General features: G+C 33.2%; 1 protein-coding gene and 5 non-coding genes across 6 annotated transcripts; 4 read left to right on the top strand and 2 right to left on the bottom strand.

Annotated features, from left to right (window-relative positions):
• Window positions 1-42,709: 42,709 nt before the first annotated feature.
• On the top strand, window positions 42,710-42,781 carry Trnam-cau (transfer RNA methionine (anticodon CAU)). The gene has a single exon. It is a non-coding gene; the product is annotated as a tRNA-Met (tRNA).
• Window positions 42,782-119,273: 76,492 nt separating this feature from the next.
• Window positions 119,274-500,229, top strand: LOC130448922 (spondin-2). The gene is made up of 7 exons (XM_056786525.1): window positions 119,274-119,608; window positions 459,556-459,767; window positions 470,921-471,025; window positions 479,524-479,703; window positions 490,983-491,263; window positions 498,011-498,180; window positions 498,267-500,229. Exons 1-7 carry the CDS (start codon window positions 119,398-119,400, stop codon window positions 498,461-498,463), a joined length of 1,356 nt encoding a protein of 451 aa, XP_056642503.1. The 5' UTR covers window positions 119,274-119,397; the 3' UTR covers window positions 498,464-500,229.
• A 17,770-nt stretch (window positions 500,230-517,999) lies between these two features.
• On the bottom strand, window positions 518,000-518,073 carry Trnai-aau (transfer RNA isoleucine (anticodon AAU)). The gene has a single exon. It is a non-coding gene; the product is annotated as a tRNA-Ile (tRNA).
• A 462-nt stretch (window positions 518,074-518,535) lies between these two features.
• Window positions 518,536-518,607, bottom strand: Trnam-cau (transfer RNA methionine (anticodon CAU)). The gene has a single exon. It is a non-coding gene; the product is annotated as a tRNA-Met (tRNA).
• Window positions 518,608-519,164: 557 nt separating this feature from the next.
• Window positions 519,165-519,236, top strand: Trnam-cau (transfer RNA methionine (anticodon CAU)). Its single transcript has one exon. It is a non-coding gene; the product is annotated as a tRNA-Met (tRNA).
• A 196-nt stretch (window positions 519,237-519,432) lies between these two features.
• On the top strand, window positions 519,433-519,504 carry Trnam-cau (transfer RNA methionine (anticodon CAU)). Its single transcript has one exon. It is a non-coding gene; the product is annotated as a tRNA-Met (tRNA).
• The last annotated feature ends 57,212 nt before the right edge of the window (window positions 519,505-576,716 follow it).

Below are 576,716 nucleotides of genomic sequence, written 5' to 3'. Positions count from 1 at the left end.
TTTCTGTAGGTAGTAATTCTTAACAATAACTTCCAAAGCAACACAGAAACTTTCGGTAAAAGCATTTGTTCCCCCACGGCGGTCATTTTAAAATGGACTCCAAATGATTTTGATAATGTGGAATAGAAGAGGAAGAGAACATGTCACAGAAAAAAATAGATCATCATATTGAACTTCAAATATTTTTGAAAAAATGCCAAGTAATATGTCCATTTTGTATAATATATGTTCATGATAAAACCAATATCCCGAACGGATTCTTATTCGACACAATTTATTTCGAGGTCAATTTGAAATTGACACAACTCCATTTTTATTTACTTCCTGAAAAACCCACTTCTGAAACGGACAATTTGCAAAATACTATAGTGTTGTAGATACCGCAACCCAGTCTATAAAATTTCACAAAACCGATCCACTCGTTTGGTCGGACGTCTCAGTAAATCTTTTGTTATTTATCTAAGCGTATCCTATCCACTCGGTTTGTTTTTTCTGTGTTGGCAAAGCTGACATCGCTCGAAACTTTATTATTGCGGAGTATATAGTTCTTTTCGATTAAAATCAAAGTTTTTCTTTACCGACGAATTAAATTGTAAAACATGGCGGAAGTTAAGTTGAATGCGATGTGTTCCAGTCCGGCTAAACACAATACAATGAACAAACAAGACATATCAGAACTACAAACATTAAAATACGAGAAATCAATAATATCTAGGGATGTACCGAGTGTTCCAATAAGACTAGGTATCAGGGAAATGTTTATAGTATAGCTGCCAGAAACAATGTATAATCTGAATTACACCACGTATCCAAAAGTCTTAGCCCCCCTTGAAAATACTTATTTATCTTATCATACAAATAAAAACGAATAACAAAGCAAAAACTTGTATTCGTGTATAAATAAGCAGAATTTTGTAAAATAAATCCGAAAAAAAAACAAAATAAAATCTTTTTTTAAGAAAAAAATGTGAATACTGGAAATAACATAACTTATTAACTTGTGTTTCCACCTCTTCTTGTAATTAATTCTCCAACGCGTCTTGGCATGCTACGAATTAACTCATCAATAACATTATTGGGCATATTGTTCCACTCTTCTTGAACAGCTGCAGTTAGGTCCCGGAGAGTTAAAGGGGGGTTTTCTCTATTTGATATTGCTCTGCCAAGATAATTCCATACATGTTCGATGGGATTCATGACTGGCGAGTTTGCTGGCCAGGTTAATCTTTGGATATTTCCCTCTTGTAGCATATTCTGTACCCTTGGTACGCGATGTGCTCTGGCATTATCATCTTGAAAATTGAAATTTGCTCCATATTCGTTGCGCAAAGGTTGCACAATTGCTTGGATAATGTTTTGAGCGTATATGGCACCGGTCATTGTTCGCTCAATAAGAATAAGTGGAGTGCGGCGACCATACATTATACCCCCCCAACACATAACTGATCCACCTTGATAAGGGATAACGCCTCTTGCGAAAATTAGTCGCTCTCGTCTACCTGGGCCTCTCCAAATTCTTTCCCGACGACTATCACTCTGTAGGCCAAATCGTGATTCGCCAGAAAATAAGACGTTGCGCCATTGGGGTAAAAGCCAATTCCGACGCTCTTCGGCCCATTGGCGACGTTCAGCTCTATGTCGAGGTAGAGGTCTAGGTACCCTTGAAGGCCTTCTTGCCCTGAGATTTAAAGAATGTAACCTCCTTCTTATGGTACTTCTCCAAATTACTCTTCGGTAGGTATGGAAAAAATGACTTCGAAGGGCTGTTACCGTTATTCTTCGGTTTCTTTGAGTGAAATTAGCCATATACTGATCTTCCCTCTCTGAAGTCACTCTAGGTCGACCAGACACCCGCCTTATCGAAGTTCGCGGCATATTTAAACGCCTAGCAATCTCATGATTTGAGAAACCCTCTTGGTGTAGGGCTACAATTCTTGCTCGACCAAATTGAGAAATCGGATTTTCTGGCATCTTAGACAAACTTCAAGAAATATTTTCTATACACACTACAATTCAAAACTAACTTCTTGTACAAAATTCTGAATATTTTCATACTAAAACAAGTTTTTGCTTCCTAATTGCTTTTATTTGTCTGATAAGAAGGTATTTGTAAACAAAAAATGCTGAAATTGAAATAAATATGTGACAAATAAACAAGGGGGCCAAGACTTTTGGAGGTATGTATATTATCTAAACTCTATTTCGGGAAACAATTAGTAATATTTTAGAGACAATTTGTGTTTGCTTCGAAATCATTCCTTGTGTATGGTATTGATTCAAATAACCTTATAAAAAAACGATATTGATATTCGCTTTTCAACATATCACGTATGAAACATTTATTGATTGGTTTGTTCGTCAGACGAATTGGTGTCACCAAAAAAATATAAATATCCGCAATGTAGCAGAAACAGTAAGTTGAGTAGGTGAAAGTTTATCAATTCAACAAGTTTGAAGTAGGAGTACCATAATAGGAACCATGGAAATTTGGAATCTTTCTAGAACCCATCAGTAACTACGAGGATTGTCTCAGAAGCACTTGGTTCAACAAAGAAAACACAAAAACATTGGAAAAAAGTATACTTATTTTTCAACGTAATCTCCTTCTATCTCCATACACTTTTCCTAGCGATGTTCAATAAGTTCAATAACTTTTATAATGAGAATCATCAAGCTCCTCAAAATAGGCATTAACTGCAGTCATCACCTCTTCATTGTAGGCAAATCTTTGACCACTGACCCATTTTTTGAAGTCTTGTAACAGAAAATAATCAGAAGGGATTGGATCTGGCGAATATGGTACATGAGGTAGCAATTCAAACTTTAATTAATGGATTTTGGCCATTACAATAACTACAGTGAGAGCTGGTGCATTGTCTTGATGAAATAACACTTTCTTCTTAGCCAAATGCGACCGTGTGCGCTTGATTTCTTAGCTCAAACTTTGTAATAAGTTCGTATTATACTCGCCGCTGATAGTTTTTCCTTTTTCAAGATAGTCAATGAAAATTATCCCACGCGTATCCCAAAAAACCGACGCTATGACCTTGCCTGCAGATATAACGGTCTTTGCCTTCTTTGGAACCGGTTCTTCCTTTCCAGCCCACTGTCACAACGTGCATTCTGCATTAAATATTATTACAAAAATGGCGATTCGTGCGCTATTGTTCGGCGTTTGTTTCGACGTGAGTTTGGATTACATGACATAAATCAGTATCCGAGGGAAAGTGTGATTCGATCGTGGGTCAGAAAGTCCGAAGCTACTGATTCGACTCTAAATCAGAAGCCTAGGTGACGCTCAAGATCAACAAGAATTGAAGATACAATTCAACAAATTAGAGCTTCAGTTCAACGTACTCCTGGTCTATCGACTTGCAAGGGATCAGCCGAACTTTTGGTATACAGAACATCTTCGCATCGCATTTTGTAGAAAGAACAGAATTATTTAATTTCAAGACGAGCTTTTGTTGGAATAAGATGGAGCAGAATTGCCTTTATTGGGCTGCAGAGAACCTACGTGCAAAACATCAAAAGCTTCTGCATTCGCCGAAAGTGGAAATAAATTAAAAAATTGTGTATGTGGATTAGTTAGTTTTTTTATTATTATTATTTTAAATTAGCAAAACTTTCTAGTCCATCCTGTAGAACGTTTATTTTAGTCGCTTTAAATTGCCTCAATTTTTCTCGTACCTCGGAAATCCGAAAGATACAACGAAGTATGATCCCATTCTTCGAATTCAATCCTAAAAAAGTCTCTTATGGAATGTCCTACCTATGCATTCGCAAAAGCTCTAAATAGAAATTACTAATAATTGATAACAATGTTTACAAAGGAATATAACTTTTAACTAATTTCTATTTACGACGAAGGTACTATGATCAAAAAGGGACCACTCAAATTTCCCTTTTCCAACAACTATATCAATAATCCAGAAGTATTTCAAGTTTTTCCCAAACCCATTTCATCTACCAACATTCCATTTAGATTATTGTTATAAATCCATTTCAAATTATTTCTTTGGTATTCATTTAGTTGTCCATTCACCAAAAGTGACGCTTATTTCACTACCGCAATTTGAGCTATAGTAGAGTAAGTTTGTTGTGGTTTAGGAGATTATAAGATATTCATCATCTTCAGCATGAAATTAGTACTTTTTATAACATAAACATATGAATTCTTCATATAAATATCAAAACCCAGTTTTTGGGATAATTTTTTCAGCACCTTAGTTTCATAATATCTTCCATTAATCTATCATCACACCATCTTCATTTTCATCATCTGTATCAACTATTTATCTTCTTGGATGTTCTTATATGAAAATAGGAGCTGTATTAATAGATTGATTGAGTATATCGTGCTCATACCATTTCTACAAGACAGGATTTTTTGGAATACTAGGATTTTTTATGAAAGAATTGTTAATTCGAACAGATTCAATTACCTCACAGATCTTCACACGTGTATTCTTGTGGTTTTAATCAAATTATGAATAATTTTTGCTATTGTTGTTTCATGTAATGTCAAATTCTAACTTTCTTATCTTTACAGATTTGGGAGGACTTTGTATTCCTTTATAACAATTCTTTCTTCTCTTCCTCTATAGATTTTTTTTGTTGCACGTTCTTCATTCGTTTGCTCCAAATGTTCAAGCTACTGTTTTAGTTTTTATAAAGTTTTTCTTTTTTAAGTTTATTTAATTATAAATTACTTCCAATTCTCTTGATATCTTCAAATTTCTTTGGCCTATATATTTTTCTTATAATTAGAATTTTTTTTTATTGTGAGTATTGGTTTAGGATTACGCTGCTTGAGAAGCAATTGGTCTAATTCTTTTTATGTAATTATAGTTTCAACTCAATCTATTTTTCCTTTCATTAATCTATCATCACACCATCTTCATTTTCATCATCTGTATCAACTATTTATCTTCTTGGATGTTCTTATATGAAAGTAGGAGCTGCATTAATAGATTGATTGAGTATATCGTGTTCATACCATTTCTACAAGACAGGATTTGGAATACTATGATTTTTTATGAAAGAATTGTTAATTCGAACAGATCGCATTGCTGATTTCATGTTCATCTCATTCTTTAATTACCTCACAGATCTTCACACGTGTATTCTTGTGGTTTTAATCAAATTATGAATAATTTTTGCTATTGTTGTTTCATGTAATGTCAAATTCTAACTTTCTTATCTTTACAGATTAGGGAGGACTTTGTATTCCTTTATAACAATTCTTTCTTCTCTTCCTCTATAGATTTTTTTTGTTGCACGTTCTTCATTCGTTTGCTCCAAATGTTCAAGCTACTGTTTCAGTTTTTATAAAGTTTTATTTTGATTGTGAGTATTGGTTTAGGCTTACGCTGCTTGAGTAGCAATTGGTCTAATTCTTTTTATGTAATTATAGTTTCAACTCAATCTATTTTTCATTCCATTGATATATCTATCAAAACCGCTGCATTACAATTAGTTTTATTCTGGTCAATTAAATTTATACAGCTTTCATTTTGACACTTTTCTGTTTTTCCATATCATCAGTGAATGCAAAAATTTCGATTAGAATGAATTTGATCTTTGATACATCTTGATCCCGATCATTTTAATAAGTATCATTATTTCCCAGGTAATTATTATTTAAAATTTAATGCAACTTTTCTCTATTTAAATGCTTGCATGAAATTTATGAAGTTTGATATCTCTTTCCAAAACAAAAAATATTCATTTCTGACTTTAAAAATCCCTACTCCCAGCTATTAGTCACTCTGGTAGTCGTCTATTGTTTTTGAGCGTAGGGTTGTTATGTATTCGATATAATCCTTGAGATTACTTTGTAAGTGGTACTCAAAAGTGAAATCGTTTGATAATATACAATATAAGGTAAATAAGGGTATTTTGCAATTCATTTGGCATTGAGCCTTGAATCCCCACAGTATTCAAAAAATCCTTGTCCTTTCATTTCAATATTTCAACCACGTTGTTGTTATTGAGTAATATTTTTTATAACTTGTTCCATTCTATCTGAAATTGGTATTTCGGAGTTCCCATCACAATTCACACTATATTGATTTATCTCTATCTATAGGGTTTTTCGAAAACTGTGACCCCTGATTAGATAGATTAGTAACTCAGAAGATTTTGATCAAAGATTCTAAGCGCTTAATGTAAAGTGGAAATTTCAAATGTACCTGATATACAGAAACCTTTGATTTTTATTTCATTTTTCGTGCATTAATTTTTTCCACAATGAGATATCCATAAGTTTACGTAGGAGGTCAGGAATTTGAGGTCAGTTATAGACTACGAAAACCGAAGCAGTACTCACAATTGAACATAACTGATGTAGGAGTGTATCGTGGATTAGAATGTGAGACAAAGTAAAGTAAATGAAAGTAAATATTATCTAGACATCTTGAAACAAGAATCAAACCAATTCCTTTATGAACTAACACTGGCTAATAAATTACAGAATATGAAAACACAACATGCAGTTGAGCGGACAGATAAAGGAATACTTGCGGCAGGAAGCGGTTGAAGAAAAAATTAGGATACCAAGAAATACAGAATACAAAAAATCCGGTATACAAAAACAATAAACGAGCTGGTTCAAAATAAGAAGAAAGTATATATTATATATATTAATTCACAGAAAACAGAAAGATGTATTTGTACAGGAACAGAGAAGTGAATAAAAAGTCATAAAAAGTGAAAATGGAATACGGAAAAGAAATGTGTATAGATTGATAGGTATATTGGAGGAACAAAGGTGGTAATGGCGTGGAAAGCAATAAAAAATATAATAAAGGAAAAGATTGATAAAAATGCCACGTCAAATTTTTATCTGTCTAATATTGGTAATTATACACTTTTACGGTCACCTGGTTTTTTGGCTCTAGAAAATCGAAAAATGGATGGATTTTAATGATATTGGTCTCAAAATGTTCCATTTTACGGCGGATTTATAAAAAAAATTAGTAGAAATAGCTGGAATGGGAATTTCTCATAGTTTTACTGTTTTAAATCGTAAAAAAACGGTTTTGCAAAATAATCCTTTACAAAAAATTATCTTATTATCAGATAAAGTTCTTATATTTTTTTTGTATTCTACATAAATTAATAAACAATAAAAAAAATCCAAAAAGAATGATTTTTTCAGTTTTTATAGCTTAAAATGAAATCGATGAAAAACAATCAATTTTCGTGAATAGTTTCGTACTATATTCTTCAATGTTAATAGTTTTTGGACCATTAAAAATCGAAAAATCGATATATTTTATAATTTTGGTCTCAAAATGTTCCATTTTACGACGAATTTATGAAAAACACGGGGGTAGTGGCTGAATTTGCGGTTTTTAATAGTTTTAAACCTTAAATAGTAGAAAAACTTTTTTTTTCAAAATATTAATTTTTTTATGTAAATTGCGAAAAAAAAATATACGAACTTGATTCCACGACGTCAGAAACAGTTACGAAGGATTTTATGTAGAAAGTCATTTTTTTGCATTTAAAGTCATGAAACTGTAAAAAATATTTATTTTTTTTAATTTTCGAATTTTTTTTATAAATCCGCCGTAAAATTGAACATTTTGAGACCAAGATCATTAAAATCCATCCATTTTTTGATTTTCTAGAGCCAATCTAACCTAACCTAACCTAACCTAACCAAAAAACCAGGTGACCGCGAAAGTGTATAATTACCATAATTTTTTGTAAAGGATTATTTTGCAAAACCGTTTTTTTTTTACGATTTAAAACAGTAAAACTATGAGAAATTTTCATTCCAGCTATTTCTACTAATTTTTTTTATAAATCCGCCGTAAAATGGATCATTTTGAGACCAATATCATTAAAATCCATCCATTTTTTCGATTTTCTAGAGCCAAAAAACCAGGTGACCGTGAAAGTGTATAATTACACTAATATTGAATCAGAAGACACCTAAAATCAGGACAATTAAGAAACATAAACATATCAAAAGATCTAAGAAACATTTATTCCTTTATTTAATAGATTCTAGTAGTAATTGAAAGGTCACGGGAAAGAGCGATCACAGTCACGAAAATAAAAATTTTCAGCATTGTATTTTCTAAATTTGAAGTCGAATAAAGAGCTTAAAAATGGAGGAGGAAATTAAAAAATACATTTAGTACATTGAACCTAATCAAATTATTTAGAATCTAAAAATAAATATGGACCATGATCGTTTTTACCAGATAGCTACTGAGGAGGTTTATCAATTGGTAGGTCATCAACAAACTCGATGCCTGCTTCTTCTTCAGCAAGGGCAGGAAACAATGAGTCGTAGAATCTTTGTGCCCCTGGATTGGTCAAAAGCTGTTTTAAATGAAGGAGGTACTTTAATTTAACCGGTTTAATGGCCAGTTTTTCATTGTACAGATTTTCAAGTTGGCCTATTTCTCGTACAAACTTTCTTAACCTTTTCCTTGTACACCGATTTTCTACCAAATTCGCTTTAACGTAGTTCCCAAAGTAATTTGAATTGTGTGAAAAAACTTTGGTTCTTTTTGGTCGACTTTCAACACTCGAATCAGTCCAAGTTTCAAATTTTACCTTATTGCCGCAGTTAATTACTGTATACGCTGAAGGTTTGATTCTAGTGTTTAGGCGTACATCCCTCCAGCCATCGGGTGTTTCAGTGTACGATTTCTGGTTCACAAGGCTTATGTCCTTATCTCCCTCCATATAAGAGTGACCTGTTATGGGGAAGACCAGTCTGAAATCATTTCAGTGTACATACTATGTAGTAAAGAAAATGTATAACCGTAAAGTTCTTGTTTTCGCCTACGCATGAGGCACAGAAATTAACTAAGTGCTTCAATGTAGGGCTCAGGATATATGAAAAAAGTGTTTTAGCATGGAGCAAACATCATCAGCCTCTTTTTGAGCGACACTTTCGTCGTATATGTAAAATACTGATGTCGAGTCTAACAACATATGAATATTGAAGGAAATGAAGTTCAGTTGAAGACTGTTGTATACGTCAGACCTAGTTATATTAGATTGTTTGTGATAGTTTCTTTTGATTGAATAAAATTTTTCGCTTCTAGACAAATATACCTTCCTTTTTATGTAGTTCTCCAGCTAATGTTGCTTTAATTTATTCGTCAGTAGCCTTTGCAATTTTACATTCTAAAACTGAAATCTCAGATTTAAGTAAATCACAACCGCTGCATGTATCCTTTCGAGGAAAACCAAAGGATATATTGAAGTTTCCATCAAAAATTTTACGAAATGTTGTCAAACCAACACGGTGATCTTTGTTGGCCTCATTGTACATTCTATGCAATTTTGCTTTATTTAGTTCTTCAGGCAAATACACCCTTGATGTATCTTTCAATGAATACTGGGCTTTCCTCCCTTTAAGTGAGTTAATGAAGTCAATATTTTTTAATTTAGTTTCATTTGGCAGTTGACTTGGTCCGTTTTTGTTTGGGCTTCACCAAATTCGAGCAACTGTTTCTTTAACGTTTGCACACGGCGGTTTGTTATACCGTGTAAGGCTAAAAATGCATTTTGGCAAACTGTTACATCTATTAATGTATCGCTATCATCAACATGAGAATTCACACGATAAGAAGAAGAGGACACATGATTACTTGCCTCTGCATCATCCTTTCTGTTGCGACGCCGTTGAACAGGAACAACGCTGATCAATCCACCCAAATACTGATTCTATTTGTTATAATCTCCCAGTTTATTAAAGTTACATATTAGTTGCCGTTCCTCAGGCAAAATAACTTGAAACCACTTATACCGGAAGCACCTGCAATTCTCACCAATTTCATTACTTGAGGCCCGCAGTTTTTTCATCACGTCCTTCATTTTTCCTTTCTTTCACATTATCTTTTTCACTAGTCCCATCTACACTGTTGGTTTCACATAAATTAGTCAACATGCCGCAATTTAAATATTAAAAGAGGTTAGGTTGATAGATCTGTCCAACAACCTAGTAACGAGAGAAAACGCAGCTGATATATTAGCGGAGAAGAGAGAAATGGACCTTGATCGCCTTTGCCCGTCAGCACATGGACTATAATCGTTTTCCCCCGTTAGTTCCAATCTTTTGTCTATGATTTTTCTCGCCTAACTAATAGTACAGTTGAAAACTACTAGTAAAAATCAAACGGTTCCCGTGGTAACCTGAATTTGGCCAAAAATTGGACTTTGATCGTTTTTCCCCGTGACCCTTCAATTGTAATTAAATGAATTACTCATATTTTGCATCAGAGCTATATACTGATAAGGAATTTTTATGCTGAAATATCGATAACTATGAAAACCTCAAGCCTCACTATCATACTCATGATTAACACGTTGAGGCCTAACCAAAATTGATAAATTTTTCCCAGGACCAAATTTAAAAATTTGTTTGAAATAAGAGAGTGCGAAAAAATGATATTTTTTGTGTGCGGTCCATAGGTCTACTCTGGGTCCGAGGAAAAGTTTACTACTAAAACTTTCCTCAGTGCCTCGAACGGTCCTACGTTCAGCACATAAAAAAACATCATTTTTGCATTTTTTAATAACTTTTCTTTATGTTTCTTTGAAGTTACACCCTGTTATGGAAAAACAAAATTTTGTTTGCTTCTTTATCCTTTGAATGATGAATTATACTTATACTCGTATGTAGAGTATACAAAAATGTACAATGTGTTGTCAAAAATATCAAATTAGATCAAAATAATGCTTTTGAGTGAGATTGTATTTATTTATCTGCTATGTTCATTTTGTGTTGAATCATTTAGAAATATGTGTCATACTGAGCGACTCTCTTATACCTGCAATCTTTCTTAAGGATTGGTAAAACTAATTTTTTTTTATGACCCATTCGAATTTTGGACAGCCCTCGCAACAAATGTGTACCAAGTGTAGGGTAATGTTTCAAGGACCCTGGACTGTCCAACCAAACTACAAAACACATAATTTTTTTTTGGGTTCCGGAGAAGATTTGAAATGAAATACGCTGAGTAGTCCATAGAACCGCTCTAGGGTAGAAATTATCTTATGATGATATGACTACGAACCAATTAACTCGAATAATTTCCGAACAACAGTGAACGTTAGCTTCCAAACATTCAGATCATGATCATAGTTTTCGTAAAGTCCTTATGTAGTGCCACATGATACATAATCAAAATATTTAGATATGGGAAATATTTAATATGAAGACACAGCACTGGTGAATCTTTGAACTCGCAAAACATAATTCAGCTTTGACTTTTGTCAGATGTCGCCAAATTATTGAGTATGATGTCTCATATTTTTTCGTATTCAATAAGAACTTTTGTTGCTTTCTTTTACGAGGATATATTGAAAAATTCTTAGCCTAGTATAGAACCAAACAAAATTTCGATGTCAAAATATTTTATTACTGAACATATTCTCCTCTTAATTGGATAAATTTATTACAGCGAACCTGCAGCTTCTCTAGACCTTTCAACAAAAATGTTTCTTCTTGCTCTGCAAACCAAACCTTCTCGTTAGAAGAAAATTTACGACCTTCAAACTTTTTTCAGTTGAGGAGAGAGATGATAGTCGGACGGAGCCAAGTCTGGTGATTAACGGGGGTGTTCTAGTAATTCAAACTCTAAATCACGAATTTTTTGCATGGCAACTTGAGATTTGTGTGCAGGTGCAAGAACTTTTCCAGCAGATTTTTGGACACGAAACTTCTTAGGTCTTGGAGAACCAGAGTGTCGCCATTCCATCGAATGTTGCTTTGTTTCTGGATCGTAGAAATGTACCCAATACCCAATTTAGTTTAAGAAGTTTACATCGTATTTAAATCGAGCACAGGTCGAAGGCGATGCTTCTATCCTTGCACGCTTTTGGTCAACATTCAAACATTTGGGGATCCATTTTGCAGCAATTTCTCTCACGTCCAAATTGACGTGAACTATATGATGAACGCGTTCGTATGAAATATTTAGTGCAGATATCCGTTTTAGCCCAATTCGACGGTCTGATAAAATCATGTCATGAACTGCATCGATATTTTCGGGGACTGACACAGAAACTTTAGTAAGTAACTTTGGTTTACTTTTTTGACGTCAAACTTTACACTGACACTTCTAATAAGTTATTGTTCGTTGCTATGGTAACGCAATATTTTGTTTATACATGGAACTGGTCTACGCTAACTAGATATCAATACATTGTTGACTTCAAATGAATCCTATTTATTCATCATGATTACCAACTATTTCTGTTGGTTGATTTATTTTCTCCTCTCTAGATAATCTGTAGTATTGGTTCTGATTGGTAGCATTTCATGTGAAGAAAGTAAAAAAGGTGGAATTATTATTTATTAATTATTGTAGTTTTTTTTTAATTTATTTCTAAGGATGATGGAACAAAAAAATCCGTACATTTTTAGATAGTTTAGCAAGTAAAGTAGGCATTGATTGAGAATTTTTCTCATTGATTCTTGTAATTTACAAGTTGTCGAATTGTATAAACATCACGATTCCGTTAAAAGTTTAGTTTCAAGTAAGGAAAATCTAAAAGCATAAGTTTAAGGTTAATCTCTCTGTCGTCGAGGATAGGTCAGAAAAGCTTCAAGATTTTATTTAGCTTAACAAAATGATACGTTAGAGACATTCAAACGTCATCGCATCTTTTCGGTTTTCATTTAATACGAGGGTAGTTGTAATTTTTGTATAAACTGCTCTGTTAGATAGCGTAGAAAACAATCGGAACCGCGTAACCTCACTTTTTAACCATGAACGAGAATGACGTACCATCTTCAATATTCAAATGTGCGAATGGTTTCTGAAAAGACCGAGAAAAAGTAGCAAAGTTGTCTTAAAATAACAGCGATAAGAACGAAAACGCTGTAGAAAAACTGATTTTGGAAGACCGATGTTGTACTGTAAGCGATATGGCCGAAGAATTAGGCATCAGCTTAGGTAAAATTAAGCTAAAAGTAAAAAGGGATACAAGAAAAGTGATAAAATTGATCCTTGCGGTACTACAGCATTGATGTGGTAAGGCCCTGCTATAATTTCGATTATTTTACCCTAAAATTTTCTATTTATCAAATACGATCATAAGTTTACAAGTTAAACCTTCTATTCGAGCAAGAAGGAATCAAGGGCTTTTTGAATGTTGATTACGACCATAAATGATTTATTTTTGTTCTGGGAGCATACTGAAAGGATTAGTTGATTGAATTTAAACCCTGCATTTTTTTTAATAACCAGATTTGTCACACGAAAACTTGGTTTTATAATTTTGTCACAAAATGGAATTTTTCGGATAACATTCGTTCAAAAATTGGCATTTTAAGCTTCTATTTGATTAAAATCGGGGTTCTTTAAATTGAATTTTCACCAAAAATTGTCTTTTTAAGTCTACTTGTTCAAAAATTGGTATTTTATGGATCTATTTGATCAAAATAGAGGTTCCTTGAATTGAATTTTCACCAAAAATTGGCTTTTCAAGTCTACTTGTTCAAAAATTTGCATTTTATGTATCTATTTGTTCAAAATAGGGGTATTTTGAATTGAATTTTCACCAAAAATTGGTTTTCAAGTCTACTTGTTCAAAAATTGGCATTTTATGTATGTATTTGATCTAAATAGGGGTATTTTGAATTGAATTTTCACCAAAAATTGCTTTTCAAGTCTACTTGTTCAAAAATAGGCATTTTATGGATCTATTTAATTAAAATAGGGGTATTTTGAATTGAATTTTCACCAAAAATTGCTTTTCAAGTCTACTTGTTCAAAAATAGGCATTTTATGGATCTATTTAATTAAAATAGGGGTATTTTGAATTGAATTTTCACCAAAAATTGCTTTTCAAGTCTACTTGTTCAAAAATAGGCATTTTATGGATCTATTTAATTAAAATAGGGGTATTCTGAATTGAATTTTTACCAAAAATTGGCTTTTCAAGTCTATTTGTTCAAAAATTGACATTTTATGGTTCTATTTGATCAAAATCGGGGTTCTTCGAATTGAATTGATTCAAATTAGGTTAAAAGTAAATATGGATTGAAGAAAGTAGAATGAAGCTTTGGTTAGAGCGTCTCAGCGAAAACTGACGACTAGTCATATTCCACTTTTGACAGTAGTGAAACGGCTAATGGTAAAACTTATTATTGTCATAAATGTCAAGAAGTGAATTCAAAAGGCACAAAAAATCAATTAAGAAGCTTTGGTTGAAGCGGTTTGCGGAAAACTGTGGGTCAGTTTGCGAAAATTGGGTAGAAAATTCAAAATCAATGAGAAATAAGCAAGCAACATTCTAAAGGTACATAATATTGTTCAAAAATCAAGAAAATCGGTACCCAATTATAATGAGAATGGATAAATTGAAGAAAAATCAAAATTATTTCCTTCTTAGGACAATTGCGAGAACATACAATCAATAAAATCAATACTATAACGATATAAAATAATATAATAATAAAACAAAAATATCTCAATTACATATATATATATATATATATATTTTGTTACTTTATGTCCAAATGTTGCACTATGTAAAACCAAGATGTGAGCATTATTGAATCCTTATACGCTCAGTTAAGAATATACCCGTCGTAAACTCAGCTCGGAAGCAGGAATATACCGGATGGTTTATGAATATTCAAAAAAAAAAACACGAAAACGCTCTAAAGCTCCAATATCCAAGGCAAACAAGATTCTTTTTACAAAAGTTTACGACTTGAAGGACGAACCACAGAATTATTTATAAGCATACTCACCCTAAGCAAAATTTTTATGCAACTCCGTTGGAAGCAGGATAATGATCCACGTTCTAAAGTATGTGCTAGTTTTCATTCTCGATTGAAACTATTCAACGAACCTCTTGGGATGTATAAAAGCCCGTTTTCTTCATATTCGATTTATTTGTTTATGATGTGAGGCAGCTTTCCACTATTTTGAATAAATGATGGTCTTCGTAACTTTTAGAATATATACTCAAATATTGAAAGGAAATTTTTCCTTTGGGAAAAGCTAAGTAAAACATCAGAACGATCGTGTCTATTTTTGTTAGGTATAAACGTAGGAATGAAGAAGACAAATTATAAAGCGTTACAAATTAAAAAAAAACCACTAGAGAAACGAAATATAAGATAACGAAGTAGGCATTTTGACGAATCGCCAACTCTAAGTATAAATTAGTACATTTGGCAGCTTCTTCTAGAAGCAGTAAACGCCTCTTGGTGTGAGGAGGAAATATAAAAAAGATGACTACGTCAAGGGAATATAGAGGTATTCCAACAGAAGAAGGAAACGACCAGCAGTAAGAAATATGAAGAGGAACTACTTAGAGGGTATCCGTGAATATTGGCAAGATCTTGAGTAGAGAAATATTTAGCAAATGAATTCAGAGAAAGAGGGGCGAGCTGCAGAAATGCTGTTGAGTACATATGATTATAATATGTATCTTCTTGGATGCATAGATGTTTGTGTTTACATTATGGGAATGAATTTGGACTATGCGTTTTTCTATTCAGTCCACGTCTGTTGTTTCCGGCATCATAGGGTATATAGTATTATCTATACAATGTGATCTTCCATTAGTTTCTTATATTGTGCTATATGAAATTTCGAGAAAACTTTTCATTTAATTTAAGTTTGATCATAGAGGTTGTTCTAGGCGATGAAAGTTTTAGAATAGAAAAAAATGTAATTAACCAATAACAATTGAAGATTATGAAGAACCCTTGCCGACAATTTTGTTTTATCTACAATAGGCGTAGATACCTCATTTTATAAATTTATTATTTTTAAAAATACTTTTCAAAATATGAGAAAAATTATCATTATACCTCGTTATTATAACTTGTTACAACGGAATATTAAATTATAAAACGTAAATAGACGAGTGAAATGTATCTGCTTAGGAGGGAGTTTGGTTTAAACAGGGTACCAAACGTGAATGAGCCCTTTTTGTACCTTTTTCGTTTTTTTTGGAAAATGAAATTTCAACGGAAAAACCATAAAAGAAAATAAATTCTTTGCAAATAAAACAAAAGAAAAAAAAAACATTTCAATTCCAAAGTATCTTTATCTAACAGTAAGCAAATTCTTTGTTTGTTGGGCCTTTTTTACGATTGCTGACAGGTATAGGAATATTTTTTTTCAGACATAAATGCTAAAATTTAAGCTTTGTTGTCTATAACGATTACTGATTGTGGTGGAATGTTGGGTAAAAGATGTTCATTAAAACACTTTTCAAATAATTCTGTTGTCATATCTTCATGATAATCCGCTGCACAGTTTTTAATTTTTTTAGCAGATATTAATAAAGTTTTAGGCACGAAACCGTCTTTGCTTCCAGCGTGTACTATTGTAATGCGTTTTCTTGTAGAAAATGGTCCTTTCAAACAGCAATTTTTACAATTGTCAACCCAACCGAAATTCACTAAATCGTGGCAGTCAAACCATGTTTCATCTAGATAAATTATGTGTCTATTCGAACTTCGGTAGTCTTTTATGTGACGCAAATAATCTTGTCGTCATCTATACCTAAATATTTATTATTAAATTCATACCTATCTTTATTCTTACTACAGTGTGTGATTTCATTGTCTTAATTCCCCTATGGTCTAAAGAGCGCCGCCACTGCTTATTGCAGACTGCCTGGCAGAAATATATCGAAGAAATTGTGTACATGCGCCTTCCGACAGCTTATACCAACAGAAATGCATTTATGTTTACGATGATTTTTTCATTGGTGGAGGTGAGGCCACGTAGACTGACGGTTTGCTAGATTTTTAACGAATTGTATACGGGGGAGTAAACATTATTTTTTATTGCTTAATTTGGTATGAATGCCGTGCGTATTTATGAAATATTGATTATACTTCGCATAACTATCTTCTGCAATTGATATTAGAAGAATTATACCAGAAGATCGGCGTTCAAAATTGATTCACCCAAGAAAAACTGTTTCAATATTAGTAAGAAATATTTGAAAAACAAATCAAGACAGGAAAACCTTCGTCTGGTTTTTCCAATCCATTATAATGATAAACTACGATCTTTGAAACAAGAACAAGCTACTGAAGATTCTTTAAACTTAAAATAGAATCAAATTGAATAATTTTGAATTCTTTTTTTGTCATATTTCGATTATTTTGTGTTCTATCACAACATATTGAAAATACAGCTACTCACGTTTCTCCTTCCATAGTCTTTCTGCATATTTTCAATTTGAAAGTGATAAATTAAAGCTTCTACGTGTGCTGATTTCTAAATTCAAACTAAAGTTTAGTAACTTATGGTTGACTACTTATTTTTTAAAAAGTTGACAAAAATTGTATAAAAAGTTTTCCAAGAACCGTGAACTTTTCAAAAATCGATTTAATTTCACAAAGTAAGAGCAGAGAAAATCAATATAAAGTACCAAGTACTACATAGATATAAATGGCTTTGGGTTTCAGCTTGAATTTCTTGAAAATTCGTATATGTGAATTTGGTTTCTAGTACCTATATGTATTCAAATTTTATTTCTGACATCTCTATAATTTTATTTGAGTTGCCCTGATGATAGTCCTATATTTACCGAAACGTCGCGTTTCAAGCTATTTAGGAATCTTCTGTTCAATACTTATAACCTATCCTAAAAAAACGTTCCAATACGAATCATAAAGGGTAATTTTAATTTAGTTAAGAGGACTCCCTAGCTGGGATTGGTACTTTAGTGAACTACATCATCCTGCAAAAAATCAGCTCTTCAGTAATAAGCCAGTAAGGATAATATTAATCTTGGATGGACACCCAGTAAATCGATAGTTTTATCAAAAGAGTTTTGCTAAATATGTGATGTCAGAAATTTTGATTCATATGAATATTGTGCTGACTTATTAGTGACGTGATGGAAGACCTCCATCTTTTCTACTTTACACAGGATAGATATTTCAATATTTAGAAAACAACTTATCAATATAATAAAAAAGAAAAGTTCATCAATCAAAGTAGTACGTAGATTCCTGTCAAGGATCTTTTAAACCGAAATTTTGACTGTGATTAATATTTTAATTTCATTTGAAGAGGACTTTTCTATAGCACTGCGCTGATATTATTATTATAGTGTCTGTAAGATGATCAGTCAAAAGGCTGGGGTTATAATATGTGACTGTTGGCGTTATTAATCATCAGCCTATTAATTATTGGACCCATTTTGTAATTAATCAATCAGAATCTTTTACGCCACGTTTGGAAAGTTGGTAAACGAAAGGGATGGACAGTTTTGTTGAACGTTTTCGATGTTCAACCGCAAAAGGATTCAATTGTCGATTATTAATGAAAGCTATTCATATTATCGAACACTGGTGGTATCGATGAAAATTATTACAGGAATTTTTGTACACAGTGCTGATATATAATGGGCATATATTTCATTTAGAATCACCATGTTTTCAATGTAATTAGTGATAAAAATCTCCTAGCTGTTATAAAAAGGTTTCACGCTTTATAGTTCGTCGAAATTACATTTTTTTTGTCTATCTGTTGTGTTACTAATTCACTTGTTCCTTTATTTGTTCTTCAAGTATATTTTCTCTATTGTTTTCTGCAGTTCGACAATTTTATTTATATTTTTTATAAATGTCTATTTTTAGAAGTTGCCATGCCCCCCCTTAGTTATATTAATTCATAGGTTTTAGGAAGAAATCACTGAATAGAATCGAATACTTACCAATCTTACCAATTATATCTACATAATGTATATATTTAATTAATCAACAAACAAACAACAGTTGTTATGGACATTTATTTCAAATTAATACATACTGAATGCTGTGAAACACTACGGAACTTTCGATGGGCCGTTCTGCTTCTTAAAACACATTCTAAAACGTCCGGGGCTTACCACATAGTTTGCCGTCTGTCACAGGTAAGTTTGCTTGACGACACCAAATACCCAATTGGTATTTTGGTCTCGTCAAATTATACCTTTTTACAAAAATCATTGAAACAACATTAAATGAACATGTGAACACATCGGAAGAACAACAAGGATTTAGGAGAAATCGATCAACTGCAGATGCCATCTTCACAATCAGGCAAGTCCGTGTATATGTGCTTTACAGATCTCACCAAAGCATTCGACAGGGTAAGGTTAAGCGACGTAGTAGAAATTCAAAAAAAGAAATACGTTTCGGAAACCATAATAGATATCATAAGATATTTAAACTATAACACTCCTTAAGCCCGCAACTGTTCAACCTGATAATGGACTAAATAAAGAATCATGTCAAGAATACAGCAAGAGGATATTCACTTACAACGGGCGCAATAAAAATAATCTCTTATACCGATGACGCTGTACTATATTCATTCTACGTGAAAGGTAAAACCTTTAACGTGCAAGTATCCACTGCAAAAACTAAAACCCTTGTTATCTCTAAAGAACCAATGAGAAGTGAAAACTCGCCCTAGAAAATAAAACCATAGAACAGGTAATGTCATTTGACTACACAAATCAGCGCAGACCAGAAAAGAGTAAATTAAGTAAAAGGACAAGCAAACAAAACCAGCAGAATTTCAGCCGTATTCCGGAACATTATCTGGAATCATTAACTCGGAAACATACTAAAAGACAGAAAGAAAAAAAATAAGACACGAATATGAATATGGAAGACATAGTCAGATGGGGACGTAAACGTGGAAGAGCTTGGAATGATCACGTGAACAGGATGACCGGAGAAAGATTAGCAAAGACATTTAGGAAAACCTCCAAAAAGATGGATGGATTCATTAACATTTCAAGAATGATAAGTTGAAAACTACAGGCCTAAGACCTACAATACGTTGAAGAAGAAGAAGAAGGAGAAGAAGAAGAGGAAGTAGAAGAAGAAGAAATACCCAATTGGTATTTTGGTCTCGCCAAATTATACCTAATATTTGAATTTTGTACCGAAATTAAACTCATCAAATCACCTCGGAAAACACTGATGTAGATGAAAAATGGATATAAACAGTAGTTTTTTTGAGATATTGGGGTAGTTTTTTGTTCCAAAGTTACCCAAATCATTTCGAAACGTCTGCAGTTACTTCGAGAGTTTTTCCAAATATAATTTGATTATGGTAAATTGGCATTCAATTTTAAGAAGTTTCAGAAGGGCTTTAACAGTTGTAGAAGTGAAATTCTGAATCTATTGACCCTTTAAAGAATGTACGTTTACCAGAAAATTATCTAAGAAAGGAATGACAGAAATAAAATATTGATGATTATTAATAAGTGCGTGTATAATAATACACTGCGATCCAAAGAAACTATTATATCTACATCTCTTGCTATGGCACTGGGACATGCTCAGATTATTATTTGTATTGTCGACGGATGCAGACAATACAAGAAAAATACAGATTATTTCATGAAATGAACCCAGATCCTGAATATATTTCATAATAGAGGACTAAGACATGCAGCAAAATACCAAAAATTAACGAAAACATTCAATAAGTCAATAGTAGAAAATACAATATGAGGATTATCTAGAATCATCCAATTTTCAACGTAAATGAATAATCGTCTTCATTATAAACATCCTAAATGAATCATTATTACGTTTAACAACGTAAATTATTATGGTAGAGCACAAGAAATAAGAAGAAGCATACGAGATGTTCAACTCATTTTACCAGGCGGTTAGAGCCCTTCAATTTGCTCAACCAATTGTCATACACACAAATAATCAGTCAATAACATATTGAAATGAAGTTTAACTAAATAAAAAAAGTTAATAGCTTCTGCGACTGTTGAAGGTGTTGATTTAGAACCGTCCAATCAATATTCTAATTTTGGATTAATAAAGCCGGTACCACACGATGCGTCCTTGCCATTAGACGAATATTTTGCTTCCAATGAAACGTTTGCGATGAAAATGCGGCATTTTTGTTCCAACACTGGAACCAATACTTGTGGTACAACCAGACCCATTTCTTGTCCTCTTGCCCATGAATGTTTTGTATGAAACACTAAAGTTGTTCATCACTTTTTTGCTTTGTTTTCATTTCTTTAGATAAGTTTAATAATACAATTTTATTGGCGTATATCCTTCGTCCAGTTTCCAGCCAATGTTGGAAGGTTAATGCTGGCGTATAGTTCGATGCATCGTGTAGCTGCAGGACCTCATCTAGCGTTCATTCCATGTTCATATGTACGTTGGAACTGTCTGCTATTGTGTAGAATTTAATTGAATAAAATAGCAATAATAGCTAGTCATCACGGATGGACGAGCACAATGTTTCAAAAGATAAGCTTCAATTAAATGTCGCTGGCTCTCCTACTAATTGATCTATTTGCGAAGACCTCTCATACTTTCAAAACTAAACTTTTTTGTTTTATAAGTGCTTGAATTTCAAAATGGATTCGACGAGAAAACTCCGGTAATTCCGGGACATGACCTTATTTTAATATAAATTACTTTGTTAACTTTATTAGGTTTAAAACATTCAAGTGTGAATTAATGAATGCTGATATTTAATTCAGAAGAATCAGGTTCGTTCCGAATTACGTTAGAACAATAATTAGAAACTTAAATCGTTGTAAAACGGGGAATTGAAATGAGGGAGATAAGAATATCCAACAACAATTCAGTCTAAGTGTACAATCAAATTAAGTGTTAAATTCAGATAGTCTTCAAAAGTTTTTTTATTTTTTTTTCTCGTTAGTGCAATTTCACTAAGTATAAATATCTTTAGAATCTAAGACAGTTTCATTAGTATTTAAGATGTACGAGGATTAATTGGAAACATTTCTGCTTGTAAAATTAACTTGAATAATGGAAGCTTATAGCAAAAACATTTCTCGTACATAAAAATAATGTGATGAGTCGCTACTCCATATTATGAGTATGATAATTCATTACTACGAAACTATTCCACTATAAGCATCGACACATTTGATCCCAACAAGCTCTCATTCATCATCCGATCGCAAAATGTTCTGAATAAATTTTCGAAATGGTTCCGTGACACTCAAAACTAAAAAAGTGTGCGTCAAGATTCATTCACACTTCCAATTGAACGGCTATGTACGGGGACGGATCGGTCTTATCATTTGTATAAAACATGATCGGATATAAAGGAAGCGTTTACTAAATTTTAGCCAATCATCCTTTGAAAGGGATATTTTCTTGCTAGCAGTCAATTCTTAGATATTGCTGCTTCAGCTACATTTTATATATAGGTATTAATCCATCTCCAGCCCCAAATGGCATATAAATTCGGATATATCCTTGAAAACAAATATTTTGTTGATCCAGCACACGAATCCTTTCGTGAGGAATAGACTACGGGAGTGTTGACGTCACATACTGCAATTGTTAGCTTAAGTTAGGAATCACTTTCCAAACAAAGTTTTAACTGCGTTGTCGATCGTATATATGTCGTCTTTTGCAAAAAATAAACAGCAGTAAACTAATTAGACGCTCTTTAAATTATTTTAAAGAACATCACGCTCCGGTAGTCTATTACCATAATCCCTACCAAGACCTTCACAATAAGTACCTAGTCTTCGGCCTTCAGTATTATCACGAATTCTTTATTGGAGCTATGCAATCAACAAACTGAATCCAAAACAATGACTCTACATTTTCCTATGTTTTCCGTTCAACATCTCGCTACCGAGCCCTTTTCCAACTACAAATTCAAACAAAATTAAATAATAACTAGATTTTAATTTATGTTTATCAATATACTTTGAATCCCTTTAGTATTTAAAGCCTATTGGTGCTAAATAAACTACTACCAATCATGGTGACTTTGAACATAATGGATAACATTGATCAAACAAGATATTTCCCATTTCTCTGCGTTTATTTCTTGGTGGACGAATTCTCAATGTGGGTCAGTTCATGTCTAGCTCCATGGTGCCATTTCGCAAAACCCATACAGTTGCGCTCTTACATAATACGTGCATAAGTTCTATAAAGATTTGTCGAAAATAGCCGTGTCACAAAAATATGAATACTAAGATGTCTACGACTATTTATAAAAAGCAGCGTTGGAAAAATGTTTTCCATCCCAACCAAGAAACGAAATCAAAAAAATACTACTGATATAGAACAGGGATTGAGCTTGATGCAATTGGTAATTATCCTCTGAATGTTTAGAACATTTTGCGAAAATTGACTAATGGCAATCCTGAAAATCTACAATAATGTGACAAATGGAAGCTGTCGTACCAAGACACAAAAGAAAGATTACAACTAGAACTAAGAAAAATTATCACTGCCCAAGGTTCAGAAGAGTCAACAAGAAATACAATCAGACTGTTCTTGTGAAAGGAAATGGATTTCTGAAAGGTCAAAAGTCAGTCAGTTTTTCATACATTTATGAATATCAGAAGATGAAATGGAGCTTCAAGGATTTCATTCTCTCGTGAAACAGACAGACGATAATTTAGCCTTGTTGTGAATTATATCACCATGATTTTAAAGTCGGCAGCATCTATCGACCTGGATCCATTTTTTTACATTCTAATCATATTAAGGACTGTTTACAACCTAGATGAACTTATGTTGGTTTCTAAATAAAAATCTTGAGGAAACGATTGTGATTCGAGTTTGGACATCTATATTAAATAGAATATTCAAAATGTCTCAAAACAAGGTGATCCCTTTTCTAGAGTATATAGAAAACTGAAAAGTATTTGGGGTTTGTTCAGTAAAAAAAAATTGTAACTTCATCCGTATTCAAGCAAAAAAGTATGCACATTTTTTACGATTTTGCTACAACTAATGGCAACATCCGATGAATTTGTTTTTGGAGTTTACTCCTTAAGAATAGATTTGCATATATAAGGGGCCCGGTGTGAGAAAAATGTGAGGAGTAAAATCTATCGATGAATGACCTCGTTACGTTTTTGGTGCGCAACCTATGATGCGCAACTTTCTAATTTGTCAGTGTCAACATACTTATATTGCTGTCATTGTGAAGTTTTATTATCATTGTGTTCCGCTAAAGTGAACTGAAAGTATTTTCAAATAACTATGGCAGAAAGAGGTGTAGCTGATATTGCCGGAACATCTAACAAACACGTGGCTGCAAGGTACGTTATAATTCATGTATTATATGTATGAGCATGTGCAATTTGTATTTATTAAATATTTTAATAATTATCGATGTAGTTCATATAAATATATATTTGAAAACAACACATAAAATTAGATAATCAACCCAATATGAATTATCGAGCGCATCCACATAAAATAGAAAATTTCTAACCTAACCAAAAATTAATTTTTTTGTCGATGTCTATAAATTCTTCCACGTTATTATGATTTATTTTATAAATAATTTTTAAATATTAAGAACTGTAGTCAATAATTCTATAATATTATCAGAAAAATCGACAATATTTTTTCATTATAATAATGTTTTTATATAATTTTCTTTCGAAAAGTTATTTTTCAGCTTATTTAAATAATTTTCATGTACTATTTATTATTGTATGTAAAAGATTTAGTGACAATTATCTTTTTATAACCATTTTTGTTAATTATTAAGATAATATATTTTAAATAAAAAATTACTTATAATAATTTGAAAACAATGTTTATAAAAACCTTTTTTTATCAATTTTCTTAAAGTCGGTTAAAATTTTTATAATTATGCATTTATAAATTTTCTAATTTTTTTTTATATTTTTTGACTAGGAAAAAATCTAAACCTCCAAAAACTCCAGCCGAGAGACAGCGAGCTTACAGATTAAAAAAAACTCCAGTCGTGCGTCGGAGCTGACACATACAAACAATTTTTTTTGTCTGACTCTCGTAGAGGACGCTAGTTACACCATTCGTACCAAGTGGTATTGAACATAACTCTTTGAATATTGGATTTATTAAGCAAAATTTCAAGTGAACTTGAGCATCATTTAATGTTACACCATGAACTTTCATGATAAAACTCGATTCTGTGTACCGTTTTCGGAATATTTTGATTTGAAAATTATGAAGTAATAGCTAATGCTGGTATAAAGTATTGATAAAGTTATTGATAATTATTATTTTCATTAATTAGTATGCATTATGTGAGGAGATTCTTTCCATAAAACGGATACTTTAAAAAAAATGGGACTGGGACTTGTAACTCAAAAAAATCCAGTCTAATCTTGTTCTTCAAAGTTATAAAGTACTAGGACGATACTTAAAAAGAAACAGCTATATCCTTATCATTACAAGTCCAAGAGCTCTTGCTTTATGTCAAATATTACAAGAAAGGACAACCCTCAATCCAAATTTTTTAAAATAGAGTGTGATGGCAATTCACATGTCAAAAAAACTGAGAGTTAATTTTTGGGTAGCAACTTTAGGTAACAAATAAATAGGTTATCACATTCTACTTGGAAATTTAAATGGTGATATTTACCTCGATTTTTTAAACAAACACTTAATCTAAATATTAGAAGATTTATATTTTTTATACACGATGGAGCTCCACCGCACTTTGATAGAAGGTATCGTAATTGATTGAGTAACCATTTTAAGAATCGATGGACTAGTAGAGGGACAGAAGCTCCGATTCATTGGCCTCCTCGGTCAAGCGATTTTAATCCTATGGAATACACAGTTTTATCATATCTTGAAGAAAAAGTTTATGCTATAGAGGTAAATTTACCTCAATAATTGAAAGAAATTCAACGTCACTTTAATGACCTCATAGCTGACTCCCTACCGTTAAGAAGATTAATGGATTCTTTAGAAAAAAGGATACACTTGTTTATTCGTGAGAACGGACATTTTGAAAAGTTATTCTAATTTAATTCTATTTCATGTTATTAGCCTTTTTTTAAATATTCATCTCATATTTTTTTATTTAATTAATACATATATTATTCCTTCATACCAGCATCGGTTACTTTTTCATAATTTTCAAATCAAAATATTCCAAAAACTTTATACATTATCGACTTTTATCAAGAGTATCTTTTTGGTGTAAAATTGGATATTCAAGTTCACTTGAATATCGTAAAAAATGTGTATTTTTTCTTACGTTAAGAAATTTTTTACTGAACAAATTCCAAATATTTTGCAGTTTTATATCTATCCTAAGGACGGGATTACCTTTTATTGAAAAGTCGTATACACTAAGGATAGTGATCAAAGTAACCCCGAAAAACGTGTTAAAACATGCTGGTCGATTTTTATAGCCCGTGATCGAAGGCACTCCAGTCAAGAAGGTGCCCTTAATCAGTCCTTTTGTTACACATTGATGTATATTGAACGTTTTTACGTTATATTTTAGTAGAGTGAGAGAGAGAGATTCGTTGGTTGATGTTTGGTAGGATAAGGAGGATTTTTGTAAGGAGGTGGCCCTGATATAGGAATAGCTCCTCAGCAGAGCTGGGATTGTGGTTGTTGGGTTGAGATGTGTTTGTTTAACTATTCCTAAAGAGAGATTTTGGCCAGAAGAAAACAAAAATGGAATTTGTAAGCAAAAAATGTTTTTTTATTTTTGAAGTATTTGAACGTGTTGGTACAGCTGCGTTATTCCCTATCGTCGGCCATTTGGCTGGAGAACCGGTTCACCAGGTTGCAAGGGAACCGTGGAAAACCTGCAACACCGACGTTATATTTTAGTACAAAAATTAATAAAAACAGCATAAAAATATAAACTAGAAAAATATGTTTTTTGTAAATGTGATAGTTTTAAAAATGTCCTACAAAAATATTTTCAATTTTATCAAAGTCACCCCTGAGTTAACTGTATTACAAAAATGAGTTATATCCAATGTTTTTGCGTGAGAATGTTTTCATTGCTCCTGACCCACGAAACACCATAAACTAGGTTTGTAATAACAGAAAATGCCTTTTTTGTTGCTGCCCATTCGCCGTGTGTTGTGTATTGTTCGTGATAAGTTGATAACATATTTCGTGGTGTCATTCGTTATTGATATCGGCCGAGAGTTGGTCACAACGAGTCACCGAAGGATAGTGAAATAAATCACAGAAGGCGAGAAACTGTAGACAAACGGTCAGCCGTTGAAAGGCAAACGGATGTGATGTAGCGAGGTCGCCATTTCGACGCTTATCTGTGAAGACAATTATTTTACAACAGAAACTAAATCGAAATGACTTAATACATTATAAACTGGTATATACAATGTGATGGAAAAACCTTAATGTTTTCCTTATTTTGAGCAATTCAGATTGGAATTTTTGTTCTATGTATATTACTTTAAATACACACTGTAAAAAACAATCTATTTAGTTGTAATGTCTGCGGTTATCTTCTTGTTTTGAGGACTAAAAAAATGACTGGTATTATAAATATTACTTTGGAGAATAGTTCATTTAGTTTTCATTCATTTAATTCATAAGGTGTTTCCATCTTTTCCACCTTCCAACATCCAATTTAATATCAATTGTTCACCCCATCTAAGTACCAGTTATTTTTGTACTCTAACTGATTGTGAGGCCGAATACCTTTTACTGAGGAAGAGTTTCCAGCCGGGGAAGTAAGATTGAGGATAGCTATTTAAGTTTTGAGATATGACAACAATGATATGATTAGGACATTGCCATAATAAAGTTTGACATTTTAATTAAGTCGTGAAAATTTTCTATGACTTCTATGACAAAAATTGCCACTTGCGAACAACCAGCTGATTTATTCGCAATGGAAGTGAGGTATTATAAACATTGTTATCGTGATTATCTGCTACTACCAAGAAATTCTGACAATCCAGCAGGCAGACCTTCAATTAAAATGAACTACATGACATACTTATAGAGGCATTTGAAAAGCTGATTGATGAACTGTGTCATTCTTGGCCAAGCGACTAGCTGAACTCACTGAAATAGGAAAGGCAATTGTAGAAAATCGCGTTATGAAATCATCAATAAGTATAGTAAAAATGTTTTATTTTCATATCCGAGTGACAGATCAAAATCATCATTGGTGTTTGTGGGCAATATACCACTGGATGAAGTTTATTGAATATATGCGTACCGCAAATTCAATAAACTACACTGTTCAAGTAGCTAAACAACTCCGAAAAGAAATATTAAATACTAAAGTAATACCAGATGGATATTAATGTGATGAAAATTTAATTGAATAATTTTTACAAAAAGGTCTATTACCGAATACTTGGCAAATGTTTATGCAAGCATTGTTCAGTGCAAAGAATAATAAATTGAGTGAGAATTATAATCGACGAGTGTTTTATGATGTGTATTACACGATTACTGAAAAACAGACTCCAAAGCATATAGCTTTATAGCTCAATCTGTACATCATTTCGACTCGATCTAAACAATTAATCGTTATATTGACTAAATGTGGGCATTGCATCAATTACGAAGCATAAAAAACCTCGATAACGAAGTAACAACGTCAATTGTGTGTGAAGATATAGACAAAAAATTGCTTATTCCTAAAAATAAAACAAAATATAATAAAATATATATAAAATATATAAAATATTATAAAATAAAATCCATACTTAAGTGGCGAATAGCTAAAAGAGCTGGAAAACATTTGCACCTATCTTTTTTCAAAAAAAAAAAACTTAACAACTGATGAACTTCGTGTATATATAAGTTAATTTCCCAAAATATCGGTTTCGGCTTAAATTTAGTAAAAGTTATTTGCACATCAGATGCTCTATTAAGAGCTTCAGCACAAACATATGTATGGATAAATGCTGACCAAACTCAACTACAATCAATTGATTATACCTTCTTAGGCTACGAAAGGAAGGATGGTAATTTGCAACCACTGCCGGAATTGTTGATTCAACCGTGTAAATGTGGATCCAATTGTAAAACAATGGCTTGTTCTTGTAAAAAATTACATATTTATTGTATTCCTTTATGCAAATGCATAAATAACGATTGTCAGCATAAAAAAGATTGATAATTATCATTTTTCCATTTAGAATATATGAAAATTTGATTTTTTTAATTAAAAAAATTTTTTTATCAATAATAAATGTTTTTATTTTTAATTTTCCTCTTGTTTTTTCACTTGATTAGCTGTAAGTATCTTTAATCATAAAAATCAATTGGATATTCTCTCTAAAACAACCGTTATAATGATCAGTCCATTTACTAGATGTCTAAGGGGGTGGGCTGTAAAAAAATTGACCAATATGGCTCCTGGCAACATCCAGAATCATAATCTGCATGCTTTTCTGAATTCAAAACCGAATGCGGTTCTCACATTTTGCACTCTCAACTCCATCCAACGCCCGGTCTAGCAGGAACGAGTATGTTGTTCGGCGCGGCGTATACTGGACTTAGAAACTTCAACCTGGGTCCATTGGACACACAACTTTAGTTAAGGGTTAAGATACAGTACACAAAGTCTACTATAGTGAATTTTATACACTTAAAATTTTTCTAAAGAAGTAGACAGTTCTGAAATTAGGAACCTAACTCACTGGAATGAAAGCAGCGAATCTGTCTTACGTCGTAGGATATCGAAAGAGCGTGCAGAGCAATAGCTTGAATTGGAAGGTAAGTTGATTATTCAACTAGTCCGCTTTACTGAACGTTAGCAATTCCGTTTGCAGTTTTCTCTCAAGGTATTATGTGTTATCTGAAGCGCTTATACATTAGCCGCACTAAAATAATAAGCGTCGATTTTTTTCTAATGTAAAACGTTTGCTGACAGGTTTTACGTTAGAAAAATAAAACTCATAAAATTTAATGTTATATCTTTTGCTAAACTGAATCTCTAAATTAATTTTCAACGGAACCCGAACGAAAATTTCGCGCTTAATCTTATTAAGCACAAGCGCCGCTTCAACCGTTCTCCTCTTGAAACCACAAATTCAAACATCATCATTTCTTGTACAGCCACGTCGTTAGTTGAATCTTATGCGGACCCTGTTAAAATATTTATCAGTTACTAGTTGGGGTGCAGAATAAATTACAAAGGGATTATTGGATTAAAGGGGGGCTTAACGACAACCGAATCGCCATTTTACTAAATATATGTCGTGAGTGCTTAAACCGGATATCGACCAATTTTGAATTTCTGTCTTCGAAGTACTTTAACGGATTAATTATCGGCCCTAATGATTTAACGACTACAGATGCGCGAGAAAACAAAAATCTTTTAATGTGTTAATGTCGATTGTGTCGCGGTTACATCAAGACGTTCTTGACGCCAGTCACACATATATTTGTTATGCATTTAAATTATTTCATCCCCTCTCATTAATTTATACTCACTTAGGTGAAATTTCTGGGACCGTTGGTGATATTTACACTGATCACACTGCTTACACTTACACTACACTAACACTAACGGTTACATTATCTGACTCTGACCAAGTTATCGTCTTCAGACACGATGGTAGATTAGCTTGACTTACTTATACTGAATTTTTTCATGGAAGAACCTCCTCCTGTAAAAAATAATTCCAGGAGAAATTAGTTAATCATAAGATTAAAGAGACATATGTGGAATTGGACTATATTGAAATTATTCTTTATGAACGTAACGTTGTTTAAAAGTAAAAATTTAAACCCATATAACCCGTATGACACAATGTTTTAAACAAACCATGGAAAGATAGAAAATTTCTCAAAAAGCTGCACTTCAGGATATAGACTATAACTAATAAACTTTGGTGTGGTTTGTAGTGCCATTTGTACTTTTTTATACTTTTCTCACATTGAACAATCTCATTGTTTCCAAATGCATAAAACTTATTTTATGATTATTATTGAATCGGCAAAATCTGATTTTTCTGACTGCCCATATTTTAAAACAACTATATGACGAAAAAGACGTCCATCAAGTAAACATTTAGCCAAAAAGACAACACGCCAAAATAACTTATTGATTTCACCTTGAAAACTAGCCGACAGGTTTTAGAACGGATCATACCCCCATAGAGTTCATCTAAACAAAAAAGTGGACAAATCTATTTAAGGTGAAGAATACTGTTTGGTTACTTTCTTGAATATCGTCTTTCAAAATTGAAGATAACCATCCAACTTTTCATCAATACGTCCTTGTATAATTAAAATCTGCGAATGAAACTTTGAGGTTAGAAAACAGGAGGAAGTCGCTATTCACGAACTTTAGCCATGACGGTTAACGAAGTATTGTCCTGATGGAACAGTATTTTTTTGCCTTTTTTGTCCAAGAGCATTTGGTGAATTTTTACGATAATATCGCTGATTATCGCAGTTTTGGGCCGTTCCAAACGCTTGTCGTTAGTCAAACAGACACGGTCACTTTTGAATGCAGCTGCGCAAAATATTACGGTCGTAAATGATGGTGCAGAGTCTCCGTACATCTTCATTTATCGATTGATTGTATTTTGAAGCCACAAATATTTACTGTTAGTTGGTTACAAATCTTTAAGAAAAATCTTCACAATGACCCACTCGATTTTTAAACAGGAACTAATGGTTCCAAACCGTTTCCGGGCATTGGTTCATATGAAGCTTATTACACGACTGCTGACTGGTTGCTCAAGCTGGCAACTGCTTCAGCAACCACTGGTTCTGCTAATGTGTAGCATACGGATCTTATTAAGCCAATCGATCGTCACTACTCAGTAATTCTTTGTAACATCATAACTAATGTAGAGAGTTTTACATCAAATGTATAAGTGTTCAAAAATATGTTTGAATACGTAGTATACGGTACTAAAATATATTTACTTTCCTACTTCGTTAATCAGGGCTTGAATTACTTTTAACTTAAATACTTAATTACCTTAAAGTAGTGGTTGAGAACTGTGCGCCAGGGGCGCCACCATTGCCTACCAAAAATTTTTGCGACTGTACGGTTTTGTCATTGTAATCATTTGCATTTGTGGAGAATGCGACGGAGCGTGCTCGTTTCCTTACGCTCGGTGCTCGCACTACTGATCAGCATTGGCAATTTTAACTACTTATCAAAACAAAATTACCCGTCTTTGTGAAACTTATTGGAAGAGGAAGCCAAATATTTTTGACTAAAAATAAATCAAGACATGACAAAATATATGATCATGGGAGATACACAGAAAGAACCAGAAGATTTCTTGTCCTTTAGGACAACCAGACACAAAGAGTACAATTTCGAAAGAGTTTCCAACTTTTTGTATCTAGGAGTAGCAATAGAAGACAAGGGAGTAGAAGAATTGTAGCTGAAAGCCAGAATAACTAAAGGAACACAAAAATTCGGAAGTATTAGATCACTGATAAAGTCAAAATACCTGTCAAGAAAAACACAAATAAGAATATAGAAAACGGTAGCAAGACCCACCGCAAATATGCATGTGAGACATGAAGATTAAAAAATGCAGACGAAGCCATGATGGAAAGCTGGGAAAAGAAGATACTAAGAGGAATCTACGGAGGAGTACACTCACAGAAGAGGGCTGGAGGAGAAGACCTAATAAAGAATTGGATGAACTTTATGGAGAAGCTACAATAAGCTCGTTTATTAATGTACAGAGAGTGATATGGTTGGGACATGTTGAGAGAATACACAGAGAAAATAATACTGCAAAGAAGACCAATAGGGGAAAAGAGAAAGAGGCGACCAAGGAAGAGATGGTATGACTGTGTAATGGAAGACCTAAGAAATAATAATGTTACAGAATTGAAGAGAAAAAGCTGTGGATAGAAAAGAATGGAAAAATAAAGAGTGGAGAATGCAAAATAGAGGACTTTGATATATAATATATAAAATTATGTAATATTACCATTCTTGGCCTAGGCCTACAAGGCCTGTAGAGCATATTAATAAAATTTATTACATTATGTTTTATGTTTTTCAATGTATATTTCTATTTAAGATTTCATTACATTTCTAATTACAGTTAGAGCAAAAAAACATTGAAAAAGAAATTCGAGTGGCTCTAACAAAATTTACTCCCTGATACAATGAACTTATAAAAGACAAACAAGCGCACCCTTCCCATTGAAACAAAAACATATGGACTCTGTTAATTTTTGTATAATTTTCGCAAGTTGGCACTTCATTTATGTTCAGGTATGTCTTGGAATTTTTTAAAAAAAGGGAGTTTTGTTTTCCTCATGTTTGTTTCAATGTAGATTTTTTGGCAGTAAATCATGTATTATTACAACTCTTTTAAGTTGTTAAATGTCATTTCTTAACCTCTGTAAGAACAAGGTAAACCTGGTAAACTTTGTCAACTGCTAAACAATTTGTGAGAAAAGTTTAAAATCTTATTTAATATGTTATGTGAGAATATATTGACAATTAACTATGGGAGAAATTGATAATATGATGTAATGCAATGCAAAATACGTTAATTATTTATTTGTAGTGAAAGGGAGCCGATGGTTAAAAAAGTCTGGGAATCTCTGCCCTAAAGTAATTAAAAGTTTCTTTTCTGCTGAAATATAATTTCTAATTTGAGTAACTACCTCAATTATGTCATCTCTTATTAATAATCTCTGCTTCAACCTAAAATTAGTTAAGAGCTCAATATTTTACAATGAAAAAAATGCACAATCACTTGCCAATTGAAGTAAAATCGATATAATCCTTTCCCGCATTCCGCAATAATTTGAGTTCATATTTACTAGAAAGTGCCTTCTACTCTGTAGCCGACTGATTGCGCAACTTGGTTGTCTCGACTAAAAAAGGGCTTTACATGTATAGTATAGTATTTAATTTTTGCTTGGTAGAATAATTTGATGAATTACAAACTACTTTTGGTGAATTATGAACTATAAAACCGCTAATTAAATAATAAACTATTATATTATTTATTGTCCTTTCTAATCAAAACTAAAAATTCACTTTTTCATCTTCTCAAAGCTATGATTGATAAAAAGAGATATAATTATTATTAATTAATGCAAAAGGAAAGTAGTGAAATTACAAAGTTCGCGCTTGTGTGATTGAATTCTGCAATCAAACACGCGTTCCCACATGTATTTCACCAACCTCCCGTATACGCTCTAATACCGTTAATATTTGTACGAAAGTTTATCAAGACTGTGTCGGTGTCATGTAACGTTCAATAGTAATAGGCGAGTGGATACGATTTATCTTAATCATACTTATCATCGAGCATTGTTGCCGGTATGCAAAAATAATCCCAGATACACAAATAATGTTACTTATATGAAGATAAATTATTTTTCGTATAGCCTTTGTTATTCAAAATTTATTTGTATTTGATATTGTAAGTTCCCTGTACGTTAGTATAAGGGTGAAAGCCAATTATTGTAGTTTCAAATTAAGCCCACTCAGAACTGAGAATGAAATGCATGGCTTCTCGGAGATAATACAATGAAAGCTGCAAGTCAGCAAACTTGATGGATAACTGAAGCCAAGAGGAGTGTACATAGTTCGACTATATAGCCAAGTATAATGTTAAAGCTTTTCATTTAGTAAGTTAAGATAAATATGAGGATTTAGTCGAGTATACAGGGTACGCTAAATAATTTTCCTATTCTATTTTACGTGAGATTCAAAACATTAGTACCTAAAAAGCTATTTGCCACTATAGTTACCTGTGTTCAGGTATAATGCAAATAAATTTCTTTTCACAATATGGCTATTCAAAATTCATATTTTTTTTAGGTAAATGTGATGATGAAAGTTGAATCTGTCATAGCAAAAAAGTCCACATACTTTTTCGATTTTTAAATATGTTTCTACAAGGATTTGGTAAGCTAATTCAACAAAAATAGAATTTTATTATTTTTATTTTGATATTTAAAACAATTATAAATATTTTTTGAGATGTATTGTTTCTCAAATGAAAATGTTATCAGTTATGAGAAATAAAAGGTAAATCAATTCAAATTATAAATAAAAATCAGTGTTTTATTGGTGTATATTGACGTTTTTCAAGCATTGTTTCTCAAAACAATTTTAATTGAAATTCCCAATAGTTATTTGTATGCCAAGGACTGAAAGTGCTACTACGAGTCCAACAAAGTAGTATATACACAACATTTTTTAGACGACGCATAAGAATGTAACAAGAATTCTATTATATTTTCTCTGGTTAAAGTTTTTGATTTGTTTCTTTAGGAAATTGAAGAGTTTTGGATATTTGTTGATGTGAACATCTTGTGAGTACTTTTAATCATCGAGAATGTAAAGTACCTGGCCAAATTATATTGATAGTGATATTGTACCGTTTTATTGTTTTAAATTGATACGTTTTGTAATTTTTATATCTTTTAATCAATTACTGATTAATTTAACAGAAATAAAACAGCATAAATTAAGAAAATCATATGTTTATCAGGTTTAAAAGAAAAGTGAAAATGATGTAACTGAAATCAATATTTAGTTAAGCCACTTTCAGCCACTATTGAAGCTTCAATTCGGCGCGGATGCTATCAATGGAAGAATATACTGTCTCCTGCACAGGAGATTGGTGATCACCTCTTCAGCTACGTTCATTATCATCAGATCTCATATATTTTAAATTGGTTACTTTACTGGTTGCTCTGTTCGATAGCTAGATTGACGACTGGTAGTTCATCGAGCATAATCTCTGCTTCAACCTCAATAATTAGTTTGTGAATATAGCCAGAGCTTCACGTTAAAAATTACTTAAGGGCTCAATATTTTACAATGCTAAAAAATGCACAATCACTTGCCAATTGAAGTAAAATCGATATAATCTTTTCCCACATTCAGCAATAATTTGAGTTCATATTTACCACAAAGTGCCTTCTATTCTGTAGCCGACTGATTGCGCAACTTGGTTGCCTCGACTAAAAAAGGCAAAACTTTTGCTTAGTTGAATTCGGCGCGGATGCTATCAATGGAAGAATATACTGTCTCCTGCACAGGAGATTGGTGATCACCTCTTCAGCTACGTTCATTATCATCAGCTCCCATACATTTTAAATTGTGTTCATATCAGAATTATTATTACGTGGTCAATTCAACATAGGGATATTTGCCAAAAAAACTTTATCCGATCAGTGTGACACGAAAGTGAATGGAATCAACCGATTTTGTAACACTTCTTTGAACTGATCTTGTCTCATTATTTCTCTTATGATCCAAAGACGTCCAGTGCTTTTGCTGCTGACGACTGACCAAATTATCACTTTGTTGCGATGTTAAACGTTGGGACAGCACAGTCAGTATGAAACTTTTCTCCATGATGACACACATACCGAGCTTTATTCTACAAAATTATCAATGTACTTACGTCACTGAAGCAGAGCTGTCTCAAATAGAACAATATATAAATGTCCATCTTTCTTTTCTTTATTTAACTGAAAATGATAATGATATATCAATTTTTTATTAAATTACACTATCTTACCGATCCTCACTCACACTTTAGGCGCTTCGTTTTCATTGCATCTGTAACCTTGAGCTTCCTGCTCAAATGAATTTATGCTAGCTTCCTAGAATTGTGATTTTATCACCTTTGTGGTAGCAAATCTATTTTCTAGACAAATTGGAGTGAAAATTGGTTTTCTACCGCATCTTTTCTTTGTTGTATTTCTTCCTCTGACTCAATTTTATCTTTATGCGTCATACAATAGTTTAATAAATTTTTAATCTTAGTGTGTACATGTTTTTGCATTCACAAGCGCCTTCACTTCAGCTTTTTTACTAGACGATAGATTGCCTATTCTACCCATAGTCCAAAGTTTTGGAAACACTGCGTAAAAAATAAATTAATAACTGGGCAGTATAATACTGCCAAACAAACAATCACAGTCCATAAAGCCACAGAAACACGTCCGTAAATGACGCGGTTCCGATACAGGTTTGTACTTGTTTACGTTCATGTATTACTTCCTTAACACAGTGGTGCCATATTTTAAAAATAATAAGAAATAGGTAGTATATAACAAATCTATTGAATAAAAATCAATAAAAAATTTTTTAATATACAATTAAGGACTTTTGAAACATAAAATTTTTGAAAAAATACAGTGCGTCTAATAATTTGGCCTGGGACTGTGGACATAAAGTAGAACTGTTCCGTTTTAGATTTTTCTGAAAAATAAGCGAGCACTACGTTTTCGGTTGGGTTTTTCGCATTTTTCTGGTGACAACATTTCATAAAGAGCTCGTACTGTTTTTCGTACCCTGCACGAGATTTATCCGGCAACGAATTAAGAACGTCCGCGTTGCTTTCTTCGGCGAGATCAGGTGGCGTGGATTCGAGTAACTCTTCATCGCTGATGTTTTCTTTTTCATCATCATTCATTGTAATTCATTTATTTAGACAAAACATCGGATAAAACAAATGATTTCAGAAATTAAAAACTTTACGGTTATGCAAAATCATCGAAGTGAAACTGTCAACTGTCAACTGTCAACATTGAAGTGGCTCGAGTCACGTTTAAGGAAGTTAAAGCTGACTACTCCAGAGCGTTTTGAAAGTGTTTTGCAGTACGGAACTATCACTTTCATTACATGGAACATTCAAAACGCAAATTTCGGTATGTAAATAAATACAGAACTAACAACTTTCAGATGGCGTCTTCTAAAAAAAATATTTGCGGGTATATAGCCTTCGACTTTTTTAAGGTCATTGATTTTGTTGGAATACATATTTTTTCGAATAGGCACTGACTTTTGATAGCTCTGACAAACCAGTTTCCAGTTTCCCAGAGGTGGATTTACAAGCAGTCTGTACTCTAAGGCGGCAAATTTCGAGTAGCGTCAAAAATCTTTTATTGTTTACACAAAATTTTTACAGAACTAGAAGTTAATGAAAATCGCACTAAAACATTATGTGAGGCATAGTCAATAATTAAACGTGAACAATAATATTCCGATAAAGTCCAAAACGATAAACTTATGGAGAATTTAACAACTATTAACTTAGATCCAAACGATAAACGATTAATCAAAAATATCTATTATTGAGGACATGGAGACAGACGAAATCGAATTTCAAAAAGAAGTTCTCCAAGGCTGTGTTCTTTCTCCACAACTATTTAATCTCTATATGTAGTTTGTATTTCAGAAAGTGCTGGAGGAGAGACATGAGGGAGTAAACATCGGAGGAACATTAATCAACAACTTAAGATTCGCTGATGATACTGCTATAATGGCTGAGAGCGAAGAAAATCTTCAAATCGTATTAGAGAGAATCAACCGAAAATGTGAAAAAGTAGGACTCGCTATAAATATTGAAACTAAACTTATGGTTATAAGTGGAAACCAAAATATTAATATTAACCCTATTCTCACACTGAATGGAAAACTAATGGAGTAAGTGCAAAAATACTCAAACGATCAAATGGATACAGACGAAGAAGTCGAGATTAGAATTGAAATGGCTCGAAACGCATTTATCAAGTACTCCTCAATGTTGTCAAACCTCCACGTCAGCATAGCATAGGCCAGTACTGCTGTACGACGTGGAAATTTGGACCTTGAGAGCTCAAACGATCAAAAAATTGAGTTCAGGCTCTATAGATGCATCTTGCAGATACCCTGGTCTGACAGAATCACCAACGACGAAGTACTAAGACGCTTTGGTCGCAACAGAAAGCTGTTTAACATTTATTGAGATAAGAAAAACATCTTACATAGGACACATCTTACGCAACGACAAATACCTACTGCTACAGAACATAATGCAGGGCACCGTAACATGAGGGAATGGACAAATCTCAGCGTCGGAGAATTGTTTCATGTTGCGAGGGACCTTTAACGAGAAGATTATGAATATTTGTAACAGCGATCTGAAATTATAATTGAAATATAATATTCACAACTTGGTTATAATTTTCCACTGATTAATAATTGATATAATTTTTTTTTCTATATCCCCAAATACCATTAAATCGATGCAATCTAATCATCATTCAATATCGATAATAAACAAATTCGATTTCAAAAACTTCTTATTCATTCGTAATACGATGGTTACAACTTGAGTTTAAAAAAAAATAAAAACAGATATTTATAATTGTTTTCAATTCTTTCTTCAGCGCAATTTATTTTTGTCCTGTGGGAATAAGAAAAAATCATCTAGTGCCAAACAAGGACTGTACTACGGATGACTTATCAATTGGATGTTTCAACTGTTCGAAAGAGTTTTTATTTGAACTGATGTGTGAGAGCTGGCATTGTCGGGGTGAAGAATGATTCGTCTTCTGCGATTGATTTCCCTGATCTAATTTTTTCGATTACCAGCATACAAATACTGTTGTACCATTCAGAATTGACCGTTCTACGTTGTTCTAATGGAACGGTCGCAGTATATCCAGTTAATCTGAGAAAACAGGCAACCAATTGCTTCGAGCGCGAACAACTTTTCTTGAATTTGGCTCATAATGAACGACGCATACAGTCGATTATTATTTAGTTTGTTATAGGACTTTTGAAGCATTTATTTGCACCACCGCAACGACCTTTTCTGAGCGATTGTCAAATTATGCGGTATCCACCGCGAACGAACAATTCTTTTCGAGAGCCAAATGTTCTTACAATATTGAATGTTAGCGAGTGGAACTAATGACAGAGTATGCCTCAATGTCATAGTATCTCACATGACGATTTTGCAATATCAGTTTACGCACAGCAACAATGTTTTTTGGCTCAACCATCGGTTTTGGACTCGTATGATAACAGTACGATCACCATTGTCATTTTGATGGCAATCTCAGAATTCACACCATCACACCAGTGTTGCCATATTTCAAAACTTGAGTAGCAAGCCTCGTAAACACCGATTCAAATTTTTCAATTTTAAATATAAAACTGGAAAATAATCAAGTATTTTACACAAACCCTCAAGTTCTCAAATTATGAAGTTGAAAGTTTATTGATAAGAAATGATATTTAAATAATTGATAACCAAGATACTGAATTTCAGAGGTCGGTAGAAGCGACAAAATATGAATAGCCTACAGGCGGTAATCTGTAAATCCTCCACATTTAAGTCCACTAATAAAGTTTTCTACTTTAACTTGTTGATTATAGTAATGAAACTCTATAAAACTTGAAATGTTGGCCGTCACCAACAATACAAAATATCTAGCTATAAATTGTCTCGTACTATATTTCTGTCGGCAGTTCCATTCTTTGTTAATAAATGAGAAAACAGACGCATGCAGATAGTTTCCAAGCGCATTTCGCACAATCTATTATTCATTTCTTTTGAAAGCGATGTAAAAATGAGGTTTTTAATTGAAAGTTCATTGTTCTCCATTTAATTGAGCTGCTGAGGAATGAAACATGAACATAAACGTAGGTGCGCCAGAAAAAGTGTTTCAACTAAAAATAAATTATACAAAAAATATTCAAGAGAAATAATTTCTAAAAGTAATTATATTTGTTTTTCTATTTTGCATCTACAACATAGACAGTACAATACACAAACGGATGTCGTAGTGGTACGATACGAAAATCTGTTTTAATGTTGGCAATAATGACTGTTGAGTGTCAACTCGACCTCCTGGACGACCACCTATAAGGTGGTATGAAAGCTGGTCCTCAGCATCCCAACTACTGGTAAACCCTTGATGAAAATACAGGACCTAGTCCTAACGTAATAACAGTGAGAAAATTTTTTTTTTGAGATCTTGTCAATAATCACCTAATTCTTCCAAGTTATTTCGTCAGAAATGGGTACTTTGTATATAGTAGAGGCGACTTAGAGTTAGCGACATAACCTCAAAATTTTATCTGCAATTGTGTATTTTTTCTTGCGTGTATGATCAATTATTGTAAATTTGGAACGAGTATTTTAATTTAATGTTGTTTTACTGAGTGAAAGAGATATATGGTGTCCAATTGAATGAGTAATTCAACGAAAACAACATGAAAAAATGAACCTCCGTCTAACCTTGTGAATCATACAGTTAGTGAATACTTTGATGGTAGATAACATTTGCTGTGCGGTTAAACAGTTATGTTTGGTCGATTTTTAGTTGACAGGAAAACTTTTGTTCAACGTTTCGGTCACCAGTAACTTGAATTCTGTAAGATGACGTTTTTTTGGTAATATGTAAACATGAAGAAAATGATGTTGATGTAGTTCTTCATACATCGTGTATTTTTAAGGAAAACTTTGAATTATTTTATAATTGACGAATCAATTAATTAGAATTTAGAGCTTTCGATTGTTCATCTACTTTGTTTATCAGTGTTATCACTTTATAAGGTCCTTGCAATTACGTTTAGTATATTGTTCTTAATCACACACCATTTTCTAATTTTTTTAAACGGTATATTAGTTCATAAATTTAAATACTTCAATGACGCACCAAAACGCATTTGTTATCACATGACTGAGTGTAACGTTGTGTGACGTAGAAAGTAAGTAAAAGACTTAAGTGAGGTTAGAAGTGAATACAGTTCAAACAGAGTTGTCGGGATTCTTTTAAAAAAACACTCGCACGTCTGTGAGTATTCAATTTTGTAGAATACAAGATGACGTATCGTTGGTGCATTGTACCAGAATGTACAGTCACTAGTATAAAACACCAAATGAAGTTTTCGTGCAAGTTCCTCGAGAGGAAACGCGACGAAAACAATGGTTTCAAGTTATAAGAAGGGATTTTTGGGAGCGTCAAACTTGGCAGCCCAGTATATGTTTGTGAAGACCATTTCAATGTAAGTTTCATCTATTGGTATTTAAAAAATGTTAACTTATTGTTATTTTTCAATGTAGCTTGGAACAGATTTGGAAAATGCAAACACAATGCAAAAAAATTATAAAAAAACTTCCGTTCCAACCAAATTTGATTGCCAGAAAGACCGAAAAAGGGCATTTCGTGAAACACCTCCTCCGTTGGCATTAAAACGACAACAAACCTTCAAAGCTATCATCTTTATAACTACATTTTAAGTTCAAGTTAAAAATGTGATAATGACATTACTATAAGAAAGTCTAATTAGTAGTACTTACTTGCGTATCTGCTTTTACTCCACGTATTTCAGCCGAAGTGAATAGTTGATTATTAGCAAAGAACGTAGCAACCATGAATGCATCTACCTTAGGTAGATTGTCCGATCTTGCTTCGGTAAATCCTATTTCGGCCATTATTTCAATTAGAATAGTCTTTTAAACCCTTACAAAAACACAAATCGCACTAAACAACCAATTACCTCTACTCGCAACAATTGAATGGCGTTTGAAAGGCGACACGCGTTTACCACGTTTCAGTATTTACTTACTTTCTACGTCACAACCCCAATTAGTATAATGTTCAAACAACTTTTTAATTTAAAATAGAAAATAGGAGCAAAATAGAAAAACAATTTGTAATACTTAATTGTGTTTTATACGACAATTTTGCCGTATTCGTTGCGAGCGTGCACGTTTTATATAGAGCCGTCTCTCAAAACCAGAGGACCCTATGCCTATAGAGTGGGGCCCTTTTCTAAAAAGAGGGGTTTTCAGTTCACAAGATTACATAATCTTCTGAAAGAAACAAATAAGTTCTTCGTGCAGCTTCATTAAGTTTTCTATAAGGTTTCAATAATTTATGCAGTGTTTCTTTATCAAAAGAATTGAGCCTCATACTCTAGACAAAATTTGTTTCAATATTATAATTGATTTCGCCTAATGCAGAATATATTTTAAAAAGAAATTCATTTCATGAATTATTTTTTTTCCCATTATTTGGTCTTCAAGTGGCTTCCCAATAGCCTGGCCCCCTAGGCCTGGGCTTCAATAAAGACGGCACCGGTCTTATAAAATTTGTACAATAAATAACTATTTCATCATTTAGTTTTCTATTTTGAAGATGCAACGAGCAATAATACTATGAATAAAAATTTATTATCTTGAGCATCTTATCAAACAGTATATAAAATATATTTTTATGAGCAGAGTGGCGCAGTGGAAGCGTGCTGGGCCCATAACCCAGAGGTCCGTGGATCGAAACCACGCTCTGCTAAGTTTTTTGAACATAATTTTTAATTGATTATTGTATGGATAATGAATACAGTACGGAAAATGAAAACCTAAGATAATTATAAGTGAATATATTTTTGACGAAAATGTTCAATTGTCTTTATTTCATCAAAAACAACGATCAAACTTTGGAGGAATTTGAAGTGTAATTATAAACATCATTCTGTTCGTTATACGGAACTTAGTAACAAACGTAAGAAAATCACCATAAAAAAATTATAGAAAAAATAAAGGAAATAATCATATGCGACCAGTTAGAAAATCACTACTTAGTTCTCTGATATAGAACAGTGAGAAGACTGTATCTAATTATTCATGTAAGAAAGAAAAAAACAATATAAATATCCAACTTGGAATGGAAGAAAAGAAAAAAGATACAGAGATACATAAAGCAAGGAATCTTGAAGTATGAAGAATTGAAAGACGAGATAAATTCCATGTTATAGAGAAATGTACAAAGAAAACCAAGATATAAATGAGAATTATAAATGGGTGAGCTTCTAGTTCGTATAACAATAATAATGAGTAGATATGTTTTAAAAGATGATATTAATAATAATAAGACGAATATTACACATCAGTCAAATATACCAATTTGTTTAAAGTCGATAAAAGGAAATACATCACAATCATTATGGGTAAAGTAGAATGTCATAAATACGACGATATATTGAAAAATTCTTAGCCTACTATGTATAGAACCAAACAAAATTTCAATATTCTATTCTTGCTCTGCAAACCAGACCTCCATAGCATTTATTACCTCCTCGTTGGAAGAACATTTACAACCTTTTAAACTTTTTTCAATTTAGGAAAGAGATAATAGTCGGAGCCAAATCTGGTGTTTCAAACCCTAAATCACAAATTTTTTACATGGCAACATGAGATTTGTGTGCAGGGGCGTTGTCCTGCAAAAACAAAACACCTTTGGATAGCTTCCCGCGTCTGTTCTCTTTAATTTTTTCCCGTAGAGTGATCAGTAAGGTCGAATAGTAATCTCTCCAGTTATTTTTCTACCCTTATCCAAAAAATCAATCATGATTACTCTATGGCAATCCCAAATAACTGAAGTAAGAACTTTTCCAGCAGATTTTTAGACACGAAACTTCTTAGGTCTTGGAGAACCAGAGTGTCACCATTCCATCGATTGTTGCTTTGTTTCTGGATCGTTGAAATGTACTCAAGTCTCATTCATAGTAACAAATCGGTTGAAGAAGTCTACATCGTTTTCAAATTGAGCACAGATCGAACGCGATGCTTCTACCCTTGCTCGCTTTTGGTCAACATCCAAACATTTGGGGATCCATTTTGCAGCAGTTTTTCTCATGTTCTAATTTACGTGAACTATATGATGAACGCGTTCGTATGAAATATTCAGTGCTTCAGATATCCGTTTCAGGCCAATTCGACGGTCTGATGAAATTTTGTAATGAACTGCATCGAAATTTTCAGAGAGTGACACAGAAACTGGCCTTCCCGATCGGTCATCATCTTCAATGGAAAATTCACTTCTTTTGAAGCCTGCAATCCATTTTTCACGGTCGCATACGAAGGACATTGATCCCCAAGGATCTTAATCATATCTTCGTAAATCTGCTTACCTCTTAACCCTTTTAAATACAGATGATGGCTCGATACTCCAATTTTTCGATTTTATTGTTATTGAAATTACCATAAAATCTAAGTTATAAATATTAAATAATGAAGTAATACATAAACTCTTGGCCATAAATAACGCACCACCCTTTAGTTCAATATCAAAACCTAAAATGTCAATCTTTTGGGTTCCTTTTTTTTTCTATCACAAAAAGTTGAAGTATCTTAAATGTTAGTGATAAAATGTAGCAAAATTTCTTATCAGCAAATAACCGTTTTTGTGGTTTTTTGAAATTTTGTGCATATTTCAATGTTTCTTTCTTTCTATTGTTGTACCAACTTGGGAACAGCAGTAATTTAAGTCAATCAAGGTGTGTTAAAGTCGAGATTAGTTAAACAAAAAATGAATAGAATTAGATAGTTAAGTGAACGCGAAGCTGAAAGAATAGCCGAGTTACTTGGACAGGAACAAAGTTATCGTGAAGTGGCAAATCTGTTTGGCGTACACCATACAACCATTGGCAAATTGATGCCAATGCCAATCTAGGAGGCCTGGATAAGGACGTCCTTCAGTTTTGACTCTTCGAGATGACTGTGTTTTGCAATTAAATTCATTAAGAATTCGGTCAATGACAAGTGTCGAGCTCAACAGCCTTTTACGAGAAGTCCGAAATGTAAATATCTCCGATAGATCGATAAGATGACACCTTCAGAATACTGGTCTACACAGCAGAAGAGTTCTCCAGGCACCTTTGCTAACGAAGCAACATCGTGTTGCTAGACTAAGATTTGCAAGGCAGCATTTAGATTAGAATTTAGAAAATTGGTGTTTTATTTACTGATGAGACAAGAATCAGTCCTAGAGGTCCAGATGGACGTAAGCAAATTCGAAGACGGCGAGGAGAAAGATTTGCGCATTCTTGTATCATTCCCAGAGATCCGTTCCAAGGAAGGTCTATCATGTTTTGGGGAGGAATTTATTTTGATGCCCGCACAGAATTAGTTTCTCTTCCTAGACCTGCCCTTGATGCAGCAAGATACATAACTGACATTCTTGAAATTCACGTCGTTTCGTTTGGGCCATTTATTGGTGATGATTTTCATTCAATGCAAGATAATGCTACATTACACTTTGCGGCAGTTGTTCTGAATTACCTAAACGAAGTAGGAATTCATACCCTTGACTGGCCACCAAGAAGTCCAGATATGAATCCTATCGAGCATTTCTGGGATATTGTAAAACGTCGCATTCGTCGACGAAATCCATCTCCTCAAAATTTGAATGAGCTTGAGCAAGCGGCATTAGAGGAATGGGAGAACATACCTCAAGAAGTGATACAGCACCTAATTGAAAACATGCTCAGAAGAATGTCAGCAACAATTATATCTAGATGCGGAAATACACGCTACTAGCGTTTTAAAAAAAGTTTTATTTTCAAGAAAATTTGGTTTTATTGCAATGTTTTTATTTTTATTTTTTTAATTATTAAATATCACTGAAAATTACTACACATTTCTTATTATTGCGTCAAAATGTTTGAAAAGAAGTTGAACAATATCAATATTAATTTAAATTTATTAAACAAAAAAATATGTTCATAAATCGGGGTGGTGCGTTATTTTTGACCACGAGCGTAGTTATAATAAATATAAAACGAGAATAACATTTTATTTTCCAAATTTTAAATCCTCTCATCAGGTAGAAATATCAGAGTTTTTAGTTTTTCTATTTTTAAGAAAGAGAAAGATTTTTAATAGATGGCGGTAGCTACGCTGTTTATATTAATGCTTCAGTCAATATCACTTAATCCTCCTATTTTACAACAAACATCATCAACATGTCGATATTAGATAGATTTTAATATTGTTTTTCTCAAAAATTAAAACTGATATATTAATCATATGATATCGATAGTTTATAAGTAAAAATTTTGTGATAGTTTACAGTGACAGTATTTTTAGAAAAGATAACGATAAATTCTGGAGAAAACACGGTACGTTTAAACAATTACAGTCTAATGTCTCTAGAAATTTTGCTAATACGCCGACTGATTTTCGCGTTGAGATTGTAATATATTGGCGGGTCATTTTGAAGTAATATTCCACCAACGATCGATTCAATAATACTTTCCGAGAAGCACGTTTAGAAATTTTAATAACCTCAAACAAACATAATCTCATTTTTTCACAATTTCTCAATCTTTATACTCTTTTTATGAATGGCAACGGTGTTCCTATGTGACGTGCATCAATCCTTTTAGCTTCTTAGCGTCATTGAGACTATTTACAATTTTAAAGGTGATTGAACCTACCACCAGATGGGTATTTAGTCTATTGCTCTCATCTTAGTTACGAAAAACATGTAGAATACAGAAAATCATCGCCAGATAACAAAACTTGGCTCAAAAGTTATGAGTGGACAGTCAGTCCGAAAGCACGTTTAGAAATTTTAATAACCTGAAACAAATTATCGTTTTTCCACAATTTCGTAATCTTTATACTATGTTTAGAAATGGCAACGTTGTTCCTATGTGATGTGCATCAATTTTTTTAACGTAAAAGTGAATTAATCAAACTAAACATGTAGAATGCCGATTTGCTATTTGTCGAACTGCATTTTCAACATCTCCATTAAACTAAATTTTTTCCCACTCTTTGAATCTGACTAAATAGTCTCTTATAGCAACAGATCAGGACTAAATGCTGGATCTAGTAGAAGTTCAATACCACCAGATTCTTGGATCTTTTTCGTATGGTATTATTCGACAACTTTTATAGATCTCACCTAATGATTTTAAATGGCGATGTAGGTGACTTTAGAAGGTTCAAAGGAGCCTGATTATCGGATAATGCTGGTACCTTGTAACCCCAATATCCCATGCAGAAGGACGACTTTAGCTAGAACCATTTTCAAGCTTCAAATTTCTAATAACTACTATAACCATTAAACCAACGCTGTGCGTTCGCTGAATAACTAATTAAATAGAGTTAACAATTATATTCTTCGAAAAATTAGTGACTAATCTTAAAAAGCTACGAGAAAGGCATAGGAATTTGCACATATGAAAACCGACATTACTTATATATACCTTTGTAGACTTTTTGTGAGCACCAAACGAAAACACAAAGGCTGTTTCTCAAGTTTTGAATTTGTGTGGAAGCTGTGCCAACGTCAGTATCCTGTGCCATCCAACGAGCATCATTTTCACCTCTGCAGTAGTCTACTGCTCTTTTCTTAGCTATGGAAAACATATTGACCACAGACAATAATCGCCAGATAACAAAACTTGGCTCAGAACTTATGAGTGGACAGTGTGAAAATGAGTCGGGGTGTTGGAAGATATGCCTACGAATATCCATGACGAAGAATAAGATCTTCTCGAATCATTGAAGATTTGATATCTTACTTATAAGTGCTAAAGTAACACCGAAGAAGAACAAACAGAATCGAACTCTTGGCTGTTCGAGCAGGCAGTAAATGTTGGGGCGAATGAATAAGTACAATCCTAAAATAAAGTTTTTTAATAAAAAATAGTCTTTGTATTCGTTTACAAAAAGGATATCAAAGATATAGATTGCTTGTATTGCAGCTGCCAATCTGAGAATCGATTTATGTTTGTCAAATAGTCAAAAGTCTTAATTAGACCGAATTCATTAAGTACAAAAGACTAATGCACTACGAATAGTATGTACCTATCGTATACTTACCGAGGCAGCTTCAAGGTTCATCACCATCCATCTGTTGGGATTCGAAAGAAGGCGTGCTGGGATGCTTGACAAGTTGATATGGGTCCAATTGAGAATTATAGAAAATGTTAACGCGGGGTTATATACACCCTCCGGGAGGAAACCTGGGACGCGTATGACACATGACTTCTGAAAACATTCTTACACAATATTATACTGGACACGGACAATAATTCAGCAACTATTTATACTATATGGGGATCCGAAATACTTTTAATTGTATCTTTGGCTCGAAATACGCTACAAAATAAGAGTACCTGCAAGATTGGGTGAAATCATCCCATGGATCATTGATAACTGGACGGAAATATTTGTGTTTGTATTTGTGAGAGAAATATTGACAAAAATGGGATATAACGTGAAAGTTTAGCCGAAGAATCACGAAGGAGTCGCAAGATAGAGAACTGAATATTTAAATGGTCAAACTTTCTACTACTTGGCAATCACTGGTTGCTCGGTGTCTTTTTGAATATTTTCATCTCCTCTTAAGCAAAACAATACAAAAGACTAAACAAATATTCATGTAAATACTACATTTGAAGCCCTGCAATAACTAACTATCTATCAAGGACAGAAGACTTCCTATTATAGTGGAGCTTCTTAATAGATATGGCAGAAACGCACCTGAGATCAGCAAACAGGCAGTTTTTCAACGAAATACATATTGTTGAATACAAATTTATTAATCAATAAATTTGACTTATCTTTGTATGGCATCTGATAGGAAATTCTTTTACTGTCCGCTGGCGCAATGGTTTCCATCGACCTATTTAGGCAAAATCATTCAGAATGGGAGCATATACTTCAATGTCGTAGAGTCGTTCATGGAAATTGAAATTGAAAATTGTATGGTAACACTGGGAAAAGTTTGATTTATTCTTGCACTTATTGTAGTCGCTCTATTATCAATTCCTTTGTCCTCTGTCACAGCTATTTTTCATTACGGGGGAAAAAGAGGTAGAGCGCTCAAAGCAATTTTGGAAAATAGATTGAGGTTATATTTATATGAAAGGGGGAGATATCGATTGTTAATTGTATATTGTCACTGCTGTGATTTTTTAAATTCGCTCGCTACACATAGAAGGGGTGGAATATACAAAACTCTAAACAAAAATGGACGCTTCAGTCCTTTATTGGACTCTGTTGGAAAACTTCACGTCCACAGGTAAATAGTGTGTGCTTATTCCTTTATATTCGTCGATTATTTCATTTTTTATATCTAAATTGAGGCTCAGGTATGTTATAGTCAATTATTTTTTCTTACTACCACTCAACTAATCAAAGTTCAAGTGTCAAATATTACTAATGAGAAACATACGAAATAAAATCATTTTTTCTTATAATAATTCTTATAGGTTATATTTGTTAACTTGGCATATTTTAATTCATCTTCACACCAGCGTTATTATGGAAGGTTATTCAACTGTTTTTCATTGTATACAGCTCTATACTTTTGAAGCTTAAGAGATAATACGTCTTATTTATCCTCCGTATTTATGTCCTTGTCTTCTAGTAAAGTCTACAATATTCAGTATCAAAAATAGTGAAAATGCACTTGGTGCTCAGAAAAAATGAGCCAGCGATCAAAATTAGTTATAGAGGAAGAATCTCATTAACCCTCGACTTTGCGGACTTTACTTTCACAATACTTTACTTATAGTTTAACCAGCGAATTACCAATTTTTGAATCTATAGAGATCTCGTTATGGAAGAAAACTTTTTTCAACAATATTCACAAGTTTGGCGTTAAAACGTGGCTACAGCCACTTTAGAATTCCAAATCACCCTGGTTACGGCATTATTGGTCGAAAACACTGTTTTTGCTTTCTTGGGAGCACGTTTCTTGAACGAATTCCATTGTTTCGACCGTATTTTTGTTTCAAGGGCCATGGTGGTTATGTAAGCTTCAACTACTACGAAAATATTCAAGATTCGTATGCGATTTAGCTCTTGATTATATGTAACCCTCCATATTGCTTATTTCTCTGATTGAAATATTCTCTTTTTTAGCTACGAGTACAATAGCATGGATTTTATAAACCATTTTTGCAGTTGATACAGTGAATTAGGGTTCAGAAGGTACATTACCATCTGTGTTCATTAGAACACCGTTAAAAACTGAGAATCATTCACAAATCCTTCTATCCTTCTTGTGATTACATTTACTAACTTTTTTTTAATCATATTTTCACGTAAAATATTCTTTTTACTCCTTATTTATTTAATAATGAAAACAGTTTTCTCCATATGATCATTATAAGAAATCTATCTATCAGATTTATGTGGAATTTTGACAGATGATACCAGGAACATGCTGAAAACTAACAATATAATCACCTTAATAAATGTGTCCTCATGAATTGTTTACCGAAGCAAATAATTTTGAGATTGAGGAGGATCTAATACGTTTAAAATAAAAAGAAAAATTGTGCCATGATCTGACATGATCGATTGCTAGTTGCCTGTATGACTTATATGTTTTCAGAAATGAAGAAGTTTTTAAAACTTAATCAAATTTCCGGTGTTTACTGCATAGTTTTTTAATACGTTTATATTAGCTTCACCTGTTTGAGGGTTTTTTTGTTTGAGAGTGGCATTAAAAATTTCGTACGACAGAGGATTCGAACCTCCGATCTCCATGTTGGAAATCAAGCACATACAAGTTTCGAGGTATATGCAGCAAATCCATTATACGAGGGTTGCATCCAAAAAACTAAAAAGCATCGTTTCGAAGCACATCAAACTAAAAAGTTGGATTTCATTTTTCGAATAAACTTAAAACAATAATAAATATGAAATACCAGTATTATTGTGAGAAAAGCGTCGGGTGGAATATGGAAGGAAGCGCCCGTCGCTTTTTAACACGCTTATTATAGCTTCACCCGTATATAGACTTGTTTGTTTGTTTATAACTCTCTTCTAGACCAACAGCAAATGATTACTTTAATAAAAATTTCTCTCGACATGAGATTCGAACCTCTGATCTCTTTGTTGGGGATCGACAATCTTACCACCTATACCGTTATGGGTCGATACAAGTTTCGACAAGATTTAAGTTTATAAGCAGCGAAGCCATTATTTGAGAGAGTTATTAACTAAATACTGTTTAAAAAAACCAAACAACATGCTTGCATAGCATATGACACTAAAAAGTGGAAAATAGATCTAGTTATGGGGATCTTTGTTCCATATTTCTCGTACATTGAGCTTGTATCCAAATCCAAAAGGTTTCGTTTTTGCTATGATGACGATAATGTTATTATCCAAGACAATCGTATCTATTATCTATATAGTTGAACGTTATAACTACCACCAATTTATAAAAATAATAAAATTTCTGGTTATAATTTATTTCAGAAAGGTATAGAGCAATAAAACCTCATTAGGTATGCAGAGTGACCCAACGAATATTTAAGCCATTTTAATAGTTTGGCATTGATTACATTTGAAAATTCTTCCTTTTTATTAAGTACAAGTAGTACCATCCGCGTTGGGGTCAATATATGGGTTTAGCCTATTGTTATCCATTCACAAACATTTAAAATAGTGTGCCAAAGGCGTGCCGATAGGATACTCCTAAAAAGGAAAGAATTGTATTTTAACAGAATAAAAATTGGGCATTATGTACATAGTATTACTTACACTTATTTTTTATTGAAGATTATACAAAAAATAGATAATACAGAAATTAAATTATAAAAAAACATAACTTGCGTTATCCATAACTACTACTGAATCAGCCGGAAGACATTTTATCATTTCACCAAAATAGTCTTGAAAAGCATCCGAATCCATGTCCTCGTGGTACTTCTGAAAGGTTAGCAAACCTTCTTTTAAAAATCCCTCTTCGCTTCCAATATGGACGATTGATTATTAGTCTTTTCCCTTTACCTGAAGGCACCTTAATACCCGTTGACAGGCCTTCCATGAAAGATTGGCGAGCACTGGTTATATATTTGTCTCGCCACATTTTTGGTACTGTATAACCTAAATTAATCCACGTCTCATCAAGATTTTCTTCTGCCCTGTTCTGTACTGCTTTAGTATTTTCGTTGCCAGCAAACAATTTCATCGCTTTCCGGTAAAAGTGATTTACGGTTATGCTTTTCCCAGGCAAAATCCATATTTCTCAAAGTGGTCCATAAAAATTTTTTAATTATCAACGGAATACTGCCGTCCTGGCCAAGCTCCATTAAAATCTTATGTAGGGTGAGTTTTTCTTTTTTAAAATAAAAAGCGTGAACTTTTCTAATTACACTTTTGCTGTCTTCATCAAGGACTTTTACTGGTCTGCCTGGACTTTTCTTGGGAGGTACCACTTTCTCCCCCGCAATAATTTAAAAACGGTGGAGTTTCCAACTCCAGTCATTCGGGAATATCGGTCAACAGTTTCTTGTTCAGTAAATTTCGGTTAATCGTATTTTATGCAATCGTGTACATTTAAAATAATAAGTTTTTCATTCACTGATAGTGGAGAATTATTGGAACATCTTTTCGTTGGTGTAAATGTCGCCATTGCATCACTAATCTTATAATACTGTAAACACTATTTACGGCTTAACAGCCAATACTGATGTAATGTTACCTAAGTAATCCCTACACAATATTTCAAGACCTACACCCATGGCCGACACCGAAATTGAGCCGAACTGGACAGAATTTCCCATTTTATTGCTCTATACCTTTCTGAAATAGACTATAGAAATAACAGCTATGTCTAGAATGCGATAATTTTCAGATAACCCTATTTTTAAAGTAGGCTTCATTAAAAGTAAAAGCACGTGAAGTAGGAGTTATTATTACACATATATACACCTCGTAAGTTTTTATGAATCATCACATAAAAATCTCCGCACTACAGATATAATCCATCCCTTCGTCCTATCTTTTTAGTCATAAATTTCGATACGTCTTAATAATGTCACATTCATTAACACCCATCCATTTCCCATTCCATTTGTACCAATAGACTGTCTTTTTTGTATTATGTCAAAGCTCAAAAATTTTTTTACTAACTGTCTGTTTTTATTTCGGAATTTCGAGCTAGGGTATATTGTCATATTTACTAGCAATACATATATATTTATGAATGTTTTCTTATTATCTATTTTCATGTCAACGTGGTTGTTAAAGAAATCTGCGAATTTATTTAGACGTTTCTTAGACGACTAAAAGGGTTTCCTCGGCTGAAAGGGTTAACATGTTGAGAGTGAAAAACTTTTTCTTTATTTTCCTTCGCAGACGATATTTTATTTGAATTGAAAAGGGACATCAACACGTTTCATAAAATATAATAGAAGAAAAAGTAAACGTATCACGTTGCTAGTTCGTTGAGAATCTTTAAAATTGAATTATTTTGATAAATCCAACACTAAAACCTTTTGCAGATATATTAAAAATATTTCTAAGACAGTTACATGAACTTCTAGTTGGTGTAACTTTGTTTTTGTTTATGTTTTTGTCTATATTATCATGGACAAGCTTTCTATTTAAGATACTACCATAGATGCAAATACAAATATATAAAATCTGGTGAATGTGATAATCATTTTTAGTATTGACTATCTTAGCGTTATTTCGTGAGTACAAATAACTATAAATTATACCTTTCGTAAAAAATTTGATTTTTCTTCAAAAATTATTCTCTTCTCGTCAGTCTATAAACAGAATTGATATCTTGAAAAAATTACATTGAAAATTGATTTAATTATATCCGATTAAAGTGGCATATCCTGACAAGAATTATCATAACAGTCCCAATGAGATTATTCTAGATAATTGTAGCTTAAACTCTAATACAATAGCTTTAGTTTTGAATAAAAATGCTTCATAGCAATAGGATAGTAAGTGAAAAAGTCTTCGCAATATCGGCTAATAAGCAGTAAATAGTAACAAAAATCATCATTTAGAAAACGAAGTTTCCATAAAAAATATCAATAATTTTGACGTCTATTGTCATTTGATGTTGATCGATGTCTTTATGATGTCCATTGACGTCGATTGATGTTGCCACATAACATTAGGCATGTTACGTTTTTTTATCAAACAATTTGAGTATTCCTTTGTTCACGTATGGTGTCTTAGTGCTCAATTCTGATTTATTTATTTTAAACTTCGAGTTTTTGTCGAAAATTTGACATACTACTCAATTCGAGAAATTCAATAAAATCCCGGAATGTATTCGAAATCGTCCTCTACCTTTCTACACACCAGTTAAAATCAAAGTGAATTGTAGTTAATTTGTGGTGACATTATTTTTTATATTCGCTGGAAACTTTTTCAAATATTTTCTTGACTTTGTTATTATGGTGCTCAAAAAAATTCCAGTTATTATTATTAATTTCCTTTTGTTTTAAGAAAATTTTGTATAAAAGTTTTAATGTAAATTTGTATTTTCTATTTATTTGGGTAACAGAACGAATGGAATACAACAGATTTTTGTTTGGTTATATTTTTAAAGAATATATACTCAGTTTTTTTTGTATGTTAGAGCATAAGCTCCTTTTTATTCAAATCTATTCTTTCTACTCATTCTTTCTTCACTAATTTCCATATGTGTTCCCGTTTCTTTTCTCTTTTTATTTTATTTTTTTTGTAGCTTTGTGATGCACCGGTCGGATCCTTAGGTTTGGCTGAAGCTCCCAAACTGGCAGCTGTAGAATTGCAGGAAAAAAATATTCACTATTCACGCCAATTCATATCATTTGAGGTCATTTGTCCAATGAGATCACATTTTGGTTGATGTAACTAATTATTTTCTAATAATGCCCAAAATGTCGGCACTTCTACAGCTATACAGGAATTATGTGCAAAAAAACCCGAGCAGTTTTTTGTAAAATTACAATAGTTAAACACCGATGCTGTGTATTAGCTAGTTATTAATATATAAAAACTACGGAACTATTAGTTTAAAGAATCGTGGGGTGGTTTGGATTTTACTATTATTTTTTGGTTACTATAAATATAATCAGAAAGATTTCCGCGGTCAGTTCACGTGTTGTACCGCGTTGGAATTCTAAAAATTCTCGACGTTTCGGCTCCAACTTTGAAGCTATTATTAAGAGAGGAGGGTTATTCATTTATTGATAAGAAGTGATCCGATTTCGTGGTCTCAATCTGCCCAATTCACCCATTTTTGGTTAATACTAATCTGCCTACTCCTTGGAATCTCAAATATGAAAATAGAAAATGCGCCTACCATTGACAACACCGTTGACACTATCACTGAGCCAACTACTTGGCGTTGAACGAAATGTTTAAGGGTAGAAACCACGTTAGAAGTTAAAGTGAATTTGATTTTTTTTAGTATAAATCCTTAGCTTTTATATCTAAAAATACGCCGAGAACAGATCGGGTACACGCTCGAGACGTAATCATGACCGGTTTGATCTCACAGTCGCTTTATATACTGTTACGAACTTGTCCACGACTTGGATCGTGAAGTCGGTCCTGTTTTGTTATAATAGAGGTCTGAAATTTGGCGTATACGTTCGTTTGATGAACGTCAGTGTCATTGATGTGTTTTTTTTTATAAACAGCGAAGAGTTTTTCTTTTACAACTAATTTCTCGGAAGGTGTTTTAATTTATTTGTTTGTTTGTTTACTTCCTAAAAATTTCTTCCTGTTATGAATACGAGTTTGTTCATGAGCTACGGAGTTAGTTTATAATGAAAAGTCATATTAAACGAAACGAAATAGAAAAGTAATCAGTGAATTTGAATAAATTAGTGAAGTAGTGAATATTTAATTATATAAGTAGTGGTAACTTAACTATTATATAGGTTAGTTAAATTACAAGTGCTTAAATAAATTAAATAAGTAGAAGACAGTGTATATAAATTTATCCCGCCGTTAAAAAACAGTTTAAATAAATTAGGAAATAAGAAAAACGTTACAATACTAACGTAGCTTTGAAACGGAACCTGCCTTTGTATATTTGTTTTCAAATAACGGTATAGAAGGTACTAGAAGCATCAACATGTATAATTTTTACCTTTATTGTGGTTCATATTCATAGAAAGTAATATATAATTACTAAATCAGAACATTTTTGATTTCAAATGAAAATAGAAATGACTAAAATGCACACAATTGGAAAACGAACCTCACAGCCTTCTGTGGTTATCACAGTGTAACGTTGTTATTTAAATTATGTGATGAAAATCAGAACGAAATATATATGAAATTAAGTCAAAATTTGATTCAATTCTATTTAATTCTTTCCACTCAAAAGAATTCCAAAAAATCAGTTTTAAACAGCGTTCTAAGCAGGTGGGGCATGGAAATTTTTAAATATGCAAACATTTGTGACATCCTCTGTAGTTCATTCGCTTAATCAATATTAAACTGACTTAACACAATATTGGTCATTAATTGTTTCCTTACTTGAATGCAGTCAATGTAGATTACTCCAGGAAACAGTTTTCATCACTTTATTTACTGAAAAACCCAGCTTGGTAGGTATACTAACCTCCCAAGAAACCTCCCGATTTATATGTTTGGGTGTCTGCTGTGTTGAGGACGATCCAAGGTTACGAGTCATCAAAGCTGCCATTGCGTTTTTTGTTTATTGTGATTAAGGAGGGTGATCTTTCCAATATTGAGCCTGTTGCTTCCACAAGTTCACTCATAGTAGTTCTCCTTTTGCATAATGGTGGGTCCACACGTTACAGACTTCCATAAAATTCTATAGAATGTTGTCTGTACAAAATAGACAGTACAGACAAATGTAGGTGCGATCCAAAAGTCGGAGTATGCAAGTAAGTAAATTGTATTTTCGAACGAAAAGTAATGAAAAGTCTGTACAGACATTCTATCCAAATGTTTGGGTGAAATTTTTTACTCCGACTGCATAGTGTGTAGATATATCTATACGAACAAAAGGCTGTATCGTGTGGACCCACCAAAAAGGTATAAGTACAAAGTAACGAGCTTCTTCACTATTGAAACCGATCGTGTAGAATTTCCATAAAGTATGAGCAAAAAAGTGTAAAAAATTTATTTATTTGCTCAATAACTTTTTATTGTTTGATTTTTCAATAAAATTACCCCAGATTAATCCTTTAGATCGTTCTTCGAGGATTAATTTTATATGTAGATTTTTTGAATTCCACCCATTCTTGTGGGTAATAGAGCGCTTCAAAAGTGCCGGGGCGCGTCTATGCTCAACAAATTGGGCCAAGAACAAAATATTTGTTATCAATTCAATTTTTTCTATTTTTTCTCTTTTCCCCGCGCGTTTTTTACGTGGTATTTCCAGTAGGCCTAATCCACAGATAAGTTGTAGGTGAGAGAGATTTGAATAATGTTTGAATTTACCTGCCATTCTGTAACCCAGTCTGTTTTAGTTCTTTTTGATAGTCCAGGTTGTGTTTCAGGGTCAGTATCTACATCTTTGTCAAAGTAAAGGTTTGGGGATTGACGGGAGTTAAAATTGGAGTTATAGTTAGAAGTTCATCTTCTAATTCGTTTTCTACTATTAACTTTGATATTTCCATGATGTTGCTGCAAGTTTCACCAGAACAATGTAGATATACTGCAGAGCATTTGAGGTCAGCTTTTCTGCAGCCACATATACTTCCTTAATTTCCTTTACATCTACAGAAAATTAATTTCATAAGCTCCGAGGGTGCTAGAGGCTTGGAAGCTTGTATTGGCATCCACATGTTTGTTTGATTCTTCCAGTTCCAATCTTCAGGACTTTGATGTCTCCCAAGACACGACTGGATCTGGTGATATACTTGAAAATAAGTAAATTTTTTGTCACAGTTTTGGCAAATCGTTTATATGCTATGAAAAAACGTTCACCAACAAAGACGGATTAACTTTTTCAGACAAAAAGAACGTGGCACCACCAGCTAACCCTTAATTTGGCAGCGTAATTTGCAAGATACCTGACTTTCTCTAATTTTTTGTTTAAATTTGGCGCCTTTATTTTAGTTCCATTATCTACCGCATCGTCTCTTTAGGCCTTGTACAGTAACCTCCATCAGTTTCCAACACACACTTGGAGTGCAAGTTTGCAAATTGGAACAGTGAAATCAGCCTCATTCAAAGAAATGGCATCGACCTCAGGTTGGGTAAGTTTTTAGTCAATTTACTATTATTTATCATCTGATTTCAGCTTTTTTAAATTGTGATTAACATGTATTGACATGTAAACATCTGTTTTGAACAAAAACTGAATCAATTCAATTAATATTCACCTAGAAAATTATGTTTTACCATCTGTATCCTGTAGGATACATTGCCAATTAGGCTAATGGTTTTAATATTACTTATGATTTAGGAGAAAAAAAGTCATTACTTCAATAACTATGGTAAATTCACGTGTTATTTCAAACAATGGAGTAAAATTTGAAAAAACATTTATTTTACCTCAATTCAAAATTTATTTAGGTTTATTATTTTGGTTTTGATTTTATTTGTGCATTTGTTAGTATTTTTGTCTTCTCAACCTAATTTTGATGTTTTTTTTTCTTTTTCGGAGCAAAAATTCTACTTCAAGAGCTGGTTATTTTTTATTCATTACTTCCTAAGCCAAAGGCGGACTCTGGAGATGAAGAAGAAAATGAAAAAATTTGGAGATGTATTACTTCAGGCAGCGAGCAAATTTTTAGATGTATACGTTGAAGAACGTTTTGATGCAAAGTATGCATCACAAGGGTCAAAGGATGAGACAATGATGGACCGGTCGATTGCTGTTTTCATTACTTCTGCCTCCAACCTTAAACCATCTTATTTGGCAATGTATCCTACAAGATATATATTGTATATCTCATCCAAAAATGTACCCGAATTTTTCAAACTTCAAAATTAGGTTATTCAGATCTTAAAGAACAATTTAAAAAAAATTTAATAAATTAGATCGTTGCCAAATTAATGGCTCTCTGTATGTTTCTCCATAATTTTGATAAATTCAAGTTTCCCCATGTTATAGGGTGCTGATGTTATATTGCAACCTGAGAAAGCATGTAGAAACAACAAATTCTGAGCTATAAGATTTCCATACATGAAACTTGAAGGGCTATATAACTCATCTGATACAATACATTTAGAAATAAAATGTTGGATCGTTCTCTACCTACTGCCGTAAGCAACACAAGAATGTTAATGTCCTCTGAAGCACCATGAGAATGTTAATGTCCACAGAATCATAAGATAATAAGCGTAGAAGAGACGATGAGTGAATCTGCATCTAATACAGCTTGGTCAACACGAATACCCGTCTCTGAAGAAGCAGTTTTGAAGATCTATTTGTTTTTTTTTTCATTCCCAAGAAACTTTTCTTCTTATATTGTTGGTACAGTGGTTTTATCAAACTTAATTTCTGTATATTGTTGTTGATGTTATTTGGTGCGACGCAGACGTTCCCGAGATTTTGTACTAGCGATATCAAGATTTTCGGAGTAACCATCATGTATTATCGTTTATAATGTTCTGACACATAATATATTTCACAAGAATATTGTTTACTGACGAATTTCGATCACAAACCACTTTATGCAATAGAAAACCACCATCAATAACAAAATGACTCAGAGGTTTGGTCTAGCGATATAAAAGCATTAAACAAAGACGACTTGGTATCTTTCCTCATACTATCCTCAACGAATAATCTTCTTCCTACTCCATTTTAGGCAGATTGCCTGGTCATTCTTCGTAGCATGCCTATTGCCTCAATTGATGGTAAGATTATCACTCCATCTTTTTCGTGGCTTACTCATACTTCTTCTCCCTAGTGGCGAGTTGTCTCTTACTATCCTTACTATTCTTTCCTCGCTCATTCTACTTATGTGTTCGTCCCATTCGCGCTTTCTGCTCAGTACCCATTCGTTAATATTTTCCACTCTACATTTTTGTCCTTATGCCGTCGCTACGTTCCCGGTCTAGAAGCGTTTTTCCAGTAATTTTTTCTCTTGTTTCCAGGAGCCTTTTTGTTTTTTCTGTACCAGGCCGAGTTTCTGCTGTGTACGTCATTATCGGTCTGCATGGTTGCTGGGTGGAATGAATAGCTCATGCTGCCGGTACTAAGCCCGGATAAAGGAGGAGCGTTTCCAGGTTAGGGTAGCACCCTACTAGAGGCCAAAAAAGCTCATATGCTCATGCCTGCCTTGGCACCGAACTGAACAAAAAGATCCTCAGCGGATAATGCTTTCAGAAATGTTTAATAAGTCTACACGTAGCAAAATATGTAGCACAACTGAGAGAAAATGTTTAGGAAGAAGAAACAGCTAATCCTCCAAGGGCTGAGTACAAAAATTGTCACATTTTCAACCTTAACTTGCTTAATACTTTTTTTTCAACCAAAAAACAGATGCCTGTTGATAATGACAATCAGTTAAGAAAAAATTCACGTACTTAAAGACCCGTCTCTAGGATCGATAGAAAACTGAAAAATATATGAAAGCTGATACACGCAATGAATTTGTTTTTATGTCTGAGTCTCATAGAGGGCACTAGTTACACAATTCGTACTAAGTAGTATTGAACATAACTTTGTCAATATTAGATGTATTAAGCAAAATTTCAAATGAGCTCGATACTGTGTGATGTTTTCGGAATATTTTGATTTGATAATTATGAAGTGTTTTTTTTGAAACACCCTGTACATCATTCTAGTTTTATAAGATTAATCAGAGAATTTATGTCATACGTTAATAAATACTCGAATCCAAATATCCATAATTACCCAATTCGAAGTAACCTCAAATCACAACCCAGTCGATTAAACTCCGAAATCTAGAGCGGAAAACTTAAATTACCTCGGCTTCGGAATCCTCCTTAGAAATAGAACAGAACATAGAAAGTTGAGAAGCTCCTTTAATACGCACACCTTTTTAATTAGTTGGAAATTGGAAAAGGCTGGAACAAATAATCGTGCGAGTAAATCACGGTAACAAGACAATGATGAGCCACTTTGGCGTGACCATTAATCCTCGAAAGTTCGTGATGGTGGCGCTGCTGATGCTGTGTTGCTTTCCGTTGCTGCTCTTCGCGAATTTAACGATCAGCCTATCAGTTATCTATAGCCGACCGAGACAGATTTTTCTAAGGGTCTCATTGATTAAGGGCGGATTTTTTTCTTATTTTCTTTTAGATTCGTTGGAAGAACTACAGGTTATAAATTAAGTAAATAGATTATATTGAATTTAGTAATCAAGATATTTGTACAAGGATGATTTATAAAATTTTGAAGTAAATAAATAGAAAAGATGTTTATGTTTAAAATAGATTCTCAATCACATAAATCTGATACCTAAGTAGGGATAAAAAGTAAGTTTTTTGCAATTGTTCTTTTTAGAAAACTAAATATTTATTTATCTATGAAAATTTATCTTTTTTAAACTAGATATAAACTTTATACATGGTGAATGATGAAAAAAAAGCTTAAATTTTTGGAAAGTTATTCCTTTTTCGACAGGTATACAATGTAGTCCAATTTTTCGAAGTAATTTACATATTTAATAGTGAAAAAATTATATTTATTTTCCAATGTAATCTTCCCTTAGCTCCATACATTTTTCCCGGCGATGTTCAATAAGTTCGATGGCCATAGTCACAGGATGGTTGAAAATAAATGCTGAGAGAGAGAGAGAGAGAAATGCTTTATTGTCAAAAAATTGATAAACATAAAAATAATTAAACAAAATGAAATATACAAAAGAAAACTACAATGACTAATAAAATCATAGGTAATAGTAATAGATAATAATTAGTTTATAAGTTCATAGCAAAAATTAAAGCAGGAATGCGGGAAAAGATATATATCGATTTGATTTCAATTGGCAACTGATTGTGCATATTTTGCATTGTAAAATATTGAGCCCTTAAGTAATTCTGAACGTGGAGTAGGTAGGTAAAGGTTGTGTTTCACGTTTTCGACAACAAGCCCTAAAACTTTCGTTTTAGGTTAGGATATGTTAGGTTTTAGGGCTTGAGAGTTTATATTATTTTGATTCAAATTTGACCCCTATTTTTTGTTAGTGGAATCGGTTCTACTCACGATTCTGAACAAATTAATTTCAGGTTTTGTGCTTTCTCATTAAAATGTTGTATAAGTAGACATGATGCAATATTTCTGTTATTGGTTTCTAAAAAAATGTTATTTTTAGTTTTGGGTTATTTTCTAGCATTTATGAACAACGTGTCTGTACCCCATTATTTAAGTTAAAGCTTTAAAATGAGTATGAACAACAATTTTATTTCTATTATTTCATTTTGATATTTTAGTCTATAAATAAATATGACTTTTAAAGTTCAGTTCTTTGCTTTATTTCAAGCACCTACCTACCATAAAAAAAGAAAATCCGAAGTATCTTAATGGGCGCCAAAATCCTTTTTTGCACACAGGCACCAGTAGCCCTTACGGGTGGGGATGCAAAATCGATCATAAAAAACATCGATGTTAGAACATCGATATTTTGAAAAATGAAGCATCGATGTTAGAAACATCGAGGTTTATGCACGATATATCGATGTTTTTTTGCATAAGTGAGACACAATTTTTAATATTTAATTTTTAAGAATAATTATTATTTTATTTTAAAAGAAAACATGGATGTGTTTATTTTTCTAGCAAAAAATTTAAAAATAATAATTTTGACAACCTGGTGCCCAGTAAGCGGTGTCTCTCCTGAGAAATTGTAACTCCAGCTTCAGAGAATAACCGCTCGCTGGGTACCGAAGTGGCCACGATAGGCAAATACATCATAGCTAAATTATAAAGCCTGAGAAATAATGCCTTCATGTCATCCCACATCTCCAACGCATTTCCCTTTATTGGACGCGCTTTTGTAATGTTTGTATTGCAGAGCGAACGAGACACTAAATAGAAAAAATCTTAGCTTGTGACAGTTGTGGCTATGAAGAACGACGTACCATCGATGTTTTAAATTTCGATATCGATATTAAAACATCGATATTTATGAACGATATATCGATGTTTGAAAAACATCGATGTATCGTTTGCATCCCTACTTACGGGGGCCTGGTTGAGACAGAGACGATTAGAATCGCACCATGATTTAATGCTGATTAGGTCACAAGATATAGTCCTATGAAGTGCCGTACCACTGATCTCTAGATAGGCGATGTTGTTTATAAACTAAAGAAACAAATTAGGGCCTAGTACTGAGCTATGGAGCACTCCACATTCTATTGGCTTGCAAGAAGACATCGTTGAATCAATCCTTATAAGTTGACTGCTGTTGGTAAGGTATGACTTGAACCATGCGAGAGCTGTTCCCCAGAAACGGTAGTACTGCAATTTGTTGTTTTAAATATTATGATAAACGCAACGAAAGCCTTAGAAAAATCACAAAAAGTTGTTGCAATGGAGTGATAGCTAGAGTACACATCATTAAGGATGGAAAATATCGCATGATTTGTGCATTTTTTACTCAAAAACCCGGGTTGTAAGTATTTTATATTTGAATAGAAATGATAAAAGCCTCTTTTTGACTAATCTTTCAAGTAGAGCCGTCTTAAGGCAATTGGGAAAAGTGTCATTTTGAACTGCAATGTTAATTAGAGTGGTAAGGTGCAATCTGCCAGACTCGAAAACATTTTTAATGTAAGTCCATTAGTTCCAGATGTCATTAGTTGTTCTGCGAAGCTCTGCTAAGACTACGGGCATAAAGAAGAAAGATATGAAAGCGGATAATGAGAAGGAGCTATAGTAAGTAAGATCATTTACAATGGATCATGTTTCTTTAAAAACATTACGTTTTTATTGTCTTATGATAAATTTCTCTGTATAGTTTAAAGTAATTTTTGAAGAAGAAACTATCCGAGAATTTCTCCAAGTGAGAGAAAAATAGCATGCTCTGTTCAGATACACATAAACCTTTAGTGGACCAGGCTTTATTTTGCTTATTTTTAATACGTCTAAGGGAAAAAGAACTTGATTCCAGACTAGTTAGTGTTTTTATGAATCTGGAAAAAGAGAAATCCACATCACCAGAGATCATGTTCCAGTCAGTTTTTTGACAAGATACTTGCGTGAAGCATTCTTAGTATTGGATCGAAAATTTTGTTAACACTGCTTCATGATCGGAGAGACCTGAATTAAAGACACTACAGTTGGTGGATTCTGGATAGCTTGGAGAAATAAAATGAGAAGGAAACGCAATCTCAGTTAGTTAATAATAATGTCTAATATAAGATAAAATATACACATCTCCAAAAGTCTTGGCCCCTCTTGGTAATTTTTCGCAAGTTTATTTTAATTTGAAGATTTTTTGTTAGCAAGTACTTGTTCATCTTATCATACAAATAAAAACAATTACAAAGCAAAAACTTGTATTCGTGTAAAAATTAGCAGAATTTTGTAAAATAAATCCGAAAACAAAAACAAAATAAAATCTATTTTTAAAAAAAATATGTGAATACTAGAAATAATATAACTTACTAACTTGTGTTTCCACCTCTTCTTGTAATTTATTCTCCAACGCGTCTTGGCATGCCACGAATTAGTTCATCAATAACATTATTGGGCATATTGTTCCACTCTTCTTGAACAGCTGCAGTTAGTTCCCGGAGAGTTAAAGGGGGGTTTTCTCTATTTGATATTGCTCTGCCAAGATAATTCCAAACATGTTCGATGGGATTCATGACTGGCGTTTGGTGGCCAGGTTAATCTTTGGATATTTCCCTCTTGTAGCATATTCTGTACCCTTGGTACGCGATATGGTCTGGCATTATCATCTTGAAAAATAAAATTTGCTCCATATTAGTTACGCAAAGGTTGCAAGATTGCTTGGATAAGGTTTTGAGCGTATATGGCAACGGTCATTGTTCGCTCAATAAGAATAAGTGGAGTGCGGCGACCATACATTATACCCCCCAAAACATAACAGATCCACCTTGATAAGGGACAACGCCTCTTGCGAAAATTAGTCGCTCTCGTCACCTGGGCCTCTCCAAATTCTTTCCCGACGACTATCACTCTGTAGGCCAAATCGTGATTCGCCAGAAAATAAGCCAATTCCGACGCTCTTCGGCCCATTGGCGACGTTCAGCTCTATGTCGAGGTAGAAGTCTAGGTACCCTTAAAGGTCTTCTTGCCCTGAGATTTAAAGAATGTAACCTCCTTCTTATGGTACGTCTCGAAATTACTCTTCGGTAGGTTTGCAACAAATGACTTTGAAGGGCTGTTACCGTTATTCTTTGGTTTCTTCGAGTGAAATTAGCTGTATACTGATTTCCTCCTCTGAAGTCGCTCTAGGTCGACCAGACACCAGCCTTCGTGTAACTCCACCCACTACCCGCCTTATCGAAGTTGACGACATATTTAAACGCCTAGCAATCTCATGATTTGAGAGACCCTCTTGGTGTAGGGCCACAATTCTTGCACAAGTTTTTGCTTTTAATTGCTTTTATTTGTATGATAAGAGATGAAGGTATTTGTAAATAAAAAATGCTGAAATTAAAATAAACATGTGACAAATAAACAAGGGGGGTCAAGACTTTTGGAGGTGTGTGTATATTCACTTTAAACAAGTTTTCAGTATTCTGGAAAAATTCAGGGTTTATCGTCCATTTTTTTTCTATATTCTTTGCTTGCGTTTTTAAATCTCCAAATTCATTTCGATATTTTTGAAGGTCTTCCAGGCAGACTTGCAATAGTTTTGAGGAATTTACAAGTTAGATGACGCTAAATTGAATAGGCCGCTTCGATGGTTTGTAAAGTTTTGTAAAGGAAAACCAGAAAAAACATAATGAAGTTGTAGTTTTCGGTCTTCTTTTTCACTAAAATTGCTTCAGTTCTTTCATCTGCTTTAGAATTTAATAAAACAGTTTTTAACACTTTTCGAGCTTGGACAAACCGACCTTTTGAACCAAAGAGCCCATTATTACAACAACAGCGCTGCATTTGAACGTCGCCAGGATTTTATAACCTACCGCTCCTACAGGATGCGTTCTAAAACTTGAATTTTTATTTAACTTAATTTAAGTTACTCAAATTAAATAAAGATAAAAGTAATAAATTTTACTAAATACACTAAAAATAAATTAATAGGATCTTCCTGTGCTCCCTGTGGCCTCCTTCCGGCTGGGGGGCCGCGGAATTTTGCTCGTCCTGCCACCCTATTGCTACGCCACTGTTCAAAATTAAATATGATCGAGCTTGTTTACAACTTCCGCCTAGTATGATGCAACGGCTGGTTTTTCGAAAATTATAGTATTCCGTACAATAAGTTTATATATATATTTGAAATGGGAGATTTAATGTCAAAAAATCTGCGTACGATAAAGTTTTTGAGAATGTGAGATCAAGCGGTTGCACGTACTACAATTTTTAAAAGGAAAAACGAAATGCTGCATTCCGTATTTGGGTCGAAGCGACGATATATTTTCTAATGAGATTTGATAAGACATTTCCGGAAGTGGTTAGGAAACGGTGATGGGAAGAATTTTATTACGTTGAAGAGGGAAGAAACCGGCGTCTTTCCATACGTTACTCAAGTAAACTTAACAAATCACGTCACGTATGTTTCAGCGAACTAAAATATTCGCAATGATCAAGCCCGGGCGGGAATCCCGACCTATTCTAGTTAATAAATTTAACATTTGAATTCCTTATTTTTACTGCTTTCATGAAATACTGAGAACGTGTATAGGAAATTTATATTCGGTATCGACCTTTTTGTATAGTTTTCACTTCCTACTCTCTTCCTAACGCTTTTTCGTGTTTTTTTCCAATTACCTGTATTTCTCGTTACGAACGTAGATATAGGAGAAGAAACTTACATATCAATCTATTTATTAGGTTCACGTGAACAATATTGTGATTTTTTTATGTTGATGGTTAGTATGTTTTTTCCGAATCCAAACTTGAACGCCTCAAACATCTACATGAAATAATTCATCTACGAGGACGAAAAATTATTGATCACTGAACCATTTTTTCAAGTTTGGGAGCAGAAAGTAATCCTAGGTAGGGAATTAAACATTAATTTATTAATTTTGGCCATTGCAATAATGAATGTGTGAGCTGGTGTATTTTCTTGATGAAAAAACACTTTCTTCTTAGTTAAATGCGGCCGTTTTAGCTTGATTTCTTCGCTCAAACGTTGCATTAAGTTCGCATAATACTCGCCTTCGAGAATTTTTCCGTTTTCAAGGTAGTCAATGGAAATTATCCCGCGCGCATACCAAAAAACCGACGCCATCACCTTGCCTGCAGATGGAACGGTCTTTGTTCTCTTTGGAGCTGGTTCTCCATTTTCAGTCCATTGTTTAGATTGTTCGTTTGTTTCGTTACCTCATTTGGTCAAGCACTACGATACTGGTCTTCGCAAGGCGTACAGCCTCGTTTAAACTCTGCTACCCATTAATTCACTGTTGATAACTGAGGAGGAATCTCACCCATGGCCTTTCAAATAAAGTATTATGTCACATAATGATGACCAATTTTTTCCATGTGCAATGCCTACCCGACTTTTTAATTCTTCTTCAACACCTTCCTCAGTATTGATTTTCATCTTTCACCAGCTTTTAATTATAGCTACCAAAACTTGTATAAGGTTTGCGTTAGTTTCTTTAGGATAATTTCCTTACCAATTTCTTCATTTTGGTCCAGGAATTTAGACTCAGCTTTTTATATATGTTTTTTGTTAGTATTTTTATATTTGTCCGATTTTTTTACTTCTTAGATCTTTTAATATATTTTTCGTCATAAATCGTTTTAATTTTAGTTCTCTTTTCATACAACATTAGTTACAAAACAGAAAAAAATTGAGGTTGCGAACTATTGAGGTCTTAATATGACTTTTCATCAACCATTTGCGTAATTATATTAATGAATAAATCACCTACAATATGAATATCGGTATAAGAATATTTAATCCCATGATTACTTGACAACTGACAACAATGCAAACTGGGGTCTGGGCTATCCTACATTCTTGACTGCAGTATTGTTGTCTAGTACCACCTAGTTTGAATAACTTTCTGAACTAACACTTTTGGTTATTGAAGAAGTTTAGAAAATTTTTATCCATGAAAATAATTTGTTCTTTTTTATCACATTAAAAAAAAATTACTCAAATTGTTCAGGTCTTGTTTTAGTTTTATAATTGAATGTATATTTTATATATTTCATGGTTTATCATATTGATGACCTTTCAATCCATTTCATAAATACTAAGATGTCTGTCCTATGCGTACAGCGTCACAATTATTAGGAAGTACTTGATATATGATATTACATATTTTGTTTTTATCTTTTCGACTATTTTACTCCAACATGTGAAGAAGCTCTTGTCTAAACTTGACATTGAAGCTGCAATATCCAAAGAAACTGAATTGATACCAGCTTTCCTATTATTCACATTACTTTCAATATTTTCCTTGCTATTTCCTCTTTGATTACAATTAAACAGAAATTTCTATGAATAAGTATTTTTGAAAATATGAAACCCGATATAACTTACAAAAATGTACGGGTACCGGGCAACCTCGATATCTAGATTGGTCTTGGTTCACTTGGGGGCATATTGAATACTATTATGTTACACTCGATTTCCCAAATTTTGCAAACATTACTTACTACCTATCTATTCTCTCATATATTTTCTTTTATAGCTTATTTTCAAGTATTTCCAACCCAAAATGAAGTTTTTCACTTTTTCTAGTTCTGTTATTTCTTCGGAAAATGTTGTCTTCCAGTATTTGGTGTCGTTTTTAAAATAGTTGTGCATTCTCCCTCCCCATTTCCTAAATCTTGTACCAATAATACAAAGTCCAGTGACCACTACAATCTTCTGGATTGAGTTTGGTGTAAATCTTACTATTTCTTTTATTGTCTCAACACTGATTCTCGGCAATCACTTTTCTTTGACCACTCTAACCAAACTGGAATTCAAATTTACATATATAATCATTGCTTCTAACTTGTAACACAGAAATCCTCTTGTTTTTCTTATGTATGAAATGAAAAACGCGCAAACAAATTGTGCCTTCAAAATATAACCTCAAATTGTATTTTTGACTATATAACCTCAAATGCATTCAAATTCTGAAGCCTTAATGGAATTCTGGTTACGCTAAAAATTAAGATAAATCACCAAAGATACAAACTCGATATATATTGGAACATGTATAAAATTGGAAAGCTCTTAATTTCTTTTCGAACGATAATCAATTTAAGAGTAGTGCTCAATGTGATAAATCGTTAATATGTATGCGGAGTTCTTAATGCATAATTTCCTGTTGAGAAAATACACACTGTGCACGGAAATTGAAGTGGAATGGCAACAAAACCCCTTGAACCTAAATATTGTACTAAACTGAAAGCTCGTACAGTAGTTGTTCGTTGGGATTTTGAGAGTCTCGAAATATTAATAGAAAGCGAACAATGATGGCAACAACTAAAATTGAAAATATGAAAATCAGCCGTAGAGATAAATGCTGCACATAACATTAAAATATTTAATAAAAAAACTGAAGTATTTGAAATGCTACGGTAAAGGCAAAAAGACGTGAGTGGACATTTGTTATTTATAATTCACTGGCTAGCGTATGATCATGAAAGAAGACGTCGATTGAGATAATCTGGATCATACTGGATTACGAAGAGGTTTAAAATGAAGGAATTGACACTGCAAAGATATATCAACAAATAATTCGTATTATTATATATATTAGAGCCATAAAAGAGCTGAAGAGTGGATAAATTGAAACTGTATAGGTCAAACCCAAATATTTATCTAAAATGAACAAAATAAAATGGGGTTGTCGCTGGCATTCCCGAAACATGGCTGCTAGATTTAAGAAAATTCTTTGACTTATAGCGTCAAGTATGTTAGCCAGATCTTAATAAATTTTCTCCTTTTATTTAGAATATTGGTCTTGATTTATTAACGTAAACTATATAACGTTATAAAAAGAAATCTGAAGAAGCTGGAGGCCATTTGTTTAAGTACAGTTAAATTTTTGTTTGACGTATGACAGGTTGCGCCATCTTGCTTCATCCATGTTCTATTGTTGAGATTGAGATTCAAAATTATACGGTGAGTGTGTTAGTGTCAACAGTGTTCTTGATGTTAAGCACATTATTTTCATTTTCTATTTTAATCATTTTGTATTTTTGATTTTCATTTCCTCGGTGAAATTCCAAGGAGTAGGCAGATTGAGGCCTTGATATCAATTAGGAAAAAGGGGTGATTCGTTGCGTGGAGTAGGCAGATTGAGACCACGGAATCGGATCACTTCTTCTCAATGAACGACTAATCAACCTATCCCCACATTTCTCTTGATAATAGCTCCAAATTGGAAGCCGAAATTTTTAATCTAATCTGTCACTTATCAGAGCCGCTTTGAGTCTTACTACTAATTCGCTCTTCTTACCGGACGTTTCCAGCTTGCGATTCTCCAGTTCGGCTTTCAGTTCTATCACTTTCGTGTCACTCAGTTTCTCGGCCATGTTTAAGTTACTATTAATTTGAAATATCTCACTTCTGACACCAATTTAACGTGTTTAGAAGTTAAAATATCGTCCTTCATATTGATATATTGTAAGGAATATCATTTTTCAAAGCTGAAATTAACTATATTAAGGTGGAGGACTCGTCTTTGTATGGATAAGTTTCTGGATCAAGTGCGTCACTCACCAGAGCCGCTTTGAGTTTTATTACTCATTTTATTACTCTTACCGGACGTTTCCAATTTGAGATTCTCAATTTCGGCTTTCAGTTCCATCCCTTTCAGCATTTATTTATTATTTATACCCCACACCTGACACCAATATAATGTTTTCTGTATTTATCTACAATCTTTTTATTCGTGGGGTGAAGTGATAAAAACTGAATCTTACGTTCTTAATTCATTTACACACTTCACACTACTACTATTCATTTATAAATGAACTAACTGCGCTTACACAACCCTTATACATCCTAAATAGAACTCTACAAACTTCTAGAACCAAAAAAACAACAAATAAATAAAAAGACTTTTCTAGAAATTATTTGAAAGAAGTACTGAAAATAAACCTCATGCTATAATAAAAATGTTTGAAACAAAACATCGAAGGCGCGCCCGCCATTTATAAAAAGCAGATGAAAGGCGCCATGCGAATTCGCCATTGTAGCTCGATAGGGCTGGCCTAAGGACTCTTTTCACGAAGTTATTCGTAACAATATGCATTCCATGTGCATTTACCATAGAATTCGTTCTTTATTTATGAAATATATAATAAACTAATACTAATAATAATATTTTTCATTATGATAAATATTGATATCATCTCATGGTTCTACAATTTTCCAATTTTTAAGTCCAAATTTCTGTAAAATGTTATAGATTTGTTCTTCATTCACAATCATTGTTCTAAGTATTGGTATTAGTGAATCCAAATGTGAAAATAACTAAAGTAAAAATAGCTAAAATAATAATTCTATTTTGTATTTCCAACATCTATTCAAATTATTATAAAAATTCCCCGTTTTAATTCGAACTAGAACATAAAATCATAAAATGAAGTATAACCGATTTTTGAAACTTTTTACAACCGCTCAACTCCGCTTCCATTGTGAATGTAATATCTCTTTGGAAACCCATTTTTAAATAATAGTAAGTAATACTCACCTTTGTCCTTATGCCCTCCCTAGTTCCGTTATATTCTCAAATGTATCAGATCCTTTCGGGAGTAGAACACTGTCAACAAGCAGCTTTTCTGTTGGTAAATTACGCTCTTTTGTTTGAAAAACATGCTCTTTAGTTTCTGAAAGGATTCATCAAAAAATCGGAATTAACCTCTTCTCTTGACTTTTTTCTGCACATTCGTGTAGAATTGAGCGAGCGCTACCGGTATAATACATAGAGTCCAATTGCCACAATTTGTTTTCATCATACATATTGCATACGAAAGTTCAAACTCCAATAAATTATCCAGTTGAACAACACACTGTTTACGAGGATGTATTGGTATCTACTTAGCCTAGACCAATCCCATGCATAAACAAAATAATGCGTTACCATAGCAACGAACAATAACTTATTAGAAGTGTCAGTGTAAAGTTTGACGTCAAAAAAGTAAACCAGAGTCACGCAATAAATTGAAAGAAAAAAGATGTCCACCGAAATTGTGAAAAGCCATCATCAAGTATCTGTAATTAAAAGGGTTAAGAGGTAAGCAGATTTATGAAGTTGTGCTTAATACCCTTGGTGATCAATGTCCTTCGTATGCGACCGTGAGAAGTTGGACTGCACGCTTCAAAAGAGATGAATTTTCCAATGAAGATGATGATCGATCGGGCCAGTTTCTGTGTCAGTCCCCGAAAATATCGATGCAGTTCTTGACATGATTTTATCAGACGGTCGAATTGGGCTAAAATGGTTATCTAAAGCACTGAATATCTCATACGAACGAGTTCTATAATACAGTTCACGTAAATTTGGACATGAGAAAACTTGCTGCAAAATGGATCCCCAAATGTTTGAATGTTGACCAAAAGCGTAGAAGGGTAGAAACATCGCGTTCGATCTGTTCGATTTGAGAACGAACGAAACCTTAAACCGAATTGTTACTAGGGATGAGACTTGGTTACATTTCTACGATCCAGAAACAAAGCAACAATCGATGGAATGGCGACACTCTGATTCTCCAAGTTTCGTGTCCAAAAATCTGCTGGAAAAGTTCTTGCTTCAGTTTTTTGAGATTGCCATATAGTAATCATGATTGATTTTTTACTGAAGATTACTATTCGACATTACTGAGCATTTTACGGGGAAAAATTTCAAAGGAAAGACGCGGAAAGCTATCCAAAGGTGTTTTGTTTTTGCAGGAGAACACCCCTACATACAAATTTTGCCATGCAAAAAATTCGTGATTTAGGGTTTGAATTAATAGAACACCCCCCTTATCCACCAGATATGGCTTCGTCCGACTATCATCTTTTTCCTGAACTGAAAAAAAGTTTAAAAGGTCATAAATATCCTTCCAACGAGGAGATAATTAAAGCTGTGGAGATCTGGTTTGCAGAGCAAGAAGAAACATTTTTTTTGAAAGATCTAGAGACGTTGCAGTTTCGCTGTAATAAATATATCCAATTAAGAGGAGAATATGTTGAGTAATAAAATATTTTGACATTGAAATTTTGTTTGGTTCTGTAGTAGGCTAAGAATTTTTCAATATATCCTCCTACACTACCAGAACACCTACCCTCACAATTAAACTTTCTGATGCACATTTCGTTTACCAAGTTATCATCTTAACACACTGAAGGTAAACCGGAGTGCAGTTTCCAAATGTAAAAATGTGAAAAACTCGTTGAATTTTATTGGAAGGGGAACGAATTTTAATTTTTTCTGCTTAACATCCCATTTTTTTAAAATTTTATATAACTTTAGAAATATTTTGTGTTTAACTAATTAATTTATTGAGTATTAGTAATACCACAGCAGTTCTTTACAGTAATCCTTTTTTAAACTTCATTCTTTTCTTCTTTTTGTCATCACTGCTGATCTTCATTTGGCTGTTTCCTCCACCTGGTGTCTTCCGTCAGCTCTCACTGAGAAATGGTGGTTCTTACAACCTTCTTCTGGTGGTATCCATTTGATACTGGACATTGTACTTCAAACTGTGTGGTTTGAGATGCAACATGAGAAGAATTTAGAGCTAGAATCATGTAAATTCAGAATGGCAGAAGAAAAAGAACTGGATGGTGTTAATTCCGATGCTATTGGAATTCATGGACTATTCGTAGAATAAATAACATGTAGTTTAACTCTCGTTCTCATGTTTTGCCACTCGGGGTGCTTGGTTTAGAGATGTACAAGAACCCAAATGTTAAAGGGAACTTCTAACGGAAGTATAAAGTGATATCAGCTGTTAAATGTAGTTTTAATGAACTTCCTGGTAGGATTTTTGGATTAAAATTAATCACAAAGCATACCTCGCAATCATATGAACTACTAAGTGTTTTATTTTCTCTTACAATAAGAGGCGATGTCCCCTTGATAATAAGTACATAAAAGAACATTTCATATTTCAATTTCTGGTATTAGCTTCATTGTAGAATATATTTTAATTACATATATTCGTTTTAGTTCTTCTGCTTTCTTGTTACAGAGGTTTAAATTTTATCTATTCTGTCAAACAAATGTTTTTCTCTCTTTTCTAAAACCTCCTGAGGGGACATTAAACATAGTTTGTCATTTCATAATTAGAAATTTCTTGTTTATTGTGCGCTACAAAGACATATATTATCATAAATGACGGAACGTTTGTAGTATTTCTTTTCTTACGTTTTTTTTGACTTAAAAGCAGAGAATGTACTTGTAGTATATTGTTGACGAGAAGCTCTCTTCAATTCATTTATATTTGAAAAGAAAAATTAACCTTTCATGTTAGTCCTCATTCAGAATGTATGCGCTTTTTTCATTTTTTTTTGTCAGAGAAAGTTGAAATGCAAAGAAAGTTTATGCATGTACCTTAAATTTTTACTCACTCTTGAAAATCGTCGTTTTGTTTAGAACGATAAGATTTTTCATTGCAAGGGACTTTGTGCTTTTATTCTTTAGAAATTTGTCCGAAGTGAATACAATATATATTTTAAAAAGAAGAATATTGAGATATTGTTTGTTCTTTATATGTATAAGGAGCAGAATTGGTGAAAAAAATGTTTTACGTATGAATACAAATTGAAAGATAGGATACTAATTTAATTGACGTGAAAGTAGTTAAGCGGTTATCGGAATGGAAAATTACTACAGTTACTATTTATTTATAAGATGACACATCCAATAAAATAAAAAGACGTAATCAGATTTCAAAGGAAATTAAAAAATTATACTGGCAGTAATTATAATAATAAACGTTATACAAGCCCTAGTGTCATTTCAAGTCTAATAGTATTCAATCAAACTCAATTAACTGCCACCTTGTTTTGAATTTTATCATGCTCATGTAGGATCCCTAGAACACTTATTTTGGAAATGCCAATCTGTGCTGCAATTTTTTTTTTGTTTTTAGATGCCGGTCAGTTCGAACAATTTCTTCCACTAATTTAATGTTTTCTGGAATAGTAAATGTCACAGAATCTCTCGCAGATTGGTCATCTTCTAATAATACTGGTCCCCAGCCAAGCAATTGAGATCAATTTTTAATTGTTTGAAATTATGGATACACATATCATCCAGAATCCACCGACTGTACTGTCTTCAATTTAGGTCTCTTCGAAGCAGTGTTAACAAAATGTTTGGTGGAATTCAATACTAAAGATGTTTCCTGCAAATTACACCGTATCTTATCGGAAATGAGTTTTCAAAACTTTCGAAACACCGTTGTTAAACAACTGACTGGAACAAAATACAAAATATACGATATAAAACTATACAGAAAAATTTATCACAAGATAATAACATCCACCAAAGATATTTATCATAGACTAGCCAATACTCATAATGTTTCTAAAGAAACCTCTGATAACTTCAATAATCACTTTGTGATTGTATCATCCAGTCTATTATGCCCTTATTGAGTCGCATCTCTGATATGCCCTATCCTTCTGGGATACGTGTGGTGCGACTCAATTCGAGCAAATCTTCAACCTAAAAAAGATATTTACTCGGACTAAACAGTGGGGTTCACTGCAGGGACTTCTTTAAAACATTAAAGATTCTGACTGTTCCTTCCTTATTCATCTTTGAATCCGTTTGCGTTACTCGTAAGCATGCTTCCCCAAGATCGTTGCACGGCTATCAACTTCACCTACCTACTCCACGTTCAGCATTAGTTAAGGGCTCAATATTGTACAATGCAATGAAAATGCACAATCACTTGTCAATTGCAATCTAATCGATATCATGTTTTCCCGCATTCTGCAATTATTTGAGGGCATATTCACTGGATAGTGCCTCCTACTCTGTAAACGATTTCTATTCTAATAATAATATTTAATTCCGGGTATACTACATACTGGCTTTTTGCTATGGACTACTGTGTTTCATCTTTCTTCAGTTATTTAGTTTTTACAAGCTTGTGTCTATAAACTGTAACAATTTTTTGACAAAAAAGCATTTCTCTTTCCCTCTATCTTGTCTCCGTAAATAGCCTACATCCTCTTTTTGATTCGTTGTTTGTGCTAATAATTTGGTGTACAGGTCTTGAAATTGGTATTGAATTAGTTATCTAATTCGCCAGATGCGCGTAGTCATCGAGGGATGTATAAGAAGCGCATATGCAATGTAGTTTAACGTTGCCAAATTGTGTTTTTGTAAGTAAAGAAATGTAATGAATGGAATAAATATATAAAGTAGTATGTAAAATTAGTTTATCACGCGTCAGAATTGCTTAAATATTCACTACTGATGTCAGATTTTCGTATTTTTTAAGTGACAATGGTATCGAGAGTATAAACAATGAACTTGTGCTCAAAGTATTTAATTTCGCATTTACTAATTATCCCACAATGTATAGAGGAGAATACATAAACAAAACAAAGGAGCATAATCACCAAAAATATTAATAACTCTCTTTTCATATACTTGAAAAAGTATCCCCTACGTTTTATACACGGCAAGAATCGAGCAATTTACGAGAATCAAGCTGTGTTCCTAAAACAATGGCCAGTCATAGAATTTGGGAACCATCCTGCTTTATGCTGTATCATAATTCACCAATTCACTTTGTTTCGTTGTTCTATTTCTGCCTCCATATAATATATATTGCTCCGAGTCAGTGGCGTGTGAGGAATTTCTTCTCCATATGAATGTAAAATTTTCACATAGAGCTTCACTTTCTGTTCCTTGTATTCGAAGAAGCGATTTGTTGAACATAATAAGGTCTGTATTTAGTTTATATCTTATTATATGGTTCCAATAAACGATTGTAACTACCCATATAGGATTTTACGATGGGCCTATTATAGGCCCAGACTGGTTCAAGTATGTACAGCTCTGGCTCTAGCTTGGAAGCAGTTATTGGCCCAGACTTGGTGGGACTCTGGGATGATTAGAATGTCCCTCGCTTGGTTTGCGAGCCTCGACCAGGCCTGGTTACCTAAATAAACCCAAGACTGATTTGCATCCCTGGTTGCTTGTAAAAATAGATTTTTAATATATTTTTAATGAAGTTATAGTTTTAAATTTATGACAAATTAGTTAAAAAATTGAACATATGAAGAAATGTTACTATTTTTTATTATATTTCATGCAAAAAGAATTTTATTCATGAAAAATTATTAATTTCAAAGTCAAGATATCTATTATGGATAAGATATTACAACAAATCTTTATTTAGTAATCCAGAGTTCTGCCAAGCTTGGCTGAGTATAGGATGGCCGAGGTCTGGTTACCCAGAGTTCAACCAGGCTTGGGTGAATATGGAATGGTCGAGATAAGTTTACATAGAGTTTGACCAGGTTTGGCTGACTATAAAATGGCTGGATCTAAGTTACCCAGACTTCAACCAAGCTAGAGCTATTATCGATTTGCCAAGGCCGGGTTTCGCAGCATTGGCTCAAGCTAAACCCCGTCGTTCAAGTCTGGGGGCTCCTACATGGGTAACTACATATTCTCATCCTTGATGAAGAGAGATCACCTTCTATATCTAAGGGTGGTTCAATTTAAGGTATTATCGAGATTAATAAATTGAATTTTAGTAGTTTAATTAACAATATCTTCAGTATTAGACGTCAATTTACGAATATTACTTCTCAACTTAATTCTAATTCCAATCATTATAGAGTGTAGTGAGGATTTGATTTCAATTATCATAAGATGGGATATTGTACGAGAACGGTTCCAGAAGTACCAAGCCTGATCTATAGATGGAAAAGATACTATCTAAGCAGCATATGTTTCAAGTTTGAAGACGCCACGTTGTTTAACTACCAACCACCAACGCCTTTTTCACGTTACGTTTTTTTTTCAATATCTTTTAATATTAGTTGATGCATGGCGAGAATACATTCAATTCATAGCAAATCCAAGGCGTTTTCTTGATAGTGTTACGAAATCGTCCACGACTAGGCCGTGAATCCGATTCTGTCCGGTTCTAATGGAATTGTACAATTTTGCGAAATCGCGGCGGGTTTGATGTATATTTTTATCGCAGCAGTAATTTGTTTACATCGTTTTTTTAGGATTAACTTTTAGAAAGGTTTTTTTTACTTTGTTTGTTTTGTTTTTGGGAAATTCGTTTGTTTAACAGCGAGAATTAGTTCAATTAAGTCACAGTAAAACAAAATAAAATAAAAAAGTAATCAGTGAATTTAAATAAATTGGAAAAAGTAATGATAAGTTACAATAGTCTAAAATAGTTAACCAATCACTTGGGGGTTAACGTGGCCGAAAAAAAAACGTTCTTATAGTATGGTGTATTAGCGATGGAGTGATCGGTTTTTGTCGCTCGTGTAGAATGGCTCTAAAAGAAATAATAAAAATATTTTTGTAATAGCTTTGATATTTGGCAAAAAATACTTAGAAACAATTAATTTTGACTCAAATTATCCTATTTGAATAAATTATTAATCGAAAATTTGCCGGCTCTTGTTTTGATACTGAATGATTTCGATGTTTATAAAATTACAAACCTGCTGTAGGCTAATCAAACTTGAGGTTTCCACTACTAAAGTTTGATCGTAAAGATCCCACTTTCATTATAATGATGAACGTCACGTTTGATCAAGAATCGTTTAGGAAAATATTAGAAATTATTGATTTGATATTACAGACAACATGAAGACTAGTGTCATTAGAGAGAATTATTCTACTTAGTTTTAAAGATATTTTTTCGCAGTATCTCTTTTTATTTTTATTGAAGTCCATTTAAATATTATTCGTTGTGAAAATAAACATGTTCAATAGACATGCTTTCTTCTTGGATGACTTAATCTGTTTATGCAAATAACTTCTGCTAAGTTCGTCAACGTTCGCAATTTTTTTAGCCATTGTTAGCTATCTATTTTCGTTCTTTAATTCGGTCAACAAAATTTCATGCATATTCTATTGCTTTGCCTCATTACGCGACACCTCCACTGGTTTTTTTCTTAGTAATTTAAAATGCAAATTCTGTTTTTCATCTCCTCTGAATTTGTTTTCAATATTAATTTCTGTGGACAACGAGACCGTAAATGGCTATATAGGATTACAAATTTCGAGAAAAAATTTTTTTATTCAATCATCTCCATTTAACATTTTGTTCGTGTTAGCTTCTATATTATATTATCTATACGAAAAAGGGCAAAGCATAATAAACTTGATATCGTATTTATCTAGAAAAAATAACCTTCATAAGCATCTCTCTGGAATTTCAACTCAATGCTTCCATTACTTTTGCGTGGATGATTTTTTAAACATCCGTTTGTCGCCCTTAATTTACAATAATGTGTGACCCAGCAAAGTCCTGATTTTTTTCTACATAAATCTAGCCTTCATAAGCAGCTCTCAAAAGTTCCAGCTCCATGTTCCTTTTATATTGGCGTGGATGATTTTTTAAACATGCATATGTTTTACAGCAATATTCGAAGAAGTTTGGTGTCACGTATATCCAATACTGTATGACCCAACAAAGTCCTGATTTTTTTGTACATACTCGTAGATCTAGCCTTCATAAGCAACTCCCAAAAGTTCCAGCTCCATGTTCCTTTTATATTGGCGTGGATGATTTTTTAAACATGCATATGTTTTACAGCAATATTCGAAGAAGTTTGGTGTCACGTATATCCAATACTGTATGACCCAACAAAGTCCTGATTTTTTTGTACATACTCGTAGATCTAGCCTTCATAAGCAACTCCCAAAAGTTCCAGCTCCATGTTCCTTTTATATTGGCGTGGATGATTTTTTAAACATGCATATGTTTTGCAGCAATATTCGAAGAAGTTTGATGCCACGTATATCCAATACTGTATGACCCAACAAAGTCCTGATTTTTTTCTACATACTCGTAGATATAGCCTTCATAAGCAGCTCTCAAAAGTTCCAGCTCCATGTTCCTTTTATTTTGGTGAGGATGATTTTTTAAACATGCATATGTTTTTCAGCAATATTCGAACAAGTTTGGTGCCACGTATATCCAATACTGTATGACCCAACAAAGTCCTGATTTTTTTCTACATACTCGTAGATATAGCCTTCATAAGCAGCTCTCAAAAGTTCCAGCTCCATGTTCCTTTTATTTTGGTGAGGATGATTTTTTAAACATGCATATGTTTTTCAGCAATATTCGAACAAGTTTGGTGCCACGTATATCCAATACTGTATGACCCAACAAAGTCCTGATTTTTTTGTACATACTCGTAGATCTAGTCTTCATAAGCAACTCCCTAGAGTTCCAGCTCCATGTTCCTTTTATATTGGCGTGGATGATTTTTTAAACATGCATATGTTTTGCAGCAATATTTGAAGAAGTTTGATGCCACGTATATCCAATACTGTATGACCCAACAAAGTCCTGGTTTTTTTTACATACTCGTGGATATAGCCTTCATAAGCAGCTCTCAAAAGTTCCAGCTCCATGTTCCTTTTATTTTGGCGAGGATGATTTTTTAAACATGCATATGTTTTTCAGCAATATTCGAAGAAGTTTGGTGCCACGTATATCCAATACTGTATAACCCAACAAAGTCCTGATTTTTTTGTACATACTCGTAGATCTAGCCTTCATAAACAACTCTCAAAAGTTCCAGCTCCATGTTCCTTTTATTTTGGCGAGGATGATTTTTTAAACATGCATATGTTTTTCAGCAATATTCGAACAAGTTTGGTGCCACGTATATCCAATACTGTATGACCCAATAAAGTCCTGATTTTTTTATACATACTCGTAGATCTAGCCTTCGGCCTTCATAAGCAACTCTCAAAAGTTCCAGCTCCATGTTCCTTTTATATTGGCGTGGATGATTTTTTAAACATGCATATGTTTTTCAGCAACATTCGAACAAGTTTGGTGCCACGTATATCCAATACTGTATGACCCAACAAAGTCCTAATTTTTTTGTACACTCTCGTAGATCTAGCCTTCATAAGCAACTCACAAAAGTTTCAGATCCATGTTCCTACTATTTTGTCGAGAATGATTTTTTAAACATGCGTATATTTTTCAGCAATATTCGAACAAGTTTGGTGCCACGTATATCCAATACTGTATGACCCAACAAAGTCCTGGTTTTTTTTACATACTCGTGGATATAACCTTCATAAGCAGCTCTCAAAAGTTCCAGCTCCATGTTCCTTTTATTTTGGCGAGGATGATTTTTTAAACATGCATATGTTTTTCAGCAATATTCGAAGAAGTTTGGTGCCACGTATATCCAATACTGTATAACCCAACAAAGTCCTGATTTTTTTGTACATACTCGTAGATCTAGCCTTCATAAACAACTCTCAAAAGTTCCAGCTCCATGTTCTTTTCATATTGGCGTGGATGATTTTTTAAACATGCATATGTTTTACAGCAATATTCGAACAAGTTTGGTGCCACGTATATCCAATACTGTATGACCCAATAAAGTCCTGATTTTTTTATACATACTCGTAGATCTAGCCTTCGGCCTTCATAAGCAACTCTCAAAAGTTCCAGCTCCATGTTCCTTTTATATTGGCGTGGATGATTTTTTAAACATGCATATGTTTTTCAGCAACATTCGAACAAGTTTGGTGCCACGTATATCCAATACTGTATGACCCAACAAAGTCCTAATTTTTTTGTACACTCTCGTAGATCTAGCCTTCATAAGCAACTCACAAAAGTTTCAGATCCATGTTCCTACTATTTTGTCGAGAATGATTTTTTAAACATGCGTATATTTTTCAGCAATATTCGAACAAGTTTGGTGCCACGTATATCCAATACTGTATGACCCAACAAAGTCCTGATTTTTTTGTACATACTCGTAGATCTAGCCTTCATAAGCAACTCCCAAAAGTTCCAGCTCCATGTTCCTTTTATATTGGCGTGGATGATTTTTTAAACATGCATATGTTTTGCAGCAATATTCGAAGAAGTTTGATGCCACGTATATCCAATACTGTATGACCCAACAAAGTCCTGATTTTTTTCTACATACTCGTAGATATAGCCTTCATAAGCAGCTCTCAAAAGTTCCAGCTCCAAGTTCCTTTTATTTTGGCGAGGATGATTTTTTAAACATGCATATGTTTTTCAGCAATATTCGAAGAAGTTTGGTGCCACGTATATCCAATACTGTATGACCCAATAAAGTCCTGATTTTTTTATACATACTCGTAGATCTAGCCTTCAGCCTTCATAAGCAACTCTCAAAAGTTCCAGCTCCATGTTCCTTTTATATTGGCGTGGATGATTTTTTAAACATGCATATGTTTTTCAGCAACATTCGAACAAGTTTGGTGCCACGTATATCCAATACTGTATGACCCAACAAAGTCCTGATTTTTTTCTACATAGTCGTAGATATAGCCTTCATAAGCAGCTCTCAAAAGTTCCAGCTCCATGTTCCTTTTATTTTGGCGAGGATGATTTTTTAAACATGCATATGTTTTACAGCAATATTCTAACAAGTTTGGTGCCACGTATATCCAATACTGTATGACCCAATAAAGTCCTGATTTTTTTATACATACCCGTAGATCTAGCCTTCAGCCTTCATAAGCAACTCTCAAAAGTTCCAGCTCCATGTTCCTTTTATATTGGCGTGGATGATTTTTTAAACATGCATATGTTTTTCATCAATTTTCGAACAAGTTTGGTGTCACGTATTTCCAATATTATGTGACAGAAAAGAGTTGAAACTTAACCTAGTAACAACAACTACTTTCGAATAGGATATAAATTCTTATGGTTGTAGGTTTTTGCCAAAGACTTCGATCAAGTCATGGGGATGCGTGTGTTTTATTTAAAAGAACATAGTGTATTAATTTTAGACAAAGCAACGTTTTATTTGAGTGGTACGGTAAATCGACATAATTGGCGCTACTGGACTCGGAAAAATCTCCACTAGAAACACGTCCAGAGGCCCAAAAAAATTTTTGCGTAGGTATCGTCATGAGAATATTTATTACTTGTCATTTCTTAAATTCTTAAATTTAAAAGCTGGGCGATATTTGAAACATATGCATATTGCAGTACTTTCAGAACAAGATTATGCATCACCACATTATGGTACCAATGTTCAAAGGCTTCTTTAGAAGCAGTTTGATGGAAGGTGGATCAATGGAGGCCAACTTGTCCACATGATTCCTCTATTCTGGATTTTATTCTGTGAAGATATTTGGAAAGTCGGTTTCACGTTAACCAACCAGACAATTGAGAAGACTTAATGGAACGAATTGAACATGGAATTTTGGAGTATTGGTTTACGTCAGATAGTGAACGAGAACAATTCCTGGACTCCAGCGAGAACAGTGATAACTATGATCAATTTTCGTTTATATTTCTGTATCTATTTATTCACAATATGAATTTTCCAGCAACCGTCCGGGAAGTACTTATTTTTCGGACGCTTTTTCTTCGAGAAGGTACAACTTTTTTTAGCCCAATACGGAAAGTAAGTACTTTCCTTTCATTTTATATACCTAGGAATCAAGTATTATTACTCCTATTATCCTCGCAGGAGGCATGTAGCGAGCTAGAGTTTTTTACAAGTTGTCAATGTCAAGTGCTATTTTGATAGAAACCGCAACAGGTCTAAAAGTCAAATTTTTCATGGAAACTTTTTATAATTCAAAATTTTTATTAATATTTTCTTATGATATATATATTATGAATGCTTCTAAATGTTCTTGATTTTAGGTCGTTTCTGTTTCAAAATTCTAAAAATTTTAGAAGAATCAATATATCAAAAGGTCTAAGAAATCGAAGAAAATTATATTTTATACAGGGTGCTTCGGAATAGCACTCCAATTTCTAGGGAAATGGTTCTATAGGTAAATATAAGGAAAAAAGTTGCTATAACAAAACTTCCAAGAACGTTTCGCAGGCGAGTTATATTGAGCGATAGATTTCGCCCGGATTCCTGATCCACCAATAATAGGAAGTCATATTGAATGTCTCGAGTCTGAATTTGTCATGCAAATTTGTTTCGTTCAAATGTATTTTGACCTGAAAAATTGAATAATATACGTCTCAGATCTGTAAGTAATACTTTGTACACTAATTTACGTAAAATACAAAAACTCCAAACTCCAAAATACATTTTTATTTTACTTTCGGAGTAAAATAATTTCGTTAAAAGCCTGATAAATGCATTAAACTTTCAAATAAAACTAACAGAAAATTTAATTCTGAATAGAATGATGTACACAACCTCAATAAAAATTAAATACAAGTGAAAATATCTTTATTTTACTGCATGAGAATCAAAAGGAAAATGAGCAAATTGTGTAAGTAACCTTAAATTTAACGATGGAAGTTTTGTTATACCAACTTTTTCCTTATATTTACCTATAGAATCATTTCCTGAGATATTGGAGTGCTATTCCGAAACACACTGTATAATATTAATCTTATCATAGTTAATTTTCAAGTTTCACAACAACAAGCATTTAAATATACCAAATATTTCAATCAAATTGAACCCGTTTAATATTACCAATTATTCAAATTTCAATATAAGTGGGAGTCAAAATATAAGAATTAGAATGTTCCCAATTTTGTTACTTAAATAAATGATATAAATTGATGTGTGTGCTCCACTTATTTATGTTAATAACTAATTCACATGTTTGTTAAAAAAATTGTACTTAACACGACCTGAAACTGTTTTCTTACACTCAGACTTTGTGGATTCGTCTGCAGCTCGCCTTAGAATCTTGTCTACTCGTCCGAAAAATCGGTACATCTCGAACTTATTATATAATATTATATAGTAATGCATATAAATGTTATTGAATTTAGTACAATACACTAATGAGTTTTGTACAATATCTTTCCTACGACCAAGTAAAAAAATCTTACGTATTTTTTAAATAAGAAAGTCAATTAAAGAATGTCACGCATGCGTTGAAAAGTAATTCAACACATGTGTTGAAAAGTTCAAAAATCCTACAAAATATCCATCAAATTGTCATTCAACTACTTTATACATTACCCCATTATAGTAATAACACTGAATTCTAGTTTTTAAATTATCTTACAGACACTAGTATGTATTTGAACACAAATCACAACACAACTTTTAATTTTTATTGTAAACACTAAAATAACCTCAAAAAATCATATTATCTACTTCTTCAGCCTTCTTAGATTTGGCCTTTTGCCTATCGGCACCCAGCCAGATTCATATTGTATTCGCGTATTACCTCTATCGTTCAAGACCATATTAAACATACGAAAAAGAAGCATTTCAATACGTGTAGGTTTTGTTATTTTATAGTACATGTGTGAAATAAGCTACTTTCTTACATAAAAGTGAGTGTGCAATCTATCATTTTCATAAGTGGTTGTAGGAAATTAGTACATTATGTGACTAGGAGTAAAAGGTTACCAGATCCTGTGTGTGCTGTGCAAACACAGGATCTGGTATTGTGCAAACTGGACGAAACATATAATGGGTCTTCTGCTCCGAGTGACATATACTACTTTCTCTTCAAGCGTAAAAATAATACATTGAAATTCTTCTTCTTAAGACATTTTCAAACTTTTCAAAACTGACAAACATCAAGTTAAATAAAAATTAGATAACAGTTTCCATCTACTTGGTTACAACGCCCACAATAAGACGTTGCTATCGTTTCTCTTTATTTTGTTATTAGCACAATAATGAGCGTTCATTATTTCACTAGTTAAATAATATGTTATTTCTACTATCTGTATTGCCGAAAATAATATAGATATTATTATACGCTTGAAGAAAAATTACTATTTTAGCTGTTATTATTGTGATGTTTCTTAACCCAGATATGCCTGAAATTTTTTTTTGTTTTTATTTTGTTCTTTCTTATTGTAAGTAGTTGTTTTTATGTCTCTGAAACATAATCATTTGGAAATTTTCGATTCCCATCTGTAGTTTTTTCAAAAATGATTGTCCTTTTAGAAGGACTGTAGGCACTTGAATACTATAATTTTATTTTCTATAAAAGTAAAATTTTATTTAAAACAAAGTAACATAAATTTATTCAAAAAATGTATAGAAAAAAACTAAAGTTTGATTAGATTTCTTTCACATGGTAAGGCTTAAAACATACAACATGTAATGCAGCATCACACTTCTCACACTTGGTGGAGACTTTTTTGTGGCACATGCGACACCTGGTTTGCTTCCCTTGTGTCACAATTAAGTGATCAATACGATCATATCTCATCTCACAGTTATGTGATTGTGACAACTTCGATCTCTTCGCAAATTTTCGTTGGTTTCCTTCTGAAATGGTCATGACTATTCTCCTTCGAAATCCTAGATGATCCAGTTTTCCATTTTGTTCCCTGTGAAGTTGCCATGCATTTTGAACCGCAAGATCTAACATGTGAAATATAAGAGGAATGTACCACTTCTTTCCTCTCAAACCTATTCTGTAGAGACTTATATTTTGATCTGCCCTGTCAACGCCTCCCATATATTTGTTATAAGTAAATATATTATGAGGTTGGTCTACCTTAATTTTCTTTTTTTCTTTGAGAGAATAACGACTAACTGAATGAGTAGGGTGAACAGGCAAGGCATTGGATGCTAAAGTGACAACGTTATTGTCATGCCATTTAACAACTACAATGTTTTCTTCGTTAGTTTTGTATTCAATAAAACCTCTACTTTTTTTTCTTGAATTGGGATTTATTTGCCAGTGGACATTTTGACGTGCGATTTTCTGTTATGGTTCCTGTTATCTTCAAATTTCTTCTAGTCATTTCACTCAGAAGTGGTATAGTCGTAAAGAAATTGTCGCAAAAAATGTGATAGGGAAAGCTTTGAATAGAATTGATTATGTCGATATATTGCAGAATCACAGATGGTCCTAAACCCAGTTCCTTATAACAGGGCTTTATTTCTGATTTGGCATCTTGGTACGGCTCTACCCAAATAACATACCCTTTGCTGGTACAACCTGTCCATAATTTGTACCCATAACGTATGAGTTTACCACGTATGAATTGCTTACAGCCATGGCGACCATAATAAGGCACCATGGCTTCATCCACACTGTGATTTTCAGTTACTGGTGCATACTGTTGGAATAAACTGTTCATTTTATTTATCAATAATCGTACTTTGGCAAATCAGTCTGTCTTGTCTAAATTCGTGTTATCACAGCAATGTAAATTACTGAAAATACACTCAAAACGATCTCTAGATAACGAATTTATAACAAGCTGATTTTGCGTGTCAGAAGAATTTTCCCAATACATTCTACATCTGGGTAATTTTTGATAACCAGACGATGGCGAAAAAATTTTTCATTTTTTCTTTTGTTATGTTTCCAACCCTATTTTTGCTTGTAGCGTACATATTAGAATAGTAGACAAATAAATCTATAACTTCGTCACCCCAAAATAACGAAAACAATTCAATAACCGAATTTTCATTTTGAACAATTTGTGATTTTGGAACTTCTATATTATTAGGTGTTAAGTCTTGGTTTCTCCAAGCATAATTTTTCTTCACATATATATGTTGGGAGTTTTTCAGAAGACGTTTTACATCCGACAATGGCAGATTTTCTTCATTATCATCACTACCTGAATCGCTTGGTAAAGAAATATTAACATCTTCTTCAACATTAGGTTCAAAAATTTCTGCCTCGGCTAGAAGTTGCGATCCAGGCAAATTGTTAATATCTAAATGATCTTCATCGCCTGAATCTTCATCAGTAACTTCCTCGCAAGAATTTTTGGGCGGCATAATTGTAAGCGATATTTCGTCATCAACTTCATTGTGATCATCTTCTTCAATGATTTGCAATAGTTCATTCAGAGTGAGACCCCTGTAAAAGAATATCGGTTTGCCTACTGTCCTTCTAGAAGTACACATGATTTTTCTGATACTGATTGATTAAAAACGGTTCTTTTTATAAGCAAGCTGCATCAGCTAAAACCTGATACATACATTTACATGCATGTTCAACGAAAACTAAAAATAGAATAAAACAAAGTCCTCAAAAACTTACCCAACTAAGCGGAAAGATAAAGGTTCGTCCATCACAAATTGTTTTACCACGTGCTCAATAAAACAATAAACTTCCACTGATTTTGTAAAAGAAATTTCAAGAATAATGCTTGGGGTGACATTTGGTCAAGCGACATCTAGATTCAAATAACTGTATCTCAAAAAATTTAACAAAGATTCCTGTAATATTCAGTGTCCTTTTGGTAGGACAGTAGGCAAATCTGAATTAAATACTATTGTATAAAAACTTTTTCAGTGCATTTTAAATGAATTGTTGGTTTAAAAAAAATTTGACGTCACATTATGAATGAAAACAGTTTTTTAGAAAAATTAGTTATGTATAATGACACCAAATGTATCAAAACGTCTACAATGTTTAGACGAGTATTTTCGACATTAATGGCAGATTCGGTGTCCATTTTGTAGATGTTCTAGTACTTCTATATTAACTGAATAAATCAGATGATTATTAGAATTAAATCTGGTGTATAAGAAAGCTTCTATTCAAGTCATAACCTTTAATTTATTAAATTCAAGAGTCACAGAATCAGCACTAATATTTCTTATTTTAGTTTCAGTGTTTTTATGAAGACTTGTAAAATAAAAGCTAGACAATTCGACGTCTATAATTCAAACCAATTTCTAAACGAGATATTCATCAACTCACATGTCCTCGAACGGAATTCTTTCTTGATAAACAACCGATCTAAAAAGATTATTATAATAAATTCCAGTTAATGGATTTTTTGTCAATGGTTTTCATTTAATTTCCGTTGTCTACGTTGACCCTTCGACTTCACAAAAACAAAATAAAATCTGAAAGTATCATTGAAATTCCCTCAACAAAACCCTTCAGGCAGTATTTCATCCGATTTGTTTTCCACAGACTTCTCTCCCTATCTCTCGTCGATAGAGGCCAGAGATTTCATTGTGCCGAAACGAGTGATGCAGTTGAGTAATTGCCACTCTCATCTCACCACGGCCTTCTGCGACTATTCACGCATGAACCCTTGTAGGTGACATTTTGGAGAAGAGAGTGAATGAAGTGGTATGGTAAAAGTACATTAATTCAGCATGGAACGGAAGGGTATGTTTGTCGATTAACCTAACGTGTCGAGTTATATGTTGTGATTAAAGACGATAATGAACCTCTGAAAACCTGATAAAAAGCTATTTTCCATCTCTTTTGGTAACACCACGTGTTATTATTTATGTTAAGTGAGAAAATGAAAACATTTCAATAAACTTTTTCCATTGAAAATCATTTTCACTTTCAGTTTTATCATATTTTTTAAAATATTACGAAAAATAGTGAGAGAGAAATGCTTTATTGCTTGTAAAAATTAGAAAGAAACATAAAGATGGAACTAATGAAATAAAATTTCGATATGTAGAAGAAAACCACAATGGGAACAAAATTATGGGTAATAGTAATAGGTAATAATTAGTATATAAGTCCATAGCAAAATTAAACCATTATGCAGCATGCCCGGTATTAAATATTATTATTAGAATAGAAATGATTTGATATCGATTTGATTTCCAATTGGCAAGTGATTGTGCATTTTTTGCATTGTAAAATATTGAGCCCTAAATTGATTCGGAATGTGGAGTAGGAAGGTAAAGGTAAGTGGATAGCCGAGCAAGGTACTTTCTGAAATTGTGGAAGCGTGCTTACGAATTAGGCAAACGGATTCAAGTATGAATGAAAATGGAAGAATCAGAATTTTTAATATTTTAAATAAGTTCCTGCAATGAGCTCTGACTAAACAGTCAGAGAGAATATCTAACAGCTCCCTTTTGTAGTTCGCTCAAATTGAGTCGCACCACACGTACCCCAGAATGGACGAGCATATCAGAGATGCGACTCAATAAGGGCTGAATAGACTGTTAAAGAGTTGAATAAGTTCAGTTCTTTATATACTGATATCAGCGCAAAAGAGGAGGAACTTAATTTTAAGATAAGGCGGTAATATGTAACTCCAATTTCAAGAAATTGTCCACAACAAGCCCTAAGAATTTCACAGATTCAACGACGTCAATCGTGATGTTATTCAATAAAAAAGGCTGCAATGTATTTCTATATGACGAAACTTTGGTTTTAGAAACGTTGAGACAGAGAATATTACAATTATACCATGATTTAAGGAATGATAAGGTCACTAGTTATGGTCCTATGAAGTGCCGTGAGATCAAGGTTGCTCCAAGAGAAACTAGTATCGTCTGCGAAAAGACATATTTTACTACCAATGTCTAATACCGTTTATAAACAGAAAAAACAAGATAGGGACTAGTACTGAGCCTTGGGGCACTCAACATTCTGTTGGCTTGCAAGATGACATCGTTATATCAACCCTTACAAGCTGACATCTGGTGGTAAAGGTACGAGCCCCATCCCATTTCAGTTCGCCCAATTGAAAAAAATTACTAATTATTGTTTTTGGAGCTATTAAAAATCGGCAAATTGTTTCGTTTTGAGCACTTTATATTTTCTATAAACATTTTAGATACTTTTACAGGAGTTACAAGTCTTAATATATGTTATAAATATAAACTAAAAAAAAAAAAATGTAATCAGAAAGCTTAATATTAAACATACTTTTAAAAGTTACCATTGCGTAACTTCCCCTTCATTTTTAATAACAGCCGTAATTCTTTGAGGCATGGTGTTTATCAAATTCTGGCAGTATTTTGGAGTAAAATTATCCCAAATTTATTGTAGATTTTCCTTCTAATCCATGACAGTTCTAGCTGGATTTACACGGAATTGCTTTTTTATTTCATGCCAAAGTGTTTCTATTGGTGATAAATTTGGACTACTTGTAACTCACTCTAAAAGTGAGAACAATTTTGAGGCCTTTTTTGACTTATGGCATGATGCTCCATCTTGCTGAAAAATAAAGACTTTCCCAGCGGATAAAGTTACTTCTCTTGTTGGCAACAATGATTCTTCTAAAATATCCAGTATTGACAATTCCGTTTATGAAATGCAGTTTTCCCACTCCTCTTGCAGATATCGAGCCCCACACTATCACAGATGCCGGAAATTTTACTTTCCGCTTCAAACAATCTGGATGAAAAGCTTCTTTTTTTTGTCGAATAACTCTACTTCGATCGTCACCCACGCAAACTTCAAAATGAGACTCATCACTCCAATTTATACAGCTCCACTGTTCAAAATTCCAATTTTTTTACTCTTTAGCCCATTTAAGTCTATTTTTCTTTTGGATTTGAGTTACCCGACCATCAAGCGATCCGTGAAAATTCCATTGCGCACAGCTACTTTTTGGTATTTCAAAATAAAGTTTTATAATTTCGAATTTTACTAAGTGGGCTAACTGAAATGGGAAGGGGCTCGTATGACTTAAACTGCTACAGAAAATAATAGTTAACGTTTAAAATTCTACAGAGCGTAATGTTTTGGTCCAATTTCAAGATTTAGAATGATCTCATCTAACTTATGTTGTTAGTATAAGCCATATTAAGACCTCAGGTATGGAAAAAAATATGATTTAATTGAAGAAAACCGACATTTTCAGCTCTAATCTCGTGTATAAATCAATTTTATATCACTCACGTTAGAGTCTCTTCACATTCGAAGCATTTTAATACATTACAATACTTTTTAGGTAAGTTCGAACAAGTTCTAGCCACGTGTTCATCTTTTGTGGTTCGTTGTCCAGAAACAACGATCCGAAAGAGCTGCGGATATTAAGAACACTGTTGGTCGGGATTGACGAGATTGGTGTCTTCCAGTATCCGTCTCGGCGAACTGTCTACAACGTTCATTCTTATACTGGATACTCATGCCAGGTGTGAATTACGCTCCTACTCCTCCGGTGGACATTAATTTCCAACTATTTATCCTACTTTTACGGTGTAAGAAGAGTAGGAGGTGTGTAAGGTGTATGGGAACAACATATGCGCAAAGACTAACGCACAGATTTGCATGGAATACTGTCTCACCACCGTTACAGCCCAGACTTGGTCCTCAGTGATTACTATCTCTTATCTAAATTGAGAAAAACACTTAGAGGGACGCATTTCAGAATTGATGAAGAGCTGAAACAGTTTTAAGCTATCTTCGTGGCGGGACTGCAGGCTCAAGCATAAAGAAAATGGTACATCGCATGTTAAAATGCATGAATCTAAACAGGCCTTATTGAGAAAAATAGTCTAAGCTTCCGAAATATGTAATAATCAATGCCAAAAAACCAGTTTGTCATTATGAAAAGCTGTTGGGAACCTTATTTTGTGGATAAGTATCGTAAAAAATAATGAAATTTATTTCTCGTGTGTTGTTTTGTTGTGGTTATGTGAATTAGTTTACTAGCCTATGATGAGACTAATTTTTAACGACCCAGGCATTTACAGAAATATCATTTTCGGCACCAATTTTAAAATTTTATCTATGACATTGATTTTTATAGGTGATAATAATGAAATTTTCACTATACGAGGATATATTGAAAAATTCTTAGCCTACTATAGAAACAAACAAAATTTCAATGTCAAAATATTTGATTACTCAACATATTCTCCTCTTAATTTTTCTTGCTCTGCAAACCAGACCACCACAGCTTTTATTACCTCCTCGTTGGGAGAGAATTTATAACCTTTTAAACTTTTTTTCACTTGAGGAAAGAGATGATAGCTGGACGGAGCCAAATCTGGTAAACAAGGGGGGTATTCTATTAATTCAAACTCTAAATCATGAATTTTTTGAATGGCAACATGTGATTTGTGTGCAGGGGCATTGTCCTGTAAAAACAAAACACTTTTGGATAGCTTTCCGCGTCGTTTCTTTTTTCCGTAGATTGGTCAGTAATGTCGAATAGTAATCTCCAGTTATTGTTCTACCCTTAAACAAAAAATCAATCATGATTATTCCATGGCAATCCCAAAAAACTGAAGCAAGAACTTTTCCAGCAGATTTTAGGACCAGAGTGTCGCCATTCCATCGATTGTTGCTTTGTTTCTGGATCGAAGAAATGTACCCAAGTCTCATCCATAGTAATAATTAGGTTTGAAAAAGACTACATCTACATCGAGCACAGATCGAACGCGATGCTTCTACCCTTGCACGCTTTTGGTCAACAATCAAACATTTGGGGATGCATTTTGCAACAATTTTTCTTACATCCAAATTGACGTGAATTATATGATGAACGTGTTCGTATGAAATATTCAGTGCTTCAGATATCCGTTTTAGCCCAATTCGACGATCTGATAAAATCATGTCATGACACTGACACAGAACCTGACATTCCCGATCGGTCATCATCTTCAATAGAAAATTTACCTCTTTTGAATTTTGCAGTCCAATTTTTCACGTTCGCATACGAAGGACATTGATCACCAAGGGTATTAACCATATCTTCGTAAATCTGCTTACCTCTTAACCCTTTTAAATACAGGTGATGATGGCTCGATACTCCAATTTTCCGATTTTTACAATTTCGGTCTAACTAGATATCAATACATCCTCGTAGAATCTATTTGTTTCATAAAATTATCGAGTTACTTCTAGTCGTAACTTTTGCGGTCGCCATGGCCGAACGAATCAGCACAAACTAAATTTTATGACACCACACATAAATTATTCCGTATTCTTTCTCTTTTTCTTCAAAACATATAAAATAAAGAGAAAGAAAAAAGTCGGTATCCTCAGAGGACTAATTGAAACACTTAATTCTTCCTTTTTATTACTAGTTTCCCTATTATTCTTTCAAGAAAATTTAATCAACTCAGGGACTAACATAAATTGTGAATTCTTGAATCACCACAAGTGCGAATTAAGAAGTCCGGAGAGAATGTTGAGAGACCTACTTTATTTGACTGACTAACTTTTAGGTTTGTAACTGACAACGAGGACACAAGATGCATTTCCATTGTCATGCGGATGAGAATGGAAATAACGGAAATAACTTTTTTAACAAAACTACCGTTGGAAAGAGCTGTAACATATTACATACTCATGGAAAAAATTGTAAAAAGTTTAAAAGAAATTACGATGCTAAACATTAAGCGAAATGGATTCTAATTTGAACGGATATTCGGCGATTGTAGGAACCAATAGTTCTTTTTAGACTAACGTATCCTGTGCAATTGAGGTCTGGTTATCTGAGATGATGATAGAGCTCAACTATTCAGGGTGTCCCACGACGAGTTAAAACTATCTGTATATGGAAAAAAATACAGTAAAATCATGAAAATTTATACGTTTGGGTTTTCGGTTCTACCGAAAGACGACTGTAACTCGGGTTATTCTAAAAAGAACATCCTGTACATTAACACATTTTTGAAATTTACGTAAAATTTTAGTATACTTTTGTCTAAGAACTTTTTTCTAAAAATTCGCCAGCTTGAAATCTACTGGCAGATCCTTCAAGGACTTTGACTTATTATTAGTGGTTTATTCATCTTCAAAATGAAGTATAGGAGTTGTTTTATTGCACAACGGGAATAAGAAACTATCTACACCTATAAGATATGCATTAAATTATAAAGACTGCTATGGATGAATTTATAAATTAACGGAATTAATAAATTATAAACAACATCAATAGAAAGTGTACGGAGACCTCAAAATAATCGGTTTGTCGAATACTCTTGTTTTCTTTGTGTGTGACAGTACAGAGGGGCCATTATCTAAGAAAAGAATAGCGGGTACGCTCCGGACAAAGTTAAGTCGTTGGTTGCTCCAAAAAACACTATTCTATACCCTTTCTACATTAAACTGCGATTTATAGAAAACTTTGTAAAGGCCATGAGCAGGAATATGAATTGCGATATTTGCAAAAAATAATATTAAATATTACAAAAAATATTTATTGGACCGTAGATGCTGGATTCTAAAGTTCTTATTTGTTAATTTTCTTTGAAAATCGTTAAATTGGCTCGTTCTCAATTTAATAACGAGTAAATGAGAATTAGACCACACCTGCATCTCTAAATATTTACAGAAAACATTCAATATCTGGATAACGGTAAGGTTTATGTATGGGAAAGTATACATGAATTTGCCATATTATTTACCCCTTAATGCATTAAAATAGAATAAACCGGGTAGTTCTATTTGAGAAAATAAAGAAATTTGATATTTATGAAGTCAAATTTTGAACAATTTTTATACACACACTGTATAAACTATAAAATTTTACAACATAGATTCAAATACATCTGATCTTGCTTGGTGCAACCCAACAAAAACCAATTTCGTATTTTTAAGGGTAAAAAAATTAATTTATAAGGGTCTGCAACGGTCAAATATTTCACAAATATATTAATAATAACTCAAGAAGTATGCATTTTTTTAAAAAAATTAGACAAAAGGATACTATTATTCCAAAAATGTATGAATATACAGGGTGTTCTGTTTAAAATAACAAAGTTACAGTTCACTTCCGCCAGAACCAGAAGTCGGATATCTTTAAAAATATTGAAGTTGAAAAGATCTTATCCGAAAACCTAAACATAGAAATTTTCATGATTTTACTATAAGTATTTTGCCGTATACAAATAGTTTTGACTCGTCGTGGGACATCCTGTATATTTGTAACATTCTCCTTGTATAAATGTATAAATGTGTGAAGTATAAATCACCATGCTCTTAGTGTCTTCAGGTTCATCCTATAAATAAAATTGTTTCATGCGTGACCCGAACCCCAAAAAGACTTTTTCGAAATCTATCATTAGCATATTTGCGACAAACTAAATGCATTTGTAAGACAAACATAGCATTATTAGGGTCCTTTACCATGAGGCACGCCATCTTCCGATTTAAAAAATTTTAATTGCAATCGTTTGCAATCGTTTTGAGATAGAATATGACCAAGCTGCGATAACTCTGTCGCATTCTATCGCTAAATGTCAGCTTTCATGCAACTTTTGTTTTAATTCGATCGCAAAAAGTACGTGATCCAGCGTGAACTTCTAGCACACTTTTGACTATTTATTTGACGCACTTTAGGTGCATCGCAAACTGTGACATCTCATTCTATCGCAAAACGTCTGCTTTCGTTCAACTTTTATTTGAATCCGATCGCAAAAAGTGTGTGCTTCAACCTTACCTTGCAGCACACCATCAGTATCGCAAATATTGCTGAAGTCGCATTCTATCGCTAACGATCGCAATTGAAATGTATGAAATCGTCAAATGTCGCGCTCCATGGATTTGTTTTGGTAGCGTTCGTAACTAACAAGTGCTTCCATCCCATATTAATGTTTTACGCAGCATTGGAACGCAAACATTAAAAGCGTTTTTTTTTTAATACAAAAACTTCAGAATATAATGAAATAACTCAATTCACAAACTTTGTTTTTAAAAACAATTTAGCTAGCTAACTGTGAATTTAATAATAAATTAAAGTTTTATTTTGTTTCAATAATCTGATTGACGTACTTGACGAATATCAAACTATTTAGAACCTAGTTAGTTTACAACTTCTCTGCATATTAATTCTTATCTTATGCAATAATAAAATATAAAACTAAATAAAAATATTTATTGTTGATTACAGTCACATTAGTGGGGTTAAAGTTGACAATCAATACAACTGACATAAATATGAAATACAAACAATTTATAGTGATGATAAACTTAATGTGGTTAGAGTTATTTCCAATAAATAAGTAATTGATAATGGTTACGCCACTGTGATAAGGAAATCACTTAAGTATATGGTAAAAAAACTTTTACCAGAATTCACAACAAAACAATTTGTCGTGTAGTGTATTAGCCAGTGCTGTACCACTCGTATATATTTAATATTCTCTGTTATATTTATTATTGTAAAAATAAATGTACAAATTTTAACAATATCCATAACTTTTGTCAATGTGTGTGTGTTGAAATTATGGAAAGTAGATCCCAGTGGTAATGAGAGTACCTGGAAATTCAACTAACAAAATATTAATTCTTAGTTACATATCGTTTCCTCTTAATATCCAAAATGTATAGAAATTTATAATTGGGATGATATAGTTGGAGGCAATTGCAAATATTGATGCAAATTTGGATTTCGGAAAAAATATACTCTGATATCAAAATGGTTTATTTTGTTACATCCAATAGTTGTATTGTACATCTTCACATCTACAACTAATGTTGAAATCAAAGAACAAAACATAGTCCAATTCCATTCCTTTTTTGATTCTATGATGTAAGTTCGTCACACAAACGATCTAACAAATCGCCCGAAAATAAACGCAGATAAAATGAAACGCATTTGAACTTTTCCACTACATGAAATCCCTCAAAGTCGCAAGCTACACGTGTTCTCCCGTCTCCCTTGGGTCAAAGGCGCACTGTGCCATTTGTCGGAGGATTTTCGGATTTGCACTGCATCGGAGACAGGTATTTACCTTTATATAATATATAGCAGACAATAAATATTGTCACTTTTTGAAGGAACATGAAGTGCATTTTGATCTAGCGGAGTATCGGAAACGATCGTGAATGAATTGCTAAACAAGAGCTGGAAAAATGTCTAGTCTACTTCAAAAAATTAGTCTCTTTTTAATAAATAAAAAAATTTTATATGCTTATGTACTTTGTGATTTTCTCTCTTTTGTATCTAAGCTCGATGAATACCAATTTAAATTTCCTTTTTCCAAATTTTCAAAATACTATCTGCAAATTAATTGATTAGACGATCGATATAAATGAAAAGGAAGGCCTTCACAGTAAATTGCACAGTTGATATATATTTTCAAAGAAAAATAGAACGCCACGAAGATTAAGAAGTTTAGTAAATATTTTGACACCCAATAGAGATACAAAAATGTTGTATACACAAGTTCCATTCAAAATATTTCCACAAAATGAAATATATACAGAGTTGATGAAATATTGAATAAAATTTTGGAGCTCAACACGTTATTTTCTTTGCCTTTTGAATGCGTCCCTATTTTTCGATCCAAAATCGATTATGAAAAAATCTTTTTTACACGTTAAACCTTCCAAACGGGAAAAAATTACTGATTCAAATACAAGTAAACTATACATCACTCAATAAGTGGTGTGACTGACATACAGATGGCGCTACCATTGTCAAATTCATATAACGTTCATGATGTACCAACTTTCAGAAGACTACGTTTAAAATTTCACCTTGAGAAAGATTTTTTCAAAGTGGATGCCGCGTTTATTCACAGTCGATCAAACACAACAACGTGTTGATGATTCAGAGCAGTGCTTCGCCATGTTTACATGTAATAAATCAGATTTTTTGCGTCGATATGTGACAATGGATGAAACATAGATCCATCACTTCGATCCGAAATCAAAACGATCATCATCTGAGTGGACTGCAGCCGGTGAACCACGTCCTAAGCGTCCAAATACACAACAAGGTAAAGAAAATCAATAGCGAATACTTCACGAAGTTGTTGGATCGTTTGAATGCAAAAATCAAGGAAAACGGCCTCATATGTCAAAAAAAAATCACTGTTTCACCAAGACAATGCATAGATTCACAAGTCGATGGTAACGATAGTTAAATTGAATGAATTACTTTTCGAATTGCTTCCTCATCCATAGTAGAGTCCAGATCTGGCTCCCAGTGACTATTGCCGATTCGCTGATTTCAAAAAAATGCTAGCCGGTAAGAGATTCAGCTCAAATAAAGAATCAATTGCTAAAACTGAATCCTATTCTACAAGCTCGCCATCGAGAAGTTAAAGAAGTGTTAAAATAATTGTATTACTAATAAAATGATGAATAAAATCAATTTTTGGCAAAAAAAATGTTTTACTTAATTGTTCATATGACTTATTGAGTGATGATGATTCTAAGAGTAGGAAAATGATTTTATTTCTATTCAAAAACTTGAAGTAATCTTTTGTAACGTTTTAAAAAATTGATGAATTGCTTTATCTATCCCATCCACTGTCATGAATGTTTCTTCAAATTCAAAAATAAATAGAAACAGCACACGGTAAATCAGTTGAATATTGTGGATAATCAATGATTGTTACAAAGGTTTCAAGTAAAAAGTGGTACAACAGTAGCAAAACAATCACTGTAGTGTACAGCAACATTTTTTATCTCTTTAAAGATGTGCTGCATTATGAAGTTAGAGTTGAATAGCCCATTTTTAGTTGACTCGTATTGTTTGGACATATTTTCCCTTTTACACTTTCACGCACTAGCATTAATATCTTCTGTAGCTCCTAGAATTTCTTTAATTTAAAGGAAGGAACCTTCAAGTATTCGTCGGTATCATTGGAACAACATTACTTTATATTAGTTCCAAAAACATGGTTACGTTTTTCAAAATAATTTAGATAGTTACGGAACTACTGAACATATAATTTCACTGAATCACCTTGTTTAATAATTGTCTAAAAGACAGAGTAGAGTTTTGCACTTCTTCGATTGGTGGTAAAAATTTTACTTTATCTTATTGCTTGGATGTTGCTAGGATATTGTTAGGATGTGGATTGGGGATTGAAACTGAAGTTGCAATCATGACATGACAGCTGTCATCAAGTCACACTTTAGACACTTGGTAATTCATGAAGGCTCAATCTAAAGTTGCTGACAGCTTGGTCAATACAGAGAGCTGTACGGCGAGAACGAAATAACTTACCTGGTGTACTCAAAGGAATGCAAAAATACATTTCTCTCGATGATCCCTTCACAAAACTGTCAGCAACTTTGGATTTAGTCTTCTTGAACTACCAAATGTGTGAATTGCTGACAGCTGTCATATCACGTGCGCGACTTCTTTTTAAACCTCCATCACCTATACGCTCAAGGCTGTCAGCAGCCCTCTAAACCATTCCTATCAACACCTATACATAAATAGAAAATTAAATTTACAACATTGTTCGATGGCAATATTTATCTCTAAGTCTATAGGGTTAGTATTATGGATGTGATGTGAGGATTACCTTCAGCTGGAATTTACCGAAGATTACTTACAGCTCTCTAGGTTGATCTTTGACGAACGTGAGACAAGGCCTGACTTTTAAAGCAGCGGAATGTGACATTCGAATAGAACCTGACCGTTGCCCTAACCTATTTTTATTTTACAGATATGAGCTAGATAGCATATTTAAATGTAATAACTGCTATGAGAATAAGTTGTTAGTTACTTATGCTGTGTTTTATGTGGTCGATAAGAATTGATTTGTTAATGTTTCTAGTCAACAGATAGGCGTGATTCTTGGTGTCGTACACTTTCTTCGCCTGTCATACTCCGCTGCTTCAACGGTCACATTCGTTAAACATCAATCTGGCGAGCTGAACGCAATCTTCGCAACACCAATATGTAATATGTAATAGTTTTAGCAAATAAAATTATTAGACTCACTCAAGGAGCTGCAGGTAAATATTTTATGACGTACCAGTTCACTTCATTCGTATTCAAGTTTCAATGCATGTTACTATTGTAGAAAAAAATACGATGTTCACCATTATTTGACTTTTCCTAACGTTCACGCGTATGTGGCTCTTTACAAGTAACAACTTTTTGACATAAAGATGATCAAATAACATTAAATTTAGTGTTTCGGAGCTTCCTCAATCGCTATGATAGGTGCGTCTTGGATCTTCTTCGACCATACGTCTCATTCTCTCAATGTGACCAACAGTAGCTGAAGAACGGGCGTGCTTTAAGATTCCCTCAAATTCGCCACGCCAGCGAAGCACAGCTTCTCATGCAGTACTTTCGTCGCTTGAACTGACCATATTACGATGGAAAATAGTATGGACGACTAACTGTGGCCTTCTACTTAAGGATTATATTTGAAAATATAGTATTGCTAGTACTAACTCCTCTAGTAAAGAATTTTTGATAATTTGATAATTAACTCAAATTTATTTACTTTCCAAGTTCTGATTGTTGAAGTTTTAGCTTCATGTGATACGTCTATACAACTCGTAAAACTTCAGATAAACAAAGTCCTTATTATAGGGTCGTTTGAGTCCATTTCGTTTATTAGAAGACTTAATGACCGCGCGAGAGGTTGGGCGGAGCAATTGCCTTCTTTGATATGCGAACATTTCCCCGGCTTTCTGCTATATCGGAAAGGATGTTTATCTATCTACGACAATTAGTGTTTATGTTCCAGTCCGGTAATTGCTTAATCGCTTCGGTAGGTTCACCTCGTTCACGATTTGTTTTGAACTTGTTGAGGATTATATGTCTCGAATGGTAGAAGTTAGGCTCACAACTATTAGTATAGTGAGTTCGCAGTGATGTTACTCACTCAAAATAGAATATAAGAAAGATGGTAATGATAATTGAAATACTTACTATGTCTGCTAGGTTGCACACTTTCGGACGACGTCACCTCATTTGGTCGATCACGGTCTTCGCAAGTCGTACAGCCTCGTTTAAACTCTAATACCCAATATTTCACTGTTAATAACGAAGAAGCAGTCTCGACCAGAGTAGAATCTAGTTAAGCTTGTTTCTTGGTCAGCCTAACGCCTTTCAAATGAAAATATTGTATATTGATGGCTGCCAAACAAATACTAAACAACGTGGAGTCTGCAAACTTGACATACGCTGTATAGATGGTGTACATTCTAAGACAGCGGTTTTTTTTCAAGCAACTGCCGCCATCTCTGCATCAGGCCGGGTACTTGTGATACCATCCTCGTATGATAACTAAAACTATGAAAAGTGTGATTTACATGGAAATATAACATTTCTGAACTTATTCCTCGATTGACTAGTCTACGAAATTGGTAACATGTTGGTTCATACGTGATAGTTGTGTTTGCAAACTTATTTAGAAGTGAAGCACTGTTCCGGAAAAAATGTGAACATGTACGCCGGTTTGGAGAGCGTTGGAAATAAGAGATGGAACGAAATGTATGAAGTAGGGTAAATGGCACACCACTGCCTATGAAGAATTTCAAAATTTATTGAGTTTTACACATTTGGTTTGTTCTAACAGACTGTTTGTAACTACGAGGGTGGTTCAAATATGAACCCGAATTTTGCTGTGAAAGATTTACAGTTACAAAGCAGGAAATTTTTCTAGATTGTTTGCCTCACATTCCGCAGACTTTTTCCACCTCTACGGAAGCTTTCGGATGCCTTTCTTGGCCTGTCACGTAATTTTTGCGCACGAAGGACTCTACCTGGGCATTGGTTTCGCATCACATTCCGCCGAGTACCTCTTCCAATGGATAGAATAGATAACAGTCGTATGGCGATAAATCGGGTCTATAAGAAGTATGTTCCAGTGTATCTCAACTCGTTCGATGTTTTCATCGTAAGCTCTGGCGTTGTCTTGTAGCAATATCGCACTACGAATTGGAATATCGAGTCGTTTTGATCTGTAGACAGGTTTCTTTCTTTACAGAAAAGAAGTATTAGCATCTGAATCGAATAGAACTGATGTGGGAAATCGGCAAGTTTATTTCATTCACTTCTGACTATGCATCAAAACTGACTTTTGTTTCATTCTGTACTGTAAAGTCCAGAAAATGGCATTTCACGGTTTCCCTATACTTTACAGTTTTCTTAAATTCTCCCAATCCAAAAATTCAATATGCCTCTCTTTGTTTACAATGTTACCTTAGGGACTCCACTATTAATTTTTTTTAAATAATAAGAGAATAATCAAAGAAGCTATTTTTCAGTAAAATTGTCTGATATGACATATCATATTTTAATATAATTTTGCTTTTTATTTAAAACCGACAACAGTATGAAAAAAACATATTACGATATACGTCCTTGAAGTTATTATTACGGTACTCGATTAAATATTCTTTACTCGGCTCCTTCGTCGCCTCGTCCATAAATATCTATCTCGTACCATACTAAATCACCTCCTGGACATATAAATAATACGGCACAACAATTAACGATATAAGTGGAATATATGACGAAACACGTAATAGGCGAACTGAAATGGATCAGTATCATTTAAAATGATGTTTATATTCCATTTTGTGAAATCATGACAAAAAATCATCTTATTGAATACATTGTTTACACCACCACTACACCAACACTCACAATTACACTATCGCGTTTCAATAAACAAGTTATCGTCTGAATGTAAACTAAAATCTAATGATTTACCTGTTTTATACTAAATCTTCCCACCAATAAACCCTCTCCCGCGAAGATTAATTCCAGCGGGAAAAAACTCCTTGGCGGGAATATTCATGTTCTTTTTTTGAATACTAAACTAAAGAGTGGGCTTTAAGGAATTGGCCCTTTGTCCCTATTTAAGCTACCCTTACATCTAGTAATTTCAATGCTTCCAAATGCAGAGTGGTATATATGAAAGTAGCTGTGGTGGTTGTGACGCAAAGTATATTGGGCAGACTAAGAGATGTGTTATTGTCCGGTTTAAAGAGCACATAGCTCATTATAAATATGGACGGACCGGAAAATCAGTTATTGCCGATCATAACATAAATATTAATAATGTAAAATTGTTAAAAATTGTATCCAATAATAAATTGTTGGATGCATTTCAAAGCATTGAAATTGCTAGGTGTAAGAGTAGCTTAAATAGGGACATAGGGCCAATTCCTCACAGCCCATTCTATAGTGTAGTAGTCAAAAAATGAACATGAATTCCTGCCAAGAAGTTTTTTCCCGCTGGAATTAATCTTCGCGGGAGAGGGTTTATTGATAGGAAAATTTAGTATAAAACAGGTAAGTCAAGTTATTTTAGTTTACCTTCAGTCTCTGAAAACGATAACTTGGTTACCGAAACGCGCGTTTAGACAGCGTAATTGTGAGTGTTGGTGTAAACACTGTAATTCAGTATGAATATGGACATCAGGTTCAGAAATTCCAGCTTAGTTAGAAAATTATCTGATTAGCTATTTTTATTTGGTATAATTTATAGCGAAAATACGGTAAATATATAATTTATAAATGAAATACATCTTAAAGAATCACAAACCAAAAAAAAGAGTCTCAGTTTTGTGAACATATTTTAGTTGGCCTTCCAGTAACGATTATGATGTAAATACCCGTAGTTACATATTCTACGAATCAAACTTTTATTTATAAAATTTGTTGACGTTCTACATTCTACGTCCTCTCAATATCATTTGTCATATATTCTCGTGGATTATAATCAATGACAGTTTTAATCGCATTAACATCAAATCGATAGGTGAAATTAAGTTATTAATTCGCCGAAATCGAGACGGTTCGAATTATTGGATTACTATTTAGTTCATATCCGAAATATCCTTGTTTTTTCTGTAGATAGATGACGATAAAAACTCTCGTTATCCCTACTATATATTCATCTCATACCAAAATCTCAGCTCCTGTATTAAAAAGTTTCGTTCTTATTTTCTCTATGTCCTCTACTGTTACAATCAATTAAATGCTGAGAGTTATAGCGTAATAAATCTATGGGATACGCTATCAGGGTCGTTGATCATCTCCTATGGTGCGTTTCTGGTCCTACAGTCCTTGAGCCGTATCATTCAAGTGTTATCAGATAGATAACAGTACTGAGGAGCATCATGAGGCAATAATTGTCATTAAAATAGAAATTATACCCTCAGGAGATGTTATTAATGTTGATAATTCCTGATATCACGTATAGTTTATGGTTGGGAATTGAGAGATTACTTTTATAAATAGACTACAATAACAAGTAACAAAATTTAATGATATTACTGATACTAACATTTATTCGTAATAATTTATGTTAGTGAAAGTACCTGGGATTTTTTGTGTTTATATTAGAAATCTACAAAAGTTTTGACACCTATTGTAGTATATTATTGAAAATTACATGCTTGTTTTGAATTGCAACAGTTCTTTTTGTTTCTCAATAAATATGTAAGCTTACGTTTGTTGTGGTTCACTTGGAGGCGGTCATAAACACATTATTGTCCAATAATGGAAATCTAGATAATATGGTGATCCATTTCCAAAAGAAATTTTTCCCGTGATCAAACAAAACATGAATCTGCATATAGGATAAAAAATTCTAACTAAGTTTGATCTCTTAATATCAATTTTAAGTACTTACAATTTAAATGTAAAGTTTCATCACTTAAAATGTATGTGAAGAAATTTTTTTTCCAAATTTCTAGTATTTAATCACTTATATAACAATGTACATCACTTTGATGGACATTGTACGGAATTTTATCCTTTTCGAAATCGCTTTTTTTTGTAACTCGCACTGGGTCACTAATAGGAGTCATTAAAGCACAGTTTTTTAAAAAAAACATTTTCTTCTATTGGTGAACCATTTTGAGTTACACAAAAAAGCTCGTTAGTATTGGAAATTTGAAAAAAAAAATTACATATATTTGAAATGATAAAACTACATATTTAAATTGTAAGTACTGAAATTGGATATTAAGAGCTCAAACTTTCTGAGATTTTTTTTCTATGTAGATTAATATTTTGCTTGAGCACCGAAAAAAAAAATGTTTTTCGGAAATGAATCACCTTACTAGATAACCACCTAACCAACCTCCAATTTTTAACCTTTTATATCCCATTTTTGAGTATTTTCTACGCAGGCTTAAGAAAACTCGTTATTTTCCCAAAATAAAAACGAAAAACAAAAAAAAAATTACTCTTGTACCTTTTAATCCTGTTTATACAAAGGAATTGGAAGGAATTTCTAATAAAATGGGTTTTAAATTGGTTTATAAATCCAACTGTATATTAGAACTATTGTTGGGTAATCCTCAAGATAAAATACAAAATTTAGCAAAGAGTGGTAGTCGGTTAGAGTAAGAGGTTCGTTAAGGTCTCATTCAAAATATGGACGACCTGATGCCAATCACGCTGCTAGTCATAATCAAATATAAATAATGTAAAATTGTTAAAAAAGGTATCCAATAATAAGTGTTGGATGAAATATGAAAAATTCCTGCCAAGGATTATGCCAACAGTAGAATATTCAGTCACCATTCTAATTGTCTTCTGGAGTGTTTCTTATTATCTTTTTTGCTTTCTCTCCTTTGAACCTTGGCTAGATCCCTTTAGAAACTGTGTAGTCACGTCTGTTTAACCATATATTCTGATGTTTGTATCTTATTTATGTATCGCTAGCATCTTTCAACAATTTTGTCTGTCTCTTCGGCATCCTATCCCCTCGTCCCACTTTTTGCAAGCTATCTGCTTTAGTAATCCCTTAAATATCTTAGTGTTGACGTGATTATAGTCAGAGGGCCCACGTGCAAACAAAAATGATTACCAGCAAGTTGTAACTTTCCAGAGTTTACGTCCCTCAAAATTTCGCTATTAGGAGAATTTAGCAGTGGATACTTTTTCCGGCAATTTTCAGGGAAACATGTCAATTTGACGTCTACGTGAAATATTATAACCAGCAACTCCCTTTTAACTTTGAGGAAAAGATTTATTTTTTTTTGAACACTCGTAAAAATTTGTCCGACAAAAATTTTGGTATTTTTAACGTGTCCCCCACTCTAAATATGTCGACTGGGTGACGTTGTGTTTGTGACTACCAGCCGGCTGATTTTTCTGGGAGAGTTTGGTTTGAAAAAAAAATTACCCTATAGTCCGTCAAAGATCTCGAAAAGTTTTCGCAGTCTGACGCCTCGAAGATGACGATTTTGCGATACCATGGTTGATGATAACCAGCTGTCGGACAAAAGTGTCATTACTTAAAAAAATTTTAATATCAATCTGAAAACGTAATTGTCCTACAAAAATATCGGTGTTTTGTTGCTTGACCAACAAATATAAAATTTTTAAAATATATAAAGTTTTTTGTTTCATTACTTTTAAACAACATAGAATAAAACTGTTTATCTGATGAAAAAATATATCCAAAACATTATTTTCGATGTAAAATTTCTCGCTGAACACGATTCTTGTGACAAAAAAAAATCTGAAAAACCATGGAAAGCGGGGGAATGGAAAAAACCTCGAAATTCTTCAAAAATCGAAATCTCAAAAATACCATCATTTTTATCCTCCAAATTCACAGGAAATATTTATAATAAAAATATCTTTAACACTAATTAGTGAATAAAGTGCATTATTAATACTATTATTAGATCAATATTGATAAATTCAAATTTATAATAATGTTTATACACATATTACATTTATAATTAATTTATCAAAAATAACTATATTCTTTTTCTTGTAAAAAATTTTTTTAAATAGATTTAATTATATTTTAATAATAATTCTAATGGCACCGTTTAAGTTTATATTATTATATTATATTAGCAGATACCTATTTTCTAATATATAATATATGAGAAAATCTGTATTTTTGGATTCGAAAAGAAGCTTAATTACACCTGGAAATCTAAAATTTATATGGTATTAGAGGTAAAATGCTCAACTGTTCAACTTTTGTTCTACACATTACAGTTCGTTGAATCATCTACCAACTTAAAATTCACTTCACTTCTTCAGTTGTACACAATTTTTGAGATAAGGTTACATTATAATATACTTGTCTTCTTCTTCTTCTTCCTCTTTCAATAGGACCAGGTCCTGTACATTTGGCCCTTTTCCTGGATCTTCCTGAGAGGCTAAACTCCAGCTCTCGTACCACTCTTTGGTGGTTGCCTACAGGTCTGCGTGTGTTCAGTCTCTGAGGTTTAGCCCACTTTGCCCATCTGTCTTCTGGCATTCTTTCTACGTGACTTTTTCGTGCTCTTCTCTTATGTTATCACTCCTTATTCGGTCCCTGACAGTGACTACCTTGATGGTTCGCAGTATTACCATCTCTGTGGTTCTAATTATTCTTTTTGTTGTTGATGTCTCGGCTCTAGTTTCTGAGGCATATGTGAGAATACGTCTCACTAACGTTTTATAGTTTCTGGTCTTGCTCTGTGAGCTCATCGCTTTGTTTCTCCACAGTATATCTCTCAGACAGCCGCTGACTTTTGATGCTTTCATCGCTTGTGTTCGTGCCTCCACTGTCAGGTTTCTTTCACTAGATATATTCACTCCCAGGTAATTGAATCTTGACACCTACCGTATATATTGATAAAATAAGTTAAATCAAGAATTTGATACGTTTAAATTATTGGATTATGGATAGTAGAGCTCAAACCAATATGTGAACGTCTCAGAATCTCAGAAATATAAACCTACTGTTACAAATCCCGAATATTATCAACAAGAGACGTCCTAATAAGCTAGTAAATCTTTATTCTTGCTACTATTACACTAAGACTAACAATTACACTGACTGAGACATGTTACAATAACCAAGTTATCTTCAAAGACCACCAGTGAGTTTCTTCAAATAATCTGTAAATAATATAATTAATTCAAGTGAATATGTTTGCTTGAAATCTTCATGATGTCCCATGGGGTAGTTGCAAGATTATGTATTTCACTTTAATAATTTCAGTTTTCTGAGTAAAAATAGTTCATGATTCCTTTGAGACCTCTAGGAATTACCGTAATGATTTTATGGCGTTCATATTATATTCGCTAAAAGACAACTCAAACAAAATATAAATTTCATGAACCACTTATTTCTCATAAAAAGAAAACCGAACTAGAAGATCCTGTTTCCCCTAAGCAAAGAAAGCTTTTTCACCATATTTACTGAGTTAACGTGGAAGGAATATTAGGGGTCTATGTTGAAGCAGGGTTAAGAAAAATTATCATTCTTAAGAAGTAGACACAATTTCATTTTATTTTTCAATAGTTTCAACTATTATGTCACAAATATGAAAGACCAAATAGGAATAATTTCTTTCTCATTTTTAAATTTCAATTTAATCTTCTCTAAATTTCTAAATCTCTAGTCTAAATTTCACTCATAGGACCAGCAACTATTGGAATCGTTTATTTACTCAAAAATCTTGTATACCGCGACCCAAAGGGTCTAGGATTTATCTTGGTACTGGCTGTGGTACTGGATATCCCAGATGATCTGTTAATCCCACTCCTCTTAGAAAGTTCAGAAAGTGGTTTTAGTGGCAAGAGTTCTTCTTTTTCAATGCTTTCTCTATCGTTTTGTAGTCGATACCACAAAAAAGTCCAATGAAGGGTTTGTCTGCCTCAACTTTAGTCTATCATCTACTTCGTTTCCTTCAACTCCGCTTTATTCTAGAATCCATTGCTGGATAGCTTTATTTTTCTTTCGAGCTTGTACAGAAATTCCCAAAGACGTTTGTTTGATATTGGAGCGTAGAGCTCTAATGGATGTTTGGTTTTCGGGGTAGAATGATGATCTTTCTAGATTAAACTGATCACTATTTTCAAATGTATATATTTCTACTATAAAAATTTTTGGTGTGTTGTAAAGGCTTTCAGAGTGATTTATTCTAGATCTGTAAACTGTTATTCCAGTTTTATTTGCATGTATGACTTTTGAAAACCACTCCTAACTACAACGATTTCGGGCTCACTGTTTTATAAAGAATGCGTTTGTTTTCATTAATGATTGTAGTCAATTCTATAACAATAGTATGAATAGAATCAATTTTTTCACAGTAATTTGGTAATCATTACAAAAACTGATGATAAGAAGCATGTTTGGAATACGATAAGCTGCAGATATGAAGTAATTTCGATATCGAATACCTGAAATCGAAGTTGAGTCATTCAGAGAGCCGATGAACAATATCCTATTTCTTGAAGGATTACCATTTATACGAGTTAAAAATGAACATCAGTTCCAAAATTATGTTAATAATATTTGCTGCCTATCAGTTCTTTGGCTTGGTTATTTTCAATATTTCTAATTGTTTGACAAATGTAATTAAAAAATGACATGTCATTATACCTCGTGTAATAAAAAATATGTTGATGGGTGCTGCATATATTTGAAATGTAACAACTAAGGCATTTTTTTGTTAGAACAGATTTTCATTTCAATATTCAAATAATTAATATAATTGTGTTGTCAATATTAAGTCATATTTTGATAGAAGTCGAAATAGGACAAGCGTCGATTTCTTACCTGTTTTAAAAACTATTTTCAATGAGAAAACGCTTAAAATCAAGATAATTGAACGACAAAAACATATAAAAGGGTCTAAGAAATAAGGAACTGAGGAGAAAAATTTTTAAAGTCCTCTTTCGGAATAGCTTTCATGTGCTATGCTACAGCTTTTTTCATGTCAGAAATAGTAAACTTCCGTGGTATTCAGCACCATGTCACTTCCTTATCCTGATCCTTATCCTTATTCATTTCTTGCATATTTTTAACTATTTTTGAGGTGAAATTACGTCCTTACTAGTTCTCATCGATAGCTTATTCATATACTATGAAATTTAATACGCATTTTTTCTATTTTCGGTTTATTTATGAGAATTTCCAGCCCTACATGAAATTTTTTACTTTTTTTATCTTTAATGCTGATATTTCCTTAAGGTAATTTATTGTTTTCTCTAGATTTAATTTGTCAAGACTTTCGGAATTCAATACTTATTTCTCATTGTCACATTTTACAAATAATAATATATAGCATTGGATTGTAATGCTGAATTTTATTAAATTTAATGTCGCAACCCTTTTGGGAATAGCACCATGGAATAGCATCCGCAAGAAAAATGACTAGAGAGCCAGATGTTCACACCTACTACGTCGGATTTCTAAATTAGTGGAAAACTTTCGCACTAGCCATTAGACACTGTATATAAGTTGATTCCTGGTGGTTTGTAAACAGTTCCTACAAATTAACTCATAACTAAAAAAGTGCTATCAGCTGTTTCAGTATTCGGTAAAATATTAGTAAATTCGAGATAGATAGCGATGAGATGGAAACGATTTTTAAGCGATTGCGAAAGTTTTGTAGAGAGATAAAAATTAATGTGATATGAATTTGTTTCTTAGAAAATTGGCTGGAGTTCTCAGAGTAAATTCACCAGGACCCATAGGTTTTATAGGTTTTTATATACATAGTATGATAAATGATTATCAAAATAATCATTTAGAAGACATTTGAGTTTATTTGTCTAGTTGTCATTTATTTCTATATCTAACGACTTGATACAATTCCTTCAAAACTAATGATTCTAATGGAAAAACTCTAGACTCTCCAGACTGAAACATTGATAGAAAATCACGTTGTTAAACTGATGAGCGTACTAGACCCACAGAGGGCAAGTGGTATGCTTCTACTTTGATGAATACACTTTTGGAAATTGATGATTCCTATGGAAAATATCTAGCAAAGGACATTTGTACAAACTGACGTTGTTAAAATAATGAGCGTACTAGACCCATGTAGTCTGTTTCTTTTTTGTACGGAACATACTGTTTACACCATCACTACATCAACACTCACGATTACACTATCTGACGCGCGTTTCGATAACCAAGTTGTCATCTTCAGAGAATGAAGCCAAACTAAAAACCTAACCTTCAGTCTCTAAAACCGACGTTCATTATTTTAACAACGTCAATTTGTACAAATGTTTTACGTTAGATATTTTCCATTGGAATCACCAATTTCCAGATGTTTATTCTTCAAAGTAGAAACATATCACTTGCAATCTAGCGTTTTAAAAAAAGGAACATTATTGTTTAGAAATTTTGTTTTTAAGAAAATTTGGTTTTCTAGCAATGCTTTTATTTTTATTTTTTTACTCATCACTCAAAATTAATACATTTGTTATTATTGCGTCAAAATGATTGAAAAGAAGTTAAACAATAGCATTATTAATTTAAATTTATATAACCAGAAAATGTGTTCAGAAATCGGGGTAGTGCGTTATTTTTGACCACAAGTGTATAAAAACTTCCTCGTAAATTTACTTCGAGATCTCCAACCAATTTTCTAAGAAACAAACTCATATCGCAGTCGCTTAAAAACTGATTATTCCAAAGGAAAACATCTAGTGTGGAACTTTGGTACAAAATTACGTTGTTAAAATGATGTGCGTACTAAACGTACAGGGTCCATGTAGTATGTTTCTACTTTGATGAATAGACTTTTGGAAATTGATGATTCTAATGGAAAATACATTGATACAAACAAAATTATGTGCGGACCATATCCAGAGAGTGCTTGTGGGATGTTTCTACTTTGATTGATAAACTTCTGGAGACTGGTGATTCCAATGGAATGATGTGCGTTGTAGACCCACAAAGTTTATGTAGTATGTTTCAACTTTTGGAAACTAGTTCTGTGGATAATATAATATTAAAATTAGCCAATTGAAATCACGAATTGATCATATTTATGACTTTAGATAAGCAATTATACTCTACATAACGCGGTTTGATCCCTTTGATTTTTTGGTGAGACCAGCAATGTGTGTTGTGATAGTAACCACTTGAAGTTTCTCGAAATGTTGGAAAACGTTTCAAAATACCATTAAACCGCTTTGATATAGCTTTAATTCGAGAAATAGGCAAAGCATTTGAACCTATAACGCCTCTGAAAATACTGCAGAAACGCAGAAATGTGTTAGGAGTCAATTTCAATCATTTTGCGAAGAGCAAAAATATGGATTTCTTAACGCAACTTTGAACGAACACTTGGTAGATATTCTAAAAATCAAGGCTTTTAATATGACGCCAGTTGATGGTTGCGATTTTTAAGAGAAAGTTCTGAAAACAATTTGTAATATTTCCGCGAAGATTTTGTAAAATGTTTTTTTTTAGATTTGAGTCATAAAATAGATAAAGAAGATGCCAGTAGCGCAAAAAAAGCGCTTTCATAAGGAAGAAAAAACGGTTCTCAGCTTGAATAACCGAAGTTATCAGTAATATTACAGAGAACTGCCATGAAGACTCACAAATAGTAAATATTTGCAGTCTAGCTTGGCGTGGCAATGAAGCGACACTACGCCTGGTAGAATTTTTTAAAAACAATGTTGAGACATCTGGTGTATTGAATACAACGCCATATTCTCCAAAAACCTTCTAATTATTCAGCATTGAACATTGATGAAGAAAGTGGAAGCCGAAGAATGCAAGGAGAGGAAGACGGGAAATTTAAGAGAGAGGGAGAACAGAAAAAGAAAGAGGAATCTAAGGGGGAAACGATTCCGACGATACAGACGAAAACGAAATGGAAATAATGAAAAAATATACTCTGGAAAATCACACAACACGTCGACAAAGGGGTATAACGAAATTCACAGAATTTTCTTCACGAAAATGGCTGCCTGCACATGTATGTAAGACAACCTAGCATCACGAGGGGATGGTATGCACGATTGTATTTTTTCATGTCACAAATACTTACACACTTTTGTGTAAACAACGTTACATAGGTAACATAACTAAAGTATTGAACTTTGATGTACAAATGAATGAAGAAAGAAACTTGTCGTTGAACCTATTTGTTATGTAGGGAAAATTATTAGACATTTAGGGGTCGAAATATCTCAATATGTTAGGTTAGGTTAGAAAATCATAAATGAAATGATTTTTCAATCCACATCGGATTTTTTGATGTGATGGGTGAATGTACAGATAGACAGACAGACAGAAATTTTTACAATTTGTATGAATTTTCTTGTTGTTGGTATATAGCATGCCAAATGTCTTCATTTCGCTCTTTTTTATAATTAAGAGGACAAGCCTTACTATACCCTAGTAATTGAGATAAAATATGTTTTCCTGAAATCAAGTTCGTCGTATTTGATTGTTTTAGGTGGTTACTTATCGTTGAGAGAGCTTATAAATATATGGATGACACAGAGACGAAGATTCTAACTTGGAATACGACGTTTGCTTTCAAATGGAACATATAACGTAAAATAGTATAAATTTCAATCCATACGTTATTGAATTCAGGTATCGTCATGTGACATCAATCCAAGTTTCTTATGTTATTTCTCTTTTCTCATTGGAAAGGATAATAAAAGGAATTGCTAGATATTTACATCATAAAAATAGAGGCGGTACGTGCCGGCAATTTCTAATTCAATACTTCACTTACTGTCACCTATAGTTTTTATTTCCTTCCTGCAGTGAAACTACCGGCCAACTGGACCATAATTCATGAAACAGAGGGAATGGTTGCAGCATAATTATTTTCCAGAAATTTAGTGCAGTTCGCATAGATTTGTTCCGCAGTAGGGGTTGATTAACGATATTTATTAGAAGAAATTAGTTATCAGTCCGTGGAAATTATTCAAAAACTATTTTCCATAATTATAATTTAATAAACATTGACTCGAATTACGTTTATGCCACTAGGATGCACTAGTTATTTAAAAAAATTGAAAGAATAGGAAGAAAGCTAAGAAAAAATGATTGTTCTGAATCTACTTTTCTTTTCTAAATCAAATGATAGCTACACTACGGTCAAAAATTTTTGCCCAACTTTAAATTTGTGTAATACACAACAAATTGAAACAATACGATCGATTTTGATATTTCCGAGGGCGGTTTTTAACCTGCGATAGGCTATAAATAGTTCATAAAACTAACGGTTACTTTTCGACATAATCACCGAAGACATTTGTCATAATTGTGGACAAGCTTTTGCAATTCCCTCTTCAAAAAAAGTTGCCGCCAATGAACAGACCTTGAAACTTATGGAAATACCGTAGAAAAAGCAGTAATGGTGAATCTGCGATTTTTTTAACCATTCTGTCAACGCGTTGAACCAGATCATCTGAAACGACAGATTTACGTCCTTGTCCCCCTTTAACATACACAACATTACGGCCAGTTTTAAACTTTCGATACCATTCACGCACAACACCATCACTCATATTTTCTTCATACACACGACTCATTCCCCGATAGATTTCTGCAGCACTATGTCCTTCAGCCTGTAGAAAACACTTGACGGGAGCATCAATAAATATTTCAAAGAACATATATAGATAAGAATATAAAAAAACAAAACTATTTGGTTTAATTTGTTTTGTGATATTCTGTCTGAAGATGTGAAGTGGAAGTAGGACAATCTTTCTGACTTCTCTGTCCAATTTGTCTCACAACAACTCAAACGGGTTGAGATTGGGTGACTGTAACGGTGAAATCATTAGTTTCAGTACATTTTTCCTTTCCAATTTTTCCAAATATTCTTTGCACAGCTTTGAGGAATGCTTGGGATCGTTTTTATGGTTAAAGATAAATTTTATGTCCATTAGAAGCTATCCAACTTACTAGATTGTCCTGAATTTTTTGTAGCCTTCAATTTTTATCAGGTCTCTAGTCGTACTTCTTCCAAAGCATGCTCAAACCATCAAAAAACCTTTGCTGTGTATTATAATCAGGGATTCTATATAACATCCGTTCTTCCTCTACTCTATGCACAAAAACTCTTTTTTTAGACCCAAAAACCTTAAACTTTGTCTTATCACACCACAAAACTCACTGCTACCCTACCAAAAAATCCAGCTTCTCTGAATCTCCTTTTAACTGTAGACGTATTCAATGGCAAAGCACTAGATTCATTAATATAAGCTGCTATCTTGATCACGTTTATTGATCAATATAATTCGTACCTCTTCAGCGGTGGTGGTTTTTAGAAGCCGCCCTCAATGGATTTTCGGAAGAGAAAATATTTGACCGATAGTGTATGTCGAGAAAATAAGAGTGACATGTATCCAATTCATATGAAAAAAAGAAAATTTTGAAGGTTATGATTCACAAATTCTGTCTAATGTATGATAGTGTATATTGAGAAAATAAAAGTGACATGTATCCAATTCATATGAAAAAAAGAAAATTTTGAAGGTTATGATTCACAAATTCTGTCTAATGTATGATAGTGTATATTGAGAAAATAAGAGTGACCTGTATCCAATTCATATGAAAAAAAGAAGATTTTGAAGGTTATGATTCACAAATTCTGTCTAATGTATGATAGTGTATATTGAGAAAATAAAAGTGACATGTATCCAATTCATATGAAAAAAAGAAAATTTTGAAGGTTATGATTCACAAATTCTGTCTAATGTATCTGACATTTATTGTTTTTACTACAAAATTTTCCAATATTGTTTAAATGAGCATGAAACTGAAACCAATCATAAATTTGAAGAAAGCGGTGTCTAGCACACAGTATTTAGTCAACGTCAAGAAAGTTTATAAGAATCCTTTTTTCAATTTCCTCAAATATTTCAGAAAAACCCAAAAAGGTAAGTTCGATTTAATTGAAACTACTAAAAAAGCTGCAAATATTTGGCGGTTGATGAACGTCAGAGAGAAGTCTCCGTTCCTGAATCAATCGAGGGAAGCAAAATCGAGAACGAAAAGGAGAAGAAGAAGTCCTTCATTCAGGAGATATAGGAAAAGAAAAGTAATCGAAAGAAAGGGATCAGAAAGTTCCACGGATAGTGCTAGCATATCTAGTATGGAATTACTGGAATTATGCGGTAATATGTCTAGAAGTAAAATGAGAAAAAAATAAAGTAAAAGTAAAAAAATCGGAGATGCATGAAAAGTAACTAAAGATTGTATAGAAGCAGTGAGTGATATGAAAAATAAATTGTATAGTTGAAATCTCATATTTTTTTTACCTGTAAATGTCTCATTGTAGGGAAATTCTAATAACTAAGAGACTCAATACACTTTTTTGGCCTATTTTTTTTTGATATAGCCTAGAAACTAGCTCTACCAAACGACTCTTAATATGCCACTTAAAATTTTATAAACAAAATAGTAGTAAACTATACACAATTTCTAAAATAGTTAAAAAAAAGTTATTTATGCAACAAGTGTGTAAAGTAGCCTTTTTTCTACGAATATGACAATCGCATGAGTCGAAAAAAGGCTTTTACACACGATTTTCATACAATATTTCTTCTATTAACCAAAATTTTATCAAAATACAGAAGTTTAATGGTTAATTTTCTTCGCGCACTAGTGCGTAAAGTGAGTTTAATTTTTCGTTTGAAGAAACTATAATTATTTCATTGATTGATTTAATTAAGATAAGAATAAATTGACGAATTCGATTAGTAACAATACTAATACACTAGCGAGCAAAAAATTGAGGTTACGTTAAAATTTTCATGTTCTTTGAAATTGTACGTTTATTACGAGTATTCGCAACTGTACATCATTGCATGTCCTTCTGTAAGCTGAATGTGAATTTATGGATTTAATGATTTATTCTGAAAGAGCAACGAATTAACATTTTTGGCGAAATTCAACATTTTATTGTTAGGGAAGATATGGAACGAACAAAATAAAAAAACTTGACACTAATAACGTGTATTCCCTCTTCTTGCATTGATGACTGCTTGAAGTCGACGCGGCATACTTTGAATTAAGTTGCGGATCACATTCTGGTCGATGTTATCCCTTTCCTGCAACAGCAATCTTCTCAACTCCTGGGCTGTCAAACCCTGACAATTCTGGCTGTATGTGGTCTCGCATTATATTGCCATAAACACCAAGAAAGGCATAACATGGTCTTCTAGCACCTCCATAATGTACCTGTGAGAGGTTAGGGAGCCGTTTTCTATGAATACCAACGCTGTACTAGCTTGTGCAGTGATTTCCGCCCAAATCATAACTGACCCACCGCCAAATGGAAGACGCTCGTCAATGCAAACTTCAGCATATATTTTCCCAGGTCTTCTCCACACTCGTCGACGTCCATCCGACCAAGTGAGAACAACACCAAGCTCCAGTTATAATTATTCCAACGAAATTGATCTCTGACAAATGTCAATCTTGCAGTCCGATGCTCGCGTTGCAACCTGTAGCCATTCTTCTGCATGACAGTCTAGCAGCATGAAGTCTTCTTCTAACGGTCCATTCACTAACGTTTACATTTCTCACTTCTTTCAACTGATTTCGCAGTGAAACCGCAGTAGCTGTCTTATTCCACAAACTTGTGGACACCAAAAAACGGTGATCTCGTTGAGTGGTAAGTCTTTTTCGCCCAGACCCTGGTAGTCTAGTGATAAGCCCAGTCTCCAGAAAGCGCCGGTACACTCTTTGCACACCACAAAGACTAGCACCAGCAATTCTTGCAGTTTTACGTTGCCCCCGACAATCCTGTAACAGCGCAACAATTCTTGCTACAACAATCGAATTTAAAGGCATTATGGGCCTGTTAAATCACTACACTTTGCAATCGTTAGGTTTTACACAAAGAATCAACAGTAAACCTTGGACTCTAACCACTATTCTACACAGACCTTAATGATAACTTCCTTCATGCACTACTGCTTAAAGTATGTTTCTTTACGTACTAGTGCATAAAGTGAAATTTTACGCACTCCTACGTACTTTACACACGAACTGAATTTAATTGTTTTTATGGATATGGAGAAAACAAAATTTATCACACCACAATTCTCAACTAATTCATTCCCAGACGATGAATACATAAATATTCGAAAGTACGGACTTATTAGTCCACTTTGGTGTTTAATTTTGCGACAATCCCACAACAAAAACTCTTATGGTCTGAATTTTAGGTCTCTTATGATTTAAAATTAGTTTCTTTTATAAGTTTTTTTGAAAGAGATGAAAATTTGACGTTTAGACTTCTTTTAGTATTTATCAAAATATATGAATTGGAACGAAGTATTTACCAGCTAGATTATGAGTGCTTTCGTATTGAGAATGTGGCAAGATAAAACCCAAAGTGTACTAACTCTAATATATTACGAGCTTTCGAATACATATGTATTCATCGCTTGGGAAATAATTAGTTAATATTTGCAGTGATTTTTAACTCGTTTCGTGTAAAAATATAAAATTCATAGATTTCAAAATTTTATAATCAAATTGACGCTTGATAGAATTAATTGATAGGAATATTGATTCCAGTAATAAGGAAATAGAAGGTTGGAAAATGAAAGAGAAGCAGTGGACATGGATTATTGGGACTGATTAACTCAAACAAGACGATCTGAAGAGTTTTTTTTAAGGGCAATCGCATTAGGGGTATTCGGCAATTATTATTTTTTTCTTAATTAGCGATGTTAATTATAAAATAATACCATATTTTATGTGGAATATAATTATTTAAAGTGTTTTTGACATATAACATTTTATTTATGTTGTGTTAAGTGAGAAAAAGGCTCTAGAGTAAGTTTTATACCCAATTGTTCTAATTCAAAATCAGAATCGCCTTAATATCACGATTATTCAAAAATACATCGCTCTATACGTTTATATCAAATTTAATCAAAGTTAATTCTTCGATTGTAGTTAATTTTTGAGGGAAGCGGCGCAATTGGTAGGTACCTTACTTTTAGAAAACCCGTCCATTGAGCAAGCGTTCACCCGTTTTGCCCGCCGCCAGACTCTGGGTCTTTCTATTTCTGCTCTCGCTACGAGACTCCAATCGCGATCCGTACGGGATCAGAAGCGGTGTTGTTACTGATAGTTACCCGGCGGTGCGTGTGTCAAGTGTCCCGGCTTTCGTTTCAAAATGTATCGTGGTACATTGTTTGTGTGTTTTGCTGTTACTTTTTATTGTGTAATTGCCGGATCGGTTTCACCCCCGGGATCTACGGGAGAACCTTGTCAACCTGACAAGCTCACCGTTTATAAAGTTGTTCTACATACCTTCTGGTCCAGGGAGACTTTTCCAAAACATTATCCCGATTGGAGACCGTCTGCTCAGTGGTCCAAAGTATTCGGTAGGTCGCATTAAATTTTTTTCTTTCAAATATTCACTTCATGATTAGTATTACAAAATATAAAAAATTTTATATGCTCAATTTTAATTTACTTTTATCCTTTTTATTATTATAAAACCGATGAGTTCATTTGCTGTTTATTATTATTTTTTTGTTCGCTTTAAAAATTTATTGACACGCGTGTCTTAAGAACTAAAATAAAATTTAGTGGCGATCAATTATTAACAATTTTTTGTATCCTTAAAACTTATTTCTGTTTATCGTTCTCAAACTGATTATTCTATCATGGATTGCATATGAACCATTTCTAAGAAATAATTTTTTTATTTGTTCCAAGGATTTATTAGTTTTTATATCTAAATTGAGGTGTTTATTGTTTTTAAACGGGATTTTTCCTTTTTTATCGTATTGAAAACTTGTATAGACGGCATCACAATTATTATTATAGAGAATATTATATACAATACTATTTTCTGTAGCTTTAGATTTTGATTTAGTAAAATATTTCAATATTTAAGATCAGCTTTCTTTGTAAATAAGTTAAGTATATCCGTTCATCATTTTTTTGTGAATCAGTGTTTTACTAACAACTGTGCATCTAAATTTTATTATCCGATAGCTGGATAGCTCCATTATACCAACTAATGAAGTTGATTGGTACACAAATATGTTATTATTAATACCTACAATCACCCCATTCAATATATTGAAATATTCCCTTCCGTTTTTATAAGTAGAAAACCTTTCCGGCTAATACTGTGATGAATATTGAATTATATTTCCTCCGATCAATATTTTTCTCTAAATGGACATCCCCAATAGCTCGCAATTGTGAAGAAAGATGTGTGATCTGTCGACCGGTTTGCATATTGTTGGGAAATTTTTATTGAACAGTCGTTCAACCGTTAAGGCTGTATAAAAATCACTTTTTCTATTAATTCTAGTCATCGTTCGTTTATTTTTTTCAATTGCATTCTTCAGTTCTTAACTGCTCTTTTTATTTCTATAATGTTACTGCACTTATTTACCATGAGTGGTTCTATACTTGATATCGACCGCTTAGTGCTAATGTGGCAGTTGTCCAGCACGTCCCTGCATTTAGTTATTACCAAATTTTATCATCAGAGCTCTAGCGGAACAGCGAGGTAACTACTACATCAGTAAAATTTAGTACTTCAATAAACGACCAGAGAAGAAACAATAGAAATGTTTCTCTTTTTTCCCACAACCCAAGTTTGTTGAAACTATTTTGCGACTGAATTTACTTTACAAGATGAAAGCACGAAATGCTGTAATCTTTTTTCTAGGTTTTATGAACTATTACTTATAATATTCTACTGCAGAGTATCAATGACGAAAGGGTTACTTCTGCTTCATTTGGAAAATCTTTCATCTATTTTGTTATCCTTATTGTTAATTGCTATCTCTAGGTAAACAGACTTGTTGAATTTCTTCGATTCTAAAAGAAACTTTTTCATATTGTTGATTGTATCTTATTTATCTTCGCATATTTTCATTGCTGTTTGTTTACTGTCATGTTTACTAAAAAGTTACATATCATGCCGAAGTAGTATTTCCACTTGACATAAATTAACGAAATTACTATGTTTGGTTTCCATTTACATAATTGGAGCACTCAATCGAGCACATGGGTTCGTAATGTTTCAAAACCATGTTCCAAATTGTAGTTTTTAAAATCTGTGCGTCGAACACAGTTTCCCCTCAAGCATCAGATGAATTTTTGGGCTCTATAAGCTTCAAAATTGTGCTTTAAACACAAACAAATTCATTTCGATTTACATTTGTGTTTACTAAAATATTTTCTTATATTATTGGATTCAGATACAAATTGGGAGTATGCATTATGATGAAGAAGATTGTAAAAGGGCATAAGAAGGTTTTTATAGTAAAAAGTAGTAGTTTCAAAGAAGTGCTTTCATAATATTCGTATTTTATAATCAGTTAATCAAGTATCTTATATCTCGAACACTTGTCGTTGTGTCGAATTAATGAAATTTTTTTAGGGTTAGTTTTATCAACTTGATTAGAAAGTCATTTCTTCGAAACCATTTTTTTAATGAAAACATACAAATTAGAATTGGATCAAACTATCTTTCGTATAAAATTTGTAACAGGAGAGGGAAATGACGACATTTACGAAAAAAATTCAAAACTACCTAATTCGGTCATGGGCTTTGTTGATACTCAGTTTACTGAAAAAATATGAACCGTTCCCATTTTCTCTTTTGTCCTATGTATTCCGGTGTGTCGATTCATGGGTAATTACAGCTTATTGCTACATGGATTCATTTTTCAACACATTTCACGAGATTTATTTCAATTATGATATTGCATGCCTTTTATTTTTTGAAAAAGAGATTATTTCACTTGATATATCTACTTATAATGGTTATATTTGTTATAGAACTTCCACAGGCGACTCTCGTTAATCTGTTTAATTCAAAATTATCACAAATTCTTTAGAAAATCTCTTTGTATTTCAAACTAAGTAAATAGATTTTTATGTACTTGGTAATTCGAAAGAAAAAATCAACGCTACGCAACACAACGACGCTTTAAATCGAACTTATCGGCGTCAAACACACGACAATTCGTGAAGAATAAGTCACTCGATCCTCTTATAAACAAGTCCGAGTGAAACAAGTTCAAACTTGTATCATCGTACACGAGCCTTTGTTTTTGTAATGATTAGTTTGACAAACACTTCCACGCGAATTGATTTGTACAATTACTGTTTCTCTTCTGTTTGTTGAATACAGATTAAATAAAAGTTCATGTTAGTCATGAGTCCTGAAAAGGATAAATGCGTGACGAATGCTGAAAAGAAGCAAATGAAGTACAAGGAGTAAATATATGCTTTTCGAATTATCGGAATACGGAAAAGAGATACTGAAGGTAAATTTACACGTCTGGAAGAAAGCCTTGTCATTTGGCTGAGATAGTGTAGAGAACAAAAAGTATCTATAAACGGAAAACTATTAAAAGAAAAAAAAACAGAAGAGTTTACGTCTATCTAAGCATTGAAAACTTTGCAACAAGTGAGAGGTGGCTTACAAATTTCAAGAAGAGAAATGGGATTGTGTTTAAAAAAGTGTGTGGGAAAAATGGAAGTGTTAATGATAAAGATTGCTTTTTAATACTGATTAAACTGCCTTTTTTTCCAAATATTTACCGGACAAGATGTTTGCTATAAAAGATGAAAACTGTCTTAGGAGAAAACATAGTAAAAAGAGGTTTACAGTTTTAGTTGCAGTGAATATGGACGGAGTAAAATCATGTCCTACTGATTACCAAGCTAACTGAAAAGTTGACGACAGAACTTTTTAAAAATTGACTCTTAATAGTTAAGAGAGACATGAAAACACCAAAGTGGAAACTTCTACTCTTTTTCGATAATTGCACCGTCCACAACATTGTCTAACGTAGAACGCTACTTCTTTCCTCTGAATTCAAGTTCTAAATACCAAACATTGGATCATCAAGGGATCATCCATTAACTTAAGACGTTCTAGCGTGAAAAAATGATAATTGACAAGGCATGGGGAGCTCTAATACCCAAAACGATTTTCAACTGCTTCGTTGAACCATCAATGGAACCGCTAGTTGATGTTAGCAGTGTGAGTTTTTCTGGTTTTGATATTTCATCTGGTACAGATACAAACGAAAAAATTAAAGATGAAGATGAGGTCGATACATCAGATTCTTTCGTAGAAGTGTCACTCAAAGAAGTAAGAGCCTTATTCGACACTTTACCAGAATTCTGTCTTCAAAACTGAAGTGATGAAAAAGTATTTCAGTGACTTTTTCTTTTAAAATAAGTTATTGAGCGGTCTGAGCAGCACTATCCTTTGAAGCAAATTAATGTAACAGATTTCTTTCAAAATATTAATTAAATTACAAATATGTACATGTACGTACCAATTTTTGTCAAAGTTAAAGAACAGCAGTTAATAAATAATATATCCTTGATTATCAACACTCGATAATTCGAAGTTTTATTCCTTTTCTATTAAAAATTTTGGACCATTTGATATTTATAACACTCGATAATTTTTTAGAGTTTCTTTAGTTTCGGATTAACGAGTGTCGACTGTATTATATTGACGTTTCATAACACACATTTAAAATGTTTGAGACAAATCTCTCATTAAAGTTTTATGTTATCAATTCCTCTTCTACACCACAAACCAAGACGATAGCATCCCCACAACATCAATTCTACAAACAAGTTTTAGGTTAGACATTTTCTAGAGCCTCTTCACTAACTTCCAATCAATAAAATAAATTGTCAACCCCATTACCTTTCGAAAACAACCCCAATAAACAACACCAGAACTTTGCTAACACTAATAACTCAGGAAAAAGTTTGGCTCGTTGAATTCGAACACCCCATCCAACAAGAAAAGATGTACAGAAAAAGATTATTATAGATTTTCGATGCCAAAATCCAACTTCACCATTAGTAACATTAGTAAGTTTTGGGTTTGAAGCTTTTAGGTGGAAAATGGATCGTATTATATTATAATCGCTAGAATAACATATTTTACACTGGGTTATGCATTGTACGATGTATTCCATTCGTAAATACATAATATAATGTTCCACTCGAGAAAGTATAACATTAGATCAATATTTTAGTATATTGAGAATAGAAACTAGATTCGCTTTCAGTTCTTTCCAAATCTTTCCGTTAATTCATCATACAGTTATATCCAGGATAAGTAGTTCAAAAGAAATTATTATAAGCGAAAGTTAAAAAAATCCAGTAATATTAACAGAAGCTCTAAACATATATATGCACCAGAAATTATGAAAAGAATTGTATAGTTCTTTCAATGTCAATTGCAGACTATAAAAAACCCTTGCCGACAATTTTGTTTGATCTATCGTAGGCGTAGATACCTCATTTTACAAATTTATTATTTTTATTTATACTTTTAAAAATATGAGAAAAAGAATATACCTCCTTAATTTGGCACAACTGAATATTAAATTATAAAACGTAAATAGACGAATAAATTGTACCTGTCTTTTAGGTAGTTTGGTTTAAACAGGGTACCAGATGTGAACTGGGCCTTTTTGTACCCCATTCGTTTTTTATCTGGAAAACGAAATTTTAAAACAACAACATTAAAGGAAAATGAATTCTTTGCAAATGAAACAACAGAAAAAAAACAAATCTTTATTATTAAATTCATACTTGTATGCAATTTCATTGTCTTCATTCGGCCATGGTCTAAAAAACGCCTCAATTTCTATTTATTTATAGAAATTTATGAAAATTAATCTGACTAAGACACGCCTAAGATTATCGCAGACTTTCTTGCAGGAATATTTCGAATAGAGCTTCGACTAAGAGAAATGCATTTATGTTTACGTTTTGATGTTTTCGTTGGTAAACAGTGGAGATAATGAGTCCACGTGGACTGACGGTTTGCTAGATGTTTATCGAATTGTATACGGTGGAGTAAAAATTGGTTTTCATTGCTTAATTTGATATGAATACCTTACGTATTTATAAAATATTGTTTTTACCTCGTCGCATAACTGTCTTCTGCTATTGATATTGGAAGAACTATAAACTCACAGCTACGGAATGTCCAAATTTTGTTTTACATTTCGATTCAAGTCTTCCGAGTCTATGAATTTTATGGTTTAGTTACGATAGCAAAGGGATAGCGAAGAATAAAATATGTTTTGATAAAATTTCATTATACTGCTTGAGTCATGAGGACCTTTACATACTTCCACCAAATGTAGCGTCTATCAGAGACTGCTCAGAAATGTCAACTACTGTTCTTTAAAAATTTACAGGGTGATTTGTGAAATTGACCATAAACTTTAATTGACTACAGTGTATACACAGATAATTTGATTTTTCATAATGCAGTTCTCTACTTTCAAACATTCGACTGGTATTAGCTTGTATATTAGCTGGTATGAACTATATAATTTCCAGGACCGGCTTTTGACAAATTAACTTAGTGATTCGTATTATTTATTGCAGCCTGCCTAATATCTTTTTTCAATGAATTATTTCTAAACTACATAAATAAACAATGAAAACCAAATCTTATCAAACCTAGATTAACATATCACAACATATCACATGACTAATTAAATTGAACAAATGTTATAAATTTCGACAAGTTTTAACTGAATTGTGTACTTATAACAAAATCTAATAGGTATCTTAGCTGTCAGAAAAAAATCGCTTTGGAGAAGTATATTTGGTAAATAGTAAATTGAATTGATCTGAAAGACCAACCACATGTTTGCGTTAATTATAATTAATTGAAATTTTATGTTATATAACAATACATTTTATGAACTATATTCGATTACATTTCCATAGTACGATTCAGCTTCAAAATGAGCTTTAGTTTCGGCGATAACCTCCAGCGCATATTTTCTAGAGGTCTGAGAACAGGAAAAAGTCGCTAGTGGCCAGATCTGGTAATACAGTGAATGAATTTTGACATTGCATGAATTTATTCTAGAGTTTTGTGATACTGTGCATTGTCTTGATGGAACGGTACTTTTTTCTTTTCCAAATGAGGCTGTTTTTTCTCGATTTCGTCCTCAAGCACTACTGTATATGATTTTTTCCTCTTGAGATAGTAAATCGATATTATATGATGCGCATATAAAATATTTATGAACTCATCTTGCTAGGCCAACTTTTACGCTTTGAAGTCGATTCATACTTTGAACAGAGCTTTCGCGGTGAAAAGAACAAGGGAGAGAAGAGATTAAAAAATGATATTCATCAAATATGCACAAAAAGGTGGAGAGAAACCATGCGAAGTTATTAACCGTAAGAAAGGAATTGAAAAACTTTATATATAATTGTATATGTATATGTATACTAATAAATGTATACTAATAAATTCTAAAATATTAAATTTGCATTACATATTTTCAAGCTGAAAAAATATTTGTATCAAAGTCAAGAAAATAGTCGAGAGGAAAAATAAAATTTTATCCATTTATCTTACTTAAGGTCTTATTGTGATGGTAATTACTGAAATTGAAAAGTCCATATGCTGCACACCCACATACCGCACCTTTCGCTGACTGTAAAACTGCAGGGCGTTTTTTAAAGGCAACGATGCTACAAATTTTTAATTGGAAATTATATCCAACATCAATCAAGCGTGCGTACGATAACGACCTTTTTCAAATAACGGATTCCATTTCCTATTTTTTATTCACTGAAAAAATATACAGAAACATTTTGTTAGTGGATGTAAAAATTTCGAACGTAATCTGATTCGACTTCCTGATGACGTACATATTCAATAGTCCATTATATATATAAGAGTTTGAAAAATATTCAAAAATAACAGTCATTTGCAGCGTCCTGGTTCACAGTTAACAGTTAAACTAAGTTCAGTAATACAAATAAACAGTAATATCCTCAGATGAAAAGGTGTCTCATAAATCATGTGTTGGTGAATATTTTTTAGACTTAGATGCAAAAAATTGTCGCACCCTATTTTCCTATAGAAGAAATACATCTTTGGCGGTGCAAGGTTCGTACTAAATGCTGGATTTAGTAAGAGCTCAATTCCACTAAGTTATTCGATCTTATTCCACGTAACTTTCGCAGTGATTCAGCAATGTTTAGTTGTAATAGAACCCGCTTGCGGTTAAATGAATTTGGGTATTTCTCCAATAAAACCACATACATTCACATTAGCTATATACCTCGAGATTGATAGCTGTACCATCTGAAATACTTTCGAAGTATCTTCATAATTTCACATTCATTCATTCGATACACAACAAGTCTTTCTGCTTGAGTTGATCTCTCTTTGCGACGGATTCCGGTAAGTACTACCACGTTAGTCCATGTTCGGGTTGTTTAGATTCGTGTGGCACTATTGGACAACTTTTATAGATCTTATTAATGATTTCAAATGGCGATATCTGGTATATCAATAGAGTTCAAAGGGATCCCTCTAGTGATGGTTCTGGGATGATCTTATAATCTCAATATCCTTCATCTCCACTATTAATTACACCAACGCTGTGAACTTCGCTGATTAACTGCCTTGAATTTCATCTATTATCCTTGCTGCCGTAGCTGCTTTAAACTTTTGTTTTCAATAGACGAATTTTTTATTTATCGCAATCCATACTATTTATTATAAAAATGTACTACGTCGACCATCAACAAAGAGAGAATAACTATCAGAAAATAAAGCAATTTTACACTACTCTGAATCGATCAAATTGAGTCGTAAGCATTGATTGACTTACCACTCTTTAGATATTTTATTACTGCGACCACCTCCTCTTTAGTTATAAGCTCTTCACATCCTTCTGCTTTTTATAGAGTTTTTTCATCTTCTTCCTCTCTGTGTTGTTCCTTTTTGTCGTGTCTTTTAGTTTCTGTATCAATCAGTCCTTCGAAATATTTTCTCCAGCTCCTTCATACATTCTATCGTGAACGACATGAAAGGAAAACTGATTGATGGATAATTTATACAGGAAATTATAAACTCAAACTTGCTCCACAATTGGATTTGAAAATATGGACGCGGATTTCCACAATCTAACCAATTGCTCCAAGTGATTTCATCTTCTCCCGGTGACTTCCCAATCTTTAGATCTTTTATTACTGCGACCACTTCCTCTTTAGTTATAAGCTCCTAAAATCTATCTGCTTTTTCTTTTGTTTTTTCCTCTGTGTTGTTCCGTTTTGTCGTGTCCTTTAGTTTCTGTATCAAGCAGTCCTTCGAAATATTTTCTCCAGCTCCTTCATACATTCTATCGTGAACGACATGAAAGGAAAACTGATTGATGGATAATTTATATAGGAAATTATAAACTCAAACTTGCTTCACAATTGGATTTGAAAATATGGATCTAGATTCCCACAATATAACCAATTTCTCCAAGTGATTTCATCTTCTCCCGGTGACTTCCCAATCTTTAGATCTTTTATTACTGTGACTATTTCCTCTTTAGTTATAAGCTCCTAACATCTTTCTGCTTTTTCTTGAGTTTTTTCATCTTCTTTCTCTCTGTGTTGTTCCTTTTTGTCGTGTCTTTTAGTTTCTGTATCAAGCAGTCCTTCGAAATATTTTCTCCAGCTCCTTCATACATTCTATCGTGAACGACATGAAAGGAAAACTGATTGATGGATAATTTATATAGGAAATTATAAACTCAAACTTGCTTCACAATTGGATTTGAAAATATGGATCTGGATTTCCACAATATAACTAAATGCTCCAAGTGATTTCATCTTTTCCCGGTGACTTCCCAATCTTTAGATCTTTTATTATTGCGCCAACTTCCTCTTTAGTTATAAGCTCTTCACATCCTTCTGCTTTTTCTTGAGTTTTTTCATCTTCTTCCTCTCTGTGTTGTTCCGTTTTGTCGTGTCTTTTAGTTTCTGTCTCAAGCAGTCCTTCGAAATATTTTCTCGAGCTCCTCCATATATTCTATCGTTAACGACATGAAAGGAAAATGGATGGATAATTTTCTTTAGGAAATTATAAACTCAAAATTGCTTCACAATTGGATTTGATAATATGGATCTGGATTCCCACAATATAACTAAATGCTCCAAGTGATTTCATCTTTTTCCCAATCTTTAGATCTTCTATTATTGCTCCAAATTCCCTTTTAATTATAAGTTCTTCACATCCTTCTGTTTTAAATTGAGTTTTTTCATCTTCTTCCTCTCTGTGTTGTTCCTTTTTGTCGTGTCTTTTAGTTTCTGTATCAAGCAGTCCTTCGAAATATTTTCTCCAGCTCCTTCATACATTCTATCGTGAACGACATGAAAGGAAAACTGATTGATGGATAATTTATACAGGAAATTATAAACTCAAACTTGCTCCACAATTGGATTTGAAAATATGGACCTGGATTTCCACAATCTAACCAATTGCTCCAAGTGATTTCATCTTCTCCCGGTGACTTCCCAATCTTTAGATCTTTTATTACTGCGACCATTTCCTCTTTAGTTATAAGCTCTTCACGTCTTTCTGCTTTTTCTTGAGTTTTTTCATCTTCTTCCTCTCTGTGTTGTTTCGTTTTGTCGTGTCTTTTAGTTTCTGTATCAAGCAGTCCTTCGAAATCTTTTCTCGAGTTCCTCCATATATTCTATCGTTAACGACATGAAAGGAAAACAGCCTAATGGATAATTTTCTTTAGGAAATTATAAACTCAAAATTGCTTCACAATTGGATTTGATAATATGGATCTGGATTCCCACAATATAACTAAATGCTCCAAGTGATTTCATCTTTTTCCCAATCTTTAGATCTTTTATTATTGCTCCAAATTGCCTTTTAATTATAAGTTCTTCACATCCTTCTGTTTTAAATTGAGTTTTCTCATCTTCTTCCTCTCTGTGTTGTTTCGTTATGTCGTGTCTTAGTTTCTGTATCAAGTAGCTCAAAATGAATGTTAATAAAATGGAACAACTGGGAGGCAAATCGTTCCATAAATAATGAATCAAATACGGTTACCAAAGATCAAGCGTTTTAGTATTTTGATTTATTATATTCATTCATATTTGAAACGGCGTAAATCAATTTAAATTTCCTATAACTGTTTTCGAAATTTTCTCATTTGCTTTAAACGAAATTCCTTAGTTGATGTGAAAATGATCGAAAAACTAGAGAAGACGATTAGGAACGTGACATATTTTTCAAATACTTTGTAAAACGTAAAACTTTTTACCAGATTCGTCTAACCCTATAAGTGTACTTGAACTGAACATACGGTAATTTCGCAAAGCACTCGTGAACCTCAAGCTCTCAAGTGTAAACAGGTTGAAACCGGTAGTGATGAACTTTCAACTGCTGACGTTTAACGTTTACCAGCAATCGCAACAAACATGATAAGGTACGGATATCTCCTAATGAACCTACATATACGAGAAATCTGTGTAATTCCAAATTATGTTAGTTTCTGGAATTTGAACTTTAAGTTCGTATACGAGGATTGTTCGACTGAAATAATTTATTGTGATAATTATTTTGATAAATACAAATCAGTTAATAGAGAACAGCGATTTTATTCCTTGAAAGAAAGATCCATCATCAATTCGCAGTAATAACTTTAGTCTAGAAAGTTTCTAATTTTCTAGAATTACCAAAAAGTGATTTTGAAATACTTTTATATCTGCCCCGTCAAAATCGCAATGAAAACATGCTAATTTCGCGTTTTCGACGTTGCGAAATTCGTTTATCGAAGTCCCTGATGTTGTCGAAAATTGATAGTTTCTGTTTTACGAATAATTAGATTTGTTGACTGCCAGTTCAGATATTTGAATTATGAAATTACGCAGATCGGAAATTTTTCTATATTATAAAAACATTTTCTCCTGAGCTAGCAACCAATTACGATAATCTAATCTAAGTTGAAGTAAGCATAATTTAATAGGAGTATAATAAACCTAACCTAACCTAATTTAACTAGAAAATGGATGCTTAACATCATGAAGAGACAGTTTCCAATTCGAATGTGAATTAAAACTGTATAAATAAGAACATAGCATGGAAGTGATTCCCTTCCACTCTTTTCTTTTTTTTTGCTCTCTTTTTCCAGTCCCGAACTCCTCTCTCTGTTAGTCTTACATCACCTCTGCTTACCATCTTTTCCTGGTTTTCTTTTTTTATAGTTCCTCCTTGTTCTATGTCCATCATTTTTTTGGTTGTTCTAAAATATGGCATTTTCTTTAAGTGCCCTATTCTTTTGGATTTTATTATTTTGCTTTTCCAAACAGATTCCTTATTCCATTATTTGTTCTCCCCAGCTATAAATCTCCCCCCTTTTCCATATATCTTCCTCTTCCTCTGCTTTTCTAAGAATCAACGCTTCGCCTCCGTAGTTCACTGTTGGTCTCATGGATGTTTTGTTTAGATGAAGCTTCTCCATTCTGGAAATTTTTTGAGATCGCACTCACTGATACTTCCTCTCGTCATCCTCGGTTCCAGATTTTTTCAAATGAAAACGTAAACAACAATAATATTTGAATTTTTCCTAATTGTAAATATTTTCCATCTTTTGCCAAGCCTCCATCTCCCAAAAGTAAACTTGCAAAATAGAATATCTCGTTCAATCCATAAATCCACTTCAAAAACCTCAATCGGTAGTCAACCAATCCAATAATAATCAAGCTGTTGAAATATATCAGCAGATAACTACCATATAGAAAGTATTTGTCATTATTTTTTCAATATAATTTTTAGAAAATTTAGTTCTGGAATCCCCAAATACCGCGGTTTTTATGATATTGAAGCCCGAAAAACGGTTTTTCTTTTCTGGGAAGAGTTTACGAAATATCAATGCGTGCAAACTTTTTATAAACATCGGGACAATTACGTTGCTGATAACTTCATCATAGATAACCTACTTTATGGAAAATATTGCATATTCTTTCTTATAAATATCAGAGTAAATTACGGTGCCATACGTTCAGTCTCAATCTTCTTCTCATGGCCTCTGTTAATAGCAAAGAATCACAAATTATTCTATAGGGAAGGAGCACTTTCAGGATGATGTTTACTTAACTTTCTCCTGATTTTCAAATAAGTTTTCCTTGTAAACAATAATCAACGTTGGAAATTATTTTCTCCTTATATTACCCAACGACGAAAACTGTTTTTTTTTATTTTTAATAGTATTAAATATACTTAGAATGATTCTAAATTTTGACATCAAAATCGTGACAGAAACTAACAATATCATCAACGTAGCGACTTCATTGTCTACTACTTTATGTCGAAATAATGCCTAAAATGGAAAAAAACTAGGAACCAAATACTAGAGAGACCACTAAAAAGATGGTATGAGAGCTGGATTTTCAAGAAGAGCTCAGGAAGAAACTATATATTCGAAATTAAAGAAAAAGAAGAAAACTTATTTCCGATTTCTTCCTATACGTTTCTCATGAGAGTTTTTTGACTAAATATCAACTATATTTGATCAAGAGCTGCATCCAGTCATAGATTCATGACATATCTATAGCTTGGAATGAAATTTCTGGCATATTATTACCAAATGGTCTCAAATTTCTGTACTTGACTTGCATGCTTTTGTATAGTTAATAATTTTAATGAAGCTATTAAACTTTTATTGTTCATCATTTATTATTTAAATATATACCTAATCATCACTCATAAAACAAAGAAGTATCAGGTTTTTACATTATATACAGGGTGTCCCACGACGAGTTAAAACTAAGGCAAAATACTTTTGGTAGAATCATGAAAATTTCTACGATTGGGATTTCGGATACGATCTTTTTAACTAAAATAATTTCAAAGATGACCGATTTCCGTTCCTATCATTTTTGAAATCTACGTATACTTTTGTATAAAAACTTTTCTCGAAAAATACATACTTTTTGAGTTATTAAATTTTTTTTGTAAAAAATTTGACCGTTGCAGACTCTCATAAATTATTTTTTTACGAGGATACCCTTAAAGATATGAAAATGGTTTCTATTCGGTTGCTTTCAGCAAAGTCAGTCGTTATTGAATCTATGTTAAAAAATTTTTCATTTTATACAGGGTGTGTATAAAAAATGTTCAAAGTTTAACTTTATAAATATCAAATTTCTTAATTTTTTTAAATAGAACTTCCAGGATTTTTCTATTTTAATGCATTCAGGGGTAAAAAATGAGGCAAATTTATGTATATTTTCTCAAACCTTAACCTTACCGTTTAGTATAAATTTTAAATTTTTAACCCGTTTATACAAACACTAAGAAATAAAAAAGTATTTTTCTTTATCATGTCATGGTCTGTATAAAAAATCGAATCAAATTGTATTTACTAATCCTTTTCCAACTTTTAGTCGTTACCGAGATAATATTTGAGGTTTTAAATTATTATTATATTTTTAACAAGTTTCAATTTTTTAAGTATACTTTTAGTAGGCTTTGTATTAATTGACACTTTTTTAACTGTCATTGGTCAATTGTTAATATTTTCGAAAATCATCAAAATAGCACGGTCTCAATTTAATAATAATTAATAAATAAAATTTAGACCACACCTGCATCTCTAAAAACTTACAGAAAACTATTAATATCTGGATAACAGTGAGATTAAGGTATAGGAAAGAAAAACCGAGTGGTTCTATTTAAAAAATAAAGAAATTTGATGTTTATAAAATTAAACTTTAAGCTCTTTTTAGACACACCTTGTATAAAACGAAAAATTCTTTAAAATAGATTCGATAACGACTGACCTTACTGAAAGCAACCGAATAGGAACTATTTTCATATCTTCAAGGGTATCTTCGTAAAAAATCAAATTTTTTACAAAAAAATTAATAACTCAAAAAGTATGCATTTTTCGAAAAAAAATTTTCAAAAATGTATTCGGTAGAACCGGAAGTCGGTCATATTTGAACATATTTTACTTAAAAAGATCATATCCGAAAACCCAAACGAAGAAATTTTTATGAATATTTTGCTATATACAGATTGTTTCAACTCGTCGTGGGACACCCTGTATATATTCCATCGGACGCAGACGAATTTGTGCGATACAAACATTGGAATTTGGTTAATTTTCTGATTAAATTTCACTATCCATTATATACGTAAGAATGAGTTCAAGTTTCATTTAATAGAGCCTCATATGTTATTGCCCTAATTCAAACTCTGCACTCGAATAATTCATGATAGTTGGGATAGGCTTACTGGGATTCGGCAGACTATGTTCGGCTGTTATTAGGGCCAATTTGAACGGGAGAAACTACAGAAAGAGAAAGCGGAATGCGTTGAGGTTGGGAATCTTAAATGTGGTCGGAGTAGGTTTATCTTAATACGTAGTAGAACTTTTCATTAGGGAATAGTGGCAAGTTGGAAATAATATTATACACTGGAGGTGTATTAAATTCGCTAAAGGTTTCTAAGTTTCCCAATGTGGGTGAAACGTGGGTGTGAGTCATGCCGTTTTTCTTTTTAATGGAATATAGAGTTTCGCTAGGATTTTAAACAGTCGTTTGTATGCAGCGTTTATGTTTGAGAAAGAGATTATAAGTTGCTTTATTCGTAACTAATTTCTGCTTCAATTTATGTTACATGTGCCGAAAATACTAATTTCGTCGCCATATGAATTAGAATAAGTACCAGAAAAATGGCGGAAAATATTATGTAACAAGTTTGTATCAAAGTATCAAAGAATTTAATGGTATTCTAATATATTTATACAGCACAGATACGGCAGACGTTTAGTAGTTTATTTTTTAAAGAGCTTTGAATATAATAACTATAATTAATTGTTATTTTACTACAATATTTATAAGTTACCATTGGATTTTTGTCACTCGACTTATTATGTGGAAGTTATACTCGTAATATTGTTTGGATAGTACAATTGTGCTTGTCAAAGCTAACTAGCTATTTATGTTTTTGTCGATGTAACTTCTGGATGCAAAGATTGAATATGCAGTAAAAAATTAAACACAGAGCAATTGAAAACGAATCATGAAATCCTTAAGGAGTACCAAGACAAACTAAGAAAGAGTCTGATGAAGGATGGCCTTAGTTCTTTTTAAAATTTTGGACAAACATAAAGGAAACTGTAATGAATGCAGCAAATACTGCACTGGGGAAGTGGTTTGACAAAGAGTGCAACACACATACTAGGAAGAAAAAATAGCTATGGTTGCTGTAGCGTACAACAAAAAAAGAAAACGAGCTTGCGAGATACAGACAACAAAAGAAAGAAACACTACAATGCTGCAGAAGAAAGAAAAAGTAGTGGTAAAAAGCAATGCTTGAGGGAATAGAGGAGAACAGCAAAGATAGCAGAAAACTTTTCCACTACATCAAAGCACAAAATACGCCCAAGAAGGCGTTATCGACAATAGAAAGGGAAGCAAACTCCACGAAAGAAACCAAAAGGGAAACGATGAAGTTTATAACGAAAAGGCACCATCATATGAAAAATATCTTGAAGAAATTGACCGTCTGAGATAGAGATAAGCACCAGGAAAGGAGACTCGAAGCTGTGCGACAGTTATAGACCAATAACACATCTAAGGACAACTTTAAAAAATTCTGAGCACACTCGTGAGATAGACTAGTGAGTGGAGAGAAATTCGGAGACTATCAGAATGGTTTCAAAGTCAACAGATCAACAATAGATGCAGTGCATGTGATGTCACAAACAGTTGAAAAGTTCTATGAACACAGAATGGACATGCGATGCTTAAAGCTTTTGATAGTATCAACAGGAAACTAATAGAGCAAGCGATTAGAAAAGAAGCGATCTCCTCTAAGCTTATTAAATTAGTAAATATGACGATGATCAATTCCAAAACCAAAATCTTGACAGAGGATGGGCTAACGAAGTGATTTCAGTACAAAGAGGTGTTAGTCAAGAGGTCGCTCTCTCAACGACTCAGCTCAACATCACAATAGGCGGAGTAATAGATGAGATAGAGGTGGGAGAGACTTTATCTCGAAACAGTACGCAAATATGATGATATGATGATGACGTGCGCTCATGGCAAGAGATAAGCGAAGCTTTTACATACTTAGTGCAATTGATGGACAAAGCCGGTGGAATAGGATTCTACGTGAATGTTCAAAAAACAAAGTACATATGGTGACTAAGAGAAGGACAAAAAAGAGAGGAAGATCATTCTGGAAGGATATAAATATCCAAGATTTTGAGGTTTTAAGTACTTGGGTGTGACAATAACCGAGGCAAATTATAGAAGTGTCGGAGGGAATCAAAGCGACAGAGTTTTGAAGTATGTGGTGTTTCTAAGGAGGTGAATGATGGTGATATAAGGGCAATGATAAAGACTAAAAGGCTTAAATGTCTTCTACATATACAAAAAAGAGATCTAAGAGCCCCGATACGGAAGGTAACAGAGTGGAAGCCAGCGATAGAACGGCCAAGATGTCGTTATAAGCACGCTGGGAGAAACAAGTAAGGCAGGATATTGCAGCAATGGGGATAAGGAACTGGAGAAAAGTCTTTAAGGATAGAGAGAAGTGGAAGAGGATAATGAGGGAAGCGAGCAAGAAGCTGGAGAGTAAACATAAAAAAATCGTAGTGGAGTAATTATTAAATTTTTTTCCTATCAAATAATGTTTTTTATTAAGAGAAAATAATATGAAAAGTTAGGATAGAACCTATATTAGTTATTTATGCAACATGTGTGTACAGTAATACTTTTTTTCCACGAGTAGGACGGCTTGACACGAGCCGAAGGCGAGTGGGGTAATTCCTACTTGAAAAAACATATGAAAATACTTTTTGTATGAATATCATTTTGCTTAGAAGTGACCAAATGAGGAAAATCACTCTAAAACATCATCTGAAAGAAAATGAATATGGATAAACGACAATTTTCCAGCATTCAGGATTATTTTTAGGAAAAAGGAACAAAAAACACTATGGAAAAAAATATTATTAGCGATACCTATACATTGAAAGATTTTAGTACGAACCAAGAAATGAAAATACATAAGTTAGTGGTGGCATTGACATAGCAAACAAAAAGAAAACGATGTTTGAGTGAGAAATTATGGAAAATATGTCATGAACTATTTAAATCAGGTGAAAAAGTAGAAAATCAATAAAAACAATGGATAAAGAGATATAGAGAGCATACAGACCGGAATTGTAGAGACGCATTTATAGAAAGAGTGATAAGGATACATTGAATCGGCACCAGATGTGGACAAAGCAAAAGCAAGACCAAAAACAAAATAAGAAAACAAAAAGTTTCTTCTTAGTTGCGGAACTAGTTCAGGAAGTGTACATTAAAGCGTCCTTTGTAGCAAAACCAGCGCTAGTTTTGCTGTTATTGGTAGCTGTGCAAGAGTTTACTAGTTCACCCAGTTCATTGTACTGTTTGCACTGGGTTTAGAGTCAGTTCAGCCAGTGCAGTGCAAGTGTAATCTGGAAACGTGGCATTATATCTTCGTCATTGGACGAATGTAAAATGTTGAAAAGTACTGAATCGTTTTCCATAATTGTTAATACTACCTGGACTGAATGACATCAGATAACCTCAAATACAACAATCAATCTTTGTATCCGATCTAACTAATTCTATACACTCATGAACTGGCCTGCACTGGTCCAGTTTCATTATACAGTTCCCGTGCAGCTAGCAAGACTAAGAAAGTGTAAATACGGAAATATAAAGAAAGTGATAAAGAAGGTGAAGTATAGGTAATTATGAAGAAAAGTAGTGAAAAAATGATGCCACATTACATATATGAACATATGAACAAATCCGCAAGACACCAATTGGGGGCGACGACAATTCTACAAGTTTTACTAGAAAGGCACTAAATATTGAATTTTTAGATATCCACATGTTACATGTCAGTATTAGTAATGATTACATGAGGGTATACTATAACCTCACTTTTCACTCACTATCTTTTATTTTGTTTTATTTTGGTTAAAAATTTTGGTAACAAAAAGAGTATTTGACGCAATTTTCCTTTTGTCAGTTACCTCGTATTAAGAGAAATAGAATGATTAATATATCTATAAATGTCGTGAATATGCATATCTCATTGCAATTCTTTACTGCATCCGTAATAACAATGTCTGCGTCGTATATTTATGCACTTCCTGAAGCTATTTCCTAGAGAAGTTCGTTCGAATGGCGTTGGACACGAAAATGAATGTAGCATTAAAAATATTTAAAGTGGATTTAAAGTCTCTGGCAATAATGCATTGCAGAGCTGGATTCCGTTTGTTTCGATAATATTTTTCAATTAGTCCATGAGTTCAGTCCATAGATTGAGAAAATTTCGTCCTAGAACTACAACTAGACATTCTCAACATTAATTCTGTCAATAATTATATTGGAATTGTAGATTTGTGAATTGTTTGGGGAGTCGCTTCGGTCTTTCAGCCGCTCTGGCAATTTGTCTGGGATTTTTGTGTCCCACCCTAGTACTACTCCTGCGAAGTACTTAACACGATCCATAGGCCCGCAACTTAACTTTTCTCACAACTCAAAGGGGTCTTATGGAAAGCACGAAGTATTTTATTCCAAACCTCCTTCAGGGCCTAATGGAGCGTATTTAAATAGATTTTACTGTTTGGTTTGACCGTCCTGGGTCCTTGGAGCATTACCTTACATTTTTTTCATTTAATTTTGTTCTAGTTCTCATTTTTTTTTTGTCTTCTTCGACATAATTCAAATAATATTTGATGAAATTTTTAATGGTAAAACGAGACGAAAAACATGCCCAAAAAGAGTATCGGGTATTTGTTTTCGCGCCACATTCAAAACGGAGCGACGAAAGGAAGCGGGGAGGGGTTCGTGGCTTCCGCCATTTTGTGGAGTTTTGGTCACGATGGAACAGTACTCGGGGACGCACCGCGCGTACGAGCGTATTATCGTAACGGTGATTCAATAGTGACTGTTCAACGTCTGTATCGTGCGGAATATCATACACGCCACGCGCCAAGTGACGATAGCATTAGGAAATGGATCAGGATGTTCGAGAATACAGGTGCGACAGTTAAAATTCGAAACTCTGGTCGCCCTCGTTCAGTTCGCGATGAAGAAACAATTGAAAAAGTTGAGGCATCGGTTCGTCGAAATCCATCTTTAACCATCCGAAAGCGAAGCCAAGCGATAAACATCAAAAAATCGTTCTTACATTTGATTTTAAAGGAAGATTTTCATTTAAAAGCCTATGAAATTCGATTGGTTCAAGAATTGAAGGATACGGACTATGCTAATCGACTGAATTTTGCGAACGAAATGTTGCAGCGATTTAACAACTTTGAATACATACTGTTCAGCGACGAAGCAAATTTTCACCTGAATGGACATGTTAATAAGCAGAATTGTCGGTACTGGGCAGTCGAGAATCCGAGAAGAAAGCATGAACGATCCCTGCACATCCCAAAGGTCGTTGTTTGGGCCGCTATGAATGCTAAAGGAATTATCCTTATTTTCATGAAGATCAAAGAAACCGAGCAATCAATGTGTATAGTGACCGTTACTGCGATATTTTTTGTATCCAGGAAAAAGTTTATCAATTTTTATTGGGACTCAAGCCTTCTGATGAAATGGGATAATTCCATGGCTTGTTTGCATAATACCCAGTTGTCTTCTCTCATGCCTTTCGTTTTATACTGGTATTAGACGGAGCAGCAACCAGCCAGTAGACCGATTATTAGTTTAATGTCGTTTCCGGTCACCACGAGAAGTTCCTCTTAGTAGATAAAGTCTTAACATCAATACATCATACAAAATTCTCGAAAAAAGATGAAAAAGTGAGCAGGAAACTGTACTCCATGTATTGTTGACATCTTTTCTGGGTTGTTAGAGAGTACATCGTAGTTAGGATCACGAAACGATTTACTAACTTGTTATTGAAATTTTATTTGATTTGTTTGTTTATTTAGTTATTTCTATGTTTGTTTTTCAGTTTTTACAAGCTTTTGTCTACAAATTGTAACTCTATTATTGACATGACACATGTTTTACAAGATTGTTTAGGGCTAGATAGATTGTTGTAGTTTCAGTTTCAATTAAAATAAATGAAGGAAACAACATCTTGTTATGATTCAATGCCTTCAATCCTATATTAACAATTGTTTCTTCGTTCGATACATCCTTCGCCGGAAATAGCGGAGTAAACTTCCTAATCTAAATTTGTTGTTTGAAATTCCAATACGAGCCCGTTTTCGACTTATAGCCATTTCTTATCTAGCTTGATCAAGATTGATGTGCTCATGTCAATTCAATCGCGTAACTTCGAAGTAAACAACCGATTCTAGTTTACCTTTTCTGATTCGAATTTTATGGCTGAAGTTGTAGTACTTCATATGCAGGACCGCACTCGCCAATAGCTCATAGCGGCAAAAGAAAAATATTTTAAATTTCCTACATATTAAATCTTTTTATTCATATCAACAAAACAACTTGGTCTTTGTTAGATATGATCCTCGTTACAAAATTCCTATACCGAGATATTTTTTTTTCAATTCATGTGCCATCTAATACGACTACACCAGCATTACGTTTCTGTCACGAACTTATCGTCATCAGAGAACGGTTAAGTCATTTTACAGTTTCACGAATGTTTCATAGACCCATAGCAAATTAGATATACAAGGTGTGTCGCTTCAAATTACCTTGATACATAATTATTTGAAATTATTATTTTTTTGGCATATGCTTTATCAAATTTCCTGAAATATTTCTTATTTTCTTCCTCACTATTTACGGACAGATTATAACGTGGTTTTGTGTTGGATCAGAATAAAAGGAAAAAGTAGCAGTTTTCCACAGAGTTTAAAAGAAGCAACTGATATAGTTCTATGGAAATATTTATATAGATATATTATACGAAGTGATCAGGTCTAGATAAGGTTGAATGTGTTTAATTCGGCAATATTTGGTTCAATGAACATGATTTTTTAATGAAAATTGATAGAAAACAAAAAGGTACGTCAGACGATAAGTATAAAAATGAGAAAAATAGCAGAATTATTATCTTATTTGGAAGAAAATATTATCTTATTCAACAAACAGGAAATTGTTCAAATAAGTCTAGATGAAATCGATATATTCAAGATCCTTCATAAGATCTAAAAGTGAATGTTTCTACGGTATTTTCATAAAAAGTTTAAACATCAAGGGTTATAGTTTGTCCTGAACAAATTGAAATGAAAATTTTGGGTGTCAAGTAGGAGTAGGTTGAAGTAAAAAAATCGGAAACCGTGGGTGGATTGCTGTAATCGCTGGAATAGATTATTGTGGACGACCCTATGTAACTTATGTGAGAAATAAGTAAAAATCTAATAATGGAATCTACATATTATAATATTTATTACGTTGTTTTGATTTCATTTATAAAAACCACCGTAAACTGGCAAACAGTGAATAAACAGAGTAACAAAATAATAGCAATTAGGCCAGGAGCCAGTGGTAAAAACGTTAAAACTGAAGAATTTTCTTATTCAACGTAGTTTTTTATGAAAATTTGGATGTTTTAGGGGTGATAACTACCCCTTATCTTGAAAAATTTGGAAATCTTCGATCTTAGCATATATTTGAATGAAATACAGTTCAAATGAATTATTCGTAGATCTGTTGACATTCTCAAACATGTTTATGGTCAATCAGATTCATGCAACCTCTCCAAATCATCCACCAATCATTTGAAAGGTTAAAAAATAATCTCAACGATTCTTTTATATATAAAAATTATTCAAACGTGGATTTATATTAAATTGAGAATATTTCGTCAGTATTTTTAAGAAATTGCTGCTCTTTAAATTTTTCATACCCTATGAAACGCACCTTCAATTTTCAAGCTAGAAACTTTTTTAAAAAAGGATTTTGTAGGGGATTTCATGTACTTAACGTTGTATCAATTAAAACTTTTTTCAACCCTCGGTTTCGGAAAGAGTGCAGCTCAAAGGGGTTGCATAAGTATGCGATGCAACCTTTAACTGATGTATCTCCTTCAATTTTTATGATACATTGATTTAAAAAAGCTCAAACTTTTTGGCAGGGAAAACCCTACAATTATTATTTTAAATATTTTCTCATAACGTGAAAAGTTTTTGATTTATTAAGTTTTTTTTCAAAATTACGTAATTGCAGTGTTCAATTTAATCATTTATTTTTTCTAAAACAAGCATTAAGAACTGGTAAAATCATATGGAGCATATCAATAATATATGAATAGAGTTAATTGATTTCAATTAGGGTGTTGACAGACAGGGTATAATTATTACATTTTTTCATAAAAGAAAAAAGAAGAAACTTTATTTTTTTATAAATCAGTTAACTCTTATGCGGAAGACTTTTGACAGTACTCATTTTAAAGGTTTTTCTATGTGTTTTGAAAAAGATCTCTCGACGTTTTTCGAAAAATTTCATCACTCTCACAGTTATTTGAGGTTAAAGGTTTTCAATTTTGGGTTTCTCCAAAAGTAGTCGTCTTTCAAAGAGCAATAACTTAGTTGAATTTACAGAAATTTTTAATCTCTCAATTTTTTTATTTGCTACATTTTTGTTTCCAATAATTTTGCTGATAAAATGAAAACTTTTCAAATTATTCATGCAAAATGCGTTTTTCAACCGTCAATAACTCTAAAAGTACCAGCTTTAGAAAAAAAATTTATGGAGTAGAAGTTGCTTAGAATTAGTCAGTCTATCGACCTACGAGATTAATTTAATAAAATAAATTTCACACCCTGGGCAAAAGCAACACAGGAAAGATTTTGAAGAAGGTTATAAACACTACCTTTTTACCAATTTTCAAAAAATCGACCTTGGTTTTCAAAATCTCACGGGAAATCGGCTAGTACTTGGCCTAAATGTATATGGAAAAAAAAACAACAACTTTCATAATTCCAAGGAACTTCACTAACCTTGTGTGTAATGTTTCTTAAAAAACGTGATTATGTAAATAATCAGATTTTTAAGGGTGCGAAGTACGACTAACGATAAAAATAATCTATTCAATATCAAATGTATATGTACATCTTCAAAATAAAATGTAGATATAATCTAATTCCAGTTTAGATTATATAATTGAAACGAACATTTTCTATTCCCTTATGTATCTTAACCGAGTAGACGTACCCCATTTATATTGAATTATTACATGTCCGATAGCTGAGTGATAGGCCACGCCACCTCTGGACAAACACATTAGCTTAATTGGAATCTGAGTTTAATCATTTTCCGATAAAGTCTTTAGAAACATAACGGAATTATTTTGTTCTAGCATGTGACATATAAAATGAATGAGCAGAATAACCTCGAATCTGTTACACAGAGTTGTGATAAAGTAATGCACAAAACTCACGAAACGAACAAAGTTCACATAAAAAAAAGAAAAAACACGTCACATGAGAAAAACCTGAAATAATTAATGGAAAAAACCAATATAAACTTGATTTTGAATCAACAACATAATTGAAGGAATTAAAATTATCGATTTTCTCAATTGTTGGAATATAACAACAGTTTGTCCATGTCAATCTTACACTGTCATACAAATTTTATAATTATGACTCCTACAACCGGAAGAGAAACGATAGATAGTCTAACCCATAGATCAACCACATTCTTTAGATAGTCAACTCGAGTTCCCGTTTTAGCGCCTTCTCTTGGTTCATTAGCAGTACTTAACATACATGGAAACAACAGTTTCCTTTCTGCTTTTGGCGGCATATTCAAAATTGAAATTCTAAATTCAAATTTCAAATATCTAGACGTAAGTTGGTACTTTTATTTTTAATTATGGGAAGAATAGGACTTTAATGCATCGCAATGCAATTAACAAACATTTTCCTTCTATATATATAAAACTAGACTGAACACGTGCTACAATGAGATTAACAAGTTGTTGTTTTTAGACACCCGTCCAAGATCAACTACGCATCCACTATATTATGTCAAATATCAATGCTTTTTCTGTGATTGACTTAACATCATTGCCGCTAGTGCCGCCTACCGTCAAATCAATGAACGTATTAGTTGTATTCATGAACCAAAAGAGGACGCTACTTTGGTTTATCTCTTAAGTCGAGAGATGGCATATGGAAGACTACTATGTGCGAAGGCACGGTCAGCCATGTAATCATGAAGTGATTGAGCAGCTTTCTTATGCCACCTTACTATTAGTGTGAGTTTTTTGCATTATAAATAATGGCTGGACCGTCAGGAAAGGTGATTAAAACTTTGAATGAACTGTTATGCACTGGTTTGATAAAGCCGAAGATGACGGAAGTGACACAGAAAGAGGAAATACTTTATTGTCAAAAAATTGTTAGGCCAAAGCTTGTAAAAACTGAAAATAAACATAAAAATAACTAAATAAAGATAAAACCAGTATGCAGCATGTCCGGAATCAAATATTATTATTAGAGTAGTAGTCGTTTCAGAGTAGAAGGCACTTTCCAGTAAATATGCCCTCAAATTATTGGGAAATGCGGGAAGAGGTGATATCGATTTGATTGCAATTGGCAAGTGATTGTGCATTTTTTTGCATTGTGAAATATTGAGCCTGTAACTAATTCTAAACTGGAGTATGCAGGTAAAGGTCGAGCCCGCGATAGTCGTGCAACGATCTTTCTGAAATTGGAGAAGCGTGCTTACGAATCAGGCAAACGGATTCAAAGATGAATAAGGAAGGAAGATTCAGAAGTTTTAATCTTCTAAAGAAGTCCCTTTTGTAGTTTGAAGATTCGCTCAAATTGAGTCGTATCGTACCACACACGATATTAACCAAACCCTAGAAGATGAGTATTTACAAGTTCTTACATGTTTCAGAGAACAAGGAACAGGACAGTGCTAATGGGAACAGGTCCTTGAAAACTTTGGAAAAGTAGAATGAAGAATGATGGGAAAAGAACACTGCACGGAAGAAATAGGCTTATATTATGCCGAACGGAAGTTCGTCCTTCATCCCGTACGAGAAAACATAATAAATATTCTTGTATGACCACTACACAAATTATTTGTTCAGAAAACAGCTTTAACAAAGACGTTTTATTTGTTTGATTTCTGCCAAAAGATGCGGAAAAAAATTAAAAGTGTTTGTCATGTTTTTGCTTTTATTTTTCAAAAATGAACTTTGTAAGTTTCGTGAATTTTGTGTATCACTTTATTATAACTCTATATGATACGGGGGTAAAATATTAAAACTAAAAACGTTCAATTGTCTTCTAGAGAAATAGCAATATTGCTTCATTCTCCTTTCTAGCTCCACATATCTTTTTCTCAAAAGTATTAAATGAGCATGATACAAATTTATCAACTGCTCAGCTTTGATGATTCCAATATTCTTATTCTTCTTAAGTACCATGATTGATAAACTTTAAGCTGATTTAGCCGTTCGTAGATAAATATACTTTTTATAAACTTGACGTCGCTATGTCATAACCTAAAATCTCCCGATCAAATTATTTATATATTTTCATTTAAAAGCGAATATTTCAATTGTGAAAGATAAAAAATATTAATTCCTCAAACCCCAGAGAGATAAACATATTAACACGAGATTACTATCACTTGAGCATTGAAAACAAACGAACGGCCCGACAAAAAATAAAATTGTTTCGATAAAAGACGTTGTAGTTGAATCATCAGTGAGATACGATGTTATTCTGTTCCTTAAAAATAAAACTGGATTTATTATCAATTTTATATACAATAATTACCAAAAGAAAACCTGTACGGTCGACATCCTTACATAAATGCACCTGGAATAACTAAAATAGAGTTTATAGTGTTATAAACTCGACCACTGCTGTAAACCATCAAGCCGGTCCAATACCAATATGTTTTCGAAGTACAGTTTGGTGGATGCGTTGTCTGTTTATTTGTTTTGTCGATTGTTTTTGTAAAAATAATTTGTAAGGAAGCGTTTTTGTTTGTTTCCGACAAATTATAATCGAAGATTATGTGAGGTGAGATAGCATATAAAACCAGTCTCTAAAAGCCGTTTAAACAATAAGATGTCATCGTGAACACCTGGGGATAGTGAGAAATGAACCTAAAGGTGTATTCAAATTAATAATGAATAGTTGATTAATAAACAAATCACGTTAGTACTTTATTTACTAATATATAAATTCATCCCACTTTTTGGATAAATAAGAAGAAGGACATAATGGTTAGAGCTTTTTGAGTTTAATTTATTCATGCAGTGGTAGAATGTTTGTATAAAACGCAGTAAGTGTGATTTATAAGTACAAAGTTGTTTCTATTGTTTAAGTTTGCTTATAAATTTCCCTGCAAAGTATAAGGAATATTAAGAAATGTGAAGAAATTGAAAAAAGTCGCTGTTATATATTTTTAGAGAATAAAATAAAATGCTTTTATTGTTTCGTTTTAATAATTTTGCATATAAAATTAGAATAATCAAATCTGTGAACAAAAGAAGATGTATCACATTAAACTGTGTGTAAAAAATATCTAAAAGTTACAAATAGACTTTTCTTGATTTCTTATTAGTTTGCATACAACTTCTTCTAGTTACATTTTCATGATTTCTCGTATTTCCATTATTCATCTAATGATAGATTGCTTGAAGAATTTACATATAATTAACATAAGTGACTTATAAAATCCATCCAGTTTAATTTGCTTCATTTCATCATAGCTTTCTCTAATTTCCAAAATATATGCCAATTGTCTATTGGCACACATTAGACCATATCATTTATGGTGTTTATCATATCATGTACTTTGAATAATTATTAATTGCTTCGTCTTCACAAATGCTTCGTACATAAGCTGCTTCTCTATCTATTGTGTTTACCACAGATGATATTGTATACACCTCAAAGTTGCTTTTGTCTAATACAAATTTTCAAATTTCCTCAAAGTTATGGATGTTTCTAAGAAAAAAAAAAGATATAGTAGAAAAGAAAGTACATACATCGTGAGGAACAAGAACTCTTTTGAACATCTTCTGAACAGACTTCCTTCTACAAATTCAACAAATTCATTATTTGATGTATGTGAACTATACTTTCTTAGGTCGGGAATGAATTATAGTTGCTTCTTCTTCTTCAGGTGTCATATCCATTTTATGAAGATTGGCGACAATTTCGGCATACTTATTTCGGTCTTGAGTGGTACAAATTATAGATGGTTTGTTCATACCAGTTTCATCGCGTATGTTTTTCAAACCATGAATGTAGTCTGCGACCAGGTCCACGTTTTCCTTCCATTTTTCCTTCTGTTATTAATTTCAGTATATCATACTTGTTTTTATCGTATATGTGGCCCAGATAAGCGGCTTTTCTTCTCTTTATTGTTGTAAGTAACTCCCTTTCCTTTCCCATAAGTCTAAGCACTTCATCTTTAGGTATATATTGAGTCCATGATATTTTTAATAGACTACGGAATATTCAAATTTCAAAAGCCTCGAGTATGTTCATGGTATCCACTTTTAATGTCCATGTTTCTGATCTGCTCTATGCCCCTGAGCTTGGGAGTTTTGTTATAGCCATTACTTTGGTTTTGTTAGGTTTTTTAATGCCCTGCCTTTAATTTTTATTTATTTATAGTTGCTTACGATTCGTAATTTCGTTGAATTCAATTTTTTCAGACGTATTCAATTTTCTCACATATCCTGAACAAATAACTTTCTTCGTAATGTTCACTATCTTAAAAATGTGCTTGCATCAATATTTAACTATCGAGTACAAAATTATAAGAGGTTTATAGCCGTTTTCGGATAAAGATGTAGTCTACCGTAATATTTTATGTATGTAAGCTTTTGCCTCTATGTTGTCATCGCATTTTTTGAATGTATGATGTCGACTTCCATTATCCTTTAATGTTCTTTGGTTCTCCAATTACCCCAGTGAATTTTGGCAACGTGAACTTGAGTTGAAGTAATTTTAATGCTAATTTCGACAACATGGAACACGGCTACACTGATATAAATTTGATGTCAAAATAATATTTTACAATATTTACAAGATACAGTTAAAGTTTCGAATCTGGCTTTTATTTGTAAAAAAAAAAGAAAAGTGAAAGATACTTAACATAAGTTACTATTTTTGTATTGAAAATTGAAACAAAGTTAATTAAATATTATAAAAAAACTTTGAGAGATTTCGAAATAATATATTAGAATACATATCAGAAAACCTAATATTCAATAATTTTATGTTGAAAAGTAACATAAAATCTCTTTTAACGAACTTATTTAAATGTCAAATCAATAACTTCTTCTAACATAAGTCCCATATTATCTGTTGTGACCTTCTTGGGCGGGTGTAGGTAGAGAAGCAAACACCTCACGAATGGAAAGCGACTCGGGCCAAGTCCAATGTACAGTCAACGTAAACACAACTCAAAATCATACTAGGGCAATATTCCTCCCTTCAAGGTACTATGAGTGGCTTTATTCACATAGTAACTAAACAAGCATGCCATCAAGAATCATTGAATATACTCTACTATTTATTCGTCAGGTAGTTCGCACGAAACACTAATAGCAGTTGAAAAGTATGACAGAAACTACGACGACTTTGACGCATATTTTGAATTTTTGGAGATTTTAGAGTAAAAAAAGTCGAGTCTTGTGTTATTGCGATAGGATTTTATCTATTGTAGCTATCCTACTGACTGTGCCATCTTGGTATTCCGATAAAGTGGTTACCAATTGCACGGAATGATTTACTTCATCAAGAAACATAATTCTGACCGTACTCATAGACGTACATCGTCGTTATACAGTCCTTCTTGACTATACCCCCAAGTTAACCTACTGAAAATGTAACTTGGTGCTATTTCTTCAAAAAACTCGATTAATTAGCATTGTAAATGTCACAATAGAAATAAGGTATATGAAAAAAAGTTCTGACTTTTTTTAATCCAATATTTTTCCGAAAATATATTTACAAGTAATTCAAACAATATTAATACGAGGATTGTTACTTAAATTTTGAAATAGAACAATGATGAAAATATTTATTATTGAAAATGGCTTAATTGTTTTTTAAAATATTCTCTATTAATACAATTTTGGATGCCCTTGAACCAATTGGTGAAGCATTTTTTCCATTTCGATTGAGGTACTTCCGAAACATGTGATTTCAACGTATCAACCACTTCTTTAGAGTAGAAAAAAATTCGGCGGGAATAGGAAGAAATCAATGGGTTCCAAACAAGGACTATAGGGTGAATGACCCATGAATTTTATGTTTGTATTGTTCAAAAACGTTTTTTTTTGAACTGATGAGTGAAAGATCGCATGGACAATGAATCGTCTTCTGCGCTTGGTATTTCTAATTTGTTCGTTCACGAACAGTGATGACATCTCTTGTAATTCCGAAAAATGCGACAAGTTTCTTTTTTCGCAAACAACTTTCTTGGATTTGGCTCTTTTGAAGCACCGCGATTGAATTTTTTCAGCACTTCTTTGCACTAATCTACACGAAATTCTTTTGAACGATCGTCAAATTATGTGGTACCCAACGCGAACAAATTTATTTGACAGTCAAATGTTCATGCAATATTCAACGTATGCGAATGGAACTAACGCCCAAGTATGCCTCAATCTTACGGTTATGTCACATGACGATCCTGCACTATGAGTTTACGCGCAGCACCGAAGTTTTCTGGAACAATAGCCGATTTTGGACGACTTTAAAGAAATTCATCTTGTCGCGAAGTGAGACCACGATTGAATTCGGAAAACCAGCGAAACATAATGGCTTAAGATAGTGTCACATAACTGAAAGTCGAAGCGAATTCATTGAAATTCATCTCACGAGAATGTTTGCGACTCAATTCCATTTTCTGATGTGTAAGCAACTCAAATAACACTCGTATGACAACACGTGCTGAGTACGTTCACCACTAACAATGTCAAACTTCATGTTGTCATGTCAGATTTGACATAGGCCCATCATTGTTGCCACATTTCAAAAATAGCAGCATTCGTATTGAGCTGGAACCAGGGCTACCATTGTTGTAACATGGTACGTTTATTACTTACGAACTGTATAAGTTCCCCTATAAATTTATAAAATTATAAAGTAATGGGTCGAGCTATTATTTTTATCAGTGTAAGTTTAATGCTAATTTCAGCCTGGAACAAAACCTTTGGGAGCACAGAACGAAGAGAAATAGTTTGAACTGGGGCAATATAACGCTTCCAGTGATGTTCTTCTCGAATACAAATGTTGAAAGTTTGTGTTTGGTAACTCATCGAGCGGAGAGATCTCGGTTGAACTGAAAAGGAATTCTTCCACTATCGAAACGTTTAGATTTTACACACCTTGTCAGAGAAAGTTTGAAGTGGGACTGCTCTCTTTCCGTTTCTTAGGTCGAAGATCCTTAATAAATTAGTTCGGTTACAGCCCGGTGGAATTATATGAGGCAATGTAAGATAGTATCATTATTTTTCAATATATACTTCTCAAAACGTTTAGGATATAAGTTATCATATATATTGTTATAAATAGAAATTAAGACTTGTTAGTAAATCTCTTTTGAGCACATAGCACAAGGGTTGATCACATTTCGATCATACAGTTTGACATTTCACAATGCTGTTTCTATTACTTTTGTCTCCGTGTTTCGTTGCTTGTTTGGTTAATGCGTTCAAATAACATGTTTCGGAAGTACCTGTATTGAAATGGAAAAAATGCTTCGACAGTTGGTCCAAACGCATGTAAAAGCGCATTGTGTACTTTTTTGATGACCACGACGCATCGTGGATTATGCTCAAATGGTCACGACACTTTCTGGATGATTCAGAAAGCTCATAAACCTACCAGGCATGAAATATGTAAAGTAAATTGATAGAAATCACTGAACATTTTTAGAATATTCATTGTACGCTTTATTTACAATATTTATTTGTTTTTGCTGGCTCTATTATTGTGGCATTTAGAAATGAACAACTTCTCATTGGCCCTGCAGCTGCACTTTTTTGTATTACAATAACGCTTACATCGATAATGACAAATCCTTGTTTTGATCCAATCGAAAGAACTGCAGCTTTCCTCAAATTAAATGACTTGCAACTGGAACAATAACTCTTTCCATCTGAAGTTGGAATTTTTTGAACCGTTGGTGATATTCATACTTGTTTATACTACCAGTACACCAACACTCATAATTAAACTGTCTCACGCGAGTTTCGACAACCAAATTATCGTCTTCAGAGTTTGAAAGTAAACTGTTTAACTCCAATTTTCTCTCGAATTCCCTAGCCTCACTTTCGTGAAAAAATGTTTAGAGTAGTTTCAATAAAAGTACTGTAGACCTTAGAACTGTCAGTCAACTTTATTCGGTGAGAAATACAGATAACAATTTCAAATTATTATCATATATCAATTAAGACTTATTTTTTGAGCTGCAATACGTGATTTGTACTATCGAACCGAGTAATACAACTTCAAGTAGTCTCCAAGATTGGAAAAGCAATTTCTCTATCCCTTCTTTTGGCCACTACTTGAGTTCCAAATCCCAAACCCCACCTCACCACTCCAGTTTTCTTATAACTTTGTGAACTCCTTCATCAGCCATCTGGGTAAAAACAGGAACAACCCCATTCCCGTAGACAAAAATATTCTTATTTCAAGGCCATCCCAAGAAAAACCTCTTATTAAAACCGAAAGTCTTTTTTATTCTAGGTGGGTATTGGTTGAGTATATTTTACTCTCCCTTCAGCGCATTGTTTTCCGAAATGGAGACAGGAAAATATTTCCTCGTCGTGGAAGGCAAGAAATTTTCTTTTGATATAACAAAGCATTTTACTTGTATCGTTGGAGTTAGTTCGTTAATGATCTAGCTTCCTTATAAACGCTTTCAATATTTAGATCTTTCTATATTTAATCTAGTACATCTTTTCTTTTCTACTTGATTGAAAATAAGTACGATGATTCCAAGTAGTGTAAGGAAATAAAACGAAACATATTCCGCCTTTTTATTGCTGATAATATTATATAATATTCAATCGTTTGGAAAAATTATGTGTCTGAAACTCGGTCTCATTTTCTTAAATTATGTCATTTTCCTGCACTATAACACGAAATGACTTGACTTATCTTACGCATACCGCTAAATAAAGCGACCTACTTTCCCATTGAAATGCAAATAGAAGATCCAGATACAAGAATCTGTTAGTTCGAAATTTATTCATAAACCGTGGCATTTACATAAGTATTCCAGAAGTGTGATGATGACTGTTGAGATTTTACAATTTATCTCGGCTGATTATTCGACAAAATTTTTAATTTCAACACTAGTCAGCCGATGATGGATGGATGTTTGACTCTGTCGGAAGCGTTATTTATCTTTCTTTTGTTGGATATTTTGATGGGACGAAAAAGAAACGGGAAATGAGAAACCGCGACAGACTTGGAAAAATTTTTAACTCTGCCTGAAAAACAGGAAACTAAATTCAGAATATCAATTTCGTTCGAGGTAAAAGCATTTTTATGTAATTTTCTGATAATATAAGTCAGAGTTTCCATACAGTATGAGTTTCAAATAGCTTAAGAGCATCTTTTCGAATATTTGTTTAATCACATTATTGTCAGGTGTACCGTTTTTTAATAAATATGATATTTCGAACATAAAAAAATATGTTGTTGCACGCTCTGACATATTTCTGAAATAATTGAACTTCCTAGGCTCGTAGTACAGTTCTTTCCTCAGGGAAACTTATACTTACACTAACACTATTTCTTCTGTCTTCATTTACTTCACTTACTTCATAGGCCATAGAGGGGATCTTTTGGAGTACGCCAGAGCTCAAAATAAGTAGGTTAGTTACTGGTTTCCCCTTTCCCAATTCTGTTCTCGATTGTATATCCATTTTTTCTTTCATCCTCAACCTTGAATCCACCCAGACCCTGTCCGACTCAATGAAAAAGTAACGTTTGGTGTGCAATCAGCATAATTTGATCTCATTCTATTGAAGAAGATAATCAACTCTGATCGTTATGTAAAATTAATGGACAAAATGTCTTGGTTCACAACAGCTTAATTTGTGCCCAATGTCAGCAGAATACCATAGATAATACTATTTTGGAAGTTTCATGTCAACTCTAGGGGAAATATTCTCAGAATTGTAGCATAGCCTTCACTGGATTTATCTCGATTCTATGATTTTTCATGGAGCTTCCTCAAAAGTGAATCGTTTCAAGCCCGATTTAGAAGCATGCATACATTTTGTTTTATATGCAGTTACCTAAGCCTTCTGCCTCAACCTTGAATGTACCCAAACCATTTGCGTCGTATTATTCAAGAGGAAATTCACTTCTAATAATACAATATGATTATAGTTCACACGATCAGACTGTCCAAAACCAGCATATGCACCTCCCATTACATGCCTCATGATAACTAATGCTTCACAAATTTAGGCAGAACCAGACTCCGTCAGTGTGTTGATCGGGATCATTTGAATGATGCGCTGTGTAAACAAACTAAAATTATTATTAAAACTTCTGGCAGTACGCTTTTGATATTACAATGAAGTTCTATCAACCTTAACACGCTTCTAATAATTACACATATTACGGACATTTTATTTAAATTTTGGACACTTGTGAATTGTTGTCACGATGTAATGAGTCGATCAAAATATCCTCAATAGATTCACCGGCATTTATAATTTTTTTGTATCCTTTATATGAGAATAGTAAGAGATAGTGTGCGAACTCTGTAAGCGTGCAGTCCCAAGCTTAGAAACTCGAGATGCAACCATCAACAAATCTGTACTACTGTACACTACCGTTCATCTTACCGTAGAGAACCATTTTGAGTTTAAAAAGAAATTGGGAAAACAAAGGAACTTTCAGTAATATAAAAAATTCGGACCCCTAGAATATACATCATTTTTGTTGTTATAGATACTTCGCTTTTATAAAATTAATTATTTTTCATTATGTAAGAGATTTGAGAGAAACAAATGAACAGGAAAATATGAAATACCTCTTTGTCGGAGTGAACTGATATGAATTTTAATATCATGAAAGGGTCCTTTTGAAATATTAAAGAAATGTATAGTCGCTGAACCCAAGCATCTACATAAAAGCTCAAAGTGTTAATGAAATACTTGTAACTTAGTATTATAGACGTGGGGTTCTTCTCTACGAAATTAATTGTTATGAGAATAGTCTGTTGGAGAATAGGAAACGATATAAATGAATAAAAATGTTCTCCATTCTATTATGTTATGTTATCCTTAGGAAAATGATAAATGATTTAAGTTAGTTCCAAACATTTTTTTAAAAGAAATAATAAAACAAAAGGCACCAAATAATAAAATCCGGCTTTTATCATTATCTACATGAAATGGTAATTGAAAGTAAAGATATATTAGGAAAACTTAGCACATTTCCATTAAAACGATTATCTTTCTATGGTAAAGGAAAGGGAATTTGGAAATTAAATTCTACTTATTAAAGAAAACCTAATTGAAAAGGGCTATCGGTAATTAACGAAATAAGAAAACTTTATGACAAAAAACGTAACAGCAGCAGCTCATTTTTCCATATAGGATCAAGTTGAGGAGACTCGGAGCGAGCAAGAGAGTGGTGCTATTGACTTAAAGTTCGCAACAGCCACTGTCTGTAGTCGATCTCACTTTTTTATTTAATTCAAAATAACGGGACGGTTTCTTTCAAATTCAAATTTTTCAGGTGATAGCTTGTGTTCCTTAGCAACATTTTGACTTTTAACAGGGTTACTAACCAGTGAAATCCGCTTCCATTCTAGTGGGACTCGGTATCTGGGTATTATCAACTCTATTAGAACTCTTTGATTCTATGATCCTTCTTCAGAGTAAGAATAGATAAAGTATACTCCAATCAGGTTAAGATCACTTATATCCAATGAAAAGAATAAAATATTGAAAGTACATACAAAATAAGTTTGATTATTTTTGTTTTTCTTACTTATTTAAACAGTTTTATAGCTGTATAACTCACTTACTTAATTTATTTATACACTAAATGATTCATTCACTACACTCTACACTAACATTTAATAGCAAACACTCATCTAATTTATTTGAACACACCCTCTAGCTTTTCATTATTCCGACACTATGATATCATTGAATACTACGGCTGTTGGAGACTCGTTTATATACACTATTATCATATCCAGAATGTTCGAAATTAGCCACAACATACTGTGAATAGATCTGCTATAGATGCTATATTTATAATGCGCCAAATAACTGAAAACGCCATAGAGTTTAATAAGGTAGCCTTTATGTGCTTCATTGATCTCACCCAAGCGTTTGATAGGATACGCTTAACTGATGTTATAACTCTACTAAAAAAAAGGAACGTTCACCCCAAATTTAACACCGATAATTATACCTTTGTGAGAACGGCAAACAAATTTGGCAATAAAATACCTGTGGCAACTGGTATCAGACAAGGGGATAGCCTAAGCCCAATCCAGTTCAATATTATAATGGACGATACCATCAACGAAGTAAAGCAAGCCGGGAGAGGATACCGAATGGGAGACAAAGAGATAAAAATAATATGCTATGCTGATGACGCAGTAATCATGCCGGAAGACGAAGATAACCTACAGAAGCTCCTATATAAATTCCAACGAATAGCGAACACGTACAACATGCAAATATCCACAAAAAAAACAAAATCTCTGACTATATCTAAAGAACCGAGAAGATGTAAACTAGCGATCTACGATCAGAGAGTGTAGAACAAGTGATGTCCTTCAAATATCTAGGGACAAACATAACAAGCGATAGAAATCTAAAGAAAGAAGTAAAAGCACAAACAACGAAGGCAGCATTAATATTCGGGATACCTCAGAGATTTAATTTGGCGAAATAAATACATGAGCACAAAATGTATTAAAATTATGCAATATGCAATAGAAACTAGAGCGGATAACACAACCACTAAACGGCTCCTAAGAACAACAGAAATGCGGACTCTGAGATCAATAACAGGACATACGTTACTCGATCGGAAGAAAAATGAAGAAATAAGGGACATGTGCGATATTCAAGATGTAGTAAGATGGGCAAGGAGCCTCAGAAGAGAATGGAGAGACCATGTTGACAGAATGCCAAATGAACGGTTAGCAAAAATTGCAAAGGAAAAGAAACCAGACACAACTCGACCTCCTGGACGACCACCTATAAGGTGGTATGAAAGCTGGTCCTCAGCATCCCAACTACTCCTGGCAAACCCCTGATGAAAATACAGGACCTAGTCCTAACGTAAGAAGAAGATACTGTAAATAGGTTATGAAAATCATACAAAGAATCATCGCTACACAGGTAAAAAACAGAATAGAAAATTTAGATTATTTCATAATACAACAGGACCGACTCAACCATCAGTGGACGAGTTTGTAAAGTATGGAAATATATCCAAATAACTTTGAAAAATTGTAGTACATACCACCACTCTTCTAATATGTATCACAAAACACTCTCTGGGTAAGAGATTTCAAATGAAAAAAGAAATTTGAGTTATGTATTTGATGTGTGGAATTATTAAAGAAATAGAAAATTTACATGTAAATAACGCGATGTATCAAAAACTATTAAAAGAAAGCTATATCTTCATTTCTACACCTAACTGAAGTCATTTTATGATTGTTATAATTTCCAAATTTATTGTAAGTTCAAAGATACCCGTTAGTATCAAGATATTGACTTCAATCTTATTCACTAACATCTGTAATTTTGTTTATCCCACTTTATGTGGTATGCCACTGATTCGTATATGCTTTAATTATTTAATTAATTAATACAGCCGAATTTAGTTTACGTAATACTAGAGAAATATATCTCAAACTCAGATTCAGATATAACTAATCATTGATTTAAACCCTTCTCTCGTACCCAAAGGGTATTTATGTAAATCTCTCGTTCTCTGTTAGATATAATGTATGCTCGAATTGAGGATTCGACGTTGTAATTTTGTTCTTTTTTTTAATGTAATGAGAGGATAGGTATTTCCACAATGTACTTAGCGCGTTTCTAAAATATTGCTCTTGTGCCGAAATAATTATTAGAAAATTAAATACTTGTATAGCGAGATTTGAAATATTTTTAAACACATAGTTTATAGTAGTCACGTAATTTTTTTTACACACTTAACTATCCACTAACACTTACACGCTTAACTATTGACTGGTGCTTAACATCTAGATTGTTCAAAAACATCGCTTAGTTTACTTATCACTATCCCGATGATATAAAATTGTTCACTGATTCCTCAGGGTCGTTAGAGACTCGTTTTATATAAATTTTCAGATTCTGGAATGTTCGTTTTCTAGAAATATCTACTGTACAGTAAACAAACAAAAATGCCTTCTTACAAATCGCCTCCATAAAAACAGATCACAAAAACTTGAACGTGTATGTAGGTTACAAAAAATGCAAACAAATACTTGACAGGAAAAAATAAATAACGACTGCATCCACCGAATACATTAGAACAAGATCGGCCTCACGGTCTATATCAGTGGACGATTTCGTAACAATATTGTAATAATTTGACTTATCGCTGACATATATTATTAATATTACTAACTTTGATATTATTGAACAATAATAAAAGACAAGAAAAAAACGAATCAGATTATAAAATATTCTAGATAGGAAGTAAGAGAAACTAAATTGAAGCAGTAGGAAATATGAATAATTTATCAGAACTAGAAAGACAAGAAATAACGTAACCGAGGATGAATTTAGTACAATAATTCATGAACAGAGAAAATGAAAAGCACCACAGAATAAACAGAGAGGGATTAGAAAAAGCAATATATGAAATAAGGAGACGAAAAGGATGTAAAGACGATGGCGTAGTTCCAGAAACGATACAATAACGGAAACAGCAAGGAAATAATCGATTCAAGAAATATACTAAGAAGCATTGAATATGGAGACAAAGAGATAGTGAGAGAAAATTAGAATAATAAATTACGTAGAATTGTAAGAATAGGCATACATACATACATACCGAGAATATAAATTGGAAGAATGTCAATTAGAAGAAGAACAGGCAACATTTCGAGAGACTGTGGAAATAACTTGGAATAGGTTACAAGCAGCTAGAGAACTGAAAAAGAGAATAAGACAATACTTAGAGCTGGAAGAAGAACAGACAACTCACCGAGAATATATTAAAAGAATATAAATTGGCAAAAAGGAAATACAAAGAACAGGTAACATACCATGAGATTGTGAAATAACTTGGAACAGGCTACAAGCAGCTAGAGAACTGGAAAAGAGAATAAGACAATACGTAGAACTGGAAGAAGAACAGACAACTCACCGAGAATATATTAAAAGAATATAAATTGGCAAAAAGGAAATACAAAGAACAGGTAACATACCATGAGATTGTGAAATAACTTGGAACAGGCTACAAGCAGCTAGAGAACTGGAAAAGAGAATAAGACAATACGTAGAACTGGAAGAAGAACAGACAACTCACCGAGAATATATTAAAAGAATATAAATTGGCAAAAAGGAAATACAAAGAACAGGTAACATACCATGAGATTGCGATATAACTTGGAACTGGCTATAAGCTAGAATTCTGTAAAAGAAAATAGAGAGAGAAATTCGTTTTGAAATTTTTAGGTAGGATAAAGAAGATTTTTTATAGAGGGAAGGTTTCTTGGAGTTGGCTCTGATATAGGAGCTGCTCCTCTGCAGGTCTAAAAAGAGAATAAGATAACTGGAATTGGGAAAAGAACATTCAACATACCGAGAATATAAATTGAAAGGAGATGAATTGAAAGATATAGAACTAGAAGAGCCGGCAACAAACCGAGAGACTCTAAAATGACTTAGAAAAGTATATAAATTGGGAGAACAACGGGCAACTCACAAAGAGACTGGGAAAATCACCTGGTACAGGCTATAAGCTAGAATTCTGAAAAAGAGAATAGAGAGAGAGAAAGTTTCCTTGGAAAATTTTTAGGTAGGATAAGGAGGATTTTTTATAGAAGGGGGGTTTGTTGGAGTTGGCTCTGATATAGGAGCTACTCCTCTGCAGGCTAAAAAGAGAATAAGATAACTGGAATTGGAAGAAGAACATTCAACATACCGAGAATATAAATTGGAAGGAAATAATTGGAAATAATTGGAAGAGCAGGTAACCGAGAGACTGTGAAAATAATTAGGTAAACAATAGGAAACCGAAATATTGCGAAAATAATTTGAAACAGAATAAAAGCTGGAATCCTGAGAAAGAGAATATGATAATACGTGAAATGGGAAGGAGATCAAGCAATATATTGCGAATATAAAGTAAAAGGATATGGATTGGAAAAATGTGAATTGGAAGAGAAACAGGCATTATACGAAGAGACTGGAAAATAACTTCGAAGGAAATATAAAAAGAAAAAACAACAGGCGACTTATGGAGAGACAGCGAAAATCTGGCCATCTGAAAAATATTGAGAAGAATCGGCACCATTTGGTCTAGACAAACAAACTAGTTATTATCTATTCATAATAAGAAACCTAATCGATAATTGTGGTCATATAGTTTTCCGAAGTTGGATCTAATTTAATTGGATTTGATTCAACTTTGATCAATATTCAATTCGTATTATTAAACAACCATGAAATGGTTGCACCACAACCAATTCAAAGATTGAATTTAATTTTATAGAACTTTCTGATAGGATACTTTGCCCTGTTGGCGAATTATTTGCTCCAATTCTTCTGCAGTGTCTACTCAGAATATTTCTCGTGTCAATATGAATTCAAACAGTATAAACTCCACAATTTTGAGCTGCATTTTGATAGTATATTTTTATCTATGTAGAAATTGGGCAGGTTTCAGTTGAAATTCCTTCTATAAATGTTTTCTGTTAGCTCTTCTCTGTTGAGATAACTTACGGGCTTCGTAAACTATAGATTAACAAACTCACCTTATGGTTCTTAATTGAAATAGAACAGGAAACTGAGCTAAACAATAAACAATACAAGAAGAGTTTGTTAATTGTAAGTAAACAGCGGTGAACTTACTGGAATTGTGTTTCACCGAAGCGAAACGCTGGTTTCAATTAGAAACAAATGTTCTCTTTACCCTTCATTAACGATGAGACAACTTTTAGAATGGATCAATATCAACTTAATATGATTAATTCATGTACATATATTGCACATCCTACTTCACGTCTTATTAAATTAAATATAACATTAAAAAGATGATGGAAACAGAGCACAAAGGATATAGAAACGATAAGGAATCTCATCTCCTGTATATGATATTATATCTTAATTATAAAAGAGCAGAGGTCCTTAATTTCAATAGCAGTTTGTTATTAGTAATGCATTACCACTAACTTACAAAATATAACTAAAAACTTATTCTTCCATCTTTATTCATTCATACTGTGTTGAAAGAATTGCCAAACTTGTGAGGCGTATTCAGCCTTTCCATGAACGGAGGTAGTTCTTTATAAGCTTCAATTTCGCAGTTTTGGACGCTCATTATTACGCTTATATTGTATTTAATGAGCATGTATAACTTCAAGAATATCCAAATTTGAAGCTGATTCAATGTCCTCTATGAGCTCCATCATCTGATATTTGATGATACCGATTTTTTTCAACCGTTCGTAACTATCCGCATCTTGATTGTACTTTAGTGCATATAGTCCTAAATAAAAGTGTCAACTCGATGCTTTATTTCAGAACCAACCTTCTGTAATGTTAATAATAATAGTTGAAGCGTGTTACCGAACGCTGCGGTCCCGTTGTTATGTAACAAAACTAAATATATTAACACGTACGAGGATGGTCCCAGAAGTACATGGTCCGACCAAGAGATAACGGTAGTTGCTTGAAAAAATACCACTGTATTAGAAAGTAGACAATCTATACAGTTTGAAGGCCGTTGTTTAATATTTGTTTGGGAGCCATCAATAGTGAACGTTTTCAGTGAATTTGTAATCATGGAAAATATTGGACATCGTTAAGTGATACAATACTTTTATTTGGCCTTAGCCCAGTCAATATAAAAGCTGAACCAGATTCTACTCTGGATAAGACTGATTCTAGCGCGAGCTAGCATACATAATAGGTATTTCAAAAAGTGCGGTACATCGCATATTAACTGAATTTGGATAAGAGGAAGTTGTGCGAAAGATGGGTGCCGCATTTGCTGAAAATGGAACAAAAAAAACGGCGTAAAGATGTTACCATCGAGTGTTTGGCGATGTTTTCTAGAAATAAAGCTTCGTTTTTTAACCATGGATAAAACGTGGCTCCATCACTTCACATTCGAAACAAGAAAATAATCAAAACAATGAAATGAAATGGGAGAACCGGCTCCAAAGAAGGCAAAGACTGTTTTATCTGCAGAAAAGGCAATGGCGTTGGTTTATTGCAATATTTTAACGAAGAAATCAAGCGAAAACGCTCGCCTTGGGCTAAGAAGTAATTAAGAGAATGCACCAGATCACACATTCGTTATTACAAATGCCAAAATTATCGATTGAAAGTTTGAGTTGCTACCTCATGCACCCTATCTGCCTATTCAGTCCCTTCGGATTATTTTTTCTTCCTACACCTGAAAAAATAGCTTAGTGGCCAAAGATTTTCCAACAATGAAGAGGTGATGTCGGCAGCTAAAGGTTATTTTGAGGAACTGGACGATTCTTAAAAGGGTATCGAACTTATTGAACATCGCTGAGAAAAGTGTATGGAGCTAAGAGGAGATTACGATTTCTTCGTTAGGCCAGGTACTTCTAGGACCATCGTCGCAACTTGAATGAAAGTACTTGGTTGAAATTGCATACTGCAAATGACACATACTTAATCTCACTACTCGAAAAGCACTTGGCAAGAACTCTTCACAGACAACTGCATTCTATCATTGCTCGGTTACAATAAGACAGCCAGCCGGGAGCGCTGCCAACTATAACAGCCAAATCAACTGAAAATTCACCTTTCGTTACGAATTGGCTGGTCCCAACGTATTTCCGAAATAACCAAATTAGAAATTATTGAGTTATTTCATCAATAGGAATTGTTCATTCATTTCTTTATTGTTCACTGCATGCAACTTGTTTCGAAAGAGGTTATTTCTACTATAATTAATACTTTTTTTGTGAAATTATCAATTTCTGGTAGTTTGCATTTTTGAATTTTGCGCCCCTATGGATTTTGCTCCTTTGACGGAGGCTCCGCCTAGCTATCACTCTGATTAAGGATAATAAAGAAGATAATAAAATACAGACGAGCTCTGATAATAACACAACAATGATGAAATATAGATAAAAGAAGTTTATTCACGATTATGGTGAAGAGAAACACAGAAAATGAAGAAATTTAAATCCAAATTAGACAAGAATGTGGAATCAAAAATGTATAATATCAAATTATGTCGAAAAGAACACTATCACTTCCCGTTTCTGGAATGTGATACGAAATTATCTAAGGGAACATATTCCACGAAACTGTTTCACTACTTAGCAAGCCATCATCAAGTCTTAACATTAACATACCTAGTTATTAGAGCCTCAAAAGCAACTAACGAGAAACAATGCTATACGCACAATATTTGGTAGAAACAGTGATGGGTTTCATAGAAAAATCTTCTCAATATGATAAATATATGTAAAAACGAATAAAAGATACAAAAAAGAACAATAACAGCAGTATATTAAATTTGCCGTATAAAATAAGTTGCTTTTAAAAAAGTGAGGTTATAATAATAGTTTTATTGGAATATCGGCATATACAGATTGTGGTTTATCTCATATAAATATTTTAGTCGAGTTCCCAGAGGATTTCACATTACAAAAGGTGGAACAGAAGATTTTATTTATTTATTTCTTTTTAGTGGGTTTAATAAGTAAAATATCAAAAATGTGACTAAATCTGGGCTCGGCACAACTTTTGGTAGCCGAAAAACCTCGAAATTTTCGGACATTTTTCGGTTTCTTCGCAATATCTCGGAAAAGAGTTCTTGTAAAAAAAAACAGACCCCATACAAAGTTGTAAAACATTACATGCCCTACAAATTTTATATTCAACTTCTTCTTTTACGACCAACAGGAAGCGAGCTACAGCATCTCAAAGATGGACTATTTTTCTCAAAATGGTGAAAAAGCCAAGTAACGCCTTCTTTTGTGTGTGTTGTTGCGACCCATGCATTCTTTGATTTTATTTTTGACTTAGATTTTTGTCGAATAAGGTTCTGCACACCGGTTCATCTCCAAACCCCCAACCCCAAATTGATAACTGACGAGGAAAGAGTAGGCACATCGAAACCCTCACAGTCCAATGCAATGTGAGAAAAAGCTCCTATTCGCCGAGCTTGTTTTAAAGCTTTATCAGGGACTAAAGTCAATACAGTGAAACAAAACTGTGGTGCTTAGCAGAAAATTTGGAATAGGCGTTATTGTTATGAAAATGAAGTAGAATGATCTATAACTTTTCTGTGAGCCCCTTCACCCTCAAGATTAATCACCAACTAAAGGAATAAAGAAGAGAAGAGAGTGGGAAAACAAGTGAAGTATTAAAATTAAAATAATAAAAAATTGACCAATGTAAAGAGAAGTTAACAAAGATTTGTTTGAAAATTATTTGTAATAACCCCCCCCCTTAAAGAAAACCCCTTTCACTTCACTTCCTTCTTAGGCATTTCGACGGTCCTGGTTGGTGATGGGTAGATCCTCGTAGAGCTCATCCATGGTTGATGAGGTGAATATATGTCTCTTTTCCTCACCATCTGTGTGCAGGTCGGAGGAATACAGTGGGACATTGTCGCAGTCGGTGCCTCTGCATTTCTTGCAGATGCTGGAACATTTCAACCCGGCTTTGACGTACGAGGAGGCTCGCTGACATCCAGATCTGCAAGTGTACAAGACACTTCCAAGTAGGCTTTTTGGTGCTGGGTCCTTCGTTGCATGTTGTGGAATCAGGTCCTGTAGACTGTGTGGCAGCCAGCCAAACTTGAATTTGGTAAAACGATATTAGTGAGTGAGGAGAGGAGGGGTTCTGGAGAACCTTATTAGACAAAAATCTAAGTTAAAAATATAATCAAAGAATGCATGGGTCGCAATAACACACACAAAAGAAGGCTTTATTTGGCTTTTTTACCATTTTGGGAAAAATTATCCATCTTTGAGATGCTGTAGCTCGCTTTCTATTGGTCGAAGAAGAAAAAGTATGAAATTTGTAGGGAATTTAATGCTCTACAACTTTATATAGGGACTGTTTTTTGTCCGAAAATTTTGAGGTTCTTCGGCTACCAAAAGTTGTGCCGAGCCCAGATTTAGTAACATTTTTGATATTTTACTTTTTAAACCCACTAAAACGAAATAAATAAATAAAATCTTCTATCTCACCTTTTGTAAGGTGAACCCCTTTTTTGATCTCTGGGAACTGGACTATTTGTAATTGGCAGAATAAAATTACGGTAGCATTTTATAAGATAATTGCGACTACTTATTTGGTATCTTTCTTTATCTAGATAATTATTTCTTATCTTGTATCGTGTTTTTAATTTCTGAATGCTAGTTACTCTCTAAGTTGCCCTGGTATAAAATATTATCTTGAAATTATGAAAGTAAACTACTATTCGGCTTTATATACACAAACACCTTATCGTATAAACACAAAAAAAGCAATCGCCAACGATACAAAAGTGATTGCTAGAAATAAAAACTTATTGCTGAAGGAAGTAACCAGCTGAAATATTCATGACACATGAGTTGCGATACTAAACAAATTTAATGGAAGTGAAAACATTAATATTGAATGATGTACGATGTCTGGACGACGCGTGACCATCTGCAACAAATCATAAATATCAATGAATCGGAACCTGTTTGTGTCATCACAATTTCTACACAAACACGATGTTGGTTTTGTCATTTGTGTGCATTTGCAGAATAAATTTAGTACACATTCAGCAGCCGCTGATTTTTGCAGATGCAGGTAGCGGAAATACTTAAAATGTCTTCAACAATTTTCATAATGATTGAAAAATACGAGGGAGGTTCAAATATAATCGAGACAAACGCTTTGACTTATTTATTTATTATAGAAAATATTTTTAGAAATTGACAGTTTTTTATAGGTAATACCCTTCACTAGTTATATATTTTTTTCTCCTTTCCGTAAGCCTTTTGATGTCGGTATCGAATAATCCCTTGCAACTTGAACAGCCAAGAACCCATAGGCACAGAAGCTCCTCTACCTCGTTGACAATGATAAATGACCTCCAGAGGCCTTCTTGTAGTGGTCCAAATTTGTAGTAGTCGCAGGGTGATGAGTTCGGACTATAGGGGTCATGTTCTTGTATATTTCACCCCAGTTCTAATATTTTATCGAGCAAGAAACAGACGGTATGAGGACGCGCGTTATCCTATAAGAGAATCGAACTTCAAGCTGTAATGCTTCTTCGTTTAAAGCGATAAGCAGATTGGACGTGTCTGTTCAGAAGGCTAGATTAGTATGCAGCATTTAAAGAATGTTGGACAGGGAGTCAACCTACAGCACTCTCCGTCGGTCCCAGATTACAACATACGTGATCTTACCCGCGGATTTGGTTGTCTTCGCTTTCATTGGCGCCCTTCCTCTTTCTTCTCAACTCTTTAGACGACACTTTACTTTCGGAAGTGTAATAGTGTACCCAAGTTGCGTCTGTAGTGAAGATTTCCGTTAGAAAACATCCGCTTCGTATAGTGTCACCAAGGAAACTTCCTACCGCATGAATTTTTGCTTGAAATTCAACAGTTTGCGAACCCATCGCGCCGTTATTTTGCGATATTGGAGGTGTGGATAGACTTTACACTACCAATACTAATATAAAGTACAGCCGAAATTTTTCAATCATTCCTCCAAAAGGAGGCGAATCTTATCTGGTGTGATGCTGGTTCACAAACGACGATTTTGAGGTTATTTCTAAATGCTTTGGCAAATTTATATACAGCAGGTATTCCCTACCAAATCAATTTGTTGAAAGCCGAAAAAATTCCTTGTTATTAAATGCCTTCCCACACAAAAATCAAATCATCATACCGTTACTGACTGACGCTCGTTAAAAAAAACCGATCCATTTTGTAACGTCATAAAATATCCTAGAACAAAAAAATTTAATTTATTAATGAGACGTAAATTATAGTAGCACATCAATGGTCTCTGATAAGGGTTTGGTGATACACAAAATTTTTATCCCTTTATACACTACGTTTATTTAGTTTTCAGTTTCATTATATTAAATCACGAGATACGAACTTTTCCTAAAGCCATTCAAGTTTTTAATTATGTTTACTCTTTAGCATGAACATTACATCAACGTTCAAATAACCAAATTTGTCGTACTCTTTTGATGAATTTTGTCGGTTTTATTATTTGTGTTAATGCTGTGATAGTCCGTATTGCAATTGACTTCATTGCGTCGACTTCATAGAATCACAAATCTGTTTATTTTAAAATTATTATCCCTCAGTTTTGTTTATATATTCTCAGCATTGAATACAAATTTAAGTATATTGTCATTAAAAAATAATGCAAATATCTGACAAATATATCAATCTGGCAAATAAAATGATTACGAATCGAACTCACCTCGTACTGTGATCGTACTGATATCCAAGTAGGGGAAAGGTAAAACTTACTGTTAAATCTTGAAATTGGTGGATAAATAACATCCATTTTAAAGGGAAGGAAATCTAGAAATTTTCCTTAAGCTGTTTCAAGAATATGTAAATCATAAAATGGACTCCAAATAATATCTGCGAACTCAATTTAACATATTTTAAATAATTTTGATAGTAAAATAAGGGGAAAAAGTATAACCCTACCTAACTCATGAACGCTTGAAGATATATTGTCAGCAAAATTTGGTTCTAAATTAGTCAAATTATATTTTTGAGCTCATCTATATTGTGGCGTAGTTTTTCTTGTTAGCACGAATTCAGCAAACCATGATTCATGGATGTTCCATCGGGAAACATTACAACCATCATTGTACTTAAAAAATTGGTTTGAATGTTCTTCAAGGACATTAAGTAATTCTCCACCAAGCATTCCCTTTACAGGATACGTTAACGAGACAAGTTCAGACGTTGTAGAAGTAGTAATATACTAAGAATGTTTTTTTAAACTTATCTAGAAGAAGATTTTATGTTATGTTACGAACTTCCAGTTTTGGTCCATATTCTTATGGAAAAACTGCAACTTGACATTCCTAAACTATACTTTTACAACGTTGCAAGGTATTGCTCGCTGCAGTAACTGCTTTTTCTTACTTCCTTCCTTGATCTATACAAAATTATTTAATAAACAACTTTCTGTAATCTATCGACGACTTAGCCCTTCCTTGTGAAACGCTGCACTCTTCCAAGTGCGTTGTTTCGTTTTGAGTGATATTGAGATACTTCAATACTTCAAATTCTTCTCAAACTTTAAACACTTACTTCAAATGATTGTATTGTCGGTTCCTTATATTCTATTTTGATTTAAAAACCTCAATATAACCATAATAATTAATTGAAATAAGTACTATAATTTCCAATTGGACTTGAATATTTTTTGCACAAATACATACTTTTGAAGCTTGATATTGAGCCTTTTACATTTGACATTCAACTGACGTATTGAAAGGGAAGAATATTTAGAAATGCATGTTTATCATACTCATACTCCTATATGGAAAAAAACGTCCCTACGATACGGTGCAGACAATATTCATTTTATCTCTCGTTCGAGACACTTTATCTCTACTGCGCAAGCTTGAGAATGCGCAGAACCGAGCTTAAACCTTGGAGGATAGAGAAATCGTTGTCATTTTGTCTTCCTTAGTCGGAACAGCTTCCACTTATAGAAACTGTCCATATAAAAGTATTACATATTACATAATTCAAAATTTGTAGGTTATGTTATAAACATAAACACAATTATCAGCAATTTTCCTATGGGATATACCATAGATTAATAACGAACAAACTAATTATTTCTGTATTTGTGATGTCTGATTAAATTAAATACATTAAATGCGTTTATTACATTAAAGTTACAGTTTTGCATCGATGCTACTAACCTTTTCGATTTTACACGTTCCGTTATTTCCATCCATCATCAAAACTGCATCAATTTTTTACTTGAAAAAATTGATTCTGTATGCAAATTTTTTAATATTGATTTATCTTGTTAAAAATAATTTTGCTACCTCATAGAAATCTTAATTGACGTTTAATTAAAGTGGCATTAGTTTCAACATCGTAGAATTTGCTACGAAAGCGATTTTCCGTTTTTTCAAAGACACATTTCAACATTCCATGTTAACTTAAAAAACTAACGGAACTAGTAGATTATCAATATCTTGTCTGCTCTCTTGAGCTCGATATCAAACCCTGGATTATACTTTAAACTTTCTGCATGGAATTCCACTAATGACGCGTGCCATTGCACATTTTAATCTCATGGAAACGTGACGCTAGACAGACTTGGTATGCTATACCGGATAGAGACGCTTTTTATATTTATCTCAAACACAGTCACAGAATTGGATTTTGTGAGATTCTCTGAAGGATGTAAATTGCAATGTCGCCTTTCTATACACTAGCATTTAACATGGATAACATAGTTTCAGATCTTACTTTGAATTGTGTTGTATGTTTCTTTAGTTGCTAGAGATAGTGATCATAAATCATATATCAAATATTATTATAAATAACGAGGTGTATGAAAGAAGTAATAGAGGCTAACAATAGAATTGGACAAAGTAGAAGACGGGACAGGCAAAGTACAAAAAAGGTTTCTAGAATCAAACACACTAAATGAATAATTAAAAAAAAAATAATTAGTTAAATGAATTGAGGTGAAAAAGTTGAAAACAGCTATGAAAATGAAGACGAAAAGGTGAAAGCAATAGAATATATTGAACCGTACAAAATAGAAATACGAGAAGTACCCAGAACTATCAAGCCCAACAAAGAAAACACAAAAATTTAGGAAAAAAATATATTTAGCTCCTCAAAATAATCCTTAACTGCGAATTCACCTCTTCATTGTTGGAAAATCTTTTACAACAGTTCAATTTATTCAAGTCTGGAAACAGAAAATAATCCGGGGGGCTAAATCTGGTGAATAGGGTGCATGTGGAAGCAATGCGAAGTTTAATTCATTAATTTTGACCACTGCAATAACGGATGTGTCAGCTAGTGCATTTTCTTGATGTAACAACACTTTCTTCTTAACCAAATGCAGCCGTTTTTGCTTGGTTTCTTCTATTAAACATTGCAATAAGTTCGTATAATGGAACGGTCTTTGCCTTCTTTGGAGCCGGTTCTACCTTTTAAGTCCATTGTTTTAATTGTTTTTTTTTGTATCGAGTGTGAAATGATGGAGTCACGTTTCATCCATGGTTATGTAACGGCCCGAAAAACGGTTTTATTTCTGTGAAACATTGCCAAACACTGGATGGGAACATCTTCACGTCGTTTTTTTTGTTCCAACGAGTATTCCTCTTGTGCACAGCCTTCTCATGTCCAAATTTTTAGTTGATATGCGATGTACGGCACTTTTTGGAATGCGTACTATATCTGCTAGTTCGCGCACTTTCAATCGACGATCATCCAGTACCGCTTTGTGGATTTTCTTCAACATTTCTGGAGTCATCACCTTGTTTGGTCGACCACTACGATGGTGGTCTTCGTAAGTCGTATGGGCTCGTTTAAAATCTGCTACCCAATATTTCACTGTTGACAACGAAGGGGCAGTTACACCCAAAGAAGAATCTATTTCATCTTCTATTTTTGTTAGGCTAATGCCTTTGGAATAAAAAATATTGTATCACATAACGATGACCAATTTATTAACTGAAAACATTCACTATTGATGGCTGCCGAAAAAATACTAAACAACGTGGCTTCTTCAAACTTGTCACATATCCTGCATAGATTGTGTACTTTCTAATACAGTGGGATTTCTTAAGCAACTACCTCTAGGTCAGGCTAGGTAATTCAGGGACCATTCTCGGAAGAAATACAGAAATGATATTAAAAAGAAAAATATGATATGGATAAGAAAATAGAGAATGGGAGGATGTGGAGAACTAGTATTTGGAACGTAAAAGAACCAGAAGGAAAGAAAAACGAACTAATACAAAAAATCGGGAAAAAACATTGGATGTATTGAAACATTTGTTAATATTTGAAATTTGAAATACAATGAGAACAGAATGCAGAGGTATTTTTGAATTCAAGTTAATTTCAGTTACATAGAAGATTATTCAAATTTCTGGAAATACTATTATAATCTGAAACGTAGAAATATGCCACCTATCTAGTTGGAAGTACTAAATATCCTTTATGCACTAACAATCCCAGTTATTCTTATTTCAAAATATATTACTGTGGTTGTATCTAAGTACAACTCTGAAAGACTGCAAAATGTGTCATTGACATGAAACTCAATTTAATTCCGACTTCATTTAGATAAGTCTTCATGATACATGTTTCACTAACAATACTTAACAATGAAATTATTATCACAAGACATTGAACTTTTGTGAATGGACGTTTATCTATTTAAATGAAATGTTATTTCAATCAATCTGATCTGGAAGGAGTAATAATCATCAATGGGCGTTTAATCAGTTTAGGATCACTTATCGAAAAAAAAAAAAAGATCGGTTGCTGCCAATTGGCCGAAATGAAACGTTCAACTTTTGTTTTTAAAGGGTGTAGTGATACTTGAATAATTTTGATGTCTTTAAATTGAATAATTGCCTAATTAATATGAATTTTGTTCCGAAAAATAATGGAGCTTTATTATTCCATACATCTACAGAAATAAAACAAGAATCTAAAGTCCAGACTCTCCAAGAGGTTACATGAAGTAACGCGAAGGCGAGAGTGTGGATATCTAGCATTTTTATAGCATAAATAATTACCGGTGTCCCCGAAACGCTCTAAGACGTTTTCAGAGAGAGAAAAAAGCGTTATTGTCATTAGAAAATATAGTAATTATAATATATATAATATCTTACTTCACACTTAATTCAATTATGCAATTCTACGGTAGTCCATGGTGAATGGTAGAATTGTGCCACATAATAATAAGGTCTGTCAAGCAGAAATGTCTTCTTCGGAACTCATTAAATGTATCTGCCATTTTTAATTCCGAAGGTAGCTGATCGAATAATTTTTAGCGCTGAAGATGATGATGAAGAAGTGGATATAGTCAAGTAAATGTTCAAATTCTTTCTTCTAGTAGGGTAGGCATGAATTGGTGTCTCAGTTGAGTTGTGAAAGTTTTTGCGAACCAAACAAACATATTGTAAAATGAAAAAAGCTTAAAGAGTTTTCTACATGTACAGACCATTGAAGGACACCGTCAATATGTAGACCAAGAAACTTGATACAATTTAAGGATCTTACTAAATCACTGTTGAGTTTTAGAGCTGGTAAAGCTCCTTTATATGATAGAACTAAAGTTTTCTCAGTGTTAAACAGAGACGTTCCACGTCAGACCAGGACTTAACAGTAATGAGATATTTGCCTATGATAGAATGTAAAGCTTGTATATCTGGACCACTCCAGGATACACTGGTGTCATCTGAGAATAGCAGAAAAGAACTGAAACTGAAACTGAACCCACTGCTATTTGGCAATTTACTTGAAACATTACCATTAGCTTTTACCAATTGTTTTCGACATTCAAGGTAAGATACAAACCATTTTAAGGGAACACCTCGGATACAATAATATTCTAATTTGCTAATCAGAATTTCATGATCAACATAATCGAAGGCATTAGCGAAATCACAAAAAACAGAAGCCGTATAAAATTTACTGTTAAGTGAGGTATGAGAACAGAAAAAATACCGTCATTAGTGCATTTATTAGGTAGGAAATCAAATTGTTGAGCCATCAAAATTATGTTTGATAAGAATTATGGTTCAATTATCTTCGAAAGGACTGGTAACAATGCAATAGGACGATAGTTAGTAGTGTTATTTTTCTCGCTACCCTTGTGCAGGGGAACAATTGTAGCTGTTTTTGGACAGCTAGGGAAAAGCCTAAAGGATTCGTTGATTATAGAATATGAAACGTTATTCTTCACTTCTGTAAAATTCAAAAATAACATAGCTGATAACCCATCGTTGTCGTAGAAAGTCTTATCAAGAACATTTAGAAACATAAACATATCAAAAGGTCCAAGAAATTAAAGAAATTTAATTCTATTTTATGCTATTAGCCTTTCTTCAAATTTGAATTGAACCCCGAAAATTTTTCAGTTTTCTATCTATTCTAGAGGCGGAATCACCTTTTTTAAAATACCCGGTATAATATAATAGTGATTCATTGTTTTTGGAATTTTAGCTTAAATATCCGCTTTGATTAAAGTACAAAGGAAGTTTTGAATAATTTGGAAAAAAATATTAAGTTTGAATCGGCAAAATGAAAATATCTAGTTTGAATCCATCCATATATGATATGTAAATCGTATTCCGTCTCATATCATATCACATAGTATAATAGAATGTCGATTTTTACAATTATTCCGATAGAAAAATAAGCATTTAGATCGAGATCACGACAAAATGTTACTTCTATTCTGGTTATTTATATAAAAAGCAGTTCAGTAACCTTCCACTGGAGAATGCTAAATTTAACTTCAAAGTGTTTAAACGCAATCGTCCTAATTGTGACGCATTACTATGTTTTGCCATTACAAATCACAACGAATATTTCATTTTATGAATGAGAAATATTCAAAATACTAACTGGACATTATGCAATATGATATATAAGAATTGAAATCTCAATTTTATTTATGTTTACACTGGAACAGTAGAATGAAGTACAAAAAAACTACTACATCATTTACATTTTACATTCACATTTACATAACGAAAAATGTGAGGAAATTATATGTATGTACTGGGAAACTCAGTGTTTACAGCTGATCCATCAAACTTAAAACTTTTAAAAAGTCTAGAATGTGGGATGACTTGATTTGTCAGAGATCTTCGCCTTCTATTTCGAGCGTGCCCAGGTGTAGTACTCTGGAGATCATCAGTGTTTCACACTTTGAGAGAATGTGAATAGAGGTTCCGTCCTCTATGTAACAAAATCTGCACGGCGCATTATCTGCTAGGTCTAGTCTAGCGTCTTCAGGTGTTTGTTGAGGCGACAGTGCCGCCATAGAACTCCGGTTAGTATTCGTAGATTGTTATTAATTAGGTTGATACATTCAGCAGATCTACTCTGGTTACATCTTCCTAGAAGAGTCTTTGCCTGTGTCAGCACCTGTAGGTTGTCCCAAGAATGGCTGCTTGACTATCTTACAGGATGATGATCTTCTGTTTGCGATATTTCCTCTCTAGATTGAACTAAACACATTTTTCAATTGCATAGATTTCTGCTTGAAAAATGCTTGGTGCGGTGACCAGGTTTTCAGAGTTCGTATCCTCCTATTCCAGTTTCATCCCACTTGCTTTTGTCTTTATTATTGAAATGAAGTTATTCCCAAAGCTAAACACTTTCAATGCAACGTCCTGAGAAATGTTCCAGGATTGGACATTATTTAGAAACGAGTTTTCTTTGATGATTCCGTCTCTGAACATTCTAAGCGATGTTTTCTCTGCTTCGCTTTCCAGTACTATGTGGAGAGGTGGAAGATTTGGAATCACTTCTAGTGCAGCTTTTGGGCAAGATTTCATGGCCCCCACAAAAACATGCCAATCTTTGGGCCTTTTAGAGATTGCTCCTCGTGGTATTTAGGAGTAGATGTTTTTTCCAAATAAACAGACTTTAGTGTAATGTATAATATTTGGAACAACTAATTGTATGTGTTCAAATGCAAATTTGATTAATGAGTATGACATTTGACATTTATAGAATAATAAAAAGCGGTGAAACTACTTATTTATTCAATTTATTCTATACGTTTAACTATTCCCATAATACCAGAAATATTAAGCTTTATATAGCAATTCAAAATTGCAAGGCTACTTTTCAAAATTCGCTTTTGTACACGTTGGTTCAAATTAGGAAAATATTTTTGTGTGGAGATAGAAAAGACGAATGGATAAATGTCAAACGGGTCCGTTCCTCCTTGTTAGCTTAGCGCATGCGGTGCGCTGCGTCTTGGCGGGTACTTTTGAAATAGTATTTCAAATGCTCGTCTGCACAATTGGACGGTGCACATAACTAGTTATTTGTTCCCAAAATTAACGAGTAATCGAGAGAATTCAAAGCAACGGTACGGAATTTTTAGGATTTCGCGCTGGCAAATTTTTTGCCGTCTATATTTTATTTATCATGAATATTTTTGGGGGTGAATGGTTGCAAGGCTTAAAAGCGGGTGTTCTCGGGACTTAAAACTCTTGGGCTTTTCGGCCATAGTGGTAGCGGCAGTTTTTCTAATATTTAAAATGAAAGGGTGAAATTTCGCGCGGTTAATTAAAACTCTCCTGCCGTAAGGGTAGTGGCCACTCCTTTTTTATACAAAAAAGGTTAAAAAGTGCGTCGTTCTTGGGTTCAAGGATGATGATCGATAAATACAATAAATATAAGAATTTTTAAATGAATGTTAATCCTGTGAGCTAAATGTCCCTCTAAAACGTACTTAATGTTGACATATTAATAAATTGTACGGATATAGTGATACATTGTTTATTATTTTACAAATAATTTTATTCATATAAAACTTAACTTATGACTTCACATTTTTTTTTGGTTTTGTAGATTCAGGTAAACTAGAGTCATAACTGTGATCGAATTCTGTATGCACAACTTCACTAGATCTTTTCTGATCATCCATTGTTTCTTTCAATGAGTTTTTCTCTACATTTTTGTGGTTAGGTAAATTTGCAGGTAGTTTAGAAACATGCGGATTAGTAAAAACACTTTTCTATTCGGAATTAACTTATTTGTACGGCCAATTTCGATAGCTTCTTCTAGATGTGGAAGCTTGTTCAATAATACATCATCTGATCAGGTACTACTGGCACCTGATGCTATATTAAGTAATGCGGTTACACGAGTTGATAATGTCACAGAATTCCCAATGTGAACCGACTGTCCTTCACATGCAAAAATTGTTTCGGATCGATTTGACATTTATCCACTCGTTAGAGAAGTACCTACTTATTAGGTAAGCAAATCTTTAAATGACATTAAAACAGGTGAGAGGTTACCTCACAGAAAAAATTGAGTCTTCAGGTTTTTCTCGCAGTACAGATAAGAATTTATTTGCTTGGTTTCCCTCTTGCTTGCTGCTCTGATGTACTTATTGTATAAGTCAAACAAATGTCATTTCTGGGGTTCGCGACATAAGAATAAATCTTCTTACAGCCATAAACGTGAAAAATAGATATAAAGGTCCGGAAAATATGATTTTGGTGCAGGTAAAAAATTGTTATCAACAAAATTAGATGAAAAAAATGGTATTTAGTTTTGATATATAAGCAATTCTCATAGAAGCTCGTTAAAGAGGAAGAAGTTTTTGGTAAGAAAGTTCCAACTCCCGGAACTAATTCTCCATTATTTATAATTTTAATTTGACGTTAAAAATAGTCAATTTGATTACAGCCAAGTTTTTTTGGTTTATAACAACCAAAAGAATAGGTTTATCTAAAAAAAATATTTTTGGCTTGAAACTTTTTTCTTTAAAATCATTATTTTCGGAAATTGTTTGAGAGGACATAGAAGGCAGAGTTTTACCAGTGAAAATCCTTTTGGAATCAATCAAGGACAAGCTTTAACATAAATTTTAGTAAAATGGGGCTGTTCATCGTTTCGGAGCTACATTTCTCATTTAATTATCGATGAATTCATCGATAACGACAACTTTCCTGGGTGTATAAAACCTATAGAAATTGAATTGGTTATAAATATAAGGAGCAATTTAAAAAATCGTTGTTTGATTTGTTCAAGCACTTTTGGGACATCCTTTATGGCTGGAAATCATTTTATATGGTAGCTGTAATTGATATTCATAATGTTATGAGAAAAAACATTTTGAAAAATGTCACATCTTCTTTTCTAGAGGCACTCTGTATATAAAATTTCGTTTAAACTACTATTTTGTTGTTATATATTCACGAATTGATAAATATACTAAGAAAGAATTTAATTTTTGGAAAATTTACTTCGTTCCAGCATAACGAGATGAGCAGGTAAAGCAAAACTTGTTTTCTCATCAATTTCCTTCTTTAGACTCTAATTGGGATAGTCCGCGAAATGTCCTATCACATATTCCATTATTCTAGTTTGGCTGGGTTCACTGAGTAAATTTAGTTAGCGACCTAACCCGAAAAAGGCACTAAACGACCATTCGACCTTTATTAAACTGGCGTCTGCTAGAGGACCAACGCTAAGTTGATAATTCCGCAAAGCTCGCCGACAACTCTCGTCAGGAAATTTATCATTTTCGGCCGTTATGACTTTCTCATTTCAATTATGTAAATGGACGGGACGGTAAAAATTCAATACGATGCTTTTTTGTTGTTCTGAAAGCAGTCATTTTTTAATTTCATATCCAAACAGATATAAAAGCTTCTCGGTATCCATTCTACGTCAAAAAATAATTGAAGGATGAATTAATAAGAGATATATGTTAGAACTTCATACTTTAATTTTATCAAATGGGAAATTTCTCTGCAATTATAGCTAAAGGATTTGAAATTCTAGGTTAATGTCACGGTTTTCCTGAGCACGGTTTTCCTGTGCACATATCACTGTATAAGTTGTATTCTCCTATTTATTATTGCTTATTAAAACTATTATTTTCTATATGCAGAAATTACCCAAACTCTCTTTCTATCCAACTCAAATTATTACGTTTGAAGTTTATATAAAATTAAGTACACTTTTTAGAGTACCTTAATTTTTGGTATTCATTACTGCACATTATATTCTGCTACATCTTGTCAATTTACTTACACTAACTAACTCAAAAGGCTTCTTCGTCTTCAGTCCTCTTAGAAAATTGTTATTGTCGAGGAGCTGGATGGCATCGACAATCACGTACTGACGGAGTTGACGTTTGTAACTTCTTGCAAAGTTAATTATCTGCTTACAATGTTTATCCATAATTTCTGGAGCAATACCAAGAAGCATTAGTTCGGAGTAATAAATACTTTTTATGGATCATATAGTAAAATACGGGGGTTGCTACTTAAGTTTTGAGATATGGCAATACTGATGTGAATATGTCAAGGTCGTCCAAAATCAGCTGTTGTTCCTGAAAACATCGATGCTGTAGATGAACTGATAATACACGATCATCATGTGACATACCGTGAGATTGAGGAGTACTTGGGCATTTGACTGTCAAAAAGATTTGTTCGCGTTGGATACCACATAATATGACAAAAAGCTCGTGTTGATTGATGCGAAGAAATGCTGAAAAAATTCAAAAGTAGAGCTTATAAACACGTCTATAAGATCGTGACAGGCAAAGAATCATTGATCCATGCATATGAGCCCGAAAATAAACAACAATCAACTGTATGGGTATTTCAAGACGAGCTTAATCCAAGAAAAAAGTTGTTGTCGCACGTATTCCGGAGTAAATGGTCACGTATTTTTGCGAAATAACTCGAGATGTCGCCGCCGTTCCGTTAGAGTAACGTACAACGGTCAATTTTGGATGGTATACTTACAGTTTTTCTCCAGAACTCTTCGAAAAAATCAAGGAAATCAATTGAATTCGAATCTTTCTCGACCCTGACAATGCGAGCTATTACATATAAGTTCAAACAAAAACGTTTCTTTACAATCAAAACATTAAATTGATGGTTCATCCGTAAACCTTGATTGGCACCCAATAATTTCTCGCAGATGAAAAATAAATTGCGAGATAAACGTTTTTCTACACCTGAAGATGCGGTCAAATCACATGTTTTTGAGGTACGTCAATTGGAATGGGAAAAATACAATTCAATAATTTGTACAACACTTTTAAAAGTGTATAGATCTAAAAGGAAAATATTTTGAAAAACAATGATGTGGCGTACACTTCCTTTTAATTGTGCCAGGGAAGTCGGTTTGTTAGAGTTAACTTTAAATTTGACATAACCCCATAGAAAAAGTCCATAGGTGTTAAATCGAGACTGCGTGGAAGTCAATTCATGTCATCTCTCTTGGAGATCGAATTGCCGGGGAAAATTTCACGAACTCGTGGTAGAAATCTATTGGACGTGTATTACTCCGTCCTACTAGAATCATGTTCTTCGGTTATAACTATTAAAATTTTGCAGTTTAGGCAAAAAGAAGTCGTCCAACATCTACACATAACGCTCTGAATTCACTGTAACTAGATGAAAATGAGACTCATCGAAAAACAAGATGTTGGTAACCGTTGGAAAGCGCTCAATTATCTGGTTTTCAAAGACAAGCCTCTGACCAGCATCTCTGACCAATTCTTGCACCAATCGAATTTGCAAGGGTGCAGTCCCAAATTTTTGTGTGAATAGTGAAATAATGATTATGTAGATGATACGTTTTTGACCATTCTAGAAGATTGTTTTCACTTATATTAAATTTTAACAAAATATATACATGCCATTCACGTTCTTGTTATATAATTTTTTCAACTTTAGAATCGTGATGTCTCAAAAATAGTGATTATAATATATATAATAAATAGTCAATGAGTTTAGTAGTTTTTTATCCAAAAAATAAGAACTCTAAGGATGGAAAACAACAAAATTTCATCCATTTCAGATTATAAGACATGTATTCCAATAAATGGAAACATTAAATATTTAGGTTAAGAATGGTATAATAACTTAATCCATTAATATCGAGATCGATGTAACCAACTTTACAAACTACTCAACATAAGTGCCGAAAGTTCCATATCTGTCTACAATTAACGCCACAACTTGCCGTTTCCACAACTATACAAGAGTATACACACCTCCCGTTTTGAAACTTGGCAAATTTTGAACGCTTCAATAGACCCTATCAGAATTCAACTACGAGAAGTTCTAGTGTCCCTTTCGCAAACACTGTTTAATCTTTGTAGAGACCAAAAAGTATATTGGTACGTGCAAAATAGGGTTATACTCTAAATTACGTGGGAAGCACGCAGTTCGTTTGTTATAGGTCATTTACCCACCCACATTTTTCTAATTTGTATTTGAGACATTTTCAATATTCAATACAAACGTAGTAATCATATTGTTGTTGGGCTGTGGGTTTTTTATATTGCGATAAAAGGTTTATGAAAGAAAACTCACTAGAAATCTCTATATTCATTCTTCGGTACCTAATCGATTGTAAGCTCCTAGAGGCAGCAGCGTTTATTTGTTACAATATGCTATAAACTAATATGAGAACAGAAAATATTGAAATATAAGCTTTCATCAAATAAAGCTTTTCCAGGGAATATAAAGTATTAGGGCGAGAAAAATATATTATGCTGAAAATATTATGAATAATGTAAATAACTGAAATCCTCGTTTATATAGAGTATCTAAAGATCTAAAAAATTCTCTACAAATATTTGCTTTCAAATATAATTTCAGGTGCTACAATATTTTTTTCGACTGTGTGGTGACAATCATAATCTGGGGCTTATAATGAATCTAGTTTACGATAAATTTCGAAATATACTTTAATTAAAAAATGGAACTAAAATACTAAGAGAGTCATTTTAGATGAAATAACCTGGAATAACCTCTTGTTTAAATAAAATTTATTCAAAAACAATTTACGGAAATATACTACATAAAAATTAAATTACGAAAAATACTTGGTCAGGACGGTTTTCTGAAAAAAGACCCACAAAACTTTATCCAGGACAATTACTTTATGTACTAATACTCAGAAAAAGTAAAAATACGAAATATTTTAAACCTTTTTTGTGAGTAAAGGTTTTTCTTCCAATTTTCCACCAAACCTTCAATCAAACAATAAATCAAAACTCCAAAAATGTGGGAACCTCAAATAAAACGAAAAAAAAAAAACGTTTTCCTTGCAATATTTTTTGATAGAGGATTACCAACTCAACCCTACCAAAAATAACAATAATTTCACTCAACCAATGCCCGTCACCCATATACAGGGTTATCTATAAGTAGTAATGTATATTTATCTACGTATTTTGACTTTTATTCCAAGTTGCAAAGGAAATCAGAGCTTCAAATTGTTTGCTAACCTATAAACTAGTGTCTTCAGTAATTATTGGATTTTTCTTTGTATTTGATAGAGTTATATAATTTTCAGCTCCTTCCTGTATCACTTTTTTATTAACATGAAAAATCCATTCAAATCCGGTTACTTCTTTTTTCGAAATTACTGGACATGTCGCCACAGTTTCATTAGAGCAACTTGAAAAGGTCAATTCTGATTAGTACACCAGCATTCGTTTGCCAGAAAGGTTCCAAAAAATCAGAGATTCCAATCGTAGAAGACGAATTATTCTGCACCCCGACAATGCGAGCTTTCACACATCATTTCAAACAAAAACGTTTTTGAACAATCAAAACATCGAATTGTTGGGTTATCCACCGTACAGTCTTTGTTTGGCTCCCAATGATTTCTTCTTATTTCTGCAGATTGAGAACAAATTGCGAGGTTAAAGTTTTTCTACACATAGAGGAGCGGTTGAAGCGTTCAAATCACATGTTTTGGAGGTTCCTCAATCAATTGATATTAATGGAGAATATTTTGAAAAACAATAGAGTAGCAATAAAGTAGCAGCTCTCGTATGAGGATGAAATTACCGAAAAAGAAAAATAAATGTCACTGTTCTAAAAGCGTGGGTCGTGCTAAATATCAATCATTATAATTCCTTAAGAATATTATTCCGATTTAATTTAAAAATGTCCTACATAATATCTCACGCTGTTGAAAATTATTTTCTCGTTAGTCATTTTATTCTTATTTGAAGAATTAAGCTCGGTTCACATTAATCCAGATCAGTGCTGTAATTCTATTAGAAATGTGAATCTGCACTTACATGTACAATTCCAGAGATCAATCCAGTCCAGTTAACTGGAATGACGTTCTCTCATTCCAACTAGTCCATTCGAGTGCCACTGGAAAGGTGTGAACGGCCGATCCAGTGCTTAATTATACGTCAATCTGTATTCAAAGGCATCTTTTGATTTGAGTTGTTGCAGAAGCATTGTTAACCTTTTTTTTCCTCTTTTTTCACTACATGAGTTACTTCTTTTAACAAGGAAAGTTTTAAAACATTCTTGAATGTGTGACAGCTTTTGATTCACTGGAATAATGTAGACGATATGATCCAGTCCAGCACTGGACTGGATTAACCCGCTAAATTGCGGTACTGAAATAATGTGAACAGGGCTTTACTGTTTTCGTTATAGTTTATTTAACTCAAGGTACGTGTTTCTTTAATAAGAATTCAGTTCATCTCATAAACTATCAATTTATATATAGATAACTAATCTCATTGTCCATTTTTTCTATTCGATTCTGAATACATGTTTATGAAATTACTAGTTCAAAATCTATTTCAAAATCAAAATTTCGTTATAATTACTTCAAGCATTCCTTTATGAAAATATTGGACTAGAAAAACGTTTCCCCATAAACTGACGTTAATTTGTTTCGTGTTTTATTGTACTGAAATTTAGTTTTTATTTTGAAAAATGTCTGCTGTAATTAATTAGATGTTAAAAAACAAGCAGGTTGTTCGCTATCGATTTATTTTGTATGTGAAAATAAAAGCATACGACTGAAATCAATGAAACAAATGTGATTAGGTTCGTTTCGTCTGATGGAATACATGAATCCGTGCTTTAAATTCTATATTTTATTATATTCGTCCAATTTTGGTTCCAAGTATTTTAAATATGATTAAATTGATAAAAATATAATGTGGGTTATCAGGAATTTTAATCTGAATTCCTGAAATTTTATACGGAATATTTTTGTATTCTCAGAAGAGGTTTCAACGCAATTAAGTCTCGAAAAAGTTTAGAAATTATTCAACAAAAATCAAATATTTAATAATATCGAATGATCCAACAATTTCAAATATAATTTTTATATTTAGGCAACGACTGACTCGAAATAAGTACTCAACGCCTACCAAATTTTCAATCTATTTTTTTCATATACCAATTGGAAAATACGAGGTTAGATCGATAAATAACTAATTTCTGGATGTAAGTTTTTGGATAGAAAATCCAATTCATTAGCCAAATTTTCTATCTCTTCTAGAAAATAAGATTTTTTAAAATCACCAAAACAGATATAAGCTTGGTTTATGCAGCCTAAATTAACATTAAACTAAAATTTCATTGTTGAAATTATTGTTCTTCCTAGTATGTAATTTCGAATGGCATTTTGAGTTGAGTACTCAAAATAAAACTTCACATTCTATTGGCTTGCAAGAAGACATCGTTGCCAAGCTGACTTCTTTTGGTAAGAGAGGTGTCCCCCTGAAAACGATATTACTGCAATTTGTTGATAAAAATATTATGATTAACACAATCGAAAGCTTTAGAAAAGTCAAAAAAAGTTATTACAGTGGAGTGATGGCTGTTTAGGCTAGACATTATTGAGCAGTGCAATTGGGCGATAATTCGATCTAAGACAAACTATATAACATGAACATTGTTATATAAAAACAGAAAAACAATAAAAAAGTTATTTAAAGAAACTTATGCATACACATATGAGTGTAAAACCTGTGCAAGCAACATACCTTTTTAAATTATTAGACTTTAATCAAAATACAAATTCTCCTGTTAAGATACATCTATCATTGTATGGATACTTCCAAACTTTTCCAATATTATCAAAAACATGACTGGTAAAAACTATTATAATTACTACACATCTGTACAGTTATTAACGGTTTCATTCAGTTTTATGTATATAATTTTTCTTTCTGCATATTTATATTCTTTATCCAGAATTTTCACATCATCAGAATTAAAGTTGTGACCATCAGTGACAAATATGTATGCTAAAATTTGGACCTGCACACAAAAGTCTTTTTACTTTCACATAATTTGTAATGAATTCTTCATGAGTGAAAACTTTAGTTTGTTGTTTGTTCAGTTAAGAATTTTATTAATATTCTTAGTTTATACATTGTTAAAACACATCTTATATCTACAAATGTCTCTATGTTCGAAATTATGCACTATTTCTAGTGGTAAAATAGACTTAACCTCATTTTCAATTATGTCCAATTCTTATTCCAGTTTATCATATCTTCAACGAGTTACTTTAATTTCTAAATTGAGAACTGATTTCATAAATCTACGTTGTATTTTAGGGACTTTATTTTAGAATGGATGATCCTCACTATTAAGACTGAGTGAACATTTCATATTATTTCTGATATGATTACGTCTATTCCTGCACAAAGCAAAATTGTAATCCAACTTCAGCCATACCTTCAGCATTCGAGTTACCTCTGTGCCTTATGTGTTGTCGATAGTTTTGAAAAGCCCATATGAAGATGTAATTGTTGAAATTATAGTCCTTCCTAGTATCTAATTTGAGGACTCAAAATTAAACTGTCCAAGATGTAGAAGAACGAAACGTTGGCATTATAAAAAACTCTTGGACAGTTTTATTTTGAGAACTTAATCAATTCTTTGGTTCATGCAGTAAATTAAGGATTATTATAAATTACTGGTAAATCAAGAGAAATTCTCTGTTATATGGGTCCTTTTTGTTATATAAATGTGGAAAGCTTCTGACACTGTCTATCAGTCTGAAGGACATGGCTAACTGCCAGACATTGCCTTTTCCTATTTGCTTATATCAGTTTTGAAATAGATCAACACGGCGTAAATCGGCGTAATAACGCGTATAGTATCTCCACAAATAAAGAACAAGGATACAGACTGATCAAATGTATTTTGAGCTCATAACCTCACAAAATCAAACTAAGAAATTAAAAGCTGGTGAACTTGAAGTTTAATTTTAATTTAAATTTACTGTTAATTTTCTGCATGAACCACAAGTACCATTAAAGTGTCTTTCAACAAGTAATTTAATTTGTGAGTTTAATGGTAATTTTTCCTGCATAAACCAAACTATAGTTACTTCGTGATAATTTCATAGACAAAGGCGGATAAGGAATCATTACCAAATTCGGTCGGTTTTGTTCCAAGTCCTCATTTAATTGACCCAATTTGTTAGAAAAATAATGACCATTCGTTAATTCACTTCTTAGAAGGGATTCAAAGTGTTCTCCTTTGTCGCCGGTTCACTTTATATTTTGACTGCATTTTGGTCTCTTGGCGGCGTAAAAACTCTTCAATATTATGATTGAATTACCCTATACATTCCTCTGCGGTAAACGGGTCAGGCAAATTGCGGAAAGCTTTCTCTTAGCGAAGTGATCATTCGAAATTGGAACTAATTAATCATGCCAAATGCTTGCGGCGTCCACTATTCGGCAGGATTCGAATGACAGATGCCTGTTGATAGAAGCAGTGCTGCCGTTTTATTTAAGAGGTGGAAAAAACACAGAAACACATCAACTCACGGTCATATTATTAATTGAAATATTAATTAACTATTATCAATAGAAAACTGCCTTATTACATTTCTAGCTAGATTTTTTGTTGACTGTTGCATTATTCTGTATAATTAGATCAATTTCAGTTTGATTGTTTTTCAAAATTCGAAAATGTTTACATCCATTGATAAAAATTGAATGGAAGCAATCAAAGAAAATAGCTTTGATTTTCTTGAAAGATGCCATGTATGGGAAAAAAAGGTTGCAGTCCTTTTTCTCGATAAGCTACTTGCTGGTGAATAAAGAAAACCAGATAACAATTATCGACTTCCTAAATAATTTCATTTCTTATGTGAGTTTTCGAGCTGGCTTCGTTAAATCATCACTGTTTAGACCACTACTACACCAACACTCACAATTACACTGTTTGACGTGCATTTCGATAACCAAGTTATCGTCTTCAGAGACTGAAGGTAAACCTAAACATCTAAAAATTTGTTTTCAGTTGATACATTTTTTCTGCGCCTTGATTTGAATAAATCTTTTACTGAGTCAGTTTCGTTAAACTTTTTTACTAATTTACTGACAGTAGATCTGGTTATGGGATTTCGGTTATGATATAAATTATTAAAAACATTTCTTGTTGACTTCTACGCCTATCACTATATACTAATACCATTAAAATATTCATTCGTTCTATATCAGATAATTGTGACTTTTGATAAACTTCAACAATAATAATTTATTGAAACGTCGAATTTGTTATTGTAGCAGTCATAACCACCTAAATGTATTATTTTGACTTTGGCAGATGTAGCTATAACTCGGAAATTATGGCATTTAGGTATGTTTTTGTAAGAATTTCGAAAAGCGGAAAATATATAAAGTGATCCATTTGCTATAGCAAAGTTTATTATTTTTCCGGAGAAAGGAAAGATCTGAAAACAATGTAAGCACCATCATAATACCGACCGTATCACAAGACCCTTATTCACAACAACGTACAACCCGCTTCTGAAATAATTGAGGCGTTCCAAACATAAAACTCACTTTGTATACCAGAAACAGATTGTTAAACACCAACATTTTAATCCTTTTATATAGATTGGTCGAAGTTTTAATTAAGAAAGTGACTTGACGATAGTCAAAATACATAAAAATAACATAGTTCTAATGAAAAATTCTAAGAAAAGAGAAGAAAATCCCTTTGCGATTTTATATTATATACAAACAGCTCAACAGGCTATATACAAGGCTTGAAATCATTCAAATCCTTTCCTCCATCTATTTTCGTTCATGGTTGCTTCACGCTAGTTCTACACTCCTATTTGTTCTAAATCTTCTCAACACGCTTCTATTCATTATTTCCGTTTAGGCCCTCTTTCCCTTTTTGATCATTCTCCCTTTAACAGCGATTCTCCCACCCAACTATCTTCGGTCATTCTGGCTGTATGCCCATCTTAAGCCTGACTACACAGTACTCTGATTCCTGCATTGTCCGTCATCTTCCTCAACACGTTGTTTAACTGTCTTGTAAATGGTAACTTGCGAGCTCTTGAAATATATTTTGATATTAGAATTCCTCCTAGGGCTCCTTCAACCAGTCTTCTGTCGATTTCCTTGGTATTATCTCCCACATTTGTCACTGTTATCAAACCTATACAACCTATTCTACTCTATCCTTACTTTCAATAGGTTGAAGTTATAGAAGATTCCTTCTCATCTCCATATAATTGGTCATTCGTTTATTCACCACGAAGATTTAGTTTTTGATTCACATCAGTGCAGTTTACGAAATTTATGTTTGAATAACGATCTTACAAAAGCATAAAAATTTTCTAGAACATACACAAAGCAATAAAATTGTATTGTCTTACGATTTTATTGGGTCATTATTAAGAATATGTGTTAGCTATTGTATTTTTAACTTTTTTTTTTAATTTTGGCAACAATAGTAGGATACAAACTACATATATAACGCTTCGTATTTTATTTCTGACAGTTGTTTGGCGTGTAACGATGTCAGTAAATTAGGTCAGAATGTATACTGAATATTTAAAAAAGGAAATACATACATGCCATGCTTGTTTATAGGGTAATCCATACTGGGTTCTTCATGAAAACAAGCATCTCAAGCGAATTCAGGATTTGGATAGTATATATACGTAGAAATCTCGAGAATTTATGTATATATAAAGGGTATATCAAAAAAAGGTGCTCACGCCTCTAGGATACATATAAAACTGAAAAATATCTGCTCAGTAAAAAGTTTTCGTAACGCCATCCGTATTCAAGGTAAAGGGCGTTGAAAAAACAATAATTATGTATACATTTTTCACGATTTTGCCACAACTACTGGATACCTTTTACTGAAATTTTATACGAATATGTTTTGGAAGCTGATACATCCAATTAATTCGTTTATATGTTTTTCTCTCATAGAGAGCTCTAGTTACACGGTGCGTACCAAGTAATATTGAACATAACTTTTTCAATATTAGATTTATTAATGCAAAATTTTGAACTTGAACATCATTTAATTTCATACCAAAAAGGTATTCTTGTTAAAACTCGATACTGTATACCGTTTTCGGAATATTTTGATTTGAAAATTATGAATTTATAACCGTTGCTCGAATAAAGTTATTAATTATGTAAATTTAAAATTTTTTGTCGCGAAAATTGGACACCATCGATAAAACGGATACATTTAAAAAAATTCGTGCTGTGTATGAAACGTATTGCGTTTATGGGAGTCAAACTGTTATTTGTTTCATACTAGAGACTAGAGACCCCAATAGCTTAGTACCCATAAATATTTAACTTAAATTTTACACGGCAATAGCATTTTCTTTGACTTTGCCATTGAAAACTGTCTTTCATTGATAGTTATGACTGATGATGATTACATTTCTAAAACTTTGTTATTTTTTAAATTGGATATAGTTAAATAAAATGTACTCAAATTTTAAATACACTGACATGTTATCGACCTTAAGCAAGAACAATAAGAACCGTTAATAAAGGAAATACGATTTTAAATGCTCTGATGAGACGTAATAACTTCGAAACTAGTCAGTAGTTACACTCTCTTCTTGCGAGCCAATGGGGATGTTAATATCGACAAAAAGGTCGATTTACATAACACTCTTCAGAGGAGTCGTGATTTAATATTCGTCAAGGCATTAGCCAGGAAATTTTGAAGAACGGCGGAATACAGTTTCGAAATTATTTCAGAGGTGAATAGTAGAGAGTAGAGAATCCTGTATTTTGATTTTGATTTTATCCTGATCATTTTCGGTCTCTTCCTGTTTAAGACGTTCCAGTAGGCTAATTATTTATTTTGGTTTTCTATACAAAATCATCCTCTGCACTGGCCGTACCAGCTGAGCTGCTTTTCCTCTATATTTTCCAGTACGGTTTTCTTAACATTCATCATTTCTCGTATTGTGATATTTGGAATTTGTTGGAGCTTCGAAATTCCTGCTGCTCGTCGCCAAAAAACCATTTATAGTGATAATAATATTTGTTCCATTCTTGACGTCAGTAGCCACATCCAAAATTTTTCATTGCGATATATTTTTTTATCCATTGTGGATTAATTATCCGAAATAACGATTATTATAATTGAAAACACATGAAAAATTTCATAATATAAATAAGTAATGATAAATAGCTACCCTTGATACGAAATTTTTGTTCAATAAGAATCAATCAACTTCATCTCATGCTTGCGTACTATGATATTCATATTTATCGCTATCATTTATGTCCTTAGCTCCATTTCCATCACTATCTTGATTCTTCTGCCGGATATTCTTATCCTCTTAATGACATTTTTATCAATTTGGTAACTATTCGTTTTTAAACTATTTATTAATTCTTAAGGGGGGATTTCTAAGATGTCTAGGGTTTTGAAACACTGGGTAGATGAAAAACACTTCATCGATATAGAATTTAAACAATAGAAACTGGTTCTCAAATGATCGCAATAAATGAAAAATAAACATGAGATTCATAGTGAAAATATTGAATACGTCAAAAGCGAGGGAAATCATCTTTGGCCGCCCAACCTCCATCGCTTCGCATCTCATTAACAACTGATCCTGCTCTAGTGCTGATCGCAATATCGTGTCTGATACTCGCTCCCACTGGAAAGAATGGTCCAATTCTATATTTACTTGCGATACCTGCTTTAACTGGGACTGTGGAATTGGTTGAATTCTACACAAGTCTTCTTTACCTTGTAATTTATCAAGAGATTCTAAACTACGAAGCTACTACTACTCCCAAGGTCTTCGCTATGTTGTTATTTATTTTCAAGATTGTAAGAATTTCAATCATTTTACTCAGGTAATTTATATATCGCTGACCTCTTGCTTAGCCCTCTCTCTAGAGTATTGGTTCTATGAATGTGTGGATCGGCCATGAACTACTTTGAAACCAGATTAAAAAGGAGTTAGTTTCCTAATCACTGAGGAAACACATAAATGTTCATATTTCTGGATTTTATTAATGATGCTTGTTCAAGTAATTCTTTTCCAAAAATTTTTGGAATCACAGCTTTTCTATTGATAAGAGACTTTCAAATTGAGGATCTTTTATCACTTAGTCTAGCAAATCAGAGCTACAGCACTGGTAAATCAGTTTCATAATAAACATGATTGCAAAACCAACCACTTCATCTGATAATTCATATTTGTCTATAGTTTTTTTATTAAGAGAAGGTGTGCAGATAAGATTTTTTCAAATTGTCGCCCTTGACCACTATTTGTAAATTAGAGTAATTAGAATAAATGAACTACAGGGAAATTCTGCGAACCTCAAACCTTCTTTCCCTACTCTTTCTTACATTGTATGAAATATTTGTTATTAAGTTTCAATCAAACAGATTGTCCTTTGTGCTTCCAAGTTAGTTAAGCCCCCAACTTTGGCGACTCCCAAACTTCAGAAACTGAAACACGATCAAAAATTCCTTTTGTGGCATTGGCTGCCTCTTCTCAGATATATTATTCCGAGTGAAATTCAATTTCCAAAACCATCAATCTGGAAATTAAATTTTAATGAGGCGGTAGCAGGGGGACGCGAATTAAAATTAACGCTGGACTCGTCTCGGCGAACGTAAGATCTTAAGGAAAATTCTACGCCATCCTAACCTGATTGTGTTTCAAATATTTACATCAATTTTCTGACTTCAGGCGTGAAAACTCATTCATGGAGATGTAGGGCAGGTTTACTGATAGTAACGTAGCTTGTGTAAGGAAGTTTTTGTTGCTTATTATTTGAGATTAAAAATTACGGAACTTATCTAATAATATGCTACAAGAATATTATTATAGATATAGACATTAGAATCACTACTTTAGTTGTTAATTAATAATCGATTCTTCATTCCAAACAGGTGAGAGAAGCAGAAGATTTATGAATTGTTGAAAATGATGTATGAGATTAGATTAGAGCAATGAAGATTTTTTCTACTACACTTGCATTGCATTGTGTTAATACTACACTCTATTCAACAACATCTTTATACACTGGCGAGCCAAAAATACAGTTCACTTCAGAAATTGCGAATAATTTTAGCGTCAATAGTGATAAGGATTAGTAGGCGTTAAAGCAATTTTTTTCCAAGACTTGACAGCTGTCATTCGATGTATTAGAGTACGACTTTGATGAAAAATTTGCCTTTACGCTAATTGAACATTCACATTTCCCTTGACTGTTTTCCAGTTTACTGTTGATTCTTTGTGTAAAACCACCAAAGTGGGGTGATTTAACCGGTCCATAATGCCTTTAGATCCGATTGTTGTGGCAAGAATTGTTACGTTGTTACAGGATGACCGGGGGCAACGTGAAACTGCAAGAATTGTTGGTGCTAGTCTTTGTGGTATGCAAAGGGTATACCAGCGCTTTCTGGAGACTGACCTGATCACTAGAAGACCAGGATCTGGGCGAAAAAGAGTTACCACTCAACGAGATCACCGTTTTTTGGTGTTTAGAAGTTTGAGGAATAGGACAGCTACTGTGGTTTCACTGCGAAATCAGTTGGAAGAAGTGAGAAATGACAACGTTAGTGAATAGACCGTTAGAAGAAGACTTCATGCTGCTGGACTCGTGCAGAAGGATGGCTGCAGGTCCCCCGTTACAACGCCATCATCGGACTGTAAGATTGACAATGACCAGAGATCACATTCGTTGGAATGACTTGAGCTGGGTATTGTTCTCAGATAAGTTGCGTTTTTGCCTCACTGGGCCAGATAGACGTCGACGAGTGTGGAGAAAGATATGCTGAAGTTTGCATTGACGAGCGTCTTCCATTTGTCACTGGGTCACTTATGATGTGGGCGGGAATCACTGCACAAGCTTGTAAAGAGTTGGTCTTCATGAAAAATGGTTCCCTCACCTCTCACAGGTACATTACGGAGGTGCTAGAAGAACATGTTACTCCTTTCTTTCCGAGACGAGTTGGGATGACTGATTCGCAGACACACACCAGCACCAAGAACTGCCCAGCTGAGAAGATTTCTGTTGCAGGAATGGAATAACATCAACCAGAATGTGACTTAATTCAAAGTATGCCGCGCCGACTTCAAGCAGTCATCAATGCAAGAGGAGGAAATACACGTTATTAGTGTTAAGTTTTTTCGATTTTGTTCTTTCCATATCTTCCCTAACAACAAAATGTTGAATTTCGCCCAAAATGTAAATTTGTTGCTTTTTCAGAATAAACCATTAAATCCAAGAGAAAAATGCATCTTTCTCTAGTAAAGAGTATCAAATGCAGATTACAAAACCACATGCAATGATGTACAGTTTGCGAATACTATCTGAAAACGTAAAATTTCTACTCTGCTTTAAAGAATCTCACTTGAACAAATTGAACGATTCAATCTTTTTGAGTCTTATTATTATTACGGCAGGCTCCAGAAGCTTATTTATGTTGATATTTGTATAATGGTTAAATCGTTTGTCAACAGTTCAGATCCTTAGAGAGGCTACTATACCAAAGTATATGAAACATGTTTTTCATTGCTTCGTTTTAAAATCGTCGAATGATTTGTAGACTGGCACATCCCTATAGTTAAATACCAAATGACAGATACCTAAGGATTTTGCGGTATATCTTAATATTATTTCTTGGAGATATTTGTGTTAAGTTTAAATTGGACTTATTCTATTCCTCCACCTTTTGTAGCTTGTGACTAATTTAATCTTATATAATCGTTACTAATCTTAGAGTTTTTTGTTTGGTTCTAAAAACTATAATATTATGAAAAGACTTTTTTCTTCAAGGAACTTTTCTCACACTAGTAATTTCGAGGATCTTATCTGTAGCATAGTGACCAATTGTAAAGGTGAGATCATATTTTCTTCCACCAATTCAGTTCTTATTCCATGCAATTAATAGAAGTAGATTTGATAAAATTATGCATGTCTGCGGGAATACTCACTACTGTACTAATTCCAGTGATTTTTTCAAGAAATCTAGAATTTTTTCAGTGGAGTCTCTGTCAGCGCCCTTGTTATAGTTATTCGGATATCCGCATAACACAAAATGCCTTTTTTTCACGAGGTTTTCGATTTCAAGAAAAAGAAAAAAGTGACAGGACGAAGCTCCGATGGTAGGGTGGCTATGGTAAGACTGGATACTAAAAATAACGTCACACTCAACTATTGGGTTGAACGAACTCCTTATGGATGATCTCGGGGCTGTCAAAAAAGCTTATGGGCATCGTTTCCACTCGTAACTTGCTCATGCTTGTACCGCCCGCTGTCTACTCTGGCGTAGCGACGTAGAATTACTTTCTGCCTCTTCCAAATAGTATTGCGATTAACATTCGATGTTATTTCTACTCCTCCTAAAGATCTTTCTCAATCATTTTTGCACAGAGCTGTCTCGTCGCAAAACATTGAGTTAAAATCTGCGCGATAGCTTACAATTAATACTTAGTTCATCTGCAACCATTAAATGATGATCTCGTAGATTGGGGCGTGTACACAATGCGCGTTAGTATTAGGTGCTCCTTGATCGGCTTTGCTTCAGCTTCAGCTTCAAAGGCTTTCCTTGAACATTTTCTGACAACGAAACACTTGTGCACGGTTCATAGAATCATCATAAAATACTTTAAACACTTTACTTAAGTTTTAGTCGTCCAATCGCAGAAAATTTGATTGTGACGCATTGCTAGGTACTTTTATGAAGACTATAGTAGGTATTGAATATCATACTATGTTGTCCTGATGGAATGTTCTTCTTGAAATAGAGGTTGCTACGGTAGATGGGATTTCATATATGTTTCTAGTAGGTACTGTGATATTTTCAACATACTTTAATCTGTAAAATTGTAATAGTTGCGTTGGTGTAACGTGTATATCATACTGTTTCTTTAAATAAGCCTCCTCACTATATTAAAGAGATACAGTGTAATTTCTAGCAGATTCCTCGACCACGATTCGTATTTAAAAGTGAAAATTTTATGAGAGAACAACAGAAAGGGTGCATGTTGAATTGTTTTGGCGGGATTGCGTCACGGAGGGCGTGACATTTTAATGTCATCGTGGTCTTTGCGGAAATTATATTTTGTTATTTATTACGCGAAAATACCGAGAGCACGAATTAATCCCAGATGTGGGAATGGATTAAAAACGCTGATGTTTAGGTTTTGTTCTGTAACAACATTTGTGATTTGTTTGAGAAACACTGATATTCGTAAAAACTGTATTGGAACATTACTAATAATTTATTTTTTAATTGATTTTAAATTGCTTTTAACCAAGTTTTGTGGAATAAGTATCGTTGTGAAGACATCGATTTCATCGTTTTTAAAAAATCAAATCCAAATTAACTGGTTCTAATTAGTTTGTAGTGTTTTGTATATCGCTAACGTATTACGAAAAAATTGAATTACAGTATGCTTCAGTATGTGGTGTGCTTCAGTGGTGAAATTAGACACAAGACACTGTCAGCTGTCATTTGTCATCTGTCTATGTTCTCATCATATAAAATTAAAAACTGGATATTCGTATCAATCTACCAACTCTGTCTTCTTTTCTACAATTTATTCGTTTCATATCTCTCATTATGTATGTCTAGAAACAAATAGAGAAGGTACAACATATTTACCAGTCAGCTGAATCGTTGGAGAAGGCGTAGTGATATACATCCGAGAGACAGGTCACCACAAATATAAACCAATTATGCTCTATAGGAATTGAATTGATTGACTGAATATTACGGCAACGTAGAGGCTCATTAAATAAAAATGGATATCCTTCCTCATTATGTAAACTATGGCTATTGGCAACCTGCTGGTTGAACTGGAAAGGTTAGTGGTGTACGCCGTTTACCATTCTGCCAACATTGCAATTGTGATACAAGGTGATGAAAATGAAAATAAGATCCAGAAAACTCCCAATCTCATTAAGAAAGGTGCAAGTCCAAATCCTTGATGGTTAATGCCATCAAGATTGAAATGGTGCTGTTTATATACGAAACTCTCTACGAGAGCTCCCTCGATCTTTAAATTAGAATTCAGTTTCTCAGGTCGAGTACCTGATCTTAGTGTTACATAGATAGGTGTTACATTAGATAAAAAAATCAACGGAAGATACTACATTGATACATTGATAACCAGTTTTGAGCATGCATATGAATGGTTGACAAAAGATCTAAAACCCGTGTAGTTAGATGGATGTATACAATCATTTCGATCCCTCAAATTACCAACGCTCTGCTGTATTGTAGACCAAGTAAAAAAAAGAAACTAAATGTCATAGGATTTGAAATTACACATGATTTGTTCTTTATGGGGTTCGGGTACAATGGCTGGATTGCTGAGCGCCTAAATTAATCAGTTTCAAATTCTAGTTCTAATATTTTCAGTATGACTACCCATGTACATCCAGTTCTACGGTTATCAAAGTTTAATATATTTGCTTTCTTAACTGAGGGAATTGATATGATTTATAACCAATCTCTAAACGCTTCTAAATAATTATTCTCATAATTTTTGGTAGATTCATTCAATTTCTTGTATTTGTTGAGTAAATTCCTTCCTATCTAGAATAGTATAGTATCTCAGGTCTTATGATACGAGTTATAATCACATGGTGATTTCGTTGTTATAACTTATTCACCTTACTTTCCATCACACCTTGTAAAAATACCCTAAATTTAAGGGTAAATTTTTATGTGGCGATTAGTTATTTGTTGTTCGTTTTTTCCCTTTTAGAACCGTGTGATTTGTGTTTGTACTTTTTACAGTTCGACGCTATCTCGCCGCGCATAAAAAACTTTCGTTTTCCTGGAAATCAGAAAAAAAAAACATGTCCACGATACTTTATTATTTCTAAACCATTAGATTTAAGTTTTTATTTTCGCAATACGTTCCCAACACCATCTCGCTCTTTTATTTTCGGCATTAATATTAATAAAAGTTACTAAAACGGTTTTTTATGAATCGCGTCTAACCTTTTCAGATTTATGGACCGTAGCAACTAGCTTTTATTAAGATTTACTGTTGAAAGCGTATTTTTTTCTCTCGTTGACTGTGTTTATGACAATGAGTAGAATTTTATTGAATGAATAATATGTTTTTTAATTACTGAATATTATCAAGCTCAATTTCACAGGCATTTTAAACAAAAAATGCAATCTTCCAATGACCACAAATGGTTTACTATGCGAATGGGGCAATTTCACTTTTTTTGAAAAAGGGCAAAACCAGAAAAATTTTGTCCCAACTCGCTTATAATTCAGATAGTAGGGGAGCTTATTAGCTCTGGATAATGTGGTATTGTATTTTTCTACGTTGGAAATTTTATTTCTTCAACTTCTTACTTCATAAACCTCTTTGATATGGTTTCGCTGATAAATTATCTTGATTCAAAGTCTCTATCCATTATAGTTTCGTTTAGAAGCATATAATAATGACGTTTCGACTACTTTCAGTCATTATCCAAAATATGATTTGACACAGACAATTTGCGTATTTATATAAATCAATACATCATGAATTTATAAATAAAAATGAAATCAGAATTAGTTTCTACATCAACATATCAAATTTATAAAAGAGAACTATAAATTTTACGTAAATTATTTAGGTCTTTTTTATCAATATTAACTCGTTTTTATTTATAAAAATAAAAGAATTTTCGAATCTCTATAATTGAATGTATGTTTTTTCTGATATTCCGTGGTTCGTTAAAGCAGTTTTATTTTTTTTATCGTATTGATGAGCTTTCAGTCTATTTTCTAAATACTGCGATGTCTGCCCTATGTAGTCAGCATCACAATCATTACAAGGTACTTGATATTAATTTCTTTCTTTTCGGATGGTTCAGATTTTTGTTCAGTGAAATATTTTAATAATGTATTATATCCTTTATGACTTTCTACTAATTTCATATTTATAGAAATAATCCGATAGTTGTTGGGAAAGTCCTTGTACATATGGTGAGGAGAAAAGTTTTATGTTTGGTTTTCTTAATTGCTCATAGTATCAATTTATCCTTTTTTCGGATAACTATCTTCTTCAATGCATTTATTGCTTTTTGAATAGTTAAGTATCTAAATTCAGGATTTGATAGTTGATGTATCAGCCAAACTTATTATCGCTCATTTTTTCTGTGATAAAGGATAACATGAATTGAGGACCAATTTGGTTTTGTATATCATTCTGTTCTTATGTTATTGTTAGTTCTATACAATGTGACGTCAAGAAATTTAATTATATTAATTTGTTTCATTTCGATTTTGAATTCAAGTTTTTTATGATTGATAGGATGGAATTTTTCATTTATATTTCTATTTTAATTTCTTAGGACAGCAGTAATGCAATCATCATAATGGAAAAATAAAAGAGAAAAACATTTGTATTAAGTTTGCTTAAGACATTTTCCTCAATATTTTCCATTTCTAATTGTGCTATAATACTTGATATGGAAGCTTCCATAGCGCCACCATCGATTTTCTTATATATTTTATTTCCATATTTGGAGTATGTTGTTGTATGTTTTAGTTATATAGCTTTCATGAATTCGTTTTCAGGAATATCTGAATATTCATTAAATTTCCCATTAATATATCTTTTATAACTATTCTAATAGGAATATTTGTTTATAAGAACAAATCTAACGAAATAAATACATAGAGAAGATTTTGATATATTTGAAACAATTGATTAAAGAAAAATGTGAGGTTTGTGTAGTTTTGGCATACCATATATTTTAGGGTGTGTGGAATTTTCAATTTTTTGTATCTGATGACTAATTAAAAAATTGTTCTTTCCAATATCGTATGAGATTATTATTTTGTTTTTGATATGAATTTGTTTAATTTGTTCGTAAGTTGTGTTATCATTCAATAATTTCATCATTCTCTTATTATAATCTTCTGTTTCTGGAATAACAGTTTTATTAGATTTATCTAATCATCTGTTATTATGAAATTTTATTTTCATTTGTTTTATCCACTATATTTATAATTTAATGTCATTGAAAATTGTACTCGTCCCTTCCGTTACTATTTGAAAGTTGAATTATGTTCGACGAACAAGAAAATTGAATTTATCTCCTTCCGGTGTTTTTTGGTGTATCCTAGAATATGTCTCATGCCTTTGATGATCCCCATCAATTGGCAAAAACAAAGAAAATATTTTATCCTAAGTCTAGAATTCAGAGGAAAGCACGAATATCCAAAATACATGATTAATTTCTATCCAGCAAGACTACGAATGTATTTACAACTATTTTGAGATATGTATAGCTAAATTGATTTCTACGATGTTGATATTGAAATCTAAACAAAATAACCATCGCGGAACACCTAAATTTCATAGTAACTGGACAAAGATTACGAAGAGACTATCCAGGACTATGAACAATGAAGTGACTAAAGATAAAATTGAGGAAAACATTTTGAATGCCATAACAAAAAACGTGGAGTTTAACCAAATAGTTGTTGGGGACATGGGCCACGGCTAGATCTGGAAATGGTAAAACATTTGTAAATTCCAAATGAGGGAAATTAACTTTCGCGCACGACAACGTAACAGTAGCCACTTTATTTTGACTTTGGTATGATGTTAAGGTAGAGGAACGCTTCAACTGTTGAATTCATTTGGGGCAAAGTACCAAAATCAACTGTATTAAGACTATATTAAGTGTCCTGGACTGTTACAGATAATGTAAAATGGCTGTAGTCTTGAGGGTATCAAAATTTGAAAAAATACAGCGTTATTATATAATCTTCGAATGTTTTCTCAATCGCGTCCATAAGTTAATTAATTATGCTTCAATATTGAAGGAGATGGAGAGTAACAGCGATCATTTCCTATACATCGTCCTGAAAATAATTTGCATTAACTCGTAATTATGGGGTAACGTATTGCAATTTACATTTCATGCTTGGATGCCTTCTGATGATTTTAATGGGTAGGGATGGTAGAAACATTAGTCAAGAGTACGAACGGAAATACTAATTTATACAGAAATGAGATTCCCAACTTTTTTCCGGTTATTATGAGCAGTATGTATTTTATACATAGAGTTAAAATGTACTAACAGAAGAAACAAAGTATGATTAGTGAAATATTCTTTCGATAAAAATAATAATATCATCAATTTTCAATATTTGAATTTTTTTGAAAATTCATCTACAATTAATCTAGAGCTAATATTAACAAGCAATATGTTTGTTTTACCGAGTTTGACGCAGGGAGGTTCTCTCAGTTTTGTTCTGTCTTGGCTATTAGACAAACCGCTGTGGTTGTGCATTGTTACCATTACAATATCGTTGGATCAGCATCTTGTCATCATTTCTTGCAAATATCTTGTCCCATTTGCTACCATTTCAGTTCCTAAGAACCTGTGGAGGTCTCTACACAGAACAAACCCTAAGAAGAAATACCAATTAGTTGTTATTCAGCGGTATTTCAACGTCAGCGCCCTCGATGGTACGTGGCAAAACTCAAATATTTCCGCGGTTCATTTAAAAAGTACATAGCATTATTTGCATATGGAATAATTAATATTTTTTTCCAGTTTCTCGTCCAGATATTTACTTAATCTAATACTTCTTGGAGTATTTCATAATCTCTTGTACAATTTTATCAAATATTAGTTCACATATGTCGTCGGCAATTTTCGCTTCTGTGATTTATTCTGTTACTGATATATCAAGGGTCTTAGTGGTCCCAGGAAACGACCTTGTGGCACACCAGTATTTATCGGTGTTCATTTTGAACAATGATCATCGCCTTTCACACGAAACATTCTTTCACTGATTTAGGATGATAGCAGTAAGCTATATTGTTCAAGTTAAAAGTAGTTTGAGCTTCTACTGTGGAGGAAAATGTCTCTTTTTGTATTAGTGCTCTTCTAGTTGATCCTGAAGTTTTGATATAATTGATAACAAACATATTGGTCTGTATGAAGAGTTCTCATTCACAATTTTTCCATATTTGGGATTCATAATGATCTTCCAGTATATACGTGCGTGTTTTAGACTTAATGTTGTGGTTGCTAACTATTTTCACTGTGTTTTTCTTGGTACACGACCTGTCATCAAACATTTTAATTAAAGTGGAATAATATATGAAAGATATACTTGAATCATACCTGGATGAATAATTTGATGGTAAGCAGTTGAGTGGTTCTTTCGCTTTTTTCAATTCAATTAGAAATATTCGTAGGAGAAACTATTGGATTGCTCTGATGCGATTCAACGATATCGAAAGCGGTTAGCCATTTACTTTTGACATTATGATCTATTAGATATTTCAATATTGATAAAGAAGTCTATAAATGTTCTTTAAATAAAATACAGTTCAATATTTGTATTAAACACGTAATTGAATGATTCAATTCGCAATAAGAAAAGAAATAATTGATAATCATATTCCTATATAGATATCTAGATATGAAGTGAATATTTATGATAAGTCTCCTCAATTTTAGAGTTCGCAGGTTTTCCTCAATATTCCATGTTCCATATGAGCAAACATTTTAAGCGGATCTCTTTATCTGATCAAACGTTAAATATTCTGTTTAGCTGGTAGTTTTGTGGCTTCAGCATTGCTTGTAGAATACAAAAAAGTCGAATAAACGAACGCGAGATTTTATTACGTACGCCAACATGGCGCAATATAAACTTCTGTATATGACGTACAAATTGAAAACTGTTTACCAGAAAGGTATTACAATATTTCTTATTTTATGAAGTTTATTGCGGATGCCCTGTGCTACGTAAAACTCGAAATGGCAAACTAGCAGCTGCCAACGATAGTATTCTTGCGCAGTGGACTTCAGAGGCATATCTTTGGAGGGTTTAGAAAGTAATATTGAGATGTTTTTTTCACTTCATTCATCAAGTTGACTAAAAATTATATAACTGGTCGACAAAAAAATAGTTTTTTGTAGTACAACTACGAAAATATGGGAAAAATAATAACACGTAAGGCTTTTGTTACATTTATAGATACATATTCATTGTTAAAATATTTATTATTCATTGAAAAAATAATCTGCGCTTTTTAAATCATATATGTTGAAAATATTTATAGTTTACATCTAATAAACATGCCTCCCATCTATTAGAAACAAAAACTTTCAGAAAAAAATCATTTTAAATATCAATTAGCTCTAATTTTTCTTTTTATGAGGGGTTCCACTTTCTCTTTTTGAAAACCAACAGTAATCACCCATCATGGCCGAATCCCATCGTCCTTGATACCGAATTTCCATTGTTCTGATATCTTGGTGGAACCTTTCGCCCTGCAGATCCCAAATTTTCGGGAAAAAACGTCAGATGGGAATGGAAGAAATGAATTTTCAATCACATTCGAGCACCAAGAGATTTGTAGGCGTCTAGAAGTTCATCAACTAACTGTTGGTAGTTTGGATCCATATTGTTGCCCAAAAATCCCCTACTACACTAACAAATGCCTTCCATACTCTAAGTTCCTGTCTGAGTTTTTTTGCAAAATTGTCATTGTCCCGCAATTTTCTTATTTGTGGTAAAATAAAAATACCGTCCTTTAATTTGGCATCACTCAAATGGGAGAAAAACTTCTCTAAGGTATTTGTATCCATCACCCGCATACACAGAAGAATTTCTGTGGAAAAACTATGCAAATGCAATATTTTCACGAAAAATCAATAGATAAAATGAAAATTCAATGATTTTTTAAGGTTAGGTTAAGTTAGGTTAGGTTAGGTTAGGATTTCAAATGAAAGTTGAATACTCTGCAATAGATAAAGTGTAGTACTGCACCGCTGCCATCTACTGATTAAATTCAATTGATTCTTGATAAAAATGATGTATTTGCACATTTTTTTCACAGAAACTCCTCTGCGAATGCGTCAGTCATCATGACTTTTCACACACAGATAGATCTTGATGAGATCTAGCGAACAAAGTTATCCCTGGTTCGTATCATCAATAGTCTATGTATAGAGTTTCATGATGATCCTCGTGAGGTGGCTTATCAAACTCTTAACTTTAGAAATCTTCAATATTTTCAACTATCCAGATTTTACAGTAGGAGCAGTGAAAGAAAAGAAAAATACCTAAGAACGACACTATTGCAGAGTAGAATTGTGAGGAAGACAAGGATAATTCATTAGTTTCCAATAAAATAGTTGATAATAATGTAAAAGAGAAGAAAAATTAGTGAAAATTTAAGAAAAACATCATTACAAAGAATGTGCCCGCCCTTGCGCTGATCAGAATAACAGCACATACAATATCTTGGAAATAAGCAAAACAAATTTGTATAAATTGAAAGCAGTGGACACGATAAGACATAAAGAAATTGATAAATGAGGAAAGAACAGAAGACATTAGATAAACACGGGATATAAATGAGGTATCAGTGACTAGATATTAGATGAAGAAATAAAATGAGATGAGAATATTGATCGTATAATAGAACGAATCGGAAAAATAGTAGAGGACAACTCATCAGCAGACTAAGAAGTCTCGAAAGATATGGAAAAATGTAAATCGCCAACCTCCCAAATGATAAGTTTCATTAATATTTTGCATTGCTTAAAAAATTTGAGTTACGCCCCTGTGTATTTTCTAGTGCGCGACCGTATTGCATTATATAACTAATTTCGGTCTATATTAACATTGTTCTCTCAAAATTAGAAGTACTAAATGACATTTTTCAGGGGTAGTTAGTGCACAATGCAATAGCTTTTATTGCTTTCAGTTTTCATTTTATTAGTATACAGTAGTTGTATTTCGGACAATTGAAATTAAAGTTTATAAATTGGAAAAGTCTATTTTTGTGACAAATTTTGTACGAACGTAACGAAATTAACCACATCAATTATTTCTTTGCTTCTAATTTTACCTCGTGGCTCGATAGCAATGCAGTGCAGTGTAGAGAAAATAAGAATGCCATTTTGAACTTTCGAAGTCATTTTTCACTAAAAAACGCTTTGTAAAACTACAAGCTTCTCTATTGTGACATATCTGTTGAGATGTGACGAGGATAAATCAATATTTTTTCACAAAACAAAAGTCTTAAAAATTCACTAAACAATTAAATGCAGTATCATCATTTTTGCATAAAGAAATATAGTTATAAAATTTTCTTAAACACATTATCACATTATTACAACTCTGACTTGATAATCTATCTTTTTCCACGTTTATTTATAAGTCTTTAGAGGTATATCAATTTTTAATTATACGAGGTACACCCACAATGAAAGTTCCATTTCTATTTCTACCAGTGGTGGCGTTGTGATCGCAGATGTCCGAACAAGGGCGGCAGTTACTCTTACTCAAACACAATAAAACATAGTAAAAGTAATTTAGGCTAATTTCAGATTGCCACTGCTGATGTGTTGCGAAAACAGATCTGTGTTTCGTTTTGCAAATGCAAATCAAGTTAAGCAAAGTGAAATTTATCGTCAAATCTCCCTTCCCAGGATAATGTTGTTCCAATAGTAGATGAGATCGGGTGGTAGTTCTTGTTCTTCGTCATCATTGTTCGTACTAATCTCTGAATACCTCCTAGTTCTGTTTTCTTGCAATTTTTCCCATTTCTTGTGTGAGTTTACTTTTTTTGTATATTATTCCTGGATTCTAGCTTTTTCCAGCTTATGATATATCAAAAATATTTTCGAGTCTGCCCGATTGCATATTAAATCACCTTACCACCTCAACTTTTTTTTGTTCTTCTGTTTTATCTGAATTATCGTCCAATTGCACCCCTTCCCAAGTCATCTAAGATCATAGAAAGATTGGTCAAAAAGAGGCTTTTATCATTTCTGTTTAAATATAAAATACTTACTACCCTTCAATTTGGATTTTAAAGTAACAAATGTACAAATGATGTTATATTCTTCCTCCTTAATAATGGGTTTGTACTCTAGCCTAAACAGCCATCATTCCACTGCAACTACTTTTTGTGATTTTTCGATTGTGTTAATCATAATAATTTACACAAGAAATTGCAGTAATACGGTTTCAGGGGAACACCTCTAGCGTGGTTCAAGTCATACCTTACCAAAAGAAGTCAACTTGTAAGGGTTGATACAACGATGTCATCTTGCATAGAATGTGGAGTCTCAAGGCTCAGTACTAGGCCATATTTTAGACATCAGTGGTAAAATATATCCATTTGCAGACGACTCTAGTTTCTCTTCGAGTAATCCTGTACCATATCTAGTGACCTAAACACACTTAAGTTGTTGTGCGAATGTAATATTCTCTGTCTATCTAGACATCAGTGGTAAACTATGAAATGGGACATATTGCCGCCTTATCTTACCATTTTGCACTGAGATCAGTTTCCAAAGAACTGAACTTATCCACCTCTTAATTAACAGTTAATTTGATATTATTGAGTCGCATCTCCGATATGCTCTTTCCTTCTGGGGTACGTGTGGTGCGACTCACTTTGAGCGAATTTTGAGGGAGCTGTTAGCTATTTACTCTGACGAAACAGCAGGGTTCACTATAGGGACTTCTTCAAAAGAATAAAAATTCTGACTTTTCCTTCCTTATTCATTTTTGAATCCGTTTGTCCAATTCGTAACCACGTTTTTCCAATTTCAGGAAGATCGTTGCACGGCTATCCATTTAGAAACGCGGAACACGACCTTTCCCTACCTACTCCACGTTCAGAATTAATTAAGTGCTCAATATTTTACAACGCAAAGAAAATGCACAATCGCTTGCCAATTAAAATCAAATACAGTGGAAACTTGTTGTTAGGGATTCGGATAATCGAATGTATGAAGAAAAGCGGGTTTTGTGAAATAAAATAAGTTTAATTTGGCTTAAAATATTTTGTAATTGACATTTGACTTATTCAACATTTTCTCTTCATTGCTGCTATATGAGGAATTTGTTTCAGCTGTAGTAAACTCACTTCCTGTTTGTTTTTCAAACCATTTGAGAGATGTTTCCAGAGACTGAAGTGCTTCATCATGAGATGGTCCTACATCATTTTCCACGTCTAGATTTTCTTCTGTTTCATTTCCTGCTGTTCATTTATCTGTAATATGTTTTTCGTCATCCGACATAATCTGAAAGCCTTGATCACATTACATTACATTGATTAGTATACATGTTAAACATTTTGTAACTTGGCTCGAAATTTTGCTTAATTATTTAATTGGTCGCACTTGATAGTCCGGATAATCGCGAATCCGTATAATTGAGGGCCGGATAATCGAGTTTCTACCGTATATATCATCTTTTCCTTTGTTTCGCAATAATTTGAGGGTATATTAACTGAAAAGTGTCTTCTACTCTGTAATCGACTTCTATTCTAATAATAATGTCTAATTCCGGACATGCTGCATACTGGTTTAATTTTTGCTATGGACTTATATATTAATTATAACCTATTACTATTAACTATAATTTTGTTACTCATGGTTACATAGTTTTTACAAGCTTTTATCTACAAATTGTAATTATTTTTGTTTAAATAAACCATTTCTTTCTCTTTCTTTTTCTTTCTCCATAACCTAGCCTGCTGAAATCCCAGGTATTTGTAGGTTTACCAGTTTTCCATTATCTGTCTGATATTTCTTTTGGGTAGTTGTACATTTTAATGCCTTTCTTGATATTAATGTAATGTAGACAATCCAAACTCCATATGATATATCAAGGAGGTGATTGATTTGAGGCTCATTTGCTGCGTATAACTTGATGTTATCCATGTAGAGATTATGGGAGATGGTAAAGTTAGCATTTTTATTAGCTTAGATGTTAAAACTTCGTTAATACTTCGTATCATTGAGCCTGGTGGGTATGAGATTCATCTCATGTCACAACCACAAAAGACTCAAGGTGTCACCCTGGTATATTTTCCTTCGAATGGGTATTTCTCAGTACTGATGGAGTTTGGAGTTTGCAGGTGTATGTTTGTTGGCTTTCTTTCATCGTTGTCGAAAGCTTACAACAGATGGATGAACTTTGTAAATATACAAGACCTCATCAAGCCATGAGTGAGGTATACTATCAAATGCTTCCTTATAATCAATGAAAGCAGTGTATACACACTGGTGATCTTTCTGTACCTGTGGAAGTATCGTAGAGACCATAGAACGTTCAAAGAACATGTTGTTCTTTGTACGTTTAGTGATCTCGTCTGCTGCCTTTTTATTCTTGCGCTAAAAAGTTATTTTCCTGGACGCAATTGAGACAAGCTATAATTATTATTATTATCTGACTTTTCCAATATTTAATTAAAGGAAGGCTTTAGAAAGCGACCTAAAATTATTTGTTACAATGCAAAAATTTTCATATCCAATCAAATAATTATTTCCGACTTTGGATTTCACACGTCCATTTGATGTTTCAATCAAGTTTTAACGAAGTTAGATTTGCTGATGTAGCGGCGTCGGGTTACGTGGTGATGGCAGTCCGTATAAGTAATAAAGTTATCCAATTACCTCCATATTTCTGATTTTCAGCGTAAAGCCAGTTTAAGTTACGTTCAGGGAATATGCAACATGCAATATTTTCTTCACGGGAGGTACGTGAAAGTTTTACTTTTATTTTCAAAAATACTCTATGGATGACTTGATATGAACTAAACTCAATATTATCAATAATTTTGCTATTGAATAGATTCTATTCCCATTCTACTTTATCAAAGCAGCCATTAATAAATATGTCGAATTAACAGATTGACACATGCTATCTACAAACTGAACCTACAACTGTTTTTCATCGTTTTTAATGCTAAATAAGATATTTTTGCAAAATTTTGAGCACCTTGATATTACTTATGAATGTTTGTCCCACTTCTAACGGTAAGTGCGTGTTAATCGACTCGAATTACACATTTTTTATTTATCGTGGCCTACAATTAACCTTCCTGTGGATCGAGTATGTGAATGCATTACTTTGATTGAATATTTGGCGACGAATATGAAATTGCAAGAACGCTCTCGAATATTCGAGACAATAGGAGCAACTATAAGAAAACAGGGAGTCAAGCGGAACGGACAAACTTAGTTATTATTCTTTTGAGTTGTACATATTGAATGTATATCATTCTTAATCAAATTGTGTCTCCCAGATAAAAACATTGGGTGGTTATATCTCGCTGGGCTCTTTCTCACCAAACTTTTCTGTTGGAGAAAAGAGTTGGCTTGTTTTTTACATTCTTTTTTTCATTATAGAAATTTTGTGAGCACTACAAATAAAAATTGAAGTTAAAAATAACAGAACTTAGCGAACAGAACATAGCGAACCTCTGATAGGCGTTGTAAGTAGAAGACAACAATTAATTTCTTCAGAAACTTGAACATTTTAATAAAATAGAAGTGACTACTGGGTCACAATAAGTAAACCACGGAATATCCGAAATATATGACAAAAAATGTACAGGCCAATGGTAACTAACGGACTAAAATCGAGTTTAGTTTTGTGCGTTAAAATCAGACGAGAATTGCAAATTATCCAGGCCAATAAACCTTTTAGTGGTGAAGTACTCTCAAATTAAGTGATGAAAATTAGATAAAACTAAAATTGAACAAAAATTAGTGTTATTTTCACACCAAGAAGCGTGGGATATATCAATTTATATAATGAAAGGTTAAAAATGTACAGTTTTTTGTGCCTGTATCAAATCAGCAAACTGTTCTACATTAGCTTTAATCTAGTGAAGGAGATACTTGATCTTGATTTTCTCTATGGTTTAACTAAGGGTACGGATATTTTTGACGTCTAATATATCTATGATTCCATATTTTCAATCATAACTTTGATATTTAGATATATTTTTGAATCCATTCAAATACCTGATATTCAAATTTGATTATTTTTGTTCACCAATGATGCAGCTGGCTAATTTCATTTTTCATTTGTTACTTTAGTACTTGTTAAGTAATTTAAAACGCAAAAACTAATTTCAAATGGAGCGACAACATTTTTTTTTTATTCTTTTTGTTATGAATGTGTTCCAAATATCAAATAATCTACCTTCAGATTAGCTTTTAAGCCAAAATAAAATTATCTAAAAATAAATCATGACTTCTTCCTCTTCTTATTTCTCTTTTCTTAGTCTTGTTTATTCTAGCATTCAGCCTCTTGAAGAAGTAGATGTTCAGCTTTAATACCATCCACTGTGATGTTGACCGAGAGGTTTCCTTGGAGCTGTTTCTTCATCCTTTGCCCATTTACCCCAACGATTTTCCATTATTCTGTCGACGAGGTTTCTCCAATATCGTCGTCTCGATCTGTGACCAGTGCTTGGAAAAACATATGGAATGCAACACAAACAATTTAATTAGTAAAACTACGCTTGGGTCATAGCTTGTGGTTGGCAGAATAATCGATTAACAGAAAAATAATCGATTAATCGATATATATTTTTAAAAATAATCAGTAATCGATTAATCGAAAATAATCGAAAAATATCGATTCATCGGAAAATATAAAAATATCCATAAGATAATCTTGAGGTCGTTAAAAAGTTTCGCGACTATGACAACATAATTGGATATCAGAATTCCAAATATCTTCTGTTGGTTCATTATTTGGTTTGTTTTTATTGGAAATCAAACCACAATCGTTCTTTTGGAGCTTTATTTCCGATTTATCGATTATTTTAAATTTATCGATCATTTTTGATTATTTTATATAATAATCGATAATCGATTATATTTTTTGATGATTGCCCAGCCCTAGTCATAGCAATTCAACCCATAAAAAATCTTCTAAAACGTAATGAGTCACCAATATATAATACAAAACCTGTGATGAAGATCTAACTGTAAAACTTATACCGGATTTACACAATTTGAAGTCACAGAAAGAAGTACGATATTTCAGTGAATGTAGCGGTGAATCTAGATGAAAACTTGGAAAATATAATTGGTTATTCAAAGGAAACCGGCTCATGTATGTTATTGTGAATATTTGTTTATTTGTATAATTGACAAAACAAGCAGGAAAAGTCAGTCTTGAAGTAAACCAGAAGAAAACCAAATACATGTAGATACCAAGACAAGACCAAAGAGGAATGGACCATCTAAAGACACAGAAATACGTATTTGAAACTGTATTCTAGTTGAATTATCTAGAACTGGATTATAAAAAAAAATATCTAACATTTGGAAACAATAGTAAGGCACTCAGAAGCAAGAATATTAGTAAAAAAGACAAAATAAAAATATTTAAAACATTAATATGACCAGTAATTGCTCACGCCATGGAAACAAGAGTCATAAAAGAAGGGAAGAAGATTTGAAGTTAACTTTACTAGCACAAAGAATAATTGAGAGCAGAAAATATAATCTCTATTTCTATAAAAGAGGATGTACTGACTGACTGACTGATTCATTCACTCATCAACGCCCAGCCAAGGCATTAAAGATAGAGACATGAAATTTTGTGGGTTTGTTTATATCGGTATGTAGAGGTGCGCTAACAAAGGATTTTGCGAAATTTCGATTTTAAAGGGGTAAAACGGGGTATGTTTTCAAATTCGATTTTTTCGTTTTTCTCGGCCGCTAATTGAGATATTGACTTCGTTTTTGCACTAAAACATTCTCCGTACAAATACCTAAAAACCAATTTCTGCGATTTTCAAAATTCGACTCGGAAAAGGTTCAAAGAGTTGAACAAAAATCTTTATTAAGGAACCATATATTTAGCAATTCTTCATGACGACATGAGATATTCAAGCGTTTCTTTTTTAGAAATGGATCCCGTGTGAATATCTAAAAACTAATTACTCCGTTTTTGGAAATTTCTTTTTGATTTCTTTAAAAAGGGTTGAATTAATTTGATGGAGAATGCATGGAGTTTCGGTTTATATATTCTGGTGTTACAAGTTAATAATGCTGTGCAATACCCATCAGAGTTCCTAAACACGCTCACTCCTCCAAATTTCCCGACTTATTCTAAAGATTGGAACACCGATAATGTTGTTACGAAATGTTAATCTTCCTAAACTGTGCAACGATACGAGACTACGTGTGAACGCTATTCAGAAAAACGTAATCGAAGCTACAATTATAACCGGATGTGCAAGAGGGGAATCAGTCTTCATACCATCTTCATACCTTTATACCTTCAGACTATCCTTTTCAATTTAAAATAATGCAATTCCCTATTAGAGTCTGTTTTGCTATTACAATCAATAAATCACAAGGTTAATCTTTGAAAGTGGCAGGAATCGATTTGATACAGAACTGTTTCTCCCATGGTCAATTTTATGTAGCCTGTTCACGAGTAAGTTCTCCGTAAGTTTAATTATTAATTATTTTAGCAAAAGATGGCAAAACAACTAATGTGGTTCACAATATTGACATAAATTATATATGATACAATATTTTGTTTTGCGTTTTGGTAATACTTCCAAATTGAATGGAATGCATAAGTCATTTTTAAATGAATCAATGAACTGTGGACGAAGACGCGACGGGTATTGCTAGTAAGGTATATAAAAGCACAAAAACCAAATTTGGCAGGACATATCATGAGAAGGTAACCTACAGAAACGCTGAGGAGGCCTCTATGACCAAGAGCCAGAGGCAGACCAGAAAAGAAGATACTAGAATCCTACAAATAGTAGATTGGAAAGCGAAATGCAGAAACAGAAAATAACGGAGAAAGCTGAGGAATGGAGCCAGGACCAATAAAAAACTATAACAAAAAGAACAAGGGGTGTAATCCTCAAGGCGTCAACCATCATCTAAGAGATTGAACGTCATAATGATGATTTAAATATAATTTAATGTGAGGTAATTCAATCTTCTGTCGCTAATATTCGTAAAAAAAGGATATATCGACACCAAATGTTTTCTAGAGCTATAATATCAGTGTTAATCATTTAAAAGTTATATAAACGCAATGCAGAAAATGCCATCCTTATAAGGATAAAATCAATGAGAATGCTGTAGGACCGGTTTCCCTAGTAACGACTGAATTTCTTGATTTTATCAGTTTTATGATAAAGGTGGTGTAATCAATCTAACTTCCTGACAGACCCCATATACAAATTTCGCGAAATACCTTTATACCCCTCTCGACAACCTTTCCTGTCAGAGTTCACAAAGAGAGCAAGAAATTCAGTGAACGTAAACAAAAAAATTTCTTTTAAACTCGAAGGTTCAACTTATTGCCTGAACTTTTCAGAAGTTGGCTAACCTAACTTATGAAAATCGAATAATCCTTTTTCAATAATTTCTATTGTTATTTAAAATTGTACGTATATTTCTGTTTCTAAAGGAATGTGTGTCTCATTTGTTTCATATTAGATAACAATAATAAGAGTATTTAGTTAAAAATAATTCGCAAAAACGAAAATATTATCTTATATTATAGTTCGTTGATGTTATTAACGTTGATGATATTAACTCTCCCATCAAAAATATATAAAAGGGTTCATTTCATCGTCTTGAGATCAACTTCTGACTATTTTTCGAAAGGTTTTCGTCTAAACCAAAAAACTGATAAGAAAAAATGCTTACGTATCTAAAAATTCTATAAAACTGCAACTTCAACTATTAAAAACTTGTTTGCAATAAAACTACATAATTATTTTCCACAATATACATTAGATTAGATGTATACAAACATATTTTTTATCAACACATTAGTCCAAGAGCACCAACCAAAAAAGTACGGGAACAGGTATTTTTTTTGTATATTCGTTGACATCGAAAAAAATAAGACTCTGTAAAATAATGCGCCACTTTTTATGTTATATCAAATGTTTAATTTTTATTTAAAGTAACATTCGTAAAATTCTTTTTCTTTTAGTGATTTCGACAACAATTTTAGACAGAGAAAATAGAGTGCAGACGAATATACACAGTATTTTGAAAAAAATGAAACAATTGAAACGGTTTAGCGATTTTTCGAAAAACTCAGATTCACGTTAAATTTGAAAAATTAAAAAATTGAAAAAATAGCTTAATACCGACTGATTGATAATAATAATATTAAGAATAACAATGACAATTCTTACGATGTAGCGTAACTAAATATTTAGCAAAAACCATACTGAAAAAAGTTTGGGGCGCTATAATTAAAAACCTATGCGTTATACAAAAAAAAGGTTCAAACAAAAAAGAAGGCAAATATTATTATCTACAATAATGATTTCTACAATTTTTGTCGTACGACGCGCGGTTCGCGAGATATTTAATAAAACGTGTTTTTCAAGATGGCAGCTGAAGTGAAGCCCCCTCCCCCATGATGCCACCTTGAATTTACATTCAGAAGATACCCTTGAACATATAAAAAAATACTTGTTCCCGATTTTTAAAAAAAAACCCGACTCTTGGCCTACATAAACAATAATCAAATCAAAATAACATCGAATAAAAAGTGGTTGTATATCTACAACATTACTGAGATAAATCTTTTTTATTTGCGTTTAATATCCTTTTTTTCATCCTACCATTAGCCCTTATCGACATGGCTTTTTCTACCGAATTGAGGGTCACGTTTAAAAACATCTAATCCTACACCTCCCCTACCCCTTATTTCCTACACACTTTCCATTTCGATGTTTCGAACGGCACCATCAACGTTTTATTCAATTTGGAAGCACTTTGAGCCGCGAAAGCGTATAAGAAGATTAGGGCAAAAAAACTCGGATTTGGTTTAAATAAGACCAACGGAAAAATTCGCTGATTACACACATGTATTAAGTCGGGGAGTGTATTTTTTTATATAACGCTATGAAATCTAAAAGGCGATGTGTAAGATGAGATGAAACTCGAGTTTATGAATACAGTTTTTCGTAAAAAAATACCATAAACAAATGAGAATATATGAATCGTTATTTGGAGCTTGAGCGCGGTATCATAATTGCTTCTTTCTGTCTCAACGTTTTGAAGATTGAGGAATTTTCAAATAGAATATGGCAAATTGGGGAGGAAAGCAATTTCCTACTTACGGTTTTTAACAAGTTACATATGAAATATGATTGAGATATAACTTCATGTATTTATGACATATATTAGTCAAATTTCTTTGTTAATTTTTGATAATGGAGCTTTTATAAATAATATTGAAGCTATTGCTTCTCTGCGTTGGACACTCAATTTTTGGAGCTCATATCTACGATGTCATATATAAAGGGTGTCCCACGACTATATAAAACTACCTTTATATGGCAAAATACTTATAGCAAAATCATGAAAATTTCAACGTTCAGGTTCTACCAGAAGTCAATTGTAACTTTGTTATTTTATATACAACATTTTTGAAATCTACGTAGAATTTCAGTATACTTTTGATTGAAAACTTTTTTCGAAAAATTTCTACTTTTTGGGTTATTAATTTTTTTTTTAAATTTGACCATTGCAGATCCTTATAAATTATTTTTTTACGGGGACACCCTTAAAGATATGAAAATGGTTTCTATTCGGTTGCTTCAAACAAGGTCAGATGTACTTGGATATGTGTTGAAAAATTTTTCATTTTCTACAGGGTGTGTATAAAAAGTGTTCAAATTTTAACTTCATAAGTATCGAATTTCTTAATTTTTTCAATAGAACCATCCGGTTTTTTCTATTTTAATGCATTTGGAGGTGAAAAATAAGGCAAATTCATGTTAACTTTCCTATACCTAACCCTTATAGTTATCCAGATATTAAATGTTTTCTGTAAATTTTTAGAGATGCAGATGTGGTCTAAATTTTATTTTGACCCGTCGATACAAGCACTAATAAATAAAAAAGAATTTTTCTTTACCTTGTCAAGGTCCATAAAAAATAAAATGAAATTGTATTTTCTAATTTTATTCCAACTAATACTCGTTTCTTAGATATTTGAGGTTTTAAATTATTATTTTATTTTTTAACAAGTTTTAATTTTTCATGTATACTTTTAGTAGGCTTTGTAACAAATTACATTTATTTAACTATCATTAATCAATTGTTAATACTTTCGAAAATCGTTGAAATGGCTCATGTTAAATTTAATAACGAAGATTATGTAAATTTGCTTCTAATACACGGTGAATGTGACAAAGTTATTACAAGAACATGTATTTTATTTGCTGCTATTTACATAATCTTCATTATTGAGTTCTGAACGAACTAAATTAACGATTTTCGAAAGTATCAACAATTGACTAATGAATAAAAGTATACTTAGAAATTTCAAACTTGTTAAAAAATACAATAATAATTTAAAGCTTCAAATATCTCGGAAACGACTAAAAGTTGGAATAAGATTAGTAAATACAATTTGATTTGATTTTTTTTACAGACCTTGACAAGATAAAGAAAAATACTTTTTTAATTCTCAGTGTTTGTATCAACGTGTCAATATAAAATTTAAAACACACATGTCTAAAAATTTACAAAAAACATTCCATATATGATTAACGGTAAGGTTTAGGTATAGGAAAGTATACATGAATTTGCCTTATTTTTAACTTCTTTACGTGAATGCATTGGAACAGAAAAAACCGAGTGGTTCTATTGAAAAAAATAAAGAAATTTGATATTTATGAAGTTAAAATCTGAATACTTTTTATACACACCCTGTATAAAATGAAAAATTTTTCAGTATAGATCCAAATACGTCTGATCTTGCTAAAAGCAACATATAGAAACAATTTTCATATCTTTAAGGGTATCCTCGTAAAAAAATAATTTATAAGGGTCTGCAACGGTCAAATTTTCTAAAAAAATAAAAAATTAATAACTCAAAAAGTATGCATTTTTCGAAAAAAGTTCCAAGAAAAAAGCATACTAAAATATTACGTCGATTTTAAAAATGTATTAATGTACAGGATGTTCTATTTAAAATAACAAAGTTACAGTCGGTAGAAATTACATAGATTTTACATAGAAATTACAGTAGAAATTTTTATGATTTTACTATAAATATTTTGCTATATACAGATAGTTGTAGGACACCCTGTATAACACCGATCTACATTGAGCAGTTTTAAAAAGTTGATATACTTTTTTCGTGAAATACTGTGTGTCCAGAGTTTTTTCAGAAATAAATTTTCATACTTTTGTTTGTTTTGTACGACATTCTATAGAGTTCTGTTTCATGAAAACAATAAATTTCTTTTAAAAAAAGCAGGCTCTCACTATTTACCACTTAAATGAAGGTGATGATGGTTTGTATTATAAAGAAAAACATGTAAAATAAACAACTTTTTCATCGAAGCATTACTCTATAAGTCGATTATAATTATTTCACATCATATTTTATATTGCACTGTATATATTTATCTACAACTTCGTACTTCTTGTTCCTTATTTTAATGAAGAAATTTTCCTAGTTTTCTTTTCATTTTCTGCATCTGTGAGTCATTACATAATTGCATCTAGTTATTCATAGTTTTCCACTTGTGCAATTTGTTTTCCTCACTATTATGATGCTCTCAATTTTATCACTATAAAGTTCTGTAATTCCCTTATTCATTTACGTATTTAATGTGTACAGATTAGGTTGTAGATATTCTTCTATTTTGCTCAAAATACTGCATAATATTTCCGTTTTATACTGCAATGCTTTTCTTATTTATTTAAAAAATTTATACGTTGAACTGACTAACTACAACTAACTTATTTGATTTATCTATACACAAACACTAAGTTCACTAAACTATTCACTATTCACTTAACTTTGTCTTAAGACTTATTACTAAACACTTATCTAATTCTTAACATCTATCTTTATATATAACAATGACCACAAATCTGAATAAGATATAAAAAGAAAAAGAAAAAAATCGCCGTCATATACAAAAAACATAATGTGGATGGGAATTGTACACTCTGCATTCACCAAAGTTTAGATTCTATCAAAATAATATAACAGGATTGGATCCACGGTCTACGTCAGTGAACGAACTTGTAACATACATAGCATATGTTGTATGTATGCGTGTATATGCCACTCTTTCTTGCTGCGATCCACTCCTTTTAGAAAGTCTAGAATATGGAATGTTTGTAGCAGAGATCTTCGTCTTCTATTTCGAGCCCTCCCAGGTGTAGTGCTCTGGAGATCCTTAGTGTTTCACACTTCTAGAAAATGTGGATAGAGGTTGCGTTTTCTATAAAAGAAAATCTGAACGCCGTATTATCTGCTAAGTCTAGCGTCTTCAAGTGGCTATCGAACCGATAGCTCCCCGATAGGACTTCTGTTATTTTAATAATTGGTTTTGATGTTTTCCTCGTCTTTATTTAACTATTTCTCAGTTAGCTGTCTAATTATTAATATTTAGAACTTCTAAGATACACTTTGAGCCCTTCAAAGTAGCTTCGTCCTCTAATTTATTTTTGTTTCTTGGCATTACATTAGCTGATATGATGGTTAGTGTTTTATACCTCGGTAATTTTCACAATTTCTTTTTATTTCATTTTTATATAAAGGTAAAATATTTTCTAGATCCCAATCTCAAATAATATAATATCAGAGAATATGTGGTATTAAATGGGATGTTTATGTTTGTCATTATCACAAAACGTTATAGTAAAACGATGGATAAAACAAAACTTTTATCTCCCTAGAGCAATAAAGAACTATTTTCAACACCAAATAAAATTTCTTTTTCTGTTTTAATATATAGGAAAATATGAATGAAAACTCATAAATCCGAATTGAAAAATTTCTGCAATTAACTTAAGTATCTTGATTGGGTTTTACTTAGTAAGATAAATGGTTTTATCTTTAACAAGTATGAATGTCAAATATATTACACAGAAATATCTAGAGAATTTATCACGTTAAATCGAACCTGTCAAAATATAAATTCAGTTTGACGAGGATTATTTAGTATTAAAACATTGTATGAGTCACAAAGTCAAAACAATTATTGAATATTACAATCATTCGTATCATCAACAAGTTCAAATTTATTTACATAAATTTAGATCCTTTGAAAATTACGGTCGCTTCGTAATTGGTGAGCTACGTTTCCAACTTCGACGCCGCATCAAATAAAACTATTTCTTTATATTATTAGTCCTATGTAGAGCACGTCTCGAAAATACGGAAAGTGGTAATGCTGAAATTATCTTTACATAGGTATTTCAAAACTCAAAAAATAACCTAAACTAACAAAAGCATTATTAGTAGCTTCACAGACTGCATAATTAAACTAACAGGTGCTTCTAACTTGTAATTATTTGAATTAACACTCCATCTCATTAAAACGGTCTACATATCAGATTTTGCTATAAAGACGTTCATAAATATTTGATGTAAAATCATTGAAGTTATCATTTCGCGACATATTCGTAGATATCGAACAACTAGAAACCTTAAAGAGAGACCTGAACGTGTGCCTACACCTAGAGAACCTCTATACACGAGGGTTGTCCATAAAATAAGGTTTCCAAGGAGCTTCAGACGCTAGGAGTGCAGTTAAGCTATAGGCGTATAGCTTGGCTCCCCTTTTCCCAATTTTCGCCCCTGGTGAGCTGTATCTGTATATCTTGTCTATGCACGTTCCAAAACACGTCTCCGTCACTATTATAGTATTTTTGTAGTAGCGGTTTGAAACGAACGTGTTTTTATCTCGTGCCGAAAACTATGTGTGACGATAAAACTCCGACTGAGTACTATAAATTGTTGCAAGAGACCTATGGGGAAAATTCTCTATCTCGTGCGCGTGTTTTTGAGTGGTTTAAGCGTTTTAGTGAGGGCCGAGAAAGCAAATCAAAATTCAAGACAATGTTGATCGTTTTTTTCGACATTAACGGTATCGTGATGACTGAATGGGTTCCAGAGGGTCAGACTGTCAGACCAGATTTACTATTTGTCAGTTTTGGCAACACTGCGAGAACGATAACTCTTGGATTTTACACTAGGACAACATACCTGTCCATAACGCGCTATCTTTGACGCCAGTAAGTGCTCGAACACCTGCCGTACTCGCCAGATTTGGCACCGCTCTTGCTGCTCGGATTTCTTTGAAAGGTTAGAAAAAGATCTTCTTCGAAAGGGACCCGATTTGAGTCGATGGAAGCGTTAAAGCAAAAAACGGCAGAGCTCCTAAAGGCACTCAACCATGAAGACTTCCAGCTCTGCTTCGATCAATGGAAAAACGTCATTTAATAGTCAGACCTCGTATTCAATGTTCATTCTCGTCTTGGTAGCCGTAAAAGGAGCTTCCATGATCAATGATTACCATCTCTTCCCTGAATTAACGAAACAATTTGGAGGGACGTATTCTTAACCGACGTGAAGTTGAAAGTAGAGGCTTTAAGTTATCTTTGAGGCTCGGCGCGTGGCTGCAGACTATGGAATGCAAAAAAATGTTTTTAATTGTGAAAATTTGTTAGTAACCTTATTTTATGGACAAATCTTATACTTGTAGCGTTATGCAATAACGCGTTTTAAATTCTTGTGGTCTCCTGGTTTCGTCTTGAACAGTGCTCCGAATAAAATACGAAATTAACTGTTTAAAACAACTTTTGAGAAGGAAAACAGTATCGCAAATACTTGGGTGTACTAACCTAACAAGGAAACAAAACATTCTTTTCCTATAATCATTTCTATTTTTAAATGAAGTGCTCTTTTACATGTCTACACATTTTCCAGCAACGTTCTAACTATTCAGTTTCTGAATTGAATTTTCAATGGATTTCTGTACTATTCAGAAATGGATGGATATATAAACGGTTTTTTGATTGGTGTGTTCATGTGTTAACTTTTTTTCGAGTGCTCAGAAAACGAAGAACAGTCTGAGATTTAGATGTGGTATAGCCCCTGTTTGGGGGTGAGTGATTAGTAATCTTATACGGCCGTCTCATTATCAATTTTTAGCTTTTTAGACGTTAATGTTTGACTGAATTTCGCAGCATGCCATCAGGCATGTTGAAAAGCAGCTACAAAAAAACTTTAAACTCTGCACACTATCCCAATACGTACTCGTACGGAATTTACCTGATGTTGTATGTATGTAGATATTGGGGTATCATACATAATGCAGCCCCAAGGATCCATTGGTTCCCCCTTTCCTGATGCGATACTGGGAGACCCAGTGGTTACAGCTGATCTGTTAATGCCACTCCTTTAGAGAAGCCAGAATGTGGAATGCGTCTTCTATTTCATAAGCTCTCAGGTGTAGCGCTATGGAGATACGTAGTGTTTCACACTTTGAGAGAAAGAAAGAGAAAGAGATAAGCTTTATTGTCATTGGAAAATTTTATAATTTTATCGACAAAGCAACAAAGTTTTATATAAGATAATATAAATATATAAAAAATATATTTCACACTAAATTGAATCATGTCTTTCTTTTGAGTCTATGGTAAATTGAGGAATTATACCACAGAATAAAAAGGTCTTTCAAGCAAGAATATCTTTGTCAAACTTATTAAATGTATTTGCCATTAAGATAATGAAATTTTTTACCAAAAGTGAGTATTGTTAAGTAAATGTTCAAATTCTTTCTTCTAGTAGGGTAAATACGAATACGTTGAGTCGTGAAAGTGTTTGCGAACCAAACAAATGGATTCTAAAATGAAAACAGTGTTACTGCTCAAACCAAACATATAACTGATTTTTGTACTTTGAAGATAGATTCGAAGAGGTGCAAACTACAAGAACCCCAGAAAGGCAAACCATACTGAAGATGTGATTCAAACGAGTAGTGAATTGTTGTTTAATCGCAAAACAAGCAGAGGATAATTTTTTGCCAAATTTCCTACATGTAAAGACTATTGAAGAGCACCCTCAATATGTAGACCAAGAAATATTAAAGCTGGTAAAGCTCCTTTATAGGATAACGTTTCCTTAGTGCTTAAATAGAGACCGTTCGCGTCAGACCAGGACTTAAAGTAATGAGATGATAGAATGTAAAGCTTGTATACCAGGACCTTTCCAGAATACAGTGGTGTCATCTGCGAATAAAGTGAGCTTACCATTAATTCATAAGTTTGTTACATCATTAGTGAATAGCAAAAAAAAGAGCCGGACCCAAAACTGTACCCTGAGGTTCACCACTTGAAATATTACCATTAGCTATTATCAAGTGTTTTCGAAATTCAAAACTAAAGTCGTATAAAATTTAAAGTTAAGTAATGTATATATTTCAATGAGAATAGAAAAAATTAGTGCATTTATTAGGTAGGAAACCGAATTGTTGAGCTATCAAGATTTTATGTTTGAGAAGAAAAGGTAATAGACCGGTTTCCATGAGTCGTTCAGTTATCTTCCAATGGATTGGTAATAATGCAATAGAACAATATTTTTCTCACCACCTTTGTGCAGGGAAACAATTATAGCTGTTTTTAGACAGCTAGGGAAAAGCCTCTTGATTAGAGAACATGAAACGTTAATCATCACTTCTGAAAAATTTAAAAATAACTTATCTGACGTCTTGTTTTGAATACTTATTATGGTTAGCTCTAGCTCAAATCTATCTATAGATCTGAAGAAGAGACTGTCACTGATTCTTCTAGAAAGAACGAGGAAAGAAAGACCATCACGTCTTGGAGATATTCTAGATCTAATATTCTTACTAAATAATTGTTAAGTTCGTCTGGGTCAAGGTCAACAGTATTTTATGAACGGGTTTTGTTTCCCATTGATAACAGACCAAGTTTTTTTCGAGGAGTTTTTAGCTCTCAAGATGCGATTGTAGTAATAGTTTTTCTTAGTAGTTTTCATAATTTCCCGATACAATAATCTATAATAATTGATATAATTGATGATTTGGGGATTGTCTGTGAACTTTCTAATGAACAAGAGTGATCTCATATTCTTGAAAAAAGTGCGTGCTCCTTTCGTAGTCCATGATTAGTGATGATTAATTTTACGAAGACGTGAAGAAATTAGAAAGTCTGAAAATTTAGAGTCAATATCGTCAGAAAAATCAATCCAATCATTAGCTAAACATAAGTTATGAAATTTGGTGAAGTTTTGTTCAGAGAAAATCCTCACCAACTGTGTGTGTTTGTTAAGAGTTTCACAAAATAGAACAAATTCGGCATAAACAGCTTTATGGTCATAGAGATCTGAATTAATTACTAAGTGATTCATATCATGGGGTAAGGAGTGTTATACTATGTAATCTAGAATTGGGGAAGTTGTTTTAGTTGGTAAAATCACCTGCACATTTAGCTGGAATGACTCAAAAATATTTACCAGAGTTCCGAAGTGCGCCATCATTAGTAAAGTAAATGTATTTCGCCGCAAAGAACTATTCTGTCTCTTAGTAGGCACAGCGTCTAGTAAATCTAGAAGGTTCTCGAAAAACGAACGAATATTAGATTTAGGAGGTCTATAATCGAGTAACTGATGTTTGATGATTACAAAGTATACATTATTAATGTACGTACCCTAATTTTTAATAGTAGTAGAATAATACACAATCCCAAATTTTTTTTTTATTTAAAACTGTAAAACATAAATATATAGATGATCAAAAATCATAATTTGTTTGAATACAATCGCAAAATGAATTTTTGAGCAAATTATGTGGACATTTCCAATTAATTTGACTATTTCAGTTATCGATTCGAATGAATTAACTTTGTTTAATTTAGTCACGTGTAAGTACACGTTTGTTACTAATCAAACGAGTATCATTCATGTAATTGACAGAAAATGTGTCACGTTTTCTTTGTTTCTCCCATCACCAGTATACGAACGTAACATCAATCATAGTTATCGAAGTAGTTGGAGGTGTTATGCTATGAAACTATATTTAGAGTGAACTGATTCAGAAGTTTTGTTAATCTTAAGGTTTAATCTTATAAAGAGAGTACTTGATGTCGAACATATGTGTTTTACAATAACACCACGTGTAAAATAATTAATATACCACGGCTGCTGAAAGGTTATCATTTGATGACTGATTAGTTTCACTTATTATAAAGTATACTTTAGTTTGGATTGAATCTAGAGAGTGCAATATTAATTAAGATGAAAACCCATCCGAAAACATTGGATTAAAATATTTCTTTTCACTGGAAAAATTTTTAGCTTCTTGTTGACTGTCCTTTGTACAATATGTGGATAGAGCGGAGTGCCGTTGGCAGTTTTTTCCGTCTAAGCTATTATCATATTTAGGAAATCACTTTGAAATAATAGTCATAGGTTATTGTGTTTTTAGTCACGTAGTTTTTTAGTTTTATCACGTAAAAATAATGGAAACGACAATAAACAAAAAAAAATTATGTACATATTTTTTTAAAAACTCCTTGCAATGAAAATATTATAACCACAACCTCGACCTATCGAGGTGAATTTTTTTTATAAATAATTTTAGCTTTTCCTTTTTTTCATGGGTTTGGCGGAACTGCATTTTCTATATTATCTACTTTCATTAGAAACTGGATAGAATTTGATCTAATATATCAACAAATGATGTAGTCATCTCCACTGAAACCATTTCTATTTCTATGAATCTATTTGGTGCATAGAAATAGGATATACCTGTTGTTCTCACCTGAAGATTTCATCTTTTATCGAAGTTTTATTTAAGAGAAAGATCAAATAAATATAAATACATCCATTGTAGCGAAACTATGCTAACACATGCACTTTAAATTAACGAGTCAACATAGTTGAACCAAGCTACTGAGAAATTTTATTTATTTTTGAATTTCATAAATCGTTTGTCCTCCAATTCTCATAGTTCAGAAACTATTAATCTCACAACGACAAATGGTAGGGATTATATATCGATAAAGGTGTGCTCAAAGATAAAGCACAACAACCTTATTATGGAACAAAAATGTCCTTGTCCAGTTAGCCGAAACTAGTCAATTTCATCCAAAACGAGTATCAGACGATATAAAATGATTTACTGCCTCTTGGCATACCATCAAAAAATGTTTGGTAGTCATGTTGTGTAGGTTGAGGAATCAAATCCAAGCTTTGCCTTCAAGTCATGTCGCAATGTTTACAACGGCTTGATATTAGTACTATTAGACGTGTATTTTGAAACTGGAACATTGTTTTCTGATATCCTCTTTTTCAGTTTTTTAGCCGTATGATAGACGGCACCATCTTGTCGAGATAAAAAATATTATTTGAGCGCGTATCTTCAATTTATGGTAATACGTTACCTTAAAACACATTAAGGTATTCATTAGCACCAAGTTCACTAGCTAACAAGAATCACCAAACCATAACAGGAGCCGGAAACTTTATTTTTAAGACAATCATTCTGAAATACTACTTCTGTAGTTCATATAATATGAGCAAACCAGTGGCCGATAATATTTTTAATTCGTGCAAATTAGCACTAGAATTTTTCTGAATTTTCCTCTTTAACAGGAATAAAGCAGCTAACTGCCAGTTTTTAGTATGACTTTGAGCCATCTTCTCGTTTTTTTTGTATACTTTGATGATGATTATAACGATATATATTAATTAACCTAACCTAACTCAACTCAACTTTACCTAACTGTACCTAACTTTACTTAACCTACCTAACTTTTTTTTTGCCCTGAGGTGGGGTGGAAGCTAATGCCTTCCTTACAGCGGACTGTGCAATGCTGCGAGTTTTGTGTGGGACTCTCACCTCACTAAACCACCCTCCTCTTTGATGCTCCTTGGGAGTTGTGTACGCCGAGAGGACAACAAGTTGTCATATCATCGGCGCACCTCCTGTGTTTCCTTTCTCCTATAATATATTTAGTCTTGTGCGTTCCAGTCCGCTTTCTCCTTTTTGATCATAACGTCGGTCATGAATTTCGTTACCACATTCCAAGTTCCTTACTATTAATCATATTTCCTATGATCTCACCGACCGGTAGCAATTCTCCTATTTAGTTTTCGAGTGTTGTCCTTTTCCTACTCCATCGAACACATTCGTACAGGACATGGTTCGGCTCGTCCCTTTGGCCACATTTTATACATATATCATCCGTGGTTTTCTGGGTTTTTTTAGTAAATATACCGAAAGATCCATGTCTCGTAAGAACCACGTGACTTAGTAAGAAGTGGTTCTATGTTTGCAAATGACCCAGCTTCTGATGTCATTTATTAGCGTTTTTGTTCACTGGGCCGTGGTGTTTAAACTATCCTATCTTTCTGTACGTTCTTCCTCTTGTCATTCTTCTGTTGCCGGCTAGCCTGCCTCCTATTTTGTATAGGAAGCATCTCTCGGCTACCATGAGACCAATGGGGGGAAATCCTGCAATAACCTGGGCTGTCTCAGTCGATACGGTCCTGAAGGTAGCGGTAACCGTTAGCAAACCTCTCCTTTGTGCCGCAACTAGTCTTCCCTTGCATAATTCCACTTTCCTGGCTTCTCGCCAGATTGGTGTATCTTACTTAACCTTACTCAATCTCACTTGACCTAGCTTGACCTAACTTGAACTAACTTAACCTAACTTAACCTAACTAGCCTAACCTAGACTAACTAATTGCAAGTGTGCATTATTATGTTTTATGGAATTTTACAAACTACAGTTTCCGCCATATTGTTTTGTACCTTAAAATTCAATTTAAATGATCTCGAAATTCTATGTTTCAATTTTTGTATTTTCCAACTTTATAAAGTGGATTAGATACTGAATTCTAGTTAATACTCTTAATGAATCCATCACGAATTGTATGATGTTCTCGGACTACCTTTTCATTTACCTGAAATATCACTGTCCCTAGTTGGCGCATCCTTATCTCAACGGATTAAAAATCGAGACGATTTGTAGCGCACCCGAGGGGCATTTTGACTTTTCAAATATTAATAATCACTACTCTTATACCGTCAAAATCAGATTTATCACGTGTCATGTTTAATACGAGTAGTTGGCATCAATAAGCCGATGAACTGACCACTTCAACCTAAGTTATCTCTTACATATATTTTACCAAACACTAACCATTTCATTTCCATTCCAATTATCTCTGAAATAAATTCACAAATATCATATTTTGGAGAGTTGGGTTGACTTCATTGAGACAGGGCTCGTAATATAACTTTCACAAACATGGCCATAATTTCAGCCATTTCAACAAAAATGTGTATGTTTACGATCCTGAAGTATTAATTAAAAGTTTATACAAACAAGGTTCGTTATAATATTTCCACGATTTCAAAATTGGTTTGTAAAAGTTGCGCAGAGTTCGCGAAAACGTGCATACGTGGAAGTCTCGTGGTAGTCAGCGCCCTCATAAATATTTATCTCATTATAGGTGGGAGGATATTTGGATTAGAAAATCTAACATTATTGAAAATTTTTATGTACGCATATTTGAACTACACAACATATTGTATACACAGAGTTCTGAGAGTATTTTTTAGCAGCATCTGCCATTTTTTTATGGTGACAACTAATTTGTATAGTTTTGACTTGATATTGAACTCATTTGCTCATGAACCGTTCAATGCCTTTATATGAGGGCAAAATGTAGCGGAATATTGAAAATCAACTCTTCTTCACGTTTTCAGAAGTAAATATATATGAATAAATTGAATTTAATAAATAAATCTCAACTAAAAATGACAGTGATTCCCTAATATAGCCTCTTCCGATACTCCCTCTTCTCAAAACCAAAATTAACTAACTTGTTTTCATGAGGGTTTCCTTCTAAGTTTTACCAAAAAGTGTTTTATCGCCTTACGAGATATTCGTCCTTAAGATCTATGCATTTTATATGCGCTCAAATCAATTTTAAAAACATTTTTCTACGTCTGTTATAATATTTACGCATGTCATTTTTTAACGCAATTATAAAATTGTTTTATCAAAATAGTGGGCTGTAAACGCTTTCTTTCTCATGTCAAATCGTTTCTCCGATAAACACTTTTATGTCTTAATATTCGTTCAAGAAAGTCCGTTATAGTGAAGAAAGTTTAAACTGCCCACCAGAAGGTGTTGTTGAATCGGCAACTGCAGCGACTATGAATCTTCTCCCTGAGATATCCAGGGGACAGTATTTAGAGGAATATAATTCTTTTATGGAGTGGCGTACTAAATAAGGCATAAACAGCTTCACAGAAAGAGTGTTACTAGTTTACTTTGAAACTAAATCCAAAATGTGGAGGTCTTCAACATTTTGGTCGACTTATTCAAAACTAAAAGGCACCCTAATGGTAAATAACGACGTAGACATCAGTAAATACTCAGAACTCATTGCATATTTGACAAATAAATCAGTTTGGCTATAGACACGAAAAATCTAAAACATTTGATCTGATCTCATCAATCCGATCTCTAGTTTATTCAGTGTGTGTGTTTCTTATAACATTTTTTATTATTTATCACTACTTAATGTAGCAAAAGAAAAAAAACTAACTCAATTGTGAACGGGCAAAGCTTAAATAATTTAAGTGTGAACATCAGCTCTGTTAACGATAGTGGTACAGACTTGTGCAATGTACAAGCGTTTAATATTTTTATTTAACTAATTAACTGATATATTTATATTGATAATTACAGTAAGAGTAAGATTAAATATGAAAATTTATGTTTGCTTATTTTTAAAATGAAAAAAAAAGTAAATAAAGAGATGGAATAAAGATAAAGAAGAAAAAGTTTTGTAATGAATAAGTCTTGGTATTTAATCTTGGCCCAGTCCTGGCAGTTAAGGTTGGCCCAGTCCTGGAAGTTAAACTTGGCCTAGCGCTGGCATTTAAGCTTGGTTGGTCTTGGTTTTCAAGCTTGGCCCATTGTTATCACTCCGGAGTTTCACCAAGACTGGGCCAAGCTTGGCTTACAAGATTGGCCCAGAGTTCTACATGGTTGGGCCAAGTCTGGGCCAAGCTTGAGCCCTTGGAACTTTCCTCTATGGGATTTGCCTCGGAATGCCGGTAACGTTTCATCCATTGTTTTTCTAACAATTTACATTAAAAAAACTCAAATATTTGGCTGATAGGAGCAAATTTGTCAATAACTCTACTGTCATTTCTGGTGTGTTTGTCGTCAAAGCGTACACTTTGTAAGAGAAAGTGAAATATTTTGCGTGACATAGTCATTCGAAAAAGTTCTATACCAGAAACATCAGTGGCCCAAAGATTTTCAATATTTATTCTGTTATTTCAATGAAATCTTGCCATATAGAAGAGCCCCATAAAAGCTTTCATTTCCTCCAAATTTGTATTTTTGCTCTGCTAAACGATCCTCTTTTGCTACAAATATACTTATTAGTGTAATTGACAATATCTCATCAACTCCAGCATGTCCAAGCAGTCTGTGCAAGCTTTCCCATGTCTTTAACGTCAGGTAAATTATTAATATTGTTACGTGAACGTGTCCTTACGTTCTGAGTAGGGGTATCTAACCTCCATTTAGTTGTCTCATGTCTTCCGAATACAAACTTAGCGTAACATTCTAAATCCTTTTGAATTTCTTCTTCATCGCCACTCGAACCTTCCTGTTCTGTGTTCGTATTTTCTTGTTATTCCTCTACGTTATCTTCTTCGCCTTCACTGCTATCGTTTGCATCTGACCATTCTAGATCAGATTCCAATTCCAGCCTTCTTTCTGTACATCTGTCAATATAAATATTGTAAATATGTATATGCTATTCCAATATATATAATAAAAATACGTTTTTGAAACAGAATCGAGGCGTCGAAAAGGTTCAGATTTCAAATTATAACTTTTCAACGTATGTACATGAACTGTGACCAATCGTTCTAAATATTCTTCAGTCTAAATGTAGAAGGTACAGAGTGGAAGAAGTGGCTGTTGAATTTCTTTCAACCGGTACCAGAAAAAGAAGGTACCCTGGCGTCTCGTAGACGCCGCGCGAGCAACGGAGGGTTAACCATCCAACGTAGGTTTTCATGAGCGATTTCCATTTCTAAATTTCCATATTGATTCCTTAAATTTAAATCAAAATTGTTATTTATTTCTAATGATTTATATTAATATATGATATAAACAAAAAATAAATTTTTCCAATTAGAATGTAATATAATACTCCATAAGGTTTTGAAGTTACCTTTATTGAAAAAGGATCGCCTCTTATTTCAGGCCTTAGATGAAGCTTGTCATACACACATGCCGTTGTAATCAAAATGTCAATGACGTAGGTCGCATTAGTTTTAGCACAAAATTCAGGAGATTAAACATTGTTTATGAAAAAATTATATTAAAATGTGTTTTTGAAAAAAAAAACATTATTCTTGACATTATTTAGTTCTTTTTTATATCGGTCGCATTGAACACAAGTTGGAAATAAGAAATAGTTTTTTAGTAGTAGTATTTTAGCCGCGGCGTACACAACATTTTTTAGACGACGCATAAGATCCAAAACTTTTCCAATTACACTGACACAACATTACATTTTACATTATATATTTATAATTCTTTATTATTTATTTTCTTTTTTCAGTGTAATTGATGAGATTTGGATATTTGTTGATGCAAACATCTTGTTTTATTGCGAGAGTACTTTTAATCATCGAGAATGTAGACCATCAATTAGAACTTTTGCAGATTATAGATTTTTCTGAAAAATAAGAAAGCGCTACGTTTTCCGTTGGGTTTTTCGCCACTTCATAAGGAGCTCGTACTGTTTTTCGTACCTTGCACGAGATTTATCCGGCAACGATTTAAGAACGGCCGCGCTGCTTCCTTCGGTGAGATCAGGTGGCGTGGATTCGAGTAACTCTTCGTCGCTGATATTTTCTTTTTTTATTATCATTCATTGTTATCCATTAATTTAGACAAAACTTCGGATAAAACTGTTTGGGAAATCGGGTCCAGCCACAAGCAAACATACGAACTTAACAGAAGAAATGGAAACTATTTAATCGCAACTATTGAAGATTACACTGACTGACAAACTTTTTAACAAAATTTTTTATATATATCAAATTTGACAAGACACGAGGCTATTTCGACGCGATTAAAGCGACAACAACAACCACTTACTTCACTTTACCGACTACAACCATGACAGACACTAATTCCACAACAAAACAAATAGTTTCAGAAAATTAAAAATTTAAGGTTATGCGAAATCATCGAAGTGAAACTGTCAACTGTCAACATTGGAGTGGCCAGGGTCACATTTAAGGAAGTTAAAGTTGTCTACTCCAAAGAGTCCCGAAAGTGTTTTGCAGTACGGAACTGTCACTTTCACTACATGGAACACTCAAAACGCAACTTCCGGTATGTAAATGAATACAGAACGAACAACATTCAGATGGCGTCGTCTAAAATAGTATTTATAATTTAGTTGGAAAGATTCATAAGCCTGACATTATTTCACGCTGAAGCATCCCAAACAGTGGAAAACCAAGAATTGTTATTGGGATATACGTTATTGTCTCCTATGTGAAATATACATAAAACAACGCAACATACTAACAAAGTTACACTTTGTGGTCACTTTTCCTGATGCATATTAGCTGTGCCATCATAGAAAGAAAAGAAAATTATGTGATGGAACCGAAACTGTTTTTCCTTCGAATATTATTGGCCAACCGAATATAACATTATCAATTCAACACATAAAATTATGCCAGCAATGATTTCGAAATGCATCGCCAAAATGAAAATTGATAATTACCGTTAGATACTACGTGTTCTCTGGAATAGAAACGTCACATCAAAATCTAATGGCTCGTGACTGATTTTAACGATACGTTGATATAAAATCAATACCGTGTTAGTCAATAGTGTGTAAAACCGTAGGGGTATTGGGCTTTAAATTAGAAGAAGATGCACTACGCCCTAGTGGATGTTTGCAGTCACTGGATATTGTTTCATTTAGATAAGCGTTTGACCATGTTCCAGAATCTTCCGGTTCTGCAGATATTAGCTGTGAAATTGGGTGAATAATTTCTCATTTCCACCCTAGAGTGAAACATGAGCTTTCGCTAATCTAATTACATGGAAAACTAAAGGGACAAATGCGAACCATATAAAACTCATCTTAATCAATGAACATTCATCAGAATCATCAACTATTGATAATTTAATCATATATTTGTTGTTTCTCCTCGTGACTAAAAACTAAAAGTAAGTCAAAATTGATGTATTAATGTTATCTACACCCAACGGAAAAGAACCTGTGCAACTATGTTAACATGGCATCTTCTGCAGCAAAAAGAAAGTGCGAAATACCTAGGAATTCATTTGGACGGACAACTAACCTGAAAAATACACATATACTAACTAAGGGGAAGCATTTGGATCTGAAACTGGTTAATAGATTCAAAATCTTAACTACGAATCTACAACAAGCTGTGAAACCTAACTAGAGTTATGGTATACAACTATGGGGAACTCCATTCAACTCAAATATAGCAATTCCAGATAGTTTATCAAAAGTTGTAGCATTGTAATTATTGTTTTAACTATAATTTTTAAAATAAATGACGTGACATACGAAAACAATATTATTAAAATACAAGTTTAACACTAATTGAAGATCAAGTCTATTTAGAGTTTTAATTATTCTACCAAACTAAGATTATCAATCTTAGTTGTGTCGCTGGTTAATTCAGGTTTGTCTTCTGGAAATGATTGGAAGTGTTGACGAGCTCGATTCTGACTTACTAACAGCTGGTGATTGTTTTTGTGAAGGAACCTGTGGTATTGCTGGTTCATCTGTGTATTTAGTTTGAGGAACTACTACTCTGATGCTGGTAATGTCTGCTTGTTTCTACGTAGAATTGGCCTTGCTCTATTTGAATGATTACAAATCTTGGTAGACCTTCAGGCTTTTCTACTACACCCGCCCCTTCTCATTGACGATGAGTAACTTTGTGTCTGGTTAGCAGCGGATTACTATTTATTCAGATCCATTGCGAAACTCTTGCGTGAAAAAAATTTTGAATAAAAAGAATGATTTTTAATGAGCTTGCTGGATAAAACTATGGGCTATACTTCGAATATTGAGGCTTTTCTTCGGTATGATTATTCAATTAATAGAGTGACTAGTCTAAACAGTTATTATTCATGGAAATCCTCAATATTATCGATGAATACTCGAAGGGAAACAAATTTCGTTGGCAATTATCTATTACGGTCCACATCCGCTTTATTGATCAGATTAATCATCAAGCTATTCACGCTTTGGTAGAATTTGATTTATAAACTATGGATTAAACTCTAGTAGAGTTTAAACCAAGAATAAATAAAGTAGCCATATTTTGCAGGCCATAGTTGAACTCAAATGTGTTTGTCATATATAACCCGGATGAAAAACATTCAGCTTGTATTGGTTTTAAATTTTTATTTTTCAAGGAACGTTTTTGTCATATTTGGCAGGTCACAGTTGAAGTCAAATTTTTTTGTTAGTTGTTACCCTCACGAAAATATAACTCAAACTCTATTTCTATATACTACATTAGCATTAAGTAAATCAACAGTGTTAGTAGTTTCTTCATCATCATCGTCGTTTATAAAATATGAAGTGCAGATCTTCGGTCATTTCAGAAAAATTCTAATAAAATGAATTGGAAGAGAATTATGATATACAGATGAAAGTATGTATTTACAATTTCTAGGATTCATATTCACGCAAATCATCCATTTTGTCCTCATATTTCGCTATAGTATTGTGGATGCTGGTCTATTAATCCCACTTATTCCAGAAATTTCAATATTTGAGATGCCCCTAGCTACCAAAGATCTTCATTTTCTGTTGCAGTCGCTCCCAAGTGTGAATAGAGGCTTCGTTCCCTATATAAAAAAATCTGCTCAATACACTTTTTGCGAAACCTAGCGTCTTCAGATATCCATCTATCAAACTTGGTTTTACACATTTAGCACATCTTCTTTGGTCACAACAAATAGAACAAATAGAGAAGTTGATTGGTAATTGTTTGAATAGAAATAATTTGTATTTAACAATTATAAAAATTTAGTGAGAATACTTAACGTTTCTGTTTGATCAAACATCTTGGTAGATTTAAAATCATCTCGGTATAATTTTTGAGTATCACCACGGATTATAAACGATTCTAAGTATTTGTTATGATAGATAGCATACTTGAGTGAGTTTACGATCACTTCTGTTCTATTTTAGAAACACTTTACTGAAAATATATTTTCCTCAATTATTGATTTGTGTTATGAAATCGGTCGGCAACTGAATAGAAAACATTTTAATATCAATAACAATATATCATTCGGTAATATTTTTATGAACAAACATGTTTTCCGGTGATGTCAACAACCCCCGTGCTTGCTTCCGTATTGGCGTGATATACAAATGTAGGTGTCAAGAATCTCATTTCATAAGAATACGAGAAACATGTGGTCCATAAATCACCTCCCTAAATTTACTTAACGCAAAGTTGACTTCGAAGGATATGTGGACGAAATTTTAAAAAAGAGGAAGTTGGTATATAATTTAAAAGTTTTCTCGGTTTTGTCTCAGCCAAAAATGTGTTTCCCATTTACTATTTAGCTATAAAAGAATATGAGATTTTCATTATATGAATTATATCCTACACAACTATCCGAAATAAGTAGACTTGTAAAAAGTTTTAAGTGAATACTTTTTGATTTAAAAAAATCCTAAGTGCTCTGATAGAATCTCTAATACGCTCCTATTGTTAATATTTCATATTTGATCTAGTTTTATCTTATTTATGAAGGAAAATATCAAATAATCAGAGAAACGAATGAAATTAAATCTGTATTAGTGGTAAGAGTTTTGTTTGGAACAAAAAATCATGACGAAAATCTTGCATTGACCATTCTCATAGAAGATAATGGAAATTAGGAATTAAGAATGTCAAATATAGTATGAGATGCAGCAACTAACTCTAATACTAAGGAAACTTGCTATATAATGTTCAATCCATACTAAAAAAAGAAAAACGGCGAAAATACGGTTCTCAATAACTACCTTCCAATTTTTTTGGTATCACTCATTCCCAAGGTCATGAAAAAAATCATCAACCATTAAATCTTGAGATATCTTGTGCCAGCTGACATTATCAGCGACCCTCAATAAGACTTCTGTGAACATAGATCAACCAGAGACCTCCTGGCCTACGTCACTAACGTATGGACTGAAGCTATAGGGAAATATTGGGAATCCGGAGCAATCGCACTTGACATATCGAGGGCTTTTGACAGGATTTGGAATGAGAAACTTCCAAATAAATTAAGATCGTAAGATTTGTCGCCCTCACTTATCGGCTGGCTTAGTAGCTTTCTCAAAAACCGATCGATCCAGGTCGTTATCGATGGACACACCTCAGAATGGTTTGAGGTTAACGTTGGTGCTCCCCAAGGATGCATCTATTTCTCCAGTATATCAACGATGTATTCGACAATACTGCAAACCCAATCTATACAAAGAAAACTGGCACTGCGGCTCAGGATTTAGTCCTGTCTGGACATATTTCGAGCTCCTTTCCCAAGCATACCCTGAAGGTGCTTAACTCAATACAGAAGGAAGCAGTTTGGTTTATAGGCGATCCAGAGTTGACCGGAAACTTTGATAACTTAGAGCAAAGAAGAAATGTCGTCGAGCTGACGACTGTAGTAGTTTTTGCAAGATCTACTCGAGAGGTAGTTGTAGTTCATGAACAGTGAGTTCGCCTGCAAACGCTCAGAACTTCTATTCATCAGGACTCATTTCTTTGGAGAAGTGCAATCCTGTGGAATTAGCTGCCAAGGCACGTTTTTCCCGAGCACTACAACCCACACATGTTTAAGTTCAATATCCACAGGCACCTCCACATGACAGGCATCACAGGAACTACTCGAGTTTAGGGTTCACTCTCTTGTACTTGCTTTTTACATGAAAAATATCCAATAAGGTGAAGACGAAAGCAGTTGGCTTGTTTTATTAGCTCATGATTTCGCATTTTATAATAATAATATAGTTTTCTAATTCAGGTCAACGTCTCATAGTGTTAAATCTGCTAAATAAGACGGATGTGAAGGAACTAGAGCCTAAAAACTCGCGACTTGTGACACGGCGCGTTGTCTTGATAGAGAAGAGAGTTAATTGTTTCAGTAACATTTCAATATCCACTTGTGACATTCACATACATAGTTGTGGCTCACAATCGAAGAAAGCAATGACACTAACCTCGATAGTTGAGCACGTTTTATATATTGAACTATGTCTGTACTAATCCTTGTTCTCAAATCTTAACAGATTCTAGCATCCGTCACCTTTTTAAACTTGAAATAACTAGTCGCAGACTAACAAGCCGAAACGCGTTTATTACTTGTTCCGGCCAGTCTCAAGACAAGAGGAAACACACATATTAGTTTAAATAGATGCAGTTCTTTATAAAAACTGATCCACCGAACAGTTTTTAGAAACAATTAACGAGCTTTTTAAAAAGATATAACAAAACACTGCATTGAACAAAAAAATAAAAATGTTTAACTGAAACTACATGAAGTCATAGATAAAATCAAGTCAATTGAAGTCGTACAATAATATAAAGTGAGAGTATATATTATTAATTAAATGCAGACTCTAGTATTGATTATTTATTTCATAAAAAATTAGAAATTTCCAAGTCCGTAACTACCGTGATCTTGAATGTTGAATGTTAAATGTAGTACTAATATTTGTACATCAGGCAGTTGTGTCAAAGTATTTGTGATAATATCAGAGAAACAAATCAATAACGAAAAATAGACAGAAATCGGGGGATTATTTTGAATTTGCTAATTTTATTTTTTCTCATTTAGTTTCAGGTATTAACCTCGTCAAATCATCAGAATCTCAGATGATTTATCTGTCACGTTTCCGTGCTCAAATCTATCTACTTCACATCGCATATTATATACCCTGGACGTTTAGAGTACGTCAATACTGATCTCATACCAAAGAAGCTTTGAATGAGGTTCTATAATCGATATATATCAAGTTCTCTCCAATTTTGAAGAGGGTGTATATACATTTTATGTCAGATTTTATCAAAGTATCGCTGCTATATTAGTCATGGATGAGAATAAATTTGACAATAAATATTCCCAAGGCATCATTTCTATTTTTCATTTTGAATAAAGGAAAACATATTTTCATGTTTGTTTTTTTTTAAATTCAAATATAATAAATCTATGATATCGCTGAAAATATTTAAGAATAAACAATTTTCGAAAACTGAAAGTACGTTTGTTTAGAAAATAATTAAGAAGAGATATCTCGTTTCAAATATTTTATGGTATGTAGATCGGAAACTGAGAAAAATAGCAACTAAGTAATTAAATAGAAGCCACGGAAAAACACGCCTTCAGAAGAGACCGTAAAGGTTATATCGGATCAGAAATGACTTAATGATAAAAGCAAAGGACATGAAAAAAAAAACAATCATAGCACACATTGAGGAAAGCAGGCACGTACAATGAATGCGAGAGGAAAGACTACCGAAAAATATAATGAAGTGGATCCCAGAGGAGAGCAGATAAAGGAAAACATTTTAATTTTTGATGGTTTTAGAAGTAAGTTCAAATATAATAAATCTATGATATCGCTGAAAATATTTAAGAATAAACAATTTTCGAAAACTGAAAGTACGTTTGTTTAGAAAATAATTAAGAAGAGATATCTCGTTTTAAATATTTTATGGTATGTAGATCGGAAACTGAGAAAAATAGCAACTAAGTAATTAAATAGAAGCCACGGAAAAACACGCCTTCAGAAGAGACCGTAAAGGTTATATCGGATCAGAAATGACTTAATGATAAAAGCAAAGGACATGAAAAAAAAACAATCATAGCACACATTGAGGAAAGCAGGCACGTACAATGAATGCGAGAGGAAAGACTACCGAAAAATATAATGAAGTGGATCCCAGAGGAGAGCAGATAAAGGAAAACATTTTAATTTTTGATGGTTTTAGAAGTAAGTTCAAATATAATAAATCTATGATATCGCTGAAAATATTTAAGAATAAACAATTTTCGAAAACTGAAAGTACGTTTGTTTAGAAAATAATTAAGAAGAGATATCTCGTTTTAAATATTTTATGGTATGTAGATCGGAAACTGAGAAAAATAGCAACTAAGTAATTAAATAGAAGCCACGGAAAAACACGCCTTCAGAAGAGACCGTAAAGGTTATATCGGATCAGAAATGACTTAATGATAAAAGCAAAGGACATGAAAAAAAAAACAATCAAAGCACACATTGAGGAAAGCAGGCACGTACAATGAATGCGAGAGGAAAGACTACCGAAAAATATAATGAAGTGGATCCCAGAGGAGAGCAGATAAAGGAAAACATTTTAATTTTTGATGGTTTTAGAAGTAAGTTCAAATATAATAAATCTATGATATCGCTGAAAATATTTAAGAATAAACAATTTTCGAAAACTGAAAGTACGTTTGTTTAGAAAATAATTAAGAAGAGATATCTCGTTTTAAATATTTTATGGTATGTAGATCGGAAACTGAGAAAAATAGCAACTAAGTAATTAAATAGAAGCCACGGAAAAACACGCCTTCAGAAGAGACCGTAAAGGTTATATCGGATCAGAAATGACTTAATGATAAAAGCAAAGGACATGAAAAAAAAACAATCATAGCACACATTGAGGAAAGCAGGCACGTACAATGAATGCGAGAGGAAAGACTACCGAAAAATATAATGAAGTGGATCCCAGAGGAGAGCAGATAAAGGAAAACATTTTAATTTTTGATGGTTTTAGAAGTAAGTTCAAATATAATAAATCTATGATATCGCTGAAAATATTTAAGAATAAACAATTTTCGAAAACTGAAAGTACGTTTGTTTAGAAAATAATTAAGAAGAGATATCTCGTTTTAAATATTTTATGGTATGTAGATCGGAAACTGAGAAAAATAGCAACTAAGTAATTAAATAGAAGCCACGGAAAAACACGCCTTCAGAAGAGACCGTAAAGGTTATATCGGATCAGAAATGACTTAATGATAAAAGCAAAGGACATGAAAAAAAAAACAATCAAAGCACACATTGAGGAAAGCAGGCACGTACAATGAATGCGAGAGGAAAGACTACCGAAAAATATAATGAAGTGGATCCCAGAGGAGAACAGATAAAGGAAAACATTTTAATTTTTGATGGTTTTAGAAGTAAGTTCAAATATAATAAATCTATGATATCGCTGAAAATATTTAAAAATAAACAATTTTTGGAATCTGAAAGTGCATTTGTTCCAAAATGAAAAAACTAAAGAATGAAATAGAAGCCAACGAAATGGACGTCTTCAGAAGAGACACAAGAACGTCAAGGTTATATCGGGACAGAAATAACGTAATAAAAAAAGCAAAGAACCTGAAAAAAAAAAACAATCATAACACATATTGAGGAAAGCAGTACAGTGAATGTGAGAGGAAAGACTACCAAAAAATATGAAGAAGAGGATCCCAGAGTGGCAATTATGCATCCGACAGCATCTTATGATGATTTGAACCTGAATTTATACAAATACAAATATATAAATAGTATGGTTATGGTCATTTTGACACAATTTTTTCCCAATCGGGTAATTAAAAAGCTTTTAAATGATACAGGAAAATTGTACGTTTCTCCAGGATTACCTAGACATACGAATTCCGAAGAAAAACGGTACATCAACCAACTCAACAGAAGCAATAATATTTATAAACGTTACACGTTTTGCAAAGATAAAAACATTTAGTGGAATTACGTTTAGATGTTAAAGAAAAGAAGCATGCTAAGCGTCAGTTTTTGCAAATGAGCTAAGTAAGAAGTAGGAAGTTACTCTTTTGTGGTACCAGTTACAGAATAATAGAGAAAAAACTAGAAAAGAAAATAGATGAGAGTAAAACCAGGTACTGGAAGCATCCACAGGGATTAAAGCAGAGAAGATCTGATGAATCTATCAACCTAGTCAAAAGTAATACTGACAAAAGTCTTAGGCTAAGTTCAGTAGAGAGTGCAACGTGAAGATTTTGCTACGTAGAGGATGAAATATCTATTCTCTCGAAGTGTGAGACACTATAGGACTCCAGAGTATCACACCTGAGAACGTATGAAATAGAAGTCGAAGATTTCTGGCAGCTAGAACTTTTTGAACTTTCAAAGAGGAGTAGGATTGAAAGATCAGCAGTGAATACAAACAAACAATAGAAGTTCGCCAGGAAAATCTAGTTTAGATATAACTACCGAAGATATGGAAAATATAAGAAAATCCATTTAGCGAAAACTTCGGATTGTGTTACCGTCTATGCCACAATCAAAAAAGAAGCTGCTCTAACTAAAATCGAATATTTATAAGATAAATTGGAACAGTTCTTATCAGCTAAAGACTGTACATCTAATATTCTCATTTTCTTGTAAATCTATTATGATTTATTCATGTCCTTGGACCACAATATATGTTCCTAACACAGTTTACTAATCACACAATAGACAATGGGCATTACTTCAGTGTTCATGATTTTTACTGATAAGCAAATGGCTACATTTATATATTAATTTTTTAATAATATTAAATTTTTATGCGGATTTCTTTTTGAGTGGTAAACTAAATCCTCATTTTAAATCAAATTCCTTACATTTTAAAATGTAATTACATGAAACATGACTGCCTGAAAAAGCCTCAACGAATCCAAAGAAATTTCAAAGCTTAAAATTATTATTATTTCATTAATTACGATCATAACTTTTGGGAATCAATTACCTACTTTCTTATTTGAAATTAATGTAGTCAACAGAAAATTTCGTCAATATTTTAGTGAACAATTATCAATTAAATATTCATCTTACCTACAATTAAATAAATTTTGTGGTTTGAACCAGAAATTAAAATATTATCAGTAATATATAAAACCAATCGGATAAGATAATATGAAAGAAAAATCTCATACGTTCTAATGACCATTTCGCCTGCCACTATCGAATAGAATCAAAAGCCTCGCCTTTTCTAAAAGAAGAAAATGTCCATTTGGCACGCGCGCAACATAAAAACAAACTCACTAAAACAACTTCAAATAGCTTTAAAACGATGAAAATTGCTCAGGTGAGTTTATTTATGATAAACTAGATGAGGACTTCGCTCACGAGGTTGATATAGGATTGTGTAGTAACAGAAATAGAAGGATAAACTTTTAAATGTTAGATATACAATTATTTTCTTGAAAATACTTTCCAACTTGTTTAAAAACAACATTTTTAATTCTGTTATCCAGGATAATTGATGCCGCAAATTCTCCTCTTTCAGGTTGAAATATGTTTCATAATATAAAATCTATTAATTTAGAAATAAATTTTACTTAGATTCAAATCAATGCTTAATATATTCTTATTAATAAATATTGCCAACGATACAAAAAAATACTTCGGATGGTCTATACTATTCGAAAGTATTCTACACTATAATTTAGAATGTGGTCGGATGTTCTAATTGAGTTAGTGAGAGATCAGAGACCGTTTAGCACAGAGGCCTCCTGATTTCCTTGGAAAAGATCTCTCATATGTGCGGCTCTACACTCTCTTTCATGCACCAGGTGCATTTTGGATCATCCGTGATGCCTATAGCTTTAAGATTGAGTCTTAGACACCGTGTACTTTAGCTTATTTTAGACCTGATTTTTCCATCAATCTCTGTTTCGAAAGCAGGATTGATATCACTTACTAGTCCATGTAGGGCATTTCATACTTCAGCACAACCCTAAAGCATACCATTTCAGCTTTTATCACAACTTTATTGTCTGAAAGGATTGAGACCACTATTAACTTCTATGGCTTCGCCAGTCCATATTCCATCACAGCGAATTCATCGGTTTAGAAGGCATTAGAAGAGAAAATAATCATTCAAAACATTTCAAAATTCCAAAATGTTTTATGATGTTGTATCTAAAAATATCTATAGAGTGAAACATCCAGTCATTGGATCTACAAAAGCACGTACATTAGAAACAGGACCATGATTCTGGTAACAAGTTTTTAAGAATTTAGTTAGTCATTAATTCTGGAACAGATTAAGCAATAATTCTCTCATATATTAAAACCCCTTTTTCCGCCATTTTCCTTATTCAAATATTCATCATATTTCTTTGGTATCTAATGGCCTGTTGTACAAAACATAAAGTAGACTGAAACATGTAGTAACAAATTCAGAAATGGTGTACCCCTGGGGATATCAGGCAAAATTTAATATTTAATTCTCAGGTGATGTTTGTCGGCGTACGTAGCAGCATTCAATTTGATGTTTTCAATTTCGGTACAATGGCTACATGTGAATATGTGTATGTATATTCGAAATACTATGACACGAAATTCCCTTGGTAACCATTTTGCAACGTATAAACATTCACAAATTAAACAAATTCATTGCTTGTGAAAATTGGCGATAGGTTTTTTAAATAAATCATTACAAAATAACAAAATTATTAATTGGATGATCTCTTGGGGCTATGTGAATACGTTACATGTTAATGGACAAAAGTTTAAGGAAAAAGTTCAAATCAACAGCAAAACATATATACTAGAAAATTCAGTTTACATGTTGAACAACGTATTTTAAAACTCAACAAAGTTCATTTGAAGCGAACAAGTGAATTCGAAATTAATTGGGAAAAAATGACTCACAATTACAAAATAAAACTTTGATACTTAGAGCTTTTTTTAAAAAAATATAATTTAGTTAGGTCGATGGATCGTACTGGCCTCTCTAACCGTATTCAAAAACACTTTGTTGAGATATATATGTAAATTTTTGCTTAAAATGTGATATAACGCATCTTTTTTGAAGGAATTGTCGATTGTAGTACGTAACAGGCGAGGAAATAAATTCATATTGATATTTATTCAACGCCGAAATCTCAACAATTCCTTAAATATTTTTTGTAAACATGATAACATGATAATTTCGCTGAAGCCTTTTGTCTTATGATCAGAAACAGACGGTTCCAATCAGCTGCCAATGACGTCAATATATAGTGAACGCCTGATGTGATCTGATTAACTCCATTTAATCCACTTTTGGTTTTGGTTATTAGTACAGTTCACTAGATGCAATTCTTGTGGTGGGCCAATAATGATTTCTTTCCTGTCGAATTTAGAAAAGTTTTAGTGTTAGTTCATAGTTGTGGGCAGCCAGGGAGCAGGGCGCTTTGGCCTGAGCCCTTTGATGTAATTAGGAAAGATGTGATGTTTTCCCAAATTCTTAAAACTTGCTCGTATGAAAGCAAAGCACTCACAGATGACGTGGTCTGCGGCTTCGTCCTCCTTTATCCACTCCGGAGCATCCCATGGTGAAGAGATGGCATCTTAAATAACAATGTCCGGCTAGAAGTCAAGTCACTAGTCGGATTTAGCGCCTGTCTAGTGTCGGATTTCGCAACTGTTCAATTGGAGCAGTTGTTTGGTGTAATACGCACGAGGTCCAGCTATATAGGTCTCTATCCATCTCTGTCGAGCTGGTTTTGAGAGTAGAACGCCGAGGGACGAAATGGCAACGCTTTTGTCTGGGTTCTGAGCCCATTGGTGGGTTCGTCGATCTCAGTCTGGCGAGTGAATCCGTTTCGTCGTTGCCTTTGTTGCCCAAGTGACCGGGCACCCAAACGAGCTGAATTTTTAGTTTTTTTATTAATAGTGTACCTATATTGCCACTTGATAGGTTATTTTCTAATTTATAGTTATAGTTATGATATTTATACTTACACCAAAGTATTTCTTCGAGCAAGATATCACTATTTTATTTTATCGCTATCGACATGCGAATTAAATGCTTACTCAGTTTTTTTCAAATGAAATCTTCAAACATTGAGGTACTATACACAACATACAAGTTTTAAAAGATATTTTATAACAGAAAAGCAAATAAACACACAAGAATATTGTAAACGTACATTGACGTCAATGCACCGCCATAAGTTTAAACCGAAAACCTCCACCTCATTTTATGTGAACAAGAATTATTATGAAAATTTTACATGTCAACGTGAATAAATGGATACAGGGCAAGCACGGCAGTGTTAACTACTACCTAACACAAATGCTGTCTAGACAAGAGTGCTTTCGAGCATACCTTTACAAATAAAAGTCCAAGAAGGTCCCGGAATGCCCAGCTTGTAACGAAGCAGACGAAAATGCGGAACGTGTCTTTTTTGAGTGTCCAAGATTTGAGATATACCGACATCAGCTGGAAGCATGCACCACATCTGAGACCATGATCGAAGCAATATGCTTAGCTCCGAAGATAAATAAAAAGCAACGACAAACATCCCCACAATAGTTTTCCAGGACCTGCGACGCGAGAAGCGTAGTAGGACTTTTCATAACTGACACAAAGCTCGGAGCGCGAGGCTATGTAACAGCAAGCACCCTATACTGAACATAGAAGATTGGTTCGTGTCCAATCGACGATGACGAAGAACAAGCAGAGCCCCTGAACCTCCAGCCAACTAGCATTAATTGTTGGATGCAGGGAAGGAAGATCAAATTAGCTAATGACTCCCTCGTGAAGTAATACCTGACGGGCGTTTCCGCGGAAGATTACTGACTACATAAACATATGGAGAGTAGGTGAAATAAATATATAAATATAAGTCTTGAACATTCATCCTATTTGCCTGACACGGCAACATATACGTGGTCAACATATCATGAAGGAGGATAACATAGATTAATCAATTCATCAATATGTTGAGAGCATTCCAAAAGGTAACTGGCTTCGGTCTTTTGAGTTGTGTAAGGATCGGTACTTTGAGAATATATTAAATCAGACTCGTAGTGATTCAAACTATATTATACAAGACTAATCTGATATTTCATATGCGGAATGATCGCGATCATTTCCAAATAAAATGTATGTACTTTTAGTTCCAAATTTCAATCTAAAAACTAAATCAATCGACACATTCAGCGAAACTGTTCGATTTGCGCCATTAATATGAGTGTAACCCTTCCGGCGTGAGGTATGTATCATCCCTATACTGTTAAAAAAGCCTTTTTCTGTTCACAATCCTCATCAGAACGAAGCGAGGAATGTCAAATGAATATCTAAAACTAATAATCTATGGGATAGCGGCTGGGATTACGTTATTAAAGCCTGCGAGGTGCGAAATTAACTTTCTAATGATCGTAGGGAGGACAGAAATGCATAAATGCATTTACGGATTTAGAGGATAATCTAATTACCGTTTGTAGTTTGCACGCTAAAAATTAAATTAAACACTGCTTCAAATAAACTATATATATATAGTTATGTTTGATGGAAAAAATATTTCTTTTCGAATATTAAGTTTTTGAAATGTAAAAGTGAGGATTGACCAATACCGAACCGTCAAGGAACTATTTTGACAACCAAAATCGATTCAAATGTACTTAGCTATTAAAGACTACTAGCAAATATCATACATCAAAGAAGATGGGCCAGTATGACAGACAGAGGATAGAGGACAAAAAGATTAATTCAAAATTTTATAGTTTGGTTCAATATAGAAAACATGGATGGTCATAATGTGGGAGATACTGCAGATCACACTTTTTTTGATTGTCAAAGATGGCAGGAAGAACACATATATAAGCGTACCATCACCAGAAAATGTCATCCATGAAATGACAGCTAGCGAGAAAGCCTGGAAAACAATATTTGATATGGTGATAAAGAGAGTTACTGAAAAAAAAAATATATACAGTGCTTTTCAGATAAAAGTATCCACCTTTAATAACTTTTGTAATACTGGTATTTAGAAAAAATCCAAAAACACGTCAATTTATGTTGGAAGGGACAAGCATTATGGCTTATTTAAACTTACTGGAAAAGCCACCCCCTCACCCCTAGCAGCATCCCCTTTATTTTTTTAAATTACTTTTCATATTTTTTATGTAAAATTTGGATACTCCACTTTGAGCTGATTACAAAAATGTATAATACTTGTAGGTTAAAGTGGTTAGTTTATGAGATAAACAATTTTTCTTTTAAGAGCACAAATTTTACTTTTACTATTTACTTTCACCTTATTTGCCTGTACTAAAATGGGTTGTACAACAGTTCAAACTCTTTAATCTTTTTAACTGTGCTATTTATTATGAAGTTACAATAAGTGTTCAAAATGAGTACCATTCACTTCCATACAATGGTATAATCTATTTTGAAATGCCTATCTGACATTGCTTAATACGGCTGGATTTAATTGTCGACATTCATTTTCTATCCTCTCTCGTAAATCATCCAGAGATTCTGGTTGGGTAGCATAAACTTTTGTTTTTAAATACCCCCATAAAAAGAAGTCTAGGGGTGTTAAATCCGGTGACCTAGGTGGCCACTCCATCATCTGCCCCCTTCTACCTATCCAACGAGCGGGGAATGTTTCGTTTAAAAATTGTCGGACAGGCATAGCATAGTGTGGGGGAGCTCCGTCTTGTTGAAATACCAGTAAATCTTCGGAAAGGTTATCATCATTTTCTATTATTGTTGTAATACGTGGGTCAACCCCTTCCCTGAGTAACTCAAGATATGATTCACCATTTAAATTTCCGTTGATGAAGAATGGTCCGACAATGTGGTCACCTAGGATACCACACCAAACGTTTAACTTTTGGGGATGTTGTGTATGGAATTCACGCATAATATGTGGATCACTTTCAGCCCAATATCTACAATTATGCCTACTTACTAAGCCATTTAATGACCATGAGCATTGATCAGAAAAGCAAATATTGTTTAACAATTGTGGATTGTTATTGATAATTTGCGTCATTGATTCGCAAAACTCTAGACGACGATCAAAATCATCTTCATTCAACTCGTGCACCAACTTAACTTTGTATGGGTGGTACTTGAATTTATGTAGAACTCGGAAAACTGTAGAAGATGAAACACCGATCGCTCTACTTATTGTTGACAACGATTGGGGTTGTTGAGCCTCTAAGCTGACTTGCCCTAAAATTGCCACTTGGATTGCTTCGTTATTTACGAGTCCCTCTCGCTTATGCACTTTATTGCAAACAGACCCTGTTGTGGTAAATTTCTCCATCAGATGAATTACATACTTATGAGTTGCATGTCTTCCGTCATGTAATTCGTTAAATATTCTAGCAGCAGCTCTTGCACAATTATTATTTTGGTAGTATAAACCTACAATTTCAATTCTTTCTTGCAAAGAGTAAACCATTTCAGAGAAACAAAATAAATAATGTATCAAATTACACTATCAATAGTGACTACAAATTCTAGTTGACAATGCCAAACTTTGATAAAAAGTAGAGTTTTTTGTTGTTTGTATTTTTTAAGTAGAATAAATAGCACAGATAAAAAGATTAAAGAGTTTGAACTGTTGTACAACCCATTTTAGTACAGGCAAATAAGGTGAAAGTAAATAGTAAAAGTAAAATTTGTGCTCTTAAAAGAAAAATTGTTTATCTCATAAACTAACCACTTTAACCTATAAGTATTATACATTTTTGAAATCAGCTCAAAGAAGAGTATCCAAATTTTACATAAAAAATATGACAAGTAATTTAAAAAAATAAAGGGGATGCTGCTAGGGGTGAGGGGGTGGCTTTTCCAGTAAGTTTAAATAAGCCATAATGCTTGCCCCTTCCAACATAAATTGACGTGTTTTTGGATTTTTTCTAAATACCAGTATTACAAAAGTTATTAAAGGTGGATACTTTTATCTGAAAAGCACTGTATAGTAAATAAACCAAGATAATTCCAAGCAGTATAATGAAGTAACACCTTCTGGTTGTACCGTTATACTCTCTGTTGTGGAAAGGGGTGGTTTTTACTGGGTCTTTCCCTCAAAAAAAAAATATTCTTGTTCAGCATAAAAACTGTACAACATGCTAAATTTTCAAGATCATCGGAGGTGTGAAGGTTAAACGATACAATTACCAGAATCATTCGTAAATTTATTTTAATTACCTTCCAAAATCAACTTTCAACAATTGATAAATTAATAAGACTAAAAGAATGGAAACGACAACGACAGTTTTTTGAATAAGGTATTTGAATTTGAATCTTATTATATCTATAAAAAAATAAATTCCACACGCTTCATTGAAAAACAATCATGTAAAAAACAACAGAAAAAGCATGTTATTAAATAGTCGTTCCAATCCTGTGAACATTTATAAATTAGGTTGGCTGAAACTAAGCTCGGCGACACCTGCAGATATAAAGGAATCAAAAAAAGAGCATTAGGCGGTATTACACGGCAATATGTAGCTAGCTCACCGTTGTAATTAGTAAAATAGTCCAGTCAATATAGAATAAATACATAAACTGTATCAAAGAGAATCTATTAACAGATTTTATAGATAAAATCTTCAATTAAAAATTGATCACTCTCATGTCACAAACTGCAAATCATGATATAGTTGAAAGATATAAAAATAAGTTGAAAGGAATGAAAGACAATTGATAAAAAATGTTTTGGAAAGTAGAATTTGATAAATATGATAAATTATTTCATATTTATCAAATTTACCTGTTCCTCAACTCGTAATGGGGATTGTGATAAATTCGAATTATTTTTTAGAAACAATGTGATACATATCATAACATATTGGCAGTGATCGAGTTATGTGAAGAAAAATCCTGTACATTCTGAGAAGTAAAACGCATATAGATCAAATTACGTAAACAACTGTCAGCATTTTATGAGTACAAATATGAATATTGTAAACATCAAAATAATAAATCTTGTTAATTCAATCGTGAAATTAATTCGCTTGTAAAATTGTAAATTGTGTTTTATGTAAAAATAAAGTTTTTAAAAATAAATTTTCAAAAGTAAAATCTTTAACTATCGTGATCTTTTTTATTTAATTCGTATTTTTTTAACAATTTTTCAAATTTATAGTTACAGCATCATAAAATATAATTGAAATAAATTTCATACCAGACGCTATACCTTTTATAAGTATAACATCATTTTCAACACTGATTGATGATCAGATTTAACCTCATATTTAAATCAACGAACCCTCCTTGCTGGGCCAGTAGAATAGAGTGCAAGTTTTTTTGATTAGTTACCGCCTAACCTCACCTCACCTAATCTAACCTAACCTAAACTAAACTAACCTAACCTAACCTAACCTCACCTAACCCAACCCAACCTAACCTAACTTAACCTAACCTAACCCAACCACTTTTAGTGGTTATAAAGAGATATGGTAAAAACTTCAAATACATGGTTTGGTGAATAAAATATGATGATAAAACATGATGAACAAATAAGAAAAGTATAAAGATACCTGAAAAGAATGAGACTAGGGAGGATAGAAGAACTATAAAGGCATTTAACTGTCAAAGATAACCCATAAATTCAACTCAAAACATCATCAATATCATAATGGTGTCATCAGAAGGAATTGTGGAGGAATTGGGAAAGAACACGGAAACAAGGAATTGAAAAATATAATAAAGATCACAATGAGACAATCAGAAGTATTCTGAGACACCAAAAAGAAAAACAGAAAAATTTGAAATAATAAACGGAACTGTTAAGACAATGAGACACACAGTTAATTATATTTTCAATCCTGGCTCTTGAATTTGCCCAAAAAAAATCAAAAGAGGAACAAAAGTTACTTACAAAGAGTATGCTAGCATAACGACTGGAGGGAAGAAAGGCGTGGAAGGCCCAATTTGAAATATTTACGAAAGATAGAAGATATAGGGCAGGCAGAGTCACAAAATAGAAGAAGAAACCGATGGAATGGCGGTAGTAATATTTAGTAGTTTACTAGACTTATATAACAAATTCTAATGAACCAAATAGAGAAAAGACATTTAACAGTGATTTTTGATAACAATGATTTGAAGCAAGCTCAGTATTGGATCATTTCAAAACCATTACTTCTCGTATAGTCCACGTATATAACTTTTAACAAATATATATTCCCCCCTTCTCACGTTTCTAGCATTTTAAAAATCAATTACTAGGATTATGGACGCAAATTATAATGTGTAATGTAAATTTTTCTTTGAATTGTGCGAAATCAATTTCGTTACAATATTGTTTATCTTTTTAATCCCAGAAAAATTCAATCCTGCTTCAAATGCAGCGTTTCCAAATAGATTATACTCTTAAGCATATAAAGCCTTCTCGCCAAACTTCAATATGTCTTAACCCTCCCAATTACCTCATCCGGCCTTCTGGAAAACTTTCGACGAAGTCTACGGCAACTTAATGCCAGCATAGAACTAGATAAGCCCGATCTTGTTTGTATTTTATCTTACCGAATGACTCAATGGCATGAAGATAAATTTTTCATTATAATAAAAATTTATTTTAATTAATAAAATGATCGTTTTTGAGATTGTTACATTCGAAAATTGGAAACCGTTTTCAAGAAGCGAGAAATAGATGAAACATTCCTCGTGAATAATCTACCTCTATAAATTGAAAATTCACTCAATTTTGCAGTTGTGCGAGAAGTCTAAGGTCACGTCCAAACTTACAGAGAATTTGCTTAGCTCGTAAAAGCTTACATCATCCATGATACAATGTTGCTGCACTGAGAGCTTGTTTGTTCACCTGATAACCTCAATAATTACTTTATGAATGCAACCAGTAATTTATTAACTTACAAAGTTTCTTCTTAATGTCCGTAGTTTTAGCAGAGCTTCGCAGTACAATTGATATTAAAAATAAATACTCATCTGATGGACTTACATTAAAAATTGTTTTCGAGTCTGCTCGATTGCACATCAAATCACCTTACCACTTTAATTGATATTTAATTTCAAAATGGCACTTTTCCCAATTGCCTTAAGACGTCTATAATTATATCTCGTCATAAAGGAAGAGATAAAAATCAAGCATCGAATTATCGCCCAATTGCACTCCTTCCTACGTTATCTAAGATCGTTGCACGGCTATCCACTTAGGAACATGGAGCAGGACCTTTACCTACCTACTCCACGTTCAGAATTGCTCAAGGGTTCAATATTTTACAATGCAACATAAAATGCACAATCATTCGCACAAACCGATATCATTTTTTCCCGCATTCCGCAATAATTTGAGGGCATATTTACTGGAAAAAATTCAAATTCCAAAAAAAGAGCAAGGAGATAACGTAAATATAAAGAAAAAAATTTCAATATGATGTATAAAGTCTCAAGAGCTTAGTAATACAAAACAGATACCAAAAAGAAGTAAGCAAATAACTCGATCAACAAGAACAAGAAAAAAAACCAAAGAAATGAAAAATAAGGAATGGTTTGATGAAGAATGTATACATGCAATGAATAGTAAGGGAAAACTAAGGAACCTGAAGCTAACAAATAGGGTTGAAAGTATTAAGATTAAAGTATAACCAAGCGAGAAGAGAAATGGAAAGAATATGTAGGAGAAAAAAACGGCAATATAACGAAGAAAACTTGAAATAAATTGATGAAAAATTTCAGGAGATAAGATCCTTTTATCAAGAAACGAAAAAAATGCAAAGAGGATACCAAACAATAACCAGCTACCTTAAAACAGAAGAAGTGACGATGGTGCATCAATCACAAGAAGTAATATCGAAATGGAAAGAGCACTTTCAGAAATTACTAAACGGAAATTAAGCAGAACAAGCAAGAGACATAGAACAAAGTGATCTAGAGGAAGAAGTACCAAGCAAAGAAGAAGTAAAATCCATAATAACAGAATAAAAAAACGACAAGAAACCAGGGGAAAGTGAAATTACAGCTGAAATGTTAAAATACGGAGGAGAAAAGTTGCAGAGAGAGTTATACGAATTATTCCAAATAATATGGGAAGAAGAGGGCATGCCCTAAAAATGGAGGAAAGCACTAATATGTCCGATTCCAAAAAAAGTGATAAACTGCTTTGCGAAAACTAGAGGAAATTGCATTGTTAGATACTGTTATAAAGTGTTGACGAAAATAATAAAGAACTAGAAGAATATGCCGAGAAAATACTAGGGGAATATCAAGCAGGCTTTAGAGCTAATAGGTTAACAACGGACCAGATGTTCTCCCTGAAAGAATTACAAACCACCTGCTATGAATACAAGATACCACTTTATTCCTTGTGTATAGATTTTGAGCAGGCGTATGACAAAGTAAATAGGAACAACAGCAATATTTATTGCATAAACATACCTCGTAGTTGTTTTCTCAATTTTTTCCAGTTTTTCTGATATCCACTCTAATACTCCAAAGTAGCATGTCATTTTAAAACACAAAAAGTGTTTTTTTTGTGTATATAATTAATTTAAAAAAAGAATCTGCTTGAAATTATATGAAATTTTTACCTGCTACCGGATTTTTTCACCACGGAAATGAAAACATTAAATTCTTGCGTGGAAATTGGAAATGCAAATTTTATACGGCACTTCCGCGTAGTGAAAGCAATCGACCTATCCTGAATAGATAAAGCAAATTTAAACTTTCCCATAGAACTAAAGTCTTCGGAGAGTTCTTGTTTTATAGAAAAAAAAGTTTTTATTTTATGGAAAGCATCAACGAAAATAAATGTACACTTCTGAAATTATTTATACGGTCCAGTTTAAAATAGTATGCTTTTCCGTTTTAATAGGAAAAACGTGGAGAAATATATTTACAGAGCAACAGACGGAAAACAAGATCCAATTTCCAAACTAAAATGGTCCGCCAAATTTATTCAAATCGATTCTTTTTATTGCCACGGTCGTAACTGATTTTCATAGTCTGTTTCTCAAGTAAACATTTTTTCTTATAAAATGTTGTCGCATTTCAATTAGACTTACTAAACCAGAATAAGCACTCAACTACTTGCCGTTTTATTTGTTCTACACCGTATATTAGATGACAGATACAAATAAATAGCCTCACACAACTAACACAAGCTTTTTAGGTTACTTTCAATCATGATTTCTCTTGAGGCAAATTCTCATTTTACTTTATTTCATTTTTAAACAAAAATTCTTCATTGATGTCCTTTTTTCCAAACTACTGTAGAACCTTATTTCTTCGAAGTAACATTTCAATATCAGGATATAGGATCTTTTTTTCAATCTGGATAAGTAATTCATCGAACTCATTTGAGAAATTTCAGTCTTTTATGAAAGTTTTTTCAATTGAGTGGTTGAATCTGCCTTAAATTTGATGCTTTCTTGTTGAATATGCTAAAATTCAAATATTTTTTGTCAGAATATAGATGAGGGTCTATCCATTCATAGCTAGAATTCCCAAGTTTGGAAGTTTGTCTGATTTTGAGCAAAGTATCTGTAGAGGTTGCCATGAAGTGATTTCCAGCTCTTCACACTAACTTTCTAGACTCGTTTTTTATCGCATTGAATGTGGCAAGCCAACGGAAAGCTAGCAAATTCAATTTTGAAACAGTATCGACCTCTAACTATCTAAGAATAACGTTGGGACAAACAACCAGATAGAGAGGATAAAGGATAAAATACAAAAGGGCAATCAAGCCTTGGAAGAAGCAAAAACCTACTAAATAACCAAACCATGAACAAACAAAACAGAATAAAAACGTATAAAGCCCTAATAAGACCATATGCGATGGAAACAACAGTAATAAACAAAAGAGAGGAAGAGAACTTAAAAGAACCGAAAGAAAGATAATGAGAACTGTAAAACGCCCAAACATAAACAGGAAGGAGACAGAAAAGCAAAGAAAAACGAAGAAATAGAGAGAGAACTAGGAAAGGAGAATATAGTGAGATACATATAAGTACAAAGTCTCAACTAGGCCGGGCCGAGAAGAAAACCTATTGAAATGATGAAAAGAATAACGGAATGGATCCCATTGTGTCCAAGGAAAAGGGGCTGGTCGAGAAAAACTTGGAGAAACGAAATAGAGGAGGACATAAGAGCACTCGATATAGAAAACTGAAGAGCAAAATTCCGGAACCGAAAAGAATGGAAAATAATAACAAAAGCAGCCAAAAAAAAAACGACAAACTATAAAGAAAATAACAATTAGAAAACAAGGAGTAATCCACCTCAAAAAAAGGATTTAAAGCGCCAAAAGCGATACACATAATCCACATGGGATTGAAAGGCTTGATGATGATGATGATGATGATGATGAATGTGGCAATTAATGAATATAAATGAGTATTTGTTTTTATTTAATTTTCTTTGTATCCTAATACCAAATGGATGACATAGGTTTTATTAGGTAACTTTGTATATAATTAATGATACCGTAACATTCTTTATACTTCTTCTGTATATATATGACCTACAAGTTTTTCTTTTCTAATCCCTTCCGCGCCTATCATTCCGCGTAGTTTCTGATGTGGAGGTAAACATTAGGGCGTATTTGTGGATTGGGGTCTGCATCCGCACGACGTGACATGTGAAAAAGATACCAAAATCGATAGCTACGGGAAGCTTTGAATTATTCACTGGAAATCGTATCATTTCATACAAGTTATGTTTACTTTCCGCAAGTTCTAGTAGATTGATAAACAAATGATGATTTTTATATTAAGAAGGAGATTTTGGAAAAGTAATCCACGCCAATTAAAGTTATACTGACAAAAAATCTTCAGATATTGTTTCTGTACATCATAATCTTATATTTGAAATCGCACTTAGTTTTTTTATGATATGTATTCGATTTCTAATCCGCCCGTTTTTTGATTTCCATACAAATAACTTAATACCATATAACAATCGAAAATCTCAAATCTGATGTATTGATTGTTTTGTTGAGTTTATGGTTGACAAATTTGGGATTAACCTGACCACAAAAATGAGAAAACAATTATTAAAACGAAAATTTTAATGGTAGCAAGAATGGAAAGTGATGATTTTTGTAGAATGGGAGAGATCTCACGGTCGAGTTTTGTAAAATTGGTCTATAAATAGTAGAAGCTTCATATGAAACCAACAGGTGACATTAACTGCAATGTCTAAGGGTACAGATTAAAGAAAGCAGAGGTCATATAACTAGAAGTTTTTAATGCCTTATAGCAACAACAGAACCATAAGATCGTCGATTAATGATTTGGTTCCTAGCAATAAACAGGAAAGCGAAAATCAGTGGTTTGAAAAGCTGCAGTGATGATTAATATGCGTAAAATATATCATCAAATACGATGTTTTCATGCACCCATCAACACTGGTTGCTGCCCCTTACATCTACCAACAATGCTTTCAGATTTTCCATTATTATTTTATTTATATCCATACTAAAGGCGTTCTATAGAAGATATCTAATAAATAATGTCGGTTTCCAATGTTCACTTTGCTCATAAAATAATCATATGAAAAAACCTTCCTATTAAACGTCCAGCAAGCTCTTTGAGACCCTGGTGAAACCATTCTTCGGGCCTAGATGCAAAAAATTGTCACACTGTATTTTCAAAATGTCTTTTGTAATCATGATTTTTCCCAAGCAAAAATTACGCCATGGATCTGAATAGATATTAATGTGACGATCCACTTTTGTTCAGCTTTCTTTGGTTAACTTTCGGTTAACTAAAGAATATTTCTCCGAGAAAACTTCATACATTCGCATCAACTATCCTCTATATACCTTGAAATTTATAGCTCTTGAATAAGGAATAATTTCGAAGTAATCTTTACATTCACAATTCCACCAAACACTCAAGAAAAGTTTTCGTTCTAATCATCCTCTCTTTGCGACGGGATCTGGTAATTGTCCTTCGTTTAACAGCTGATTCTCCATGTTCGGATAGTTCCATATTCCATCGCAAGTAACAAGGCTGTTAATAAAATGTTCATCTTTTGATGGTTCTAGTATTTGACTATTAGTTTCAACAAGACAATACCAAACTGATCTATTAGTGAGTTTGAAAGTTTGATTTAAAAATTCTATGTCAGTTTATTTCATCTAATGATAAGCGAGACTGGTCTTCGTCTTGCGGAAAAAGCAAGATCAAGACCAGCTTCAGTACCGAAAAGCAAAGACCAAGACCGAGCGTTGCAAGAAATATGCAAAATCAAGATCTAATATCTAATCTGTATATATGGATATATCTATTTATATCAATAACACACTATTTCTCATTCACTAATCCTATTTATTTTCAATACTACTTATTAAAGTCTAAGAATAAGACCAAAACTAACCTGGCCATGGTTAACCAGGAAATGAGGAAACAGACAGCCTTCCAACGACTCAATACCTTGGACCACAGTCCTATTGTGGCCTCATGAGCTGCCATATCAATAAAAAACTGAATTAATGCCTAAAGAATCAGAAGGAGTCTTACTGGCGAAACACTCTAGGCCTAAGACAATCCAAAAGATTACCATATCAGCTATGAAGTCTGAAGAGCTTCTCGTGATGACACCAACACCCAGGGAAGGACCAAAATAGGTTGGATCTCTATTAATTCGTGTGGTACTATTCGAAAACTTTTATAGATCCTACCTAATTATTCCCAATGGCAAAGAGGAAACGATTAAAAAAAAGTAAAGAAATTGTACTTACTCTTCATAGAATTAGAGACGAAATATTAACTTTTCTAATATAAAAATTGACATTACTTTTGAGCCTCCCTCTGTAGTGTGGAGTGCTATTAGATGGGGTGGTATTTGACCATTAGTCTCATACCATCTCTTAATACCATGCAAAACTGTATTTCACTGGAACTTTAGGTTCGGTGTCCATACTATGATCATTATAGTATGGAATTATATTGAATATGGTATCATGTCATTCACGAGAGCAGCATGGGAGCCAAGCGGTACGTAACAGAATTATTCTTCAACATGTGAAGCTTAATCACCATCTAGCCCGGCCAAAAACCACACCAGATCTGCTATTAATTGACTGGAATATGCTTGGTCTATACACTATAAGATTTGCAGCTTTCCAGCCTCGCCGCTTCCTCATTAAATTTGGGTAGTTTGGAATCAAATACCTCAGAATTATATCAAGGACCCAGGCGTATCAATGACTGCATACGATTGACGATTGAAGATTGATATTTATTAGGTAAAAAGCACTCAATATGTTTACCAAGAATTATCAAAATTTCACCAATCTAATCACATCATTTTCTCAAATCCAACTAGATATAATATTTTTTGTGAATTATTTTCTATCCAACAATATCTTCAATGAAATAATAAAACTATATCTCTGAGTTAACATGACTCGCCTTTGTGAGTTGAGTTCTTTAAATTCGGACTATCACATAATGTTATAGAAGCCCTCGGTGCATAAATTCTCTATCTAACTTAAATACGTCCCAGTATCTTTATGTGGACTGCATAACAACGTATATAATTTAATCTAGAGATACCACAATTGTTCTGTACCAACTTCCACAAATACATGAAAGTAGAACAAGCTAAAGTTTGTTTCACCATCTATTTAAGCTCCTTATACCACTTGGAGCGAATTTACCCTCGTATAGAGAGAACAGTAACTTGTTGTATTCATTATTCTTTGATTGTTTCCCTTAATTCTCGGAAGTTTACTAGCTCAAACGATACCGTTTTACATTTAACGTTCTTCCTCAATTTAATGAATTCGACTCGCATCCCAAAACACCTAGCACTTTATTTCCAAAGACATAAAATCAAGGTAATAGCGCCTTTAACGGGCGCTTTTCTTCGAAGTTATTAACGTCACAATATACGCCCAATGAAGGTCTTAACTAGTTGTTATACAACTTGCAAATTCAAATGCGATGTGAATAAGTTTTACGTACCGACATCATTTAACTCACGTCTATGTACGTTATTTTGTATGTTGGATATTATAATAAAGAATTTTATTTCGTAACACACACTGTATACAATAATAAGTTTCATCTGCGGTCTCTATACAATAATCAATATTGTTTGCTATAGAAATAGCAACACATTATTTCAGAAATATACTAATATATCATGATTGTCCTTTTGTTGGTATTACACGGAACTGGATTCAACTCAACAAAAGGCTTTAAAATTGGATGTGTGTACACATTATTAGCTACTTTCTTTTCATTCTTCCATTTTCTGAAAAGAGATTCGAACCGGTATCAAGGCATATTAGTTTCAAAGAGTGGAAAAGCTGACAGTATCCCCTTTGAGGCTGTGAGTGCTTCAATTCAGGACAGATGGCACTCGTAGAGTCGTTGCTCTTAATTAGCTATCTTGTTTGAGTTATCCGTTATGGACTTTAATGAACTTTCTTTCAGATACTATTCCATTTTTACGGAAAAGAGAAATTGTTAATTGGTCTAGTGGATTTTGTTTTTTTTTTTTTTTGTTAAATGACACTATTAAAAATCTCATTGGACATTTTTCGAAGTACGAGGATATATTGAAAAATTCTTACCTACTACTATAGAACCAAAACTTTCAAAAACAATGTTTCTTCTTGCTATGCAAATCAGACCACTACAGCTTTTATTACCTCCTCGTTGGAAGAAAATTTACTACCTTTCAAACTTTTTTTCAGTTGAGGTTAGTCGGACGGAGCCATATCTGGTGAATAAGGGGGGTGTTCTAGTAATTCAAACCCTAAATCACGAATTTTTTGCATGTTAACATGAGATTTGTGTGCAGGGTCGTTGTGCTGTAAAAACAAAACACATTTGGACAGCTTTCCGTTTCTTTTGTCTTCAATTTTTTCCCGCAGAGTGGTCAGTAATGTCAAATAGTGATCTCCAGTTTTTGTTCTACCTTTATCCTTAAGGACGGAAAAAAATAGCCTCTTTGAGAATAGTCTTTGTATTTTGGAATCAAAACAATGAGGTGTAGAGTCTTTTAAAAAAAATTGTTTGTGTCAGCTCCGACGCACGACTGGAGTTTACTCCTTAAGTTCGATAGTCTGACCAGACGCAAAAAGAGTTTATTTAACTTAAAAAAGATTGGTTGAATGCCAGAATATTGTGGGCTTCCTTCATTAATTTTTTTTAATCTGTAAACACGCTGTCTCTCGGCTGGAGTTTTTTTTCCTAGTAAAAAAATAAAAAAAAAACATTAGAAAATTTATAAATGCATAATTATAAAAATTTTAACCCACTTTAAGAAAATTGATAAAAAAAGGTTTTTATAAACATTTTTTTTTTAAATTATTATAATTAATTTTTTATTTAAAATATAATATTATCTTAATAATTAACAAAAATGGTTATAAAAAGATAATTATGTCACTAAATCTTTTACATTATTTAAATAAGCTACAAAATAACTTTTCGAAAGAAAATTATATAAAAACATTATTATAATGAAAAAATATTGTCGATTTTTCTGATAATATTATCGAATTATTGACTACAGTTGTTAATATTTAAAAATTATTTATAAAATAAATCATAATAACGTGGAAGAATTTATAGACATCGACAAAAAAATTAATTTTTGGTTAGGTTAGAAATTTTCTATTTTATGTATATACCTTGCAACCACGTGTTTGTTAGATGTTCCGTCAATATCAACCACACCTCTTTCTGCCATAATTATTTGAAAATACTTTCAGTTCACATTAGCGGAACACAATGATAATAAAACTTCACAATGACAGCAATATAAGTATGTTGACACTGACAAATTAGAAAGTTGCGCATCATAGAGTGCGCAACAAAAACGTAACGAGGTCATTCATCGATAGATTTTACTCCTCACATTTTTCTCATACGGGGCCCCTTATATATGCAAATCAATTCTTAAGGAGTAAACTCCAAAAATCTTCTAGGTATAGCTGCAGGACAGTTGTAAAGCCGAAACGATACCCCAAAACAATCTACAATCAACCTGGCGTTGGTACTTATCACCAATTTCATTCAAAAATTGAGTACAAAATGAAATATTTTACCATCATTATCAATGAGTAGTTTTCCAAAGCAAAATTTATTGAGAGTAAAATTCTGATTTCAAAAATAGGAAACATTGTTTGGTAAATAAAGTGTAGTAAGTAATGAATTGCTAACATAATTTTTTCACGTACAAATTCTCAGATTTCTCTCTCAAAAATAATGATCCCTGATATAATTGTAGTTTATTCATAATTTCATAGTCACTGGTTCGTCATTGTGCGCCACGTAGTTCCTTTGAACAACAAAGGGTTCATTACGCCAGATCCCACGCGTTGCTAGTAGCGTTTCGTGTTATCCAATCTAACTAGTTCTTTTTCATAATTTTCGTTTTGATCTCAATCGCGTTGTTTGGATGCTGTTCGAACCATTCGATACATCTGAGCGGTAAACAGTAATTCCATGTTTTTTACTGTTTCCAAATTGAGATTGCTTCCAGTCTAATTTCATTTGTACCGGAATTCGTCAATCAATAAATAAATAATGAATACAACGAAATAAATTTCATCAAACGTGATTACACGGTTTGAACTTGGTTTAGTGATTTTAAAATTCATGAATTAATACTTACAAATTAAAATAAGTATTTTATCAAACTATCAAATAGATCAGAAGACCGATAAAGCGTTTTAAGAAGGAACCAAATGAAATCTCGTTTTACCCCAAAGGGTGTAAGAATATAAGTTTTACTATTTAGTTAATTTGTTTTCCCTTTCTTTCCTTCCTAAGATTTTTCCCAGCGTCTTATCCCATGTTACTCGTCGTCTTCCCTTTTTTCTTTTTCCTGGTATTTTTCTTACCCGAATTCTCTTAACTTTCACTCAATTATCATCCCAGTTGTCTCTTATCTCTGTATTCTTGTATGGGTTGAAATTTTAAATCTTTCTATCATTTCCAGTTACTCCTCCAACTTTTCTAAGGTATATCATTTTTGCTGTACTAATTTCACACTTTCTCTCTTGGTCAATACGAAAAATTGCTTCAGATCCTTTCATTTTCGTTTCTTTGGAGATTTCTTTTTGTTTATGAACCATTTGCTTAATGCGAAATATACCTTGCTTGATTCAAAACCCTGTCTTCCTTTTCCTTCCGTTCTTTCCTAGGTAGTCGAAGATGCTAACTTGTTCTATAATCTCCTCTTCAACCTTGATTTCGATTTTTTCTTTTACATTTACCACTACCGTAACTTTGGTTCCCTTTTTGTTCAATAACATCCCATGTTCTCTCAATATTTGTTTCCAGTTGTTCAAATTGTCTCTTAGATCTTTCTGGTTTTCTACTATGATCATTATATCATCTGCAAAGGGCATTCTGATATATTAATGTCAAACTATTAAATGGATCAGAAAACGAATAATGCTTGCTAAGGGAAAGCGAAGACAACATTGAGCCTGAATGAGGAGATATCAGCTTACAAATAATATGAGTTGATATGCCATAACTTGTATAAGACAAATTATACCAAGAATAATTATCTCCTTGAAACTATAGTTCGTCTAGTTCGTCAGAGAGAAATATCTAATATTGTTGCATAATATGTTCTCTAACTTAGAATATCGATCACCCTCAAACTCAGCTTGTTCATATATCCATCCAACAGCCACTTGTGTGTCAAGGAAGCGGATTGGAAAGTTATGTCATTCAAGTAGCAAAAAACGGGAGATAATCGTAACTGACACCCACAAAGGCGAAGTTAACGAGACCTCGTTTCACTGGAGATACGTCAAACTTTGTCAGATATATTATCGATGAAGTTTGGGCTTAATATTATCGAGAAAATAGAAATCCAGGGGATTCTCCAAGTACCTAGTTGTGATGATGATGTAAGTTTGAAGTTAACATAATTGAATATTTCATTGGAATGAATATTATAAGCATAGTGTTAAATTCATAGACCGGTAAAAAGTTTGGTGAATATCGTTATTTGTTTCTATCGCTAAATGTAATATAAATTCAAGGTTTCCACTAGTTAACGTGAAGCATTTACAAGATTTGGTTCTAATGGTAGTCATAATTGAAAATATAACTCCCCACAAATATGTTTAGAAAAGAGTTAACAAAAACCTCAACACCTTCCCATGACGATATAAATGTTCTTCGGCGTTTTTTTATTTACTATAACATTTGACGATGTAGGTGTCCAAGATAATCTCTGGATATTATACTGAATACACCGTTTACACCACCACTACACCAACACTCACAATTACACTGTCTGACGCGCGTTTCGATAACCAAGTTATCGTCATCAGAGATTGAAGACCTTTGGCGTAGTGGTGGTGTAAACAGTGTGTTCAGTATGAATATCGCCAACGGATCCAGAAATTCCAACTTAGTTGAGAGAATATCGACAAATAATGCCTATAATCACAGTTTGGTGGAATGATAATATGGTCATGTTAAAAATCACGTTAAAATTAAACGATAATGTCATATTTTAGTACCAATAAGTGATGTGAGGCTGCTACAACGATGACATTCGATTCACGTTTACGAACCTCATTTTTCAACACACAGCTTAAGAACTTTTCCTCCTGACATAGTCCAGTGAACAAAGTTTTTCAAGGATTTCAATCATGACGCATCGATTTGTTTAAGTTTCAACTGTAGATAGAAAATACCTCAAAAATCAAAGTGTACTCCATGCCGATATGTGCTTTTAGTCCCCAACTAGAGGGTGGTAATGTTTATGTTGAAACTAACCATATAAATCGAGTTTTTTTTTCGAAAAATCAATACTTAATGCCTTATTCGTGATCGATTTTTCACAAATAACTCAAAACTTTAGATTTTATCGAAAAAACTGTAGAGGTTGAATGTAGCCTGTAAAAAAAGAAAAATACCGAATTTGGTATGTTGTATAAGACTATTAATAGCATAATGGTCAGAAGAAGGCAATTTAACTATTATAGAGGGTTAATTAAGGGTCAAATAACCTTACAATTTCGCCGAAGTTTATGTTGTTTTTTTTTCTGTTAATTGATTTAAAAATTATTTCAATACCATGTATCATCTAAATCTAAAACTTTTTTTTTAATCTTGTAATTTAAGCTTGTGATATATTAAAGTTAGTACACTTCTGTGTTTAATTTTGCTACATTTCCAATACGAAAACGCTCATAATCTAGCCGGCAAAGACTTTGTCTTCTGCTTTGGTGAAAGAAGACTTTCTACGTATACATAGTTATAATACACATTGATTAAGGGTTGAAAACATAAATACTATCCCAAAATACCATGCGATCTTTATTTGAATCCTACAATTTTTTTTTCATGTTTCTAACTACTTCAAATTTTATTTTATTGATTTCGACAATAAGATCGTATACTGTATGCATAAGATTTGTGTGCAGGGACGTTGTCCTCCGAAAACAAAACACCTTTCCGCGTCTTTTCTCTATAATTTTTTTCCCCTAGAGTGGTCAGTAATGTCGAATAGTTATTTTTCTACCCTTATCCAAAAGATAAATCATGATTACTCCATGACAATTCCAAGAACTTTTCCAGCAGATTTTTGGACACGAAACTTCTTAAGTCTTGGAGAACCAGAATGTTGCTTCGTTTCTGGATCTTAGAAATGTATCCAAGGCTCATCAATAGTAACAATTCGGTTTGAGAAGTCTACATCGTTTTCAAATCGAGCACAGATCGACCGCGATGCTTCTACCCTTGCACGATTTTGGTCAACATTCAAACATTTGGGGATCCATTTTGCAAGAATTTTTCTCATGTCCAAATTAACGTGAACTCTATGACGAACGCTTTCGTATGAAATATTGAGTACTTTAGATATCTGTTTTAGCCTAATTCGACGGTCTGATAAAATAATGTCATGAACTGCATCGATATTTTCGAGAACTGACACAGAAACTGTCCATCCCGATCGGTCATCATCTTTAATGGAAAATTTATTTCCTTTGAATTTTGCAGTCCAATTTTTCACGGTCGCATACGACCAAGGGTATTAACCATATCTTCGTAAATCTTCTTATCTATTAACCCTTTTAAATACAGGTACTTGATAATGATGATTACTTTTTTTACATCAAACTTTACACTTACACTTCTAATAATTTATTGTTCGTTGCTATGGTAACGCAATATTTTGTTTATACATGGAACTGGTCTAGACTACATGGATATCAATACATTCTCGTATAAGGATCATTTTTAGTCCCTTTTATTCAATCATTTGTTGGTATTTATGTTATTGATAATAACTAATCAATATATTGTCATTCAAAATGTCCTAAGAAAAAATTCCAGAAACAAATAAGAACGATTTATTGTTATTAGACATATAACCAACATAATAATCCACTAATTGCTTTTATCTATGTTCATGTAATTAACTAAGAGGCACAAAAGCCTCTAGTGAAAATGATGGTAGAGAACAATTGAGAAAAGAAAATGTGTTCATGTAGTTATCTCCTATTCATCAACAAACAGATTGTTATTTAGACAAAAGAAAATAAAATAGAAAAGGAAAACAAAGGAAGCTTCAGGATGAAATGGTATAGCTACCTTGTAAAGTATTTTCGGAGACAACCTAAGACAAGGCACAAAAATAATTATCTCGGGTTATATAAAGTTACCAAACATTTCCTGTGGCGTTTTTGTGGGTAAGTAATGAGATTTTAAAGTGAAAATACCATATGTTTGTACATCGAAAACAAAGAGGAATTTGATAAAAATATTATTTCCACCTTGTTATTTAGCATACCTCAGTCTATCCACAATATGTTGCCATGAATACGTCGATATGGCACATATCCAATATGAGAAAAAAGGGAATTCGGAGTTCATCGACCCAATCCAATCGGTGTTGCAGGTTCTAAGCAAGATAAGTAAACTCCGTATCAGAATCCAATAACATTGCCGTAATATTCAAAGTATATTTCCAGATCGTACACTGTAAAAAATATATCGAAGCTCGGGGAGAAAAAAATTAATTACAATGAATTCAGATTGAAGGTGATAAAATGTTATATTTGGCCAATTATTTTGTATGGTTTGGAGACGTTGTTCCTGAAAGTGAGATCTTTAAACAGAATAGAAGCAATGGAAATGTGGATGTTGCGCCGACTTCTGCGGATCCCATGGATCGAGCTCATGAAGAATGAAAGAGAACTGATCGCGGTAATTAAATGACGAAAACTATCTTATTTGTGACACATACTGCGAGAACCAAGATATTCAAACCTCAAGCTCATAGTCACTGGACCAAGGAACGAAAGGACCAGGGTGTAAACAACATTCCTTGCTACGGAATATAAAAGACTGGTGTGGCATTCGGGATGCGGCAACAATTTTTTCGTCGTGCAGAAGAGGGGTGCCTTCAGATAATAGATTAGAAGTTTTGGACAAGAGAACACCTACAAAGTGTATGGTACATGGAATCGAATTCCTTCAAAAAAAAACTAAAGTTGAAGATAGAAAGTGTGTTGACCAATATGAGACCTGAACAATATCAAATAGATGGTAGATTTTAAGAAACTGTTTCAAGAATTCTTACTATTTGTTATCCCAGGACATATCACAAAAGATCAAAGAATTTTGTTAGAATATCGACCTTGGTCAGAGGCACGCAAGGGATTACACGTTGAAACTGTAGCTGAAATGTTGGTTGCTGAATTTAGTTCAAGAAATTTAACGTGCAAGGTTTTTGTACATTTTATTTTCATTCAATCCTAAGCCAGATTAGCTTACGGTGTATGGCTATTTGCTTGGAGGTCATGACATATACTTATTCAACGATGTCGTTTATTCTTTTTTTCCTTCATATTGTATCTCCTTCATCCCAGTAGCTTCTATCACATTTTCCCCTGCTATTTTGGATTTGAACGTTTTCTGTTTTTGGGTATTTGCCATATGTGTTCAGATCATTTTAATTCTGCGTCATATATCTTATTCCTAACTAGTTTTACTTTCAGCATTTCTCAATATGTTTCATTTTTTGCTTTATTTTCCAATGGAATCTCCTTTCCATTGGAAAATTCCATAACCTGGAAGACCAGGATAAAGTGGAATTAGATATTTTGCTGTCATTAGAAAACAACAACAGAGAAAAACTACATACAAAGTTGTTAACACTCAGGAAATAATCTAAATAAATGTTCGAAGCTTATTGAATAACCAGTTTAAACGAAGGTCAATAATTGGAATACGTGGATTAATAAAGTAGCCATCTAGGTCACCTGATGTTTTCCCTTTTTTTTTGTGGGGTTTAAGATTACGTTTACCGAGCAGTTTACACAACTTAATGACGCAAAATGAAATAAACTGTTTGGCGTTTTTGAAGTTTTTTAAAAATGACCTTAGTACGTTTTATGAATTTTGTGCATTATTTTATTATAATCCTATCATATTCAGATGTATGAGACAACGTTTTCTAAAATATCAATATTTATAGTCACGTTTCTAAATCTTTTTGATTTTGGATCTCTTCGCTTTCAAAATTAGTTTTTTTAATAATTTTTAAAAGACAAATTCAATTGAGGTTTCATTTTTTCTCTATTTTGATGAAGACTTAAAGAAAAGTCGTCAATTTAAGAGAAAAGAAGAGATGTAAAATCAGGAATATTTAGAAACATAAACGTATTAAAAGGTCTAAGAAATAAGAAATTAGAGAAATTTATTTATAGTGATATTTTGATCAAATTACACAAAACCTTGACAAACCATAACTTCATTATGAAACCCTCTTTTTATCGGTAAAAACCTCAGATAAATTCTTATCCGTAGTTCTTGAGTATATCTCTAACTAACAAAGGTGACATAGTTCTTCGTTTCATGATATAAAGATATAACAGAAAAAATATGTGACATTCATTTCCTTCAAGACAGTATGGCAGTATTTTTCTGAATTTATCGAAAATATTTCAGTTTTCTAACAACGTTTTCATGAATTTATTGATGTATAACCAAAAGTTGAGGTTTTACTTCATTTAATACATATTTAAATACAGTTATGCAAAATTTGTTTGCTCTTCCAAACTCATTCACTATTGAAAATTTTTAAATAAGAGTAAATGGATTTTAATTAAATTGATTACCGAAATATCTTCTATTGATATAGAGCACAAACTATAATCAATAATTAAAAAAGAGCTGCTGCGAGAGACTCTTCTTCCAAAAGATTATTTCATATTTTTATTTTATATTTCAAAAGAATCAATTTTATCCCTGCTTTTCTGCCTCTTCCTGATCCACATTGTATTCCTAAAGTTTTGTTTGCTTTTCGGTGTCTTTTGTGAGCTGATTTTCATAACGTACATACATTACAGACATATGAAAATATTTTCTGCTCCATATTGAACATGATTTGGCATTTACATATTTCAATAGGAATTATTTAACAAGACCTCAGAGAGTTGTTTTTTATTCTCAAAATTTATATATATATATATATATATATATATATATATATATATATATATATATATATATATATATATATATATATATATATATTCAACATTCAAAGTTTCCGGTAACGAAATAATTAACTCAGTACTCGATCGATGTCTCAAACTATTTAATATAGACAATAGAGTAAATTCATAAATACAAATACAAAATTTTATTGATACTCATTGATGTATTTGTCAGGTGGGCAGGGGGGCAGTTCCCCCCTAGAGATCCAATGTAGCCGCAAAGCGACCAAAGTCCTAAGGCCGTGCGAACAATTGACTTACTTGCCTAGAAAGTATTGAAATATTCAGAATAACATTAAGATTTTAATATCCGTTTTTAAAATCGTTTGTAAAGTTTTATTCATTAATATTGATATTAGAACCGTTCTTATTACAATCGTCATCGAGGCAAAGACTTCATAACGCCCTTGGTCATATTTTGAAAAAGATCGAAATATGTCGAAACGTCAATATTTTTATTTTTTTTCAAAATGGTTGCTTAAGATGTAAGTATTGAAAGTGATTTTTTATTTTGTGAGTGAAAAAGTTCGTGAAAAAAATTAAATCACTAGTGACGAAAATATCAAACAATTTTTTTAGTATTACTACCTTATTTTGATACTGATATAAGTGACTATGGAATCACCTTAAACTTCAAAATGCGTTTTAATTTTCAAATAACTACAAGCTTGTAATGAATGTCAATCGTGCTGTGGTTACTAACAAATGATTTCACACTGTGTCAAAAATATTTTTCCTCAAACCTCGATTGAAAGTACGTACTTTCGTTTCTAATGACTATAACTACAATACGGTCCATATATATGGAATAAATTTTTGTATTATTATGTACCATGTGAAAAAAACCTCAAACAGGCTTTTTATTTTAAAATTGGCCATTTACAGTATTAAAATATTATCCCCCTCTGACTAATAAGCACCCCTTCGAAAATTTTGAATTAGAAAGGGGGTCGAGTGGCACCTTGCTGGAAAGGGATCTTAGTCTTCTATTCAGCAATGTGAAATTTTTTTAAATTTGGTGCAATCATAACTAAGAAAATTAATTTTTAAGATGTAAAATCTTGATAATTTTTCTATCACAAAATTTTACGTCCAAACATTTTGATTTGTTCCACATGAAAAGGCGTGGCGTGGCGCGGGGAGGCGTGTGCTTGGCTTGAGTGGGTACGCAGAACATTGAATTGAATGGAAAAATAAATGAAGAAATATTCGATACGTAGCGTGGCGTGGGGAGGCGTGTGGTTGGCTTGAGTGTGTACGCAGAACATTGAATTAAGTGGAAAAACATATGGACACATATACGATACGGAATAGAGTGGCGTGGCGTGTTGCTGGTGGGTTTCGGTTTACTCTCTATAAGGTGAAGCACACGTGTACTTCTCACAGGGAGAAATGTTGAACTCTAGTCCTTGCACGTCCTTTCTCGTCAAAATGCACAAGGCTTTTCGGGCGTCATGACGCGCATAGACGAAAATTCCGCTTTCGGCTCTTGTAGTGTAATATACTGGTAACACACTTCCACCTAAATAATCACGTTTAAATCTGTTGGCTGTGTCATTGAAAGTATCCCTTTAAATGGCAGTTGTATGAAAACTGATTTTAAATCAGAAGGGGCCTTGAAATCAAGACGATTCACTAACAGAAACATATTGAAGATCTAAGAAGTTGAAGAAATTCATGAAAACATTTATCAACGATTAACGAAAACATACTATTCTCTTTTTTTTCAGTTTTATAAGGAAAATGTCATTTTCATAGAAGTTTTTGATTGAATTTCTACTCATACTCGATGAATTGAACTTTAATTTACTCCTGCGTCCAGCATTTTGTCCAGATTTGTTACAACAGAAGTCTCGTTAGAATCTAATGAAAGACCTTCTATGAAAACGGCATAAAAAGAAAAGCTTCAGCGAATTGAATGAATAAAACGAAATGTGAAAGAAAAAAATTCATTTTCCATTCAGTAAACTAGTGACTTATCATCGTTGTATTTTTATTTAGGCATTATTTGACTAACAGATAATTCTGACAGTGTACGCCTTACAAAAATCCCTTCCCGAGCCATAAGGGTTCTCCTAATTTTCACTGATTTATTAGGATATGATTTACAACGAGAATTTGTGAAAGGGTGACTTGATTTTACTTGAGCGAACCGAATTGGTACAATAACCCTAACAGAACAATTTAAATGTGGCATTTCTCATTTTCGGATTATCCAAAATTAATGAAAGTAAAAGGATTAGAAGGAGTTTGATTAAGTTTCTGGAGATTTTCATTTGTCTTCAATTAAGAGTTTAATTGAAAATTCATATTTATTTTCTTTAGCGGTATAAATAGATTAGTATATACGGCATTCTGGATAAATGTTGATCATTTATTTTTGTTTCAGGTGAGTATCTCGATCAGAAATTTCTCTACGGATAAGTAAGTATAATTTCAGAAATATAGATTAGACCAGAAAATTTTGTAAATAAACCAACATAATTTGAGAGAATTTGGAAAATATCGAATCGGCACAAAAGGATGAAGTATAGGAAAGCCCTAAATACGTCGATTGGGTGCTATTTACCTTCCACACCAAGTTAAATCCTTGAAGAGTACAAAGAGTTCTGGATTTATCCATGATATTCAAATCTAAGTTTTTGAATCGACTGAGAGATAATAAACTGTGAAATTTTGAGGTTAGATCTCCCTAAATACATTTCAGCCTTTTGTTCTAAATAACAACACCATTGACGTCGTTGAATCTGTGAAATAGAGTTTGTCCAAGACATTTGTTGTTATATTTAAAAAATTTAGTTCTTCTTGTTTCGCGCTAAGATCAGTTTCCGAAAAACTGAATTTATCCACCTCTATAACACTTTTTTGAGTCACATCTCTTATATGCCCTTCCCTTCTGGGGTACGAGTGGTGCGAATCCTCAAACTACAAAAGATAGATAGTGCCAGGACTCCTATAAAAGCTTCAAAATATTGAACGTATGAATTCTGAAGCGAAACATTCTGTATATTAACCTGACAACATCTTTTTTAGTTAAATCCTCATTTGATCAACTTTCTTCTACTTGTTTTAATTAGACGAAACTGTTCATTCAATTCGAGTTAATACGATCTGAGATATTAAATCTTCATAAGAAATTACTTCCAGATCGGTTTTCTCTGCCCGGATAGAGTCAAGAATCGCGAATACGGACAGTGAGTCTTTTGGTTTTGTGAAAGATATTGCCGAACGAATTGGTTCAAGCTAAATTAAATCCCAATGAATCACATCGCCTTTGTCGGATTCTAGTGCCGGACAATTGGAATAATGAACACATCAATAGGATCACTTTCTTCTTTTGAATAGGAATTTTCATCTATTGTTTGTATAAAATTTAATTATGAATACATTGAATTGACTGACGTTATTCGGGATTATTCCGCGAACGAAAGCGGGTTTGTTAAATCAGTGATGAATAAAATTGGCAAATGTTGTTGTTATGAAAAGCTTATCTAGAAATCCAGTTATATTTCTTGACCATATTTATCAAAATATTAGAATAAATTCGGAACAAACGTAGCAGATATACTTTTATAGGTACGAGGTTTTATTAGAAAATTTACATTATTTAATTTTGAAAAGTATTATAACAGATAACTGAAAAAACATAGAATCTTGTAATGACAGATTAAAGAATAAATAATCTAAAAGTAGATGAAACTGGACAGTTAGATAATTTCGAATATCTAGGATTTTTCATCACAAAGGACGCATCAACAGAAGAAGAAATTAAATTAGACTGGGACAGACGCGAAAATGTATTTAACAACTGAACCTTTACTCTGAAATACACACATTGAATAATAGGCAATAAACAGAGAATATATGTACAATGATTCAAAGTATAATGATATAGGGCCCCTGAAAACGGGGTTATCTTTGAAAGAAATGAAAACAAAATCACAGGAAAGCGATTGGTACGTTATCGCCACGTTAGAATATCACAATTACCAGATTGGTAAAAAGAATTACTGACTGGAGGCCCATGGATAGAAGCAAAACGAGAAGACCCATAAAATATCGGCGACCATTGACAATATAATTATCTCATATTTTTTCCGAGTGTCAACTTGATTCAACGTTTCAATTTGCGAATTTTAAGGGCATTATGATACAATAGTGATTTTTACATTGAATTATTAAGTTATTATATTACAGTTTCGTACACTATTTGATATACAAAACAATTCGCTTTATTTTTCATTAGTTGTTATTTTAAATAAAGCATTCTGTATATCAATACATTTTTGAAATCTACTTAAAATTTTAGTATACTTTTGTCTGAACACTTTTTTCGAAAAATGCATACTTTTTGAGTTTTTTGAAACATTCAATATGAATTTACCCTATATTTTACCCCAGAAAGCATTAAAATAGAACCGGGTGGTTCTATTGAAAACATAAAGAAATTTGATATTTTAGAAGTTAAACCCTGTATAAAATGAAACATTTTTCAATTTTTAAATTTTCTTTCAAATACGTCCGATCTTGCTAGAAGCAACCGAACAGAAACAATTCTCATATATTTAAGGGTATCCCTAGTAAGAAAATAATTTATAAAGGTCTGCAACTGTCAAATTGTTTACAAAAAAATTAATAACTCAAAAAGCATGCATTTTTCGAAAAAATTTGTTACACAAAAGTATACTAAAATTTTACGTAGATTTCAAAATTGTATTAATATATAGGGTGTTCCATCTAAAATAACAGTTACAGCCATCTTTGAAAATATTTTGGTTAAAAAGATCGTATCCGAAAACTCAAACGTAGAACTTTTTATGATTTTACTATAAGTATTTTGCCATATACAGATAGTTTTAACTCGTCTTGGGACACCCTGTATATACGATCTATCATGTAACATACTTATGTCAGTTACAAACCTTTAAAAATGGTAAAAAGTACAAAAAGCAATAGTAGGATAGTACCCATTGGAAAAGTAGAATATAATAAGAATGGAAGAAATAAATTACTGGGGATCTGAACCCAGAAAGTGAAAAAGGGTGATTTTGTAAGGGTAGAAAATGGTTTATCTCGATGTATTGTGAAATTACAAGTCCTATTAGAAAAAGTTGGATAGCATTTAAGTAATAAGAAGATTTACAACTTTTGTATTCACATTTTTTTTGACATTACCTTAAAATTTATGTGAAAAATTGTTTTTTATTTTTGGTTTCCAAAAAAACATTTTTTTCACGAAATTTGGTAAGAACTTACCTTCTTATGTACCAAACACAATATAATTTATATGATTTGAAATAATTCATTTTATTTTGACCTAATAATCCATAATTTTTAATCGAAAATTCTCCCCTCAAAATATCACCAGTTCTCAAAAGTTTTTGGTTCGTGAAAATCTCAACTTTCTAATGTTGGAAAAGGATATTACATTTTCTATGAAATGGCAGAAAAAAGTTTATTTAATCATTATTCACAATTTTTAGCTGATATTCAATATTAATGTCCCGAGTGCATGTCAAATTGTCGATAATTTAATTTTGTGCATGTCAAATTATGAGACAATTTGACATGCACGAGAGGGCATTTTGGCAGACTATTTCCTGAGAAAAATTTAATTTAAAATAAACAAAAATTGTTCCTTTTCTTAAAATATAAAATTAAAACCAAATGATGTTTATTAATCCTAGACGAAAATTTGGCACTAGTGCAATTTATCGATAATTTGCACTAGTGCAGTATTATCGCTGAAATTTGATCGTTGCTAGGTAAACATAAAATATTACAGCTTTTTGGTTGGCTTAAATTTTTCGAAGGAAATAGTCATTGAAATTTCACAGTTTAATTACTTATGTTTATCATGGAAACTCAGGTTTTTCTTATAATTAGAGTGTGAAATTTTAAAAAATGTACTTAATGATTAAATAAAATTTTCGAATGCGAGTTTTTTTTGCCATTTCTGAGAAAATGTACCACGTTAATGGTAATATCTTTATACAACATAAGAAAAAAGAAGTTTCGTTGGACCAAAAACAACTCAGTTTTTGAAAAAAGCTGATATTTTGACGGAAGAATTTTAATTGAGAATATTAATTGACTCAAAATAAAATGAAAAAAAAAATAAGTATTTCAAATAAAATAAATTACAGTGTGCTTGAGATATAAAAAGCTAAGCTTTTACTAAGTTTCGAGAAATAATTTTTGTAAAAGATAAAAACAAAAAATTAAATACTTTGTTTTTTGAATTTTTCACATAAATTTTGAGGTTATCTGAAGAAATTGTAGATACAAAAGTTGTAAGACTTTTCATTACCTACAACTTTGTCACTTGACTTTTTCCATTGGACTTGTACTGTCTTGTATCGAAATAAACTGTTTTATCCTTAAAAACTCACCCCTTTCCCACCTTATATTCTTCTCCTTGTCGAATGGGTTTCGTCCTATTATTTTTTCAAAAATTATCGATCGTAGTTATAAAATGTCAACTATAATTTATTATTCCATCATATATAGTAACAACCAACAATTCTGTTCATATTTTTTCGTATCCTGATAATCTTGAATAAATTCTTTCAAAACAATATACATTAATGTATCATTATTAGGTTTTCACAAGTACATACAGTTTTGGGTCGTTACAATGTTTTTTAATATTGTGAAAACTGTTTCCAAAGTAAATATATACAAATCTTGGTAAAATGAAGCGTTTATAAGAGAGGAAACTAACAAAGCATAATTAAAATAATTGGTTTGATTAAAAATCATGTACAATTCATAACAATATTTCAATATGATTTCCTAAAATCTATAAATCCATAAATATGAATAAATTCTTGTTCAAATTTGACTTCATGAATAACTTGTTGTAACGTTAGATTTCATAATAGGTCAGATCAAGTCGTGTCGGCTAAACAATTTGAAATTATACGGTTCATATAAAAATTATCGGTTAAGAAATATGAAATGGATGCAGTAGAATTATGCAATTTTCGTTCGCATAATTGAATTTTATCACAGCCATCTGACCCGATATTAAATTAGAATGGTAATTTATTTTTAGTACAAAAAACTATTTTAGCATTAACGTGCATAATTTATGCTACTAGAAGGATATTAGATATGAAAATGTATTTGAGAATTCATTAAAAATTCAATTATTGTCTAAAATTATCTTTCAATAAAGGTGTTAAATTTTTATGAAATTTATCATTAAAGTCATTAGTTTATACCGAAATCGGATAAGTCTGGCAACAGATTTGCATTTAGAGAAAAAACTAATAGGTTAACATGAGTTTATTGAAAGAAATTACAAAAGAGACTGCAAAAACGTAAGTGTTCAAATTGATGCCCTTTTTTTGCAACGTTTCTCAACGGAGAGGCAGATCCGCGCAGCACGTCAAGCCGTTCGCGAAGAGTTTCAAATTCCTCTTCAATTTTGCAGTTCAGAGGTCGGGAATGCTGCGTGCTCCTCTTGCAGGGTGTCACACCGTGCGGGTCAGTCAACGAATCCTCGTCTATCTATCCCTTTTCCAAAATGAACATTAAGGGACTCTCGCACACTAGAAAAAGTATGGACCCACACACACAGCCCAGGCAGGTTTAATTTTTCTTACATGAAGATTCTGGTCGTTCTTGTACACGCAGTTATGCCGATCGACCGTTCTGCGTCCTGACTGCATCCGAGGTGCAGCTCGTAAAATTCAAATCTGCGATCGAAATCATCCTCGCGAAATGCATGGAGGGGACGCATTGCAGATTAGCTCAGCTGCTCAACTAACGCCAGCACCATATTTTCATTAGTTGTTACAGATAACGGTTGTTTAGAACACTGTGCGTCGGCAACAGAGCGCTGTTCTTAGAATTTCTGGTACGACTTCCACATTGTTGAATGATTTAGTAGCGGGGAGCTCAGAAATTCGGTAAACATACTGAAAACGCATTTACTCGATGAGCACGTGTTATCATGACACAGACTCAACTGTCTGAAATACGAACATACTTCGATTTAATCTTCTTCGACAACGTTGCCAGGCTACGCTGGATCTATTCCAAGAAGTTAGTACTGTGTGTTGTCCAAGCTACCGTAGGAATGTAAAAACTCTAGAAGCACTAGGTGACTAGGTAACCAGGGTATACTAGGCATTTGGAAGTGGATAGCCTTGCCAAAAAATGGAGAACGACTCCTTATTTTGTACCATCACCTAACTGTGTCATAGCAACAACGAACTGATCGTATAGTTTAAGGATCAGATGAAGTCTTACAGGTGAATCACTTTAGGGCTAACATCAACTAAAAAATAATATGTCTAAGTACCTTCTCCAAAAATGACTTTAAACTGGTGGTTAGTCTTGTGGCAGGTCACTGCTCCTTTAAATACCATCTCAAGATAGGCATGAGAGAGGAAATGTTGAACTTTCTTGTTTATTTTTGGCGGTAATAACTGAAATAGGATTGAAAATGAAGTTGTTTTGGAAATATTTGTTTTTTTAAATGTTAGTACTTGAAGCTACCAAAGAATAAATAGAAACACTTTTGTGATAATTCTTGAGAACAAAATGTGTATAAAAAGACTGCTCTTATGCTGTATAAAGACACTTTGTAACTTTCAACTTCATATAATAATTTTATCGCTTGACAAAGACATCGAAATCAAGATTCCCAGGGTTACGTAGTAGTTTTTGATGTACACTTACTAAAGAATTCTCTTTTTATGAAGTTTTTGCTCTAAAATCCAGTATTTAAGTGACAAAGGTTAAAGGAGAATGTCAAACTCATCCCTTTTCACTCTCATATCCTATTTTACAACTCATGTTTCTTCCTAAAATATACAACATAGAAGTAGGGAATTTATATACCAAAGGGATTTTCGTCCACAATTTTTTTATTCGACTCAACTAAGTAAACTAAGAAAAAAATTGTCACAGATACAATACAATCAATCCAATGATTCATGATTGTACGAGGATATATTGAAAAATTCTTACATACTAAGTACTATAGAACCAAACAAAATTTCAATGTGAAAATATTTTATTACTCAACATATTCTCATCTTAATTGGATACATTCATTACAGCAAAACTGCAACGTTTCTAGACCCCCACAGCTTTTATTACCTCCTTGTTGGAAGAAAATTTACGACCTTTTTTTCAGTTGTGGAAAGAGATGGTAGTCGGATGGAGCCAGATCTGGTGTTCTAGTAATTCAAACCGTAAATCACGAATTTTTTGCATGGCATCAAGAGATTTGTGTGCAGGGGCGTTGTCCACCTTTGGATAGCTTTCCGCGTCTTTTCTCTTCAGTTTTTCCCCCAGAGTGGTCAGTAATGTCGTCGAATAGTAATCTCCAGTTATTGTTCTACCCTTATCCAAAAAATCAATCATGATTACTCCATGGCAATCCCAAAAAACTGAAGCAAGAACTTTTCCAGCAGATTTATGAACGTGAAACTTCTTAGGTCTTGAAGAACCAGATTGTCGCCATTCCATCGATTGTTGCTTTGTTTCTGGATCGTAGAAATGTACCCAAGTCTCATCCATAGTACCAATTCGGTTGAAGAACTATACATCGTTTCGAAATCGAGCACAGATGGACCGCGATGCTTTTACCCTTGCACCCTTTTGGTCAATTTTCATACATTTGGGGATCCATTTTGCAGCAATTTTTCTCATGTCCAAATTGACGTGAACTCTATGATGAACGCGTTCGTATGAAATATTCAGTGCTTCAGATATCCGTTTTAGTCCAATTCGAAGGTCTGATAAAATCATGTCATGAACTGCATCGATATTTTGGGGGACTGACACAGAAACTGGCCTTCCCGATCAGACATCATCTTCAATGGAAAATTTACCTCTTTTGAAGCTTGCAGTGCAATTTTTCACGATCGCATACGAAGGACATTGATCACTCAGGGTATTGAACATATCTTCGTAAATCTGCTCACCTCTTAACCCCTTTAAATACAGGTACTTGATGATGGCTTCTCACAATTTCGGTGGACATCTTTTTTCTTATAATTTATTGCGTAGTTTAGTTTTTGACGTCAAACTTCACACTTACACTTCTAATAATTTATTGTTCGTTGCTATGGTATCGCAATATTTTGTTTATGCAGGGAACTGGTCTAGGGTAGGTAACTAGACATCTATACATTCTTACTCTTACAGTACTCTACTGTACTTGAAATGAAAATCTTGTGTTCAATCTACATGAGTTATGTAAAATATATTAGATAAATTAAAGATATGTATAATACTGAAAAGCTGAATGTTTTAGTAATGCATTTTCATGAAATATTGATTCTACCATATAGTCTCTAGTAACTGTCTCATCTTCTTCTTCAGCATTCGCTCTATTATTTGTAGATAAAAACAATTTCATACTCATAAAACAATGGTCTTTTGCTATTTTTTTAACTATACCATTTTTTGAATAAAGGAGAATGAAACATTACAATATCCGATTGAATTAATACGGAAACTTATTAATTCTTCTAAAGTACTACAATTGGCACTTATCTAAACGTTGAATCTATGACCAAAAGCAATTCTGGAATGCTTCTTCTAGAGTGGTTTTCATCTGTTCTTCCGTAACCTCAAATATAGAAATTGCTGCTTACATTCTAGCACTTTTTTTATCGAATTAGACGTGGATGAATGAAAATTCTTTTAGTTATAAAAAGCTAATTGTATTACGTCGCGATCTCATGAAAAAGAGGCCGTAGAATTTTCCATTCAAAATTTCCATAACGATTGGTGTCCATATTGAACACACTATTACCACTAAACCAACACTCACAATTATACTGCTAAACGCACGTTTCGATAACCAACTTATCGTCTCCAGAGACCGAAGTTTACCTTAACAGAATTTTACCTTTAGTTTCGAAAAGCAAAACCCATATCAGGCAGTGTAGTTTCAACTATTCATCTAGAGAATAATATGCCTATTTTCAAGTCCGTTTTCGAACATATTTATATTTATTTCAGTATCATCTTGTTTACAGTTCAGTGGAAGGGACTCCGAATAAAACAATAATCATGATTAATATGCAAATGGAGAACTCAAAATATGCACTCAAATATGCAAATGATTAAGTGTCAAAATATGCTCAAAAATGTCGAAAATATGCAAAAGAATTTTCATACATCAATTTATTGATTCGCTTTAAAATAAACAGGTAAGCAAATTGCCATTAGTTATAAAAACAGTGAACCCCTAAATGTTTTTGTTTTCTAAAAATTTTGTCTCCTGTCTGAGTATAAGAATCACATTTTTAAATTTTTGCAAATTCATGCAGCACTTTTTGCCTGGGACATTTTGAAAAGCTGCCTCAGATTGCCTGGAAAATTGGATTTCTCTATTAGAGCTATGATTGTTTTATTTTAAATAATTACTTAACATCACTAAGGTACTAGGAAAATAATATGAAATCTTTTATTTTATAAAAATTCTCTCAATAAAAAAGCGGCATCAAACCAAGTGACCCATTTTGTAATATTATTTGAGGTAGTCGCAGCAAAGCACAAGTCGATGTTATCTTTTCAAAAGGGCAAAATAAATAAGAGCGGACACAAATTGGTCTAGATCCTATGCAGTCCGTTCTTGAGAACTGCAATAAAAGTAATTGTTTCAGAATGTGCTATTTCCCAAAAAAATGCATATAATATGCAAAATACGCGCTTTGCATGGTTGGGTTTTTTTAATCATGAGCTTGATGCTCGTATTTGACCACAAAACTCATCCCACTTGAAAATAATCTACATTAAATCATCTATTTATATTCTCATAATTTCATGGTTCAAATACCCCCTCTGTTATTTCTTTTTATGCAAAAAACTTATCATATTATATTTTAAACATTTTTTCCACCCTAAAATCACCCCACAGGGTACGATCTCGTCATCGAGGAAATGGTCTTGCCCGGTTTAGGTGGGATCTGAGACTTTACGTCGAAACGCTAATTTCCATATCAATGGGGTATTTAAATAAGTTAGTACAATGCTCGTGAAACTGAGATTATAATTTTCTTGGGGGAGAGTCGTTAGTGAAGAAAAAAAAAGTTAATGCTGTTTTTATTAAGGGAGATAAAATCTTAAATCTGTCCCAGTTTTAAATGAATATTTAAATCCGGGGTCCTACTTCCCTGAATTGTGGAAGGTTTAAGACAATTGATAAAAAAATGGGGAGTTGCTGATGCTGTGTAAGCAGGAACAAACAAATGAAATCGTTAGAAAATTTTCACAATAAGAAGAAAAAATATATAAGTTGGGATTCCAGTAGATTAACATTTTTAAAAACAATGTTTTGAATTTAAAAATAATAGTTTGTGTATTGTCTTAAAAATATCACTTGGACTTGATGGAAATCTTTGTATACCCAAAATTATTTACCATGAATTATATCAGTTCATATTGTTTTGAAATTGGCGTGTGACCATAAAATATTGACAACACAAGTCAAAAAGTATCTAGAATCACCTTATTGTTTCATTATTTTTATTAGTAGTTGAAAGCTAAACACCTACACATACCAAATACAAAAGTTGTCAATTACACCACATCGACCACTACATCATTTTGACAGGCCGTCGAGCATTTTTTATAATATATATATATATATATATATATATATATATATATATATATATATATATATATATATATATATATATATATATAAGTCCTTAAGGCCTAAAGCTTGGAGTCGCTCTACTGCTTTCCTCCATCTATTTTTGTTCATGGCTGCTTCACGCCAGTTCTATATTCCTCTATTTTGGAGAAAATTTAATGTTTATCTGGGCCCTCTTAGTAGGTAATATTGAAATCATTGTATAAAAATATTATTTTTCGTTTTTATTTGATATTGGAGTAAAAAATGAGATGCTTTTTTTATTTCTTTGCTGATAATTTCTCAATAAAGATACTAAACAAATCGAAATAGAAATAAAACTACGAGTACAAGCTTTCGAACAAAAAAACCGAATAAAATTCTCCCTAGTAACAAAAAGGTTATTGTGTATTCAATTAGTACAATTTTTTAATAGATGACTGCATGCTCGAGGCATAAAAACACGGGTCACGCTTCACAAACATATCTAGTTTTTCTGTCACGTGAACGTGGGCATTCAGAGCATCTTCCCTGTTGATTAGGCCTTGTCTTTTTGGTAGGTGGCTCCGGATTTTCACACAAATTTTTTCTGATATTGCCACGTAAATCGGGAGCAAGCCCGAGGTTAAACAGCCTTTGTCTCTAAAAATATCTGGCAGGTAGATAATTATATTTTCGGACCTGGTTTTTACGTATATTCCTTATACCATATCATTCCATTTTTTCCATAAAAATTATAGATTTCAACCGGGTCTGCGACATTTTGTTCGCCGTTGAACTCCTGAATTTCTTGGTTTTCTTCTTCAGCATCCTGTTCTAAGTCAGCTTGTTGTGACTTTATGTATAACCCAATGTCCAGATTGACCGGACTATATGTTGAATATGAGCCCGTTGAATCATAGAAGGAAGTTTGGTACACTAAACTCAGACTACACCGACTTACCTGCATCACTGTAGCTCTGAGAACGAGTCGAAGCATTAGAGATCATCACAAACTCTTTACCTAATGATATCTTGTCTGTGTACCTACTAATTATTCTCATGAAAATGAGGACCAAAAGATTTCAGTAGTATTAAAGATAGGGAAAAGCAATCTACTACCACGCCAATAGTAGTTCAAATACCACGAGGTATCTGGTGCTATCAAAACATTGAAACCAAGAGGCCAAGACATTTTTACTAAGAAAATATACTTCCAGAAAAAGTTTCAGGAGAAGGGAAGTGAATACCTCTTCCAGCTTCTTTTCACTGGGTACTGCCTCTTAAAAAATACTTAATAAGATTATATTTGGCAGGTTTAGTGGTTAGAAGGAAGAAACTCAGATTGACCTAATTATAGAATTCCAAATGCAGAATATGCTTCGAAAAATATAGGAAATTGTACGCTACCTCATTTCATTCAAACTCTGTATCTATTTTCCATAAATTTTTTTCATTTAGTACAAAATTATGGAAGAAATTTGAAAAGATTCTGTATGAAAACAAATATAGAATAACAATATTTCAATCAAAATCTATAACCGACATTTTAATTTCTGAAACGTATACAACTGAAAGATGTTAAAAAATGATAAGTTCAATTGGAAAATCCAGCTATAAGCGCAAAATTCGATCTTCAGTTTTATTGGTTTGGTCTCGTAACTGCCAGTAACACGTTCGTTCTTTCTCCACGTTATTGCGAAAATGTCAAAAATATGTACGGTAGATATCATGGATTTGTGATATTTTCATAAACTGATCACTGAAGAATCCATTTTCTGATAAATAAATGGATAAAATAAGAAGTTACGATAGGATTTCAATTAGTTATATGCAAATTCTTGTCGATATTTTTAATGATTTGATGATGATTGCCATTTGACGCCATAATCAAGATATTCCAAAGATGTAAAGTAGAAATGGGACACTGCTTTCTGACTTTCTTGTCCAATTTGTTCCTCAACTCAAACGGATTTATCTGTGACGATCAAATCATTATTTTCAGTACATTCTTCTTTTCCAATTGTTTCAAAAACTCTTTACATATCTTCGAGGAATTATTAGAATTGTTATCATGCTTTAATGTTATTTAGCCGATTGCAACCTCTTGATTTCATTTTGACGTCTTCACTGTTACCCTCCAAAAAAGGCCAGATTCTCTCAATCTCGTTTTCAAAGTAGAATTAACCAGAAGCAGATTCCTAGATTCATTGATCTGAGCTGTTATATCTTAGTCCGTGAGCACGTTCTTGTTTCTCACAGGGCTAACAAACTGCGACTAAACTACAATCATAAACACCGAAATAATTCATAGCTGAACAATAAACAAATCTGCAGGTATTTGCATGTTTTAACTTGTCACACATTATAGGGTGGGTAAAAACTTTTGAATGGTAGTGTATATTATAAGTGATAATATTGCGAACCAACCTGACTGAAGATAAATTACCATCGAGTTTATCGAGTGCTATATATGCTACATGAATATTAATTTTGATGATTTATTTTTTATTAAATATTGATTTTTAGATATTTCCTTTGGGAAATAACCGAAACTGGTGAGAAAACTTAAAGTAACCCTTCTAGCAAAGAAAATAAATGGGAAAAATCTGCATCAAAAATGAAAGAATAAATTGATTTTATAATTAATTTGCTCCTATGAATTCAATTATTTTGACACCAATAGTAACTAAAAGAGGCCAGCGAAATTTTTAGATGGCTATTAGATTGATTGTGTTTTTACTACAATGTTTATCATCTTTAAAATAAAGATATCTATAACGAAAAATCTACAAAATTGAGTTTGATTTTCTCATGTCACTTTTTTCGTATCTTCCCGCGATAAGAGATTGAAAAACAACCAGATTTTCCTCACCACACCAACGGAAAAAGCGGCTTACAAAAATATTATCATCAAAATTTTATATTCTCACGTTTCAATGAAAATGTATATTCAATGTAAATAGCCATATAAAAATATCTCGAGAGAAACTTCTCCCTCGTCGTTTATTCCATTTTTTGCTTATATACTTTTTCGTAAAATGATTGATTTTGTTCTATTTACTTCTTTTGTGGCACTCTGGGGATTGTGGTGTAGATTGGTATTCTACAAATCCAATGACGTTCATAAGAAATATACGGTTATCATTATTATAGTGTCAAAAAGTACTAATTGTGGAAATTATTTTGAAATCATTGTCATTTTGCTCAAAAACCTCTATGTTTCACACAAGCAAATCGGAAAATCCTGCAGACTGCGCCACTCTATTAAGACTTTCTAAATAGTTTAATACGGCGCAAATTTTTTTCGAGAGCTCACTTCTTTGGCTACTTGAGTGTTTTATCCAAAACAAATTCTAGTTAGTCAAATATTGCGAAAAGCTTACTAACAGAATGAGAAACAAGAATAGTATATATTCAATCTGGTTCATTTTCCTTGAGCTATACAGTATTTAGTTAATATGAGTGCGTCACGTTCACTCTCAAGTAGCTTCTAATGGAATTTCTCAATTACATCATAAAGTTTCATCCACTAAAACGGGCACCAGAATAGTGAGCAGACCCATAAAGTCGGACATCTTATCAGAATGTACCCTGATTGATAATTTTCGACAATTCTGTACCTCAGATTCAGAAAAACGTAAGTTATTATTAATTAATTAACTCTATAAGAAGGATTTTTGGTGCTCTGAAAACTCAATTTCTTTTCAGAACTCACAACAGAAACATGCAACAATGTTTGTCTGGTCGTGTTTTCAAAAATTTCATCTACACTTTGATTTAAATATACAGTTTCTTTCAAAAAGTGTAAGATTTTCGACTTCATTGTAGCTGTTGTTTAAAAACTGTTCATAATAAAATATTTCTGGAACTAAGCTTTTAAACTTTCAGCTAAGAAAAGTCAGAATCACTCGGTATTGATTGGTAGTATTTTTTGATATCTATCAAATAATTGTCATAAGGTCTCTATACTCATCAATTCCAATTTTCTTCATTATAATTTTGGGAGGATTGGCAGGCGGCTTCGAAATGAGTCCACTTTGTCGTGGTGTGCGACTCAAGGCTGCACAAATCTTCTTCAGAACTGGTCCTTTACATCTTTCCGCAGCTCAAGCCACACAGTTGTTTATATATAAAAAATTTTCCAGTTTTTATAAGATAAAAAGTCAGAAAATAGGCTGTTTAGTTTACCCAAAAGCATGTAAAAACTGAGTGGAGAATCTGACTAATTATTGTTCTTTCTATGATGCTGTTTGGTTCCTCGACTTCCATAAGTGTGTGGCCGGCCAACAGATATTTCTGATTTATTTCGGTAACGTTAGTAATTGTTTAATAAGACATATTCATGTTCCTCTGCAGTTAGATTATTGATTGCATTACCTATCAGCTCCTAAATTGCCCATGAATAAAGTCAATTTTATTCCTTCTCTCCCTTCTGTCATGTCATGCCATAGAGTGAGTATCCATCACTTTTCAATCTTAGAGTTGCCATTAATAGTACAGCTTGAAGCTTAGAACTTTCAAAGATAGAAGCTCTATGAGTTCTAAATCAATCCTAATAAACCTACTTTGTTATTTTTTGATTTTTTGGTATCGTTTTTAATTTTTTATCTGAAATAAATCTCTAATAATTGTTTTATATTAATTTAATCTAATTCTCCAGTTTATTCTTCATGTCAACTAGGTTCTTGTCACACAAATGACAAGTGACAGACAAATTTGACGGAAATTAGACGTTCCTATAACTTTGAGGTATTTAATTTAACAACAAGATATATATCAAGATCTCTCTACACATATAAACAATTGTTTAATTTCATATTACTCATAAGCGTGAATTTTTTGGTTCACTTTGTAATATGCTATTCGATTTGTTCGTTTTTCTTAAAACATTTTGAATATTTCTTTGTTCACGTATTGTGGTACAGTAGTCACTTCTGATTTATTTATTTCAACATTCGAGTGTTTGAAGAAATAAATTTTTTATCGACCTCCCACTCCAAGATAAAAAACAGAGCATGATAATGAGTAGCAGCATTTTTTTCAATCAAAGCCACGATATAATAATACTCTAAATGTTAATATGTTGGTAGCAAAATACAGTGAATAAGTGAATAATAAGTTCAAAAAATCAAAAAATGAAATGTTTAACACTTCCACAAAATATATAGTAGTTTGAAAAAAATATACTGGGATGTTAGCTGCAGAAAAAAAAAATAAAATGAGAAACAGAAACGAGACACGAGTAGGTAGAACAGAGTCTAATAAAAAGGAGATTATACTCGACCATATGAAGAAACTGAATTTATATTTTTCACAATATGACCAAACAGGAATTTCATCTGTTCTATTCTTCGTTCTGTTTGCCAAATAAATACGATTTTATTTTACAAAATTTTGAACTGGAATGTTGTAAGCACTAACAATATATAAAAAGCAACGTTAAAAAGAAAAACTTGACAGCCAATATAAAGAATGGTATGTTACAATTTACTGTTTGTCTTGTAACTTCATAAATACGAATCAGTTTCAATCTTCAGACAACTAAATGACTTTTACATGCGATAAACTAAATTTGATTTGAATTTCTCGTAGTCATCCCGACTTCAACGCATCGTGCACCATCACCATCATCGCTGCTCTACATTCTCCAATGACATACCCACTAGATGGAGCCATAAATACTTGAGTGACTTAATCCTGTCCAACGAGTGTTCCGGTATCAAGAGTGACATATATTACTGGAGGAGGGGCCTATTGGAGATAAAGTGGCTTGTTTAGTCTCACTATAAATTTTGTATAAGACTTGTTACAATGTAATCCCAACATTAATGAATATTGGAAAGGAGAGGATCGCTTGCGGTCCGCCAGCTGGAAATACTAAATAAGAACTATATATATATATAGGGTTTTTTGAAATTACAATTCAGTATAATAATTATTCTAGATTTCCTTAAAGTTACCTTAAAATTTGATTTCAAATACCAGTAAAAGAGAGACTGATGAAAAAGTATCGGTAGATAACACAATCGATTGTGTGAGTAGCCCGGCGAATATCTTTTTTTTTTAAATTCATTCCCGATATTTCGAATAAAATTGAAACATATCTGAGGAAATAAACAGTTTTAATTAACTATGCGGTGATGTTAAATCGTTTTCTATTCGGGTTTTTGTTCATATGATACGGAAGTAATCATGTGGATGAAGTATTAATTCTATTTGAAAAAGACCTTTTGATTAATTCTCGCTGCAAATTAATTTACCTAACCTCGTTCGCTCGTTTGTGACTGACGTTCGAGACATCAATCGATAATTTCATCAAATATTCCGGACCAGGTTGCCTTATTTAATAAATATGTGTATCGAAATCGACTGTTTTTATGTGCAGTTTGTTTGGTTATTATATGAGAAACTCTTCGGAAAAAAATTGATAATTTTCCCCCCATTAGAATACTTTATATTAAGAGATGGAAGCTATTAGAATTAAATCTATTTCTGGGTATGAAGGTCCTTCTATAAACCAATCACTTGATAACACGAGTTAGCAGGGATTTTGTAGCTAGTTCATACTTTCGGAAGTAATCGGAGATGAATTTTTGTATCATGTTACAGAAGATGAATCATGGACATACTAGTATACCTTAGGAATTAATCTATAGTCAAAATAATGGATTATATCCGGTGGGTGTGATCCCAAAGAGTAAAATCCATCATGGGATTCATAGGATGGTTTTATCTTCATGGATTATCTAGAAGCAAAAGCAATAAGGCATAAGTTACTTTATAAAACTGTTTCAGAATAGTCTGAAACTGAGAATACAAATCATATGGTAGCCCAGAACAAAAACCTTAGATAAGCAGTACTAGATTTGCTCTCTTTGAAGACCCTTATACAAAATGAAGGGATAAAGTGGATTATAAAGGCATCCAAGGAATTGAATATGAAGTCCGACGATCTGACTGGGCATCTAAGAATTCTAAACAAATGTGAGGTGCTCTTAAATATGATCACAGATGGTAATTTTATCAAACTGTGCTCTACCAAAAACGATATAAACATAATAAGAAGTCGACAGTAATAAACAAATGCAGAGATTGCTTTCCCACAAGACCCATCAGTATTCTACACTAATGGCTCTTAAATGGGAAATAGACAAGTAGGGGCAGGAATATATTACTTGTGACCAAACATGCATATTTTGTTGTGCAGAACGGAACTATCTCAATGTAAAGATATTTATCCTAACAGATAATAGAGCAGTTCTTCAAGCATTTGACTTTTACAACTGTAGTCAAAACTAGTGTGGGACTGTATCTAGCCATTGAACTCACTGAGAGAAAAAATCTGGGCAATCATAAAACGTAAATAAACGAAGTGATAATGATTTTTTTGGACTACACAAATTGTTAGGGCAAAACTTGATACAATTTGCCATTAAGAATAATTTAAACAATTGCTATGTTGACAAGAGGGTGAAAAATTGAGTAGTTAGAGTGGTGCCTGCCGAGTGGTGATACCTGTTGGTACTGAATACACTGTTTACATCACCACCACACCAGCAATCACAATTACACCGTATGACGCGAGTTTCGATAACCTAGTTATCGTCTTCAGAGACTCGAGGTAAACTGTTTACCTTTGGTGAAGTGGTTGAGTATTCAGAGTCTTTAAGTAGTTGTTGAAAAAAACATAAGCATCGATTTCTTCTTAATAGTTTGGTTTATGGACTTTGAGCTGTAGAGGTTTGGCATATGTTTACCCAACATTTTAGGACTTGCTTGGTTGTATTCGACCCTTTTCTTTCAGACTGTTTTTTACATTACCCTCCCACTTTACATGGAATTTTCCACGTGCCTATTATCCTTCATGTCATGATTGTGACTGGCAGCGTGATCGGCAATACCTGATTTTCGAGTCCGTTCATATTTGAAATGAGCTATGTGCTCTTTAAATCGGACATAACACATCTCTTAGTCTGCCCTATATACTTTCCATCACAATAACCTCAACTTATTTCATATATACCACTCTTTTCCAAATTTGGTATTTTATCCCTCTAATGTGTTGTTGGATTTATAAACCAATTTTAAACCCACTCTGGAAAATATTCCTTCCAATCCTTTTGTATAAAGGTGATTGAAAGGTATCAGAGCAAATTTTTCTTGTTTTTCACTTTGGATTTGGAAAAAAGTGGTTTAATATAGAGATTTCTTAAACCTATGACGGTTTATTAACCTTTTTTCATAACCGTTGAGTACAGCTACATCCTCGGGTGAAGGACTTTTCCTTATTGTATCTCTCGATGGTGAGTGGAAAGTGGATTAACCGATGTACCAGGAAATGGAGACTGGCCATCTTATGTTGGATACATCAAATTCTAACCTATGAATAATCTTAATTACTAAAGTATGTAAAAATGGTAACTGTCCATTATTCTCCATTTCATAGGTGAACTTTATAGATGGATATTTCGAGTTGGGTTCTAAAATGAATCCGTCTACGTTTACCTTCCTCGTATTGAATATGACGAAAATATCATCCACATACCTGTACCATACCATGTGAAAATACCGAAAACTTTTGACTGATTTACTTTTCAAAATGACTCATGAACATTTCAGCCATAAACGGTGAAAGGCAGTTTCCCATTGCTGTTTCCTCGTCTTGCTTGTAGAATTCGTCGTTGTACTAATAGTTTTGTTCCATACATATTTTTGTTGTCACATCAGCTCCCAAATTATTAGATCTCAGTAAGTCCTCAAGGTACACGAAGATCTGTGGCATCGTGATGAAATAATGGATAATGGATAATGGGAAATAATGAATTTACATCAAAGAAGATTGAAATTTTCCCATCTTTAATTTGTTGATAAATTCTAACAAATTCTTCTCTGAAAAACTCTCAGGCTTGATGGGTAGGTTTTCGTTAACCATCTGGAAATATTGTGTCAAGTCTGCCTGTCGAATAGGTTTTAATGGTCTTGTGCTAACCGATAAAATAAAAATAAGCTGCAATTTGTAGAATTTGAACTAATTATAATTGTAGTAGCAGTAAAAATTGTCACCTTTTGATAAAATAGTAAGTGAGCTAACACCCCCTGTCCGCTCTGCTAATTTTAATACATTTTTTATATATTTAAATATATTTTTACAATAATGGTTATTGAATTTCTGTCACGATGGAGCCTTTGTAAATATTCGATATTTATATAAGTGTAAGACGCTATCCAATTTCTGACGGCAATTATTTGTCAGTGTTTGAGATTTCTTTTGTGTTGTTGTTTCACGATATACTTCTCATTTTAAGCATCTAATTTGCTAAATTGGATTCTTTGAATTTTTTACAGTTGAGAAAATATTTCAGTATAACGCTTGAACAACTTTATTAGTTTGCGTTATTTCTCAATAACTGAATTACAAATTTTAAGTTCCTAGGAGAGACACTGAAAGTACTCAACATACAACTTATGTCTATAGACTCAAGCTCAATCCCATAAAACATTTTGTAACATTCAATTTATAAGTTGTGAGTTATTAGTCTGACGATGTTTATTTTCCGTTTCAACGTATTTCGTTTTGTGACAGTCTATTGAATTCATGCTCTACTACAAAGAAATAATGTTTAATTGGTGAAAACGCAATTCTTTGGCCCAATAATATCTCCTGTTTGTTATTTCAATGTCTTTTTACTTTGGATGTTATGAGTAAAAACGAAAGTGGTGATGATGTAATAATTACTTTTCATCATGAATATATATGATTTTTAGACTGTTCAGATACAAAAAATCACCAATTGGACTCCATTTTATTAAGATGTCCGACTTTATGGTTTTGTTTTATTATGGTGTTGTACAAAGCGAGATAAGAAGACAAGTAGCTAGAGCAAATGAGGTCAGAGGATTCTTCGCAGCGACATTAAGACCTATACATCCGAAACAAGCTTAGAAGTATCAAAAATGAAACAGCTCTTGGAGGTAGATCTCGGGAAAAACACTACTAGACCCAGAAAGAAGCGAAAACATCGAACCATCATATGAAGTAGACATTAACGAATGGATATCACTGCTTAAAACATATAAATCGAGTGATAGACTGGTCAAAATAACAATGAATAAATCTGTAAATGAAATACGGATAGAGGTCGAACAAGAAAGAGGTGGAGTCACTGAAATAACAACTTAGAGCAAGGATGAGGAAAAATATTAAATTAGAAACAGGAGATAGACCAACTATGGAAAAAAGAAGGAGATGGTAGTATATTAAGTGAAGAAAATTGAAGCTTAAAGAATGAAATAGATAGAACAAGTGCTAGAAGTAGTAACAACGCTATTTGATAATTGCAACCAAGGTGTAAAATGACCTAAGCAAATCAGTAGTTACGAATAACACTAAGTGAGATTATGGAATCGCATAATTTTCTTCATTTTCCGATTTCTGGAATTTAACATGTACCATATCTCACATTATACCATTTTCTTTATCTGTACTGTATGAATTATGATTTTAGTTGAGTCTTATTGTCTCCGGGCCATCGCTCCTTGAATGTTTCCATTAATAGTTTACACGAATCCATGTAGCTCACCACGTCTCGGCACTAACGCGTCCGTCTCCTCATTCCTTTTCTGTTTGTTGTTCTTCTGCTTACAACTTTGCTTTTTAGGACTAAATCTCCAGGGAGACACATCAAAAACTCGACGCCAGGTCCGTACTTATTTCATTTTATCAGAATTTTATTTTATTCTAATTTTTTGTTGTTTATTCGCTTTCTATACTTTTACTCATTTTGTAAGTGGATTGAAACCTGTTTTTATTTTGCTTCTCATTTACAAATAACGATTTATTCCATTAGTTTACAGGCATTTTTTGTTCCCCAACAAAGTTTAATAAAAGTTTGTGTAGCCTTAAGCGTTTATTTTGCCATATTTCGATTCATGATTTATTAATAAAGTTAAATTATTAAAGTTAATTTTCTAAATTACACATTCCAACACTATAAATTTTCTCTGGATGATTACGTATGCTCAAGTAGTGAATTTGACGATATAAATAATTCTACACCTCTATCTGAAGGCGAGGGACGGCTCATGTCCAATAGTTAACAATCCGAAACCTTTAAAGAGACAACTTGTACAATCTAAAGATAACAAAAATAAATTTTGCAATCGATTTTTCAACTAAATGTTTAACTCGATGAAACCGTTTGCCAAAAAGAGACGTTCTGAAGAAAATTATCATAAATTGTAATTATTTATTCAACTCACTCAAAGAAGGCATGACATCTGACATAAAAAAAACTGTAATCAATATTCGAAGTGGACACCCTGCACTTCTACACAATTCCGGAGGCTATTTCTTTGAACTTGAAAGAACATTTCAAGATTCTGCCTTAATCTTAAATTTTTTCACTAAATTTATGCATTATAATTAAAAAATCTACCAGATAATTGGAATAGAATTTGTAGGAAACTTAATCTAATACCGAATATATAAAAAACAGTTCGTTTTGTCTCTGTACAAAAATCCTTGAATACATTTCTGTTTTTAAAAAAGAAACGGCGCAGAAAACGTTTTGCGAATTTGGAAAATATTATATCGTTTTAAAAATTATCGTTCTCTCAAAATATGTGATGCAGTAAAAATGAATTCATAATAATGATAGAAGTACTAGAGAAGATTTTCTACCTACTAATCAAAAAATTTTCTGTTCATACTCGTTGATGATGCAATGCAAAGCAATGATTGAAATTATTTTTAGTAATTTCAGACAACTAAGTTCAATACTTTCACTTGATTACATTCCATTTATAAAAACAAACCCTCCCAATCTGCAATATGCTTTTCAACATATTTCCTTGTTTCTTTTTCATGTTATTATTTCTAGTTATATACCCGACACAATGATTTTTCCAGAACAGCGTTGGGATTAAGGAAAACTCGACGAAAAAGAAACACTCACAAGAAGTGATGGTAGTCAAAGATGAGCCTCGGGTCATATTTTCATGTTTATGTCGATAGGTCAGCTTGTGGTTTTTCTTCAAACGGCCTTAACGACATTTCAGACACGAGATAAGCTGTTTTGTAGGAAGTGGTTTACACAAGGCCGATGGCAAGGGCGGTCTAATGTAATCAAAATAATTCCAACAAAGATTTCCCTAGAGAGTACGATACTTATGGAAACGGTTGTTTTATACTTAAAAAAAAATCCTCGTTCGAATATCTGATACTATGAAAAATAAAAACAGACGATACTGTTGGTGCTAGTTGAAATTAGATGATAATCAACTTCTGCATTATTTCTGATTGTAACAAATTCACTTAAATTTTCTATGTAACAAAATTATTTGTGATTATTTTCGATCTACTTCTTAGGTTTTGAAAAACTGTACTTATTCATCCAGAGAATGAAATTTGTAAAAGTTCTGTAAATCGGCTGTCACTGGCCGTGACCTGAAGAAAATAAGACATAAATCTCATTTATTATAACTACGAATATATCAATCCAATTAGTAGCTCGTTCATTAAAATTATTTAGTAATTTGTTACCAATTACTTCATAAACATGAAACAATATTATTTCAATTAGCAGTTAGCAATTAACGATCTATCGCAACAATTGTTGTTTATAATCTCTTTATATTTGTGAATTATCGATTATAAGAACGTCGTTTAGTTTTGTTTCTCGTTCAAAAACAGCATAAAAATTATTTTCATATTAAAACGAATCAATTTTCTTCCATATCAATCTATTTATCCTGTTATTGAGAATAGGTCTACTTAAAGTACGTGCAGTAAATCAATCAGAGTCACTACAATACACGCAATACGTATGTCGATAAAATCTACCTTCAGATATAACAAATCCTTGAAATAACCGTCTATTTATCAAAATCCCATTAGAACCAACCAAGCCTCCGTATCCGACGCCATTTTATTTCCTCCTATCGTACATTTTTCCCATTTTTCATTTGCAAATTCACCACAAGAAATCTCTCCATATACCCTTAGGAGAATAACAGCGAGATGGATACGATCAAGTGAGTGCAAGTGACAGTTTTTCTCTTAAACAAAACCTCATTATATCTTGACTAAATCAAGATGCACTCGCTTTCATTATCCACTTCTGTCAGTCAGCGCCGGTCCATATTTCATCCCACGCCAACTTCAGGTTTAGCACTCCTTAGAGACATCGAGGAAAGCGTTAATGCCGACGCAGAGACGAACTGAGAGGAAACGCGCCAATAAAAAAGAAGAAAATGGTAATAACACGGATAATTTAATTCGTTTGTTGTTTGCGTCGAACTATAATAAATATGATTTGAAAAAAATGGGGACACGTTTGAAAATACAATTTTTTAGTGTCATATTATTGAATCGAAGACAGGATATAAATCATAAACTTCGATACCATATTTTCCACATTCTTCAATTTAACTTAAAGTTTGTTCAATCAAAGCATTTTTTAATTAAATTTTCACTTTTAACTTTATTAACTCGAAATTTTACTTTTGATTACAATACAATCATGATTCAATAAAAAAATTTGTGATTAATTCAATACTAGTAATATGATGAATTCACTTTTTTCTATAGAATTTTCTATATAACAAAATCTTCTATTCTGCATTTGCAATATTCTACGAGGGTTGTTACTTATGTTCTGATTTATGGCAACACTGATGTGGATATGTCAAATCTGACGTTTGACATGTTTAATGGTGAACGTACTCAGAACCTATTATACTACGAGTGCTATTTGACTTGTTTACAGATACTTGAAACGTTTATCTTATTAAAAAAATGTAATTAAATGGAAGCCATGATTTTCTATGACTTTCGTCGTGGATTAAACCAACAGCAGTGTGTCGATAAACTCGCATCGACTTTTGGTGATGAAGCACTATCTCGAGCCACCGTTTTTCGCTGATTTTCGGAATTCAATCGTAGTCGTATTTCGCTACAGAATGAATCTCGTGAATATCGTCCAAAATCGTCTGATGTGCCAGAAAACATAGTGCAAGATCGTCATGTGATAGACCAGAGGTGGGGAACCTTTTTACCATTAGAGGCCACATTTAAATTAGGCAGCAATAAGAGAGGCCGCATAAGCTGATTGACCTAAGAAAGTGACTTTTGTGAAATTATTATAGTTTTTCTATAGATTTAACAATTTATTGCATTATATAGAAAAAATAAAATATAATACTACAAAATTTTAAATACAATTTACATATAAAATAATATAAAAATATTATAAAAAAATACGATAAAAGATATTTTTTTATTCACTAAGTTAGTGACTTATTTGGCTTTGTTTTTTGTTTGACAGTAATTGTATATTTGGATCAAGCTTCGTAACACACAGCTTTAATTGATCCTCTAAATGTGCATCTGTAATTTGCGTTCTTAAATTTGTTTTTATTTTTGACATGAGAGAAAATGTTTTCCGCAACAGTAGGTACTTCCGAAGCAGGAAAGTAAACGGCGAGCATGCTCTCGAAGGCATGGATATTCAACAGCATTTTTCCAGATTTCTAAGGGATCCTCTTTAGCGTTAAAAAGGGATTTGATGATACTATCTTCCCCTAAATCAATTAACTCCATTTGTAGTTTTGCAGGAGCCTCGGATATATCTATTAAATGTGGTTCAAATGCCAGTTTGAATCAGAAATCAGAAAATCTATTAGCAACTTGGGGGCGCTGAAAACTGTTTAAAAAATTAACATTGAGTGTCCAAGTCTGAAACGGATGGTCTGTGGGCCAGAGACTCACTCATGCGTGTTAGGGTCCGTTTCAGACTAGTATTCTGACGTCATGTTACAATATGACTGTCTTTGGCGGGATTTTTCACGCAAATATCATTGCGTTGATGTGCAATAGTTGTTTGAAACGAACTCTACCATTTTGTACTAGGTGGCAAAGGGCCGCACAAGAACCTCGCGGAGGCCGCATGCGGCCTCGAGGCCGTAGGTTCCCCACCATGAGATTGAGGCATACTTGGGCATTATTTTCACTCGCATACATTCGATAATGCATGATTTGTTCGTGTTCAATCAATTAAATCGCAGTGCTTCAAACGACGTCTATAAGATTGTGACATGTGTTGAATCACGGCATATAAATCCGAAACTAAACAACAATCGATTTCGAGGTAAATGGTCGCCGCTTTTTTAGAAATAACTAGACATGTCACCTAATCTAACCAGAATTTATTTGCGTTCAAAAAATAGGGGAACCAAACGAAGAAGGCAAATCATGCTTCACCACGACAATGCGGGCTCTCACACATCAGTTCAAACAAAAACGTTTTTGAACAGTGAAAACATCGTACGTCGTACAGTCCTTGTTTCTCATCCAATGAATTTTTCTGGTTCGCGCAGATCATAAATAAATTGTGAGATCAACGGTTTTCAACACCTGAAGAAGAGGTTGAAGTGTTCAAATCACATGTTTTGGAAGTACCTCAATCAATGGAAGAAATTATTCAACAACTAGTTCAAACACATGTAAAAGTGCATTAATCTTAATAAAGAATATATTGAGAAACATTTGTATCCAATTATGAATGATTGTTTTCATTTGTCTACCTTGGAACTTGAGTAACAACACTCGTATAAAAAGACTTTCAATCAAATCAACTTAATTCAAACCATGATCTCGTATGTTCCTTGTTTATAGGTACTTTTGTCTATAGGGTCAATTAAAATATTTTTCACCGATCATCCAATCATTCAAATAAAATCCTCATGACTCGGAAAATTATTGTGGTTCTTATCTGGCTTCCATCCCATACATTGAACCAATCTACAGATCACATATAGAAATCTTAGTATTAATCCTGTTAATTTAGACATTCGAAGTTAGATAAATTCCCATCAAGCTGAAAATTGGTAAAATTTCTCAAAGTACGATTGAACATAGAATTTGAATGTTCCTCATCATTTCCGTGTATGGAAAAAATTTTATTCAAGGTCAAAGGTCAAAAAGCTGAGTTTTTCGCAATTTTTAGCAAAATATTGAGTTTTATCATAGAAATACTTCAGACAAAAATTACAGATTATAAAATTATCTACAAAAAACGTATCAATACTTTTTTTCCTACATGCCACTGAGATATAATGATTCAAAAAGTTGTAAAATTTCTCGTATTTAGGGGTTGTTGACTGGTGGGAATTGTCATAGGTTCATCAAATAAATTATCAATTGACAAAGATGTTGCTAAAGTTCGACAATGTTGGTATGCAGCTTTGGTTTTTCTCGTGCAATCATTATCAACATTATAACTTTCACAACTTTTGGAATCGTTATATCTCAGAAACGGTGGCTCATAGGAAAAAAAGTATCGATACATTTTTTAGAAATAATTTTATGATCAACAATTTTTGTCTAAGATATTTTTATGAGAAAACTTGTCGATAATCGCGAAAAACTCATTTTTTCACCTTTGACCTTGATTAAAATTTTTTCCCTTCAAGGAAATGATTAGGAACATTCAAATTTTATTTTAAATTGTATTTTAAACAATTTTACCGATTTTCAGCTTGATGGGAATTTATGTAGCTTCACTCTTATTTCTTAATCTAATTTGACCGGACTATATGTCTTGAGAGAGATCTCAAGTTCAAAAATAACATCCAAGATTCTTGGCGTTACCATTAATGCGATTCCAGTACACAACATCCATTTATCTACTAATAGACGGACGACACGAAATTTACGGTTATTTGTTGTCCTTAAAGAACATTCTTAGTTTACGGTAATATTTGCGTCCCAGTCGCGGCGACAAAAACGCTGCGATTAAATCGCCGTATTGAAAGTTCTTCGCACGTAGCTACTCTTTAGTGTTTTTTTACTTCAGTTCCGATCAAACTATGAAGAATTTCGAGATATAGCCGACAAAGCGAAAAAGAAGAGAATATAGTATTCAAACAGTTACCGCAAAGAGATTTACAGACAGTTTCACATATTTTTTATCTTCTCAAAAGTCACGAAGAAAGGCTTTTTCATACTTTAGAACGAATGTGTCTTCATTTGTGTAAGAGAAGGTTCACACAGACAAACATCAAAATTTAATGACGCCATTTTAATTGAAGAGAGGCTTGCCGTACAAAATGGTTGAATGGTTGAACTTCAGAAGATAGGTTTGTTAAATTTTATAGAGTTCGCTCTTAGTATTTCATACTTTTAGTAACAAGTGGCGAATATTTCATACTGCCATAAACCTGGATTCCTATTCTGCAACTTTCATGATTTCAATCTGCCTTTTACATAAATTTGTTAGGTTGAGGGATGGTTTCAGATTTGGAGATACTTCCATTTGCGATATGCTAGATATACCAACTGTAGGCACAGTTGCAAGTAAAAGTGAAAAACAAATCAGAGAAACGAAACGTGGTCAATACGTTGCTGTTGAAATATCGAACGACGCGTTTGAGGCGCGGTGTTGCGGACAGTGTTTTTGTCGCAACTTGCCAAAATCACTCATATAAGAGATTTAAAAATTAGTGGCGGTCGCTGGTCGCAATCATCGCCATCTACTTAACAATCAATGCAATACATCATTGTGACCTGGTTAGAGCGTTCGTATCGCGCGATTATGACACAAACATGGCCGTATCATCAACAAAACTGCCTCACAGAGATCAAGAAATATTTGGAGTTCCTTGAATCTATCAACTTATATGAAAAAATAATTTGTCCTGTAATAGTCTTTCCAGTATTTTTTTCATTTTCTATATCTATTCCGATGACCAACGCTGTCGAGGCACGTTAAGCCGAAATAAAACAAATTTGTGCTGGAAATATTCATTTGAGAAGCTTCCGGCAAGTCAACACTCACTTCTGTCTTGGAAAAGTTATCTAAAATAATGGCGATGAAAAAGAAAGGTTAACTCGAAGAAGCAAACAGGAAGGAACAATTGACAAGTGACTAATCTCCAAGAACATATCCCATAAAACTATACTACATCTATTTTAGACTGGCAGTATATTATAGAAGCGGATACCACATGAAACGAAAAAAAAAACAAATTAGATATATGGGAGAGAAAAGAAGTATAATCGTCATCATTTAGGAGCCTGTTTCGTTAACTTCTGGACATAAACCTTTCTTAACCCAGATTATTTCGCTCTGTCGTCACCTGTCTCTGTATCCTTGGAACGCCTTTCTAGTATTATGTTTCCACCTATTATCCGACATTCCTGCGATATGGGCAGTTGAACGTATTCTTTGTTCTTCTATGCAGTTCTTCGTTTTGAATTTCATCTCGTGACGCACTCTTAACCTTAGAAGAATATTGTAAGGGAAAAAGGAGAAAGAGGTATAGAGAAGAAGGAGAAACCAGGGAATAAAGAACCTGTATAATGAACAAGAACGGCGGTTTTAGAAAGATGCAAGAAACACGAAACAAGTAAGATCCAAAAAAAGATAGTATGTCTAGGAATAAGATCTAATGATGTAACATGCCATTTGGCGTGTTTTGTACCCCACTCCGAGGAGAAAATCAGTGATAAAAAAGCAGATTCTCGTTAGAACTTTTTTTCTTATCACTGTTTTTTTTAACTACAATATACTTTTATTTGGAGTGATAGGTTGAGGAAGAATTCGAATCAATTTTGAGGTTTTATAGAATTCATCGAGTAGATGATTGTGGCGTGTTACAACGAAGAGAGTGCGGAACAGGAAAGAAGGTGAAGGCGAGGGCCTAAAACTGAAAATTGGTAGACTGTTCTTACTTATAAATAAGGCTTTACCTGAACCAGGTGAATATGGGCGGTGACAAAAGTAAATTTTATTTATTTATTCATATTTTTAGGCTGACATAAAATATATTTATTATCAAACAATAAGCTGTTCTTTTTTGTACCACGTTTTTGCCAGATTTTTTACGTTCACTTCAAAATTGAAACTGTTTTCTTCAAATTCATCAAACAAAACGGAATAAAATATAAAGTTTAATTAAGTGTATGAAGTATAATCATACATTTTTCTCAAATTTCTAAGGTCTTTTTTACCATTGGTTAGGTTAGGTTCCAAATCATGGAAATGTAATCTACCTATATTAGCATAGTGAAGATTCTAAATCTTTTTTGATACAAATATTCCATCTCTGTGTGGAAGAAAAAACGGTAACAATAATTTTAGCTCTGGGAAAGGTTACTCATTTATTCTAACTATAATAATGAAAGCAACAAAGTTGTATTGATCAATTATTTCTCCAAGAATTTAAAATGCCTTTTGTCAACTAATAAATTCCTATCTATTTCTGTATTGTTTCTTCTTCGTCGTATAGAATTACTTTTCAGTTGTGGCGATCTACTTTGTTTCAATTTCAAACTTAAATTTTGTCTACACACATTGGTTGAAGCAGAAAATATTCAAAATACACTTTTAACATGTCATAAGCTTCATTATTCGTGTTAGGCGTGAATTCATCATATAGAGTATTGGTGTTTATAATAGGTTTTGTTTGTTAATCGATTACAATATTCGAATATATTATTCATCATATTTTCAGTGAAATCAATATTTCTGCGCCATTTACCAAATACAAAGTTTTTCCCTCCAAAATTGTTGAGAATATGAGCAAAGAAAAGATTATGAATTGAAATAAATTTATAACGTTTCATAAATGTTTTAGAAAATTACTAATTTTTGAAAGAGATGACGATCTAACTTTACTAGTGTAATTTGGTATGCAAGAGATTCCATAGAGCTTAATCATTTTAAAGAAAATATCTTTTTTTGAATATTGTATAAAATAAAATTGACGTCAAAAATTCGAAACCCAACCAAATCCAATTAAAGATGAAAAGGAATGATTGTATCCTTCAAAAATTTAATTTGTTGCTGTATATATTCCCTCTTATCATTCGTATTGCTTTCAAATTAAATTTCTCCTTCGATACACCAATTTTTTTTAATTAAAAACATCCAAATAAACTCTATGATTTCATATTTTTATATCCATCTGATTCTCATCAAATATATTTCATTATTTTTATTAATTCATTGGATTTTATTGCTGATTACGTTATTTCAATCAATATTTGAACCTTGTTGATTAAATTGAGAGCATGAGTATCAATAATTAATGGTTCTTGGTGTCAACCTCATAGGCGCACATAGTTGGGGTTTTGAGAGAAAAAAGTCACATAAATATGAAGCTTGGAAATAGTTATAGATTCCTATTGCTGAAATTGCATACATATTCATTATTCGTATCTCAGAAAACTGACAGTTGACCTCGTCGAACTTATTTTCAAGCAAACTCCAAGTCTAATATCGAACAGAACCTTCGGGTCAGACATCCAGATATTTCTATTCGCATATTCACTCGGAGTTGCTTTCTTTTAAATGCTTACTTAAGTTTCTAACCTAAAGACCTCTCCAACCACTTACTTGACTGCAAATACTAACCCACGGTGCATTTCAACTTCATTTCGCTCGTCTAATTCAAAAGCTTCTTCATCCGCATCTTCATAAGGGTTTTTTGCTTCTAAATATCAAGTCAACTGTATCCTCACATCAATATCGAACAAGACCTCCGCAGGGATCCGAATTGAAATTCTCTCTTCAATTGAGTTCAATTGAGTTGACTCCAAACTGTAACTCCACGATCTACTTCAACTTCATTTCACTCCTCGTATCCTCGCATCAGTATCGACCAATCCTTTCACAGGTATCTGAAGAAAAATTCTCTCTGACACCATCTTCAGACGAGATACTTGACCCCAAGCACTACTCTATAGTAGCCGCATATTAGGACCTTCACAGAGTTTGCTCTCATCTGAATGTCAATCTATTTTAACTTCATATTTCTGTCGAAGAGGATTTTAGCAGATATCTGACCCGTAGATCTCTTCAGTTGAATCTTTAACGGGATTTGCTTGCAACTTGAACACCAACGTTTCATTTCACGACCGAATATGACATCACGGGGGTCTAACTTGGTTTGTAACTTTCTACTTAGAATCTTTTTTCTATCAACTAGCAACAACTTTTGCTATCATACTTGACTCTACTTTAGAAGCAGCTTTCAAACTTGAATATGAAGCTAATTTATGAAACATTTTGACTCCGGTTCTTATCAATATCTAGTTGGTACATTGGGTCTCCTACACAACAAATAATTGATACTTTTAGTTTAGTCACCAATAGTATTTATTTTCGTTACTTAATTGAATTCAACTTTCTGTAATACAGACGTATTATGAGTTTTATCTTTTTCCTTTGTGATTACAAATTTGCTTAATAATTTTTGTATTTTGTCATAACTCCATCGCGGAAAATGTGCCTTGGAGCTCGAACCTAATAACAAGTTAGCATGCTGCGACTATTTGATAGATGCACAACAATATTTTATTCTGACGTATCTGGAATTAAAATGCGATCCACGGGTAGAGAGATAATTAAATCAAAAACCGCCGCGATGAACCGCGTCTACATTGACGTAAAAATCACGATGCGTCATTCTTAATCAAGTATGGAAGAGCACGATGGAGACGATCACTGCATGGAAATTAGACGGTATCATAGGAATTACGAAAAACCCGCGGGATATACTGCCATTAATGATTTTAATGTTGAAAGAATATAATCTACGGGGAAGCACGTAGTTAATGCAAGTAAATCCCTTGTCAAAATCGACTTTAATTATTTTGGGATTAAGTGAGGTTATAATTAGTTATTTTTAAATTTAACTTGGAGTAAAATGAGAAAATGGGAACGAGTTTATTTTACAGTTTCTACTATTTTTATAACACTAAAACTCATTAGTTTATTTCAGTCTATCAAGCTGACGAAATGGCACTTGAAATAAACGTATACAAGTAAAAACTATCACTCCTTATTTATAAATATAAAACTTTGTAGGAAGGAATATCCCAGTAAGATTTCTACATTTCGTTTGAATATGAATCTTTGAATTTACGGCATCGTCGAATCATAAAGTTATTCAGAGAATCGGAGAAGTCGACATATTATTTTAAAGTATTAGAGAGACTAGTTTATGTCATTTTTCCTGAAGATCTTGTTTTCTAGGTGTTCTTCAGGTTTAAGGCCGAAATCCTCTAGCAACACGCCACGCCACCCCTAATTTGTGTGCGGATGACACGCTACGCCATCCCACTTGGGACGATTCAAAAGGAATTAATAGGAACCACATATTCACACATTTTCGGCACGTGGCATGGAGTGGCGTGGCGTTTTATTAGTGGGCTTCGGTCTTAAACCCTGTTCCACATTCGAAATGTCAAATGTAACAACTGGGAAAATTGTTACTGTACCAATACTAACAAAAAAATTAGAACATCAAACAGGACGACTATAATACCAACCTTGCATTGTTCTAAACTCAATCGTACTTAAGAAATTACAATTATTTAATGATCATTTTGTCGGAAAAATTTCCACGTATTCCACAAAGATTGTCCCGTCTTTTTGCTTGTAGCCATAGAAGTCGTCCACTTTTAGCTCTAAGAGGTTCCAAAAAATGCTATGAATTTACCTCCTGATGTATCATCTTCAAAGTACAAAGATCCAGAAGTTCACAGACTATATAATCGCTTTTGACCTGTCATGCTTGTGTTTCGTTTTAGTTGGACTCCGATGGCGGTAGTCTTTTATATTTACCTGTACATCGGAATTAGAATAACTACTAGGAACAATTTACTGTCAAACGTCTTGAAGCAATCAATTCCATGGTTGCTTTTTTGTACGGGTACACTTATAGATCTATATTTTATTCTATTCAATGTAATCATGATTTACAGATATTGAGAGCAATTGTTTATTTACTTATATTGGTTTTTTCAGTATCAAACTAATTTCCTAAAAATATTTGAACTATTTCCGAGAAGTAACACTCAAATATCGTGGATATTATTCCTAATCCGTAGATCTTAAGCCTCTCTTAATTTTTTCATACATTCGACCTAATTTTTATAGGACAGACATCTTAATATTGAGAAAATAGATTAACAAGGCATCAAAACAATTACAAACATCATAATTCAATTATAAAAATTTCTAGATCATTGGGAGAGAGTTGAATATAATAATAAGAGAGTTTGTAGATATAGTTTTCATGACTTCTCAATATTAAGATGTGTGTGCTATGAAAATTAAGTTCGAACGTTATAAATAAAACATATTGAATACATTGGATTGGCTTCAAATTTACATATTAGTTTACAATGTCTATTCCTTCTTTTTATGGTTCCCAACGTTACCTTTTTTTCACGTCATATTGCAATTAATTGATTTTCGAAAACAAAAGGATATCCATTATGACAGATTCCCCTATCTTGATAACCCAGCTAATCTGGATCCAATTTAGTTACATAAAACGAATATCCATCAACAAATAGACCACCCACTAAGATTTAATACAAGTAATGCTCAATTTCATCGCCTAAATAGATTGTTCTACTCTCATTAATTCAGTAATAAATGTTGGTTATCAAGTACTCCACTCTAATTGAAATATACAGAGTTGTTCAAATTGAATCATCCACCCAAGTAGTGTTGTCAAATGGATGTAAATACTTGGTTGTTACGATTTGTATCAACTACATAACTTTAGAAAATTTCATAGTAATTTGTACAAATATATTTATCTTAATATGAGTTAACACACTCTCGGTTATTTCTGTATCATTTATCTAAAAATGTCACATGATAAAGGTGGAATTCCTAGAAATTTCCTATCATGTAAATTGTAAATAAATTGGCTACATGTAGACATACAAACTCAGTCTATTATTCTCTCAATACATCTAATAACTATTCCATTCCATTCCATCTCCACATCTATTCGAGTGGGGTCTTAACTCTTCACTGTGGCGACTCATGGAATTGGTAAAAATATCCGGGATTACCTCTTCTTGTCTTCTGGATAGTATCCTGTACTCTACTCCTTTTTCTTCAATTCACAGCTTCTAGAATGGGCAAATTATTAACTCATCACCATTCTTTGTTCTTTATCTTCTAATTTCCTTCAATGCTTGCTGTTGTCCAGCTGTTTTCTCGGCCTCGGGTACCTATCGTAGTCTATAGTGTAGTTCTATGTTGTTCTGTGTTTTGATTCTTCTGGCTGTTTCTTCCACCTTGTTTCAGTCCAGCTCTGGGTATATCTGCTTAGTCCGAAGGGCGTTCACAGCTTGCCTCATACTGATATTATACTGGGCTTATAACTTTTTAGGTGGATTATGGTAGTGCATCCTATTGATGCCTATAACATGATGGGAATAAGGATGGTATTGATGAAGTGAACTTTGTTTTTAGTTTCAGCTTAGATATCTATTCCAATAAGTCTTTTTAGTCGTCCTCTTTTCTTCCTAATCTCATCCACATGGTCCTTGGATATGACTATTTTGTCTAGAATTATTCCCAGGTAAAACTTCGACATTTCAGGTGATTTATTCTACACGTAGACTCATGGTATCTTATATTCATGTTTCTGTTTCTTGTATTATCATCGTCAGTTGGGTGCTCCTGGTAGTAATTACGTCATCGTCTGTTACTGGATGTTGTCCGTCTTACGTGTAGATATTTTAGAGTACCGGAGGCACTGTGGTACTTCTTGTTGACCTTGATACGTAATATGTCTCACAATTGAAGTTTAAATACAAAACTTGAAGAGCACCCTACCAATTACACCCAACTTACTCGCAATACTCGGTAAAAAATGTTTCAAAGCTGGAGTTTTTAATTGTTTTTTGCCCAAATTTCATTCATGTAAGTTATCCATAACAAAAAATATGTCCCAAAATCGACTAAGTTACTTTGAGTCGCATCTTAGACAGAGCAACTTAAGTAACCTCATCTTGTAGTTGTTTTTCAGAAAACTCCAAAGGTGTGAAGTGGAAGTAGGACACTGCTTTTTGATTTTTCTGCAACTCAATGATAACGGAAAATAAATTTTTTGTCGGTCAGGCGATGGCAAGTAAGACGCCGTGAAGACCTTTGGTTGACAATATCAAAGACAAACAATGATCCCTTCATTAAATTTCGAATTTAATTAATGGATTATGGGGTGGGCAAAAAGGTAGTGTACCTTGATGTGTGTATATACTCCCATATAACCAGAAATGTTTTTGAAAGAAAATTTCATCGATGAAATGAGTATTTTCCAAACTGTCATATTATCCGTAACTAATATTTCATAAACGTAATCCATCAAATTGAGATTAAAGTTAATTAGTTTAATTTCGGCAACAACGAAACTGTGGAAAATAATTAAATCATCATACGTTGTTATGGAAATATTTTCAAAAATCACAAAAGTGTCATTCTTAATTTACATTGTTAAGCATGTGTAAGAGAAATTGAACAAAATTTTCTACCTAAATGAGCCAATTAATATTCAACTACGAGGGTATTTTCTAAATAACGAGCTTGATTATGTAAAGAGGGTATTTTGTTTGTTAATTAATTTGTATTAATAATTATGAGGTTTGACTCATATTACGTTGTTTATTTTCATCGAGAATAATTTGAATTAACAACTTACAGATGACGAAAAGTGTAGATTTATTACAGTGGAAATCAGAACTACCATTTCTCACCAAATTCTAACATTAACTTGCTCTGAATAGTAAAAATCGAAAATTTTTGGTAATCATTTTTCACCACAATATAATATATGATAATAGACACTTACTAGGCACTTGTTGACGCAGGTTTATACTAAGAATCGATATTTAATGCTCTTTAGAATTTATGAAGATGATATAAAATAAATTGCCTACAAATTATCTATAGTATCTATCAGTCAATACTAAATGCTCTAAATTAACAAGAAATTTGCTCAAACTAACAAAAACTGCTAGTGATACAAATGTTAACCTGAACAATATAAGTGTAAAGCTTGTTTTTTGTATTTTGACATATATTTTCAGCATTAAAAAGTCAGAACAGCTTATTTTATGTGTAAAAATATCAGTCAAGAGATGAAAATGTAGCCCAAGCATACAGTATGTACACTATGATTGTGATGTCTTTGAAAGAACCTATGAAGCAGTTACCTAAAAGAGAAAACAAAATGAGACAATACCTGAGTAAATTACAGTGTATCTTCGAGCCATGAAATCCTAGACTCAACTCCATTTACATTTCTAAAATCAAGTTAAACAAATTTGGATTCAGAAAAGGAGAAATCACATAATCAAAAGAGTGGGAGGATCGTGTGCGTCTCCTAGATACTCTAGTAAATAGTTAACCGAAATAAGTAAATTCGAAAGAAACAAAGAAGTTGTGGACATTTAATCTTGTACAGGACCTATCTTAAGAGAGATATATCGAATAACCAAGGTAAAACTGCTCATTGGAGGACGAGAAATTCTTTTTTTGTATGTAGATATTGGGGTATCATATACACTTCGACCCAAAGGATCTATTGGTTCCCCCTTTCCTGATGCGATACTGGGAAACCCAGTCTTTAGAGCTGATCTGTTAATCTTCTTCTTCTATTTTATACGCTCCCAGGTGCAGTCCTCTGGAGTTCTGTAGTTTTCAACACTTCGAGACAATCGATAGGACTCCTGTTAGTATTATTCATAGATTGTTTTTATTTTGGCTGATTCATTCAGCAGATCTTCTCTGGTTATAGTTTCATAGCCTGTCTCAGCCTTTGCAGGTTGTCCCAATAATTGGTTTTGCTCCTATCTACCTTCTGTAGCTGGCAAAACAAAAGGTGCAGATTCCATGAAGACCCCTATTTTAGCGTGCTTGTCAGCTATTTCATTTTCCTTCAGTCCGGTGTGTCCCTGAATCCATTTTATTTTATTTTTCCAGGCTATTCCAAACAAGTCTATATTTTATGGCTGCTTAGCTATCGGTGTTTTGATTCAACATACATCTACAACAGTATTGAGGTAATTTTTTTCTTGAAGCTGAACTTTTCAAATTCATCAATCTGAGGCATATTCCAGGTTTGGTCATTATTTAGGACCGATTTTTTTATGAGAAACTCTAAATGAGCTATACAAAGATCTGGGTACCTGTATAATCAAAGTTTCCGAAATTCAATTTAGTTGATGTCGATATTTTTGATAGCGTACAACCTCGTATTTTCCGTACAGATGATAATATACATTTTTACCTCAACATAATTTATTAAAACTGTTACTACATTGATAATAGCTTTGTTGAATGTGGTTCTAACGGTACAGTTCTGTTTGTATTTGAAACTTGATTTCCATGTGTTTTGACGAAGTCATTTTCTGTAGTCCAGTTTCTTTAGCATCTTCAACTTATTTTCAGTGGTTTTATATATTGTGTAGTGTATACAGCTGATCTTACCGCTAATAACAAACTATTGCGTCAAATGCAGATGACACTGCTGTCTTATCTTCTCACTAAATCTGCAGCATTTCAGACACTGCAAAATAACCTTGAAGCTGTCTTCATGTGGCTCAAACAATGGCGCATTAAAGTAGATGAAGAAAAGTGGGGAGTTATGGGATACAACTCTGGGACGCAGCGTCCAAATCCAACATCGAAATTATAGAAAGATTTCAGTCCAAAGTTCTTCATAGTTTTGTAAATGCCCTTTGGTATGTATATAATAATGTAATTGCTCAACTGGTGGAGGCTGGGAAAACATTAAAAAAGTGATTTACCACTTAACTGTTGATTTTAAAAAGTCTCATAAATTTATTAATTAGCTTATCGGTAATAATAATTTATGTAAAATTGTTAATAAAATAAAATAGTCACTGGACTATTTCCTACATGTCTTGTTGATTGAAACAACTCATTTGCTTAATATAATTACTTTACAGATAGAGTAGGATTTCATAAAAATTATATTTTTTGTATACTATGTATACATATCAAAACACTGCATGACTTCACCCATATATCATGATTTTTAATGGGAAACACTGGAATATTAAATTTTGTGTCTAAATATCATTCCATTTCATCATTTAATTCATTCTATCTTCAAAAATAGTTTTGCACTGAAATGAACTTTGAATTAGTGTGCAATAATCAATGTCAGAAAAGAACTCCGCAACTCTGTTCACCGTACATAATTTCGATGTTCCCCATCAGAAAGTTGTGAAAATATTGATAAATTCATTGGACTTATTTCTGCTTGATTTATAAAAGTTATGTGGTAGGAATGCTGAAATCTCGCAGAAAGTTTCCGGGAAAACAACAGAATGATTTCCGAGTAATCAATAAAAACCGGCAATCTTTTAAAATTCAAATCCTGCTGTGCTGAACCCCACGTCTCCGCAGGACACCATTAAAAATGATTTGTGAGTCGGAATATTGGTAATTTCGTCGGCAGATTCGACCCTGTTCCGAGAATAAAACAAAAACGTTGTTGATTTACCGTCCGTGTTCTGTTTTTACAACAATAGTGTTTTTTTTTATAATTCAACTGACCTGAATCGTCAAAAATTTTTAAGAACAAAAAGAAAAATTTCTCAGATGTTTTCAAATGTTGATTTAAGTTAAAAATTTGGTTTATCTTCTGAATTTTCTGTTTCTTAAGAGTAATTAAGATTACACATCAATCACATTATGTTATTGCTATAAAACTTCAAGAAATTCTAGTGTGTATATATCAAAAAATTACTCAGCCCTTGGCAATAACTGATTCCCTTTTCCAATACTTTCTTGCTCAAAAATTTAATAGTGCATTTTATATGAGAACGTAAAGTTTAACACCCCGTAATAAGTGAAAATCATGGTTTATTACCTTCATCATTTTCTCGCTGCCTTTTCTCGTTTTCACTTTACTTCGTTTAATGGATACCAAGAAAAACCGAATTCATTTTATTGCATCTATAATTTCACTCTGTTACGTGATGTTTCGAAAATTGCAAATGCTACATGTAAACTGCGGTACTTTCTAGAATTGGAACTGAAATATTCAAGTAATTCCAAGATATCTATGTTCATTAAAACTTAGAAATCGTTTTATATGCGTGATTAAAATTCTATATTTCTAATGTGAGTATGAAGCAAAAGTATAATTATTTTAAAACTGATCATAAAATCTTAACGATATGATTGTTTCCCTTTCCAAGAGAGATTATTTCAGATGTCATAGCTGGGACTCCTGACCAAACTTCAACTGCTTCAAACGCTTTATCTGTGGAAACAAGCCTCGGAACAAACAATAGACGAAAGGCAATAAGTGAACAAGGAAGTGTCACGCTCCATTGTATCATAATTATTACAATATATCTCATTAATTAAGTGTATGAAATAAGACAACTCAATTGGTCCTTTGAAAAGAAAATCATTTCAAGTTTACATTAACAAAATAATATTTTCTATAACCGACAAAAAGGAGGTTACAATTTAGGAATAATTATAAATAAATAAAGATAAGACTTGTTTTTTGAAAGCGAACGAATGAACAATTAATTAAAACAAGGAAAAAGTGTACTTTTGATAATCATTCTCCTCTTTTACAAATAACAGCAGATGTGTGTTAGAATTTATACACGGAACCAATCTACAGTCAATTCATCATTATCATCAAGCAGGGACGAGATGCTAACGAATCTATTAAAAAAGCGGTCGATAATTGAAAAGTTACTTACAATAATTCACATTTTCAGCTCTTCATACTCCTATAAAATTTGTAATTCACCAATCGTCTTCGTGATTACTTTCACCGAAAAGTTACTTACAATTTCACCCTCTCGTTCCAGTTTCCACAGGTTTTCTCTTGCGGTGTCCATTTTGATACCTTACATTTTTTATAAATATCCCTACCACAACCATATGTTCTCTTCTAGATATACATCAAATGCTTCCGATCTCGAAATGTTCTAGGCAATGCTGCATTCACTTCAATAGCTTTCAATTTCTCTTTATTTTGTTCTATGATTTTCCATGAATGAGTATCAAATATAGAATGAGAAATTAGGATATTAGAGGTGTGGTGAAATCGGTTAGAGAACGTGAAGGTGGATGGACAAGAAACCAGAAAAAAAAGATGTTTTTTATCCATAAAATCTTGCTATATGTCCACATATGTCCTACACATTAGATTTTCTCCCGTAAAACGTATCATTTTGACACGATTCCTTTCATTGAGAAGGCTACGACAAATATTTTTCATATAAATTTCAATTTTTATTATTCTAAAAACACCTTATTTATATGTATCAATTTTTTGTATACTTTTTCTTTCTTAAAGACTCCAATTTTCCATTTCGCTATGAAATTTGATATTTTTTGAAGGTATCATGTATCAGAAGATTGCAAATAACATCGTAAATCAGATAGAGAGAGATTCGATAAAGTAGGTTGAATTCTTTTCGAATACAGAAAATCAATATTTAAGTATTTTCAATTTCCTGCTTGCGACTTTCTGCCTCACGTGAAAAGTATAAACTCGCTGTATTTAAAATTGGTTAATGGGATGTTTTTGAGAAAATATAGATAGAAAATCATCCATTTATTAGAAATATTCGTTTGGAAAACACGTTTACGTAAACTAGAATATAATATGAAAATTCGTATACAAACTAAGTTTACTATAAAATCAATCGAGTTATAGTGATCATTTTTTACGAGTGCTATTCAGAAAATAAGTTACGTTCCCGATCGAAAGCGTTGAATGTTGTACCAGCATGCGCGGGAAGGACGGTTAGTACAGAAGCACTGAAAAGCTGTGAAAAAAAAAATAATTTGAATAATGATAATCCAAACTAACATAACACTTTCCATTACATATCAAAAAGCAAATGCTTAGTCTCCTTCCAATGCATACTACGTATTATTATTATTCTTTTACTTGCTCTGCGCTCTCTTTCGGTAAGCTATATCATAATACCCGTGGTCTAAAATAGTGGCATTGATTAATTGGAAAAGTTCATGTACAAATAACTTTTTTCGCGTCTTTCTTATAATTTATCAGATACCAAGAAAAAAGATAGAATTGAAAAGAGAAGGTAAACCATTACCAAATTAAATTATAGATAAAATTAGAGAAAAAGCTACACGAGAAAATCTACCCACTCATTCCATTTATTTTCAAATGTTAATGCTGCTTAAAACAGATGTGGTAATAAGTGACGATACGTGGAGGAGATAAACAAAATCACAGTCCATGAAATAGGGGTACACAACTGAAAAAAGTCAAAGAATCTTGTAAGTTTATGATGACGGTCTTTTGTAGCAAACATTGAGTGAATTCTTGTCCCACATTATCTAAAGTTTAACCTATCGTTGAAAGAAAGTTTAGTCATTTGGTTGCCAGATTCTTGTCCTTGACGAAGAATTAGGTTTCATAATTTTTCCAAAATTAGTGTTTGCAACCAAGAGTAATAAGGACCAGATTTGTAACCTAAGATGCAGAGTGTTATTGTTTCTATAAAATAGTTTAATTGAGTAAAAATCCACATATTTCTCAACAATGTCTTCTCTCCACAATAAAACATAAACGGTAATGATATGATAACGCTCGACCTCACATGTCATACCACACTCAAGAAACTCCCTAATTCATTCAACTATGATCTTCTTTTTCTTCCACTTTTTTTTGTTTTCTCCAATTTCTTCAGTCTCGATTTTGAGATGTCGATGTCCATAATTCGACCCATTTCTTTGAAGGTCCGCCTACTGATCTTTTGGTGGTTGGCTTCTTCTTGAATTTTTTTGCAGCTTTCTCTCTCTTCTTCTCCTACGAACCCATCTGACTACATCTGTTATTGGGTAAAGGTTTGTCTAATGTTGAAATTGCGTTGTTTTTGTCCCAAAGTGTTTTCATGTAGTTGTTCGTAGAAGTTGTTTTGTACTGCTTGTATCAGCTCTCGTTTTAGCTGTATAGATTAAAAAAGGACGTACACCTGTTCTGTATATACGCATATTGCTTGAGATGGACATGAATTTGTTGTGAGCAAACTTCCGGAGATTCTGGTGACTTTATAGGTTTGTATGAGTGCTTCTTCGTAATTCTATTACTCTATGATCTAATTTACAGCCTATTGGGTCTTTACTTATTGTCTTAGACAGACTTAGAGATAAATATCTTCATATTTTCTTTATATTTAACTGTTCTGCCATTTGGTGATTGTCTTTTGCTACGTAGCATACAATTCGGAACGTCCCATCATGTATCTTCTACCTGCAGTTTTGACTCCGCTTATTATGCGGTCTAGGATAAGGTTCAAAAGCATTGGACTTAAACTACCGCCCTGTATAATTGCTGTTGATATTGAAATATCAACTGTGACTGTCTTAACGTTCTGTATTCTTGTACGGTTTGGTGAGTCAAGTTCCTTGATTACTTTTTTTCGTTGACTCTTTCTGCTTGTAAAATGCTTATAACGTCTTTGAGTTTTACCCTGTCGATGGCCTGGGCTATATTTTACGAAAGGTACTGTGTTAAATCCTGATCTTGCTCCTAGTTACTTTCCAGAACTGAAAGAGGCGATAGCAATTGAGAGCAAAGCGTGTTAATTGTTGTGGTCAGTGATATCATTCTCTCTATCTGTTTGGTGACTATGTATAAAAGTTAAATTCTAGTCGCTTTTTCAAAATGAACTATTACTCTTGTACCATACTTCTTGTGAATCAAATATAGTGCTAATAATATATAAAAAAAACATCATACCTTGTTCCACCTCACCTTTATTAAAAGTAAAAAATATTCTCAATCTCAAATTTGTTATATCTAATCGATTAAATCTAAAAAAGTTATCTCTGAGAAGAACGATTATTGAATTTATTTTATATTTTTGTTTATCTTCGGGCAACCTTCATTTTCATTACGATCCTACAATATGTTCACGTAAGTAACTCGAAAGGGATAAGTTTGTTTAGGTCTTATCTCTTCAACGCAGCTTAGCAATAACTTTTCCAGACAGCAAGTTAAAAACTTCATTTCTGCCCACATAATAATTATTTATTGATTTTATAAAATGGAATAGAATTTTCTCGTCTCGACTCGTGAATAAATACAATTCTATAAATTCTTCAATTTTTAAGATACAAAGTGATGAAGTATTGCACTTTTCATTATATATTTTATCGAGGAATGGAAATCTTAATTAATTTTTTTGGGTTATATTCTATCCAAGTTTCATACAAGTTCTTGAAGTTCTTGATCCACGAGGGTTGTTCATAAAATAAGGTTCCCAAGGAGCTAGACATGCCAGGAACGCTGGTGGGCGAGTTTTGGCGATCTGGCATGTAGCTTGACTTCCTATCTCTCAGATCCCTCTCCGGCGAGCTGCTTACAACGTTCATTCTTGCCTTGGCAGCTGTGAAAGCTTCTATTTTATTCCAGGTATAAATTCCACTGTGGGATTCGTTTTTTCTCCGGTGGATATTTATTACCAACTGTGTGAAGTGTATGGGAAAATGAATTTTTTGAGTTATATTCTATCCAAGTCTCATACAAGTTGTTGAAATGATTTTTCAATTACTAATCACGAGAGTTGTCCATTAAATAAGGCTCCCAAGGAGCTGGACACGCTGTTGTTTGGCGAGTTTTGGCAAACTGCCAAGTAGCTTAACTTCCTTTCTCCCAGATCTAACTCCAGCGAGCTGCCTACAACGTTCATTTTTGTCTTGGTACACGTGAAAGCTTCAATTTTATTCCAGGTATAGATAATACTGTGTGATATGTTTTTTCTCCGGTGGATATTTATTCCCAAATGTGTGAGGTGTATGAGAAAAAGCGTACGAGTGTGCAACGTATGCACAAAGACGGACAGATTTGGATGGAATACTGTCTCATACCCCTCTTACTGCCCAGACTTGGCCCACAGTGATAACCATTTCTTTCCTGAGTTAAATGAACACTTGGAGGGATGCAATTCAAAACCGAAAGAAGAGGTTTCAAGAGGAAAGTCTAAGCTTTCCAAACTGTATGTTTATGCTTTATTTGATGGACAAATTGTGTATTTGAACTTTCATTTTACGTTACAATCAGAAAAGTGTGAGTTTGGTGCAACTATTAAATAAATGAACGTAAAGAACAGAACAACTGTTAAACTGATAAAACAAACTTGATTCTGTGAATAAATATAGTAGAGCCATACAATTTTACGATATCATTTTATGGTATGATTTGTTTTTAACTTCCAAATAGGCTTCAGTTTCGTTGATAACCTCTTCATTGCTGTCCAGCACGCATCCTATTGAGGTCTGAGAACAGTAAAAGTCACTGGGGACCAGATTTGGAGAATACGGTGAATACGAAAGCAATTCGGAGCCAAATACTTGCAATTTTGCCTTTTATGACACGGTGCATTTCTTTCTCTTCGACCTCGTATTACCGCGGTTTCGTCATTCAAACGTTCAGACAAAGCCACGTCGTAAATCATTGTTTCCTTGCTTTGGAGTCGGTTTATTACTTGCAATCAACTCAGCTGATTGTTGATGGTACTACAATGTGAAATGATAGATCCATGTGTCATCTATTGTAACAAGAAAAAATTCACGTTGAACTGCTCCAAACATTACTCGCGCTGCATATATAATGATGAGTTATTGTATACCCAAATATCCATTTATAACATGTCCAATATGTTCCTTTTTCATTTATGGAGTCTCAGCTTTCTCAATCAGCTTCATTTCAGTGAATTCATTTGATCCATCGGCAATAGCCTATTTAAGGCGTCCACTGTTTGCAATTGTCCTTGGTAGTCATATCTCATAACTCCGAATAATGTTTATCAATACCAACATTAGCTTTAAATGTATTTTTTTACACAAACTGATGCTTTATCATTATACCAAATCCTTTTCATCCATTTTATCCATTTTATTTCAATCTGACAAAAGTTGCTTCGTTCAAAATGCAATAACTGACAAACATAAAGTGTGATAGCTGTCAAATTTCTCTTAAAGGCTGGTACTAAATGCATATGGGTTGAATATTAGTTGCGCCGTCTATGTGTTAGCTTTCGAACTTTTCGCCCCACCTAAAATTCATGTACTGAAACTAGTTTTAAACTTTAACATCGTATTTGAATAATTTTCGTGATAAATTACTCCTATCAAGATTTCTGTCCATGGCAAAACGAGCTAGTTCTATTAACTCAATTACATTGTTCATTGAGCCGAATTATAAAATGTCTGTTAATTAGCACCGGGACTAACCTAATTAATAAAAAGTTGCTATTGTTAAAGACTAATTATTTCCAACGAATAATTTTATTCGGAAACTTTTCCAAACTACAAAAACGCTTTAGATCGCGCAGTTCTTTCTCTATGTTAGTCATTTCCATGCCATCAACTTCTGATCATGTCGAGCAACAGCTGGACCCCGAATGATTTAAATTCTTAGAAAGTTTCACGCCAAAGGGAATTTTTGGGCTTTTGTGGAATACAAATAATAAATTTCGTCAAGTTTTCCACGGGCGTCCGAAGTTTCCATGGAAACAGACTCAAACTGGCAATAGAGACTAATTCAAGAAAGTGTCATCTGCTCCCAAGTGAGCTATTTATAACAAACTGTAAAATGTACCAGTTTGGCCCGTACCATTAAGTTTTAGATTTGAATACATCTAATAATAGATAAATGACATAAAATAGACTAAACGACAAATAAGGAGTAACTATCCCAAAAAGTTACTTCCTCTTCAGAGGTTGGATTTTTTCATAGGTATTTTGACTTTGAAAGCTACGGAACTAAAAAGTCATATGCTGTTCAGCAATTTTTGAGGGTTCCTAAGTTAAGATATCCTTCTAATAGATCTTTTTCTTATATTATTTTCCTGTAATTTAAACTGTAGGATATCATATTTTGAACCTCTCAAAACTATGGCCAAAATATCAAAGTTTTATTTTTCAAGAAGGATCCATATGTCCTACTTCATTCCTCTCAGGACATTTATATATTGACCACATGAACTGTCTACTATATTCTCAGCATCCTACAGTAGTCTCACATCTTGAAGGCTTCTAGTCTTCGCTTGCAATATATTTTGAAGAATTATGCTTCTACAAGATACAATAGTTAAGTCCTATATCAATTTGTGTTCTCTACAGAGAAGCTTGTTGTTTTAAAACTTTGCAATGGCTTTCTCCATTCGAATCCGCATTTATGAAGAATACTCCACAGTATTGGACTGCATACAAATAGATGCAGATCGATTTGAGTACAGTTTCTGTCAAGATTATTCCGTTCCAGGGCTTCTATTAATTGTTTGTGTATCACTTTAACAAATGCCTCATAATCAATAAATTTTGGATGACCTTAAGACAAAGCTACATCAAGTTGTAGTAGTCAAAAAAACCTCCCTTGTGCCGAAACCGTTTCCAAAATCGAACTGTGTGTCTGTTCTTCTAGCTTCTTATGAATCCTACGGTGGATGATTTCAAGAAAAACGTTAGTATTTTTTGTAATTATGTTTCTTTGGAATTGTGACAAGCGTTCAGTGAAGATATTTCTTTGGTTTTGCTCCTGTTGCATAGATCTTATTAAACTTGGAGTTCATCTCATCTAGATATTGTGCCTTAATTAGTATCTGCAGGTAGGTCGTCAGGACCAGAAGATTTTCCACCTTTAACTGATTTTATTTCTTCCTTCAAAATGGATAGTTCCATTTCAGTTTTACTGTTGGTATATATTTCGTCATTTTTGTCGTTTCATTTTCCCATAGAATTAAATGATTTTCAATATTCATATCATAATCTATGGGGATGTATGATCTTTGTCTTCGACCAGATCCCTTAAACATTTTCATTTCTTCATGCACAGTGTGAGTCATGAAGTTTTTCGATTTCAGTGCATTCTTTTCGACTTAACAACTCTTGTTTTCAATGAGACAACTCATAACATTTCTTAATTTCGATAATGGAAATATAGATATGTAGTTCCATATGATTTGTTGTAGCTTTGGAACTGCTAATTTCGAAGAAAAATAACGAAATGCGACTGTATGGTTAGATAAAACCCGAACAGAACAGCAGCTACCAATGTACTGAGTGATTGAAATCGAACTAATGTAATGCATCGACACGACAGGGATAAACTACATCCCTATTGAATTATTTTTATTCAGGAGCTCATGGGTAGCAATAGACGTTTTCTGATGAGTATTTTTTTCCACTTACCTATCACGCGATTCGGTGAAATTGCCGCTACTTATCAACCTAAAATCCCAACTAAATGAGAGAAGATCACACCTTAAAAGGTTAATGATTGTAACTTTGACAAATTAATATCCTGACCCAGGAAACCAGGAAGTTTCAGTGAATCCGATATGGGATATTTGGAATTAGTTAATTTCCCAATTGGTGAAGACGGAAGCGATAATTGATAAAATAGACAGCGCAATCACCTGATCTAACATTGCTAGATTTATTTCTATTAGGATATGTATAAAAAACTGAACCTTCTGATTTGAATGACTCTAAAGAAAGAATTGCGATTATGCAGAAGACTCCTGATAAGTAAAATAAGATCAGAAGACATTTTATTTAAGATTAGAATGTTGCCAAGACCTACGGGAGAAATATTTTTGATATTTACGTCTTACACACTGTAGATACATATAATATTTACATATGCAGTTATTCATAGTTCTTATATTCTAGTAATCTTAGTGTTTGTGATCGAGTAAACTGATTTTTATGCGACATACGAATTTGCATCTTTGGCGTCCAAAGAGAATCTGAGAGAATACGAAATGAAAACTTGTTACGGACCATTAGCATTCGATCGACTTGGGGCTAGGTATTAGGACTGTGATCGAAGCCAAATTGGAAGCGAAATTGCAAAAGGGAATGATAAGTGCAAATTAAAAGAACTGAGATTGATGAGAGACGTTTCCAAATTTAACAATGTTTATTCGGGTCAAAAGATTTCACTGTTTCATCACTTTTATTATGGACGATTATGGATTTACGCGAAATGTTTAGGAAATAATGGATATGACAAAGTCTTGGATTATCTATTTCATCTCATAACGAATCAATCAATGGAACAAAGGATTTCAGGAAATTTTTATCCCAATCTCTTTATCTCTGTCTGTGAATCAGAAGTATTATAAAATAATCGTAAGTTGCTTCTCTCAGCGACATAAAATAGTAGATTTTTTAAGAAAATAATAAATTTCTAGTGAAAAAAGACAGTAGAGGACTAAGGAGTTGTGGGAGTGGATATAAAAGAATAAAATACCTACTACTAAAGAGGATGACAAAGAAAACGACAAAGCAATGATAAAATGAGAAAAATCGAAAATTATAGAGGATATCAGAATGGAAAGTAAGAAACTAAAGTAAGGAGAACCTCGGTTGGAAAATGATTATATATGAATAAACCGTTACGTAAACTGCACGACTCAGCTTCTGAGGACTGCAGTTCCTGAGGGCTGCAGTTCCTATTCACCTTATTTTCTTTTTGTGATCCGAGTATTACAAACAACCCTTATCATTAAGTCAATGGTATTTAAAATACTATTTAAACATTATGATATATGGTTATTAGTTCAAGCACTCAAGTAGCATGAATAGAAACGCGCTTAGTCTTCAAAGATATGTCTTGGGTAAGATCAACTACAACAGCAAACGCTCACCCATTTGGAGCCCCCAGACTTGAACGATGGGGCTTAGCTTGAGCCAGAGCTGGGAGATCCAGCCTTGGCAAACCAATAATGGCCCAAGCCTGGTTGAATTCTTAGCCCCGGCCATGCCATATTCACCAAAGCCTGGCTAAACTCTGGGTAACCTGACATCGGTCATTCTATAGTCAGCCAGGCTTGGCAGACTTCTGAATAACTGAATGAATTTTGTTCTAACATATTATCCATAATAGATGTCTTAACAGTAGAAGTAATCATTTTCTATGAATCAAATTCTTTTATGCATAGAATACAATAAAAATAGAATAATAAAAAAAATGTTTAATTATTTAACTAATATTTTTATGTACATTAATATCTATAAAAGAGGATGTTCTGACTGACTGACTGATTCATTCACTCATAAACGCCCAGCCAAGGCTATTAAAGATAGAGACATGAAATGTTGAGGGTATTTTTGTATCGGTGTGTAGAGGTGCCCTAAGAAAGGATTTTTCGAAATTTCTATTTTAAAGGGGTAAAACGGGGTATGTTTGCAAATTCGATTTTTTCGGCTGCTAACTGAGGTATCGACTTCGTTTTAGCACTAAAACATTCTCCGTACAAATACCTAAGAACAGATTTCTGCGCTTTTCAAAATTCGACTTGGAAAGCGTTCAAAGAGTTGAACAAAAATTTTTATTATGAAACCATATATTTAGCAATTTTTCATGACGAATGAGATATCGAAGCGATTCTTTTTTAGAAATGAGTCCCGTGTGAATATCTAAAAACTAATTTCTCCGTTTTTGGAACTGACTGACTGATTCATTCAATCATCAACGCCCAGTCAAGGCTATTAAAGATAGAGTTATGAAATTTTGAGGGTATGTTTATATCTGTGTATTTTAACAAAAGATGGCAAAACAACTAATGTGGTTCACAAAGAAGTATTGACATATATTATATATGATACAATATTTGGTTTTGCGTTTTTGTAATCATTGTTAATTTAATAATAAATCATTTATTTAATATCTTTATGTTAATGAAATGAATGTATATATTTGTTATATTATTAATGGTATAAATAATAAATGTATGTAATTTTTAAATGATAATTTGTCTTTTCTTTATAAAATTTCCAAATTGAATTATTGCATAGAATACATTTCTCATTGAATTATCCCTATATTACGCGAGGTTCAATAAAACGCGGGCAAAGCCACCACGGGTATTGCTATAAAACTATTAATTCTATTAAAAATAGATTAGAAAACTATTTTACAAGCAACCAGCCTAGCCCAGAGATGTAGACCAGTCTTTATCTAGGCAACCAGGTCTGGTCCAAGCTTGTAAACCAAGCGAGAGACATTGTTATCATCCCAGAGCCCCACCAATGGCTTCCAAGCTAGGGCCAAAGCTGTACATACTTGGCTCAAGTTTTGGCCTATACTGGGCCCATCGTAAAATCCTATATGGGCAAGCACCAATATCAATGCACCTTTATTACTGTGTAAAATTACCTGATAATGATTTCGTGGTCGTGGAAAAATATAAACTCATGTCCTCTGTCTACGCAGGTATTGTATAAAGAAAGATGATGAAGGAAAACCTGAAACTGTGACACACTCTGGGCCTACATACGTAGTAATTCGTAGTGGAAAACATTCTTCATCTAATGCAAATACTAATGCCACAAACATTCATAGACTTTCTGAAATGACTGCTATCGAAAAATTTATGAGAACTCGAGAAGGCTTTGTAAGACCCCTATTCATTTTTACTTGCGATGGAGGAAGAGACGAAAATCCACGATACGAGTTATAGTTTCCGCTTTACAACATTTCAAAGATTTTGCTTCACATTACCATAAATGCTACGGGAAGAAATGCCTTCAACAGAGTGGAAGGACGAGTGCTTCTTAGTCGTGAACTTACTGGAGTTCATATCAAGAATCTAGAAATCGAACTACTGTGGAATTATACAAGCGAAACTTTGAGAATGCAGGCATTGTGCTGGCTAATATTTGGAGCCAATTGATCGTTGATGATTTTCCTGTGGTAGCAGAATACATTGTACCAACTAAATGTTGAACAAACTTAATAATTGAAAAGACTTAGTACGCAAATCATGTGTGTGAATTTCAATATTTATCACAAATAGTAAAATGCGAGGTTCTCCCATGTTGTGGTGTGCGACGATCTAGTATTTGGGGACTATGGGGACTAGAGGGGCTGTTACCACCACCTGTTTTAATTAGTCAGACGTCAAACGGATACGAAACCGCAGAAAAATATGACTCCGAGTGTGAATTTGCTTCACTATTACTTCAGTTAGCTTTGGATCATGTAGCATATGTGCTCTATATTTTGCATCATACAAAGCTACTAATCATCATAAGTAATTATATATAAGGCAACAAGAAGTTTTACCTATCGAGAAGTTTCGTCCTCATAGAATTGCTGCTAGACTTACCAGAGAATTTGTTTGTATGGATGATAACAAACCAAACGAGTAGTTTCTATGCCAGTTATTTGGAGGAGTAGATTCAAAGTCCATGGATTCAAGATTATTTAGATTTAGAAGATTAATTAGTACAATTCTATTAATATTTTTTGTTTTGCTGATTTATTTAATTAATATCGTTTTTTGTTTTCTTATTTGTTTGATTTAAAGTTAATTTCTATAAAAAATAATTCAAATAGAAATAAAACTGATTTCAGAACCGTTGTTTTCATTCAATAATTTCTAGATGTAAATTTGCGAAATATGTCACGTCACACTAGAAAGATGGGGAGTGTCACAAATGTGACCAGCTGTGACAAAAATATTGAAATTCTCAAAAAAATATAATTGATAGTAATGCGGGAATTAGTTACCGTTACCGTAAGTTTTTTCAATAGAACTTACCATAAATCAGGTAGGTATATACAGACAGTCAAGTCTAAAAGCACCGGGTTACAATTTTTGCATCGTGTCCTACGATGAGTTAAAACTATCTGTAAATGTATTTGACGCTATACGGTTCATTTGAAGCAAAAGTTAATCGAATTAAACCCGTTATTGACCTGCATCTGCATCTCTAAAAATTTACAGAATTTATTTAATATCTGGATTACGCTAAGGCTTAGGTATAGGAAAGTATACATGAATTAGCCTTATTTATTAACCCTGAAAGTATTGAAATAGACAAAATCGGGTGGTTCTATTTTGAACAGTGAAGACATTTGATATTTATGAAGTTAAACTTTGAACACTTTTTATAGACATGAAAATGGACAGTATAAAATGAAAAATTTCCGACATAGATTCAAATACGTCTAATCTTGATGAAAAATAATTTATAAGGATCTGCAACGGTCAAATTTTTTACAAAAAAATTAATAACTAAGTTTTTTGATAAAAGTATACCAAAATATTACGTAGATTGCATAAATGTATTAATATACAGGGTGTTCAATTTAAAATAGTTACAGTCGACTTCCGGTAGAACCAGAAGTGGGCTATCTTTAAAGATATTATAGATAGTTTTAACTCGTCGTGGGACACCGTGTATATTTTTAATCAAATTATTAGTAAAATGTGACATTTTCTAGCTCTACTGCCAAACAAAAAGTTTGATTTTTATGATATCGCTTCATTGTTATTAGTGACGTAAATAAAAGTATTTTAACTTAAAAAGCTGCAGTTTTATGGTTTATTCTATTGGTATTTAATAATTATTTAATTTACATGTAATTGGAATGGACTTAGATATTTGGTTTTTGAATATTCTTAGCCTTCTCAATTTCACATTTTTCAAAATAATACAAATTGTTTTCTGTAGTTTGTAGTCCATTACCTCGGTGGAGTACATTCTAACTAAGGATTCGAAATTTTAGCTTTCCTCTCACAATATATACAAGTTTACAAAAAAAAAATGTTGTTTTGTTCCAATTAAAGATACAACTCATCTGCATTTACTAACAGATTAGTAGCAATATAATTTTTAATAATAATAAAATAATATACTTTATGGGTTGCTCCAACCACGGGGGCATTTGATTTACAGCATTACTATGGTAAAAATTCAACGCGATACTTTCTCCAATAATAAATTGCACACAAAAGTAGAAAATTGAATTGTCAATAAGAGTAACGTAGTGCTTGTAAAAACGCGCCTTTCCTTCATCCCTTACACTATGAAAACGTATATTATAAAGACGGGATGAATTTATTTCCTTATATATATTATATCTTCCTCGGTGTTATCAGGCAGCCTTACAAACAGTAAATTGTACTAGAAACGTGACTTTTCCGATCCTAAGGCCTTTTTTTGTCCTGCCTGACCTTCCCTTTCCTCGAGCGACTGCATAATAATGCGAACGGACGAAGGATATTTTCGTTAGGATTGCGAAACTGAGATATAGAGGTATATGTCAGTGACTATTCTCCTATCAGTCTTTCTGCTTCAACCGTCAAAATTTTCTAAAATATTCGAATGGAAGAACATGTAATATTTGAAAACTCAATTGGTATTTTTATGAGAGATTCACTTATACTTTATAGCAAATCAAAAATACGAGGGTTGCTTCTTATGTTTTCAGACAAATAAAAAAAATTATTATTGAATATGTTAAAGATTATTTTTCAAAAAATTCTCCACTAAAATCGATACACTTTTGCATGCGTTTGAACCAACTTTCGAAGCAATTTTTCCATTCCGATTGTTGTACCTCTAAAAAGATTTGAATTTGAATGAATGGCACCCCTTTGGCAGGTGTAGAAAAACGTTAACTTCGTAATTTATTTTTGATCCACGAGAATAAGAAGAAATCACTGGGTACCAAACAAGCACTGTACGGTGGATAACCCATCAATTCGATGTTTCAACTGTTCAAAAACGTTTTTGTTTGAAATGATGTATGAGGGCTCGCATTGTCGTGGTGGAGAATCATAAGGTACTAACGTACAACGCTTCATCTAATTTCGGGATTTCATAACATTTAATAGAATCTTAAATTACAATAGAAATAACAATGTGGAATCAAAGAAGTATTGTTACTATGGAAGTAGGTCTTGAGGTCTTGATGTATTGTTTCTATGGAAGTACTCAACGATTTTTCAAAATAAGTCAAAACAAGTCAGAAGTAATTACTTGAAATGTCTTTAGATAGCGAATCGAACATTCCATTTGAAGTGAGAGTCTGTAAATCCTGCAGGGGGTAGTTTAATACCTGAAAAATCAAGATGTAGATACGCCTACAAAAAATTTGGAATATGGTTGGCGATTTAAAAAAAAATATAGTAAATACTATTTATTTGGAATATTTGGAAACCTCAAAGGCGTTGACTTTGTGGAATAAATATTCAATGTTGAGTTATGAACTCACCGTGCACAAATATATAAAAAAGTACATTATGCTTTTAGCTTGACTGAAGAGACTGAGACTTTGAACGAAGGAGAATGTAGAAAGATTTATAAAAGAGGTTGAAGACGAAATATTTCTATTTGAAAAAGTACGATATAATTTACGATATGTTCTTAATTTATTATCAACTAGCAGACCCGGCCACGCATTTAGGGGCTGAGTGATTTGATTTGAAATAATTGTGATGCTTGTTCAATGAAATTATACTGGCATCGAGTTGTTACACGTTGTGTCCATAAAATAGATCTGAAGAAATTTTGGTAATTCATTTGGCATTGGCATCAATGATCCAATTTTATGATATAACTGGCCTTAAATTTTGAATGTTGTATAAAAATTACGACCATCAGATGACAAATCACAAATTTTGGATGCTCCAAACGACGTTATTTGGAAGCAAGAATTAAGTTTATGTGTCTCACGCAAAAATAATTTTGATCCATTTGAAATGCCAGAAAGAAGGGATTTCAAAGGTTCAGGTGGAATAGGGAGTGGTGACAAATGCCAGAAAGAAGAGATTACAAAGGTTCAGATGGAATAGAGAGTGGTGACAATACAACTTTTCCTGATGTCAACACATGCCGGGTGTTTCATTGCGAAATTTTAGCGCCTGGCAATAATTACGTATTTTGTCCATGGCACCAATAGTAACTTTGGAATCAGCCGAGTAATTGATGTCTGGTTCATAATTAAATGCAAGACCAACAAATGATCCACGTGTTACTACGCGGTTGGTTCGACGATTTTCTCGGTTTTGATCTCTATATGAATCTATGTGTTGTTGACGTGCCACCCTGATCCTCAATGCATTTTCTTGACGACGATTATCACCCTGTTCTCGTGCACGAATTTCAACTGTGCGAATTATTTGAGCTGCATTTCTTTCTGCTCTCTGTTCGACTCATTCATGAACTCTTTCAACACGTTCACATCGAGTCTTCTCGCTACGGCATTAAGGTTGGATTTTTTGGGTGGAATTTTACTAAAAATAGTAATTGAATTTCGCTGTTCTCTGAATAACTGTAAGCTAGAATTAAAAAAAAATATTCGAAGTAATGTACGCAACGAAGACAAAATGAAGAATGATCTGAAAGAAGCGACGTTAAGTGGTATATATTACATGCATAGTGTGTAGTCTAAGAAAATATATCACATTAAACTGTGGCGCTATCTATGAAGTACAAAGGACAAAATTTTACAGTTCTCTGTAAAGAAATTTGCTTAAGGCGCAATCTGTTCCAGACTTATGGAAACTACGATTAATAACAACAATCAACGTTGATGATCAATCTATCATTAATTATTGAGACCAATAATTTAAATAATAACTATCCTATCATTTAAGTTGGACCAAATTACAAATATATGCCAAATTTCATGAATATCAGTTGCCTTATTTTTGAGTTCATTCGGAACATACACACGGACACTGAATTTTTATATATTAAAATTAAATCTGTTACTTAGGTCTCTATGATAGGGATTACGGAAGCCTGCACGCTGACGTTCCTACGAGAAGGACACGTATTTTATGAAGACACCATGTTCAAACTTATAATTCCAGAAAGCGAAACACACTTTAATCGTGAATTTGTGTTCGCTGCTGGAAATATTGCTGGTGTCTATCTTGTTGACCTCCTCAAAAAGTATTGAAATATTAGACCTTCTGTTGTAGAGTATGACAAATTTTAGAAAATTACCAGGAAATATTGCTCATTACCTGAGTTTACCTAATGCTATAGTTATTTGTATGTCAAGGACTGAAAGTGCTATTTTGCTGGACGAGTCTGAAATGACATGAGGACTTCAACAAAGTAGTATTTCAGCCGCGGCGTAAACAACATTTTTTAGACGACGCATGAGATCCAAAACTTTTTCAAATACACTGAGGAAAGAAAATAAATAACAGAGAATTATTCATTCATTCATTGAACAATATAATGTTCTTAATGATATTTGCAATGTCAATATTAATTTATTAATTATTTGCAAAAAGTAATGTTGATTGTACCTGCAGGACAATTAATATTTATTGGATTGGATGCAGATGGAATATGTATATCTCTACTAGATGTTGATGGATTCTCTGCAGATGTGTTTGTAATTTCAATATAATTTGTAGATGTGTTTGTGTCTTCTATTAGCAATTTCAATCTTGTCTGTTATTGAGTCATCTATATAAGCTTTAAGGCTATGCAAAATCATCGAAATGAAACTGTCAACATTTAAGTGGCTAGAGTCATATTTAAGGAAGTTAAAGTTGTCTACTTCAGAGCATCCCGAGAGTGTTTTGCAGTACGGAAATGTCACTTTCACTATATGGAACACTCAACTTTCGGTATGTGAATAAATACAGAACGAAATTCGTCTAAAAAAGTATTAGAATTAATCTTTGTAGCGTATCTTTAGTATATTTTTGGATAAAAAATTAGTTGTCGTAGCGACGACGTTGAACAAGACAGTTATCATTTTAGTTTTGTACTCTATTATTTAAATTAATAAATGTTATAAAAAAGGACTGCGTTTGTACATCGATATACGGAATATATCGTTAATATAAATGTTACACTGGACATGTTTTCAGACGCTCGTCAGCCTCTCTCCTGACAGATTCAGAGGCGGACATTCTGAAAATAAAGCAACACCGAGGATGGAAATCCGACCGTCTAGCCGAAGGCTATGCTGAGAGGGTTCATTTGAAAATAAGAGAAGAATTTCGGAAAACATTCTGGGCCAAGCCCTTTGCATATATGTAGATATCACAGCTTCTAATAAAATTAACATTAGACAAGTTGAACTTCTTGTTCATATTCACCAAGAAAATGGACTGACTTTAAATACTTTATAAATCTTAAAATACTTGAAATAATGAGTTAATTGTCATTTGAAACAATGAAATAATTTTCAGTTTTAACAGTTATCAATAAATTATTCTTTGTAACATAGACAATCACGTACAATTTGTACATAACCACTTTTCATATATGATATATGCAGGTTATGAAAAATGTCACGTTTCCTTATATCAAGAAGTGATTTAAAGTAATAGCGGATTGGGATAAAATGATATTAATTTATATCCATAACGTCAGATGAATACAATATAATAGTTCCATCTTAACCAATTAATTTCCATACACTTAATCATCAGTAGAGTTTGGTGCAGTGCCCATTTATTCCCATGCCTTTCTAACTAACGAGCTGGCATTGGTGAATAGACAAACATTTTGAAACGACTGTCTCGGCGAGATATATCGCATTTCCAGGAGTTTATGTCCTGAGGATATACTTTAGTGGCAGATAGATTGCCAGGAGAAGTTATCGTCAGGGATCCTAGACGGCGATGTTGCCGATTTAGAAATCAAATAAATTATATATTATATAAAAACATTTGGAATGTTACTTCACTTTTTGAGATTATTCCCGTTTAATTTCTATATAATTTACAGTTCTCTAAAGACATAGAGAAGTGCTTCAATAAATTACAGCTTTCAAAATAACGATGAATCCCTTGAAAAATCTTACTTCAGTTATTAAGATAAATAAGGCAGAGTTTCTAGGATATCTAAGTGGAGAAGCTGGGAATGAGGAAAGTTATATTCATTTACTCTTTATATAGTTGAGTGATTAAAAACTTTTGAAGCGCTCTATAAATTTATTTCATTTAATCTTCATAGAAAATATAATACATGAAAAGAAGTTGCTTATATCTAAGAAAGCATAGTTGACTGCCGGATAATATTAACAGATTAACAGATTATTCAATTTTCTCTTTATATAGAAATAAAGTTTTTACATAGAATTTGACTTTAAAAATAAGGCTTTTCACTTCCACTTATAAACCTTCATGAGTAACAAACAATAATACAATATTAAAATTGAAATAAGCGCCATATTCAAAACCATATGTTCACACAACACAAGGATGTACCATTTCTTGTCGATAGGCAACATCTCTGCGCTGATTTGATCAATTTCGTGTTTTTCCAATGTTTTAACAAATAATTATTAGTTGATTCCTTCTTATGAATTTTTTATTCCAAATAGCACCGCAAAAATTGGACAAAGAAATGATTACAGGATTGCCACGTCTACCAATTCATCCATTTTAAAAATTTTATTGAAATAAACTTCTAAGACTGTTTCATTAGGTTAACTATAAATTATAAACAGTGTTAACAAACGCCAAGTTGGTAGGTAAAAATCTAATATTTCTGCTATAAATCGATATTAAATATTCCAAACTTATTTTTTGATGAGATTTTGCAAAATAGAACGGCGGAATCTCTACTTAACAAGTATAAAGGCTCAATGATCCAATAGTAGGATAATCGGGTGACGATATCAAAATATCAAAAATCCGCTCTTTTGGTCACACTTCATTCAAATTTTGATTTGATTTCGGAAGATTCTCTTTAATTGGGTTTCAGTAGCTTGTCAAATTTCTGGGTCCACATGATTCCGCACTATTAACATTTCTGGAAACGTTGATCGTTTATACTAAACACACTGTTCATACCATCACTACACCAACACTCAAAATTACTCTGTCTGACGGGCGTTTCGATAACCAAGTTATCGTCTTCAGAGACTGAAGGTACACTACACCAACACTCACAATTACACTGTCTGACGCGCGTTTCGATAACCAAGTTATCGTCCTCAGATACTGAAGGTAAACACCACAACTACAAAACAAGCACAATTACTCTGTCTGATGCGCGTTTCTATAACAAAGTTATCGTCTTCAGAAACTTTGGTGTAGTGGTAGTTCAAAGAGTGCATTCAAGGTACTTTTTGCTCGGTGCCACTGTTACGATGATCGTTCAACGATAATCGTTGAGCACTACTTTTTTGATCGTATGAATTGAATAGTCGTTCAGAAAAGACTGAATATAATCGTTAGTCGTAATTGTGAAAAATTTAGACAAAACGTGAAACTCATCTAAATGAAATTATGAAACATTTGCTTATCGAAGAAACTGAGGATGATGTTGACCTTTTTTTTCGAAACTTTGACCAAGTCCGTAAAAAAATTAACACCTGTTTTACAGCAACGAGCTGAGCTTGAAACGTTAAATGTTATAACAAGGTTGGCATAATGTAAAGACTACCAGGTGTGCTTTTTCCTAAGGGCTAATTTTCAACTCGTTCTGCGCATCTCTCAAGAACCAATGAGAATTCGCTCCCAAATTGGCGCGTCGTTTTGGGAGCGAATTCTCATTGGCTGCTTCCTAGCTGGTGCGCTATATCACACCTTGTAGTCTTTACATCATAGAGGCTGGTAAGTAAAATTTGGAAGCCGCATGGTTCCTTTAATCTTTCCACCAACCAACATTTTTCTGCGATACTTCTACTGCTACTTTGCCTCAATTATTATCCTCATATTGTTCAGAATTAACAGATCAACAGATCTCCAAGAACTAGAAGAAGAAAAAGAAGATATTCTGATGGAAGTTCTTCATGTCAAAGGAGCTCGCATCCTCTTCTCGACTTCTTCTTTCTTCTCATACTCCCGAAAACCTTCAGTAACAACCTGCTTTGACAGAAATGTATGTATATTCAATTCAATATTCAATAAATTATTCGTTTTTCTGATTGATGGGTTTTGTTTTTTGTATTATACACCTCACAAATTTCCATGAAAATAAATTGGATAATTGATTTATGCCATTTTCTGGATCCTGATAATTGTACGAAAAATACCACTGTATTTAGCAATTGCTTGGTAGCCACCAATAGTCAACTTTTACAGTGAATTTGGTAAACATGGTAATAATTGGTCATCGTTATGTGATACAATTCTTCTATTTGAAAAGTCTTGGCTCAACCAATATAAAAGCTAAAAAAGATTCTACTCTGAATGAGACTGTTCCTTCTTTATCAACTGTTATCAAAACCAGCATCGCAGTGGTCGACCAAATGAGATGACGACTCCAGAATTGCCGAAGAATCTCCACAAAGGCATAGTAACTGAAAATTTGGACATAAAAAAGTTGTGCGCAAGATGAGAGCTGGTTTTGATCACAGTTTCTGTCGCGTATTTGGCCATTTCGTAGCCATGGATGAAACGTTAGTCCATCACTCCACGCCCGAAACAAAACAATAATAAAACAATGGACTGAAAAGGAAGAACCAGCTCCAAAGAGGTCAAAGTCCGTTCCATCTACAGGCAAGGTCATGGTGTTGGTTTTTTAGGATGCTCGTACAATAATTTTCATTAACTATCTTGAAAAATGGAGAACTGCCAACGGTGAGGATCATGCAAACTTATTTCAACGTTTGAGCGAAGAAATCAAGCAAAAACGGCGGCATTTGCATAAGAAAAAATTGTGGTTCCATCAAGAGAATGCACCCGCTCACACATTCGTTATGGCAACGGCCAAAATTGATTAATTAAAGTTTGAATTGCTACCTCATGCACCCTATTTGTTAGATTCAGTACCCTCGGATTATTTTCTGTTCACAGACTTGGAAAATAATAGAGGTGATGGCTTTTTTGAGTAGCTGTACGATTCTTATTATAAAAAATGTATCGAACTCATTGAACATTGTTGGGAAAAGTGTATGGAGCTGAAGGGAGATCATGTAGAAAAATAAATATATTTTTTTCCGAAATTTTGTGTTTGCTTTGTTGAGCCAAGTACTTTTGGAATCATCCTCGTAGCTGTTTTCCCACACAGTTTCATTGTTATCTATTCAAATGAACAATTGATTCAAAGGATGTCTTCGTCTTTATTTTGAATTTTAGCTTACTACTCGCCATTTAAATCTCTCTGTTCGTATGACGATAGATTGCGTTTAATTTAAATGTAACGCATCTCCAAAAATTTTTCATCTTACGAAGTCACCGCAATTATATGAAAATAAATTTTCTGGAAAGCTTTAGTTCTTACCATAATCGTCTAATTAGGTATAATTTTATTTTCTTCTATTTAGGATATGATTCTTTCTGTATTCATTTACTGTTCTTCGTTTAAGAACTTGTAAAATATGATAAATAACAATTTTCATTAATATGAAACTGTGGAAATAATTATTTCCGCAGCGTTGAATCCCCAATTTTTTTCAGGAAATTTTAGAGATGAAACTATTATTACTGCTAATTTCCAATTTGTTCTCACTTCATTCAACGTATGAATATGCAGAAAATATTGAAAATGAGAAATATAACTTTTCATACATCAAGTTTGACAATTCAATTTAACTTCATTTCCATATTCATGGAATATTTCACGACATGTTTCAATTACTAAAATGATTTACAACAAAATATTCTATCGACTTCTATTAAAATGAATCGATACTATGCTTAAATAGATTGAATTCAAAATATACAAGGTATTAATATTGAAGCCAACAACAAACAGTTGTTTTTCTGACACCTTCTGTTGCGAATGCAATGTTTCTCGCTACTATAAACAAATCTGAATATCTGTACCCCTCATTCTTAACAGAATTGCTTCTTCTTATACTTCCAGATAAATATTGAGCTCTAGGAGTATAGCAGAGCAACTAATTGTTGTGAAATGTCAACCATATTATTGTCTCGTTTAAGCTTTTTGAGCGTGAAAGAGGACTCATTTTTTATTACAGAATTTGCATCAACCGTGTACTAGTTATTGGCGATTCACTTTTTTTTTATCGTGAAAATTAAGTGTTTTATCTACAGATATCTGTTTAAGGTAAGTTACATTGTATATAGGTCCTAAAATTTCACGTATTGATCTGAGTGGTTGATTTGATGAAGATCTTTCTGAGTTAAAATGTGGACATTCTGCGATTATGTGTTTTACAGTCAATATGCAATTGCAGTTGCTACATTTTGGTTCAGACTTCGCATCAAATAAGTATGTATGGATTAGTCGAGTATGGCCTAGACGAAGACGTGTTAGAAAAACTTCATCTCTGCGATTGACCATGGTTTTACTGAGTCTTTCACTTCACGAAGTTTGTGTGTGGACGTTGAATATTTGTTCTCCCATTCATTGAGTACTTCACGCTTTAGGATTTATTTGATATCGACAGTAGTTAAAAAATTCACGCATATCGAACTATCACTATTTACAGCTTCCTTAGTAACCAGATCTGCCTCTTCGTTCCCTTTTATTCCAATGGGTGAGGGGATCCAACATAATGCTATTTTCCGTTGTTGTCTTGTATATAATGCAGTTGCTGCTTGATTTTGATTGCTAAGGAATTTGTGATGTGAATGTTTAGAAGAGTTTGGATTGAGCTAAAGGGATCTGGAGTATGAGGTAATTAGGTTCGTTTGATGTGTGTAGCTCGATATATTGCATATAAATGAGCTACGAAAGTGGATGGGGCTGGAGGAGCTCTTAGCATACAAAGTTTTTGTACTCATGGAGTATGTTATTAAAGTGTCCTTCGATTAGCGTATAGTTGGTGTGGTGTTTGTCGAATAAAGTGAAAAGAGGACGCTTTGATGATTTGGTAAAATCGATTGTTGAAAAAATCTGATCTTACTAAATCGTCATTTACTGAGGCAAAACAAATTATGAAACCACTCATATTTTTGAAGCTCCTAAACACGAATAAAATACCTAGAAAACTCTAGAGAGCTTCTGTGAAGAATTAACGATAATGTCGACTTAAGATGTTTGTTAATAAATAAACTACGAACGAAAATATATTTGAAAAATTCATAACAAATATGTCAAATTGATTATTCTAATTTTTGTTAAGAATAATATAAACTACGCTCGGAGCTTCCAAATCTATTCTGGAAAAAAGTCTAGGGCTTGAATATTTTTTGCTTTCGCATTGTATTCGAGGAGGGATATGATGAGACCTCAAAGACATCCTCTCCAAATTATCTTTTTTTTTATTATTTTCTAGCATATTTATCTTTATTCACATTGAATCACTTGCACGTGGTTTCAGAGCTTCGTCTAACGTTAACTTGAAGGGTAGAAGGGCAACTACAGTAGAATTATTTCATCATTTTTGTTTTACAGAAAAATTTTTGTCAAATTAGAAGGAATTGGAAATATCTCTCAATTAATTTAGTTGAATGTTTCTATTTCATATATAGATATTAGTCTGAGGTAATTTTTGAGGTTAGTAATCTTGTATTTATGTCCTAAAATTTCAGATATTGTTCCTGGTAGATTTGATGATGATTGATGTAGTTTCCTTATAGACCCAAAAATAACTACCCAAACCGGTTCAATAGTTGATATTTTCCTGTATTGAATGTTATATTCCATGATTTTTTCTACGTATTATTTCAAGAATCGATTATAAATTAAAAGAAAATAATTTATAGTCTCTTATTTCTTTGAGGTGTATTTTTCACAATCTAAGAAAGTTTGTTTACTACCAAAACCTACATAAAATTCTAAAAGATCTAAATTTATAGATATTTATTGGAGGACATTGTACAAGATTGCACTATTATTTCTAACAATTCCTGAATATTACAACTTTCGTGGAAGTATATGTCACGTTCGCACAAAAAGTTTTGTATGTCACTTTTTCCTTTTCTTGTACCTGTTATCTTATTCTTTTGGCCACAATGGTAGAGTGCATTCCCCATCAAAAATCAACAAATCGATGGTAAAGTCGCTTTAAATTCATTTTGAAGCCAATCTTCGAAAACTACCGTGGTTGTGTCGCAGTGATATTCCAGGCTGGAATCTAAAATATTCTTGGCTGCTAAAAACAGACATTCTGGTCTCCATTTTGTTGACCTATCAACCCATCCTTTACTGGTTGTATCGTTGGTGTCGTACCAAGTCTCAAATAAGTAGATTATCGTTTTTGCTATATATATTTCTTCGAGATATAAGTTTTTGCAAGCCCCGTGATGCCATTATCACTTGTCTTTCTTCTTTGCTTTTGAATAGATAAATCCCAAACGACGTAGAGCACGACATAAAGTTGTAATGGAAGAATTAATCTCAATCAGTTTCCTGTAACAGTTCCCGTGACAATAGCTGCTGTAGATCGCGGCGAATTGAGTATTCGTGAAAGAAATCAACGCACTTTAGTACCCCATTGTCTTTTAGTATTCCTTAGGAGCTATCTTATTATCAAAATTTCCCAAACTATACTTTGTAACTTGTTGTAACCCTAACTTCCCGGCAGGAAACTTTTCCTCAGGAAGTGGTAGTCGGATTCAGTTAAACTGGTACTCAGATGGGGTAAGCAATTAATATTAAATTGGACGATTAGATACAATTAAGACTTGTCTATATATTAAAAATAAGGCTGGGACTTATCTATGGAAAATCCGGGATGGTTGCAGCTCTCAACTGGATTCCTAGATGTTATAGTTGACGTTGAGTTTGTGGTATGGTGATTGATGCGGAAATTCTCAACCTGGCAGCTGTAGAACTGCGGTGAAAAATATAATTTATGAGGAAGGAAACGAGAACAGAATTGAACAAAAGGAGCTCATGTGCTAGTATATAAAAAATCTAAATTTATATTTTTTAAAATATAACCAAACCGGAATTTGTTCTATACTATTTGTTCTGTTTCCCAAATAAATAGAATTCTTATGGAAACTATGTCACTCATACAAAATTTGCTTAAAACAAAAGGAAATCCAGAAAGATAACTGGAATTTTTGTCAGCACAATTAAAAAAGCAAAGAAAAACTTACGAGAGAATATAAAGAATAAGATCCCTAAAAATTTACTTTTGATTGAACTGTAGATAGGTAGAGGAGGAATTCGAATCAATTGCGAGGTTTCTTCAAAAACTCGAAAGTTAGAATAAATAAATCCGAAGTGACTACTGTGCCACAAGACGTGAGCCGAATGGCATGTTATATCGTTGAAGCAGAAGTCTCTTTCAGTGAAAAGTAGTTTCCGTGGTGGTTTCCGGGCAAACATTTGCGCTGTTTGGTGGAACTTTACAACACACTGGATCGAAATGGGCAGACAAAAGCGTTGGGACCATATATAATCCGACCTTGTTAGGGTCAGGTGTATAAATATAAGTGTGGAATCTATTCTATTCCATCTCATATATGAACTAGAGACTAGTCACTTTCTTAGATCGTGAAAAACTCTATATCTAATCTAATCAATTTGTGTTGCCAAAGCTAACTATTTGAGCAACACAAATTTACTCATTAGTCTCAATACTTGATAAGAAAGGAACGTTGTGTTTCATCTGGTGTCTATGTAGTATTAGTAAACAATTTCAAAGGTCGGATGTTTTGCTATGGAGTCCTCAATTATTCATAGAAACAAATGTTATATTATGTGACACGTAAAACGAAAAAATTCCCTACTTTTTGCGAAATTTTTATATTTCAAAGAAGATGAAGAATCCACACTTCGTATTTGACAGATTCTATACTACGATGGTCGAGAAATAACAAACTTTTATCGGTTTAAATTTTAATTTCATCGCTTATGCTAATAACTCTAAAATTAAAACGGTAACTCAAACTAGTACCTTCTCGAAATTACATCGCCCCTCACTACTTCCGATAATTCTACGAACTGAAGTGCTGTATTAAGTGGCTGGGAGTTCTCGAAATGACTCTAACTGAAGAGATCCTTGGGCACTGCTGTTAAATAGTAACTAGTGTGAACCGGATTTCGGGTTGGAGACGTAATTAGTTCTCTTATTGTTTTCGTTGCTTAGGTCCATTAGAGCAAAACTTTCTGAGCAACTCTAAAATGTAGATTGGATTTCACTTCATGAAGTTAACTATTCAATGTTCTAACGTATTGACGAATAATAATTGTTTCAATTGAATGGAAGGCAATATACGTTGGATTGGACGTGGAAAGGTTTCAGTAACGAGAAAGTTGAAAACAATTCCTTTCCACCGTATATCCGTTACTTAAAATATAGACTAAGGACGAATTGATTCAATATGTTCTCATAAGATTTAGTCCTACCGTGAATGATGAAGTAGTTAAATATTTTATCTCAAAATATCTACACGAAGGAAACGTTCAGGACAGAAGAAAATATAAAGAACAAACAAAAAAATGAGAGATAGAGTGAATAGAATATTAGTGATAAAACGTAATTATAAACCACTAGAGATCAAAAATCACTTGAAATTATAATCAAAAATTATAACAAGGTCATATAGACTGAAAGCTAGATGTAATGTCCTCCAAACCAAAATTTACGCAATAGAAAGGGCTGTGAGATTGTAGAAAGTGTCAATCAAGCACAAAAACAACAATCTGTAGAGATAGTTATGCAGCATTAAATCCAATAACATCAAAGCCAAACAGTGGAAGAAGACTAAACCATAAAGGTTTACAAAAAGTGGAACTAGGGGAGAAAATGCTTATGAGTCAGTTACTACTATCGATGGTAACCAGGGCGACTTGGACAAGGATCAATGAAGAAAAAACAAAAGAGATAACATAAATTCTTTGTTAAACTTGATGCAGAAAAATCTTAATCAGAATCTGTAGTTGTGTTTTAATACATCTTTTAGATCTCAACTCTTGGATTGCAACGAATTTCTGATATTGTTTTCAAACATTTTATTCCATAGATTGAAAATATACTAGTGATTCACACCAAACCAAATCCCGTGTTTTGAGGGATCGTGGATTTTGTTCTTTAGTCTTTCTTATAATCGTAATTCAGTGGCGTAGCTAGAAGGGGAGCTTAAACGACAAGCTAGTCCCACCGAAGTATGTGGTTAAAAATATATTTTATAGTAATAAATTTGTGATGTAGAACGATTCGATTCTAGTTTCGATATATTGAAATTAGTAGATATAGTTATAAGCAGAAAAAGTCTTATAACTTTTGAAAGCTGAAACTTGGCGTATGGCAGTCATCTGTAATCTGTAACCTTAAGAGGTTGCAGGTCATGGGGCTTAACAAAGGCTGCTGGGAAGCTCTAGTTGATATTAAAATTGATTTCCTCTCGCTCTCGATCACAGTTTGTCTTGTTTGAAGCTTGAGCTATAAAATCGACCCAGATATCTATACAATTCCAAGAGATTTAGAGAAAGTTTACAAACTCGTATCTCTAATATTTATTTTTTCACTTATTCGGCCTATGCCGTGACAACGACGATTAACGAGTAGCCAGGTAGAAAAAACTTGACAAAATATTCCTATAATAATAAGAATTACGACTGTTTTCATGAGACCTCATCCATGGTTATCTTTTCCAATGGCTTTATAACTAAAAAAAGTAGTAGGTTCAAGTACAAAAGCCGCAAAATCTTGTACACAGGTTCATTATATCCTGGAAAATGTGAAGCTCCTACGCAACTAAGCATCAAATCTAAAATAATAAACATACGTTCTTACGGACAACTGAAAAATGATATGTATATCGACTAAGAAAACTATACATAATTACGTAGCATTTTCTTCAACAACAACACAAAGTATTCAATATACTCCATTCGGAAAGAGTGTAGAGTGATAAATCAACCACCATAGCCGTAATTACATTTAAGAACAATTTATTATTTTATTTTATTAATCCTTAGCAAATGAATCCAACATTAATTTTCTAAGAAATTTCTTGCATCAAGTTCAAATTTTCAACTATGTTTACATATCGGCCAAAACAATTCCTTTGAGGTCTTTTAAGAAAGGAATGATGTTGACAGGTAAATATTTCACGCCCTTTATATTATATACCTATACAAGATTTGTAATTTGAAAACGATTTGTAAAATGTTTTCTGGGAAAAATAATAATTAGATACATTTTGCAAGAGGCTAATAAAAGATTACAATATGAGGTACACTTAAATGATTATTGACAAGTTTCAGTTTCCTCCTATAAAAAAAAATTCCCAATACACAACTGCATTTCTAGGGCAGTGTTTGTCATAGAAACGTTTACAAAACTTTAGTGAATATTCAATATGTCGACCTTTGAAAACTATACTCCAATACATAAAGTGAAGACGCATGAATGTATATGGTGCATTAAAATATCAGTATCAGAAAACAAGTGGATGTTTAAGTCTCGGTCAGGAAGGCCAAAGGTTTACATCGATGAAGATTACAAATATGCAATCCGCAGGAAAGTCCATTCATTTTACTTAAAAAATAAAATTCCTACCATTGATAAAATTGGATGGCCACCAATCAGCAGAAATAAGATTTGGCAGGTTCTACATGAACTAAATTTTTGTAGGGAAAAACAACGTGAAAATTCATATTTAAAAGATTCCGAAGAAATCGTGTGTTGGAGATCTTATTTTCGGACGATTAAGAAACTCCGGGAGAAAGGAAAAACTATTTTCTATTCGAACGAGACTTGGGTTAACGAAGGACACACTGTAGGAAAAATATGGCAAATAAGACGATTAACAATTTTAGACAACCTTTACGTTTTCGTTCTTAAGGCTTCCCGTGTGTAGAGATCAGAAAGGTAACTGAAATTTTCAAATATTTCTGAGCAAAGGTCCAGGACCCTCTAAGTTACGTAGGTATACCAGCATCCCGCAGTGTCCCCTCCCCACCAAAGTCAATTCCTAGCTACACCACTGGCTTAATTCTATCGTAGGATTCATAATCCAAAGCTAGGACAATAGGCGATTCTTCACTTAAAACTACCAAAGGAAAAGTCATTCAGACACCTTATTCGAAATTTATCACTGGACAATTTATAAGGCTTGTCTATGTGTTTGAATCTTCCAAGAGTGACTGATGTGCACTCACATCACTAATGTTGTCTACAGTGTCTTTTTCTTCCAAGCGGCATCGGCATTATAAATGGTCTTTGATGTCCATAGCATGGTTATGGCAGCTTGGAGTACCCCGTTAGGTTAAAGACCAGTCACTAGTTGTATTTCGCATCTATTTAAGCAAAGATATTGACTAGAAAGACAGGCAAAAGACTATCTATACTTCATACCAGGACTTTACATTTACCTCTGTGGAGACTGAATTGTGAGCAGACTTTTTAAAGGTGTATTAGCTACAGTTTTGGTTACACTATTAAAAGACTGTTGTGGGATACTGCATCTTTGTCAAAATTCGTAAACAGTTAATTTTTGTCTTAGAAAGTTAATTCTAAATTTCCTTTTGACTGACGATAATACATTCATTAATTCCATCATTTATATCTTGCTTCTGGTCAACTCAATTTTCCATTAAACATTTTTTGAATGTGAAGGTTCTAAATTTAAAATTGACACAATTGGATGCTAGTAGCAATTTACCTTCGTGTCAAAACTTGTTGTATACAATATGTCTTATAACCTCATAACCAACATCAATGAAATTTTTAGTGAAATCTTTAACCCGAAATGAATATGTAATGTGCTTAAAGACTAACAACTCGAATATAAAACAGCACTAAAACGTGATGACAGTCTTAAAACAACATCGAACTCTGTTTATGTACCGTTTTTCGTTTAGTACAAGTAATAAAACTTCTTCGAAACTTTTTAGCGAGTTATTCACCTGTACACCTTTATTCAATTCATACCTCAACCGCTTTCCATCGACGTTTTTTTCAGTTCACCTTTCCAAAAAATATTTCGTATTTCCTATGGATTTTCTATAATTAATTTTGTTTTGTTCTTGACAGAACATTTAGTAAAGGTTAATGACAATATGTAAAGAATTGGATTAGCCGGTTTATCTGGGTTTTCAATAACTTTTCCATTATAATGAAATAAAGTTAAAATAAAATCTAGTACTCTACAATTAAAAACAGTTTTCTAAAGATTAATTGAGACGTACGATTAGAAACTTGAGAGAAACTGTTAATTTTAAGATCTCTTTAGAAATGTTCATCGATTTTGAGATATAATTAATTGATAAACTTGTAACATGCCATTCGGCCAGTTACGTTTTTCTTCAAACATTATGAATAATGCTTTGTTTAGTCACTTCTGATTCATTTATTTTTAACATTTAAGCTCTTGAAGAAGTTGATTTGTTATCATCCTCTCACTCCATTCGAGAAATTCAATAAAACCTCGGAATGTATTCGAAATCGTCCTCTACGTATCTAAACTGCAGTTTAAATCAAAGTAAATCTCAGTGAATTTGTGGTTATATTATACTTTATATTCTCTGGTGAGTTTTTAAATATTTTTTTTGCTTGAGAGCGTTACGGTTCTCGGTATACGAGGTCTGACTATTAAATAACGAGTATTTGTATCAATCTCAAATTTCTCCTTAAATTGAGAAGAAACTCCGAGTGGTGGCCCTTTATTGAGGGCAGAGAGCACTAAAGATGACCAGCGCACAGGTCGCCCTGTGGCTGTTTCAACTACGGAAACTGTTAATTGTGGGTGCAGATCGTCGAATGAGCATCCGGATCATTGTCGAAACTGTAAACGCCGATAAAAAAACGGTTAGAAAAATGACATGACAAAAGTTGGTGCCAGAAAATCTGACCAAAAGCTCTTACGTCAACGGGTCTGCCTAGATTTTTAGGTTAGAAAAATAACTGCTTCGAAAAGGACCTGATTTGAGTCGATAGAATCGGTAAAGCAAAAAACGGCACGGCTTCTAAATGTACTCACCAAAGAAGACTTCCAGCATTGCTTCGATCAAAGGAAAAAACCCATGGAAAGGTCTGTGGCGAGGGGAAGGGAGTATATTAAAGGGGAGCATTCGAATGTAGAATAATTTTTATAATAAAACCTTTTTTCGTAACCAGTCTCGTTATTTAATAGCCAGACCTCGTACGCTTTGTACACGTTTTCGTTTGGGGTTTAGAAAACTTCATAATTTCGTTATAAATGGTAGCGAAAAGGTTTATTTACAATAAATCATATGTTGTGATTTCTCAAAAATCTTGTGTATGCTATTGCTAATTGTTGGCGCTTGGTTCCGTCTTGGTGGACTTTTTTTTCCCTAAACTTTCCTGCTGAATGGATTGTTTTTTCATATTTCTTAACGTAATATTATCTGAGTACACATACAAGTGAGAAATTATATTATTTTACTTTCTTTGTGAGCACAATAATAGAAAAACCAAGTTAAGAAGATATTTGAATAACTTACCAGCGAATATAAAGAATAATATCACCAAAAATTCACTAAAATTTATTTCGATGTGAACACTTGAGTGTAGATAGGTAGAGGACGATTTCGAATATATTTCGAGATTTTATTGAATTTTTAGAATGGAGTAGGAACTTGATAACAAATTAATTTCTTCAAAAACTCGAATGTTAGAATAAATAAATCAGAAGTGACTACTGTGCCACAAGACGTGAACAAAGGAATATTCAAAATGTTTAAAGAAAAACGTAATATCAACCCAACAACATTTACAAAAAATCTTCATGACATATTGAAAATTAAGGGGAAACAGTGAAATACATATTCATTTATATATTATGAAAAAAAAAATATTCATCATACCAAAATTGTAGTAGTACAAGCACAACAGAAACTTATCGTAACTCATCATGCCACAAGAAGATAGTTTTTGGTCTCCTAAACTCTTTACAGCCACTTTATTTACCGGATTTAATGCCACACCACTTTTGGCTCTAAAGAGTAAGAAAATATACTAGAAGGGTAGCATTTTGACACTTTTTCTGACATTAAGTAAGCCAGAACCGAAGCCATCTTCCTCATAAATTCAATGTGCTAGTTAGAAACAGTATTCAGAGGAATCTCGATGCAATTATTTTTCCCGATTGTACTTTCACCATGTTTTATGATCATATCTTGAATAGTTAAACATAGTATATCATTCATCTACCTCTTGAAAATCTTATTATCAATTGGAACATCTTTTATTTGATCTAATATAACTAAATAATTCAAATTTTCTCTCTTGTAAGTTATATCACTGATAATTTATGAAGGATATTTCCTATTTCGACAACATGCATTATCTGTGGCTCGATTTCAATCATTCTAATCGAAGTTCTGTAAAGGAAAAGGTCCATTCGGCTCTATTATCGTTTGTAATGGAGCGTAACGACGCCATAGGCGCTACGCCAGATTGGCATTTTGCCCGATTCACATATCAGAGGTCAATCAAATTTAAAATAGAATCATGCATTCAATTTAGCACTGAAATGTTGTGAAAATCATAGCAAACCGTTAGTTGATAAGAAAAATTACTTTCTTCATATTTTAAATAAAGTATGGTACAATATAGAGTGTCCCATAGCGTTTCAAGCTTATATATTGCACATTCCGTTACTTCAAAATCCCTTAAAATTGATTGCTGCTTTTAGTGAAAATGTATTTTCTGCATATCACCCTAAGATCCAAATAAATGCACGTGTTTGTACGAAGTGATTAAATTTGATTCGCCACTTATTTGACTCAATCAATGAGATTTAAGTCACATTGCACTTGTAAATAAAATATTTTAAAACTTATTGAAACAATATACCTCACAGTTCATCGCCGTCGTGAGGTTCGTGTTCATCGACCTCGAAAACCTTCAGGATATATATGTTTGGCGAATTTTATAACGAATTTCCATGGGACTCCAGTAGACGACGTAGATATCTCCACCCTGAGATCTAGGTACCTGTAGTGGATTTCGTGTTTAAAGATCTCAAAAACCCCAGGGTAGGAAAATTAAGCTGATTGCCTGCATTATTTTCAACCATTGGAGAAGCGTGTATTTTCACCCTACGAAATGCAATTTTCATTACTTATTCATAATTTTGTTTCACAAAGTTTCCTGAGAATCTCCCTAATCAAATGTAGTTTTTTCTCACTGCTCAGAATCTTCTAGATTTTGCCCTCTTTTGTTTTTTATTCCTTCCAAACAAACTAATAAAATAAGTTAATTATAGTGTGGAGAAAAAATAATTTTGATCTATCTATGACTATGAATTATTGAAAATCAAATTTTTGGAAATTGTATCATTCAGTAGTGTGGTTATAATCGCGTATAATCTCTTACAAGAAATTGAAAATATTATTATGAAGAAATTGGCATTAAATCCATTAGTCATTTATAACAAATGGGATGACCACTTGTAATCAAATATTAAATACGTTAATGTTTTTTTAATTAGAGCAAGTAGACTATGATGTCGTTTATACGAAAAAAAATACCCACTCATTCCATGTACTTTTTATTGATTGAATAATTGATGATTGTGCCGCAATTATAAATAAATTAGCATTTCTCAGTAATCAATCAATTCAAATTTCAATTTACACGGTACTCAAGGAATATCGTTTCAAAACAAAAGTTGGGAATGTTTTTATTACCATTTATTTTAAATATCAAGGAACGGCCCACACATCTTACTGTAAATCATCTCAAAATATCTGCAGACCGGAGTTCTGTTCAAAATCACGATGTTCAGTTGTAGCACTTCGCTTTTGCCTTTCAGTATTTCATTATCAAATTCCTTCTTAGAATTTATTAATCTAGAATATGGCTCTTGCGACTTTGTCGAGAGTTTCCATATTAAAATTTTCAATATGTTCTGAAGGAATAATGAACAATACTTGAACAATGTTGGAAGGCCGAAAAGAAGACGACAAAACAAGATTAATTTTTTCAATTATCTATACTTAAGTTTCAAATTATTATAAATTATATGAAAGGGTATTTTTATTGACAAAAAGACATGTAATGTAGTGGATATTATGGAGGGCATTCTTCTTCTATAAACAGAAGAACAAAAAGTTCAATACGCATTAAATTTCTTTATTGATTCTATTCTCTATGGAATCATTCTCGATATCTGTGAGGACTGGACTATTGCAACATTACTAGACAAATACATTCAAATTAGGATAAAATTACTTAGAGGTAATAGAAACTTATTTTTAAGACCAAGTAAGACCAAGTAACTAACAAACTTTTGAAGGAAAGATAAATCGAAGATGATTATACACACATGTGTTTATTGTCTGTAGCGGCGTGTACTGAAACGTAACGAGTGCGAAATACACTTTCCAACGATTTCTGTACACTATTCATCCTACGACCACGTAAAAATTCTTCAAAAAACGTATTTTTAAATAAGAAAGTCAATTAAACATTTATTGAAAAATATATAAACATATGTGGTAAAAAGATGGAAAATCCTACTAAATAGTTTTAATTTTGTAATAGTAGAGACGACAAAAACAAAGAGAATGATTATGAAATATTTTATAGCTAAAAAACAGAAAAAGAACCAATACGAGGTCTGGCTATTAAATATCGAGACTTCGCGCCTAGAGGGTGCAATAGACGGGTGGGGTGCAAAGCGAGTAATGCGTTGGGTATCTAGATATCTTGTATATGCACGTCCCAAAACCCGTTTCCGTTTCTATTATAGTTTTCGTGCAGTAGCGGTTTGAAAAGAACGTGTTTTTTTCTCGTGCCGAAAACCTTTTGTGACGAAAAAGAGGAGCAAAGCATCAATCTCAAATTTCTCGTTAAATTGAAAAAACTCCGACTCAGTCCTATAAATTGTTGCAAGAGGCATATGGAAACAATTCTCGAGCTCGTGCGCCTGTTTTGGAGTGGTGTAAGCGCTTTAGTGAGGGCCGCGAGAGCACTGAAGATCACCAGCGCCTATGTCGCCTTGTGACTGTTTCATCTCCGGAAACAGTGATCAAAATCAACCAAATTATGCACGTAGATGGTCGAATGAGCATCCGGATGATTGCCGAGGCCGTAAACGCCGATAAAGAAACGGTTAGAAAAATTTTACACAACGTATTACACACGTCAAAAGTCTGTTCGAAGTTGATGCCAAAAAATCTGACTCCTGTCCAAAAGCTGTTGCGTCCACAGGTCTTCTCAGATTTCCTTGAAAGGTTAGAAATGCTAGAAAAATATCTGCTTTGAAAGAGACCCGATTTGAGTCGATGGAAGCGGTAAAGCAAAAAATGGCAGAGCTCCTGAAGCCGCTAAACCAAAGAAGATTTCTAGCACTGCTTCGATCAATGGAAAAAACGTATGGAAATGTGTGTGGCGAGGAGAGGGGAGTATTTTTAACCAGTTTCGTTATTCTAGAGCCAGACCTTCTAGAACAATAAATTTTTTGTAACAATATTGGATACCTAACTTGAACTAAATAATTATAAATGATTTTGTTTTAATTTTTTTCTGAGGCGTTATAAAAATTAAATGTAAAGTTGTTATTATCACAATTACTAAATTACATTGGATTTTATAATGTTGCATTAGTGGAGGTATCCATAACATAAATGTTTATTGCCTCTTGTTGCTGTATAGATGAAGTACACAAACTTGCAATATTTTTGGTTTGTGCAGTGTCAGTATGTTGTGCAGCATTTTGTTCAACACTATTGTTCAATGTTTCTATTTGTAGCTTCTTTATTCAATGTGCTTGTGTTACTAATGGCATTCATTATTTTATTAGCAGTCAATAATCTATTAGTTGCAGAGTTATCTATGTACTGCTTAACCACGGTACAGGATTTCCAACCTCCATGGTGTTTGTATGCAGCAAGATCTGCTCCAGCATCAACCAAAATTTTTGCAGAAGAACACTTAAAGGTGTGGCCAGTATATTGTTCTGTTGAAGAATGTTTTCCTTCACTATGGAGAATAAATTTTCATTCAACTACTTTATGCATTACCCAGTATTAGTAATAACGTTTAATTTATCTTGCAGACACTAATATGTATATATCAAAACAAACTTTCAGTTTTTATAGTAAACACTAATATAACCTCAAAAAATCCTATTGTCTACCTCTTCAGTCTTCTTAAATTTGGCCTTTTGCCTTTCGGCACCCAGCCAAATTCATATTGTATTCCCGTATCCCCTCTTGTTCGAGATCATATTAGACATAAGAGAAAGAAGCATTTCACTTTCTTAGGTAAAATGAGTGTACAATCTTTCATTTTCATAAGTGGTCGTAGGAAAAATAAGTTTTCACTATTTTTTACAAATCACAATTAAATAACGACCGTGAAAAACTATGAAAATCCAATAAAAAAAACTATATTTCTAAATATTATCATTTGCCACTATCAGAAAAGAAAATAATAATTGCTGTAGCACAGAATCAGCGTTTGAAGTATATGTTGATACATTAGAGCACTAATGAGCTTTGTCGGTATGGACTACTTATGGAAAATTGGAAAAAGTAAAATTTTACTACACGCAACTCTAGTAAAGAACGTTCAATGTATTTTTATATTCATTAATTTTGTGGTCTGTAATATTTGTGATAATATTGAAATTATCAATTTGGAACCTGTTTTCAATTTGTTTATTAAATGGACATAACATATTTATGCTCTAAGGTATCCATATGTTCATATCCACTCGCAAACTATAGAGAATAGACCAGGATCAATAATTTTTGACTTGACACCAAAAAAAAAAAAAATATAATAGTAGAATGAAACCCATTGGAAAAGGAAGAGAATATTATGAAAAGAAAAATAATTTACGGTCGATCTAAGGCCGAGAAGGGAAAAGGGGGGAGAGTTTTTAATGGTAAAAAATAGTGTATCTCAATTTCTGGCAAAACTAGTATTATGGAAAAACTTCGAATAACAAATTTGTAGATACTAAAAAGATCTATAACTTTTGTATCCACACTTTTTTCACGTAATCTTAAAATTCATGTGAAAAATTCAAAAAACCAAGTTTTTTTCACGAAATTTTGTGAAAAGTTACCTTCTTATGTCCCAAATATACTGTAAAATCTCCTGATTATTATTATTACCATCACCATGGTAAATTTTCTCAGAAAAGGCAAAAAATAAGACAACAAAACTCGCTTCCGAAATTTTTTTTCATTATATGTACAATATTTAGTTACTCATTAGATTTTTTCACTCTCATTACACGAAAAACGTAAGATTCCATGATAAACATAAGTAATTGGAGTGTAAAATTTTAATGAATATCTAAAAAATAGAAATAATGAAATTTTCGGATGCGATTTTTTTTTCTTTTTTTTTTTCGCCTTTTCTTCCATATCACTGAATTTTTAAAGAAAGCTGATATTTTGATGGGAGAATTTTCGTTTTACGATATTATATCAAAATAACGTGAGAAAATAAATATTTCAATTCAGATGAATTACAGTATATTTGGGACATAAGAAGATAAGTTTTCAACACATGGAAAAAATGTTTTGTTCATAAAAGATAAAAATTAAAAGCGAAAATCTTGGTTTTTTGAATTTTTTACATAAATTTTAAGGTTATGTGAAAAAAATGGTTTTTTATATCCTTAAAAACTAATCGCCTTTCCCTTCCCGACCTCAGATCGCCCGTAAATTATTTTTCCTTCCATTTATATTATGATCTCCTCCTTTCACAATAGCTTCCATCTTACTATTTCTATTTTTCACTTTTTATTATTTTTGAAGGCTTTTACATAGGTCTAGAAAGGCCGTGCGTAACTAGAAAGAACGATGAGTCCTGTTCCTTCGAAGACCACCGATTGAATTGTACAAACGCAGTTTACAAATTATTCTTTTTGTTTTCAATTAACGGTATTTTTGTTCATATTTTGTGGAATAGTTCAAATTATCGACCTATTATAGGTTATGGACCTGCCTTTCCTGTATTGTCACAAGCAGTTCGAGATGCCAACATTAGAAAGAATTTTTGTTTTTATTCTGCAGCTTCTTTCCAGACATTTTTTGGTACAACAAGATTGGAGCATCCTGAAACCACAAACTTGAACTTACAAACAAAATATTCGCAAAAAATCCAAAATAGGATGAGTTGCATGTGATAGGAAACCAACGGACAAAGGGCACTTAAAGATCCTTGTCGAACTCTAAGTAAAAAACTCCAGGCTTCAACTAGAAATTCCTCCATCTTCCTTATGTAATCTCTCTTACACTGCGTTGACATCAATGTAAAATCGTTTGAACCATCGACTTATTAGAGTCGTCAAGATATTGGTCCAGATTGTCGATCTAACCGATTCTGAAAAATATCAATGGAAGAACGAAAACACTTGGGTATCACAATCAACCAATTGGAGATATTGGATGGAAAGAGTTCTCACCTCGCTTGTGAAAAAGCGAAGGCTGAATGTACTGAGAATGAAGTGTCACGATTTAACGATGATTTATATGCCTCTAGAATGCGATACAACTTCGAAGATGAGGACTAAAATATTTTGGATACGCAAGTATGCTACGAAGTTTTTTTATCACGTAGAATACGAAGTATACAAACGATACAAAGATTACGGAAGTGCTAAGAAAGATGACGAAGGCAGACACAGAAATCGATCACATAAGGTCACATAAAAGTTGATATAAAGCAATTATATTGTGAACAGCCTTTTAGAATCGATTTTACTTAACTTCACAATCTCAACATTAAGGGCCCATTTAAAGCTAATTCAATTGGTAACGGATTGGTTCTAAATTATGTAGAAAGTTTTTGTTTGAGTAGCGAGGAACATTTGGCAATGCGAGTTTTTGCAACAACAGATCTCAGTCGTTTTTAAATTACTTCCATTACACATTTTCACAAATTGTCACTTTATGTCTCAAAGATTTTCTCAATTTTCACGCTACAGTGACTTCTTCATGTTGAAACACATCTTACTGTGATACGCGATAACTAAACATCGGTTCCGGAAATATTACAGCGATTCTAAGGATCAAAATCGTTCATTTACTCACGACACCCTATATTTAGAAATCTATTACTGAAATAATTGTTTCAAAATCGATAAACTACGCACACAAACTGTTGAAGAAACTGAATAGATCAAAAGACAGGTAAACGGCTTAGTTTGTAAATTAATACGGTATCCTATAGATTCTCATACTCAAGCCGTATCGAATTTAATAAACTTTTAATTGCGGTACGTGCTTGTATGGAAATTAACAATATATGGAAAGCTTCCTAAGTTTAATTAAACGTGAAAAGCAAGTGTCAGCTGATTTTCCAAGCGTAAACATTTTTTTTCCTAAGTCGAGTTGAGTATATGTTGGAACTTCATTCTGCGGGCTCAGAAAATTTAATTATCTTCAGTAGACATGTTATGAAATATGTTCCGCAATGAGTTGAACAGGCATATAATCGGTAATTCAAGCAGCTTACATTTCTGACAATTTTCTGGGGTTGCGAATTTTTTGACCTTGTGCGCTAGTTTTACTAATTTTTTGCTTTGTTTAGCTATTAGTACGAGCATCAGTTACAAAAAAGTACAATTTCAATGTTTTCATTCACACACTTTGTAACCTTAAAGTCCTCGACTGGAGGAAATAGTATTAGGCCTCAATTACTAGCTAGTATAAAGATAGAGTTTTACTGAGTAGTTTACTATCCTAACTATTCCCAATGGTTAACTTAAGAAATTGACATTTATGCGCATTTCACTTTTGTGGCTGTTAACTATTGAACTGTATTTCAACCATTACATTTCACCATCGAACTCGATAAATAAATGGACCGGGCACGTAGCGGTGCGAAAGTGAGACCGACTGAAATAGCTACATTGTAGTTAATAGTAGGAAAACCAAATCATTTTATATTACAACTTATTGTACGTGTGAAATGTAGAAAAACAAAAAAAGGGTAAAAAACTGACTTTTCTACACCATATTGTGTATATTGTATTGGAAATACGATTTTTGATTGAATACATTTATGTTAATTGTAAATACAATTGAGCCATGGGTGAAATAACAAGGTAAATAAATAATAAAATGTTCATCTGAAATTTACCCATAATAAAAATTTGTACATGTATTAACCCTTCGATTTATTTTCAGATTTGCAAATGTTCCTATCAATTTCAACAAGAAAATTGTGTGTGTGTGTGCTTTAGCTCCGACGCACAACTGGAGTTTAGTCCTTAAATTCGATAGTCTAACCAGACGCAAAAAGAGTTTATTTAACTTAAAAAAGTTTGGTTGATTGCCAGGATATTTTGGGCTTCCTTCATTAATTTTTTTTTAATCTGTAAGCTCGCTGTCTCCCGGCTGGAGTTTTTGGAGGTTTAGATTTTTTCCCAGTCAAAAAAATTTAGAAAAAAATTAGAAAATTTATAAATGTATAATTATAAAAATTTAAACCGACTTTAAGAAAATTGATAAATTTTATTTATTTATTTTTTTAAATTATTATAATTAATTTTTTATTTAAAATATAATATTATCTTAATAATTAACAAAAATGGTTATAAAAAGATAATTATGTCACTAAATCTTTTACATGCAATAATAAATAGTACATGAAAATTATTTAAATAAGCTAAAAAATAACTTTTCGAAAGATTTATATAAAAACATTATTATAATGAAAAAATATTGTCGATTTTTCTGATAATATTATCGAATTATTGACTACAGTTGTTAATATTTAAAAATTATTTATTAACGTGGAAGAATTTAAAGACATCGACAAAAAAATTAATTTTTGGTTAGGTTAGAAATTTTCTGTTTTATGTGGATGCGCTCGATAATTCATATTGGGTTGATTATCTAATTTTATGTGTTGTTTTCAAATATATATTTATATGAACTACATCGATAATTATTAAAATATTTAATAAATACAAATTGCACATGCTCATACATATAATACATGAATTATAACGTACCTTGCAACCACGTGTTTGTTAGATGTTCCGGCAATATCATCTACACCTCTTTCTGTCATAGTTATTTGAAAATACTTTCAGTTCACTTTAACGGAACACAATGATAATAAAACTTCACAATGACAGCAATATAAGTATGTTGACACTGACAAATTAGAAAGTTGCGCATCATAGGATGCGCACCAAAAACGTAACGAGGTCATTCATAGATAGATTTTACCCCTCACGTTTTTCTCATACCGGGCCCCTTATATACGCAAATCGATTCTTAAGGAGTAAACTCCAAAAAAGAACTTGACTCAGTTTTGGGAAAAATTTTTTTTGGTTGCAACATACCTTTTGTTATATTTGAGTCAGAGTATTTTAGGGATTTGAATCCGCATTACAATGTGCCTGTAGAAAAACTGTAGCTGGGCCTATTCTGAACAACTGTTTTAATAAGTACAAAAAGCAGATAAAAAATGATTATCTCGTCGGAGGTATATTGTTGATTAACGGATGGAAAAATAAAGTGACATATACTAAAAATGTAAAAAATGTTTTTTTAGAGTCTTGGAAATTCAGTATGATTAGTGAAACAGGAAAAAAATTGAACGATGTTGTAAATGTAGAAAATTGCTCACGTCGTAAACGTAATTTTCTACACGTAGAAAACGTAATTTTTTACGTCCCACCAGTGATTGTATGATCCCCGGTTCACAAATGGCAAGAACTAGGAATATTTTCGTTATTATAAATAGTTTAAATATTTTAATATATTAATATATTAATAACAAATGATTTTTAAAACTCATGAAAACCCATGGGGACTAATCTTCTAATATATAAAATTCTTGTGTCGGGGTGTTTGTAATTGAATTCCTCCGAGACGGCTTGACAGATTCTCATGACATTTTGTGTGCATATCGGTTGGGTCTGGGAATCGAACAACATCTATTCTTTATCCCCCTAAATGTTGAGACTACTCCACCCCTATTTTTTTTTATTTTTTAAATAAAATTTGTTCATGACACAGCATTAAAAAATACATATAATTCTAAATTTTTAACCCTCTACGATCAACTCCTATTTTTTATTTGTTAATTATAATTTTTTTAACAATATTTTTATTTGTTTTTTGTCATGACTTTCTTCATTCATATTACTCTCAATTTTTCACCCTTCTACGATCGACCCCTATTTTTCCATGGCGATTTTTATCGAATCTAATATAATAATTATAGTACGATAAATTCTTATTTGCAATTTCAATTTCATTTTTGAATCGATCGTAGCAGTGACTGTTATACGTCCTAGTTCCAATCTTTTATGCAACTCTCATGTTAATTTTCCTCCCATCGTAAATTTATCATTAAGTTCAAGTGCAATAATTATTTATTAATTACTGAAAAGTCAGTTTTTACTCTCACGTAAATAAACACGTGTTGTGAGCTCCCGCTAACAACGGCCATTATCGTACCTGTACATATTGTACTTAACATTTCTTGAAAATAGTTTCAAATCAAACCAGAAACGTGTACCTGTTTAATAAATGTACGTGTTTTATTATTGTGAAAGGTTAATCAAATAATAAACAAACGAATACAATATAAAGTCACTGTTTTTCACCAAGAAATATTTCAATATCATGTATTTATATATTCAATGTACAGTCAACAATGCCAGCAAGACCTAGAGTCAACGCAGATGTGCGTGTGAGCACGGCGCAGTTATGTCAAGCACAGTCACAAGAGGCACGAGATGAACGAATTTACAACAATAAAGAGAAGAAAGGCCGCTTACCTGAACGACATATATCGTAATAACAAGTATGATGTACTTAAATTAATAATAGAAGGAAAAATGGAAAGGAAAACGTGGACCTGGTCGCACACAACATTCTTGGCTTAAAAACATATGCGATTGGATTGGTATGAACACATCATATTTAATTCGCACCACTCAGAATAGAAATAAGTCAAAATTGTCGCCAACTTTCATTAAATGGAGATAGCACCTGAAGAAGAAGATGTGGTATGAAGTCGTTCTTCGTGATCTTTAGCAATCTACTTTATCTTCTCTTTTACTCTTTTTATGCGGAGTTGTAGTTGCAGATCTTCATTTCGGACGTACCTCGAAGCGTAAATTATATTTCTTAGTATTCGGATTTCGATTCTTCGTAGGCAAACATAATTACGACTCTCTTTCAGCACAACAAATAGCGCAATATCTTGTGGGTAAACCCCGAGTGGGTGAGCGGGATCTCTTCGTAGATTACCCCCCTCGTACTCTTACTTTGTTTCACTGGTCTCTTCAACCAGCCTTTATGTGGGATCACATCTTCATTCTCTCTGTTTGGCTTCCCGTGGCTACCTTTTCAATTTTCAATTTTCATATCTTCTCTTTCCCCTGGCAGAAGGGTTAAAATGGAAAACAAACATAATGTATAATTTACGGAGTAAACGGGTGAATGGGCATTGTAGCACCATAACCTCTTGTCTCGTTCAGGATTTGGGTAGTGGATTCTGTTCGAAAAATAAGCTACAGACTCCCTCGGCCAGCGGCATCGCAGCGTGGCGCTGAGTAGGGCTACTGCGATAATCAACACAATAGAGGAACACATCACTAACTCTCCTCCACCAGCTCTTGCTGTTTCTACGGCGACGCAAGTCAATGTGTCTACGAAAGCCGGATTGCCTAGGAAGCGCATGAAATGGACCAGTGAGTTGAATACAGAGCAACCAATATGGAGACAGATTTGACCACCTACCGATATGCTATTCATCTTGATTTTGTTAAGAGGTACCCAGAATTGCTGGATTTAATGAATAGCTGACCCGAGAAGGAGTATTGTGAAAAACAATTTGTTTCCTGCACCTATCCTGCAGCAAATACGAGGAGAGGTCCTTCTAGATCTTCAAAGAATAGATGATCATGTCGTAGTGCAAGTGTCACTCGAAATGCACAAGGCATTAGCGGAATTTGAGGGCAAAAACCCTATACGTCGTCCAAAACTACCAGCTGAAGACCAACAAAAATGGGAGGCCTCTGCGTTCAGTACAATAAGCTCGAGCGGCTTCATTCACTTATTTATTGTGGAGCTGTTGCAGTACTTCGTCTACATAATCAGCAAATATATATGACAAACCCTGGTGGCAACGCCGCCTGGAACATTCCATTGATACCATTAGGAGTGAACTAGGACGCCTAACGGAGTACAAGAATTGTGCACAATTCTCTAAAAGCTTGAGAAACCACATCAGAAAAATATTCAAGAAAATAGGTACTCACACACAGCATCTAGAACATCAACAACATTTGCGTGAGTATATTGATCTGCTTCAGCAGAAGCTGATAGCGAAGGAGAAAAGTTTATCAAGATACATTATGTGTACAAAGAAGAAGCTACAGTATTTTACAGAAAACTTGTAGCAACTCCTCATAAAAACACCAATCAACCTATACCATCAAAACAGACATTAGAAAAGTATTGGGTAGCAGCCGAAGAGATGCGATTAAATATTGTTCCGATACAGTTTGATCATTTCACACTGAAAGAAATCACTAACGTAATCCAAAATACTAATAAAAGTTGCTACACCGGGAGTTGACAATATCCAAAATTGGCGAAGCAATTTTATCACCTCCTACAGAACCCAGAAGATATTCCAACGTTTTTAGCACTGGGTTCCATTCATTTGCTTCCAAAGAGCTCCCAGACGGATGACCTCACTCAGTACAGACCTATCACGTGCCTACCTACTTCATATAAGATACTTACAGACTTACTGTTATAAGCACGTCGAGGAAAATAACATTTTAGCAGAGAAACAGAAACGTTGCAGAAGAGATCATCAAGGGTACAAAGAACAATTTATCATGGACACTATGAGTTTGATAGTGTACTTCATTCCTGTCTTGCAGATTTACAAAGTTCACCCAACTATTGTAAGCTTCCTTTCAACAACGATGAAGGGATATCTAACGATTCTAAATCTTCAAATCGATCCAAACTCCCTCAGTACTGACGACATACCCGAGCGACTCCATGAGTCCGTTGTGAGAGAGAAATGCTTTATTGTCAAAAAATTGTAGACAAAAGCTTGTGGTTCTGCCTTGCAATGAATTCCCTATCTACCATGCCCAATTATACAAAGCAATATCCTTTTGATACTTTGTATCCGGGATAGATAAATAATACCGGCTCTAAGCTGAGTAGTGCATAAGCATAATAGAAGCAAAATTAGAAACGTTTTTTTTTTAATGTTCTAGTCTAGTATCATAAGTATATTTGTGGAATAATAATAATAAATCACTGAATTTTGTTGTCAAACATGTAATAATTATTTTTCTAAATTCCTATTTCGTTTAGAATTGAAATAACGGTTGTCAGTTGAATCATCCATGTACTTCTATATGAATAGGTTCCTATCCTCACGAATAAAAACACGTTCGAATCATTTACGTATAAAAACGTTTTCAAATTCTTAATTCATGCGGATTGAACGTGAGTTGGTTATACATAGACTGTGTACATATGTTGCAGTGTAGTTTGTGTGCATTTTTTTTTTGTTAATCCTCAACCGCTTAGAATTCCTCAACAGCCGGCGACAGATGCTCAAAACAGTAATTCTCTTATCGAGCTATATTAAATGAATTAGTATCGAATGAGGTAGCAGCTTTTGTTGATTATTCTGTAATTAGAATCAAATAAAATAATCTTCTCAATTTGTTTTTAGGTCTTTCAGTAACTTTTTTCTATATTTAGGTTATTCTACATACATACACGGTCTATTCATCTATCTGTCTTTCTAACAGACTTCGTATATTTATATAATTTAATAAATTTTTCACAATTCTCTGTAGAGGTTCCTCAAAATATTAAAAGGAATAATCAACGAAAACAATATAAACAGTTTGAAAATATTGGAGGGAAAACCTACGAAAAAACAAATTAAATCATCTTAATGAGTAAGAAAGAGACTTAATGGGGTATTTTTTATTCGATAAACGGTGATATAGTGAAAACTTTTCCTCCGCAAGGTTGGGAATGTGTTGATTCTTAAGAGGAAGTTTTTTACGTGAAGCATCAACTCATTGTGTGTATGTCCTCCCACTACAGCGCGAGCGATACAAAGAGAAAATAATCGAAGAGAATCAAAATAGCTCGATGAATCAAAAAGCTTTTTGGGTATATAATAGAATTCTTATTATATAATTTTTCTTCCAAAATTAATGTTGACTGTATTCATCTGTTCTGTTTATTCTGTATGCTCAAGTTATTCCGTTTATTTCGTGCACTTTATGTTTTGTTTTATTCCCTGTTTATTCTGTTCTTTTTGCTTATCACACTTTATCAGCTTAATCTGTTAGTTTGTTCTTAAATGGATTTTTTTCATTAAAATCATTATGACATACTTTCACGATTTTGATGATAAACATAATTAAATACAAATATTGTGACATATTAAATAAAGTCCCATGAATTGATGAACTTTTACAATTTTATTTGAAATAGGATACTTTATTTTTGATATTTAATAATAGTATTTTTGATTAAATCAACTTAATTTTACAAAGTTTAATACGATTTTTGGTAAAGTCAATGTCCTATCTGGTTTGACACGATGTCTAGTTTTCAATTCTCACTTATTTTACTATTTCCAGCACCTTCCTTATTTTTAGTAAAGTTTGTTCATTCCATCTCCTTAATCTATATTTCCTTTGTGTCATCAGTCATTTATATTCCTTTTATTTCTTTGTTTTCTATAATAATTTTGTTTCTGCTGGTATTTGGTTCATAACCCTCATTATCACCAATATTTAAATATTGTTATTGTTGTCACTATTTTCATTAATTTTATCAATTTTATCATCATTGTTATTATCACTATTTCCTACCCCTAAGTTTCATGTGACATATCCAAACACGGTTTCTAATGTAAAATACCTTCGATAGTCCGATAGTTGAAAACGCAGTTTACAAAATGTCAAGTTGTAGAAATTTATAATTCACTCAATAAGAGTATAAACAATAAAGCGGTGGATATAGAAGAATGAATCATTATCTCCATATATCAAGTATTACAACTAATTTCTACTGAAACTATTAATTAAGTACAAGGACGCAGATTTTCTTAACCAATTCTGTAATAGTTGAATTAAATGACGGCTCTGGACGTTCAACATCATCCTTGTTCATATGGCCTTATTCTAATTGTTCCCTCCATTCTGTCCACTCTACTTATACTATTCACACGTTTTATTTTCTTATTTCATCATGTTCAATTTTATCATTTTATTCTATCTGCTTGTTTCATTTTGTCTGCTCTATCTGCTCCTCTAATTTTATTTTTTACGTTTCGTTCATCATGATCATTCAATTGTTGTAAATTCGTTGCTGGAATTAATATATGATTATATACTTATTTTTAGATTAGATTATCATATTGATAAGTGACTTTTATGTAGAGGAATTCTGTTGTCTCGTATAAAAAATTCGAATGCTAATATTCATTGGTAAACAACTATTTGGAATGATGCCAAATAAAAACAATAATGTCGTTTACGATGATATTTGTAGTAGAAAAGTTGAGTTCCGTCACCTCTTAAATACAAAATACTACAAAACTTATGATCACAAATAGAACGTAAGATGACTCACATTATATATTTTTAGGAAGAGTGAAATCGAACGAGTACGAACAAATTTCGAACGTGAAATCATTTGCATATAAACGTAGATTAAATAAGTTATCACATTTTGTTTTTAAACGTTATTTAACTTATTTACTTCCTTGTAGTACAAAAATTGCACTCATATATTGAACAATTTTCAAATGAAATAATTTTTAATAAATTTTTACACCGCTTAAACGGAATTACTAGCATTGAAAGTGTTATTTCTATTGGAAATAATATGATTTTTATTTCCGCAAAATACGCGACTGTCTCTACCATGTACTCTTCATTTGTCTTGAATCTCTTATACCAAACCGTTTGTTTAAGTTTACCAGCAGAAAATAATCGGAGCGAGTAAGATCAGGTGAATACGGTGGCATAAAAATGTAAAAACGTGTTGGAAAATCAGTATTTGAATGACCAATTATCGTTCACCATCGTTTACCCTAATTTAGTGAAAAAAAAATACACCTTATACATTCTGACACATGTACTTTGATTTCTAGGGTGTAATGTCTATCCAAGTCTGACTCACTGTGACATATCGACATAAAAATTCTCTTGTATCATATATTCATACTGAACACACTTTTTATACCACCACTACACCAACACTCTCAATTACCTTATCGTCTTCAGAGGCTGAAGGAAAAACTGTTTACCTCCAATCTCTGAAGACGATAACTTGGTTATCGAAACTCGCGTTAGACAGTGTAATTGTGATTGTTGATGTAGTATACCTTCAGTATCTGAAGACGATAACTTGGTTATCGAAATGCCCGTCCGATAGTGTAATTGTGAGTGGTTTGTAGTTGTGGTGTAAAGTGTTTACCTTCAGTATCTGAAGACGATAACTTGGTTATCGAAACTCGCGTCAGACAGTGTAATTGTGAGTGTTGATGTAGTGTACCTTCTGTATCTGAAGACGATAACTTGGTTATCGAAACTCGCGTTAGACAGTGTAATTGTGATTGTTGATGTAGTATACCTTCAGTATCTGAAGACGATAACTTGGTTATCGAAATGCCCGTCCGATAGTGTAATTGTGAGTGGTTTGTAGTTGTGGTGTAAAGTGTTTACCTTCAGTATCTGAAGACGATAACTTGGTTATCGAAACTCGCGTCAGACAGTGTAATTGTGAGTGTTGATGTAGTGTACCTTCTGTATCTGAAGACGATAACTTGGTTATCGAAACTCGCGTTAGACAGTGTGATTGTGAGTGGTGGTGTGTAGTGGTGGTGTAAACAGTGTGTTCTGTATTTGTTTCAGTTGTTGGTGCAAGTGAAGTATTGATCAACACTCACGGTACCCACTTTGCCGATAACTCTTTTATATGACAAGTTTTACTTCACTTTCTCTCACGTACTTTTATCCAACGATTGCTGAGTACAAAGGCGCAGATTTTATTGATCATTTCTGTAGTAGTTGACGTAAATTACAGGACGTTCAGCATCATCCATGTTCATATGGCCTCTTTTATTTCATATTCTTTGCTTATTGTTTTTTTTTTGAATTGTTTTTCTCTATTCTTTTGGCTATTTGATTCCGTTTATTCTTCAGGTTTGCAATTTTGCACAGATTTAATTAACAATTTCTGTAGGTGTTGCACTTTTGAAAACATTACTTACAGCTTGAGGGTTTCAATTACTCAAATATATTTGGTATCTTCAATTGCTTTCTCACGTAAGCACAATTTAATGATTATTGAAACTAATCTATCTCTCTTTGTATGGTTTATTTGAAATTTCAACAGATGATATGAGAAACATAGCAGAAACTAACAATACTTGTATCAGCTCTATAATAAAATGTAAAAATATGACGTCGTGAATTATATGCTGAGGAAACGAAAATTAATTTCTACTCCAATCAATCAAATCAATAGTGATTTGCTCCATTTATATTAGATTCTGCTATATATCGTTAACATACAATTTTTCTTCATAATATCGAATTCTACTATTCGTAATTATATCATACGTGGGTTTTTTCTTCACTTTAATTTCCGTTTTGTAAATTTTATTACTTTGAGGGTATTTAGTTGAAAATTCGTAATCAAACTTTTTCAATCAAACTGTCTCTCGTACAAATATAAAATTATTTTCTAAACCATCTGTGATCCAAAGAGATTACAAAACCCCGAGAGAGTTTTGTTGATGAATAATTAGATATAAGCTGCAAACGAATTTAAAAAACCACCGTTCTCAAAGCAATTGTTAGAATTAATAATAAATTTAATATAAATCAAACGAAATAACATCCACCTAAATATTTTGTTCAGACCAGAAGCCTAACCATACATCAAAAGCATTAAAGGTAAATTCTACAATATTGAAACTTTGAACGATAATTACTAATGACAGGTTTTGAAAAGATTGACAGCAAACTGCCACTAAATAATTTATCTCTTCCAAGTTTTTCCTTATGACTGACTTATTTGATTGTGTTTCAATATTGTGTTTTAATACCTCCTGTAAATATTTTCAATAATTAATTACAATTTATGATCATTTTCTTTAGAATGTCTCTTTATGGCGAACGGTTTCCTTGGCATGAACAACGATCTAAAAATCTACATATCTCCTTAACCATAAATTTTATCGAGTTAAACCTTTTTGTTAAGAAATCGATTGAAAAATTGATTTTTGCTATTTTTATATTGTAAAGGTTATCCTTGTTAAAGTTATGGATTGTTAACCATTGGGCATAACCCTTCCTTGGTAACCCTTCCTTGGCCTTTAGATAGTAGTGAAGAATTATTTATTTCGTCAAACACACTCGATGGACATACTTAATCATCCATTGAAAATTCATAATGCTGGAATGTATATTTTATGAAATATACTTAGTTGTGATGTCGCAACTTCTAGTCCCAGAACAATCTGCATATATTCATCGTTAATTTCATCAGGTCCTGCGAACCCTATGCATGTATCTATTCTCTTCGTCTATTGGGATATAACTTCTTCCTCATATTCATCTATTCATCTTTATTTTTCTAGAAATTTCTTTGGTTATATTTGGCGTTGGTTTGTAGCTTATTTTTTCAATATAATGTATACAGTTCACTTTCTCTCTTTCCTGTATATATTCTGTTCATTTTTACCATTTCTTTGTATCTTTAGTTATTTCCTTCCTTTCATCGTCCAACCGTTCTTTTATTCTTTTATTTTCTTTTCTACGTAAAATTTCTTACGCATTTTCTACAACTATTTTTCAAAGCTTTCTCCATCCTCCTACTATATCAGTTTCTCTATCTTCAGTCTCTGTCATGTTTAATTTTAATGCCTTTAATATATAGTCAGTGTCCACAATAACCACTCGAAATGCTCTATCATCATGCATTATTTACAACTTTTTTCTTGGGATCAGTAGAGTTGCTTTTTCGTGTAAAATCCTCTGATTATCATAAGCACGTTATTCCTTAGAATGTTTCCACTGATGTGTTCGATTTTTGTATAGAACTCTCTTTTATCTTCGTCGTTGGCGTTGCCTTCGCACTTTCTATTGACATAATCGCTTCTTTTATTTTCTAACCTAAAATAAGATAACCTCTTGCTTATTGTCCTCAATTTCATAATTTCAATTCTTGGGTTTATATTGATCATTTCTATCTTACTTCTTTTCTTCCGAATAGTATAACTTGAATCTCTCATTATATATTTTACCTTCAATTTTCCATCTGGTTCGCCACGATGTCTAGTTTGTAGTTTTCTTTTCTTATTTTCTTTATTCAATTTTTTATATTCCTTTTATTTATTTCTTTTCCATTATTTGTTTGTGCTGGTATTTAACTTGTTCTCTTTATTACCTTCACTTTGTTATATTGTTATTAGCATTTTCACCGTACTACGTGAATATTTTCACTAATTTTATTTATTTCATCAATTTTGTTGTCATCATTCTCATTATATTCCTCTTCCTGGTGTCCATCTATAAGTTTCATCATTTTATATTTTTATCTAAGTTGAATTAGTTTGGAACAAAGATAGAATCAATATCAGGTTGAATGATCAATCATCATCGCTCAATATCAATGTTACAGAATTGAATAACTAACTTCAACTAAAACTAATAGTTATCCATAATAAATTGACCATTTTCTCACATTCATAAACTCCTCCAACAAAAACTCACTATTACCGGCCAAAAGTTCAAAAAATATACTTTATCAAAAAAGCGTAATTTCTCAGCATTTGTCATAGAACAATTCATGCGAAAGTAACTGCCATTCCCGCATATTTCTTACCGCGTCTTAACTTGCTCCCGTAAAAAATTACCCTCTCTGAAAGTTTCCTCACACGTCATTACCTTGTTCCATTATCGCACTCATAACACCACCAAACACGTGTTTTTTTCTCTAAGATGATGAATCGGGGTTTGCTCGATTTACTTAAATAGGATAAGCTAGCGCGAGATAGTACAGGTTTTGAATAATCAAATCACTGTACTATTATTCAAATCTATACGAGTCATAATATGAAATAGTCCCTAATTTATGTAGGGTTGAAACTGATATGACGATTGGATAAAGATACTCATCTTAAAATTCGTGGAATCAAGATTAACACTAAGATATCATTTCCAAAGTTATTTCTGGGACAATAGATCTTAATTGGCGCAGTTCGTGGGATAATTGAGGATCTTTTCTGGAAAATTTGTTCCAGAAAATTGGAAATTGAAATGAAAAAATGATTATACGGAAGAATCACAAGTTACTAATAAGAGAAGGGCCTTTAAGAAACTTCAAAGCTTATTCGAAAGTGTTATAAGGTGAAAATAGATTAAGTTAAAATCCAAACATGATAAGAATCATGATGAAGTTAATCCAGGGTAAAAGTGGGGTAAATAACTAAGAGAAAAATACATATTTATAATTGGTTGTACATTCTAATAGGAATAGTACCCAATCAATCAAAAGCTCTTTGACTCGTTTAATGTGTTGAGTCAATCCACTTTCTAACCATTTTCTTCTTTTAAGCTAAAGTTCATTGCATGTTTTGGCATTATCCGCTATTTTTTTTCCATTTTTCTCTTTTCCTGGGTATTACTCCACCATCCACGAACTCTCATTTTGTTCAGATCACTTGTTACTTGACTCTTCCATTGGATTTTTGGTCTTCCCCTGGGCTGGTTTCCTTTAACTTCACTATCATTTTTCTTTCGTTTTATATGTCCTAACCATCTTATTAAATGCGATTTTATAGATCTGGTGATGGTTTCTATATTGTTTGTTCATCATTCAACTTTTTGAGTCCATATATTCTTCATGGAGGAATTAGTTAATTCTTATACGAAGGAAGTAGTGATTTGCATTAAGGGCCAAATGAATCTCCAAAGCAATTCAACGAATGGGTAATGTTCTAAATTAAACAATTCAACAGCGATATCAATTTAAAGGGTAGTATATTTATGAAGATTGATATTTTGTTCGGCGAATGTTTCTGGAAAACAGATATGAAGAGTTATCATGTATAGAAAGTTTTGAATGCGAAGCTTGCATTATTGGGCGAGGCATTCCCAAATATAATTTTTCCAGATGATTTTATCTGTTTTTCAATATATTTTCTTGTTTAAATCATTATTTCCATCCTATATTTCCGAACGATTTCTTATAATAACTGGACATCGACATCGGCGATAATTTATTCCATGAATTTTTATTTAATTATTTCCACATCCCGTTGTAATGGGTTTCCGGCACTGGCCTAGTTTTATAGGCTCCACAAAAAGACGCGAGAGGCTTCTACTAGGTAATGGGATCTTAATGGCATCTGATAAAGCAATTAATTAAGGTCAGAGAAACAGCCAGGGATTTGTTTCAGTCCGGAACTCGAAAAAAAAAGAGTTGCGTTATTTCTAGAACGATAGCAATATACTATTTCGGACATATATCTGATGAGATGTTATTAAATTGTCTTTCTTCCGGGAAGTATTAAATTGCTTCCATTTTTAAAAATATATAAAAATTGAGCATAACTTTCGGTTTGAAAATGATTTAATTTCATGAAAAAAGTGTATTTACATATAAATTATTTTTCAAAAGTGGATTAACGATCGAAATTAAGCAGAAAAACTCCCAACTGAACTATTGAAATATCTTTCAACCCAACAAAGTCCTAAGACTAACAGAACAAATTGAAATATTTTCACTTCTGAGCTTTCAAATAGCCTCCTTCGGCTAATATTCCCTGAATTTCTTTTGCCTCTTCAAAACATTTTTTTAACAAAGTGAAATTTGAATTTATTTTCATCAAATTCTCAATCTTGAATCCATTCCCGAAATGAAGCTAAAGTTCGAAGCATTTTTGATTAAATTAACTTAATTTTACAAAATTTAACACGATTTATGGTGAAGTAAATGATTTGTGTGATACCTTATCCAAATAAGGCTTATGTAAAATACCCTCGATAGTTCAATGGTTGTGGTTCTCATTTATTTTACTATTTCTTGCATTTTATTATCTCAAATATTTACATTATTGTTACTATTTTCATTAATTTTATCAATTTCATTATCATTATTGTTATTATCACTATTTCCTGCCCCTAAGTTTCATGTGACATATCCAAACAAGGTTTCTAATTTAAAATACCTTCGACAGCCCAATGGTTGGAAACGCAGCTTACAAAACATTAAGTTATGTTATGTTATTAAATTGTCTTTCTTTCGGGAAGTATTATATTGCTTCCGTATTTGAAAATATATAGAAATTGAGCATAACTTTCGGTTGGAAAATGATTTAATTTCATTAGAAACTGTTTTTAAATATAAATTATTTTTCAAAAGTGAATTAAAGATCGATACTTATTAGAAATTAAGCAGAAAAACTCCCAAATGAACTATTGAAATATCTTTTAACCCAATAAAGTATTAAGACTAACATTCTCTAAATTTGAAATTTGAATTTATTTTTCTCAAATTTTAATCTTGACTAGCAATGAATCCATTCGCAAATTGAATCTAAAGCTGGAAGCAATGGAACCACTTTCACGAAGCTGTTTTTGTTCTATTGTGATCAAACGCTGCACCTAACTTGCTCACAGCTTTCTCATGTCCAAATTTTCAGTTAATATGCGATGTATGATGTATGATGTGAAATCTGAATCAAAATGTAGCAACTGCAATTGCAAATTGACTATAAAACACATAATCGCAGAATGTCCATCTCTGAGCTCAGGAAGATCATCATCAAATCTACCACTCGGAACAATACGTGAAATTTTAGGACCAAAATACAATATTACTTACCTTAAAAATTACCTTAAACAGATCTCTATCATAAACTTAATTTAACAAATATTCATAGATAAAATACTTAATCTTTACTAAATCGCTAATAACCAGTATACGGTTGATGCGAATTTTGTAATAAAAAAAAAAGGTTTTGAAAATACGAGGTTCTAAAGTTGTTCAATTTTCAAGAAAATATATGTGTTCATTGAAAAAATCGCTAGAGGTGAAATAATTGAGAGATTGAGCTCAAATTTTGAAGAGATGTTTTCGAAAGATCTTTAAATAAGAATAAAAATTAGAATATTGTTTAAATTGATGGTTTTGAGACTACGAGGTTCCAAAGCTGTTCAATTTTCAACAAAATATATGTATTCATTGAAAAAATCGCTGGAGGTGAAATAATTGAGAGATTGAGCTCAAATTTTGAAGAGATGTTTTCGAAAGATCTTTAAATAATAATAAAAATTAGAATATTGTTTAAATTGATGGTTTTGAGACTACGAGGTTCCAAAGCTGTTCAATTTTCAACAAAATATATGTATTCATTGAAAAAATCGCTGGAGGTGAAATAATTGAGAGATTGAGCTCAAATTTTGAAGAGATGTTTTCGAAAGATCTTTAAATAATAATAAAAATTAGAATATTGTTTAAATTGATGGTTTTGAGACTACGAGGTTCCAAAGTTGTTCAATTTTCAACAAAATATATGTGTTCATTGAAAAAATCGCTAGAGGTGAAATAATTGAGAGATTGAGCTCAAATTTTGAAGAGATGTTTTCGAAAGATCTTTAAATAAGAATAAAAATTAGAATATTGTTTAAATTGATGGTTTTGAGACTACGAGGTTCCAAAGTTGTTCAATTTTCAACAAAATATATGTGTTCATTGAAAAAATCGCTAGAGGTGAAATAATTGAGAGATTGAGCTCAAATTTTGAAGAGATGTTTTCGAAAGATCTTTAAATAAGAATAAAAATTAGAATATTGTTTAAATTGATGGTTTTGAGACTACGAGGTTCCAAAGTTGTTCAATTTTCAACAAAATATATGTATTCATTGAAAAAATCGCTAGAGGTGAAATAATTGAGAGATTGAGCTCAAATTTTGAAGAGATGTTTTCGAAAGATCTTTAAATAATAATAAAAATTAGAATATTGTTTAAATTGATGGTTTTGAGACTACGAGGTTCCAAAGCTGTTCAATTTTCAACAAAATATATGTATTCATTGAAAAAATCGCTAGAGGTGAAATAATTAAGAGATTGAGCTCAAATTTTGAAGAGATGTTTTCGAAAGATCTTTAAATAAGAATAAAAATTAGAATATTGTTTAAATTGATGGTTTTGAGACTACGAGGTTCCAAAGCTGTTCAATTTTCAACAAAATATATGTATTCATTGAAAAAATCGCTAGAGGTGAAATAATTGAGAGATTGAGCTCAAATTTTGAAGAGATGTTTTCGAAAGATCTTTAAATAAGAATAAAAATTAGAATATTGTTTAAATTGATGGTTTTGAGACTACGAGGTTCCAAAGTTGTTCAATTTTCAACAAAATATATGTATTCATTGAAAAAATCACTAGAGGTGAAATAATTGAGGGATTGTGCTCAAATTTTGAAGAGATGAGGAGAGAATAAGAATATAAATTAGACTCTTGCTTACATCAAAGGTTTTGAAAATACGAGGTTCTGAGATCCAATTTATTGGACCGTAGCTAAATAGGAATGGAGATAGTAAACTACCAAAGACGAGAAAATATTTTATTTGTCAAATAACACTTTATGTGTATTTTTTACAATTCTTTGAAAACTGATTTAATTATTTTGTTAAGCACTTCCAGATTTTCAACTTAATACTCTGGTTAATAGTCTTCTGGATATTTCCAATTGTTTACGTCTTTTAGCTGAGCGGTTCCATTCAGTACTAATAATTTTTGAAAACCCGCCATAGCCGCAGTACTCATGTCGCTTTTAATCCTAAAATATCGATACTGAACGTGAGTAGCTGCCTATAACCATAATAAGGAACCTTGTAAATTTAACGGCTAAAGAGGATCTCTAGATTCTAATATCTTTTAGGAAGATCATCCAGTACCACTTTTGAATTTTCTTCAATGTTTCTGAAGTCTTCACCTCATTTGGTCGACCACTGAGACGGTCTTCGAAGATCGAACGGTCTCGTTTTGATTGATAACGAAGGAAAAGTTTCACCCAAAGAAGAATCTAGTTCAGCAATATTGCATCACATAACCTTAACCAATTTTTTCCATGTTTATAAATTAACTGAAAACGTTAACTATTGATGGCTACCAAATAAATACTAAACAACGTGGCGTCTTCAAACTAGAAACATATGCTGTACAGATTGTGTACTTTCTAATTCAGCGGTATTTTCTAACCAACTACCGCCATCACTAGTTCAGGCCAAGTATTTCTGAGACCTCCTCGTGTTGGAAAGTTTTATACTAATGATCACATTAACTTTAATCAACAGCGAGAGGAGTCAAAGAAAGAATTGGAGAGTCGAACTTCAACGGGAGCAGGAGATGTATCGCTGGATAAATAGAAAAAAGTAAAGAAAAAGGTTAGTGAATATCCCTTTAACAGTCTGGCAATTTTCTCCTCTCTCGTAACTATAACATGAATTTTTCAATAGTAATATATCATGTGTAAACAATTATTTAATAATAATTATGTCATATAATTTATGGTACTATAAAATATATTAAAAAACCATTAAGATCAATGAACGACGTATCATTATTCTGAAGGGATTAGTTGATTAATTGAAGAGTAAATAGCTTCATTAAAAGGATCAATTTAAAAGACATAAATGACTCGTTGACCTGCCCATTTCCAGCCCTAAGCCGAAGTAGGTACTTATCATCGTAATTCACGTAATTATACTGGCGCAGATATATACTTAATATAAAGTTGCGAAACCCCGACATAGGGAATGGCCGCCAGAAGGCCATTAATTCATTAATTTATCAGAACGGTATCCGGCCGTTGGTTAATTTCGCTATCATCAGTCGCTGAATTTTCGAATGTTCCATACGATGTTTATTCTTTAATATAAAAGACAAAGGACTGGCTCTAAGTCACTCAATTGATGCGAAGATTACGGATATTCAACTGTTGTGGCATATTAGCTTAATTATATAATAACATGTTTTATAAATACAGGGTGGCGCAAAAAAACCTGTATTTATTAAGTATAGGATAGAAAAAATTAATACATAAGGTATCGTTGAAATAAAAGATATGATGATTGGGTAATTGAATGAAGTTTATTTTTTAAAAATAATATCATCTAAATGCGGCACTCCTCTAAACGCGAACGCCGATTTGTGATAACTCTTGTCAATAAATCTGATTGTTTATGTAGACTTTATGTTTAAGGTGTACCTACAAAAAAAATCAGGAGGCGTCAAGTCAGGGCTACGTGGGGCCAAGAGATATCACCTCATTTGACGTGTTACACATCGCTCCGTCTTTTTGGAACCAAATTCTCGTATTCGTTATTTTTGATCTCGCAAGTTCTGGAGTCAAATATCCCTCTAACATGGGATGTTTCGTCCTTCAAGGAAGAAAAAGCCAATAATTGAGATTGCTGCCCATACCGTTACTTTCGGACTATGCAGTGGTTTTGGATGTTTCATTTTTGGATTTTTTTCAATCCAATACCGACAATTTTGTCGTTTTACAAACCCATTAAAATGAAAATGCTGTAAAGTCGGTATTTTTTTATCCTGTTTTAACTGGAGCTTATAAGGATGCAGTTTAAAATCCAACTTTAAAATTCGCTGTAAACTTCGTCGCGACAAGCTTAAAGCCGCCGATCGTTTCCGAGTGGGCACATACGGATTTACTCATAGTGACTCCTTCACCCCATCAAAATTGTCTGTGGTCCTAGACGTTCTTGGACGACCCTCTGCAGGTGGTTTCAACGTGGAACCGGTCTCTTCAAAGCTTCCTTAATGTGTCTTAATCCATATTCTGAACGATACAGTCGTTTTGTCAAGACGTATGAACGACCGTTCTCGTACAACGTGCGAACACAAAAAGCGTGACACTTTCCGTTAAAGTGTCTCATGGTTACTAAAACTCCACGAGTGCAACCGTTGATCTCGAGAAAAAGGATGATGCAATATGCACGTTCTTTTGCGCCACCCTGTAGTATATATCTGAGATGAGCGTATTGGCATATAGCGGAGTTTATATTGGGGACATCTGAATCGATCATAGCGTTCGATGTGGTTAAATTATCATCAAATCCAGCTTCACTAATTGTGTTCTTAAGTGCAAAAAGGCAAGTAGAAACAATTAGTCCAAATTTTACATACCTTAAGAAGCGAAAAGTGGATTAGAAAACATAAAAATACCATATTTTCAGTCTAATATTATGTGAATAGTGTATTATCAAAATATATCGGTATTACAACTATCTACAGGGTGCCTTATAAATAGTAAAGTTTTATAATGTTCATTCAGTTTTAATCCAACGTTCAGCAAACTCTTTGAGGTCGTGGTAAAGTATGTAGCTTAGTATTGACGGAGAAAGAGAGAGAGAAATGCTTTTTTGTTTAAAAATTGTTACAATTTGTGGACATACGCTTGTAAAAACTGGAAAACAAACATAAAGATAACTGAATAAAGATAAATCAAATGAAATAAAATTTCAATATACAGAAGAGCACCACAATGAGTAACAAATTTATAGTAATAGGTAATAATTAGTACATAAGACATATATAGGTTCATATCAAAACTTAGATCAGTATGCAGTATGCCCAGAATTAAATTTTATTATTAGAAGTATGTTCCATAGTAAAATGCAATCAAATTATTGTGGGATGCGGCAAAATATGATATCGTTTTGATTTCAATTGGCAAGTGATTGTGCATTTTATGTTGCATTGTAAACTATTGAGCCCTCAATAAATTCTGAATGTGGAGTAGGTAGGTAAAGATGCAATGAACTTTCTGGAATTGGAGAAACGTGCTTACGAATAGCATCAGAGAGATATTCAGGCTACATTCACAAAGTAATTATTGAGATTATCACATGAAGTAGAGATTATGCTCGATGAAGAAGCCTCTTAGATCATTCACAATGGACCATGTTTCTTTAGAAACATTACCACAATTGGCGAGTGTCCTATTATAATAAATATCTTTAGCAGCTTTTATTATCTTATGATAAACTCCTCTGTATAGTTCTACGTAATGTTTGAACACATATTTCTCGAATCGACCTCTCATTGCAACGGATTTTGGTAAGTGCCCTAAGTCAAACCGCTAATTTTCCATGTTCAGTTAGTAAAGATAAATTTATTTTTCATCAAGTAACAATTCGCCCAACAAAATGATCATATTTCGGCAAAGCAATAAGTTGTTTACACGATGTTTCGCTTGAATTCCGATTAATTCGTGTGACACTATTCAACAACTTTTTTAAATCTTATCTAATGATTTCAAATCGATGTATTGTATCTGAAGAAGGTCCAAAAGGAGTTGGGTAATCGATGAGTGCTGTTACTAGATTGGCTTTCTATTGTTCCTCTTGTAGCCTCTATATCTCAAGCAGGTAAATAACCTGAGCGCGAACGATCTTCAAGCTTCAAATCTCATTCATTCTCATTAATTATGTCTCTTCAAGTTCATGTATTTTCCTTGCTGCCACCGCTGCTTTAAACTTGGCCATCTTCAACATTTTGAAACTATTTCAATCCTTGGGAAAAAATTGTACTAGAACTAACCATGTATACGTCGTTAAAATATTTAGTATTCAATATACTATATTCGTAACTATACATTTAGTATTTTGAACTGCGCCCTCTAGAGTTCTGTTGATCAGAAACCGGTACATCTGGTAGTTTACTGTAATTGTTCATGTAACATGGCACGTGAATAGAAGCAGAACCATTGTTTTCCAATTTCTTTAGGTAGTAATACCAGACGTTTCATCGATCATATTTTCCCTTTGCAACTCAACACCCAGTCGAAAAATCATAAATAAGAAAATTCGGAACATTTTTCTTGCGTCCGTCGGCGAGGGCTGTCGACTGCCTTGAGAGTTTTCCACAAATTTCCATAATATGAAGCTTCAAATAGAAGCTATTAAACCTTTATTTTCAAACACGAACGCTGACTAAATTAGTAACTCACCTCTTGCCGCTTTACACTATTCTGGTTGCATATTGTGAATAATAAAATCCGGGATATATCGTTGGGGTCATAAAAAATGTCAGTGTATCACAAAATGTGACATATGAGTGGTTGGAGCGGATTGATTTATGATACTGCCGGTGAAAATAAATAGCTAGCGAGCTTGGTGCACATAGAGAATTGCAATACATTGTCGGTGGCATATTATTTTCAACAATGACGTGGATAAAAAGCTTATCCTTTCAAGAAATATGGAGAAATAAACTAGATTACTATGGATGTCTTCTTGGCTACCTTAACGACTTACACTTCATCCACAAATAGTTACTAACGATATTCTGATAATAATATGATTAATTTGGTATTATATCACTGTAACTACATACCTTATAGCTCCATCTCCATCTATTCCTTATTGAACGACAGAATTTATTGAATAACTGGTTACTTGTGCAAAATAAGAAAGAATAAATACTCGATAGTCCAACTAACATGGTTGAAAGAGAATTTAGATGCAAAATAACTTATAAATATTATTATTGTGGGACTGTGGCAATCAAACACCAGAATGTACTGTTTTTAATAACTGTGTATTCATCCTCTGGGTTCAATTAGAGAAGAATATTTATATATTTGTGTCCTATTATAAAGTATTTAGCATGAACCATATTGGTTATTAGCGATGGATTTGTTAATACAATAACAATTTGTTTGTTTGTAAATACGTATTTAATATTTAACGGATACTTATAAGTATTATCCACATCGCAATTTATTCCTAGTAAGGGTTTGATGTCATTTGGAAAATTACTTAACCTTGCGATGCGTACAATGTACATTCTAAAATTATGTCTTACAATAAGTTCTCAGTCACAATTTGCGCACATATATTTGTTACATCTACATAGTAAATATTCGTGAGTAATTTTGGTGTGACCTATTCTTAGTCTGGTTACTATTACTTGTTTTGGGCGAGTACTGCATATTCGCGGCCATTGTTCAACACTTTCCTTTATTTATTTTAGTTTTTAAAATGATCTTTGCCACTCAGATGCCACTGAAGGTTAATTTTCTTTTAATGTATGTTTCCAAGCTACTTTATACCACATTATACATCACTGCAAACTGTATTTTGCGTGATTGTCAGCATCTTCATTTCCTTGATGAGGGGGCACCAACAAATATCTGACATCTAAGTTGTTGTTTTGTATAAAATACAAATGTTTCTTGATTTGTAGTTCAAGAGGGTTGTTGGTATAGATATTTTTTAAGGATCTTAGGGCATTTAAGTAGTCTGTAATAAGTACAGATTTTTGTAGGTTTGATGATCGAATTTCGACCAAATTGTTATCATTTTGAAGATTGTTTTCTGAACTTAATGATTTTGAAATCATGTCAAAAAGTTTATTTCTTGTTACTGACGATGAATACATAGTTATACGAAAGCTTAGAATACATATATTGAAAAGAATACACTTGGGGGATTGATTACCACATTCCCACAATAATAACGTTTACATAATTCAAATACACATAGCGAGGAGCTTGATAGATTTGAATACTGCATTCGACTCAATATTGATAGATAAATGGTATAGGATACTAAGAGGAAAATAGGAATCTTTGGGAAAATAACACGAATAGCAAAAGAAATATACGAAGACGTAAGGGGGAATGTCCTAATATGGGGGTGAAAAAAGGAGATAACCTTAGCCCTCAATTATTTATACTTCTCATGGATAGGATGATAAAAACAATAAAACAGAAAAACTACAAACTGGAGACAATAATTGGCTACAGAAATCTAGAACCGTTGAAAATATACGGAGTAGTATACGTAGATGATTGGATATAGTAGTAGTAGCAGATACATTTTTTAAAAATAGAAGAAAAGTATGGATACAATACAATAGAATGGAAGTACGAGGATAGTCCTAGAAGTACCTGGTCTAGAGATTGTGGTAGTTGCTTAAAAAATACCGCTGTATTAGAAAGTACACAATCTGTACAGCATATGTTTCAAGTTTGAAGATACCACGTTTACTAGTATCTTTTTGTGAAACAAAACTTTTATTTTGAAGGCGTTAGACTAACCAATAAGAACAGCATCGCAGTGATTGACCAAATGAGGTGACGACTCCAGAAACGTTGAAGAAAATCCAAAAGTGGTATTGGATGATCGTCGACTGAAAGTGCTGGAGCTAGCAGACATAGTAGGCATATTTCGAGAGGGGATGTTTCTATCAAATTTTTGGCACTATATAAAAGAAATAAACACCAAAAGAAAGGGATACCCGGCTGCAAACAAGGTCATGGCGTCTGTTTTTTGAGATGCGCTTGGAACAACTTCCATTGACTATCTTGAAAAATGAAATCTTCCAACAGCGAGTATTATGGGAACCTATTGCAATGTTTGAGCGAATAAATCAAGTAAAGACGGCCGCATTTGATTATGAAAAAGTGTTGTTTTATCAAGACAATGCACCAGCTCACATATCTGTTATTGCAATGGCCAAAATTAATGAATTGGGGATTGAATTGCCACCTGATGCACCATATTCGACAGATTTACCCCCTCGGATTATTTTCTGCTCCCATACTTAAAACAACAATGACACAATGAAGAGGTGATGTCAGTAAAACGATATTTTGAAGAGCTTGACAAATTTTATTATAAAAATGTTTCGTTGGAACTTCTGGGACCGTCCTCGTAAATTAAAAAAGAGAACATAATATGGAAGATTTGAATACGTTTTCATAAAATGCGGATGAATAGATATAGAGATAGCGAAGGGAGTAAGAGAAGCCATTCGAATATACTATGTTCTAAGACAATTTTCGAGAAAAAATTGGGCGAAAAAATAAAATAACAGTATCCAATATATACGTTAATATATGGAAATGAAACTTGAGTAATGGAAAAAAAAACACAGAGTAGAATAGTAGCAATAGAGAAAAAACAACTAAGATTTAAATAGAAAAATACAGCTGCGTGATCTTATTTCCACATCATTTCTCGTTAAATTTAATGAATCATCAATCCTCTCAATTACTACGGAAAAAAAAACTTCTTTTCTGTACGTAACTTTCGAAAAGCTGTCACAATATTTGAACGATGTATCGCCTCTAATACCAATAATAAATCGTTATCATATTTAGAGCTAAAAGTTTGTAGTTCCTGGGATAACGTCAGGTGTTCGAACATTTCGAATTCATGAGACTCTCGGCATAACTGCTTGGTCGAAGTGGTTATACCTAAACGTTTTAGCTGGACAAAGCTTTGGAGAAGTGTGGTAAATGATCAAGACTCGATAATGCAAGCAAATATCTATTTATTACATAAAATAATATTGAAACATGGATAAAACAAAATATATTGAATATCATAAAGATTGATAACCTTTTTTTAAAGTTTTTTCTAGATTTATTAAGTAATTTTCCAAATTATCTTTAAATACATTGATCTACAGGTGATTTTAATCATAATTCTCGTGGAGAACTACTCAATAACCGTTGGAGGTATAACCTTGGGTTTTATCAAGGTTATTTGGATTTTCCAGAACAAAAATGGCCAATTAAATCCGAGTTGATGAACAACAAAGGCTCAAGTCGGTCAATATTGAATATTTGGAATGCAGAAAGCAGAACAATACTCTTCAGAATACTCACATTAAAATGCAAATCACAAAGACCAACTAGGGTTGCATCACCCTACAATTTGCATAAATTTAATCACGGATAATACATTACTTCACAGACAAAGCAATAAGATCAATTCTTGTACAAGGTTAACCGATAATTACGAATTTCTAGCTGTATTTTTGTTTCAGTTACTACACAATGAATAATTGAATCATAAAATATGCCATATCGGGCATGACGTCTTCTACTAGTTACCACAGATTGTATGGCCTATTAATAAAGGCTCTGAATGTCTTTATTCAGAGAAGATGTGCTAGGCAGATTACTGTAATTGACGATTGCCTTTTAACAGGTGGTGTTGTAGTATCGAATTATCTTGTTTAGAAGACAGAGCATAATTCCACTCCACCACGACAGTTAGGGTCTATTTTTATGAGAGCGTAATAAAATGATGCAGCTTTATTGATACATAAACGTAGCACTTTCGATAGTAGTTAGTACACTGTTGAAATATTTTTTTTAGCTTATAATTCGAGCTTTTTCATATGGAATAACATTTGTATGGATATATTGGGTGTACACTCATATTTTCACCTAATTAACTTGCTCATACCTTCCAAACATACGATATTTCATTTTTCCACAAGCTATAGAGAAAATTGTGTCATACTAGGTATAAATTTCTTCAATTTATTATTTCTTAGACCTTTTTATGAAGACTATAAGAAGTCGAAACGTCAATTTTAATCTGTCTCTCAAAAATCATTAGAAAAACTAATTTTGGATCAGAAAAAACCTGAAAACAAGAACATTTAGAAACATAAAAATATTAGTTATATAGGTATAAGGGCTTAAATTTTGATTTTTAAACAACCTCAGGTAACTAAAGAATAATTTCAATATAAAACTCGCCAGCTACTTATTACAAATTTTAATCAGATGATGAACTGATGCAGCCAATATTCACAATGAGTAGATCGATCATGTCATCAGTGATATTGTCCAAATCCCACATTTTCTTTTTTTATTCAATCTTATGATAATCGCCTTTTTCCAGTTTTAAGGCTTCATATTATTTATAGCCTCCAAAAACAACTATTTAACATCATTTATTTTGAATTTTGAAAGAATTATTTTTCCTTCAAAGTTCTCCCTGTGCCCAGGCCAGTCAATCGGGTTTAGTTCGCGTTAATATGGTGGAGATCTAACCACCATCAATCCATGATTTTCTTCAATTTCATATTCTTAGAATTTCTCTCTTTTTTTAAGGGAATACATAGAATACAGTTAGTTTCTTCAGAACCGGGATGGAACTTAATATTCTTAGAATTCAGTCTATCGTATATTTTCGAACATCAAGCGTACTACTAATTAATTTCATTTTGTCAACAACACTTTTACATAAACGTTTGTCTATATGATTTTTAATAATGAGATATTGAGGTTTCTTTAGTGTTAAAGATCCGATCTTTCTTCACACTAGAATTCAGATACCGCCCTTTGTAAGTTGCAACTAAATTGAACTCTTAAGAATACACAACTTGGACCTCCTTATTATATGGAAAAAACTATTTTTATATGTGAAATTTGTCGGGAAGAGATTCTTGAAATTGAAATAAAATTTTTTTGGCAAATGAAAATCTCATGATACGACTGTAATCTTTATGTAATACACAGGATTTTTGAGCAGCCCACACCCTATTTTTTGCACAGCTTTTAGTTATAAAAGACCGATAAAAGCCCGAAAATTTGTATAAGCTCATTCATTCATGAAAAATTCAAGAAATATTTGGATCATATAATATTTAAAATGACCGTAAAAAAAGCCAGTAACTCACCTCGTTTCTATTTTCCATTTATCTACAAAGAATCACTTGTTGTTATTAGGTCCTATTGCATACGATGTTATTAACACTTACAACTATATATTTTACTAAATTCTCTTCGAATTTAAATCCCTGATCCACAATTTGCACGAGACAACAAGAGACAATGCAAGGGCGAGAGTGTGGATGGTGCGCTCTTACCTTCACTCTCCAGGCCTCATTGCGCTCATCGTGTCAGTTTTCCGGGTACGATTCAAAGTACATGATGACATAAATATAGAATAAATCGAGAGTGTGGATGACTAGCACTCCTGTCGCATTCGCTAGCCAAGACTTGTGTCCAGAACAACTTGGAGGCGCTTCGCGAGAGTCTGAATCAAAGATTGTCTTTTGTGCACAGAAAAAATATCGACCGTTGTAATGGGGGTATATTTTAATTCTGACAGGTTCAATATTTATTTCTGCTGGAAATTCTCCACTCAATACTTTCACTGCAATAGACAAAGCAGTAAAAGTTTCGTTTTTAGCTAACACTTCCTTTAATTTTTTTTAAATTGATTGGGCAAGAGTTACCTGAGTTTTATAAACCGTTTACTTCAAAATTTCTATACGTTTTCTTGAATAGAATGAAGGCACTTCAATTTTCTCTAGTTTGGAAATTGTTCTAATAATCACTTGTAAATAAAAAGTCTTAGTTTGGACTTGATTTTGATCGAATTAACTAAATTTGCATCAAATCTCTGACTCTCTCGTGCATACTTTCTATTACAAACTACTGACCTTACTGGAGCCCCTACTACTAAAAAGCAAACTAATTCTGTGTGTCTGTCTCAATATTGATTATTCCAGTGTGTGTGCTGGTCAAGAAAGTCTTCAGTCAGTTTTTGATTCTTTTGGTATGGTCATGTTTATAACAGCACTGACAACTAAGACTAAATTTAGTACTATAGACTATGTATGATTCAGAATCTACCGTCTGTACTGTCTTTAATTTAGATCTCTCCGAAGAAGTTTTAACAAAATTTTCGGCAAAATCCCTGGTGATGTTTCAGAAAATGTCTTCTTCATAAATCACGTGAAATTATACAGAAACATGGTTCATTGTGATTGAGCTAAAAAATAAGGTTTCTTCATCTCTACTTCAACTGATAACCTTCATAATTCATAATAATCAAAAAGTTTATCGTGCGTCTTACATTAAGTGGAATTATTGTTCTCTAGAGATTAACAAAAAGTTATAGAATTTTTAACATAAACTAGAAGTCCCTAATGAATTCCAAAATCACATAAATAATCACGTCAGCTTGTAAGGGTTGATACAACGATGTCTTCTTGTAAACCAATAGAATGTGGAGTGCTCCAAGGCTCAGTACTAGGCCCTATTTTATTTATTCTGTTTATAAACGACAACGTCTATCTAGACATCAGTGGTAAAATATGTCTATTTGCTGACGATACTAGTTTTTCTTGGAGAAATCCTGATCTCATGGTACTTCATAGGTCCATATCTAGTGACCTAATCACCCTTAACACATTGACTGCCAATTATGAAATAATTTGTAATTAAACTCCTCAAAGAGATTTTTATTATATGATTAAACTAAGAAATAATTTTTCATTTAATATTCTACATTTTCTATACGCTTTTGGTGACAACTTCGTATTTAAATTAAAATTTTTAATGATACAATACCATTAAATAAAATTGTGAACAGGGCCGGATTAAGCTAGGGGCTTGGGGGGCGGCTATAGCCCCGGGCCCCAGGTCCAAGAGGGCCCCATCATTTGGAAATCATTCTGTATTTTTTGATGTGTTGATACCACAAATCTAACGTATTGATATTATTTTGTGAATTTTTCCGAGTTTTTGAATTCCTTGAGGGGGCCCCGTCATTATTTTAGCCCCGGGCATTATAAATCTTAATCCGGCCCTGATTGTGAAAACTGCCTTGGCAGTTAACGTGTTAAATCATGGTGTGATTCTAATATTCTCTGTCTCAACATTCCTAAAACTAAAGTTGTATCATATAAACGTACATTGCTGTCTTATTTCATAAATAGAACCATCATTGACGTTGTTGAATCTGTAAAATTCTCACGGCTTGTTGTAGACTATTCCTTGAAATGAGAGATATATTGTCGCCTTATCTAGAAAATTAAGTTCCTCCTGCTTTGCACTGAGATCAGTTTCCAAAGAACTGAACTTATCCACCTCTTAATTAACAGTTAATTTGATATTATTGAGTCGCATTTCCAATCTGCCCTTCCTTTCTGGGGTACGTGTGCTGTGACTAAATATGAGCGAATCCTCAACTTACAAAAGAGAGTTGCTAGATATTTACTCGGACTAAAAAGTAGGGCTCATTGCAGTGACATCTTTAGAAGATTTAAAGTTCTGAATTATGATCTTTGAATCCGTTTGCCTGATTCGTAACCACGTTTTTCCAATTTCAGAAAGATCGTTGCACGACTGACTTTCCACATAGGAACACGGAACTTTTACCTGCCTATACCACGTTCAGAATTAGTTAACGGCTCAATACTTTACAATACAAAGAAAATGCACAATCACTTGCCAATTAAAATCAAATATACATAATATTTTCCCGCGCTCCGCAGTAATTTGAGGGCATATTTACTGGAAAGTGCCTTCTACTCTGGAAACAACTTCTATCTATTCTAATAATAATATTTAATTCCGGGTTTAATTGTGCTATAGACTATTACCCGGTACTATTATCTACAATTTTGTGGATTTTTTCTGTATATTGAAATTTTATTTTATTTGTTTCATCTTTATTTAGTTATTTTTATGTTTGTTCTTTAGGTTTTACTAGCTTTTGTTCATCAAACTTCTTATTGATCATATACAGCCAGTTTATCAAATTTCTACTTTCTACATAAAGGAATATAAAGCACGAATATGGTACATAAGAAGAAATATTCGCTTAATCTTTGTTATATTTTCATAATGTACTCATTCAAAACAAGCGATACATTTCTCATAAAGTCCTCACTTGAGTTAATTCGACAAAAGGAACGGAAATAGCGTAGAGAAATAGACAATTAGTCTAGTTTAACTGTGAAATGCAACTTCAAATAATATATGTTACATTCTGATGACTTGATACGTCTTTGGAGACATATGAGAACAGCAAAAGCACTAGTTTATTTAAAAGGCTTCTTGAGTACACGTACTGATGAATATTTCTTGCATGTGTACGGTGTGTTGGGGTGATGAAATGTATTATGCTTTTCAAGTTTGTTTTGTTGTTCTTTCTCATCACCTCTACTTTTCATATTACGGAACAGACGATTCCGACAACAAAGATTTGACGGAAGAGTGAGTTTTCAGAAGTAGACTTTACGCTACGGCGCGAAAACTAAATATAGTGTGTGAAAGATTATATAAAAAAGCTGTTGGCAATTACTTAATGTTGCAGAAAATCTAATTAAAGTTTGAACATCTTCGAATCGAGTCGAGTAGTGAAACTTGGGCAAAGCTTAATACTTCATAAACAAAATGTAGTCAATATCATGAACCACAAGTGGGAAACGTTTTTTTTTATGCATAAGATGATTCTATTGGGATCTAAAGGTGAAATTTATATCGAATATTAGGTAAAAGGAACTGGTATATCTCATGCTATTTTTCTGACGTTTCCATACCGATAAAATGACAGGATTTGTTGCAGAGATGATTTTTGTTTCATCACAACATGTACCTATCAATTTCTTCGATTTTGTTGCAGAAGCATTAGTCGAACTGATCTAAATTTAGTGCTTCATCCGCCATATTTACCTGATTAAGCTCGCTGCGATTTTAGAAACGCGAGATAAACAAGGAACTGAAAAAGAAAAATTATTTTCGTGATCGCTTGAAGAAATTTAAAACTTATCAGATCAATGGTATGAAATAAGAGAGAAATGTTGATCAGAACTCCAGTTTTTCTGGAAAGTGAACTACTTTTCAAATATTTCGTATTTAAAATTTATAAATCTAATCAAATATGGGAAAAGTGATTAAAAAATTCGGCGCTGTTCTTATTAGATTTTAAATTTCTAATATAAAATTAACTATCTTATATTTAAAAAGGTAAACCATAAATTTTGCTGAAATGTTTGCCACTGATTAATCTTGACTAGTGAAGATGAACTCTATAGGAATTTTTAACGACAAAGCTTCGTTCACCCCCTAGCTCCCTTCAAAGTAGTAATTTCATTAAATACCTCTGACAATATTGATTTTAAAGAAAAAAGTCTCAAACAAAGAATGAAGGTCATGGAAAGCTCTATAAAAGAGGTTGAATACATTTTTTACGTAAACCAATTTTTCTGGCTTTTAGGACCCAAAATATTTCAAACTGATTATTCATTTCGCTACCGCTCGATTTCATACTCGTGGGAGATTAGGTTAGGTTAGTCAATTCGACTCCTAACGAGATATTTTGGTTTATAACAGCGAAAAAAATGAATTTACGTAAAAAATTTGTATAATATTTTTTGTAGAGCTTTTCATAAGCTTCATTTTTTGTTTGGAACTTTTTTCTATACAATTAATATTGTCTAAGATATTTAGTGTTATAACTTTGGAGGAAACTAGGGATCAAACTAAGCTTTGTCAAGGTCATCCATTTTCATATATTTTTGTGTGTAAATTCATTAATTTGCGTCAACCAGTTGGGTAATCTGCAAATTATCTACCACCATACATACGGTCAAGTTCATAAAACATCTCAATTAATTGTAGTTCATCATTTAATATCATTTCTGAGACTGGAGTGAAAACAATAAAAACAGTTTGAAGTTGACATCCAACAAAATTGTAAAATTCCACGTAAATGATGACTTATAAGTGACATTCGAATCATTACATCTATTAGTTGCACATTTAGATTTAGAATTACATTTCCTAAAGCCCTGACTAGGGGGCTTTAGGAAATGTAATGGGCCTTTTCTTGACCAACAAATAACTTCAAACACCACACTAAAGAGAACCTCCTCTAAAAACCACCACAAACCAAGCCCAGAAGAGGAAAAATTTTCCTATATCGGGGCCATTTCTGAAATTAACCATATCCTACAGAAATATATCCGTATTACTCTAAAAAAAAATTCAATGAATCTTTCTCGCCAGCTCTATATCCGGACAGATTCGGTCAATTTGATTTTTAATATTCCACTTTTATGATCGGTGAATAAATTGTAATTTATCCCTTTTGTATCATGTAAATAGAAGTAAATAGAAATATATTTTAATAAAACATTAACTCTGTCTACTTACCAAACAGCATATTTGCATATTTCAAAATTCAAATTTTAGTTTCCAGTTTGTGGAGTCCATGATCAGATCTACGGCTAAAAGTGTACGGAAATCAGGTATTTTTACTCTGACTGTACTTCCTTCGTCGGCTATAGGATGATTACCATCAGAAAAGTATATCATTATCTTGACTTGTTTTTCTAAACCTTCCTTGACCTTTTCACGTTTTATTTTTTTATTCAGATTGTTCGTATATAACAAACATTATTTGTAAAAACGGCAACAGCGCTTAAAAATCAATTTACCACAAATGATCAGCGAAGTAGGGTGTTACAGTCCCCTGAGTATATAAGTTTCTTTCAATCAATCAAAGTGTACCCCTACATATTCTGGTCCTTCGAGCCGGATGCTGATTAAAGACTCTAAAAACCATACTTCATGGTGGCATGGACAACATTGGGTCTTAAAAAATAACAGGGGTGAGTACGGTAATACGGTAGACATTCCGGATGCCAAAACAGTAAGTAATAATTCTACGAATGTAATCCAAAATGAATTAGTGACACGACTACTTGAACGAATTTCAATTTTTTTTTAATTACTCACAGTTACTGTATTCAAAATTTTGTTTAGAAAACTTGAACGTATGTCAAACACTATTAACCCACTCATTCAAGAAGAACTTGCGGAATCATTCTGTATATAAGAAATTCAGATGGTGTTCTATGCAAATGATATTATTGATTAACAAATAACAGACCATTGCCAAAAGGGAGATTAGCTCGGGCAAAACAACCCTTTGATAAAAAATCTCCTATCGATTTACCTAAATCTCATGTTTTGACTGATATTATTTATATTCATCTCCACAGACAGTCTCTTCATTGTGGAACGCAGCAACTATTATAGTGTATAGAAAAATATTTCCACTAGAAATGCTCGTAAAGAATTACTGAAAAATGTGTAATTTTCACTAAATCTCAACCTAAAGATTTACAATATCTGATGGGTGATGTTTCAGGGGTTGAAATAAACGTTTATTCACTATTTTTGAATGTTGAATCCAAAAGCTTCACACTTAGATTTTGCTACTGAACTTAGCTCGGACGCTTTTTTAATTGTACTTAGAAGGTTTATTGGAAGGAGAGACTCCCACAAATTTCATTTCAGATAATAACTAGAATTTTGTAGGTGCCAATAAAGAACTTTCGGCAATGTATACTTTCTTAAAAAATAATTATTATACTGTATCAAACGAATTAGCCTCAAAACAAATTTTTATTCCATCCATAGAGCCAAATTTAGAAAGACTCTGGGAAAAGAGACTGATTGGGAAAAATTATTGCACGTATGAAGATTGTTTAGCCCTGATTATTCAAATAAAAGGAGTCCTTAACTCCCGTCCACCCGCTCCTTTAGTTTCAATTGTCACAAGAACCATCCGGTGACCACCAAGATCGATTCAATAAACTTCAATTTACGATTCAACATTTTTGGACAAGATAACAGAAGGAATATTTATGCCATTTTCAAGTCCTTTCTAAATGAAAACAGGGATACTAGGATCTGTTAAAAGAAGGATCCCTAGTCCTAGTACAAGGTGACATTAATACATTTATATCCAACTGGAAACTTTCTCGTATTACTCAGCTTCATCCAGGGCACGATGGTACTGTCCGAGTCGTGGATTTGAAGTCCCAAAGTAGTGAAATTCGACGTCGCGTGAAAAAAAACTTTCATTGGTGATGTTCAATTCAGAACCAACTCATTTCCAATTTGTTTTCAATATATTCACTATTTTATTTAGTATTGAAAAGCTGCTGCTTTCTTTCAAGGCAGTGCTTAAAAATAAAAGTGAAGTAGGGTGCTCTACCAGAGAATTTTCCTTTTATATTCAAAAATATTTTAGAGTCCACTGAAGTATATAAATTTCTTTTAATCAATTGTTTGTACAAATTTTACATAAAATATTTTTGTCGTTTCATTGACAGTTACAATTTAACGATCTACCTTTCGCGGCCTATCCATAATTTTGCTCGGTGTAGGAGGGCTGAGGACATAAGTCCTAGGAACCTCCAGGTGATCTGTGGGGTAGAAAATATTTTTAAATGGTATAGCTCTGGCCCTTCAGCGTCTACCAATGAATTTACTACGTAATTAATACTAGCATTTGACATTGAAATCATATTCCAGTTATAGCTTGCGAGATATAAATAATTTGATTTTTTTTTTAAATTTTGAATTTGGAGTGGTCCGGTCTAGTCTCCTCTCTGTCGACACGTCACTGTAAAATTATTATTGGTTTCATCTGAATCAATGAATAACTAGAGACTTTATTGTAATTTTTAGTCTTATTACTGTAACAACACCCTGTATATTGAATATTTATTTTAATAATTGAGTAAATTATGTTTCGTTCTCACTGTATTTACAATTTGTAGTTTTCAAAATATAGCAAATATGTATTTTTATAATATATTTTTCGTGTTAGTTTGGATTATCCGGAAAGCAAACAACATTGAATATGACAATTTTATTCAGGTACGCGCAGTTTGTTATTCATGATCCAATTTAATGTTTCGCATTAATTCTAAACTCGCATTTGCATCAGACAAAGATAAATTAGGGTGACATACTAGAAAAAAATTCTTTCTGTTTATTTTTACTTGTAAATATTAAAAATTTCCAACGCTACGTTTTTGTCATACATTATATAACTGTTTCAAAATGTCTACAGTAACAAATAAGTCACGTTTTCAAGAAAATTTATTTGTACCAACAAATATGAAAAGCATGAGGTGGCTCGAGAAATATCCTTTTATTCATTAGCTGCAATTTTTCATAGTCCAAAGCGTTTCCTTATCACATCAATAGTACTACTTCTTAGAGGATTATTTTACATTTGGTCGTAAAAAGTAGTCTAATTTAGTTAAATATATTAAATATAACTTGGACGATAGTAATATGTAGTAACAACTGACTAATAGTTATAAAATAAAAGAAATTAGTGGAGAAAACTTGAATGATTTACTCACAAGAAGAGACCCCTCGAGACGGTTAATCCGTACTTCAAATATGAACATTGGAGACAGATATAAAGAAGGCAAATGACCTCTCGGGCTAGATCTTTTCTTATCGATGTAGGTTAATAACGGTTTATCCGAAGCAACTAAACATACACACATATTAGAACAACCGCGACGACAACAGCCACCAGAGCTAACTCTTAACAAGACCAGAAGACCTCTCAGAACCTCTCCTATTTAGCATCCAACCGTGAACTTTATCCTGAAATCGCAATACGTTACCATAATAAATATGGAACGCCATTAATATTAAATTCGTGTATCGTTAAGACATTAATGGAAAAAAAAGTTTTAGCAGTAAGGAATATATGGGAAATTCAATGGGAAAGTCACAGCTAAAGAGCAAACGGCACCGCTTTGGTTTAATCGTTTTAATAGTGAAGGTTTGACAAAGTGCGTGTGAAGTTTTGTTTAGTGTCTAGTGGAATTATTTACTGTATTTAGGAATCATTCCAAATTCAAGTTATCACGAATAAAAATTATCTAGCTCATGTACAAGACTAGAAAACCAGATTAAAAGACTAGAAGACCTCTCGGAATCTCTCATAGGCCGATGAAGAGAGAAAGGAGAAATCGCGATGTGTAACAAGATGAGTCTGTCGGAATGACAGGAGGTGGTGGAATGTCCTGTTAACATCCAACCGTGGACATTATCTTGTAACTTCAGTACGGTTCTATAATAAATTTTTTGAACCGTTTTAATAGTGCACGTTTGATGAGAAGTCTTATTGAGTACCTGGTGGAATTATTCACTGTATTTAGGAATCATTCCAGAAGGTAAAACTATCTCTGTCGATCTGTAGTGGATAGCTGATGCGAATGTTTTCATCGCACCTTTATGTGGATGACGAAAAAAAATTATCTAGCTCATACACAAGATTAAAAAAGTTGTATTGTAGCATCTGACACCTTAGAACCATAATTTACTGTTAAATCAAAGTATCAGGCGTACAAGGGACAAAAAGGGCTCTCGAATTCACTTCAAGAATGCATTTTTGAAGCCCAACATGCTCTTCCTACTTCTTCCTTCCTCCTTTCTTTCTCAACTTTTATTTTGAAATTATTTTTAGATGCTCCCTAAAGAATTGCGTCCGTGTGCACTGCACATTTTGCACATATGGTAGCGGGGGCCCTGATAATCAGCAAAAAACTTTCAAGGAAACTCAAATTCAATATAAGCTAAAAAGCTAACTGCTATTAAATTTCCACGTAATCGATTTAAAACTGATTAAGTAGTGAGGTAGAAAATTTGATGGCATGGGGAAGTGAAGCTATAAGAAAGAGTATCAGACGAAGGAAGAATTTGAAAAGGGAATACTCTGGGACATGGTAAGATTGAAGCTATGATATTGCCGATTCAGTAACTGTTGAAATTGAATCCAAATGAAACTGTTTAATGCAGATTCTACAAAGAATTGTGATAACAATCAGAAGCTTCTATTCACAATATGTCTTATTATTACAGGACAATGCAGATAATGAGACATTTGTAGGAGTAAAGATGTACCTTTATAAAATCAGTGTTTTCTATTGGAAGCTCAACGGTACAATGTTACATTCTAAAAACTTAAAACTCGTAATTTATAATATAAACAATAGTCCAGATTTGATTCTATTTATATTTTTCCAAAAAGCACTTAGCTGATGAAACTTTTTGTAATCTTTTGTGGTTCATATAAAAAAAAATTCTTTTTTGAAAAGCTTTCGGCTTTCTTTTGTTTATTGGATCGTAGTTTCTATCCAGTTTAATAGATTCTTTTCGACAAAACGATTAGAGAAAGATCATTGTCCTAGGGATTTTAGACGTGCAAACAATTATATAAAAATATTTTTACTAAGAAAAGTTACATTGTTATGAAAGTATATCCATCAACCTCTTGTATATAACTCCATTTTGATTTATCTCGTAAATATTTTATCGGATCTTTCACAGCAAATGAATAAATCATTTCAATACAGCATATTTTCTGTTTACTTTCAGCTCAAACTGAACAAGAGATAAATTTTATATAAACGTATTCAAAGTTATCCACAGACTTTGAACGTGTTCAATATTTTCAACTTTCCAAGAACTATTCACGTAGAAAACAATATTTTTCAACAAAAACAAACTTAGATTTATCTCAATGTTCCGTTTTATCCATGAACAGCGAGATTCTAATGACACACGCTCATAAATCCTGCAAAATGCGTTAGTTTGCGGTTTTAAATTGATTTTATGTTCATTGTTTTACTGTATGAATCAAAGTAAATGACATACAGATCAAGCGTTCGTGCAAATAAAATGATAACAACAAAATAGCCCTATTAATAAGTGATATGTGGTAATGTTTACCTAGTTTTTCTCAATAAAACCAAATAAACCTATTGCCATTCGATTTATCATCTCATAACTATGTTAACTACCACTACATCAACCCTCGACTATTATACTATCAAAATATTTTGATAAAGACTTGAAGAAAACTCTAAACGTCGAAAGAACATTTAGATACATTAATAAAACTAGTAGTTTATAGTACATCTGTTGCCGCAGAAATTTTAGCTGTTGTTGACTACATATGATATTTTCAAAATTATATTTATGAGAATTTTACCAGCTCTATATAACTATAAAACAAAAAAAAATGTATTTACTTCTCTGCTCTTATTCGTATCCCAGAATGCGCATAATGTTGCACCCAATATTTTTTAATTGTTTAATTGTAGCAGAAGATTTTCTACACTAAACAATAGTAGTCACAGATTTTATATTTCCGAGAAAATTCTGTATCTAAAAGTTGTCAGTTCTTACTCAGTCATAGAATTTTTAAATTGAGTATAATTCGTGAGTTGTCTAATTTGGGGGCCATAAAAATATTGGCGACAATTCTTCCATAGTGAGTTGAGGAAATTTTTGACAAATGTAAGCAAAGCAGTTTCCGTCTTTATCAAATGAATCAACAAACTGTTCCATAATACCCAGTTTTATATGGTAAATGGATAATTTTGTCCCGAACAACTTATGAATTCCAGTATCTATATTTTTCCCCAAGGGCCAGTTTCTTCTTACCCAATGCTCTTGTGTCCAAGAGACATATAAAACAGGGAAACTCAATGTAACCACTTTTTTGACCGAGAAGATTTTGATCATTTTTAAATGCTTAAAATTTACACGTAATACGAAAAAGATATCGAATTGCGGTTTTCGCTTTTCTGTTGCTAATTCGGTCTACTTTTATATTCCTTGATTAAAACCGCATGTTTCCTTCTAACATTTTTCAAGGATAGCTAGATTTTAAAAAATAAATAAATAGCGCTCTCTAGCGTGTACGTTACTCATTAGGTTGTTTCGAAATTATAATTCTTACATTGGTAGAAAGGAGCTCTCTTCAAAAAGACTAAGTTTGCATAGATAGGTTAATTAGAACTGGACTTACAGGCGTTTTTTCATAATAAAGTTCCCGCTTCCCCCCAACTCTTATTTGAACAGATAGACTGAAACTTGTAAAATCAAACATACGCTGAATTTTTTGAAGAATACGATAATCATATTTTAAATACATCTTAATTAGACAAAATTTGTAAATTATTCATTTTATAATTTTTGTTATTTAATTACGCCCTCTAGCGGCGGACCTACAACTCGGTAACTAATTTCCAGATTTTTCTCGAGGTCACTTTTGTTATAAATTTTTTCCCGAAGCTGTACTATAAACGGTTCCCGAGTTATGGCCAAGAGCCTTATTGGGACACCCGGTATAATAGTCAGGAGCACTGGGATTAATTTTCTGGTAATATTCTTGATGGTCAACTTCATTTTCAGAGAATTGATTTAAATTATCATAATAATTTAGGCTATTATCAGTATAATAATTATAATTGTGATGAGTGTTATGAAAATCTTGATTTTTGTTGAAATTAAAATTTTTTAGTTGATTGAAATTCGTGTTGGGTCGATTTCCCGATTGTCGTTGAAGTCTATAATTTGGATTTGTTCTAATTACTGGTCATTTTGAAATTGAGGGTTCAGCATTTGTTGAGAATTTTGGCCTATTTGATTTTGTGAATTCGGGATTCGGTTCGGTCTGGAGAAACCTGGAGTTAAGTTTTGAGATTGTCTTTGGCTTGTTAGACATTCATTTAAACAAATATTACATTGTTCGGATGAATTTTGACTAGGTCTGATTTTAATGATCTTGGTCTCAAAATGTTCCATTTTACGGCGGATTTATAAAAAAATTTGTAGAAATAGATGGAATGAAAATTTCTCATAATTTTACAGTTTTAAATCGTAAAAAAACGATTTTGCAAAATAATCCTTTACAAAAAATTATGGTCATTATACACTTTCGCGGTCACCTGGTTTTTTGATTAGGTTAGGCTAGGTTAGGTTAGGTTAGGTTAGGTTGGCTCTAGAAAATCGAAAAATGGATGGATTTTAATAATCTTGGTCTCAAAATGTTCTATTTTACGGGGATTTATGAAAAAAATACGAAAATTGAAAAAAATGAATATTTTTTACAGTTTCGTGACTTTAAATGCAAAAAAATGACTTTCTACATATAATCCTTCGTAACTGTTTCTGACGTCGTGGAATCAAGTTCGTATATTTTTTTTCGCAATTTACATAAAAAAATGAATATTTTGAAAAAAAAATTTTTCTACTATTTAAGGTTTAAAACTATGGCAAATTCAGCCACTACCCCCGTGTTTTTCATAAATTCGTCGTAAAATGGAACATTTTAAGACCAAAATTATAAAATTTATCTATTTTTCGATTTTTAATGGTCCAAAAACTATTAACATTGAAGAATATAATACGAAACTATTCACGAAAATTGATTGTTTTTCATCGATTTCATTTTAAGCTATAAAAACTGAAAAAATCATTCTTTTTGGATTTTTTTCATTTTTAAATTGTTTATTAATTTATGTATACAAAAAAAATATAAGAACTTTATTTGAAAATGAGATCATTTTTTGTAAAGGATTATTTTGCAAAACCGTTTTTTTACGATTTAAAACAGTAAAACTATGAGAAATTTTCATTCCAGCTATTTCTATTAATTTTTTTATAAATCCGCCGTAAAATGGAACATTTTGAGACCAAGATCATTAAAATCCATCCATTTTTCGATTTTCTAGAGCCAAAAAACCAGGTGACCGTGAAAGTGTATAATTACCAAAATTTTATCATTTTGCTCGACCTTGATTGTAAATTGAACTTTTTCGTAATAAAATTGAATTTTTAATTTATGTTTTCAATTTGTTTCTTTGGTATGGCAGTAATACAATCATCTACATATGGGAAAAATAATGGAATATTTATATCAAGTTTCCTTAGGACAGTTTCCTCAAGATCTTCCATTCATAAGAACGAAAAAGCTATTGATGATAAAAAAGACCTAAATAATTTAAGTAAAATGTATAGCTCTATTTTATAAATTCTAATAAAACTACAAATAATTTAACTGATTACCACTATATATTTGAGATGTAAGGACCAAGGAAAAATTGATCTATAGATCAATATAAATACGCAAATTGTCAGTGTCAATATTATATTTTGATAAAGAAAAGTTGAAATATCAATTTTTATCTACCTTTTAAAAAATATTAAAAACTAATTTTGAAACAAAAGATACCTAAAATCAAGAACATTTGGAAATATAATAATACATTGAGCTATAATTACAACAAATGCAGAGTTTGTTTTAAATGAATACAATTTCTAAAATGTTCCACATCCCTTTCCGTCAGTTATCTCAAATTAAATGATTCACAGTATATTTCGGTCATAATTACAAATGTCGTTAAAACTTATCTAATTCTGAATAGCGCCAAAATTCCATAATGGTGTAAGGTGGTGTAATAACCAGAATGCTATTATGCAATGAGAATTAATTTTGGTTATGTTCATTACCCAGGTCGGTGTTTTGGAAATTTCTTGTAAAATATTTCCGGGTTATGAAACTTTATACAACAGATTTTCTATGATATATATATATATATATATATATATATATATATATATATATATATATATATATATATATATATATAAATACCAAGTTTGATCAGACAATAGAACCAAGAAGTTTCGCGAAATGTAAAAATATTTGACTCTGGAACAGAAATTTTATGAAAAACAAGTGGCTTAATTCGAAGTCAAACATCAAGGAGATTGTTATTGTTTTCTCCGTTTTTGATTTATGATAATTTTCTTCAGAATGTCTCTTTATCGCGAACGATCTAAAAATCTACAAATCTCCTAAATCATAAATTTTATCGAGTGAAACAAATAGTACGTTTTTGTTAAAAAATCGATTGAATAATTAATTTTTATTATTTTAAATTGTACAGGTTGTCTCTGTAAGGGTTACGGATTATTAACCATTGAGCAAGGCAGGCAGCTCTGGCCCTCAGATATTAGTGTAATATTTTTTGCATCAAGTCTCGGAACACTTTGTATATAACTGTATTTAGTTGTATATTATGTAGGTTGTCTTAAAAGTTTCCTTGACTTTCCTGTTTCCTACGCACAAGTAAACGCATATTTCGAAGAAAATTACGGCAATTATTATTTGGAATAGTTGGAACCATCGCTGAAAAAAGTGTGAAGGCTCAAATGGAGACTATGCCGCGAAATGGAAATGATTGAATATCTTGTTTCTTCGTTATAGTCGAAGAGCTGGTCGACGGTCGACATCGGGCTGAAACTTTTTCTATATGATATTTAATATATTTAAAGTAGAAATATCAACTTCTGGCAGGGTTGGGCGCAGGGGTAACAATATCTGGAAATATGTCCTCATAACTCTAAAAGTGCCGAAACATTCATGGAGCTGATATAGAAGCATGTCAAAGTCGGGACTCTCATTTATACTGACTGCTGGAAAGGATATTTGGCGCTAGAAGGTAAAGGCTACCAGCACTTTACAGTCAACCATCAAGAGCACTTTGTTGACCCTGAAAGAGGGGCCTACACTTAAAATATTGAATCCAGCTGGTGGCACATAAAAAGAAGAATATCGAGGGGGAGAATCAGAAGTAACTTGGACCTGCATCTTTGTGCCTATGGAGACGGCGAGTCCGGCGAAAAAATATGTATCCCGGAAAGAATGATCGACCTCCAATGGAAGAGGATTAGGAAAGTGACTGAATTTTTATGGAATAACATTGCTTTCCATTTATTTCTACTGTTTCCATTGGTCTTTCGGGATCGGGAAATACATCGATGCTATCGTCGGTCCTTTTAGGTTAGTTTAGGTTAGGTTAGGTTGAGTTAGGTTAGGTTAGGTTAAGTTAGGTTAGGTTAAGTTAGGTTAGGTTAAGTTAGGTTAGGTTAAGTTAGGTTAGGTTAGGTGGAGTTAGGTAAAGATAGGTTAGGTCTAGTGCATTTACTATCGTATTTCTATTTTTCTTTCCTTTTTAGTGGCACGATTAGGCCTTTTTAGACCGAATTTTCCGTTTTCCGTGAATGCACACGATCCCAGGTATATTTTCTTAGTCCTTATTCGATTGTGACCATTCCCTATCATTACCTTCCAATACCTCTTGGCGTTTTCCGGAAGTTTATCCAAAAATATACTGCAAATCCAGATTTGTAAAGATGCATTTTTTTAAATAAAAAATTTGCAATATAAAAAAAACAGTAGATATTGTTACAACCGCGCTAAACATGCCAAAAGTTGATTTTTCTACTTTAAATATATTAAATAACATAGAGAAAAACTTTCAGCCTTGTAAAAATACCTTAGTCGAAGTGGCGACCAGGTTGTCAACTCTCGTATAAAATAACTATTAGGCAATATCCCATGCGGTATATCGAGTTCTATAAATACATAGTAATATCAATTAATCACCTCAAAGTTATTTACATACGAAAATTTTTCCGTCCGTTGTTTTGTATTTCCGTTACTCGTTAGGATAAATAAGAGGCTAGATAAAAATAGAATATCGTAAAATGAATAGTAATCAAATAAAAACAAAACTTTTCCAACAATATTTCTGAAAGATAACACCTCTTGTTTGTGATAAAAATAAAATGATCCGATCATATTTTCCTTCTAATTACATCTAAAAAAGAAGTTAACGCAAAAATATATATATGAAGAAAATGAAAATGCAGACATAAGAAATAACAAAATATCGGGAGACTACACTACGAATATGGGACTAAGGCAAAGGGTTTGCTTAAGTCTATTCATCATATTCATAGACCAAATTATAAAGAGATGTTGAGTAAAAACATATTTTCAGGATATTTGCAAGTAGAAAGAGTTAATATCAGTGAGAAATCATTTGAAAACGATGTTATACTAATAACAAAGAAAGAAAAACAGTTATAAAGAAACATTGAGGTAGTAATAGTCATAGGAATAAAAATAAATAGGATCAAAACAAAAATAATGATGATTGGAGAAAAAGATACCAAGATAAATATAAGAAGCGGTACAGAACAAGTTAAACACTAGACCAAAACGGGACACATGATGCTGTAATAAACATTAAATTTATAAATAAAAAAGAAATATCTAGAGACACCAAACTGAGAATATTTAAAATAATATACAGACCAATTCTGATGTTCGGATGTGAATTTTGGGTATTGACGGTACGACGAAGATGAAATATTTAAAAAAAGTGACAAAAAAAGATGAGCAATGGATGAAAAAAGAAAGACCTGTTGAAGGAATAGGGAAATAAAAAAACAAAACAAATATTGAATAGGAATAAGGCCATCCGGAAAAGATAAATAATTTATTGCATTAGCGAAAGAAGACGATGGCAATTATCACCAACGAAGACTATACATTCTTAGCAACAACATCAGTAGTTGAGAAACATAAGTACCAAAAAAATTATCAGACAAACAAGTATGAGTTAATCTAGTGTTTGCATAAATATTAAGCTTCATAAGTATTTAACAGCGATGGCTTTTACCACAGAATAAACTTTTGCTTGTGAGCGAATCGAAAAGGAATAAATCTTTTTCAAATTTCTCTTAGTTGCAGATTTTCATAATAATTCAACAACTTGTCACAACTTTCACGTTTTCCATCTTGTGGTCCGTTAAAATCGATTCAGCATAAACGTTTTTGGTAGGATCGTAGTACCCTATTGGTTACTTAAATAGACAATAATTCCTAAGATTCTTGTAAACAGTCCATCAGACTTTATTAATTCTAGTTTTATTGCTTCTCAAAGAAGTTCGACATTTCTTTCCGGAAACGTAGCTTTTTAGTCTTTTTCCTCTATACAGTGTTTTGCTTACAATAGGAAACTTGTGGAAAATGAGCAGGATTCTGACTAAAGCTCTTTTTACAGTTGAGTTGAGCCTAAAGCTTCAAATTTGTCCTTGAACTTTTCAGCTGCTGCTGGGTTATCACAATTTTAAAAAATATTCACACATGTTTGATAATCTTGAAAGTAACTGTTGAAACTTATCTCCTGAAAGCTCCCGAAATTTAAGCACAAAACATGACTGATTAAAGATAACTGCAAAAATATACAGTTTAAGCTGTATCACTTTCAAAAACAAAGGAAAGCTAAGACGAGTACATACAATAAAATCCATTGTTTACCCCACGGTCTCCATTTTGACGTAGATCAGCTGTTTTCTAGGATTACCCAATTATCAAGGTGTCAAAAATCAAATCAAGCGCGAATTCTAAATTCAACATAATTTTAAACTAATATTATGGTGTTGGACCAAGTAAATTATTACAGTGAATACGTAATCTCCTGTATTTGGAAAAACCAATACAAAACATTTTTAATTGTTGGAAAATCCAAGAAAAGCTAACTTGGGTACATTCGAAAGAATCCATTGCTTACCTCACGGTCTCCATTTTGACGTAATCACTTGTTTTCTTAGATTGCCTAATTATCAAGGTGTCAAAAATCAAATTAAGGGCGAATTTTAAATTTAACATACTTTTAAACTAATATTATGGTCTTGGACTAAGTAATTTTGAATTTAACATAATTTTAAACTAATATTATGGTGTTGGACTAACAAAATTATTAAAGAAAATACGTAATCTACTGGATTTAGAAAAAACAATACAAAATATTTTTAATTATTGGAAAAACCAAGAAAACTTAACACGGGTACATTCAATAGAATCCATTGTTTACCACACGGTCTCCATTTTGACGTAGATCAGCTGTTTTCTTAGATTGCCGAATTATCAATGTGTCAAAATCAAATCAAGCGCGAATTTTAAATCTAACATAATTTTAAGCTAATATTATGGTGCTGGACTAAGTAAATTATTAATGTGAATATGTAATCACCTGTATTTGGAAAAAACAATTTAAAACATTTTTAATTATTAGAAAAACCAAGAGAAGCTAACACGGGTACATACGAAAAAATTCATTGTTTACCCCACGGTCTCCATTTTAACGAGGATTAGCTGTTTTCCAAGGTTACCCAATTATCAAGGTGTCAAAAATCAAATCAAGCGCGAATTCTAAATTCAACATAATTTTAAACTAATATTATGGTGTTGGACCAAGTAAATTATTACAGTGAATACGTAATCTCCTGTATTTGGAAAAACCAATACAAAACATTTTTAATTGTTGGAAAATCCAAGAAAAGCTAACTTGGGTACATTCGAAAGAATCCATTGCTTACCTCACGGTCTCCATTTTGACGTAATCACTTGTTTTCTTAGATTGCCTAATTATCAAGGTGACAAAAATCAAATTAAGGGCGAATTTTAAATTTAACATACTTTTAAACTAATATTATGGTCTTGGACTAAGTAATTTTGAATTTAACATAATTTTAAACTAATATTATGGTGTTGGACTAACTAAATTATTAAAGAAAATACGTAATCTACTGGATTTAGAAAAAACAATACAAAATATTTTTAATTATTGGAAAAACCAAGAAAACTTAACACGGGTACATTCAAGAGAATCCATTGTTTACCACACGGTCTCCATTTTGACGTAGATCAGCTGTTTTCTTAGATTGCCCAATTATCAATGTGTCAAAATCAAATTAAGCGCCAATTTTAAATTTAACATAATTTTAAGCTAATATTATGGTGTTGGACTAAGTAAATTATTAATGTGAATATGTAATCACCTGTATTTGGAAAAAACAATTTAAAACATTTTTAATTATTAGAAAAACCAAGAAAAGCTAACACGGGTACATACGAAAAAATTCATTGTTTACCCCACGGTCTCCATTTTAACGAAGATTAGCTGTTTTCCAAGATTACCCAATTAACAAGGTGTCAAAAATCAAATCAAGCGCGAATTCTAAATTCAACATAATTTTAAACTAATATTATGGTGTTGGACCAAGTAAATTATTACAGTGAATACGTAATCTCCTGTATTTGGAAAAACCAATACAAAACATTTTTAATTGTTGGAAAATCCAAGAAAAGCTAACTTGGGTACATTCGAAAGAATCCATTGCTTACCTCACGGTCTCCATTTTGACGTAATCACTTGTTTTCTTAGATTGCCTAATTATCAAGGTGTCAAAAATCAAATTAAGGGCGAATTTTAAATTTAACATACTTTTAAACTAATATTATGGTCTTGGACTAAGTAATTTTGAATTTAACATAATTTTAAACTAATATTATGGTGTTGGACTAACTAAATTATTAAAGAAAATACGTAATCCACTGGATTTAGAAAAAACAATACAAAATATTTTTAATTATTGGAAAAACCAAGAAAACTTAACACGGGTACATTCAAGAGAATCCATTGTTTACCACACGGTCTCCATTTTGACGTAGATCAGCTGTTTTCTTAGATTGCCCAATTATCAATGTGTCAAAATCAAATCAAGCGCCAATTTTAAATTTAACATAATTTTAAGCTAATATTATGGTGCTGGACTAAGTAAATTATTACAGTGAATACGTAATCTCCTGTATTTGGAAAAACCAATACAAAACATTTTTAATTATTGGAAAAACCAAGAAAACTTAACACGGGTACATTCAAGAGAATCCATTGCTTACCCCACGGTCTCCATTTTGACGTAGATCAAGAATGCCCAAATATCAAGGTGTCAAAAATCAAATCAAGCGCGAATTTTAAATTTAACATAATTTTAAACTAATATTATGGTGTTGGACTAAGTAAATTGTTAAAGTGAATACTTAATCTCCTGTATTTGGAAAAACCAAGACAAAACATTATCAATTATTGGAAAAACCAAGAAAATACGAGAAATTACATTGTTTACCCCACGGCCGTCAATTTCACTTGGATCAACTGCAGCTGAATGAAGCCTCGAAGAGCTTTTAATTCCAAGGAGTTGATCACTCATATCTTCAGATCTGATTTTGATAGATTGATTTTTATTAGGTGAAAAATATTGTTTTCACTACTCCACCACTTACTCTGAGTGACATATGCACCAAAATGAACACAGTTTATGTAGTTAGGAGTTTTTATGATCATCTTTGCGCCGCTGTTGTTCAAAAGCATTTTTTGATTTGGCGTTTGTATTTGTAGTTTTTAAATAAAAAAGATAATAGGTGAATGATTTGTTCAAAAAAAACTGAAATGATTTTACCGATTTTGTTTAAGAAACTCGTAAACATAAAGAGCGATGATAGTCGAACGGTAGTAAAGTGGAAAGCCATCGCAACCGTCAGGTAACTCCTGCAGCATCATAGCCGTATTTCACTGTTAACCGGACACCTATTTCTCTTCGATCGAAATGTCTCCGATCGTCTTTGTGCAAAACAAAGATTTTTGGTAGCAATTTATTCCAACACCTGCCAAATAAATTGAACCAACTTTTCACCGAACTTGTTGGGACCAAGTTATATATGTTCTGGTAACGGGTTTTTTCTCTGTACGTAACAGTAATTTATCCTTCCGATCCAACTGAAAATTTCATCACCATAAAGTACTGTGTAAATACAGAACGTTTTGTTTGATAGAATGAAGTTTCTAAGAATTATAGAATAACATTTGATAATTTTTTTATTTCTATGATTATAACAATGGCAGGAATTAAATTTATAGATTCCTAGCTGAGCCGGCAGTCTGCCTCAATCGATAAATGGAGGACCTAAACTTTTATATAGAGTAAACTTAGAACAAACAAAAGAAATACTTTTGTTTATTAAAACAAATAAAAAAAATGCTCGGTATGACTAAAGTTTTATTATTATCGATTATTTATACATGATGTTGCTTACTTACAAAACAGAGTTCTCCTTAAATACTGTCTATTTATAAGGTTTCGATTTGATATCAAATAGATATACATAGTAATGTTAAACAATTCAAAGCTTTCTGATAAACTAAATTTTTCTTCTTGTTTTGAGGTGAGTAAATAAACAAAATTGTCCATGCGCGAAACAGAGAAACTCCAAGTTAATTCCGCAAACTTCCAACGACTTGCGATTTATTTATGGTTATCGCAAAGGCCAGACGTACCGAAAATTGTAAACGTTTAAATCGAATAGTAAATCCGTTAGACTCTGCGCGAGATCAAGATGTCATTTCCTTTGAATTATCCTTTTTTGATTATTACCTCAATGGCGTTATTATTCACCTTTTTCACAGCCAGTCTTGTTCCATCACAAAATGGAGGTGGATTAATGTTACGCACCATGATGACAACTACTTTTAACTTCAAATTGTGAGGTGGTAATCCAGGAAATTCCAGTGAATTTAAAAACTCCTAAACATTAAAATCCTCGTTATCTTTATTTTTAGGCGCCAATATTTCTCGTTTACCTAGCCAATGATGATTATTGAACTATTGCGTAATATCTGGAAAAACGCGCTGAATAAGCTCCTCTTTCGAGTCCGTGATGTGACAGAAATCTATGGGTAATGTGATGAATACTGGTCGAGGTGTTCACTGCAACTTTATTATTTCCACTGCCTAAAAACTGCTTCGCAAACACAATCGCAGCTTCCTCGTGTTAGTTGTTGGAGTGTCTTTCGTACCGCCACAAATATGATGATTTTAGGCGTGCGTTTAGTTCATCGGCAACAGTTGATCGGGGAATAACGGGAAGAATCTGACGAAAATCACCTGATAACAGAAACATGGCCTTACCAAAAATATTTTGGTTGTCACGAAGATCTTTCAACGTTCTATCCAGGGTCTCAAGTGACCTCTGATGGGCCATTGTGCATTCATCCCTAAACAATCAATTTATATAGCTGTAGGATCTTCGCCATTGCGATATTTTTGGCGATGTTGCAAATTGGTGTTTCGTTGATTTGCATGAATTAATACTGTCGTAATTTTCTTTGAGATGTACGAAATGTGCTAATAGAATCGGTTAGACTATCCTCAGTATTATCACTCCAGTCTTTTTGGTGCGTGTGTGTAGCATAAATAAAAGTTTCATCCATGTAAATAATAGGTCAACCCTCTTCTCTGTAGGTCCGCATTTTTTTTAGGAATTTTATTCTTAGTAGTCGAATAGGCTGACGCTCCATTAATTTTTTTCTGTTCGTTTCCACCTTCCTCCATCGCATTTCAAGTTTACGAATGTTTTTTTCTCAAAGACCTTGATAGTCCATATCGCGAATGATATTTCTATGAATTACCTTGAGCCTAGGAATTCTTTTTTCTGTGATATGGAAATTAACTATGCACCTACGTAAAATAGCCAAATCAGCATCATCCATTGTGAGGTTTGAATGTTTCACTCTCTTTTTATTTGTAGTTGAAAACGTTTCCTGTTTACCTTCTTTAATTTTTTTCATCTCTGATTTATTTTTCTTTGCGGTTCTTGCGCATACACCTGCAGCCTCTACTACTGTTATTAAACCTTCGATAACAAAAAATAATTATTAGTTCATTTTGACTTATTTCTAACATTAATTATTACCTTACTACCTTAAAACATTATTGACAATTTCTCTGCTTTGTCCACGCAGAATCTTGTTTTTCACTTTACTGTTCAAAGGCATTTTCAAAGTAACGAACACAGAATTATCACAACAATTCACTAAATAATTTCTGCACTGACTGTACTAACCGATGTTGACTGCAAGAGATCCTCGACATTAATGAGCTCTCGCTCCACTCCACCCACTAGTCTACTGCGCATCCAATTCTCAGAGGCAAAGCTATGTTGGTCGATCTATACATTTATTGATTTGGTCTCATTAACTTCAATCCCACATTTTTGTAGCCACTCCTGTAGTTGGTCAAGATGGACCATTTTTGGCTGCTGTTTGTGGTTCTTGATCAGTAAAGAGGATGACTCAGCAAAAGTTCCTATTGTTGTATACTGTGTCTTTGAGATATCTGATGTATACAGTATGTAAAGTAACGGGTCTAGTACGCTACCCTGTGGCACCCCTGAGAGAAAATGAACTTACCGTCAAGATTGTATTTGCCAAAGTTACATGATATATGTGGAGCCCATTTTTCGTCTTGATTTTTTATCGGTAGATTGAAATCAGCTTGATATGCCTCGCAAATCTTTGAATACTTTTTCTTTGTCACTTATGTAAATTGTCCGCAAATATTGTCTTCTTTTAGCCATTTTGCACAAATTGATACAGTGAAAAATAATATCAAACACGTTATTTCTCTGTAATAATCAAACACCAACTATCGTACACAACGAGCGGTGCAAAAAATGCTGCTCACACGTCCTCTTACGTCACTTTCTGCACCAAAAGCGCGCGAAAAATCAAAAAACAAGTAGTTTCAAATTTGAATCACATTTCTTCATTTATATGCGCAAAAAAAATTTTGTTGTTGAGCTGTGTATGTTTTCTGTATCTGTAGACGTGATTTTAATAAAACCAACGTTTTGGTATAAGCTATCAAATTGTTTTGTCGATACGAATTGAAAACGTCGGCTATTCAGCGACTCCATTATAATTCGAAATTACGAAATTTTTATTCATTTTGTCGTTAAAGCATTGAGCTATGAAAATACACCGTGACGTTATCAATAACCAAACATCTAAACGACTAATTCAACAGCGTGCTATGTCAAATGCAGAAACACTGTCTCATCAATAACCTACCGACACCACACCCCCTATCATTATCGTTATATGCCCATTGTAAATTGAACACTCACGTGACAAATCGATAGCGACAATAACTACGTTTCCAAATGGGTAATACGTTGACGCGACCACTATCACTGAATGATCATTTTGTATATGTTAGTCGAACGCACTCAGGGGCTTTCGAACTATTCGAAGCTGCTCAAACTGTAGGTTAAAAAGAGCGAAAAAACAGAGACACTTCACGTGAACCACAGAAATAAACTAGAATGAGAATTTCTCAAATTTTCCTTAAAAGTATATTGTGTAATCATACAATTATGAAATATCTAGATTGCGCACTTTTCCTGCGCACTACAAGAAATACTTAACAGTCCTATGTAATTCGCAGTAGTTAATTTTGAATATATTTATATACTGTTCAGACGACGACTCTACAAACACTCACAATTGCACTGTCTGACGCGCGTTGAGCGAATACGTAAATTTACTTTGGTTGAAGTTCTCTTTTTCGCCCTTTTTTTGGCTCAATTCTTCCTTTCTTTCGCTTAAATCGCATTCCTACATGAGTGTCTTTGGTGCGCAAGACTTAGGCTTCGACTGCCTGTAAGCGAAGAACCTGTGTGAGTTTACTTAAAGTCTCATACCACATTTGTATTTCAGTCATCTACATAAGAGACCCACTACAGTCCATGTTACCGAGTCAATTCGAGCTTATTAAAAAAATTGGGGAAGAATAGAATAGAATAAAGGAAACTCCTACTCAGTAAATAGTTTTCAGTAAACGAAAAAATCATTCGGACAATCCCTGGACTGGGAACCGACTCAGACCTATTGGTTTTAAAACACAAAAGTTAATTTAAAAGTGTCATAGAAAGCATTTATAATAGTGACAATAATTTTCACAACAAAGTTTCTAAGTAATAGATAGTTATTAATTCATGGAGTTTTTAATTTTTTTATGTATAAGAAAGTTTTAATTAATTTTTATAGATGGCGGTAACTACGCCGTTTGCATTAATCTTTGAGTCAAAACCACTTAAGACTCTTATATACAAACAAACATCAGTAACATATTGACCGAGAATTTCAATTTCAATTTTCTTTTTTCAAAAATCAAAACTGAAATATTAATCATTAATAATATCCTCAAATTCAAAGCATGTTATCTTGTTGGGAAGGGATAGTTTGTTTTGTTTAGGGATGGGTATCGGTAGACAAAACATCGATGTTTGCCATCGATGTTTTTTCATTTAATGAACATCTATCGATGGTTGATAATCATCGGAAGAAAATCATCGATGTTTTGAAACATCCATGTTTTCCTAAAAGAACAAAAAAGCAATAAAAAAAATAAGTCAGATCATATTTTCATGAAAATATGAAAGAAACGTAGTAAATTAACCGATTTTTCTGTTTGTAAATTAATTGATTTTGCGTAATAGCTGGTAAATACAAGCTTTGAATACCGATGAAACAAAATTATTATATTTGTCAATCACAGTAGTTTTTATTGTTATTCGGGTCGGTACTACATACAGAGGTGCGACCGTTTTCAATAATCTTCGAAATCCCTTGCTCAACAATTTTATTGATACAGGCTCTGCATCCACACAGATCATGTAAACAATAGTCTGCGTTACTTTTACACCTCGTCACCTCGTTTGTGTGACATTATTTTATTAAAGGTTTCATCTATTTTAGATTGTTAGATGGTTGATTTTGAGAAAGTCTGGACCGGCTGGGGATCATCAATATCATCACTACTATCAATATTACTGATACGTACTTCAACAGCAGACGCTATCGTTGAAGACGATCTTTTCAAAGATTTGGTTTTTGCTACTCCAGAGTCCCCAGATTGTAGAGGCGTACTGGAACTAGAAGCTTTATCTATTCTAATATTACTATGTTTAAGCTGCAAGTGGCATCGCAAGTTGGATGTATGTCCACTCGTTGCCGATTACTTATCATCAAACTGATCGAAATGAAGCCATATTTCACTCATTTTGTTTAATATTTGAAATTTAAAAGCGTAAACGACACAGATTTGACACAAATGAAAACGTAACTGTAACAGACTAACGGGAAAACTATACAGTACAACGTACGAATTATAATAAATAATAATACTCTAACCTCACTCAAAACGTTCACCTGTATTTCATAACCTTCTTGATTCATGGAAGGGGACTCAAATAATGAAATAATTAGTCTTGGATAATTTGAAATTTATCAATTGAAGTAGCTTTTCAACAAAAAAAAATCATCGATTGAAAAAACATCGATATTTTCGTGAAACCATCGATGTTTTGATATCATCGAACCATTCCTAGTTTTGTTGTTTGTTTTCACTATTATAAATACTTTCTATGATATTTTTAATCTAACTTTTGGGTTTTGTAACCAAAAGGTCTGAGTCGGATAATTTTCTCATCAGTAATTTCATTCTCATGTCAAAAATTATTTCCTACTTCTAACTTTGATTATTGCTGAAATCGAGTTTTCCATTTTTTTTTAATTATAATTCATTTTTCTATAGAATTCCTCGTTATTCTATAGATATAAGTAAGAATTCTATTTTTTTATAGATTTCACCAATTCAGTTCTCATAATTTCTGTCATAGATTTTATTTCATCACCATCATCAGATATTTTCGTTACACACTCCATATCACTGTTAGTTTTATAATAATTTCCAAAAATCGTGTATCTGAATCTTATAACAACTTCTCGTCCTCGAATTTGACCTACATCACGTCCTAACTTTAATCGACTGGCAGAAATCCGATGTTTCCATTTTATTAGATGTTTAACAATGGGAAGTTTGTCTAGCATGAACCAACTTGAGGACAATACCTGTTTAACCATGTTTGTTTAACTTTCCTTGAATTTTGAGGTTTAATAGAAACTTCGTAGTATGTCGACATAATTTGAATACGATTATATCATGTCATATTAATATACCAAAAATTAATTAGTTAGATGAGATGGTGCATTGCGTCTCACATTAAGTGGTATTATTGTTGTTCTCTAGAGGTTAACATAAAGATATGGAATTTTTAACATTAACTATAAGTCTCTAGTGAAACGAATAATTCCAAAATCACATAAATAATCACGTGCAGTCATAAATATGCAATATCTACTTTAGCCTAAACAGCCATCACTCAACTGCAACAACTTTTTCTAATTTTTTTAAGGCTTTCGATTTTGTTGATCATAATATTTAGATTAACAAATTGCAATACTACGATTTCAGCGGAACAAGTCTCACATGGGTTAAGTCAAACCTTCCTAACAGAAGTTAACTTGTAATGGTTGATACAACGATGTCATCTTGTATAGAATGTGGAGTGCCTCAAGGCTCAGTACTAGTGCCTATATTGTTTCTTCTGTTTATAAACGACATCGCCTATCTAGACATCAGTGGTAAAATATATCTATTTGCAGACGATACTAGTTTCTCTTAGAGCAACCCTAATCTCATGGCACTTCATAGGACCATATCTAGTGACTTAATCATCCTTAAATCATAGTGCGATTCTAATCTTCTCTATCTCAACGTTTCTAAAACTAAAGTTTCATCATATGAAAATACATCGCCGCCTTCTTTATCAAATAACACCACCATTGACCTTATTTTTTGCGCTAAGATCAGTTTCCAAAGAACTAAACTTATCCACCTCCTTAACAGTTCATTATACCCTTATTGAGACGCATCTCCGATATGCCCTTCCTTTCTTGAGTACGTGTGGTGCGATTCAATTTGAGCAAATCTTCAAACTACAAAAGAGAGCTGCTAGATATTTACTCGGACTAAACAGCAGGGCTCACCGCCCAGTCTCGTTTAAAACATCAAAAATTCTGACTATTCATTCTTTATTCATCTTTTAATCCGTTTGCCTAATTTTGCCTAATATTTGGAAACACGAAGCACGACCTTTACCTACCTACTCCACGTTCAGAATTAGTTAAGGGCTCAACATTTTACAATGCAAAAAAATGCACAATCACTTGCCAATTGAAATTAAATCGATACCATTTTTTCCCACATTCAGCAATAACTTGGGGGCATATTTACTGGAAAGTTCCTTCTACTCTGTGAACAACTTCTATTCTAATAATAATATTTATTTACGGGCATGCTGCATACTGATTTAATTTTTGCTATGGACTTATATACTAATTATTACCTATCACTACTTCCTATAATTTTGTTACTCATTGTGGTTTTCTTCTGTATATTGAAACATTTTTTTACTTTTTACAAGCTTGTGTATACAAGTTATAACAATATTTTGACAATAAAGTATTTCTCTCTCTCTCCTCTCTCTCTCTCTCTAGGATTCTCCGCAAACCAATATACCTTTTTTGACAGTATCTTTTTGTCCTTCTTTATTAGTAATTCACGATTTTCTGTCTGCAATGTTTTTTCGTCTTCCCACATCTGTCGAGCCGCACACGTAATTTTCCATTAATAGTCACGGTTGTATATGACTTTTCAACAATTCTTCATTAATCGTGAATCACACCTACTACATAGTTTGGAACAGCTTATGTTTTCTGGTAAATAGATGAAAAGCGAATGATCCATTCTGATATATTCATTTAGAAATAATATGAGTGGGTCAGTGCGTTCAAAGTATGTGTCATTAATGTATAGAACGCAGCTGCTGCCGTTTTGTCATAACGTCCTTACGAGATACTGAGAAAACCGCCACTTAACAGTGTTATAATTATCTGTATAATTACTTCAAGATGATTCTTGAAATTATTTAAGAAATTGTGAAGAAATCTTCAATCTCTCAGAATTTCTGTTCACGTTTAATACCAGAAACAATGACGGAAGTGGTCAAAATTATGTTTGGACAGTACTTTCACTCTTATTTCAGCCATCAAAGGCTTTTGGCAGGCATATCAATCTTCTTAACAAATTAAGATCATACAGATTGTCGTCCTCACTTATCAACTTCGCTTTTCGATCCATTGAGGATACCATCGAATTTAGATGGACTTGAGGTCAATGCTGGTTAATACTGATATTGAGAATATTTCAAAATCCAGAGGAAGCCGTCTGATTGTGTATTCAAAGACCCAGACTAGCTCTGCAGTGCAGGATTTGGTTCTGTCTTGGCATCAAATATCTCAATTATCACAAATTGGCCTGCTGGATGTTGAGCTTGACAGCAACATGTCTTGGCAAAGCACCTTAAAAAAGCTTGGAGCCCTCTTTAAGACTAGAAAGCTGTCACAGATTCCTCCACTCTTGGAGTGTTGCTTGCACATCCGGCTCTAGGCTCTCAAGCATATCAATTCGACTTATAGGTGATTTAGAGTCGACTATAAACTAAAATAATAGAAGAAACGTCGTTGACTTGACTCTGTTTTACTGAAAAAATACGGCAGACTCTTATCGGAGCTGTCCAACATAATTCTACCTAGAGCACTATTTGCAAGATCTAGTCGATAGGCAGACGTGGCTCTAGAATTCCAAGCTCGGCTGCATACAAGTGCCCAGAACATGAATTTATTGGGTTTTCTTTATTTTGGAAAAGTTGCAAATATGTGAAATCAACGTATTTATATACTATAATCTCTCTTAGGTTCGCTGTTTAGATAAAAATCAAAATTGTGATTCTTTTCCTGGGTTCCAAAGTTAATTCATTCAACGAATAACACGTGTGCACTTTTATATACAAATTTAAATGGATATAATATAATTTTTTTCAAAAAATTGAAAGCACACATCTGCCCTAATTGCTTATAGTATCATCGCCCTCCAGAATTGGAAAATTGGAGCTTTTCTGTTGACAGCAACAGATTACCAGTTATACTGATAACCAATTTCGACGTGATTTGTCCACCAGAGTCTATTCAACACCAGTATTTTCGTTGTTCAGTTTGCAACAATATGACTGGAGCCAGGCTTGTCCATTTTATGACGTTCCCATAGCTTCAACGGTTTAGTAGCCTCAAGCATGCTATTCGAAATAGTACAGGGGGTATGTTGAGTAAAAATCAATTCACGTCACGATAATGTTTGTCGATATGCCTCTAATCAAATCCAACGTCTGATTAGAGTACTTGTTTTGAAACAAATTGATGATCCTCGATTTAGCGTCTATTGACCACCATATATTCTCTTATGAAATACCAAGACAAAAAAGACGAAGTTGATACGTCTGGGTTAGAGTGGTTGTTAAGATCTATAACGGAAATGTTTAAATTTGAAAGATGTTTTTATTCCAAAGGGATTAGTGAGAACATACTTATATGTATTTTGTGAGGACTCGTTACTACAGTTTTATTAGTTATAATGGCAGTTGAACGATACAACCGACGACCTTGAGCTAGAAGTTGGAGACAAAATGATACCTTATAGCTCACGTCTCTAATGCCTTCCAAATTGTACCAAAAACACAAAGGGTGATGTATGAGGTATCTCTAATTTCTGACTCAAGGTCGTCTACTGTCTCCCTCACCTCTAACTCAAGGTCGTCGCCTCAACTGTCTTTATGACATCTTCTCTTATCACTTTTGTTGTATTTTTTTTGTAACGTTCCTTCTTCTTTATGTTCAGCTATTTTTTTAATATTTCATCGGTGTGTTAATAAATTTTATATCAAGATCCTATACCTGTACAATTTCCCATTCTACCTAAATAAATCCAAACCCCATCTATGATCTCGATAAATAATTCTTACCGTTTTATGACTGTTAGTCATAAAATTATTATATTAGCCTCTGGGAGGCCGCTATAAAACCAGTTTATGTTTCAGGATTCGATTATGTTCTTGCGTAAATTGCAATTGGTTTCATACATATGTGATGAAACAACCCTTGCTAATACTAAAACATACAACGCTATCGAATATGTTCGTGGTGTAATATACGTGTTACTGTTCAGTTCGGGTTTGTCAGGATTTGTGGTCGGAAAAACCTCGTCAAAGTTAATCAAATCTTTATGTTTCCCGCGTATAAAATTTCATAACTTCCATGCAATATTAGTGTTTACATCATTTTTTATTATAAAAGTAAAGGAGACGGAATCAGTCGAACTACACTGTACTGATATAAACTAATATTCTTAGTGCTTTGTTTGGAATTACTTACGTGAAATTAACGACTACTCTTATTCGTGAAAGTTCTCCAAACTTTTCTTCTCCAAATATGAAACTTACCTGAATATAAATCAAAATGTAAGTGATGCATATCAGACTGCATTTACGCCGAGCTTTATGAAACTTGTCTTGGAATAGTTGAGAAATTTGTTTATAAACTGTGAGCGCTTCAACTCAATGCAACGAATTTGAGGGATTTGTAAAAGTTGCAATACGACAACCAGATGTTATAATTAAGATTGAACCTATACCTTAAAGGAAAATTCTATAACATACATTTTACCGATTATCAGATTACAAAGGGAAGCATTAACCTTTCTTTAGTTTCTCTATATGGACATCCCCTACGGACAGTTGTACAACACATTACTGTCATGAGCAATTTGGTAACGGATGAGAGACGGTGATAGAGCTGCTCTGGGCTCCAGGGAAAATGAAATTGTCGACGATCTTGCCAAGCTTGAAGCTACTTAACCGTTGATAGGGTCCGAACCAAACTAGCTCTGAAGCTACAGGAAAGTCATAAAATGGACCTGGCTCCAGTCATATTGTTGCAAATTGAACGACGGAAATACTGTAGTTAAATAGAGGTAGAAAAATCACAGAGCACGTTGAAATTGGTTATCAGCAGAACTGGTAATCTGTAACTGTCAACAGAAGAGTTCCAATTCTCCAATTCTGAAAGGCGATGATACTATAAGTAATTAGGGCAGATATGTCTTTCCAATTTTTTGGAAAAAATTATATTATATCTATTCAAATTTATATATAAAAGTGCACATGTGTTATTCGCTGAATGAATTAACTTTGGAACCCAGGAAAATAATCACAATTTTGATTTTTATCTGAACAGTGAATCTAAGAGTGTAAACCCCATAACACTCGTGTAGTAGCTCCCCTAATCCCCAGAGTGTAAAAATGCCTGTGATTTGAACATCTGTAGATTATAGTGTTCGATAAATACATAGATTTCACATATTCGCACTTTTCCAAAATAAAGAAAATCCAATAAATTCATGTTCTGGGCACTTGTATGCAGCCGAGCTTGGAATTCTAGAGCCACGTCTGCCTATCGACTAGATCTTGCAAATAGTGCTCTAGGTAGAATTATGTTGGACAGTTCCGATAAGAGTCTGCCGTATTTTTTCAGTAAAACAGAGTCAAGTCAACGACGTTTCTTCTATTATTTTAGTTTATAGTCGACTCTAAATCACCTATAAGTCGAATTGATATGCTTGAGAGCCTAGAGCCGGATGTGCAAGCAACACTCCAAGAGTGGAGGAATCTGTGACAGCTTTCTAGTCTTAAAGAGGGCTCCAAGCTTTTTTAAGGTGCTTTGCCAAGACATGTTGCTGTCAAGCTCAACATCCAGCAGGCCAATTTGTGATAATTGAGATATTTGATGCCAAGACAGAACCAAATCCTGCACTGCAGAGCTAGTCTGGGTCTTTGAATACACAATCAGACGGCTTCCTCTGGATTTTGAAATATTCTCAAGATCAGTATTAACAAGTATTGACCTCAAGTCCATCTAAATTCGATGGTATCCTCAGTGGATCGAAAAGCGAAGTTGATAAGTGAGGACGACAATCTGTATGATCTTAATTTGTTAAGAAGATTGATATGCCTGCCAAAAGCCTTTGATGGCTGAAATAAGAGTGAAAGTACTGTCCAAACATAATTTTGACCACTTCCGTCATTGTTTTTGGTATTAAACGTGAACAGAAATTCTTCACAATTTTTTTAAATAATTTCAAGAATCATCTGGTAATTATAAAACTGTTAAGTGGCGGTTTTCTCAGTATCTCGTAAGGACGTTATGACAAAACGGCAGCAGCTGCGTTCTATACATTAATGACACATACTTTGATCGCACTGACCCACTCATATTGTCTCTGTTTATTGCTAGAACTTATCGATTCAGTTTATTTTTATACTAGTAGCATATTACAACTACAAATTTGACCTCTTTCTGCAATGTTTCCGATTTCCACCACTACTTCTGGGTGGAAGAGGTAAGTATGAAAAACGACAACGTCGTCTTCCCGCTTGAAGTTTAAATTAGCTGTCTGAATTGCTAAATTAGAAAAAAATGTATTACAAAAGCAATTGTAATAATCATTGCAATCCTTTCATAGTACAAAGTTTCAACACTAACTTACAAATTTAATTCAAACTTTCAAAACAAAATGATGTAGGAAAGCGCAAAAACCGCCATTCACCAGAGTATGTGCAACCAAGCAATCTGGATAGTTGTGTATGGACCTCGCTTTCCTAGTTAACTAACTAATCTTTTAGTTTTATTTTGGAGTTTCATGAAGTTTAAGCCGTTTTAACTCAGCAGATATTAATTATGAATACGACTGGTGTTAGAAAGCGCTCGAGCTTACAAAATACAGAAAATAGGATATGTAAATGCAGAGCCGAATCTGATCCTAGACAACCGCAAATCTAAACATTATTATTGGAGTGACTCAGGCAAATCCGTAATGTGGATACTGTATTAAATGTATTTACATACCTGTTACCGGTGATGGCTTAAAGGGATCTGAATATTACGAGATATTAATTGATGAACGGAGAGGTGATTGCATAAAATGGAATGTATCAAATTATTTCAGATATATAATTTAGAAATTATGTCTAAATAAGTTTTAATTCCGAGGTTTTTATGTCAAAAGTTCATGAACAGAAAGTCTTAATAACAGACACTTATTTCCAGATTCTATTCCTCTCTTTGAATGATATTTCTTTTTTCAATTACTCTTGTTGCACATCAGATTATCATCATTATAGATGAAGAAATTGCTGCAATATTTCGGACACGTAGCTAAATAACAGTATAGACAAGATTTTAGTGATGGGAGAAGTACAGGGAAAACCAAGAAGAGCCGATATCATATGAAATGGTCTGATCAAATTAACCAAGTCACAGAACAATCCCTCTAGTCCCAGAGCTGGCTACAAAAAAACAGGGTCGATAAGGTGCGCGCCATTTCAGCTTGTAAACTGGCGGCTCCCACTTAATACATCACCGAACGCCACTTCTTAAGGTCAGCACAGGTCGGATATGAAAATGCCAGCCGGTTTTACCGAACGAAAAAATTGGCTGAAAAACCTCATAACGGGCGCGCGTGAAACCTTTAGTAACGTGGGGCTCAAACCTCAAATAAGAGCGGTGTAATAGCGCAAGAAGTTTTGCAGGCCGGAAAACCCTCGTAAGAAGTGATCGAAAGTGTCGAAAAACTCATCTGAAAAACCTCATAAAGTGCGCGCGCGAAACCTTTTGTAACGTGGGGTTTATGCCTCAAATAACCAAAAAGTATAACCATTCCCAGAAGTTTTAAAAAAAATTTGATCAAAATCACTTGATAATTGGCGCAGTAAATGAATTAAAAAAAAAAAATTAGAAGCCCGTTTTTGCGTTTTTGGCGGCGGCTCGAGTAGGTGGAAAATGATTAAGCGCTATAAAATCACGCGCGCGATAAAAAATGATTATATTTCAGCGAGTTTTCATCGTATCTTGATGATTTTTTTTTAATTTCGGGTAGCTCAAACAGGTATTTTGAATGAAAACATCAAAAATAATTTTCCATTAAGCCGAATACGAAAAATTTTCATTTCAAATATACGCCGATTTTCTTCAATTTTTTTCGGGGGTTTTCCGGCCCGCAAAACTTCTTGCGCTATCACACCGCTCTTAGTTGAGACCCCAAAAACCTAATAAAAAAGTTTCGCGCGCGCACGTTATGAGGTTTTTCAGATGAGTTTTCCGACACTTTCGATCACTTCTTACGAGGGTTTTCCGGCCTGCAAAACTTCTTGCGCTATTACACCGCTCTTATTTGAGGTTTGAACCCCACGTTACTAAAGGTTTCACGCGCGCCCGTTATGAGGTTTTTCAGCCAATTTTTTCGTTCGGGAAAACCGGCTGGCATTTTCATATCCGACCTGTGCTGACCTTAAGAAGTGGCGTTCGGTGATGTATTAAGTGGGAGCCGCCAGTTTACAAGCTGAAATGGCGCGCACCTTATCGACCCTGTTTTTTGTAGCCAGCTCCCCGTCTACTCCATGTTTCGTTAAATCAGTCTGAAGAACGAGAAATATGGAAGAAGACAATAACGAAAGGAATGAAGACATTTAGGTTACGGCCTTCATGAACGAACAAACAAAAAACAGAGAGAAATATCTTCATTGAGGCAGTTTTTTTAATATTTCTTGTTTCACTCCACGGAACTGCAAACATTATAAAAATTAATCACATTTTATCAATTTTGTTTAAAGCGACAATGGACTTTTTATTGCATTAACTCTATCTTTTTCTTCAATGTATATACTCTGAAACTATACAGAAAAATTTATTATAACACAATAAAAGCTATCAAAGATGTTAATTACAATAGGAGACTCAATTTTCGCGATGTTTCTAAGGAAACAAAATGCCCATTGTTAATGATCTAAGAAATAAGGCTTCTTCATCGAGCATAATCTCTATTTCACCTGATAAACTCAATGATTACTTTGTGAATGTAGCCGAAAACATTACTCAAATTTTATAACTCCTCCTCATTATCTGCTTTCATATCTCCCAGATACTAATGCTGACAGTTTCTTCTTTATGGCCATAGTTTTAGCAAAGCATGCTGCAAACTGGTTTAATTTTTGCTATGGACTTGTATACTAATTATTAGCTATTACTACTAACCTTACCTAACCCAATCTATAATTTTGTCCAAACTAATATATTCGCAGTGTACAGTAGAGATTACTAGCGAATGCCCCCTTCCTCATCCAATAACCTTATTGCTTCTACTGCAATCTAGAGTATAACAGTCGAGGACAGTAACGCAAATGCAAAAACTCCAATTTTGCAGAACAAAAGATAAATTTGCAGTTGTATAAAACGTAGATATAATTAAGAAGGGAGCGACAGAATGGAAACTATTTACTTATCTTTCATTTTCCAATAATTAGGATTTTTTCCCTTACTGATTGCAGGTATCCCTTTGTTTTTTTTTTCTAAATTCTCTCCTCATAGAAGACAAAAACTGTCATCTGTCAAAATGTTCTCCGCGGAATAAATAGAATAGAAGAAAAGATGAAAGCTACTTGGCTGAAATCATGTAATTCATTGTGGCAAATCGGTATCAATCCAGGTCTTTGTCTGAAATTACACTTGAGAAGAAACAACTACTTTCATGTCACTTTTTAGTGCAATCAAACCATGTGGGATTGTTCCATTGGAAGAAGGTAACAACAGCAGACATTTCTACTATGACTCGAGTACTTTATGGCGGTCCTGACTGAAACTACAGTTATGTCCTTGATCCCTTATATATAGGATGTGATTTTATATTCTCTATGGATTTATTTTCATTATCACAGCTCCGATATATTTTTGAAATTCGACAATTATTTCTACTACATCTTCTCTATTCAATCTTTCTTATTATTAACAATTAACTTTTTCCCTTGGTTTAATTGTCAGTAAATAAATTTATGGATTCTGGTAGCACCCTTTCGTGGTATTTGTTGATATGTGTTGTGTTGTGCTTGTTAAACTTTTTCCCATGACATTGAAAGAATCTTTTGAATCTCCAGCTGTGAGAATGGTTTCAGAAGTACCTGGACCGAACTAGAGATGGCGGTAATTACTTGGAAAATATCACTGTATTAGAAAGTACACAAACATACACAGCATATTATTCAAATTTGAAGACGCCACGTTGTTTAGTATTGTTTGGTAGCCGATAGTGAACGTTTTCAGTGAATTTGAAAACAAGAAAATAATTGATCTTCGTTATGTGATACAATACTTTTATTTGGAAAGCATTTGCCCAACTGATATAAAAGTTGAACTAAATTATATCCTGGATGAGTTTGTTCCTCCAAAGCGGTACTGGATGATCATCGAATGAAAATCCGCGAGCTAGCAGACATTGTAGGCATTCCAAAAAGTGCGGTACATCGCATTTTAACTGGAAATTTGGACATGAGAAAACTGTGCACAAGATGGGTGCCGCGTTTGCGCACAAGGACCAAAAACAGCATCTTGAAGATTGTTTCCATCGATTGTTTAGCAATGATTCGTAACCATGGATGAAACGTGGGTCCATCACTTTACATCCAAAACAAAAGAATGATCAAAATAATCGGCTGATAAAGGGAAACCATCTCCAAGGAAGGCAAAGACCGTTCCATCTACAGGCAAGGTCGTGGCGTCAGTTTTTTGGGATTGACTATCCAAAAAAGGAAAAACTATCAACGCCAAGTATTATGCGAACTTATTGCTACGTTCGAGCTAAAGATATGTTTAAGAAGAAAGTGTTGTTTTATATAGACAATGCACCAACTCACACATTCGTTATTGCAATAGCCAAAATTAATGAATTAAAACTGGAATCGCTACCCCATACACCCTATTCGCCAGATTTAGAACCTCGGATTATTTTCCGCTCCTAGAGGTGAAAAAAGGGCTCCGTGGTCTAAAATTTTCCAACAATGAAGAGGTGATATCTGCAATTAATGGTTATTTTGAGGAGCTTCACGATTCTGATTATAAAAAGGGTATCGAAATTATTGAACATCGTTGGGAAAAGTGTATGAAGTTAAAAAGAGATTACGTTTAGATATGAATATATTTATTGAAGTTACTACAGTTTTTTGTGAATTGTTTGTGTAGAAACCAGCACACGTGTTTTATATATGAATTATTTTGAATTTTAAATGGTCAGCAATATTTTTATTATCTGTTCCAATTCTGATACGAAATGTGATAAATTTTGTTATGAAAACATTTGTGTATATATATGTAACAGAAGAAATCAGCAATTCAATATCATAAATCATCGATAAAATATATAAAAACAGATGTTACTGAAATTTGATTTTACGATGATATATGTTTTTTATACAAGTATTAGTCACAAAATTTCAACTCTCCCCACAATTTTCATTTTATAATCCGTGTGTTTAGTTCGCAAACACTTTTACAATTCAACTGAGTTGCGTAATAACCCTAGTAGAAGAAATTAAAATTGGCAAATACATTTAATAAGTTCCGGGGATTAAAAAAGCATTTCTACTTGAAAGACCTTATTATTCTGTGGCTGAATACTACAATCTACCATAGACTGGCATACTACAATATTTAGTATGGAGTAAGATATTAATATTGTTTTATAATTAAGTCAAATTATCATTTCATATTATCTAATTTAACATTATATCGTTATGTCCATAAAATTGTAGGATTTTCTTATGACAATAAAGCTTATCTCTATTTCCCTCTCTTGAAGTTTCAGCTCTCTCCAATATCCATTGATGCAAAATAATTGAGATAGTACAAATTCCACATTTCTCTATTGTATCCTTCTATATGAGACGTTCACTTTTCAATGTACAAATATAATGGAATGATGAGAATCCATAATAATAACATTTACCTATTAACTCTATCTGTCATCCTCTGTTGTTCCATGTTTAAGGAAGTAATGAATCTCGTACCAATTCATTTCGAACCATACTGAAAGCGTTAAATGATAATAGAGATAATTAATCATATTGCAACCGTTACTAGCACTTTAATTATTACATGAGTTCGTCACTTGACGTCTACTGTTTCCTTTCTACATAAAATGACTTTATACCATTCAGTATCTGAAATTTAGCTCGTGCTAATCATCGTGAAAGTCACTTATCATCACATGGAACACCGACAATGAACTTGTGTTGATAACGACAGAGGAAAATTGGAATTTATGCAAAATGAGTATTGATGGTGACTACTTCGATAGCTATACGTCATTATGAATCATCTAGTTCGTAATCAAAATTATATAATGTATTTAGATACTTGGTTATAGGTGAAATTATTGAAGGAAATTCACGATTAATTATTGATTCGGAAATTACATAAAACAAGAAAATGTAACTACGAGGGTTGATACTTAAATTTGAGGATATGCAAATGAAAACTACGTTAATATTAAAACAACTTTGCATGAGTTTGAGCCAACGCTTCTTCAGGTGTAGAAAAACGTTGATCTTGCAATTAACTTTTGAATTAGAAGAAATCATTGGGTGATAAACAAGGACTGCACGGCGGATGACCCATCAATTCGATGTTCAAAAACGTTTTTGTCGTTGTGGAAAATGATTCGTCTTCTGCGATTGGTTTCCCTGATTTTTTTTGGCAAACAAATACTGAGGCTCTAATGGAACGATAGTGACTTGTCTAGTTATTCCAAAATAACAGGCGATCGATTTTTTTGCATCAATAGACACGAGCTTTTTTTGAAAAATTGTCAAATTATGCGGTATCCAACGTGAACAAATCCTTTTGACCCCCAAATCTTCATGCAATACCAAATGTATGCGTATGTCTCAATTCCAGCTTGCCTTACGCCTGAAAAGGTAGAAAGGATTCAGGATCAAGTGAATGAGTTTTTTAAATTATCTTAATAATATTATGAAGTACGAACTTGTTAAACTGCTAAAAAAGGTCATTCGTATAGTTTTTTTTTTGGAAAAGTAGTTGAACGAACTATAAAATGGGGTATATTTCCTTTTAGGTTCAACCATTGAAAACTAACCTACAAATTATGTCGTTTTTATGCATTAATAAGTTTTTGGAACCAAGTTATGGGAGTAATTTGAATGTTGGTGTGGTGATAATGTGGTTATACAATACAATATACAGGGTGTTTAAAAAAAGTGATCCCGTCTCTAGGATAGATAGAAAACAGAAAAATATTTGGGGTTTGCCCAGTCAAACATTTTCGTAACGACATCTGTATTCAATAAAAAGAAAGATGAAGAAAAATATATTATACACATTTTTTACGATTTTGTCGCAACTACTGGCAACATTGTATTAAAATTTCATACGAATATCTTTTTGAAGCTGATACATCCAATGAATTTGTTTTTATGTCTGACTCTCATAGAGGGCGCTACTTAAACGGTTCGTACCAAGTAGTATTGAACATAACTTTGTCAATATTAGATTTATTAAGGAAAATTTCAAGTGAACTTGATCATCATTTTATTTTACACAAAAAAGATACTCTTGATAAAATTCGATACTATGTACCGTTTTCGGAATATTTTGATTTGAAACTTATGAAGTAATAACCGATGTATGTAGTAATGATAAATGTATTAATTAGTAGGTATTCAAAATGTCCTCCTTTCTTCCCTTTTCACTAAAGAATCCCGTTGAATTCTGTCTTTCAATTCTTACCTCTGTAGCATAGATATTCTCTTTAAGATACGACCAAACTGTGTCATCCAAGGTATTAAATTCGCATTACCGAGGGGGCTTCTGCACCTCTACCAATCCATCGATTCGGAAAATGGTTACTCAACCAAACAACACCTTCTGGTGCAATAAAAAATATACAACTTTGCTCGTTTAGAGTTAAATCCTCTAATATCTCCAATAAGTGCTTCAAAGTTAAATTTCCAGGTAGAATGTAATAACCTATTAATTTGTTAACTAAAGCTGCTGCCCAAAATTCACTTTAACCGGCAGATTGTTTGGCAAGAGTTGTTGGACTTGTCTGTAATGATAATGATGTAGCTGTTGCTCTTAAAGTATCCTCCAAGTACTTGAAGAAGACGTATTTGTATGTCTTGCTACGCTGGATTTTGATGAAACAAGTTTTTATATTATATTTTCTTTATTAATGGTTCATGTTGTTCTTGGCCTACCAGAATTTATTTTCTTAGGTCTCAGATTCCCAGTTTCTCGACAACGTCGTTCAATGACTCTAAATGTATTTTCACTTGGTAAATTTCTTTGAGGAAACTTTTCTGCATAACGCGTAACAGCTGCAATAGGGTTTTCTAAACGATACCCAAAGAGGAAAGTTCCAAGCCCAAGCTTGGCCCAGGCTTGGCCCAACTATGTAGAACTCTGGGCCAAGCTTCTAAGCCAAGCTTGGCCCAGGTTGGTCCAGTCTTGGTAAAACTCTGGAGTGATAACTATGGGCCAAGCTTGGTCGCCAAAACTGGGCCAACCTTAACTGCCAGGACCGGGCCAATGTTAAATACCAAGACTTATTCATTACATAATTTTTTTTCTTTATATTTACTGCTATTACTTTCTAAATTATTATTACTACTGCTGAAAAAATCTGTGACCGACGCTCACAGAGTAAATTAGCGACAGCGGGTGCAAAATCATCGAGCACTGGGACGAACATCGTTTGATCACGTTTGAATATGACCCTGGAATAGACTATTCATCAAATTCGCTAATCATGATTGGTAGTATGGACAAAGAAAGTCAATATTGTAATGCTTTCAAGTACCAATGTGAATCGGCCGGTTTATGTTGCGCATGTGGAGAAATTTCACTGCCACTACTGAACCCCCACCAGAACCCCCACCAGAACCTTTGTAAAAAAGTTGTTTTTGCGTGAAATCCATAAATTTAATTCTTGCTTCTACGTTGCGTACTCGAGAGTGGCAAAACCATCGAATTTATTTGTTTATACCTCTCAAAGTTTAATCAAAAATATTGTAAATCCAATGGCATTACGATAATTTCAGTATTTATAGATAATTAACTATAAGAATAAATACCCGTTATTATAGAATAGTTTGAGATTCAACCTTTTCACCTTCAATTAACAGTTTTTATTCAACACAGCTTCTACATTCAACATCTCTGAAAGCATACTAATACACATACTCATACGGTATCGATTGGTTTAATTGTGATAAATATATATGTTATATGTTACAGCTTATTTCCAAAAGTTTAAATAATAAAAATTAATAATTTTATCAATATCTTATACAAATCCAGTTCTCTATCTATCCTAGAGACGAGATTGTTTTGAAACACCATTTAGAGAATAGTACGCTTCCCAATCAACACTTTGTATATATTCTTCTCAAAATAATTGTTACCCAAACCTAGACGTGTGTCCCAAAATTTGAATCTCAAGAAGCGTCATTAACTTTTGTCCTTGTTGATAGACCAACATTTGGACCCCTAAATTCTATTCGACCTTCCGAGGAAACAGCTGTTGGTCGACACATATCAACAGCATTGTTAGGGAAGCTCGTTATTCCAGTAAAACTCATTCAATTCCGGTATGTGAGATGACAAGCTAGGAGTATTATTTATGATGTCGGCACTGGACCAATACAGTAGCGTCACCACTGGAAATATAAAACATTGGAATGAACATTTCGATTTTTCATTTAGATCCTATTGAATGAATTAAATTTCTGTAGGAATTTAGTATGTTGGAATCGATATAAATCTTATTTCTTTAATTTCTTATTTCCCAGACCTTATGATATTGTTCATGTTTCTAGATGTTCTAATTTTGACCTAAAATTAACAACATTCAGAAATATATGAATCTTATTAGAGCTATCCAAATATCTCCCTTTATCTATGCCCAAACCAGTTCAATCGAGTTTGGTTCACAATGATATTGTGAGGATCTAACCACCTTCATTCCAACATTTCCTGCAATTTCATCAATTCCATATTTTTTAACTCCTCGCGGGACTTGCACGATTCATTACTATTATATAATGGGTTTTCCAATAGGGACTTGACAATTTTGAATTTAGTTTTTGAACGCACTTTTTCACTTAATATCGAACTGTCACTCTCAGTTTTTTAGTAGACATAACCTTTTATCATGGTGAAGTACACGAACGAACAACGTCTGCAAATCTTAAAAATTTACTACAGAAATTTGGAGTCGGTGGCCGCTACTTTAAGAGCGTTAACTCCGATTTTTTTGGTCGTAATTCTCGACCTAATAGACAGGCAGTAACAAGTTTAGTGCAAAAGTTTGAAACTAAATATTCGTTGTCTGATGTTGCCGTGCCAGTGATACTACGTTGGTCGAAGTGTCGAAAATATCGCTGCCGATGAAACGTCCGTAGCAAATGATCCAAAGCAGCCAATTCCACGTCGTTGGGCATCGCCAAGACGACTTAATGCGAATTTCGCGTAAGGATCTTACTTTACACCCATAGAAGGCTCATTCAGAATTGAAACCGATGGACCATTCGAAGCGATGCGCCAAGATGATCAACTTCATCGCAAAATCATCTTCAGTGACGAAGATCATTTCTGGCTCAATGGGTTTGTCAACAAACAAAATATGCGGTATTGTGCGGATGAAAATCCACATGTTCTTAATGAACAACTCCTCCATCCACAAAAGATAATTGTTTGGTGCGGTTTGCATGCCGGCGGCGTCATAGGCCCAAATTTGTTCGTCGGCGATAATGGTCGCCGAGTTACTGTGAATGATGATCGTTATCGCTCCATAATTATTGATTATTTTTGGCCCGAATTGGAATATATGGACTTGGACAGCATGTGGTTTCAACAGGACGGCGCCACAAGCCTCACAGCACACGTTACAATTGATTTATTGAAGTTTATGAGCTTGTTATCTCAAGAAATGGACCAGTCGATTGGCCGCCTCGTTCGTGCGATTTAATGCCTCTAGATTTTTTATGTGGAGCTACGTCAAGTCATTGGTCTATGCTGAAAACCGACGACGTTGGAAGAGTTCAAAGCCAACATTGTACGCGAAATAGCAGCAGCAGCGAAATGTGTGGCCGAGTCATGGAAAATTGGGTCCGACGAATCAACCGCTGCAAACGTGCCTGCGGTGGCCATATGAAAGAAGTCGAGTTCCAGTCATAAATGTTTTGAATGTATTTCAAGTTTTTGAAATATCTGAAATGGTTTTTATTTTATTTTGAAAAGAAGTTATGAAGTCCTTATTGGAAAACCTTTAGCTCTGAGGAAGAAGACCTATCATTTGTTCGAACCATTCTTTAAAAACATCAACATTGATATCGTCGTATATTCACCGAACCGAGTAGCTTCAAAAATTGATAAACCACCTTTAAAAAAGCCGTTATAACTGCCGATTATCAGTCCATTACCGATTCTTGTTAATGAATTTAAACCAGTAGATGAATTATTCAAATAAACCCGACTTCGACTTGTTACAGTTTCATCTTGTCAAAATTTATTTGGTTTGTGTCCCTTATTGATCCATGTCATCTAAATAAAATAAATTTCTTTTTTGGTTTCTCATTCTTAGATGATTTATTCTATTGAAATAAATTTTCTTACAAATCTAAATCAGAAGAGAAACTGTTACAACCAATATTCATAATGAGTGGCTTGGACATTCCTTCAGTAGTATTATCTGTGTCAAATTTCCACAGACATGGACGTTTACAAAAAATGTGATGGAACATTTGGATTCATTTGAGTCATGTGGATTTATCTCCGTATTTCAAAGATAAGATGATATAACACCAAGGTTCTTGTGCGAATAAACAATTTAGAAATAGTCAAAACCAAAAAGCATTAGAATACTTTGATGTGAAGCGTAATCCTTAAAAAACAATATCTTTCTCTTGGTAATGCAAGAAAAAATAATAAGTAGGAGAAGCATAAGTTAGCGGGCAACATCGTGGTAAAAAAATCTTCGTGAATGCTTCGGGAAATCAAAAACCCTTCGCGCTGTAGCAAATACAGAAATGGTAGTCAAAGATCGATAAAGGTCACGGCACGTGATGAAGAAGATTATATTTTGAAACTTCTTTTTGTAGATCTCTGCTCTATTTAGTATCACAGGATTATGTAGAAGAGCTGAGCTCAAGAAATTGAGTATTAAATAAAATTAATATTAATTGTAAAGATACCAGTTTTTAAATCAGAGGTGAGGAAAGAGAAGGACTAAACTTACACGAAATTACCTATGAATTCTATTTCACCAGAGAAAAGCTATTGGTATGATTAAAATTTTATATAAACTGGCACATTTTCCACATTTGCAGAATACTCTATACACAGAGCATTAGATGTTACTTTGCTCAACTCGAATATTTAAATCGAATCCTGTCTAATCCATTTTCTTCCATTCTTCATAATCTAAATCAAAAATTCAGAAAATCATCTTGTTATTCTTTTCCAATTACTCTAAATCTGCAGAATTATCTAGAATTTATTATCAACTCGCTTCGGGAAACGTCGATTTTCATCCCCCCAAAAAGCGCCTCTGATAACATCGACCTGACCCGTTGGATGATGTGACGCGGTCCCGGAATCTAATAAGGGGTAATTGAGTGGAAAAGTTTGGTAATAAGGTTAAGAAGATGATTTTCTATAACGCGCGGAGGGGTGGAAAACTTTTTTACTTTCGACTTCAGAGGTGAATAATGGCGAAATGTAGAAAAGGGAAACATACTTTTCGAATTTTAATTTACCATTAAATTTAAGATTGCCGACAAATTCGTTTTCACCAATAATTATTTGAGTTGCCTAAAATCAAAAACCGCCAAATTTATATTTTTTCTTATAGATTTTTTCATGCTGAATTCAGTGCAACTGTTATTTTGGAGCAAATCCCGCCACATCTGAGTGTATTTCGAGGTTAAAGTTGAGGTTTAGTTGCAATAACCGCCAAGTCCAAAGGCATTTTCAAAATCCGCCATACCCAAATCGGCCAATATGAGCGCCTAGTTTCGTCACGTGACTAGCCATGATCATCTGCGAGTTGTTCACTCTTTATGCTTTATTTCTCTGAAAAAAAGCCAGAAGAATATGAAGAACTTGTGGCACTCCAAGTTCAATCCATCAGAAAAGTATTATGCTAAAAAAGAACAAGAAGAAAAATAACATTCTGATCCAGGGTGATAACATTCTGGTCCAGGGTAATAACATTCTGGTACAGGGTGATAACAATCTGGTCCAGGGTGATAACATTCTGGTCCAGGGTGATATCATTCTGGTCCAGGGTGATAACATTCTGGTCCAGGGTGATAACAATCTGGTCTAGGGTGATAACAATCTGGTCCAGGGTGATAACATTCTGGTCCAGGGTGATAACATTCTGGTCCAGGGTGATAATATTCTGGTCCAGGGTGATAACAATCTGGTCCAGGGTGATAACATTCTGGTCCTGGGTGATAATATTCTGATCCAGGGGGATAACAATCTGGTCAAGGGTGATAACAATCTGGTCCAGGGTGATAACAATCTGGTCCAGGGTGAAGTCTATTAAAGAGTCTAAAGTCTAGTTAATCTTGAAGCTGCAAAAATGAAGGATGTTGCGAAGCTGCTAACAAAGCACTTCGGATAAGAGTAGAGAAACCACAAGATGCTAAAATTTAGAGATTTGGAAAATCTAGAAGCCGGAGGTCCCAATAATGAAGCCGAAGATCTCAACAATGAAGAAGCTGAAAACCTTATTGTTAATGAGGAAATTGATACAGTGATCTGGTACAACAAAAAAATACTTTTTTCACTTTTTCAAAAACAATAGATTTTATTTAATGATACTTAGTAGTTTCTGTAATAATTAACTTCAAGATTTTTACTAAATATTTTTTTCTCAAGCCTATACGTAATTAAAGCGAAACAAAAGTAAAAATTACAATTAGTATACCTTTTGTAGCTCAACGCCTTTGCAGTCTGAGCTTATTTTTGTTTCAAATCCCGCCAAATCCCAATCTTAGTATCAAAATCCAAATATTGATTTTAAATTTTTGTAAAAATTTATGAAACTATTTTCAGGATCTGGATCATACATTGTCTCTGTTATAAAGTAAAAATTATTGATATTTAAAAAAAAATTAATAATTTCTTATGATTGGTCTGTTTGTAACAGTTTTTCCAACTTTTTCGAAAATTTCTTGAGATGGACTTGGCGGATTTTGATTCCAGAAGCCTCATTTTTGTTATTTGTAATTTCGTATTTTAAATATACTTAATTTCAAGATTATCACAATTTTTACAATGGGCTCTACAACTTCTTAAACGTCTATAACCAACTCACCTGAATATACCGTATATACGAGGCTTGTTCATAAAAAAGATTCCCAATGAATTTTCACAATTAAAAACATGTGTATTGACATTGAATAATACATGTTTGGAGAACTTATACTTCCCTCTATTTTTCTACATATCAATGGATTTATGCAAGTGGGGTACCATCTTCTTGAAACTTCATTTTAGCTCTTCTTCAGTTGAGAAATACTTTCCTACAAAGTTAGTCAGGGAAGATATGATAATGACTAGGGACCGCTTGTTGTCATCCGTCAGTATTTTTGGGACCCGCCTTGCACAAACCTTGGTATATCCTAAGCGATCTCCCAAAATGTTAAACTGTCCATCGGACGAACATTATTTGCACGCAAAAATCGAATCACAGAGTGTAATTCGTTTCTAGCGTGAGACAGCTTGCAAAGGCGGAAACTGAAAAAAGGGAGCCAAGTTAGACGACAAATCCCAAAATCAAGTCCGCAGCTCATTTGGAACTGATTTTATGAACAACCCACTTATGTTATGTTATTTCAGTTAAAGAATATTGGTCACTATAGTTAAATAAATTGTGTAAATAACAATTTTTTTCATGTAAAATCAACTTATTCTGATACACAATTCACACTAAAATGATTTGTGATTTGTATGTTTCGTAGAATGTTTTATAAACAAAACCTTTGGATCATTCGGTATCAGACAGATATCAAAATGAAAAATTGTGAATTTTTGAATAGTTTTTGCAAGAACAAGTGAAAATTATGACGAAAGTAACGACCGAAACAACCATCATAACTGTCTAAATGAATTGAGTCAGTCAGTCGAGATCTAACATCCATAAAGTTAAATGGTGACGCAAAAAGAATGTATGAGGTTGTTTTGTGGGTTAGGGCGTTCAGTTTTAGTGGCAGAAATGGCACAGTAGACCGTGACGCATCGCTTTTTCGCCGTTTGAACATTTCTTCAAAAGTAATGAATCTGTTAATACTGTTCGACGGCTTTTCCGCCCAGTATTCAATGTTCCACGGAATGGTTCGATACCACAATACTTTGTTGGGTTGCCTCTTTTCGCACAACTGGAAGCAGAAGTCATCTGATCGTCCTCGCGCGGCGCGAACTCCACAAAACGTCGACAGAGCTCTGAACTTGTCTCGAAGCTCGCTGCAGCGCATCCTGAACGATAATTGTCAAATGTAATGGAAACCTTCGGAGAAAGACTTTTAATGTGTATCGACGCGACTTCTAAAAGTGATCAGTTCACTTCAAACAGTGCCTATCGATATTCCAATAAACAAAGTTTTTAATTTTGTATGTAATCAAAATAAAGCAAATTATATTGGTTTGAAATTTATGCGTTCTTTTTGCGTCACCTTGTATCACAGATCAAAAGTAACAAGCCATAGCCAGCTATGTAAAGTTGAATTCTAAAGTCGATTATGAAAGGTTGAATTGAAGAAATATCACACAAAAAACTCGATTTCACATTTTTATATTGTCTTAAGAATAAATTATCTACAAAAAAGTTTGGCAAACTTACAAAAACATGTTTTTTATCTATCTCAAAATACCCATAATTCAAGTTGTCGTTTTCTTTGCTTGGAAATCTCATCTTTTTGTATCTATACGTTTTCTTGGAATCCTTAATTTGTTTGTAAAAGTTCCTGCTCGGTAAATCATCAAAGAAATCGGGCATTGATTGAATGTTTTCCTTTAAAACTAATGGAAATGTCACATTGATATTTTTATCGCCAAATTTCTAACGATTCAGTGAATCCCGATTTTGTTGACTATTCAGTTGTTCGAAAATTCATTTTAAAGTCAGAATGATTGGATACAAATGTTACTGACTGTCATTATTGTGTTTTCAATACAGAACAATGTTTAAATTATTGCATTTTATTCTTTTAAATCAGAATACGATTCGTTTTGCTTTATTCTGAAATATCTATCTGACAAGTAAGACTTTAAGATTTGGGAATATTATCTTGGTAGAACCATTTCCATTTTTTTGAGTAATCCTTTGTGCCATACTTTATCAAAGATTTATGCCACATCTGAAAAGACAGTGGAATAGACTTTTTTTCTTCCAAGGATTTCTCAATACTGTCCGTGATTCTGTGAATTTGGTCGAGTGGTTTTCCCTAAAACCAAATCAATGAGCGAGAATCAGTTTTTTATCTTATTGAACAAGCCGTACCTTTGAAAATAATAATATCGGAGCCGTAATATAGCAGGTAATACGTTTTCGAATAAAATATTTTTAGACAGGTGCGTTTCTTAATTAATCCTAGTATGCTTTTGTCGATAAAAGAATATTTCATCTAGAATCATACATGATACATATATTCAAACCAAATAATAAGCAGTGAGATCGTAATCCATTAAGATAACCAAAAAAGGTCGGTATGTAGGCAGAGGCTTGATCCTCCTAACGCATTCATCGAGATTTGAGGCTCTCAACGGATCATAAAGTATTACTCGGTAGTCTGAAGGGTCAGTTATGTAATTTGAATGTGAAGCTTTTATTTTCCCTAAGGCTTTTCTCCGAATATTTTCGTATATGTACTGTTGCTTCTTTATATAGAAATTCGTATTATGGTGTTGTTTATTTCAACGGGAAATTTTCTGTTTATGTAATTCATAAAAATCTCTGTGAAATAAACATATAGAGGTCCTCAGCCTTCTTCCTTCATTTCCATACTTTTCAGAATGTCCGACTAAAGATTCTATGCTAATATGAAATTATGATGCATCTTTAGACTCAAACTAATCATATGATACCTGTTTAACTTTCAGCTTTGCAAACAAAAAATATTCGCATGGGACAAACAGGGCTATATGGTGGGTAATCAATATCTGTGAAACCACATTCGTGGTGTAAAGTAGCCAAAAAAACGAAGCAATATAGACTGAAGTATTGTCATGAAGCAAGTAAACAAAAATTTTTTTCTGGTGGTGACCTTCGCTTCTTTAACACGGGCTTTTCTTGCCGATGCCACTAAATCTCTTTTGGATGTCGGATCCCAGTTCCTTGGTTCTCGCAGCAAAGCTGTAAATATCGCTCACAAACCTACTAGACCCTGTTTTTATACTGTGCTGAGAATTCAGCATATTCAAATGCTCATGTAGAATCCTTAGAGCACTTGTTTTGGAAATGCTGGTCTGTGCTGCAATTTCTAAAAGTCACCGTTACAGGACCTCACGCTCGTGGGTCATCTTCTTCAAGTCCTCAGCGAAATAACTTAGACCATTTTTAATTGTTGAAACTGATAAGAGTAATAGTAAACAGGCTCTATTCTGAAAACATGGACCAGAAATAGTAACAAAGGCTATGCTTCGATACCAACAACGAGGAAAAAGGGTCATATTAAAATAGTTAATAGAGCCAGAGAACGATTCACATACGACAGAGGTCGTTAAAGTGCGGCTTCTCAAACTCTTGAGTTTGGCTCTGCGAGCTTGCTCGGCCTCTAATATTATCCGGCTGTAAACGTAAAAGCGGGTTTATATTGTGGTCTATAACTTAATTCGTGCGATTTTCTTTTTCAAAATTTGAACGCCTATCTGAAGCTATGACCTTTTCCCATCTTATAGGCAATTTGTGGATCCCATCCCAAAATAACTGCACCGGCTAGACAGCCAAGAGTAATTCAAGCCAATTTTTAATATCTTGCTCTAATGTAGACCGTTTTCCAGTGAGAGCGTTCTGCATCCGGAACAAATGGTAGTCAGAAGGGGCAAGGTCTGGGCTATAAGGTGGGTGAGGTAAAACTTCCCATCCACTGTTTTCCAAATAATTCTTAACCGGAATAGCAACGTGGGGCCGAGCGTTGTCATGATGAAAAATTATTGCCTCGTGTCTGGTCACATATTCCGGGTATTTTTCAGCTACTGCTCTGTTCAAACGAATTAATTGTGTTAATAAAGAGCATTACCTTCGCGCTAGGGATATTCGTCTTTGCCATTGAATTGGCTGGTTGACCGGATTTTATATATGATTTTTTCCGCTTGGGGTTGTCGTGGATTAATCCATGGACTTCCTTCTGTGGCGTTCCAGCAGCATTTCGGACATGCAAAACCGCCTTTCGATGTCTCTCGGCTTGAGTTCATGTGAAACCCAATTTCCTTGTTTTTGAATATATCCTGCTGCTTTTAAACATTTCGAAATTGCTGCTTGAGTGACACTCCAAGATTCTGCGGGCTCTTCTTGTGTTTGACAACAATCTTCATCGAATAACTTTTTTGGCTGCCCAGGACGTTCATCGTGTTCCAAGCCAAAATCACAACTTTTAAATCGTGCAAACCACTTTTGGCAGGTTCGCGCAGCTAGAGCATGTTCACGATAAACTTCCACCAAAATACGATGACATTCGGCAGCATTTTTCTTCATATTTAAGTAATGAAGAACTCCCCGCAAAAACTCTTTTTCAGAAACAAAGTTCGATATATTTGATTGAGAAAAAATTATTGTTGTTAATGCTTCAAATGAATGACATATACTGAAAAGACGTACAATAACAGTAGCTTTCCAACGCAAGTTCAGAATATTGGAACGATGTAATATTATACGCCATCTCTTATCAAACCGCGCGAATTAAGTTATACACCCTAGTATGTACGGTCATTTAATATCAGTACTCCTGACTGATTTCGATTATTATATATACAGTGGACCCCCGGTTATCCAACAAACATTTTGTAGGGCAGTGTCGGATCATCGAATTTGTCGGAGTATATGTAGAGTGCTGCCGAAGACCCCTTACAGTCCGGAATTTTTTACAAAAGAGTACCTTTTAATCCGACAAATAACAGATCAAACGCGTGATGGACGCTTTGTCCCTCAGTTTTCCCAAAAGTATAAGTTTGTTGTAAGATGCATCATTCTCTTCAGCCCATTGCAAACCCACCTCAAAGGCGTTAATTGCATCTTGTGCTGTCACTTGCAGAATTGTAGTTGCAATTACTTCGTCGTCATCTTCCTGATTTATTGTTGTATAACTAGAAATCTGTTTTATAATCTCTTCGTCAGACATTTCATAAAAAGTAGTTTTCTCTTTATCCATTCCACGGCACCAGGTTTCCAATTCTTCCGGACTTATCTATGTTTCAGCAGAAATTTGCTCTAGTAGTACTTCTGAAGGTACACTGATTTGTGGATCGTTGGTAGGAGTGGCGACTATATCTGGCCATAATTTTTTCCAAGACGATGTAACAGTTGATGACAGTAATGCATTCCACGAGTAGATAGGTTTTTCTTATAATCTTGCTTTAGAAACTGAATGATATGCTGATCCATGAAATGAATCAGCGCAGTGCAGTTTGGCGGAAGAAACGTCGCGGTGATGCATTTATCCTCAGTTGTCAGTTCTTCTTCAGACGGATGACCAGGAGCGTTATCAAGAAGCAATAACGCTTTTGGAGGAAAATGATGATTTGTCAACTATTTTCTAACTTCTGGTACGAAGCATTCATCAAACCACTTTTTGAAAAGATTTTTTGTCATTCACGCACTTTTTTGTCCATAATAGTGTACAGTTAAATCAATGTTTTTAATTGCACGGGGTTTATTCGATTTTCCAACGACCACCATCTTTAGCATGTGTGTACCCGCAGCTACAGGTTCTTTACTTACTTTTAGTCCAGCTACGGATCTTTCGTTATAAGAAACAAAAGTTTTGTTAGATATCACACGCCAAAAAAGCCCTGATTCGTCTGCATTGTACACCTGTGACTCGTTAAGATTTAAATCTTTCACCCTTTGCAAAAATCTTAATTGAAATGAATCTATGCAGGTGGTATCATTAGAATGTTTCTCTTCTGTAATAGACATTAAACGTATGCCATGACGACTTTTGAAACGTTCTAGCCATCCCTTGCTAGCCACAAAATCATCTTTTTTCATTATTTCCTTATAAAAATATTTAGCTTTCATAGTCAACATGGGTACTGAAATGGGCGCGTGCCTATTTCTTTCCTGAAGTAACCACATATTTAAAGCTTCTTCCACTTCTGGATGTTCAGCGTTCTAAAGTGTCCGTCTCTTGCTTGGCCCAGAGTCAGTAATTGACACGAACTGTTTAATCTTCTCGTGGTTTTTTTAATGTCATAAATTGTAGATCGGCCTAAACCGTATTCACTTGCTAAACTACTAGAGATTCGTTTCGATTTAGGCGATCTAAAATATCGCATTTTTCTTTAATTGTCAGTGTTTTGTGCTTTCGCTTCTGAGCCTGTGACGACTTTACTAGGTACGAATACGTAATACACGATAAATAAACAGTAAACAATGAACACACGCTGCACCGCACAGGTATCTTCATATGTAGTCAAATTCAAACTAAGCAATCAGAATCAAAACAATACCCTACGCGTATTCACATGTAATATACCATGTGGGATTACCGGGGGTCCGTTCCGTTTTCGGCTCAACGTATTCATGCGAATAATCTTTTTCAAGTATGAATTTCATTAAAAACATACAAAGAAGTCGTCTCATAGATGAAAACCTGGAACTGTGCTTAAAATTAAAAACAACAACCTACAAACTAGACTTGAGCAAACTTTCAAAGGAGATGCAAGAACATTCTTCGCATTAAGTAGTGTTTATACGGATGCTATACCAGATGTCAAATTATTATTTATCAATGAATAAAGTCCATATTAAATATGAAATAAAATTTTATTCAATGTACCCATAATTTAATGAATCTCTAAATTATGATGAATGTTTACTACATTTACAAACAGATTTGGCTCTCATTTTTTTTAATCGCTTTAATTTGCATATTTGGCTCACAAGTTTTCCAACCACTGACTTAGGGGGGTCCTTTTCGCACCACCGTACATAGGTAAAAATTTTCCATTTCCAACTAATGAATAATTATTTCTTGTAATGTTCAACCTTGTTTATATTTCTCAAAATAATGATACTTATTATGTTCAATAACGAAATTATGAAAAATCATCCCGAAAATGGTTTTTTAAATTTTCTTTAATGAGTTTTGGTGACAAACACCATTAATTTCATTGGAAACATACGTTAACCTCAAAAACGAGCTACGTTTCTCCGATTCCATTAGATGATTAGGATTTCTAAATTCCTTCAAATATAGTTTCAAATCTCTGACAAGATAATGCTTTTAATTAACGGGGATATTAAGATTTTAAAATTCATACCGTCTTAATTAGGGAAGGGGTGCTGATTATATAAAATGAAAAAGATCGACGACGATGATCATTACCTTTTTCGTGACATTAAACGAGTTGAATTTTGTTATTAATGGACTGATCGCGATTGTTTTGAGTGACAGTCAACATTAACTAAAGTATTTTAGATGACAGTTTTCTTTTGTCTCCGATCATTTGCTCAGAGTTCTCATTTTTTTGCACAGATCCCATTAATCAGTATTGCAATAATGTGATGAAACTTTCTTGGAAATATGATCAAGGATTCCTTAAATAAAACCAAATACACTCAAATAGTAACCAATTTATTCAATAATTACTTTCCAAAAACATTTTGAGAGTGGGATCAATATTAAATCGTAAATTGTTTGGTTTTGTGCTTTCGACAGGCAAATTTTCATCAATTTATGAAACTACTCCGTATAACGTAACCAAACGTTATATTATATATATAGGGTGTCCCGCATAAGAACCTTCTACTTTGAAAATACCAACTCTTGTATGAGACTGTTTAAGACATAAAATAATGGTAACTAGAAGGCGATCTAATCATTTTGAAGATTTAATTAGGGGTGACCTGACCTTAAAGTTTTTTAATCTGTCAGTTGATTTAAGAAAATTATTCTCATAAAATGGATAATTTAGTTATTTAACCTTCTTTCTTTTGTAATTTTTCATAAAATTCTGTCTATTTCAAGGAAAAATCGCATAAGGAAATAAATGCTGCTTAAAAAGGTACACATTTGTAATAAACCTACGGGTAAAGAAATCTTCATCTGTAAAAGAATTTTTCTTTGAAAGTAAATATCCAGACGTAAAATTATTCGAAATTCGCTCTCTGAACCTTGAGGTAACAACTATTGCACTTTTTTGGCTCAATATACATGGTGTAGACTCTGTTTAATAGTTTGGGGTACAAATGAACTTGATATATTAACCTGTTTAGATAAAGTTTCAGTACCAATATGCCGTTGACCGTCAATGGTATCCAAATCAAGTTCTTCATCTCGCACACTAATTTGAAATGGGCGTCTCGATTAACACTACAAAACTTTCATGTTTCTCGAGCTCAACACTAGGAAAATATTTCTCTTTGAGAAACAATACGATCAGAAAACCTCCCCCAATATTTTTACATACTTTTTATAAACAAAAACCAGTCAAAAAAATATAACAATGTAATTACTATGAGAAGTGGAATTGCGAATTGTCAAATTTGATTTCTAAATTTTAAATGTCAGTTCTTGACTTTCTTGTAACTTTATTGCAAATATATATTTGGTTATTTGAAGTTTTAAGAAAAATTACAACAGTTAAAAAGTATTAAAATCAAATTATTCATGATAGGAGAATGAGTTTCTTCAAATCCACGGACTTCTCTAAAATTTCCATTTACAATGAACTCCCAGAATGATTTGATCACCTTTTACTTACATTACTTAACGCCCTCAATAACTCAGCATATATTGTGCCAAATTTGAGGTTTACATGGTGAAGGTCTGCAAAAAAATCAATTTTCTTCGAAATGTTTGTCCCTTGCAAAAAAATCAATTTTCTTCGAAATGTTTGTCCCTACTTTGAACGCCTATAACTTCTCATAGATGCAACTTGATATAGGGGTGAATTGCTCCATCTAATAATAAATCGTCATATTTTTATAGTTCATGAAGTTTATATATTTACACAAAAAATTTCATGAAAGTTTACCTGCCAAATGAACAAAATCCAAAAGTTTACGATTCTGAGTTGATTCCATCCATATGCACTTTAAGTGGTATGCGGGTTTTTTTTTCAAAATTTTTCTCCCTACTTTGAAGCCCTATAACTTCTCATAGATGCAACTTAGTATAGGGGTGAATTGCTCCCTTTTATAATAAATCGTCATATTTTTAGTTGCTCTATACGCATCTGCTTGTATCGGTTCTTATACGGGCACCCTGTATATTGAATATAAGGTTTTTTCATCTTATACGGAGTTCTTTGGAAAGTTTATATATTTATACAAAAAATTTCATGAAAATTTGCCTGCCGTAAGACAAAAATCAAAAAGTTTACGATTCTGAATTGATTCCATGCTTTTATTTATGTCGCTAGTATAGTTTATGCACTTCAAGGTGGTATGCGGGTTTTTCCGGCAGTTTTTGAGCGCGCATACCGAGATATTTTTAAAATTTACTTAAAAATCAATAAAATAAAAAAAGTTTACGGCATGTTGGAGAAATACGCATACAGAGATTGTTTTTTTCCTACACTTATGTTCTATTTCTTTAAAAAAATTTTTTGATTCGGCTATGACGGTACTTTCAGTGTTACCGGCTCCCCGCCTATTAATACGAGTTTATTTCGTTTCATTTTCAACATTGAAAGTAGACATATAGAATGAAATTGGCTACTGCATTTCTCTGAATTCCCCCATTATTTCACATTTGCATATTTTTTGTAATGAAATTCTATACACCTACTTGAAAGTAGTTCCTTATTTCGGAATAAAATGAGAAAAGTTCCCCCATATACTCACGTATATTCAAACACACTTCGTAAGATATTTGAATATTTACAGAGGACTGTAACCTAGTTTTCTTTTCGTAGCGAGTCTTTTGGGATTTTGTGTTTAATTAAATTTGTCGAGCAACGTCAGCTTTTGGACGACTGGAAACCCTCTCAAAACCAAATTCATTATTCCGTATAATTCATCAAACGTATTTAATTGGAAACGGGATATATTTTCGGGGCTAATAATACGGGAGAAAGTGAAAAGATTGATCCAATTTGTAAGTTTGGCCTACAGCGAAATTGAATCACTTCATCCTTACTATTACGAAACAAAGACTTCATAGAATTAATCCGGGCTTCATATAGGTTGGGATCGCTCCTATATTCAGTAAAATGGTGACCATAAATAAAGTCTAATTCACTGCAAAATTGAGTAATAAAACGTAATTTCGAATGCAGAAGACAGTTATGCGAAGAACAATCAATATTTCATAAATACGCACGGCACTCATACCAAATTAAGCAACGAAAAATAATGTTTACTCCCCGTATAAAATTCGGTAGATATCTAACAAACCGTTCTAACGTCAGTCCACGTGGACTCATCATTTCCACTGTTTACCAATGAAAATATCGAATCGTAAATGCATTTCTATTGGCCGCAGCTGTCGAACGGCGTAGGTACACAATTTATTCGAAATATTACTGCAGTGGCGTCGCGTAGTGAGATTTATTTAATTCATAAATTTCTTTAAATAAATAGAAATATGGCGTTCTTTATACCATGAGCGAATGATTTTAATAATAAAGATCCAGATTTACAAACATAGCAAGTTTTTTAAAATATATTCGAACGCAATTAATAAGAATTGCTGAATGGACTAGATTAAATAAATTTTTCATTTATCGAGTGGTCACGAAAACGGTTGTTTATATAAAGAGAACGCATCCTAAGTTACCAAATATTAGTACTAACAAAGCTCAAATTTTAGCATCTATGTCTGAAAAAAAACCTATTCCTGTCAGCGATCGTGAAAAATGCCCAACAAACAAAGAATTGCTTACTGTTATTAAAGATTTAAAATTGGAGGAAATTTATTATATTGACAAGCTTTACAAAGAACAGAGTCATACTCTTTTCAGACTAACTTCTTACTATTGCATATTTAACTTTTTATATTCAGTCGTAAAATCAGAATTAAGAAAAATTACGGTCTCCAGAACTCAGTAAAGAAAGTTCTAGCAGTAGACTGTCAAGAGCTTTGGAAAAACTGGGTTGAACATGTTATCAAAAGAGAAGATGAGTATGCGGAATTACCCTCTTTACAACCCTTCATAATTCAATCAAATGATGACTCTAGTTTAGACAATTCTGACTACCACAATTATTTATAATGATACTTTGAAACTGAAATGTTTTTTTTTATTTACAAAAAATGTATTTTTCTTTATGGTTTTTGCTTTGAAATTACGTGGGTGGATGGATGGGGTACAAAAAGGGCTCAGTCCACGTCTGGTACCCTGTTTAAACCAAACGTCCTTACAGGCACATTTTACTCGTCTATTCACGTTTTATAATTTAATATTCAGTTGTAGCAAGTTAACGAGGTAAAATAATGATTTTTTCTAAATTTCAAGTAGGTCTACAATTAAGTGCATCTAAATTACGGCGTATAATGTCGTCCAATTTATAATGATTCGATTGCTTTTCAACGAATACTTTCTCGCATAAGATATTCACATTTTTAAAAGTATTTATAAAAATAATTGATTTATAAACTGAGGTATCTACGCCTATGATAGATCAAACAAAATTGTCGGCAAGGGTTTTTTATAATCTGCAATTGATAGAAGAACTATACAGTCATTTCAAAAATTATTACAGTATAGTCTGAGTATTTCTTGAAATTTCTTAATTACGTTATAAGTTTTCGGTATTTTATTGGTGTTTTATAACCATAAGCTGTAGATAACAATAAAAGAAGGTTTGAACATACCAAAAGCTTCATGTAGTATATTCCAAGAATCTCTTCCAAACAAATTCCACTAAAAATATGATTGTATATTTCCCCATATAATGAGAAGGTCCAAGCTGCGCAATTTCAACAGTTTAATTTAGTTGTAACCTGCAAGGTGCAGTGTAAAGTCTATTGGTGTCATTATAAAAAAGTTGGAAGGACCCAGTAAGTCCATTTTCCAACAGTTAAGTTTTTGCCACAGTTCGAAATGATAAGAATTGTCGTAAAATGAATTGACGCACAGGGAGAACCGACTCCAAAGAAGGACCGTTCCATCTGTAGACAAGGTCATGACGTCGGTTTTTGTGAGATGCCCGTGTGATAATTGTCATTCATTGTCTTCAAAAAGGAAAAACTATCAACGGCGAGTATTATTGCAACGTTTAAACGAGGAAATCAAGCAAAACCGGTCGCATTTGGCGAAGAAGAAAGTGTCGTTCCATCAAGAAAGTGCATCAGCTCACACATCCGTTATTGCTTCAAAAATTAATGAATTGAAGTGTGAATTGTTACTTCATACACACTATTCGCCAGATTTAGCCCCCTCGGATTATGTTCTGTTCCCAGACAGAAAAAATGGCGCGGCGGTCAAAGATTTTCCAGCAATGAAGAGGTGATGTCGTATTGTGTTGGAACCATCTTCGTTCTTGGTAAAAATACGTATTCAAACTTCCACACTTAATATTATGTGTCGATATAAATTAGTGACATCCAAATATGAAATAAGTGAATAGAATCACCTTGTATATTAATTTGAAATAAACGAAACACCAAAGTTATATTTCCGCCCAAGCTCTAAGTATTTAATAAATTTTGTAAAGACGTTCATTTATCAATTCAAGCTCACTTCGGTATGCATGAGATTCAAATTTGCCCATAAATTTCTCGGGATCATCATACTGTTTACACAATTTTCCATCTCTATTGAGAGGTCTACTAAGACGTCCCAATAAAGGGTAGCAAAGACGAAACGAGAATCGATATTTCTCCATAGCAAAAACACATCATAGACGGTTGATGGTTGTTTGTATTCCATAAAATATTTACTAATAAAATTTGATAGTATTTGTACGAAATAAGCGATGTTCTATTATTATTATTATTAGGCTTGCCAGATATATAAAATGTTCAATTGGGATCCCCACACTTCTAATTTATTTAAGGGCACACACCCTCAGTCGGTTTTTACAGGGTAGTATATTCCTACTGCTTTGGATATCTTTACTGATTAGGAACCTAAAACAGGGATAATAATTAATTACACAATAATAAATTGGAAGATTAATATTCATAAGCTACAAGTAAGAAAAAATACTTTGATTAAAAAATAAAACTTTGACAATATTTACTTTACATGTACTTTTCATTGGCTAAGAGCTGTTTTATAAAACCTTTTTTGTTTCTAGTCTTTTTATCAAATTCTTCATAAGTTAATCCAATGTCGATTTTACAAATCATCAACTCCTTTAAATGTAGATTCCTTTACCAAATGTCTAACATAAGTTTATGCGTTGTTCATCAAAGAAACTACTCTCTCAACTGGTGCTGATGTCCCAGAGGCATACTCAACAATCTTGATCAGATTGGGAGCTGCTATGTGATTATTCTCGAAGAGACCAACTAGACCCAGCTATTGTTTTTACTTGAAATAATCTGGTAGTCTCTTCCCACTGTTTTCAATGTGACTTCAAATATTCCTTAGCAAGCACAACTTCGTCAAACTGCTGTTCATTGTTTATTTTCGTATTTTATCAAAAAGACTGCTATTTATGATTTCAGCAAAAGTTTCGGATTTTTTTTCTCTGCTTTTTTCACATCACCGAAGTTAATGTAGCGGAAGAACAGAGCATTTGTGAGAATTGCAGATGTTTCACCCTCCACAAGTTAACTTGCAAACCTGAACCAGGATTTAAGTAGCGGACAACAATATTTTCTGTTTAATGCATCCATACTCACAGATAGGTGGTCAAATCTTTTTTAAGATCTTCTTGAGCTAATGGAGTTATATATTTGAAACTATAGCCACACACTTAGTTTTTCCGAGTCCAAAATACTGAAAAATTAGTTTTAATGAACAAAAACTCGAATTGGAACTTTTGCTGTGTGGTCGCCTCTTTTGCAGCGACACAACAGACACTTCTGACTGACTTTCTTCTGCATCACAAGCCTAGCGCCGAGGTGGCCAAGCTATTGCACGGGGGATTATAATGGGCAGCGAAATCTCTTCTGGTGCTAAAACTACATCTCTTAGTTTAGTGCCTAGAACAAGACTCGCCCAATGAGAGAATTTAGACTTTTTTAGTCATCTAAACAATCAAATTTAATGGTTTCCAAAACGTACTAATCCGGCCATGACATCGGGATATTGTTCGAAAACCGGTACTGTCTCGGTCAAACCGGGACGTTCGGCAAACCTAATTATTATGATACCCTTTATTTATGGTTGTCTCTGGTTTTATGGTACTTCTTTATTCAAAAGTTTCCTGTTTCGAAATTGGTTTATTTACATTTCTTGCTAGTTCGTCTTCAACTCCTGATGGTATTAATGTGGCTCTTTCAAATCCATAGTTTGACGGTTTATAATCTAGTTCTGGGACTTCATCATGTATTTGTTCAACTCTATTTGCTCTCTACGTCTAAAGGTTTTGTGTCTTTTGATACGAGTAATGCAGTTTATACTTCGGTCAACTAGTAGTATCTACTTTTACTAAAATAATTCTATTTTTTTAATTTCTGGTAGTTTTTCTTCTACAGCTTCAGTTAGTGCTTCATCAATCTTCTACTTTTTTCTTTTAATACGACTGGTCTATTTCATTCCGGATATTTATCCTGCACCTTAGCTTTTCTTGAAGTGCTTTTAGAGGATTACCTGATGTTTTTGGTGTCTAGTTTTTTGCCAATCTTTTTCTCCAACTTCGTTCAATTTGTCCAACCTATTTCACCACATCTTGGGGTTGTAGTTCTTCTCTAGTATCCTGATTTTTTTATTCTACCTCATAATTGTCCTTAGCGTTTAGTTTTACTCATTATTTCTATTGTTAATGTTTCCGTTCCATACTTGATATTGGGCATGTTTTGTAGATTCTTATTTAGCTTTGTATACTTGATCATATTGTTTTCCATATTAGTTCGGTCAAATAACTTGTAACTGTTGATACTTTCATCGCTCCAATTGATGTTTCCTCTATTAAATCCCTCTCACATGATATTGCTACTCCAAGGTAATTGAATCGATCTTAATTGTTCTTCCTGCATCTACATTCTTGTACTGTCCCTACTATATACTTCAACATATATTTATAAATAGATGTCTAATAGAGTATCACTGTACTTTTCGAAATAATTCTTAACAGCTTCTCATGTAACGAAGAACAACGTGTTGCCATAAGAACCGATAATAAACCTACATTAAGTGTCAGCCGTCAATGAAATCGAATAAAAAGTCCATAAACTGTTATGATGGTTATCTGTATTCAGTAGCGCAGTCTCTGGATAAAAAAACACAATAGGTTCATAAGCGTAGCAGTAGATACTCATTTTGAAGAGAAGGTACACTGATATGAATCTTCAACGAAATTTTGCATAATAGAAAATGGTTTTTCAAGAAAACTGTAAAGCTGAAGCTCAGGAGTGGTAACTTCTTTATCACTTATACTATGATTTCAACAATAATTGTTAAAAAATCCTGTTTTTATATAATTGGTTCTTTCAATACATTCATTTTTACCTCATACATGTTTTGTACACTTCTACCAGATTTGGATACTTCATAATTTTTACATTGCAGCTATTTTACGAGCCAATTCGAAGACCTTTCCCGTTTATTATGTTTTATTTGTAATTAAAAGTTTCTGGTATTCCGAGATTCCATGTTTTCCATTCTAATTATAATAATATACGATTCAGAAATCAAGACTCTCCGAACCATTTGTTACAAAAACTAGGTACATGACCCTTTGGATTGTCTACCCTATAAATTTGGAGTTTCTAAAGTAAACAAATGGTAATCGCACGTCTTCGTCATCCCTGATGTACGCGCTTATCTTGAGATTCTTGGGAGTACGAGGATGTATTGATATCTAGTTAACATAGACCAGTCCCATGCATCAATGAAATATTTGTTGTCATAGCCACGAACAATAAAAAAAGTAAGCCAGAGTTACGCAATAAATTAAAAGAAAAAATATGTCCATCGAAAATGTGAAAATCGAAAAATTGGAGTATCGAACCATCATCAAGTACCTGTATTTAAAAGGGTGAAGAGGTAAGCAGATTTACGAAGATATGGTTAATATTCTTGGTGATCAATTTCCTTCGTATGTGACCGTGAAAAATTGGACTGCAAGCTTCAGAAGAGGTAAATTTTTCATTGAAGATAATGACCGATCGGGAAGGACAGTTTCTGTGTCAGTCCCCGAAAATATCGATGCAGTTCATGATATGATTTTATCAGACCGTCGAATTGGGCTAAAATAGATATCAGAAGCATTTAATATTTCATATGAATGCGTTCATCATATAGATCACGTCAATTTGGACATGAGATTGCTGCAAAATGAATCCCCAAATGTTTGAATGTTGACCAAAAGCGTGCAAGGGCAGAAACATCGCGTTCGATCTGTGCTCGATTTGAAAACGATGTAGACTTCATAAACCGAATTGTTACTATGGATGAGTCTTGTATGGATTTCTACGATCCAAAAACAAAGCAACAATCGATGGAATGGCGACACTCTGATTCTCCAAGACCTAAGAAGTTTCGTGTCCAAAAATCTGCTGGAAAAGTTCTTGCTTCAGTTTTTTGGGATTGCGATGGAGTAACCATGATTGATTTTTTAGATAACAATAACTGGAGATTACCATTCGACATTACTGACCACTCTACGGGAAAAAAAATAAAGAAAAAAGACGCGGAAACCCACCAAAGGTGTTTTGTTTTTGCAGGACAACGCCACTGCACACAAATCTCATGCTGCCATGCAAAAAATTCGTGATTTAAGGTTTGGATTACTAGAACACCCCCCTTATTCACTAGATTTGGCTCCGTCCGACTATCATTTTTTTCCTCAACTGAAAAAAAGTTATAAATATTCTTCCTACGAGGAGATAATAAAAGCTGTGGAGGTCTGATTTGCAGATCAAGAAGAAACATTTTGGTTAGGTTAGGTTATAAATATATTGGCATTGAAATTTTGTTTGGTTCTATAGTAGTCTAAGAATTTTTCAATATATCGTCGTAAATTTATCTAGCCTTACTCAGATTACCACACTGTTTACTTTTCCAATGTCTCTCTTTACTAGTCTCACTCATTTATTACCGTTTCTTTTTCCAATTAGTATACTCTATGGAAAGTCTGCCAAAGCTACGTTTTCCATTTAAAATTTCTTTCATATTTCTGTATATCATTCTTTCCTTTCCTAAAAGTTTTACGTCTATAGGATTTCGGTATTTGTATTCTTATAAAAAATGTCATACACCTCAATTTATATATCTTCTCATTTTTCATTCTTTCTTCTCCATTTCAGAATTTTCTTTTTCATTTTCGTCTGTTGTTCGTCCATTTGATTGGGTTTCAGGTTGCTGGCACCCTGGTAATTCTAGTATACAATTTTTCTCTAATATTTTCTCATTATTTGATACTTTTTCGTTATTCTAGCTGGAGTTTCACGCTTTTCGTAGTTTTTCTTCTTATGATTAGATAAAAAAAAATTTATAATTAGTTATTTCTCAATTAAATAAACTTTAGATGAATACTTTTATATGAAATCAATTATAAATTGCTGCAAGAAGCTCTAAACGCGGAATAGTCATCTTTTTACTTAGAGATACTGATTTAGCAGCAATCAGTTGTATTTTCGTATCTGTGTCAATATGTTTTCTTATATAAATCACTGCCGCATTAGCTACTTGACTAGCATCGACGAAAACATGAAATAAATTCTGTCTCTCTGTTTTATGGGTACTAGAAATCCAACGTGGAATCTTCACTTCTTCTAATAATTTTAACTGATGATACCATTTTTCAAAATCTTCTTTAATTTCTTGAGAAACTTCAACCAGTTTAAAGTATTAATTTTCTTCAACAATAACTTGGGTAACAATAATACTGTACAAGGATAGATAAAATAACTTTCTTTGATATTTTTTCTTGAATGGTTTCAGATAATTTTTTATTATTGAAACATAGCCTTATTCCTAAAATTGTATTCGTTAAGAGTTTGAATATCCTTGGAAGCACCATCTGGGTTAGCATACTTAACAAAACCAAATCCAAAACTATATCCACTCTTAAAGTCTCTCAAAATTTTCACACTTTCAAATCTACCAACAGTTGAAAATATCTGAGACAGTTGCAAATTGTAGTATGTAATTTACAATCAGTTAGTTTTGTCTATCTGAATTTGATCACTATCACCAGCACCATTGTTTCTTTCCATTGTTTTACTATCCAAGTTTATTTAAGTTTCTTTTATTGATTTTTTGAAAAGGATGTTTTTCCTGTATTAATATTAATTAATAAAATTTCTGATAAGTATTAGTGAAAACATGGCAGATTCCTTTTCCCACTTTATTTTTACCATCTGCAACTTATCCTTTATTTTTTTTGTTATTCATTTATGTAGAATTATCCAGGACAAATAATAAACAAATTCTGTCGGGTCTAGACCAAGAATTTAACTGAAATGCATAATTTTGGTATTAATACCGAAAAAAATTAGAAATTACTTATTTTTTTCTTCTTTTCATAAATATTTGAATTAGTTTCTCTTATAATAGACCCCTTACATCCCAAAATCCTTGATGTGGTTCTTCGAAAACCTTTAAATCTTAGTGTTCATCACTCATACTTCCTGAATTTTCATGGAAAAAATTCAGATGCGAGTGCAGAAAATGAATCTTCTATGACATGTTCACTGCCATCTTATGAAAATTTTCCAATAAATTGGTAACCATTTCTTTGTAATTTTCACTCTTTCCATTCCCCAAAAAATTTTCCGCATTCATTTTCAATGACTATCAAGCAGAATCTTTCATAATTTTAAGGATTTGTGGGCCAACAAATATACCCTCTTCCAGTTTTCCCTCTGTAATGTTTGGAAATATTTTTTTAAATACTGAAAGCATCACTATGTTTGTACAGCGCCTCCACAAATTTTTCCATGAGCAACTATTTAATATGTTAAGGAGTTAGAGTGTTTTTGGGATCTACCAACAGCTCGAATTCAATGTTTATTTCGCTTGGAATATACTCAGGCCCAACAACAATAGAAACAATAGTATTTTGTGTAACCACTCTGCAATCCCAATAACATACCGATGACCTTGAGGCCTCCGCACACTTTCAATTGGTATTCTTTATACTTTTACTATTGAATTAATTGAAATACGCATCGTTTCATAGTTCTTTTTGTACTCTGCGTATATTATTGGTATGATGGTGTTGACATTATGTAATAAAACAGCTTTTAGACTATATTTCCAAAATTCGATGAATAATATATCAGTCCAATAACAAAACTCACCTTCTTGTTTAAGAAATTCTGAGTAAATTTTGCTTTTGTTTCTGTAAAACGTTATTTCTGTGTCTAGTAGTAATACGTTCCATTGTTGTAAGCGGAAACCAAGAAGCTCTGCTCTGATTTTATAAGATCATTGAAATCAGCTTGGCGGATTAAATGTGGAGTATTTTCTTGTGGTTAGAACTTGTCAGAATCACCAAACAACGATTTGAATTCAACAAAACTTCGACATAACCATTGTCATCTAGTATATTTGCACACGATTTACCTGGACACACTGGATGTGATAGATCTTTCGAATGTACTATATGCTTAGTAACAAATGGAATTTGCAACAGGAAATCCAAAATAATGAAGATATGCACTTGTTAACGAATCTAAAATGTGTCTTCTCTTTTTTAAAAATACAAACTGTCCACTAACAAAACAAAAACGATCAGAAGTTAATTTACATTTTCTTCTCAACTTTTTCATTCAATCCCAAACAAGATAATTGTCGTTTGGAGCGAACAAATAAACAATAAACTGTCGTCACCATGTTAGGTAATAATTACAAATTCGGCTTTTAATTTATTATTGCTACTTGATTAAAAAAAATACTGTACAAGTTCAGCAATGGCTTCAGAAGTGTTCGGTCTCGGCTCCATCGAAAAGAATAATTTGTTATTGAATTTAAACGTGGTCGTACAGACACCGATGATGGTGAACGTTCTGGTCTTCAACTTGATGTGGTTGATCCAGAAAACATCAAAAATATCCACAAATTGGTTACATTCAATCGTAAATTGACATTGCGTATAACTGAAGCCGTAAAGATATCAGAAGATAGTGTGTTTAAAATTATGCATCAGCATTTGACTATGAGAAAGCTTTTTTCAACGTGAGTGTCGCGTTTACCACAGTCGATCAAACACAAGAACGTGTTGATGATTCAGAACAGTGTTTGGCCATGTTTCCACGTAATAATTCTGATTTTTTGCGTCGATTTGTAACAATGGATTAAACATGTGTCTATCACTTCACTCCAGAATCGAAAGGATCATCATCTGAGTGGACTTTAACCGGTGAACCACGTCCGAGGCGTCCAAAGGCACAACAGTCAGCTGGAGAGACAATCAATAGCGAATACTACATAGAGTTCTTCGATCGTTTGATTGCAAAAATCAAGGAAAAACAACCTCATATGTCGAAGAAAAAAGCACTGCTTCACCAAGACAATGCACCGATTCACAAGTCGATGGCAACGATCATTAAAAAGAACTAATTATACTCAGAATTGCTATCTCCACCGTATAACCCAGATCTGGATCCCAGTACCAACTGGCTTTTCGCTGATCAAAGACAAATCCTTCTACAAGCACGGCATCGAAAAGTTAAAGAAGCGTTGGAATGATTTTATTGATCTTGAAGGAATAAAATCAATTTTTGCCAAAAAAAATGTGTTTTTCTTGATTGGTCACACAACATATTGAGTTTTATGTTGAAAAAAAAACATTTGACTTCGGGACGAAATGACGTGAAGAAATATTTCTGTTAACACTTTCAAGTTTAAGAAAAGCAGATTAAGATATTTATTTACATTTATTTTGGAGCTTAAAAAAAGTTTTGTAAATCAAAGTTATAATTGAAAAAGTTTCTGGTTAGACGTTCATTATTATTGATGTATTATCTATTTCCGATTTAAATCCTCTAAAATTCTAATGTTTGATCGACGGTATATCTGTATCTATTTTATTTATAAAAGCTTAACCAAATATCAATAAATTAGACCGAAAAATTTGTCGTACGTCTGTGGTCTAACCGGGATCAGCTTGCGTCTGCAAAAAAACAACAATGGCCGATATAGAAAGAGAATGAGTGTTGAGAATGAAAGTGGCCTCAAGAATGATTCTAACGGTACTCATATTGTTTATAAATCAATGCGATTTATCTCATTCTTTTACGGTATCTGATCTGCAATCCGCAGCGGCTGATGATCAGCACCAGTTTAGACTAGCAGGTGTTCTCGTTAATGCTGACCGGTCTCAATTCGAAAGTATCTTCCAGTTGCGGACTAGGAATATTGTCAAATACTCGGAGATGTTTATGTTATAAAGTTCATATTAATAAATATCGTAAACAAAATTACGAATATTTTTTCTTAGTTTTTCGTGTCAAAGTTGAATTTATCATAAAGTTTATCGAGTATATGAAATAAATGATTCATAAACGTGTAACTACTTAATTAATGTATGGAATTTTTAAAAACATATACCAAAATATCTTTGATAATTATGGCAATGTTTAGTTCGAGTTTTTGAAGCATATTTGATAAGAAAAAAGGCTTCGATGCTCAAAAACTCATTGTTATAGTCTATTGTTATAAAATATAAGTGTTGATTATGAATACTTCATCATTTTATTACTCTATTTCACCTAATTAATTTGCTTATAATTTGTGAACAGCTGAAAGTGAAAAAGGTATAATGGTTTAAAAATTGATTTTCAAACAATCTTACGATCATAATTTTAATATAAAAACTAGAGCTCCTTCTTACAAATCCAAATCAGAATCAGAATATGAACTGTTGCAACCAATATTCTCGATTACTTCATCAATAATATTTTCAACTTCCACATTTTCTTCTCCAATCATATGATTAACTGCTTTTTCCGAGTTTCCAGACATATTTTTAACAAACGCCACAAAAACTGTGCAACTTATTTCAAAATAATTATTTTTTATTGGAACTTCTCTCTTTATATGTGTCCATACAAGTTCAATCAGGCTTAGTTCGCAATGATATGGTGGAGAACTAACTGCAGTCATTCCACAATTATCTGTTATTTCAATAATTTCATCTTTAGTTAATTTTTCTTCATGAAGGCAATCTCTTTTCTCACAGAACCAGAATGGAACTTAATATTTTTTGAATTTAGCTAATTCTTTGAAACTTTTCCTAACCACTTGATCGTGGATAATTTTTCTCAACGTCTGCGCTTTCTTGTTGATGGATTCAATCCAGTGAATAAATTGTTTGAGAAAATCTATCTTCGACTTACGAAAGTTTTAACTTGTCATGTTTCAACTAAAGAAAATATATCTTTTTTTGTTTTTTCATTTCTTTTATAGTCTTCTATAGTTAATTTCTTGTCCATACTACAATATTCTTTCTTTGTATGAAAATAGACTTTTTGGAAGGCGAGAACTTTATTCTTTTAAAAGTTCCCATAGTTGTGCTTCGACTCAATTCATGATCATCTTTATTTTCTTCCACCGTGACAAGAATTTCGTCTACTGTTAAAAATCTTATCTTCGGCAACTCATTATATGGGCGCTTGATTTTTTAATATATTTCATCTCTGGTCTGGCTATTAAATAACGAGACTGCGCGCCTAGAGGGCGCAATAGACGGGTAAAGTAAACAACGAGTAGTGCGTTGGGTATCTAGATATCTTGTCTATGCACGTCCCAAAACACGTTTTCGTTACTATTATAGTTTTTGCGCAGTAGCAGTTTGAAACGGACGTATTTTTTTCTCGTACCGAAAACCATGCGTAACGAAAAACAGGAGCAAAGCATCAATCTCAAATTTCTCGTTAAATTGAAAAAACTCCGAATGAGTACTATAAATGATTGCAAGAGACCTATAGGAACGATTCTCTATCTTGTGCGCCCTGTGACTGTTTCAACTTCGGAAACAGTGACCTAAATCAACCAAATTATGAGTGCAGATTGTTGAATGAGCATCCGGATGATTGCCGAAGCTGTAAACGCCGATAAAGAAACGGTTAGAAAAAGTTTACACGACGAATTTCACATGACAAAAGTCTGTGAAAAGTTGGTGCCAAAAATCTGACCAAGAGCTCTTGCGTCAACGGGTGCGCTCAGATTTCCTTGAAAGATTCGAAAGATCAGAATAAGATCTGCTTTGAAAGGGATATTGGACTGGATATTTCCGATTTGAGTCGATGGAAGCGGTAAAGCAAAAAACGGCTGAGCTTCTAAAGGCTCTCATCAAAGAAGACTTCCAGCACTGCTTCGATCAATGGGGAAAACGTATGGAAAGATGTGTGGCAAGGGGAGGGGAGTATATCAAAGGGGAGCATTCGAATGTAGAATAATTTTTATTTAAAACCGTTTTCGTAACGAGTCTCGTTATTCAATAGCCAGACATCGTATATATTATGTCCTCTTATAAATCCCCCCACATTTTTGCTATTGTTATTATATATTTTTTCTTTTATTATTTTTATTATGACCAGCTTCTGACGTTATACGAACTAACCTTGTCTTCCACGACCCCGTCCTGTCCATATTTTTTCCTTTTTAGTGCACTTTCGCAGTTTTGGAAAGTGTGACTAAAAAAATATAATTAAAAAATATATTAATTTCCTTTTGCATTTCCCAGAATTTTCAATTAAATCATAGTCAATCAAGGTGTTGATTACCCCTTTGTCTCCAGGTCAAAGTAAGGGAGTTTGGTCGTGGTGGATGGAAGAGGCTGGTTGTAGGTGGTGAAAATATATATTTCGTCCTTCTCTAACGCATGAGGACTTCTGAAAATATCTCAAAATTTTTGAAATAGCCTAGAAAGTCCTAAAATATGCGCAACTATTATAATCGATTTAGAATGTTCTAGGAAGTTCTAGAAATTTCTAAAAAGATTCAGAAAATCCTAAAAGCGATTCAAAATATTCTAGGAAGCTCTAGAAAATTTTGGATTGTGTACGAATGTTATTATTGATCTTAAAGAACCGAATCGAAGTGTTGTAAGTCCTAATATTCCAGAGTATTCTGATATCGGAAATTTCTGTGTCTGATGGTGTATAAACCGAAATTCCGTAACTGTTCGTCAGTTCAATCGTATTTTCAGTCGAGTAAGGATTGTACAGTTACAAAAAAAAGAAAACATTAATTTTTCATTTACTAAACCTTTTCTTAAAATTATTTTAATTCGTTAATTAGTTTACACTATTAGATATACTATATATACTTTATGTTTAATGGCCGAAAAAGTCTCTAGATATCGAAAATAGAAATCTATGTTAAAAAACGTATCCTTTTATATTTTCTATACCATTAAACATGTGATGTATTTTAACCCAAGCAACGCCGGGTTTCGCTGCTAGCTACTTATATGAAAAAATGATATAATCCAAATTTGGTTCATTAATAGCTCCATCTATTACAATATATATAGAAAGTATAATTGTTTCTAGCATATTCTATTAGTGAAATCATGAAAACATTTATGAATGTGAAAAATTAACTTAGTTACCACTAACTGGTCAATTAATTATTTCTAGTTTCTATTTATTTATATCTCTCTGTAGAACCGAATCCGGCTCTGTTTATTTAATTGGAACTTTCAGATTTGCACAGCATGCATTTCCAGACAGGTTGCATTTTTGTTTTGTTTACAATACATGTTTAAATATTTATTGAAAAGTTCAGGTTGACTTGTATAAATTAATAAATAAGCTGAATCAAATCAACTTTAAAAAAATTCACCTGTATACGGAATAATTTACAATTGTAACATGAATTTTTTATTAGCTTTTCCGTGGCTAGGATGCAATTGAAACTGTAGTCAATGTAATAGAAAATCAAATCTAACGAAAAAAAAAGCAAAACGATAAATCTGAATATTGTTAGTATTGTTTTTATTGGAGGGGAAAAAATACATTAATAGTGGAAAATAACAACTGTTTATACTATAAGTTGTATTATATTAGACGAGAGGTCAGCCTCCTGCAGCTTTTTGGATGTAATGCTGCAGATCTAATTTTATGAAAGAAAATATTTAAAAATCGTTCTGAGTCTGCTAACTTGGATATAAACATTTTTTTATCTCCTCTCGCGTGACACTTGTCAAGAATTGCTTCATATGTACATCTGAAGAACTGTTCCATGATTACAAAAACAAACCAGGAATGTAGAAGAAGATTTACCATTATCCAGTAAAACAATACAAAATAACGAGTGATTTTTTGCTGGTATCTTTCTGGCAACACTGTTTTTGACAGATCACGCGTGAATCGTGTTTTGTGTCATTGTCAAACTTGTTCAGTTTGGTCTATAATTTAATCATAAATCGATTAAAGAAAAACAACGCCTGCAATTTATTGAATTTCACTATCAAAATACATGCTCGGTTAATAGAGTGCATCGCGCACTTCTTCCAATTTATGGGCAGTTTGGTCGGCCTACTGAGGTCGGAAGCTTGTGACTAAATTTCGAACCCAGTTCACACTATTGGACATTAAACCACTAACACGCAAACGTACAGTGAGAACCGAAGAAAATATTGCGGCTGTATCCGCCAGTGTTACTGGTGACCCTGAAATGTCGGTGCGCCACCGTTCACAGCAATTGGGCCTCTGTTACTCCACTACGTGGAAAATTTTTTGGAAGGATTTGGATGTAAAACCTCATAAGATACTGCTGATGCAAGAATTGAAACCACGCGCTGGTAAAGTTGGAGGGAGATCCATTTTTTTATCGAAAAATTGTGTTCAGCGACGAAGCTCATTTCTGGTTGAATGGATACGGCAATAAGGAACATTGCAGCATCTGTAGTGAAGACCAGCCAGGACCATTGCAACAGCTACCAATGCATCCCGAAAATCTCACTGTTTAGTGTGGATTATGGGCCGGTGGCATAATCGGGACGTACTTCTTCAAAAGCGACGATGGCCGGAACGTTACTGTGAATGGCGAGCGCTACCGTGTGAAGATAAACGATTTTTTTTGTCCAAAATGGTAGAATTGGATATGCCTGACATGTGGTTTCAACAAGACGTGCCACATGCCACACGGCACGCGATACGATGGCCAAAGTGTGAACCTTTTGTGGTGAACAGTTCATATCACGTTTAGGGCCCGTCAATTGGCCTTCTAGATCGTGTGATTGACCGCCTTTAAACTATTTCTTGTGAGATCATGCTAGGGCTAATGTCTCCAGGGATAACCTAGCAACTATTGATGCACTAGAAGCCAATATTCGTGAAATACTGGCCGATATGTTGGAGAGAGTGTGCCAAAATAGGACCTTGCGCATATGGTATCCAAAGCGGAGCAGCGGGTAACATTTGCATGAAATTATCTTCAAACATCAAATTATACTGAGTTTTCTATCGATTCCATTAAAGATTTCATCATTTTTTTCAAATTTGTTGTAGTTTTTTTCAAAATAAAATCCTATACCTCACTGATTAGAATAGCTGAAATGTCTTCTAATGTAACATACTTGCAGATGGAAGATTTTCAACTTTCTTCTGCTTTTTACTATTAATGTTTCATGCGACATAAAATACACCGCAGAAGTTTTTCTTTTTGTCAGATATATATCTGGCAAATGCCATGCAAAAATACGGTAAAGACAATATGATGAATTCAAATCGGATCGTTTCAATAGAAATTGATGAAGTCAGAAGTATGACAGGACAAAATGAAAGGGCAACAACGATTCTTCGGAGCAAAATAAACTACGGTATTCTGAAGTTTCACTGCATAATACACCAAGAAGCGCTTTGTAACCAAATATTTCCGCCAGTTTAATGAATTGTTAAGCGAAATGGAGATTCAGTATTCCGACCCCATTTTTCATAATAAAGTGCGATGGATTTCCAAATTCTAAATGAAAAAGGCAATAATTAATCTGAATTAAATAACGAGAAACGGTTACAAAATTTTACTTTATTGTGGATATCACAGCGAAATTAGATGAACTGAATCTAAAATTTCAAGGAAAGGAAAACTCAGCCTATGTTTGGGTAGAAATATTGTTTTGTTTTGAAGAAAGATTAATTCTTTTTGCAGAAGATATTCAGAGCGGTAAATCACTCCATTCTCAATTTTTAAAGCAATATCGCGATAAAACCAATGCAACTGTTGACACGAATCATTTCAGCACACTTTAATAAAATTAAACATGAATTTGCTGATGGATTTGAGCAAATCAAAACTAAAAAAACCACTCTAGCATTCATAGTGAATCCTCTCATTGCAAATAGTAAAGAAATCTACTTTGAGTCATTTGGAATTAAAACTGGATCTCTAGAAATACAATTGATTGATTTAAAAAGTGAGTGGAAAATTTACCGAGTTGAAAAGCAAGTTAGTAGAGTTGGAGGTCCAAAAATGTATTTACGTAGCGCAAAAACGTCGACAGCTCTGAAAGAAATGACGCGAGTTGACTCTCTTAGTTGGAATGCTGAATATCTTCTGATCAACATATTCGTGCATGAATATAATTAGAAGAGTAAGAAGCCAACTAACAAATGAAAATTAAAAGTCATGTTTAAAACTTGAAAGAAGTTAGGAGCCAAATTTATCCAAACATTTTAAAACCATGTAAAGCCAACGCTCCCATTGAATTTGTTTTTACTTTTCGTAAATGAATTGCTGTTCGTTAGTCTCGCTAAAACTCGAGAACGGCTGGACCGATTTGGCTAATTTTGGTGTTAAATTATATGTGATAGTCCAGAGAACGTTCAAAAGATGAATAGATTTGAAAATGCTCGGAATTAAATAAAAACAACAATTTTGTTTTTCTTTGATGTTTTGTCACAAATTGAATTTCTGAACGCAACCATAATATTTGACATTTTACAACCAACTATATGTAGATTGATAAATCTTAAGTTTTGTCACTAATTAAATTTCTGAACGCAACCATAATATTTGACATTTGACAACCAACTATATGTAGATTGATAAATCTTAAGTTTTGTCACTAATTAAATTTCTGAACGCAACCATAATATTTGACATTTGACAACCAACTATATGTAGATTGATAAATCTTAAGTTTTGTCACTAATTAAATTTCTGAACGCAACCATAATATTTGACATTTGACAACCAACTATATGTAGATTGATAAATCTTAAGTTTTGTCACTAATTAAATTTCTGAACGCAACCATAATATTTGACATTCGACAACCAACTATATGTAGATTGATAAATCTTAAGTTTTGTCACAGATTGAATTTCTGAACGCAACCATATTTGACATTTGAGAACCAACTATATGTAGATTGATAAATCTTAAGTTTTGTCACTAATTAAATTTCTGAACGCAACCATAATATTTGACATTCGACAACCAACTATATGTAGATTGATAAATCTTAAGTTTTGTCACAGATTGAATTTCTGAACGCATCCATAATATTTGACATTCGACAACCAACTATATGTAGATTGATAAATCTTAAGTTTTGTCACAGATTGAATTTTTGAATGCAACCATAATATTAAATTAATCTTTTGTGATAGTGACACTTTACTGCTAAGTGCGTAAGAACTTTTCTCACTTTGGTTAATTACAATTTACGATGCCGATCAGAAGACAACTTGACTTAGGTCGTCGCAGACAATCAAATGTGCGAAGGGTCAAGAAATTATTCGTATTGCTAGGTCAGAAATGGGAACAATTCCAACGGATTCAGCATTCGATTTTAAACGTTTATAATTTCTAGTACGTCTGGCCTTTACGATCACTATAAATAAATCGCAAGGCCATGAAACAAGACAAAACCTTGGGATTTCTGAGCCATAAGACTGATCAAAATGCAACAAAATACATTCGATTCAGGTGGGCCTTACGAAGCTTTATGAATGAAAATTATTAATTAAAAAAGAGGCTTTCGCTGAACAAGATGTACGTAGATGTCAGCATGGCCGACATCTACATCGTCTACTCAACTCCCGTGGAAATAAGTTATACAATTTGCCGAATATATACATTCTGGGGGTTTTCGGAATCGCTGAACACGAATATGATGACGAAACCGTTTGAATAAGCATTAAAAGCTTGTATTTGCGAGCACAAATGTTGCTTGACGGCAATCAATGCGGCATGAATCACACTGATTAGATTCGGGACCTAAAAGAACAGTTTTTAGTCCCCATAAAAGACACAATCGCCTAGCCCACCGAGCATTATGAATATTCTGCCAAAAAAAGCATGACTAAAATGAGAAAATAGAATTATAATGGAGCAAAAAAGTAAACATCTGGATTATTACTTGTTATTTTTGCTATCTTTTCAGTAAGGAATAAGTAACCATAAGGAATGAATTATGGAAGAAGAAATCCCAGAACATATAAAAGATTGAAAACTATAAAACTATTGGGCGTATGGACAGACAAAATCCAGCAAAAATATAAAAATAGCGTAAGACCCTCGTAACATATAATGCAAATCGACGTGAATCTATAGATTCCTTCTAGCATTTTTCAATCTAGTTTCAAACGGAAATTTCAGAATAAAATGTCTCTGAGTTGTTCTCGATGTTTGATCAGATTCATCTCGTTACAATAAAAGTGCATTTTTCATATATAACAAGAACCAAATTCGTACGCGACCCGATTTTATCATACAAATATTGAGTTTGTGAGATTTCATAGAAATTTAAGCATTCGGTTGATTCAAGTAGACATGATTGTAAATTTAAATGTCCACTATTGGAAATCACTGAAACGAATCAAATATAAACTCGAATTTTCAGATTATGCCTTTTTATAACGAGTAATGTTACTTTCATAACGAAAGGACGATCCGTTGTCTATTTTGATCCCTACCTCGTGTTAACTATTCCCCTAAAGCCAGAGAAAATCCACCGCTCCGCTTATTTGCGTTAATCCTTTTAGGAAAAGTTTATTCACTGATTATGTACTTTTGATATCATTGATTAAAATACTTTATTTAACAATACGAGGTCTGGCTATTAAATAACGAGACTGGTTACGAAAAACTGTTTTTATACGTAACTTTGAAATAACTGAAGAACTATTAGAGTGCGTTTCATTGACAGGTACTACAACAGCAAATATTATTTATTCTGATAGCAGAATATGAACTCGACTCTAATATACTTAGCAGCACAACATTTAAAAATGGACCATGTCATGCAACCTATAATTAAAATTGTGAATTTTATAAGGAACACAGGACTAAATCACCGACAGCTCAGGCAATTTTTACGAGATCTGGACGACAAGCTTTCTTATGTCCCTTATTTCACCGTTGGCTCAGTCGAGGAGTAGTTTAAGAAAGATATCTTGCATCAAGTGACCCTATTCAATACTAATTGATTATGACTGGTGGATTGATTGTGTCTTTTTGGAAGATTTGGTAGAACACTTGACTGATCTGAATATAAAGTTACAGGGTTAATAATCTGATTGTCACTCAAATGTATTTATATATTCAAGCCTTTGAAACAAAGTTGAGGCTGTGGGAAAATCAGGTTAAAAATCAAACTTTGGACCATTTCCCTCATTTAAAATCATTTGGCGCAGTGAACCGAAAAAATTGGATCACGAAATTCAACAAGACAATCAACAAGTGAGTTATCTGGATCCTCGAGCTCAACATAATGATCTACCATCTTGTATGACTTTGATATGATTTTTAACAACCGTATATTATATACTTATATAACTTAATAAATAAAATGTTGGAATAACTCAGTTCATTTTTGTTTATTTTCAATCTATTCCACCTATGAATTCAAAATTTAATATATGACCCTCTGCAAAATTGGGTTTAACTCTGTATATCTCTATAAATCACCTTTTGAAATTATTACCTAAATCTATAGAAGTTGTCGAATAGTGCCAAATGAATAAACCGAGATTCAAGCAAAATATCGTGTACTAAACTTCGAATATTAAGAATTTTTTTATAACAAACATCGCATCAACCATATAGTAGTTATTAGCCATTCAATTTTTTTCAACAGTATATGTTAAATATTAGTATTCCATCCACAGATATTTGTTAAATTGAATGTATGATGAAGATTTGCTTGAGGTTAATAACAATATGATATTTAGGTTCCTAAAATTTCAAATATTGTTCCAAATGGTAAATCTGATGGTGATCTTTCTGCGTTAAGAGATGGACAATTGCAGTTGTCAGATTTAGGTTCAGGCTTAGCATCAACTGAGTAGCTATGGGTTAGTCACGTACTTAAGGTTTCATTTGTGTATAATTATTGAACAAAGTGAATATTGGAAACCTAAATTATTCTTAAGACATCCTTTACATATAATATTCATCCCTCTGATTCAATTTTGAGTATGAAAACTTTTTGTTTCTTGCCTCTAAATGCCTGCGATATTCCTTGTTTTTAAAATCAAATTGGACTGGACTATATTAAGATCCTGATTGAAGTTGTAGTTGTAGAAAAATTACACATTTATGGTTTATCGAAATTCAATAATTTGAGGCTCTTGTCATACAATTTATTATTTGTTTGATATTTCGACGTATTGAATGATTCTGTGAATTCATAGCTTCATCAAAAACAAATTAAAAATGATTAACAATAAATTAACGTGACGAGTACAATTCGAGTTTATTATTCTATTCATACTTATAAAGATATTGTTCTAAAAAACAATTTTCATTAACGTGTAATCCTATTTGATCAATATTATTTACGGTTGTCTGAGCCCTGTCTCTTTCCAACAGTTCAGGATGGTTGAAATAAAAATTTCTATTATCTTGTCGACTTAGTACAATTCCCTTTACAACCCAAAAAGAATCGCTTCACAAGAACATTGTTGTTGTATTCCAATGGATATAAAAACAACAAAAACTTCGTCTGGAATCTCCAAAATAATGTGAAACGGTTTTTTATAGTTTATTGAGTGTGATACTTCTGAAAATCAGTTACATTTGAGAAAAAGTCTGGTACAAATAAATATAACTTAAAAAAACATAAAAACACAGACTTTTTTACTATATTGCTAATATTTTTTCAATAATTATTTCATAAAAAAATGTTTTCCTTAAGTTCTATTCATTAATATTGTAAATCTCCAGCATAGGGTGCATAACTAAGTGGGAATTTCCAATCAAACCGTTGGTTGTATTCATACTGAACACACTGTCTACACTACCACTACACCAACCATCAAAATGACACTATCTGACACGCGTACACCTTCAGTCTCTGAAAACGATAAGTTGGTTATCGAAACGCGCGTCATACAGTGTAATTGTGAGTGTTGGTGTAGTGGTGGTATACACAGTGTGTTCAGAGGATGCACAAATGTCAAATTCTTCTCGAACAACATTATAAAATCTAAAGTAAAACTGATGCAGGTAGTATAATAAATCTACAGCAGAGGGCACACAGTTTCTGCCATATTCAGTACCAGCTTAGGCGCCAAATTCAAATAACGAGTTAAATGCATTTGAACTCAGAAGTCTATAAAACCTAAATCGAAATAACTCAAAGTAGTTTTAACTCTAAATCTACTACAACTAGCCAATAATAGAGAGCTCAACAAAATGTTTAATTTTTTAATGTTTATTTAAAAACCGTTTTTAAAATTATCTATTTAAAAATGAAGATGCAGTTTTTGGCACATAAATTGTTTCATCATAAAATTTTCTTATTTAGAAAATTTGGATTAGTCTGATAAAATAGAATAATAAAATGATAACTCGAGTGGAGACTGATCATTTTCATTAAAAATTTTCATTTTAGTAAAAGTAAATCATAAATACAATACTAAGATAATTGTATGAAAAATCAAAAGTATAAATAAAATTGTAAATTGCTAAAAATTCATTTTTAAAAATATTGATTTTATTAAAAAAATATGAATTCAAGAAGTGAAAATAATCGTCTTCAAATAATAATGTAACAAAAGTTTGTAAAGAAATTTGTATGAATCAATCGTAAGTGAAAAATTTGGAAAGGTTTCCGCGTTTAGGATTATGAACAAAAAACTAGATTCACGGGTTGAACCGCGTTGGAATTTTAAAAATCCTGGACGTTTCGGCTCCCACTTTAACCCATTATCAAGAGAAGGGTAAGGATAGGGTGGTTATTTGTCTTGGCTAATTCCTGCCTACTCTTTGAAATTTCGCCGAGAAAATGACACACGTATTGCTGATCTTGAGCTAACAGTTAGCACCAATTAGAATCTTTTCCAGCAAGTTGCACTCAATTTATTCCTCAAAATACCCTTATCTTTGGATCTCTTGGATCTTCATCTTCAAACTAACTCCATTCTTATTTTTACATCCAGGAGCATGCAAAACACTTTGGAATTTTCAATAAATATTTTATGCTAAGAGTTGAGTATCAATTTTTCACTCAATCAGATTTGTTTACACGCAAACAAACGCTTACTCGCACTTACACTTACACTGATAGCCGAACTTACGTCTGTGTAAGTTAAGAGACTGAAATATGAACCAGAAACCAGAATCAGAAAGCGACTAAACATCTGCCACACTGCCCCTCGACTCACTGTAATCATCGTAACAATCTAAGTGCTTATCTTTTGTCGATATTCTTGGATACTGTACCAGGTGTATATTTGTCGGCTCACAGTCGGCCAAACCTGACTTTCCTCCGCGTCTTCGTGAAGATAAACTTATCCCTGAGCATCTGTAACATACAAAACCAAATATATCAGAACAATAATAATGAGTCTATTTGAAAAGATGAATTCATTCTACTCCAGAACTGCTCTCAGATTCTTTTGTATTTAATATGAATAGTTTCATCCTATCCGAGGGACATACCCCTGTATATACCTCCTTCGAACGTTTCGAGCCAGGCAAATCACCAACCACATAACGGTCATTCTGACGTATCTTCGTAACCTACGAAAAGCCCATTTAAGTCGAGGTTCGAGTATCATTCTCTGTCCCCCATTAGGTCCCTCCACGTTTTGGACAAGAACATGTTGTCCTACCTCAAAAGTCTTTGATGAAGCATGCTTACCATCGTTACGTAAACTTGTCTAGTCATAATTCTTTGAGATTCAAGAGACACGATTCAATATCCCTAACACTGAATTATTCGCGATTCAATATGTCTAACACTGAATTATTCATTATTCAATATCCGTAGCATTAAATTATTTCAAAGCGTTCAAACCGTCTTTCGTTATAAGCCGCACATTAATTTGCTTCATGCCCGAGTAAGTCGTATTTCTTTTTGTTATTGGCATTGGTCATCTCCAAAAAGAGCCTCTAGGGTGACGTAACGACCTGCCGTTGCAGCATTTTGAACAGAATTATCTAGAATATCATCTATGATACAGGAGTCTGCATTCGTACCTGAGAGCTGGTACAGATGAATAAGCTCCATTTTTTAAAAATAACTTATGTCTATTCAGCATTTTTCACAAAGTCATTGTGTTCCGCAAATGTCTTAGATTTTTCCATTCATTCCAAGTATAATTCAGTGAATTGAAATTATTGTTACCACGCACTCTCCATACCTCCCAAACGAGCTTTCGTGTGATAAATGGTGACATCATACCAGTCATTGATCGATTTTATCTGATCAAGTTTTTCTTGCACACCTTGCTATTTTCGTATTCTGGATAAAATTTTGGAATGCACTCGGTTCGTATGGCTAATTTGGAAAAGGGGGAATGTCCATTGTCCAATGTCCACAGATTTCATTGTTGTATTACGCACAGTTGCCGAGGACTTCATGGTGCCACAACATCTTGTCCAATAGAAATCACCAACTTCAGAAACTAACTATTATTGATTTCCCTATGATATTACGACCGTAACTGTCCCATCGTAGAACCCAAATAACATGCTCTAGTTGATGATTTTTTTTTATTTTGCTCGTATCAGCTCTATTTGACGGCGAGGTATAACTGCGTTAAGAAGTCTTTTTCCTGTATCTTCATCCTGATCTCGTTGAATAAGAGCTAGAACTGGAGTTTGAGCTGCTCGAACGATCACTTCTTTCAATATTTCTGCCCATTTCATTTCCACAATTCAAACTTCTGTTGCTGGAAACTGCACTTGAACTATCAAATGTCACTAATTTATAATATAATAAATAGGAAAAAGTATTTCCATAAATATTCAATCTCTAGAATGATTCCAAAACCCTAATTACAATACCAAAAGTACATACCCTACACCTGAATTGTAATTGAAGACTTTCCCAACCAAAAGTAGGTACCTGACCTTTCGGCCCTTCAAACTTTGGAATTTCCAGAATAAACAAATCCTTGGTGTACGTGCTTGTCTTTCGCCGATATTCCATACGACCCGCGAATCTGAATCACAAAAAAAACAAGCTAAAATTGAAGGTATTTTTGGAAATATTCTACAACATAGTATTAACAAACCTGAAAAAGAAATTAAAAGAACTCACTTTGGATTGGGACGACATTGTTTACAACTTAAGTACTGATTTAAAAATGTAGGAATATGGACAAATTTAGCCCTTCTAGTAACTATGTTAGTTTATTCTCTAAAGTATGCTTCGAGACTCACTTAGAAATGCTTCAAATTCAAACAAAATATTTATAAACCGATATCGATAATCAGAAGTATATTTTTTATCTATAATAATTTCTGGCAACGGTCTATTTTCTAATACTAAGTTTTCCCCTTATATTTCGTAATATTTCCAAAATCTCTTAGTAGTTGATAACAAATTCCTTACCGCACAAAACCACACACTCTATTATAGTATATTGTTAACAGAATTAGAAAGTTTGGAAAGTCATTGAATAAAACTCTTTACTCGGCATCTACCCACCGTATCACACGGTGCACTGGACTGAATACACCGAACTTCTTCAGTTAAATATGATACTGTCTTAGATCGTCGGAATTGTAATGTGGGTGATCATAGGGCATGTAAAGAGCGCGTAGATCACGTTCGTGTATCACAGATAAGGTAAATGGATTAGTCAACTGGACGACTTTCCTGAGTCGACTGCAAAGTATTGAATGAGTAATAGAGGATGTTTCAATAATTATTATTTTACAAATAACATCTATTACGTTTCAGTTTACAATACAAAATTGTGCTTTTGAAGGGCAGTATATATTATCATTCATTTTATTTTATTTTAGTATATTTATTAATTGAATATATTTCCAATATTGCACAATATTAAATGACTGGAATACTACTCATTAATACTGATGGACTGGATAAACGTATTTTCAAATTTTTAATGGTTCAACGGATTGTTTGTTATTCGTGTTTTTTTTCGACTTTGTCTTTATTAAATTTTTTTAACCTAGTTTCATTTGACACGTTATTATATTAATTCGCAATATAAATTCGCTGGAAAAATTTGTTATGAAAGCAAAATGGAAATAATAATATAAATGACGTTCTGTATTTGATATCATTGATTTGTATAAACAAAATTTGTTAATGGACAACAAATAATTATATAAACAATTTCAAAAGATCTCATTTTGTATAAATTTGTATTGAATGATATCTTTCTAACCCCTTGTGTATGTACGCGGGTTCTTTGAAAAGTTTACGATCTAGCAAAGAAACATTTTTCAGTACAGACTTTCAGGTCTATACACTTAGCTAGAATTTTTTTACTTTTTCAAAATAATCGTTGCCCTCTTTCCTCTCAAAAAATGAACGAATTTACGTCTCATCTTTCAAAAACAAATATATTATAATGTCTCTCAACAACAAATTACTCATACTATCTTCAAACAGAAACCAAGCGTAAAAAATGAGTGAAATTTGAAGGAGAATCACTCTACACATGCGCAATTATATTTCCCAGCTTATATTGATAATTACTATCATCTTCAGGTCAAGGGAGAAAACTTTTAAACATCCCTCATAGTTTGAAGTTTTATATTGTAACGTGTTTCGTATTTATTTCTTTCTGTTCGTGAGGTGAATTAATAAACACTGTCTCTTACATTCTTAATTTATTCAAATTCTATCCACCATTCTATTGACTACGACTATTTATTTAAAACTAACTAACTGCGTTTACACAAATCATTTATATACCTAAATAAAATTCTACAAAGTTCTAGAACAAAGAAAAACAAAATAAATAAATAAATAGACGTTCCTAGAAATTATTTAGAATAAATAATGTAAATAAACCGCCTGCTACTAAACTAAAAAGAGTATATACAAATAAATATCAAACGAATTCCGCTATTTATAAAAAATGTGAAAGACTAGAAATTCATAGTAACTGGACGGCCCTGGCCCTGTCCAGCTACTGTCCAGCCCTGTCCCAGGGAACCATTTTTCGAATTTGTTCCTATTAATATCGTCTCGGACAAAAACCATGGATGTACAAAATATATTAATTTGAATTATAGGAACTTATAATTACAAAAAGTTGTTGTTGACAAAGCAGATAGGGAATGGTATTCTGCTTTAATATTGCTTTAAATGAAAAGTTTGCTATATAGGTTTCTGTTTGATCAAATTTAATAAACCCAATGACTCAATTCTAAAGTAGAAAAAGATACATATACCTACAACAAACAATTGTGTGAAAATTATGTAACATATCCACCCTATTCGCCTGATTTAGTCATGTGTGGTTGCAAGTTGTTTTTTAACCTAAAGTAGCTTTTACGTAATGGTTGTTTTTTAACGCAGGATGAAATATATGAAGCAAATTATCTATTTTCTATTCCAAAAACTGACTTCAAGCTTTCAAGTTTTGGAATGTTCAAGTGCTTGTAAATTGAATTTACAGCATTTCTTGAGTAAAATAATCCGATCTGTTCAGACTTTGACACATCGTCTTTTCACAAAGAAAATAATGAAAGAATTCAAAAGTAACTTTATTATCAATTTGATATTAAGTGAGTTAATTAATTCAATGAAAATGATTTCCCTAAAAATTATAGCAAATGCCTTTTTTATCAAGAAGCAGAAAATGTGTTGTAATTAAAACTTTCAAAAATGTTAAATGTTTTTAATTGCATTCGAGATTTAAAGACGGCAGTTTCTTTTCGCATTTTTCTTCAGTTTCAACCTCGGAATTATTCGACGATTTTACTTGATAATGGAATAGTTGAGAGTTGCGAGACATTAAAGCAGAAATACGAGGTACATTTATATCGTAAGTTCCGTTTTAATTTCTATCAACGACAGTTATCGAAGTTCCTGGTAATATACACCATTTTCTGGTCACTGCTAGCGACATGTTCTTTGTTATGTCAGACTCAATTGAAAAAGCCGCCGCTTATGAAATTTAATCTGTGATTTGTTCTCTAAATCCAAGGAAAGTTATCGGCAAATGTGTTTTGATCATTCTTCATACAGCACGAACTTCAATCCTAGCGATTTTCATCTCTTCTTATAACTAAAATCTTTTCTTGGAGGTCAACACTTCAACGCTGATGACGATTGAAAACACATGAAGGAAAGAAACATTACAAAAACTTGTACTACGCTTTGACAAAGGCTTACAAAATGTCAGAAACTATCTACAAAATAATTATAAAAAGCTTAACTTTCAGTTCTTCAGTATTCTTCTGCGAAAAATTTCTTTACTGGTAATCTTAACATTGTCAAGTGTGATTTGTCGAAAAATAACCCTTTTCATTTAAATTTGGTCAAAAATTGTTCTTGTGATTTAGTGATTTAGTCAACAGTTGTTTTTTTATGATCACTTTGTCAAAAAATCATTTTTTTAAGTATAATGTGTTCAAATATATGCTTTTTGAGGTTATTTTCATCAAAAATGGTCTTTTTTTGAAAATCCAATTTAGTGAAAAATTAACTATTTACATTAAATACATACTTGTTCAATTTGGCGGAATATTTCTCTTTTTCATTATTTAATTTGACCTAAAACTCATTTTTAAAGATTACCATAATCTAAAACTCACTTTTTCGTGGAAAATTTATCAAAAATTTTTTTTTTAAACTTTATTGACTCAAAAATAAACATTTTCTAATATAATTTGAGCAAAAGTTGTTTCCAACTTCTAATAGAATCTTTTCGAAAAGGTTTTTCAAGTAAGGGGGCCAACAATTTATTTTTGTATAAGTTGGCCCGCTAACTCGACAGACCTTTTTTGAAAACTTTCTTCTGACCTTTGTTTGACATTACCTAAGCCATCTTAAAGTTTGATTAGTTTGAATATTGAGTGAATTTGATCAAAAATCTAGTTAAATTCGTCAAATAAAACTTTTTCAGTGGATAATGTAGGTAAATAAAATTAAAAAATTAAAAAATCGCACAGTATGGTGATTATAATTAATTACCATAATAATTGGCAAGCTAAATTAATGGTCTTCAATCAGATAATTCTGATTACATCTCGCTAAATCGTTCTCCAATAAAATTCCGAAAAAATGAGGCCCCAATGCCGATGAAATTTTTGCCAAAGTTGGTCATTGATTAGAGATGATAAGGATAAAGATTTTTACTAACCTCTAATAGCTTCAGTTCCCTTCAAAGTAATACTTTTAGAGACAAAAGATGGTAAAGAAAATGTAGCTCATAAAAAGCTATTATTTTGGCTGTTATTACCCAAAATATCGCGGCAATAATCAAAATATTCTCAATTTTCGTTCTTTTCTAGTTTCTAGTCTTATTTGATTGAAAAATTACAGACTGATACTAAATTTTTCCTAGGGATCATATTATTTTATTATATTTCAGCTCTCCAGATGAGTTTGGTGGTTGAGTATCATGTTCTGCTAGAAGCCACGTGTTTTTATTCATAGTCAAGAAAATATTGGAACTTGTTTGATAAATTTTTCTATTAGAAATGGACAAAACGGCTCTGTAATTTGAAAAAATACAAAACATAGTTTTCTTCTCTATAACAGTTGTATTAGAGAGTTTTTTCCAAAAGTATCCTAAACCAGTTACGACGATATTAGTTTTGAAATCGAATATTTTGTTTCAGGACGAAGCCATGACAAATCGTTCACACTCTTCCGTTTGGGGCAGAAATCATCGGCTGGAATAAAAGAATTCGCCGAAACTGGTCGATCTGAATTACTTGAAGAACAAAGCCAAGGAGAAGGGGGGGTATACGATGAATTTAACGCACCGCCTATACCGTCCGGTGTGGGTAGAACGGAAACTGAATTTTTCGTAGATGGAAATCATTCAAAGGTACTTTCTCCCATATATATTTATCAAAAAACTATTCATCATATTAAATTATATACAAAAGTTTTCGCATTAATAAGAACAAACATGCTTCTCTGCTCTATGTTAGATTGCGACAGCCTGGCATTGTCCCAAACCGCCTTAAACTGGTTACAACTACTTAGAGTCAGTAAACAGAATTGACAGGTTTGACTGGTTTTAGAGCGTCATCAATTATTTTGTTATTCTATCTTCGTAGGAATCGATGATTATAATATTGCGTTCACTGATACTTTTGCTCATCTATATATTATTGGTTTGAGAACACTAATAATGCTACGAACATTTCAAAATTCAAGGAAAATTCGGGTGCAACGAAAAGAAACAACTCCAATAATTGATGAATTTTCAATGAGAAATATCAAAACAACTCCAAGAAAGACAAATTTGTTAGATTATGGTGCTAAACTAAGTACATCAATTGTACGGAAGTTGGAAGTTGACGGGAAGCAGAGAAAACCAATTTCTACCTCAGAAAACTATGACCAAACGCTTATCATGGACCAGAAAATATCGTTCATAAACTATTGACGACTAAAAGGTTATGTTCAGCGATGAAATGCACATACTTTCACAGGAATATCAATAACGTGAATCTCTGTGCTGGTATCATATGCAACAGTCTTCTAAACAGATGTTTTGAAATTTTCTCATAGCAAACGCACTGGAAGATTAATTCAAGCGATGAATTCTGTTGAATACATTGAAATTTTGTGCTGTGGGATTGTTTTTTTCATGAAAACATTTAAGCTAGCTAAGGTAGATTGCACTAAACTAAGTGGATTCTACAAACGTGTTGTTGAGGTCCGCCAATCGGAATGTATGAATTCTTTAATCTGTTATAGTAAGGACAAATGTATACATCTAGAATCTACGTTGATTTTTTCGGCGTCTTAAGCATCTAGAGTTTTCTAACTCTATCAGATGAGGCTGTGCTGTTGGAAGAGACATTTATTATGCTTTATTCACGATAGAGCTGGTCTTAACTATCTTGATAATTAACAAAATTTTCCCATTAACATCCCCTTCATTAGTACCATTTAATTTTTTGGAGGCATCTTAAAATCAGTGCATACAAAGAAAGAAAAGAAGAAATATGTTCCATTGAGACATTATAAAATTCGGGTACACTCCTTGTAGTACAAAGAAATATCCTTGAACACTCAGAAAATAGTACCAATAGACCAAAAGGATAATTAAACTGGATTTTAATCAGATACATACTAGATTTTAACATTTTTTTACGATAAGGGGTAGTTTTCACCTTTAAAAAATAAAAAGGATAAGAGCTGGAATCGAAATTTTCATAAAAATCAACCTTGATTAACGTCACAGTTTTAACTTTTTTTTACCGCTATTTCCTGGCCTAATATAAACGAAGCTCTACAAACACTGTGATCTGAACTTCTAGCATAGATTTCTTCTACTTGCACCAGAAATTTTCTCTTCGACTTCCTGGACATTTCGTATAATACACAGTTTGTACGTGGGTGTTGGTGGGTGTTGTTTCATGAGGATCGGTATAAATATTTTCATATTTCCAATCACCAGTAACCCAATTATATTTAATCCGAAAGAAACCTGCTTCAAATTACAAACAAATTAAAAAGTAATTTATTCGATCTCTTTTGAAGGCTTTGACGGGCGAACGTAGATTGGCGCCGCTCGGATTAACAGGCAAATTAAGTTATTGGTTTTATTTGTATCAATATTAGAATTTAGCATTGTAATTTTGGTCGATCTGTTTGTTTAAACCGTTTAAATCAGGGGGGATTTAGAAATTTCCAATAGTATTTATTCGGGTCATAGTAATTAAACTTCTAATAACGTAACTGATATTTCGAAATTAAACAATTCATTTGTGGTATTATATGCAACAGTATATCATTTTTAACCAGAAATTTTCAGTTAAAACTGTCATATGAGGCGCGATCGCTTTCCTCAGTATAATTATATACATACAGAGTGAGTTTCATGTATAGAATGCCTGAATTAAAACTCACTCTGTACTCTGTAACTATTTTTAGTTACACTTCATCAACAAATATATATAAAAGCTTCACTTCACCGACCTCAGAAGCACCCACACACGATTTCTTACTGTTATTTCCTTCAATTAAATCTTGCACGTACCACTCGTTCAGTTTAATGAACAGATTGTGAAATATACGACCCAAATATCGATATAATCTTTTCCATTATTCTGTCTCACGTTTCTAATAAAAGTATCCATTTAATGACCACATTATCTAACTAGTGTCCATCTGTAAACTTGACACGCGTTCTGAGATTGATGCAGTTTATGGATGTACGATGCACCGCTAAGAGGCCGCATAAGAGAAGAAATTACTGTTAACGATGCGATAACCAAGAGTCTATAGGGGTATTAATTATACGAGTAAAGAGCCATTTTATATTTTATTGTTATGTTAAATAAAATGGAGTTTGGCGAATGTTCGGTTTTTATCATTGGTTTACAAATAAAGTGTGGAACAATGATCAAAAATTTTGGTGCTCAAAATGGTAATTCTGTGGTAAATAATATAAATAAATCGACATAATTGAGAAAAAATTAATTGTTTTGTTATCATAGAAATATTATATTTAAAATAACTAACCAAAAAATGTCAAACGGTCGTTTTTAACAGTTGTAGTTAATGTCATTTGATGACATTATCACTAGTTTAAATTTTATATTATAACGTCCAATTGTGACAGAAGACTGTCAATGTTTTATTCGAGATTGCGGATCATTTAAACACTGCATCAATCAATCAATAAAAAGTGAAAAAAGTAGAATAATTAGTTATGATTTAAATATATATACATACACCAACAAAACCTGATCCCAAGGAGCAACGTAGATCCGCTCGAGACGATTAGGCATTCGAGGTCTGAGGACTTTGCGGTCTTTAGGAGTGTCGTGAGACAGTGTGGAAGTTAGAGGGACGTAGGTATGTTGGTTTTTTCTGAAACGTGGTATCAGATATATCGGAAAGGATTAAGTTAATTGCTTGCTGTTAGGACCTTAAGTTTATAAAAGAAATGAATTAGAATTCCCAAAATAAGGCAGCTTGAAATTCCCTGGGTCAGACATCAGTCAATTAGTTGTTTTATTGAGGAAGTTATTCAGGGAAACAGTCGAAGAATGAAAAATATCGTGAACCAAAGTTTACCTGGATAATGTATTTTTTAATGTGACGGCACAAAGCGTTATCGCCGATTTATTGCAACAGTAAGGAGTGCAAGGAATTCAACCGGCGTTGCCACACTTACGTATGTTGTAATTTCAACATAAACATATGCGTTTTGAAGGAAATTGTTGTGTTGTGATATATATGATCTCGTATAATTTTAACAGAACTTACAGCTTTTTACTTCTAGGTCATATTTCTAGAAACAAATGGATAATTTGCCACTTGACATGATGCGGGCAAGAAATAGCATGCAATTCCTTGCAAGTCTTTTATCATTGCATCATGATTGCCACTAATCAAGACTCCAAATGTAAAAGTGAGCAATTTCCTAATCTCAAACACTGTCAATAATTATATCTGCCTCTGCCTTGCTTTTGGAGTCTGATGGACATTTCAGCTAGAGAATTAGTCGAGAAAACATCAGAAAATTAGTTGAGAATGGATGAAGGAACATTTAAAAAACTCCCGAGGAAAATAAAACGTAATATAAGCAACAGAGAAACTCATTTGCGCATGCTTTTGATCAAGAAATATTTTGTCTTGCATTGCATTGCACGTTGTCTTGCATCATGTCAAGCGGCATTTAGAAATTACGCGAAACAAAAGTCGAGTCTTATGAATCTTGTATATACTATCAGTGAATTTGATAATTACTCAAGATCTCAAAGTACTAAGACATTTTATTGTTGATATCTTGTGCATAAAACGATTTCTGGAAAAGGATTTGCTATTCAACATAATCTTCTTTTAACAGAGTGTAACAATAAGGAAGAGATGCCTTAACCATGACCTCATTAACTTCATTCGAAGTTAATGAGGTCATTGTTTCGAAACTATTTTTATTTCTGGCGTATATAGGCGGGTCGAAATGGACAATTAACATATGCTCGAATGAGCATAATTTTTGGTGGAGACCTTGGTTACAAATGATAAAATTGTAGAACATAAAATGAACTTCAAAAATGTTCTTATTGTAGAAAATGTACTTTTTCCTGAGAATCACTATTCCTAAAATATCCCTCTTCTAGAAGTTGCATTCTACATTATATGCATACATTTCCACATGACATACTAGGTACTGTAAATCTATTCCATAATCTGTTATTATGGAATTTCATGAGAAAATATTGTATGTAATATATAAAAATAGTGATATTGATGAAGACACTATTCCAAATTGTACTTTCATGTTAATATTTCTACCTAATTTTTATTTTCCAACTTTAACAATCATAGTTTCTTCGACTTCTTCTTTTTTGTCTTCTCCATGCTGGAAATCTATAAATTGTTTACCTAGATGGAATTGAACATTCGAAAAAATAACAACCTTATCCTTCTTCAGCCACATTTATCACCACAACCTGTTTTACAATTGAATAAAATAGTTTTTCCAAAGCAGGTAGAAGGATAGTTTGAATCGGCTCCAAAATGTTGTTAATCAATTTCCAGCGTCTTGATTTTCTTGATTATCTAGTCATGAAACACCTTGACAGAATGTTGGATAGAAGTGGTTATGAGCAGAAATATTCCGTTCATTTTTTTTCACAAAAGTTGAGGTTTATATTTATTCTTGAACTATTTATACTTATGGAGCTCCATAAACTACAAGGAGAATGCGACTTTTCTTTGTGATTATCGTTCAAGGAAGATAGTCAATTTCTTCAAATACTTTAGTGTGATCAATTAACTTCTAAAATCACAAACAGTAAGCACCCGTAACCTTGGAGATGATTTGACCCGAAATCCTCAGATCTCCAAATTCTCCATTTTCTTAATCCTTTATTTGTGTTCTCCCTTCCCTTATGGTGTAACCATTTAATAACGGGATGTGGAATATTTTATTGTATTATTATTTTATATCCTGTACATTCATTTATTTATCATTACCCTCAATATAATCATATATCACTCCATGCGAATCTTCCATTGTTCAGAAAGAATTTTTTTCACTTCCTCAATAACACGCGCTATTTTTTCATTCACAGCTTCAAAAGACACCAATAATGTTCCTTTTATTGCAGATTTTACCTCTTAGGAAAGAGGTAGAAGTCGCACGGTGCAAAATCCGATGTATAATGTGGGTGGTCTAGCACTGGGATGTTGTACTTAGCTAGAAAACTCTCAGTGTGATGGAACACCGTCCTGCTGATACATGAGGTTATTTGAATCCGTTTCTACATATCGAGATAGGTTTTTTCCTAACAGTTTTCTGAGCAATAAAAAGAAATAATAAACTGCATTCTGTTAGATAGCAGAAAAATCAACTTTTGACTTGCTTAAATGGAAAGTTGCGTGATACAAAATATCTATTATTATCTTTCGTCTAGCATCTGCCTTTGGATAGACCCAAAGAAACCAATCAATTAAATGTTTGTCATCTTCATGTAAAGATTGTAAAGATTGTAGTGATTTAGGTCTGCAAAACACGCCGGGCAGATGTCTTTTTTACAGTAAATTGTTGTGTTGCATCGGATAAATATTCAGTAGTATTTCAACTTTAAAATATTTGAATATCGTATTTAATTAAGTTGGAATTTCTAGAACGATTACACTGTCTAACGCGCGTTTCAATAACCAAGTTATCCTCTTCAGAGACTCAATGTAAACTGTTAGTTAGTTCAGTCTCTGAAGACGATAACTGGTTATCGAAACGAGCGTCAGATAGTGTAATTGTGAGTGTTGGTGTAATGGTGGTGTAAACGTTGTATCTAATTCCTTTTATCGAAGAGAACTTTCTTTTTTAATAGATTAAATAACTTTTTGTTCAATTAATCCCCGCCCATGTAAACGGATATAAAATGAAAGCCAATAATTGTAATAATTGGTCTTAAAATCCTTTTATTTAAAACGTATTACCGTCAGAAGTAAATCAATGTAACTAATTAGATTAAAAATAAATCCTATTAAGGGATATTCGACACGACATAATAGTGTGATTTTTAGATTCAGATAGCACCTTAACTAGTTAGCAACTTTCATTGATTTTTTAAATTGAAAAGAGTTACCAGCAATTTAAATTAAGAACAGTATTTCGAAAAATGATCAGTTATATTTTATCGACTTAGTACAGAGTATAATAAACCAAATTAAATATCAATAACACTTCTTGAAACAGTGAATATATGTCCGTGCTTGTTTTGTTGTCAAATTGTGAAACATTTGAGGGATTCTTCGTAAAATTAAAATATTTACACAACAAGAACGAAATGCACGGTCGAGGATAATCAGAAAATGTTTTTATACTTAAATTCCGAAAATTATTTTCTACGAAATAAATAATACAAACACTTAAAGCGATCACCAATTGAAATAAATTGTAAAACGTAAAACAACTTTTATTTGAAACAGTTTTTTAGAGCTTGTAATTGTAAATAGAAAATAGTAAAACTATGGAATTGAAGAAAATGTTGAGCAAACATTGATATGAATAAATATAGAACAAATACCATAATAGTAAAAAGACAATGTGGTATACAAGGTGTGGTTATTAAGTAACAAGACTAGCGGTGCTACAGAAAAAGGTTAGAGTTAACTATCAGCTGTTTTTCCTGACCCATACTTTTTCGTAGTCGATGTCTATCGTGTCTGTAGATAAACCGGTGTATCCGTTATTCTCCTTTGTATAGGGATTGTTTTTAGCCTTGTTTTGCCGCAAAAACGATCGACATAAAAATAGATCAACGATTTGTTGTAAAAATTTACATGAAACTTGGAAACTCTGTAACTAAAACTAATAATTTATTGGAACAAGTGTATGTTGATGAATGTTTGTCGCGTTCGTGTGTTTTTGTGAGGTTTAAGCGTTTCTAAGATAGCCGAGAATATGTTGAAGATGATTCACGTTCCATATAGAAAAAGTCTGTAATCGTGTTCGATCTGACCGATTGCTTGTGCGTAAAATCTCACATCTGAACAAGAAGCTCGTAATAATATTACACTGGGACTAAAATTTATTTTGAAAAATGAGCAAATCAAAATCAAAAATGAAACTATTGACTAACATTATTATCTTCACGTTATTACCGTGAAAAAATATGAAGAAGACGACGTCGAAGAAGAAGTCATGTCTTTTTCATCAAGGCAATGCGCAAGATCATTCCGCATTGTATGTCAAGAGGTTTCTAGCCAAGTACAATTCCCAGTGCTAGACCACTCACATTATACGCCTGATCTTGCACAGTATGACTTCTACCTTTAAAAGGTCAAATCTGTATTAAAAGGAACAATATTGGAGTCTTCTGCAGCTGTGGAAGAAAAAACAGCGCGTGTCCTTGAGGAACTGAAAAAAAAGTCTTCCTGAACAATGGAAGATTCGCATGGAGGGATACAGGGATAGAGAAGGGGCATATATTGAAGATGCAAAGCTTGTGCATAAAATCTCAATATTTGAACAACAAGAAACTCGCTATAATATTTGTATTGACACTGGAACTGACACATATATTATTACTTATATTAAAACCAAAATTCGAAGCAATGATAATTGTTTTTTTCTATATTCATGGAATTAAATAGCTTCACTGTGTTCCTGAAGATGAAACTATTGACCAACATTATTATCTTCACGTTATTACCGAATTCCATGAAAGATTATGAAGAAGTCATGGCTTCATCATCAAGGCAATCCGCTAGATCATTCGGCATTGTCTGTCTGGTTTCTAGTCAAGTACAATTCCCAGTGCTAGACCACCCACATTATACGCCTGATCTTGCACCGTATACCTTTAAAAGGTCAAATCTGTATTAAAAGGAACAATATTAGAGTCTCTTGCAGCTGTGAAAGAAAAAACAGCGCGTGTCCTTGAGGAACTGAAAAAAAAAGTCTCCCTGAACAATGGAAGATTTGCATGGAGCGATACAAGGATAGAGGAGGGGCATATATTGAAGGTGATAATAAATAAATGAATTATTAAATAGTCACACCCCGTATATATAGAATTGACAAAACAAATAAAGAAGATGGGGAAGAAATGGCGAGAGAGGTGGAATTGACTAACTTGATTTAATTGAGGCATTGAGGCTACATATGGTAGAAATAGAGAAAGTTGATTTTTCAAATTTACAAAAACTGATTTAGTAATTTTTGATTGAAGGAATTTGCTCTAAATTTCCAACTAGATACAAATAATAAAAAAATAAGTTTTAAAGTTTATTTCATAAGATAGAATGAAAGTGAAAAAGTTGTAATTATCAAACAAACAAAAAGGACTGTCAGGAAGACGGCACAACCTTGTTTTGTAAAATGAATTTCTCCTTAAGAAAACGTGCTATTGAAGAAAATACTCATTAACCTAACAGAACAAATAAAACTTTACGGAAAGTCGCAATTTACGTAAAAAGTAGAGTGAAAAGTAGAAACTTTTATTGAATAACAAAGTAGATGACTGTCGGTTATAAAAAATTTCATTAGGTAGTTTGAAATAAAATAATTAATTTGCAGGAATGAAGGATAATATGAAAATGCTGAAATCTAATTTACAATCATTCACAATTTCCTACATTAATACAATAATAATTTTAATAACAATAGATAATGATTTGGTAGCAGAATTGTCACATTATTACAAGGTTATTGTGACTTATTCACTTTTTTGATTTTCTTTTTGAAATTTTGTTTTTAGAGATTAACGTTTTACTTGAAAATCTCTTCTTTCATAACTCTGTAAATCGTAGATCTCCCAACACCAAGCGTAACTACTAAAGTCTATTTATCTAAGAAAAATATCAAACCAAAACAATGATCAGTGCATAATCAGCACGTGATCATCCCGGGCCAAACTCAGCGCGGCATCAATATTGGTCCAGATCAGTGGGTCTATAATATTCCACAAATAATAAGCCGTGTAGGAGGGGCTAACGTCGCATCGCTGAAGAAGCTGTTAAATCAGGTGTAGTACAGGGACGACATTATATTATTGTACTACAGTGAGATTGTTTATATTTGTCTGTTGCATAGCTACATTCCGTTTAATAATATAAATAAGAAGCTAGCGAAAAACAAACGATTGCGAATATTTATAAAAATGGACCGCAAGAAAATGATAAAACTGAAGAATGATAAGCTTTTAAAGAATTACACTTGATAAATAGGGAAAATTTATTAAAAAGTTGAAATCAAAATGTGAAATATAGAGATTGTCATAGTGTGCTTTATCTAAGGAACGCCTCAATTATTTCCGAAACGGTTTGTACGATATCTGATGGTATCTACATTGTTATCAGATCTTTCCTATTTCCGGAAAAATAATGGACATTGTTATTTCCCTATTTCCTTAAAAAATAATCATTATCTTTCATATTCTCTATACCTAAATGACATAATTTCGAAGTTACAGCTACATTTACAGTATCTCTACCAAAGTTACAACAAATATTGTACATTTAGATGGCTGCTATAGAATAAACAGGTTTAATTTGAATATTCTTTAATAATTTATGTGCTAATACAAATCTCGTAACAAGGTCTAATGTCAGTAAGTTAGAAAAAACTTTGACGAAACTGGTGCAGTAAAATATTTATTGAAATCATGGCACAGAAAACCTACAACAATTGAGAGAAATTTTTGTGTCTTGTTAGAAGTAGATCCACATTTGTGAAGTAGAAAAATTTCGAATTTTAGAAAACATACGGTTAGAGAGTTTACAGCAGATGCTCAAAATGTTGTCCATTCACTTCAATACAACAAGCCATGCGATTTTCACAACTTTGTAATACATTTTGCAACATCCTTGACTGATTAATTCTCTTTATCTGCGTGGAAATCCTATCTTCTAATTATCACGCGAAATTTTCTTTACGAATCTTTGCGAAATATCAAGTTGTCTGGATATTTATTCAGTACTCAAGTGTGGATCGTCTTCTAACAGGACACAAACATCTAAAGATTTGTTTTCAGTTGATGCAGTTTTTCCTCACCCTAATTTCGATAGATCTTTTCTAAACCAGTTTCGTTAAACTTTTTTACTAATTTACTAACAGTAGATCTTGTTATGGAATTTCGGTTAGGATATAAATTATTAAAGATACTACACTTTCGTTTCGTTCTTTTTCTGATAAATTATATTGTGACTTTCAATAAACTTCAATAATAATAATTCATTAAAATGTCAAATTTGTTATTGTAGATGTCAGATGAAAATTAATAAGTATTTTTGAACAATTCCGGGAAGCGAAAAATTAACATTGTGATCCATTTGAAGTAACAAAGTCCATGATTTTCCCGAAAAAAGAAAAGAACTGACAACAATGTAAATACCACCATAATATTTATAAAAAACGTACAGGCCGTTTCCGAGATAATTGAGGCGTTCCATATATAAAACTCACTCTGTATATAAGTATATATAAGTACAAATTATAGATATTTTTTATTTTTAAATGAATTTTTTTCATAATTCATTCATAATTACAAACAAACAAAAAAGTTCGAAGTGCGATTCTGTTATATACTCGGTCTTGGCGTTGTGATCACGTGCTCTATGCGGGAATATGTTTTGGTTTACTATTTTTCTTCAATAAATAGACTTTAACTAGTTTCAATGTGTTATCAACATTTTTACATAAATATTTGTCTTGTTTTATCTAAAACAACTAAATATTAATATTTTTTTCATTCAATTTTCCATTATTACACTGGAATTTACAATAGATTGCACACTGCATATTTGGATTAGTAATAAGATATATTACTCTCTCGTGCAAAAAATATGAGAAGGCTCCTCGGGGGATACAAGATTGGTAAAAGCAATTAAAAACAAAAACTGCATCGTCAAGTATATTTTTGTGTCAATTCTAGTTGAAATATTTGAAGAACTGAATTAAATAAGATCAAACAAATTTCTGTTTCATGTCTTGTTCATTAACCTATCGAATCCACAACTGATAAAATAGGATTAACATCAATTAATTGTAATTTACAGGTGTCGCTAATGTCCCGGATAGTGCCCTCACCGGACTGGTTTATCGGTATCGATAGTTTCGACCTTTGCGTTAACGGTAATTGGTTGGACAGCATCACAATCGAGGTAAGTCACTATCAAGCATAAATCCAGTTTAAATATTTATCCTAGTGAGAAAACAGCTTAATGATTATCACGAAAAATAATGACCAAAAGTTCCTCTTCCTTTAAAACTATATCCATGTTTTTTGAAAATATCGTGTGACCAAATATTTCTAGCTTTGTTGAAATGTCAAGTCAGGTCAGTTGATTTCATGATTTGGAATGATTTTATTGTAATAAATGCAAAATTTTTGAGGTTCATTCGGATCTTTGGAACACAAAATTTGTTATTTGTCATATATGAAGTGAACATATTCTTATCTACACTAATTATCATTTCTTAAAGTTTTGTTTGAACGCGATAACAGGTATAACTCAACAGATGTTTATTATCAGTTCTTCTTGATCAACAATCAAATGTTTAAATGCTTTAAGTGCGTAATGGACTCGTGTAACATACTATATTTTTTCTATACCCACTCATGGAGGAAGGATATGGCAATAGTCTCCGATATTCGTAACGCGTTGTCATTATTATTTTTAAGAAGTGTTTCACATGACCTTTCGCCACTGTTGGAAATTGTCAGCCACAATGTCGATTCAATATCACCTTCATCTATTTGCGGAATCAAAACGACAGTCATAGGAATATATGGGGTAAATGAAGACGACACAGTAAATAACAATGTCTGTCCGAACAAATTTCTAAAGAAGAGGTAAATATCCTAGGAGGCCTAATTGCAAGATCAGGCAAGAAAAGGGACGATCAGGTAGTAGGAAGATTCGGTGAAGAAGTAACCAACGACAATAGAAACAGACTTATTACATTATGCCAACAAAACACATTAAAAATACTGAATGGCTTCTTTCAACACAAATTTATACATAAATACACATGAGTATACACAGGACTTAAGATCTATTATAGACTATATAATAATGAGACAAAACACAAAAATTAAAATACAGGATGTAAAAGTACAAAGAGGGGCAAACTGTGGCAGCGACCACTTCTTACTCAGAACCAAAATTTTTCCTTTTATACAGATGAATAGGAGAGAAGAAAAGCAACAAGAAAAAGCATTGGAAATAAAAATTAATAGTTTCAATCTAAATAGTTTACAAGAGGAAAGTGTAAAGGACTTATATTAAAAACGTCTTGATGGAAAATTAGTACAGGAAAATTTTGGCAATCCGGAACAACACTACAGCTTCATCAAAAGAAGCCTGATTGCTCCAGCGGAAGAAGCCCTGGGAAAATCCGATAACACCAGAAGACCAAAAACGTACTGGTGGGACAAGGAAATTGAGGATCTCATAATCGATAAGAGTGTAAAGCTCTCCAAGTTTCTATGCACGAAAAACAATAATGATAGAAGAAATTTCGAAGAAGCACAAACAAAAGTAATAAAAGCTATAACAAAAAAGAAAAACGAGACATGGGAAAAGATCTGCACTCAAATAAACACCTACCTAGGAGGCAGAAGAAACACAGAAAGTTGGAGAACCTTAAAATGAGAACCTCGAAAATCTCCACTTAGAATTACAATTAGAGAAGTAAAATACGTTTGTAGGTCACTAAAAAATCGAAAATCTCCAGGTCCGGGTCTAATAGCACACCAGAGTTAATTACAAATGGCACTGTAAAACTTTTTTCTCATCTTCAAATGCTTTTCCAGAAGTGTATAAATGGTGAAGCTCTACCCGAAGAGTGGAAAGCATTTTACATGACTACCGTATATAAAAAAGGTGGCAGAGAAAACTGCGACAACTACCGAGGACTTGCAGAGCTGTGTACAATACCCAGAATTTATGGAAAAATGATAAAAAATAAAATCGAACAGGAATATTGCAACATGGAGGCAGAAGAACAAGCAGGCTTTAGAGCGGTCTCGCAGTTAATTGATAAGAAAGCCGCCAAAAATCAAGAACTCCACCTTTTGTATGTTGACCTTAAAAAAGTATATGACAGTGTACCACAAACAAAACTATGGGATGCCTTGGAAAGAACATAAATATAAATATAAATGCGTCCCTAATAAAAGCAGTACAAAAGCTTTATGAAAACAGTAGGTCCCAAGTAAAAATAGATCTCACAAGGATTCTCCATTAATAAAGGGTTAAAACAAGGATGCTGTTTGTCGCCCGCACTCTTCAAGATATACCTAGAACACGCACTAGCACTCTGGAAAAGAAAATATATGAACATGGGCATTCCACTAATTGATTCCACACTAGATACCCTGTGTTTTGCAGACGACCAAATTATCTTGGCACAGGACTACGAAGACTTAGAATATATTACAAGAAAGCTGGCAAATGGGGTCTGGAAGTAAATTTGAGTAAAACGGAGTATATGTGTATCGGGTGAGAACAACAAAATCTAATACTAGAAGAAACACAATAGAAAATAAGTCGTTGTACAAAATACCTAGGCATGATCATCACTAATGATGGAAGATTACATGTAGCAATCGCTCAAAGAAATAACCAAGGAAGACAAGCTATAAGACAGCTAATTAGAGTATTGTGGGACGACAAAGAAATATCCAAGGAAAACAAACATCGAATATACAATAGCAAAATAAAAAGTATAATAACATATGGTAGCGAAGTCTGGCCTCTAAAAGAAAAAACAGTCAAAATGCTTGAAGCCACAGAAATGGATTATTAGAGACGCGCGGCAGGAATATCAAGACTGGAAAAAATAAGAAACGAGAGAATTACAGAAAACATTAAGGTGAATCAGTTAAGATAGTACGGACATTTCCAAAGAATGCCTGGAGACAGCATACGCAAACAAATTTTAAATTAGACACCACGAGGAAGAAGAAAGAGGGGAAGACCAAGATTAAGTTGGAAGGAGGATACCGAAAAGGATATTCGAGAAAGAGGATTGGAAAATGTATACCATTTTTGATTTAAACGGAATAACAAGTTATGATTTTCTCCACTGATACTACGTGGTACAAACCAAGAAATTTTCTTATACAAACGCCCCTAAAATTGTATGTTTTAACGATCATCGGGCTCAATTTTGTATTGGTGGGCATTCGTGACCTTTATATAAACTATATAGAAGACCTTATGGATCCTTTGATAACCCACATACTAAAATATAATGTAAGTCTCCATGAACACTATAAAAATAGGCCGTAGAAGCCGCTAGGTCGTCCGATTTTACTCTTATGGATATTTTTTGATCCTACTTTGAGCCCCAAATTGATTGTATACCATTAAAACAGTAAATTCGTTGAAACCAAATTGTTTTTTTTTTGTCAGAATTGATTTTGTTTTATAATTAACTAGGCAACGTGAAAATAATTACTTATGATTTGAGGATTTTTACAAATCTGGCGTTTACCGATTTCTGCTAACAATTTTTATTTATATTATTTGTTTTCTAATCACAATTTTATGATTTTCAAGCATATTTTAAACTGAAAAGACTCGAATTTAATGAAAATAATCTTCAATACTCAAAGGATTTACATAAAATTGAACATATCCTTACGCTACGTTTCTAAATTTACCATCTAAACTATATAGTCCGATCAATTTAGAAATTCGAAGTTACATAAATTACCAACAAGCTGAAAATCAGTAAAATTGTTTAAAATATGATTAAAAATAAAATTTTAAAGGTCCCCATCATTCCCTAGTGTGATAAAAAAAGAGTTTTTCGTGATTTTCAGCAAAACGATAAGTTTTATAATAAAAATACTCAAGACGAAAACTGAAGACCATAAAATTATCAACAAAAATGTATCAATACTTTTTTTCTACGAGACACCGTTTCTGAGATATAATGATTCAAAAAGTTGTTAAAGCTGTAATCATCATAATATACACACGTTTCCACGCCACCCATCAGGTAGTGTAATTATTGCAGCATAATGGAAATTAGTTGTTGAGCTTTTCCTGGTTTTAAGAAGAAAATAGTTTTTTTAGTTGGAGTTGTATTTTTTGGAAATTACAATTTTTTGAATCGTTATATCTCAGAAACGATGACTCGTAGGAAAAAAAGTGTTGATACATTTTTGTAGATAATTTTATGATCTACACTTTTTATTTCATGTATTTTTTTGATAAAACTTATAGTTTTGCTGAAAATCGCGAAAAACTCTTTGACCTTTGACCTTGAATAACATTTTTTCCACACGGGGAATGATGAGGAACTATAAAATGATGGGGAACTATGAAATTCCATTTTTAATTATGTTTTAAGCCATTTTATTGATTTTCAGCTTGGTGAGAATGTAGCTTCACTCTTATTTTTTCGTCTAATTCGACCGGACTAATAAGTGGATAACTGTTCAACCTTTTCGTATCTCTTCTCTCATATTCCGACCATTAGGAACATAAAGCAGATTTTGCAGTCTCAAGAGATTTTCTGGAAATCATTAGCAGTTCTTGTATTAATCAACTCTGAATAGATCTGCTATTGAAAGTAGACATTTACAATGAACATCAGTTTCAATATAAATTAATTACAGTAACTTTTGATTTGATTTTAGTGATGAGATTCTTCGATTCCGTCAAAATGTGAAATTAATAGTCAAAAATGAAAATATCGGTCTCAATATTTCAATTATATTTATATAATTTTTAAGAAATAAGAAAAACAATCTTTATGAATCTTGAAAATAATAATTAGGACTATTTTATATTGAATTGTTCTTCATTATTTTGTGTTTTGTGTTAGAAATAAAAACTAAAAGAGACTCTGTTCGTTAATCGCCTCCAGCGACGATAGGTTCCACCTGAACGAAGAGTTAAACAAGGATTAGTGGTGGATTACACGGGTCGATTCGATAGCCGGACCGTCAAACAAGGGGAACTATCGATTCTAGGTCTGATTGCTAATGGTCGAATCCAGGATTAAGGAAAATTTCATTTAGAGACCCCTTTTAAGGGAGTTATTGTTATTTCGGATTAATTATAAAAGGTCTTTTTGTTAAACGGAGTATTATGCGAATATAATAATGAATTGGAATAACTTAGTTTATGAGTATCTAACCACGAAAGATTTAGAGTCTTTCGGATTTTGTTGGCTTGGACTGGGAATATATATATAGTCAACATATTTTATGAATAAAATCTTCCTGCATCTCAATTTGAGTTCAATGTATTAATTAATATATAATTAGTCTATAGAGAATGATATACGATTTGAAACTAGTAACAATCAGATACAATCCGAATACTTCTTCTTCCTCTTTCAATAGGACTAGGTCCTGTTCAATCCTATACGTTTGGCCCTCCTCTAGGACCGTCCTAAGAAGCTCAGCTCCAGCTCTCGTACTACCTCTTTGGTGGTCGTCTGCCTACAGGTCTGCGTGTGTTCGGTCTTTGAGTTTTAGCCCACTTTCCTCATCTGTCTTCTAGCATTCTTTCTACGTGATCCCTCCAGAATCTTTTTCGTGCCCTGACCCATCTCACCACATCCTGTACGCCCAATTCTTCTCTTATGTCATCACTCCTTATTCGGTCCCTGAGGGTGACTCCCTTGATGATTCGCAGTTTTTTCATCTCTGTGGTTTTCATTAATCTTTTTGTTGTTGATGTCTCGAATACATATTTAAATAATATCACAATAACCAAGATTTGCAAAACAGTGGATCCGTTTAAGAGCTTCAAGTACAAGGCTAGTCCCATAAGTACCTGGCCTAGCCTAGAGGTGGCGGTAGCTGCTTGCAAAATACCACTTTATTTGAAAGTAGACAATCTAGACATTATATGTTCCAAATTTGGAGACACCGGTTTTTAGTATTCGTTTGACAGCCATTAGTCGGGAACGTAGGAGCAGATTCTGCTTTGGATGAGACTACTCCTTCGTTATCAGCAGTAAAATATTGGGTAAATATCGCAGTGGTCGACCAAATGAGGTGACAAGAGAATCCAAAAGTGGTACTGGATTATCGTCGATTGGAAGTACGCGAGCTATCAGACATAGTAGACATTTGAAAAAGGGCGGTAAGAAAGCAGTGCGCGTTTACTCACAATGGAACAAAAAAAGCATTGTGAAGATGTTTCACGACCATGGATGAAACGTGGGTCCATAAATTCACACCTCAAATTAAAGATAAATCAAAACAATGGACTGAAAAGGGAGAACCGGTTCTAAGTGAAGCAAAGATCGTCCATCTGCATGCAAGGTCTTGGCGCTGTTTTTTTGGTATTCACTTGGAATAATTCACATTTACTAATTTATAAAAGCAAAAACTATCAATATTTTATCCATTACAATAACGGAAGTCAAAAATAATGAGTTAAATAAATTAAATTCCTACCGCATGCACCCTATTCGCCAGATTTAACCTCCTCGGATTATTTTCTGTTTCCAGACTTGAAAAAATACTATTTTGAGGAGCTTGACGGTTCTTATTATAAAAAGGGTAACGAACTTATTGAACATTGTAGGGAAAAGTGTATGTACGATGAACAAGAAATAAATTTTTTCCGAATTTTTTTGTGTTTTTCTTTATTGTGCCATCATCGTACCTCGTTGTCATCATTATTAGGAGCAGAAATCTAAACGAAATCTAAGTAACCTGATTTGGACTTTTGGGACCGGATTGCCTTCACAAATAAAATAATATTCAAGTCATGAAATAAAAATAAGGATGAGTAATTCGATAAGTTAATGGAACTTCAAGTGCCTAAGTGACATATGGAAGCGCTTAAGTAAGACGTTGAGGACGGTAAATTCACACCAAATATTAGTGAAACGTAAATCCAGAAATTCAGCCACTCACCTTGTATTTGTTGATCTCGAAAAAACCTACGATGTCTATTAAGAATGTACTAGATCAGAATGAGATCTGTCAAGATAAGAAACGAATCTACCACACGCCTACTGAGTTGAAATACTGCGGTCAACATTAGGTCCTATTTCACGTAATCACAGAAGGTGTAAAAGAGACTGAAGAGAATGTTCACCAACCAATAGAAGACCTTCAGGCAGATCATGAAACACGTAGCTAGAAAGCTGGTATTCCAGGAGAAGGCTTTGCTTGAAGACAAAAGAAATGGAAAAACATAGAATATAGCTGGAAAATTCTCAATAGCAAGTGACGTATCCTAATTTACATATGCAAAAATTACATTACTTGTTATTTGAAATTGGATAAACAAGAAATTTTTGATGTTTATGTAACGTTTGATACCCCGATGTCGGCGAGGACCCAATGATAACCAAAATTATTTCCAAAAATATATTTAATTCACAAAATACTACATTTGTCCACCGAAGCTTCAAAACATTTTTTGTAGAAGTAACTGACAACTTCTTCCTAACTTTTTTCTTCACCCCTTCAAAGTTTTGGAATCTAGTGGACACCAGAAAAAGTCATACGGGACCAGATCAGTGCATGGGGCAGCTTAAGTAATTAGCTATGTGTGTTTTGTCATGGTAAAAGAACCAGTCTCCTGTCTGCCAGAAACCCGCTATTATTTAACGAACACTGTTGCACAATATTGTTAACACTTGCAAATAAACGATCGTTTTGGAAGTCCTCAATGAGGTTTGTCACCAAACGATATCATAAAAACGAGACAAGAACGAAGTAACGATATTTATCAGTGCAGACTAATAGAACAAGCCATGTCGATGTCATAGGCATAACTGAACTGGTTATGGAGGGTAGAAGTAAGGAGTACCATCTCATATGGGAGCTTAGCTTAAAAACTGTCCGCTTGTAGACGGTAAATTATAATCCGTCCTATTTGAATATGCACTGTTAAAAAATTTCGAATGACTAGAGTCGTCGCTTTATTTAAAATTTACACTCATGCGATAGTAGCGCCCTCCCTAACGTAAAGAATTTGATGGACACTTTATGTAACACAGCCTCCATAAAACTGGTAATAAATTGAGCTATTTAACAACTCGCGGAAAAAATAGGTACTACAAAAGCTTCGACCAAGTCAATGCTATCTCGGTTATTATTGGATCGTTGTAATAGATAATCGATTTGTCGCAAATTCGATATATTTGTAGATATTCTCAACTTGGTATTCGGTGTATAGAAGCGTGGTTGCCAAGTGTTCATTTTGACTGAACTTCTAATATATTGGGTACTATTATCATTTATTTACATTTTATTTAAAAATAAGTTGGGCTACTATAGCTATTAGGAATATATATGTATTTTTTGTAACCACTGAATACTAAAAATTTCTTAATGATTATATATGATTATAATAATATATAAATTGGGCATGTGCATGTGCCTAAACTAAAAAATTAATACCACTGCACAAAACAGAAGAGTTGCTGATAATAAATTTTCAAAATATCGTCACTCACTCGTTATTTTTGGAATAATAGATTTTTTTGGACATTTAAACATTTTAGATTCCTTACAAAATAATGAACGAAAATTTCTCACAAAATTCAATGGTACATCATACCAGGAATGTTGTTAATTCAAATCTTCGAGAAGATGCAGTTTTCAAAATTTCCTTGTAGATTCAATTCATACAGAATATTTTTGGTTGAATAGACATTTCTATTATAGGTTGATCCGATCGACGCTGGAACAGACAACGGTTTCACCTTTACAGCACCGAACTGGCCCACCGACCCTCAAGGAGAAATATACAAAATCACCGCGCATTATCCAGCTCATCCTGCAGGATCATTTTTCTATCCTTATCTAAAAAGGCTACCGCCTATAGGAACCTTCCAATTTATCAAGGTCAGTATCCAAACAAGTATTGAGAGTGAGAATTATTTGTGTATGTTGTTTTTTTAACCTCCTATATAATGCGGGGAGTTGTTAGAATGTACAATAGGTAGCTACGTATCTACACCTTAGATCTCTAGTTGCAGCAACGTAAACATAGCTATTAAAGGCCGAAACCCACTGACAAGACACTACGTCATCCCACGCCACGTGTCAATGATATCGTGGCGTGGCGTGGTGTGACATGTGATAGGCTGAGTGTGTACGCAGACAATTGAATTAAAAACGTATGCACTCATATTCGACACGTGGCGTAGGGTGTTGTGACGTGTTACTAGTAGGTTTCGGCGTTTATTATCCCGATAAAAGAACATTCAACAACGTCAAAGCTTTTTTTGGGTCCAAAGATGTGTTGGGTGGCTTAGAACGCGAATTTTTATGGTGTAACTTTGAAACACTTCTAGAGATCTATTCAAAAGGTAAATCTCGAAGAAACTTTCATTTATTGGCAGTTTGAAGTTATTGTGACTTGTTAGTTTTTTGCAATTTCAAGTGAAATAACCAGCCAAATATCAAATACACATATCCGGCAATAAATGGCTATTTAGTTTCACTTCAGTAGCGACCAAAAAATTTTTGGTTTTATCTCGTTTGTGAATACCAAAGTTGTCGATAATTTTGATCTATCTGACTTTAGTCGATCAGGAATATCAACAACGTTAGATAACAATATGCTAAGGGCAGAAGTGGAAGCTAATCTATGACATACAATCGAGAAACTCTCTTTAACTTTAACCGACTTGTTGCACCATCTAAGAATGTTCCCAGCAGATTGGAAAATTGAACAAAGTAGGTGTTTGGGTTCTCTATACTCTATCCGAAGAGAACAAAGCCAGCATCGCATGTAAAGGCACCATACAGAACTGTTTTTCTTTATGCACTAATGCAGATCTTAATTGTGAATAATTGATCTTCAATCGAAAATTGTACGGCTATTTAAAATGTTTATAATGTTCATACGGCCATGTTCAGATTATCTACTCGGAAAGTCATAAATGTCTAGCTTGGAAAATTTGCACACTACATGACAAAATGTTGTTGACAACGAATCTAATCAGATAATTGATTAAATCTTCAATTTTAGACATTGACATTATTTTTTAATCTCCCTTCGTATCAGAAAGGGAATTATAGAGCTTCTTAACCGATCTTCAAGGTGATTATACGAGAGTTTAAATATAAAAATCGCTGTTATGTTAGCCTGGTTTGTTGCGAACTGCCTGAACCGTGTAACCTCGCAATTTGATGTACTTATAGCCATGGGCGAGGAGGATATACCAGGATTTATTGCGCAGTACATCATTATCCGTTTTTGGTCAAATATAATGTAAAATCTGCGGCAACTCATCGAGCAATTCGGTGGAAGACTCAAGTGTATGAACATAGGTTCCGATTTCTTTCCGAAAAGGCCGAGATGTGGTAGTGCTTGGTTTGCACGTATCTTCTACGGCGGTATGAAGAAAAAGGGGGAAATGTATTGCATCGAATATTAATCAAAGATGAGACTTGGGTACATCACTACTAAATTCCTGAGAATAAACAGACTGGAGGAAAAGAAAACCGAAGACGCGCCAGCTAAAGCGAAAGGTTACGCTGTCAGCAAGGGACATGAGAAGACATGAGAGGAAGATTTTATTACTGAACAACGAAATGTGAAGGCACAGTTCTATGATATTCTCCTAAAAACACACGTGATATACCAATCTTCCAATCCGTAGTATGATATGGCTGCAAGACAACGCAAGACCGCAAGAAGCTCGGTTTAAGATGGAAATCTTAAACAAATTGGGTTGAGAAACACTGAAACACCCTCCTTATAGTTCCGATTTATCACCATACGACTATTATTCATTTGATCAATTAAAAGTACTTAGCAGAACAATTCTTTGTGCGCGAATGGTTACGTGATATCCTATAAAAAAGGCATCCAAAAGCATCCGGAGAGGTGGCAATATTCTATGTCACAATAAGAAACGTTTAATATCTTTGATAATCTATATCCTAACCAAAAACCCATAACAATCTACTGTCAGTAAATTAGTAAAAAAATTTAACGAAACTGGTTCAGGACAAGATTTATCCAAATCATGGCGCAGAAAAACTGCATCAACTGAAGACAAATCTTTAGATGTTTGTGTCCTACTAGAATACGATCCAGGGAACAAACATCCGTAACGAAAATTTTACGTGATAATTAATTCCTTTCATACAAAGTAACGTTGGCTCAAGAGTTGTCAGATGACGATTTTGATAGACGAGAAAAGTTTGCAGACTTTATTATGGAAAAATGCTACAATCAAATCGATCAAAATTTTTTAAGTAATGTTTTGCGATGAGGCTACTTTTTTTATTAATGAAAACTTATAATACATATAAAATTTATAAAAATCTTTCAAGCAGTTTCCAAGATAATTGAGGCGTTCCATTATATAAAATTCACTCTGTATTTTGATTCATTTCCCTATAATTACAATGAGTGCTTATCTAGTTTGGACTAAATGACTTTTAGATCAATTGATTTCATAACTAATTGATATAGTTTTGAAATGAATATTTCAATTCCATATCGAGCAACAATTTTAATTCAAATGACAATCCTTCGAAATAGGATATATAATTGATTGTGGGCGATGAAGTTCTTCCATTATTAGTTTATTTCGGAATAAATTTACTCGAATTTTATACCGATATTACATAAATTCCACATTATCGATCGATTATTTGTTAATGCAAGGTTAGTTAACCAATACAACTCTTTTAATTATGAGTATATTGTTTTAATTACATTTGGTGGTTTACTAATTAGCCCGTTAAAATTAACTATCTACATTTATATATATTGTTCCATTAAAATCGGTTTACATACATATATTGGATACTATATTTACCTACAGCTAGATGTAATAATCTATAAAATATAATAACGAGTTTAAAACAAATTTATTTTAGTTATTTTAGAACCACCTAGAACCATTTATTGTTTTATCTATTCAACTCATTTATGTACCGGATCGACACGCATATCTCAAACTCCTGAGAGAATTTTTTGTAAGGGTCTGATAAGGATTTTATCAAGTAAATCAGCAACCGGATAAGGTAAAGGTCAGGATAAACTGACAAAGATCTGATGGGGATATAACATAAATCATTAATGAGGTCCTCAGCAGGTTTATCCTAAATGATCCTTATCAAGAGATGATATGATTCTGATCAGAAGTGCCTCATAAGATCCTTATAAGGATTACCTTGTAAGGTTCTGATCAGGATTACTTTAGATGGTCCTAGCACATTCATGATTAGATTTTCTTTCTGGTTTGTATGGGACTAAGAGGTTCATACAAGCAAAATTCATTTTTGAGATTTCTTTGTATGGACATTATCAGGAAATCATTTATTTTATATAGGGTTATCCTGATGTGATCCTAGTGTGGACCTCGTCAGGATAACTTGATAAGGAGAAGAAAGGTGATCTTTAGAGATTCCTTGGATGGACATTTATTTTCAATAGGGTCAACCTAATGTGATCCTAGTGTGGACGTTGTCAGGATAACTTGATAAGAAATATTTTTCTCTTTAGTAAGGTGATTCTGAGAGGTTCTTTATTCAGACATGATCAGGGAACCTGATGGAAATTGCACACCAAGCGCGAATTTCATCAGGTTTTCCCTAATAAGATTAACCTTGTTTCAACCTGATTAGGTGTGTGATGTTTCAAGGAAATGAGAAGATAATTCTAGTTGGACTTTGGTAATATAAATCTATTAATTGATATAAACCATTTTTCCAAGAATTCGTGCATAAATACCTGGTTCCCAAAAGTAAAAAACCATTTTTCATTGAGTTACACACTTTCCCAAACAGATCGAAACTATCACGAAAATTGTGAATTGCGGAATAAATACTTGCACCATTCACTGGTTTCAAAAGATCTGTCGCTTCTGAATGATCTCACCTTTCAAAAAAATCATGATCAGGAAACGTTTTTCATCGAATACGTTAATTATTAATTAAGAACATCAGAGATGTAAAGGTCAGGTCCCAGAAGTACCTGACCCAACAAAAAAAAAACACAAACATCATGGACAAAAATATATTTAGTTTTCAACGTAATCTCTTTTTAACTCCATACACTTTTCCTAGCGATGTTCAATGCCCTTTTTATAATTAGAATCGTCAAGCTCCTCAAAATAGTCATTACCTCTTCATTGTTTGACCACCGAGCTATTTTTACAAGTCTTGGAACAGAAATTAATCCGAGAGAGCTAAATCTGGCTAATAGGGTGCATAAGGTAGCGATTCAAATTTTAATTCATTAATTTTTACCGTTGCAATAACGGATGTGTGAGCTGATGCATTATCTTGATGAAACAAAACTTTCTTCTTAGCCAAATGAAGCCGTTTTTCTTCACACAAACGTTGTGCATCTTGCAGACGGAACGGTCTATTCGTTCTTTGGAGCCGGTTCTCCTTTTTCAGTCTATTGTTTTGATTGTTTTTTTGTTTCGGGTGTGAAGTGATGAATCCACGTTTCATCCATGGTTATAAAACATCGCAAAAAATCGGCTTTCTTGTTCTTTCTTTGCTATTGGGAATTTTTCTTTTCTTTTGTCTTAAAGCGAAGATTCAGACTTCTTCTGGAATACGAGGACCAGCTTTCTAGCTATCTTTTCGGTTACCAGCATGAAGATGTTCTTTTGGTTGGTGAACATTCTCTTCAGTCTCTTTTTTCCATCTTCTGTAATTACGTAGAATATGACCTATTATTGTCCGTAGTAGTTCAACTTAGAACTTAGTAGGCGGTTCTCATCTTGACTTTTCGTCCATGGATATGTTTCTGGAAAACATTGCCAAACACTATATGGAACGACACTGTTTTCGTTCTATTGTGAGCAAATGCGGTACCCATCTTGTGCACAGCTGCACTAGTAGATTTTGTTCAAAATTTCTGGAGTTGTCACCTCATTCAGTCGACCACTGCGATGCAGGTCTGCACAAATTGTAGGACCTCGTTCAAGCACTGCTACCCATTATTTTACTGATGATAACGTAGGAGCAGTTTCACCTAGAGTAGAATATAGCTCAGCTTTTATTTTGGTTGAGCCAAGACTTTTCAAATATCACTATTGTCTCACATACGATGACCAATTTCACTGAAAACATTCACTATTGGTGACTACCAAGCAAATATTAAACAACGTGGCGTCTTCAAACTTGAAACATATACTGTAAGATTGTGTACTTTCTAATATTTTTCAAGCAACTACCGCCATCTCTAGGTCAGGCCAGATACTTCTGAGACAATCCTCGAATAATGAAATCTTTTTCAGGCCATAAAATCGTCACTTTCTTATCGAATGACATAAAATATTTAACACCTGGAATTTTGGCAAAGTATTCTTGATTCATTTTGATTAATTTTTTGCCAACATTTCCGTCATAGAATGAAATCTTGGTTATTTCCATCGATCATATCTGAGACTCTAATTTATTTTCAAGAATAAAATCATACCGAAAATTTTATTGAGAAAACTATAAATGATATGGCATTTTGGTCTATTTTCAAATTAGAAGAGTTACTTAATTTGCATGAAAAGAAATATCTTTCAGTCGAATATGAGGAATTGAGCGCTGAAACCCATACTATCTCATCTTAAAAGCATTTTGTGAATATGGCACGTTACTATACGTCGGAGAGCAGACAGCTATTTATCATAGTTCTCATGATCTAACCTGAAAAGAGCAAACGAAGGGAGAGGGATTGTTTATCTTTCCTTAACAGACTTATTACTTGCCGGGGTTCGGATAAAGCCGTTTTCCGCTTTCTGAAAGGAAACCAAAAGCACAAGAAAATCCAATATGCGTTATTTCGTTCCATATAAGCCACTCACCTTAATGAATTAAATCGTTGTAATAAAGGAGGGTAATGGTTTTTCAGGATAAAAGTAATATTAGTGCGGTGCTTTTATTTAATACTATAAGTTCACCAATCACTAATATATTTTAGATATTGCTACGTTTATCGGATAAAGTTCTTGGATACAATTGTTAATTTCATACTTAAAACTTTATTAAAACACTTTAACAACTAAAACTTCACAGCAATCTTTTTAACCATTCGAATTGTTGGTATACTTCTACTAGTTATGGATAATTCCTTTTAGAAACATCTGAAATAATAATTCACAAGCTGTTACCCAATTACAGATGAAATTATGTTTTATAGAGTCCACCACATTAAATGACTGGCGCTGATAGATAGTGTGCGGCTGTATACTCGTCACACTATTATACCTGGTTAAAAAAATGATTTCTGGTCAATTTCTGACAATTAAATATCGAGAATTTGATAGTAGTCATTTCATGGTAACCACCTCAGAGTGCCATATATTTACTCCACCGGCACCGCTTCTTTCACTCCTAATAGTAAGGCTAGAAATCTGGTGATGTTAACATCTACCGGTGAACAGACTCAATCGACTTATTTCGTTTCTTTTTCGCACTTATATCTCAGGGAATAGTCAGAAGACCGTCGGAGCTATATCCGGACTGTGGAAGATGTTGAAGGGTTGCAATGTATCTGCTGTTGAACTTTAAATGATGAATCCGCTGGCACGTTTTTTTTTTTGATGAATAATCCATTGCTCTGGTCGCCCATGCACAATCCCAGCCAACACCCGAACGGATTAAAATTCATAAACGCTTTTCTGTTGTGTGCACTGTGCTCGATTTACTAGGCTTTTTGTCACGAGCTTCTCTCATTCATACACACTAAAGTCGGTAAAAAATTTCTTTACGTATTGTAGTAGTAGACTCAGAGTCAATGCCTGCCAGACATACGTTAAAGAATCTTCTTCTTCTTTAGTTAGGACTAGGTCCTGTATTTTCATCAAAGGTTTGCCAGGAGTAGTTGGGATGCTGAGGACCACCTTTCATACCACCTTATAGGTGGTCGTCCAGGAGGTCGAGTTGTGTCTGGTTTCTTTTCCTTTACAATTTTTGCTAACCGTTCATTTGGCATTCTGTCAACATGGTCTCTCCATTCTCTTCTGAGGCTCCTTGCCCATCTTACTACATCCTGAATATCGCACATGTCCCTCATTTCTTATGTCCTGTTATTGATCTCAGGGTTAAAGAATAAAAAATGAAAATTTTTTTGCGTGTTCTCACTGATGTAGGGAACAATGTTTGGGGGTTACAAACCTTGAGTAACAGTGCCTTCGGTAGGTATCAGGTAATCAAGGTGCGCAGTACCTGAGCTCTCTCACATTAAATTATAAAAACTGAAATTCACACAAAGTGTTCAAATGACTATACTAAGTCATTATTCAAAAGGCCAGACCGTATCCGAGGGGTCTAACACTCCACCAGACACGGTAGAAGGTCAAATGCGCTGATAGAGCATTGCTCAGGTACAAGAATGCATTTTAGAGAGTATTCCTACAGTTTAAATTTTATAATTAACAGTTAGGTAATTGATCGCCTTCGAACCATTTAAAGCCAAATTGGTTGTCATCATTGACCATCCATTCCTAATCTTCTGGGTTGTAATGCTTGCAATATATTTTGTTCATAAAACGTGCTGAATGAGTTCACTCATACAAGGTGGTAGATTACTCACGTCGAAATTTCTTAATTTTATTTGAAATGATTCATTTAGATCTGCAGCTGTATAGATGTAAATTCGGTATCAATAAACAATTGGAGTTGCGCTGCATCTACATCATATATGCCTGCTACATTATATAAATCACAGATGAACTGCTGGACCGTGTTGAAAGCGATAGTTGTTTCCTCTTCATTATGAAAATCAACATTGGCAAAATTAGCAAAGAGTTGTTGATATTTTTCTTTTTTTCTTCAACAATCTAAAAGGCTTGACTTTTTTGAAAAAGCAGGATTATAATCACATCTTGTCATAGCGTGAAGTGCAGGCAAACTTTTGCATATTACATTTCCTTGATTTTTATGAATTGTTGTGAGATCTATGTATCTTATTTTATTTCCATTTCGTTTATGTACTGGATCGACATGCATATCTCAAACTCCCGACTAGAATTTTTTGTAAGAACCTGACAAGGACTTACCTATCAGGTAAATCAGAAACCGGATAAGGTAAAGGTCAGGATAACCTGATAAAGATCTGATGGGGATGTAACATAAATCACTAATGAGGTCCTCACTAGGTTTATCTTAAAAGATCCTTATCAAGAGATGATATGATACTGATCAGAAGTGCCTCACAAGATCCTTATAAGGATGACCTTGTAAGGTTCTGATCAGGATTACTTTAAATGGTCCTAGCATATTCATTAGATTTTCTTTCTGGTTTGTATAGGACGAAGAGGTTCATACAAGCAAAATTAATTTTTGAGATTTCTTTGTATGGACATGATCAGGAAATCATTTATTTCATATAGGGTTGTCCTGATATGATCCTAGTGTGGACCTCGTCAGGATAACCTGGTAAGAAGAAGAAAGATGATCTTTAGAGATTCCTTGCACGGATATAAACAGGAAAGTCTGAAGAAAAATTCATTTATTTTCAATAGGGTCAACCTAATGTGATCCTAGTGTGGACGTTATCAGGATAACTTGATAAGAAATATTTTTCTCTTTAGTAATGTGATCCTGAGAGGTTCTTTATACAGATATGATCAGGGAACCCGATGGTAATCTAATTTATTTTTACTAGGGTTATATTGATGCATTCCAAACGCGAATTTCATCAGGTTTTCCCTAATAAGATTAACCTTGTTTCAACCTGATTAGGTGTATGTATGTATTTTATTTCCATTTGACCAAGTATTATAGCAGCGATGTTAGTATCGCTAGCTCTAATAACGATATTCGCCTCATACTCGATGTTGCAAAAATGATATACAATTTTTGTGTCTAGTTCTTCATGATCTCGACATGTAAGATCTTCAAGTGAATGCATTTCAATTTATCATCATTATTAGTAACGAACGAATGACACTTTTGGAAATTAACATTAGCTACTTTATTGCCAATTAATGGAGCAACTTCATCACTTGCCCAATGTAATATGAAGAAATCAATACGAGCTTCCTTAAATTTAGAGTTTTTCAATTCGTTTGTGAGACCAGAGGGTCGAACTTGATAGGTCCAGTAATGGTAAAATCCACTTTTGAAAATTCTTGACGGAGACTTCTTTCGTAATCTTTGATTGATGGCGTGAAATATTGATCGAATATTATATCAATTCGCGATTCATTAAAATTACAAAACTTTTGTAAAATTTTGTTTGGAGATATATGCGAACGTCTCTGGAACTTCTGTCATAGTATGCAATAAGAAGAAACCATCAATTATTACATCTATGTGAAGAGGTGATTGGTGTTCAATTCCTTCTTCCAAATGTTTCATTAATGCAGATTTTTCAGTTTTACAAATAGTACAATCTAGATGACGACACATAGACATAGGCACTGGTGTTATTGGATATGAAAGAATTTTAGATATATCGATATTAAAATCTATTGATAATCCAACCATACGTCCAAATAAATCTGGATATTTATTTCTTGTATTTTATCTCCTATTTGAACTTTCTTATTCTTCTCATTAACCACAACTAAAAATTTTAAATGGAATATTTTTAATACTCTCAAATCTACTAATATTTGTTCGACATTCAGTTATAAAAGTATGTCTTCCTTGATCGCCTATCTTCTATAAATCCAAAAAATTTTCTACTTGATTAGACGCTGCTTTACCAGTGGAAATGTTGATTAATTGATCTGTAGGTATTGTTTGACTTAAAGGATTGATGAATTTAATAAAAGTGGTAATAAACGTTTGCAATTCTGTGCATTTATATTTCTATGTACGGAATAAATAACTTTTTCCGTATTAAATTCACTTAACTCAACAGTTAACAGTTTTCTGATGCTCTCTCATGTATAGTTCTAGGTAGGTTTTATCCAGTCTAAGGGAGTGTTTAACCCTTCGAATATGTTTGGTTATTTAAAAATAATGGTATGATAATTTTTCAGTAATATTTGACCTTCTACCGCGTTCTACCGCGAGTGTTAGATCCTTCGGATAGGTTTGACCTTTTGAATAATGACTGGTCTTGAAAGAGCTCAGGTACTGCGCACCTTGATTACCTGATACCTACCGAAGGCACCGTTACTCAAAGTTTGTAACCCCCCAAACATTGTTCCCTACACTAGTGAGAATACGCAAAAAATTTTCAGCTTTCATACTTTAACGTATATCTGGCAGGCACTGGCTCTCACTAGCTGCCAGGGCTTTCCAAAATTAGACTCCATTATGTGTCTTCGAACAATTCCCATCTTTCTCGACATTATTGTCTCTTTTTGGAACTTTTTCCGTATCTTAGTGACCAAAATAGTCCTTAAGTAGTGAATCTTGATGATAAAGCTAGAAGGATTCCAGGTTATGTTGAGTTTAGTTGGTGTGGCTCTTTTCTCATCTCTTGGTATTCAAAATACTCCTCTAGTGGTCCTCTGTCCTCACTACTTCCGTCTTTTATCTTCTTATTCGTTATTAGAATATCGTATAACTATTCACTGATTCATTTTGGATGTTGTACTTGGTGGGTTTAGAAGATTTTCTGATACAGTCTCTACAGATAATGAGATGTTGGGTTAAAAAAACATAGACATCTTAGATACAATCTCCTCTGCTCTTGTCTCTCTTACCACATTGAAATCTCTTCCTATGTCTTCTCTTATCTCTTAATATCCAAAATAGACTTTTTCCTCCCTTTTCCTGATTATATACTTTTATTTTACCTTTCCCTGATATATCATCATCAATCATCAATCAGCATCAATCGCTGTTCTATCTACCGTCGTCTAAATTTCTTCTCAATGTTTCCATAAACTCTTCAACGATATTCAAGATTTTTTCTGGATCTTGTATCTCTTAATATTCAAAATAGTCTTTTAGTGACATATCGGTCATTTTCCCATCAATATAGATTCAAAATTATTCTTCATTTTTGTCATTTGCTTTTTACTAGTTATACTATCAATATTATCAACATTATCGTCTGTAGTTCATTGTTTATTGCAATCTTTTTTTTTATAAAATACGAAATTTCTTTTACCTCTAAATTCGTTATTAATATCGTTTTGCGACGTTGACGATCCTTAATATTACCTGAAATTCGACTCAGATTCTAAGGAAACATTTTTAAATAATTAGATACCATTAAATTACATTATGTATGTTTGTTTCAGGTGAAAGAATACGAGCTGAGCGAAGTATTTCATCACGAAGAAGACGAAAACCAATACGAAGTTTTGAAAATGGAACATTTACCTCACAATTCTATAAACGTTTTTAATGGCAATAACGATATTCAAACAGCAATCGAAGAAGAACGAGAAGAACAAGAATTACATCCGAAGCTAAAACCGAGACCAAGAATTTTCAAACAATTCACTTTATCGACTCCATATTCGACTACGCCACTAAAAAATGATTTTTACGCTGTGGAGGACAGAATGTCAAACACGATGTAAATAATAACATGAATTTCTTATTTCTTGGACCTTTTGATACGTTTATGTTTCTAAATAGTGTTAATTTTAGATCTGTTCTGTTTTAAAATAAGTTTTTCTTCAATAATTTTTGAAAGAAAGATAAAAAATTGATTTTAAAACAGGAAAGACATTTAGAAGCATTAATAATAACATTTACATAATTATTAAATTTGCATTTTTGATTTTTACATATTGTGCTTATAACGAAAGCACTTCTTATCAAACATATTTTAGATTTTTGATAAATTTATAGTGAAATATTGCCTTTTTTGACATCTATTCTTTTCGATGCGCCCTGTATAATATGTTCAGTACGTCCCCTCGATAATATATACCCTCTGTATACTATGCGGGGGCGTACGCCCAGCGGAATGGTCGCTATCTCATATTTTCCCACGCTGTGCAAAATTTTTCCACGTGGGGACATCCCCTGCTGTTAGAAAAATATCATCATAATCACTTTTTCAGAAAAACGATGGAAGGTAGACCAAAATAGACAGGGACACATCGACTTCACTGCCTTTACATATTTCATTCTTCGTAACGCCATTTCTATGGAAAATTTGAAGACCGAAGAGTTTTGCGAACAGGAAACGGAAGATCTGATTGAAGGAAAAAGAAAATTTTCTAAAAACAGACAGTAACGAAAAGATGGAAGGAGTAGTAGTAACTTTGACAATTTTGATATTTCTCGTTTCCAAAAACACGATTTTGGAACAAATACGTGAGAAATTTATGAAGGTTATATGGAAATTTATAGCAGAGCAGCATAACCATATGGCGACAGACAAAATGGAGACTCCAATGAATAATAATTGAAACAATTGAACGCTTGGAGAAGATCGTCTTGGTTAAACCTTTAATGTCTGGTTTATTAAATACCATGAATAGAGAAGTCTATCTAAAGCATGTCATAACGCAGTTCAAAAAAGTGATCAATTCGTTAAATGCATGAATTCCTCACCAATACCATTGTAGAAACTCAAAAACTAGTTAGACCTATATCAACCTATAGAATAACCAGTATTTAGAAGATTATTTCCACAGTACGAGCTCTAATCGTACAAAGCTCCATGTCTTACATTCGTCAACTACAAAGAGGTTTTCGATCAAATTAAACAGACATCATATAGGTCAGATTCAACGATTATTCGATCACTATAAAAGTGATAGTGAACAAAGAGGATTCGATTGCTTATTCTCCTCGCAATATTGGAATAATATTTATAAGAAGCTGAACTGCGAAGGCAGAAGTGTTAAAGTAGAATCAAGGCACCTGCGACTCCCAAAGAACTTTCAACATGCTTGAAAACCTGAATATAGCATCGGGTATAACCATGAATCTTTCTTAAATTGAGACGGCATCCCACACTATGAAATTCGCTATAAAAACTGCCAAATTTTAAAATAGAATCAGGTTAACTTGATTTGCTTTCCAAAAAAAAAAAGGTTTACTAGTTATGTGCTCTTCCAATGACTTCCAAAACTTTCTAAGTATCTATTAAAAGTAGGAGCAAGTTTCAGTTATTTGATCGAGTTTCGAACTGATTCGTTATTTGAAATGGAGATGGAACAGCGTTTTTAGCAATGTTTCGATTTTATTTCATCCTTTTTTAGGAACGCGGAACACCTCTTACATATCTATTAGGAGGCAGACGCAAGTTTCAGTTATTTGATGGAAGTTCGTGCTGATTTTTGCATGTTATCATAAAATGTGTTCCAAAATGAACATCATTTGAACTGGAGATGGAACAGCGTTTTTAGCAATGCTTCGAATTCATTGTACTGCTGTTTTTGGTGGGTCACAATGAGTTTCATCCCTTTTTGAGAACGTGGAACACCTCTTACATATCTATTAGGAGGCAGACGCAAGTTTCAGTCATTTGATGGAAGTTCGTGATGATTTTTGCATGTTATCATAAAATGCGTTCCAAAATGAACATCATTTGAACTGGAGATGGAACAGCGTTTTTAGCAATGTTTCGAATTCATTGTACTGCTATTTTGGGTGGGTCACGATGGATTTCATCCTTTTTTGGGAACGTGGAACACCTCTTACATATCTATTAGGAGGCAGACGCAAGTTTCAGTTATTTGATGGAAGTTCGTGTTGATTTTTGCATGTTATCATAAAATGCGTTCCAAAATGAACATCATTTGAACTGGAGATGGAACAGCGTTTTAAGCAATGTTTCGAATTCATTGTACTGCTGTTTTGGGTGGGTCACAATGAGTTTCATCCCTTTTTGAGAACGTGGAACACCTCTTACATATCTATTAGGAGGCAGACGCAAGTTTCAGTTATTTGATGGAAGTTCGTGCTGATTTTTGCATGTTATCATAAAATGTGTTCCAAAATGAACATCATTTGAACTGGAGATGGAACAGCGTTTTTAGCAATGCTTCGAATTCATTGTACTGCTGTTTTTGGTGGGTCACAATGAGTTTCATCCCTTTTTGAGAACGTGGAACACCTCTTACATATCTATTAGGAGGCAGACGCAAGTTTCAGTCATTTGATGGAAGTTCGTGCTGATTTTTGCATGTTATCATAAAATGTGTTCCAAAATGAACATCATTTGAACTGGAGATGGAACAGCGTTTTTAGCAATGCTTCGAATTCATTGTACTGCTGTTTTTGGTGGGTCACAATGAGTTTCATCCCTTTTTGAGAACGTGGAACACCTCTTACATATCTATTAGGAGGCAGACGCAAGTTTCAGTCATTTGATGGAAGTTCGTGCTGATTTTTGCATGTTATCATAAAATGCGTTCCAAAATGAACATCATTTGAACTGGAGATGGAACAGCGTTTTTAGCAATGTTTCGAATTCATTGTACTGCTATTTTGGGTGGGTCACGATGGATTTCATCCTTTTTTGGGAACGTGGAACACCTCTTACATATCTATTAGGAGGCAGACGCAAGTTTCAGTTATTTGATCGAAGTTCGTACTTATTTTTGTACGTGATCATAAAATGCGTTCCAAAATGGAGCGGAGCACCACATTAAATAAATGCGCCGATGTAGTTTAAGCTAACATTGCCCTAACGTGAAACCAATGATGATCTCTCCAACTTACTACATTTTCTGTAAAAATTACAAGGACATATAAACAATATTTACTGAACTCGTAACATTAAATGGCTTTGAGACGGTAAGTTTGATCAATAAATGTACCTAGGAATGAAGATACATGCAAAGATAAAGAAGACGATAATAAACAGTTTTAATTGTGCTATAAAAGTCACAGAAATATACGACAGAATTGATGATGTCCTATCATAAATCTTCTAGAATTAAATCAGTGATGAATTTCTATTGTTATGGATAATTTAACTATAAAGATTTTATCGTGGTACTAAATGAATTATTTTTATTTTCTCGACTTTTCTACCCCATCCCCTTTAACTGTTCCGAACCATTTTACGACGATGCCTTTATTACGTAAAAATGTGGCACTATAACGCTCGGAAGATATCATTGCATTCAACAAGAGTTTTTCTCATTCATTTTCCTTTTATTCGAATAAAAAGGAGCTTAACGACAAGAGTGTGCATGAAACAGATAGAGAGTGGATGGGTTTATCAAATTCATCAACTTCTTGAATAAGAAAAAAACAGCTGATATTAATTTCAGTTTTTTTGTTTGAAAATCGAATAGTTAGACTGGTTCTCTGCTGCGCTAGTGGTAACTTTGGAATAAAAAAACTGTTTGTTAGTGTTAAGATTCTATGGACTGTGCACAATTCGCATAAAATGTTCCAGAAACTCGTGAAAGCGTAAAGGTGCGTCATACAAACTCCATCCATCAAAATCGTCGGTAAATACTACGTTTGCACGACTTGATCAAATACCTACAAGCCTCAAGTCTTCACAAACGCTTGTGAGTGTGCTAGTACCAATATATCGGACGTGTACGTTGGAATTATGTTGTCTATTGCAATCAGCTCAACATCTTTTTATATAATTGTATATAAAAATAAAAAAAGTGAGAAGTTTGGAAGAGAAGAAGTGGATATTCAAAATGCATCTTGAAAGCGACAATTCACAAGCGTCAGGTGTAAATATGTCGCAAGCGCTTGCCACCAGCCCTCATTGAAGTGCGTTCGAAAATCGGTACTAGCTCGAGTCGACGATAAGCTCATCAAACATCCAGCTTACGCGCTTAGATTTGTGGACACTTGCCAAGCATTTAACCGTAGCATAACTGTTAGAATTATGGCAGACAAACTAAGTATCGACCAAGAAACCGTAAGGCAATCAAGAGGAAGCTCGGTGCAAAAATGGCCGTTAAAAAGTTTTCAGAAGATTAAAAACGGTTGCTGCTTGGGCTCTTTATTACAGTACTACATTGATCAAAGTCAACAGTGGCTATCACAAAATTATCCAAGACCAAAAAAAGGTCACACAATTTTAAACTGGAAACAATGATAATCTGCTTATTGGACAACCACAGGGTCGTTCATAAGGAGCTAGTTTCACCATCAAACAAGGATTCTAAGAGGAAGTACTTGATAGAATTTGAAAAAGGGATCAAGATAGCGATCGATTCAATCGAACATCCCTCCTATTCGCCAAAGCGACTCTTTTTTCCTTGCCAAAATCAAAAACGGCGTAAAAGGAACGTGAATATGACGAGGATGCTGCTGGAGGTTCTAGCCAAAGACATCCAGGATTACTGGTGAAAAACGGTAAAAATTGCGGCTAAGATCAAATTAAAGCTCCAGCTCATCTTATTGAAGACCTCAATGTCCTGTTTAATATATACAGTAAAAAAGAAGACTAAACTATCTTGACTTATGCCAACTTATTGGAAAAGTAGAACCTAGAATCGGATTCAGAGACCATATTCAGATGGTACTAGTCCCCATCGAGCGCGAGCTTAAAAAAATCGTCTTACGAAAGCTCTGTACAAAGATAATTCCGAAAAACCTTTCACAAGAGCAAGTAGTACACTTCCAAAGTTGCTACAACACCTGCACTCCTGCAAAATTGCTAGAGTCCTGTATTAGTGCGAAAAGAGATAACGTTAAAAGAAAGTATGATAGATACGAAGATATATTGAAAAATTCTTAGCCTACTATAGAGCCAAACAAAATTTCCTTGTCAAAATATTTTATTACTCAACATATTCTCCTCTTAATTGGATACATTTATTACAACGAACCTGCAACGTCTCTAAAAAAGGTTTCTTTTTGCTCTGCAAACCAGACCTCCATAGCTTTTAATACCTCCTGTTGGAAGAAAATTTACGACCTTTTAAACTTTTTTTTCAGTTGAGGAAAGAGCTGATAGTCGGAGAGAGCCAAATCTGTTGGATAAGGGGGGTGTTCTAGTAATTCAAACCCTAAATCACGAATTTTTTGCATGGCAGCATATGATTTGTGTGCAGGGGCGTTGTCCTGCGAAAACAAAACACCTTTGGATAGCTTTCCGCGTCTTTTCTCTTTAATTTTTTCCCGTAGAGTGGTCAGTAATGTCGAATAGTTATCTCCAGTTATTGTTCTACCCTTTTCAAAAAAATCAATCATGATTACTCCATAGTAATCCCAAAAAACTGAAGCTGGAACCTTTCCAGCAGATTTTTGGACTCGAAACTTCTTAGGTGTTGGAGAACCAGAGTGTCGCCATTCCATCGATTGTTGCTTTGTTTCTAGATCGTAGAAATGTACTCAAGTCTCATCCATAGTAACAATTAGGTTTAAGAAGTCTACATCGTTTTCAAATCGAGCATAGATCGAACGCGATGCTTCTACCCTTGCACGCTTTTGGTCAACATTCAAACAATTGGGGATCCATTTTGCTGCAATTTTTCTCATGTCCAAATTGACGTGAACTATATGATGAACGCGTTCGTATGAAATATTCAGTGCTTCAAATATCGGTTTTTTTCGGTGTGATAAAATTGATAAAATCATGTCATGAACTGCATCGATATTTTCGGGAACTAGCACAGAAACTGGCCTCCCCGATCGGTCATCATCTTCAATGGAAAATTTACCTCTTTTGAAGCTTGCAGTCCAATTTTTCACCATCGCATACGAAGGACATTGATCACCAAGGGTCTTAATCATATCTTCGTAAATCTGCTTACCACTCAAACCTTTTAAATACAGGTACTTAATGATGGCTCTATACTCCAATTTTTCGATTTTCACAATTACGGTGGACATCTTTTTTCTTTTAATTTATTACGTAGCTCTGGTTTACTTTTTTGACGTCAAACTTTACACTGACACTTCTATCAAGTTATTGTTCGTTGCTATGGTAACGCAATATTTTGTTTATACATGGAACTGGTCTGGTCTAACTAGATATCAATACATTCTCGTATAATAGATAATTTTACAACATCAGTTTCATTATTTAAATGTCAGACATCGTATTATATTATTCATATACAAAATATTTTCCTGCCAAAATACCTTTTCTTCGAAGATCTGTCTTTGGTTCCCTCCGCTTTATGATAAATTCCAATGTTCTTTCGGCCCATTCATTCTTATTCTTCTTTTTCATTCCATAGTTTCCGAATGTGTTGCCTCTAGTGATGAAATCCTGCATGTTTAAGATATTCATGCGATACTTATTTTGATATCATTAACATATTGATGATCTCAACTTTCAGCTCTTGACTAATTGCTAAAATTGTTTACAGTTTTTCGATAATAACTTCTAGCTAAACACTTCAACACCTACATCTTCACTTTTCGTTTATTTCAGAAATCAAGGAGACGACGTCGCAACTCCAACATCTGCGTCAATTCCTGCAGTTTTGCCACGAGGAAATAAAAACGCCATAATGCACAGTATAGCCGATTCGTATATGGCTCATACAGAAAAGAAACACAAGAAATACCACAAAGTTAAGAAAAGCTATCCGAAGAAATTCCGTAAGTGCTTTTACGTAGTATAAACATTACAGAAGTTTAATTAACATTATTATTGCTATTAGTAACATTATTATTTCTTGCTTTAGGTCCACCACGTGATTGCCGAGTTTCCGATTGGTCGGCATGGAGCGCATGCAGCAAATCTTGCGGCATCGGAGAGATGCAACGTCGCCGAGAAGTGACTAAACACGCTAGAAGAGGAGGACGACTGTGTCCTCCGTTGGTGGAGACGAAATGGTGCGGATCTGCAAGATCATGCAACAAACAATACTTCAATTGGTAATTAAGACCTTTTTTCACCTGTTGAGTGTATATCTGTGTGAATAAATACTGTTCTGTGATGGTGCCCTGTTTCGGACTTTTCGAGACTACAGCTTCAGAAAAGCGCGGGTTGGGTGGCCACGACAAACGATGAAAACTTGAATACACATCAATATTATAAGTATTTTTAAAAGATAATAATTAATTTGTAAGAAAAGACAATCGACTTTTTGCTATAAAGTATATTCAATTTTTTTTTGGTATCCTATTCACGTTGGGTACTGAAATTTGTTTTTTAGGCATCAGATAATTTGGAAATCCACTTAAAACTTTCACTGTATGGTAACTTGAATGTTTTTGTTGGGAATAGAAAATTTTGAGAAAGACGTTTAGGTGCCTTATTTTTTAATTAACTTTCAGCATTTTCAGGGCATGATTCTGATAGAAATTTGTAAAGATCGACACTTTCTACTTCAAAATTCCACTTTTATCCAATTCTGTTCACTGTTTATCATTTTGTTAGCTCATACCCTATTGATTTGGAGTTTTTACTTTGTTTTTACTCATGTCACTTGCTTTTCATCCATTTTCTAAAGATCCCTGCAATACATACATACATAAGTAATATACTACTTTTTTTAGTTGTTAACCACATCATTAAAATTAAAAACGTATTTTTCTCTGACCACCAAATTCTTGAATCACTTGTTTGCTTTCATATGTTTCATTATCTCGATGAAACCACACTTTATTTGAATCAAATGCTTGATTTCTTCGCTAAAACCGTGCAATAGGTTCGCATAATACTCGTAGTTGATAGTTTTTCCTTTTTCAAGGTAGTCAATGAGAATTATCCCAAGCGAATCCCAAAAAAACAGACACCATAACCTTGCTGGTAGGTGGAAAGATCTTTTGAGTCGGTTCTCCCATTGTTTTGATTATTTTCTTCGTTTCGGGTGTAAAATGATGAAGTCACGTTCCATCCATGGTTTTGAAACAGCGCAAAAATTGGGCTCCATTTCTGTGAAACATTGCCATCCACTCGATGGAAACATCATCAAGTCTCTGTGAAAATTTCCAGTTAATATACGATGTACGGCACTTTTTGAAATGCCTACTATATCGTCCAGCTCGCGTACTTTCAGTCGACGATCTTCAGCATTTCTGGAGTCGTTACCTCATTTGGTCGACCACTGCGATAATGGTATTCGCAGGTCGTTCGGCCTCGTTTAAACTCTGCTACCCAATATTTTACTACTGATTGATTAAGTGGAATTGGAAATCCACTTAAAACTTTCATTGTATGGTAACTTGAATGTTTAAATTTTGAAAAAAATGTTTAGGTGCCTTATTTTTTACTTCGTTCATCATTTCCAAGGCATAATTCTGATAGAAATTTCATTTGAAAAGATCGACATTTTCTACTCCAAACTTCCACTTTCATTCAAATCTGTTCGTTGTATATCTGGAGATTTCTTATCTTTTTTACACGTGTCATTTGTTTTTCATCCATTATCGAAATATCCAAGCAGTACGTACAAGGCAGACATTTTTTGCGTATAAGTCATACACTACTTTTTTTTAGTGGTTAACCACATCATTAAAATTTCTGGAGTATAAACATATTTTCCTTTGACCTCCAAATTCCTCCAACTTTTTTGCTTTAGCTTAATTTTAGTCTTTTTCATATATTCCAAGTGCGACTTTTTTGAAGATTGTGAACTATCATCATATTATTTTGTGTTATATTTATAAAAAGTTGAATGGTCATTGTTTTTCTAGTTTTTTCACACTATCCCATATTTCTCTATGTAGTGAGTCGGATGCAACTTTTAAATCTATATATGTAACATGTAATTATTATTTCTGTTCTATTTTACTTTCTATTCAGCTCCTTAATGTATATGTCATATATCGTTTGTTTCTTTTCTCTATATTCAATTTTTTCTTTCTCCATTTCCTCATTTATGTCTCTGTAATTCTCATACATTAGGTCTGTTCTTTTTACGATGATAGCCTCAGAAATACCTAGCCCAACAAAGAAAAAAACACTTTTTCTTTTTCTATGTTCAATAAATTCGATACCCGTTTCATAATAAGAATCGTCAAGCTTCTCAAAATAGCCATTAATTGCTGATATCACCTCTTCATTCTTGGATAATCTTTGACCGCCGGGCTGGGAACAGAAAATGATCCAAAGGGACTAAAACTGGCGAATAAGGAGCATGAGGTAGCAATTCAATCCCCAATTCATTAATTTTGGCCATTGCAATAACGGATGTGTGATCTGGTGCATTGTCTCGATTAAACAAAACTTTCTTCTTAGTCACATGCGGCCATCTTTGCTTGATCTTTTCGTTCAAACGTTGCAATAAGTTTGCATAATATTCGCCGTTAATGGTTTTTCCTTTTTGAAGAAAGTTAATGAAAATTATCCCAAACGCATCCCAAAAAAACTGTTACCATAACCTTGCCGGCAGATGGAACGGTCTTTGTCTTCTTTTGAATTGGTTCTCCTTTTTCAGTCCATTGTTTTGATTGTTTTTTATTCCGGGTGTGAATTGATGTGTCATATTTATAAAAAGTTGAATAGTCATTGTTTTTGGTCCTGGGAAGACCCTCCACTTAACAGTTTTCTACTTTTTCTACTCAGTCTATTAGAATCCTCATATCCAATAATTTGTTGATCGTGCAGACAAACATCACTTTTACAAAACATGTGTCTCACATTTTTTCGTAAATCTCATCATTTAGTTGCTTATTTTAAAATTTCTAAACGAATAAGCGCGATGAAACGAGAAATATAAATTTTTGTAGAAAATTGACCGTTTTACAAAAAACATTTATTTAATTAAATTAAGCGTCTCAAAGTTATTCATGTCCAAACTTAAATGTGCATTGATATAAACCGTTTCGGATATTTAATTTACAAGATTTCAATTCAATTTATAAATCCCGAAGGAGTTAATTCAATTTTCACTTTCTGTTATAAAACGTTTTTGTCAAAAAGAGAAAAAAATATTTGATTTTTTTAACCACCCTATTATTTATCGACATTATTGATTTCAAAGTAATCCAAACGACTTTTTCCGAATGAATAATTCAAAATAATATTTTGGAAAATGAACATTACTACCATTTATCATTCGTACAACAATGCTGTATTATCACACAATGTATATATCACTTTACAAACTTTCTAAAAAGACAAAATTCAATTATAAGATATTGCATTGCGTGATATGGCAAAAATTACCCTATTACCAGCTCTGTATTAAGTTGCATATTTTTTTATGGAGTATACTTATATACAGTTTCTCTTTTTGCTTCATAATGGTGCCTAAATAGTATAGTTTCAAGGATATGTCATATTATAATCAAAACAAAACGAATTGAATGGAAATACTTATAAACCACCTCATTTTTTATCGTTTTCGAATATACTTAACATCTTACGATCTTTCTGAAACTATTTTTTTCGTTGTTATATATGATATGAATCACCTTGAATTTAAAAATCAATGTTATTAATTTTGGAAATTCAAATTGTTGTAAAGAATTTGAATAATTTCAAATATAGAGGAACAGTGGAACAGTATGGAAAATTAATGTTCTCTAAAGCTCTTTCCGATCCTTTGCTATTTCATTCTTTTGTCGTATTCTTTTTCTATTCCATCCTCCTTCCTAGGCTACTTGTTTAGTCAAGCTTTCCTGGATCTTCCTGTCCTTCTTATATCATTTCTTTGTCGTGTTCTTCTCATTATGGGTCCGTACTAGTTTTAAAATTTGTTCCTCTTGGCGCTTTTTTATATTTACATTGTTGTTTCATCTTTGTATTTATATGTCTTTGCCTTTTTCTTTTCTCCCAAATAGTCTATAGTATATTTGATTGGGTTTTTTCACTGTATTGAAATGTGGTCACCAAATCTAGTTTTTCTCCTCTCATTATAAGATCTTCCCCATGTTCCCTCTTTTAGTTTACTACAATCCTTTCGCATTTTTTGGTATTTTCTTCGGCCTCCACTTTTTCTTCCATTTTCTTGTTTCTATCTCCTACTATTACTGTATAGTAGCATGTACTCGTCCGCCTAGTTTCACCAATTCTAGGTTTCTGTAACCAATCATTGTCTTCTTCTTCTTCTTCTTCTTCTTCTTGATTTTCCGATATTTTTTCGTCTATTTGAACCTTCCCTCTAACGATTTCATATATGCTTCTTGTTATCTTCATTATTTTTCCACGGATTTCTAGTTTTCTCACACTATCCCATATCATTTCCTTATGTAGTGAGTCGAATGCAACTTTTAAATCTATAAATGTAACATATAATTATTATTTCTGTTCTATTTTACTTTATATTCAGCTCCTTAATGTATATGTCATATATCGTTTGTTTCTTTTCTCTATATTCAATTTTTTCTTTCTCCATTTCCTCATTTATGTCTCTGTAATTCTCATACATTAGGTCTGTTCCTTTTACGATGATGGTCCCAGAAATACCTAGCCTAACGAAGATAAAAACAATTTTTCTTGCGATGTTCAATAAGTTCGATACCCGTTTCATAATAAGAATCGTCAAGCTTCTCAAAACAGCTATTAACTGCTGATATCACCTCTTCATTCTTGGAGAATCTTTGACCGCCGAGCTGGGAACAGAAAATGATCTAAAGGAGCTAAAACTGGCGAATAGCAATTCAATCTCCAATTCATTAATTTTACCATTGCAATAACGGATGTGTGATCTGGTGCATTGTCTCTATTAAACACTTTCTTCTTGGCCACATGCGGCCATCTTTGCTTGATCTCTTCGTTCAAACGTTGCAATACGTTTGCATAATATTCGCCGTTAATAGTTTTTCCTTTTTAAAGAAAGTCAATGAAAATTATCCCAAACGCATCCCAAAAAAACTGACACCATAACCTTGCCGGCAGATGGAACAGTCTTTGTCTTCTTTTGAATTGGTTCTCCTTTTCTTTTTGAAATACCTACTATGTCTGCTAGCTCTTGCACTTCCAGTCCAGTACCTCTTTGTTGATTTTCTTCAACATTTCTAGAGTCGTCACCTCATTTGGTCGACCACTGCGATGCTGGTCATCTCGGGTAGTACAGCGTCTTTTATATCTGCCACCCAATATTTCGCTGTTAATAAAGAAGTTTTTATAGCTTTTATATTGGTTGGTCTTTCAAATACACAATCCATGCTTAGAAATTCACTGAAATTGTTCACTTTTGATGGCCGCCAAACAAATATCAAACAGCGTGGCGTCCGTATAGATTGTGTACTTTTTAATACAGCAACTACCGCCATCTCTAGGTTAAGCCTGCTACTTCTGGAACCCTTTTCGTATATATGGGGCTATCAACTGATATTTTTTTCAGTCTCTGGGTATTTTGTTTGTGTTCCTTGCTAGATAAAATATTTTTGATTACTATCTCTCTCAATTAGATCAATTTGGTCATAAATTTTATTCAGTTATGTTCTCTAACGGTAGATATACAAAACAAAGAAATTCAGGTTCCTTTTGATGTCACTGATGTTAAAAATTTTTTCCGCTGATATGCTATAAGCTTTTTTTAATATATGACCGAGAGCCGTTATTTTTGTTTATTATAAACCTGTAATTCTATTTTAAATTGTTGATAAGAACATTTTGATATTCACAAAAACATGATATACCCTTGACATTTTTATTTTTTGATGAGAAATAGTTTGATTCCACTTTTATTTTCCAACAATTCTCCTATTTTTACAACTACATTTATTTCATTTCCAAAAATTAGAATTTTTTGAGTTAACTTCCTTTAATTCTTCATTTTGTCCTACAGAAACTCCAATTCAGATTTTATTTCATCAAACTATTTCTCAATTTTGAATATTTATCATTTTATACCAAAAACTTTGTAAAAATTGCCATTAAAAACATTCTTTTTTGTATATATATATAACGTAGGTACAAACCTTAGTCGTTAGTGCAAAAGTCAATGGAAATTTCTAAGTAAAAAATGTTACAAAGTGTTCTATTTATATTAATTTTTATGCCTATACAGATTGTCCCGAACCTATCGCTCTTTAAATCGGTATATATGCATGGATGATATGGGACATCCTGTCAATTTCACAGCATTAAGCTATTCTTAAACCAAATATCTCTTTACTTAATGAAATTTAACATAGGCTAAGTTTATAATTAATAATAAGTTGTATATGAATGTATAATTGTACTAATAAATGGTTTTTAGTTTTTAATATTGTCAGGCTCATATTGTGTAACCATCAAAATCAATAAACGTTATATTTAGATAATTGATCAATTTTTTCCTCCCCTCAATATTGAACGAGTTTCCTTTCTTCATCACATCATCGCTGTGTGTCATCACTGTTTAAATGTATAGTAGTTCTATACATTGTTGAAGAATCAATTGATAAATGAAGAATTAAAAAAAAACGCAAACGATTCTGAGGTCTCTTTCAAAATAATTAATTCTGTACCTGAGAGGTAAACCGTCGTAACTACAAAATTCTTGATGTTGTAACTGCATTAGTTTATATTCTTGAGAGTCCAGTTCACTTTACAAAAGGTGGGGTAGAAGATTTTATTTTTTTATGTCGTTTTAATGGGTTTAAAAAGTAAAATATAAAAAATGTGGCTAAACTCTCTCGGCACAACTTTTGCTAGCCGAAAAATCGGTTTTTTCACAATATCTCGAAAAGGAGTGGTTCTATCAAAAAACAGTTTCCATACAAAGTTGTAGAACATCAAATTCCCTACAAATTTTATACTTAACTTTTTTTCTTCGACCAAAAGGGAGCGAGCTACAGCATCTCAAAGATGAACTATTTTTCTCAAAATGGTAAAAAAGCCAAATAAAGCCTTCTTTTGTGTGTGTTATTGCGACCCATGCATTCTTTGATTTTATTTTTGACATAGATTTTTGTCGAATAAGGTTCTCCAGGTCCCCACCCTCCAAACCCTCCCCCAAATTTATAACTGACGTGGAATGACTAGGCATACCCTCATTGCCCACTCATCTCCAGGCAGTTCGGCTTGTGTCATGACACTTTTTCCCCGGGGGGGGGGGGTCTGGAGAACCTCATTCGACAAAAATCTAAGTCAAAAATAGAATCAAAGGATGCATGGGTCGCGAAGACACACAAAAGAAGGCGTTACTTGGCTTTTTTACCATTTTTTGAAAAATGGTCCTTCTTTGAGATGCTGTAGCTCGCTTCCTATTGGACGTAGAAGAAAAAGTTGAAAATTAAATTTTTAGTGAATTCAATACTCTACAGCTTTGTATGAGGACTGTTTTTCGCTAGAACAACTCATTTTCGAGATATTGCGAAAAAACCGTTAAATGTCCGAAAATTTCGATGTTTTCCCGCTACTAAAGGTTGTGCTGAGCCCAGATTTAGTCACATTTTTTATATTTAAAGGTGAACCCCTTTTTTAGTCCCTGGAAATGAATGGCGTCATAGCCAAAGTGAATTTAATGTATCTGTCATGATATGATAGAGGTAAACTCAAATAACTTAACGGTATACCCCTATTAAATACTGATTGTGAAGGAGATACAAGTGTGTTAAGAAACAATGATAAATAAAAAAAATAAATTGTTTTGAAAATAACAAAAGTACCTTATCAACATCAACATTAACACTTGGACATAATTAACTTTCTGTCAAATGATTGATAGTACTATTGTATTAGACGAATTCAAAAAGTCTTTGTATCTATCAACATGAAGCTGACTGAAACGCAAAGAATTAAAATTCTAATAATGATTTGTTGTGGAGATAAAGCACGTACGCAGAAAGAAGTATGTACGTTATTGGACCAATTTCACAATCCACTATAACCAAAATTGAGAAGAAATTCAGAGAAACGGGTCATGTCAAAGACCTTCCTAAAGGTAGTAGAAAACCAATATCACAAAACGAACAACTAGATATTCTGTTAGCCTTTCAAGATAATCCTAATACCAATTCACGGCAAGTAGCATTAGATAATAACATGGACCATTCCACAGTTCTTAGAAAGCTAAAGAAGGAAAATGTGGAATCCCTACAAAGTAAGTTTTGATAGACGAATTGAGTTTTTTGAAATTTTGATGGAACAAAATAACAGAGATCCGATGTTTTTAAAAAAGATTCCTTTCTCGGATGAAGCTACATTTCTACTAAACGGTTATTTCAAATCTTCAAACTTATCGGTACTGCTCTACAGAAAATCCACACTGGATGCAAGAGTACCATACTCAATACCCAGATGAAGTTAATGTTTGGGCGGGAATAATAGATAATAAGATTATTGGGCCATACTTTTCGAGGAAACCTTAACAGGTCCTCGATATTTAGAATTTCTTCAAAACTTCTTGCTACCTAAATTGAATCAGCTGTTTCCAAACAGAAATGATTTATGGCTGCAGCAAGATGGTGCGCCTCCACACTTTGATGTATTGGTGACCAACAACGTCTTTCCAAATCGGTGGATAGGTCGAAGAGGAACAATAGATTGGCCGCCTAGGTAATCTGATTTGAATCCTCTTGATTTCTTTTTATTGGGATACTTGAAAAGTAAAGTGTACCAAAATAGACCACAAAATATCAAAGAACTCAAAGAAAGGATACGTATTGAGATTGCACATTGTATTTTAGCTGAAGGTAAACAATTTGAGCACTTAATTTAGGTTTCGTTGTGTTTCTTGAGTAATACATATTAAATAATTACTGTAATAATAAAATTTTTAAAAATAAAACTCGACGGGTTTCGGGATTTTTCCTTAAAGTCGTCGGTTTCATACTGTATATTGTAATTGTAATTTTTGATTTTAAAAATCCAAATTCGAAGTTTTAATATATAATTCGCGTAAGAATTTAAACGAGTACTTCTTGAAAATGGCGCACTCTACCGGCAAAAAATCTGTCCCCTATATTTAGACCATTCGTTTAACATTACGTTCAGTCGCCTTATATCTATACCACTTTCCTCAAGGCTATTGCTCAGTTACGTAAAAAATATGTCACAGAAAGAAGAATCCTGTTTTTGAAACCTGTTAGACTTCATTTGATTCCTCTACGGAAGTTTCAAAATGCGCACACTGCATTTGTAAGTTATTTTTAGGACAAATCATGCCTATACAAGTAAAAGAACTAGACAAGGGATGGGAAAACTTTTTTCTTCGCATTCCAATTTTTGCTAACGAAATATATGGCTGGCCAAGTAGCACTACATTATTTAGTAAAATAGAAATATTGTTTTGATTTTTCTGAAACACTAATTTAATGTGCAATATTAAAAAATAACATTTTCAATTGCAATTAATTGTTTTTTGTTTCTGCATGACTTCATCATAAGCCCGTTCCATTTGTGATGCTTAAATTTTTAACAATGAATAAAGGAGGTCATCCGAAAGCCTATTACGAAGACAATTTTTTCTTAGTTTCATTATTGAAAACGTTTGTTTGCACAAATAGCTTGTACCAAACATTATTTTCTGGGCAAGGGCCTGTGTCCTAGATAAAAACTTATAAAATTCCATTTTGCTGGTGTTCAAAAATAGTTGATTCAAATTGGTAGCGCGTTCGACGACAGACGCACCTACTCGAGCTTTATTTTCTAATAATAAGAAAGCTGTACTTGATTTTTGTTTGATGGTCGCGGGCCGGATTTCAAAGCTTTGCGGGCCGGAGACGACGTAGTTTCCCCATCCCTGAACTAAACAGTGACGGCATCTTTTAGTAACACGTGGAATTACCCTTTTTGTTGAGAACAATAGAAGCTTCCACGAGCTTCTAGTCTCAATTAAAACCTTCCTTATCGATATAAAAGAAGTGCATGGCCAGTTTAACTTGAAGAGACAATGATACGAATCATAAATCAAAATTTGATTGTTACAATGAAGAAATAACAATAGACACATTGTCATCTTTAAAAACTAAACTTCAAGGTCTACCATCGATGTATACTAAAGCTAATACTGAGAGCGATATCCTGTCGGCAAGTATTTCAAACCAGTTTTTATAATCTGCAATTGATATTGGAAGAACTATGAACACTACAATTAAAAGAAGCTCGAGCGAATTTATGGATAAATTCTGTAAGATGTTTGTAAAATTTTGATGAAATTCTGATTCCCTCGAACTTCCTTAATCCTAGTTGGTGTGTATGCGAAGTTGTGGACGTTGCGTGCGTATTATAGTCTAGCGTAGATGAATTGATCGAGTTTGTTTGGGTGGGCCCTGATACAGGAATTGCACCTCTGCAGGACTGATTGATTTAATAATAAAAAACGAAGCACGGTTCGAATAGGGGATAGAGTCAATCCCGCCGGGACATTTTAAACTAAACCTAAAATACGGGACGTCCCGGGAAATACAGGACGTCTAGCAACCCTAATTGTTATGGATAATGTATCTTATCATACTATAGTCGCCAAAAGAATAAGATACCAGGTTACGGTTATGGAAAAGTTAAAAACTGTAATTTTTCGAAGGAATGTGTTCGTGACAAAATTGTAAAAGAAACAAGTGTAATTTTAACCCTATTGAATTGATATAGATTAAATTATTGTAATGTACGTGCTCACAATAATACACCCACTTTAAAAACAGTAGTAAATCGAGTTGATAAAAATGGAAGTTAAAAGTGTAACCGCTGAAAACTGGAGAAACTGTATTCAACACGTGAAAAAAAGTTGAAAACTCATATAGATGTTGGTACACAAATATAAATAGTTTATAGCCCGTAAATTACAATAGTTGAACTTGATAATATCTAGTAATAAATAAACGTGTCTAATTTAGTAGATTTGAGATTAAAATTCAACAGTTTCATCATATTAAAATTCCAAACCCAACAAGTTCAAATTTCTCTTTTAACTATAAAGAAAATGCCAAGTGTGGCCCTGAACTATGTTCTCCCAATAAATAGCCATAAATTTAGTACTGTTGGGCTACAAGGGTATATAGCCAACAGGCTAATCTCTTAACAAAAAGATAAGACATCCCATAATCTCCCATACAACTCAGGGAAAAGGAAGGAATCTACGGCGTGAATGAGGATGAGGACCTGTCGAAAAATCAGGAGGTTGGTGGAATGTCCTTCTTAGCACCCGTGGATTTATCCGGAGGTGGATACTTAGAGGGACGGCGGTATTGGGTCTTATATAGGTTTCGGTAGTGAATACACTTACCTAGATTGTGAAAAATACTGTACAACTTACAAAAATGTCCTCAAATTTCTATTACTTGTTTTTTTGTTACTAAATAAAATCTATTTACACTTAGATTCTATAAAACGTCGCTTTATTGAATAAAACCCTAATTGGAATTCATTAAATCTCGGCAGATAAATTTAACGATTTCCAAAATTGTATGACATCGTATTTCTAAGCGTTCAGAGGATCGCTGGCGTATGCAAGAGGATGATAATTTACTTTGCATCATTAATGACTTTATTATTATATGTTAAAGGGAAATACGAGGAAGTAGTAGGAAGTCAATCTAGTTATATGCCAGGACGACGACAACCCAAATAATATGTTTGCCTTTGAATACATGAATGACAATTATTATCTATCATTAAACTTAGGAACCGTTGATGTTATGAATGGAATTTTGTTGGTGATTCTATACGAACTAAATCATTCCATTTCTTTATGACTTTTGGGTTAAAAAATGTTTCATAAGCTACATAGAATCACTATAAACAAATACATTCCCCCATTTTCTACTATAATACAGTTTAAAATCATAAATTCTGACTTCTAAAACGCGGAATATCTAAAATCTGGACTGATTCGTTAGTATCGTAATTTTTAGCTTCATTATTTGATACTAGATGGTGACACCATTCATAACTATAGCATAAAGAATATGTTTATGAAGTATTTAATTTTTTTATTATTATTATTTTATAAATGTATTTTTGTACACTATTGAACGTAATTTTATTTTATGCGATTTCTCGTGATAGAAGGCGCTGCCATAAATGCATTGAAATGTTCGTATGATCTAAAATACGGAAAAATCTAAAATCCGGAACCAATCCTTTCCCGGCGATTCCGGATTTACAATATTGTACTTTATAATAATAATAAATTATTTTAAAAATGGAACGCCGTTGATAGTCAAGTCGTTTTGGACCAAATTTGGTGAATATCTCGTAAAATCCACATACTCAGTATATAACCACGTAAAAACTTGTACTTTGGCATCCTAAAACTATTCTAAAAATTCATATATAATTGGATGGTCGCAAGTTTTAAAGTCAGTCAAAAATCATAAAAATCGATTCTTCTCCCTCTTTTTTTGTAAATATCTCGTTTTCGACGAGTTTTACATATTTGTATTCCTTATCAATACTGTAGAGAATTCAATTCTCTACAACATTTGTATTTAACATTTTTTTATACCTTGAACTGTTTTCGAGATACAGGGCGTAGAGCGCGCAGACAATAATGTGACGTCAACTGGCTGCCCCATAAAAAACTCATTGTCCCGAACGACGCGGAGCGGAGTTCGGGCAAGCGGTCAAGTTCGGGAAAGGCACTTTACGCATGAGTTAGGAACATTGTTTTTTCTACGACCGTATATACAAAAAAAGTATACCAACCCATTTTTCAAGAATTATTTTATTCCAACAAACATAATAATATACAAAGCTTTAACTAAAAACTACTAATTATTATAAATATTAATATTGAAAACAAAAAATTCGTTGTATTCTGTAGACTAGTAAGAATTGCCGGTCCAGTGGAGTTATTTGGTTTCAACTGGAAGGTAGATGACGTCGATGAGGATGGCATCAGTTGGAGGTCGCATAAAGATGACGATGACGGTGACGGGAACGGTTTTAAGTCATTTGGCAGGTAACAGCTTGGAATTAGTTTCATTCAAAATGGCTTCGGGAAGTTCTTTGTCGGATGAATCCATTAATATTATTGTATCGGATTCAGTTTAATGTGGTTTAATTTAGAAGAAGATTGCACTTATTCGGTCACTTCCAAGACGTTTTGAACAACTTTGACGTTTTAGTAACAATTACATGGTTATATAAAAATAAATCTGTATTATTTTATATTGTCAAAAAATTAAAAATGTTACAAAAAGCTAGAAAAGGTTTTTATTAAACGTGTCATTTTATGGATTTATTATTGTCAAAATTGATAAAAAATTCAAGAACAAGTTGTTATTTCAATTCTCTTCTTCTGTTTCTTCTTCGTCATCGTCGTCGTTGTCCCTCTGCTACAGAATTTTAACTTCCTCTTAATTACCGTCTTCAACGATATTTGTCACTCATGAATTTTCAGCAAAGGTTCTGTCATAATTAATACCGGGCTGATATGGTACAGCATTGAGACAAGCTTGTCCATTACACTGGGGGTAAGCTAAGGAGCTTTCTCGCTTTCCTGCATTCATATCATGAGCAACAGCCACTTTGCAGTTGTACGAATGTATGCATGCAGGCGGTAAAATAGTCATGAAACGTACCAGGAATTCGTTACTCATTGTCCAACCTCATTTCTGGGATTCTAAATAACGCCTTAACCAAGTTTGAATTTGATAATAAACGCAATTGAAATGTTGGTGAGCTACTCCACTCGTTGGTGGAATATTTGATAACTACGCAGGTTTATTCGATTTTATTGGCATTATAAACTGTTAATAAGATTTGCTTTTCACTCTCAAATTATCTCTGAACCGGACAGTTTTCTTCTTCAACTGCTGCAGGAAATTTATCCAAATTAGGCAGTTTCTCAAATGTTTTCAAAAAAGTTGTCTTCCACATCCACTTAATGCATGCAGAAACAAAATGTGTTTTTTTGTTTTTTAGAACGAGGATACTCATCAAAACTTTTGGTGGAGTATAATTCAATTTTTCCATTTTCTTTTTCAAAGAAAATTTCTTATTTGTGAGATAATTAGAATCACAAGTAAATCTATATCATGACCAATTATAACTGCTGCTATTAGAATTATTGGAAAGGAAGATAGAATTTAATATAAAAGTTAATAAAAAATGATAATTATATATTTAGCAATAAATTATAACCTCAATATTAAGAGTTTTTGATCGGGACTACCAGTTGACCGCGCGCTTTGCGCCCTCCATCTCGAAAACAGTTCAATGTATAAAAAAATGTTACTTACAAAAGTTGTAGAGAATTGAATTCTCTACAATATTTATAATAAAAACAAATAGCTTAAAACCCATAGAAAACGAGATATTTGCAAAAAATTTTTAAAAAAATCGATTTTTGTGACCTTTGATCCCTGATTTCAAAACTTGCAACCAGCCAATTGTATGTGAATTTTGAGAATAGTTTTAGGATGCCAAACTACAAATTATTACGTGGTAATATACTGGGTATGTCGATTTTCCGAGGTCGATTCACTATAATGAGTGGAGTATGAAGGCTACAGAATCGTTTGTTATTTTCTACTTTCATTATATTTTTTGTTCCTTCATTAGGAATTATACGCGCTTTTAAACAATATCGAAGGAAATTTGCTTCTACGCTTAAAAATAAGTGAAAAATGCTTCGAAACATCGAATATCAATAAAACAAGAAAAGTTAATCTCGTCGGAATGATTGAAGTCGTGCTTACAAAAGCGAGACGAAACGACTAGACGTTCGCATTTATCAGTGCTTTTTGAGGCTGATACAGAACTGTGGTCATTGGAACGAATACATATTCCCTTACCGGGGCGATTCAAAACTTCGTGTGCATTGAAAGACCAAATGGGAAAACTTGAAGCTGTTTATTTGGTGGATGTTAACAAAAATTAAAAATGTAATTGATGAGTGAGATTTATATTTATAAAAATAAAGAATGCTGCAAATTCCTACTAGAGAAAGATTCTAAAGACCGAATTGTGAAAAAAATAAAATGGTTTGGACGGGCCAAAAGCCCTTTGTATCAAAGATTACGAAGATGATCTCAGAAGTACAATAAAGAAAACACAGAAATTCTTTAAAAAAAAACAACTACAGCGATGCTCAATAAGTTCGATACCGTTTTTATAATAAGAATCGTCAAGCTCCTCAAAATAGCTGACATCACTTCTTCATTGTTGGCAAATCTGACATTTTTTCAAGACTAGGAACAAAAAATAATACGGGGTACTAAATCTGACGAATAGGGTGGATGAGGTAGCAATTCAAACTTTAATTAATTAATTTAGGCCATTGCAATAACGGATATGTCAGTTAGTGCAACACTATTTTCTTAGCCAAATGCGTTCGTTTTTGCTTGATTAGTTCGCGCAAATGTTCGTATAATACTCGCCGTTGATAGTTTTTCTTTTTTAACCGGTTGAGTTCCGTTGCAACTCTCCCCACAGTCACAGTATTTTATTCCAAACCTACTTCACGGCCCAAGGAACCGTATTTAACACAGTTTGATTAGACCGTCCTGGATCCTTGAATCATTATCTTACACTTAATCCATTTGATTTTTTTCATTATCTTCAACTCCATTGTAAAACGGAAAATCTTACTTTTCATATTTTTTTTTGGTTTCTTTTACATAATTCGAATAATATTTGATTACAATTTTTGATTTGTGCTACCTTTACATTATCTTCCTTGATCTCATAAAATATTTTTCAAAACATATCGTACATTATTGTACACATAAAAGTATAAATCATCGTTCAAAGGATAAAAAAGCAAACAAAATTTTGTTTTTCCATTCTGCAAGTAGGGTATACCTTCAAAACAATATATTGAAAAATTTATTTTGAAGAAAAAGTGCAAGAATGATGTTTTCTGTTGACCTTCCTGGCCCTAGACGAAGTTTTAACGCCAAACTTCACCTCTGGTTCAGAGGGAGCTTATGGACCGTTAGTTACACAATGAACCGTACACAAAAATCATTATTTTCTTTCAACTGATTTTTTCCTCGGATCCACGCCCCATATGGAGTGTAAAAACACAAACACATTTTTGTGCCCAGAGGAAAGTTTATCAATTTTGGTTGGGGCCCAACGTGTTAAGGCAGTCAATTAACATTATCCCACGAGCATCCAAAAAGCCGTCGCCATGCCCTTGCTCTTTGGAGCCGGTTCTCACTTTTCATTCCATTATTTTGATTGTCTTTTTCTTTCTTTCTGTGTTTCTGTACCGTTTCATCCATGGTTATGAAACGGTACAAAAATTTGACGTTATTTTTGCCAAACACTCGATGGAAACATCTTCACTACCATCTCAGTCGACCATCATCCAGTACCGCTTTGTGAATTTTCTTCAACATTTTTGGAGTCGTCACCTCTTTTGGTCGATTTTAGCGATACTGGTCTTTCCAGGTCATACGGCTCCGTTCCAAATTTGCTACCCAATATTTTACTGTTGATAACGAAAGAGCAGTCTCAAACAGAGTAGATTCTAGTTCAGCTTTCATATTGGTTAGACTAATACCTTTCACATAACAATGACCATTTTTTTTAAGTTTACAAATTCGCTGAAAACGTTCACTACTGATATCTGTAAAACGAATACTAAACAACGTGGTGTCTTCAAACTTGGAATATATGATATATAGATTGAGTACTTTCTAATACAGTGGTTAGGGCAAGTACTGTAAAAACCAATCATAAGCTTTCCGGTCGAGTAATTCCAGGTGCCTGCCTGTAGATATTGAGCTTGAACTTCTGTAGGTTGTAGTACTCAGGAAGGACTCGCATTGGTAGCCGATTCCACAGGCATGGACTTCTCCAATGAAATGAGTCCCGATAAATTGGAATTCTGAGCGTTTATAAGCCACATCTGCCTCTCGAGTAGGTCTTGCAAAAACTGGACCTGGTAGAGGATTAGAAGCAGCTGCGGGGCATATAGCTTTCTAGTCTAAAGGAGAGCTCCAAGTTTTTGTGGAGCTACCTTAGCTAATTCGGCCAAATATGCCAGAATATATCGCTCCCAACGTCAACTCCCAACAAGAGAATTTGCGGTGATGGTGATAACCAAATCCTAAGCACCAGTGCCAGCCAGTGTATCAGAAAACTATTGGGAGATATTTGCCATTTACAAAAGCTTCACAACTTTTTTCAAAAAAATTTTTTATTCTCTTCGGAGAAGTCTGCTTGGGTAGCTATACACCGATAGAATCGTTGCTCACACTCATGGTAGTAACGGTGGAAGTCTTTAGCTGATCTGACTTTTAACTAACTCGTCGCAGTCTGAAGACATGAATTTAATTGATGGAAGATGTGTTTTGCCATAAAAAACTAATTGTTTCGCTTTATCGACAACTTTAGCCCAAGAACCATTGATAAATTACAAATTTCATCCCCATATCACTGTTAAAAGGAAGGCAGTATTATAAGATATATAAACGAAATCCAGAAATTTGCTTTCTCTTCCCGACAAATACGATTTTAGGTTTTTGAAATTGAAATATTTCAAAGTAAATAAATCTTTGAAGACGATACAATTCTAATTGGAAATACATAAGCTTGGAAAAAACCATCGGTGCGGGTTTGACAAACATCTAAGAAAGAAAATGATAATTCATACATGTTCTATTTTGAATAAATATTTTTTAGTTCTCTAAATTTCTTTATTTGATATTTTTTCAATTCAAGTTTAATTTTTATTTACTTTGCCAATGGTTCGAGATAAAAGAACTGACACGTTGGGTGAAAAAGAGGACAGAACTCTTTTTAACGGCTGTAATTTGCTATTGTTTTATTAAAACACCTTGTATTTTTGGCCAAATCTTTGTCGCTTGTCTATTTACGCACCGGGTTCTAAAAACAACGAAGTGGTGGTTACAATTTTTGTGTTAATTGTACCATGAATGAAGTCAAAGACGAACCTTGTGGATACGTTACTCAAAACTCAAAACAATTTATGATTTCTCGAATCATCATTTACACACATTGATTCTATCTACTTTATTAGCTAAAGCTCGCTCAAAAACCAGAAGCTATATTTGGACAGTCCATTTTTTCTCTCCTGAGACACTATAAAACAAAAAAAATATGAAACAAAACATGAAGAAATTAACATTTTGATTATTCGACATTACATCTTCGATATTTGTTTTGATTGCGACATTCGCTAACAGTATTGGAGCCACATCTGAAATGACACCATAACAAAGATTCACAATTCACAAATTCAATGATACAAACACTGAGCACTCATTATTTACCGCGATATTTGTAAGATACCACACCTGATCCTTGATCCTTTACCGTCTTTAACAACATTATATATTTCTTCCAATATAAATTGCAGAAGATCCGAGGAAATAATCAATATTTCCTAAATAAGCACGGCATTCAAACCAAATTAAGAAATGAAAAATAATGTTTACACCCCGTATAAAAATCGGTAAACATCTAACAAACCGTCAGACCACGTGGGGTTGAATTAAAACATCGAATCGTAAACATAAATGCATTTCTATTGGCCGAAGCTGACGGAAGGCGTATGTACACGATTTCTTCGAAATATTCCTGCTGAGGATTATTCAGAGAACCGAAAAACATGTAAAGAACAACTGAAATCAGTTGACAAGAGTTGACATTAGAAGTTATACAGCAAAAGGTAGCAGATTATCCAGAATACAATTATACCAGTCTAGAAACATTGCGTCAAGTTTTGTTAGCATGTGGTTTTAGACACAAAAAACTGAACAAACAATAACCGAATCGTCAAGGATAGTTCGTTGGCGACAAGGTTATTTGCGTCAGATAAAAGACTACTGAAGTTCTATTAGACGAATAGGATACAAAAAGTCCACGTCTGGTACCCTGTTTAAACCAAACTCCCTTACAGGCAGATACATTTAACTCGTCATTTTACGTGTTATAATTTAATATTCAATCTGCAATATGAAGTCATATTTATCGACCTCTCAGAAAATTGTGACGAATGATTTTATCCTAAAATAATTAATTAGGTGATCAAACTTAATAAATGATTGTGCCAATCGTCATATGAATCGATCGGTAAAAACTGTGTCTGTATGAACTAAATATTTTTTCTTATCTGAGATAAGAATAAAGATTTTTTTAATAAAAATCGTTTTATCACTGCAGGATGTCTAAAAGTACTTATCCATCTTCACGTGACAATATAAATGTGTCGTTTCAACCCTTTTCCGCGTACATATTCTGTGTCCACTCGAGCTAAAAAAAAAGTAAAAGGGTAGCTTTCTAGGGCGTCCGATAAAAGCCCGAAATGACAATATAATGCCCTCCTGAAGGCATTTTCTCCATCGGAACCGTCGCTATATTTGCAGAAAAAGGAAAATAAAACTCCGTTGAGTAAGATGTGCACGTTGAGTTGAGCCGAAACAGCTATTACATAAAATTTTACTGAAAGTGACTTTCAAAAATAAAATAAATAGAGCCGTTATGTTAGAAGAACATTATTTGTGATAACCGGGGCGGACATAACTTGATTTTTCATTTAATTATTAAAGTTTGAGCTTCTAAATTAAAAACAGTTTCTCCTACAGGTTTTGATTCATATGATTATTGGTTTGATCTAATGTTTAAAAGCATAATAAAAATTGTAAAACTATCCCAATCTAATTCAAGAAAAAAATCTGGCCCATGGGGGGATCGAACCCGCGACCTTCGCGTTATTAGCACGACGCTCTAACCAACTGAGCTAATGGGCCATGTTAATACAACATAATTAATATATATAAGAATATTGATTCGAATTTTTTTTCAATGATTAAAATAAATTAAAAAATTGAAAGTATATAAAAAAATATTCTTATTTGTATTTTTTCAACAACCCAAGATTCATAAATGAACAAAAATCCAATTTATTAGCAAAAAACATATTAGGTACTGTAACATAACCTAACTGAAATTTATCTTCAATTTGATTTTCTTAGACCTTTTATACGTTCTTGTCTGTTTTTTAGAACTCTTCTGATAAAAATTAGTTTTCAAAACAGATAAAAAGTTCAATTTCGGACTTTATTAGAAGCTATTGGAAACTAACATAGATAGTAGAAAGTGCCAAGAAAATTATATATTACATTTTGTGAATTGATATCAATAAAAATAATCCGATAAAATATGTCACTAATATAAATAAAAAAACATTGATAAAAATTTTAAAAAGTACTTAGCAGAGCGTGGTTTCGATCCACGGACCTCTGGGTTATGGGCCCAGCACGCTTCCACTGCGCCACTCTGCTTGTTACACAAATTATTAAGTTTTCGTATTTCATATAATGTAATGTAATCAAAAGAAAATATTCTAACATATTTATTAAAGAATAGAAAATACCTAAAATAATAAAGTAATTAATCCAATAAAGTAAACGCAACTATGTATATTTTGATAAAATCTAAATTCATAACTTATCATAATATACCTAAAATTACCATCGTGTATTAAGAAATGTTAGTAAAAAATATAATCAGAATCAGCATTTATCTCATAAATTGAAATAAAATGATTTACTGGTTTAATCAAATAATTAATGGATGTAATTGTGATTTTGATATCTTAGTGAGCATTATTCGAAGTTACTCTGTTGCTTATAAATGATTTCTTTGATTGTTATTTTTGATGTACATGTTCAATTTTTATTATATTTATTGCCAAAATTGAACCGAAACGTCAAAAAAAGATTTAGTGAAAAATATTTCATCTATTAAAATAAAAAAGATTTATTCAGGAGAATATTCATAAAATGTAATATTATTTCTTATAGATATTAAATTATTATTAGAAAATATGCTTCCTAAAAGCAGAGTGGCGCAGTGGAAGCGTGCTGGGCCCATAACCCAGAGGTCCGTGGATCGAAACCACGCTCTGCTAAACATTTTTTGTTGATATATTATATACTTTTCATGTAACTATACCTTTTGCACGTTCATATATATATATATATATATACAAAAACAAATGAGTTGTAAGATAATTATCAATTATAAAGTTAACAGAATATGAAGAATATTAAATGTCCAGAGTAATTGAAATTAAGAAAACAATTTTACAGAAATATGCATACATGAGCAGAGTGGCGCAGTGGAAGCGTGCTGGGCCCATAACCCAGAGGTCCGTGGATCGAAACCACGCTCTGCTAAATATTTTTTTTATTATAAAATTTACAAATACATTTATTTCCAGCAATTTTGACAGAAGCAATTAATTTTCGAATGAGGCCCGTCAATTGATCATCACGCGGTATATTTTAGCATCTTTTTAACCCCCTTCCTCTCTCCTGGTTATACGTGGTAGGTTTTAAACTACACCATCACCCCTGCCCCTGTTACAAAACAATTTGAAATATTCAATTAAGGTTGATGTTTATGTCTAACTGTTTCATCCCTTTTCGAAACTCATATCATTAATGAACGGCACCACAGAACTAATCTGTTTGTTTCTAATATTTTATGGCATTACTCTAATCAAAAAGTAACTAATACTTTTAAATATATTTCTTAAGAATAGTTTTATTACGTCACATAACCTCATTGTTTTACATTTCCTCACCATTTTCAAAGTTTGGCAACGTTGCTGGATTGTGACCTTCTACTCGCTATGTGACGTTGAACTAGATACGATCCTGGATTTGATTGCGTTGAAATAAAAACTCGATCCCATTTCAATTATAATAGATCCGTTAGGGGAACAGCCCCTATATTTCATTTTATTTGATGACTCGTACTTGTTGATCCTGCAGAATATTTTTATACTACTGACAAATTTTTTATTGACGATCATATTTTCGTGACGGAGAAAAATGATGTTCGCTAAAGAAGGGACTAGAATACTAGAAAACTGAAGTCATTTTTTACCCAGACGAAACGTCGTTTAGAAGAATGACGAATGGTAAAACAATATAAAATTTCGATTTGGACATAATGGCTTTTAGTTATAGAAGAAAAAGAGCTCAAGTTTCGTATCGATTTCAAAATTAATTAAGCTAAGATCAGTTTTACCATGTTCTAATAAATTAAATAACTGTTACCACATAACTTTAGTAAGAATTTTATTATATTAACGAATGTTTAATGTTTTAACATTTTTTTATTCTAGTTGAGAGATTTTAACAGAAAATGTCACGTTATTGTGTACTAAAACAATCTTCTTGGCATTACACGCAATTTTACGAGGTTAGAATTAGAATAATCGTTGACCTGAGTTTTGTTTGTTTGCTTGGAACCTATAGTCCGAGAGCCAGGTGAAAATTTGGTTAATTATTTCCTTTCGAAAGTTAATTGGTGAGATGCATCAGAGAGTTATGTAATAAAGCCTAATGAACGTCAGCTGCGGCTCGGTGGGTGGGGTACATATAAGCTAGTATCAATAAAATTTTTATTTGAGAGCGAATCACTGAAAATATATAAAATAATTTTCATGTTCGAGGCGCCAACTGACGTATAATATACTATAGTATAGTCAGCTGATTATTTTCTGTCTTCGAGTTTCACAAATATTTAGCTGGGAGGAAATGACTAAATTTCTTTTTTTTTATCTCTTAAGAGAAACTTGGTCGTGTATATCTGTTGTTGGCTCCCGGACTATAATTAACTTGGTCGTGTATATCTGTTGTTGGCTTCCGGACTATTAATAACTTGGTCGTGTATATCTGTTGTTGGCTCCCGGACTATTATTATCTATCGTTATTTTAAATAAGAAATAATGAGTATCAACAATAAACAAGAAAACGCACTAAACTAGCGCCCATAAACCGAAACATTTCGGGGGTTAATTGGGGGTGGCCCACCTATATTGTTAGTTTAAGTCATATTTCGTCACATTTTTCATCTTCAGACCTCTTCGATATACCTGATACATGTTTTAGAACAACATACTAAACCCCTGAGATGAGCTACGCTGCTTTTAGAGAATCGGGACGCGCTACCTCTTTACCATCTTTGATCCTAAGAAGAAACATTTTGGGGGTTATTTGGGGGTGGCCCACCTATATTGTTAGTTTAAATCATATTTCGTCACATTTTTCATATTTAGACCGTTTCTCCTTACAACTTCACCAAGAAAACAATAAGCCTTTAACCCCAAGAATTGCTTCTTCTTGGAATTCCAAGTTACCTTCCTTATGTCCTCCTTATGGCTTGCAATTAACTTTATCTTCTTCGATATACCTGATATATGTTTTAGAACAACATACTAAACCCCTGAGATGAGCTACGCTGCTTTTAGAGAATCGGGTCGCGCTACCTCTTTGCCATCCTTGAGCCTGAGACGTAACATTTTGGGGGTTAATTGGGGGTGGCCCACCTATATTGTTAGTTTAAGTCATATTTTGTCAAATTTTTCATCTTTAGACCGTTTCCCTGTGCAACTAACTCAATAAAAAAATAAGCCTTTGACCCCAAGAATTCCTTCTTCTTGGAATTCCAAGTTACTTTTCTTTTATAACCTTCGATATATCTGGTAAACGTTTTAGAACAACATACCTACACCCCTCTACTTTCTACATTGTTTTATAGCACCCCCTTTTGTTCCTTAATCACACTAACCCAGGCGAGACGTTTTGGATCGAAGAGAAATTCACCTTTTTTCGGGACAGCGAAACGAGTAGATCTCGAACATCAAGATTTAAGCGAAGCTACGCTCCTTCTAGAGATTGGATACGCGCTACTTCGGTTGACTTCACGTTTTTTGGATATTTTTGAGTATATCGTTCTTTTAATATATTTCTATATATAATAGTAAGTTTAAGTAATTATCGAACTTTGATTATTGTGGTACCTCTTTCCCTTCCTTGATCCTAAGACCAGTGCCCATAGAATGAAACATTCTGGGTCGTTAATTGGCGGTGACCCACCTATATTGTTAGTTTACGTCATTTCTGATGTCATCTGTCAAAATTTTATATGAATCTGGCAAATGGATTAGTTTTAATACAATTGTGATATGGCTTATAAGTAGAGGCTGTAATCATATCATTCAAAGTTGCAGCTTATTTTGATGTGGTTCGTGGTTGCATTGCTTGTTGCCTACCCGGTAGGTTGGGGCATGATTTCTTATACCCAACATACGGAACGCGGTAGTAAACAAATTGAATGACAGGTGACAGAGATCAATAATAACGTGCACTAGCGTGGTCCTAAACAACGTTTTCTGTTTTATTTTATTTTTCTAAAATAGATTATATTTTTATAACAAAGGTTCACAACTATCATTTGCCTGAACCTAAATATATTTCGCGTGATAGAAATTTTGGGGAAGCAGCTTATATAGATGTTGTACAATATAAGCCCGGCGTTCTCCTCAACTACAGATACTTAGAATAAGCAATGCAGCTATGGAATACATTCAAACACAGTCGTATATAATGTACTTACACATAACATACGTTAAAGCCCATAGGGATAATCAGAGGGGTAACTTGCTTAATTTAAAAAGAGATTAAATGATATTGTTTTCTCGTTGATTCTTTTTATTGATTATTATTGTTTTAAAATACCAATACATACATTTTATGGCCGTAAAACAAAATTTCAAATTTCCGGTCAAGATATGTATTTGAATGCGTGCATCTAGCGCACGGTGGTTCGAGCGCACTGATTATATAAGAGGGTGCATCGAGCGCACATTTGTAAGTATAAAGACGGTATCCTCGATCCCTGTATTTAGCTTTAAATGTTTGTTATCGTAAATAAAAGAAGAAAAACCTAACCTAACCTAACATAACCTAACCTAAATTGTTTTATTGGTACAGAAACGCATGTTAAATCATAGCATTTATTAGTTACTTACGAAAAATTATGTCCGGCAAGTGATGTCCATTTTGAGCAATACATTGTTGTAGCCTTTGATGGAAATTCTTTGCAATATATGTTAACATCAATCTGGAGTAGGTGTCGACGAATTGCGATCTTTAGATCCTCCAAAGTACGCGGCTTAAAAAATCACAACTACTCAAGTCGCAGCGTCATTTTCTTCAAAAAAATATAGTCCAACAAGACCAACCTTTCCTACTGCACACCAGACAGTCACCTTTGGGCTGAGAAGTGGTTTCTCGTGAAGCAGATGTGGGTTTCTTTCTGCCCAACACCGGCAATTTTTTTGTTGACGAAGTCATTCAGATGAAAATTGGCTTCGTGATTCATTAACAATAATTTTCATTTTCTTCAAAAATGGTAAGCATTCGTCGACAAAATTGTAATCTCTGCTGGGAATCTTTCAACTGCTACAAGACGGTTATCTTGTAAGAATGGAAAAAATTTAGATCTGTATGCAGAATTCGTCTTACAGTACTTGTGGTCATTTGAAGTACTGTTGAATGCCTCTGGATAGAGCGGCGTGGGCTTCTGACAAAGGCTTCCTTTACTCGTTCAATGTTCTCCGGAGTGCCAGCGGTTCGTTGGGGACCTGGTAGTTTTTTCTTCAATATTGATCCACTTGTTCGAAGGTTCGTAATATTGTGGTACGAGAAGGGACACTTGAACCTTGAACAGCAGTTCCGGATTCGTCATTTCGCACAAAACTTACGTGTACAAGCGTTGGTCTAGCGTTCACGTCTTAATGACTGAAATGTAAATGGTATGAACAAAAGAAACGTTAGATACAAGTCACGTGCCCCTCCCACCATGAGCGCCTCTTCAAAAACATCCGGTTCCCGTGAATGACCCTGTATATAAAACAATTCTTGTGTTGTCTTGTTTCTTACGTAGAACCCGGCGCGACTCTGTATACTATATCTCGGATTGTTATCCTGTAATGTCCTGTGGCTTGGCTAAGTGCAAGATCATGTATCAGTGTTAGTTACGACGTTTAACTTGCCCTAACACTACGTGTAATTTCAAATAAACGATGTCATTGTATAATAGCGACACATTAGTACGCCTTTTTTAGTCAGTATAAACCGAAATGAGGGTGAAAATGTTGAGAGTAATTTCAAAGAGGCGCCGGTTTTTAAATGTTGAAATGTTCTATAAAACAACATGGAATTTTTTAGGGCGAACAAGATAAAAAACCGGATATTAATAAAGAATTAAATTAATTGTGATTTTTTGCATGGTTACGTAGAGTATTGTGAACCAATTATTTCTTGCATGAAGGTTTTAGATAGGATTTTATGAAAGATAATTTTTTTAACGAAGAATGAATGTTTCTTTAATTTCTTATTGCCTAAAGCTTTCATAATTTTTAAAAGACAGATGAAAATTTGACGTTTCGACTTTTTTAGTCTCAAATCAAAATTTGATATTGGCAGTGACAAGTTGTTTGTTTTTTAATTAAACGAAACAAGGACTTTCCCAACAACGCATTATTTCAATAAATAATGATATTAGTCACAAAGGACATAATACATTATCCAAATATTTTACTAAACTAAAATCTAAAACACCGAAAAACAAAAGAAATAATATTATATATCAAGTGCCTTGTACTAATTGTGACGCTGTCTATATAGGGCAGACATCTCAGTATTTTAAAATAGACTAAAACGTCATCAATACGATAAAAAAAATAGAACTGCATTAACGAACCACGAAATATAATATCAAAAAAACACAAATTTGATTATAAAGATTCAAAAATTATTGGAATGGAATCTAATAAACGAAAAAGAGAAGTTTTAGAAATGGTTCACATTCATGAGAAAAGTCGAACGTCAAATTGTCATCTGTTTTCAAAAAATTATATCTATTTAGTTATTTTTTTTTGTTTTTTCTTTAGTTTCTACAAGCATTTGTCTACAAATTGTCACAATTTTTTGACAATACAACATTTCTCTCTCAATACCCAAGATTCAAAACCATATATCAGAATTGTTAATATTTTCATTATTGTTTCTTTGGAGATTTCGTTTTTGTTTATGAATCCCTCGATTAATGCATAGTTCCTTTTAAATCTTTAGTTGGAATTTCTAGAACCGTTGGCGATATTCATACCGAATTCACACCACCACTACACCAACACTCACGAATACACTGTCTGACGAGCATTTCGATAACCGAGTTATCATCTTCAGAGACTGAAGGTAAACTCTAAATCCTGTCTTTTTGTTTCTTCCATCACGATTCCTAGACATCGAAAGCTACTAATTTCTTGGGTAATTCATCCTCAACCCTGATTTCAATCCACTACCTTAACTTTGGTTTTCTTTTTGTTCATTATCATTCCGATTTCTGTCAATATTTTGTTCCAGGTGTCAAATGATCTTCCATTGAAGTGTCCTGCTACAATTTTCGCCGATTCTACCATTACATTCGAATCCTAAGTATTAATATTAAACAAAATTTCCAATATCAGTTTTAAGTCAGATGAGATATCAACTTGAAAATTAAGATGAATATTACCAAAAAGATCATCGTCAAAAAATGATCCAAACATAGAAAAGTTTTGGAGTACGTTAAAAGCAAAAAACAACGCAAAAACAATAGTTTTTTCTACTTTAAGTGCGCTAGTAATTGGCTCATAGTGGTTACAATCTTCAATATGAATAGTTGTTTGAGGACGTCGTTTTTCACAAAAAATCCATTTATTGAGGGATATAATATTATTTTACATAAACAGATGTTATTTCCTTCTCTCAAGTAAAATGAAGATAAACTCATTTTCAGTGTATATTCGAAAGCAATAAAGCTCGATCGGAAGGGACCTTTGTGGAGTTATTAAATCCAGATAAACTAATAAGAATTTTGTGAGAGAAAAAAATCTACCAAGGGGACGATCCAAAGAGGATTGTATAAGATAACAGAAGGAGAATACGGCAAAGAGAAGACTGAAATCTAAAATATTAAGTTAAATTGCTTCCGAAAATATGTGGGAGACATTCAAGAACAGAGATGTATTAATTCAGATTGTAAATCAAACAGTAGGACTATCTCCAGATAAGAAAATATTATGATTACATATTTTATCTACAAAGCTGATGATTACAAAAAAAAATTTGACGTTGTATTTAAAATTTGCTTTAAGGGATTAGAATTTATTAGAAAAAATTACGAAAAATATTCGAAAAACGGTTAATGTAAGTTTTCAATTTGATGCCCATTTTGATCGATGCATTCACAGCAACGTTTCCCAACGGAGAGGTAGTTCAAGCGAAGCATTTTATATAATTGAAGACAAATGAAAAGTTCACTTGGCTTTGGTATTTTCATTTTTAAGCCTGTCTAAGCTCAAGTATGGGAAACATTTGATAAAAAAAAGTTTTTCTTAAGGATTTTGGAAAGCGAAAAATATACAAAGTGGTCCATTTGAAATAACCAAGTTTATTATTTTTCCGGAAAAAGGAAAATAGATCTGATAACACTGAAAATACAACCATAATACCAGCCTTATCACAAAACCTTTGTACTCAAAATTTTTAAAAAATCGTACAAGTTGTTTCCGAGATAATTTAGGCGTTCTATACATAAAACTCACTCTGTATATAATAAAGTTTGTTTATTGAAGTCTTGCTTAACTTTTTTGTAAATTTTCGTAACTTTAACATCAAATTCGTTATCAGGAACATTGAAAACCTTGGATGTGGTATGTAACTTGAATACTTTTTGAAGTATGTGCTATTCAATGCAAAGTGGGGGCTATAGGGGGATGAAGGGGGTAAGTTTGTTTATTGAAGTCTTGCTTAACTTTTTTTGAATTTTCGTAAATTTAACATCAAATTTGTAATCAGGAACATTGAAAACCTTGGATGTGGTATGTAACTTGAATACTTTTTGAAGTATGTGCTATTCAATGCAAAGTGGGGGCTATAGGGGGATGAAGGGGGTAAGTTTGTTTATTGAAGTCTTGCTTAACTTTTTTTTGAATTTTCGTAAATTTAACATCAAATTTGTAATCAGGAACATTGAAAACCTTGGATGTGGTATGTAACTTGAATACTTTTTGAAGTATGTGCTATTCAATGCAAAGTGGGGGCTATAGGGGGATGAAGGGGGTAAGTTTGTTTATTGAAGTCTTGCTTAACTTTTTTTGAATTTTCGTAAATTTAACATCAAATTCGTTATCAGGAACATTGAAAACCTTGAATGTGGTATGTAACTTGAATGCTTTTTGAAGTATGTGCTATTTAACGCAAGGTGGGGCCTATTAAGGGATGAAGGGGGTAAGTTTGTTTATTGAAGTCTTGCTTAACTTTTTTTGAATTTTCGTAAATTTAACATCAAATTTGTAATCAGGAACATTGAAAACCTTGGATATGGTATGTAACTTAAATGCTTATTGAATTATGTGCTATTTAATGCAAGGTGGGGGCTATTAAGGGATGAAGGGGGTAAGTTTGTTTATTGAAGTCTTGCTTAACTTTTTTTGAATTTTCGTAAATTTAACATCAAATTTGTAATCAGGAACATTGAAAACCTTGAATGTGGTATGTAACTTGAATACTTTTTGAAGTATGTGCTATTCAATGCAAAGTGGGGGCTATAGGGGGATGAAGGGGGTAAGTTTGTTTATTGAAGTCTTGCTTAACTTTTTTTGAATTTTCGTAAATTTAACATCAAATTTGTAATCAGGAACATTGAAAACCTTGAATGTGGTATGTAACTTGAATGCTTTTTGAAGTATGTGCTATTTAACGCAAGGTGGGGCCTATTAAGGGATGAAGGGGGTAAGTTTGTTTATTGAAGTCTTGCTTAACTTTTTTTTGAATTTTCGTAAATTTAATATCAAATTTGTAATCAGGAACATTGAAAACCATGGATGTAGTATGTAACTTGAATGCTTTTTGAAGTATGTGCTATTTACTGCAAAGTGGGGGCTATAGGGGGATGAAGGGGGTAAGTTTGTTTATTGAAGTCTTGCTTAACTTTTTTTGAATTTTCGTAAATTTAACATCAAATTTGTAATCAGGAACATTGAAAACCTTGAATGTGGTATGTAACTTGAATGCTTTTTGAAGTATGTGCTATTTAACGCAAGGTGGGGCCTATTAAGGGATGAAGGGGGTAAGTTTGTTTATTGAAGTCTTGCTTAACTTTTTTTTGAATTTTCGTAAATTTAATATCAAATTTGTAATCAGGAACATTGAAAACCATGGATGTAGTATGTAACTTGAATGCTTTTTGAAGTATGTGCTATTTACTGCAAAGTGGGGGCTATAGGGGGATGAAGGGGGTAAGTTTGTTTATTGAAGTCTTGCTTAACTTTTTTTGAATTTTCGTAAATTTAACATCAAATTTGTAATCAGGAACATTGAAAACCTTGAATGTGGTATGTAACTTGAATGCTTTTTGAAGTATGTGCTATTTAACGCAAGGTGGGGCCTATTAAGGGATGAAGGGGGTAAGTTTGTTTATTGAAGTCTTGCTTAACTTTTTTTTGAATTTTCGTAAATTTAATATCAAATTTGTAATCAGGAACATTGAAAACCATGGATGTAGTATGTAACTTGAATGCTTTTTGAAGTATGTGCTATTCAATGCAAAGTGGGGGCTATAGGGGGATGAAGGGGGTAAGTTTGTTTATTGAAGTCTTGCTTAACTTTTTTTGAATTTTCGTAAATTTAACATCAAATTTGTAATCAGGAACATTGAAAACCTTGGATGTGGTATGTAACTTGAATACTTTTTGAAGTATGTGCTATTCAATGCAAAGTGGGGGCTATAGGGGGATGAAGGGGGTAAGTTTGTTTATTGAAGTCTTGCTTAACTTTTTTTTGAATTTTCGTAAATTTAACATCAAATTTGTAATCAGGAACATTGAAAACCTTGGATGTGGTATGTAACTTGAATACTTTTTGAAGTATGTGCTATTCAATGCAAAGTGGGGGCTATAGGGGGATGAAGGGGGTAAGTTTGTTTATTGAAGTCTTGCTTAACTTTTTTTGAATTTTCGTAAATTTAACATCAAATTCGTTATCAGGAACATTGAAAACCTTGAATGTGGTATGTAACTTGAATGCTTTTTGAAGTATGTGCTATTTAACGCAAGGTGGGGCCTATTAAGGGATGAAGGGGGTAAGTTTGTTTATTGAAGTCTTGCTTAACTTTTTTTGAATTTTCGTAAATTTAACATCAAATTTGTAATCAGGAACATTGAAAACCTTGGATATGGTATGTAACTTAAATGCTTATTGAATTATGTGCTATTTAATGCAAGGTGGGGGCTATTAAGGGATGAAGGGGGTAAGTTTGTTTATTGAAGTCTTGCTTAACTTTTTTTGAATTTTCGTAAATTTAACATCAAATTTGTAATCAGGAACATTGAAAACCTTGAATGTGGTATGTAACTTGAATACTTTTTGAAGTATGTGCTATTCAATGCAAAGTGGGGGCTATAGGGGGATGAAGGGGGTAAGTTTGTTTATTGAAGTCTTGCTTAACTTTTTTTGAATTTTCGTAAATTTAACATCAAATTTGTAATCAGGAACATTGAAAACCTTGAATGTGGTATGTAACTTGAATGCTTTTTGAAGTATGTGCTATTTAACGCAAGGTGGGGCCTATTAAGGGATGAAGGGGGTAAGTTTGTTTATTGAAGTCTTGCTTAACTTTTTTTTGAATTTTCGTAAATTTAATATCAAATTTGTAATCAGGAACATTGAAAACCATGGATGTAGTATGTAACTTGAATGCTTTTTGAAGTATGTGCTATTTACTGCAAAGTGGGGGCTATAGGGGGATGAAGGGGGTAAGTTTGTTTATTGAAGTCTTGCTTAACTTTTTTTGAATTTTCGTAAATTTAACATCAAATTTGTAATCAGGAACATTGAAAACCTTGAATGTGGTATGTAACTTGAATGCTTTTTGAAGTATGTGCTATTTAACGCAAGGTGGGGCCTATTAAGGGATGAAGGGGGTAAGTTTGTTTATTGAAGTCTTGCTTAACTTTTTTTTGAATTTTCGTAAATTTAATATCAAATTTGTAATCAGGAACATTGAAAACCATGGATGTAGTATGTAACTTGAATGCTTTTTGAAGTATGTGCTATTCAATGCAAAGTGGGGGCTATAGGGGGATGAAGGGGGTAAGTTTGTTTATTGAAGTCTTGCTTAACTTTTTTTTGAATTTTCGTAAATTTAACATCAAATTTGTAATCAGGAACATTGAAAACCTTGAATGTGGTATGTAACTTGAATGCTTTTTGAAGTATGTGCTATTTAACGCAAGGTGGGGCCTATTAAGGGATGAAGGGGGTAAGTTTGTTTATTGAAGTCTTGCTTAACTTTTTTTTGAATTTTCGTAAATTTAATATCAAATTTGTAATCAGGAACATTGAAAACCATGGATGTAGTATGTAACTTGAATGCTTTTTGAAGTATGTGCTATTCAATGCAAAGTGGGGGCTATAGGGGGATGAAGGGGGTAAGTTTGTTTATTGAAGTCTTGCTTAACTTTTTTTTGAATTTTCGTAAATTTAACATCAAATTTGTAATCAGGAACATTGAAAACCTTGAATGTGGTATGTAACTTGAATGCTTTTTGAAGTATGTGCTATTTAACGCAAGGTGGGGCCTATTAAGGGATGAAGGGGGTAAGTTTGTTTATTGAAGTCTTGCTTAACTTTTTTTTGAATTTTCGTAAATTTAATATCAAATTTGTAATCAGGAACATTGAAAACCATGGATGTGGTATGTAACTTGAATACTTTTTGAAGTATGTGCTATTCAATGCAAAGTGGGGGCTATAGGGGGATGAAGGGGGTAAGTTTGTTTATTGAAGTCTTGCTTAACTTTTTTTTGAATTTTCGTAAATTTAACATCAAATTTGTAATCAGGAACATTGAAAACCTTGGATGTGGTATGTAACTTGAATACTTTTTGAAGTATGTGCTATTCAATGCAAAGTGGGGGCTATAGGGGGATGAAGGGGGTAAGTTTGTTTATTGAAGTCTTGCTTAACTTTTTTTGAATTTTCGTAAATTTAACATCAAATTCGTTATCAGGAACATTGAAAACCTTGAATGTGGTATGTAACTTGAATGCTTTTTGAAGTATGTGCTATTTAACGCAAGGTGGGGCCTATTAAGGGATGAAGGGGGTAAGTTTGTTTATTGAAGTCTTGCTTAACTTTTTTTGAATTTTCGTAAATTTAACATCAAATTTGTAATCAGGAACATTGAAAACCTTGGATATGGTATGTAACTTAAATGCTTATTGAATTATGTGCTATTTAATGCAAGGTGGGGGCTATTAAGGGATGAAGGGGGTAAGTTTGTTTATTGAAGTCTTGCTTAACTTTTTTTGAATTTTCGTAAATTTAACATCAAATTTGTAATCAGGAACATTGAAAACCTTGAATGTGGTATGTAACTTGAATACTTTTTGAAGTATGTGCTATTCAATGCAAAGTGGGGGCTATAGGGGGATGAAGGGGGTAAGTTTGTTTATTGAAGTCTTGCTTAACTTTTTTTGAATTTTCGTAAATTTAACATCAAATTTGTAATCAGGAACATTGAAAACCTTGAATGTGGTATGTAACTTGAATGCTTTTTGAAGTATGTGCTATTTAACGCAAGGTGGGGCCTATTAAGGGATGAAGGGGGTAAGTTTGTTTATTGAAGTCTTGCTTAACTTTTTTTTGAATTTTCGTAAATTTAATATCAAATTTGTAATCAGGAACATTGAAAACCATGGATGTAGTATGTAACTTGAATGCTTTTTGAAGTATGTGCTATTTACTGCAAAGTGGGGGCTATAGGGGGATGAAGGGGGTAAGTTTGTTTATTGAAGTCTTGCTTAACTTTTTTTGAATTTTCGTAAATTTAACATCAAATTTGTAATCAGGAACATTGAAAACCTTGAATGTGGTATGTAACTTGAATGCTTTTTGAAGTATGTGCTATTTAACGCAAGGTGGGGCCTATTAAGGGATGAAGGGGGTAAGTTTGTTTATTGAAGTCTTGCTTAACTTTTTTTTGAATTTTCGTAAATTTAATATCAAATTTGTAATCAGGAACATTGAAAACCATGGATGTAGTATGTAACTTGAATGCTTTTTGAAGTATGTGCTATTCAATGCAAAGTGGGGGCTATAGGGGGATGAAGGGGGTAAGTTTGTTTATTGAAGTCTTGCTTAACTTTTTTTTGAATTTTCGTAAATTTAACATCAAATTTGTAATCAGGAACATTGAAAACCTTGAATGTGGTATGTAACTTGAATGCTTTTTGAAGTATGTGCTATTTAACGCAAGGTGGGGCCTATTAAGGGATGAAGGGGGTAAGTTTGTTTATTGAAGTCTTGCTTAACTTTTTTTTGAATTTTCGTAAATTTAATATCAAATTTGTAATCAGGAACATTGAAAACCATGGATGTAGTATGTAACTTGAATGCTTTTTGAAGTATGTGCTATTCAATGCAAAGTGGGGGCTATAGGGGGATGAAGGGGGTAAGTTTGTTTATTGAAGTCTTGCTTAACTTTTTTTTGAATTTTCGTAAATTTAACATCAAATTTGTAATCAGGAACATTGAAAACCTTGAATGTGGTATGTAACTTGAATGCTTTTTGAAGTATGTGCTATTTAACGCAAGGTGGGGCCTATTAAGGGATGAAGGGGGTAAGTTTGTTTATTGAAGTCTTGCTTAACTTTTTTTTGAATTTTCGTAAATTTAATATCAAATTTGTAATCAGGAACATTGAAAACCATGGATGTAGTATGTAACTTGAATGCTTTTTGAAGTATGTGCTATTTAATGCAAGGTGGGGGCTATTAAGGGATGAAGGAGGTAAGTTTGTTTATTGAAGTCTTGCTTAACTTTTTTTGAATTTTCGTAAATTTAACATCAAATTTGTAATCAGGAACATTGAAAACCTTGGATGTGGTATGTAACTTGAATACTTTTTGAAGTATGTGCTATTCAATGCAAAGTGGGGGCTATAGGGGGATGAAGGGGGTAAGTTTGTTTATTGAAGTCTTGCTTAACTTTTTTTGAATTTTCGTAAATTTAACATCAAATTTGTAATCAGGAACATTGAAAACCTTGGAAGTGGTATGTAACTTGAATGCTTTTTGAAGTATGTGCTATTTAATGCAAGGTGGGGGCTATTAGGGGATGAAGGGGGTAAGTTTGTTTATTAAAGTCTTGCTTAACTTTTTTTGAATTTTCGTAAATTTAACATCAAATTTGTAATCAGGAACATTGAAAACCTTGGATGTGGTATGTAACTTGAATGCTTTTTGAAGTATGTGCTATTTAATGCAACGTGGGGGCTATTAGGGGATAAAGGGGGTAAGTTTGTTTATTAAAGTCTTGCTTAATATAAGTTTTTGTAAGTTTGATCGAATTGGTGACCTCAAAAAACTCCTGAATCAAATTTCAGATCGCTTCTTAAATTTTCATTTTCTGACATTTCTAAAAACTTTTATCAATTATATATAAATATTAATTTTCTTAATAAATAAATAAAACTGAAGAAACTAAATTTGTTTTAACATTATTTAACGTCCGAATAATGTGACAATTTTTTGGGTAATTGCACCTTGAAGTAAAAAAATCATAAATCAAAGTATTGATATTTTTTGTCCCGCTTCAATCGTCCGCGAAGAGTTTCAAATTCTTCTTCAATTTCATATCTGAAGGTAAATGATACTCTGGAGAACACGCGATCCTTGAGAAGGCCACACAGAGTATCAGGTCACATAACCGTGTAGGCCATTTAAGAAAACCTCGTCTGGTTACTCATTTTCCAAATATTTTCCATATATATCTGACGCGCTTGAATATTTCAAAATAGCTAATTGTTTTTATTTATTATAATAATGGTAGCGAGTTGGCCCCATAAGGAAATCGTCAGATTATTTTAGGTTCACTCAATACCCACTTAGAAAATCTGATGCGATCGATGAGTTTTTCCCATTTTCAACCTTTACGTTCAATGACCCGTATCATGCAAATGATCAGATCAACATTATTTAATAAAACGTTGGACATTGATACGTCAATAACTAAGGCCCATTTCGCACCAAGCCAGTCTAGTCCATTCGCGTCTATTCAAGTTTTGTTCAATCAAAACACGTCAAAATTTACTTTCGCGCTGAACGTGTCGCTTGTTGAGTCTGAGTCAGTCAGTGTTGTGAAGAATTTATGACAAGATGGATGCTCTTCTGCAAGCTCTGAAGTGGTTTGGACTGTTTTGTAACCATTGTATATGCCTGGGCCTACAGCAGAGAAATGGAAAGACTTTGCTTCATCGTTTTATACGATTTGCCAAATGCCGAACTGCATCGGGAGCATCGACGGTAAACACTGCCGAATAAAGTGTCCACCAAACGCTAATTATAAGTTTTACAATCACAAATATTTTCATTCTGTGGTTATGTTTATGGTAGAGAAAACGATAGCACCGTTTTCTCAGAATCTACAATAGGAAGAGCATTTAAAGGAAATGCATTAAATATACCTAGCTCCGAAAAAATTATTAATACGAATATTAATATACCTTTCTATTTATTTACCTTTTCCCTTAAGTGAAAACCTACTGCGACCTTATGCTCGTCGGCAGTTAAATTTTGCCACAATTTTGCCCGACAAGTTCAAAAGGAAAGTGACAAGATTCTAGAAACCGAGTTTTTGGAACAAAATTCAATCGATCTTCAACTTCGATCGTTAAGACCTACAAGTATCCACAGAGCAAATACAAAGGCAATGCAGATCAGAGAATAATTAACAGAGTATTTCATGTCACCATAAGGTTCTGTACGATGACAAAACGAGAAAAGTCGGGATGATTTGTAGACAAATCTGTATATCTTTTTCACGAAAATATACTGTAATAATAACCTAGTTACTTACCAGTTGTGTTCAATTCTATAGCTATGCTTCTCCATGCAGCAGCAATAAAATCCCGATCTTTGGGTGTTTAGGATTGCTTCTTTCGCTTGCACTAATGCAATTCTTAAAATTTTCGACCGGCTGAGTCGCATTAAGTCTTAGCAAGTCTTGACGCGTTGGGACTTGACAAGACGCATCTAATCTACACATATTTCCAATTCAAAAGCGTCCAACTTGACTGGACGCAAATGAACTAGACTGATTTGGTGCGAAATTTGCCTAACGCGCTCAAGTATATCAGTTTTTTCTTTTACATATTTGGAAATGTATGATCGCTCCCCTCACCGATGAAAAGATATACCTACATAAGTTTTTGTCGTCTTATCATCTAACCTAACCTAAGCCGCGAGGCGGCGAGTGCATAAATGTGCGTAATGGGCTTACAATTCGTGTAACGTACCATACTTTTTCTACGCCCGTTCATTTTTCTCTATTACATAAAAAAACATTATTTAAACTCTATCATAATAGTTGTTAATAACAATTGAGCAATTATTGTAAATCGATTACGCCTTATTATTTAATGGTTATTTATAATTGTAGTACTGCTCGGTACAACAGAAGACGAAGATATAATTTGGTATGTTAATGTTATTAATAATGTTTAATGTAGTTTTTGGCTTCATGGCTTCGTAGTTTTTAATATTTCTTCAAAATACGCAAGTAAAACATTCTCCGAAAAGGATTTAACGTTATGCTTGTGTCGCCAATCCATAAATTTTTTATAGGTAATATCGTACCTTTTTTTAGCGGTAACAAATTATGTGTACCAGCTTGAGCTTCTTCTAAAATCTCCGGTGGAGTTCTCATAATTTCATTACTTTTACTACTATCAGACATATTCGTAGATAAAGTTGAGAAAATGTTCGGATACAATCATATTTTGTTCAAGAAATTGACAATATAAATGACATGACATTTATTTTCATAGCATGCTACTTAAGAAAACGTGTCCTTTTTTAAAGAAATTGCATAATGTGCTGCCTACATTTGGGGGCATCACTCTTTCAATCCTAAATATATCTCGCTAATACGAAAAGTTAGTTATATAAGTTTATTAAAATAATCCAAAATATATTTCAAAAGAACATTATTTTTTATTAATGATAACGTTATTAATACACAATAAATTTATCTTTATTGTTGGAGTATAGCAACGATGCGCACACTAAATATAATTGTGCCTGTGCGAAATGAAAATGCCAGGTAGACGGGAAACCAAGAGAGCCAAATTTTATTGCTCTTCCCCTTCCGTCTGAAGAGCCCCGAAGGATGACCCACCACGGTCAGTCCGCCACCAGCCCACGCGACAGCCAGTCGCATTCAGCAGTTCACATCCAGTTATCAGTGTTTATACAAAAGTGTTTTTTTTTTACAGTCCATTCATTTATAATTAAACGAAAGACTTTTTCAAGTGCATTTTATATACTGCGTTACGTGCATACTTTTATTCATGTATTATTGTGCTTCATTTATGTATTATTAATAAAGTCAATCTAATAATACTTATTGTTTATTAACATTTAACAACATTTATTAACTTACATAATAATTATTAATAGTTACTTTACAATTGTTAAAATTCATGCCATGGATAACTTTGCCAGTCATCTGAGTCTGATTGAAAATCATGAAACTTGGACTGGCACTAGTGCTAGTACAAGGTTTTTCATTGTAATTAGAGCTAGTATAATGTTTGTTTGAAATCTGATTTCATCTTTTTATTTTATTGGTAATGTTGTCATCTATATAACCGAAGTGGTTGATTTCCATCCCCCTAACTGCTTTACTGCTGTAATGTCACCTCCTGCGCTAACGCAAATGGTTGCAGATGATCTTCGGAACGAATGTCCTGTGTACAATTCGGGATTTTTAATTTTAAAAACATAGCAATGTGCTTTCCCATAGAAGATAATTTGTTAGTGCCTACTCTTTGAATAGTACATTCGCCATTTTGAGAATTTGAAAATAATGATGGGCATTTAGCATGAGATGGGCGAAGATTTATATACTTTTTGCAAATATCGTAAAATTCACCTGGTACAGTAAATGATCTGGGAATATTTGTTTTGGTGAAAGTTATTTTCACTCCATTGTAATCTTCTATATCTTCGTTTTTCCCAGAATATAATTCATTAGATCGGCACGCTCCCATTAGCCCCTTTAGTAAAGTTTTAGATTTTTTCGATTGATGGCCCTCGGACTGACGTTTTAAAAATGCCTGTAACTTCACGAAGTCCCTAGGTGGATACTATGGTAAATATTCAATGTACTTTTCAGCATAGAATAATATGCCCACGATGATGATGATTTATATTTTTTTAGTAAGTTTAACAAAATACACTAGGATAATATTTTTAGAAAAAAACGATGTTTTTTTGTGCCATTTGCCAATCCATAAAACTTTTGTACACCGTATCATATTTACCTTTTGACTTACTTGATTTTCTGTAGCGCTAGCCGCTGATTTTAAAATGTCTGGCGGTGTACAAGACATATCTTCTAAATCTGATTCACTATTAGACATTTCTCTAATGATACTAGAGATAAGAATGTTCACACCGAATAACTCACAAACCGACTGACAGTATATCTACAAATACAATGACAAGTGAATTTACAAATTGTCAAATTTGACGCAACCATCGAACTGTCATTATTATTCAATTCTATATGCTAATTCATGACATTACTTGATAATAATCTCATATTCAACAGATATATTAATTAATAGTTGTGGATAAAAAGTATATTATCACGAGTGTATAGTCGAGGTTATTATTCACGAAGTTTTTAGTCAAATTTATTTATTTCCGAAAGCTATTTCAATTTATAAATTGTTTCACAAACCATGGTACGTTAAGATACAGATATACGTCAAACACAAGCTGACAGCTCAGTATGAATGTTCCATGTCTTCAAAATGGAGGTCCCCCCACTTTTTCATGTATACAGAACTAAATTCAAAATATTTACTAGTGTTTCACATGTAGAAATATAAAAACCAATATTTTGTCACAAAACAATATATCTAAATGAATAAAGCATCTGTTAACAGTAATTATTGATCCATTAATCATTGTCGTATCAAAGGGTATTATTAAGGTCGAACAAGCAGTCGCATAATGGATACATTATACAACAGTCGTGGATAAACTAATCAAAATGTGTGATTTAGTTACATTTCCAAGATTCGTTTTCCAAAGTAATTGAGAACCTGTGATTAGAAATGATTGGTATAAGTTGCAAATTCTGATATATGATAACAACGACTTTGAAAAACGTGTTTATAATCTCTCTTAACGAAAAAAATACTCATTTATCAATCATCAAACAAACATACATTCAATCTGTATCATTTGGCAGAATGAAATACGATTAACTGATACATTTTTTATGCGCAGATTGTAGCTCGTAATTTCCAGTCGGGTGTAAATTTGGACTTTCTGGAAGAAAAGCGAACTGTTTTCCATTTAAGAGCCGAGAAGTAAGATAACGCTCACCGTCCAAGGCTGAGGAATTTTCTGTGATTCGATTTATTTCACACGCCGATGTTTCCTGGACGATTTTTCTTTGCGCGCTTCCATTTTCACTCGGCTGCATTCCCGAATACCACAGAGGGATATTCGAGGATGGGGAAAGGTATTAAAAGTAATAAAGTACTTTATTTGAAACGTTCTAATTCTCCCGGTAGTTTCACATCTTTCACATTTCAATTTTCGTTCCATGAATATCACAAAAAACCGTCGTTATCACTTCTCCAACCGAGGGAACCTTCTTGACCTTTTTGGAGTAGGTTCGCCCTTTGCAATCCACTGTTTCGACCACGTGATTGCTTCAGTACTGTAACAGGTATTATCTACAGTTATTAATCGTCGCAATTGCCGCAAACTGAATCTGATTAATCTGATGGTCGTCCAGTACCGTTTGGACAACTTTTTCGATAATATTACTGGTTGTCGCAGTTTTTGGCCGTCCTGAACTCTCTTCGTTAGTCAGACTGATACGGCGGCGATGTTTAAATTCAGCTGCCCAAAATTTTACGGTAGTAAATGATAATAAAGAATCCCCGTGAACATTTCCGATTCCTCTTCCATTTCTGAATACGTATTGCTTTCAAAAATATGATGGTCGTCAATTTTTTGGACTTCATTCATCATTAGAGTGGTTCAGCTATAACACACGTTATTAATTGTATATAAAACAACTATTCTATGACAATCCACATGATCGTGTTCATCAAATTTATCGCGCAAAAAGAGCTTTATTTCTTTAACTAAATAGCAAATGGACCCACATATCTTCCATCTTCATATCTCTAATTTATCGCTACAAACGTCCGGAGCCAAACTCATTTTCGAAGAAGTGCGATCCGTTGATGTCATCAGACCATAAACCGCACCGAACATTCACTCTTTTTGTATGCGCTTTTCAACTGAGTGTGTGCCCTATCTTCGTAGAATCATCATTGACCTCTGCCTGATCAAGTCTTCAATCAAAATTCGCCTTCTTTGAGTATGCTTAGTTGTTTTAACAACTCCAGTTTTTAAAATTTGGGTACTTTGTGTCCATTATGCTAATTAGAAAGTTCACTAGTCGCGTTTTGATTTAAACTTCCATTTTTATGAAAGGATTAACATCTTTATCAATTACTTCTGTAGTTCAGAAGATTGAATCAGAAAGACAAATGAAAAACTCACAATTTAAATCGTGCATAATGGTTTGACCAACTTCTACAGACCCAGTTTTCCGAAATTTGGGCACTTTTTACCGATTCTGCTGATCAAAAACTTCGGAAAGTAAAGGATTCAAACAGAAATATCAAATAAAGTTGTGATGATCAGATTCCCTCAAAGCAATTGATATGATTGGTTTTTCTATCTTATTATCGTTTATATGAAAAACTTGAAAATGAGTGATTCACCCTAAATATTGCCTCAATTTAAAGCTCCATATTATAAAAGATTCGCGTAAATACAGAGATAGAAGGACTTTGATATTAAAATGTTATCGATTTGAAGAAAACGCCATTAAAACTTCTTTTGGCAGTAAGTAAGTTTCTTTCAAACAAATGACTTTTTACTTTCAGATTTTCTACATTTTCCAAGAATCCTAAAAACAATCGTTACTACGCCAGTAAACAATTATTTCAATTCATTTTGCTTTGCAAACTTCCTTTAGATGAAAACAGACGAAAACGAAACGAACTTTTTCCAACGGAGCTTCCGCAAGTTTAGATTTGTTTCCCTCATTGCAAACTCAATGAATTATGGTGCTTTTTTCAGAGACGTATCAAATGAATAGAAAGAAAATAACAATAAAAAGAGTGTACCATAACTAGTACGGGGTGCTCTCGTTACTGATATTGGGACAGAAAATGATACAATTGATATATAACACAAAACTTGCAAACGCTTCGGATCTGCGTTCGACCAAAAGCTTTTATCAATATAAGTTCAGAAATATATATGTGTCGAGAGATTCTGACTAAAATTTCAGCAATTTTGGATGTTCAGTTTCTCAAGTTCTCCCAGTTTTACACTTTTCAAAGGGAATAAATGTTAAACTTTAATCCCTAGGGATTAGGGACGAAATTATGTATTTATCGCCGAGATATGAAGAACATGATATTTAACAGAAATTCTCTGAATGAGTTGTGGACATTCGATGTACAAATCTGATAATATTGATATTCCACAAAGATTTCAGAACTGATAATGAATGGAAATTCCAAGGAGCAGAAGGTGATCCAAAGAAAACGTGGAAAGTCTTAAACAAGCTAGGTAATAGAAAAGCGTTACAAAAATAATGAAAAGATAACTTTGAAATGGTTGAGGAGTTTAATAACCACTTTGCAACCATAGGACAAACCATAGCCTCACAGATACCACAAAATTCTAATCAATTTGTGGAAGAAGATACCATGAAAAATTTAACATTAGAGCCAACAAGTATGGTAGACATTACTCTCTACTTTTTGACATTGTTGGACTAAAAAGATTGAGCTAATAAATAAAGCACTGGAAAGTGGAATATACCCAAAGAAAAATTGTGCCATTACACAAAATAGGCGCTCAATAATGATGTAATTAACTACAGACCCATAAGACTACTCAGTACATTCACCAAAATAATAGAGAAGATAATATAAATAAGAATAACTTTGTTGAAAGAAATTTCAAGTTTGATGAAAGATAATATGGATTTCAGAAAAAAAAGCAGTACCTTGGGAGCGACAGTTGATTCATTAGAACATGTATCAAATAAAATAGACAAAAATCAGTATGTTGTTGCAGTAGTGTTCGTCGATTTAAAGAAAGCTTTTGATACCGTGGACTTTGAGTTACTGCTACAAAAACTTTATAGAATGGGACTTATAGGGGTATGCCATAATCTTCTAAAAACATATTCAACCAACAGAAAACACTATACAGTTATAAATGGTGAAAGTAGTGAGGAGATAACTGTAAAAGTGTCGCACAGGGATCCGTACTAGGGCCACTACAGTACCTTTTATATGTACACAGTTTAAAATATGTGGGGCTAAAATCTGATTACATTATGTTTGCTGATGATACTGTTCTAATATACTTTAGTGATCTTAGTTTTGGCTGTGCAATAATACACTAAGTATAAATGTTGATAAGACAGTGTATATACTAATTCAACAGAAGGGCAAGAGACATTGTAATCCTACCATTAGATTAAATCAAATAGTGCTTAAAAGAGTGCAAGAATGCAGATACCTGGGACTGGTGATATCAGATAAATTAATTTGGAATTGACATGTGGAAAATGTTATAAAAAAAAATCACCCCATTTATAGGTGCACTAAAGAGATGTTGAACTCCACTTACACTATCTAATAGCAAATAAAACTAATATATAGAATACAAAATAATTTATTAAAAACAAGGGTTGATCTTAAACAAAATAAAGACTTCCATGTGAGAAATAAAGAATACTTGTAATAATTTTTAACGAACAAAAAAGGACAAGACTTCCCTGTATACAGAAGTGTTCAAGCTTATAATGCAGTCCCTAAATACTTGCCCTAAAGGTGCGGAACAGACAGTGAGCCATAACCTTAAGGAATATGTGAAAGGGAGAATTTAAGAACGTTATACCTATTTTATTTTGTTAATGTAAAATTTGCTTTTAAGGCCTCGATGCCAGTTATTTGTAACACCGGCCGACAAATGAAGATTTTTTGAAAGTTGTTTGTATTTGTTCCACAAATATCACCAATTTATACTATTTTAAACACAAAAACACCTACATATTTGCCCTATCACATCAGATTTTTTTAAAAGAAGGAAAAAGCATTTTTTTCAAAATTTAAAGAAAAAATCAATAATCATATTACAGAAACATATATTTAAACATTTACAAAGAGAACATTAAGTCTAAACAATGCTACAGGACTATTTAGAGTGACATCTTTTACGTTTCGCGACAAAATTACGTCTGGGTGTAGTTTTTTTATGAGTAACTTCAGTACTATCACATGTCCATCGACCTTGGTACCTGGACTACATAGTTTTTATGTTCTGATGAAACCTTTCTCCCTGCTCATCACTGTAATCACCAAGATTATCAGGAAAAAAGTCCACATGTGAATCTAGAAAGTGGAGTTTTATCCTCATATTACACCCCAATTTTTGATACTTATCCAATAAGTTTGCAACCTTATTTTTATAGTCGGGATGTTTATTATTTCCTAGAAAATTGTTGACAACATCTTTGAACGCCAGCCAAGCATCTGATTCAGTGTTATTCATTGTGGCATCAAATTTTTCATCAGCCATCAAAGATCTGATTTGCGGTCCATAAAACACTCCTTCTTTAATTTTTGCTTCAGATAATCTTGGAAATTTTTTACACAGGTATTCAAAACTAGCATTGTTTTTATCCAATGCTTTAACTGTTTCATCATACCGAGTTTGATATGAAGCGGAGGTAGTAAAATTTTTTATAATAAACGTTTTTCGTTCCTACTTTGAGATTTTGTTTTTGCTTTAAAGTCATAAAGTTTCCACAAATATAACAAAATGTATCCGCATTATTATGACACTTTCTTGAAGACATTCTGTTGTTTTAACAGTTTTTCAACAACAAATCATACATAAAATTTATTGAACACTAAAAGTAAAACGTAAGAAATTTTATTAAATAAACACACTAATTTCAGTAAAAAGTTTATAAACAAAGTAACTGTAGAGGTTTATTTGCATGTAACCTGTTCCGAATGGGTGTGTCGTTGTTGCAAATAATATATTTTCTCGCGAGAGGTCGCACGATTCGAAAAAAGAGCGCCGAAATCTAAAATTTAATTTATTTTAATCAAAAAATTTAAAATAATCAATGTCTTAACTTTTTTAAAAACCTGATGTGATCAGCACTACTAAATTAGTGGAAAAAAATAATCAGAACAAGGAAAATGATGTCGGCCGGTGAATCAATTTGAGGTCTGAAATAAATCAATAAAAAAAGATTATTATCAATGCTTCTGGTACGACATTGATAGAGATCTAAACAGATACCTGGAATAGCGATAAGTAGTAAAACGAGGTACGATATTTTTGTACGATGCATGAAAAACATCTTTACAAGCTGATAACAATGAAAACTGGGTATCTGAAGGAATCAGCTGAAATAGTAAGATTGGAAAGTTGCAACCCATACCAAAAAAAAACGAAAAATGACAGTTCTCAACTACTACCATCCAATTGTTTTAATCTCAGCCATTGCCATAGTCATGGAGAGAATCGTTAACCAGTAAATCTTGAGATCTTTAATCTGATAACATCATCATTGCCATCAATATGGATTCCACCAACCAACGTATGGACTGAAGTTATAGAAACATACGGGGAATCCAGAGCAATCGTACAGTTTGTCGTCCTCACTTATCGGCTGGCTTAGTAGCTTTCTCAAAGACCGATCTATCCAGATCGCTATCGATGGACACACCTCAGAAAGGCTTGAGGTCAACGCTGGTATTCTCCAGTGATGCATATTGTCACCTGTACATCCACAATCTACTCTGGAAGCAATCTGATTGAGTTCAATGCAACAAAGACCCAGGTTGCTATTTTCACAAAGAAGGCAGCTCAGGATTTAGTCCTGTTTGAACACAAGAATCGCCATTACCGCAAATTCTCTTGTTGGATGCTGAAGTTGTCCTGACCGATTTAACCAAGGCAGTTTCACAAGAGCTTGGAGCTTTCTTCAAGACCAAAAAGCTATATACACATCGACATCTTCTAATCCCCTACAGGTCGTAGATTCGTTCATTAGAATATTGCTCGCACATTTGAGCTCGGTTCCTAACCTGAAGATGCTCGACTCAATATAGAAAAGAGCAGTTCGACTTATAGGCGGACAGCTTAGAGCATAGAAGAAAGGTCACCGACTTGACTCTGTTTAACCGATATTACCATGGGAAAAGCTCTTCCCATCGGTCCAAAATAACTCCATCTAGAGCAAGACCTACTCAACAGGCTCATGAGCAGCGAGACGCCCAGAACTTCAATTTATCGGGACTCATTTCTTTGGAGAAGTGCGAGTTTAAAAGGGTTTAGACTAAAAGACTCAATTAAATCGAGTGTATGGTGACCGGAAGCTCCAGTGGATCAAACTAAACAAAACAAAACCTTAATTAAATATAAAATAAAAATTAATTAACATAATATGAATGGGTATAATTACTACAGCTGATGCTCGAATCGTACCTTCTCTATATCTCTTTCCGTCTAATGTATATCTGATAATTTCGAATTTCCTTTGTATTCTGTTCATTTTAAAATAAATATTGGAATAAAAATTTTTACGAGATTATCTTGGAAAAAGCTGAGACGTTGCATAGAATTGAAATTTTCCCTTTTGGGGTTATAAAAATGTACTAAGCTTAATGTAAAAATTACATTGTGAATCCAAAACAAACGGGAATAATTGGAGCGAGTCAATATTTTAATAGAGTTTTTCCATTTTGTTATCGGGTACAATGCCTCTCTTTATAATCCCCTCTTTCGTTTAGTATTAACAGAAAAAGAAGATGGATGAGATATTCCTTTCGAGATGAAGTTTTATTATATAAATTATGAAACTTCGGGAATATATTATACAGAGTGAGTTTTACGTACGGAACGCCTCAATTATCTCGGAAACGGTTTGCACGAGTTTTATCAACTTTTGTGCACAACAGTCTTGTACTACATTGTTGTCAGATCTTTCCTTTTTTCGGAACAATAATGAATTTTGTTATTTCAAATGGATCACTCTATATATTTTGTGGTTTTAGAAATCTTTGAGAAATACTGATTATTTTTCACGGAATATTGTCTATTATTATTTCTATTGCTTCCAGTATTTTCATCTTTGGATTAAAATTTCATACTTTTCCGTCTCAATTCACTTCAACATCTCTTTTATATTCTAGCTCTACTCCCAGCCATTGTTTCTTTGATCTTCCCTCTCTTCTAGTCCTTCTTTGTTTGCAAGTTTATCTGCCATCGTTTCTCTATTAAAATTTTATATTTTTCTGTTTCAATCCATTTCTGAGCCTCTTCATCATCTAGCAATATTTCTAAACTTTTTCTTTTTGGTATCCCAGCTTTTCTCTTTCTTCCTTTCTTCTATTTTCTAAGGCCTTGTTTGCTAATCCATCATACTATTTCGTTTTTTTTTTCTCGTTCACCTAACAATTTTTTTCAATATTTTCCTCTCCCAAATTTCGAGCTATATACCCATGTTGCCCATCCTTATGTGATTTTTGGTGAAATTATTATTCTGTGGACTCTAATTTTAATTAGAAACATATTAAGATATAGAAATCTTACAATAAATATAAATATTTACCGTGATAGTGATATCAAACATTTATTATTGGTCCTGTCATCGTTAGAAATGGAATTTTCCAGTTCTGTTTTCAAATAAATGTCAAATAATAACGTACGGAACTTGTAACTGAACTTCTCTTGAAGCAAAATTACTTATATTTTATCCTTCAGTTATATTATGATCATTATTTGCATTAAAATGGCTCCATCCCTTCCGAGGTTTGGAAGAAAGCTTTTGTATAACACCATTTATTGGTATCTTCATGCGCATTCGACGTCCAGCAGATCAAAACATGCGCATAGTAAAATTGAGATCCTTCTTCTTCCTGCTGTGTATAGGCATCATTGGCTGTTTTTCTTCACGTCATTGCCTCTGCTCAGTCACCTGGGAGGTTGTCACTCCATCTTTTCCTAGGTCTTCCAAGGCTTCTTTGTCCTGCTGGTGATTTGTCCCTTGATATTTTCACAATTCGTTCTTCCGTCATGCGGTCAATGTGCTCATTCCATTTTATCTTTCTATCCAATACCCAGTCATTGATATTATCTATCCCGCATGTTCGTCTTATGTTTTCACTCCTTTCTCTATCCATTAGTGTTCTTCCCGGTATTCTTCGAACTATTTTCATTTCTGTAGTCTTCAATATCCGTTTCGTTTTAGAGGTCTCAGGTCGGGTCTCTGCTGCATAGGATAATATAGGTCTGATTGCGGTCTTGTAAATGCGGGCTTTTGCTTCAGTTCGAATGTATTTATTTCGTCAGATTGTGTCATTTAGGTATGCTGCTGCTCTTGAGGCTCTTGTAGCTTGGTTTCTTACTTTCGTCTCCACGTCCCCGTGTCCAGATATTTCGATTCCCAGATATTTAAATTTCATTTCCTGGTGTATTATTTTGTTATCCACCACAAGCTTACATCTGATCGGTGTCTTGGAAGTAACCATTGATTTTGTCTTTGCATTATGCATTATTATATTGAATTTTTTTGCTGTTATGTTAAACTGGTACAGTAGCCTTTGCAGATCGTCCTCGTTCTCCGCCAACATTACCGCATCGTCTGCATCCGCCTGCATGATCGCTGGGTGGATTGAGTAGCTTAGCGATTGTGTTGCCGGTCCCAAGCCCGAGAAAAGGAGGAGGGTTAGTGGAACGGGTTAGCAGCCCATCCACCGTAAAACCGAATATAGCTCATAGACCCACAAAAATTGAGATCCGAAAGTTTATTTTTATATGATAATGTTTGATCTCACGTGGGTTACCTCATCCATTCCAAAGTCCTGATCTTGCACATAGAGATTTTCACTTGTTTTCAAGATTACTAAGCTAGCTAGTGACATAGAGTAGAATCTACGAGGGATTTCCGCTAAGGAAGATTTTCCACCACTTTGGCTGGCCTGATGTTGCCGCAATTTCATAAAATTTACCTAAATAGTAAATAATCTAGATATCTTTGCCTTTGTGACAGGTATATCGACTACAAGAGCTCCGTTGTCATCTTCTGTATCCTCAATTTCCATGGAATGTAAACTCCATTCGTGCGGCACATTTCCATTACACTCTGATCAAAAGAAATGGATGATTTGGTGCTTCTTTAAGAAATTTTTCAGTATTCCACTGATTATGTGATAATTATAAGTAAATTTTTGATTAACTGAAGAATCGAACTGTGAATATTTTTCGTCCACTGATATATTTGTACCGATTAAAAATCTACTTGGCGATATTTTAAAATTTATTAGATGCTAACAAAAATTCGGTAATACAACAATCAGTTTACGATTCTACTGTCCAATCCAAAGGAACCAGGGACGTTTCGTGTGTCTCTTCCAGTTCTCCCTCGGGCTTCCGACCCGAATCTCGTCAGCACGGTAACCGGTTGATTTCCCATGTGGAATCGATGCAATGTCTGAATTCGGGCGCGAGTAAGACTTTCATGTTTCTCCCTACCGAATATCTAATCAGGAACGGCGATGTATTAGAAGCATCTTATTAGTTTACGTATCTAATAAACTGAATAATCGATTCGGTTGGGATACACAATTGAATATATTTATTATACAGTGTGTTTATAAAGTAATCAGTTTCCGCCGTGTCCTGGAAAAGGCTTGGAATTTGGCTGTTTCTTCTGTAGTTTTATTTTTTCTCCTTCCTTTAAATTATTTGTACTGGAATCTCAATTACGTCATAATAATACACGAATTTCATATTTTTTGCACTTAACCTGAGCTAACCTAACCTATATAATGAATCCCTATTTCCCTTGGTGAGGCCATCACGTGTGAATGGCTGGACCGATTTCGCTAATTCTTTTTTTGTTGTATTTGTTATCGTCGGAAGAAGGTTCTTATGAACGAAAAAATTGATGAAATTAGTTAATTTAAGAATATTAGACCACCATTTTAATCTAACCTTAGCGTTTTGGAAAAGATAAACTTTTTAGAGCATTTTTAGCGTTTGGTTCGTCCGTCTAGCTATAGCAGCGATATCTCCTCAAAGAAAGCATGTTACGAATTTGTTTTTTTTTACATTTAACTCCTGTATAGCTTTCAAAATTTATTAAAATAACCAAAATGTGATCCCATTGGCCAAATGACTTCAAATGACATGAATCGACATCAATCAACGTCAAGGACATCAAACAACATCAAGTGACAATAGATAGACGTCATTCGGCTTCAATGGACGTCAATTCATGACATTTGAAATAATTTCCATGAGATAGACCATTTATTATGAGAATTGTCAAAATATAATGAGAACAAAATTATGAAATTAATTAAATAATTGATATTTTTCTTGTTTTACTTCTTATGGAAACTTCCTTATATAAATTAAGATTTTTGTTAATATTTTGTTGACGTTTGACAAGTAATTGACATAATGTGTACTGCAAATATCGTCAAAGAGGATATCGTTCAAAACAGATGCTTCGGCTGGAGTTATATTTACTATAGTGCATATCGCGGTTAGTTCAGAGCCATCAAGCCTAAAATTAAAAGTTTTTTGTGCTTTAAAATGAGTTAAGGATGTGCAAGAGCAAGTCAAACTGACGACCAACTTTCACTAGGACGTCATTCCAGCGACGAAGAGTGTTTTTATGTGCATTTTGCATCAGTGTTCGTGGCCACATCATTCCAAAATCCGCGAACTGTTGATGGTGAATTGTGCGGTACAAAGAAAGAAGCCTGTCAATGTTTGGTTACCGAAAATGGGCCAGATTCTAAAAATTTCTCTCTAATATCCTACAATACAATTATTAATATCAAATTACATCATTCGGTGCAGTAAAAGTTATTGAAAAAAATTTTAAGCCAACTTTCACTAGAACGTATTTATAGAATCCATTCCAACAATGAAGAGTGTTTTTATTTGCATTTTGCATCAATGTTCGTGGCCACAAACGACACAAACAAAGAAACCTGTCAACGTTTAGGATTGCTAGAGAATGACACTCATTGGGATCACACTCTCGAACATACCGTAATTTCGTCGAATGCTAAACAAATCCGAACATTGTTTTCCATAATTTTGTCCACATGCTTCTCACTAACACCAATTGGTGTTGATACACATAAAATGCAAATGCGCAAATTGACAATGAAATGTGCAATGGATCATTAATTTTAATTGAAGACATGTGCTTGACGCTTACCAACAAAAAATTAATAAAATTTGGAATGACAACGCCCAATCGCCCAACGCACGACATATTTAATCAAGAATTGAGACCTCAAAACCCAATATGATTTCGAGGCATTAAAAGAAAACAACACAAATATTACTAGGGTTCGCTAATGGAAGTAGTGAAAGCTGGAACTGGCAGATTTTTATTTTAGAAGCTCTTGGTGGGACAGGGAAACGTTGATCATTAATTTTTATCCAACTATTTGATCGCAAAATGGTGTCGCACTTGCTTCGTCAGATATTGCAGCTACTTTGTTAGAAATCGGTCGAACAACTAATTTCGTACTCAATTTGCCGTTAAAAATACAAATAAATGGAATACCATCTTGTAACCTTTCGCGATAATCTGCTATGAGAAAAGTGTTGCAGCAAAGCAAATTAATAAGTTGGAGAAAAGTGTACGATGGCATACAAAAAATTTTTGGAAATATTACCCTTTTCAGATAATTTTGATTTGGAAATTATGAAGTAATAACTGATTCTGGTGTGGAGTAATGACAAAATGTATTCATTAAACAAAAATAACAAGATGAAAATTTAATAAAAAAGGCTAATAACATAAAATAGATTTCGATTAAAGGAGGAGTTCAAAATGTCCTCCGTTTTCACGAATGCACAAGTCGGATTCTGTCTTTTTCTTTAAGATACAACCAAACTGTGTAATTCGAAGGATTAAAATCACATGACCGAGGACCAATGAATCGGAGCTTCTGCACCTTTACAAATCCATTGATTCGGAAAATGGTTACTCAACCAATCACGACACCGTGAAAGTGCGGTGGAGCTTCATCTTGCATAAAAAATAAAGATCTTTGCTTATTTAGCGTTAAATCAAACAACAGTTTGAGTCCCAGAACCGCAATTCATAATCATTAAACTGGTGTTTGTTTCATACTAACGCCTCCAAAAGCTTAGACTGGATTTTTGTGAATCGCTACAAGAAACGAAAGCCCTCAGCCCCAATTTTCTAAATGCATCCGTTTTATCGATGGGGTCTCATATTGATTACTAATTAATAATAATAATAATTAATTACTTTATCAATACTTAATACCAGCATCGTTTATTACTTCATAATTTTCAATTCAAAATATTCCGAAAACATTACAAATTATCGAGTTTTATCAAAAGTACCTTTTTAATACTACTTGGTAAGAAACCATGTAACTAGCGCCCTCTATGAGAGTCAGACATAAAAACAAGATCATTGGATGTATTAGCTTCCAAAACGTATTCGTATAAAATTTCAAAACAATGTTTCTAGTAGTTGCCGCAAAATTGTAAAAAATAAGTCTATCTATACTAGACACGGGATCATCTTTTTTTGAAACACCCTGTATCAAAGCAGTAAAAATCAATGCGAGAAAAAAACCATCAATTCAAACTGGATTGAGTTTAGTTTAGAATGAGTGAATAATTTGGTCAGTATTGATAAATTATGGTGATTATATCCATTGTAATTGAATACATTTTACAGGTACAAATTTTACAAATTACATCTTGTTCTGATTATTGTTAAATAACGTATGTTGGCACTTTTCAATATTGATTTGAAAATTTTTAGTTGTACTTTATCAACTTAAAGAGTAAAGTTCGTTACTGGACTGATTTGCACCCATAGATCACATCCCATAATCCCTCTCGCGATTACTTAAGTGCGCTTCGATGCTCCAGCATGCACACGCACTCCCTATCCAGTAGGGGGCGAGGGTTATACGAGAAAGAGGTGCAGTAGGTGCGAAAAACAGCAGCAGGTTGCTGTGACTCGATGCGTTAGTATGCGGTTGGCGTTGGTTAGACGCTACCGACAATATACCGTCAGAAAAAAGTCTGTTAGTCCAGGAAATATAGTTTGGAAAATACAATTTCACATTGTCTTCCTCCTGGTGGCTAATTTTGATAATCAACAGACGTAAAATATGCACTTACCCCGATCTCTGAAGTCGTTGCGGAAAACCTTACAATTCTACAAAAAAAAAAAACGTTTTTAACCCAAAAAAATCTACAAAACTAGACATTGTACCACCAAAAAATATCTGTTAGGTACTAAGTTACGAGCTCAAAATCATTATTTACAATCTTATTTGTTTCTATTACTCTTAGTGGAGCCTAGGTGGCAATGAGCGTTTGTGAGTAATTCCAGTAGACAGATTGGATGGCAATAATTGTTTTAGTCGACACAAATATGAGAAAATGGTTATAACTAATGCAATTTGAAACAATCTAAGATGTCGAATACGAATAAACAATGAAGAACATTTGGGAGTCAAAAACATATCAAAAAAAGCTCTAAGGAAGACCTCTAACCATATAGGATGGCTCTATAGAATAAAGTTCTCGCAGACAAAGGATTAAAGAAGACAAAAATGGTGACCCTGGCAAGGAATAAAAAAATACGGTTAAACGGTTAAAACTAATCCAATCAAACAAATTAACAATTGAATACTTCACATAAAAACAATCCCTTATTTAGATATACCACTTTGAACCACCCTGAGAGGTCAAATAGTGAAGTTTTAGGGTAGATAAAGAAAAGGCTCTGCGCAATTTACAAGACAAATTAGCAATTGGATATATCCCGCTTTGAAGGTAGAAAGACTTATTTCTATGTAAAAACAATCCCTTATTTAGATATAACACTTTGAACTACTCTGAGAGGTCAAATAGTGAAGTTTTAAGACGGATAAAGAAAGATCAACGTGTGAGACTCTAGAAGACACGAGAAAAGCTCTGAGGAAGACCCCTAACCATATAGGGTCGCTCTATAGAATCAAATTCTAGTAAACAAAGGGTTAAAGATAACAAAAGTGGTGACCTTGGCAATGGAGAATAGAAAATGATTAAAACTAATTTACAAGACAAATTAGCAATTGGATATATCCCGCTTTGAAGGTAGAAAGACTTATTTCTATGTAAAAACAATCCCTTATTTAGATATAACACTTTGAACTACTCTGAGAGGTCAAATAGTGAAGTTTTAAGACGGATAAAGAAAGATCAACGTGTGAGACTCTAGAAGACACGAGAAAAGCTCTGAGGAAGACCCCTAACCATATAGGGTCGCTCTATAGAATCAAATTCTAGTAAACAAAGGGTTAAAGATAACAAAAGTGGTGACCTTGGCAATGGAGAATAGAAAATGATTAAAACTAATTTAAAAGACAAATTAGCAATTGGATATATCCCGCTTTGAAGGTAGAAAGACTTATTTCTATGTAAAAACAATCCCTTATTTAGATATAATACTTTGAACTACTCTGAGAGGTCAAATAGTGAAGTTTTAAGACGGATAAAGAAAGATCAACGTGTGAGACTCTAGAAGACACGAGAAAAGCTCTGAGGAAGACCCCTAACCATATAGGATCGCTCTATAGAATTAAATTCTCGCAGACAGAGGGTTAAAGATAACAAAAATAGTGATCCTAGTGATGGAGAAGAGAAAATGGTTATAACTGATGTACGTGACAAATAACCAATTGGAGACTTCACACTTTGAGGGTAAAAAGGATTATTTTTTCTTAAAAACAATCCCCTATTTAGATATACCACTTCGAACCACCCTGAGATGTCAAGTAGTCAAGTTTTAGGATGGATAAAGAAAGAAGAACGTTTGGGAGTCAAGAAGACACGAGAAAAGCTCAGAGGAAAACCACTCAACATATGGTATCGCTTTAGAAAAGAAAATTCTTGCAGACAAAGGGTTAAATATAATAAGACGAAAAGGAAAACATCGACGAATTTAGGAGGACCCATTATCAATTAATCGAACGGAAGAGCGCGACTACTTCGTGTTGTTTTGCAAACGAATGAAAAATAATCCCAAAAAATTTCGTACTTACCTACGAATCTCAAAAGCTGTTGCATCTGATACAAACTAACTTATACATGAAGTCACACATTTAAGATTATCAGTAACACCTGAAGAAAGACTCATAATTACTATAAGGTATGTTTTTAACATTAAATAAGTAACCAGTAGATGGTTAAGTAATTATACTTCGTTAATATTATTAATTGGTTAATTATAAGTTACCCACTAATTTTCAAAATAAAGGTGGTTTTACAATAACGATGAAATGGAATTGTAAAATATCCTGGATAGTTTGGAACCCAGCTGTTAAACACAAACTTGTATTTTTTCAAAACATCATGGTACGAGTGAGCACCTACGTCCTCCCACATTCGTTTGTACTATGCGACAGTACAAAATGGTGTCCACGCTGCTATTCGCAGCGATCTGGTTGCGAAAGCGCGGCGTGATCGTTGCTCGCTCGCTTCGCTTTAAAGACGCTCGCAATCCGCTAGTATGATAAGGCCCTAAATTTTATAGTTTTTTCGACTGATTCTAGGGGGATGTCATGCTGAATCACCTCGTTGGGAACATGGTGAAGCGCATCGACGATGGAGAGTCTTCACAATCATGGGAATGATTATTTAAGACGCGCTTAGTTGTAAAATGTTCCGTGATTTTGGCAAAATATTATAACGTACATCGATAGAGCATAAAAAAATTTTCTCAGAAACAACGTAATGACAAACCGTCAACGCTCAACATTCATTGTTCAACACTGTTGAATATTGAACACTATTGAATAACGCTGCAAAACCAATTTTCAAAAAATTGTCAAAAACTGAAATAGTTGTTGACAGTGCTTTGAACGCTTAACTTTTTCAGAACCAAAGAATTATGCGAAGAAATTAGGAATATAATCAGTAAACCGTTGTGTTGAAAAGTACGTGGCCATAAAAGGTTCTTTCAAGACATTAATAACTTTATATTCAATGGTTTATAGCTTAACAAATCAAGATATCATCACAGGAAGAATCAAAACATGTATCGAGCTGCTTAGTTTTGTACACATGGTCTCGTTTTGTCGTTAAGCTTAAAATACGCGACAATATTAGCAGCCACCTTTCGTAAAGGGAAAGATGTATGACAAAAATGGTCACAATACGTTGAGATTACCACCATGTCACCCCAATCGTAATTCCGTTGAACTTATTCGAGCGTTTCTTAAACAATAAGTTGTGAATAAAAACACACCGCTTAGATTATCAATTCTTGAATATTTTGGCAAAGAATTTTTGGTCAGATTTTCAACATTAGAATGACAAAGTTGCTACCAACATGCCTCAAGTTTCAAAAAGATCATTTTAAATTGAAACCATCAATTCATTACACTCTATATATAAATATTTCACTATAACCATAATTTATTTCCTTCCTCAACTAGATCAAAGTCCATCGTGTATTACCAACAGAAATCAGCTTGTAAGGGTTGATACAACGATGTCTTCTTGCACGAAAATAGAATTTGGAATGCCCCAAGGTTAAGTACTAGGCCCTATTTTGTCTTGTCTTGTTCAGAATTAGCTAAGGGCTCAATATTGTACAATGCAAAAAAAATGCACAATCACTTTCGCAATAATTTGATGGTTCATTTACTGGAAAATGCCTTCTACTCTGTAAACGACTATTATTCTAATAACAATATTTAATTCCGGACATGCTGCATACTGTAACAATATAGCATTTCTCCCTCTCTCTCTCTTTCAATAAGGAAGAACTTTAAAGTAAACTTCTTTCCATTTGGGACTCACTCACTAAAACTCCTCTATGAGTGCAATTCTCTCCACGGCAACTTTAATATAACACGCTCTAAGATCCTAACCTCAAATCCTTTTTTTTTCCATGCCCTTTTCTAATTCTTTTCTTTAATTGAATCTGCCCTTTAGGCCCGTCTGTTCTTAAATGGAGACAAGTGTTTTTCACAAGACGACAAAATCATTTGTTATTTTGTACTTTTACCGCATATTTTAATCTTAACTATATGGAATGGGGCTATTAAATAATGAGAATTGTGAAATAAAATATTTTATTCTAATATTTTGTTTATTTATTTATTAAAACCTTGAATATATATATCACACAATTTTCCATTGCTTAAAACAATGACTTTGTCTGTGAGTTCCTTCAGGACGAGTTCACAGTTCCAACAGACTCAAATCTTGTCCCTTTTAATACAGATTTGGGAAAGGTGCCGAAGTCGCATGGTACAAGATCCGGCGATTAAGGGGGGTAGTCTAGCACTGGGATGTTATACTTGACGTACAGTGCGGGATAAGGCACCGCACATAGATCGTTTTTCAGGATTTAGGCGTCCAAAATTATTTTATGTGATATTTATATTACAAAATAGTTACATAAAAAGAATTCTGTGTTTGGAATAATTTATCGACATTATTTACTGGTGTACGGTGGTTAGGCGCACCTACTTGTGATTTTTTATCAAAAAATATTTTATTCGAGATCGTAGTTGATTTCAAAGTGTTTTTTAATATTATATTGAAAATACATATGATATACTCACGGCTTTTCCCAAGGAGGGACAGCTGTCTACGTTTTAATAATACTTTCAGGTATGTTTTATTAAAAAAAACAAAGTTTATTTTGTTTTAATAAGTAAGTAAATATATTATATTATTAAAAGGATCTTTACATTCGTTATACAATATTAAAGTTACATAAGCTAAATAGATAATCACTAAAAATAATCAATCATACATTGGAGACTTATTCATCTACATTTAAATTTTCGCCGCTTTCATCAATTTCCATTGGTCGGTTTGGCTCTGCAGGAATTAATAGCTGCATTGTCTCAGGCAAAAATAATTTTGAAGCGGTTTTTTTGGTCTTTCTCATGGAACTAATAAATGGGTCGGATGTTAATAGTAACCTATGATAAATAGGTTGCATTCTTCCCTCGAAAACTTGCGAGCAAAGTTTAGGCGATAAGACCTAAAACGTTTATTGCGGGCTTCAGCAGCTTATTCCAAAAGTTGCCTTATCGGCAACAACGAATTTTCTATTATTGAAGTTCCATGAAACTCCGCCTAGGGTGGTTGATGGGTGGATTGAGTAGCCCATTGACGGGTATTAACATCGGCAAATATCGGCACACAACACGGTTTAGTATTGTGTAAATACCGCGTATCCCACATAATAAAAAAAAGAAAAACACCCCACTACGTATCGAAATTTAATATAGAGGCGCTTAAGGATGAAAGCATTAAATACCTCTATCAAAACAGACTCCGCGAAAAAATTGTCCAAAACCCTATAAAAGAAACCGACAACGTAGAAGCCGCCTGGGAGAAACTAAAGAATAACATAAAGAACAGCGCAAAGGAATCCCTAGGAGAAAGAACAATAGACACGAATAGAACACACAATAAACCCTGGTTCTCTCTAGAAATTAAGGAACTAGCAAATGAAAAAAAGAAAGCGTACATAAAATATATTACCAATAGAACACAGGAAGAATACGAAGTCTATAAAAGAGTGAGAAATAGAACAACCAAGACAATAAAAGAACTGAAAAAAACATACTGTGAAAATTTCTCAGTGGAAATGGAACATGATTTGTACGGAGGCCAGAAAAAAATATGGAACATGATACGAAAAAGGAAGAAACCAATCAACGAGGAGGTAGTGATAAATGTTATAAATCAGGAAACATGGGCAGCACATTTTGAGATCCTATATGATAACAACGGAAGCAGGGACGAAGAAGAAGTCGCAAACCCGCCATTCCCAAACGAACAAAAAGAAACCATCACATTAGAAGAAGTACAAACAACCATAAAGAAACTAAAGAATAGAAAATCACCAGGTACAGACAATATCCCAAATGAACTACTGAAGAACGGGGGCCCAGAAATCGAAAAAGAATTAATAAAACTGTACAATAAAATAGAAAGAACTGGAGTAATACCCGAAGAATGGAGAACTAGTATAACTATACCTATATACAAGAAAGGTTTAAAATCAGATCCGAAGAATTACAGAGGCATACCGCTACTTAGTAGTGTGTTAAAGTTATTTACCAAGATACTTGCAAATAAGATAACTGCTAAAGTAGGCATCTCAGAAGAGCAACAAGGTTTCCGCCCAAACAGATCCACTATAGACGCAATATTTATATTACGCCAGTTGATAGAGAAATCCATAGAATACAATAAACCCATGTACACATGTTTCGTAGATCTAAAGCAAGCATTCGATAGAGTAAAACTCAACGATGTAATCCACCGACTAAACCAAAAAGGCGTCAAGAAGCATTATACAAATCTAGTAAGGCAACTTAATATCAACACCAAAACAAGAATAAAAACAGACTGTGGGCTAACAAGAGAACTCTCATCCGGCATAAGACAGGGAGATAGCCTCAGCCCATGCCTTTTCAACGTAATAATGGACCAAATAATTGAGAGCGTAAACGAAGTTAATGCAGGATTCGAAATGAATAACCGTCGCCTGAGAATCCTTTGCTACACAGATGACGCTATACTTATAGCTGAAAATGAAGACGATCTACAACGCCTCCTTCATAAATTTAACCTGACGGCACAGAGACTTAACATGCAAATCTCATGCGAGAAAACACAAAGCATGGTAATATCCAAAGACCCAATAAGATGCAAGTTGGTAGTGAATGAGCGCATTATAGAGCAAGTAATGAATTTCAACTACTTGGGCGTAGAAACAACGAGCAGCAGAAACATAACGGACGGGGTAGATGAGCAGATCAAGAAAGCAACTGGAATATCGGGATATTTACGGGACATTATATGGAGAAATAAATATATGAGCATAGAAAGTAAGACGCGAATCTACAAGACCTGTATCAGACCCATACTAACCTATGCCGCAGAAACAAGGGCAGACACAACACAAACAAAGAGAAAAATGAGAACAGCAGAGATGAAGATATTACGAACAATAAAGGGTACCACACTCCACGATAGAATACCCAACACAGATACCTTAAGAGAACTGGGAGTACAAGATGTCGTTAGATGGGTAAGAGCAAGACGCCGACAATGGAGAGACCATGTAGAACGAATGGCTCCAGAACGGATTGCCAAATGGGCCAAAACACAGAAACCAGACACAAGACGCCCAATCGGTAGGCCCCCAAAACGCTGGTACGATAGCTGGACATCGGCGTCACAAGAGGGCAGATGACAAACCTGACAGGACCTCGTCCTACTACAAGAAGAAGAAGAAGAAGAAGAAGTTCCATGAATTAAGACCTTATGCATCGTTGGAGTCATAGGATGCCAGCCATATAACTCAACAAATAGTTTCCATGGCGTATTTACCATATTTTGCTACGTCAATCTTATGGCCACCGCTTGATATGGTTTCTCATATCACTTTTAATCTAATAATCAAGTCATAACTTATCCCAGTGATTTCTGCAACCAATTCAGGGTTCTCGAAAAATCTTCTGCTGGTATTTCCATCGACTAAGAGACCGATTTTTTCCTATTTTTGTCAAAAAACTTTCAAACTCGTTTATTTTTAAAACTAACAGCTGATTTTAAGCAGTTTTCTTTGTAAGATTTTATACTATATAATAAAATCAAAAATGTAACTCGGAAAGGTGCGGAAGTAAAGTTTTTTTTTCGATTGAAATTGAAAAAAAAAAGAAAAAACATTTCTAAAAAAGGGTATTATTGACGGCTCATTAAGTCATTTATTGACAATATATTTAATACAATTTCATATTAATTTAATAAAGGCTTACCTGTATTATTGGTATTTATCACTTAAACAAGCAAATATGACACGACACATAAAATATTCACCGAAGAAAATGATATACGAAAAGGGCGTCAAGAACTTTCACGTGCAGTAATTGCAACAATCAAGTTTCGACTAGTAATGCAGCGGATGATGTGGGTGGGGTTGGCTATTGTTCGTCAGGTAGTCTACTATTCCAGGAAAAAAATTGTTTTTCATTAGTCGATTATTGGAATTTCGACTTATGGCCGCCTAATTCCTAGAAATCTACGTATGTGCACCGGTCTTGCACATACTTTTCGCATGTTTAATGTTTCCGTAGACATTCTTTGCCGAATTCTACAGATTCGGCAATCGCACAAATACTATTTTCATAAGTTTTTGTCGTATAATAGCGATTCGAACGTAAAAATCTCAAACTACACAAAGAGGTGGACGCGAGAGTTTCAGTGGCAGTTTTTATAGTGTCATTTTGAGTTATTACACCTAATGGTGGTGTAAACAGTAAATACTGAAGCAGCTGACAGTCGCTAAACTTCGGAGCATGCGTACTTTTTCTGTAGCAGGGCTAGTTTTGTTACTTAATAACCACACCTCGTACGTTTTATATTGTTATTATACGACCCATATTTCGGATTATTTGGTTGTCTTATCATATATCAAGTGTACTATCCTATATTTCATTTAAAATGTTTTTCGTGTTTTTCACGTTGATGCAGAATCGAATTCTATGCCTCATTGAACTTTCAATACCGATTCAAAATTAACGCTATATAAGAAATAAGTGAAATCAGAAAAGTTTTATCTGCTACGAGGCGAATGGAATTTGGATCTGATGCCTTTTATTGGGTTTCCATTGATTTTTATCGCTTTCCTAAATTTATTTCCAGTGAGAGGGACAATCTACGGTAGCTTTCCGCCTTAGTTTGTTTTGTTAAGTGTTTTAAGGATTTTACAACGAAATAAAACTGAATTATAGGAGGCAATAAATGTTCCTCAATAATTTGCATAAAAGGGGCAGCAGCTTTTTACAGCTCGAAGAACTTCGAGTGCTTTTTATTACAAGGCATCAATAAATGTCTGTACATTAAAACATTGTTTTCTATTTATAAACTTTGACTATAAAACTATAAAAAATGAGCTGAAAAATTCGTGGGCTAGCATAGAAAAAATTTTCAAAATTTGCGTGCATAGAAATCGGCCCACTATAAACTTTTGACTTTAACTTTGTTTTTCAATTACTCATTATAATACTGAAATAACTCAAATATAATTTAGGATGAAAATTATTGCGTTTGCAACAAAAATTCGGAAATTTTTCGTTTTTTATAATCTCAATGTATTAGTTTAATGCATACTACACCCTAACAGGGTAGATTCTAACGGGTAGTTTTGCGAAAATCGGTATTTCTGAAACCAAAACGGGTAGCTATGAAATTAAACTCATTTTATATTCGAAACCTAAGTAATACTAGAACGTATAACGAGTTAAAACTATCTGTATATATGACAAAATACTTATAGTAAAATCATGAAAATTTCTGGGTTTGGGTTTTCATATACGATCTTTTCTACAGTTCTGCCGGAAGTCGACTGTAACTTTGTTATTTTAAATATAACACCCTGTATATTAATACATTTTTGAAATCTACGTGAAATTTTAGTATACTTATGTCTGAGAAGTTTTTTCGAAAAATGCATACTTTTTGAGTTATTAATTGTTTTGTAAAAAATTTTACCGTTGCAGTACTTTATAATTTATTTTTTTACCCTTAAAGATATGAAAATGGTTTCTATTCGGTTATTTTTAGCAAGATCCGACGTATTTGAATCTATGTTGAAAAATTTTTCTTCCTATACAGGGTGTGTATAAAAACTGTTCAAAGTTTCACTTCATATATATATCAAATTTCTTTATTTTTTTAAATAGAATCACCCAGTTTTTTCTATTTTAATGCAATCATGGGTGAAAAATAATACAAATTCATGTATACTTTCTTGCAACTTTTAGTCGTTTCCGAAATATTTGAGGTCTCAAATTATTATTGTATTTTCAAACAAGTTTACAAGTATACTTTTAGCAAGCTTTTTGACAAATGACACTTATTTAACTGTCATTAGTCAATTGCTAATACTTTAGAAAATCGTTAAAATGTTTCGTTTTCAATTAAATAACGAATAAATAAAATTTAGAGCTATTTAACAACGATTAATATTTATTACAACTGAAGAATTACACTGGGGAAGTCGACCAAAAAGGCTTGCTTGCAGTTTGCTACTTTGAAGAGCGGAGGTGGTTCCTACATGATCGGGGATGCAATTTCTATAGTACAGGAACCGACCCAGCGTTCACTCGTAGGGGCGACGCTGTTCACGAAAGAAGAAGAAGTTTAACGGTTGATAGATATATCGAGGAGATTTTAACAATTCATGTTGTACCTTACGACTATTGGTTATGTTATTCCTTGCAGTGGAAAAACTACAATAAACTTAAATAAAAAAAATAAAACGCTGGCTGTTTTCTCAACAGGGACGTATTAAGTACAATATTTTTTTAAAACGGGCATTGTTGTACCATAAACCCAATCAAATGCATCATTTTGAACATCCATTTTATAATAAATGTCACGTTTTCAACTAAACATCAAAATACGTCAAGTTATTTTATAGTTTCAAATAATACAAAACTCGGTTACTATAGAAACTAATTGACCACTATCTTAGACTATTTTATTATTTTTTTCATTAAATATAGGCCGGAAAGTAAATAAAAATGAATCTGGTAAAAGCTTTTACCGGACTAACACAATAATTTTCTGACTCGGTCCGACAAAATGAGATTTTCTGACCCAAAAATAAACCGAAAAGTATTAATTTCTAGCCTGTTTAAAGAAAATATATTAAATTTTCTTTCAAACAGCATATTTTTTTCATCTGATGACTAATTTGAAAAAAAAATATAATTAAAGTCAAAAGTTAATGATTTCTATGCACGCAAATATAGAATTTCATAATACTCAATCTAGATAGCTTCGAGGGCGATACTAATTAGTGAGGGAACCTAAAATACGAATAAATATGTCGAAAATATGCAAAAAAATCTAGTACATCAATTTATAGATTAGCTTTAATATAAACAGACATTTTGACACTTTAACTGATGTAATAGGGGCGATTTTATAATTAATATTTATTGCAGGATCAAAATGTATGGATTGAGTGAAATTTCCCCCTAAAATATTAGCTTCTGGGATAAGAAATTGTGACCTACATTTTTTTTCAATAACACTTTTGTAATTTTTAAAAATTATGCGTTCCGATTTACCAGTGACATTTTTAAAACATGCCTGGCATTGTTTTATTAGTTTCTCCCTTCCGATTAATGGCAAAACTGATTTCTCTATTTGTGTTGGTGATCTAGAAACAAAGCTGTAATTGGTTTTCATAAACGACAGTTGCTGCTTCTTTTTAATTTTAGTTTAATTGCTCACTAAGATATTGGTAGGATTCTTCACACACAAGATCCTTAAAATAAAAGATATATACAAATATTAAAAAAAAAAGTATATAAAACGCTAAATCCGCTCTTTTCATATTTGGGTCTCCATAATATTTAGCAATTTTTTAAAACTCGACTAGTCCGGACCCGCGCTGCTCCAAAGCAGTCACTATGTGGATAATTATAGCTTCGTCATAAAGTCAATCAATACTTATGTTGTCAAAGGTATACAAAAAGTATCGGGGCACGGTCAAAAAATCAGCCATCATTTCTACATTGTTCATAATACAATAGACTATGTAATTTCACAATACTTCCTTCCAAACAACATTGGCTGTGCGTCGACCCTTTGGTTTAATCTCTACCTTGACATTTTTGAACGATTTCCCACGTGATAGGGCTACATACAACTCTGTAGCTATATTAGAACCTGAGTTATAGATCTTTGAATGTAGAAAAATTGCCAAAAACCTACAAACATCCATAACTCCACATTGAATGTCCGCGCTTAGCTCCTCTCCAACTCAACCGATTTAAGTGCTCAAAAACTCAAAAGAAAGAAGGTGTTTCAGCTAGTGTTCTTAAACCAAAACGAACTCTGTATCTATATTAGAATCTGAGATATAGATCCTTGAATGTAGAAAAATTGCCAAAACCCTACAAAAATCCATAGCTCCACATTGAATGTCCGCGCCTAGCTCCTCTCCAACTCAACCGATTTAAGTGTTCAAAAACTCAAAAGAAAGAAGGTGTTTCAGCTAGTGTTCTTAAACCAAAACGAACTCTGTATCTATATTAGAATCTGAGATATAGATCCTTGAATGTAGAAAAATTGCCAAAACCCTACAAAAATCCATAGCTCCACATTGAATGTCCGCGCCTAGCTCCTCTCCAACTCAACCGATTTAAGTGTTCAAAAACTCAATAGAAAGAAGGTGTTTCAGCTAGTGTTCTTAAACCAAAACGAACTCTGTATCTATATAAGAATCTGAGATATAGATCATTGAATGTAGAAAAATTGCCAAAAACCATAACTCCACATTGAAAGTCCGCGCCTAGCTCGTCTCCAACTCAACCGATTTAAGTGTACAAAAACTCAAAAGAAAGAAAATATTTCAGCGAGTGTTTTCAAATTAAAACGAACTCTGCAGCTATATTAGAACCTGAGATATAGATCATTGAATGTAGAAAAATTGCCAAAAACCTACAAAAATCCATAGATCCACATTGAATGTCCGCGCTTAGCTCCTCTCCAACTCAACCGATTCAAGTGTTCAAAAACTCAAAAGAAAGAGGATGTTTCAGCGAGTGTTTGTGAACTAAAACGAACTCTGTATCTATATTAGAATCTGAGATATAGATCCTTGAATGTAGAAAAATTGCCAAAACCCTACAAAAATCCATAGCTCCACATTGAATGTCCGCGCCTAGCTCCTCTTCAACTCAACCGATTTAAGTGTTCAAAAACTCAAAAGAAAGAAGGTGTTTCAGCTAGTGTTCTTATACCAAAACGAACTCTGTATCTATATTAGAATCTGAGATATAGATCATTGAATGTAGAAAAATTGCCAAAAACCATAACTCCACATTGAAAGTCCGCGCCTAGCTCGTCTCCAACTCAACCGATTTAAGTGTACAAAAACTTAAAAGAAAGAAAATATTTCAGCGAGTGTTTTCAAATTAAAACGAACTCTGCAGCTATATTAGAACCTGAGATATAGATCATGTAGAAAAATTGCCAAAAACCTACAAAAATCCATAACTCCACATTGAATGCCCGCGCCTAGCTACTCTCCAACTCAACCGATTCAAGTGTTCAAAAACTCAAAAGAAAGAGGATGTTTCAGCGAGTGTTTGTGAACTAAAACGAACTCTGTATCTATATTAGAATCTGAGATATAGATCATTGAATGTAGAAAAATTGCCAAAAACCATAACTCCACATTGAAAGTCCGCGCCTAGCTCGTCTCCAACTCAACCGATTTAAGTGTACAAAAACTCAAAAGAAAGAAAATATTTCAGCGAGTGTTTTCAAATTAAAACGAACTCTGCAGCTATATTAGAACCTGAGATATAGATCATGTAGAAAAATTGCCAAAAACCTACAAAAATCCATAACTCCACATTGAATGCCCGCGCCTAGCTACTCTCCAACTCAACCGATTTAAGTGTTCAAAAACTCAAAAGAAAGAGGGTGTTTCAGCAAGTGTTCTTAAATCAAAACGAAATATCTATCTTGAATAGAACCTGAGATATTGAGGATAGAACGTGTGTATGTGAAAAACTCTCATAAGTAATGTACAGGGTGAAATCGCATTTCAGTATAACTTGAGAATGGTGAAAATTAGATGAAATCCGATGGTTGGTGGCTGATCTGTGCATCAATACCTTTCATTGAAAATCGATTGGGTAGAACGCCTGAACGGAAATCATCAATTTTTTTAATATATAATATATATCGATTTACTGGTCGGAATTCTCCGTTAGTTTTCACAGTCCTTGAAATAAAAATAGATTAATTATGCAACTAACTATTATCCCTATTATTTTGATGAAATTTTCTTAATTAGTCAGTAAACACATTCAACAACACCGATTAATTGAATAATATAATTGAATTAACCGAACAATCAATCGGATATAAGAAGAATTAACTATCAATAGATAGTATGGTATATTAGTTTCCTGGAATTCCCAGTAGACTAGAGAGAACTGTATATCGGAGATAATTATTACATGTGGATATTCCCAACATTCCAAACTAATTAGTTGAGAAGCAAGTAGATGGCGCATTGACAGCGGCAGCGTTGATTCCTCGGTGAAGATTATTACCGACTACATTCAATCATGATAATTATTAAGGGAACCCAAATATGCAAAACGCATATTTTGCATATTATATACATCGTTTCAAATGTTTGCATATATATTGAACAAACTTTGAAAGATGTAGAGCTTTGGCAAACGTTTCATATTTAGGTTTAGCTTAGTATCTATCTAAAAAATTTTTGTGCATATTTTGATTAAATGACCCATAGCATGGGGGTGATTCCCTTCCACTCTTTTCTATTTTTTGCTTTCGTTTTCCAGTTCTGAATTCCTCTCTCTCTTAGGTCTTCCATCACCTCTGAGTATCATCTTTTACTTTTTTCTTGTTCTTCCTTGGTCTATGTTCATCATTTGTTTTGTTGCTCTAAAATCTGGCATTTTCTTTAAATGACCCAGCAACTCTATTCTTTTAAATTTTATTATTTTGCTTAGTTTTGCTTCTTCAAATGAAATCATTATTTATCCTCCTCAACCATAAATCTCTTCTAAATATTTTTCTTTCCCATATATCTAGCTTCTCTTCCTCTGCTTTGTTAGGAATCCACGTTTCGCTTCCACAGTTCACTGTTGGTTTTATTATTCTTTTGTGTAGATGTAGCTTCGCCTTTCTGGAGCTTTTTTGGAATCTTATTATCCCATTCAACGCTTCCAACGGTCTACCTCCTCTCGGTATCCTCGCTTCCAGATTTTCTCCCTCGTCATCGTCGTCCTTAACAACCACCTCAAGATATACCTTTCAGCTTGTTCTATTACCTTTTCTTCGTTAAGTTGTATTGACAAACTTCTCGTTGCTGTTTTCCTTTGTGTTGTAGTCATTATCATAAACTTAGATTTATCTTCTTTGACTCGTAGATTCACTGTCTCCGCCATTTCTATGAAGGCTCTGCAGGTTTTCTTCAGCTCGTTTTAATGTCCCTGTTCTGTTCAAACTGGTTCAAATGATATCCATATTTATGCTAATAATAATAATTGTTTAACACTCCTAATGAAGTTATGCCGTTAAAATACATTCTAGATCCTCTTATTGAGGTAGGTTTGGTTCCATACTCCATATCAACACTTTCTCGCTTATTTCTCACTATAACTTCCTGCTTCCTGTCTTTTTTGCCACCTCTTTCCGAAGCGTTTTTACCTATGGTGCAGGAGGCGCGTTGCACCGGGGCGCCGCGATTTCAGGGACGCCTAAGTGGCACTAACCGCGCTCCCCCTGGCCCGGCAATTTCAATAAAAATGCCCCCGTGTTATGATAAAGGCATCTAAAGCTCTTCTTAAATAAATGTGTCTAGTTTTAGCAAAAAGGAAGCGCATAGTTATGAAGCCTTCTGCTATATTTGGGTATCTCACTAATTGAAAGAAATTCATTTAACAAAAAGAGTCAACATTTTGCGATATGTACCTTAAACGAAATGAAACCGTCCGTTTCTTGAAAAGAATCATCACTGTTGATGAAAAATTGATCCTGTACAGTAACATAGTTCGAAAACGATCATGGAACAAACACGATGAACCGGCACAAACCTCACCAAAAGCTGAAAAACAACAAAAAATATCATTCTGTCAGTTTGGTGGGATTACAAAGTGTTTTTGAGCTGCTTCCAAGGAACCAAAAGATCAATTCTGATGTTTACTGTCAAGAATTATGGAAACTAGATGAAGCAATCAAAGAAAAACGGCCAAAATTGTCAGATCGGAAAGGTTTGATGCCACATTCCTCATACAGCCGTGATCTGACATCATCCGATTCCCATTTATTTCTGTCTGCAGAATTCTTTCAATGATCAAACTTTCACAAATGACGATGACCTTCAATCACTCCTGGTTCAATTTTTTGCTGATAAGGACCAAAAATTTTATGAGCGAGGAATCATGAAGCTGAAAGAAAGGTGGCAAAAGGTCATTGAGTGAAATGGAAAATATATAATTGATTAAAAACTATTCATTGTTAAAAAAGTGTTTAATTTTATACTACAAAACCGAAATTACTTCAACCCATAATAATTAATAATTTTATGTTCATTGGTATGATTAGCTTCGTTTCCGAATCAAACTTTTTTTTCAAAGAACCACAAAGTTGTATTACATAACTTGTATCCATGATCCTAAACTAAAACCGTCAATTGTTCCTAATGCTGCTTAATTTTGAACTTTGAAAGTTGTTTTTATTTGTTTTATTTATGATTAGACAAAAGGTCTAAATTATAGTGAAGATGATGTTGTAAAAGTCACTAAAATAGACAGAAAAGACAAAGGCTTCCTTCTAAAGTAAAACAAGTGTTTGTTCACTATATTGGATGACACAAATCTAGTTGTTTCCAGACAAATTTTTGAACTTCCCTTTTGATAATATGTCAGTACTTACAAGGTGTTTTTTTGCTGCATAGACAGTTTGTGGTAACTTGAAGTGCTGTTTGTACATATTCCATTTTAAGATAACTCAACATGCTTAGGTATTAGAGTGCACTACGTGAGCTAGAGACGACTCTGACCTCTTTTAACAATTTTGTCCTAGGCGTGCGGGTACCACCGAGATTCTATTGCATCTATTACATGCTATAGATTTCGTTCCTTCTCTTCATTCATGCCCCAACCTCTAAACTCGTTGAGCTTTGATTTTTTTACATCTTCGCCGCTGGTTTCTTCACTTATTTATCTGTTTTTCATTCTATATTCCCCTTCACTAGTTTTTGGTAGGTCCATTATTATCCTGATTATTTTTTTTTCTTTGTTCCCAGTTTTTCTTCATCATTTCTTGTTGGTATCATCGCTTCAGCTGGGTATATCAAATCTTCAAATAAAATTAGTACTTTATGTTGTAGTTTCATTATTCATCGGGGATACATGTCCAGGTTTACATACAAAGCACCAAAAGAACTTTGGAATTTCAAAGTTTTCGCGTTTCCTTCATGGCCGCAACGATCTCGAAATATAAAAATTAAATTATAATCCATCAAATAGTTGTTGCTTCTAGCTCTAGGTGTATCGTCATTCTTTATCAAACTTTAATATTTCAAAGTATATAACCGCAATTACGGTATTTCAAAGTTTTTGTATTCTGTTTGTGCCCGCAAGAATCTCGAAAGTTCTTTCATCAATTTAATTTACCTCCCCAGGCATACAAAAACTTACACTTGCTTCTTTGCAACATTTCCTTGAGCCGTACACAACTTAGGCCGGTCTACAATAATATAAGAATAAATTAACAAAATATTATTTTGTCAAAAACAGAAGTAGAATTTTTTACGAGGGGAGAATATAAAATAACTAAAGGATAATCCAATTCCGTGGTCTAGATCTTCCTTGTCCATATAATGGTACGCTTTTGAAAAACCTATAAACTAACTAATATATCTCTGAGTTAACACTCACCCGCTAAATTTACATGCACCTACAGAAGGTGTCTCAAAAGTAGACTTTTTTACGAGGGGAGGATATAAAATAACTAAAGGATAATCCAATTCCGTGGTCTAGATCTTCCTTGTCCATATAATGGTACGCTTTTGAAAAACCTATAAACTAACTAATATATCTCTGAGTTAACACTCACCCGCTAAATTTACATGCACCTACAGAAGGTGTCTCAAAAGTAGACTTTTTTACGAGGGGAGAATATAAAATAACTAAAGGGTAATCCAATTCCGTGGTCTAGATCTTCCTTGTCCATATAATGGTACGCTTTTGAAAAACCTATAAACTAACTAATATATCTCTGAGTTAACACTCACCCGCTAATTTTACATGCACCTACAGAAGGTGTCTCAAAAGTAGACTTTTTTACGAGGGGAGGATATAAAATAACTAAAGGATAATCCAATTCCGTGGTCTAGATCTTCCTTGTCCATATAATGGTACGCTTTTGAAAAACCTATAAACTAACTGATACATCTCTGAGTTAACACTCACCCGCTAAATTTACATGCACCTACAGAGGGTGTCTCAAAAATAGACTTTTTTACGAGGGGAGAATATAAAATAACTAAAGGGTAATCCAATTCCGTGGTCTAGATCTTCCTTGTCCATATAATGGTACGCTTTTGAAAAACCTATAAACTAACTGATATATCTCTGAGTTAACACTCACCCGCTAAATTTACATGCACCTACAGAAGGTGTCTCAAAAGTAGACTTTTTTACGAGGGGAGGATATAAAATAACTAAAGGATAATCCAATTCCGTGGTCTAGATCTTCCTTGTCCATATAATGGTACGCTTTTGAAAAACCTATAAACTAACTGATATATCTCTGAGTTAACACTCACCCGCTAAATTTACATGCACTTACAGAGGGTGTCTCAAAAATAGACTTTTTTACGAGGGGAGAATATAAAATAACTAAAGGGTAATCCAATTCCGTGGTCTAGATCTTCCTTGTCCATATAATGGTACGCTTTTGAAAAACCTATAAACTAACTAATATATCTCTGAGTTAACACTCACCCGCTAATTTTACATGCACCTACAGAAGGTGTCTCAAAAGTAGACTTTTTTACGAGGGGAGGATATAAAATAACTAAAGGATAATCCAATTCCGTGGTCTAGATCTTCCTTGTCCATATAATGGTACGCTTTTGAAAAACCTATAAACTAACTAATATATCTCTGAGTTAACACTCACCCGCTAAATTTACATGCACCTACAGAAGGTGTCTCAAAAGTAGACTTTTTTACGAGGGGAGAATATAAAATAACTAAAGGGTAATCCAATTCCGTGGTCTAGATCTTCCTTGTCCATATAATGGTACGCTTTTGAAAAACCTATAAACTAACTAATATATCTCTGAGTTAACACTCACCCGCTAATTTTACATGCACCTACAGAAGGTGTCTCAAAAGTAGACTTTTTTACGAGGGGAGGATATAAAATAACTAAAGGATAATCCAATTCCGTGGTCTAGATCTTCCTTGTCCATATAATGGTACGCTTTTGAAAAACCTATAAACTAACTGATACATCTCTGAGTTAACACTCACCCGCTAAATTTACATGCACCTACAGAGGGTGTCTCAAAAATAGACTTTTTTACGAGGGGAGAATATAAAATAACTAAAGGGTAATCCAATTCCGTGGTCTAGATCTTCCTTGTCCATATAATGGTACGCTTTTGAAAAACCTATAAACTAACTGATATATCTCTGAGTTAACACTCACCCGCTAAATTTACATGCACCTACAGAAGGTGTCTCAAAAGTAGACTTTTTTACGAGGGGAGGATATAAAATAACTAAAGGATAATCCAATTCCGTGGTCTAGATCTTCCTTGTCCATATAATGGTACGCTTTTGAAAAACCTATAAACTAACTGATATATCTCTGAGTTAACACTCACCCGCTAAATTTACATGCACTTACAGAGGGTGTCTCAAAAATAGACTTTTTTACGAGGGGAGAATATAAAATAACTAAAGGGTAATCCAATTCCGTGGTCTAGATCTTCCTTGTCCATATAATGGTACGCTTTTGAAAAACCTATAAACTAACTGATATATCTCTGAGTTAACACTCACCCGCTAAATTTACATGCACCTACAGAAGGTGTCTCAAAAGTAGACTTTTTTACGAGGGGAGGATATAAAATAACTAAAGGATAATCCAATTCCGTGGTCTAGATCTTCCTTGTCCATATAATGGTACGCTTTTGAAAAACCTGTAAACTAACTGATATATCTCTGAGTTAACACTCACCCGCTAAATTTACATGCACTTACAGAGGGTGTCCCAAAAGTAATAAACATTGTAAAGACTAGCTAATTCTATTAGACAAAAAATAATCACCAAAACCCACTCGCAAAGAGAGGTCGATTGAAGAGAAATCTGGTGTGTCTGGTAGGTTATTGTACTCCGAAATCATTCCAGGTGGTCGACTTATCAATGCCGAGGTATATAATGGACAGCTGATGCGAATATAGGAAATTTTATCGGAGAAATATCCAGGTTTAGTTAACCGAAATCGGGTTCTCTTATAACAAGAAAATGCATCTTAACGTCAACAAGAAACATGTCGCGAAATCACAGGGTGGTGTTGCTTTCCTCCTTCTTCTTCTTCTTCCGTGTATTATGCGTAGTCGGCTGTTTTATCTTCGAAATCCTTGCCTCCTATCCTGCTTCAAAGTTGTCGCTCCACCTTTTTCCGGGTACTCCTTCGGCCCAATGGAGATTTATCGCGCGCTATCTTGACCAGTCTGTTGTTATCCATACGACTTAGGTGCTCAATCCATTCTTTCTTTCTTAATAGAACCCATTCATTGACATCATCTATTTTGAACAATCTTTTGATGTTCTCAATTCTTTCTCTGTCTTGTAGGGTTTTTCCGGCTATCCTGTTTCTTCTGTTTCCATTATTTTTTAGTTTTCGCCGTTTCTGGCCGTGTCTCTGCGGTGTAGGTCATCATGGGTCTTACCGTGGCCTTGTATATTCTCGATTTGGCTTCTATTCCGATATGTTTATTCCCCCATATGGTTTCTCTACTTGGTGAATTATCTGGTCGTCTACGACTAGCTTACATCTTATCGGAGTTTTGGATGTGGTCATACACTTTGTTTTGGACGTAGATATTAACATATTGAAAGATTTTTGGTCCCCCATCTGGTAGCCCCTTAGCTTTCTCACTTTCTTGATTATTTCGTCCATAATGATATTGAAAAGCAAGTGGCTTAGGGAGTCCTCCTGGAGAATCCCTTTGTGTACTGCTTGGATTTTGTAGTCCATGTATATATTTTCAATGGTTTTCAATAAGGGATTTGTTTATCGTATAGTAGATGTACTACTTCTTTTAATTGTACTTGATCGAAGGCTTTTTGTAGATCAATAAAGCACATAAACGTTGGTCTGTTGTACTCAATCGATTTTTCTGTGAACTGCCTGATGACGAAGATCGCATCTGTGCAAGATCCTCCCGATCTAAATCCCTGTTGCTATGATTGCAGCAAATTGATTCCTCTCTGATTAGATGGTATTTTTTTATCTCCTTTTTTCAACATGAGAATCGTAGTACTCGTTCTCCAATCGTCTAGGATTTTCTGATGTGACACGATCTTGTTAATGAGGGCCATCTCGACCTGGGCTCTTTCTGTTTTTGAGCTGTTTGATAGCCGATTGCACCTCTATCAATTCAAACTGTAATTACCGTAGAACTATATCGATGTTACCTAAATCTCGACTAGAGCATGGTACTCTTGATCATTCTTTAACTATTTATTTTAGTGGTTAGGGTGGTGAACAAAATGGAGACCGTGGGGTAAACAGTCGATTTCCTCGTGTGTTAGTTTTTGTTAGTTTTACCCGTAGTGAGAATTTCCGATAAGAGGACTGCATAAATATTGTTTAGATCTGTGAATTTAATGCAGCTGAATCTGAGTATTTTCGCAGTTTTTTTCCTCATCCTGCAAGTAAGGTTCCAAGCAATTTACAAAATTTTGAACACTTGTGTTGTTTTGTACTTTTTTAGACGTCAATTCCCAGTGTTGCGTTCAAGATAATTAAACATTAGTTGCAAAGTTATGAACGAGGGGCAACTGAAAGGTACAAGTACATATTTATAGCTGTAGATAGAGTTAAACCCTTCTCATTAGATAAAAAAAGTTTTACTAAGAATCCTGCTCATTTTCCACAAATTTTCAATATATTTGCTTTTCAAACAAATTCACCACTTATCTACACTAAGCACAACTTTGCATAATAGAAAAAAACAACAAAATCACGTTCCGCACTTTTTCAAGAAGCTGCTCGTTGAGAAGCCATTTCACAATAAAACTGGAAATAATAAGGTCTAATAACCTCACAAACTATACAGAAATTTACGGCACAAGCATTTGTTTATCCCACAGCGACCATTTTTAATTAGGCATCAGCTAGTTTATACTGCGTTCGGCTATGTACATCTGAACACTCTGACTATTCGGTATCGTTCGAGAATCCACTGAAATTCAATCTCACTGCTCGGTTATATAAATTTTTGAACACTCTAAGTAAGATCTCTTTGCTCAGAATCTTGACATTCTACATTCAAATGTTTATCGATTACTAATTTTATTCGCCAGTTGTTTGTACTTGGGTTGTTTTTGTATATATTTAATAAATAGTCTTACTCATTATGCATAAAAATTAACTCTGTATAATACCATCTCCAGATGTCATGAATTGATAGCCAGCTTTGGTACGTTTTTTTTTTCGTTATTCGCTTCTTACTGTTCGGTAATCACCACAATCAATGTACGACCAATGATACAAATCGATCTCTTTTCGCTCTGTTCCCAGAACAACATTACCGAACGCAACTATAACTTCCCTCCATCTATTGACAAGCGACAAGTGACATCCATTTTCTTCTTTTTCCTAATCTTACTATCTCCAACTTTTAGGACCAACAGTTTCATCTCGGTAACTCTTGAAAAGTCAATTACAAATATACAGGTGAAACTAACAGAAGTAGTAACAAAGCGTTACATATTTTTCTGAAATTATGTATTTTTAAATTAGAATAAAAGTACATGTATATTCATATTTAACGATAATAAAATCCCCCTTTCATAAAACATCCGTCGCAGTTTCATCAATCTAAAACAAAGCTGAAGCGACAGTTTGATACTCTAGAGAATGAAAAATGGATTACTTATTTTCATGTTTGTAAAAAAAACTTTCTTTGTTTGCTGGAAATTTGTGGCGTTACCGTCACGATTTTTGTTTCAACTGCAAATGGGACTAGCTTTTGTTACAATTGTTCCTTTTTATGTTATAATAACAATGGGAGGAACATCTATTTAACAATACTAATAGTACAAGAAAATTGGGCTAAAAAAATGAATATTCAAATTTATAATCCAAACACAAGTATAATATGTTAATTTTGGTTAATTTTTTGTTTAGGTAATGGTTGAAGTTGATTTTAGGGATAAAAAATTATTAAAATCTACTCCAAAAATTACTCAGGCTAGAAGCTTTTAAATATGGTAAAAAGTAAAAAAAACAAAAATAGGTTACAGCCCTTTGGAAAAGGAGTAGAATAATATTATAAAAATGGAAGGAAAAATAATTTACGTGCGATCTGAGGCTGGGAAGGGTGAGAGGGTGATTTGTTAAGGGTAAAAAACGGATAATGGGGAAAAGTTGAATAGCAAAGTCGTAGGTGTGAGAGAGAGATTCATCGGATAGAGTTTGGTAGGATAATGAAAATTTTAATAGGAAGAGGGTTTGTTGGAGTGGACCCTGATATAGGAATTCTTCTCCTCTGTAGGGCAGGGGATTGTGGTAGATGCGTGGGGCTGTGTTTGCCAGCTTTCCAGGAGGAGTAGAAGCGGAAATTTTTGGGTAGAAGAACTTGAAAACTTGCAAGCAGAAACGTTTTTATTTTTTGGAAAAATTTGTTGTTTGATTTTAAAAGTGCAGATGGTGAATCGGTTTATCAGGTTGCAGGGAAACTGCAGAAATCCTGCAACGCCTTCGATCGACGAAGAATATGTGGGATGGGAGTGGGAAGTCGAATTTTATCTGACGGATTTAGGAGAACCGGCGAGAAGTCTGCTGGTAATGTTGGTTTTAGTATCACGAGTGAGAGGTACTTGGCTTTTGGCTAAAAGGGAAACCCACGCCGCTAGTATCCGTAACAGGGGGGAATGAGGCGTTGTTGCGTTTCGGCTACTAGGACTCGAGAAGTGGTGATGACATTCATGATGGTAGTTGCCATGATTTCAATAGGATTTTGGTGTCAGTTGTGAAGTCGTAGGGTGAGTTTTTCCAGGGTGACTGCGGCAGTTTCCTGGGAGACTTTTGGGGTCTCATCCTTTTCGAACAACGGAGGTGGAAAGCGCAATTTTTACAGTTAGAGGAATTTGATTTATCGGATTTGTGGTCCGATGCACCACAAGTAGGACAGATGGGTTTGGAGTGTCCCCTGAACACCACTTGAGTGCTGAGGAGATTGTAGAGCTCCCTTTGGGAGGTGTATTGTGATTCCTCAAATTAAGGGTTTGGATTGAGGGTTATTGGGAGGTGATACGGTGTTGTTGTTGGGGAGCTCTGAGAGGCTTGGTTTGTGTAAGTGTTTGGAGGTTCTGGGGTTTAGGGGTGTATTGGATGGGGTGTTTGGAGTTTTCGGCTTGTTGAGTGGGTTTTTTGGGAAGGAATATTTCTTTTTGGGATAGCGCCAAGACATATATGATCCACCTGAGAAGATTTAGAGGAGGCAGATTTTTGGGATTTCTGCTACACTCTAGCCGGAGAGGATCTAGCGGAGGATGCAGGAGATGAATACCTGCTATTTTGGGGAGAATTTCTTTCTAAAATCTGGAAATAATCGGTAGCCTATTCTCTTCCTAAAAAGAGTATTTTTGTGTAAGGTTTTGAAGGATTCTCGCGTAGTTGACGTTGTCCGTTGAGGGAGTGGGTTTAGTGGGAAGAGGAGGAAACTCCTCTATGGAGGTGGTGGAAACAGACTTGCACCGGGTTTGTATCAAAGAGCGGGGTACTCGTTTTGGGAGAATGAGAAACAATGAAAAATTAAATGAAATTTTCGAGGACGGAATTTGGAATTCGATAAATGAACTACGTTTGTTAACACTTAACTGGGATTTGGCTCTCAAAGCTGACAGCCGGAGTGAGTTTTCTCCCCGGTTAAAGGATCCCTTTTGATCGCCTTGCTAGTAGTTGAAATAGAAATGAAAATAGTATTCACCTGAACATAAGTAGTATCCTTGAACACTCACTTGGCCCCGAAAAGGTGTATATTCATTATAAATAAGCCCCAAAAGGGGCAGTTGACTAACAAAAAAGGCTCCAAACAGGCCTTTCTGAGAAGCTTGAACTGTAGGGAACTGAAACACCACAAACTGCTGTAAATACTTCTTTTGAAGCGAGACTTTGCAGCGCTGTAGGCGACCCTGCGTTAATCGATGTGTTTTCGAAGAAAACAGTGACCGACTGCACAGTAGTCCTTTATTCCTTGAATACGACCTTCTCGTTGTAATCCTAGAAAGCAACTGAGCAAAGTTGTAGGTAATAAAAAGATTCACAACTTTTGTATTCACACTTTTTTCACATAACCTCAAGTTTTTCGTTTTTTATTTCAATCTTTTACAAAAAAACATTTTTTTTTCAAGGAATTTGGTGATAACATATCTTTTTATGTTCCAAATATAGTGTAATTTATTTGATTTGAAATATTTA

This window comes from Diorhabda sublineata, chromosome 9 (genome assembly GCF_026230105.1).
Source record: "Diorhabda sublineata isolate icDioSubl1.1 chromosome 9, icDioSubl1.1, whole genome shotgun sequence".
Taxonomy (NCBI): Eukaryota; Metazoa; Arthropoda; class Insecta; order Coleoptera; family Chrysomelidae; genus Diorhabda; species Diorhabda sublineata.
Note: the sequence above shows the minus strand (reverse complement) of the source record. Positions and strands in the feature narration are given on the sequence as shown.

What these genes read in the sequence shown, in the direction of transcription:
- LOC130448922 (XM_056786525.1), top strand. Translation starts at nt 119,398, where the DNA reads ATGTATCGTGGTACATTGTTTGTGTGTTTTGCTGTTACTTTTTATTGT. An exon ending in TCAGTGGTCCAAAGTATTCG is followed by an intron (nt 119,609 to 459,555) that starts GTAGGTCGCATT and finishes ATTTTGTTTCAG; the next exon opens with GACGAAGCCATGACAAATCG. An exon ending in GACAGAATGTCAAACACGAT is followed by an intron (nt 491,264 to 498,010) that starts GTAAATAATAAC and finishes CGTTTATTTCAG; the next exon opens with AAATCAAGGAGACGACGTCG.